This window comes from Sceloporus occidentalis, unplaced genomic scaffold (assembly GCF_023333645.1).
Source record: "Sceloporus occidentalis isolate IW3139 unplaced genomic scaffold, rSceOcc1.0.p SCAF_1, whole genome shotgun sequence".
In the NCBI taxonomy this organism is placed as follows: Eukaryota; Metazoa; Chordata; class Lepidosauria; order Squamata; family Phrynosomatidae; genus Sceloporus; species Sceloporus occidentalis.
The window spans coordinates 82,476,483-83,053,198 of record NW_028316981.1 but is presented as its reverse complement, the minus strand read 5'-3'; the positions used below and the strand labels follow the sequence as shown (position 1 = coordinate 83,053,198).

Here is a 576,716-nt window from a genome sequence, read left to right as displayed (position 1 = left end):
AAAAACAACAACAAGCCATGATCATAGCTTCCCAACTCAGGATATTGCTTCACAGCCCATGCATTTAAACATTTCCCACATCAACCTGAGACTAAAGAATAAAGCAGTGTAAAGCCATAAATGAATATAATTTTATTTGCCTATATTCTCCCTTTGTCCAGTAGTCAAATATTACCCTTCAATTATACCCCTATTAAAGTTGTAATTGCTAATAGTCCTCCAAAGCTAAATTTTATTTCCTTCTTATAAAAGTATTGGTTATGGAATGAAATCAAAGCAAACTAAACCAAACCCAAATGGCTTACTCAGTCGCGTTACAAATCATATATGATGTTGACATCTTGAAAGGTTCCACTAAAACCTACCAAATTACTTTGGGGCTCTTTCAGAATTAAGTAGTTTTTACACTGCAATCAACTAAATACAAACACCTTAAATTTCACACGACTGTGTTTATCAGTTAGGGATGAATTATTTTACATGTTGTAGAAGTGCATTCATATCAACCTATTATACTAAAATATGTATACTAATGGCACCATCCATTCACAAAGGGGAGATAACATTGAAGGAACCCTAATCTTTGCAGATGTATAAAAAGATCTTGGGAGTGATAGAGCTTCGAGGAAATATAACATTCCTAACAATTGATTGAAGACAGGAGTTGTTCATAAGGCACATCTTTTCATGGATTAGAATCATAGAATCATAGAGTTGGAAGAGACCACAAGGGCCATCCAGTCCAACCCCATTCTGCCATGCAGGAAATCTCAATCAAAGCATCCCTGACAGATGGCCATCCAGCCTCTGTTTAAAGACCTCCAAGGAAGGAGACTCAACTACACTCCGAGGGAGTGTGTTCCACTGTCGAACAGCCCTTACTGTCAGGACGTTCCTCCTAATGTTCAGGTGGAATCTCTTTTCCTGTAACTTGCATCCATTGTTCCAGGTCCTGTTCTCTGGAGCAGCAGAAAACAATGTTTTTTTTGTGGGGTTTTTGGGCTATGTGCCATGTTCTAGTTGAGTTTCTTTCTGGCCACATAGCCCGAAAAACCCACAAACAACCATTGATGCCGGCCATGAAAACCCTGGATGTCACGTTGGAAATGTTTACAGGGAGAAATTGTTCCAGGAAGAAACTCTGCTAGAATATGGCCACATAGCCCGAAAAACCCACAAAAAACCATGGATGCTGGCCATGAAAGCCTTCGACTTCACAGCAAAAGACAAGCTTGCAGCCTCTTCAATATGACATCCCTTCAAATATTTAAATAGGGCTAACATATCACCTCTTAACCTTCTCTTCTCCAGGCTAAACATTCCCAGCTCCCTAAGTCGTTCCTTATAGGACATGGTTTCCAGACCCTTCACCATTTTAGTCACCCTCCTTTGGACACGCTTCAGTTGCTCAATGTCCTTTTTGAATTGTGGTGCCCAGAACTGGACACAATATTCTATTACTTGAAGAGTAGATGTAAAATTTGGAGAGGAGGGAGGTGAATAGAACAGAGTATCCTACAAAAGGACATGGCAAGCTGAGCAGAACTCTGAGTTTGATCACCACACTTTGTAGCATTATGTTGGAGCTTCAACTTATAGTATCTGTGTGAACTTTTCTGAAGAGTGACTATAGAAGCAGTCAAGTCCTAGTGAGTATAGAAAGGGGCCACTTCAGTCATTCTTAATTACTTTCCAGCTAATGAATGGCTGTGAGTTTTCAGTGTTTTATGTGAGTTATAGAGGAAAAACAAATTAAAGGTGTTCCAAGAACTGCAGATGTGTGGCTCATTACTTGAATGTTAATTGCAGTCAGTAGGGTTCATGGATTCAGATTCAGAAACAGGGCAGTATTCTTGGCATTAGTCAAAATAAAAAGTGGAAAACTGACTTTCAAAAAAGAAACAACTTCTGGTGTAAACTAATAGGAATAACATGAGTGACACTCTGTAAAGGCAAAATCCCTTTTATTTAGTTATTATTGTTGCCTGCTGCACTGGGAAAGCCTTGCAACTTGATTATAAACAAAGTGCATGTAAATTTGTTTCACTTCTGTCTCTACCTCCTGATAGAGTCATCCAACAGCCTTTGTATTGCTTAAATTCATTTCTGTATTTCTAGCATTTCTGCACTTTCTGTTCTACAAATTAATCAAGGAGTCTTCTATCAATATCTGTGTCATTAGAACATATGAGTGCATGTGTGCAGTTACAGAGGTTATAAATTTTTGGGGCTCTCATGGGATGGGTCACAATATGTTTCTGAATCATTTACATGCAAACACACTTTACTGTATATTACAGGAGTTAATATAGTTGTAATGATCCAGTGTGGTATGAAAGTTTGAGTGTTGAACTTTCAGAGTGTTGACTTTGGGAGACCAGGGTTCAAAATTCCAGTGATGTATTCAAGTCTCTTACTCTATGGTCCAAATCACACTGTAGAAATAATCCAGTTTGAGACCACTTCAACTGCCCTGGTTCAGTAGTAGGCAATCCTGGGACTTGTAGTTTATTCTGGCAGAGAAGGCTAAATGTCTCATAAAACTACAGTTCCCATAATTCCCTAACATTGAGCCAGGACAGTTAAAGAGGTCTCAAACTGGATTATTTCTGCATTGTGTTTCAGACCCAAATCTCAAATCAAGTCTCAAATCTCTATGAGTCACAACTCCTTGCAAGATAGCTTCAAGTCGAGTCTCAAGTCTGGGAACCAACTTTAACAGAAAAAGGAGATGGATTGTGTTTCATAGAATCATAGAATCATAGTGTTGGAAGAGACCACAAGGTCCATTCAGTCCAACCCCCTTCTGCCATGCAGGAAATCACAGTCAATGTATCTCTGATAGATGGCCATCCAGCCTCTGTGAAAAGACCTCCAAAAAAGTAGCCTTTGCCATGCTCTGAGGGAGTGTGTTCCACTGTCAAACAGCTCTTACTGTCAGGATGTTCCTCCTAATGTTGAGGTGGGATCTCTTTTCCTGGAGCTTGCATCCATTGTTCCATGTTCTAGACTCTGGAGCAGCAGAAAACAACCTTGCTCCATCCTCAATATGACACCCCTTCTAATACTTATACAAGGCTTATAATCTCTTAACCGTCTCTTCTTCAGGCTAAACATATCCAGTTCCTTAAGTTTTTCCTCATAAGGCATGGGTTTTCAGACCCTTCACCATTTTGGTGGCCCTCCTCTGGACATGCTCCAACGTCAAAATCTTTTTTGAATCAAAATGTGGTACTAGTAGTGAAATAAGAATAACAGATATCAAGCAATACAGGACAAATATTGCAAGAAAAATACTATGCAGACAGGACAGGACTACAAGGGCAGGAAACCAAATGTGACTCTAGTAGACTTTTTTCCTTCTTTATTGGTATCAGAGGTTATAGTATTAACGAAATTTGAAATGGATACACAAATACATACAAAAGTGCTTTTCATTCATTTTTTTCTTTTCTTTTAGTTTACATTGAGTTACTGTATTATATGAATATATGAAATTTTATTTTCTGTAATAAAATTCAATAAATATTATTTTTTAAAAAATCTTTTTTGAATTGTGGTGCCCAGAACTGGACACAGTATTCCAGGTGAGGCCTGACTAGGGATGGCATAACCCGGCGGCCCCGGTGACAAACCCGCTTTTGGGGGCCCCCTCACGATCCCGGTCCGGTTTGGCCCCAGCCCCCGGTTTGGGGCCCACGCGGCGCCAACCCACCTTCCCCTGCCTCCCCACGTGGCCGCACCACTGACCTCCTCCTCCTCCTCCATTCGGAAGCAAAGGAGGAGGCGGTGCGTGGGGGGAGGGTGGCGGGGAGGTGGGGAGGGGGCGCGTGCGTGCACAAGAGGCACACCTCCTTCTCCTCCTCCTCCTCCGTTCCAAGCCTCCCTTCCTTTCTCCCTCCCTCCTTCCTCCTTCCTTCCTCTTCCTCCTCTGCCTCCCAGCACAGGCCCAAGTGGAGGAGGAGGCAAAGGTGCCTGCCTGGCTTGGTGCTCCCTGCGCGCGCCAAGGCAGCAGGCACTGGCAGGCAGGCACTGGCAGGCAGCCACCCACTGCCTCCTCCGTCTGGCACGCCTACGCGCTGGGCACTTCCTTGGGCCCGGGAGGCAGAGGCAGAGGAGGAGGCTGAGGCGGAGGTGGGTGGCTGCCTGCCACCTGCCTTGGCGCGCGGGTGGGGGGGAGCGCGCCAAAGCAGGCACCCACCTCCTTCTCCGCTTGGGCCTGGGCTGGGAGGCAGAGGAGGAGGAGGGAAGAAGGAGGGAGGAGGGAGGAAGGAAGGGAGGAGGAAGAGGAGGGAAGGAGGAAGGAAGGAAGGAAGGAAGGAAGGAAGGAAGGAAGGAAGGAGGAAGGAAGGAGGAAGGAAGGAGGAAGGCGGGAGGGAAGAAGGAAGGGAGGAGGAGGAGGGAGGAAGGAAGGAGGGAGGAAGGAAGGAGGAAGGAGGAAAGGGGAGGAAGGGAGGAAGGAGAGAAGAAGGAAGGGAGGAGGAGGAGGGAGGGAGGAAGGAAGGAAGGAAGGAAGGAAGGAAGGAAGGGAGGAGGAGGAGGGAGGAAGGAAGGAGGGAGGAAGGACAAGGAGGAAGAAGAGGAGGAGGAAGAGGAGGAAGAGGATAGTGATGATGATGAAATGAGCCAGCTTCTGAGGCACGACCAATGTAAGTTGCTCTGATTTTTACAAACTCATGCACAGTGAAAAAAACCCAAAGTCCCTTGACCAAGTACACACTTCTGAGAAGTACAGTTGAATCCGAGGGCAAATCCACTTCTTGTTAAACCACCTTGACATATTCAGTATGAAACCCAAAGAGTTTGGTTATGGAATAAGCCTCTGAAATATGCAAGAGGCCATGTTAAATAAAGCCATGTTCAATGCCCAAATGTGCTGTTTGGAATGGGGGGGGGGGGTGGTGGCCAGAAAGGGAAAGTCCATTTCTGTCATCTGTCTAGGAATAATGCCCAAATGTCCTCCATTTTGATCATGCCTAAGAAACATGTATTTATATTAACATTTTTTAAAAACCATCAAATTTTTTCGTGTGTCCTCCATTTTTAAAAATGTGTCCTACATCTGAAAATTTTGTCCTACATTTGTCCTACATTTGTCCCGGTTTGGAGGTCCAGACTTATGTCAACCCTAGGCCTGATCAAAGCAGAATAGAGTGGTACTATTATTTCCCTTGATCTAGACACTATACGTCTATTGATGCAGCCTAAAATTGCATTGGCCTTTTTGCCGTTTGCGTCGCTGGGCACAGCCTTCAGACGGCTGCGCCCGGTGACGCAGAGGAGAAAGGGGCCAAGCAGCCCCTTTCTCCTCCTCCCTGCCGCCACGGGGTGTCCTTGGGGCTTAAAGCCCCAAGGACACCCCTTTCCAGGCTGCAGGGAAGGGGCCTTTTGCCGCTTCCCCGCAGCCTGGAAAGCGGTGGATCCGGGCCTCAGTGGCTGCCGCTCTGGCCACTGAGGCCCCGATCCGGCGAAGAAAGGGGCGGGTGCAGGCCGCTGCTTTTCGGCGATCTGTAACACGCCAAAGAGCCACAAAAAGCAGCTCCTTTTTGTGCTCTGGAAAGGGCTCTGGAAAGGGCCCAATAGCCATGGTGGTGTGGCTTTGTGGTGCTCCTTCAGTGCTGTGTTGTGCGGACCCCAGAGGAGCACTGTGATGCCTCATACCATGCAGTGTGGCACACAGCATCACATCACCCTGAGTGGTGGAGCAGTGGTATGCGTCACGTAGATGGTACACCCAACACAGCTCCCAAGCCGGCCTTTAAGGTCCATCTGCATAGGGCCCAAGTCAATCCACTTGAATCTACATCACTGCAAAACTTTGCTAAGCCCTGGAAAAGCTACTGGGTGAGCTTGGGTAAGTCATACTCTCTCAGACTTGTAGGAAGGCAATGGCAAACCTCCTCTGAATAAATCTTATAAGGAAAATGCTACCATAGGACTGCTATAAGTTGGCATTGATTTTGAGGTACAGAATAACAACAAATACACTTATAATAGCATATGGAGTGAAATTAATACTTTTTTGGGTTAATATATATTTAAATATGTACTTGGCAGGCAGTATGTACTTATATATGTAATTAGAGGAAATGTGAATGAATTTGGGTGAGGTTATATTGGGATATGGATTGAAATGCTGCTGGTCTGGGCATCGACAGGGGAAGCGTGTCCCTGTTGGTGCTCTTGGACATCTCAGCGGCTTTCGATACCATAGACCATGGTATCCTTCTGGGACGCCTGGCAGAGGTGGGGATCGGGGGCACTGCGCTCCAGTGGTTCCGGTCCTACCTCTCCGGGAGGTCCCAGATGGTGCAGCTGGGAGACGTGTGCTCCGATGAGAGACCCCTTAAAACTGGGGTCCCTCAAGGGGCCATTCTGTCTCCCATGCTATTTAACATTTACATGAAACCGCTGGGAGAGATCATCCGGAGACATGGGGCGCGGGGTTATCAGTACGCTGATGACACCCAGATCATTTTCTCTATGTCTCCGACTGATGCAGTGACCGAGGATGGCGTCTCTCCTCTCGTGGCCTGTTTGGAGTCAGTAATGGGCTGGATGAGGGAAAACCGACTAAAGCTAAATCCAGAGAAAACGGAGGTACTCGTGATAGGTTCCCCTGGTCCAGGAATGGCGGTGGTTCCACCTGTCCTGAACGGGGTCACGCTCCCTGTGAAGGACTCCGTGCGCAGTCTGGGGGTGCTTCTTGACTCGTCCCTTCACCTGACTGCTCAGGTGAATGCGACGGTCAAGAGCACCTGTTATCAGCTTCGGCTTCTTCGCCAGCTGCGCCCATACCTGACCCAGAGGGACCTTGAAACTGTGGTACATGCCCTGGTAACCTCGAGATTGGATTTCTGCAATGGGCTCTACATGGGACAGCCCTTGTACCTAACCCGGAAGCTTCAACTGGTGCAGAACATGGCTGCAAGGCTGGTCACTGGCACATCCAGGGCCAGCCATATAACACCGGTTCTAAAAAACCTCCATTGGCTGCCCATTTGCTTCCGGGCGCAATACAAGGTGCTGGTAATGACCTATAAAGTCCTAAATGGCTTGGGCCCAGGTTACCTGAAGGACCGCCTCTCCCCATACATTCCGCCTCGCACCCTCAGAACATCTGGGCAGCAACTCCTTAGGGTTCCCGGGGCGAGGTTATCCTCCACTTCCAGGAGGTCTTTCTCCATCGCCGCCCCGGCCCTTTGGAATACGCTGCCCATAGAGCTCCGCTCAGTCACCTCCCTGGCCCAATTCAAGCGGGAGCTGAAGACCCACCTGTTTGGCATCGCATTCCCCGATTAGTCCTTATAAGCCCCCCGCCATATGACCGCACAGGCAATGGGTATCTAACCGGGGGCATTTATTGTTGTTTTTTATGTAGTTTGTATTTTAACTTTGTACATTGAAACTTTTATGTAATTTTTTTATTGTTGTGAACCGCCCTGATCTTTGGAAGGGCGGTATATAAATAAACCATTTATTATTATTATTATTGGTGCCACCGTGGGTTATTTCTTTTTTTGTCATCTGAATGGCCATGAGAGGGCCATGTGAGCACTGAACAAACATCTAGACTCAGGCATTTAGGCATACAGTCTTTTGTCCTGAACTAAGCATGCAGTCTAAACAGATAGTATATGTAGAGCCTGTACAGACTGGCACTTTGTGCCAGCCTGTGGGCTGAGCCAGGGCGCAGCATCCATATGCTGGATGCCCTAGCCCTGCCTCCAGGGCGCCATTTTGGTGTGTCACAGTCTACATAATGCGCACCATCATGGCACAGCTCCAGCACTGCATCTACACAGTGCAGTGCTAAAAGGGCATCATAAAGCATGCCACCACAGCTATGGCACCCCTTGGAGGGCACAAAAAGGAGCTGCTTTTGTGGCTCCTTTTTGCTCTGTCCAGAGGCCAGATCGGGGCCATGATATGAGGTTGCTGTGGCCCCGATCCAGCCAGTAAAGGGGCGGCTACATGCCGCCCATCTGTACCGCCCCGTAGAGTCATTTCTTCTGAACTGAGGTAGATGGAATTATAAATTGTTTGTAGCTGAATCTAAGGAGCTTATCGCGTGGCTTAATAATTTACCCTGCATAAATCCTAATTCAGGCAGCATCCTGATATTATCACAAGGTTTTTGCTTCCCAATTTGCCTCCCAAATACATCCCAAGTGCATCTCCGCTTCCAGGTGCACTCCTTGTGGCTCTTTTTGGATCTGGGAGTTTTCTGAGTTAATAAAATGGCTGCCAAAGCACTCCTGGAAGCAGGGATGGACCCCGCATGTATTTGGATGGCAAATTAGGCAGCAAAAACCTTGCAATAATATCAAGCTTCCACCTGAATTAAGATTTAAGCTGGGTAGAGGTAAATCAATTTATTGAGCCATGCGATAAGCGCCTACCTGTACATAGTGCTGTTTGGCTGGAATGAGACGATGGAGGAGGTATAACTAAGAGACACTGCATGTCCTCTGCACATAGAAAATGCCAAGTTCAGTCCACGGCATCTGCAGGTAGGTTTGAGAAAGAGGTCTGCCTGAAAAAAATGAAGAGCCATTGTTGGCTGAGCCAGACAGACTTAATTTAGTATAAGGCCACTTCCGATGTTCCTGTTATTAACTCACTTGTCAATTTTAAAAATTGATTCTGCTGAAAAGTGTGGCATGGTCTTTGGGAGGAATGTGTAAAAAAAACCTCACTTCCTCCCAAACAAGGGCCCCACAGGTATATATACTCCAGACACTTCCATGCCACCACCCTCTGAAGATGCCACCCATAGGAGCAGGTGAAACTTCAAGAATAAATTCTTCCAGAACACGGCCACATAGCCCCCCCCCCCCCAAAAAAAAACCAGAAAACTATAGGCAAAGGTCTTTTTGTTCATGTAGTTTTTTTAACGTATAATTGCTTTTTAATGTATCTTTAACTTTTGAATGCTTCTTAATATTTTATAATGCTCATAATCTCTTTTTTTAATCTGATGATTTTAATTGTGGTTAGACTTTTTTTATTGTTTTTACCTTTTTTGTGCACTGGCTTGGCTCCACTGCCAGGAGAAAGGAGACATAAAAATTAATTAAACAAATAAACAAATAAATAAGGTGATGTTCTCTATCCCAGTTGCACATTAATATTGAATATAAACCAGCAAGTCTGTGCTGTTATTTAAATGCAGTGGTTTGCAAGTAACAAATGGACTGCTCTGTCTGAAGCATAGGAGGTGTCAAAAAAACAACAAAAAAGACTGACTTAGCTGACATACTTGTCAACCATTTTGCAACAGTGGTTGGTATGCTGGAATAAAGTGTGAGGAGGGATTAGACTTTCACACATGTCTGCTCTTCATATCTATTAAATGAATTGATAATCCAAAAAAAGGGGAAAAAAGAAATCCAAAAGATAGGATGTTATTAGGATGGTTGCAACCACAAAGATCCAGTGTGATTTATGCAGTGTACCTAGTAGGAAGCCATCTGATGTGAAGTCAACAACTGAAGGACAATGAATAATTCAGCAGCTAGATCCATCACATCATCTCCCTGACCATGTTATTGCTATTTTTTACGTAATTGCAAAGTGAAAAAATAAATTGATGTCATAAATAAAAACCATGTCATTTGTCTTGAAATGGACTTTTAAGAATTATAGGCCCATTTCTCCCTCCTGTTTGGTGAGAACAATGTGATCTTACTCTATGCAAATAGTTTGTTGTGGTTTTTTCCCCCCTTTCTTCATCTTTTTCTTTTTTAAAAGAATATTGCATGGTTATTAGTATCTTCTACAGGAAGGACAGAACTGATCTGTGCCAGGAGGGAGGTGTGACATCTGGGTTAGTAGGCTGAATCAGTAGAGAACAATGTCTGAATTGCTTCTTTAGAACTTCAATATATTTGTCTTTGCTTCTGTTCAAAACTAGTTTTAATGCACATTGACCAGAAAAGCAGGCTCATTTGGGGTCGTTTAGGGAGAGCATGGGAAAGTTGTGTTTTGAAGGACAACTCCTGCAATATGCCAGGCAGCATGGCCAACTGGAGTATTTAAAAAGTAATTTTTCCATGTTTCTACTAAGTTACTGTATATACTCAACTATGGCGCAATACAGACCGCCCAAAAAGGCTGCCCAAAAAGGCCGGTCTGCCTGCGCCTTGTTTTGCTGCGTGAGGGAGCCGCAGTGTGCAAACTGTGCGGCTCCCTTGCGCAGCAAAAAGAAACCGGAAAAAGCGGGTTCTTCCTGCGGCACCATAAAGACATCGCAGTGTGCCAATGGCACACTCATGACGTCCTTATGGGGGCATGATGTGTGGATACTAAGCATCCATCATGTCAAAATGGCAGTGCCCGTGTGTATAGGGCACCGCCATTTTGAAGCCCTCATCATGCCCTCGGCCAACCCCTAGCACGTGACGGGGGTGCTGCAAAGGCCCATCTAGATTGGGCCAATAAGTCAACCTCATGTAGGGCAGGGTTTGGGGCCAAAATTATGGATTTTGATATGATCCATGGATAAATCGAATGTAAACTTAGCATGTAACAAATGATGTAAAGGATGGGGCAAAGGAAAATGATGTAAAACATCTTTAAAAGTTTTGACAGGCATAACTGTTTGTGCTCACCCTAAAGGCTTCTTTTATGTGCTCCCAGAAGAGATTAAGCCCTCACCTTTCACTGGGGCATGGTTCCTTTTCTTGATAATATTTAAAGTACAGTACTTACATTGACTTGTGAATAAGTTGATGCAGGTTTTTGGGGGTCAGTTTTTTTACTAAAATTTCAAGACTTTTACATGAACATATACAACAAATGAATCTTCATCATTATGTGTCTTTTAATGAACTCCAACTTCTGGTGATATTGTCATGGGTTTTTCTTGGTAAGATATATTTAGAGAAGGCTTGACATTGCCTTCCTCTAAGGCTGAGAGAATGTCACTTAGCCATGGTTACCCACTGTGTTTCCATGACTGACTGCTGTTGCTACTTTTCTCCTTGCTATTAATGCCACCCTGGCCACTTCTGTGCCGCCGCTGTCAATGGAGAGCTGATGGTGAAGAGGCGGTTATGGAGTCTCGCCCTGGCCTCCACTTCAGTTGTGTCGCTCTGGCAACCATGGCAGTTAAAGTAAAATAACAGCACAAAATAATTCTGTAATGTGAATGGGCCCTTACCCCTGTTAGCTGTGTGCAGGCAGCAGTGGCAAGGAATAGTAGCAGCTGCCCCATCAGCAGGTGCTGATGGAGGAGAGCATCAGGTGGGCATAGAGGCAAGGGGAAGCAGTAGCTACTACTACTGCTATACTACCAAGCAGGAGATGGAGACAAGTCTATAAGCAAGGAGCAGCAGCTGTTGAGAAGGAAGTAAGTTGGATCAGCAGCAAGATGCTCTCATCAGGAGGAAGAGGAAAGTTCACAATCCTGGTATCCAGCTGCCTGAGGGTCACTTCTCTCTGCCTAATGACACATTTGTGGACTATGTCCTACCTCATCAAATACGTGCAGTGTTGACTCGGTTGGCAAATTATCTCAAAGCTGTTTGGTTGGGAGGAAGTAATTAGCCAAGTAAAAGAGAACTGAACTGCAAAAAAAGCCAAATACTGATAGTTTGTGGTCAACAAATAATGATCAACAGTGGTCATTGAAACAGTTGTTGGGTGGTAGCACAGACATCCTATCATAGGTGAGCTGATTAACATGTTTAGGCTGCAATCTGGCATGGCATAGCAGTTCTGCATGTGGAACTATGCTACAGCTGGTCATTAATTAAATCTTGGACTGATATCCCTCATATCCAGATGCAGAATGACTACATTCTCTATTGAGGTCCACTGGGGTTTTCCTGAGGTCTCAGTGGATAGTGTATTTAGCATCTGGCAATAGGGCATCTGACTATCCACCAGCCTCCACAACAACCAAAACAAATCACACATAGGCATAAGGTGGATTTCTGCCTGTGTATGCTAACAGCTTTATGCCAGCCATATTGTGATAAACAACTGAACAGAATAAAGAAAGTTACATTGGAACATTTTCTAGTTAAAACATTTAATCTGTATCTCTGAAGGAAATCACACCTTGTTTCTTTTCTGTCATTCCTGCTGTTTGCCCTCACTTTATTCTTCTTTCCCCCCCTTGTGAATCAGATGACAGTATGTCACTGTCTTGCAGGGTTTCCTATGGTTTTCTCATAGATATGTACATTTTTGTCATCAGCTTAAAAAATGACTGAAAGCAATAAAGTCAAACCACAAGAAATTCCTTTGCGTGACAATAATAATAATGATGATTGACTACTGCTACTACTATCACCATCGCCAATATTAATGGTTATTGTACCAGCAATATATAACAATTTTTCATGTTTTTTTCTATCCCCATTTCTGTGTCTGTCTGTGCCTTCAAGTTGCCTGTCAACTTATGGTGAACCCATGAATTTCATAAGATTTTCTTAGATAAGGAATAGTCAGAGGTGGTTTTGGCAATTTCTTCTTGTAATATCGGTTTGGCTGAGAGGCAATGACTGGCACAAGATAAGGGACTGGCCCTGTGACCAAGTATGGATTTAAACATTAGTCTCACTGTTCCATATTTGGCGTTCCAACTTGTACTGATCTATCAGATCAACCCCTACTACATAAATGGTGCCCGAAATCCTGTTGGGGATTTACGGATGCACAACCATCGTAGTTACATGTCTACTCCTGGTCTGATCTCCCCAATCACCACTCACCAGGTGCCAATCATTGTGATTAATATGGATCAGTTCCCCTGTGGCTCAAGAAGCAGCTGACTGATGTTCCCAGCCTCTTCTGTAAGTAATCTCATTGCAACAGGCAAAAGTTGAGTCCCTATAGATATTCCCCCTAGCACCAGCGGAGATTGCTCTTGTGAGGGTGGGAGGAAATGTTTGACATCTGTTTCCTCAGTGACAGGGGAATGGACCCCCATTGATTGTAGTGGCTGCATCCCACTAAGTGGGGATCAGGGGGCTTCCACAGTTTCCATTCAGTATTCTTGCCTAGGAAAACCCTGTTAAATTCATGGTCACCATAAATTGACAGGCAGCTTGAAGGCACATGCACATACTCATGTGTCCCCTAAACTGGAGAATATGTAGGAATCGTGAATACCAAACAGTTAAAAATGCATAGCTCTAGGTTATACATTCCTAACTACCCACCAGGATGTGGGCCAATGGTAGGAAAGATGCAAAAATTAACTCATATATTATGCAAAATAGACATAATATACCGATTTTGCATATTATATAATAGCACATAATATGCAAATTAGTTTAGTTAGATGTCAGGGATGATGGGAGTTGTAGCTCTTCACCTCTGGCTCGAACTCACCACCTTGTTACGCACCGGCGCTGACCAGTTTTGGTCAGTGGTTAAAGCTTTGCTTCAAAAGCAGCAGAGTTACAGAGAATAGGCTGAAGAGCCTGACAAACTCTCCAAGCCTTCTCACTCTTGCTTCCACAGAAGTCTTCCCACTTCTTCAGTATCCAGCTGGCTCTTGTATCTTCACCCAAGACACCAGACAACTCAGTAGTCTTATATAAAAGATCTACTTTATTCTACTATATACAGCTCCAACACCACTCCAACAATACTACTCACTGCTACTACCCACAAAATACATTAGGATTCATAGCCATTATTATAGTCCTTGGATCATACCACCCACTCTTGTCAGTATCCACCCAGTGGGCGTGTACATCCACTCTCATTGGTTCTCTTGTTTCTACCCAGAATTAATGATTTCATCATCTCAGCCTTGACCACTTAACAATTTTCAGGTGTGTTCAATTATCCACTTTGCATTTCTGACCTTGGCATTTAGGACTTGTTAATTGCATTACCTTTTACACCTGTGTGGCTTCTAATTGCTTCTGCTGAGTCACCCTGACTCTCACATACATGTTTTATTTCAGTCACTGTATATCCCATGCTGCTTTTCCTTAACATTAGATTGGGGGAACTAGAATGTGGCAAATCTTATGGTGACCTCCCCATCCTTGCAGCATGGCTTACTACAAGACCTGGCTGTAATACTCTCCTTGATGGCTTTTAAGTAGGCCTTAAGGACTTGGATATTCCAATAGGTGAATGCACATTAAATATTTTATAGTTTACTGCTCTTGTTGTTTTAAATATTTTAGGCTGCTGCTTTGTACAGTCAGCCCTCTGTATCCATGGATTTTGTATCCACAGTTGAAAATATTTCCAAAAATAATAAGAATACAAAAAGAAAGCCTTGATTTTGCCATTTTATATAAGGGATGCCATTTTGTTATGCCATACTTTAGGATTTGTGCATCCACAGATTTGTGTGTGTGTGTGTGTGTGTGTGTCCTGGAACCAAACGCCAGCAGATACCAAGGGCCCACTGTATTTCCATTTTATATTATATGTTGCTTTAAAATTTGACCTTGCTTTGCTTCAATGGTGTAAAATAAAAAATAATCATATAAATAAATTAGCTTTTTAAAGTTACTACCCTTTACTGGTGAAACCATAAGTAACATACCACATTTCCAGCATTTTTTCACTTAGAGAGAATAAGTGACTTTAGATTCTAAAGTTTAGAAAGAAGGAGCTATTGCCAAGGTAGTCATCTCAGTGCCACATAAACAAATGATCCCTACATTTAAAAAAAAGGGGGGAGGCAAAAGATCACCTGCACAACACCAACAATACCACTTGGAGTCATGTTATGCTTTCAGTCACATTCACACACTGTCCCAAGCCCCCAAATGCAATTTCATTTGTGAAATACTGCCAAAACCAGCCAGCAAAAATCCAGAGGACGTTCCAGTCACTTCTGCATTGAGTTTCTAAGCATACTTCTGCTGAAAATACACCCATGTGATCCACTATTGAAAAAATGGAGTAAAACTGTTCCTCACCACCACAATGACCAACTCCTGCTCTGACTTAGGGATAAATTTCTTCTCCTGCTTCTTAGAATCATAAAATCATAGAATCATAGAGTTGCAAGAGACCACAAGGGACATCCAGTCCAACCCCCTGCCATGCAGGAAATCTAAATCCCAGACAGATGGCCATCCAGCCTCTGATTAAAGACCTCTAAGGAAGGAGACTCCACCATTCTCTGAGGGAGTATGTTCCACTGTCGAACAGCCTTACTGTCAGGAAGTTCCTCCTAATGTTGAGGTGAAATCTCTTTTCCTGTAGCTTGCATCCATTGTTCCGGGTCCTGTTCTCTGGAGCAGCAGAAAATAAGCTTGCTCCATCTTCAATATGACATCCCTTCAAATATTTAAACAAGGCTATCTTAACCTTCTCTTTTCCAAGCTAAACATCCCCAGCTCCCTAAGTCGTTCCTCATAGGGCATGGTTTCCAGGCCCTTCACCATTTTAGTCGTCCTCCTTTGGACACCCTCCAGTTTCTCAACATCCTTTTCAAATTGTGGTGTCCAGAACTGGACACAGTATTTCAGGTGGGGACTGACCAAAGCAGAATAGAGTGGTACTATTACTTCACTTGATCCAGACACTATACTTTTATTGATGCAGCCTAAAATTGCATTGGCCTTTTTAGCTGCCACATCGCACTGCTGACTCATGTTCAACTTGTGGTCTACTTGGACTCCTAGATCCCTTTTACACATTTCATTCAGCCAGGTGAATTTTTCCGCCCGAAGTGCAGTACCTTACATTTCTCTGTGTTGAAATTCATTTTGTTAGCTTTGGCCCAACTTTCTAGTCTATTCATGTCATTTTGAATTTTGATCCTGTCCTCAGGGGTTTTTGCTACTCCTCCTAATTTGGTGTCATCTGCAAATTTGATAACTATGCCTCCTCCTCCTCCTCCTCCTCCTCCTCCTCCTTCTTCTTCTTCTTCTTCTTCTTATAAATCACCAGCTGAGTTTGGCAATAATCTTTTGGTGTATAATATTTTTATTTATTGTGTAGCCGGATTAAGGTGTGCATGAAGTCCATTGTTTAGTTTGAAATCTGTAACTAGTGAAAGATCCATTCTTCACTGTTTTGTCATTGTTGTTTTTCTCTTTCCAATAGTCTGCAGCAATCACTCATCTGCTCTTGACTTTGTCCTTCAGCCACCTGAACACAATGCTCATATGAGCAAATGCCATTTCTTTGCAAAATTCTGACTCAACAATGCAAGCTTTTCAAAGAAGAATGAATGCAATCTGTGAATTGAATTGGCAATACTGGCAGATTAGAAGAAATGCTATGCAATCCTGGGACATGCCATTTTAATATCTAAAGATGATTGCTTTTAGGAAGGAGACAATGGGTTTAGCACAGAGGTGACAAAATATATTCGTTCCCCCTTTCCTCTTGGTAAACAAACTTCTTTTATAAATGAAATGAAACCGTATTATGGAACAGTGATCAGAACAGAAAGACATGGCCCTGTCATTGTCCTCCAGCTGATAGGATAAGAGGTATTTGCAACCAGGGTGGTGGGGGTAGCCAGACTCTAATGCTGCTGTTGCAATAGGGATAGGTGGTATCACACTTTCAAAGGCATCCTAAGAAGGGTAGAGAAATATTTGTTAAGACGTATCTTAAACACTCAATATGTTTGATATTTGGATGGCTGAAGGAAGTGCTCACACCTTCTAGAGTTTGAGGCAAATAAATGAGTCCAAGAATAAATCATTCCTGAACTCTCACTAGAAGCCAACATTATTGAACTGAGTCTTTCAGATGTTGGACATATCATGGGATGACACAACTCATTAGAAAAGACAATAATGCCTGCTGAAAGGCAGTAGGAAAAGAAGAAAAAAACTTTACAGGTAGATAGATTCGCTCAAGGGAACCACAGCCCTGAGCTTTCAGTATCTGAGCACAGCTTTTCAGGCCTTGGACTCTTGGAGGTCTCTCATTTATAGAGACACCATAAGTTGAAAGCAAGTTGAAGGCATTTAACAACAACAAGGCAGAGGAGGATAGAGGATAGAACCTACTCTGTCCCATTTTGTCATCTCCCTCCCCACAGACCATTTGCCAGACAGGCAAGGTCTGATGGGAACTGGAGTTCAACAGCATCAACAAACCACAGGTTCTGCACTCCTGCTCTTTAGGAATGGAGGTGGGAATCTGATCTGCCACCATGGTGCCAGGGAACTCAACTGTACCATTCCCAAAGAGATATTTAGCTTTTCAACTGTACCATTCCCAAAGAGGAGGGGATAAAGAAGGATGCACTTCCTTGTGGAAGAGTTTGTTTTGGTTAGCAACTGCAATCCTGTAATTTGGCCAGACTACCAATGTGTTAGACATTTCACATGAAAGTTTTCACGAAACCATGGATCATTCATGCATTTACCATGCTTCCTACACCATGGCTGATAGGGGGAAAACAGCATTTCAATGTGCTGCAGCGTTTCCACAGAAGGTGAGTAGGGAGGATGATATCAGGGGAAGAAAACTATGGGAATTAATTGAGCTTGCATATACAGTGGATCTAGATGAAGATTTACATCTTACCTACCTGTTTTTATTTTATGTGCACTAACTTCAAGGGTTGGCCTTAATTTTGTATGTGTTATTTCTAAAAAGTATTCTATTAAAAGGGGGAGGAAGATGGCACTTAAAGTATTTATTTGACAAAAAAAAAATCCTGCAAAATCTGAAGCACACAAGAGCTTGCCTTGCCCACCACCCCCATATGTACACCTGGGGTTCCTTAATGTTTTGATGAAAATAAATATTAAGGACTTTGCAATTTTCTTGGAGTACAGAACTGCTGTTCTTAAAAGCACTTAATTTTAGTCTTGGGGTTAAAGAGAAAACTTGCTCAGTCCATTACTGCAGTATGTTGTAAGTGCCAAGTTCCCAAGCATTTTCCCAAGTATTTCCCAGTACTTACATCATGTTAAAGTGTTTTTCCACCCTAATTTCTATCCATTAAAGGATAACACATGTGCTGTACTTTTTTTATATAAAGACAATGTAGTATTGAGGAAGAGGGGGGAAAATAATTGTGCTCGGTTTATATGCAAAGTTTTCTTGAAAATCCATACATTATCCTCTCTCTACCCACCCCTTTTGTTAGTCTGATCAATAACTGAGGAAAGAAACAGAATTGTCAGCTGAGTCTTATTTCAATCCATGTCATATTTTTAAAAGTTAAGAATTGTATAACTCAATATAAGATCTAGGTGAGAACAGACTAATCCAAACCAGGAGTTGCTCCTTCATTTCTTTTTCTGATCTTTAATTTCATGCAGTTCCAGGAAAAACTACATTGACACTTTCCTGATGTCTATAATAAGGTCATTTCAAGGACACATTTACTGAATTCTCTTTCCCCATCTCTCTCCCCCACCTCAGGAAAGTGGCCAGAATTAGTTCTACTTTAACCATCATTATTATTTTTTGTTGTTATTTTTGCACACTAACTATTGATGCATGCCTGTACTTTTCATGAATGATGCATAAATGGAATTTGTTGCAAAACTGTAAATAGATTAACAAAATTCAACTTAATATTTGTAATTTCCCCTCCATTGACATACATGGCATGCCTTCTTAATATGAACTGGCCTGCCCTAATGTTTCCAATTTGAGGGATGTCTGCAAGGGGAAAAACAAGTGCTTTAAGTTCACAATGCCAAGAAAAACACATCAGATTCCACCACCACCCCCATTCGGCCAGAGACCGAATGAGTGCCATTCAAATTGAAATAGGATGGAGTAACGGGTTGCTTTACTCAGAAGGACATCCAGCTTCTGAATTCATTATCAAAGTGTGCTGCTTAGTTTACCTCAAGCCCCCCTGCATCCTACCCCTCTACGTATATTGTTTTTATTGATTCCTGCCTAGCCAAGCACTGTGTTCCATTGCTAGGATTATAATCGCCTTTAAGAGAGTTATCAGTGTAAACATTGTTCTTTCCTCAAGCGCAAAGGATGCACTAATTAAAAATGTTCCGGAGCCACCGGCTTCATTTCCTCATGTTAGAGGACTAACAGAGTCTCATTGCTATTTGTACAGTGGAGGCTGGGGGGAAAAGAAAAAGAAAAGAAACAGCCCAACAAGATCTTAACAGAGAATATAAGGCCACGGAAAAAAAATGTTGTGCTTAAGCAAGAACATCTTCCTGTTTAGAACAAAGAGAATAAATGTGTCAATGTGATTCAAGTTTGTGCTTCCCAGAGGGGGAAGGGGGGGAATCTTTTGATCTTCACTACAGCTCACAATCAGCATACAAGCAATTAGCTAGTTCATTTGCCAGGCTCATTGTTTGCTTCAGCAGAAGCTTTGTCTACATTTTTCTAAAGAAGTATCTGAGATGCATAATGTCACATAATAATATGCCAAAAAAGTTGAACCCAGATCACTGAGTAAAATGTGTATACTTTGTAGCCCTAGTCCTTTTAATTTGGCAATTCCTGCTTCATGTTAGGATTGGTATTATTTGTGTTCTAATCCACTTTCTTCCCAGGTGTATTAAGCAATAGCAACTTCATTTCTATACCGCTTCATACTGACTAAGCAGTCTCTAAGCAGTTTACAACTATAAGCTAATTGCCCCCCAAAAGCTGGGTACTCATTTTAGCAACCTCGGACAGATGCAAGCCTGAGTTGAGCCTGAGACCTTGGCTAGTATTGAACTCGCAACCTTGTGGTTTGTGAGTGAGCGGCTGCAATACAGGCATTTAACCACTTTGTCACCAGGGCTCTTATTTTTAGGAAAATAAGAACATAATAAGAGCCATGTTGGATCAGACTAAAGGACTTTCTGGCCCAACATCCTCTTCCCACAGTGGTCAGTCAGAGAAGTCCACCCATAGGACATGAGTGCAACTGTTCCCTCCCATCTCACATTCCACAGCTACTGATAAATAAACAAAGAGCTGTGCCTCTGATACCGTACAGCCACTCTGGTGTAACCACTAATGGCCCCATCCACCATGCATCAATGGGTGCATCTACATGTAGAAATGACACTGTTTGACACAACCTTAATGGCCATGGCTCCATCCTACAGGATCCTGGGATTTGTAGTTTTGTGAGGCACCAGCACATTTGGACAGAGCAGGCTTACAGACCTTATAAAATATATTTAACAATATATGACCTAGTAGTGCTCTGGACATCCTCACAAACTGACAAGATTCAGATTTCATAAATCCATGACAACAGGCACTTTTCCTCTTTCAGCAGAAACTTTTGGCTACACAGCAGCCAATAATTACATTATATTGGCTTTATAGTTGTTAGCTGTAGGTGGGATGGCTGTTTTAAGTAAGGAAAAACTGTTGCTACACTGGGTTCATTTTCATGCCAGATTCTTCACTGAATTGTTTTCTCATTTAAATAAAACCTCAAATGGCAAGAATGTTAGAAATTTAAATGGAGAGGTTAAATTGCTTTTGTCAGATTTCTAGTTTGCAAACTATGGTAATGTGAACTGTAGATTTATACAGTAAACAAAAGACCTCTGAGTTGGAACTGTTGATGATTTGTTCCCTATGTGCTCTCTCAAATATCACATTTTCACGCATCCAAACTTCATTCATTTTCTCCAGGTTGGTTTTAAAAAAAAGAACACAAAAAAAAACCCACAACAGCATCCTGCCTAATTCCTTTGTGCTCATAAGTAAAACAGACAATTGTCTACATAAGGTAAAACCTTGTTTAACTACCAGTGATGTGAAAGTCACCTTGCTTTTAAGATTCCTTATTATTGATGGTCTAAAGTGGAGGAGATTTATTTATTTATGTGATATCCCCCTCTTTCTCCCTTCCTTTTTTTAAAAAAATATTTATTTTTTATTGTCATTCTTCCTGAGTTTGGCTTTGATGCTGGTCTATGTACAGTCCGTCCTTGCCTTACGCGGGGGATCCATTCCAGATCCCACCGCGTAAGGCGAATTCCACCTATGCTCGAGCCCCATTGGAAACAATGGGGCTCGTGCACGGTGGCGCGGGAGCGCACGGGGCGCAACGGGCGCGTGCGCCCATTCAATTGAATGGGATGCGCCGCCCCTTCCACCCCGCGCGCACCCCGCGGCTTGAGCACGTATGCTCAAGGCCGCATATGGCGCGCCTGCATATGACGTGGGCGCGCTGTATCAGTTTTTGGTTCCACCTAACAAAACAAGCTTGTCCATTCTCTTGGTTTAGGGAAATTGAGAGTAAAAACAAAGGCTTTAGTGTATGCTTGTTAATTTCTCCTTGAGGGACCTTCCTTCCATTCTAATTCTTTAACTTTAGATTTTCCTTTTTGTTGGGCAATCAAGGGAACCCTTTAAGCTTATCGCATGGTACTTGGAGGGATGGAAACAGAAGGGAATGGAAAGGAACGGGAGGAAAATGTGTGTTACTGCATGGGAAAATGCTGCTGATACCACCAGGAGTCCCCAAGCCATTCCCCAGCTGTTCCTGGCAGCCGATTTTGAAGAACGGTTCAAAATCGTCATTCAAAATTGACATTTTGGGGAACAGCTTGGGGACTCCCAGCAGCGTCAGCTGCGTTCTCCCATGTGGTAACACATATTTTCCCCGCCTTTCATTCTATTCTCATTCCTCCAAGTGCCATGTGATAAGCTTAATTTTTAAGTAGTTGCTCTACAGAGATATAAGTAAGCAATTGGAAACTAGTTATGGAACAAAAACTGATTTTTTTAAAAAAAAAAAATTCCTGGGTTGAAATTTTTGCCCAGGAACCTTGTGTAGATCTGCATGCATTAGCAAAATCAGAAATTAGCTCTGTGTTACAGCCTATGTGGACAGTCCTATCAATCTAGGGCTATTTAAATGGTTTACTATAAAGTACTCGAGTGAAAGAAGAAGAAATACCACAGCCCTCAGACTGTGAATACATTCATAGAATCATAGAATTGTAGAGTTCGAAGAGACCACAAGGGCCATCCAGTCCAACCCGCCTGCCATGCAGAAACTCTCAATCAAAGCATCCCCAACAGATGGCCATCAAATCTCTGTTTAAAGACCTCCAGGGAAGGAGACTCCACTATCATATTACTCCTTAACAGTCTCTTCTCTAGGTTAAACATACCCAGCCCCCTAAATCGCTCCTCATAAGGCATGGTTTCCAGAACCTTCACCATTTTGGTCACCCTCCTCTGGACACGCTCCAGTTACTCCACATCCTTTTTGAATTGTGGTGCCCAGAACTGGGCACAGTATTCCAGGTGGGGCCTGACCAAAGCAGAATAGAATGGCATTATTACTTCTTTTGATCTAGACACTATACTTCTATTGATGCAACCTAAAATTGCATTTGCCTTTTTAGCTGCCGCATCGCACTGTTGACTCATGTGGTCTACTTGGACTCCTAGATCCCTTTCACACATTTCATTCAGCCAGGTGTCACCCATCCTATATCTGTTCATTTCATTTTTCCATCCTAAGTGCAGTACCTTACATTTCTCTGTGTTGAAGTTCATTTTGTTAGCTTTGGCCCAGCTTTCTAGTCTATTCAGGTCATTTTGAATTTTGATCCTGTCCTCTGGGGTATTAGCTATTCCTCCTAGTTTGGTGTCATCTGCAAATTTGATAAGTATGCCCCCAATTCTGTCATCCAAGTCATTGATAAAGATATTGAATAGCACTGGGCCCAGGACAGAGCCCTGTGGGACCCCACTGGTCACTTCTTTCCAGGATGAAAAGAGGTCATTGTTGAGCATCCTTTGGGTTCTTCCAGTCAGCCAATTACAAATACATGTAACAATTACCTTGTCTAGCCCACATTTTACAAGCTTGTTTGCAAGTATGTCATGGGGAATCTTGTCAAGGGCCTTACTGAAATCAAGATATACTAGATCCACAGCATTCCCGTCATCTACCAAGTTGGTAATTTCATTCGTGCTTCAGATAACAAGTCCTCTGCGAAAGAAGCTCCTCTTTACAAAGAAGTTTTGTGCCCACCAGCCTTGTCTTATCATCTTTGGCCTTTGTCTATCTGGATGCTTTTCAGCAGCATCAAAATTGGGAAAATGGCGAAGGAGGGTAGAGAAACACAAATATTTGGTGCCAAGTTGCAGCAGCATGTCTAGTCAACCATGCTTGAGCTTTGGAAGAATGGGATTCTGCTGTAGTGCAGCAGCATGTGCCTGATTACAATAGACAAACTGAACAGCAGCCAAACCCAGAATCCCTTATTGAGGATTTGGGAACTTCAAAACAAAGAGAAAAATGGGGAATCCTATCACTCGCTACCCCCAGCCAGTGGCATCACTGGGGCTGCAGATGGCACTAGGGGACACCCAGAAAAGAGGTGACATCTGGTTGGGCCCTTCTTCCCTTTTGGGGCAGGAGGGACAAATGAGCACTCTTGACGGTTGCTCTAGCCTCAGGCTTCTTCCCAAGGAGAAATCCCAGGCCAAGAGAAGCATGCCCTTTTGGCTACCACTAACCCCTTGGCAGCCCCCCCCACACACACACACACACTGGGTGACACCCAGCATAGGAATGCCACTGCCACCAGCATGTTAAAATCTATGTTTGGCCACAAAAATGGAAACTGAGGTTAGTGAAAGAAAAAAAATTGTGAGCGGCCCTCAAGTGGTTTCTTGAAGGTTCAAAATCTTTTTGTTTACTTATGGAAGGCTTGCCTGGCAGATTGCTTCATTTCACAAAAGCACATTGTTAGTTTTGAATGAAACATAGCATTTCAAAAAATGCTGAAACCTGCTCAACTGTTATTTATTTTTTTTGTGTTATAAGGACCTGTTATTTCCATCTCTCGTACTAAATTTTCCAGTTTAAAAAAGTAATATCCAGGAACACATCTGCTTTATTAATTGAGGTATATCTGATAATAGACACTCTGACAGAGTAATTTAGGGCAAGGTTTTTTTTCCAGATTACTTTAAGTTATTTTTTTTTTTTATTTCATATTTTAGCAAACACCACATCTCTTTATTCATAATAATAACTGCAGGTTAAACAAATCCTCTTTACTCCAAGCTAATAAATTTACATCTTTACTGATGTTTGGGTAGATAATACAACTGAAATTGAAACTGAAACTGGAAAACATAGTAAAGAAGGGATGGAATCTAATTCCAGCTAATGAAGCAAAGTTCTAATACTCAACTCTTACGGCGTCAAATTAACATACACATTTTTTTTTCTGGATCAGTGTGGTTGTGTTCATGAAAAAAAACCATCAGTAAAGAAAAGTCTTGAGTGAGCATACTGTAGTGTGGCCTTTCTTGTGCTTCCACTCTGCCTTATATAGTGAATTTATCCTTAACTTGCTCCTAAAACACAATGTTGTTCTTTAAATGGAGGCTGACCTTGCCTGTCAAATTACAAATTTAAAAGGCAAAGTTAAAATAATCCCAGGGAAAGGGGGGAAACAGAGTTTTGGCAGGAGTAATGCAACCCTCTGCCCCACCCTGGCTATCTCCATCTCACATTCCTAGCAGCTGATGCATAAAACATGCTGCCTATGATACTGGAGTTGAGTGCTAGATAGATAGATAGATAGATAGATAGATAGATAGATAGATAGATAGACAGACAGACAGGGCTGGTATTTGTTGAACAACCCTATGCAAATAGAAATTCATACAAGGTTTAACCCCATTAAGCACAATCAGGTTTGTTCATCATCTCCCTTCTTTTTTCCCCCTTCTAGAAAATCTTGAAAGCATCAGTGGAATGGGAATCTGAGAACTGTAATCTGTTAAATTCCATTGAGCTCAATAAATCCTGCAGATCTCTGTGTTTTACTCTGGTGGCTTTGACAACAAGCCCTACCTTCTCTTCCTAGCTTCTCTTAAGATAAGTGGGTGGGTAAAAATGTGTTAGATTTAATTGCAGCATTTTAACAGTATTTTTAAAATCTCTACCCATCACTGAAAATTATCTTACTACATCCCTGAGCCAGGTTCATCTAGCCCAACTTGTTGGTTTTAACCGGCTAGATACTTCAAGCACAAAGACCATTCTGGGTTTGGGAAAAGGCTTCGGAAGATGTGCTAGTGTCTCTGATGGCAACAGCTCTCTCTCTGCCAGAGGGCAAAATGAATGGTGGCAGTTTTGCCCCTGTGTGCTGCCACTGATTTTCTGCCCATCCATGTGGACATGATCATACGTGGATGAGTTTGCTGTGAAATTAAAATTCTTCTTAAATTATGTTATCCATAACTGGACACAGTATTCTTAGTGAAGTTTGGCCTAGACAAACAAATATTGTCATCTTGCATTTTATTGTCGTATTGCATTTTGCACTATATTGTATTCCTGCTGCCATGAGAGAGTTAGACATTGTCAGTTTTTGCTATTTATTGCTATTATGATTTGTTGTTATTTTTTGTTATTGTTTATTTGCTATGTATTCTGGGGATTAATTTTAAGTTGTATTGATTTGATATGTTAATTGTTGTGCAGTTTTTATTGCTATTATTGTTGTTATTTGCTATGCACTCTTCTTGCTATTATTATTGCAAATTATTATGTTATTTGTATTCTATTTTTATTGCTATGTATTTTTCTTACTGTTTTAACCCACCTGGATTCTTCGTGATTGGGCGGGCTATAAATAAATAATTTATTATTATTAACAAACAAAATTACCTGCATAACTGTTAATTCAATGCCAGTTCTTTACAGAATGGTAGATTTTGGTCTTAAATTAGATGACTTCCACAGTTTTCTGGAGTTAACTGAAAGTAGAGTTAAAGGAGACATTTGGAACAGCACTTAATATTATGCTACTATATATTCTCCTATATTGTGGTTCCCTATGGCTACAATTCTTTTCTAATGTCTACTTACCAGTGAATTCTATTCAGCAAAGTTCATTTCTAGTGCTAATTAAAATATGGGTTGGGGAATTAACGGAGATGACACCATGATCTAGCTTTTGTATAGTCTCTCTGAATTGTCCCAGTGTCAGGAGATGGAAGTGTGCTTACTTATTTCCTCTCTCTCTTTTTTCCATTTTATTTTTAAAATCCCAAGAAAGCCTCTCTGTCTGAGATCAGAAATTGACACTGGGGCTGAATTTTTCCATGCATCTGAGTGCTTTAAATCTAATATTTCTTTCCTTCTTCTCTCAATAATTACCCAGACAGATCCTGTGTACTCTAGCACTACTTACCATAATTAGACTATGGGTGGCAACCTTACACCTCCAACCACAGTTACTACTATACTAGTGGCTCTTTGGAGAGTTACAAGGGACTCCATCTATTCCCTAGCAGCATATTTGTTGTTGCGTGCCTTCAAGTCATTTGCAACTTATTGCCACCTAAGGTAAACCTATCATGTTTGTTTGTTTGTTTGTTTTTTGCTAATATTTGCTCAGAGGAGGTTTGCCATTGTCTTCCTCTGAGGAGGCTGAGAGTATGTGACTTGCGCAAGGTCACCCAATGGGTTTCACCAGTCCCCAAATAGTCTCTAATTTCTGGGTAGATGAAAAGATTATCCTGCACACATGCACATATCCAAAGTCCACAAACCTTTGTTGCATGAGTAACAGAAATTTCTGTTCCAAATAAACAGTACCTATTATTATTATTATTATTATTATTATTATTATTATTATTATTTTAAAATGTTTGCTGTTCATTAAAGCAACACTTGAGAATTTCATGGAGAATTGTAAGAGCAGCTCAGTGGACTGTGAGGAAATGTGTCATCCACAGTGGACCACTTTAGAACTGCAGCTGTTTGCTTTCTGTAAATGTCTCTTTCAGAGCACATAATGCACCTGAAGCCCAGACTTGAAAAGAAAGAGCTAAAAGCCAGGGATTGGACATAGGGCATCTAGCAAGCACTGATAGAAAGCACAGCTGCCATGAAGGAGACTTTTAAAAAACAGAGAGAGGTGGGGGAAGGATGGGAAGCACAACTATTCCTCGGGGGCATTGGCTGCTGTTGTGCCAAATGCCAACAGCTTTTCAAATCTAGGCTGAAGCTATAAAATATGAAATATAATGAATAAAAGTTGGCAACCACCCATGTGGATCTGTCAACCTAATAAAAACAATAGTAACTGGCAGCTGGCATTTAGGTGCTATGAGATGGCGGCTAGGAATTTTTTCATGGAATAAAACTGTTCTTTCCCATCTTCAGGGAGGGGAGGGAGACAGGGGCATTTTTCAAGCCCCCCCCCCTTTTTTTTTTTTTTAGACTAAAGAAGATATAGAACTGGATTGCATCCACTCTCCCCATTTTTCCCTGAAGAACAAATGACACAGTAATTGAAGTACTAGTCCAATGACGAATGAGGTTCTGTTCACAGAACAGAGCAACAGACTTTACTCATAAAATTCATATTCCCTGGATTTGGTTGATTGAAATGGCCCAGACTGGAATACAAATCTTTAGCTTCCATAAGCAATGACAAAGAACTTCTTCTAGAGGTATACTAGACAAAATGGGAGGCCAGAACACACAAAATATAATTTCCATGAAGCATGCATATTTCTGGTTGGTGGGTGTTAACTGTTACTGTTACAGTGTACACATACCCTAAAGCAAAGAAAAGTATATGGTTCAAAATGAATACAGAGATCTGAATCTGTTTTGAGTTACTGATTAATTGTAATTTCAAATAACAATGAGGACTAGAGTGGTAAAGGATAATTTTTTTCCTTACTCTTGCAGCGAGGATGAAAAAGGTGGATGCTTGTCTAAAAGCTATGATGGAGAAAGTAGTCCCTAAAGTAGTGCTGCTAAAAATGTTCCATACTGAGTCATCTTTTAAAGTTACTGTAAAAATACTTGTCATGTACACCTGTGTATCACATACTAATAAAGGACAATGTTCAGATGGGTTTCAAAGGAATGTCATTTGAAGGCTACGCGTTCATTACAACGGGCATACAAGACTTGGATAATCATGTTGACAAATCTTTTTATAGGATATGAAATATGCAGTCTAAAACCCAGATTTTGTGTGAATTTTGTCTAGAAAACTTAGCATTTTAGGTAAAATATTATCTCAGGCAGAGGACAATGAAGCCTTGAAAAACTAAGTGGTGAGATCATATTTTGTCCTCAAAAATAATTCAGGCATTAACTTTATAGCTTGCAGACATGAGAGTTTATTAAATGTACACCTAAAAATGTAATGTTTGGAAATATCCACCAAACTAATATAATTTGCACCAGGGACTCAGGATTGGCCATAGCTACCAGTTATGGGTTCACCAGATTTATGTGTGGGATGGCTCTAAGAAATGTCTGTTAAACAACTTGCCTGTTAATGAGGATCAGACTCCAGTCATGGCTGTAGATCTGGGGAAGGAACAACAATTATATTTTTATCCTTTAAAAATCCATCATCTACCAGGCATATATATTGACTTTATTCTGCCCCCCATGATTCCTGCTAAAATGCATTAACTGGCACGTTACTGAAATTTGTAGACCTACCTGTTAAGTGTGACTCTATATGATGAGAATGAAAATTTTAAAAGAAATTGAGTTTTGTGCAGATTCAAAATACTTACTGTCGCTAAGAGTCTCTAAACTGCTTATTTTATAAAAGTCATTTCACAGGGCATTTTATGCAGTGCCATATTTTGGCATGTGTGCTCCAGCCCCACTCCCTCCCCTCTGCCTGCCACTTGAAACAAAAAAGAGGACCTTGGTTTGCTCCAGTCTGATGAATAAACAGCATGCAAGTCTTCCTCTGAGCCATCGTTTCCCTGTGGGTTAAAAAGTATTTGTTCATTTTTATGAATGTCAGCCTCTTGATATTCATAGCAAACACACCATCGCCCCTGCAGTCTCCTGACATTCCTGGTAAACAGACAAGTCTTTCAGTAAATGATGATCACCCCAGCAGAAGAGAGAAGGCATCAGGTTACAAATATTCAAGGGCACAGAGCTAAGCTGTTCCATAGGAAGAAATGGAGTGCGCACCGAAAGAATATTGTAATTCTGGGGTGGCAACATGCAGCCTTTAGGGGGTACATATGGTCCCGTAGGCACTTGCATTTGACCTACAACTGCCTGTTAGGAGTATGGATGATCTGAGTTTTTAACAAAGTGTATCTTTTGCCCTGTTGGTTACAGCAGTTTGAAAACATGACAGCAAGGAGATTGCCTCCATGTGTTACTGGTTGTTTTTTTTAATAAAAATAAAAATAAAGGAAGGCTGTGTGCATCTCGGTCAGAAATCAACAGGTGATATTTTCACCACTATGGCGATACAGTGAAGGGAAAGCAATGTCCCTGCTTCTGTTAAAGGCACAGTGCCTCTGTACATAAAAGTGTGGAATCTGGAGTAGCAATGGAACATTGATTTAGGACCCAAAACCAGATTTGGGGGATATGTTATTAAAAACAAGAAGCTGTGAGCCTGTGTTTTTGCACTCCTACCCCTCCCCTCTCCTCCTTTGGAATCTAGTTTAGAATCTTGTATGAACCCTAAACTATAATTAATCTTAACTTTGGTTAGTTGAAATAAGCAAACTTTATAAATGGTAATAGTTAGCTTCTTTCTCAAAGTTAGTTTGGATAGTCTAGGATCCATACAACATGGATCCTAGTTAAAAAACAAAGCAAAAGCATCAGATCTTATCCTCATGGCCATGCCAGAGGAGAGGTGGAGACAGTGTAAAACTTACTGAGGCTTCTCCACATTCTACTAAACCTAGGCCCAGAACAGACCACCTGGGGCCAAAATCCTGAACCCTAGTGCATGGTGGCAGCACCATCATGACGGCCTCCTGTCACATGGGGGCTGCCATGATGATGCAAGCATGGCACAGTGGCCACACCTGTGTCATTGACGTGCCACAGTGCGCCAATGTCACACTCATGGCGTCCACCGCAGGAACCAAAAAGAACCCACTTTTAGCCAATGCTTTTTGGAGCTGAGGGACACTGTGTGGTTTGGCTGCTGAGGCGTCCCTCAGCAGCAAAAACAAGCACCTCCAGCCCAAACTTTTGGGGTGGTCTGTCAAGCCCCCTAATGTGTCCATGAATGGGCTTCAGAGATCTTTTGGATTAATTTTTTCTTTCCTTTTTCTTCTTCTTACTCTAAAATTTGTCTTTGTGGTGGAGGGAGAGTTTAAGTTTTCATTCCAAGGTGGTAGAATTCAAAGACATAGCTGTGTTAGTTTGGAAAGTCAGTATGCAAAGGGATCTTATAGTACCTTTGCGCCTAACTAAAAGAAAGAAGCTGGGAGCATGAGCTTTCATAGACTTGAGACTTGCATCTGAGAAAGTAGACTCAAGTCCATGAAAGCTCAAGCTACCAGCTTCTTTCTTTCCATTAGTCCAAAGATGCTATAGGATCCTTTGACATATTATTCCACTCCAAATAAGTATAGAGTGACTTCATATATTAGACTACATAGCTTGGTAATACACAGTCATCATGTTCATTGTGTTATGGGTATGGACTCCATACTTTTAATCAGATTTTCAAAGGTTAAGAACCAGTGCACTAAAACATGGGTTAGCATTACAGCAAAAAAGGGTCTTCATCCCATTAGATCTGATAATTTCTTTACCAATGTAAAATCCATGGATCAACTTGGTGCTAAAATGAAACCAAAGTCAGGGTCAATCAGGCCTCTAAGGGGTGGGAATTCTACCACCAGGGGGCCACAACACAGAAGGCCCTTTCCTAGATCCTCAAATCATGTGTTGCCCTTAATGGTGGGACACAAACATGGCCCTTAGGGGGATCTCAGCTTTTAGGCAAATGTATGGAGGAAGATACTCCTTCGCTTACTGAGGACCCAAGCCATTTGGAAGTTTTAATGTTAGCACCATCACTCTAAATTTGGAACAGAACTGCAAACTTGACTTTCAGCTAGGAAAGAGGACATTAATTAACCGCCTGCCTATGGAGTTAATTTCTCCACAAAAACATTGTGGCCTCACAGATCTTTCTGAATTTGGCCTATTATTTGGCCATCAAGTAGCACCAGTACTGTTTTCTGTCATCAACTTTAAATTCTCCTCTAGTATTGCTAGGGGTTGTTTTTTTGTTGGGGGGTAGCATTTTTGATCAGACCTTCATTGATTCAAAGATCATTTGAGCAACAGAGACATCAAGTGTTTCCTATGGTAGATCTCAGAGAGAAACATCCTCTTCTGTAGGCTCGCCATTATTCAGTTCAGGAATAGAGATTGAAGGTAAGGGGGTCCCCATTTCAGGCACACAGCTTTATGCCATGTTCCTGCAGGCTGCTTGGCTAAATGGCCTCACTTCCCCACATCCATCCTAATTGATGTACCAGCTAAAGATATATGTGGCAGAGCCTTGAGTAACAAATTCAGATGTGTGCCAAGGTTCCCTTACATCCATTTCTTTGCTGTGTGCTTCCCAGGCCACACTTGGTTGGCCAATGTGGCATCAGAAAGCTGATCTTTCTTAGTTTTTACTGTAACATAAAAATACTGGGTCACTGAAAATAGATACCAGACATTTTGATTGAATAAGTGTATCAGAAGTAGCTATGTATGGGAAAAGATTATACTCAAACTAATCATAAGAGTCTGTTAGCATATCACAGTGTTATATTGTCTTTGTTTTCATTTCCCCCCTTTCTCAAAATCTGAGTTGTGAAGTTACAAACCACTCTACAGACATGCAAAGGCACTCCCCCCCCCCCCCGGGTCCGGAAGCAAATTTTTCATTCAGAAATTTCAACCAACTTAATGCTTTGTGCAGCTGCTATCTCACAGTGCTAGAGTCCAGGTTCTGTGTTTAACTATTGTGATCATTCACATCAGCAAACACAAACATCAGCTGAGACCAATTCAAGCAGATGGATAATATTTTCATACACCCTAATTGTTACCATTTGTTCCACATGTTTTTTCTTTTCTTTTAAAACATATAGAAACATAGCCAACTTGGTGACAAAAGAGATTCTTCTTTCCTTGAGAATCTTATGCTCCACATCCAAATCTGGCATTGTCTCTCTGGATATCTCCTTGTCATCAGCACAATTGATGATGGTTTCCTTATTTGGGATATTTGAAGGCCTTCAATCAGTGCCAACATCCTCTGGAAGATGATCACTCTGAGTCACTCTAATACCATAACAAGATGTATAACAGCTGTAGGAGTGATACCTTGGCAAGACTAGTTGAAATTCATAAATGAATAGCAAGCTTTAGCTTGGAGGCTGTGTATAACATACACTTTGCATTGGTCTGCACATTTATGTCAGAATACGATTTCAGGAATCCAGGTCTTACAAACCTAGAGGTGTCAAGATACAAAACATTATTTCCAATGCCTGAATAAAGGCAGATGTCAAGTGCAAGAACAAAGATCACTATGCTGGATAGAACTTGAATTGAAAAAGAATTGAAGAAGTAACTACAAAGTTTATCTTGGTGACAAAGGTTTGCAGTAATGGAGATGCTCTTGAATCCATTACAACCAGACTTTCAAAATACCTCAGCAATCAAAAATGTTCTTCATAAACTCAGGTGGGGAAAATGTTGAACTCTCCAGATGTTGAACTCTCCAAATGTTGAACTCTCCAGATATTGTTGAACTATAATTCCAATGGTTCCACATCACTGGCTATTTTGGTATGATAAGGATTTTGGTCCAACAACTCCTGAAGGGCCACATATTCCCCACTCTTATATGTAGAGAGTTCTTGCAGCACCTTTGAGACTAACTTAAAGAAAGAAGTTGCAGCATGAGCTTTCATAGACCTAAGTCTACTTCCTCAGTCATGAAAAATCTGCAGCCTTTTCTCTCTGAGTGCAATTTTGTAGCTAATAGTATGTGGTGTACAATTATACTGTAAGACTAGAGGGATGACTTTGAAGACCCTTCAAAAAGCCTTGTTTATTTCAAACTAAATTGTCTTTCACTTCTTTCACATTTACCTGTTTTAAATCCATGCTTACTGACTGCTTGTGTGAACAAAGACACGTCATCACTATAGACCTGGCAGTATGAGCTCACAAAGAGTACCGGTAAATGGACAAACTAAAAAGCAAAAGACAGCTACTGACACTATTTAAAAGGTCTGATTAAAGATTAAGCGAATAGGCTTTTCGTGCTCAGCCAAACTTGAGGAGCTGAACCAGTGTTTAATTATTGCAAGCAAAGATTCAAGCTTATCTGGAATGACCATTTTCTGATTTGAACATTTTCCCATTAATACTTAAAAGAATAAGGAGCTTGTGTAGCAACTCATTCATAAGGTACACCTAAGGGTGTACTCATACTTTGTCTATTCGAAGCTGGAATTCTTACCTTGTCAACAGATGAGCCCTATTAAGGCTTCACATTAGTAAAGAAGAGTCAGCATGGTGTAGTGGTTTGAGCTATGACTCTGGTGACCAGGGTTTGAATAGCCACTTGGCCATGGAAATCTGTTGAGTGGCCTTGAGCAAGTTACATTCACCCAGCCTCAAAGAAAGGCAAATAAATCTTGTCAAGAAAATCTTGCCCCATGATAGCATCATCATAAGCTGGGTCACCATAAGCCAGAAATGAATTGAAGCCACACAACAAATCAGCAAAGGCCTGTGGCCAGAATCTTGCTGGTATTTTATACCAGTATAACAGTCCCTAGCTTCAGCATAAGACACTCTTCGGAGCAGTGCATCACCCTTCCCTCTGGCATCACAGCAACCATAACCATTTTACTTCTGCCATTGTCTTGCTGACTAATTGTGCTGATCATGATCATAGCCTATGATCATAGCCTATGAATCGCTATGTTGTAATAAGCATAAACAATGTGGAAGTGTCCTTGATTGTTGTTTTAAATTATTTCAAACAAGGCTGATTTTTCTTTGCAACTTCTGCTGACTAGTTCTGTGAGCAGATGTCATCACAGACATAGTTTATGCACCGCAGTTCAAAACCCTTTGTTCCAGTTTTTGATCCCCATCCATCCCATAAAAGACCAAAGGTTCCTCTCAAAACTACGGAGTTGTACACATGTTGTACTGCAAACAGCCCAGATTGCATACCTCAATGTCACTTACAGATTGACTGGAGGGTTGAGTCTTAGTGTGAAATGATTTCTCATTCCAGAAGAAAGGAAGCAAAATATCATCTGCATGGGGCAAATACCACACCCTCCCCACATCCTCCCTGTGAGCAGTCCTGACAGTGAATGGCCCAATGTGTGGCCAGTTCAGCACTGAACCTGCCATATATCCTTCCCATACATATACACATTTTTTTTTTGAAAAAGTCACCTTTTGCTCTTCCAGAACCCTTCCAGAGCTTCTGGAGCTCTTTGCAGCAATGACAAGTTTACAACACATCTTGCTGTGCCACCTCTGTGAGTCTTTCCCTCTGAGGTCAGAACAAGGTGCACAACCATGTGACTGATGCTGGATGCCTCCTTTTCGGCCTCAGAGGGAGCTACCCATGGCAAAAAAATGAAACAAGAAAAAAAGAGGAAACTACCCATGGCTGTGGTGGTGGTGGGCAACACAGTGGGATGCATGTGCGAAATCTGCCGGCTGTCACTCCAGAGTGTCAAGGGCCCTGGTCGCACAGTGGTTAAATGCCGATACTGCAGCCACAACATTGTGAGTTTGATCCCAAAGGGCTTCAGGTTGACTCCATCCTTTCATAGGGTGGTAAAATGAGTACTCAGATGTTTGGGGATAATTGGCTTACAGACTGTAAACTGTGTAGAGAGTGCTGAGTTCACTATGAAGTGGTATAGAAATGTAAATGGTTTTGCTATAATGCTAGCAGGAGGATGTTGGAATAGCTTCAGGGACCAAATACTCCTGGCTGCTCTGAGAGTATTCTGGCCTGTGCAGACACCAACGAAGAACCCAGATTATAGAAACTTTCTAGTGTAAATTAGGAGCATCAAATTAGCTTCTAATAATTTTCTGTTCCTTCATTCCTCCAACATGCAGTAGAAATAGGCTAAAGTCCTGTTGCTGACATACACAGGCACAAATTGTGCTATGCATTTGTGGGAATTTTGTGGATAAAGCACAATGGTCATATCCAGCTGATGGTGGTGAAAGATGAGTAGAACATGTGTGACATTAGATTACTCAGAGTATCCTGTGAAGGCATTGCTTCTGTGCATTGTACATTATATTTGCAGAATGACTGCCAGTCATGCCCATTGTCCACTTATACACCTACATTGCTTTATATTGATATGCTATTTAGAGATTGTATAATTGAAAAGAGATTCCACCTCAAAATTAGGAAGAACTTCCAGACAGTTAGAGCTGTTTGACAGTGGAACACACTGCCTCGGAGTGTGGTGCAGTCTCCTTTGTTAGTTTTCAAACAGAGGCTGTCAGGAGTGCTTTGATTGTGTGTTCCTGCATGGCAGGGGGTTGGACTGAATAGCCTTTGTGGTCACTTCCAGCTCTATGATTCAGTGTAAGATAACCCCACAAGTAACGATTTACTATACTGAAGTGATATAAGATCTCATCCATAATTTATTAATTATATTTCAGTCTCTTTTTCTTTCTAGGAGATCAGAGGGCTGATTGAATCCTACAACAACCCTGTGAGGTATGGTAAAGAGTACAGAAACTAAGTCAGATATATTTAGCCTGGAGAATAAATGGCTTGAGAGACAAAATGACTGCCCTCTTCAAATATCCAAAAGGCTGCTGGGTGGAAGATGGATAAAGAACTTGTTTCCTGCCACTCTAGAATAAATGTATTCAAATAACAGGAAAAAAGATTTGACTAAGCATTAGGAAAATTTCCATCCTGACAACATGAGCTGTTTGACAGTGCCCACTCTTTTTGGGGGGTGGGGGGGATATTTTTAAACAAAACAAAAGGATAATATCTCCTTGTGATATGAAGTGCTTGGAAGCTTCTTAAGGTGTGGTGGGGCATATGTGACCCTCCAGAAGTTTGTATTGAACCCTAATTGGATCTATCTAGCCAGTATAGGGATTATGGGAGCTGCAATTTTCTACTTACTATTCAGTCATCTTCTACTGTACTGAATAAATTTCCTGGCTAAGTGGAGATCTGAACATAGATTTCCTCCCCCCACATCAAGTCTTGTAGCTATCACATTGGTTCATTATAGAGGCCATCAAAGGGCAGTGGAAAAGGTTTGTTCTTCCAAGATTGTAGCAAATTTAGATGGCTAGCTAAAGCAGAACTGCGTGAATAATTCTCCATATTTCTCTAGGAAAATACTTATTTTCCACCTCACTTGGTACAAGCAAACACTTGTAGGCCTGAGACATTGTGGTCCATGCAGAATGGAATGTTGAGCTCCTGCCATATGTTTGCAGATCTTAACTTTGAAATGTGGGCACAATACCACAAGCTGTCAAGTTGTGTAAAAACTTAAGCAAAGACAAAAACATACGGTAATATTTACCAGATGAAACCTCTATGTAATCTTGTTGGAATCTTGGGAGTATCCAACTTTGATAGATTTTGAAATAAGCCATGTATCTTTTGTTTTTACCCAGTTTCCCTTATGATGAGGGAAAGAAAATAAAATATTAAGGAAAATGAAGCATTTTCTATGGCCAAACAATGAACTCACTGTGGCCTTGGAAAGACTCAGATGTATATTTGTTTTTCTCCTCTTGGCTTATGAAGGAGGAGGTAGTCTTCATTCAGCACAGCAAAATATTAATATAGTATCTGCAACAGCAACAGAACATACAAGCTTTTTTTTTAAAAATATGTTAAATATTATTCTAGTACAAAATTCAGTTTGTCACGTTTAATATATCTGATGTTTAATGTAATGATTTTAATACTAAACTTTGGTATTAAATGCTCTTTAAAATGAGAACATTCCATATATTAGTGTTGTTGTTTTTTGCCAAATTAGTGTTAAAGTCATTATTTCTTATAGCAATAGCAAGAACATTTCTATACTATTTATCAGTGCACTTAAGTACTCCCTAAGCGGTTTACAATATGTAAACTAATTGCCCACAACAAGCTGGGTACTCATTTTAGTGACCTCAGAAGGATGCCAGGCTGAGTCAACCCTGGAGCCACTGGCTGATATTGAACTCACAACCTTGTGACTGTGAGTAAGTGGCTACAGTACCAGGATTTAACTACTGTACTGTCAGGAAAAAGCAACATGGGATATATAGTCACAAGAAATATAATATGTATATGAATGTATTTGAAAGTAACATGACACAGCAAAAGCAATTGAAATGGCACATAGGTGTTGCATATAATTTAATTAGAAGTTCCTAAAAGCCAAGGACACATGTGGCAAGGACAAAGTGAAAAGGTGCAAATTGATATCACCTGAAAGTCATTGAGTGGACAGCAATGTATGATGCAATGTGAGGTAAAGATTGAGCCAAGTATGATATGTCAATCATAATGTATGTACACGCCCAGGAGGTGGCAACTGTATAATGAATTGCAAGACAAATGCCTATATAAGCAATAATGTATGGCAATACTTTTTGTGGGTATTGAGGAGTATAATAGTGTGGGTATTGAGGAGTATAGTAGTGTGAGTTTTGTGAGTAGTGAATTGTTTTGTGCATAGTGTATATATTAGAATAAAAGTAGATCTTTTATAGAAGACTACAGTGTTGACTGGTGTCTTGAGAGCTGCACAAGAACCAGCATACTTCCGAGAAGATTGGAAGACATCTTCAGCCAATTCTCAGAGCTACTGGTCAAACTGGTTGTTCTTCCGCTGACCAGGGGGGTGAGAGTGAAAGCCAGGAGAAGAGCTGCAACTCCCATCATCCCTAACAAGTACCACCAGGGCTCCTTTAATAACAGCAAAGTTTGTTGGTCAAATGTCTTCTGGTATGAAAGCAAAAGGGAGCAGCCCCCCCCCCCCCACACACACACACACAAAAGGCAATGATTTCTCTTTAGTCACTGGACTCTCTTATTTAATAATAAAAATATTAAATTTTGAGATTTAAAAGAAAGGGTGGATTTGTTTAAAAAATTAAAAACTGCAAGCTTCCAGACCTGTGTATTTTCAGGACGTACTGACTGTTGGGAGGAAAGAAGAAAATAAAAGAAGTAGATCATGTCATTGTCTGGAAAGCAAACTTTTGGTTCACCTAAACACCAAACACCCTGTATGTTTCACCAGGAGGTGGTGTTGCTCCTGAAAATAAAGTGGGAGTCTAAAGAACCTTGGGCTATAGTGTGAGTCTAAGAATTAAGAATTTCATTGGATTGCAGTTGAACTGTAGAATGTTCTATGCAAATGAGTCTTGCAGCACCTTTGATACTAACTGTGCAAAACAAGTTGTAGCATAAACTTTCCTAGATTTAGCCTGCTTCCTCAGATGCCTGAAGTAGATCAAGCCTACGAAAGCTCAGGCTACAACTTATTTTGCACAATTGATATCAAAGATGCTTCAAGATCCCTTTGCATACTGATATTCCAGACTTACACAGCTATGTCTCTGAATTCTAAATGCTTATAGAATGTTATAGAGAAGGGTTTTGTGATTTAAAAGAAAAGGATTAAATTCTTTTAAAAATGACATTTTTTTATTTTGGATTTATTAATCTATATACTGTAAAATACATTCATACAAATACAGACAATAAAAATTAAGTCAGAGCATCAATAGTAGAACAGAAGCAAAACAGAGATATAAAAAAAATGACATTTTGATTACGTTTGATTACAGTCAAGAAGACATCAAGAGGTTAAATGCCCTTCTCCCATCCCACCTTGTCCAGCTCTGTAAGCACTGCTGGTCATGATATGGCCTCCAGTATGAGAGGGAATGTGTCATTATATACTGCTTGCTGGGAACATGAGCAAATGCTATTGCCCAGGTGTTCCTCTCAAAGATTTGGACTACAACACCTACAAAACCCACTGACCATGTTGGCAGAGGGGATTCTGAGATCCGCAGTCTGTTTCAAGCTGCGGTCCAAGTTGTGGCCTCCCCTTAGGCAACCAGTCATTCAGTGTGTGAATAGAATGGCCTCACAGCATGCAAGTTTATAAAATGGCAATGACGTTTTTTAAAAAAAGAAGAAAAATATGCTCTGCAATTTTTAGCTGTCCACTGCATTCAGTTTCCCCCCAATGTCCCATGCATTCAAGCTTTGGAGAACCAGAATGGATGGGATCCTTGCTAGGAGGTATGGGTACACTGCCTTATTTTGTAGAAGATTCCAACTTCTGTGTCATTATTTTCTTTTACAGTAGTATGTTCTGAATGTCACTACTTTATGTCCACTAGGTTGGCTCTAAAATATTAGTTGAGAGAGTAACAATCACAAACACTTCTCCACTCCATGGTAAATCTCACCTCAGGGCTAGGCACCATCTCCTCCTGTTCTGCACTAACACAATCCAGTTGGGGGCTCTACAACCACTTCTTTCCATGCCCGGAATGGCATTGGTACTCTGGTGGATACGTCCTCTGAAATCCAGAATAGTTTTGTGATTAAACTTAAAAGTCACATACCATTCTGTCCCTAAAAGTAGCAGAGGAAGCAGCATGCCTACCAGGAATCAGGTTCAAGCTTACTTCAAAGTCATATCCTTTCCCCCATACCCAGAATAGGTGCTTCTTACCATGATATTAAAAATGAACCGTTGGACACAATCTACTCTATACCACATATGCTGCAACATGGGCAAAGAGAAGAACAATGGGGAAAGGAAACCTGAGACTGGTGGAATCCCATGTGTGGAGCAGTATGAACAACATAAGAAATCAGAATACAGTCATCCCTCCATATTTGCGGCTTTGATATTTGCGGATTTGATTATTCATGGATTTCATTAATATGTTCTCTCTAGGACTGTCTAGGTCCTCCGGTGCAACTCTGTGGTCAACGTTAACTAAAAGTTGCACTTGAAAGACCATTTGTAGCTACTCCAGTGCCATTCTATGGTCAATGTATGTTGGACATTGACCACAGAGTTGCACTGCAGTACTTAGAGATTCCTAGAGAGGTGTCCTCTGAGGTAAAAACAGTGTTTTTGTAATTTGCGGTTTTTCCATATTCATGGGGGTCTTGTTCCCCTAACCCTAGCAAATATGGAGGGACAACTGTATAGTGTTTTATCTCAAGAGGATTTTAAAACATAAGATTTTTAAAGAATGGGCTAGGGGTGCTGTATTGTTTTAAAATGAACTATTTTTATAGGGTTTTTTATCTTTTAAATTGCATTTTATTCTTTTAATTGGATATTTGAAGTGTTTTAATATTGTGAATAGTTTAATTTTATTTTAATGTTTGCTATTTGTATGTTTTTAATGATAGTGGGGCTCGATAGATCATCCCTGAGGCAACAACATCCCATAGCTGTGATCCCTGCTTTCTGTGGAAAACTGCTGGTGTGTGGCTTTCCTGTGCTCTTTTGGCGCTATGTAATGTAGACATAGTGCCAGAGGAGCGCCATGATGTCACATACCGTGTGGAGTGCCACAAGGTGTCACACCAGCCTGGGGGCAGAGTTGGGACATGCATCATGTGAACACCATACCTGACTCCACCCCCAGGCCGGCCTTTCCTGCCGGTCTGTACAGCCCCATTGTTCTTTTAAAATGTAAGTCACTTTGATCCCTAATTTGGGAAGAAAAGCAGGATACAAATAAATATAACAACAACAACACCGTAACTCTTGTGTTGATTTGAAAACAAGGATGGGCAACTTTTGGTCTTCCACATTGGCTAATTTTCAAGTCCTGTAGTTTCTAATCACTGCCTATGCTGGTAGGGTTAATGGGAACTATAGTTCAATATCATTTAGAGGGCTACACACTGGCCATCCTTGATTGAAAATGTGGTGACTTCTCTCTGTCCCTTTTTCTATACACACACAGGCACACACTTTTCTCCATTATTATTTTATTTCCTAAAGAAAGAGTGAAGAACCTTATCAATGTGAAAAATGGAAATAGCAATAGTGAGGAAAGGAATTGGATCTATTTAATCAATCATAGCATAAAGGGAAGCACAAGGTTAGAAGGAAGATTTAAAAATACATATAAGGTGCCTTTGCAAAACTCTAATAGACATGCCAGATCCCTTTTCTCCCTTTTCAACAGTTGTGGTGCATATTCTTGGCACCAGATCAAAGGAATAAAGTGTTCTTTTTATGGGAATTGTCTTTCGCACAAAAAAAGTAATTAAGAGAATAAAAGAATATGATGTATTAGAAAATGGAAGCCACAACAATCTTCCACATAAGCTGGTAGAGCTAATTTTTTGTAACACTCATTTAACCGCTTTCAAAAAAAAAAAAAAAAAAAGGAGGAGGGGATTTCACATGTACAGTGCCTTCAAGATATTCTCTCTGGTTCTATCCTATCCAGCCGAGAGTCGTCAAAACATCTAAGCATATTCTGTGTCCTAATGACCAGCCTGTTTCCCTAGCAAAGAAAAGAGGTTGGGAAGGTTGGTCAGAAAACACAAAGGGACAGAGGGTTTTCTATTTATAACTTTTATAAGGCCCTGTAAGAGGAGAGCTTGGGAACTGGGTGGCTGACTGCACTCCCTCTGATGTGGACTCTATTGAGTATTGGAAAGAATCTTATTACTGACCACTACAAAGCCCTCTGTGGTTCAGTTAAGAACACATTCTTCATACTGAGAATGCTGTCAGGAAAAGTAATACTAGTCTGCCAAGAGAAGTGGTGATTTTTTCATAAATAATGCAATTGGAGCTCCTTATAAGTATCACCAAATGATCATTCACTGTGATAAAAAGGTCACGACACCTCCCATTTAAGCCACTTCAAATACCTTAGAGGGAGTAACAAGTGTACCAGGTACTTTTAGTTGTAATTGTACTCCACTGAAGAGTCTTCTTCATCATCAGCATCATCTGGCTTAGAACATAACCCTGTAAAATTGTCAGAAATGGTGACATAAAAAGTCTATGGGACTTCAATATTCAAACTGACAATTAGAATGTAATATGCCAGACATAATTGTGGTTGAGAAAAGGAAAATTTAGATTATGGATTTGGAAAACCTGGGGTGTGAGGGAAAGCATCAGACCTGAAAGGAAAGAGAGGGGAAAGATTATGAAATTTTGAGGCCTTCAAGTCAACATCATTGCCTTTGGGACAAAAAAGACTTTTGTTTCAGTAGTGATAGCTGCTCTGGGACTAATTTCAAATGCTCTGGGAGTAATTTCAAATGCTCTGGGAGTAATTTCAAATGGGCTGACAAAATGGATCCCTTGGGTCCTGGACTGGGAGAAAGGTGAGATAAAAATAAAAGGAATAACTATCTGAATGAAGACACCACAGATAGGATCACAATATGACAATTACAAAATGCAACACTTATTGATGGTCCAAAAACTCAAGTCTATAACACCTGCTCAACTGTGAAACTGATAATAATCAGTGAATATTATTATTAATAGTACTGTCTGCCTGCCCAACTGCAGGCTTTCCATCCACAGATTTGAGCATCCACAGATGGCCCTGCTCCATTGTCCCTAATGATGGCATGTGCATATGGCTGCATGCACAGTGCACCACCATTAAAAACCATGGTCTCATGGTTTTTGATACCTGTGGGGTGTTCTGGAACAGAACCCCCATGGATATAAAGGGCTGACTGTGAAGTTGAGACCTATCAATTGAGATTCAGTCCTTCTGGGAAAGAAAACCATCATGGTACCAGTAGTGCAATCCAAATGAACTGAGCAAAATTCCAGTCAGTACCATCTCAAAGACTGTGAAACTGAGAATAATATTAGATCACATGAAGGAAAATGACAAATTTAAACTCACTTATTCCACTGGATTGCCGTTTTGCATCATGACTACATTCTTACAGACATTTCTCAAATGGGACTGAGGTGCTGTCTCCACTGAAAAATGAATCAGTCTTTTTCCACTTGAAAGGTGGAAAGCTTCATTGGGGCAAAAGGTTTCATTGACTATGGTCCATCTCATAGATTATGAAAGTTTATAGGATACTAAATTGTTTAATCTTTAAGGTCAAACAATATTTCTTATTGCTTGTACTGCAAAATAGAGGGTGGAATCATATTAGTACAATACTCTAGCCTTTTTCACCCCATCTAAAACATACCCAATAGCAAATGCAAGCACTCAAAAAGGTGATCGGATGGTGCTGCCTTTTACTAGTAGGGAGGCAATGGAGGGGACAGATAATTCAGAGAATGAAGGTGTGGTTGGTCTGGACTCTTAGGTGAAGGAAAATGAGAGTACACTCCATCAGTGAGTGAACTCATGTTTCTTCTCCCCTCCAACCCAAGGCCAGATGCTTTTTCAGAAGACAGAACAGGTTTCAGGAGGACCTTAACATACTCAATTACTGAGCTAAATCTAACAAAATGAATATCAACCAGAATGGATTTAAAGTACAACATCTGGGCAGGAAAAATCAGATGCATAAATGTAAGATGGATAGTTCCTGTTTTTTCAGCAGTACATATGAACAAAGTACTAAAAAATGACTTACACAAGTGTAAGGTGGACTTGTCCCTGTATAGTCACTATCAGAATGGCAGCCTACAATAATACATTTCACAGCATTTCCTACATGTGAAACATCGTTGGTGATACTCGGTATTAAACCAAATTTATAAGACTATCTGTAAAACAGGCAAAATCAATGGAGAAATGGATGCTTCCAGATAATTTTCTTCCATTTATTTTCTACCACTTTAAATGTGACCTCTGCACTAAAGCGGTTTTAAGCAATTGTTACCTCTTCACAGCCCCATTCCAGCTTCAACAATCCTAGGGAATATAGTTCATAGAAATGTAGGGCTTTTGATACTGAAAACTCTTACCACACTCAACAGATCTACTTGACAAGACTGAAACAGTATCATATAGATGCAAAAAGCATTAAAGTTGACGTCTTTTTAGTTCTCTTGCCCAGCTTCCTCCCCACTCCAGCCCATGCTAATAATGTGATTCTTTTATCGGCATCATTTTGCTGCCACACAACTTCAGCAGTCTGAACAGACTTGCAGGACCATGGCACCTGTGTAAGGAAATGTCAGCACAGCAGGAATAAAAGGCTATTTCATCTCAGCAATTGTTCTCTGCTGAGCATAAAACTAACACAGAGCACAGCTGGTGGTAGTAATCTATATCCATCAGATTTGGATAATAATACCATAGGCAAGTTTGTACTGTTGATTACAACAACAGCCATCTTGAGTACCACCAGAGGCTGAGCTCGGGAATGTCAAAGACAGCAATCTGTAGAATACAAACTAAAGCATGGGCCACCTGAGCCTCCAAACTTTCGAGTCAATATTTTGTACACTGAGAAGCATTGCAACTAGAAGAACAGATTACTTAGATCCCATACAGTAACAGAACACTAGGTAGAAACTCAAAGAATGTTGATCAAATGGCTGAGAAATGCCTCTTTAGGTTTATTCTGTTGTATCCAATGATGTCAGTGTTTCCTCCTTGTACATTGAACCTAGTATGTTGATTTAGCTTGCACATGCATTTCCTAAGACTGTTGCACAAGCTTGTTCACAGTTCATTATGACACTGCTATGCTAAACATTGCTTGGGCTGTTCAGTTCGTGAGCTCAACCACTATGGAAATACACAACTATTAATGGAACAATGCCAACTCTTGTGTGTCCTCTTGCTATCATATTACAGGTAGCCCATGGTGTTCACAAAACAGATTGAGATATTATTGGAAAGTAGAGTTTTCTGTTACAGCCTCTTGTATGCTACAATTCTGCATGTCATCTTGGCTCAGATATTGCTGAAAACAAGATGCTAACATTGGTGGTCGATGGTAGGTATTCTTTCTTTTCAGAAAATGAGGGTCAATATTGGAAGCAATCAGATGGAAGTCACTCTCACATGATGATTATGACAGCAAATATGCTGCTTCTGATCAGTGGTTTCAATATGATGTACAGTGCGGGCGCGCCATACGCGGGCGCACCATACGCAGCCTTGAGCATATGCGCTCAAGCCACGGCGCGCATGCGGGGCGAAAGGGGTGGCGCATCCCATTCAATTGAATGGGCGCACGCGCCCGTTGCACCCCGCGCGCGCCCGCGCTGCCACGCCACCACGCACGAACCCCATTGTTTCCAATGGGGCTCGAGCATAGGCAGAATTCGCCTTACGCAGAGGGATCCGGAACGGATCCCCCGCGTAAGGCGAGGACGGACTATACTTCTTCAGCCTTATTTTGAGTTCTAATAAGTATGTGCTGTTACTGAGAGCCTTATCTAGAACCTGATGTAAAATCTACTCTGACTAAAGCATCATAGACCTATTTAAGGTTCCTATAATTTAGGAGAGAGCCAGCATGATGCAGCGGATTGAATGTGGGACTAGGACACTGGAAATCACAGTTTAGTTCCCTGTTCTGTCATGGAAACCCACTGAGTCACCTTGAGTGAGTCACACTCTTTCAGACCCAGAAAACTTCTTGATAGGGTCACCTATATGATCACCATAAGTCAGGAAGGCACATGACATCAATAACATAAGAAGGAATAAATTTAAAGTTACTAAACAAGCTACAGGCTTTTAGTTTCTCTTCCCGTGTGAAAGCTGCCATTTTGGAGGGGCATACCATGATGCTAGTAGAGACGCTACATTTATTTGAGATGAGACCTGTCTACTTGGCACTGATTGCTAGTCAAAAAGCCATATGCAATTGGAAATAAAGAATGGCAGTCACACTGTATCTAGACTCAAACTTCATGTGGAGGGCACCAACTTCATAAGAAGGAAATCTAAGCAAGTGCCCTGATTTAATTGCCTACACCACAGTGCTACTGTGTTTACTGGGGATAGGATCCTGCCAAGGTTAGACTATAAGCTGAATTGACTTTTGTTGAAACAGCCATTTTCTCTTTTTCTGAGATGCTTGCAGTTATGAGAATTGAAACTATCAAAGATTTGAGCTGATTAGAAAAAATATAGAGACCCAGTCACTGTACACTGCGAAGTGCATGAACATGCTTGCAGACCCCACTCTCTATATCCCCTCCATAATATTACATTAAGAAACCAAAACAATGGTACTGTCAGAGAATGTTCAATAGTCACAAAGCCATAGTGATCATTTACTTCCTGTTCCCAACCTGACTATAAGAAAGAATGGAAAAGCTCTGGAGATTAAGCATTCCTTCCAAGAGAGAATTGTAAGTAAACAATGGTAATGCAGTGCACTTTAGAAAAAAGCAGGATTTTTCTGCCCCTTGCTCTCCTGAAATCTTAAGCCAATTTTGGCAGGTACTACTGCATTAAGTGGTCAGTCTCTCATACTGGTCACACACTGTTTTATTGGAGTCCTGACAACAGCAATAGAAGAGACAAAATTAACCCTTTGGTTCTAAAGACTAAGAGGGACTCTGTTACTAGCACTGGTGAATGCATCAAGAATTTCAAGCTCTCAGCCTCCAGGGGTTAATGGCAATCTGTTGCTGATTTCCCTGGACAATCAGAGTAGCAAACAGTGGTCTTTTTAATGAGCCCCTGAGGACAATGCTGGCATACAAGGCTGCAAAGATCTGGACAAACCAGGGAAACATAAAATGAAAACAACCAAGAGTGTTTATTTTCCTAACTCATCAGCAGCAAACAAAATTTTCATTTAATAAACCATGAAATGATTCACAGAGTTTCTGTGTATTATTGTAAGCACAGCTGGGTAATATAAAAATTGCTTTCCTTTACATTGTTACTTAGCCCAGTATTGGGTTTTCATCCAAACAAAGCCATATTTATTTATCTTCTTCTACATTTTTTTTCCTTTTACTTCTTCTGCATGCTTTTCTGCTTTCGACTTCAGTGACTCCACCATCTGATATCATTTGTTGGATCCTTCTTAGGTCAAGAGAAAATGGACACGAATGACAAAGAAACCACTGGTGGAGTAAGTTGTGCTTAGATCCCATTGAAATTTATCAGTTCAACTCTGTATCAGGTAAGTAATATGTTTGTGGAGTACTGTACAGAACACAGTATAGTGTGCCCTTGGTATCCACTGGGGTTTGGTTCCAGGACCCTCCGTGGAGATCAAAATCTGTGGATGCTCAAGTTCCATTAAATACAATGGCATAGTGAAATGGTGTCCCCTTACATAAAATGGCAAAAACAAGGTTTGCTTTTGGAATTTAAATTATTTTTTCAATATTTTCAAGTCATGGGTGGTTGAATCTGTGGATAAAAACAATCCAAGGACACAATGGGCCAACTGTAATGTTTCTTCTATAATGGCATGGCATGTTTCATAATAATATCTAATTATTCATTCTCTTTTCATTCAACTTTGGTAAGATGATATTACCTCCTCCCCCCTTCATTTATTCTGAGTAATTTATACTATTGTGGACTTTTTCTTAAATTCTCAATGAAACCATCATACTGACTTAAATTAGCTCTAGGCCATGGCTAACTTGTCTCAGTGATTTCAATAGGATGTAAGCATGATTAATGTACATTGACTCAGACCATCTGTGAGTTACATATAAAGCCATTTAATTCAGAGGAGGTAGAACCAACTAAAAGAAAAGCAGTTAAAGTACTGCTTAAGTTTTAGGGAGGAATTAAATAAACATCAGTCAACAAGGCATAGTCTATCCATCATACTAGTATTCTGGCTGTCCTTGACAGAGCTCAAAACCATTTGCTACCTTGAAGATGATACAGAAGCTACAGTTAGTGCAAAACAAGCAGCAAGGTTGTGAACAGAATAACTTATAAAAACATATAAACTGGTCTTCAGGAAATTGCACAGTGTCATTATGCTTCCAGTCTTAATTCAAAGTACTACTGCTGATGTCCAAAGTCCTAAAAGACTTGGGATCTTGATATTTAAAAGAGCACCTCTCCCTACATACAGTTGCCAGAAGACTGAGAATTCTCATCTGTCTCCACCTAGGAGGGCAATACATTGGGAAGACACAAGAGGTAGACCCTGCTTTACTATGCCACCCTGATTGCAGAATTCTCTTTTCCTGGAAATCTTATTGGTACTGACATTGGCTTCATTTTGGAGCCAGGTTGAAACGTGGCTGTTTATTAAAGTCTCTGGGACCTAACCAGTTTCATCCAGACTTATACACGTGCACAGTTTTTACCTGGTTCAACTTATTAAATTGTTTACCATGCCTTACCTCTGTTAAATTAACGGGAAGTTTTATTCTAAGCAAGGTATCTACATAGCAAAATGGTATCTCAGTATGAAAGCACCTTCTTTCAGGCAGTTACTTAAAAGTTACAAAGTTGCAAACAAGCTAGGTCATATTCAGCTGACGTTAAAAAACCCACAATTTTCCTAACACAACTAAGTGACACTTCCTATTCTACTTACAATACGGATTGAGTTTGACTCCCTATTTTCACGGAGAAGGCTGGCAGTCTAGACCCGCATACCCCAGCCTATGACCAGAACTTCTCCTTTGTGTATCAGGCACCTCAGTCCCAAAGTCTCTCTCTTTCTTTCTCTTTGTTCCACTTCATGCCCTGTGGCCCCTAGAAATTCTGCACCCTTCCCTGGGGAAGCATCTTGAAACTTGGCACTGGGTAGTTGTCCCTCATGATCTCTCTTGCTCTTACATGATGCAAACCTCCAATAAATAGACTAAACCCAACACATCATTAACCCTTTGTTTAATTGGAGGGAAGACTATACCCTTCAGCTGTGTTGCCCAGGTAATGGGAGAGCCAATTATCACATATGCTAAAAGCATTTATTGTAAAATCATGTGCATCCATTTGCTTGCATGAGAAAGCATCACTTTTCTTGCATGTAAACTATGACTTACAGATGTGCATGCCCATTTTCTGACAGCATGAAAGATGTTATTCTATAACCCTATTCTCTTCACCACAAAATCCTCTCCATCCAGCTGTCAATGCTAAGAGAGGCTACTGCTGCTGTGCAACAGTGGGATAGTGGGGAAGTGTTTCAACCAATGTAGCTCTGAAGGGATGCACCCTGACTGTGAGTTTGCTCTCATTTCCCCACTAAGCTAGTTGAACTGGTTTGTCAATGTCTGAATTGGTTCTGCTGTCTTCCCTCACTATTGGTGAGCAGTAGCAGCACTTCCTAGGGCTTGAGAACTACATGGAGGATTGGTTTTGGACAGAGTGCAAAATGCTAGTGTATAACCCCTTCTGATCCAACCAAAAAAAGACATATGTGGGGTGGGAGATGTGGAACTGCACCAACTTGGCATTACATTATGTGGATTGCAGTTTACACTTCCAAGTTGAGCAGCACAGAAGTAAGGAAAGATTGGCACATTTGAAACGTCTGTATTTACATGCCTTTCCAAATGAGCACTTGGAAACTTTCTGGCTATGTTCACCTTTAATTTAATTTTTAAATGTACAGGAAGCACAATTGTAAAGCTTCTCATTAAGTGAGGAATCTTATAGTCATAATTTTGATACACAACATTACTTACCAATTAGCTTGTCTTGTTCATTTAAATTTCTTCGCTCATATTTTAATGGGAGCTAATGATGCCTTTGTTGACTTATTTAATGTTATGTAAATGTGGCTATAAACTGTGAAGGGTTTAAGGAACAGCCTTGTTTTTTTGCTTACTCGTCAGTTTTTGAAGTGTGCACTGGTATTCTCACAGGCTGTAAGTATCACACTGTGGAAGAAATGCAACTAAAGAGACAATAATCATAATACTAATAATTTTTGGAAAGAGGCAGCAAAAGCTATTTAGAAGGTGAAATATGGTTTCCTCATTTGCAAGTAGTCAGTTTTAACATTTAAATGACTACATCTATGCAGAAAGTTGTCTTAATTATATAAGAATGGGATTGTTTAATATCAAAAAGATGCAGAAATCTCAGTAATCCATGACACTGTTTTCTGTCTGAACCTACATGGATATATATGTGGGCCACTACTGTCTCAGAGCTCAGAGAGCATATTTGGGGTATAAAATAATCCGTTTCCAGCCCTGCATGACCTCTGTAGCTGCAAGAACAGGCAGTTTTTATGTGCCCTGGAAATGAAGTCATGTTCAGCATAGCAACACATGCATGACCATGTTGGTGATCCTGGAGGTAGAAAGAAGGAGGGTTTACTCAAAGAGCCAGCCTCTGTTTCTTGGCACACTGAAGCCACCTTCTCTCCCTGTAGCTTCAGTGCCAGTTTGACTGCTTGCTTCAGGATCATGTACACATTTTTGGTTTTTGCCACCCAATTGGCATATTAAAGAAAAGGTTCCTGAGATTTTTTAGTCTTCCTTGTGCTCGGTGCCTACAGAATACTAGAGGTGATTGGCTAGGGTGGGCTGAAAGAGGCAGTCACATGGGTGGAAGAGGGAAATAGGTTCTTCTGGTGAAAAGGGTGTTCTCTGACTAGTATTGGGGTTTGGGTGCTTGCCCTGGCAGTTGAGGAAAAGGTCAGGGAAGATCACTTCCTCAGCTCAGTTATGCACTTAGTAGACCCGATTGCAGATTATGGGTTTAAATTCAGACAATAAATATTGGCCCTAATTTACTCCATCCCATATGTCTGGCCTCTATCTCTGTTATCTCCATTACTGATCATTTGTTATTGATGTAGTTTTACTGCTGGGAAGGAGTATGGATATAAAGCTCCTTATTGTTGGGACAGAATAAAGACAACAACCAGTGTGCTGTAGTGGTAGTTGTGGGAGGGTTGGACTCAGACTCTGGAGATCAGGGTTCAAATCCCTACTCAGCCATGGAAACCCACTAGGGGGCTGAGGAGACAGACAGGGAAAATTGGGCAAATCCCATTCCCCCCCCCCCAAAAAAAAAAACTGATTGAAAACCCCCGCTGTTTGCATGGCCTGCTCCCAAGGCAGACCACACCATGAGGTGTCAAGCCACACCTCTTGGTTTTGTTTTTGTTTTTGGCCTCCCCGTGAAGCATGCACACCATCATATGAATATAACACCTGAGATCAGAATTACCTCCCTTTTCCAACCGAGCTGCCATCCCATTGGATGCCACATGTGACCAGTCACACCATCATACAAGCAATACTTTATCCATACAGTGCATCGGTGCACCCAGGGACACATTGGCAAAGCATAATCATGGAGCCCCCCCCCTTCATACAAGCCCCTCTTGTCTCCCTTCGTCCCATGCCCTTGTTGGACTGTCTGGTCTGGTATGTTTTAATTACTTTAATTACCATTGTTGCTTTTGAATTGAGTAGAGACACATTGTGTGAGTTGATGAGCAGATACAATATATTTTAAATGGTTATAGGCCACTGAGGAAGACTGAGGTCAAAACGTGTCTGGCCTTGAGTTTTTAATATCATTTTAGGATTTTATTTTTGCATTTGCACTACTTTTAGTGGAGTATTGTTACCCTTTGAGAAACTGTATTGACTTTCCTATTCCATGGTCCGATAACTCTGGCCTTGAGTTTGGATATTATATATATATATTGCAGTTGTTCATTTTTCAGTGGGGTATTTATACCCTTTTTGAAATTATACTGGACTCTCTACTCCAGTGTTTATTTTATCCCTTATTTCTGTACAGAGGTGTCTTTTGGTAATTGGAAGTGGTTATATTTTACACACATTATTTTCTTTGATAGAACCCTTTAGTTTGGTTTTTTTTTTTTTTTTTTTTTTTTTTTTTGTTCAAACAGAAAAACCACATGACAAGCAATGGCACTGGCTGCTGCATCTCACTGGTCCCAGGGGTCATACTCCAGACTGCTTCCATATGCCTCTTGGGCTTTTCCACATTCTCACACTCATGCAGACCCCAAGAACCTTGGCTACGTCCCTGATGTGCATACACCCAATGGATTCTCGAGATCTATTCTAGCCAGGACAGTGTTTTCAATGTTTTTCAGTTTTTTACAAAGAAATCTGCCAATCCTACATGATATTGCCCCAATAAATGTAAGCAACCCTATTAGTGTATGCCCTTTGTATCCACTGGGATTTGGTTCTAGGACCCCCTGTAGCTACCAAAATCCATGGATGATCAAGTCACATTATATACAATGGGGTAGTAAAATAGTGTCCCTTCTACAGAAGAGCCCTCCTCCTGACCACCATCTTGAGGGGAGAGAAGCAGGCAAGAAACAACAGGCCTCTGCCTGCCAAGAAGAAGAGCCCTCCTCCCGACCACCATCTTGAAGGGAGAGAAGCAGGCAAGAAACAACAGGCCTCTGCCTGCCAAGAAGAAGAGCCCTCCTCCTGACCACCATCTTGAGGGGAGAGAAGCAGGCAAGAAACAACAGGCCTCTGCCTGCCAAGAAGAAGAGCCCTCCTCCCAACCACCATCTTGAAGGGAGAGAAGCAGAGTCATGATGTGTTATGTATTGTTAATCTGATATTGGAAACCGCTTATTATTATTATTATTATTATTATTATTATTATTTTAAAAAAGCAAAATCAAGGTTTGCTTTTTGGATTATATATATAGTTCAAAAACTAAACTAAATGTTTCAAATCAACTGTCTTTGAAAAATCCTCTCTGTCTCTATGCACTGCTTGGGGTAATGGTGGACTTTACTGCTTCTATAGGAAGTGAAGGATGCCAGAAATGATGACACTCAACTGTGCCATCATGTTATAGGGAGGGGTGGGAGTTGGGGTGCTATTTAAGCTCTCCCCATCCTGGTATCCTTCTGTTTCCTCCAGGCTTAGCCTACCTGCCTGGGCCCAGGCTTCAGTGTAAGTGTAGCTACCACTTAAAGGATGCATGGGAATTTCAGTCAGCTCTCCTTACTGATATATTGAATTTAAAATGACTGGGAAGTTTCTGACTATTGTGCACTGATACCCTTTGAGCATCAAGGGAAGATCAGGGATGTTTTGTTTAAACAGGTGGTCACAACTGAGGTGGAAAGTTCAGAATTGGATTTACAAAAGTGATGAGCACCTCATGGGTCCTAAATATATGGTCCTGAAGACAGGTGGTTCTTCAGGACCATATATTTCCTCATGGGAGTAAAAGTTGGAGGACAGCCTTTAGAACCTGCCCATATCACACACCCTCCTGAAAACCTTCAGACTTATGGGGTGAGGTGCAGTGGGCTGATCTCCCTGGAAGAAATAGTCAGATGTTTTCACCCAGAAGTCAGGAGAGGAGATGAGGAGGCTGTAATTGCACAACATTCTGCATCAGGGAAGGCCTTACTTCATTAACGGTTTAAAGTTTAAAGTCCCACTGATGGGCATTGTATACTCTGTCACTTGTGTCATGTGTCTTATTTCCAAGGGTTTGGTAGGATAGACAGAAATTGATAGAAATGCAGAAAGAATGTTGCCTCACATACCCAGGCTGAGATTCTACATGGTCAAGCATAGTGTGTAAGGCAGAACTCCACTGCAGTTCTTCTGTCCCCATCCCTGGGACACACCATTGCACTGGAGTAGCTCTCCCCAGTAGCTGTTGGAAAGCATAGGGGACAGGAAAAGTGTCTGGCTGTGTTCCCATAGCAAGATGAAGTCCAAGGAAGGTGACAAAATGGTGAAAGATCTGGAAGCGATGCTCTATGAGGAGCAGTTTAAAGAACTGGGTATGTTTAGCCTGGGAAGAGAAGGTTAAGAAGTGACCATTGGAAGAGACTAAAAGTGCCATCCAGTCACTGCCATGCAGAAACTCAACATTAAAGTACCACTGATAGACCTCCAAGAAGGAGACTCCACTACCCTCCAAGGGAGTGTGTTCCACTGTCAATCAGCTCTTACTGTCAGGAAGTTCCTCCTAATGTTGAGGTGGAATCTCTTTTCCTGTAGCTTGCACCCATTTTTCTGTGTCTTATTTTCTGGAGCAGCAGAAAATAAGCTTGCTCCATCTTCAATATGACACCTCTACAAATACATATACAGGGCTATCATATTACTTCTTCACAGTCTCTTTTCCAGGCTACATACCAAGCCCCTTAAGTCGCTCCTCATAAGGCATGGTTTCCAGAACCATCACCATTTTGGTCACCCTCCTCTGGACACGTTCCAGCTTATCAATATCCTTTTCAAATTGTGGTGCCCAGAACTGGACACAGTATTCCAGGTGAGGCCTGACCAAAGCAGAATACAGTGGCACTATTACTTCCCTTGATATAGACACAATACTTCTATTGATGCAGCCTAGAATCTCATTGGCCTTTTTAGTTGCCAATCACACCATTGACTCATGTTCAACTTGTGATCTATTGGGACTCCTAGATCCCTTTCACTTCTAGCCTTGTTAAGCCATCTTATATCTATGCGTTTCATTTTTTCTGCCTAAATGTAGTACCCTATTGCATTGATTTAAAGTGCATTATCTCTGACAGGATAAGCATTTAATTTTAAAACTGGGTGTTATCGCACTTGCCAGTGGCTGGGCGAAAGCAACCCGTATGCATCCCAGATTTCAGCCATGCTTATCTGGCAGCTATTCAAAAATGACAAATTCTCATTTTTGAAAAGCCACCGGATAAGTGCAGTTGGGATTCGGGTTGCACAGTGGTTGCATTCACCCAGCTACTGGCATGTGTAATGACACCTGGTTTCAGAATTAAATGTGCCTTTATTCCATCAGGCATATGGTGCTATAAAAGCAATGTGATAATCTTCTGGATGCCCATCTGTTAGGGGTGTTTTGATTGTGTATTCCTGCATGGCAAGGGGTTGGACTGCTGAGCAGAGGACACCTTCTGGTGTCTTCCAGCTCTATGATTCTATGATTCTGCTGAGATCCATGGGGTCTTCCTTCAATGGTCTCAGTAGATTATGTTATTGGTTTGCTTCCAGCTAAGGGGCAGAACTAGACACTTCTCCAATCCTCTCCACTTTCCACCAGAAATAAAATAGCTAGTGAGGCACTATCACATTACAATTGTGACATCAGTGGTGCTGCTGGTCACTGAAGATGGAGGAAGAAAATGATCAAAGAAGACATATGCACATGTAAAGGGGGCTTTATGTGACAGAGTGCACATAGTGTCACTATAGTGACAGGGTGCACATATCCTGTGGATCTCTGGTTTCTTTCTGCCAAGGTTCATGTTTTAAAAATACATTCCAGTCACATGATTTCTAAATGTAAATTATCCTTATCATACTTTTCATTTTATGAGTACTGCCTTTAGTATAAAGGAAGATCAGAATTACTATGGACTCTGGACAATTTGCAGTGAAATAACTTCTTAGATTTTCCTTAACATCTTCATGGAAGTATGAGGATCTAAAGTTTAAGGTTTCACTTCCCATGTGATGTCAGGGGCCTGTGTGATGTGCAAGGCATTTTGAAAGAATGTGGGTGTGTAATTGTCTCTTGTCTTATCAAAAATACTTAGTTTTATTCACTTCACAATTCTGACAGCAGACGTTGTGGCAAAGCTATTTTGTAGCACAGAAATAATTTTGAAAGTTTTCTTACCCATGCACATTGAAGGTAAGTGTTCTAAAGCATCACACACACCTACTTTTGTTAGCTGCTTTATTTTAACTGCTTCACTTCTGTACCATTGTACAGTGAAATAGCTCCAATCATTCTACATTTACAGATTCTGTATATTGTCCACATTTTTTCCTGTGACATCACAAATCATAGTGGGTTACTGAATAGCAGGCTTATGGCTAAGAGATGATGGATGGATGGATGGATGGATGGATGGATGGATGGATGGATGGATGGATCAATGGAGATCATCATAATGATAGAACAAAATATTTGTCAGGCAGTGTGTCACAGGTCCAACGACATTGTCACCTCTGTTTGAAGACATCTCTTTGAAATCCCAAAGAGCCACTGCCAACAGCCAGTGTAGACCAGGGATAGGAGACAGAGTTTTCTCAACCCATGTCCAGGCTGGTTCTATTGCATAAAAGAGAACTCTGGACAGTGTCCTGGAAATCTGTTGAACTGAGCTGCTTCTTACAGCCTCAGAAGCTGTTACGTTCTATGGAGCTGTAGCTCCTAGCTTGACAAGCTGCTGTGGAATTAATCTATGCTTTGAAGACTTAGAAACTGCTTTATGGGGGCTTAATCCTGATTAGATGTGTATAAAATCAAACTATGCTTCTCCCCGACCATTTGGGCTGGGGAGGAGATTTTGCTGGCCTCTCATTGTAAAGACCAGCATTTTAAAAGAAAACAGCATGCTCTGCTGGCTGTTGGGAGAGGAGTGGGCAGGGTTTAGCCTGCTTGAGGCTTCCCTGCCCAAACTCCTCTCACTTGGCTTCAAAAATTAATTAATTCTGGTCACCTCGGGGCTGGGTAGGAATTTTCTCCCCTTTCCAGGGGTTTTTCGCCTACCCCACACTGTTGGTTGAGGACTTTGACAACTGGCATGGGTGTGGTCATAAATAGGTTCCATGCATAGGCGGGGGGAGATAGACGTTTTGGTGAACACCTCATCACCCTCCTAAAGGATGAAGCTAGGTCTCTGGAAATCAGGTTTAGGTCTTGCGAGTAAACATGAAGGGAAAGAGACTTGCCTTGGGGCTGGCTTGAGATTTAAACCCTCATTTAAGTCTGGCGAGTTAAGTGGGGGAGTCTTGGGTTGGCCTTCTGGATGCGGGCCGGCCGGGGAGCAACCCAAAGTATGGATTGCCCTTGGGGCCCAGGTGTTTTCACCCTTTGGAAGCTGGGGAATTGGTCTTGGAGCAGACCATCCGCCAGCTATTCCTACACAAGGTTCTCCCCCCTGGTTTTTTGCAGTTCTCGAAGAAATAAGTTTAAATAAGTTGAGTTAAATAAAGTTGCCCATTTTATAACCCAGTTCTCTGTGTCTGGTCTCATTATTAATGAGTTGGTCAGCAATGTTCTATATGTTGGTCAAAAAGTGTTTAATAGGTTTTTTTAAAAAGATCTGGTTTCATCCTATTTTAGGAGTGGGCAAAGTACAGCCCAGCCACAAATTGACCCTGGACCCAAACATTTTTTTTAAATGTTGATAAATTTTCAGCCCCTCCAAAGTGTCCCCAAATGCCTGCTGTGGCAGGGGTGTGTGTGTCAATTTCACCACACTTTGGAAGGGGCACATGCCATTTTAGTTCTAGAAGAACTTAAATCAAGAAGAGACCTGAATGTAATCCCTTACATTGGTGGCAATATTTTGCCAAGGTGTGTGGCAGGAGTGCAGCCTCCAAGGTCTCTTGGGAGTGGGGGCAGTGTAGCCCCTTAATCCCCAACAGTTGCCCATTTCTGCTCTGTTTACTTTTCTCCTGTTCTGTCTTCTAGAGTGGAGTTTCCAAAAACTTCCCAAATTGGAATATGTCTCCTGGATGACAGAGTTTTCCAAGCTGGTGGATCAATATTCTGCCTCGGTATTAGGCAACCTCATGTGTTCTCATGTCTCACAAAAGGAGCAGAAGAAGCCCAATGCGCTCAGGTCACCTTGCAAACACTGGCTGAGCCCTGAACAATATTCAAGTAGCCCTTGGAAGTGTCACTTGGCTTTGTACTCTGCTCTCCATTTGGAGAGAGGATGATTGCGTTTTAGGAAGGAACTTTCTTGAAGGATATACAGAGCTTCCAGAAAACTAGTTTGTGGTTGTGTGTGGGTAGGATCAGGCCTACAAGACAGGGGCCTCTCTGTTCTAGAGAAGCCATATGGTATAAGCTGTTGAGAGAATTGGGCTAAAAGCCTAGGCAGGTTTGTATTCAACCCCAAATTAATCCAAATTAAATGACCCCCAAGCCAGTCATTTTAACCACAGAGACCAGACATCCTCCTTTTCGGGGACATGTCCTACATTTCAACCTTCTGTCCAGAAGGGATTTCAAAATGTCCTCCAATTTGAGCATGACCAAGAAGCATGAATTTACATTTATATGAGTGTTTTTAGCCTTTATTTTGTAATGTGTTACATTTTTCTTGAACATCCTACATTTTGGGGTGCCTTATCCTCCTTTACCAGTCTTCTGTCTTGTCATCCTGATCATAACCTATATTACAAGGCCAAAACTTTTATTTTCAATCAGATTTTAATACATAATTGCACCCAGGGAGGCAATTATTTTTTTGCTTGTTTTGGTATTTTTAATGGTTTTATATTTTTAACATAGTATTTCTAAGAATTTTACATTTTGACTGTTATTTTAATGTGGTGTTTTAATTGTGTTTTAAAATTGTAATGTGTTGTTGTTCTTGTTGGTTCTTGTTGTTTTTAAGCATCCTTTGTAAGATACCTTGGGTCCAATTTGGGAGAAAAGCAGCATGTAATTAAAATAAATAGCAAATAAATAATAATAGGGGGAAATGGTGTGTAGAACCAAATACACCCTCAGACTCTTTGGAAGAGGAGGAAGATAACAAATATAATATAACTGAAAAGCCTATCTGAGGCTGTGGCAATTATGAATCAATATTTTTGTTGGATGTACTGTTTAGTACTGTTATCTGCTTTCAAAGGCTTGGGACAATCAGTAAGAAAATTTCTCAGTTAAGTAGAAAAGTGTATAAATCAGCTATCAGTTCTCTTTAGCAACTGAATATCATTGTAAAGTAAGATACAAATAATTCAAACTTTTCCTGTCAAAAAGTCTGAATTGGGCCCATGAACATATACACCATTGTGCAATTATTTCTTCTTCATTATTCTCAGCTATACAGCTACTTTTTGTAAAGCATGCTCTCTTCAGAGTATTAAATAGCCCCATGTCTTCTGATTGGTTGCTGTGTTTCATCTCCTTTTTAAAAATAAGGAGCCTAAACTGCAACAGCTTGTTTCTTGTTGAATGAATTGTGGCCCATAAATGAGCAAATGGCATTTATCTAAATAAATGTAATATTCTTCTGGGCTCAACAAAAGTGCTTGATGGGCTGAGACTAATCACTAGGAAATGAATGGTGTTTGTTAGTGTTTGGGGGCAGACAGATTCAGTCGACATTAGTATTTTCCAGAGAGTGCCAACATAAATGTACAAGCCTCTAAGTTACAGAGCTTGTTATTGTTATCAGATGATGTGTGTAAGGGAATATAGCATTATGCAATGCAAGACAGTCTTTTTTTAAAAGAAAAAAATGGCATGGAAATCCATAGTCTCCATCACATATTTTTAAAAGTCTAGTTATACATTGGACATTCTTTGATGGAAAAAGAAAGAAAAATAAACATTCTGCACCAGATTTTTCAGGAGGCGTTAAGCCCCTAAAACCTAGATTGTTTTTCCATACAGCTACAGTGCCAAAGCATCACAAAGATGTGCTAAGCTAGGAGCAGTCCTTTTGGGGGTTGAAAAATGTCCCATATTTGTACAGTGTAGATTGCAGTGGATTTTAGACTTTCTACCATGATGAGATTCCACATTGGGTGTACTCAGTTATCACATTAGATAATGCCTCAGAGAAATATTAACAGAATGGGACAGTAAATGAGCCTAGCCTTGCCTTCGGTTTGGGGTTGCACACTCATAACTTCCCACTCTTCCTTCTTGTCACATACTCTGATCTAGTTTGATTGAAACATGCCAGGTTTTCCACACAAAAGAACAGGACAGGTCTTCTCAGTTGCCAGGCCAGTTCAAGACTGGCTAAGAACACATGAAGTAGGCCCATATTAAGCACTCTCAAATTTCATAAGAAAACAGCCAGTTGTGGGAACTACCAGCTCCTGCAAGGTTTCAAATTTCACAGGTACCCCCAGAAATATGCAAATTTCAAAAGGCATTTCAAGACAAGAATTTTATTTGGCAACCCCATTGCTAAGCCCATCTGGAAAGGTGGAAGAGTAGGCACACACTGCACACCAGCCACAATCATAGCATAGGGACCCCAACTTTTGGTATGTAATAGGCCATTGTTCTGCTTGTACCAAATGCTGGGGGTCAGTCTTTTGTAAGCATGGCTAGTGCCCATGCTCACAGTATCAAAAGATAGATTTATCATTTTGATACAGATCTAGACTTTATCTGTGGAACATCCCATAGAAAGTAAGACACCTGGAAACTACTTTGTTTAGAAAAATGGGAACTTCTAGGATATCTAAAAATCTCAGGGTCAAACACCTAAGAAATTAGCCAGAATCCTACATGACCTTTCAACATAATGTAGGATTCTGGCTAATTTCTTAGGTGTTTGACCCTGAGATTTTTAGATATCCTAGAATATATAGAGAGAAAGAGTTATCACTGCCTGAAAATCTGTGGAGCAGAGTCTTCCAAAGACATACATTTTTACTGAGAGCACCTAACACCATTTAGTTTCTTGTTTTGCCATATGCCATAGACTGTCACATTCCACACATTAAGAAACATGTTATTTTTTGTTTGTTTTGTCAGTGTTAGATATTCTCTGGAGAAAAATTATATCAGTGTTTCAGTGAAATAGATTTAATTTGTTTGTGACTTGTTGTCTGTACTATCCATCTATGTAGCTATCTCTTGATACTTCTCAGCCAAAGGTTTTCCATCATGTTAACAAGAGAAAACATGATTTTTTTTCAAACTCTTCTGATGTTTGTCCAGCCCTATAGATATTTGTTTTTCTGAAATGATGAGAAGGGAAAGAAATGGGATTGAAGGTTTATAAAGGTTCAACTTGATTTATTTCCATAGAAAGGAAAAACTATTCAACCAACTGCACTTCTCTTATATATATATATATATATATATATATATATATATATATAGAGAGAGAGAGAGAGAGAGAGAGAGAGAGAGAGAGAGAGAGAGAGTGGGTTAGAGGCATAGATTAATATATGTGCAGTAATACCATAATGGCATGCTTGCAGAACTTGTGGTTTAAAGAAATTCTCATTTTGCACCACCATGCTCTAGGATTAGCTCATTCAAGATTTTCAGGGAACACCGTTTCAATATGTTTTAGTTTGAAGAGATCACCCCAAAAAGGTTAAAAAAATAAAAGTAGTAGTTGATGAACTGATTGGATGTAAATCAGAGATGGTTTCTAAATGGCTTTCAAAGTTTGCAAGGGGGAAGCAAAGATTTCTAGAGAACATCTTCTCATGTTATACTGTAGACTGGAAAGTTGTTCTTAACTGTTGAATCATCTGAGAAAGTAGGCTCAAGTCAATAAAAGTTCATGCTACCACTTCTTTCTTTCAGTTAGTCTCAATGGTGCTACAAGATCCCTTTGCACACCAACTTTACTGTAAGCCACTTATAATTCTGAGGCAATAAGACAGGGTATACATTTTCTTTAAAAAAATGAAATGCACAAATATCTCCAGATCACCTCAGTCATCTCTTTGTTAAATGGCAAGGAATAATGCCCTGCAGCACACCTCAGCACAAATATCAATGGGACATTTTAAATACATAATGGCCTGAATCTTCTTGTTTGTCTCAGATGGAGAAGACTCACTGAATCCACAGACATTATCACACGGGGAAAATTGGAAGGTCAATGCAGTGCGATCCTGTGCAATCATGGAGTTTCACGTTTTTGTGCAAGATGTTATCACACATAATCAAAGGCAATTAAGTCAACTTGAATCCAATCCAGGGGCAACTAAGAGATGTGTAAATTCATAAAAACTAAGAATTTACAAATCCTGTTCCACTCCAAAGTTGTGTTCAATTCGAATTTGGCAGGTATGGGACACATGTCTCGATCGCCCTTGAATTGTCTTCAAATCAGATTACAGTTCCCAAGCCCCTTTGCTGGCTGCAGTTTTCTCTCCTGTGCTCCCTGGCCAGAAAAGTGAAGGTAATTGTGCTGCCCAGAGGGGGGGATGTTCTGGCCTCCCCAAAAAGTTAAAAGGCCATCACCAAAGTCCGCCCTCCCTCCCTCCCTCCGTGTGTGTGGGGCTTTTCTCTCCTCTCGAAGTTCTGGAGCTGTTTTGGGGGATGAAGCAGCCCTCCCCACAGAGACACACACACACTGCCTCCCTCCTCCTCTCAGCCCTTTCCGGTTCTTTCTCTTTGCAAACTCATCCTCTCCAACTGGAGAGAAGGGATTGGCCAGGGCTCTCTCTTTCTCTGTCACAGGGTTTTCTTAGCAGACTTATTCAGATGGGGTTTGCCATTGCCATTTTCTGAGGAGGCTGAGAGAGTGTGACTTGCACCAGGTCACCCAATGGGATTTGATCTCTGCCTTCTAGAGTCATAGTCCAATGATCAAACCAAGTACAAGGTTGTTTGAACTGATTTTGACTTGGTGAATTGCCTGAATAACATGAAATAAGGGGTAATGAATGAACAAATAACGTGAATTGCCTTAATTACATGAAATAAAGGGTAATGAATGAACAAATAATGTGAATTGCCTAAATAACGTGAAATAAAGGGTAATGATTGAACAAATAATGTGAAACAAGGCAAAACCACAGGAACCAGAAGAAAGCCCCACCGGAAGTGTAAAAAGGTCATGATCTGATTCTGCCCTCACTGCACATGTGCAGGGATGCCAATTTGAATCTAGACTACAAAAGGTATGTACTCATATGATAATTTCTTTTGCATTCACACTACTTTGGGTTTGGGATGGGCTCTGTGTTCTTCTGTGGTGTGATAATCATCCACGTAATTACGTTCATTTCTGAATTAGCCCCTTTCTTTTCTTTCGAAATTGAGAGACATTCCTCCTGTGTGATAAAGTCCAATGGGATTTACCTCCATGCTGACTTACATTTCAGCAACTGATACAATGGGTCTACCTGAGCTGAAACTATTGGGCCATGGACATTTATGCTTTAGTGTATTATTGACTCCATTGCTTCCACTCTGAGACCAATGGAAGCTGGATGAGAGGGAGAGAAGAAATGCTGGACCTGATCTCCTTCCCTACCACCATTCCCTTCTCCTTTTGTGTCGTGTCTTTTTAGATTGTGAGTCTGAGGGCAGGGAACTGTGTAATTAAAAAGATTGTATGTACAGCTCTATGTAAATTTACAGTGCTATATAAATCAAGCTTAATAATAATAATAATAATAATAATAATAATAAATAGGCCATCCACACACTGGTGACACTAGATTCAGCTGAGGCTTCTGGAAGTGGAACAGGAAAACTGATTGGGTAAAGGCCAAGTAATTGATGAACAATCGGACAAAATGATCATACTGTTCATGAGTGACCCATCTGACTTCACTGGTCTCTCCTTAGTACAACCACATCTAGAGTGACAACTCAGTTTCTAACAGGAAACTGCCAAATGACTGTAGGTAGTTCAGAATAAGCAGAGAATTAAGACAATTGTTTTTAGTTGTCTCATAAATCAGGTACAGAGAAGTAAACATGGAGGCTGAGGTTTTGCATCATCAGCTGAATCTACACTACAGAAATAGTGGAGTTTCACACCACTTTAACTGCCATGGCTCCATGTTAGGGACTCATGAGACTTTCAGTTTGTTGTAGCACCAGAGCTCTCTGACAGAGAAGGCTAAATATCTCACAAAACTACAAATCCCAGAAGTCAATAGATTTGACCGATGGCATTTGAAGTGATGTCAGACTGCGTTATTTCTTAAATGCAGATTCAGCCATCATTATAACTATGATGACAGAGCTCCATCATCATAGTTACACCTTATGATGTTCCTAAGATCTCTTCTCAGCCTAGTAGTTCCTGAATCAAACTGTTTCCAAGTTGGTGGAGGTCAGAGCACTGGGAAATGATATCCTGGTTGCATCATACCTTGTGCAAAGGCAGCTGAAGTGATCCTATCTCCAATACCTCAGAAATGCTTCAGTTGGGGCACTACCAGGCTGTGAACATAGGTTTTGGGGGTCAAGTCCAATCATTCATAGCCATAAATGTGAACCTAGCAGTTATGTTATAATAAGTCCTGCTTACCATATTATAATTATGGAACAGGACACAAAACAGGGATTCTGTTTTGCTAATAGTTTATCAATATTTCCCAGCATCATGTTAGTGACATACACAAGCATGGCTCCACTACCTCAGAGTGTAATGGAGACTCCTTTTCTGGAGGATTTTAAACAGAGGCTGTATGGCCAGCTGTCAAGGATGCTTTGATTGTGTGTTCCTGCATGCCAGGCTGTTGGGGTCTCTTCCAGGGCTATGAGTCTAAGCATAACTCATGTTATGTATGCGGGGTGTATGATTTGCCATGACACAACAGGCACACTGTGCTGACAGTGTAGAATCATGCATCATAGAGCTACAAGGGACCCTGGCATTAGTTTTCCCTTGATCATGCAGGGTAGCATGTTAGAAGTCATTCTGACTCTCCAGGTCATGGCAATAGGTAGCATCATCACGTTATATTATTTACATCAGGTCAGCCATTTCTATCTACTTTGTCATGTCATGTGTGTTTTTTTAAATCTCCGAGAGAAAAGACCGTTGAAAGGTAGAACAGTTCATAAAATGACTTATGAAGCTTCAGAAAGTGACCAGTGTAAAATCTTGACTCTCATTATGCTTAGCTGTCAAACGTTTGTTGTTGTGTACCTTCAAGTCATTTCAAACTTATGGCAAATCTAAGGCAAACCTATCACAGGGTTTTCAGATGGGGGTTTGTCTTTGTGTTATTCTGAGGCTGAGAGTGTGTGACTTGCCCAAAATCACCCAGTGAGTTTCCATGGTTGAGCAGGGATTTGAACCCGGACCTCCAGAGTTGTTGTCCAATCCTCCTCCCCCAATCACTACACCATGCTGGCTTTCCAGAAGTATGGTACACTTATGTTTTGACATTTTCGTGTGCTGCAGAAATCTTCTTCAAGAAATTCTAGTTTTTCTTCCTTCTTTTTGCAGCTTCCTTAATGTTCCTCCTGAGAAACAGGCTATCCATCTGAACAATTTGAGTACTATGGTGGAAAAAAAATGTAAGCATGTTAAGCATCTTTCTTTTAAAAAAAAAAAAAAAAAGCTCATAACTTTACTCACAAATACATGTTTTTTTCTTCATATATAGAAGAGCTATTTTCAAGTGCCATTTCCTAATTTAAACCAGTGAACTGGGTGTTTCTGGAACATTTTTTCTCTCCAGTTTTAAATTGCTACATTTTTCATCCTTTCATTCATCATTCATTTAACTCATCCTAATTCTTTCCAAATTCTTTTTTGACAGTTGGACACACATTTTGTATTAACATCACCAAGTTAGAATTTGACAGTTTGTTCTCATTAAAACACTGTGATGGTTGGGTGGGGTGGGGAGATTTTTACAATGACATTGCCTTTCTGAATCTGGAACAATCTTGAAATTATTCAATTCCACCAGCATTTTTGATGGGTCAATGTCTTGCTTGTTGTCATGTTCTTTCAAATGATTTCCAACTTATGGAACCAAGGTTATGGAGACTAAGGTGAAGCAGGATTTGTTCAGAGATGATTTGTCATTGCTTTCTTCTGAAAGCAATTGTGATTGACTTGCCCAAAGTTTCCATGCCTGAGTGGGAATTCGAAGCCTGATCTCCCAGAATCCTAATTCAGCACTCAAACCACTACACTACACGGGCTCCTCACTGCCACTGAGAACTCTCACCCACTTTGTATCTTCTGCAAATCCAGTGATCACTGAATTTACATTTTGTTCTACTGTTAATGAGTATATTGATTCATTCTGACCTCAGTGCCAATTCCAGTGGGAAAACAAATGATGCTTCCCTTTCTTGATTCTGACACAAATCCAATTTTGACAAGTTCTCGGTTCCTACCAATTGGATACATTTCTATCTATCTGCTTTATTTTATTATTAACCAAACAATGCCACTACAGTTTTTGTTATTCGGTGATATACATTTTGTTATTCGGTGATATACATTGTGTTTGAAGAAAGAATAAAATACTGTATCAAGCGAGATTTTTTCTTATTGTGCTTCGTATAATGAATATAACTCACTATGAGTTAAAGACCTGAATCCTATTCTTAGCCCCAACTAAAGTGAATCCATTGAATTAATGGGGTGACTTATGAAGACTTATTGAACAATTGGTTGAACTGTGAGGACTATCTTCAGATCATTGTGTGCTGTTACTATAAAAATGAAGCTAGAAGCAGGAGATTTTTCTGTATGCAAAATGGCTGTAGGTTTTCCTCTAAATCAAGAGAGCAAGACTCATTTGCTTTTAACAGATGTGTGGTCAGGAACTGAATCTTCTCTACACCACTGTATCTACATTTTGGAAAGGGCTTTACTTGATGAATTCCTGTTTCAAATAGATTTTTTTAAAAAGCATAAGCAGAAAGAGAATGAGTCAAAAGCAGAAGAAGCTGAAAATGCTGGATTCAAAATGAAAATAAAGCACACATAGCAATATATGTACATTTCTATACTGCTTATCAGTAAACACAACACTCTCTAAGAAGTTTACAGTCTATAACCTCATTGCACCCAACAAACTGGGTACTCATTTTACCAGCCTATGAAAGGATGGAAGGCTGAGTCAGCCTTGGAGCCCTGCCTGGGATTGAACACATAACCTTGTGGCTGCAGTACAGCATTTAACCACTGCTCCACGACGGCTGCTTAATACTCTCCAACTGCCCCAGTTTGGCAGGAGAGTCCTGATTAATCTTCTGTCATACCACTTTTTCAGCTACTTTTTAAAAATTTTCCTCTCCTCCTTCTACTTTCTCCCTTTGAATTCAACTTACTTCAACTGTTGCAAAGGGAGTTGAAAGTACAAAAATAGTTTGCATTCAATTAACTCAGGGGTGAATATTTGCCCTTCCCAGTAAATTCAGGCAAAACCAAATTGCTGCAGCTTCTTCTAGCTTGTGTGTTACTCCTCGTGAATAACTTTTGCCATCTTATCCACAGTCTGCTGTCTTGTAGAGAGATCTTGTAGCACCTTTGAGACTAACTGAAAGAAATCAATTGTCAGCATGAGCTTTCATAGACTTAGGTCTACTTCCTCAGATGTATTTGGTGGAGTGGAAGCCAGGTATAGACATATATATGCCATTGGTATGTGAGGATGTCAATACAAATTACAAGTCTTTTGTGTATGTAATCTTGTTAGGTATGCTGAACCAGTGCCTGGGATTTTTTCAGGTCCATATAACAATGGTAAAGGAAAGCAGACAATATCTGCAGGCTATGACCAGCCTTATCCCACAGTGGCCTCCTCCCCCTGCCCCACCCTGCTGCCCCACCATCCTGGCATAGTTACACAGGCAAAGGGCACCAACAGGAGCATTCTTTTTTAATATGACACAAGAGACTCTGTGTTTCTTTCAACTGAGTAATATGGCTAGCTTTTTGCAATTAGCTACTGAGAAAATACTTTTTTGTACGGCACATTATAAGTTCTTTTCTTGACAGGCATACAGGTGGTTGGGGGGGTTGTACAATTCCCCCCCCCCCACAAGAAAAATTGGTTTCCTCCTGCCATACACTTCCTGATAGACAGAGATATTTTTTATCAGGTTGTTTCTTTCATGTATTCTGAGTGACAAACTGTCCAAGGGGAGTTGCTGTCAGAAATGACTTGGTGGTAGATGGAGCTGATTAGTTCTAAATGAAGTTCTGAGCAACTAGTACGTGAAATGGAACTTTTGCCTCTTCATTTTGGTTCCCTCCTTTAAAAAAAATAATAATGTTTTTTGGCACTTTCCTTCTTCATGCCACCCCTCTCCCTGTCTCAATCTGTGCCACAGTCACCAGCTCTGTTTCTTTCTTCCCCACAGACGTTAAGTAGTTCTTTGGCTGTTTCCACCAGATAAAAGCCAGTCATTTGCCTCTTTCAGATTGTCACTACTAATTTCCACATACTCAAAGCTGCTGTTAATTTATTTACTGAACGCTGATGCCCTGGTAGCAGAGGCTGCCGTTGAAACGGCTTTCTGGCCTTCGGCTTTTGTTTGTTGACAGCCTGATTTCCCAGTAGGCCATTTCCACCTGTGTTTCTGTTGTTTTTTGTGCATGTCTTCCTTTCTTCTTCCCAGTGACTGTCTCCCAAATGGCTCCTGAAGGCGTTTCTCATCTTCACATTCTCTGTCTTCCCCCCTCCGCCCTCTCTTTTTCTCTCATCCCCCTTTCCAGCTGTAAGGACTTCGAGCTTGGCTTTCAGTCTCTCTGCAGTTAGCAGTTGTCTACACTCCCTCTGTCCCCTGAGACACTAATTTTTGTTTCAAGGACAAGATTCAAAAGAGTTTGCTACATACAGGTTGCAGGGCGCGCCTTCAGAAGTGCCTTCAAATAGGCATCAGAGATTTGAATATATGAGCTCCTGCATATCAGTTTTAAATTGTAATGAAGGCCTGTTAAATAGTATAGGGGAGGGGGAAAGTGCCTTTTTTAAAAAAAAAAATGCATATTCTAAAAGTTAGGATTTTGCATTTCCTATTCCCTTGACACTGGCTAGAAACAGAAATTAGGAAGACCAGCTTCTCCCTTTGAGTTCATACATATCAAAGGGAGAGAGCTGTCAGGATGAAAATGATTCAGCAAGTGGTCAAGAGATTCTGCAGAGCCAGTGAATAAATCAATTGAGATGTTTCAGCCATTATAACATATAACATGCATGCACGCACACACGCACACGCACACACACAGTGGTTAATGGGAACTGAATGTAAACAAACATCCGTGATTGGGCACATGGTTATTAAAGGCATTAAGAAGGTGCACAAATCGACTGAGAGTTTTGTAGAGTCTCTGCTCATATCTAGGTGAATGTATAACACTGGCAGAGAGACTAAGCATATTATTCATATAAATTGAACATTAATTTTTATTTATCCATATTAACTGTGCAATGCATAAAATGTCCACTCCTTGATGTTACCCATCCTCCAGAACTTTATGTGAAAAGTCCACCTACCACAGTTTACACACATGAACATGAACACTTACACACATATACACATGGTGTATGTTCATACAATTAGTGCTCGTAATTGTCTGCAGCCCAGATATTATGCATGCTTACTCAGAAATAAGCCTTATGGAGTTCAGTGGGGCTTATTTCAAGAAAGGCTGCTATTCTCATTCAACTTATCTGGTAGTATGTTCCATTGAATCAATTAGGGTTTACCTTTAGTAGACCAAAGGGCTTAATGAAGCCTCCTATTTTTTCCACTTGCACACCTCTTTTGACCTCAGGAATTTTGCCAGAAGTACTCCAGAAAGCCTTCTCCTGTATTTGTGCCATTTTTAAAACCCTTAAGAATTTTATCAGCAGTATATTACCCCATCTCCTGTTTTCCTGCCCCCCCTCCCCCATCTCAGGAATTTTAACAGAGAGCCTTCTCTTGCTTTCTAGCTATTTGCTTGTTTGTTTGTTTGTTTAATATGCCCTTTTTTCTCCTATATTGGACCTAAGGTGGCTCACAAAAGATATTTAAAAACAGTACAGCTTAAAAAGCAGAACTAAAAACATCACATTACTACAGCAAGTTAAAAATATAAAATCATTAAAAACATACAAAAGCAAACACACCAACAAGAAGCCTTCCCAAGTCCAGTTACATATTAAAAGCCTGCTTGAAAAGAAAAGATTTTGCCTGGTGCCAAAAGGAGAGTAAGGAGTGGGGCAGGTTAGCCTCTTGCAGGAGGGATTTCCAAAGGATGAGAGCAGACACTAAGGCGGGTTACAGACCACCCATTTGGGGCGGGCTGTACCCGCCCCTTTCCCCAGTGTATTGGGGCCTCAGCTGCCAGAATGGCAGCTGCTGAGGCCCTGATCCGCCGCTTTTCAGGCTGCAGGGAAGCGGCAAAACGCTGCTTCCCCGCAGCCTGAAAAGGGGTGTCCTTGGGGCTTCAAGCCCCAAGGACACCCCGCGGCGGCGGGGAGGAGGAGAAAGGGGCCGCTTGGCCCCTTTCTCCCTTGCTTCGCTGGGCGCAGCCGTCTGAAGGCTGCGCCCAGCGACTCAAAGCGGTGCCGCAAACCAGGAAGGAGCTCCAAAATGGAGCTCCTTCCTGGTCCACGCTAAGGGCGCACTAGGCGCCCTGGCGTGGAGCAAGGACGTCACATCCGCGCTGCCCCATATAGAGGCGGCGCAGCCATGACGTCCTCATGGCAGCGGCCGTCTGGAATGGCCGCCGTCATTTTTTACGCGCAGAGCACCGCACCTCCCTAACCCTAGTACGCTCTCCGCGCGTACTTTAATGGCGGTGTGTAACCCTCCTATGAAGGCTAGCTCTCATGTCTCTGTAAAAATTCCTGATATGTCGTTGGAAGGAACCCATTGCTTCTAAGAGCACCTTCCATGTGTCACTGTAATTTGAAATTAGCCACTACAATGAACACTTGTCAAATTTTGAAGCATCTATCATTCTGTACCAAAGAGTAATAGCAGGCAACCTATTTTTCTTTCTAGAATTCCTCCCTTTGAAATTTTGACTTTTTGACATAAAAACTGGGCACTGCAACTTGGACAACCACAAAATATGATGTCAAATTTTGAAGCAAATTTCCTAATGAACCATGTTTATCCACCCCTTTTCCTTCTTCCAATCTCTCTGACCTTTTCAACATGCAATTTGGAAAATTTTCTCTCAAATTTTGAGGCAGCTAGTATGATATCCTGATGAGTTATAGCGTCCACAGAAATTGAGATGTGAGGGCCAATTCTCACACCCAGACACCATCAGCAGGCCCTTGGTATGTGTTTTTTAATAGGATGTTACGTCTGGTTTTACTTTTAGCCAATTTCCAGCCAGATTTGAGGTGTGTGTGTGGGGGGGGGGGGGGGCTGGTTAGAAGGAAAACCAATGGATTTAGAAAATATGCCTGTTTCTTAATTTTATTTCTTTCTGTTGATGCCACATATTCTAAATGCCACTGCATCTTTAACTCTTTACATCACTGTCTTCCATTTCCTTCTGAGGACATTTTGGCAAATGATATTATTTTGGCACAGGAGCAGAGAAAATGACAAATACCTGTCTCCATCAATGACTCAATAATCCATTAAGTGACTACAATGCACTACCCTTTGATACCCAGAGTCAGATCTCCAAGGAGGCCACTTCACCCTGCCAAATGATATGTAGGCTTGGTCCAGCCCAAGCTACAGTACAGCAGCATTGGGCATTACAAAAGGGAAAAAGCAGTCTGTACTCCAAAGCTTAGGGTTACATTCTCAAGAGATTACTACGCACAGCTTTTAAACCACAATTATAGTTGGAAAACAGCACCGTTGGTGATACTTATTGCACGATGTCACCTCCAACCTATAGCTGCTGTGCTCCCAAAGTGTGGTTAGGGCATCCCTTTTCATTGATGGAGGAAACCTATCAATAAATCTCAGTTGTGCCGCAGTCCCATTTCTCTTCATGTGCAAAATGCTAGGCTTCACATGTGAGACAGCCATGGCAGTTACAATATTGGCAGTCATGTGGTGTCAGTGTCTCTTTCTCTTCCCCTGCCTCCCCTCCCCTTCACTATTCCCAAGCAAACTGATTTCCTTTATTTTTTCTATTTTTCTTTACTTTTTAAAAAAAACTTAAATTGTATTAGCATAACTCTAGAATAGCATTTCAAAAAAAAAAAAGGCACACAGGGTAGGGCACAGGGGAGGAACAGAGGGTTAAGGGGAAGTGTGGAAGAGAGTGAGAGGGCAGAAACAGCCCCAGTTGTGTTGTTGTGGAAAGGATAAAGGCTGCTCTGAAACTGGTATGTTTCCATTTTTAGTAGCTATCTCAATTTCAATGAGAATGAGGCTCATTTGATAATGTCCTCAGAGAGAAAATAAAGATGTAATTATTGCTCATTTTATTGTTAATATTTATTGTGAAACCATTTTCAGTTCTTTCCCCCATCAGCACCTCAAAGATTTCCCCAAAAGACTGCATGAACTAATTTAGCATAGCTTCAAGTACAGTTGCTCATCTTATTTTTAAGTTACTAAGGCCTCAAACAGATGGCCTAAAAGGTCCGTGCCGGGATTGCGCTGCTGTTGTTCACACTAGGACCACGACAACTGCATGTGCCACGTCTTTATCAGGGCTGCTGAAAGGAAGCTGATTTTTTCCCACTCCTATTTGACCTGGGTTGGGGCAGGCTTGGTGCAGCTTCCGGCCATGTTCAGGGTGTGCATCGTGCAAATGCTGCACGCCCAGTGGCCCATCTGTTTGAGGCCTATATTACTGTGAGAAAAGAACCTATCACTTTGAAATCCTATTCAGTTCTGGTGCTGATATGCCAGATTACCAGGCATGCATTTCTCAACACTCAACACTGTAGGCTTTGGAAATTGTTTATGCCCTTTCATTCTAGGTCACTGCCTTTTCCTCTGATCATGGTGTATGGCTGCAGCATGTGGCCAGGGCCTCTTCCCACCAATTATCGTCAGTAAATCTCTTTTGCTTGCACAGGGAGGATATTTTGCTGTGTATCTGGTAAAACTGTCCAACAACTCCTATAACAGACATTTGTGTGAGCAGCTTGGCAAAATAAGATACATGCAATATTATATTACAATGGATGATCTGCTGTTTTATTATTACCATACCTCTAAATTCCCTTTTCTACTGTGTGTATTAAAGTTAGCTGAGAGATTAAAGTTAATTATCACTAAGGAGATCTACCTATCAACCCACTCCTGCAACCTCTCTAATACTAGCAGAAGTGTTATGCTAATCAGTCACTTAATTTGTGTAAATTGCTGGTAGAATGGCATACTTTTTTTTGACCACATAAAAGTGTATCTATTGGCAAAAGTTCTGCCATTGTAAAAGAGAAGAGGGGTAAGGTTAAATTCCAGGACTTCTCAATTGAATTAAATACTCCACATAAAATATCCCCAAATTTTATCTTTGCATTATAAAATACACAGATAGTGTGACATACAGTTACCCAAACTCAACAAATTAATTATAAATTGCTGGTTGAAGAATACTGTGATGGACAAAATGTTATATATACTGTTGTTTGTCATTGTTCTGTTTGTTGTTGTTCTGTTCAAGTCATAGCTGACATATGACAACCCAATCAGAAGGTTTTCTTGGCAAGATTTGTTCAGCAGAGGTTTGTCACTGGCTTCCACTGAGGCTGAGATGTATGACTTGCCTTAGGTCACCCAGTGGGTTTCATAGCTGAGTCGGGAATTGAACCTTGGTCTATAGAGTCATAGTCCAACTCTCAAACCACTACGCCATGGGTCGGCAACCTGCGGCCCGCGGGCCACATCCGGCCCCCGGAGGCGCCAGAACCGGCCCCCGCTCGCTCCTGCCGCCGATTGTGCCGCCGATTGCCGCCACTCCGGCCGCCATTTTGTTTTTTAAAATGGCGGCGCCCATCTAGGAGGCCGGGTGTGCTCCCTGGAGCCCTGTTCGAGGGCTCCAGGGCCGTGCCAGGCCTCTGAATGGGCGACGCCCTCCTCCCTCCTCCTCCTTCGCCCTCCGCCCTCCTGGCCCCGCCCTTCGCCCTTCAGGCTCCACTCTCCTGGCTCTCCCCTCCTCCCTTCTCTCTCAGCCCTCCTGGCCCTGCCCTTCACCTTCAGGCTCCGCTCTCCTGGCTCTCCCCTCCTCCCTTCTCTCTCCGCCCTCCTGGCCCTGCCCTTCACCTTCAGGCTCCGCTCTCCTGGCTCTCCCCTCCTCCCTTCTCTCTCCGCCCTCCTGGCCCTGCCCTTCACCTTCAGGCTCCGCTCTCCTGGCTCTCCTGGCTCTGCCCTCAGCCCTCCCCCCATGGAAGAGCAGGGAGGGGGGGAAGGAGGAGGAGGAGGCAGAGAACGAAAGAGAAAGAAAGAAAGAAAGAAAGAAAGAAAGAGTCAGAGCCACTACCACGCAAGAGAAGAGGTTGGTTCATTGGGGGAGGGGGGTTATCGGAAGCTAAACCTACTGCCTGTGCCTTTGTGGTTTGGGACACAGTGTGCATGCATTTTCCCCTGTTCTGTGGCCTTCAGGTAGCTTCCACATGCTAACAAATATTGTTATTCTTATGCTTACATCCCTTGGTATTCTCTTTGCAAAATCCCTCCACGTGGGCTGGCTGTTTGGGTTGAGACATTGTGCATGCATTTGATCTGGATTTCCTGCATGGCAGGGGGTTGGACTGGGTGGCCCTTGCAGTCTCTTCCAACTCTATGCTTTCCCTCTGCTCTCTGACTTTCAGGTAGCTTGCATGCTGCAAATATTGTTATTCTTATGCTTACATCCCTTGGTATTCTCTTTGCAAAATCCCTCCACATGGGCTGGCTTGCTCCTTTCTGGATTGAGACAGTGTGCATGCATTTGATCTGGATTTCCTAATTTTTATTTAACTTTACTTGTTCTTGTTCTTCATTTTGAATATTGTATATGTTCCCATTTTGTTTTTTACTTCATATAATGTTTGCAGTGTGTGTAGGAATTATTTATTATTTATTTATTTATTTATTTATTTAAAAAATATTTAATTATTAATTTTTGGGCTTTGGCCGAAGGATGGGACCGAGGAGGAGAGGCCAGGCACATGCCTACTTCTCCTTGCGGGACGTCGGTGGAAGCTCCGCCCCCGACATGCGGCTCCGCCCCCGGAGGGAGGAAGCTCCGCCCCAGCATGCGGCTCCACCTCCAGAGGGTGGAAGCTCCACCCCTGGTGTGCGGCTCCGCCCCCAGAGGGTGGAAGCTCCACCCCCCAGCTTCGGCCCCCCAGTTGTCTGAGGGACAGCAACCCGGCCCCCGGCTCAAAAAGGTTGCCTACCCCTGCACTACGCCATTCTGGCTCTCACAAGGTCCCAATATCTATAGTACATTGGAACCTCTACAACAGGGACATGGTGGCTCAGCAGTTCAGATGCTGATTCAGATGATCACAAGGTTGGCAAGTCAGCAGTTCAAGACCCAAGCACCATGTGACCAAGTGAGCTTCCATCACTAGTCCCAGCTTCTGCCAACCTAGCAGTTTGAAAGCATGAAAAAGTGCAAGTAGATAAATAGGTACCACTTAATTGGGAAGATAACAATGTTACTGGAAATATTTCTGCACAGAAAACGCTGTCTCCTATGCAGAAAATGCTGTTGTCTCTGCAAAGCAACCATATGTGAGTTTTGGGCAGAATAAGTCCTGAACTGCAAAGATTCCTATCAGTCCAGTATTCTTCTCTTCAGGTTTTATCAACACTTGAAAAATATGGGGACTTTTTACATATAATTTTTCAAATATTTTTGAATATTCTTTCCATCTCTATTACTGAGACACATTGACTTTTCAGAATCTAAGATATAAAAGTATGCCTAATGTGTTGAAGGCTTACTGCTCCATTGCTGCATGCCATTAATGGATACTAACACATAGGACCTCATGTTAGAATTATGATGCCATTGTATTTCCCCCCTCCCCCCATAATTTTATTGAGATTTCCAGATGCAAAACTGCAACTGCATTTTCAAGCATTCCTCTTAAACATGAAGCTCTTTCATTTTTGCTACAAGTCTTCTAATTTGGGACTTACAAAACCCTTAAAATCATAAACTGCACAATAAGAATATGGGTAACAGCAACCTTGATAATCAATAAGTTTAAAAGGTTATTCTGTTTTGCTCAGTAGATATTACTGTAACTTGTATTCATGTGGGAAAAGAAAGTCCTTCAGGATGAATTGTTAAGATGATCTTTATTTTCTCTTAGTGCAATTTGTGTTAATATATATTTGACTCTCTGTGGATTTCATATATACAGATCTATGAATTTGATCATGATGGAATGTGGGAGATCTTCCAATCCTAAAATACTAAATACATCTCGAGAATTTTTATGTGTATATATAGAGAAAGAGAGAAACAGAAACAGACAAGCACACACAGTGCTTCTCTATGTTTTTGGTTAGTTCTGTTATATTTACTCATTCTAGTGGATTTCTGTGTGAGAATATGATCAATACTATAAAATCTTTCCCTTTTCCAAATCAAGGTCTCAGTAAGCCAATAAAATATAGGATTTTCAGAGAGTTAAAAAGTCATTACTTTCTCATATTAATGAGCCACAAATAGTTAGTGATGGAAAACTATTTATGTTGACAAAAGTTTTGTTTTCACAGAGACTCTTCAACCAAAACACACCCAAATTTCTTTATTAAATCTTCCATACATCTTCATTTATTGTGATGATTTCTTTTTTTTTTGCCAGTGGGGCTATGCAACTGCTGGAGCATTGCCTTGTTGCTTTCATGTGCTGGATGAAGACCAAAGAGCTGAATCCCAGTAAAATGGAAGCTCTTTGAATTAGTCATTCCTAAGTCTGGAAACTGAATAAGTGGCCAATCCTGGGTGGGGTTGCATTTCCCCAAAGGAGAAGTTGCATACCTTAGATATACATCTGTCATTGGAGGCCCAGCTGGAAGATGGTATGGAGTAGCTAGTCCACCAACAACAGCTTAGTCACAGAGGTTGTTCTCATTGGCTGATACGCCGGTTCCCGAATCGAATCCAAGGTGAGAAACCGGATTAACTCTAGAACAGTTCTAGAACAACCCGCAATCGTCCCCACTAAAAATCGAATCGTAAAGCGGTTTATAAATTTGATTCGTGTTTTTGTCATTTAACGCGGGTTAAAAAAATAGAAGGGTCGAACCTACATTTTTTTCTTGATTCGATATAGGAACCGGGTTATTGAAATAGGAACGATCAGCCTCTGAAATCGGGTTAACTGGATGGGAGGAGCGGAGTGCGATGGGCTGGCCTGGGGTGTCACCCTCTTTGGTCTCTTTCTGCATCGCCAGCACCATTTTCTTCCATTCGCATAGACTCCCCGCCCCGTGGATTGCAACCTCCCCTCTGTTTGAGGAGAATCACTGAACACCATTTGTAACAGAGAAAGGCTGGATGCACAGCGATCTGGGGGGAAATAGAGCCTTTCCTTCTCTCTTTCCCAAACGGAATCTGGGGAGACATAGGAAACCCTCGATGTGTGTGTGTATTCCACTTTATCTCTATCCCTGGAGACTTCTGCCCTCTCCTCTTTTGTATTGTGTCCTCCTTTCTATCCTGGACGTCTCTTGCTCTTGCTTTATTTGGCTTTCACTCTCTCCTCTCTCTTAGGTCTGCAGCCTCTTGCCGCTGGGATCGTTCTCTTTTCCCCTTTTCTGTCTTGTGTCTCTATCCCACTTAAACTGACTGCCTTCTCCTCCTTGATCCAATTTTCCAACCCTGGGCTTTGGATCCAGAGTCTCTATCCACTGAAACCCACTGACTTCTCCTCCTTGATCCAATTTTCCAACCCTGGGTTTTGGATGCAGAAGAGTCTCTACCCACTGAAACCCACTGCCTTCTCCTCCTTGATCCGATTTTCCAACCCTGGGCTTTGGATGCAGAAGTGTCTCTACCCACTGAAACCCACTGCCTTCTCCTTCTTGATCCGATTTTCCAACCCTGGGCTTTGGATCCAGAGTCTCTACCCACTGAAACCCACTGCCTTCTCCTCCTTGATCCCATTTTCCAACCCTGGGCTTTGGATCCAGAGTCTCTACCCACTGAAACCCACTGCCTTCTCCTCCTTGATCCCATTTTCCAACCCTGGGCTTTGGATGCAGAGTCTCTACCCACTGAAACCCACTGCTTTCTCCTCCTTGATCCCATTTTCCAACCCTGGGCTTTGGATCCAGAGTCTCTACCCACTGAAACCCACTGCCTTCTCCTCCTTGATCTCATTTTCCAACCCTGGGCTTTGGCCGCAGAAGAGTCTCTACCCACTGAAACCCACTGCCTTCTCCTCCTTGATCCGATTTGGCAAACACACACACACACACACACACACACACTACAGACAGACAGACACACACACACACACACACACACACACACGATTATATATGAATACTCACACACACGCATGCATATATAAATGCATACACACACAAACATATAGGTATATATACACATATATATTTGTGTGTGTGTTTGCACACATGTATATATATGCATATGAGTGTGTGTGTGTGTGTGTGTGTGTGTGTATAAGGTAATTATAAAGTAACAACTTTTTTAATTTATGAAAAAACCCTCATCTGTAGTTCCAAACCCACTGTAGAAATAATACAGTTTGAGACCCCTTAACCTGCTGTGGCTCAGTACTAAGGAATTATGGGAACTGTTGTGTTTGTGAGACATTTATCCTCCTCTGCCAGAGAGTGCTGGTGCCATAATAAACTACCATTCCCAGGATTCCCTAGCACTGAGTTATGGCAGTTAATATGGGGAGATGCAGAAGAGGACGAATAAGGCGCCTTCTTGTCTGGGGAGACGCAACAGAAGAGCCTCGGATGCAGACGATTTTCATTGGCTGCCGCCCCTCCAAAAAAATCACTCCCCAGATCTCCAAGCCAGAAGGATGACTGCCTCTGGAGGAACTTCCCCCAGCCTTTCTGGGGTCTTTCTTCCAAGGCAGCCAAGCAGAAGTGCCTTGGGGAGGCATTTTTCTCTCTTCCTCAACCATCCTTCCCCACGAATAACAAAAGTAAGACCTAAGAGAGAGGAGAGAGTGAAAGCCGAATAAAGCAAGAGCGAGACGTCCAGGATAGAAAGGAGGACACAATACAGAAGAGGAGAGGGCAGAAGTCTCCAGGGATAGAGATAAAGTGGAATACACACACACACACACAAAGCAAAGCAGTCATCCTTATATATATCACCAAAGCAGTCATCCTTCTGGCTTGGAGATTTGGGGAGTTATTTTTTTTGGAGGGGCGGCAGCCAAGAGACAGGAAATTACAGGACTCAGAGCTTAGGCTCATAGGCTCATAGGCACTTTAAGCGCCTCCTCATTGGCTCTTTAAAAAAAACCGCGAAATTTAAAACAAATTAAAAACGGTCAGGTAGTGGGAACGCAGGTACAGGATACATCGGTGCATGTTACTGTGAATTATTGTGAAGTCATGATGACGTCACTTTGATTGACAGCCGAAACAAGGGAATGTGAATGAAAAAGTAACAGAACCGGTTTAAATATACACCGATTCATTCATGAATAGGAACGAAAGCAGGTCATTTACAGCAAATCAATTGGTAAATGAGAACGGGAAAAAAAGCGATTTGGAATGCGGGATAACACCCGTTGTATTTTGAATCGGTTTAACCAATACCGGTGTATTTCAAACCGCTGTAAATCACAAGTGAGAACAACCCCACAGTAGGTTATGCACTGGTAGCTTCCCAGTTAAACAGCTGCAACTCACTCTGTGCAGGACAGCCCAGGCAGATGACAAAGAAATTCTACCTAATTGGGATATGATGAAAACTCATTACTGTTTGTTAAACATATGGGATATTTGGCTTTCTCAGTATTCGGCTCAAGTATTTATGAGCTCTGAAATTTGTCATCTGCTTGACCAAGGTGTGAGAATTTGCAAATACTTCATTTGCAAAAGAAATAACAGGGCAGGTACTTCAGTGAGAAATTCCATGTTCAGGCCTTTCTTCTTTTTTTTTTTCCCCCTTTTGGGTTTAAATAATAAAAGCAACAGTGCCTCAGCCATTCATTTTAATTTTTTGAGTGATATATGTTGATTTTGCATTTTACTTGTCATGAATTTAGGGGCAGACTGAGGTAAAGTGATGGGATATCATGTGCACCCATTTAATTATGCAATATTAATGCTTGTAGTTTAGTTCTGACTATGAATGTCTCCAGTATGGACCTATAGTTACTGCATAAAGCTTTGCTGAGTTTTAACTTCTAAACCTGAACTTGGTTAACTGCTGGACCCAAAATTGAATCTCAGTCAAAGCAATTTGAATTACTCCACTCAGCTGCAGGAGGGGAGAGGGGAAATTAAATTCTAAAGATAAACACAGGAAATCCTTCCTTGGTGGAGGAGAAAGACAGCTGAGTGCTTTAGGTCACTCTTCAGTTGTCACCAAAAGATCCAATGCAGCTTCAAAAAATATGTGTATGCATGTGCATTTCATGAGTACCTGCCATTGTACTTAAGCATGCACAGCTGTAGTAGGGTCACCCAGATAACTTGAGATTTCCCATTTTAATTGTGTTAATCTTAATACAATTTGAATTACTCCATTGGGCTACAGGAGGGGAGGGGGAGAGGAATTCCATTGGAAAGATGAACACAGGCCATCCTTCCTTGTTTGACACTGCAAATGGAGTTTTATGGTTCATGCATCTAATTGTAAGTAGATTTAGGGAGGAAAAAGCAGCTGGTTCATTGCCCTCATTCTTTGGGAGTTTGTCAAGAATTGTTTGCTTTCTTGTGAGGATCAAACAAATTGAAATATCTTATTCACCATAGAGGAGCATGAAGATTAATAAAATTTTCAGACCCTGACAGGAAGGATAGAGAGAAATTTGCATTGTTACTACTTGTCATCGACCAAGAGTTGCAGGACTGGGACCTGGAGGAAGAGTCCAATGAGGACTCTGAAGAAGGAACCCAGGCAAGTCTTTCAGAAAGGGAGCAGCCTGCAGCTCTCCCTGTTGCAGAACAGTCAGCACTCCCTGCTGAACAGCTTCAGCCAGTTCATCCTATGGAATTGCAGCCTCAGCCAGCAGGACAAGGGCAAGACTTACCTGCTGATGAAACAGAGGACACAGGCTGGGGTCTTAAGTCCTCAATCAAGGAGGAGGAACAAAAGGATCCAATAAAATATAGAGGTAAGATATATGTAAATACTTAGTGATGCCATACTGAGGAGAGAGCAAGCTTGTTTTCTGCTGCTCCAGAGACTAGGACCAGGAACAATGGATGCAAGCTACAGGAAAAGATTTGGATCAAAGCGGGATTACAGCACTAAAAACATCTTAAAATACATATATAATTCAAAAACATCAATCAAAGAAATAAAAATAAAAGGGAAAAGGAGAAAGTTGTTACAGTGTTGCTCAGCCGTAAGGATCGAGTCATATATTCAGATGTACAAATCAGATTAGAGGAGATCAGTTGGATAGGCCCGCCGGAAGAGATCTGTCTTCAGTGCCTTTTTGAAGACTTCCAAGGAAGTGATAAGATGGACCTCTACCGGTAAATTGTTCCAAAGTCTAGGGGCCATCGCAGAAAATGTTCTACAAGATGTAGTTTTTAACCTGGTTTTGGGGTGTTCCAATATTTTTGTACCAGATGTTCCAAGAGTGCGGGACAGATTATGTGGGGAGAGGCGTTCCCTTAAGTAACTCAGGCCCAGGCCATGTAGAGCTTTATAGGTAATAATCGACACTTTGTATTGCGCCCAGAAGCTAATTGGCAGCCAATGTAGAGATTTCAACACCGGTGTAATGTGCTCTGATATCGGTGTCTTGGTGATCAGTCTGACTGCAGCATTCTGAATCAGTTGGAGTTTCCAAACTTGGTACAAAGGTAGCCCCATGTAGAGTGCATTACAGAAATCTAAACGAGAGGTTACCAGTGCATGTACTACTGTTTCAAGGTCCCCCTGAGCCAGGTAGGGACGCAGTTGGCATATCAGCCGAAGTTGACACCATGCACTCCTGGCGATCGCCTCCACCTGAGATGTCAACTGTAGAGACAAGTTCAGGAGTACTCCCAAACTGCAAACTTCATTCTTCAGGGGGAGTGTGACCCTGTCAAGGATAGGTTGGGAAATCTCCTTCCCCGGACCAGGGGCACCTATCACGAGCATCTTCGTTTTCTCTAGATTCAGCTTGTGTTTGTTTTCCCTCATCCAGCCCATTACAGACTCAAAGCAGGCATTCAGAGGAGAGATGCCATCCTTAGTCACTGCAGCAGTCAGAGACATAGAGAAGTGAATTTGAGTGTCATCGACATATTGATAATACTGCGACCAATGTCTCCGGATGATCTCTCCCAGCGGCTTCATGTAAATGTTAAAAAGCATGGGGGACAGAATAACGCCCTGAGGGACACCAGATATCAGTTCCCTTTTATGAGAACAACTGTCTCCCAGCATCACCATCTGTTTATTAAAGCCTAATCCTTTTTTGTACAAATTTCTACAAATATACATGGATTTTTAAAAATTGTTTTAACTTTTTAAATTCTTTAATATAGTTTTACTTGTTTAATGTTAAGTTTTAAGATTTAAATTGGTTTAAATTGTTTTTATTTGTACACTACCCTGACTTCCTGTGCTATGTGGTGATAGGTATAAAGGTGATGGTTAAAATTGTACAACAGTTACTATATATGGATCTAGAATTTCCAGATAACCAAGTGATCAAGAAAGGAAGTGGCACTAGTGATCATATAGCAAACACACACTGGTTAATGGAATGTACCAAGAAGTTTCAAAGGAAGATCAACATTATAGACTATAGCTAAGCATTTGATTGTATAAATCATGAGAAAAGTTGGACTGCTCTTAGAGAAATGGGTGTGCAGCACTATTTGATAGTCCTGATGCATAATCTGTACTCAGAAGAATAGGCTTATATTGGGACTAATTCTGGTGAAACAGAATAGTTTTTAATCGGAAAGGGGGTCAGGCAAGCCTGTATTCTGCATCTTATATATTTAATATGTATGTTTTATATGTATCATATGAAAAGCTGGATTAGACTCAGACAACGGAGATGTGAAAACTGAAGAAAGGAACATCAGCAATCTAAAATATGCAGATGACACCATAATACTAACTGAAAATATTAGAGATATGGAAAGATTATTGAAAAAGATCAAGACAGAAAGCACAAAGGCAGGTTTACAGCTGAATATCAAGAAATCAAAAATTACACCTATAGTTGATCTACATAATTTTAAAGTAGATGATGAAGAGATTGAAATAGTACAAAATTTTTCATACTTGGGCTCAGTCATCAATCAGAGTGGAGACTGCACTCAAGAAATCAGAAGAACAGGATTTGGAAGGGCAGCTATGAAGAACCAAATAAGATCCTGAAGTGTAAAGACATATCATTAAATACCAAAGGTTAGGTTTGTCCTCGATATCATGTTTCCTATTTCTATGTATGGTTGTGGGAGCTGGACAGTGAACAAAGCTGACAGTGAAGAAATCAACTCATGTGGGATGTGGTGCTAGAGAAGAGAATACTGTGGACCACTAAAAAGACCAATGGATGGGTCCTGGAGCAGATTAGGCACAAATGCTCCCTAGAAGCAAAGATAACTAAACTAGTTTCATATTTTGGGCATATATCAGAAGAAAGGACTCATTAGGAAAGTCTATAATGCTTGGTAAAGTGGAGGGCAATCGGAAAAAAGGAAGACCGTATTTTAGATGAAAGACTCAATCAAAGAAACCATAGCCATGAATCTGCAGGAGCTGAGCAGGGCGGTTGAGGATAGAGTGATTTGGAGGTCTCTCATTCATAGAGTCACCATCGGTCAAGGTTGACTCAAAGGCAGTTAACAACAACTAAACATTTTAATCAATAAAGAAGTATGATTTTCCATGGTGTTGAAAAGATAATATGTTTCTTAAGTGTGGAACTCAGTAAATTAAGATTTGCCATGGTCATTCTTCTTCTGATAGGACTTGGATTTCCATTTCATGATCTTCCAGAGGCTGATCAAATTACAACATTAGTCTGTATACAGTGCAGTGCTTTGCTGAGTGCAAAATCAATGATGTAAGAGTGTTAAGATGGAGAACCAAAGGGGCATTCACACTAATTTTTTTTTGTCCCAAAGAGATGTGGATCACCATATCAGGTTGTTTCCATTACATTTTGGGTTCACAAATCTCTTTGAGTCATTTTAATTAACCCTTGTGTTATTCACACATGTCATCATTTCAGGTTATAAAGGAGCTGCCTCCCTTCCTTTCACCATACAGAGCAATTCAAATCAATTTGGAAGTGTAGTCGCACTGCCAATAATGCACATCCATGTGGATCTTTCAGGAAAAGTTGGGTAAAAAAACTGCATCCAATATCCCAGCGCCCCCCTCTCAAAGTTTATTGAGTGTATCCCAGACATGTGTGAACACCAAGGATTCAACCCTGATTTATCCTGGATTATTTTTGTAGTGTGAATGGGGCCCAAAACGCCATCAAATATAGAATTTTTACAAGTTTCCAGTAACAACTCACCTTGTGAATCTGGAAAGTTTACAGAGAGTTCTCAGATCCTCGACATGTCTACATCCTAGATGATTTTGCCTCTGAGTATTAAGGTTTCAGTTAGACGTCAGGGCTCACAGTTGTTGATTAACCTGTCCTCTATGAATTTGTTTGATCCTTATATATATATTAAGGAAAATGAATCTTCATCAAACAATGAAATCAGTGTTGTTGTTATTATTATTATTATTATTATTATTATTATTATTATTATTATTAAATGATGGCAACATGTATGCAGATGTGTCACATGCCACTATTGGATAATTTTGAGCATGGTGATCCATGGGCAGTCAAATCCACAAATGACTAGCCTGCCAATACATACGGTCCAATGTACAGGGGGTTAAAAAAAACCAACTAAGCATTCAATGTGCTGTATGGTCCAATATAGTTCTTATGCTGGCAGAACTGTTTCTGTCCAATGTACAGGGAGTTTTTTAAAAAAGCCCCTAAGCATTCAAAGTACTGTATCTGGATGGATGCATCTGTTTGTTTCAGTTTCTCCTGTATTTGACTCACAAGCTCTTTTTGTGAATTTTATAAAGAAATTTGCAGATGCTGGAAAGTTCTCTTTTTTTACAAAAAAAGTGAATGGATTTCTAACCCCATCACTAGTTCCAAAATATCTTTCTGTTGTGGTAGGTGAAATTGGAAAGCGGGAACTGCCAAGATCTCCTGTGTGCCATCTAATCCCTTCCACATGACTCACCAAGTAATATTAATAGCATTGTTTCTGTTAGGGAGGTCAAGAGCTTCTGAAGAATTTGTGCCATATATTTTGTGGATGATAAATATGAAAAATAATTCCCAGGCCATATGATTCAACTCTCTATCACCAGAACTGCTTTTAAAGTTAGAGCTCACCTCCCAGGGGGCAGAATACTGGAGACCAGAGTTTGAGTTCATACGTTCTCCCTACACTCTTCACAATAATGGGTTAAGTGCAGAGAGGTTAAACAGGAGTTCCTATTGCTTAGCCATCCATTAGCTAAATGGGGATATGAGGACATCACTAAATTCTGTTTATTCTTTAACCATTAAGGAACACCTGCTGTGCAAAATAACTCACCTGACAAATAAGAGTGATAGTTGAAATAATATATATATTACGAGCAGTTAGCATGTTTGTCTGTATTGTTGAATACTTGAAGTGTGTAACTGGGAGAACAAAATGGCTGTGTCCCATATTGACACACAGGAGACTGAGCACATGGATAGAAACATTGCTGTCAAACTAGTCTGGTGATCTGTGCATGCTAACAGCAAAGCTTTTAATTTGAAAATTGGGGAGGGGGTATTATACCACAAACAAGGACCAAGGTCCAATATAGTTAGTTGTAGAACTGTTTCTGTCAGAAGTAGAGGGGGCACTTATGACATCTTTGTGCACTTTCAAAATGTATTCTAGAAAACTGGGAGACTTTCTGGAGAGGATTTTGTGGTAAGTGAGGTGAATTTTGTGGTGAATGTCATTGTATTAGCAGTGAGGCACTAGTGTGACACTAGATTCTATTGACAATTTCCTGCACTTTCTCAGTCTTTTTAAAGACCTACTGTACATGTATGGTTTCAGCTGGATGGTGCACTTGGATGTTTTGTTTTATATGAATATGCTGTGCGGTGACAAGAGTATAAAGAAGGGTTGACATCAGCAGTGCTAACTAATATGTATTTGATACAAACCTAGTCATCTGATGCTTTGTGTAGAACTGCTGATATGAAGGAATGAAGGAATGAGATTTATTTATATACCGCCATTCCTTCGATCATGGCGGTTTACAAGATAATAATAAAATACAATACAGCATAAAACAGAATTACAGATAAAAATTAAACCACAAAACTCCCCCATATTAAACCGTATAATAAAGTACATAATTAAGAAAGATGATGAAATTGGAATGCAGGGAAGGAGGGGTCATTGACCATCATTCTAGATCTATTTATTATATCCCTTATTTCTCTATTTACTGGCTAATTTTCTCTACTCAAGGGAAATTATGGGAGGAGGGTAAAAAGAGGGCAATAGCAAATACATTTCTATACCACTTACCAATGTACTAAGGAGTTTAAAACGTATAAGCTAATTGCCCCCAACAAGCTGGGTACTCATTTTAGTGATCTACGGAGGGATGCCAAGCTGAGTCAACTTAAACCCCTGGCTGGTATTGAACTCATAACCTTGTGGTTTGTGAGTGAGTGGTTTCAGTACAGGCATTTAACCACTGCATCACCAAGGCACCTTTGGTATGGCCTCCCAAATGAGAATACCTCACCCTAAATGAATTTTTCCTTTCCCAATGTCTGGTTTTGTAGTAAGTTAAAACTTCAACTGAACATTTAGAAGGACAGTTTAAGAATCCACAAAAAAGGGGGGGCAGGGACAGTTATCAAGGGAAGGAGAACACAGCAGGTACATGCGTCTAGGTGTGTACAGTTTTCAGTGTCTCGCTCTCTGCAATGCTAGACATTTGAGGACCAAAGGAAAATTTCATGGGGGAGCAGAATTCTTATTTGGAGGGGCAATACCCTTATTTTTCCACATAGACCTCATATTTACACCACTGGCTCCACCTCCTCCTGGCGTCTAGAAGATCAACCGCTAAGAGAGACAGGGGAAATTAAACAATGAATGTGGAAACACAGTAGCTCTCTCAATGTTTGGATTTTAAGAGAAAGACCGAGGGGCCTTATCGAAATTCTCAAGTTCTACTACTCAAGGCTCCCCATGTTTAGCCAACTGATGCAGCCCTTCTGAGTCAGGGATGGGAGTCATGTGGTTCACCAGACATTGCACCTCACCCTTTGTAATGTGGATTAACAACATCTGAAGATTTATATCTCTTTCAGCTATCTTCCACATATGAAAAGGACAGCCTTCAGGAATCCTCTGTGCTCCGCTACTTCCTGGTGCTGCATCATCTCTGCTGCGAACAGGTATAACTTGCAACCCCATCCAATTGCATTTAGAAGTTTGCATGTACACATATTTGTATATATAAAACCAGCAGGCTGGGGGAAAAGTAAAATTCGACGCAGGTTCATCCTCCCCACAAACTGTGTCTCATGCACAAATTATTTTTAAAATTGTATAAAATTACCTTCAGGTTATGTTAAAAGGTATAATGGGTATATGAAACATGAATTAATTTCATGTCTGGAGTTATTTCCAAGATATCTCAATGCAAATACAGGTATTCCAAAATCTGAAAGAAAAACCCAAAATATGGGACACCCATGGTCCCACACATTTTGGATAAGGTATACTCAACCTGTATAAGAGAAATGAACATTTTATCTTGCCTTTGTAGCTCTCTTTGGGAGTGTGTGTGTGTGTGTGTGTGTGTGTGTGGTTTTGGGTTTGTTTTTGGGGTTTTTTTACCTTGCTGATTTGGTCTCTAAATAATTATGCAGCATGACAAAAATTATGATAAAAATTAATCCTGAAAAGCCTAACTGAACTGTGCCTTCCATCCCATTATTAAAGGCCTTGCTAATGTGCAGCTGTATCTCTTTGTATTGAAAAAGCCTGTCAGGTAATGTCAGGTTGAATCAGGAGTCAAACAGGCATAACACCACTGTAGGTTGTGATGAATAATGTAGCAGTCTGACAAGTTTACCAAATAATGTTGTTATTTGGGATGTTGGAAGAGATCCAGCTATTGGGGAACTGTTGTCCTCTGCTTAAAAGCCCTTCCCCACAACACAGTTGTAGCACTAGTGTTCTCTGACTGAGAATTGTAAATGCCCCTCCCTAAACTGCAATCTTGGGATTCCTTAAGATGTTGCCATGACGGTTATAGTGAAATGATATCACTATAATTATGTAGTGTAAAAGGGCTCCAGCAGCCAAAGAAAAGGGGAAAACCAGCACAATCTTGTTGTTGTGAATAATGTGCTGGATCAGCCTGATCTAGTCTAGCACTCTGTTCTTACAGTAGCCAAACCATTGTCTTTGGAAACACACAAACAGAACAGGAATGCAAGAGCTTCTAGCTCAGTAGTCCCCAAACTGTGCCCTTTAAGAGATTTTGGACTTCTGTTCCCAGAAGCCTCAGCCATGTTGGCCAATAATCTGGGAGCCGAAGTCCAAAATCCCTTAAAGAGCACTGTTTGGGGACCACTCTAGTTTATATTCCCCAGTAACTGCTACCCTTTTTGCTGGCTTTTGGAACAAAATCTCTCAAAAGTGATGCATTTTTCTAATGAGGTACTTCATTGGGTGAATCAGACTAAAAAGAGTATCAAAGTGGAAAAATTAGGACTCTGAAATCCCTGAGAACTAGGCCTGGGGTTAATGTCCAAAAACTGGAGAAGGGTCCTATTTGTCTGTCTGTGTCACTGTCATCTATCTATTAAGAGAAAGAGAGTGTGTGTGGTAAAACCACAGATTTGACATTCAGCCTGCTAAATGTGAGTAGGCATGCTGGTATGATAGCCAGATGTCACTGAAGGTCATTCAGCTGTGATCTGCTGACAAGAATAAAATATTTAAAAGTCACTTCCAAAAGTTTGCCAGGAAACAAAGTGGTGAAGTAAACAGGCTTACATGAACTTCTGGCCATATTAAAAAAGTGGCATAACATATTGAGGTACATATAGGGCAGGAAGAAACAGGAAAGATTTTATATACATTAAATTATAATGGATTCTATAATTTATACTAGACATTAAATATGACTATGAATGGAACTGGGACTTCTCCCACACAAAGTTCATTGCCTATCACTAAACAACAGCCCTTATCTATAAATTAGATTTTTGATTTTTATACGCCTTCTGTTTTTAGGCAGAATGATTAGACCAGAGCTTTGGAAGTAATGTGCTGTTGTAATTAATTCATTTCTCCAATAATAAGGATATACAGTAAGTGACATTATCAGTCATTGCAAAAGTACAATAGAACAGAATAGAATCATGGAGCTGGAAGAGACCAAAAGGGCCATCCAACCCCCTGCCATGCAAGCAATCACAATGAAAGCATACCCAACAGATGGCCATCCAACCTCTGTTTAAAGACTCCCAAAGGAGGAGACTCCACCACCCTCTGAGGGAGTGTGTTCCACTATCAAACAGCTCTTACTGTCAGGGAGTTCCTTCTAATGTTAAGGAGGAATCTCTTTTCCTGTAGCTTGCATCCATTGTTCTGTGTTCTAATGCCCCATTCAGTGGGGCGATTAAGCCACTATTTTTGCAGTATAATGGTTACTTTTGGGATGCTTTTATAGTCAGGGTGTGGCCTGGGCTTACTAAATGGTGGAGGAGGCAAATCATGTAGTGCAAGGGCTGCACTTGTTGCTGTAGCCACAGGTCCATTGTATTTAATGAGGTGAAGGTGACATGTGTTTTATACCATAAGCAAACTAAGTAAAAAAGAAACCATTTTAGTTAGGGCTGAGATTCCATATCATAGAGATGTGGCATAACATTTCTGCCAACAGAGCTACATTGTGTTTCCTCTCTTACGCCCCACGACTCACCTTTTATCTGCTGCAGCTCTCACTCCATGACTATTTTAGTGTACAGTAGGGGCACTGAAATGTCTAGCTATGTCACCATAGTAAGACAGAGACAATGACATCATCCGCCAAGACTTCCTGGGGTCCTCCAGAGCCACCATATACAATTTCATAGCACTTGCCCGACTAGGTCACAGAACATTCCAACTAGCCACAGTTTTTTCAGGTCTTTAGAGCTTTCTCAGAGCTACTCTGTGAGTTCCTTACATTAGATGTTGCCTACCAATGGACCAGAGGCCACTCTATAAAAAGCATCTTCTATATTTTCCCTTCTCTGCATGTAGATTATTCTTTAAGATTAAGATGTTGGGCCAGTTATGGATAGATTATTTATCCAACAGAGCCTGCAAGATGCATGACGAGATGGTGATTGCCTCCTAAGTGGTAAATACAAAATAATTTTCATTCATGCATCATTATCAGTTTATCCTAGGTTGCTCACAGAGTCCTATTCTCTCCCAATACCCCTCCTGACACTTTTTGTGGCTTCATATTTTGCAGCAGAAGAATGCAGACTACATATGCACTTGGCTGCTGCTGCTGTCTCATATTCAGCTGTTACTGTTGCCTTAGCAGGATCAATTGAATAAACACACAGCCAGGAGCTGCACTCACAGACAGGAAGTAACTTTAATTAAATATTGTGAAAGTTGAAAAGTTTTTACAGCTTGAATTTCTGCAAAAAAATTATAACAATCTCTACAGTAGTTAGTTTTCTCTAACAATAGAACTGTACAGTGTTTGTGTCTATTCCAAAAGGTTTAGTTAAGAAGGTGAAAGATTAGTCGATTCAGAGATGACTTCCATTTTAGATGCAGTCTGGTAGAGTGGAGCAGAAATAAGCATCCTTCACACAATCCAGTCAGCGTGAGGCTTCATTTTGTAAAGACTGAAACATGATCATTTCCACTTAAAGCCATATTCTGTGAAGAGCGACATCTTTAAAAATCACGTAAAAGTCACAGGAACTATTTGGGGCAGGGAGATTTTTAAATATAAATTTCCTTCTTTTATTTCTGGCACAAATACTTGAAGACAGAAACAAATTCTACATATTGTCAAGGGATCTTTGGACACTGAAGGGGAGGCCGGTACATGTATATGACTTCATATGAGTGTCTAAATAGGTGCAACTCTGACTGAATGGGGTTCAGTGGAGGGCATCACTGGACAAAATATGGCTTTAAATTTGATTACATTGCAGTGCCATTGCTTACTATGTGAATTAGAATAAATGCTTGGACTATAGAGAAGCAATACATTGATATGCTTATATTTTCCAGTTTCTTTATCGGTGAGTGTGTTCTTCTTGTTTCATGGGGGAAAAAACCTTATGGATTTTTTCATCTTTCTCTCCCCTCCCACCCCACTTCCCTTCCCAAAAAGATCACACAGTGACATCTGAGTGAAATCCATTGCAAAATTCATACAGGAAGCATGCACAGTTGCAGCATTGTTGCTTGTCTAGAAAAAAGTCACATTGTCTTAAGGTAACAAAACAGTTCTTTTGTGCTTTTCAAATTCCTTTTTTTCCCTTAGAATGTTAGTGATGATTGACAGTTCTGGTGCGCAGTACAATGTACAAGTGAAATGAATATGATTTGCATTGTTAAGGCATCCAATCTGCTGGTTTATATTTATGTGAAAGACAGAGAAATATACAAGCAGACAAGAAAGAAAGTATTTTCATTGATTTCTATGAAGTTTCTCCCCATATTTAATGCACAAAAAATGCGTCACTCCAAAGGGGAGAGATTCCATGCATATTAATAGAGTAAAACAGCATTAGATTTCTTTTATAAGCCTCAAAAGCAAAGGATACTTTTTAAAATCTACATAACTAAATGCTACAAGAATAATATGCTACTTTTTGCCATATATTGGAAAAAAAACCTTCTTAACTTACAAATAATACAAAAATAGACAATGGCTTTTGGGTGAAAATAAAACAAAAATGGAAGCATGGTTTAAAACAATTACTAAAAATATCCTATAAATGAATTGTATTAAAATCACATTTAAACAGCTAATACACTTGTGAATGACCAAACAAATTAGCACTTTTCACATAGCAAACATACACAATAAAATAAACTGGGATGCTGCAGGGAAAAAAGCAATGTACAAATTCCAAAGATAAATACATTATTTATATGGATATTTTACAAAATTCTTCTTTTTTTAAAAAAAGCTTTTTTTCTTTAACTCATTTTGCAAGCATGTGCAATCTTAAAGGTAGTGAGCTTGTTTTGCAAAATATGCAGTAATACTTTTTTGTGTGCATGTGTGGGTGCATGAGATTGAAAAACTGTCTTAAGACATTAAATTGTATAAATAGAACAATAACTTTGGCCAAAAAAATTCACAAAAAAATCTACATTATTTATAACGACGTACAAAACGCAACAGCAAAGGGGAACAAGAAGTATCGGGTACTGTGTCCTTAGAGGTGCGATGCCTCTTTGACTAAGAACACTTCCCCAGGTAATGAGAGCTACATTCCTGTAAGTAAAGGTTTATTTAGCAACCTTCACACAACTCTCTGTCTCTTCACCCTTCTTTTATATTTTACTTTTTCTATCAAAAACACCACTACCTGTTGCAAACTGAAAAGGCTGACTGATACAAAAGTAATTGCAGCTCAAAACAGACATGTCCCTTTTGTTTTCGGTTGTGTGAGTGTTTGTGTGTGCTTTTGGGTCATGTCTGGAGATGACAGGATGAATTTTGGCTCTGCTTCCTGACCCAAAATAAGGATGGAGAAAACCTGCAAATGTAAGGGAAAATATTTCTGTTGCAAAAATGCCATAAGGTGGTTCATGCTTGTGCCTGTATCCTCCCACATCAAATCCCAAAGGATTTAAATTGTACTTAGGGATGTCATCCATTTAGGATAGTCCTGGTATAAACTAAAGATAGAGAGCCATATTAATCCAATTCTGCAATTTTCAGCATTGCTTCCAGAGGCACTCAGTTTTCCAAGGTAACGATGGGGTATGCATGTCCTTTGTTACACTTTTGTTAATTTTCTGTTCACATTATTTACACAATCACCTAAGTACAGCTTTGTAAGAAAGGGGTAGAGGTGGATGGGGATGTCAAAGAATTCTTGCTGCCTCTGAAACACAATCCCAAAAAATGATAATTGTGTGTATCTGTGTACATCTGTGTAGAGACACTCACACACACACAGAGAGAAAGAGAATGTAAAACACCTGATAAGTGAATTGTTGCTGGATAAGTAACACATATGAGCCAACCCTTAACTGGAACAGCCATTACTGTTCTCAGGAAAAACACCCCCCTCCCCAAACTGGCACTTCTACTTCTGTTCCATATAAACCACTTTTAAGTGTTGCCACTTCATTCCCCTTTATTACGGATTTTTTTTAAAAAAGTCTCAAAGTGGATTTTAGTGATGGCACACCTCCTTTCATTATGATTTGTAAAAGACAAATGGTGACTGAGTTAAACATAATTGGATTTTCTCCATGACATAATGTAAATCTCACTCTCAAGTACATGGGATGGACAGCTCAAAATAACACATTTGCAGATGCTGGATGAACTTCAGTATTATTTTGCAACAACAAAACAATTTCCCATTTTTGTTTAAAAACTGCAGTTATTATGAGATTCTTCCTTTTTTCCCTTTTTTTTCTTTTTTAAAAAAGGCCTGAGTTAAAAGTTCCACACTGGGACTTGTGTCAGACTTTGTTCTGAAGCAGAATGCAGCTTCTTCATTAGTTAATTCTTCAAGGCAATTCTTTCACATGGGGGGAACTATCATGCCAGATATAGCTGTTAAAAGGGATAAAGAAGAGGGGGGGGGGGAGAGAGAAAAAAAAGAGAAAGATCATTTTGTGTAAGAAAACATTCATTCCAAATATATAGTAGCAGTTCATTGACCATAGGATTTACACATTATATTAGCTAAAAGTTTGGGAATAAAAAAATAATGTCTACAGCAATGTAGCTACTCTAGAACAACATGTTTCAGATAGAACATAGACCAGATTATTTTTTTTAAAGTCAGGATGTATATAAAGGATGAAACAGCAAGTGTATCTATGAGGATGTAAGTTCCACGTAAGCAAGGTAAAAAGTATAATCAATCCATAATTCTAATTTAGCCTTTGTATCGCAAAAGTAACATTGTCAATAATTAAGAATATTGCCATTGCTCAAGCGAGATTAAAACCATCATTTTATAACTTTCAAAAGAAGTAGTAGATTTATGACTCATAAAAATGCCCCCCATATTTTATTTAGATTTTTCAAATGACAGATGTAGAACAGCTATTATCTTCCCCACATACAACATAAGAATAGTATTAAAATTCAAACATATAGCCATGTTAGTTTGGAAAATCAGTATGGAAAGAGATCTTGTAGCATCTTTGAGACTAACTGAAAGGAAGAAGTTGGTAGCATGAGCTTTTGTAGGCTTGACCCCACTTCCTCAGATGCATGTGAGAAGAAGGCTCAAGTATATGAAAGCTCATGCTACCAACTTATTTATTTCAGTTAGTCTGAAAGATGCTACAAAAACCCTTTGCATAAGAATAGTATGCCACAAAAAAGTAACTTGTGGAAACATCCTGCAAAAACTAACACATAGTTGTGATACATACTGTACTGACACAGAATTGCTCTTGATTATTAGCAGTTGTAACTTCATGAGTTCCATACCAAACACGAATCTTAAGCTATTGCTGACACTTCTGTAAAAACAAGATCAAAGAAACCATCTACTTTGTCTCAAATCCTCTGTCTGGCTGGGGGCTAATATTCTTACAAGAGGCCAGCAAATGTGGCATGACGTTTGGATGAAGTAGAAGGCTCACGCCTGAGCCATCCACTGAGTGAACCAAATGAGGAATGAGCAGCCAGGCCAGCTCTTTAGTTAGCAGTTAATACATCTTGTTAATAGACTAAGACTTCACACTCACCCTTCTCTCAAATTAAACCTACCAGTGCCTGCAAATAAATGAAATTGCAGCTCTGTTTCAGACCATACTGCTGTGTTTGCTTCTTTTGACATGTCTGCAATAGCTCTGCCCTACTATAGCTTATGCTTTAGACTTTAGAGCTACTGTTTGTCTGTTGTTTTAAATATTTTAAAATATGAATATTCCATACTTTATCTCTGAGAAGTGCTAAGGCAATAATTTTAAAACATTTTCTTCCAATTTACAAGTAACACAAAACATGAAAACAGCAGCATAAAATAACAACTGAATGCCCTCCTAAAAAGAAAGGTCTTTATCCAACTTTCTGAAGGTCATCATGAGTAGGTGAAATGGACTTCCCTTGGAAAATTGCCAGAGGTAAACCTTTCCTCCATCTATGTAGCCAAGTATGTTTTCAAGTAATCTAAGTAAAATCAAAATGGCCTTCACTACAGTCTGTGATGGCATCATAAATTTAGGACAGATTCTGAGAAGATGCATTAATTTTGCTATCAATCCTACATCTACTCTCAATCACTTATCTAGAAATACAGGAAGCTACCTTATACAAAGCTCAAACAATTGGTATATCTGGCCTAGGACTGTCAACTGTGACTGGCAGTATTTGCTTTCCAGCACTTCAGGAAGGATCCTTTTCAAGTCTCACCTGGATAGCTACCTGTTTAGCTTCCAAAATCAGACAAGACCAGACATGTTCAGGGTGATATGACGGCATATAATTTTCATTCAGTTATAATAAGTTCTAGTATGATGAAAGCATGAAAAGATTTCTCATTATCCATTTTGTCAGCAGCGTGCATGTTTTTTTAACTTCTTTTTTAAAAATATCTTTATTAATTTTTCATAATCATACAAATTATGTGGGTTTTTTTTAAACTTCTACAATCGTGTCCTTGAGTATTTTTTGGCCTTTGTTTTTTGGCAAACATACACAAATAAATATGTTCAGGACATACTTGACCTCAAAAAGGTAGTTAGAAGGGTATTCAGATCTCTCTGCACCTCCATTTTTCACATATTAGTTTCAATTCAAATTTGACCTGACTGTTGTGAGATGCCAACTGATGAAAACTTGGTCCAGCTGAAACCACTGAATATATGAGTCTCCCATATTGTTGTTAGTTTGAAATCCAGCAGCTGCTGCTGCCATCATAATGTAAGCATAATGCTGGCAGAAGAAATAGTCATACTATGAGGGCAATTCGAGGGCTTGCTTTTACCACTGTTATGCAGCATTCCCACCAAAAGGAAGCACATTGTTACTAGCAGTAACACTACAGGTTTAATATAAACATCACTTTATTCACAAAAGGTAGTGTTTTGTAATAGACAAAGAAGATTTCATCAACATGAGTTACATTTTTGTTGTCCCCAAACAACACCTGTATAATATGCTCTACAGCAGATGGTGACACAACTAGTCCAGTTCACTCACCAAGTTAAAGTTTTAGTTAAAGACTATTTGCTATCAAATTGAGTTCAGTGTGACTAAACTGATTTACACCAAATTCTTCCAATGTAAGCTATCTGTAGATGAGGAAGTTTGGGCCTGGAAAGGTCTGTAAAGACAAAGAAAGTCCTACACTTTCTACGTAATACCAAAAGCAACCTATTGCTAGCAAATGCATCAGTACAGCTGGGAGTCACACATGGTTCATGGTGATTGTTGCAACAAGACTAACTCTTTAAAATGTCAGCTGCATGGTTATTTGTGAGAGAATGTAAAATGAATGCTGGTCTTTAGATTGATGCACTTCATAGACACATGATTTAAGATCAGAGCAGCCATCTCAAACATCTGGGCAAGTGATTTCTTAGGGAAGAACTCAGACCATGACTTGTTCTAATTCATTGTGCTTTAATTACAACTGCAATAATTTGATAAGAACCAAGCCAAAGTGAAAGACTTGCAGACTTCGTGGGGGAAAGTGGGAGGGAATATTTTATACCCAAACATCACCATATGTGCATGAATTACAAGACTAATCAGCAAGGAGAAGGCAGTTTAAGCAAATGGCAATGACTAAATGAAGTAATCCAAGAGAAGACAAGAATGCAAAATGTATCCATCCAATTGGGACCAGGCATCCTAAGGATATGACTTATTCTGGTAGCAGAACAGCCATTCCTTTTGAAAAGAAACTTGCAGTCTGTCTGCTTCTAGGGGATTCTTCAAAAAAAAAAAATCACCATAATGTGAATAAAATCCTTACAAACAAGGAATGTCTTTAATCTTCAATGGAGGTTTGACTAGATGAACAGCTTTTGGAAGAAAGACTAGATGTGATAACAGGTTACAGGTTACACTTTGAACTATTCATTGTGTAGAATTCTGAATATTTAAATATTCAGATTCTGACAACCGCGGCAAGTACTGGTTTACTGAGACATTATGAATTATTTGCTAAACCAAGAGTTTGGGTTATCACACTCTTAAAAACTTCTTTAAAAATGATTAGTTCTAAAAACCTATTAGGGGAAAAAGTATTTGACTGCCAATGGAAGAATAGAAAAGATGGATTCATTCTGGCCTACTTGGGATACGAGTTCCAGACCTTAGGAGCAGTCACCAAGAAAGTCCCACCTTGCATCCTCACCGGCAATTGCTGTGAATGTAGTGGGACTGAGAGACTGTCTTTTCCACAAATTTCAGAGCCTGAACAGACTCAAATGGGAAGGTATTGTCTGTCTGACAGCCTGAACCTAAATTCATTATTATTATTTCTGCCTATGAAATTTCTCCCTGTTGAAATTAACTTTTTTTCATTTTTGGCCCAAATCTCTAATCTGTTATGATAATTTTGAATTCTGATCCTGCCTTCTGGAGTATTAGCTAACAGAGGTTGGATGGCCATCTGTCAGGGGTGCTTTGATTGTGAATTCCTGCATGGCATGGGGTTGGACTGGATGGCCCTTGTGGTCTCTTCCAACTCTATGATTCAATTTCTGATGGATAAAAATTGTATAACTGAAAGAAATGTTTTAGCCATTGAGGAACATTAGGTAAAACAAAAATACTAAAATTTTAAAGGTGGGAGTTGTGGCATATTTTTAGAACTGAACTGGCTTACAGACACAAGGCATCAAGGAAAAAACTCTCCATATCCCCACTGCAGAATCCTTGTTATCTTTAGATCTGCTACCACTTCCCACTAAAGATTGTCCATTCTAATCCAACACCACTGAGCAGTTAGGCATATCAGAACAACTGATACACAATAAAACGTTTTTGTAGATTTTCTGTACTGGGCATTTGTGGTAACTGTACCATAATTTTCTGAGCAAAGATGATTCATCCTTTTAGGAAAGTTTAACATTTTACAGTTGATAAAATGCAAGAGACTGTGTCAGTGGAAGAGAAATAGCATAAAATACAATACACAAAAAAGGTTTTTCAAAGAACAGCTATCATTATTATTATTACTGAAGAAGCCTAATACTTCTGAATTAAATTACAAGTCAAAAAGCAAAATGACATTCTGATTTTCTTCCTGCTTAAAAGGTTTCATATTTCCATTCTGCCAGGATCTTATCATGCTACTTTTGTACTTTAAGTGCCTCATGTAACAAGACCACCTAGGCTTTTTCTTGGTTCAGTGTTAAAGGATTCTAAAAAGGGAAATATCACCAGATCCTTCCAAACTTGAGAAAATACTTATTTTTATATTTTAAAAACCTATTTATGAGTATTATTTTATGGCTATTATCGGTATTATTTTCAGCATTTTGTCCTAATGTGTGTCAGGATATTATGGGGTGGTGGTGGTGGAAGTAAATACATATTTGAAAACAACAACTGTACAATGGCATCTATTTAAAATAACATTTAACACTTTGGCTGGTTTCTAAACTTTATAAGCAAAATCGTAAGGGTCTCTGAACACAAGAACCCTACACTCTCCTTTCACAGAGTAGCTTAGTTAGGCAATAATAAACACAAAGTAGTTATTGCATACATTGGGCAGTGTAAAATAATACAATGTTGGAGGTGCTTTTAGCCTCACTACAAGGACCAAAATGACCTGCCTAACTTAGTTTCACTCTCATATTAGAAGATGGAGATGTTAACAAAATTATGATGAAAGCTGATGTCAGTTTGCCGTCTGAGCATTTCAAATTCGGATGTGACATGTGTAGTGATTAACGAGCAATCTTGACTAGGGATATGTGACATCCGTCCCTTTATTTCCATGGAATGAAGGCCTGCATGCTGGCATTTCACATTTGTGAGACTTATCCCCCAAACAGATAGCCTTTAGAAAGAAGTCCTAAATCATTATTGCATGATACAAGAGGATCCTAATCACATTTCTGTAGTGTGTGTGTGTGTGTATGTGTGCAGTATATATTAAATCAGCATAAATTAATGCAGATCTGCATCATTGTTATGCACTAAATGAAAAATTAGTTTATCTATTATGCAATGCCTTACCATTTACTATCACTTATATCCTTGAGACCAAAAAATATTTAAAAACCTGATGCCTGGTCAATAAAATTATGTGCAACAGCAAATATACATTTCACTTCAAGAGTGAGAAATCATTCTGTTCAGGGAATACCAAATCAGTGATATGTATGGCCTTCATCTTTAAAAAAACAATTCTGGATATCTGGGGTTTTGTGTGCAATGAATGAGAGAGCAGCTCTTTAAAAATGGCCAACAATAGTTTAAGGAATTGTTCTTTTTTTATCTCTGATCTAGAAAAATAGACAAAAGTACACACATTTAAAAGATGTCTGCCAGTAGCCAATCTCTAATGTTAATATACAATCTATATTACTGTAGCAAGTAATCCTGTAGAAATGTTGCTTGTGTTGTGCCAACCTAGAGAGTTTTTGTTACCCAGGAACTAAATCAGAAAAATATGCAGCTGCAACTCCTCCCACCTGTACTGTTGATTGCACTTTCCTATCCCTCCCATACTTATAATGGCAAGTAAGAGTCCAAGGGAGTCCAAGGGAAATTATTTGCTGTGTTCTGGATGAGGCGAGTGTTGAAGATAAATATGACTCTACATTACTGCTGCTTCATAGTGGAATGGATCGATGAGAAAGGACAATTTCTGACAAAAGCAGAGGGAGGGAGGAGAAGCAACTTAGTTCACATGGCCACAGCAATTTCTGTATTTCATGTTCTACATTTTGGAAATGCAATGAAAGGAGCAAGTTGTATTGCACCAAAAGCTATCTGCTGTAAGTGACACATAACTTGAAGACAATGTTCTCGAAGAGCATTTGTCAAGTAAGAGTGCAAAGAGGAGAAGATGTGAGAAATGCTCCCAGGTAGAGGTAGAAAAGATGGGACCCATGATCATGATCATTCAAGGGCATCCAGAGCCAGTTTACTGTAGAGTATTATGTGGAAATGCCCACAGGCAAAGCAAGATGCAAATGAAGAAACAGGGCTAAAAACCTTTAAACTTCTCTGCTCAGAAATTATTCTGAACCATATTATAAGAATGGGAGTAACCATACCAAAGTCAAAGTGTGGAAGTCCCTTGACCTCACTGATTCCTGATGCAAGCACCTCATGGATAACATAGGTTCTAGGAGGAACTGTGGTATCCAGTCTCAGGATGCTGCCACTTCAGAGCATCAACAAGCTGTGAATTCACAATGTATTTTATAACAAGGATGAAACAAGTGAAACATAGAGTCACTGGTAAACTGACTGTCTTTCAGAACATGTGAACTATTGCTGATCAGCTTTGAAAGTGGTAGACACCAGAGATGGATCTAACCATTGATGAACTGTTAGTTCATGTAAATGTCCATTTTAACAATATATGTCAAGTGAATCTTATGTCATAAAAGTGATAACTGTAATGTTAAAATATCATAATCTCTGAAGAGAGACATGGTTAAGTACCATGGTGCAGTATGTGAAACTCAGTTTAGTTACAGGATGGTGACAACATTGGTTGAACCATATTTCCACAGTGGATTAAATGCTGGAGGACAATTTTTTTCACCAGTTTAGAACTGCAAGAAAATCTGCTAACCAAAGACCTAACACAGGTGGCACCATTCAATGAAATATGCCATATGCTCCTTTCATTTACACACATCTGCATACTGTGACTTCTGCTGTAGAACAAAGGATAACAACACTTTACATGTGATAAATGTGCACTGCAGTAATAGAGTGGCATGGCCTGGTTGTCTATAGGTTAACTGATGCAAAGAATGGTCTTTCAGTGGAAATCATTTCTCTCAAGAGATACTATTTTATTAAAGTGGTAGAAAATTATTCCATGACAATATTAATATTACACAATCGTGCCAAAAAAGAAGTGATTACAAGGGGATAATGAAAAGATCCACTTTCATAGTGGGAATGACGGACCTTTTGGAACTGATTTACCAATACGGAGTGAAGGCAAATCCCAAACCAATTTAAATGCAAGTGGGAATGAGCCCTGAGAGTGTTATTTGCTCTATAGTTACAAAGCTGGCTTCTCACTTCCGGAAACCCATGGCCTAACCCAGAGAATCTTTGATACATAAGACACATTTGGCATAGGTAGCTCTTAAATAAAGCTTATGTGAAATGGCTTAAGGTGAGAGAAGAGACAAATTTGCTGTTTGTCACATTCTGTATTAGTAGCTAGAGAGAAGAAAGGAAGGAAATAAAAACTCAGTTTTGGGAGGATGAACTACAGCATGTGTTAGTAACCCTTTCCACCTCCAGCACAGTTTGAGGCAGCTGGTGATTATGAGGACCCTTCTTGTCTAAGTAAGCATGAAAATGTATACTCCTCTCAGAGCTTTATTGTGTGGTACAGTAATTATGAGGGAGGGTTAAGCACAGTAGGGCAGCCTTAGAACAGAGCAAACTAAGTAGTGAACTAGGGAATTTTGTCTTTATGATGTATATGGTCTAGCAGTTAACCGAATACTTCAGTGCATATATGAGGAATAAGTTGAAAATTTGCACACAAAACTCTTTTTCATTAGTGGGTAAGCACTGTTGTATTTGCCCTTGCAAGATATGTATACAGAAATTTGAGAAAGTTTAAATACAGAATATCAGAAATATCAGAAAGTTTTGCTAAAGTGCTGAGAAAAGGGTCAGGGTAAATTAAGTGAACATCTCAGTGAGAAGCAAAGTAGGAAAACTGAGCATGATCTCAAACTAAGATTTTGAGCTGAGAAGTGATAGGGCAAAGCCATCGCAAGATGACTTTTTAATGATCTGAAACAGAACAGATCTTTGGCAAGACTAGAAATTACTTGCTTTACACATTGCATTCTATTTTAAATATTACCCCAACTGACCTAGAACAAATTTGGGTACTTTCCTTACACACAGGTTTCCTAGAACCTTTTCTTGGTAGTAGGCACAAAGTCCAAGATTCAAATAATATGCTGCCTCATAATGTAGTGTAGTCTCCTGCTTTGCAGATTTTTATACAGAGGCTGCATGGTCACCTGTCAGGGGTATTTTGCTTGCATATTACTGCATGGCAGGGGGGCTGGACTGGATGGCCTTTGAAGTCTCTTACAACTCTATGATTCTATGATTCTATGTATGCTTATCACAGCTTGTTATACTTTTGCAAATGACAGGCTTCTCCTCTCACACTTTTTTTTTAAAGTGAGGAGCTTTCAAAACCTAAATTTGATACAGTGAACTTTTGAAAAAAAATGTCAAAAATTCCACAGGGTAAGGGAAATTACTTGAAGGCACACAGCACACACAAGAGTAACTGCTTGGATAAACTTTAGCGTTTCTTTGACTTTTAGCATACGGTTCAGGGTTGTTGTTTTTCTAAAGGGGCTCTGGGTTTTAACTGTTACAAGTTATACCATGCACCTTTTGATATAGCACCAAGCAAGCAAGCAAGCAAACATTTCTCCCAGAAATAACATCAAAAATATCATCAAGGAATTAATCACAACTGAAGTTGAATTTGCAACAGTATGAGCTAATAAAGTTTACATACTGCTTAAAAAACACTCTATTTAGAAGTAAAGTTGGTCCTTGGTATCCACAGACTCTTTATCTATGGATCCATGGCTTGAAAATATTCAAATATATATATATTCCAAATAGCAAGCCTTGACTTTGCCATTTTATATAAGATACAACATTTTATTATGGCACTATATTAAATGGGACTTGATCATCCATGGAGTTTGGTACCCATGGGGGGTCCTGGAACCAAACCCCAGAGGATAACGAGGGCCCACGGTATCAGCAGAATACCTATGTTATTAGTTGCCATGCTACAAAGTAGCCATTGTTTAAAAAATGTGAGAAATTGTGAGAAACTATTTTAGTGGTGTCCAAGTTTTATAAAAGGACACCACAAAGTAGTGTTAAGCAATAACAAATGCAACACAGACCCTATGTACACCTTATGATATTTTTCTGTAGCAGATATTGCAATATACAATATATCCAGCAAGCTTCCTTTGAAAATAATATAGAAGCAGAGCATTCTGATACCAGTGAATAGTAGTTAAATGCCTGTACTGAAGCCACTCATTCACAAACCACAAGGTTGTGAGTTCAATACCAGCCAGGGGGTCAAAGTTGACTCAGCCTAGCATCCTTCCAAGGTTGCTTAAATGCATACCCAGCTTGCTGGGGGCAGTTAGCTTACACACATTGTAAACCACTTAGGGAGTGCTTAAGTGCACTGATAAGCAGTATAGAAATGTACTTGCTGTTGCTATTGCTAATCATAATGAACCATTTTACCACATGGTGGTGGTGACATGTCAGAGAATCCAGATAAGCTCCCCTCTCCCTGCCTTACATTTCCCCCATAAAGGAGCTGGGAAAGAAAAGGAAGGAGAGGAGTTTCAAATACTATGTGAATCCAACCTAAATTTTCTCATTTTTCCAGGTAGTCCTTGCTTACATATAACACAGACAGTAACAATGCAACTATAATTAAAGAAGACTGCCAGTTAGCTGGATTAAATCCTTTTCAACTGCAGGGACTCAAGAAAGCAAATCCAATCTACATTTTGCCATAATGGTGCAAATCTGTGTCTCATGGCTCCCTTTTGGAGGATGCTTCACCATTTTGGAATGCTGGAGTACCATGATGACTGACAGGAGACTCAAATATTACCCAAATGTGACTGCAACACTGGAGTGAAATCACAGTACAGCCGGCCCTTCACATTCACAGACTTGGCATTCACAAATTTGGTTATTCACAACTGGAGAGGCCAGGGGATCCTGAACGCGAGCCCCTCCCACCTCCTCCTCCAATGCCTGGGACAGTTTGCTAGAGCTATCCCAGGCATTGGAGGAGGTGGGCGTGGCTCTCACATGGCCTTCCCTGGCCCCTCCCACACCTGGGACAGATGGCTACAACTGTCCCAGGCATCGGAGGAGCAGGTGGGCGGGTCCTGTCTCATTTGCAAATTTTCCACACTTGGGGGGGGGGGTCTTGTTCTCCTAATGCCTGTGAATGTGGAGGGCCAGCTGTATTAACTAGTGTGACACCTTGAGGATTCATGACATGAGTTTCCTTGCACCCACACAGTGTTGAAATCTGGCTCTTAAGCACACATATAGATTGAAAATCTATATTCATGCAATTGTTCTATATGTGAGTTAAACATACACTCCTTATCCATGGATTTTTATCCATGGATTCAAGCACCCACGGCTTGAAAATATTTTTAAAAAGTATAAATTCCAAACAGCAAACCTTGATTTTCCAGTTTATATAAGGGACACTATTTTGCTATGCCATTATATTTAATGGGACATGAGCAACTACAGGTTTTGTTATCCATGGGGGATCCTGGAACTATACCCCAAAGGATAACAAGGACTCACTGTATTAGAGAAAAGGAAAGACGTCAGTATAAATCTATGGGATAACACAGAGGTGAAGTGCACTGACAGCTGAAGAGGGTTTGAGACACGACACTGTTTGCATGATAAATGAGCTTACATTCAAAAGGTGATAATGGTAGGTAATAGCAGGGGGACCTTTAAATAAATGCACCATATGCCATATATATTCCATCATATGCAAACCAAAATATTCAGCCTGTGCTGAACCCATATAAATGTTGCTGCTATTAGTAATGATTTTGCACATGTGGACATGACAAAGGAAAAACAAAATCAAAAAAGGAAGGGAAGATTGACTAACGTACTTCAGGAGAAGGCCAGACCCTGGAGAGACCCTGCAGTGGAGTACTTGCTAGAGTCCACAAAAGACTGGTCTGATAAAAGACAACAACAAGGAATAAGAAAGGAAAAAAAGAGAAAGGCTGGTATTAGTAAGCTGCAATAATTACTCATTTTAAGCAAACACGCAGACCATGCTTTTAAGACACACATCTCAGTAGTTCAAAAGGGCAAAATGAGCAGTATGTTTTACCAAGGAAAGAAATGGGAGAAATAGGAGACCTGAATCCTAGTGCTAGTCCTAACTAGAGTAGACCCTTTACACTGATGGAACTTGTGCAAGTGTTTCATTAAGATTCAGCAAGTCTACTCTAACTGGGACTAGAAATAGGATTTGGCCCAGAAATTAAAGGTCTTGCACCAGATTGCAGACCATCAAAGTTCCATTACCTTACTGACAAGGTGACAGACAAAGTGCTGTAAAAGAGCAACATGCTAGGACTGGCCTACCTTGGAGGCTATTCCCATTGGTGCTGGTACAGGTGGGGGGAGGGGAAGTCTGTGGTCTGACGACAGGGGCAAAAGCACTCTTCTGTTTCACTGCTGAGACCATGTTGGCTGGTGAGAAGGAGAAGATCCCAGAGGAACTGCTACAGTTAGAAGGGAGACTAGTGGAGGAGGCCATTGTGGGGCTTGATGGCACAACTAGAGGAAGAAAAAAAAGGACAAAGAGGAAATATTCTTAATCAAGGTTGGAAACTTAAAATGTTCACAGGGATAAACTAGCAGTAAAACTTCCTTAATAGATGCTCTGCATGCTTGTTGTTTCACTCTCATCACATATGAACTCCCTTTGACATTATCTTCATGATTTGGGTTTATGACAGTCCCTCCTTTGGGCATAATTCCTGAATTCCTGGTCATGTGGAAACAGGCCACAATAGGGCTTCTTCTTTTACAGGTCCTCTGGGATGAATCTAATGCAGCCAAGAAAGAACAGGTTTGGCTGCAGTCACCCAGAGGACCTACTCGGCTGCTGCTCCTAAATTATGGAATGACCTGCCGGAAGAGATCTTGATGCCTTTAAGAAGGCTATTAAGACAGACCTCTTCCAGCAGGCTTTCCCAGACTGATCCTCCTGCTCATTGATGTAGTTTGCCCCTGTTTGCTCCAAATGTCCCTTCTATGCCTGCCTATTTTAATTTTTTTTAACTTGCTTATTTTAAGTTAATTTATTTAAAATATATAATGAATTTCAATTGGAATTGATGATTGTATTAAAGTTAAGGGATGAGGGATGGGATTTTAGTTTGTATATGTTAAGTAAGGCGGTTGGACTGGATGGCCCTTGTGGTCTCTTCCGACTCTATGATTCTATTGTGTAGGTATTTTATGTATTTGCTTATGTAAATTATTTGTGTAATTTATGTAGTTGTTTATGTAATTTTGTAAACTGCCTTGATCCCTTGGAAAGGCAGTATATAAATAAAATTACACCCAATTTTTCCAGACAAAGCATTCCCTGAAGATGCCAGCCAGGAACCTCAGGAAGAAAGTTTTCTGGAACATGGCCACATAGCCCGAAAAACCCACAGAAAAATTTGTTGTTGTTATTATTATTATTATTATTATTATTATCTATTGCCTCAAGACTTGCAACTCTGGTCTCATTGACTGTTGGGATTTAGACATTGTCTTTGTGGTAGAGAACAGGTTGCCATCCTGTGAAGGTAACATCAGAATGGAAGAGATCTTCAAAGGCTCACCTTCATCGCTACTGGTCTTCTCATAGTTCTCTTGAGCCTTAATGACTGTTCATTAAAACTCAAGAAGGACAATTTTGGCATCATTATGACAAATTATATTTTTAATTTTTTAAATTTTTTAATTTTTTAAATGTTTTTCTCTTATAAATGAATTCAAGACAGACCTTGGGAAGTAAAATTCATGACAAATTTTTCCATGCAATGAAATGCGGAAGTCATCCATAGGTAATTAGTAATAGGATGATAGGCTGCTTCATCATCTTCTCTCAGGTTTTGGTAGGTCACTATATTCTTCCTAAAAGTAATTTTCATTCTGTTTCTCTTTCTAGGTAAGATTATTATGCTGTTGTGCAAGTAAGAAGGACTCTAAAACAGACCTAATCCTAAAATGCTTTCATTTTTTTTAAAAAAATGATAGTTTGAATGATAAATCTAAAAACATTTTGTTGTTTGCAACATTATTTTTAGTACCCAGTACTTTTTATGATTAAAGCTGCAGCCCTATCCTATCTGCTGAACACAATATGATTTATTTAGGAATATGATGTATAGGATGTACTGTGTGGTTCAGTCCATCCTCCTTTGGAAATGAGGCCCAGAAGCAAATCAGAATGCCAAGGGGTGACTCCTATGTGCAAAGATATAAACCTATTCTAACAATGCTGCAGTCCTATGAACCTAATCCTGAATTACTGGAATTTATCTGAATAAGCATACATAGCAACATGCCTAAAATATTTTTTTTCAGTCATTATAACAAATAATGAGTTCATTCTATCAATAATGATTGAAAGATCATGAGCTTTCTGGTGGTAAGTAAATGCAAAGTCTGGAAATAAGTATCTTGCCTTGACCATGTCATATAGGAACAGTGTGAAGATGGTTTCACAATGATGGGATAGAAAACAAACATATTTATAAATGCTTGTGTGGATGCCATGTCTGATTTGCTTCTGGGATCCTTTCTGTGGATGCCATATTTGATTTGCTTCTGGGATCCTTTCATGGGATCCTTTCATGGAACATTCATATTGCTTTTAATCAAAGGGGCACATATGCCATTTTTCACTCCTTAACTGATTTTTTTCAGCAAGAGGAAAGAAGCAAGGCATTGTACCAAAAAGGAAAATGAAGATTAGAAATGGCAGGCAGTACCCATAATAAAATTCCATTTGAGACAGGATGATTAGACTATAGCAACCTTGTATCAAAGCACTCATGATTCCATTAATCAGGGCAATGGTCACAAATCTATCTGACCATAATTACACCATGAAATTATCTCCTTTTTAAAAATGCTTGTATGACAAAGATGGCTTAGTGGTTAAGGCACCAATTCTGATGACTGGAAGATCGGAAGGTTGGCAGCTCGAGGCCTGAGTGCTGCATGATGGGGTGAGCTCCCATCACTAGTCCCAGCTTCTGCCAACCTAGCAGTTGTAAAGCACGCAAATGCAAGTAGATAAATAGATACCACTTCTCAGGGGGAAGGTAACAGTGTTCGGTGCAGTCATGCTGGCCACAAGACCGCCAGAGCAGTCCTTGGACAACTCTGGCTCTTCAACTTAGAATTGGAGATGAGCACTGCCCCCTACAGTCGGTTATGACTAGGTATTCATGTCAAGGGACTACCTTTACCTTTAATGATAAGGCCTATAGTTTGACATTTCAAAGTAGCTGTATTACCTGTATTGTGTGAAAGAAAATGTCATTGGTAGATGTATTCAACATTTAGGTTTAGAATATCTTTATTTCCTCAGATTATTGGCTAGCATGACTATGAAAAAACAGAAGATCAATAACACTGGCCATTTCCTCATCTTTTTTAGAAACTGTTTATGTTCACAGTAGTTTATGAATAATTAAACAGCAGGAGGATGAAAATTCAAATCATCTGAGCTTTACATTATTATTTTATTTCCATCTGTGTAGATAAATATCAAACTCTCAGAATCCCTGCACCAGAATCTGATATCATATTTGTGAACACTGAGAAAATCAATTAATGGAAATTAAATGTTCAAAGTTTCACAGTCAGACAGATACAATCTTGGTCTAAAGTCACTCCATATCCGCAAGCACTTGTTAAGGCAGAGGAATCAAAGCACCTAAATTGAATTGCTACTCTACAGCAATTAGTTTATTGATTTAATTAAGAATTCCACCTTTCTAATTCTCAGGTCATGATTGAAACATTTTCTGATTGAATGTATTTGCCATTAACGGGACAGCAGAATCTAACAGGAAAAGTCTCCCAACATGGTTGTTGTTGATGATGACAGTAGCAATAACAATATGAAAAATAATATAAAGGCATGATTTGATAGAAATTTATTCAGAAGCAGAATAAGTCTAGGATTACGAAATAGTGCATTGTTGAAATATATTTAATGAATAGAACAGAGAGTAAACAAAGAAATCACCATAGATACGGTTTTTAAATTTAAAAATAGTTCATTAATTACTTAAATTGCATTGTGCGTTTCATTGTAACCAATTATTATTATACTTTTGTCAGAATTAATATGTTATTCCTAGCCAAGACTCCTGAGTTGTGATACATCATCATGCAGGTCAACCTTGTGACACAATAGCATATTGATGACATGATGTCATACTATCCTATCAGTTTTCTGAAATTTAAGGAGCATTAATGACAGAATTTCATATATGTGTGTATGTGTATATGTGTGTGTGTGTGTCAGTTCTATTCTATTATGTAATCTTTTTTATTTTTGTATAATCAGTAATAGGTTTCCTTATCTATCTCCTACTAGAATGCTTTGGAAACTATGGCCCGAAACAGACAGGCCAAACACTGTGGCTTCTATCCACTTCAGAGGTGTGGTGTGCTGATGACACATGCCCCTGATGTGGCTAAAAGCCTAAAGTGGCCCGAGGCCATTGGTAAAAGGAGTGAGGAAAATCCACTTCTTGCAGATGGCCTATTTGGGACCATGGCAGCAGCCCGCTTTCAGAGCTGGCCATGCAGTTGCCACAGTCTCTAGCCAATCGTGGGCCAATTGTGACTGGAGTGGCCAGAGGACCCTCCAAGCCACCGGTCTGCTTCAGCCCTATGAGTCTCAGTCTGTACATTGATGTAGTAGGCCTATACATTGCTACAGTTTTCTCTGGGTCTAAAAGAAGATCACCATTCCATCACTGGGGGCTTCTAATGATGTAGCATTCTGAAATGCATCAGGTGTTGACCTGATTGATTTCTGAACAAGATATCCTTGGGAACCCCATATAAACTCTCATGGACTGAGCTTTTCACATTATAATAAAAATAAAGCTACCATAATATATCTGTATCCATAACAAAAAGACCATCCTGATCAATGCCCCAAAATATTCAGATAAATTACAATTTTCTGTAGAAATATGTCACCAGTAAAGATGATTCTAAACAATAATAAAAATAATAAAACAAATAATAAGTTAAACCTGAAGAGCTTTGGGAGTCTTAAGGTATAATGCTATGTTTCTTTTTCTCTAAAGTAAGCAACAATGAATTCAAGGAGGTTTTCTACATGGCAAAATATTTAGGACACTAAAAGATATTGCAAACACTAGGACCAGCAATATAACTACTTGGCATGAATTGCACAACATGATACATACTGGCATAGGGAGAATTGGCAGCAGATCCATTCAAGAAAGTTGGAGATCCACCTAAATTGGACATTCCAGCATTTCCATAACCATTCATGCTTGTCGTGACTGAGTTGTAGTTTGTCTGCTGAGGGGTAGTGCTTGGCACGTAACCATGAGGTGACACACTGCTTGAGTTGCGAGTAAAACCTTTTATAAAAATTACAAAGGTACAACAGTTGGTAATTTCAAAACATTACAAACTCTGCTATCAAATCAATCAAAATTAAATTCTGTGGCAAAGGATGAAAGAGTAGAGGTCATTCTTTTTATAATATTCAATGTACAAGTATCTGGCTACTTATTTCTACTTGTTCTTTGGCTTACCGGAGCTCTTGTACTTTGAACTAGACATTCTTAATCAGAATGCCAGGTCATATGTAGCCCTGGTTACATTGCTTTCTCCTTGTGGCTTTTGTTTAGGGATGGAAAGAATATGTGAAAATATTTGAAAAACAGTCAAAAGACATATTTCAGGAAACTTTGATGACAAGAATCCAGGACATTTGCAGTTCAGAACTTGTTCTATGCAAAATCTGCATGTAGTATGTTTGTGCAGAAAACAGCATTTTTAAAAACAGAAAACAGCATTTTCTGTATAAAAATATTATTTTCACATATATTTGTTCTGTATAAAATGTTTTTTGTACAGACAATGCTCTTTTTTCACAGAAAATCTTCTGTAGAAAAATACCAAATGCAAATTTTGCACAAAATAAGTTCACATCTAAAGCACTATCTATACATAATACATTTTCTACACAGAAAAAAAATATGTCCAGTAATACTATTTTCTGTGTAGAAAATGCTCCTTTCTTCACAAAAATATTATATGCAAATTTTATACAAAATACATTTTGAAATCTAAATAGTCCTTAAAAACTGCATAGTTTTCAAAGCAGGAAGAACATATTCTAATTACTTGTTGCTTCCTTCAAGAACAAAATGATCAAATAATTATTTCTCTTGTTTTGTTCCAATATGCTTACAATTGAGACATTTTGGAATAGAAGCTTAAGTGTGATTCCAAATTGTTTAAACAGAAGCCATACACTTTTGGATTCAAAGATCAGGTCTCATTTACATATGTATTTTATCTTGTATTCTCCATGTTATCATAACCCCAAGACAACACCGTAACAATTTCTTTGAACACCTGACTGTGTAAGCAGAACACAAGTTGCCATGAATGGTTTTTTGTATTATTCTATTGAAAATGAGCAAGCAATTATATATTTTACTGATCATGAATTATCTCTTAATCCACAGTTGTTTAGATATTATGTATTTTAATTGCCACCCCCCCCCAAAATGGCCGAAAGAGCAAAAAATCTACATCTTACCCTGATTGGTGGCCTGTGAAGCTTCTGAGACATTTACGGCTAACTGACCACTAAAGGAGTTCACACCCATCATTCCTGCATGGACGGATGTGTTGGTGAGCGCTGGGAGTTGGTTGTGATTGCGAGGGACGCTATAGAGTGCTTCTGCAATGTCAGCTGCTCTTTTCAGTATTATTTCCTGGGCGGGGGGAAGTCAAGATATGTAACATAGTACTTAAGAGCCAACTCACAGACCAGTTAATGAGTGTACAATAATATAAGTCATATCAAACTCATAACAAACTGTGTAACTTGAGTGATGATGCCCTGATCTAAATAAGGGGTATCAGCTTCTTTGTCTACAGTTGCTTCACATATGGAAACTGCACTTATTCACATGTTTTACTTCCTGTAGCACTGATTTTTACATACTAGAAGCTGGGACTGGACTTGGAAGCATACTGTTTCCTAATACCTGCAAAAATTGTATTCTTTGTTGTTATTATTTGTGCTATTGTTGCATAATGCTTTACTGAACACATCTGCATTTTTGCATCAGTTATGTTTGGTAAATCAGGGTTCCCATTTTCAAGAGAAAGATGAGAAATGATGACAAGTCTATGGCTAAGAAAGATCATCATAACAGCACAAGACAACAGATATGCTACAGTGGACCTTTGTTATACACTGGGGTTTGGTTCCAAGATCCCCCATGGATAACAAAACCCATGGATGTTCAAGTCCCATTAAATATAATGACATAGCAAAATGCTGTCCCTTATAAGAAATGGAAAATCAAGGTTTGATATTTTAAATTTATACTTTTTTTGAACATTTTCAAACAATAGATGCTTGAATCCGTGTATAAAAAATCCATGTATGAGAAGGGCCGACTGTATAATCAATTATCAAAGAAAGCAATGGGTGACAGCATATCTACTATCTTGTGTTTTTATGATGATCTGTCTTAGCCATGGTCTTGTCATTATTTCTCTTATTTCACTTGAAAATGGAAACCATGAGTTACCAAACATGACTGATGCCAGAATGCAGATGTGCTCAGTAAAACATTATGCAACCACAGACAAATTAAAAAAAGAATACAGGGTTTACAGGTAATGGAAAAGAGTATGCTTCCAAGTCTAGTCTCACCTTCTAGTGTGTAAAAACAAATGTTACAGCAAGTAAACTAAGTGCAGTTTCATAAGCTAAGAAACTGTATACAAGAAAGCTAATACTCCTTATTTAGATTACAAATAGCGCATCAAGACTAATTTCAGAATTTACTTATAGTAAAAGATATGAGTGAAATACTACCCTGATACATCTATAATAATCAAATATATACATTATCATTACAAATGTATGAAGCTTCTTGGTAATGTGATATGCAGACATAGGCCTGTTACAGACTGCCAAAATAATGCTGCTTCGGGTCTCTTTGGAGGTATGCTATTTAAATGATGCATGGGTCCTAAGAGTCCGGAGGTCGCGCCAAAGCCACACTCCATTCCTAAGCACTGGAGTGCAGCTTTGGTGCAGCTTCCGGATTCTTCGGATGCATGCATCATTTAAACAGCATACCTCCAAAGAGACCCGAAGCAGCATTATTTTGGCAGTCTGTAACAGGCCATAGTTTCATCTATGACAGAAAAGAACCCTTGCAGAAAAGGAATCACAAGTTTTAAATACTGGTCAAATTGAATACAAAACTTAATTGCAAAATGACTCCTACTTGCTGAAGTTATTCAGACACTGAGGATCTTGGTCTTCCCTTTTTGGCTTTTATTTTATTAAATTAAATTGCTGCAAGGTGATGAATTCTGGTGTGGGTACAAATCAACTCTAGTTAAAGGAGGAAAGACAGTATTCTCATTTTTCAGGCTTCCTATATTAGGTAGGACCAGTTTTCTAGCTTTTGGATTTTAATACTCACCCCTTATTTGAGGGTATCTAAATGGGCAGGTCCACTTCTCTGTAGTGAAAGATTATTTGTTGATTTAATAAGAACTGCACATTTAAGGTCCTAATGAGTTTATTCAATATGCTTTGTTCACTGAAATGTCTAATGAGTAGTCATTGAATGATAAATAAAACGTTTAAACATCTGTTTTTAACTCAAAGAAGTATTTCAACAGATTGCTATGAACTGGGATCTCACCCAGTAAGAATCACATTGGCTTTTGTTTCTAAAATTACACTGAGGTAAAGTTTCCATGTACAATGAATATTGTAAGGTTCCATCTTAAAACCTCAAACAAGTTATATACAGTCATGCATTGCATTATTTTTGGCAGCATAATTGTTATAAAGTAAAAATGGCAAACTGACATAGATTTATAGTTTGGAAAAAATATGTTTCTTAATATTTAATTTTTTTTAAAAAAAGAGAAGAAGCACTATTAGTAATATTGGACTGGATACCTTTTCTGGATGCAACCCACTATGGTTTCCTCATCTGCATATCTCTCAAATCTTATATTGTATCAATATACCTGTATAGGCTACTGCTGTATGAAAGATATCAGGATACTCAGCCTTTAGAACTATATTATGAAGAATGCATTTACCTGGTTGTTATGTGGCATACCATAGAGTGCTTCCACCAGGTCAGCCGCCCTTTTGAGTATTACTTCCTTTTAGGAGAGAGAATGAAAAAAGAGATGAGTTTTTTAGGAGTTCATCAAGCAGTATATAAAACAGTATGATGCATTTATAACCTTGTTCCTTAATATTGACTTTGCTATGCAACAGTTTTAAAAACAATATTGTTGTTAAATCACAAATTCATAGTGTTCACACACAGAGCTTAAAGTTAAAAGGTGAAAGTTGTTTGTGCTGCAAAATAAAACTTGTCAGTTGTCTACTGTCTGCATAATAAGCCCTTTTGTAGGTTTATTATAGAAGATGATCTATAGTTATTTGTTAGATTACCACAGTCAGTGTCATTCAGAGCATGTTACAAATCTCCCCAATCTGTTTATTTGGTTCTTAAATTCATAGTACAGAAACAGTGACCTTATCAGATCAGCTATATTGTTAGGCTGTCTCTAAAACACAGTTGATCTGATAACAATGTAATGTCCAACTTCTTTGGCTCATTTTTCTTTATCATAGGTAGGTATCAAAACAAGGTATTCACAATGAATATAAGAAAAAAAACTAGCAAGATTTTGAAAACAAACACCAATACTGGAGAGGGATATGTGTAAGAATCTTTGCATGGGTGGCTATTTAGAATAAATGAACCATATTCTCTTAGTTTAGGCAGAACACTGATTCTCTGATTTCTCATTTCTCCATGTGCACACCTGTTTGTTCCTCTTGTGTTACTCAAATCATTTGCACTGGATACGCTTTTCTGAATGCACATGTACACCCCAATGCAAATACACCAAGTCAAATCTGATAAGGATAAGGAATAATTTCAGTGAGTTCAATATTCTTGATGACAAAATCCAATCTGAAATTTTCACAACTTCATGCAAGGCCAAATGCTCCTGAGAATGCCACACTTTTTGGAACCTTGTACTATTTTTCAGAAAACTAAAATACACACAAAATCATGCAAATGTTTTAAAATTTCAAACACTTAAAATGAATGGTATTTAAAAAGACTTTAGTCAACAACGAAATGCATATTATCAGGAAATAAGTCCTGTAAACAGCAGATAGAATAAGAATGCACATAGGATTTGGAGAAAAACAATGAAATAATTATCCAAAGATTGTCACATCTATACTATTTGCCTAACATCATGTGCTTTATTGGATGTATGACATGTAAAAATACTGGAGAACCAGAACTGAAATAATAAAATATATTTTTAAATTGTAGCCCAAAAGATGTCTCCAATAAAGAATGGATTTTCAATTATTATAAGGGAAAAAAATTAATCAGGCAACTTAAAACATTGTTTTATTTCTTTATATCCAACAAAATAAAAGCACAACAAAACATAATCCAAATATATTTCTGCAGGCGCTTTACAAAACTAAATGAAACATTTTTAAAAATTGAATTTCAGTAAAGTTGAAAAGTTTAACTAGGAATGTTTTATACACTAGCTAGATTTTCTAACCAAAAGAAGCAGTAATGTTCAATTTTCATATACTATAGTCTCTGATCAGAAAATAGAGATATAATTGCATTCATTTTGCTGTCACCATAACCTCTTCAAAATCCTAGAACAACTCTTCAGATGACAAGCTTTTAGATGCATATTAACATTTTTTCAATTTAAAATTCTCTACACTATATGATAAAATAGTTGGCATATTGCAGTAGCTACTTATGACATACAAGATGTCCTAAATTTTAAAAATGAGAAGTCTCTGTGAGTGTGTGTATGTTGAATCTGCAGTAAACATTTTGTGTTCCTTAAAACCAATGCATAATCTCACCCTTACAGAATGTACATTTCAATAATTCTTTTCACACATACAGCCATGTGCATTATATAATTGATGGATTCTGAATCAATACAATTCTGAATACTATTTCTGAAGAGATCACTAGCTGCTGCCTTTGTCCTTTCTCTGCATCTTGACCACAGCACTAAATAATTGAAAAGGGTATGAACTGAATGCACACGATACCCATATGGAATCAGGCCATGCTGCTTTAGCCGAGCCACTTAGAATGTCAGTAAGCCCTGTCTGCCTTGTAAAAGATTAAAATTCTAGAGTAGGAGAGAAGAGCTGCTTGTCAGATTTGACTTCTCCAGTTCACAGTAAACTAAAACATCTTGTCCAGGCAAAATGACTTTGAAATACTAAAAGTCTCCTAGGTAAAATCAAAGTTAGGACTGTCAGGATTGAAATGGTTGCAGTAACATTATTGCAATGTATACTTGCATGAAATTATTATCAATTTTGGTTGAAAAATTAACGTAACAGTTGATTTCCCACTCCCTTAGTATCAGTTGAAACTAAATAATTCTGTTGCTTCAGCTCTCAGCCTATTTACTCTGAATCACTTTAATTCCATTGAATAGAACTCCTTAGAGGAAAATACTGTATTTTGTGGATTGCTGCCTTAACATCACTACACAGACATTACAAATTTCAGTTCTTAAATAAACAGTTTCTTAATAAGAGACCACAGTGAAAACAAAAAAGGGGGGAAAACAGTTTTTCATGCAGTTTATTATTAGTGTACATTGACTAAATACAATTACAGTTTACAGCTACTCAGTGTTTCAGATGTCTTTCTTTTGTGATAAGTAACTTGCCTATAAGTTTCATGCTTTCTTAAACAACAGCTTACATAATAAAACCTCCTTTACATGTGATATTTTTAGGTTAAGGCAAATGTTACACAAAAACCCCTTTGTTAGATAATTCTAAGCTACTCTAAAGTTGATCATAATATATATATTCAACTTAATACAATGCACATTAATAAGTATAATTTAAAGTGCTTTGCATTCCTACTGAGCTACCATAAATAATTCTGTCATTACTTCAAATACAAAGCAGCACCTAAAAGTCTTCTATAAGTTACTGCAACAGAACTTGCAAGGTGCTTGAATTGCGGTGACCAGAAAATTGTTCTCACCTCCATGTCATTATGCTCCCAGTGAACCAGCCCCCAAGCGTGTTTGTGTTCGGGATCTAATATATTGCCTTTCAATCAGAGCTGAGAGCCACTGAACACATAGACAGAACATGACGAGCAGGTCAGGAAAGCAATAAAGATTTTACAGAGCTGTCCAAGGTGCTAAATTTACTCAATAATGGGTTTGGCACCATAGTGTTAACCTCTCATTTACTACCAGTTTGAGAGACTAAATTGAAGTAGCTGACTTCATTTACCTTGAAATGTATATTTTATGACATTATGTAAGTAGATTGAAAGGGCACTGCAGCTTTAACAATTTAAGGGCTAAAGCATGTTTAAGATGAAGCCTGGCTATTTATTGTATATTGCACTTAAAGTATATGGAATATTAAAATGCACTGATTAAATTTGTAAATGGTATTATAAGAAGGATAGCTAATATAAAAAGATCTATGCTTTGGAAAATGAAGGTGATATTGTCCTACTGAAAGCAGTCATGGAGGGAGAAAGGCAGATATACACAGAAAACATTTCTCTACCATGAAGAACTTGTCCTTAAGCAGACACTGCAGATGGGTATAATAAGATACACTACTATTTAAAATTAAATTTTAGATAAAGTTAAAACTCTGAAGTGCATCAGTAATATCAAGAAGGCATATGCTATTCTTAAAAGTCATTCAGCATCTTTCATGAAAAAACTGTTAAAGATGTGATTTTAGGTTCTGGTTTTACATTATCTGCTTAGGAGGCAAATCCATGTCCATGTCCCTTTTCAAAGAATTTCTAAAAATTCTGCAATTCTATATCTATTTACAAGGGAGTTATCATTGGTGAACTCAATGCAACTGACTTTGCAGTAACCAACCATAGGACTATGTTGTTGATATTAATATTTAAGCCAAATCATTCAGTATGTAGTCAAGTAATAGTTTTTAAATTAGCTTTTAAGAGAGTAGTCGTAGTAGTCATTCCTTGGTGTCTATATTCATTTCTTTTGTGCCACAGTCATCTAACCAACTAGATATTCCAGATTACTGAAGAGCTACAAAATCCCCTGCAAATCCATGATAGAGAGTATAACGGAATGAGTGTATAGTGTAACCTTGGCTAGAGACCATTTAAAAGGTATGTCTGCAAATTGTTTTTTCTGATTTTTTTAAAAATTGGTGAAGGCTTTTACGAATCTGTACTAGAGACAAAAAGGTGATGCAGCACCTGAATTGTAGAAGCTGGTTTTATATCTTTATCTGCAGGGCTCAGATTCCTCTGCAATGAAGACTCTATAGAAGAAGACCTTCTATGGAGTTTATATTTACTGGGATTATTCCTAAGCAAACACTTCAGTGTTCTCTAATGCCAGCATGAGGGGTCAGAAATTCATGTACATAAGGAAGAACATAATGGATATGATGTCCAAAGATTTGCTCTAGACTTCTTTCTCCTCACCTTCCCACTCGGGCCCTCCGTTCTGGTAGTCAAGGTCTGCTGTCTCAGCCCAGGATTTCTTCTGCCCCATCCCGGATTTGCCCCTTTTCACTTGCTGCCCCTCACTCCTGGAACCTTCTTCCCCCACAAGCAAGAGCCATCAGTTCTTTAACCAGCTTCAAAACGGAGTTGAAAACCATCCAGTTCAGAGAAGCCTTCCCAGGCATTGCATAATTGTCGCTTACTATTTGATGTTCTTTTGGTGCCCGTTTATCAAACCATTTCCTGTATTGCTATGTACTGTATATGTATTATCCTACTTGAGAGTATGTATTTTCCCTGGAAGAAGATTAACCATCCATTATGAAGCCAAGCCCTCCCTCCAGTCCATCTACCTTGGTCCAGGCCTTGGAGGTAGAGAGGAACTGCTGGACCTCTTACCCTTTCCCTCCACCACTCCCTTCTCCTTTTATGTCATGTCTTTTTAGATTGTAAGCCTGAGGGCAGGGAATCGTCTAACTAAAAAGATTGTATGTACAGTGCTGTGTAAATTTACAGCGCTTCATAAATAAAGGTTAATAATAATAATAATAATAATAATATCATACTAGATTTTTTTCCAGTGTTTTTTTTTTTTTTTGTTTTGTTTTTTGGTATGTAGCATACCCTCTTTGGAGAAGGGTTGAGTTAAGTGTCGTTTTATGCACTGTTATATTTTTAGGATTAAATCAAATTGTTAATCTCACCTGGGGTTCACTCACTGAATTAATGGAACCTTAAAAATGTGAATTTATAGGTCCCTATTGATTCAATGGGTTTATTGTGGCCTAAATTGGAAGATGTTTGCCAGATTACAGTGCTGTACTTTCTTGTTCCTTCACTTCTGAAGGAGTTACTATCTGTCTCAACGATAAAGTGGAACATTGGTATTTTCCATTAAGATTCCCTTTTCTGCAGTTGTGGGGAGGGAATCCTTGTGATGGGTCCTTTCATGCAATTCCCAGACAAGGCTTCTTAAAGCATCAACCATCTTTTTCCACCCTTAGTGGGAGAGCTACCGCCTACTTTCCAGTGATGGAATGACAAAGTCTAGACTGACATAAATTACAACCAGTGGCTCCAAAACATCAAAACACCACCAACAGGGTGGGAAGGATTCCTTTTCCACAACTGCAAAAAAGGAAACTTCGTGGTAAATACGAATGTTAAATTTTATTGCAGTGTGAGGAGGCAATTCTTCTGATGGGGCTTAAACACTCACCATTCCCACTACAGAGACACAACCTACTGCAGAACATGCCTGCCAAAAGAAGCAAATCTGTCAATTTTATAATGCCTGCTGAAAGACGACAGGAAAGCCCAAGTGGCTGCCCTGTAAATCTCCACCAAAGATGCCACCATACCCAAGGCTGCAGAAGTGATGGCACTACAAGTGGAACATGCCTTAATCCCATAAACAACAGGCACGGAACTGTGGACATAAGCCAATTCAATGCAGAACCTCAAACACTGAGACAAGGTAGAAGACACCCACTGCCCTAGTAGTCTCCTGAATATAAACAAGAAAGTAAGCTGGGTCTTCTGGGTTATGCAAGAATACCTCCGAGAGATCAAGCAACACAAAATAATCCTCATCTTGCATCCCTTCCAAAATAGACCAAAGGATTTCCATGCAGAATATGTGCTTCAATATGACTTGATTGTCCTTGCAAAGGTTCAGTATAACTCTCTAATCTTGGGGGTAGAATGAAGAAGAACACTGTTTTGTTTTGGCTTGGGAACCAAAAATCTCTGATGAGGAGGTACTGACTGTAAAGCCCCTATATGAAGTAGGAGATGGTCTATGGTTTGAAGCCATAGCAGTTTCTCCTGAGATCTGAACATGCAAGACTGAACAAAGAAATCTGGAGATTTATGAATGCAGTCTGTAGCATAACCTTCCCTCACAGTCCTGCACACCCAGCTATGACTACCAGTGATGAACAAAGGTATGCCCCAAGTCACAAGGAGTGGTTGCATCTCCTATTTTATTTGTCAGTTTCCATGGATGAACCCTTGCTGAACCCGGAGGACTGTGGCTCCTTAGACTGTGGCTTGGGAGATTTGAATTTGTAAGATATGAACTCTTCTCAACTGAGAACTGAGAAAACACAACGCCCAGACTGAAATTATTTCTTTTCCTTCTTTTCAGTAGGTGATGGTAAAGCTTTCCTTTTATCTTTGTTTTTGACCAAAATGTCAACCATAGCATCATCAAACAATTTAGAATCCAAAAAAGGATAAGTAGGCAAATTAGCCTTAGATTTGTTGTTGACAGTCCAATTTTTCAACCAAAGATGATGTCAGGCTTCCATATCAACCACTGTGGCCCTAAAGCAAATTGGACAGAATCAGGGCTGGCATATGCCATAAAAACAGAAGCCTTGGCCAATTTATTGGTACCTTGTCTGAACTTAGCCTCTCCCCTAGGAATTTGCAGAAGCAGCTCCTTGGCCTATGTAATCGTCACCCTGACCAAGGATGTCACCAATCCTTAGATAGAAAGAGTTCACCATTAGAGTGGGGGGGAAACCTCAGGCTGAAAACAAAAGGCTCCCCAACAAGAATGAAAATGGAGTGAAATAAACCCTGTTCATATTGGTGCTGAGGCAGGATGGAAATGCCTCAGGAATGAGGGGCTGTCTCCCACTTAGCATGGAAAATGATGAATGGAGGGCTTCTGGTTCTGGCCTTAGAGCAAATAGCAATGTATTTTTCAAGCTCCCGAGTTTGTGGTTACTTACTTGTCCCCCCCCCCCCCTTTAAAGGATATAATTTATTTCTTATTAGAAAAAGATTAGACTGACCAGCATATGGAAAACTATAAGGAAGCTACCATGCCTCCTTCTTGTTTGGCTGTTGAGAATTGGGGAGTCTTCCGCCAGAGAATGCTATACTAATTGATTGAATACGGGGATGATGATGATTTCATTTTCTTCTGTCCCATCTTTCTCCAAATATAGGGGCTCAAGGCAGCAAACAACAAGTGTAAAAGATTTATTGGATTATCTCTTACACTGTTCCTGATGTACTTTCTACTTTCTGAACTTCTGAATTTAAGAAAAAAAAAATTAAACTGGGAATTGAAATTGAATTATCTCACATTTATAACTACAGCCTGAGTAGATTATAGTTTTGCAGAGAAGCTGGGCAAGCAAATGCAATAGGATGCCACAGAGTGCAACAAAAACCAACTGTGAAACATTCCTTCTGTAAATAAGAAGAGAAAAAACAAGAAGGAAAAGTTTCCCTGGATTGTCAAGAGGGAAAGAAGGATGAGGAGGAACAAGTAAACAGCAAAAAAGGCAGTAAAATGCCAGAACCTATATAATAGTAGTAAAATGTTTTCCAGACCCTAAGAGAGATTTTATTTTTTGCTTTGTTTCTCATAACTAAATATACTGAATTTCTTCCCCTTTGTTTCTTTTCTCCTTTTTTTTTGTCCTTTTTTGTTTTGTTTAGCACTTAGAATCTACCCTCCTTCTCCTCCTTATTTACTGGTATATGGGGTTCCACAATGCAAATGATTAATTAATTTTGTTGGTGTTAAAATATTTCAATTTTAAAACTTTTGCTTTTATAAGAGGTTAATTGACAGGAACATATTTTAAGTATCATTTTATATTTATCTTTCTCTCTTTTCTGTTGTTTAACAGTGTGCTAATGATAATTTTTAATAATTTATTTTCTTTTTGTATTGATCACAATGATTTTTACTTGACAGGGTTATAGCAATCTGGGCATTCTCCCTACTTCTATCGATGCTTTGTGTACTCAAAGGAAAACAAACAAACAAAAAGTGCTGCATATTTTATCCCACTAATAGATACAAATGCAGCACAGACTGCACCTTCCTCAGAACCTGTCTTAGACTGATTTTTGGACCACAGACAATTTCTGTCTGAAGCCCATACAGAGGGATTTGTTGATCTAGGGTAAATCAAGTAATTCTGGATAACTCAATGTACAAAGAAATAAAGGTTCTGTACAGCATTTCAGAATGGTATAAAGGAGGAGACGTTATTAACATAATTAAAAGGATATGTTAACAGCATAATTAAGGACCTAGATTCAGTTAAAACTTTCCTTTCTGAGTGTTTACTAACTGAACTTGTGGAATTATTAGTAAAGATAAAATCAGGACATCTGCTCAAAAGGCTGACCCACCTCATCCTTCTAGTACAAGAAAGAATCCTAGCAAGAAACAGAAGTTCCATCAAGACTAATGATTTAAAGAAAAGAAAAAAAAACATGAAAAGATAAAGGGAAGGGCAGAGACTAGCACAGAAACACGAGACGATGAATTTTCAGAAACTGTTTAAATTGAAGGAAGAGAACCCAAAGAAACCAGGAAAATCACAATGTGGGTAAGGAGTGCATTCCGAGCAACAGAATCTGTCAATTGGTAACGCTGTTAGCCTTCATCTGTTCCTTCAAATGATAGTTCCTGGGACCCCTAGAAATACGTCTTTAAGAAAGGTCCTAGCCGTATTGATATGTAAGTTCCTCCTGGTGATTCCCAATCTTCAACTGATCAAGACAATCTTAACAGTAAGGGCTGGAATCTGATATTGGTTAATAATAATAATATCATCATCATAATATTTTTCTGCAGAGGAATCAAAGCGGATTACAACAGTATAAGAATAAAGGAAGTGGCGGGATAGAAATAAATAAATTATTATTATTATTATTATTATTATTATTATTATTATTATACATTGTTCAGTTAAAAATTATGGTTAAAAAGAACAATCCCATATCCCACCCACTCAAGCATACAAAAATTAATCAAAACTTTAATACAAGATTAAACAACAAGAAAGAGTAAAACATTCCAATGCGAATTCACTAAAATTGTGGGTAGATTTGGGCAAAAAAGTGTCTTCATTTGGGGGGGACAGGACAGGATGGGGTCGATGACACCAGTAGGGGGAGACTAGTCTAGCAAGGCTAACCTGGAAAGACCTGCCAAAAGAGATCCCTCTTAATAGCCTTTTAAAAGGCTTCTAGGGTGGTAATATGACGAATCTCGTCCAGCAGGTCATTCCAGAGCCTAGGAGTGGCAGATGAGAAGGTCCTCGGGTCACCATAGAGAGTGTGGTCTTCTTAGGTTGTAGCAGGTTCTTTCCAGAGGACCGAAGTGTGCGGGGTGGATTATGTGGAAGAAGATGCTCCTGCAAGTAGTCTGGACTCAAGCCATGTAGGGCTTTAAAGGTTATAACCAACACCTTGTACCTTGCCCAGAAACTAACAGGCAGCCAGTGGAGAGATTTTAAAACGGATGTAATGTGGGCAGTTCTGTATGTGCCTGCGACTAATCTGGCTGCCATATTTTGTACCAATTGAAGTTTCCTAACTTGACACAAGGGTAGCTGCATTTAGAGCGTGTTGCAGAAGTCAAGCCGAGAGGTTACCAGCGCATGTACTACTGTTTCATGTTCTCCTGGATCCAGGAAGGGGCGCAGCTGGTGTATCAGCCGAAGCTGATAACAGGTACTCCTGACCATCGCATCCACCTGTGCTGTCACTTGAAGCAACAAATCAAGGAGCACTCCTAAGCTGCAGACAGAGTCCTTCAGAGGAAGTGTGGCCCCATCCAGAACTGGCTGGCATATCTCCATTCCCGGATTGGGAGTCCCTATAGCAAGTACCTCTGTCTTACCTGGATTCAATTTGAGTTTGTTTTCCCTCATCCAGTCCATTACCGCCTCAAGCCAGATATTTGGAGGAGAGATGCCATTCTTAGTCACTGCATCAGTCTGAGACATAGAGAAATATATTTGGGTGTCATCAGTGTACTGATAACACCCTGCCCAATGTCTCTGGATGATCTCACCCAGCGGCTTCATGGAAATGTTAAACAGCATAGGAGATAGGATGGCACCCTGGGGGACAACAGATTTTAGCTCTCTTTTAGAAGAGCAACAGTCTCCCAGCATCACCATCTGGAATCTACCTGAGAGATAGGAATTGAACCACTGCAGAACAGTGCCCCCAATTCCCAACTCTCCCAGGTATTCCAGAAGGATACCATGGTCAATGGTATTGAAGGCTGCTGAGAGGTCCAAGAGCACCAGCAGGGTCACACTTCCCCTGTCAGTGCCCAGACAGAGATCATTGACTAAGGTGACCATGGCAATCTCAACTTTTTGTGTTAAGCACAAAACAAGAGGGATTGCTAACTGACTTAGTGTGTAGGCATCACCTTTTGCATAGTTTAGGCCCTGTGGCTCATGAGGTTCTTACTCTCACTAGTGCTGTGCAAATGGACTACCTATTTTTAACTATACACATGCTTGAGCTTTTGTTTCTTTTACAGATCAGCCCAGAGCGGAAGAAGAAGAAGAAGAAGAAGAAGAAGAAGAAGAAGAAGAAGAAGAAGAAGAAGAAGAAGAAGAAGAAGAAGAAGAGTGTATTTCTTAAGAACCACCTTTCTAGACATGGAGGTGTTGATTCTTTTTTTAAAAAATGCTCCTCCAGTGCTATTAATCAAAAGTCTTCCTAGGCCAGCTTCTACTAACAATCAAATTGATAATGAGATGGATAGTCATATTGATCTGGAATACTTTGAAGCCTTCTTAGCCCATATTTCACAAGATGAATGAGAATATTCTAATGCAATGCATTTAGGTTCTTTTTAATTAAGGTGGTGTACAGCACCCACCCCTTTCCCTGATGGATCGGGGCGTGAGCTGCCACAGCAGCAGTCCCGGAGGCCCCAATCCACCGCTTTTCCTGGCCTCAGGGAAGCGGCAAAAGGTCGCTTCCCTGCTGCCTGGAAAGGGGTGTCCTTGGGGCTTCATGCCCCAAGGACACCCCAACAGCAGTGGGGAGAGAGAGAAAGGGGCCGCTCAGCAATGCATTTAGGGGCCCCTCGGCCCCTTTCTCGCTATATCACTGCCGTGGCTGTTTAAAGGCTGTGCCAGCGATACGCACGGCAGAAGGAGCTCCAAAACGGAGCTCCTTCTGGCACTGCTGAAAGGGCACCACAAGTGCCCTTCAGTGGCGCCAAGACGTAACAGCTGCACTGTGCCGTTTGGACGCGATGCGGCTGTTACGTCAAAATGGCAGCGCCTGTGTGAACAGGGTGCCACCATTTTGTACGTACTCCGTACATACTAGGGTTGTGGGCATCTAAAAGAGACGCCCCCAGGCAACCCTAGTACGTACGGAGTACGTACAAAACGGCCCATCTGGACAGGGCCTAAGCCATAATCTCTGAAAAAGAGACTTTTCTGAAGATCTTTTAAAACCTTCCTCCACAAATACAAACTGAAATAATAGAGAGGCTAGCATATTTGAGAGCAATTCTACTAAGTCTTCAGGAAAAAAGAGGCAAAATCAGCAGGTCTGGATCCAAGCTTATCAGCAAACAATGATAAAGTAGGGTGAGCCAGACATACACCCAGTGTAATCTGTAATTTTACGATCTATAATGTTACAGATTGGATTGGAGAGTTTTATGTGATTTTTCTCCAAGAGATATGGTGTATTACCAGATTAGATATCAATGGCTATTTTATTAATGATTTACCAGTTGTTACTTCAAGTGGAAGAGGAAGGCTAAAGGCAGGGCTAGCTATGCTGAGCTCCGCCTCTCAAGTTATTATCAAGTGCCTACCTTTCTGTGGCCTGATTGCCATTCCTTGTTTGATCAACTCTGGATCATTAGGGCCTAAATCAGATGGGTAGAAAGTGCTGGCTTTGGGCTGGGTTGGGGTTATGGTGTTTATATGACACATGCCCTAAAAGTGGCAGAAGCCACATCAAGCCTGCCCCAACTTGGAAAAGCTAGCACAAAAAGGAGCAGTGAAAAGCCACTCCTGCTGGCAGCTGGGTTTGGGACTGAGGTGGCAGCTTGCTTCAGAAGCAGGCTCGTGTGATTGTCAGTCTTAGCACAATCAGGGCCAGCACAGTCCCAATGCAATCCTTTTGGCTCGTCTGTTTTGGGCCTGCGTTTCTTAACTGTTAATGTTTAAATTCCCCACGCTTCCAGAAAAGAACAAATTAAACAAGAATGGGTGAAATTAGAAAACTATACAGTAAATCTGGAGTTACAACTCACTTCCGTTTACTCAGTTATGATGGGGGATTTCAATGTTGGAACTGGGCCTAATAAAGAGATCCTTCTCTCTGTCCTAGTGTTTAACTGAAATTCAGGATTTAACAATGACATGCATTCTAAGGGTCTTGGATTAATTTTGCTGGTGTATGTTTTGTACAAATGATTAGTTGGCTTGATTTAAGAATTCTCAATAGGAACCCACTTTCTGAGCAGTGTGGAGAATATACATATATCTCAAGAAAAGGAAACAGTACTATTGATTATGCATTGATCCCCAGTATTCTTTAATTGATAACTTTTTTGTGGCTGATAGAATTAGAAGTGATAATTTGCCTACCTCTCTTACTCACTCTTACTCTTGGGACTCCTATCAATATTCATTTACAGGCCCACCACCAGTAAGGATAGGCAAAATAAGTTATTATTGTTGGAAAACACTGAAACTTAGGCCCGGTAGAAACTGGCGCCTTGTGCCAGCCTACAACCAATTTTAGGACTCGGGACAGTGAAGCATTCACTTGCTCCCAAGCCCTATTGTCCTGTCTGGGCACCATCTTGGTGTGTGCCCATTCAGACAGCGCATGCAATGATGATGTGCCTCATGCACCACATCCAAACAGCATGGTGCACAAGGGACACCACTGCGCCGCTTCAAGATGCTAATGGCACCTCGGCAGAGACGGAGAAAGGAGCTGCTTTTTGCAGCTCCTTTTTCCAGGTGCATTGTGGCTTTGCCATTTGGTTGGTGCTGCCACGATATAGGGGAGAAAGAGGCGGCCTCTGTCCGCCCTTTTCTCCTCATCTGTACAGCTCCTAAGTCTTGTGCACTCTTACATTCATCTATAGTCATGAAGTTCAAAAATTCTATTATTGAAGCCCATGACAATACAAGAAAAGACACTCCACCTAAACATTAGGAAGAACTACCTGACAATAAGAGCTGTTCACCAGTGGAGCACCCTAGAAATAAGGCTTGGAAATTTTAGATATAAAGTGTGGTACCTTGGTTTGATATGGAATGCTTTAAAAATGCTTAAGGACAATGTAATGTCAGTATAGATGAGATAACTATACAATTTTGCCTAAGGCCTGAGCAGACAGGACAGGATAGCACAGGCTGAGCCCTTCTATTCTGGCCCTGGTATGTCCCTGGGTCAGTGCTGGGATAGGCAGTTGTTTGCACCCCTGTCCCCACACCAACCCAGGACTGGGGCACTGCTCTTTATCTTTCTAGTGGTTGATCCATCTGAGAATCTCCCCAGTCGCCCCATCTGACACTGCAACGAGGTATGTAGCTGAACTACATGGCCAGGCACCCTGTTACCACATCAGACAGGGTGATTAGGGGGCTTCTCAGATGAATCAACCACTGGAAAGCTAAGGAGCATGGGGAGGGGCTGTTTGAACAGCCCAGTTTTGCCACCAAGTTTCTTCAAAACGCAACAGAAACCCTGGGCTATTTTACCCTGGGGTAAATGCTCTTTACTCTGGAGTCAAACCAGATCCCCCAAATCCATGTCTGCACAGGCAGGATCAGGGCCAATTCTGCCAGGGGGTTTCAGCCTGCCTCGTCTGCATTAGATGGCATGAAGTTGGAAGCTGCTCAGAGGCTGCCAAATTGAGCCTGTAGCCACCGCAAAAAGGAGCCATTTTAATCTGGCTCCTGGGCAGCATGGCTTGGTACTGCAGCAGGTAGCCTGCTTTGGGAGCAGGTCATGTAGTTGCCATAGGCCCAGCTCAATTGCAGCCGGAGGGGTCAGAGGTTGCTCCTTAATGAACATCTGCTTTGCCCTATAAATACATTTTCAGCAAAGATTTAAGCCTCTACTGATGCACTTTCAAGCCCCTAAAATTCTTCTGTTGTCATCAAAACAAAGTAAAACAAAAGAATAGTTTGTGGAGAACTAATTAGATGTATAGTCTGTTTTGTTTTATCTTAGTCAAAGGGGGAGGACAGAGAGAGTCAACAATTTGTCAGCCAGACTCCTATCAAAACTAGGAAGTAAATCTCATCCTCCGTAACTTGCATCCATTTTATTATGTGACTGAATTCTTGCCAGTGTGCCATTGAAATTTTTGTTACATGTACTCAGATAGCCAGATATCTCAGCTTCTTTCACTTAGGGGATATTCCCACACATACAGTGATATACACGGTAAGGTATAAAAGTCAATTCAGTGTCACGTTGTGAGATACAACAATGATACAGATGAGTTATTACTTGGACAGAGATATTGTTGGGAGGTTTGGATGTTAAATTCATAAAAACCCCACATCTATTTTAGGGCATCTATTACAGCAATGGTCTAACTTTATTTGTTCAGCTTTTGATGTGTATAATGCCACTGAGGAAAGCATCAAAGCACAAAACTTGGTTTTAAAATGAATTATAATCTTCTATATGAATGTCTGGTGCTTTGTTGCCTGAACCATTTTCTTCAGAATGAAAATTATTTTCCTTATATGGTTCACTGGGGTCAAATTTCATCATGATGACAATATTTTGTGCCAATTCATAGTAACATGCACTACAGCATCCTTGGTGACCTCTGCTTTCACATTATGTTGAGATGGGTAAAAAGAAAAGTACACGTGGACCTTGAATTTAAGTCACCTCAGAAAACTTCAGAGTGATTTTTTTTAAAAAAAAAAAATCATTTCCAAGTAAGAGCTGTCCACTAGATATGAAGACTATTAATGTCCTAAAGCATTACTATACTTTTAGGGAAATGCTGGCCTATCAAATCATGAGGCATTTATTTAGTCTAGATATCATTATCTCCTAATGCTCTATTAATGTTGCACTGTGACAAAGATAAGGAATTGAGAAATCATTCATCTTCTGCAAAAGTGCTTAATGAAGATGATGTTACTTATAATTGCCATACTTCCATCTTTAAGTGATAGGCTCTGACTCCTAGTTTTACATTTCATGGCTCCTGTAACGTCATGCTCAATTATATGTTGGTTATAAAGTCTGGGGGAAAAACACATTGGAAATAGTTTAAAACCATAATGTTGTAAAACCTACATAGAGTAATGTGGGAATCAGTCCGATGAAACTTGTCAGTGGGACTGACCTGCCAGGCTTCGTTTGAAAGGCTTTATAATGTTATTTACTAAGTTAATGCCCTCTTTTAAAATCAGGACATGATTGTTGCTCCATTTCAGCAATGGGTTTTAAAGGCTGGATATACATTCTTTGTAGGGGAAGATTTGGGCTCAATGTATGTATGGATGGAAAAAAACGATCAGTAAATATTCAAATCTCAGAGAAAAAAAGGGTTTTCCTAAGTGATGAGAAATCCTGAGACGTAGAATTTTGGAGATATAAGAGTCTTCACATTTGTGCACAACCTATTCTGTACACACACACAAAACCCACACATGGAGCTCTGCCTGGGATTGAACTCACAGCCTTGTGGCTGCACTACAGGCATTTAACCACTGCAACACTAGGGCTCCCTAACAGGACAAAAAAAAATGCCTTAAAAACTAAGCACTACACAACATAATGTTGAAAATCCACTACTACTCCAAAGATTGAATAACAGACTCAGGATTTACTGGCTGATACAAAGTGGATCAACCATGCATAAAGAGAAAACAATAAGATTTCACAAAATTTTGGATGGCTTTCTGGATCTCTTTGGCCCAAATAATTAAACAATTCATCTAACAATGCTTGGCTTTCAAGTATGTTTAGATTTATTCCTCTCACCCCACAACCATTTTGCTTGTCTGCTTCAGTTGCTTGCTTTAAAAAATAGATCTGTGTGTTCTCTTTTTACTTTTTGAATACCAACTAAAGTATTAGGGGCGCTTTCCAGACCGCCCAAAAGGGCGGTCTGCCGGTGCCCTCATTTGCTGTGCGGAGCAGCCTCAGCGGTCAAACCGTGCGACTGCTCTGCACAGCAAAAAGAAGCCGCAAAAAGCAGCTTTTTTTGCGGTGCCATTATGATGCCACAAAGTGCACTTGCGGCATCATAATGACGCCGCAATGTGTGGGTGCTAAGCGTTTGCTACATCAAGATGGTGGCACCCATGTAGAATGGACGCCGCCATTTTGTACATGCTCAGCGCGTGTTAGAGTTAGGGGTGTCTGGAAAGAATGCCCCTTTCTAACCCTAGTATGTGCCGAGCACGTACTTTTTGCCCGTGCGGAACGGGCCAATGTCAAAACTAAGAAGGCAGCATGGTGCAATGGTTCAGTGTTGGACTATGATTCTGGAAATGAAGGTTTGATTCCCAACTTGGCCATGAAATCCATTGGATGACCTTGGGCAAGTCATATGCTCTCAGCCTCAGGGGAAGGCTGAAAAAAAAACATGATAGGTTTGCCTTAGTAAAAAAAAGACTTGAAAGCAGATAACAACAACAACAAAAACAAAGTGTACGATCTCAGTACTGAGAAGAACCAATTGTTACATGTACCCTGCCTTTTCCTGGTGAAGCCTATTCTGGATATTATGATTGGAATGTTCCCAAATATTTCCTTTCTGTTTCCTCATGTCTGGCTCCTTACACTTCTTGTTTAACTTCCATCACTGAATCCAACATTTTAAAGACCTTGTTAGAAGGACACACGCATAATAGGATCATAGGTATACAGGTCTTAGCACTACCCTGAAAACTAAACTAAACAGCCAAGCCTCCACACAGCTCAGCAGAAGAGTGCATGATTTTCTAACAGAACATCCACTCAAAAAGATCATATAACAGATTATGGTGAGGATAGTCCTATACAGACTGGCCTGAAAGGCTGGCCTGTGGGTGGAGTCAGGGCGCAGCATCCTGATGATGCATGCTGTGACTCCGCCCCAGGTTCCATGATGTCACGCACTGTTCCAGACGGCACACGGCATCATGGTGTGCCTCTGGCGTTGCATCCAGATGATGCAGCACTCCTTTTTGCACCCTCCAAAGGCTGGATTGAGGCTGTGGTGTGAGGTTGCCATAGCCCTGATCCAGCCAGGAAAGGAGTGGCATCCCACTGCCCCTTAGGGTTGTCTGTAGAGCCCCAAAGTTTCCTATGGACCCACACCATGTTTTCTTCCAGCATTAAGCTATGCCATGGCTGCTCACATATAGTAATTTGTAGTTGTCACCTTCAACACTTGAGTAGGCCCATTGATGTCAAAGTATGTTAAAGCAAGATAAGAACATTATTAAGCCAGATAACCTTCCGCCTCTCTTATACTCCCTTAAAAAACAGTCTTTTAACCAAGGGGATTTAAAGCCTCTCCGAACCATAATAGCCCCCATAGTTTTCATCCAAATTGAAGAACATAGCCTACAGCTAGAACACTAACGTAAGCACTTATGCATAACCTAGGCTCCAGCAGTGAGTTTGGCCTGTTTGAGTGCACATATAACCACTCCACCACATAGTGAACATCAGTTATGTCAGTTACTGAAAAACATGTCAGTAAATGAATACCATACTTATAATATCTGACCACTAACTTCTGTTTTTCCTGTACTTCCTGGTTGGCTGGAATGAACACCAAAGAACAGCTGTTCAACACAGGTTTAGTTTCCCTTATCCAAAATGTTCGGGACCAGAAATGTTTTGGATTTTGGATTGGGGGGATTTGGGAATATTTGCACATACCTAATGAGATATTTTGACGATGGGACCCAAACCTACGTATGAAATTCACATATGTTTCATATGCACCTTATGCACATAGCCTGAAAGTAATTTTATACACATTTTAATAATTTTGTGCATGAAACAATGTTTGTATACACTGAACCACCAGAATGCAAGGATAACATTATCTCAGCTACTCATGTGAACAGTTTTGGATTTCTGAGTATTTTGGACTCTGGAATTCCAGATAAGGTCTACTCAAACTGTAGGAGCAACAACACAATCATAGAAGCATGCAGAGCATCCGAAAGATCAGCATGGAGAGAAAGGGACTGAGAGGTAATGTTCCTGAAATCATGGCCGGCGGGGGGGGGGGGGGGGGTGTCCTGAAGAACAGAAAAGAAATAGCAGGGATTGCTGAAAAGTTCTTAGCCAACCCACTTCCCAAAATCTAAGCATAATTTTGTCCCTGTAGGTTGAACTAGTGTTCTTTTGTATTGCAAACTGCCAATTTGCAAAATCATGGCTCTAATTTCTAAAGTGTTTCAAATCATTGATAGAACCATGTCAATTAAATGTGTCATATTTTCAAGTGTTGAGCTCTAGGTCATCATGAAGTTCCTGTTCCTGTGGAAGAAAATTCCAAAGGAAATTCATGAATGTATGGCATAAACATTAAGTGAAAAGTGGCCATCATACTCAACTGTAAACAAGTGGTGTGCCAACTTTCAGTGTGGAGATGTTGAGACTGAAGTTACAGCAAGGTCTGGGAGCCCTGCAACAATATCAGCTCCTGAAATTGTTGCACATGTTCATGACCTGATTTTGGCCGATTGTTGAATCTCAGCTAAAACAACTGTTTATATACTTGAGATATCCTGGGAATGCACTGGGTGTAAAATTCATGAACAGTTGGCTATGCATAAGCTGTCAGCAAGTGGGTGCCAAAATGTTTAAATGCTGACCAGAAAAAGCAGTTGGCAGTGCGCAAGCTGTCAGCCAAGTGGGTGCCAAAATGTTTAAATGCTGACCAGAAATGAAATCAAGTGGATACCTCCAAGTTAATTCTGCAGCATTCTGAGTGATCAAGTGATAATTCATCACTATTGCTGTTGCTAAAACAGGGTGACTTTGCTATGGTCTGGAGACCAAACAACAGTTCTTGCAATGGTTGCACTCAGGTTTTCTAAGGCCAATGAAATTCAAGACTCAAAGGTCAGCAGTTTTTGGGATAAGGAAGGTATTTTGATGACTACCTATCTTAAGAAGGAACAAACAGTTCATGCAGAATACTACTATAACTTGCTGGACCGATTAAAGGAGTTATGGAAGGAAAAATATCAAGGGTGGTGGGACAATGTATGTTTTGAAGAATGTGGGCTTTGAACATATAGAACATTCACCCTAATCACCAGATATTGCTCCATCAGATTATTTTCTGATTCCACATCTTAAAGAGTTTGAAAGGAAGGACATTTTTGAATGATTCAGGGGTGACAGCAGCAGTAGAGTATTTCAGTGACCATAGATCAAAATTTGGGCAGAGGAGGGGCTTGAGAAACAATATGCCATGTGCATCAAACTTTGGGGTGATTATATAGAAAAGTATGTAAATTTCAAGGCTCTAGGTCGCTCCCTTCTTTGTCAGGATGAGAATTTTTCAACACCCTCTCATAGAGTCAAAGGGGCACGAATGAGCCACAGACAACAGGGAGATTGAGGAATAGAAAATGTCATTAAAAAAATAATTTTAATAATGGGGGTGGGGTAAGGATAGCTAGAAGAACAAAGAACAATAGGATTTGGAGAAACTAAAACTATCTAGTACTTCTCTGCATTTTTAATTGAGAAGTTAACAAAAGAAACCCAAAATGAATGACCAATAGAAGTGGGAATGCCCACAGTGAGGAAAAGAGAGGACTTCTGCCACATCATCTCTATCAAAGCCATTTCCCTTACTAAACTGAGATTATAGGGGTGTTATCTACATCGTCAAAGCGATTGCTGAATGTCCAGTTAACATTTCTATCATCACATTTATTTCTGTTTGAGAAGACCTGGATTAGGACAGGGAATAATCCAAAATAAGGTATGTGTTGCCTATTTTGAAAAATTAAAATTGGGGGGTGCAGGGAAGGATGTTGCTTAAAATGGTACTTTACACCAGAGGAACCACCCTGTTTTCCCTCACAGTACACAAAAAATCCAAGTAGCTAAGTGCAGTTTGTTGTCAGAAAGATAAAGTGTCCAGATAAAGGATGGATAGATCCCTGTGTTTAGAGGCAGGAAACTGTGGAAGGTTTGCAATATTCTTGGCGTGGCCAGTTAATCTACTTTTTTAGATGCCTGGACATTGAAGTGGAGGGAAATTGCTTTGTGTACTGATTATGTCCCTGCATTCAATGGCCAATTGTCCAAGATGTTCTAAGCAACTGGATGTTCAAATTGGAATATAATATTTTCAAAATCTTTGTGCCATAAACCACTAAGCATTTTGTATAAAATTGCAGTGAGAAAGGAGCTTAGATTAAAGCAGTGCTTTGTATCCACCAAAGAAGGTCTTCTGAGAAAGAAATCTCAACAGAGAGAAAATTCTTGCTAGATGACACATAACTTCCATATTTTTTAAATAAATGGAGCTTATAAAAGTAGAAAACCCAAAAGCTGTTGATTGTCTGACCTATGATGATATTTTGCTTCTTTTGCCCAGGCTGAATGCATAAAAATACTGCAACAACGAGCAAAATAATGTTGGAGAGGCTTTCATACTAGAGCATGTGCTTTTAAAAAAACACCCTGCTCTATCATAACCTCTACAAATGAGTACATTCACTTACATTTTATCATAGGCATAATTAAAAAAAAGTCTCTAAGAAGGGGCATTCTCATTACAATAAAGGACCACTTCAGACCCAATTGAAATGAAAAGAAAGAGCACAGCTTACATCTAGATACCAAGTGGTAATTTCTAGGGAAGCATAAAATGCCAAATGTGTAACAATTATGTTTTATAACTCTGTGTTCAAAGGACTTAATAGTATTTTATTGCACAGAGAGGCTTCAGCTCAAGCAGACCTATTTTACTGGAGTGCTCCCTGCCTTATGTTGTTAAAGCACTTCATCAAGTTACTTTCTTATTATCAGCAAGAGAAAGACATGATTAATTTTTGAACACATCTAAGGAGCCCTAAAAATCTGGCAGTAACTAATTTCACTAAGCAGATGTCTTGAGCAGTTACCCAAACCAATAAATTAAAGTTTCTCAGAAATATCGGGGGTCTATAAAAACACCTGATAATAGTCCAGATAGAGCTCAGCATTGTGGGAACAATCACTACATTTCATATTCCTCTTGCATCTTCACTCAATGGTAGCAGAGATGCCAAACGCTCTCATAACAGCATATGAGAACACTTGGAAGAAGAGGGAAAGGGATTGACCTAAAACAGCATGTTATCCAAGCACAGCTCAAAGAAGAAATAAAATAAATGCCAACAATAGTTTCATTATTTCTTTGGCTCTTTATTTCATTAATTATATCATAATAAAAACAACTAAATGGAATTTTGTCCAGCTATTCTTTGTTGGGGGTTTTATAATAGGGTTTAACATTCACTGGGTGATGTACAACACCCTAACAACTAAAAATGAAAACTAAAATGATCCTTTTTCTGGTCCAAAACACACCGCAGAAATAATCCAGGCTGAGACCGCTTTAACTGCCCAGCCTCAATGCTAGGGAATTCTGAGAACTGTAGTTTTGTGAGACATTTAGCCTTCTTTGCCTCTTTGACAGTTCTGGTGCTACAATAAACTACAGTTCCCAGGATTCCCTAACATTGAGCCAGGGCAGTTAAAGTGATCTCAAACTGGACAATTTATGCAGTGTGTTTTGGACCTCTCTCTACACCCACCCACCCACCCACACACACACACACACACACTATGTCATCCAGGTCATGCATTCTTTCTGGCACCTAAAGTATGAATATCCTCTTTCAGCCATGGTTACAGCAAAGTCAGAATATATACATCTTTGTTCTAAAAGGCAGCCTGAGCTTTCTTGCTGTGGTACTTAGAAGATGTTACTGTCTAAAAGAGTTATATCATTGCAAGCAAAATGACTTTTACAACAGAATGGAGGGGACGCCTGATTATTGCCTTAATGGACAAAAAAATCAATGGAAGTAGGATAAAGACACAAGATTTTGTCGGAGTTGCAGTTCATACCATTGAAGAATTATGGATATTAGAAAGTTAACAAATGAATTAGTCCAAGTGTTATAAAATGAATGCTTTGGTTACAAATTATGTTGCATGCAAATTGTTCATTGCTAATTAAACCTGGTAATTTTTACCAGGTACTTCAATTACTGTTCCATAAGCAATAATAGTTATAAGAGCTGATAGTTCAATAGGGTGACCTCTGAGAAGCTTGGCTGGGACAGCTGACTTTACAGTGATGGATCACTAAGCATGGCTAAGTGGTCCCATTCCTTTTTATATAAAAGAAACAAAACCAAAAAGGGCCAGTTTTCAAGTGACAGGCTTAAGTACTGACTGTGAAACCCTGTGGTTTTTAGGAAAATAATCATGAGAGTGATATTGCATCATTTCTTGCTTCCTTCATGAAATGATAACAAGAAGAACCATTTACTGTGCAGTTGGAAGCATGCTAAGAAAACTATGCAATAATCATATTTCATCTTCGTATTTCATCACATTATCCATTTATACCCTTAAGCTTCAGCACACAACAATGGAGTTTTACATGGCTGTGCTAAAATACCAACAGTGTAGTGTTATGAGCCTATGGTAAATGCTTAGCAACCCTATAGTTTCTTCTCTGAGAAATAACTTCCAAGACTGACAGTTCTGAAATACTTAATTAGTAGAACAGACTGTGGCAGTTATTCTACAAGAGATACAAATCTGGGAAAATTCTACAATATTGTCACAACTGCTGAAAAAATTAGAAACAAGGCAGGTTGACTGTCCATAGGGATGGGATAGTAGGTTTACACCAACACTGAAAATGGGAAGGTTTATTATATGGTGTATGTAATGCATTAAATGGTGCATGGAGCATACTACGGGTCACAAAGTGATTCAACTCATAGAGATTTATATGGAGTAATGTAAAAGGTAGATGAAAGAGTTAATGTAAAAATGAAACCCCTAATAAATTGTATTATAAAGATATACATTTCCATGCCTCCTTAATTGACTCTCCTAGTATCCTGATATCTCATGTGAGCCCTGGTGGTGCAGTGGTTAAATGTCTGTACTACAGTCACTCACTCACAAACCATAAGGTTGTGAGTTCAATACCAGCTAAAGGCTCAGGCTCGACTCAGGCTTGCATCCTTCCAAGGTTGCTAATGAGTACCCTGCTTATGGGGGCAATTAGCTTACAGTTGCAAACTGCTTAGAGACTGCTTAGGTGGTACAAAACAGTATATAAATGAAGCTGCTATTGCTATGTATGAATGCTCTCTGAAGTCCTATCCAGAAAGCTTACTCATGTCTTCTGTCCACATTTGTGTGCAGCTGCATTAAGCAGTGCACTTACGGCACTGCACATACTTTCTGCATGCCTTCAAGTTGTTTCCAACCTATGGGGACCTTAAGACAACCCTATCATGCAGTTTTCTTGGCAAAATTTGTTCAAGAAGGTTTGCCATTGCAGTCCTGAGGTTGAAAGTGTGTGATGTGCCCAAGGTCACCCAATGGGTTTCCACTGCTGAGAGTGATTTTAACCCTCATCTCCACAGTTGTAGTCCAACGTTCAAACCACTACATCACACTGGCTTTCACTGCACATACCAACTAGCATTTATCCACTCATCAGAAAAGTCTGCACAGACTGGGCTACCGTGCAGACAGGAGTGTATGCAGAGCTTTTATGTGGTGTGGAACCCAGTGTACTTTGGATTCCAAGAGTCTCTGGAAGCTTTCACACATACATGTAGTGGTTCTGCCCCCTTTATGCAAGAATGCCAGGTTGCAAGGCTATTTAGCACTTGCACCATTCCACACTGGGAGAATCTATGATTATAACTTTAAGATAGCTTTCAGATAGTTTGCCTTTTGTAATCCCCTGTTTACTTTTGCTCTTCATAATGAGAAATGCAGCAGTAACATGCTATTTTAACTTCGTTAAAAGTCTGCAGCCTTCAGTTTAATCATTATTTTCCTAGCAAAATATTTGTTTCGCCAGGAAGCCTTTAGACCCCCAGCTCTTAGAGAAGAACATATAAAAGCAATAAAAGACTTAAGAGCTGTACAGATTGCCCCTAAGGGGTGGCAGGAGGCCGCCCCTTTCCTGGCCGGATCAGGGCTGTGGCAACCTCATGCCGCAGCCCCGATCCAGCCTCTGGAGGGTGCAAAAGGCCATGACTCTTTTTTGCAACCTCCAAGGGGCACCATAGCCTCAGCAGTGTGGCTCTATGACATCCCTTCAGTGCTGCATCATTTGGACACAGTGCTGGAGGTGCGTTATGATGGCACATGTTGTTTGGAGCGGTGCACACCATCATGGTGCCATGGGGGCGGAGTTAAGGCAAGTGTAATCAGGACACTGAGCACTGACTCTGCCCACAGGCCAGCACAAAGCGCCGGTCTGTACAGGCCCAAAGTTTATTTCTTGTTGTAGGTCAGCCAATAAATAATATACATAAATAAATAAAATAATTAGCATGTATGATACTCAAACAGCATTTGTTTCATTCATGATGAGACAGGCAGACCATGTACTATGCTGGTTTAAAAAAAAAACTCCTAGCATTCTTGGATGTTCATAGAAGTCAGACTCTCAAATGATTTTTCAAGTCGATCCAACTAAAGTGTTCTTTGCATTGAGCTCAAATTTAGAGATTCCATTACCCTTCCTTACAGCTGTTCAGCGTGTGCTTCTTACTGATATTTGTAGAAGACTAAATACTATGAATGCAATATTTAAACTGCTCATTGAATACATATACAAGCATTCTTGAACAATATTAGTGTAATTAGGATAGATGGTACCACATGCAGTGATTCCTGCTTGTGTTTGTCACTCTACTTCATTTATGATAAATCACTAAGCATAAATACTCTGATAGAAAGAAGATTTTCTGTTTCATTTCTCCAATGAGCAACAGAGTGCCGCCACATGACTAGAGTCTGAATTTCAGTTTTAGCTGGCATGCACAGTTGAGCTGAATAACATTTGGCACAATGTAGAGTACAAGTGAGCCACTAAATGGCTGATTTACTAAATTATTATTGGATGAGCCTTTGCAGTTCCAATGGAAAGTGCATCTCTTCATGGTGTGTTCAAATTGTTCTGTGTTTAAATATTCAGCATGAGGCTAATGTGAACTGATGAAGTGAGACTACAAACATTCACTTTCAATATAGTCGGAGAGACAGAGATGCAACATATCATGTGGCCTGTGGAGGTGAAAATGATTTATATTTAAGGCTGCTGTTGCCTACTATAAGGAACTCTTAATTATCCTTGTATTAGGATGAGTAATCCAGAAACAGAGAAGGGACACACACAGAAGCAACCGGATTTCTTGTTTATTGAAGCGTCACAATTCCAGCAAGGTCTGCTTCAACATCTGGTTTTAGCCAAACCTATTCTTTAGGCATTGTTATACATCTTATGCAAAATAAAGGCATGCTTTTAAACAAAATTCTGAGGAACAGTTGACAACTGTGTGTATAATGCCAGTTTGTAATTATACAACTTCTTCTGCAAGGGGGAAAAAAGGGATAATTTCTTTACTGCCACCTGCTGGAGCTGGTAATAACCCTTTGTCATACTAAAAGAACAAGCATCCTCACTTTAGAGGACAGTTACAGCAAGCATTTAAAATACTGTGATCCGAGATACTTACAGTAGATTAGAATTTTTTATTGGTACTGTGTTGCCATAACAACATAAAGGCAGCAGATGACTTAAGCTAAGCTTGCAAAGCAAAAGGCTGCTCATCTGGCAGTTAAAATGAATACAGTTCACTTCACAAGTTCCCCATATGGACCCTTAGAGTATGGTAATGAGGATACCATATGGTGAGAAAAGAAATGCACAGAGAACAATTGTGCTCCACTGGATGAGTGAACTGGGTAGGAAGTTACGAGAAAACACAGGAGAGAGATTTGTCTGTGTGCTCTCTAGCTCAAGGATTTTTCAGAGCAGGGATTCCTCTGGTCTTCCCTTAATCCTTAATGTGTACATGTACGGATGTGACAAAGAAGCAAGCTGAACATTTTGCGAGATCATTCATCATAAACTGTCAGCCATGTTTACAAATCAGCCCAGGATGATCTTCTATAACAGTAATGCTTAAAAGGTAACAGTGATAAGTTTTAAGACAAAGTGCAGGGAAATTTAAGCACTCTTGACAAGTAGAAACATTAGTGGTAATCATTTTAGAAATGCTTGCATCTTTTTGCATGCATGGTTGGCTGTAAATAATGAAATGTGTAGAATTTTTTAAAAGGTAGGTGTAAAGTAGGATACATGTTATTTATATTTTCCAAAACATAAAAGAAATAATTGAATGAGATCACAAAGCAGCATCTCTCTCTCTCTCTCTCTCTCTCTCTCTCTCTCTCTCTCTCTCACTCACACACACACACAGAGATATATTGTACAAATGTAAGGCTAACCAGATTCTCAACCTGGTAAGATAGCTTGCTAAAGGCTGCAAAGTCAATTTTGTACTACACATGCTTCATAAAAGATGAATATAAATGCATTAGTTAGACACGGTGAGCTAAATTAGAAGGTCAGGCAGGGCTGGAAGGGCTGAAAAATCACACAACCAATGACTGTAATTACTCTTTTTTTAAGTCTATTAAGTGGTGTTGTTCTATCAAGGCTCAGGGGTATAAGACACGAAGTACAAGATAAAGTAATGTGTATTTATTACTCCCACAGGATCAATTTACTTGATATTTTCAGCTCCATGGAGCAAAATACACAAATGCAGCCTTTGTTGCAATCCTCAAAACTGCAGCATATACATGTACACATATACATACAGAGACAACACTATATATCCAAAAGGACAACTGCTATTAGAAAACAGCTCATAGATAGGTTTGGTATTTTTCCTTTGGCTTCATCACTTCAGTGTGTGTGTGTGTGTGTGTGTGTGTGTGTGTGTGTACAATAATTTTAAAAATCAGCACAGTCAAGGGGACAGACCATGTCTCAGTCATAGAGTATATACTTTGCATGTATGAGGTCACAGGTTCAGCTCCTAGAGCAGAGGGCTGAAACATGTCCAAAATACTGGGGAGTTGCTGCAAAACAAATGCAGAAAACACTCAGGTGAATTGTTTTATATAAGGCAGCTTGCTATGATTTGTATTTTATGTGGTGTGATCTAAACCTACAGTCTAATTAGCATGTTATGTCAGGGGTGTGCAATGTCAAATGACCTGGGGGCACATCATCATCATCATCATCGGCATTTTCCTGGACAGAAGGACATCAGGAGGGCACACAGGCTTCAAAAATGGCATTGGGGATTACATGTAGAACCCTATCACATGGGCTTAACAGACCAGCTTACCTTTCTCAAATTCAGCATTATTTCTGGAAGCAGACTCATGCTATCACACCTAAATCACCGAATCACTGCCTGGGTCCATCCTGGATACAGCCAGGGTCATCTATGCTGCGTCTGTGGCCATTTTTAGAAGTTGGAAGCTTTTGAATTCTAAAAATGGCCATGGAAGTGGCCTACAGATCTCTGGCTGCATCCGAGATGGACCCAGGTGGTGATTCGGCAGCAATTTAGGTGTGTTAGGAACCGGCTGCCTCCTGAATTAATGCTGAATTTGGGAAAGTTAAGCTGGCCTGTTAACCCCATGCAATAGGGTCCATAGTTTATGGGCAGCACTCTGCTCAATTCTGTATTAGACCACACAGTACTAACCCATTTATATATTGGTACACAAAGGGATGCATGCGGGTGCACCATACGCGGCTTTCAGCATATGCTGAAAGCCACGCCGGAAGAGCCCGTCGTGCACCCCAGAAAAAGTAACAAAAATGTTAGGTAGTCCTTTTAAAATTCAATAAACATGGAAATGATGAAATCCTATCATAGTGCTAAAGCACTGAAAGTGTTAGGTATACCTGTTGTATCATGCTTATGATGTTTAGGTATAATATTTTATTTGTTGTGGTGTGCCATCAAGTCATTTCCAGTTTATGGCGACCCTAATGGAGCCCTGTTACAAGTTTTTCCTGGCAAGATTTGTTCAGAGAAGGATTGTCTTTCATTACTCTGAGGTTGAGAGAGTGTGACATGCCCAAGGTCACCCAATAGGTTTCCATGCTTGAGCAGGGATTGAAATGCTAAAACCACTACACCACAGTGTGCCCTCCCCTTATGCAGGGATCCATTCCGGATTCCTTTGCGTAAGGGGAAATCAGCGTATGCTGAAGCCCCATAGTAAGTAATGGGGCGTGCACCCCAGAAGAAGTAATGGGGCACACACCCCATTACTTAATATGGGGCTTCAGCATACGCTGATTTCCCCTTATGCAGAGGGATCCGGAACAGATCCCCGTGTAAGAGGAGGGAGTAACTGTATATGGCTTTATATATGCAAAGTTTCAGTCCTGACACAGACAAATGATGCTCACAATGGTTGCCCCACGAGCATTATGACAAGCAGTAAGCAATCATTACAATGGACAGCAGAAAGCACCAACAATTATTTTATTACTTACTACTACAGTGATGACACAATTTGGCTCCTGAGCCCCAGTAGAACATTTTGAAGGTGCAGATAATATAGCAAAGGGATCTATGCTATTCTTGCTGTCCTTCATATATTAAAGTTTTGCCATCAGTTCCAAATTACACCATCTGCTCTGATGTTTTGCTGAGCAAACAATGACCCACTTAGAAAATGCACTGGAATGGATACATACTGTATTTCTGCAGACCTTCAAAGAGACAAGAGCTCCTAGCCAGCAATTTGAATATGGTTGTGACCTTCTTCTCTCAGAGCATGAACATGGTCTTTGATGTTGGCCTCCGTGAACTAGCAAACTGGCCACCTTACCTAATTTTGGCTTGGTGACAAGTTCAGTGTCAGCCTGAGACTTCAGTGTCATTTAGAAACTTAATTGAAGTACTCTACCAATAAATGAATCATTAAAGCATTTTTGTATATATTTTGCCTTTAAACCACCATTAAAGTTATGCTAAGAAGGCTTTTCTCTCTGTTGCACTACTCCAGGAGTAGGCAACCTTTTTGAGTCAGGGGCCAGGTTACTGTCCCTCAGACAACTGGGGGGGCCGAAGCCAGGGGGTGGAGCTTCCACCCTCCAGGGGCGGAGCCACATGCCGGGGGTGGAGCTTCCACCTTCCAGGGCGGAGCCACATGCCAGAGTGGAGCTTCCACCCTCCAGGGGCGGAGCCACACACTGGGGGTGGAGCTTCCACCGAAGCATCATCATCATCACCACCACCACTATCATTGTTACAGCAGACCTTTGTTACAGCACTTTGGTAAGTCACACTGTCTCACCTTCATAAATAATAAAAATAATGAAATGAAATAAAAAGCAATAATAAAAATATTGAAATACAATAAAAAGCAATACTAAAAATAATGAAATAAAAAAACAAAAATAAGTGTTATATATTTTTAAAAATTAATGGAAAAAACCCATGGCAGACCTGAAATGACTCACCTTTCCACCTCCTCCCCCTCTTTCTCATCCTCCTCCTCCTCCTCCTCTTTCTCATTGAGAGGGCATTTTGCAGAAAGAACACCCAGGGCAAGTAGTAATAATAAAGTTACAAGCAAGGAAATTACTAAAATGCAATTGAAAATAAACTGCAGCAAGCAAGCACACTGTGTCAACCCAGAAAAGCCACAAGTTGGTGAGAGGGCATTTTGCAGAAAGAACACCCAGGGCAAGTAGTAGTAGTAGTAATAATAATAATAATAATAATAATAAAGTTACAAGCAAGGAAATTACTAAAATGCAATTGAAAATAAACTGCAGCAAGCATGCACACAGTTTCAACCCAGAGAAGCCACAGGGTGCTGAGAGGGAAGTTTGCACAAACACCACCCAGCTAACCCCCTCCCCCAAGGAACCAACCTCTTGCCTTGCTGCGGCTCTGGCTCCATTTCTCCCTCGCTCTGCACTCCTTCTGCCTCCTCCTCCTTTCCCTGCTCTTAGGGAGGAAGAGGAGGAGGGTGGAGGGTGAGGTGGAGCCTGCTGCAGGCCCACTGCAGCCCCTGGAGCCCTATTGGAGTGCTCCAGGGGCTGCACTGGGCCTACTAGATGGGCGCCGCCATTTTGTTTTTCAAAATGGCGGCCGAAGTCTTGCGTGACCTTTGCCATCCTGAGGTCACGCGAGACTTCGGCCGCCATTTTGAAAACAAAATGGCGGCCGGAGCGGCACGAAAACGGGGGAAATGAGCGGCAATCAGCGGCAGGACTGCGCAGGGGCCGGCGGGAAGGCCTTGGCGGGCCGGATCCGGCCTGCGGGCTGCAGGTTGCCGACCCCTGCACTACTCTCACAGGTGCATCTGGCAGGAAAACAGGAGAGGGCCTTCTCAGTGGCTGTTCCTATACTCTAAAACTCCTTTCCCAGAAAGGTTAGATTGGCATCCTCCCTACTCTTGCTGTAGTCAGGTGAAGACCTTTCTATTTCAATAGGCCTTTGAGGACTGATTGTATAAGACCCAGCCCACCTAAATAATGTACTGTGCTGGACTCTATTTGTTATCTTTGTTCTGTTCTGGTATGTGTGTGTGTTTAATGGTTTAATTTTTTTGTATAGTTTAATCACTTTTAAAGTTTTTTATTTTGTGAAACTATGTTTTTGTTTTTTAAAAAATCAACCCCAAAACTATTGGAAGGCACCTTGGGTCCTAAACTGGGAAAAAGACAAGATATAACAACAACAACAACAACAACAACAACAACAACAGGGCAATGCAATTCCTTCAGAAAAATGCCGCTAGGTCTCAGAAGCCCTGACCCAGGTTTGGATTTTGGCAGTGGATATGGGGGCTTTAACTCTTTATACACTGCTGAAAATCTGTATTTCTCCATCTCTCCTTCAGCATTCTCCTGATGCCAGTGTTGCTAAAAATCTTACAGCTAATCAGAAGATTAGCAGGAAAGGACTAAGCATGCATTAAAAGACTTTGTAAAAGGGAGCTTCTTAATTAGAGGCTTTGTTAACTGTGGTACACCTGTATTTCACTTTTAAAATTTGTAATAATATACTGGGAGCCAATGTGATGTAGTGGTTTTAGCATTTCAATCCCTGCTCAAGCATGGAAACCCATTAGGTGACCTTGGGCATGTCACACTCTCTCAACTTCAGAGTAATGAAAGACAAACCTTCTCAGAACAAATCCTGCCAGGAAAACCTTGTAACAGGGCCCCATTAGGATCACCATAAACTAGAAATGACTTGATGACACACCACAACAAATAAAATATTATACCTAAACATCATAAGCATGATACAACAGGTATATCTAACACCTTCAGTGCTTTAGCACTACAATAGGATTTCATCATTTCCACATTTACTGAATTTTAAAAGGACTACCTAACATTTTTGTCGTTATAGCATCCATTATAAGCAATTAACACCATCCAGATAGCAATTATTTATGGTCTGCATAATCTAATGTCAAAGAGTCTTCCTCATGGGATCCTGCAATTATGTGTCCGATAAGTCAGGGGTGAGGACATGTGACTGCTCAGATACTGTGGGACATCAGCTGTGACCACTGGAAATGTTATTAAGGCTGATGGGAGTTAGGGCTTAATAATATCTGGAAACTGCAGGTTTTGAAGTCCTGTTCTAAGCATTAACATTTATTCAGCTCAAAACGTCCAGATACAAACATATGAATGCATCTCATGTTTCTTGAATAGAAAAGGTGACATCATTTATACCTAACATGACTTTGTGCCTTTAGATCACACTCCAAACCCACAGACACCCTTAAGCTGATGTATGATAAAGACATGACACAGAAATAGATTTTAAAAGCCCATATCACTCATATTTTTGAAATCTAGGTTCCAACTCAACATCTGAAGCAAAAACACAAAGATTCTTCCATGACTGTGTATTGAGATGTTGACAGCTGAGACAGAAGCTTTAGATATTAGATCAGATGTTAGTTTTAACATGGCTTGAGCTTCTGAACTTGCCATTCTATGTAACATATAATGAAGTCCCAAATCTAAGTTTTCTCTATCTGTTTGCTTACATAATTATTTCAATTCATTTTTGGCAGCCGCAACAGCATAGGAAACCTAAAGCCTCTTTTGACTATCCACGGTGGAGCCTTTTTCTTTTTAAAAGATGCATTTCCCTTCAAACACTGCTAGTATTTTTGTTACTCTGTTTAACCTTACATTATCATGTATAACCATGGCCTAAATGTCAGTCACATCAGCTTCTCAATAGCTACACATATAGAAATACAAACATGCAGAACTGTCACACATTATGAGGTATATGCTGTTTCTGTTGCCTCGCATATTCTGATTATGCATGGGTTATGTCATGGGTGAATAATCATATCACCTAAATATACTGAAATGTATCTTAAAATTATGTACAATGCTATGAAGCTGAACTTTATAACCTGTGACTATTCTAGTTGCTGGAAAGCTATGCTACCAAATCTTGCTGGGGAGAAAAAACCCTCTGCATTTTTGGCATTTATCTGTATTTTAAGGTGCATGGTGGTAAAAAGATTTGGTGTAAACAAAATACATATTTTATGTGGCGGCTTTATTATGAACAACAGAATAGCATTTGAACGTCCATTTTTTATTAATTGCAACTTGTTATGTCTAAATTTGAAGAAAAATATGTAGTTTATTTTCTACCATAGATTATACTGTATGCCACACTGAGTTCTATACACAGTGATATCTCTATGTGTGAGTGGGTTTGTTATAATAAATAATTGACAGATCAGTACAAAGCCCATGTATTCACAAGCTAGACATATAATAATTTACTGTGATGTAACAATAAACTAGAATTTGCACTTCCATTCTCGATTTACTGCACCTTGTTATGTCTGCATCTGGGAAAAAAAACCTGTGGCTTATCTTAATTATTCTTTCATAAATGTAACAACCCAGTTTCAAACCTTGGATTATGAATTTGGCTCATTTCAACAAACTATACCTCAGTTTAGAGTTCAGGCAATACTAAACTGCTCATGGCACAGCAGAAGAGGGGATGTATTTCATTCTCATAATGATCTATAGTTTATTTTTTACATTCAAAAGTAGCACTAGACTCTGTATGCACCATACACATTCAGGAGATGAATATGTGGTAACCCAAAGCAGAGACAGTGGTTCAACCCACATTAATGAGCCCAATCATAAATATTGATTAATTATTCAAGAATTCCTACCCTGTTCATTTAATGAATATACCATACTCAATAATGTCTTACAAAAGCAGCTTATGTAAATCAAACATCACTATCATATCATAAAATAAGAATGTGAAAAAAAGGAATAGAAAAGGAAAATAGGCTCAGCAAATAAAGGACATGTGCATGCCAGCACAAAAGCTTGTTAGAGCTGAGAAAATGAGAGGAAATGAGAGGTAACAAACAAACAAATAAATGATTGGCGACTGCATGTCATAATCTTGGTCATTTGCATTGGGCTACACTTGTATCCCTTGGGTTACATTGATTCAAATGCTTTTGCATTTTTAATTTGGTTATAAACACACAAAAGAATTTTTCAGACAATATACATATTTAAAATCAATATGCAGAGAAAGTGTGAGATCACACCTATATCTCTTGACTTCCGCACACCAGATAGGGTGTTGCCTAAAGCTTACACATGTAGAATCATGAAAGCTCAGTTGGTATGCAATGTTATTTACCCTACCAAAACTCTAATGTGCAAAAAATAACATGTTTGTTGAGGACATGTGGGGACTCTGCAGCAAGGACTTGATTGATGCATCAGTGGAAAGAAGGCAGTAGGCAAGATTCCACTTTCTCAGTCCAAGCACTGGTTCTACACAGCTGTTGTGTCTACAGTACTAACATTTCCTTTTGAAACAAAACAAAACTGTTGGAGATGTGGGCATCTAAAAGATATATTCACATACACACCACTTTTTTTACTGACCTTTGGCAAGCGTTCAGGGTCACCAGGGTGCCTTGGGATGACTTTCTGTAACCTTTGGAAACCATAGTCAATGGTGGGTTCATTCAGAGCTGAAACAACAAACATAATAATTATCCAATAAGCTATGAGACAAAGCACTCTGTTGGCAAGTTTATTGAATTTAATGCTTTTTCATATCTGGAAACTATCACAGCAACCTCTTCCCTCGCTCTTTTTCACTTAAATCAGCAATGACTGTGAAGCTGAAATTCAAACACTCTTTGAGGTTAAATGTGAGCCTATGGTATGTGTATCTGTGACAAGGTGACAAAAAGTTTTGGTCTTTATAAAAAAAACATTTAAGTAAGAAACAATTATATTCCTGGATGGCTTGATGAAATTTCTTTGATGCATGTTCTGTACTTTGCTTTACAAGGTTTTCCATCACATTGCTGGAATGAATTATTTTTTATTGTGGAGGGGCTGAGATACCAAATAGCCTTTTATGCTTGTAGATTATACATGTATTTGATCCTATTTATAAACAAAATCATAAACATTTTCCTTGTGAAATACAAATTTGCCCTCACTGCAGCCATCATTACTTCCTGCGAAACCCCCAAGAAATGAACTATATGAAGGAGGGGGGGGGGGGAACAGTATGCAGCCAGTTACTATCATACAAAGTTCTCAGATGGTTTGACATCCTAGCCAAATGGTAACTATTTTCTGCCAAATATTAAGTATGGAAATTGTCACATTTCATTTTTGTTTGCAAGCACATATAATTTCAAATGTTTTCTTCCTGCTGGGTGAAATTACTAGAGTTTGGACACATTTGTTAGTAACCTTTTCACATTTCAGGACTTTTTGCAAAACAGTATATTCAAAGACATAAGATGTAGCACCTTGAAGACTAACAGAGGGCCTGAACAGATGGGCCAAATCAAGTGGCTTTCAGTCACTTTGGAGGCATGCTGTTTAAATGCCTCCTCAGAGACCGGAAGCCACACCAAAGCCACACTCTGGTCCTTATGACTGGAGCAAAATGGACCCAGGATAGTCCGATTCCTGGCAGTGTCAGTCTGTCCCTGCATCTATGGCCTGCCTTGGGAGTGGGCCATGCAGACAGTGGGGTTCTGACCTGCTTCTGACCAGAGCAGACTCAGGCCACTCTTTCGTGCACATCTGTTCCACCCAGAGAGAAAGAAACTGTAGCATAAGCTTTTGTAGAACTTCTTCAGCTGCATGAGATGGACTAGTAACTAGGCACAGACCTTTATAAGCAGGCTATATGAATAGCTATAGAAATGCAAAATTTGTGGGTATGATGATGAAGTGACAAGTTCTTATTAAAAATTGGTTGTTGAGAGATAAAAGCAAACCAGGGTGTGTGTGTGTGTGTGTGTGTGTGTGTGTGTGTATGTGTGTGCGAGAGAGAGAGAGAGAGAGAGAGAGAGAGAGAGAGAGAGAGAGACCATATACAGTGAACTATTGGTATCTGCTGAGATTTGGTTCCAGGACCCCCTGTGGATAACAAAATCCATGAATGCTGAAGTTCCAATTAAATATAATGGCACAGTAAAATGGTGTACCATATATAAAAAGGCAAAATAAAGGTTTTCATTTTGGAATATATATATTGTCAAGACACATGGAACCATGGATCAGTGGGTACAAAGGGTGCACTGTAAATGGTGGAGGAAGTTTTGGAATGCAGTGTTGTGCTGCGGGGGAGGCAGAAAGGAGAGGTGCTAAAATGGGCTAGATAGCCCTCATGAGGATGGGCCCTGCATCATCCAGAACCTATATTTTCCCTGTATGATCTTGGGAGCTAAGGCCACCAACAAATAGCAAGAACTGTATACTATATTTCAGAGGGAGGAACTGTCAAAACCACCTCTGAGGATTCCTTGCATAAGAAAACCTTATGAAATTCATATGGTCACCATAAAATGGCAGGCAGCTTGAAGACCCATACACGTACGTATTTTGCCTCGCTCTAATTTTTAAAAGCTTCTTACTTTATATATGCAATAAAACAAAATTCAAAAGACTAATAAAACAACCATCAGAAGATAAGATCACATACTAAAAAACTTCATTCATGAAATGTAAAAACCAAAGAGAAGGCACTGATAAAGGAACACAAATGTAAGATAGTCATATATTTTTCAACTAAAGGAATTTCTTTAAGTGAAAGCAGAATGATTTGAGTTCAAGGCTGCTTAGCAAACGCAACCATTCAGTCACCTATGAGCACTTTTAAACTTAAGCATCAATAATTAGTTAGAAGAAAACATAGTGGCAAGAATTACTGGCTGTATTTAGAAGACACAGTGTTGCATATCTAGAGATCACTATCCATTTTAAATACAGTCTCACTGTCCAAGCTGCCACATCTCAATTTCATCTCCACATCTTTAAAATGAGAAGATTCATGAATGGCAATGTAGATTCCCTAGCATTGAGCCAGGGCAGTTAAAGCAGTCTCAAACTGGATTACTTCTGCAATGTGTTTTGGATCACAGATAATAATATACACTGCAGTTTGCAATCTGCAGTCTCAAATGTCTGATGTGTGACATTTCCCCTGATTGCTAATGACCCTCTAAATGACTTGAGATGGATGCTGGGGAAGTCTATTTAATGTTTGAAAACTACTCATATACTAATAAGGCTAAACTAAAGTTTTTTAATAGTTTTAAATCTGTATTATTTTAAATATGTTGTAAACTGTGTTTAGTCCCAATATTGGAGAAAAAGCAAGATATAATTCTATTATTATTATTATTAATTATTATAGCAAGTAGCAAAATTAACACAGAAGAGATGATTTTACTGACTTGAATCACTTTCCTTCTGTGTTATATGAAAATGCAATAAGACCAAGTGTAGAGCAGAATTATCTATCAGACTGTTTGATCAGTTGCTAGTAAGTTTTAAATTTGAACCAGAAACTTGCAATTGAAATTATACATGTTTCTTTATAAACAAGTAGAAGAATGTAGAGATTTGAAGACACCACCATATTATTGTTCAAGTCTCAGACAAAATAAATGGTTTTCTTGGTGCAAATATGCTGCTTAAATTCTAGATTAACTTGTTTCTTTATAGCAGTGAATAAATGAATTCATTTATAGATTCTTTGAAGCTTTTGCCATTGTTTTCAATGAGAGATGGAATGAAAGCAACCTCCTTGGCCATACATAAACTGTATTCCATCGTTCCCCAATGTCCTACTACACAAATGTTTTTTGCTATAGATAGAAAAAAATATCAATAAGATTTTTTTTAAAAAAAAAGTACTTTTAGATATAGATGGAGTAACAGTCAGTGTTTATGTTTCTGACATCCATCATCCATTAAAAACAAAGTTAGCACATACCATAGTTAAAATGCGTTCCCATTACCCTAAATTTCAAAAAGTACATTGAAAGTACTACTGACTTTAAAAAACTGTATTAAATTCAAATAGGTCCAAAGGCTAATGGAAGCAATTTGTGTACCAACCCAAACTGACTGGCCTACTTTTCAAAATACAGGTATGATAATCTCATGGTTTTAAAAGGACATTTAAATTGAAAGACTGTGAATATAGTACATAATTATACCAATAGCACCCTTTAACTTGTCAGCTTGTAAATCTAAAAGGCTATCAATCATTTCTAAAGAGGAAATAAACCTTAAAATTCTTTGATTGACTGTGCTTACTTTTTCTGGTTTTTTTTAAAGAAATAAAAAGAAAAAATGGATTAAAGTGGCCAGAAATCCATTTACAAAAGTACATTGTTTTACATAGGTGAGTAAAAAGCCAATAATTACACCTCCAAAAGACATCTAAATCAAAGTAAGTACTTTTCCCTCACTTATGTATTTCAAGTTGTGTGGAACTTCAGGCAACTTTTTATTAAAATACTTTTCTAAATGCAGTGCTTATTGAAGTAGCTAATAGAATAGCATTTTCATTTAAGGTAATGTAATCATTTTTGCAAATATGAGATTTAAGCCATTTTCTCCTATCTAAACAGTAAACTTTCAACCTGTCTCTTGTGTGAATTAACTAAAATTACACCCAGGTGTACAAAATCTGTCTATCTGTGCTAGTGTATGAGTTAAGGCACAATATTTATTATTCTTTCCATTTTATGAATTACTACTTAAACCCTTGAGGAAGAAGTTACTTTCAGATTAGGCTTGAACAGAGTGTGCCTTAGAAGCACTTTATGCACTGTATTTCAAACTGTAACTCGTAAAACCCAATACTTTGAGTACAAGGGGGAAAAAATACAGATCTATGAAACTGAGAACTGGGCAAGTAATTATTTTAATGTTTTCAGAACTGCAGTTTAAATGTTCACCAATTTTGTTTCAATATCCTTTTCAAAAATATTAAATGTATTCATCACTCTAGTAATTAAGCAGAATATATATATATAAATTCTTGCATTGTCTATTTTTTTCAGTTTGAAATTAGAATTAAAAGGATTCCCTTTCTTTTTTCCAATAAGTTTCTTATAATGAGCTCCTGCTGTATCAATATAGCTTTTGTTGTTAATTGAATGACTGTCTGACATAGAGGAGAGAGGAATTTGTATCTCCAGCCATGCTGCCAACTTACAGCAGAATGATCGACACTTAATATCAGCAATTAAACGAATCTGTTCAAATATCACGTTGAACTTGGGTTAGTCTTGGGAAACTCATTCAAATACTGTGGGGAATAATTGAATTAGACACATTTTAATGTTATTATTTGAGGAAAAATAAACACACTACATGGGAACATTTGGGAGATATCTTAGACCCCAGGACAAAAGATATATCTGAGTGATTTGTTTTGCTTGCATTGATGGTGTCACTTATTTATTAATTTCTCTTCTCTTTTTTTGGCCACTTCTCAAATATTTTCTTCTGTCACTTTGATATCTACCTTGAGTAAGCTGGTTACAGAGCAAAGAAAACCTCTCTGCAATGGGATGCAGAAGTATATGCGAAGGCAGAATTTGAAACAATGTCACAAGCACTGATTGGGGATTCCATAGTCAGAGTGCTGCTACGGTAGGGATATAATTCTTTATTAAAATTTTACTTGAAGGGAGCAATGGATAATTTCAGCATTTTCCTTCCCACTAGGAGAAAGTCTTCAAAAACCACACAGTTTTCAAAATCTATTCACAATTCATTCTATGCAAAATTTCCATGAGGTTGATATGTGTAGAAATCAGCATTTTCTGCACAGAAAACAGCATCTTCTACATGACAATAATATTTCAATGTAAAAATATTAATTTCTGTGCAGAAGATTCGGCTTACTATCCCGAATGCTGTTTTCTATGCAAATCAACCCTGTGCAAATTTTATATAGAATAAATCCCCAATAATAGAATTTTGTGTGCAGAAAACAGCATTTTCAGCACATGAACTAAAAGTTATATGTTGAAATATTATTTCCACACAGAAAACCTTGTTTGCTGCACAGAAATTACTGATTCCTGCACAAAACAACCAGGTGCAGATTTTGTGCAGAAAAAGCCCCAAACTAAGATTCTTGTCACTCCAGGATTGTTCTTGTCACGGTTTCTGAACACTCAAAAAACATCTCTATGTTTTTGAACATTTTCAAAATGTCTTTGCTTCCTTATTACAGTGAAGATCCTGTTACACATACAGAACAACCAAATTTCATGAGGTATTGGAACATGCAACAGAGTCTCCACTGAAGATCTCATATTTCTGGCAGACTCATATGGGAGAAAGTCTTTCACATATCCTGCCCCATGCTGTTTGTAAGTCAAACCCAGGACCTTGAATTGAATTCAGAAGCAAATTGGAAGCCAGTGCAGTTCTTGTAAGTTGTAGTGTAGATGCAGCCACCAACAGACTCTATATCTTCATATTAAATCACTGTTCTTCAAGTATAACTGAAATAATTGTCCTTCCAGTATTTAACACTGTATTGGCACTTTTTAAAATTGAAATTTACCCTTCAGACAACATTTTAAAAACTGTGCAAACTGCACTGAAAAGGAGATAAAGCAAACAAAAATGACAACAAATGACAACTCTGGCAAAAAGCCCCCGGATCCGCCAGGAAAGCTTATGTCCCTATCTGGCCATTTACTTTTCTGTATGCAGCAGCAAACACTACTGAGCCACAAGACTGATGCAGCAAGTTCTCAACCAAGCACCTTTGTATGCAATAGGGCTTTAATTGGTCCACAGGGGAGCATAAAAATCCACTTCACACACACATCATCAAGTGAAAGAGTATATTTTGCAAATCTCAGATGCAAAGAAAGTTTTCTTTCCTAATTAAAGATCATTAAATGAAACATACAAGCACTGGGGCTATTTTTGTTGTGCTTGCTGTTGATTTGTTGTGCTTGTTGTTGATATATGATTTACTCTTTATAAAGTTTCCTTTTCATTAAACTTTTCCTCCCAAGTGTTTATGCCCATTGGCAATGGAAAATGGAAGTGGGTGGAGCAGGCTCCACTAAGACACTAGGCTTGGTGTTATAAAGGTTATGGGAAACCTAACTCAGAGTTTCCCTGCTTTTATGACTTTATATGTCTCTTTCACTTAAACATATTCCTGTGAATTTAATTTCCTTTTCTTAATTGTACTGCAGCATTACGTCATTCTTAACTAGAAATAGAAAGATATGTTGCTAATAAGAAATGTACAATTTCAATTTTGCAGCAACTTAAAGTCTAAATAAACAGGCATTACATTCATCAGATTAGAAATAACATTTCACTACCAAATCAAACTGAAAAACTAGCACCTCTGTCTCTGGCTTCTTCTAGTGACAGACCTGTTGTCATCCAATGTGATTGTACACATGCTGTACTACATTTTTGTATATATTCAACATCATCTAGAATCTCAGTTTCAGAATGAAGTGTCAGTAACAATTTTGACCATTCAACCAATGCAAAGTATCACTGAAAATGTAAACTTTTAAAATTGCAATGCTTACTGAAAGAGTCACTTGGGCACCCATGTACAACTACAATAGATAAGACATTCCTTTTTTTTATTTACTTACAATTAGTAGAATCCTAGAATCACAGAGTTGGAAGAGACCGCCATGCAGGAATTCTCAATCAAAGCATCCCTGACAGATGGACATCCAGTCTCTGCTTAAAGACCTCCAAGGAGGGAGACTCCACTACACTCGGAGGGAGTTTGTTCAGATTTCCAGAGACTACCCACTGGAGCTCCTTCAGGGATATATATCCATGATCATAATTTCCATTATACATATACTTCTCTATTACGTATTTACTTACTTATTTATTCAATTTATAGCCAACCTTCCTTCTGACACAGTGCTCAAGGTGGCTAGAAATTAGCCTATATGGGATTAGAGATTGGCCTACATGAGCCAGTCCATAGTGTATCCCAAACAGAAATGAGGCCTCTTCAGGCTGTTCTCTGAATGATTTGGGCATAATTTAATATAACAAAGAAATCCACTTTTCTCTGTCACGGCACTAGTGTAGTCTTCCTATCATTTTCTCTACTATTTCCTATCCAGGGGTGGACCAAGAGGCCAACAACCACAGCAGGCTGTTATCTGTGAAAAAATAATTCTTTATATCCATGGAAGACTTTTTTAAACACACACACACATACACACAACCCCCTAAAGAAGTTATGTAATTTAACATATATGAACAACTCTAATTAAATAATAGATTGGCTAGTGTCAGGGAACAAGATACTCTTCAAATGAATTTTAAGATTAATTATGGTATTTGTAATTAGACAAATTCATTCAAAATACTCAGATCTCAGAATCTCTTTATTTAAAATCCAAAATGAAAAATGAAGACAGTTGTGACGCTAAAGTAACCTAAGCAGAAACATGTCTTTCAGAGAATTTATTTCAAAGTGTAATAAAATTCTATTGTTGATTAAAATATGGAATTTTATGGAATTAAAATCTGAAGAGAAAGGCAGATTATAAATTAACTAAATAAATAAACCCTCAGTGTAAACTTCTATGTATATAAATATCCTAATTTTACACATAATTGAATGAAATATTATACGCACATAATATCATATGAATGAGATGCACTGCAATATAAATGAGATGACATAATGCCAAGGAAGTCAGCAGATATCCTCACCCAACAAGGTATCCCTTTTCTTTACAGGATTTGTTAGCAAACATTTGCAAACTGGAATAATCAATTGCTTACTCTTTCCTCCTAGGTTCAAGAAATCAAGGGCTGTATCCACACTGCTTTAACTTTCGTGGCTCAATGCTATGGAATTCTGGGATTTGTAGTTTTATGCCACAATTAGCCTTCTCTCTCAGAGAGCTCTAGGGCCACAACAAACTACAAATCCCAGAATTCCATAGTAATGAGCCATGGCAGTTAAAGTTGTTTCAAACAGCATTATTTCTGCAGTGCAGATGTGGCCTAAGTCTGATTCACATTCATACAATGGGATCTTATTGTATGAACATTGAAATGGACCATGATTATGGTGATTGGTTTCATCCATGATCCAGTTGCTGGGACTATCTGATGTGTAGCATGATAATCATGATACAAGTATCATGATTCATGATAATCAATAACTCAGTAGGAGTAGGGAACAGGCTAGATTTGGTATCCCTGTCCAAAGAAATAACTAAACTGCACAACAGGTGACTATTTGATTGCACATGTACACATTTGGATCCAGCCCGAAGTTTTACAGTGTGGTCAAAATATATTTGCTCAGTCCTGACCTACTGTGACAAAATATTCTAAAACAACAAATACATAAGTGGAACATAAGAGCAGATTCAAAAATCAGTAATACTTATGACTACTCTTATAATTAAATAATGTATAAATATTAATATAAATCCCATTTGGATACAAATATGGAGAACATTTTGCTATTGGATATTAATGGCAAAAAATAGTCTCTTGGATTCTACAAGTTATTTATTTTCGAACATTAATTTTAATTTAGACATCAGAATCAATTAGCAGGTTAGATACCAAAGAGGGAAAGAAAGGATAATGTTTTTGGAGTGATCATGGGTGGACACTAAGAATATATATATACTGTATTATCTTCCCAGTCTTTAGAGGGTGGGGAAGAAAGTATAATTCTAGAGGTTTCAGGAGTTTCTAAATTCAATGCCCACAATATTACCGTCTCCTATAATTGTTCAGCTTATGCCCCAAAGAGTTTTGACAATAACTGTTATTGGGAGGGGGAAATCATAGCAACCTGTCTGATAAACATGTTTCCCTGCCCTCACACCCTGGTGAGCACTGTGACACTCTACTTTTATCATCCGGTGTGTGCTCAGAATGAGCTTAGAACAGCAATTGCCAGGAATAGGCAGGCGATAAACTGCATTGATTTAACACATCTTGTTTTCAATCATGCTCGGATTTTCTGAGCACGCATTTTTCCTGTACTCCAGCTTGTAGCTTTTATCTGACGAGCTGATCCCTTTTCACTGGAAAATGAAAAGGTCGCACAATAAGACACGGTTTACTGGAACTCCAACACGCACCGGGGAAAGTATTTTAGATAAATACTGGCAGACATAGTGGAGCTGAATTTCAACACCACAATTGCTTAACAACAATACTTATTACTCTCCAAGAACAAGCCTACAAGCACCTTATGTCTCACAGTAGGGGAGAGCTCTGAGTTAAGCTAAAAAAATACTTTCCACAAGACTGCTTAAAGATGAAGTGGTCCTTTAAACTTTTATAACTGATCATAAACTCAAAAAAAATCTAAATACATACCCAGCAATACCAGTTAGCCCATTGAGAAGTTAACAAAAAGCCATTTCTTATGGCCAATATATGAATCCCCGATGAAATGGGAAATCTATTTTTATGAAATTAGATAATTAGTAAAGGGAAATTAGATGGAAAAATTGAATCTAATGAGCTATGATGGACAAACTAATCTCCATGCCTGAAAAGCACAAATAATACCAATAAGAACATTTTATTTATTTTTATTTATTTCAAGGATTTATATTCTACCTTTCTCCCACAATGGGGTTCAAGAAAAAGCATGCATAATATCAGTAGGCTTTATGGGGGGGGGGAGTATTTGTTTATTTACAATCAGAGAGTTGTACAGGAACACTAAGTCACACATTTGGATACCAAGTCACACTATCTGTTCATCTAAAATGATTTTGCTTACTTCAAGTAGCACTCTAGGACACAGGGGTATCTGACAGATCTGCTATTATGAATCTTTTAACATGAAATGTGAAGTACAGAAACTATGGAATCTTCTCCGTGAAGCCAATGACCTACTATTCTTCCATAAACTATCTGGCACCAATTGTTCCACTTACTCAATATGCTGGCCCTAATGAAACAATGTAGCAAAAACAGAATTGCTTATTTTTTCTCCACTACCTTCAATGTTGACTATTACCGTTAATAATGTTCTTCTTCAGCCTATGAAGAAGGCAAATAGTCTTGGTTTTATTTTTGACTCTCATAGAATCATTGAGTTGGAAGAGACCCCAAGGGCCACCCAGTCCGGGCCCCTGCCATGCAGGAAGATACAAGCAAAGCACTTCCTGACAGATGGCCATCAAGCCTTTGTTTAAAACCTCCAAAGGGTTTTAAGCAGAGAATCTCCTTCGCCTTTCATTCCTGTAACTGAATTATATTATTTTTAAAAAAAATATTGCCAGAAGCAAACCTTTCCTGTTTGCTACCTTGTGAAATGCCTTTATTCATGTCTGAACTATTTTCTCATTTATTTTACTCTTTTATTGACTAGTGCTCCATAAACCTATCTTAGGGCCTAAACAGAGCAGCTTGGGGGGGTGCAGCATTTTGACACCGCATACCCTAAGATGCCCCGAAGCCGCCCAGCCAACCCTACAGGGCAGCTTAAAGATGCTCTGGGGGCATGGTGTTTTGACACCGCATGCTGCTGGAGTGTCTGGAAGTTCTGCCGGCACCACCTATGGCAGCCCAAACACAGGTGTGGATATTTTCCGCTTCTACCTGGGCCAGCAGCAAAGAGTGCTTTTGGGACCATGATGTGTGTTTGGTGCAGTCCCAAGGTATCTTCGGCGATGGCTTCAAACCACCCCTTCTGGCCGGTATGTCACAGTTCTTAGGGGCGGTACAGACCGGCACTTTGTGTCGGCCTGTACGCGCAGTGAGGGCTGAGCATTCACATGCTCAAAGCCCTTACCGCGCTGCCCGGCCACCATCATGGTGTGCGCCCAGCCACACAGCACATGCTATGATGATGCATGGCGGGTGCAGTGTCCAAATGACTTTTGCTCCTTCAGGAGGCCATGGTGTGTGGTTGCTGCAGCCTCCATCCTGGATTCAAAGGGGCAGTGTTGAGCCACCCATCTGTAGAGGCCCTCAGTGCCCTGGTATCTAGTCAGCATTCTTCCACTAAGATTAACTTTCTGTCCCACTGATTTGATGAAGACACTCATTTTCATTAGCAGCCTATCCTTTCAGAGCATTCTTTTTCAGGCTTCTGACTTCTGAAACTCCACTTGATTTTTCTTCCCCCATCTTTAGCACTTCATTTTTCATTATAGCCTGACTCAAAATCCATTTTTAACTATACATTAACCCAATCCAAGTTTTTTTGGTCCTTCATTTATTATTTTTGAACATCAGCTAATTCCTGAATACTGTCTTTAAATGGGGTGTATGTTTTTATTCTTTTGTAAAGCACCATGTATATTGATGTGCTGCATAAATAATAACAGAGCCTGCTAAATCAGAGCTTGAAAATGTATTTAGCTACAGTTGTAATTACCATTATAATAACAGTTGTTCATAAGTTATTTCTATTTTCCTGTTTCACACAAGTAACTAGCTACTTTTAACACCTTTCAAAAATACAATCTAACTGTTGTAGTGGTACAAAACACTCTCTGTTCCCATATATCATGCTACCACATGAACATCATCAAGAGAACATGAGGAAGTGCTTGAACCATGTGATAACCCTCATCTGTCATAACCCTGTAACTATATCCCTCTAACTATAAAAGAAACTAAAATTACAATTACTGTACACAAAAGTGATGTCATCCTCCACAAATTAACAACAGTAACATACCTTCATTATTGGAAAACATGAATTTATGTCAAGGAAATTAATTGGAAATAATTTACTGACAAATTGTTTTGCTCTCAAAGATATAGCCATGTTAGTCTGTAGAATGAGTATGTAGAGAGATCTTGTAGCACATTTGAGGTTTAAACTGTTTTAGAGCTAATACTGAGAACAAACCAATTTATGTGCCAGAGAAAACTGATGATAATAAAATGAATGCTGAATCTCTAAAATATCCTACAGAGATTATAATCTGGGGCCTTCAATATTCTTCACTTTTCTCACCCATCTTGTTGAGTTGCCTCTCTGATCTCTTCAGTGCTGGATCTGATGCAACTGTAAGGCATATTTGTATCACTCCTTTACTTACAATTATTAATAAACTGATCAAAGTGATGCACACAATAATAATACATATGTGTATAACTAATGCACAAAAATAAAAGATAATATTAAGTTATTCATGAAAAAGAAGATAGTTTGAACAACACAGGGAAGGCCTGTAGAAATAGGTAAATTTTCAGCATGAACTCAAAGATTTAAATTGTTGAGAGCATGTCAAATTTCAGATAGAAAAATATTTTACATTGTGAATTCTCACTCTTTGTGAGCACAGACTTGTTCTTCCATTTGATAGTTCTGAGGATAAGATCCAAAGGACAAAGAATTTCAGCCATCTGCTTCATGTTGGAATACCTCTACACCTTACACAATATGCCCTGTTAATAATGAGGTACAATGCCTGTTGGATCACAGCGTCTGATACAAGATACTGACAATCAACACTAGCCACCAGCTAGATCAGTAGAGTTTAACCCTCTCCCCTCCTGCTTCATTTAAATAGGTGGTGCTCACATCCCCTTGAGCATATGTGGGAGAGGAAGAATACGCACTGACTCTCATTCTCCACCCTACCACTCATCCTAATGCAAAACCAAATTTTTAATGTTTTTGGACAACATCCAGACTTCTGGGGTTATGGGAGATGTCTAAAAAGTACATTTCCTCAAGCTTTTCCCATTAGAAGAAGATATTAAGCAGGTTTTTCCCACAGTTTGGTTACCAAAGAGTGGTCATACATGAGGATAAGTGGGAGAATGAAGGATGAAGCTAAATTAATATCCTTTTTCCACACAGTTACCCATGCTCTCTGCATCTTCTGCACTTCTCAATAGATACCAGGTTTCCTTCTGTTAGGAGCCGTGACTCCATCACAAGAAAATTATATTCATGGCTCCTTTCATGGTTACAATTTTCCCTCTGTAGCACCAGATTGACGGAAGCTGGAAAAGGCTGCCATCCCCTGCCCCATCACTTTCTTGTTCCACCAAATAAGGACTCATATTCCTACAATTATTCTTTCACCCATGCTGGAGACCACGGGCACTGCCCTATTTGGCTGGGGATGCTGTGTGTGTGTGTTAATGCCTAATTAATTTCTCCATTTTAATTGAAATGATGTTAATTACTTTGATTGCTCAATTTAATAGATTAATTAATTGATTAATGTTGCCACCCTAAAAGAAATACAATACAACATTCAAAACTCTCAAATGGAAAGTATATAAACATTAATGAGCATAGGGTACAGGCAAGAGTTCTTAGTTACTTCCTGGGTAGCAAAACAAAAGTGTGTTTTCTACTTTTTGTTTCAAGGCATAGAGGTTTGGGGGGGGGGGGGGACGACAAGAATGGTGTTGTCTTCCATTTCAGCAGCAGTCTATAGCTGATGAGAAACATTTGTTTTATTTACTGGATTCCCTCCTCCCCCCCTTTTTCCTCCACAGTGTCAGAAATTGCCTGGTTGTCTAAACCACATCTCTAGATGAGCTGGTCCAATGGTCTCATTTGGGATAGTAAATCCTGTTTCCTTTCCAAAACATTGTTCCTTAAGTAGCTTAAACTACAGAGAAGCTGGGTTATCTTTTTTAAAAGATAGCCAAAATACTTTTTTTATTTTATGGAGGCAAAGTCCTCAGGGAATTTCTTTAAAATCCAACTAATATTTTTGAGTGCTGAAGTTTGCAGTGATACCTTTTACACTATCAAATGTGTGTAAAAACACTTACTGATAGATAGTCCTTATCTGTTACACTTTTGAAGAAACTAAGGAAAGGAAGTTATTCTGTCTAAATATCAAGAATGACTTATGCTCTAGGGCTTTTGGTAAGTGGATTTTCAGAGTGCGGCATTTCAAGAAGAGACATATTTGTACTAAAAAGCTTCCTTAGGGATGACTTCTTATTGAGGTATTTCTGTATTCACTGTGACACAGAAACTGTGGGGAGAACACTTTTGAACTTAAAATATGATCTTTTACTTCATTAATTAGCCTGTTTCACAAACAGTGGAATTTAAAATCAATAAACAGATCTTCACCAGGGCTGAAGTCAATGAGAGGTTTGTCACTGCATACAATCATGGATTTCACACCTAGGGACCTCCTATAATTATGTTCAATTCAAAAAGGTAGGCAGACATCCTTTCCATTACCATTTACAGTTCTTATTTTACACTGGTGCAGAGGGATAATTCAGACATGTATGTTCATCAAGCTATATGAGGGACTGGCTTGTATGTGGGAAAGGGCTGTCACGCAAAACTACAAACAGAGCTTATGTAAGAGCCCTGGTGGCGCAGTGGTTAAATGCCTGTACTGCAGCCACTCACTCAAAACCACAAGGTTGCGAGTTCAATACCAGCGAAAGGGCTCAAGTTCGACTCAGGCTTGCATCCTTCTGAGGTCGCTAAAATGTGTATCCAGATTGTTGGGGGCAATTAGCTTACACTTTGTAAACTGCTTAGGGAGTGCTTAACTGCACTGATAAACGGTATAGAAATGTACCTGCTATTGCTATTGCTACACCTCATGACAACAACATTTTTACAAACAAAGCAGTTGACAGATTTTGATACAAATCATCAACAACTGTGCATAAAATATGTGGTAAAGTTATAGCTATGCATTTTTGAACCAAAACAGGGAACCATATATATAATTGGGTTGAAAAATGATAAGGTAGAGAGAGGGAAGGTATTCCGACAACCCCAATTATGACCTTTTTCAATGAGCTTAGAAGTTTGGATATCAATAATATACCTTACTTTCTTTTTATAATTTCATAGTATTGATATAATATATTTTTAAGAGAAGGGTATACTAAAATTTAGTGTAATTACTATTTTTTATAGTTTTTCTGCTAAAAACCATCATAGCGGCCAACAAATCAAAGTGATCAATAAGACAATAAAAACAAAAAAACCAATATAACCATTTTTAAATATTTAAAATGCAAAGCATTATAAGAAGTAGTTAAAAAAGCTAATTTAAAGATGATTCTAATGATGGCCCATGGTTTTCTGCTGCCTTCACAGGTATTAGATCCACCAGGGACGTAGCCAGGATTTTGGGAAGGGGGGGGGGTCCAGACTAAGTGCCACCATTTTGAGATGCTAAGAGCCCCCCCAAGACACAAAATGTAGGAAAAATGTAGGACATGATGCACGACAAAATGTAGGACAAATTGTAGGATGTTCAAAAATGGAGAACACACCAACTAAAAGCCAAAAACATTAATAAAAAACAATATAAATTCATGTTTCTCAGTCATGCTCAAAATGGAGAACATTTTGACATTCTTCCTGGATAGGAAGTTGGGATATAGCTTTGTGTGTTAGACTAGGAGGAACTTCCTGAGAGTAAGGGCTGTTCTACAGTGGAACACACTCCTTCCTCGGAGTGCAGCAGAGTCTCCTTCTTTGGAGGTCTTTAAGCAGAGGCTGGATGGCCATCTGTCAATGGGGATGTTTTGATTGAGAGTTCCTGCATGGCAGAATAAAGGAGTTGGACTGGGTGGCCCTTGCAGTCTCTTCCAACTCTAGGATTCTATGACTCTGGAGACCAGGATTCAATGAAAATCTGATTCTCTCCAACAGAGAAGGCTAAATATCTTACATGGGGTACGTGTCGATGACATGGCTTATGCATCATGTCCAAATTGTGCAGCGTATAAGGGACATCACAGCGCTTGTCACACTCTCTCAGCCTTAAGGGAAGGTGAAGGCAAATCCCCAAAAACCATTGGGCAAGTCACATTCTCTCAGCCTCAGAGGATGGCAAAGTCAAACCCTCTCTGAACAAACCTCCCAAGAAAACCTCTTGAAGGCACACACTCGCACACACCCAAGTCACCAAAAGCAGACTCTCTGAACAAACCAAGAAGACCCACTAGGCAAGGAAGTCACACACTCTCAGCTTCAAGGAAAGGCTGGCAAAGTAGGATGTTTTGAAATTCCTCCTGGGCAGAAATGTGTGCCGTATCCTGGATAAAGGAGGACGTGTGTTATCCTACCAAAAATGGAAGACATTTTTACATTCATCCAGGACAGAAGGTTGAAACATAGGACACATCCTATAAAAGGAGGACATCTGCTCATCTTACAAAAAATGAGGACTTTTGAAATTCCTTCTAGGCAGAAGTCTGAAATGTATGATGTGTCCTATAGCCATGAGCCAGAAAAGAGCCAAGCCTTGATATCTGGACCCCAGAACATATTCTAACTCCCAGAATTCCATAGCAATGAGCCAGAATAGAGCCAAGCCTTGATATCTGGACCCCAGAACATATTCCAACTCCCAGAATTCCATAGCAATGAGCCAGAATAGAGCCAAGCCTCAATATCTGGACCACAGAACATACTCCCAGAATTCCATAGCCATGAGCCACAAAAGAGTTAAGTCGCTGCCAAACCTGGTTATTTCTTGAGTGTGGATGCAGCTTGATGCAGCCTCTTGTCCCTCCCTCCCTCTCCTCCAGGGCCTTTTGGCTCCTCCCCCTCAAGCCCCGCAAAAAGTTTAGGGGCGGCACATGCGCTCCTCCTGGCTTTGCCAGGGCCGGGAGGAGAGGAAAGGGTGCTTGTTGGAGCGTGCGCGTGCACGGGCACAGCCCCAAACAAACGCCAGGGAGAGCGCCACTTCTGCTACTCCTGAAGCCTAGAGGAGAGCAAGACTGGCACTCTCCGTCCCCAGCATTTCTTTGGGGCTGTGCGCGTGCACGCGCACACTCCAACAAGGGCCCTTTTCTCTCCTGGAAGGGGGGGGTCCGGACCCCTGAACCCCCCCCCCCCCTTAACTACGTCCCTGGATCCACACAGTGATGTTCTGATGCATAGCCTGTACTTCCTTCTGGATATTTCAACTGTAAGCCTTTGACAGGGAAAGGAGTTTTTATTGCATTGTTTTTGTACAGGCATTTGTATATTGATGATGCTAGATAAATTGACAAAGAAAACAGTATTAGTTGCCACTTCCTGTGTGCACCTGCTTGCTGAACCATCTAAACCTGGCTGCATGTGGCAGAGGATCATAACCTATTCTAAGCTTGTCCACATGTTTGAAGTCTAGCTCTAACTTTAGTAAGGGTGGGCATGGAGTTCAGAGATGGATACAGGCAATATAAAGAACATTTCAATGCATCAATGAAATTATACATGCTCATACAGTACTGGCGGAAAAACACTATTTACAACCAAAATGAAAAATAAGCTTTAGGGTTGGACACAAGAAACTTTCCAAGCAATTAAGGAAAGAAGTAAAAGCAAAAGGTGACAGAGATAGACCCCTGAATTAACCTGCCTAATGACTAGTGCACAGAGATAAGCAAAATTACTATGATTGTTATGAATGCAGAGAAATAGAAGATGACAGCAAAAATGGGGGGGGGGGGAACCTAAATATCTCTTCAACAAGATACAAGAAAACAAAGGAAAATGCAAAGGAAAACCATGCAAAAGACAGCTGTTTGGAAAAGGGGGTTTGCAGTACAATGTGGTTTTGGTGGGGAAAAAAAACAAATTTTCACACAAAAAACACTATCACAAAATTGGCACTTTTTCATGCGCAAGGTTGCCTTTTGTGACTCCAGAAATAATCATTCTCCTATCAGACAAAGGCAGTGCCATAGTAATCATGGAAACAGGATAATATAAACAAAAAAATCAAGGAACTTCTGTATTCTTCAATATACAAAAAACTGAAACAAGACCCAGCCAACAAAATCACCAGGAAAATGAATACCTTGATCAAAAACTCCTTAATTCAGCCAACCACACACCAAAGTTTATGCAAATCTGATGCTCTCTCACCAAGACTGTATGGACCTCCTAAGATCCACAAGGATTCCATTTCACTCCAACCTGTAGTGAGCACCATTGGATCCCCCACATCATTTCTGGCCACACAATTACAAATGCATATAGGGCAAACGCCTACTACATCAAGGACTCAGCTCACTTCATAGAAAAAAAATCAACAACCTAGAACTCAAAGCCAGAAACATACTAATCAGCTTTCATGTGGCCTCCTTGTTCATCAAAGTCCCCATAATGGACACTATGGCACTCATTTTTCCAGAAGACATCACAGCCCTGTTCGAACATTGCCTCACCACAAGGTACTTCCAGGGGGACAATGGATTCTTAGAGCACAGAGATGGGAAGCCCTCTGAGCCCTGTGACAGCAAACCTTTGCATGGAACACTTTGAAAAGCAAACCCTGGAAACAGCACCAAAAAAAAAAAAAAAAAAAAAAAAGCCCACAACATAGTTGCAATATGTGGATGACACTTTCACCATTTGGAGTCACAGAGAAGAAGATCTGACTGTGTTTCTGAACAATCTGAAAAACATCCACATGAACATCCAATTCACTATGGAAAAAGAAAAGGAAGGAACATTGCCATTCTTGGATGTCCTGGTCATCTGCAAACAGAACCAACATTTGAGCAACACAGTATACAGAAAACCTACACACATGGACAGAAACCTACAGAAGAACTCCAATCATCACCCAGGACAAAAAAGAAGCACGATAAAAACAATGGTAGACCAGGCAAAATGTATCTCTGAACCCCACTTCCTGGAAGATGAATTGAAGCACCAGCTCAGACCCAGAGGAGTGAAGACAAACAACCACCCAAAGGGAAAGTATTTTTTCCCATACATCAAAGGAATCATAGACAGAATATGGAAATTGGTGAGGAAACACAACCTCCAAATGATCTACAAACGGCCAAGAAAATCCAGCAAATGCTCCACTCAGTAAAGTACAGGAGAGACCCTCTCATGGCTGCAGGAGTTTACCACATACTGTACAGCTGCAGATAAGTCTATATAGGGAGCACCAAATGCAGCATCCAAACACAAATCAAGGAACACGAGAGACACTGCAGACTGGATCAGCCACAAAAATCAGCAGTAGCAGAACACATTATAAACCACCCTGGGCATAAAATGCTGTTTGAAAACACTGAAATTCTGGACCATGCCAACAACTATCAGGTCAGAATGCACAGGGAAGCCATTGAAATCAACAAAAACCTAGACAACTTCAATGAGAAAGAAAAAACCCTGAAAGTAAACAAAGTATGGCTACCAGTCTTGAAAAACACCAAAATCAAGACCCAGCAAGTGCAAATGAAAACCACCCAGGATCAGGGGGGCTTCTCAGTAGACAATGGATCACTATTTAAATAGACACCATTCAACAACAGACCAACACACAGATTAACATGTAAATCACTTCCTCTCAGCCAAAGGTCACACAGTATATATACCCCACTCACTTCCATGCCAGCATTCTCTGAAGATGCCAGCCACGGATGCTGGCAAAATGTCAGGAATAAACTCTTCCAGAACATGACCACATAACCTGAAAAACTCCAAAAAAACTATGGATGCCAGCTGTGAAAGCCTTCGACTTCACATCAGTTATCCCTTGATGTTTACAACCAGAACTAAATCTCTCTCCAAAGAACTGACCTAGAACTCAATGGACAATGACACAGAAAGTATGAAATAGTCCATAATTTTTCAAGTCTAATAGTATTTGAACTTCTTGAAACTGTGCCATCTGTTTCCCCAATTGCAATGTATGTTTCTAATACAAAAAAAAATTAAAAAGCGGAGACTGTATTTAGATAAACAGGTGATTCTATTGACTATACATCCTCTTCATACTAAAACAACATTATAAAATGGGTCTAAGCGAAATGATATCCTATTCAAAAATAGTGTGGAGTGGGTGATACAGTATTTGCCATCCAAGAATGTAGCATGGTCAATCTGGCTATATAAAGCCACACCAAGCCATTTCAGACTGAGGGCAATGCTTCTGGGATCACCACAGCATGCACACAAAGTCTTCTGGCAGCTCTCCCTTGAATGACAGAAACAAAGCAGATGTTCTGCAACTGCCAATGCTTGAAATTTCTGTAATAAAACTTAAGAAATGTGAGGATGGAGTGGTCAGAGGAAGAAAAGACAATATTATTTAGTATAGGTGGTTTTTAAAAAGAATGAAGATCCTAACCTTAATAACATCCAAAATCCACAAAACATTGGCGGGTTACAGACCGCTGCTTTGCGGCGGTCTGCCGCCACCGCCGGTTGGTCCGCGGGGGAGCCGGAGCCTCCACACGGCGCGGCTCCCGTGCGGACCCATAAAGAAGCTCCAAAATGGAGCTTCTTTTTGAGTCGCGTTTGTGACATAGCGAGGCGCCAGGGGCGCACTCACTACGTCACAACGCCCGTGATGCGTACGGACGCTCAGCGTCCGATACGTCAAGATGGCAGCGCCCGTATGAACAGGGTGCTGCCATCTTGTACGTATTGAATACGTACTAGGGTTAGGGGGGTGCGGAAGCACCGCCCCTTCCTAACCCTAGTACGTATTCTATACGTACTAAATGGCGGTCTGTAACCCGCCAATGATACCTTTATTGTTCTTTGTTATATGACCAGCACATCTACCCCTGAATATGATCCCAAACTACAGAGATGTGCCCTGCTGTGGAAACAACTGGCAATAGGCCAGCCTTTACAGTGCCTCCTCTCTCGTTTCTTCTACATAAAGAGATCAGACTTGAGAAGGAATTATTGTTTCTATTTCTCTCCTTATATTTGCCACTTTCTAAATTGGCAACTACGGATAAATCACAACAATTACGATAACCTTTACCCTTCCAACAGCCTTTGGAGAAAATACAGCAGGACGTATAAATAACTGCAGTCAATTCTTCTAAGATAGGGATAAGGAATAATTTGGATAAACTGGATGTTCAAGATAACCAATATTTGGCCTGCTAATATCCACAACAGAGTGAGTGAACCAGCAATCCAAGTACTGTAGGGAAAAAATTGCTTTATAGCACTGCCTTAATGTAGTGGAGCCCACGCCACAGAAATGAATTCCATATAAAATTTGTTAGTCTTTAAGGTATCATATGACAGTTGTTTTTGATGCAACACAGTAAACCTCTTTCCACTGGCAAAGCTCTTTAAAAAGGCTACAAATGCTGATTGCTAAATCATGCAATTACTAATACAATAATACAAATGTGGGATGGACTACTGACAACAAAACTTACACAGTGGCACATAAGCATTTGCCATCACAGTATTTTCTCACTTTGATGATTTCTGCAACAATCTACATACATGCACATAAAAACAGCCTATCTTCTGGTTCAACTGAGGCCTTGGTGAGGAAATATTTGATTTATTGCAGAGTTCTCATTTCTATGTATTGCAAATAAAGTATAATTTGATGAAATGTAAATGAAGGAAAAATAGTTACACCAGCTTGTCTGAAACATTTATAGTAAGAAATGCCTGTCATCAGATTCAGTTTTTAATTTAGAAAGAGAATCAGAGCCTGGATGTACATTCTGAGGAAGAATAGCAAAATGTTAGGTTAGGGTTTTGTTTTTTCCAGTCTGGCAGGAAATATTCCTGAGGCTAGAATAACTTTCAGTTCTACCTTCGCCAACTATTTAGGGTAAGGCATATCCTACAATATTTTACAAATGAGGCAAAGTTATTTTAAAAATATTGTATATATTTATGTGTAAGTTCAGGGCAGGTTTAGGGGGCCAAAAGTACATATCTTGCTATGATTTGTGTAAAGCTGAGAGTAAAACTTAGGGGCATGTAACAAATAAATATTTTCCTGTCCTTTTAAAAAAGCATAGAGGGAACATACTTAGGAAGAGCTAAAGAGAAAGAGATGATCTGTTGATCTGAGGAGTTACAACTAGGGGTGTGTGTGTAAGTGATATTGCTGATTTTAAAATCCCTATATCTATATAAATATAGATATGGAAAGGAAAATATAAACAGGGGAAAAGAATGAAAATGCAGCTTTAAAGGGGGGGGGGCAAGAAGAGCAAGGAAAGCAGCTTGCCTCTATTAGGGACTGAGCACAAAGACAATAACAACACAGAGAAGCAAGAAGCCTCTCTTGGTGTGGTAGCAGCACTCCCACTCCATTTTCCCTCTTTTGCCCAAACTAGAGAAGGAAGGGCAGTTCTCTCTCCCTCCTCACCTTCTTTTTTGTACCAAGTAATATTCAGCAGCAACATAGGGAGCATGAAGAATGTGGTGCACCCATCATTTGGGATGTTTGAGGTGGACTGGAGTGATGGTGGCTATTTTTAATAGGGGCTTACTGTATGAGCCTCTCTGCAAAGAGACTGTGGTAACCTTTTTAATAGGGACTCACCTCTCTGCAGGGAGACAGCCAACTTTCATGAAGCTCATACAGTAAACCCCTATTAAAAATGGCTGCTGCTGCTCCACCTCAAGTGCCCAAAATGGTGGGCATGTTACATTATTTGGGTTCCCCCCCTGTTGCTAAATGCTTCTCAGGCCAAAAAAGAAGAGGGAAAGAGGGAGAACTGCCTTTCGTTCTCCACTTTGGGCAAAGGAGGGGTAATGGGGAGGGAGTGCTGCTTCTCTGCCCTGCCATGCCAAGAGGGGCTTCTTGCCTCTGTCTCTTGTCACTGCCTTTGCACTGGGTCCCTATTCCATCACTAACTCATGTACAAGTCAAGCCAGGCTTTTGGGGCTGTTTATTGGTCAAAACGTTTTCATCTTACAAACAAGTATGTACAGTAGATTTCACTCTCTGTTGTCTTTCTACTGCCAGACAAAGATCTTTTAATTTTGTTTATTGTAATTGACCTTGATGAGAAGAGAGCTTTTAAAATGTAAATGCTTTACTTTTTTACTTCTGTGTTTTTCCATTGTTTTTAATTCAGTTGTGTTTTCATGTATATTTTTGATTGTATTTCTATGTTCTTGGGGGGGGGGGGGTTGCCTTTTTAATCAATCTTGATGTGAACTATTTTGAGTCCCAGTTGTTTGTTTGTATTTTGTTGTTGTTGTTGTTTAGAAATATATTATTTTGAGGTAGCCATGGTGGTGCAGTGGTTAAATGTCGGTACTGCAGCCACTGACTTACAAGCCACAAAGTTGTGAGTTCAATCCCTGCCAGGGGTTCCAGGGTTGACTCATCCTTCCAAGCTGGCATCCTTCCAAGGTGGCTAAAATCAGTACCCAGCTTGTTGGGGGCAATTAGCTTACACATTGTAAACCACTTAGGGAGAGTTTAAGTGCACTGATAAGCACTACAGAAATGTACTTGCTATTGATATTGCTGTAATATATGATCTATCTTAAATAAATATATTTGGAACAAGATACTGAGTGTAGTCATTTGAACTCAGAAATTCAGTGTAGAGTCTAAGCGCCACACTTTGACACCACTTCCAAGCTGGCACAAAGGGACAGTCTGTTTCACCCCTAAGATGCCAAAGGCCTTTTAGTCCCTAGCTAAAAGCAAATGTGGACCACTGGCAGCATTACACTCTACTGCATCAGCACTAGGCAACATCTCAGTCCAACTACCTCAAGTGCTAAAAACAACTAAAAATGCTCTGCAGTGCACCAAATGTGTACCATGATGTGAATAATGCTTAATCATATGTATTCATGTCTTATGGTGTTTCTGCAGTGACACTACTTCTTCAGTTTATCCTTCATCATCCTGGTACTCATCCTTGTGTGTGTATGCATGTATGTATGTGTGAAAATATATATATATATGGGATTGTGAAATAGCCAAAGTTTGGGAAAGTCAGAATAAACTTTGCCATGACACAAAGGCGGGTTACAGACCGCTGAAAAGTGGCAGCCTGCACCCGCCCCTTTCCCCGCCAGATCGGGGCCTCAGCGGCCAGAGTGGCAGCCGCTGAGGCCCCGATCCGCCGCTTTCCAGGCCGTGGGGAAGCAGCAAAAGGCCCCTTCCCCGAGGCCTGGAAAGGGGTGTCCTTGGGGCTTCAAGCCCCAAGGACTCCCCACAGCGGCGGGGAGGAGGAGAAAGGGGCCATTTGGAAGCTCCTTCCTGATCATTTCGGAGCTCCTTCCTGATCCGATGAAAGGGCGCATTAAGCGCCCTCACGCGGAACGATGGCAGCACGTTCATGATGCCATCATGGCGGCCCCCATGTAGATGGGGCGCTGCCATCTTGTACATCCTCCGGACGTATTAGGCTTGGGGGAGTCAAGAAGTGATGCCCCTTTTTAAATTTAGGACGTCCTGAGGATGTCCCTTATGGCGGTGTGTAACCCGCCAAAGAAATTAAGTTAAGCCATTTGTCAGCCATGCATGGTTAATGGCTGAGCATCTATAAAATGAGATTGGAGGAAAGTATGAGCAAATTATTAAAATGGAAAAAGAGGAACAAAGGTGAAGAAACTGTGAAACAATTGTCCAAACCAATCTTCACTAGGGGAGTTCTGCAATCACAACAAAGGTCCAAAACACACTGTAGAAATAATCCAGTTTGAGACTGCTTTAACTGCCCTGGCTCAGGGCTAGGGAATTCTGGGAACTGTTGTGTAGCTCTTGCCTTCAGGAAGCCTGAAAAGGATTATGTCACAAATAACTTGTGGTGGCAGCTACAGGGTTAAGAAAAGTTTAGATTAAAAGAACATCTTTCTCCAGAAAGCTAAAAATTTCAGTTTATTACATCAGGTGCTGTTTTCATATCATGGACAATTTTTCTTTGATTTTCACTGTTCCATCTTAAATTGTGCCTATTCTCTTTATAAAATCTCATCTGCTAAATTATTTATTTCTAATTATTACCCATGGTGCTTTCGCAGAAGTCAGCATATAAACAAGAAAATATGGCTGTATGATGTGATAACTGTATAATTTTAGGTAATACATAGGTGAATCTTTGCTAGCCTTTGTTGTCAAAATAAACCATATATTTGGGACATAGTTGTTAAGCTTTTCAACTATTATGCAGGTCAGCATATATGATTACACATTTCCTCAGTCACACAATTTCACTTTACCTAAATTACCAAGCTATCTTTAGTCATTGTCTCCTTTACAGACCTGTGTTAGCATGACTGAATAAGAACTTTCCTCTTATTTCTCCAAACAGTTGGACTGACTGACAGAACCATGCAACTAGTTTTGTGCTGTGACTTTGGCTTTGGACCAGGGCCAGATGGAAAATAATGCTGTGTGAGGGAGGTCATAATAGAAGGGGGGTAGAACAGAAGAAGCAGCAGATCAAAGATGGCAGCATGCCTTCACCTTGCTCGCCATTCTTCTGCTGAAACTTCTGCCTTTCCATCTTGACAAAAAGGAAATGGCTGTGATCAATTGTACTGCCTAATTTCTGCCTACCTACTACTCAGAGTCAAAGTGACAAGAATATGAAAACTCAGCTGAATGTGCCACCCTTAGGCTTGGGAGAGGGGAGGACTGTGTATGTTGTTCATTCAAAAGTAAAAATGATAAGATTTTTGAAGGAAAAGCTGCCTCTATCGCTCTTCCCTGCTCCTGTTAGTGTTACATGGCATTTAAAAAAGAAAACAGACCCTTCCCAATAAACCTATAGAACTAATCAGAATAACTGAGTAGTCCAGCCCTTATTCTTCCCTCTTTCATATTAGTTTCCTGACCCCCTCACATTTTAATTCAAATCACAAAAGGGCTTCAAAAAAAAGAGATGTGGTTATGTGCAGCTTTTAATTCTTTGGCCCTGGCTGTTTCTTTTTCTTTTTTCCTTCAGCCCAGTCTAGATTCCACTTAAGCACCTCTGGGCTAAGGCTCTCCCAGCCGGGTATGCCATTAAGGAACAGGGGAGGGAAAGTGGGCGAGGGGGAGGAGTGGTCCTGGTCCACAAATCTATCTTCACCTTCACCAGGGAACCTATCCGGAAAACAGATCACATCAAGTGATCTGTCCTTTTATCTGTCCTTGAAGGCTAGGGACAGTCTGGGGATTCTGTTGGTATACCGTCCACTCCATAGGCTAACAGACTCCCTGGCCAAGCTGACACAGCTGGTCTCAGAGCTGGTGTTGGAGTCTCCCAGCCTTCTTGTCCTGGGGGATCTCAACATCCCCTTCGAGTCCGACTTATCAGATCTGACAGGCGCAGCTCGGGAGTTCATGGTTTCCATGACCACCATGGGCCTGTCCCAATTAGTCTCAGATCCAACACATTGTGCCGGTAATACACTCGATGTGGTCTTTAGTACTGATCAGGAACATCCATGGGCGGAGGTAATTCAAACCTCGGTCCTGTTATGGCCGGATCCATTTTCTGGTCAAGGTGGGACTAAAAACCACTATCCAGACCCCCCTCAGGGGTGGAGGACCCATTAGAATGTTCTGCCCTCAAAGGCTGATGGAACCTAAAAGGTTCCAGGAAGCCCTAGAGGGTTTTATGGCTGGGAATGATGGCGATTCTGTTGATGCCTTGGTTGATACCTGGAATAACGATCTTACCAGGGCTATAGACAGTATCGCTCCTGAGTGTCCTTTCCGGCCCGCTTCAAATAAAAAACCATGGTACACAGAAGACCTTGGTAAAATGAAACAGACTACGCAACAACTAGAGCGCCACTGATGGAAGCATCAATGCTTAGCTGACAAGACACACCATAGAGACTATTTAGATTCCTGTGGAGTGGCAATAGATGCAGTAAAGGATTCTTTCTTTGCTGAACATACTGCGTCTACAGAGTCTCGTCCAGCAGAGCTGTTTAGGGTGGTTAAAGAGTTAACCCAATTGCCTCCCACCCTGTTGGTGCTCTTGGACATCTCAGTGGCCTTCGATACCATTGACCATGGTATCCTTCTGGAATACCTGAGGGAGTTGGGAATTGAAGGCTCTGCTTTGCAGTGGTTCCGTTCCTACTTCTTGGGTAGATTCCAGATAGTGATGCTGGGGGACAGTTGCTCTTCAAAAAGGAAGCTGACATCTGGTGTTCCTCAGGGCGCCATTCTGTCCCCCATGCTGTTTAACATTTACATGAAGCCACTGTGCGAGATCATCTGGGTGTCATCAGTACGCTGATGACACCCAGATCTATTTCTCTATGTCTCCGACTACTACAGTGACTAAGGATAGCACCTCTCCTCTGGATGCCTGTCTTGGGTTAGTAAAGGGATGGATGAGGGAAAACAAACTCAAGTTGAATCCAGAGAAAACATAGGTACTTGCAATAGGTACCCTAGATCCAGGGATGGAGATTTGTCAACCAGTCCTGGACAGGGTCACACTTTCCCTAAAGGTTGAAGTTTGCAGTTTGGGAGTACTCCTGGATCCATCACTACAGTTGTCATCTCTAGTGGATGCGATGCCCAGCAGTGCTTGGTACAAACTTCGGTTGATACACCAACTGTGCCCCTACCTGGACAAAAAGGACCTTGAAGCAGTAGTACACACACTGGTAATCTCTCGTTTAGATTTCTGTAATGCGCTCTACTTGGGGCTAACCTTGTACCAAGTTCAGAAGCTTCAACTGATCCAAAATGCAGCAGCCAGATTGGTCACTGGTACTTCTAGGTTTGACCACATAACACCAGTGTTAAAATCTCTACACTGGCTGCCAATTAGCTTCTGGGCACAATACAAGGTGTTGGTCATTACCTTTAAAGCCCTACATGGCTCGGGCCCAAGTTACTTGCGGGAACACCTCTCCATAATCCTCCCTGCCCACTCAGAACATCGGGGAAGAATGTGTTGGAACATTGTAATACTCGATTAACCACAACTTCCCATAGAGCATTTAGTGCTGCAGCTCCTAAATGACGGAACAGTCTGCCGGAGGAGATCCGTCTTATCACCACCTTTGTTGCCTTTAAGAAGGCAGTAAAGACAGATCTCTTCCAGCGGGCTTTCCCATTGGATTTGGTATAGAGACGATGATTAAGAACCCCCCCCCAGGTATGATGGTTTATGAACTGATGTCTGGAGATTTTAAGGAACTAATAGGGATGTATAATTCAGTGTTGGTATTTTATTTATTGCTTAATTGTATTGAATAATTTTAATGATGTAATCCCGCTTTGATCCTTGGAAGAGGCGGGACATATAAATAATAATAATAATAATAATAATAATAATAATAATTATTATTATTATTATTATTATTATTATTATTATTCCTTCACTCTCTTCCCAGTTTGAAATCTCTCCCCACCCCCCGGTCCTCTTGCACAACATGGGTCAAGCCAGCAATGGCACCTTAGTTTTAAACTGAATCTTAAGGGTTATCTGCATTGACCAAAAGGCCCAGGCTCCCTTTGTAAAATTCTGTGTAATAGTTAAAGAATATTTTTGTTCATGTGCTCTTGATTTGTGTACTTCTCATCTTGAATGATTTCCATAATCAATCTTTTTCTTTTTTCAATTTATTTGCTAACAATCTACCTGTTTTATTTTCCTATTCAAAGTCCTTTAATTTACAGAATTTTCTTTTCTGTTCAAAACCCCTGGAGCAGGATCAGGCCCAATACTGCCTGTCCAGACATGGATCTGGAGGATCCAGCCTGACCCTGGGGTAAATAGCATTTACCATGGGGTAAATAACCCCTGGTTTTGCACAGTTACTAGGTACCTCTGCAACAAAACCAAGCTGTTCAGATACCAACCCCCAAATGCTCCTTACCTTGCTGTGCCATCACTTTCACTCACGAGCCCCCCCCCCCATCACTCAGTCTGACATGGAAATGGGACACCTGGCTGCACCCATGTGGCCAGGAACCCTTTTTCCATGTCAGACGTGGTGAGGTGATGGTGTGGCAAGATAAGGAGTGCACACTGATCACCGGTCCCAGGTCAGAACAGGGACCAAGTACCAGGGAGAGAGTAGAGAGGAGATCAACAGGGTCTCTTGTGCAAGTAAATTCCAGAACCAATGAGCTGTTTAAATATTTGAAAGGATGTCATATTGAGGAGGGAGCAAGCTTGTTTTCTGCTGCTCCAGAGAACAGGACCCGGAACAATGGATGCAAGCTACAGGAAAAGAGATTCCACCTCAACATTAGGAAGAATTTCCTGACAGTAAGGGCTGTTCGACAGTGGAACACACTCCCTTGGAGTGTAGTGGAGTATCCTTCCTTCAAGGTCTTTAAGCAGAGGCTAAATGGCCATCTGTTGGGAATGCTTTCATTTGAATTTCCTGCATGGCAGGGGGTTGGACTAGATGGCCCTTGCGGTCTCTTCCAACTCTATGATTCTATGATTCTATGAAATGATAACACTACTGTGATAATCTTTTGTATAAGGCCATAATGATAGTAACCATAGTTGCGAAACAAATGGCAGGTAAGGAGTGGCTTGCTGCTGTCCCTTTGCTCGACGGGTTGGGGCTGCAGCAACTGCATGCTACAACCCCAAGCTCGTCTTCCCCCAGCACAAAAAGGAGCAGCATAAAGCTGCTCCTTTTTGTGCTGGGGAAAGGGTGGTTTTGCCACCGCTGTTGCAGTATTTTTTTTCCAGCTTTTCTTCAGCGCAGCATGTGTAAACACTGCACCACCAATATGCTGTGGATCTGCAGCACGTGCGGTCAGCCATGCAGCTTCCCGGTATACTAAAGGCTTGCTGTTGTCTGAACGATATTCATCCAGTTCACCAGATATTTTGACTGTTTCATCCCATACTTTGCTATATAATCCCGATTCCAACACCAGTAATGGGAAAGAGAAAAATTCAGCAGGGAGGAAAAATACAGAAATAGTTGCCCAAGAAAGAAGATAGCAGCTGAACTGGTGATTGTAAGGGGACAATGGGATAAGAACTATTGGTTTGCTAAACAAATGAATCCTTGTGTAACCTTCCTAAAAATTCAGTAAGACCAGGCAAGAAAAAGATGCATTTATGTAATCACAACTACTGGTATTTCACATCACGGCACTGTGGTTTGAAAGCCATACTATTTTGTAATTATTTTGAGTGGGGGTTCCTCTCTCTCTAACAATCCTAGCTCTGCAAAGCCCATGTAACGAAGCAATACTATCTCTGAAATAATGAGCGAAGGAATGCAGTTCCAATCTCAGGTGCGATTTCACACACTAAAGAGCCAGATCAATACTACCAGCAGCAGGCCGCTCAATACCTCCTGAATTATTGCTTCATTTTTCTTCTTATTATAGATGAGTTGTGTTATTATTTTCCCCAAATCGATATTTTACAACCTTTTTTTATCCGTTTCTCCATAAATTTTGTGATTACTTTAAACTGGGAATTCCGGTACACTAAATAAGATGCAGTATCTGAAAGGTAGTCAGTGTACCAACATGGCTTTTTCTCCCCTTTTAACAACTCAGGCACTATACCAGGGTGAAAGAGGTAGGTTTATAAAAACATGATCAGGAATATGTTCACTAAGCAATGCTGAAATATAGAATTGGCCTCTATACATGCAAATAGCTTTTTAAAATCTCATTGCATGAGCTTCAAATGATCCTGTATTTAAAGGAGAGAACTGAGATACACATGCATCTGATATTTAATTCCCACAAAATTTGCCTCTCCACCATCTCTGTGCATGATCTCAGTTAAAGGGCCAGCATGATTCACTGAAATTGTTTCTTACAAAGCAGATAATTCTGGGCACCTTAGAATGATTTAATTAGCTTCTAGAGCTGTCTCCTGCTAAGTGTTTAAAGTGTCTGCAAATCAAATCATGTTAACTCATCTGCTGCAGTACTCTTAGTGTGTCTTAACAAAAACTGTCTTCTTTAGACATTAATGGAACCTTTCCACAGACCCCTTGGAGAGGAAGCAATGTAAGTTAATTACCCAGTGATTTGGGTATTATACTGAAAACCATACCAATTGTATGGTGGCTACCTATTCCAATCCTGTTTGACATAAGGATTTTCTAACATAACATAGCATAACATAAAGATCTTCTAAAGTAATATAGGAGAGCCAGCGTGGTGCAATTGTTTTAGAATTGGTTCCGCATCACTTTCATAGGCTGTCACTTTGGCCTCTGCTTGTATCATAGGTGCTAAAGCCAGGAAGAGAACTAGGTTTCTTTTTAACATGATGAGAGAGTTACCATTTTAACATTACAAATTAGACTGAGACTATTTTATAACAAAAATTAATATCTTAACCTTGGCTGGCAAGGAATGGAGCCTGTTTCTGACTTCCCTGCTCTCCAAGTCTGGGTGCCCAGCAGCTGCTGCAAACAAGAAAGAACCTGCTAAAAGGCTGGTTAACAGATTCCTTACAAAGTAAGACCCTATACAGACCAGCACTTTGGGCCGGCATGGGGGTGGAGTCAGGGTGTAGCGTTCTCATGATGCATGCCCCAACTCCGACCCCAGAGTGTGTGATGTCACTGCGCTCAGCCTTTCTTCAGTGCATACAATGCAGCGCCAAAGGAGCACCGCATAGCCGTGCCACCGCAGTTATTGCACCCTTCCCAGGGCACAAAAAGTACTCACTTTTTGTGGCTCCTTTTCATGCCCTGGAAAGGCCAAATCGGGACCGTGGCGTGAGGTTGCCATGGCCCTGATCTGGTTAGGAAAGGGGTGGCTGGAGGCTGCCCCTTTGGGGCTGTATGTATAACCCCTAACTTAGCAAGCAAAGAGAGAGTTGTGTTTATAAATCTGTTTTCTTGTCCTTGGATCTCTCCTTGCCCTTGCTCTGCAAAGTTTCCGTGAACTTTCACTCTGTTTATAGAATGAGTACATTATATATGTAAGGGCATTTATAAAGAAGCTGACTTCAAGTTTGAAAAAAATTCATTTCTACTCTGGCAATAGTTGTGCCAAAAGATGATCCCTGCAGTCACCCTATTTCTTAAGTATCAAGTTTGCTGTTTTGTTTGCAACAGCAACCTTTTCTATACTTTGTAACTCATTTATGAACTCTAACCCATGCCACCAAGAAAGGGCTGAAGTTCTAAGGTTAATTGCAAGCCACAAAGAGGGCAGGCAACCTGAATACATCACCTGTGAGGGTATATGACTACTGGGTGTGTGTGGAATACCTGCCAGGATGACACTGGCAATGATGTATTAATGTACTTTTAAAAATTCAACTATTAAATCTAGTTTAATCCAACAAATTACTCTGGAAAAAAGAAAGATATTGTGGATCTAGCCTGCCAGAATGCCGTCCTATCTGCTCTAGAAAACTGGGAAAAAATCAGAATGTGTTTGGGATTGACTTGGTTTGTAAGGTGAGTAAGAAATGTACTGTAGGAGCTCAGAAGACTCTCTTCATTATTTCTTCTTTGGGTAAGTTCTACCAGAAGTAAATTATTTTAGGCCATTTTATAAATTATAATAGATAAAGACCAGCTTTTATAAATCATTTGTGCTATCAATAAAACCTAGAAGAAACCTGAATATGTGGCCTTCTTAGCATATCAGAGGTTGAATGTTGAGGTCTTACTGTAAATTTGCTCATCACTGTCTTTTTATTATTTGTTTATTTATTTATTTTTAAAAACTGCACTGCTCCCACTTCAAGTAGCAACATGGTTGCTTTCAAGAATGTGGCCACGTTCCTGGAACAGAATTTCCATGGGAACAATTCTTTGCCATAATATTCCTAGCCTTCATGAATGTAGCTGGGCAACTAACATCTACTAAGCTACAACCTTAAGTACAAGCAAGTCATTTAAAAAAATAACTACTAAAATCCTCAATTACCTTACATTTAAAAGTTCAGACCACTACCTTAACGTTCTTATAATTGCTCCATTTCTTAAGTTAACACAACTCTCCCACCCCACTCCACCTCCCACACACACTTTCTAAGTTCCCTAAAGGGGGTATTTATCTAATTTGCACCAGAGAGCACTTACTGACTGATTAAAACATAACAGGGGCTGTGTATACTGGCCGGGTTGGGGGCAGAATCAGGGCATAGCATCCATATGATGCATGCCCCATGCCCCGGTATGTGTGGTGCCACATGCTGCACCACACAGCACACTGTGTCACAGCGCTCCTCAGGTACTGTGTCCACATGACACAGCACTGAAGTAGTGCTGTAAAGCCTCAGTTATCACGCCCTTTGCAGGGTGCAAAAAGGAGCTCTTTTTGCACCTGCTCTTTGTGGCTCCTTTTTGCACCCTGCAAAGGCCAGATTGGGACCATGGCATGCAGGTGCCATGGTCCCAATCTGGCTTTAAAAGGGGTGGGTGCAGGCTGCCCTTTACATAGCCCCACAACTTCTTGGCTGAGTATTGTGCAATTGCAGTCCAGTCCTATACATGTTTACTTAGATGTAAATCTATTGTTTTCAGTGAGGCATACTTCCAAAAAATGTGCTCAGAGAATCCCACATCAGTTAAAAAAACACAGAGGAATGATCACTAATTCCAGCAACAACAAAAAAAAGCCTTCTACTTGCTTTTTTGAGTTTCAGGGACGTAGCTCAAGCGCTAAAGGGTAATTTTACATTTTTTCTTTCTTGAAATTTGAGTTGGAAGTCCCTATGATTTGATTTAAAGAAAAAAGCTTAAGTATGATTTTTGAACACTATTTCTTCATGTTCAGTTTCTTTTCTATAAAATATATGGGGTGGGGAAAATTCATAGTTTTTTTTTTTTTTTTTTTTTTTAGTTTCTTTTATTAACCTTACACTTGCTGAAAGTCAGGTTTTCCAGCTGGTAACCACCAGAACCAAGCCCAGGTGCAAATGAACAAGCAGTTCAAAGTAGCAGCTCTTCATGCCAGGAGGTTAACCATGATTTACGATCACCGGAAAAAAGTGAAAGATTATGTTGCTTGGGTTAAAGTGCTGGAAGAGTAAAGGAACAACAAGCAGTTACATTTAAAACATCGTCATAGTCCTTTGTTATTCCTCCTTGCTAAAGAAAGACCTTCTCCTGTTTAAAGAAAGTCCTGTAGACTTTAAACCTCTGTTTCATTTATGAATCACATTTTTGAACTATTAATCTCATTTTTGGACTAAGCAAACTTGCAAGCAGCTATTATGGAAAGGCCCCAAAGTCCACTAGTTTAATATATCTCTGAAGACATGTAAAGTTTAATGCATTATACACCAAATTGTGGAGAGAGACACATTTGTTGCTCCCTACAGATGATGATGATTATTATTATTAACCTTTATTTATATAGCGCTGTAAATTTACACAGTGCTGTACAAACAATCTTTTAGTTAGATGGTTCCCTGCCCTCAGGCTTACAATCTAAGAAGACACGACACAAAAGGAGAAGGGAGTGGTGGTGGGGAATGGGATCAGGTCCAGCAGTTCTCCACCTCCGAGGCCTGGACCAAGGCAAGATCACCACACAGATTCAATCCTGGGTGTATTAGATGATATTAAATTCAGTACCAAGTAATTCCAGGTTCATTTTTAATTGTTTATGGCAAATGAATTTACCTTCTGCCATAGCTCCTCTGCTATTAATAGCTACAAGACAAAAAAATCATTTGGCCAGTAAACGTTTGCCCACCCTTGTATTGCTTGCCTGGGAAATTTTGTCAGCAAATACTTGTTGAATCTATGCTTGCCATTCAGTTAACCAAAGCACAAGAGGCTTGGGGGCGGGGGCGGGGGGGGGGGGAGACTGTTAAGCAAACATAACTGTCATTTGCAACCTAAATTGACAAAAGTATGGTCACAACAATAGCAAACTAGAATTGAAATATGCTAGCTGTCAATAAACCATATATATAAAAACTAAATCAGTTTTCAATTCTGGTTTGCCAGTCACGTCTCAAATCATGGTATGTCAATTCTGATGTAACATCAAACAATGGTTATACATCCCTAATCATGACTCAGTATAATTTATTAATCCAAACACATAAACATGGATTCTATGGATAGTGCGAATCAAAATTTGGTATGATGTTTGAACTAAGCAGTTTGACTTTCTTTAGACAATCTGAGTTCCATAGCTGAGTATGAAACCTCAAATATCAGCCTCATATTAATTCACTCATTCATTCAAGAAGATAAACAAATCCTTATTCATGAAGTAAATGTTCACACCATAGCATAGAAAAAGAAGGAACCTAATTAATGAGCAAAATCAGCTCAAAGTATTATCTGTAGCAGTTTTTTTCTAAACTTTTTTATTCAGAGAACCATTCAAAAGAGGAATACGATTTATTTGGAAGATCAATTTTCTGTATCCCAAAGGATTGGGACTTAACTATTTCAGGTTTCTACATCAAACAAAGATAAAACTTTTCTTAATTGCAACTGCATTTGCTGTTTTACTAAACATCACCTAAAAGTATTGTGACTGCAACAGCACAAAAGCTTCTTGAGAAATTCAAGTTCTCTGTCTAAGAAAGGGACAGGTAGGACAGAGAATCTCAAAGGAATTTTCTTTTTCTGTTCCTAAAAGAATTTAAATTTTAATTCCTGGACTATGACTCTAGTTTCCCAGAGGCCACATGTCTCTGAATCTTGACAAAATGTAGGCCTTTGGCTCTAACATCGTTTTTTCCTCTTTCTGCATGATTTTCAACACCTTTGCCTGATGAAGAAGCCAGTGGAACTTTGAAAGCTTGCATCATGTATTTTATGCATTTTGGTAGGCCAATAAAGGTATTACTGTTTTGTGGATTTTGGATGTTATTGTATTTGTTCATGATTTGGATGGGATCCCTAGCATGGTTACTTTTTGGGGGGAGCACTGATTATAACATTTTTGACCACAGAAAATATTCTTGTTCAGTTGATGAGAATTGTTCATTCATGGTAGTACTGGTAGTATTAACAGAATTTGCTATTTTTGAAAATGATTTACATATTAAGGCTCTGTCCTGTGGTCATGAAAACACACCTCAGCAACCAAAGAGGGAGCACAGCTCCCTCTCCAAATTATTTTTCACGAACATCTGCCCTCAGATAGAGACAGATCCAATGGCAAAGCTCCTCTCAGACCCCTCCCAGGAAGCAAAGGCTTCCCCATAGTGCTTTCTCTGACCCAGATAGGAAATCTAGCTTGCAAAGGGGCAAGATTCCATAGCACAGAGTTATGGTAGTTAAAGTGGTAGTAAACTGGATTATTTTTGCAGATGCAGTCCCTATGTAATGCAACAAACAACAATTAGGTTCACATTCTCTCCTCTGCTCTACTGCAGGAGCTGGACAGGGTTTTCAAAATGCCAAAGCCTTTCATGTGGGGTCACCTCTTTGCACCCACTTTAGGATTGCAGTCTTTCTGTTTTAATTACAGGCTGTCAATATATTTTTTTGGAAGTCATCATCTATAGGGGACCTAATTCAAAATCAGCCTGTTTCCTTGGATGCTGTTTGTAAATCCTACAACAATCAACAGCTGTCTAAAATAAAGACCAGATATAAAACCCTAGTAAGACCAAACAGAGGATTAGCAAGAAAAATCCCAGTAACCCCATGGGTTAATTTATTGTGGAAGATGCAAAGAAAAATGCTTTATAGGCTGCAAAGGTCAGATAACTGTCATGTCATATTAAATAGGCTAGATGATCCAAGGGTTCATGGGATTGCATGAACATTGCCAGAAAGGCATATAAAGTCTACTTTACCCTTTTATTGTAAATAGTCTCCTAATCCTTTACTGCAAATTTATAGTTTAAAAATGGTAACACATTTTAAAGATTAAAGGTACATGACAAATGGTCCAAGTCCCTCAATAACCAAATCACACTACTTAGATTGGGCACTTATCAGCCTTCACCCCACCCCACCCCCCTCCCTTGGTTTCATAGGTAGAAAAATACTTTCAATCCTCTATTACATAAATGATGAATTGGGCCATTGCTTATGGGCTGTTATTTGCTTGGCTGTAGTCAATATGTTTTCTTTGGACAGGGATTTTGTTGATTAATTTCTCTTTTGGACTTATCATTTATTCACTTAAGGCAGAACAGGAAAAGTCAAGGTTATAGAACCTCGGGCATATGTAGACTTACAATAATAATAAAGTTTTATATTTTAAGTGTTCTTAAACTTGTTTTGCCTGATGCTTCGTTGTATAACTGGGGGGCGGGGGGCGGGGACCCTAATTTGTTGGGAAATGTGGGAGTTAAGTATCCAAAATAATATGTACAATTCATTCTAGGCTTTAATATCTAACAGTAGCTGTGATTGTATTAATTTTGCAGATGCCATGTAAGTACAAGGTAAATTTTTAGTATATTTTTAATTTTTCTGTTCTGCACTGTACTGATAGCATTTAATTCATCCAACAGCAATTCTAGTTACAAGGAAACAAAAACTGATGTGTGTTTGTGTGTCTGTGTGTGTTTTCAGGCTTCTTACAATATTTTATCTGAATAAGTTAGTTGCATTTCTACTTGCTGTAGTAAATAAGTATCTACCTGGATGGTCTGTACAGCCAATTCCAGAAGGTGGCACTGGGGCACCAGTGCTTGCATACACTTAGTTTTTGCTGAGGGATGGCTTAAAACTTAATTTTAGTATGTTTTTGATGAGAATTTACCATTCAGAGTTGTAGAGTTGAGCATCATCAATATGTTGATAGCAAACTATAATGAGCTGTATTACACTGCATGCACAAGAGCCAGTGAAAGTGCTGTACCAATATTTGGGTTAGATGGATAACTTTAAGTTCTATCCATACATGACGGAGGTGAAGGTGATGGGAGATTAATCTTCTCTAGATTGGGTAGTATTCTCCATGAGGCAGGGGTGATCCCTAGATCCTCCGTTTTAAAAAAGAGGTAAAGATACTCACCCATGGTACCTCTTTTTATGCTATTATGTCCTATTTTAGTAATATTGTATTTTTATGGATTGTATTGTACAGCTGTATGTAAGCCAGCTTCAGAGTATGCTTCAAATTTTATGCTAAAGAAGATATGTAAAAAAGCAACCCTAGCCCCAGAGAAGCTGACAGAACAATCAAGGAGAGGTAAGGGAAGTATGGTGGGTGGTATGTGTGACTGAGGAAATGCACAACCAGATCTGTACAAAAAGGAAAGGAAGGAAGAATTTCACCAATATTTGGGAACATTTAGAGGTTTTTGCTATATGGCATTATTTCACTACTACCCCTTTGTATAAAGAGGTATTTTAATCCATGGTTATTAACAGAGTTTATAAGAAATTTGAGTACTTCATTTCATTAGGCTATCTAAAAAATCACTGCCACAACAATAGCTAGTACTGATAATTAGAAAATCTAAACAATATGATTTAAGTTCTTTATTTTTGTGCACAAGAAAAATAAAACAAAAGCTAGGGGCAGCACTGCTTTCAACCTTACCTTCAAAACTACACTCATCCCTCCATATTTGCGGCTTTGATTATTCATGGATTTGGTGAATATGTTCTCTCTAGCAATATCTAGACCCTCCAGTGCAACTCTATGGTCAACTTTAACTAAAAGTTGCACTGAAGTACTGTAGCTAGAGATTCCTAGAGAGAATACTCTACTAGGCCTTTGTAGCTCCTCCAGGAAAGTTCTATGGCCAGTGTCTGTTGGACGTTTTTGTCTAAAACAAAAAGTATTCACAGCTTTCTAACATAATGTACTCTATTATTCTTGGAGATGTTTTATTGATAGTAAGGGACATTTTCCCATTTTTTTCCAGTGACACTGGTTTTTAGTCTTCATTCAAAGTAATCAGCTATTAAGCATTTATAATATAATAACAAGAAGAACAATAACAACTGGGGTGGGAATAAGGATCAGCCGATTTGTCATTTTGGTTGCGTTCAGTTTCTCATATGCCCAAATTCAGGTTGGTCTCCTCTTGTCTCCAGATCAAAGGCATTTTTTAATAAACAGTCCACCTAAAATATATACTAGTACTTTTTGTATTAATTTTTGATAATATTTTATTTTTGTATATATGTTGCCTATTATGTGCCTTTGGGCAAACAATTCCCCCAATATATTTTGCATATCATTGTCTCTAATATATGCATTTCGTGAAGACATTTGCATTATTGCACACATTATTGAAATACAGTAATTACTGTAGTAAACAATAAATATTTAAATATTAACATTGGTTCCAAAAGTGCTAATCAGGTAAGTTTGAATTAGAATGCAAGCCAAACATATTTCTCCCTGTCTCTAAGTGATGCATTGTAAAACTAAAAGGATGTGTGTTATTACAAAAGCCACTTCAGTTTAATCATGTTTCAGAACTGAGTACCCATGCTGCTTTGGTCAAGGTTAGTTGGAATAAGGATTAAGCAGCTGGTGCTGCAGAGGGGAAGTTGTTTTGGTGAGGTGAAATGGTATGGAATTGCCTGTCTGTTTCTTATTATTACAGCCACCAACAGTACTTTCTTTCTTTTCTCTTCTTTTTTAAAAAGAAAGCTAAACATTTTATTGGTTGCCTATCTTTGGAGCACTAAGAAACCATTGATGAGAAAACAGAAAAAAATTCTCTGGAAAATATTACAATAAACCTGCGAGAATCCTCTCCTGGAACAAACACTTTCTCAGCGTGGTTTAGAAGATGTGAGACTGTTGATAAATATTTCCATTGAAATGTGAAGCACCTCCAATATGTGAAAGCTTTCTCTTACTTTCCATATTAGACCCATGTGCAGAGCAAAAAAAGGAAAGGGGAAAAAAAAGAACATCCCAATGTCCATAAATACAGTGTCCTTAGCACCAAGGAAGTGCTTGTCATAGTGGTCGTTTTTAAAAATGTAAACTGAAAAACAACAGCAATTACTATTACTACTAATCTGAGTCACCTGAGAGGGCTTCAAAGTGAAAAACAGGCTTCTAACTACCCAGAAGTTTTATTCTCAGGTGCATCTGGGACCTTCATGAACTCAGATGCAGTATCACTGGTGTTTGAAATTCACCTGGTGCAGGAGCTGAGACTTCCCAAGGTGGTGGCAGCAGCACTTCTGGGGAGAATGATGGTCAAAAGGGCACACTATCTCCCTATCCTTTGCTGCTGCCATGACACCATTCTCCTCATGAGTAAGGTGATGCTGCAGCAATGAGGTTGGGAGGGCTGTGGAGGAGGCCACCACTGGTGCAGAAAAGCCAGGAGGGGCTCACTCACCCCTCCTCACTCCACAGCAGAAGGAGGGCCCAAATGGGTGTCACCCCTCTTCTGGAGTGTCACTTGGTGTGTGTCACATACAAACATCATGGTTCCCATAGCACAAAAAATTAATATCCTCCTAGCTTGCTTGGTCTTTCTTTCTTTCAGTCTTTCTTTCAGTCTTTCTTTCTTGTATTTCCCTCACCAATATACACATATGCCCTCCTTGCTTCCTTTTTCCCATCTAAGGACCCCCCAAAGCCTCCCCAGCCCCATTGTTCTCCAGTCAGGAAAGGTATATGGAGAACAATCTTCCTGCTTCACCCTTGTCTGTCATCTCCCAACCCCTGATCATTGTTACCCCTCCCCACGTGCCACAGTTATCCTAAAGTCCACCTCTTCCATCTAATGCCACTGAATAATCACTGCCACACAAATCTATTTGATTAAAAGCCAACCCACTGCCATAAAATGCCATTGGTCTCATCCCAGTGATCCTTAGACTAGACTGTCTCACCTTCAGTCAGTCAGATTCCAAAGCATACCTGCCAGTATCTCCTTAAGAAGAGTCTGTCAGCTTTATCTGAAAAACAGTTCTCTTTCGCTACAGTGACTTTTATGACAGGCCAAATCTATTCACAAAGGGGTTCCTGTCAGAAGGCTATGTGAGTATGTTTATAATATAAACATCCTTCTGAACAACACCCAAAGAAGGGCAGCAAAATTACTGGTACAATGATTTATTTACCCATTCTGGCATACTTTTAATAGAACAACATGACTAGTACCCTGATGTACAGAAGAAGAAGAATGAGGAGGAGGAGGAGGAGGAGGAGGAGGAGGAGGGGGATCTGATCTCTATGGGATCACTACAAAAATAGTCTATATACAAATATCAAAGACATCTGTGATGGAGGCATAGAAGGGAACAGACCACTTTTCACAAGTGCTTCTCTACAATGGATCATATTTTGTTCATGACCTCAGGTTGATGAAAATAATTTATGTTCCTGTTCTCCCTGCTGTTCACTGACTTGAGGAAAGATTTCAATTCAGTAGAGCAAAACACAGCTTTAAGTACGCTTGCCTCATGGTGCATCTCTTCCTCATATGTCAAAATTATTCAGGACGCTTGGACAGATGGCACAATGGTTATCACACTTTTTCATGATCCACTGGGCACTGATATAAAGCAAGGTGTAAGCAAGATAACATTTTTTCAAAGACAGTGTTCAATTGTGTCTTGGAAAATTATCTGTGCAAGATCAAAATAAATCCACTGAAATGAAAAATGGGTTGAAAATTGATAAGGGGGATTTGCAAATGCTACTTTTCTTAGATACTGAAAGCATAAGAGTCAAAATAGTGCAAAATCTACTGCAGACATTTAAAAGAAATCAGTCTGGCTATCCATACTAGGAAAAAAAAGGGCATGAGAATTACGAAATGTCCAAATTATGACATACATTTGGTCAATCAGCTATTGAACTGACATCTCAAAGCAGCTGCATCAGGAAGATGGTTTAAGGTGCTTCATGAAGAGTTATCAAATAGTGTCTTGTGCAAAATCCACACCATCGTGTATGTGCATGTAACCCCTGGTTCTTCATGTGTATGTCATCAAAAGAATTCTAGAGAATATTTGTTTTCCACATGACTAGTCATGAAATGGTTCGAGGAGAATTACAAGAGACTCCTCTCTCAGTAGAGTAGTGTAATAAAATTATTTTTCAAAAATTAATGTTTTTCTTGCATAAAAGATATTCCTTGTTTGATGGAACCTGCATTCACAGATGATTTTCTAAGTTGTTGGCAATTACAAAGGAGGGGAGTAAAATTAATGGGTCACTAACATTTTCGTAGACTCTCCAGTAGCAAAGGGAGAAAAAAAGATCAGTTTACAGCCAGGTGGCTTGGGGGGATATTTTGCTGAATGCTGATTAAAAATAATTTCTTCTAAATGAGACCTGACCACAAAATGGGCCATTAATGGTTAAGACATTTTCACCAGAGAGGAAAGTATGCCTGAATGACTCTCATAGCATCTACAAACCCTAGTTTTCTCTCCTCTTTTCCTTCCTCATCTGTCCCTTTTTCTCATTCTCAGTTGCAGAGTAAATAAACACCAAGTGATGCCTCACTGTTTTCAGCCAAAAAAAGAAGCCAAACTCCTCTGAGAAAACATTTGGCCTCTGTGGTTTTGTAAAACGTTCCAGAACACTGAATTCACTGACAAACACTGTGGAAAAACTCCCATCTACTGGAATGCTGCTGTGGAATGTTACAGTATCAGAACATCCAATTGGTCTATTTCCTGTAGGCTCACAATGAGACTTCTTGCTGTGTGTGTGTTTGTGTGTGTGTTTTAAGGGAGCTATGTGAGAGTTAAAAGAAGTTCTCATGGGAAAAATGAATAACAAGAAATTCTAGCTTTAGAAGAATTAACTAATCTGCTAGTTTGATTGTTCTTCAAAATTTACAATGAACTAATAATCCTAATTAAAACCACTTGGCCTAGTTCTGTAAAGCATCATAGCTTTTTCTATGCTTCGTTTGTACACACCACAGTCTATCATTCCCACCGCCTTCTACTGATCACTAACAAAGTGCTGACTTTGTCAGGGTGGCTGAGCTAATTTTGTGAACTCAGTGTGAAACCTTAGCTAAACGAAATTGTAGTAATTTTCCTTAATTTGTAATAATGATTGGAGTGCAAACGAAATTTTCCTCTTGGGTCAATCCTATAATTTTCAATTAACTAAAACTGATCGGCAAGCTTGCTCCAATCTTGCATTTTGTTTAAAGGGCTTGGAGGCATTTCTCAAGATGAGAAGTACATGGGTGGGTGAAATGCCCCATTAAAAATAACAGAAAACAACAACAAAGCAATAAATGGACAAATTGAGGCTTAATCCAGACAAGAGAGATGTGATCCTGGTCAGTCAAAAGTCAAATCATGTAACAGGAATTCAGGCTGTGAGGGATGGGGTTACACTTTCCCTGAAGACACAGGCCCACAGCTTGGGTGTGATCCTGGATTCAGTGCTGAGCCTGGAAGCTTAGGTTATGGTGGTGGCCTGGAGTGCATTTGAACAGTTAAGGCTTGTGAGCCAGCTGTGCCAGTTCTTCAAATGTCAGATCTGGACATGGTGACACATGCCTTAGTTATAGTCCATTTGGATTACAGTGACATGCTCTACATAAGGCTGACTTTGAAGAGTGTTTGGAAACATAAGCTTGTCCTAAAAGCTGTAGTTAGATTGTTAACTGGGGCTAGCTGTAGGGAACACACACCTTCCTTGTTGTAAAAGCTCAACTAGCTGCCCATTCATAATTTCTAGGCATAATTCAAAGTGTCTTGGTTGCAACCACTGTGAATTTTAATATATATTTGTTTTTAATTGTTGTTAAGACACTCTGAGTGCTGAAATGGGGAAAAGGCAGGATAACAACAACAACAACACTAACAACAATGATGTTGTAGATCCTCTAGATCCCTTCCTCTGGAAATTATATGACCTTTTAATTTCTATGGAAAGCCATAGACATTCCTAGGGATGGAACACAGCCATTTGACTGCACTTTCTATATTCTGGTCTTGCTGAGAGAAATTTGTTGAAAGAAACTGTTCTTGTTGATAGTAACAAGACAATATTAATGTTTAAGATACATCTCCAGCAAGCCAGAATTGAATGAATAAGAACATAAGAAGAGTCCTTCTGGGTTAGACCAAAACCCCATCCAGTCTAGCACTGTGTTCACACAGCAGCCAGCCTATGGAAGCCCACAGGTCAGGCATGAATGCAACAGTATACACGTGTAACAGTGTATGATTGCAACCATACCTCCTCACTCTGCTCATGATTTCCAGCAAATAATATGCAGAAGCCAATGCCTCTGATACTAAAGGAACTACGGTATATATCCATCACAGCCACTGTTGACCCATCCTCCTCGAATGTGTTCAATCTCCCTTTAAAGCTGTCTAGGTTGGCAACCACCATGATAGCTTTTTGATACTAAATTCCACAGTTTATGTACTTAATTTTACCTGCTCTAATTCTCCCATCATTCTGTGGTTCTAGTGTTAATGACAGAAATGGAAATGCTTCCAATGCATTATGCATAATCTTATATGTTTCTATCATGTCTCATTCACCTTTTTTCTAAAGTAAATATATGATAGCAACCATTTTGCAGGGATTGTGGGAAGAGCTGGATTATCAATGGTTCAATTGATGCAACTGCTTCAGGTCCATTATTGGCTAGGAGTTTTGTACTGGAGGCAAAAATGTGTAGCCCGATTCTTCTTCTTCCCTAATCACCTGAATCTCCAAAGCCCTCCAGTGTTGGCTGGGTGACTACTGAGACAACTAATCTGCTAGTTTGGTTCAAAATTTGCAATGAATTAAGACAATGCTCAGAACATTTCCTATTTCTGCTGGAATACCTTTTCATGCCAAGTTGATGTGATTTTTCTTACTCATTCAACCTGTGAAAGGATCACACTACAACGGAGAAAGGACCAATTCACAGGCAATTTTTCCAGCCAGCACATAACCAGAAAACTATTCCACTGAATACATATTTAGCTGTTTAACAAGACTAACCCTCACACAAATATCATCATGTGGTAGAAGAGATTATGAGGGGAATCTGTGGTGGAAGAATCTGCTTTAATTTAGAACCTCTGTCTAAAAGAAGCAACATGACTTTCCCCATTATATTATGAGTTAAAATTTCCCATCTTACCAGTGTAGATGAATCTTCCAGGTGTACCCTTACAGAACTGCTTAGATTTGTAGGACAATGTAACTTCAACTACACCAGGGATGTGCCGGGGCGGTGTTTGGACTCTGATTGCATGAGGTGTAATAAGCTAGAAGGGAAAAAAAGGGAGGAAATCTGTTAGATACAGAATATTTATTTAATAACACATTATTCTGAGATCACATAAACAAAGCATTGAAACAAATAATTAACCTGTCAGCATTTAAATATATTCTTGATGTAACCAATATAAAATCCAATGACAACAATATTTGCAAACGCTCATCTTTCCAGCAATAATATTAACTCTGTTTTCATACGTAGCAGGCATTTACTTCTTTTCTGGGTATGAAAATTGCTTGTGACACACTGCAACATTTGAATGTCCTCAACATGCAGGTTTTATATTTATGCATCCCTGAAGATTATAACTCAGGTCCCAGCATATAACGGTTTCCTTAACAAACTAATGAAAACATACAGAATTCCAAACTCCTAAAATGTAACATTTGCATTCTCTCTCTCTCTCTCTCATTATATTTATTCATTTCATTTCATTTTTATCCTGCCTTTTTCCCCAGAGGGACCCAAGGAGGCTAATCACACACACACACACACACACACATATATATGTATATATGTATATATATAGTGTCAAAGCAAGTCTAAACATCATTTAGTCAATGGGTGAATTAAGCCCACCCAAGTCTCTACCTCTGAAATCTGTATCCTCTCAAATTGACATGAATCTGAACAATCATCTAACTGTTTTGTTATTATAATTAATATAAGTTTAATGTAATAATGATTTTTTTCAAATAAAATGACTTTTCTGTTCACACATAAAATCCATCTTTATTCAAACTGATTTTATAACTTCTTGAAATATTTTTAAAAAAGGAAATTGAGATTTTCTGTATCATTTCCTGTTATTTTTTCTCTAAGATTACACATATTTTATCATTTGACTAGATTTGTTATCATTATAAGCCATTTGCTTTTGCCTTTCCAGTATTCCTCAAAATTATAACTAGGGTGTTGAAGAAACTAGTCTTCCAATCATTCATTTGCTTGGGAAAATTATATGTATTTTAAATGGTCATCTGTTTAAAATAATGAGAAGAACCGAAACACAAGAAAACCTAAATGCAAGGATAAATAAAACAGAGAATCTTAGTCACAGTCCTAGGTGCTATCTGCACTGGCTAGGATACTCCAGAGTAACTGGCACCACAGCTGGGGCAACATTTTACTTTAGTCCTCTGTTCTGACACTGTTCTCGTATGCTTCCTATTGCGCTGCCCAGCACGGCTGCTGCCATGGTGAATTTCTCACTTTTGAGGTCAGAACTTGGCATCCAGGCTCAATCGCATGGTTGGGTTCCTCATTCTGACCTCAGAGCAAAATGACCTGTAACAGCTGCCCTGGGCAGCTCAGCTGGACACATGGCAAACAGCTGCCTGACATCAGAATGGGAATATCTGGAGCAATGGGGACTTCTTAAAATCTGTGCTAAGAGGATATAGTCCAGGCTTGGCACTGAAGGGCCCAGACATTGTCCAGACTGTTCATACCAAACTTTGGGATTGGACCCTGATTCATCCAGTCTCCCTACCAAGAGGACAGGGAGAGGCTGGTTTATATGGCCCATGAAAACTCAGGAGATTATTGCATTAGCTTTGCTGCCAGTATAGACCCTAGATGTAACTTTCTTAAGGTGGATCTTATCACATTTACTCATCACCGGGCAGTATGCAGCCCATACACAGCCTGGGCTTCTCTTGTAGCTTTTCAAGAATTGGATTTTCACATTCTTGAAAAGATGTGGGACAGGCCTGGAGAAGCTTGGGTTGCATACAAGCTGCATACTGCCCGGTGATGGGTGAATGCAATAAGACCCACCTTGAGAAAGTTACATCCTGGGTCTATCCTGGCAGTGAAGCTAATGCAATAGTTTTATCATCTCAATGAAGCTGAACGGCTTTAGGAAGCAGCATTGAGTGCTGTTCTGGTGATACAATATTGAATCTATATATTTAGGTGTTTTACTCCAATAGAGAAAGGGAATGTGAAGGACATGTCCCATGATGTCCCCCCAAAACTAGTGCAACTCTATGCCAGCCTACTTAATTCACTTCCACTGCAAGTCAATAGAAGGGAGAAAGAAAAAAACAGCCCCACACCTGCCCAAGCAAAACCTCATGGTCCAAAATGTAGTGGTGGTTCCACAAGACTTGTCTCCCTGCATCCTACTCCATTGTTAATGTGAGATAAGATTGCTCCGCCCAAGTGGACTCAGTTACTGGAAGGAATCAGTGCTTGGTGGCAGAGGCCAGCTTACATACAGAGTTAAAACCATCTCAGGTAACAAAAGGCCAGGAAAAGTGTCTGAAACATTCAAAAATCACTGCCACTCTGAGCAGACAATATTGGTCTGAGATTGACAAATTGTGTGATTCATCATAAAACATCTCCATATGTTCAGATTTACTCCTCTGTCACACTGTAGTGTATGTTTCTCTCTCTATGTATGTGCATATGTTCTATCTTCCCAGCATGTATAGGTCTGCCACCAATTTAATTCTCTTTCAACATTATTTCATGCATTTCCCAATAAAAACATGTAGGTTCCCATGGAGAGAGTGACATGTTTATGATACATTGTTGCACAGAGTTAAGGTTGGAGAGAGTTCAGCAGATTTGCTGGATGGTTCTTTATGATCACTCTCCCCAAAGCTTTCTAAGACTGTTAAACAGATACTGCAGTTTAAAAGCACAAACATTCAATATTTTTGCTCAGTTGTTCCCGGCTTTCTGCATGATTTTTGAAATCATCAATTTTATATTGAACAGATAATACCGAGTTCATTTCCCTCTGCCGGTTAGGGAAAGAAAATGGACCATCAAGTGCTGCTTCCACTTTTCTCTTTCCAGTTCCTGAGCTAATTTTTGAAAGCACAACTTACATCTTGTCAGACATCTCTCTCCTATGCTCCAAGCATGTGTGCATAAGACAGCTTCAAATAATATGTGTCAAGAGTACAGGCTGTGTTGGTTGACTAAATATAGCTCAGAATTTTATACTATAAATTTAGATAACAAGCTTCAAGTCACAATCCTAGATAATGATTCATTATATACCCTTTAAAAATAATAATTTAAAAATAATTAACTCCCCAATTCCTATGTACTGCATTGCAATCCTACTACAGAAATACCATGTCACTAATACAAAGAGATTAAATTAGTTCCATGCACTGTAATGATACCTATATCCCTATGTACATTCTTCATTCCTTTTTCTATTCCTTTCTCTTCTGCATCACAAAAGTGATGACTGGGATTTCGAGATAGTATATAGCTAAAGATTTTTGTACTAGAAGATTATGCTCAAGGTATGGTATTGGCCAAAAGTTGACATCCTGGGAATCTCCATGTTTTGTTTTGTTTTTAAAGACGCTTTGTAATTTTTAAGGCAGAAACGGTCTCGGAAATGTGTGAGCCATAAGTAAGGAGGAAGTTCCTTCTAAAGATTCCACCTCAATATTAGGAGGAACCTTCTAAAATTAAGGACTGTTTGATAGTGGAACACACTCCCTCAGAGTGTAGTGGAGTCTCCTTCCTTAGAGGTCTTTAAACAGGGGCTGGATGGCCATCTGTCAGGTATGCTTTGATTTCTTGCATGGCACAGGGTTGGACTGGATGGCCCTTGTGGTCTCTTCCAACTTTATGAGTCTATGATTCTATGAAGATGAGCGGCTCTCTTCCTTATCCCTTAGCTCCATCGGGCCTAGCCTTAACTAAGAAAAAGAGTTCTCCCTCCAGTCCATCTGGTGCCATCCATCCTCGGAGGGAGAGATGCAGGCCCAGTCCTCCCTCCAGTCCATCTGCCTTGGTCCAGGCCTCAGAGGGAGAGAAGGATTGCTGGACCTGATCCCCTTCCCTACCTGACCCTCTTCCCTACCACCATTCCCTTCTCCTTTCATGTTGTGTCTTTTTAGATTGTAAGCCTGAGGGCAGGTAACCATCTAATTATTAATAATAATTGTAAGCTGCTCTGAGAGCCTTTAGGGCTGAAAGGTGAGGTATAAATACCATAAATAATAATAATAATAATAATAATAATAATAATAATAATAATAATAATCTGCATTGGAACTAGTTGAGAAATTTTTATCTTCAAGCTTTCCATCTCTGTCTTTTGCTCATCAGCTGTGAATTTATTTAGTTCATGAGTATTAAATATATACCGGATTACATACTCATTATAATTGTGCCACCAGATTTCCAATTAATAATATAGGATGGTCACCACTGGGGATTCAACTGGTTGGAAACTAGGGCTCAATCTGTACCTTACAAATAATGCAGCATGACACTACTTTAACTGTCATGCTTCAGTGCTATAGAATTTTGGGAACTGTAGTTTTATGAGATATTTAGTCTTCTCTCTCAGAGAGCTCTGGTGCCACAACAAAGTAAAAATCCCAGGATTCCGTCATATGGAGTCATGACAGTTAAGGTAGTGTCGAACTACATTATTTCTGCAGTGCGAATCTCAGCCTAGGGTTTCAAGATCTCAGGGCCTGGCCTTGAATCACCAGTTTTCTTAGGACATCTCCAGGTGGAAGACGAGTACAAATTCTCCAGTTTTGACGTTCTCATTGCTGGGCTGTGTAGACATCTCCAGCTTATCTAGTAGGTAAGTTGCTTGTTACAATGTACAAGGCTTAATTAATTGGTTGCTGCAACTTGCAAAGACTCTCTAGGGTGGTCTATGTATTTACTTAGCTTCCTCCTTTCTTGCCAGTTATTGTAGCAACACCAGAGCTCACCCTCTGCTCTGATTCACATCTATCTTGAAACACGTAGGCTACATTAAATGTTCCTTATCCTTTCTCCCTAATTAACTGAGAAAACAGAATCCCATCATGTCACCTCCATGTGGGAACATCCTCTTTAATGAAAATTTCTATTTGGAAAATATATTGTGCCTATGTCTGTGTATTTCTGTGTGTGTTTGAATGACAAACTCTAAGTAACTCACCAGGGTCATCCCAAGGTCAGTATCTGTCCCTGAAATTTAAAGACCTGGGATAAACCTGAACTAGGAACCCTACTGGAAACTTCCTCCCTCATGAAAAACTGATAGCAAATGTGTAGTTGCTCAATCATAAACAAACAAACAAACACACACACACACACCTTTTAAAAAGTTTTAAAAAGATAATAAGTTGCATAAATATTTAGGTGCAGGAGGGCATTTTGTACTCTTCCCAGCATTTATTTTGCTACATCTCCTGTGGTTCAATGAACTATCCTTCTGCTATAACACTTTCCCCAGGTAGTCCCACCAGTTCCTCTAACAAGTCTCTAGTGATCTCCACTGGACTGTCCTCTCCGCTGCTGCAGTCATTTCCCACCAGTGATAAACAGGGAGGAAGAGGAGGGCAGGCAGGTGAAGATACTAGAAGCCTGCTCCTGCTGTAGCTGGATTTTACTCTTCCCTGCTACAGGACTAACAGCATGTGAGCAGGAATCAAGAAAGGGAGACAGGCAAATGAAGACAACATTGGGCTTGTGGGAAAGGTTTCTGTGTTGTTTTGTTTTAAGGGCATGACTTTTAATGTAGCTATTGCCATCTATAATGTTAAAAGGTGCTCTGGGAACAATGTTGGGATATGTCTTCTAAATAAATCAGTAAACACATTTCTTCAGACATGCTCAAAATGAGAAGCTGAAGCTCAGTCTAAATTTAGCAGCCTAGCACCTCTCTCTTTTGGGATTTTTAAGTAAACTCTTTTAACATGGCATTCCTATCATCTGTTTCACATAATATTTCTCAAACCAGCTGGGACATGACATTGATTAAAAGCTGAACTATAGAGCTTAAAGACAGCAGGACATATATGCCTTCCACCATTTTAAAATCCTCAATATATTGGCCTTGGCATCTGAAACAACATGCCAGTTTTTACAAATTGCAGTTCTATTCTAATTATTTTTGTACTTTGTACTATTACATCATTCTATGGAGCTATTATTATATATGCTTCATATCTAAAAACATTTATTGTTATGACACACTATCTAGTTATGAACATGTAATCAAGTTGTCAGAAATCACTGCAAAAAGAGCTATGGGTTAACAGAATCACCACTGTGTTGAATGAAGCTTTGTTATGTAATATGTGTAATGCATAGAATTGTCCTTTCCAGAGCAAATTCTTTTCTTGGAGTCTTGCCACAGACTGACTTGAAGTTTTCTTTTCTTTTTGTTTTTTCCAGAGAAGCCACATGGCCTTTCATTTTGGATAACTTTAGACTGTGAGGTTGAAGTTCTTCACTAAGTTGAGGATTTGTGCTTTATTTGGTTTTTCATTATCTGGATATTCTATATGTAGATATATTTTTGTAACATCACCTTAACTCTATGGATGATGAAGGCTCTGGTATTAAATACAAAGGAATGCATAAGCAATGACTATAGCTGGACTCATCAGGAAGAAATTTTTTATCCACATGAGCACCATGAAGCAAAGACGTGTGTGCATGCATGCCTGGGCAAATGTGTGCATGTATGCATATGTACCCCCTGTGTCTTAGGGAATAACTGGCACATGCCTGAGTCTTTAAAAGAGTAAAAAAGCAAAAAAAAAAAAAATGTAATATATCTGTATGGCTCATGGATAAACTTTTAGTTTCTTGGGGGATATTTCAGTGTTTTAAAGTGGTTGGTTATCTTAATTTTTAAACTGAAAATTGCTTTTTAATATGTATATATTGTTTTGTATATTATATATTATATTTTTCCATTTGTTGATGTGCTTCCTCATTAACAATGTTGTTTTTGTGCTTTACCCATGCTTCAAGTTTTGTTTCTTCTTTTTAATTGTTTGATATAGTCAGCAGACTGATTCAATAAAGATTTGCTTACTTACTCACTGTACAGTTAATCTATCTCTGTGTTCTTATTTACTACATTTGATGTCACACCTTTTCCCCACTGAATACAAAGACACATATGGGGTCCCTAGACAATGTGCCATCCCAGTACAGGTGAGATCCAAACCTGCTTAAGTTTATAAATGCTGATACATCATGTGGCTTCAGATCATGCACTTTTCAGGTTGCCCCAAGTTTCTCTAGCTCAGGCTATCCTACAGACAACATATTGGCTTTGATATAGAAAATGTCTAAATTCAAATTTTACTTCACCCACAAAGTGAAATAATGGCTTGCAGCAAGCCACTGTTTTTGCAAGTTTGGTTCTTTACCCAGAATACTGGAATAACTGAGATCTACAGTCTCTGTTTAGGATCCATCTTTTAGTTTTAATGATGGCTCTGTAAAATTCCACTGTTATAAAACTCCTGTATTAGGATAAACTAGTTTAATTAACATTATTACTGTTGAGATTATGTATTATGGATTTTATTAAATGTAATTGTATGTTTTTATCAGGTTGTAATCCCGCCTCGATCCGAAAGGGAAATATAAATTATTATTATTATTATTATTATTATTATTATTATTTATACACCGGAAAACTGGAAAATGCAGAGCACTTCCATGCCAGCTTCCTAATTAGCAGACAGGTGGAATTTGGGACAGATATGGACATGGTGATTCCAGCTTCAGAGATGTTACACGTGTTTTTGACTTTACTGGTTCCTTTTAGTCACCATAACTTTTATCCTGGTTATTTCTTTCTTAGTTACAAACTACCCACCCGCTTCTCTTACTAGTTTGGGTGTAATGTTTAGCAATATGTCAATGAGCCTCGGTGACTGTTCTTGTTTTCCTCTCTTTCTCTAGCACATTTGTAAGGAGAAGATGGTAACTATCTGTTTTAAAACTAACTAAAGTTCTATGTTGCTTTGCCCAAATTTAGAGGATTCTGGTTCCCTTAAAAGCAGAAGTGAAAGCTTTTTATCTAAGAGGATGGGAGGGGAAAGAGGAACACAAGAGTCTGAAATACTAAAAATAATTTAATATTATATCCAAAAAGGCCTGCTTTCTTTCTGTGTTTCTTTCATGCTACTTCTCTTTTTTCTCATGCTGTTTCCTTTCTGACACTGAAGTCTGAACTAGATGTAATATTTTGCCACTCTGCTGCTAAACAGCTGGCACATGTGGAGGTGAGCTGAATCAGGGCCATGGTAGGTAGGGACAATTTCTTGCTATGATCCCAGGTGGGATACCCCCGTCACCATGCTAGCTATTTTCATTGCAAGGAAACCTTCCTCAATGGGAACAGTAGTTTGCCCACCGTATCTGGTACCCACAGGCATCTTGCTTCTGAATCTGGATAAGATTGCATCTGATAGCCCTTAATAGATATATCCTCCCTGAATTTGTTTATATTTTTTAAAAAGTCATCTAAGTCAACATTCATTTCCACATCTTATGGCAATGAATTCCACTTTTTCGTTCAGTAGCAACAACAACAATATTGCAATCAAATCATAAACAATTTTTTTAAAAAAATAATAACAAAGATTAGCCAAAGAGTGGGGAAGATTTAACTAAAATTAAAATTCAGCGCGCGCGCACACACACACACCAGGACAATACTAACAAGATTAATTAATAAACAAGTAAGCTTCCAGATTTTATCATACAAGAACAACTAGTGGCCAGAGCTATATCAGAATTTTAACCCTAGTATTAAAATAATAAATTATTGGAAATGAAATTATTTCTTTATGATTTTATAATTGGTACAAAACATAGAGTATTGTTGTTTGTGTATGAATTGCATAATTCAGCCAAATAAGCCATAACCTGTTCTTTTCATTGTGTGTGTGTGTGTGGGGGGGGGGGGGGTGTTGTCTAGGAATTTCTGAAATCACTTTCATTGTGGCAGCTAAACATTAATTGAAAGCTCTGGCCTCAAGTATCTGTATTTCTACACCCAATTAATGTGACAAATTATGTTTCAGTGTACTTTCCTGAGAGAGAAAGGTTGTAATTATGTTAGAGTCTATAACTGAAATGTGTGCTTAAATAATAAGTACATGTTTCCAAAATCATTTTTAAATCTACATATTTAACATGCATCTCCTGTCCTCAAAGAGCTGTTCTAGCAAAACTACTATTTTCTACAATGATGCTCACACCAGTGAAGAGTTTAAAGAAATGGCTTGATAATCAGCTTCCATTCCATGCCTATAAATAGTTCATTTACAAAGCTTAAATACATGCAAAATAAATTAACATTATAATATTTATACTGCAGATTGCTAATAGTGTGCACATTACAGCAGATAGACTATTTCAGAAAATAACTCTTCAGACATCGTCCCTAAGATATACATGTTAAATATTCTTCATATCCACCTCAAAACAAAACAAAAAACCAACAACAGCAATTGTGCTTTAAACTTTATTTAGCTGTACTGAACTGATTTTGGACTGTAATGAAAATTAAATGAAATCAAATTTAGCCTTTCCCCCTTAATAATAATAATAATAATAATAATAATAATAATTATTATTATTATTATTATTTGTATTCCACTTTTTCACAAAGGAATCAAAGCAGATTCCAACAGTATAAATAAAACATCAAACAATTAAAAATTACAATTTAAAAACCCCAAAACCCATTCCTCCCCCCAATCATAAAAGCAGTGATCGACCCATAAAAAGAGATTGAACATCAAAAAAATTAAAACTATCCAATAGGAATACCTTGAAATTTCAGGCAGATTAGCGGAAGAAATTAATCTTCCTCTAGAGGAGGGGACAGGGGTGATGGTATCAAACAATTTTGGTATCCCTATCAATAGGGGTGTCAATAGAAGGGGAGGCAAGTCTAGTGGATCTAATGGATCTAACCTAGTCTGGGAAGGCCTGCTGCAAGAGATCCATCTTAATAGCCTTTTTAAAGGCTTCTAAGGTGGTAATATGGCGGATCTCGTCTGGCAGGTCGTTCCAGAGCCTGGGAGCAGCTGATGAGAAGGTCCTCTGCATCACTGCTGAAAGTCTGGTCTTCTTAGGCTGTAGCAGATTCTTCCTAAAGGACCAAAGTGTGCGGGGAGGATTATATGGAAGTAGGCGTTCCCACAAGTAATCAGGACCCAAGCCATGTAGGACTTTAAAGGTTAGAACCAACACCTTGTACCTTGCCCGCAAACTGATAGGCAGCCAGTGGAGAGATTTTAGAACTGGTGTAATATGGGCAGTTCTGGATGTGCCCATGACCAGCCTGGCTGCCATATTTTGTACCGATTGAAGTTTCCGAACTTGGCACGAGGGTAGCCCTATGTAGAGTGCGTTGCAGAAGTCAAATCAAGAGGTTACCAGCACATGTACTACTGTTTCAAGGTCTCCCTGCTCCAGAAAAGGGTGCAGCTGGCATATCAACAGAAGCTGATAGCAAGTACTCCTGACCATCGCATCCACCTGAGTCATTAGTTGAAGCAACGAGTCCAGGAGTACCCCAAACTGCGGAAAGAGTCCTGTGACCCCATCCAGAACTGGCTGGCATAACTCCATTCCCGGATTAGGGGTCCATATTACAAGTATCTCCATCTTACCTGGATTCAATTTGAATTTATTTTCCCTTATCCAGTCCATTACCGCATTAAGACAGACATTCAGAGGAGAGATGCCATCTTTAGTCACTGCGGCAGTCTGAGACATAGAGAAATATATTTGGGTGTCATCAGCGAACTGATAACACCCCGCCCCATGTCTCCGGATGATCTCGCCCAGCGGCTTCATGTAAATGTTAAACAGCATTGGAGACAGAATCGCGCCTTGAGGGACGGCCAACTTGAGCTCCCTCTTGGCCAAACAACTGTCCCCAAGCGACACCATCTGGAATCTGCCTGAGAGATAGGACCGGAACCACTGGAGTACAGTACCCCCGATTCCCAACTCTCTCAGGCGTTCCAGAAGGATACTATTCTCAATGGTATCAAAGGCCGCCGAGATGTTCAAGAGCACCAGCAGGGTCATACTTCCCCTGTTGGTATCCAGATGGAAATCATCGACTAAGGCGACCATGGCAGTCTCAACTCTTTAGCCCGCCCTAAAACCAGTTTGAAATGGATCTAGAAAATCCATTTCTTCGAAGACTGCTTGGAGTTGAATGGCGACTGCCCTTTCGATTACCTTGCCTAAGAATGGTAAAAGCGAGACTGGCCTGTAATTGTTTCTGCCCAGGGGTTCAAGGGAAGGCTTTTTTAGCAGTGATTTAACCACAGCCTGTTTAAGGTAAGATGGAAGACAGCCTTCCCTAAAAGATGCATTTAGTATGCTTTTAACAGCATCTTGATGGTGTCTCCTCCCTGGATGGCCAGCCAAGATGGGCAAGGGTCGAGTGAGCAGGTCATCTTTTTCATACTACTAAGGAGCTTGTCCACATCCTCGGTACTGCTCGACTCAAATTGATCCAGAATAACATTATAGGCGGAGGTGCTGGATGCCTCTACTATCGTCTCTGTCATAATGCTGGCGTCCAAGTTGTCTCTTGTCTGAGAGATTTTGTCGGCGACATGGTTATTGAAAACATCACAGCAGGCTTTTGTTGGTTCTAATGAGTTCAGGGTGGGGGGCATTTGAGTCAAGTTGCTTACCACCCTGAACAGTTCTGCTGGACAAGACTTCGCAGATGCAATAGATACAGAATAGAAAGACTTCTTAGCTGCATCTATAGCCACGCCATAGGATTTAAGAAAAACCCTATGGAGTGTCATATCAGGTATGAGTCGAGATTTCTGCCAATAGCGCTCTAGTCATTGTCTAGCCTGCTTCATTATTTTGAGGTCTTGAGTATACCACGGATTGTGGTTGGGAAAGGACGCTCGGGAGTGATAGTGTCTATAGCTCTGGTAAGATCATTGTTCCAAGTATTAACCAGAGCTTCAACAGAATTGCCAGCATTACCAACCATTAGACCTTCTAGGGCCTCTTGGAACCTAGTAGGTTCCATCAGCCTTTAAGGCGGACCATTTTAATAGATCCTCTCCCCCCCCCCCCCCACGGGGGGAATAGTGGCCTTCAGCCCAACCTTGACCAGGAAATGTTCCGTCCATGACAAAGCGGAGATATTAACTACCTCCGCCCATGAATATACCTGTTCCGTACAGAAGACCACACTCAGAGTATGATCTGAGCAATGTGTGGGCTCAAAGACTATCTGGGAAAGGCCCATGATTGTCATGGTGACCATGAACTCCCGAGCTGCACCAGATAGATTCGTTAAACTGGCCTCGAGGGGGATGTTGAGGTCACCCAGGACTATAAGCCTAGGTGACTCCAACAGCAGCTCCGAGACCAGTTGTGTCAGCTTGGCTAGGGAGTCTGTTAAGCAATGGGGTGGACAGTAAACCAACAGAATCCCCAGACTTTCCCTGGTCTTTAAGCTAAGGTACATACATTTGATGTGGTCCATCTTCCAGATAGGTATCATGGCCAAAGCATCTTACTCGATGACAACATTTTCAATAGCACTAAAATATGAGAAGGAAGGTATACTAGATATTACATATTTTGATAAAAAATGAGATGCTGATGTGGAAGGATACATATAGTTTCGTGTTGTTATTTTTAATTGACTTTTAAAGTCTTTTTTTTAAAAAAAATAAAAAGTGGCTGACAGTAATCCTCAAAGTAATATGTACTTTATTAGTAAAAGACTAAATATAATAATAATGTAATATTATTATTATTATTATTATTATTATTATTACATTTATATATCTTATTATATAATAGTATAAGAATATTTAATATAATAAGTAATCAAAGAAGACTTAAGAGGTCCTAAAATATAGCTCAGATTAAATTTCAAGTATTACGTATTACAAAGTAAGGATGGAATCTTCTGGGTATCTTGGCAATTGACACAGGATAGGGAAATAATTTTTGCAGTATCGGTAGTTATCTCTTTTAGCCAGTGGCACAAACACCAATATCTTAAGTGTCCATCAAACTTTAATGAAGACAAACACAGGAAAATGTTTCATAGCTCATCTCTTTAAGGATAACTGGAAACTAAGTTTCTGGATATCACTTGAGAACATCTATGAATGCACTTAGATTGCTAGTGCATTCAAACGATACCACTATGGTAATATAAACTAATGCCTCAAATATACACACTAAGATGCTCAATTTTGGGGGAAATTTATTCAATTTATTTGAATTGCCCAAATTTATTCAAACACATAAGCACTCATGTAGAATCACAGAATGATAAGTTGGAAAGGAGCAGAAGGGCCATCATGGGGTCATGCAGATGGGGCAAAGGGAGTGGCCAGAGGCAACCACACGAACCCGGTCCTGGGCTGGTGCAGGCAAGGGGAGGCTTTTTACCACTCTTTTTTGTGCTGGCTCTTCCAAGTTTGGGTGGGCTCAGTGCAGTCACGCCTCCAATGTAGCCCAAAGCCAGCACTTTTGGCCCATCGGCTTCGGGCCCTAGTCAAACGCCTGCCAAGCATGATATGCTGTCAAAAAAACCCCCACAAGAGATAGGCCCGAAATGCACAGACCAAATAAAGCAGCTTCCAGCCACTTTGGGAGCATGGTGTTTACATAATGCACACCCCCGAAGTGGCCAGAAGCTATGCTGAGGCCATGCTATGGGGCTAAAAGCTGGACCAAAAAGGAGCAGAAATAATCTGTCTCCTGACTTCAGTGGCGGCCCGCTTTATTGGCCATCTGCTTTGCACCATTGTCATCCATCCACTTTGTTTAAAGACCATCAAAGGAGAATCCACCTTCCTCCAAGGCAGTCTATTCTACTGTGGAACAGCTGTTACTGTCTGTAAGTTCTTCCTAACCTCCGTTCTTGTAGTTTGAATTCATTACTTCAATTTCTAGTCTCTGAAGCATTCTCCAGGACAATAATCTCTTACGATTACAGCACCACAGAATTAGACATACAACCACATACTGAATCTGAACACTGATCCATCTATTCTAGTAATGTCTATCATGACAGAAATGGCCCTCCAGCTAGTCTTGTTCTCTGCACTGATATCAGGGGGGAAATTTAAATGGAGATGCCAAGAGCTGAACTTAAAACTTCTTTGTGCAAAGCACCTGCTTTAACAATGAGTTCTGGCTTCTCTTGCAGGTTCATTGTATGAAGCTCTCTCCACTCAGATATCAGAGGAAAATATAAAGACATAGCCATATAAATCTGGAAAAAAAGCATGAAAAAGGCTCTTGTAGCACCTTTGAGACTAATTGAAAGAGAGAAGTTGGTAGCATGAGCTTTCATAGACTTCAGTCTACTTCCCCAGATGCATGACGACCTCATGCATCTGAGAAAGTAGGCTCAAGTCTATGAAAATTCATGCTACCAGCTTCTTTTTTTCAGTTAGGCCCAAGACAGATGGCCAAAAGTGCCATCCTGGGGCCTATTTTAGGGCTCCAGAGGGCTGGGTGTCCACACGCGTCCAGCCTTCTAGCAGAGCCAGTGCACCATCTTGCTGGTGCCCCACCCACACAGGGCACACGCCGATGATGCATGGGCACCCGCATGCCCAAACAGAAGAAGCGGCGTGAATGCACGCAAGCATCATTATGGCGCTTCTAAAAAGAAGCCACTTTAGGTGGCTTCTTTTTCAGGTGTGCGTCGGTGCCATGCTGTCAGGTTGGCGTGGTGCCAACAAGGGGCAAAAATGGGCGACATGAAGGTGACTGTCTGTATTGCCCCTTAGTCTCAAAGGTGCTACAAAATCCCTTTGCATAAATGATAAAAGGCTTTCCTTCTTTTAACTGTTCTCCAAATTTGGCCTAATGTTGTTATAAGGAGGATTCAAACAGGTGGCCTACCATCTGTATGTTGAGGTAGGGGATTATACCATCTTTAGTCCTATACATTTCAATTTCTTTTGAAATTTCCATTGTCCAATGATGTTTTGTGAAGTAGTTCCATTACAGTTAACGCAACTAATCAGATAAATAATTTAAGCAGGTGTGTCACATAAGATGTCAAAGTCAGTATGGCCATACATTTTTCAGAAGTTTGTAAAAAAAGGCATACAATGATGAGCAACAGACAAAAAATTGAAAGCCACAATGAATTAGTAAAGAAATAGAATAATTCAGACATTGTTATATGGCTATAGAGGCATAAAGAGTATAAAGCCAGTGACTAGCTTAAAAATTGGTGTCTTATTTTTCAGAGCTTCCATATTTCACTATATTCATATATTTCACTGCTGATTGACACTTCATTTATTTGGGGAAGGTTCTTTATTATATGATTTACATGAGTTTCTGGAGATATTCTTTTAAAAATATTCATGACGAGATTTCACAATGCAAATTGTGGAAAACAACACCAGATACATTTTCCAGGTGTCTCCAATGTCCAGTCTCTATAAAATAGTAGTTGCTGGAAAGTATTTCCATTGTTGTTACAACAGAATAGGGCCTAAAAGAAAGAAGACTTACTATAAACTAGACCATGTTACTGGATATTAATGTGCAGACAACACCTACCTCACTCCAGACCAGCATGGTGCCGAATATGACCTGTAACCCATCAAAGAAATTGTCTCCTATGATGATGACAGTGGCACCTCCCGTAGTCCATCCTTCACTTGGACTGATGGCTTTGATACATGGTGTAGCTGCTTTCCAACACACATGAAAAAGAAGTATTCAGCTGTTAGAACAAGATTTTAATGATATAAGACTTGTGAGGGGGAGGGGAGAAAAAGCTTTGATTTTCTTTTTCTTTCAAATGACAAGAAGATTCTAGATCTCTCTCTTCTCTCTCTATCTCTCTTTGTTTTCCTTTATGTTCTGTGAGAGAAAGAGATCCCAAGACCATATCTTTTGTTTACCTATTAATTTTTTATTTTGTTTCCATTGTTTCTCTTGAAAAGATAATCATGTTTGGCAGCCCGTAGAAATAAAATAGCAGCATTGCTGGCTGAAGACTGACTGGAGAACAGAGTGCATTTTTGTAACACTCAGTTCATGTCTGTACAAAACATGATCTCAAACTCTTTTTTTAGTTCCACTATAATGGTGCTCAGTTTTCTTTAGGAGGATGTGTGATCTCTATAACAGCTTTACCTACCTTGGTGTATTCCAGATGCATTGGGTTATAACTTCCCTTATAAGCCATACTAGCTGCTGCTGCTGCTAATTTTAATCCAATATATTCGGAGAGTGCTGGATCCATTCACATTACAGAATTATAGTACTATTATTCCACTTTAACTGATATGGTTCCAACTTATGGAATTCTTTGAATGGCAGTTTATAGAAGGGTATTTAGAAGTCTCAGACAGAAAGCTCCTCTAGTGCCTCTGACCAAACAACAAAACCCTGTTGACTGTTGAAGTGGAATAATGGAATTATAATTCTGTAGTGTGAATAGTACTCTAGTTGAGGGAAGGGTGTTCTGGAATGTTCCATATTTCAAATAAGTGTGTTTATTTTAAAGGGGCAATCATGAAATTAATGCAAAGTATAAGGCCACAGATCCCATCACTTGAAACTTAAGCAGGGTCATCCCTGGTTAGTACATGGATTTAAGATCGCCAATGAATAGCAGGAGCTGTAGCCTATACTTCAGAGGAAGGAACTGGTAAAACCACCTCTAAGGATTCCTTGCCTAAAAAAACCCTAAGAAAGTTATGGGGTCATCATAAGTCAACAGGCAAATTGAAGTCATGGGCGAACACACACCCTACATAATGTCTCAGTGCCAATGTATTACTGTTTCACTGAGAACCTCAAGACTGTGAAAGATTAAAAAATAAGTTAATTATTTTATACTATGACATGCTGCAGCTCTGTTCATATATTACATTAGCTTGCATTTCTCCCCTGTTAAAAATAGCATGTGCTTTCATAATCCAGAAATTATCAGTTTATATAGCTAACCTATAGGCTTTGTCAGGTGGAATAGGTGCAACAGTTCATGGATAATGCCAAGTAAGATCTCTAACCTTGGCACAATAGACTTGTGCTAGAATTAGCTAAAAAGATCCAATGTTGGCCCACATGAGCAGTAACTTGGCCAGTCTCCCTTCATAAATCCTCTGATAACCCTTCCTGCTAGACTGTGATCCAAAATACATTGGAGAAATAACCCAGTTTAAGACTGTTTTAACTGCCCTGGCTCAATGCTAGGGAATTCTGGGAACTGTAGCTATTTAGCCCTCTCTGTCAGGTGTCACAATACACTACATTTCCCAAGATTTCCTGACACTGAGCCGGGCAGTTAAATCAGACTCAAACTGGATTATTTCTGTACATTGCTTTGAACCTATGTAAAGATGGTTGAATCCACAGACCACAAGGGACAAGGCACGGGATGAGCAACTGACAATATGTGAGCTGCCCAAAAAATCTGAAGAGTATATTAAAAGAAAAGCTGGCCTAATTCCACCTTCAAATCCAAGATTTTTCCTCAGTTTTGTTCAATGGTATACCTTCCCTTGTTTCCTCAGGTTCAAAGCTGGGGAGCTTCACAAGGCCAGAATTTCAGGAGCTATCTCAGGGTCTCCAGAGCTTCATTGTGCCAAAATTGAAAGATATTTCTTACATGCCATGGATGACTAAGCTCCATATGAAACAGCTTTCCTTGTGCTCTAACATTCTGAGAAATTTTCCAGTTGATTTGACCAAAGCAAAACATAACAAACCTTCATGGAAATGAATACTTGGATGTTGCCAGCATCATCCCAATGTAGTTTCTTACCATCTTACTGTATAGTAATCTCACAATGAGAAGAATGGTGGGAAACTATCACCAATTCATAATTACATGGGAAGGAAAAAAAATTGTTGCAAAGTGCCTAATAGTCAGCTCTGTCTTATGCTGACCTTCTCCCAAGTTTTTCTTGGCAAGATGTCTTCAGAGGTGGTTTGGCCTTTGGTTCTCTCTTAGAATGTGACTTATTCAAAGTCACTGAGTGGATTTCTATGGTTGAGTGTGGATTTCCACCCTGGACTCCCAGAACGTGGGAGCCTGTGTGATGTAGTGGTTTGAGCATTGGACTATGATTATGGAAACCAGAGTTCAAATCCTGGCTCAATCATGTAAACCCACTGAGGTGACCTTGGGCAAGTCACACTCTCACAGCTTTAGAGGATGGCAATGGCAAACCCTCTCTGAAGAAACATGTCAAGAAAACCTCTTATGCAATACATAAATTCTGAAATCAAAACCCAAGAAGTCACTTAAAAGCATGCATGCATTTTCCATAATTAATAGACTATGTTAATGTATTATAGGCAATACAGTATTTGGAATTTGGAATGCACCTTGGAAAAGTCACTTTTTAAAGTCAGTGTGCCATTCTGGCTAGTGGATTCTAAGTCCTGTAGTTGTCCCCAAATAGTAATGTTTCCAAGTTCTGCTAGCTGCCTACAGCCATATACAAATTGGCTCAAGAGAAACATGCCAGAGAGTCAGGCAATATTAAGTAGTCTTGAGTCAGTTACTCTTTCTCCACTTCAATTCTTGGCTGGTGGGAAAGTGAGACAATACTGATACATTACACATGGTTCTTGTGAAAATAAAGAGTGATTTAACATAAGCTAAATAAATGGAAAGCTAGTAATAGAATAGAACTTATTTGTTTTCAAAGAAAGGTTTCATTTCAAAGGTGTTTGACAGAAAGTGGCGTATTGAAATGTGTTAAATGGTGAGTAGTGCTTACACCTTTGTTTTCTACATAGAAGAAAACAAGGGAAATAATTTAAGATAGAATGGATTCTGGAATAACTATTTTCAACAGGCAAGGAAAACAGCACTAGTTAATAATTACACAAAGGGGGAAGAAACAAGAAATACTCTTTACTGGAAATTTTAACACTTGAGAGTGTTTCTGGAGAAAAAAACAAAATGGGGGGAAAAGGAGAACAATGTTGGATAAAAGTGTCTAATATAGAAAAAGGATTGTGAAATTCATTTTTAGTGACTGTCCCTTCAACATTTGGGTTTTGCATCAGTGTAATATTATGCAAAATATTGAATTCCATGGTTGCATTTTTTTCAAATAAAAAAAAAAGATAAATATAACAAGATTCATTGTGTAAAAGATGCAGGTTTTGAATACTCAAATGCAGAATATAACCATTTCAGAAAGAAAGTTTACCTGCAATTTGAAATTAACCTGGTACATACAAGCAACACCTCTCCCTATCCAGAGGACCACGAAATGTAAGAGAAGATTGTGCACTCTATGTGCACTTGAAAGAGGAATGAAAATGGCTTTGCATGTGCTAACCCTCCAAATGCTTGCATCTCTGCTACTTGTGTATCTTGGTACTAAGGAAATTCTTCCAAAAGAACATGCTGACACGGTGAAGTTTACAAAGTATATTTCATTCTTCATAATGCCAAAAAAAGGGGAATAGTTTACATAGCAAGGACTGGAGAATGGTTGTTTAGCTTCCAGGAGGCAGTACATGATCAAGTGGTTCCTAAAAGTTAAAACTTCTATTAATTAGTTCTATGGAATTCTCCTAATGCATGTACTTTACACTAGTGACTTGGCAACCCTGCTAAATTATATTAGAGTGTAAGAGCTTGTGGCCCAGTACTCCTATTCTTTTCATGGCCTGTGAGGATGTCAGATAGAAATACATTTATCTCCCTAAATAAACTTAGGCCTGTTACAGACTGCCAAAATAAAGCTGCTTCGGGTCTCTTTGGAGGTATGCTGTTTAAATGATGCATGCGTCCTAAGAATCCGGAAGCTGCACCAAAGCTGCACTCCAGTGCTTAGGAATGGAGTGTGGCTTTGGCGCGACCTCCGGACTCTTAGGACCCATGCATCATTTAAATAGCATACCTCCAAAGAGACCCGAAGCAGCTTTATTTTGGCAGTCTGTAACAGGCCTTAGATTCATGATTCCCCAGGCCTGGTCTTCTAATTTCTCCTAGAGCTACAGGGGAAAGAAAGTCCACTTCACACTCCTTGTTGTAAATGTAATAGGTGATCGGCACTTCCAGCTTGGCTGATGTTACTAACTTTTTAGGCCATCAGAAAGGGAAGAAGCAATACAAGGAATGAAACTGGCACTTATCCTACTTTATAGCACATCATCTTGGTGGAGTGGATACTGCTTATCAATTCTTAGGATAGGAATAAGGAACTTCCAATCTGCAGATTAGATTTAGCTCCATCTGACCATAAAGCTTAAGTTAGCCCTCCATATCTACTATGCAAACCTTGATTTTGCCATTTTACATAAGGGACAACATTTTACTATGACATTGTATTTAATTAGACTTGAGTATTGACAGATTTAGGTATCCATGGGGAACCAAACAGCAGTAGATACCAAGGACTCACTGTATTGATCAGTGACTTGAGGTATCAGGTAGCAGAATATTAAAAACAGAGATGAAAATCCTGTAGCCCAATGTGCCCTTGCCTCACACAGCTATGTCTGCACACACATCCACAGTTTCCATGTTTTTTTCCTCATTCTTCTTCCCCTGCCACACATAGACAGAGATAATCATGCCCGCAGGGACAGTGTGATTCTCCACCTCTAAAACAAAACGTTCTCTTTCTCTTAATTTAAACCAGAAGTATTTCCCCACTACCACTACAAACTAACCTGGTCATTTCTCGTTTTCTGTAAAGCAGAGATCCCTGGAGGATTGTGATGTTAGAAAATGTCCCCCTGCCAGTTTCTGTGGTTTGCCTGCTCCTGATCTAAAGCCTGGAAAGAAGTTGCATCAAACTAAGCTCCACATTGCAGCCCAGGCAGCAGCTGCATGACACTGAGTCACATTCCTAAGAGCTATTGCATTGGGGGCATAATTCTGAACATAGACTCATCGAATCATAAAGTTGGAAGAGGCCAAAGGGGCCATCAAGTCCAAGCCCCTGCCAAGCAGGAACACAAATCAAAGCACCCACAACAGATGGCTATCCAGCCACTGTTTAAAAACCTCCAAAGAAGAACACTTCACCACACTCTGAGGCAGCATACTCAGTACTTGAATTGTACTGAGCTATGCTTTGTAATACTCAAGTGAGAAAATGCCAAGACTGACCCCATCCACTTTGTTTTGGCCCTATCATGTCCTTTGTAACTATCAAATATACCATCCACAATCATCATCTGTGAGTTTATAGTAGCCTTCAAAATCTATGACAAAGCCAAGAATTAAATATGTTTAAGCCCTTTGCTTTCAAATCAACTTGAACACTGGAACTCTTATGTAGGACTGGGTCAGCTCTTTTAAGCTTCCATGTTGTCCACCAACAGGATGCAGAGGCAACTGAAGCACTCAATTACTGCCAGCAATGGTGTGATACAACATGAAACAGCTCAAAATCACACATGCATTCAAAATCTGAATTTGTGCATTTGGATAGCTCATGGGCAGTTTGGAGAGGCTTCTGGCCCCTCCACCCATAAGCACGCCCCAAGCAGTATGGGACTACAGCAACCAGATGCCATGGTCCCAAGGCTGGCCACAGCCATAGTCAGCAACGGACTGCAAGCAAGGAGTGTGCTCCTTTTGCAGTTGGGTTTGCAGTTCGCCTTAGGCAGCCATGACGCAGCTTTAGCCCAATCCAAGAGTGTGCATCATCTGAATGCCACACCTCCAGATCAACCCAAAGGCAGTGCTTTTGGTCTGTCTATTTCAGACCACCGCAATATGATAAAACTATCTTTAGCCAACAAAAGGGTGGGAAACTGCATCAACGATTAAAGGAATCAAATGCTCTGATCAAATCAGAGTGTCAATAAAATTAAAATTACACTTGTCCCTCCATATTCACTAGGTATGGGGCAGAAGACCCCTGTGAATATGGGAAAATGGACAATGGATATTTGCTTCTTCCCTGCCAAAGAGATGATTAGTGAGAGGAAGGAGGTAAGTGGGGTGAAGCAGATAGCCAGAATGGAGTGCCCTGTAGCTGCTATAGCTGCAATTGGGCTGGGACTGTGGGGACCGTACGGCCCTCTCCCAAAGCAGGTCACCACTGCAGGTCCCAAACTGCAGTGCCCAGGAGTAGCTTTAAACAAACTCCTTTTTTTTTGTAGTAATGTTTTTAACTGTTATACTGAATTTGTATCCTGTATTGAAATGTTTTTTATAAATTTTGTAAGCCGCCCTGATCATATCCATGGAAGGGCGGGGTAGAAATAAAATTTATTATTATTATTATTTATTTTTCAGCCTGTTCTTTGGACCAGAGAGCAGCCTCAATGTGGCTTCTGGCCACTTGAGGGCATGTGTCATATAAACAACAAGCCCACAAAGCAGCCAGAAGCCACATCTTTTGGCCTGTGTGTTCTGGGCCAGATTCTTACAGCCTTTTTTTTTTAAAAGATAAAAAGAGGTCTACATAAGTTTGCCTGGTCCCAGGTTTTGACCAGAGTTTGACCTCAAAAGAGGGCTATACTGACACATTATATATAAAGAGAATGGCAATAGTGTACACTACAATAGTGTACACTAAAAGTCAGTATGAAAAAGATATTGTTTTAAACACTTGATATGGAATGATATATCTAGTAGTGAACTGGAAAAATTGTTGTTAATTGTCGTCAAGTTGACTTCAACTTATGGAGACCCTATGAGACCTTCAAGTCACCCTATTATCAACAGACCTGCTCAGGCCTTCCAATCTCAGGCCTGTAGCTTCCTTGATTGAGTCAATCCAACTGTAATGCAGTTTTCCTCTTTTCCTACTGCCTTCCATGTGAAAAAAACATTATTGTCTTTTCTAATGAATCACCACGTCTCATTCTATGTCCAATATATGAAAGTCTCCGTTTAGTCATTCTGCCGTTTTGAGTTGAATAAACAACAAGCACAGATTGGTCAAATTGAAACCTGCAAGTGGTCAAGGTATTCTGGAATCCAGCATGATGCTGGTCACACTCTTATCACTCTATGAGCCAATTCAAATGCACATTTAAGGACAAATGAAAATTTAGGCCTCATAGGAATATATGCACAATGATATATGCACTATGATATATATGACATAGTTCCCTCTCTGATGGGAAATATTACAAAAATGTTTGTATATTTTCAATGCCTTTTCACATTTCTTTACACCTTTGTGAAAATTCAGTCATGCAAAAACATTGTCTTTTGTGCAAACAATACTTTAGGCACAAAAAACATTGTTTTGTGTACAGTGTTTTTTGCACCAAAATGTGAGGTTCTGGGCAAAAATTTCCACTAAGAAGGGTGAGGAGGCACTGTTGTAAGATGTCAAGGGACAGCTTCTCAATGAGGACAAGAAATTTTAGAATATTCTTCTAATCCCCACATATACATATACAACCATGTCCTTATCACCAATGACAACACAAGATATTGCTGAGAATTCCTAATAAATATTGCAAAGAATATTAAAACCGGAGCACTGTATGTGCAATGTGTACAATAATAATAATTTAATTTGTTTTATTTATATACCGCTATTCCAAAGATCATAGCGGTGAACAGCAAGTAAGCTAATTAGCAAGTAAGCTAATTTGCCCCCAACAGTCTGGGTACTCATTTTAGCGACCTCGGAAGGATGCAAGCCTGAGTCGAGCTTGGGCCCTTTTGCTGGTCTTGAACTCACAACCTTATGGTTTTGAGTGAATGGCTGCAGTACAGGCATTTAACCACTGCGCCACCAGGGCTCCTTTATTTTAATACCAATAATTTAAATTTCAAAAATCCAGTCCCCCTCTAGAGTTACCAAATTTTATTGATAGCTGTGCAATTTGTTTGAGCATCCAGGATACAGAATTATAATAAGTCTGATCTATCCTACTTAGATATACTGGATGACTCTTTGGCAACAGGATAATTATTTTGCTGCTACTATAGCTTTCCTTTACCACTGAGGAAGACTTTTGTTGAAACACGTTTGGATGTTTTGATACTTTCTACTTTTAATGCATTTTGGAAGGAGTTTAGATACTCCTTGACATTAATGCATTTTTGTACGGTATATTGCACTGTTTATACACTGCTTATTCTGATTTTGATGTAAGGGAATGCTTTGTCATTGCATCATTAAACTATTCTTATGTTTTACTCTGTAAACACTTTTTTCCTAGACTATTCTGTTTGCTATACAGTCTTGTTTTTGGTTTAGGCTAATATTTTTCCTGGGGATGGAGTGCTTGGGAATAGAATCCCAGGTGCCACCAAAATATCACCTACAGAACCAATCTGAGACAGATATGAGCTCTATCCAAATACTTGTACAATTCTGATGGAAGAAAAGAAGTTTGGAAAACACTTTTACTGCAACTCACTAAAACATCTACTATTTCAGAAACGTCTAAGAATAAGTACTTTTTCAGTATGTGCTTAAAAGAACATGAACTATTTTCATTTTGCAAGTCAACTAAGGAAGAAAAATAATATTTTTGATACTGAACAAGTCCATCCTTTGTATTGCCACTCCTGCATCCCTGATTATTAAAGCCAAATAATCAAAAATATAACCATGATCTCATTTTTAATTGGATTCTGCTTTCGAACACAGAACATTATATGGAGTATATGAACTATAAAAGTTTAAAGTATTTATTTATTTATTTATTTATTTATTTATTTATTGGGGTGACCATTTTTCTAGGAAATGAAGAGTAAAGGAGAATTTCCACCCTTCAAATAGTGACAATAAAATGATTACCCCTCCTCAGTTTAGCATAATGGTTCAGAAATGCTCATAGCATATTGCAGAGTTAAAGTGGAAATTATTAGGTAGCTGTTCTTTGTTATAATAATGATCACTCCACAAATAAAAGCTCTTCTCCCAAAGGTACTGCAAGGCACAAAATGCTAATTCTGAAGATTATGTGCACGCTTTTATTAAATATTACTATGCCCTGTTCTGTTTGAGGGCTTCACTGCTCTGATTGTTTTATGAGTGCCATGTTAATGTCAGCCCCATCTTGCTAGCAGCAGGCACACATTTTAGCTTTTGCAGGAGAATTGATCAAAGGCTACGTGCTGTGGGAATTGCTGAGAAAACACGGACAAGCGGTAAAAATCTAACTGATTAATTGGTTTAAATTTCATTTCAGGGTGTTGAACTTTGGCTTGGGACTCTAATACTACACTAAGAGTCAGGGCCTAATTACCAGATTTCCAATTTGCCTCAACACAATGGGGGAGACAGAGGAAAATGAATACTAAAAATAATTATAAGGGGGAGGGGGACTTTTTCTGCCTCTGTACTTATTTAACTGCTAATGTTCTGTGTGTGCAAACAATTTTACCAGGGATGCCCCCAGCATCACCTGCTGGGCCAACAGACCCTCTAATGATACAAATAAATTAAGAAGCTACTGACAGTGTCAAACATTGTGATTTGGTGGATCGAAGGGTTAGTGATTCAAACGTTCACAAGCAGGCAGTAGTCCTATCACACTCTTCATTAGTAACTAGAATTTATTAGCAATGGGCCTGTGTTTCACCATCAAAGAGGGGGAAAATCTATTTCATTGATATAAAACAAGGGCAAACAGTGCTTACTGGGAGTTTATGGGTGGCCTTGGAAATAAGGGTTAATTGAACTTAGAGGTGCAGGTTTACTGCGGCAAATTAGTGGCATGTATTGCTATCAGCAAGGTGCTGCTGTTGATCTTACTTGGTCCTTGTAATCCATTTGTGCTATGATTAATACAGTTTGTGCTGGTGCCTACAAGATTAACCCACCTGTTATCCCCTTTCTCCACTATTCATCTTAAAACATTGGTTTAGTTTCCATATGCCACAGAGGAGACTCTGGTGATGACAAATACCATCCAATAGATCAAAATGGGCAAATGCAGTCTTATTTTATAAAATCCCATTAGAGAACTGGAAGAAATAGGAAGAGCCAAATAAGTGACATCTTTAAGGTACAAGCAAGAACTATGAGAGGGACAGAAAATTCTTTGTGAAATCTATTTGCTTTGGTTTTAAATATTCTTATATGAAAATACTTGTCTGAAGATCTGAAAGCAATCCAATTAAAAAGGTATATCTGACACTAGAGCAGAGATGCACATGCAGCCTTCTGCTGCTTCCTGTATGGCCCCCAAAACTGAAGGAACCCACTGATATTTCTCCAGATAATGTCCTCCTTTTGGCAGCAACTGACTGAACAGTTTCTGCCTAAGATTAACAAAGGCCAGTTTTAAAAGCAAGGGGAATGTGGAGTCCAAATATGGAGACCAGGTGGGTTGAGGCATTTCCAGGGATAAAGTAAGCAGTCAGGGAGATGAAGACTGAAGTACAGACATTATTCCATGAGTAGTATGGGAGGGTTTCACACTGTCCGTGCTCATCTGGACCAGATGGGTGGTTGGTTTCTGCCTCTAATTCAGAATGGTGCCCCCTGTGACTTGTGGGGAGAGTTTGAATGCCACCTCCCACAATGCCCTCAAATCCCCTGATCTGGACCAAGGGAACTCAGCTCAACCCAAGGGCATTTTGCTCAGGAATCTTCTAGATACAGCCGGCCCTTCTTATACACAGATTTTTTATACACGGATTCAAGCATACACGGTTTGAAAATGTTCCAAAAAAGTATAAATTTACCTTGATTTTCCATTTTTTATAAGGGACACCATTTTGCTATGTCATTATATTTAATGGGACTTGAGCATACACGGATTTTGTTATACACGGGGATCTTGGAACCAAACCCCAGCGTATAACAAGGGTCCACTGTACTTCTATGATCAGATGGACTGTGGGGGAGCACTGCTATGGACTCTCATGATCATTGTTTTCCTTCGACTGGTAATCATTTTACTCCATCTCTGTGACCACTAAATTTCAGAACAAAAGGAGAGGAATTTTTATTTCCCAGTCTTTGCAAACTGAGGGAACTGTGTAAGCATGGTTATGTGCCCATGCATACCCTGTCCCCAGAGTCTCCAAATGACAGTGGAGGTAGCATTGTTGCACTCCTATTTCATTTTATTTTACAATTTTATTTGTAACCTTCCCCGCCCCCCAAAAGCTGGGATATTCAGCTCTTATTGAGAAACATTTTCTTAAATTAAAATGTCAATAAATGTACACCTGAAAGATTTAACTTTACCAAAACATGGTAAGGCATTCTCTAATCAGACTCTGGAGTGCCAGATCACTGACCCACCTAAGAGCTATGAAGGGATGTTCCACCCTTATCTACTCATTTCCTGTCTGACACTATCATCATCGTTCAGACTGGCAAAATATAATTATGTTCTCTTATTTGAAACTGAGTCCTAAACTAATTCAGCATATAGAAAATGCAGTTTAGAGTTCATGCTGGACGTTTCATAGAAATGCCAATCAATGTGGCAATCAGTCCCAGAATCCCACTGGTGACTTAAAAACAGCAGAAGTTTAATTTACATCAGCATCAGTCCCTTTTCAAAGCAAAGCTGTGATGGGGGGACAGAGTAATAGCGATAACAAGTACATTTCTATACCACTTATCAGTGCAGTTAAGCACTCCCAAGGCTGTTTACAAAGTGTAAGCTAATTGCCCCCAACAATCTGGGTATTCATTTTAGCGACCTCAGAAGGATGCAAGCCTGAGTCGAACTTAAGCCCTTTTGCTGGTATTGAACTTGCAACCTTATAGTTCGTGAGTGAGTGACTGCAGTACAGGCATTTAACCACTGCACCACCAGGACAGAAGCAGCAACTTAGGAGCTTCTAGGGCAACTTCATTTGTTGTGGGGGATAAATTTCATTATTGTCCCCCTTGTTGTTGAAGTGGCTGGACAGCCCCTTTTCTTCTGTTGCTGTGCTGCTTCCTCTGCCACTACGTCCTCTTCTTCCAGAATAATTATACTGGCAAACAGAATCTTGGGCTAAATCTGCTTTAAGGTTTTTATAAGTAATGTGAAAATAAATTCTAGGGCTTTACTGTGGAATTTTATTTGTTTATTTGTGATCATTAATTTAACTACCAAAGGAGTGTGTGTGTGTATATACATTTTCTCTATTTGTAAGCAGCACGTAACAGATGGGGGGGGGGGGATTCAGTTTTATGTCATCCCCCAGTTAAGAGCAAAAATAAATACTTATTGATTTTACTTTTACTTTTATTTTTTTGAAGTCACTCACTTTGCTAGAAAGAAAAAAGGGAAGATATTTTGTTACACTGCTTTGTCTTCACACCCAGGAGGCAGGGAACATCACTCAAAATATGATGAAATGGACTTGCTATAGGCACATGTGTCAGGAACCTAACTGATGAACATGTTCTCTAATGATGAGGAGGATCAGAAATTAGGAGGAGGGGTATATTCTCAGCTGTCCAAATCTTCTGTGCACCTATAGTTGTATAAATGCACTGTTCTGGTGCTACTGAACAATAATTCTAGCAGCTGATATACAGTTGGCTGAGCTGGCTTGATGCCAGCATGGTGTAGTGGTTTGAGTGTTGGGATAGGATACAGGAAGCCCAGCATTTAAATCCTGTTCAGCCCTGAAAACCCACTGGATGACTTTGGGCAAATGATCACTAGCTAAATAGTGAAAGACAATAATAGGATTATTTCTTGTACAACATTTTTATTTACATCTTGGTTTCTAGAAGAGCTACAGCCTCACTTTGAAAACAAGGGAGGGGGGGGATCAGCCTTGCAATCTAGATCAGCTGATGGTCTGAAAGGCATCACATAAGAACCAACATTGTAAAAAGTACTGAGTATTGGACTAGGACTTTGGGAGACTCAGTTATGGACACCTATGGGGTGACCTTGGACAAATCACATTTTCAGAACCTGAGATGAAGGCAACAGCAAACCACCTCTGAAAAATCTTGTCAAGAAAACCCTGTGATAGGTTCACGTTAGGTAAGTCAGAAGTGACTTGAAAGCACACAGCAACAGAGTGCTCCTATAATCCAGTCAAAACCCAGCCAACAGACCATATGCCAACCCTACTGGCAAAAATATGCTAGTGCAGTGGGTCTTTCTCCCCCTTCTACAGCTCCCAAGATTTCATTCTATACCTGCTCCCCAAGGTTACCAACCCTTTCAACCAGATTTTCAAGCCATACAGTAGCAGCCAGCGGAAAGGCATTTGAGCTGCTTCTGCTGACAGAATTGTTTAATTCAGTGGAATCTTAGCCCAAAGTCCACTTGCTCTGAAACTTCAAGATCTTTTTAAAAAATACATATTTCTGCAGCGTTTCTGACTATGATTATTTGTAAAATCAATTAATCTCTTTGGGAGAATGTAGAAAGAAAGCAATTTAAAGAAGGCAAAAGAATCCTTTAGAAATAGATACCCTTTATATGGATATATAAGGAAATTGTTGGGGAAAGAGCAACTGTAATTCAGCTACTACAAATAAAAAAAAATCAAGTGTTCCAAGAGCTCTTACTCTTATTTAGATTTCTCTTCTAAATAAAAGGCTACCATTTAATGCAATTTTCCAGAGGCTAGGAATCGTAAAGTCAAACATGAACAAGTGTACTGGAAAATCTGTGACGTTAATCTTGGCCCAAGTTATATTTTTAACAAGCACTGAATTTGTGCATTGGATAATCCAGATGGCCATAGAGGAATCATCCTGATAGGATTAAACCTTTGTGCTGAACTCTGCTCCATCTGTTCACTGAGGTTTGCCTCTGCCTATTGGAATATAAATTTGCAGACTCTGTGTGTTTTTCAGCATGAGTAAAGAATGTCACTTCACAAACACACACACTAATGCACACACACTTGAACACTTATTAGTAATGGGTAATAAAGGTTACATGACGTTTACTGCCAAAAAAACAGATTGGATGCATTATTCATCTGAAGAACAAAGTGTGAAATATTTTAATCTGAAGAAAAAAAATATTATTTGTTGTTGTGGAGGCATTTGTTCAATTCATTAAACAATAATACCAACATAAATTCATAAATGAAGGTATGCCTGCACACAAAGCAGCTAGACTCATAATTTTTGAAAACTATTATCTGCTGTTAGAATCCAAGATACAGTTTTATTCTTACACACTGGAAAACAAATATTCCCTACCAGTCAAAACTACAATGGCCATAGTTATCTTGGTCTCAACTTGGTTGCAAACTGAGAAGCAAGGGCAAAATAGTAAAGAAGAGGAAAATAATTCTAGTTTTACTACAGCTATGAACTAATAAAATCACCAGCTTCTGCATTTATCATTGCTTACTGCCATATGATGGAAGGATATATATTCATCATCTGCTTAGATTCAATTTAAGCATGCTCATGACAGGCTACACCACTGGAAACAAAAGAAACACAGAGGTCTAGAGGAGTTCTATAGAAAGCCTCAAATTTCTAGAATATTAGCTGGAAGATGCTGATAGGGGAATCTGGCTACCCCTAAAAGTGGCAGGGATGAACCCCCCCCCCTAACAATTAACAGCTTGGATAGACAAAAGAAATCTTACAAAATAATGACTTCTCTTAGACAAGTGAGGGCTTGGATTTGGCAGAATCCTTAGCCAGTTGTGACTTTAATTAGAATGCAATTTTGACTGGTGAAGATGTCCAAAGGACCACTTTGCTGACTCTAGATCCAATGAAGCTGTGCTGAATCCAAGCCTCTCACAGCATAATTAAAATTCCTCAGGAGTCTCTTTGTCCTAACTTTGTTACAGTACTGAGGTTGTGAACTTGGGCTGAAGGAGATTTGGATCCTAAATAATCTGATGCCTTCCATATCCCAACAGCTTCTTTGTCTCCTTTTCAGCTCATTTGCCTATTCTTCTGCTGGTTCTCTGAGATCATCTGGTAAAGGAAGTTGCTCTCAATAGAGGAGTATTTCTGCCAACAGGAGAAGCTTATGCCTACCCCTAACACACTACAGGCAGTGTATCTTTATATTAGTATTGCACTGGCTCTTTAATAGTTCTCCTGTCACTGTTAATACGTGCTGTTGTTGTTGGGCTTTTCAGTGCTCAGACCCCAGCATCCTCAGTATCTTGTTCTAATGATTACAGTTGTCCTGTAATGTAGGTCAGTATTTTTATCCTATATTACAAAAGGGGAACTGAGGTGAAAAAAAGTAGGTAAAGATAGAGAAAAAAATGAAAGTGGAGGATTCCTTATATGTAATTCTATAAATCCCCCCCTACACACACACACACACACACACTATGTACTAGTTCTGTACTCATTACATCTTTCTGTTTGACAGGTCAATGTGTCTTCCAGTGGTGAAACAGTACCAGCCACCTCCCTGCCAATTGAGCAACACTCTTTGGACCAGTTTACCAATAGCTCTGGCTTTCAGCTCTTACAGGAGTGAGCCTCAGGTTCATGTGTTGTCTTCCTCTGCACTTATAAAATTTAACTTATACATGTAAGTTGCATGACTGGTGCCATTCACATAAAAATTTACAAGGGAAAGCACGGTTCATATCCAAGGCCAACATGAGATGAGGATGCTCTAAGAACCTGTCCCCTCCAGGCTGTGTGTCAGCCTTTAAACACATTGTGCAAAAATGGGTCAATAAGACTGAAATCTTACATTTCATAACATGTAACATTTCTGAATACATTTCTGAATACATTCTTAGTCAACGTGCCTGTTCTATGCTCCAGAAAGTTTACAAAATGTTTAAAGCCAAAGAGTTATTGTTACAGAGTTCATTTTAAAACCCAACATCTTTGTATTGAACACCAGAACTTTTAGAGAGCAATCACAACCATTAATATCAGTACTGCTACTTCTGGATCCCTCCTTTTCGTACTAATAATACCATTTAATAAGGGTGGTAACACAACTATTTGTACAACAAGAGTGCTAGGCCATAAGGCAGTGCTTCTAAACCTATCTGATGTGGGAGACCAGCAGCAGTTTCCCCCTAAAGAGCTAGAGATGGGCACTATACTTGTGTCCAGTGGCTACAACTGTTTCTTGACTTCCTAGAAACTCACTGTGGACTGGTAACCAATAGCTTGCGCACTAACACTGGTCCATGGACTACCACTTTGACTAGCACTGCTACAGAGCAATTTCTGTAAAAATGGATAAAATAAGCACATATGGCTTTGCCACACTGCATCTGTGACTCAAACCCCAAACAGTCAAGTGCATGGTTGTTCCTCTCTTTGCCAGACCCTTGGGATGAGTGACAGGAAAAAACTACTCCATAACTACCCTATCAGTTGTCATATTGAGTACTTTCAGAGATAGGCCAGTAGAAAAGCCCCACTGGGCTCTTCTTATTCTTAACATGGTTTGACATAGCTATAAAAATTGTATTTTATTTAATAAAAATTGTGTAAAGCCAGTAGTGAGAGTCCCCCTCCCTCCATTTTGGAGGGCTACAGCTATTTCTTGAGATGGATATAGAATCAAAGCAACTGCCAAAGAGCCTCTGTAATTTTACATAGTACATGGGGAAAGCAGGAAGGAAAAAGCACAGCGCTGCCCCTTAAAATAAGAGCCATTTAAACTGCTTGTCAGTTGTCAGCTTGACAAGGCCACTTGAATATATTCGGGTGTATTTGCATAAATGCTCACGGTGAGTTCACCATGGCTGCTAGCGCTAATGGTACATAAAGTAATTTAGTCACTTCTCTTAGGCATCCTGTCACAGTGATGAGCACCTCCTCTTTGCCTTGTTGCATATTAGATCATTAGATAATAAAGTGTTAGAGCATGCAAACCGACAGGGTCTCTAGCACTATAATTTGAGGCTACTGCATTATGCTATGGAACAGGAAAAGAGAAACCACTTGCACAATTGGCTTTAAATTTAAATATATACAATTCTAGTCTGGATAATTACTTTGGAGCGATGCAATTTTGTATGTTTTTGTGGAGAAATCAGGCGGGAATTGTGCAGACGTTCACCCACATTTCACTGCTGCCTTGTTTAGTAGTTTATTCTATAGTGAAAACATAATATTTGAGCAGTACATATGACAGATCAAACAAATGTATTTATTGTAAATTAATACAGGGGTGGGGAAAATTTGGCTCTCCAGATGTTTTGGAATACAACTCTCAGAAGCACTTGAGATCATGACCAATGGTAGGGAACTATGGGAAGGTCTCTCCTCTGCCCCACTAGTAGCTGAACTTAGCACTCTCCATTGGCAGTTTACCTATTTTCACAAAATTGATCCTTACTGCTTCCTTTGTCATGTTTTTCCCTGTTCCTTAATAGAATCCCAACTTTAGAGCAAGTTTGCCCATCAAAGTATTGACACTAAATAACAGCTGGTTGCTAAAGATTGTTCACTTGTTTTTCACAAGCCACCTTACACCATAATTAATAATAATAATTTGTTTTATTTATATACCACTATTCCAAAGATCATAGCAGTGAACAGCAAGTAAGCCAATTAGCAAGTAAGCTAATTTGCCCCCAACAGTCTGGGTACTCATTTTAGCGACCTCGGAAGGATGCAAGCCTGAGTCGAGCTTGGGTCCTTTTGCTGGTCTTGAACTCGCAACCTTGTGGTTTCGAGTGAATGGCTGCAGTACAGGCATTTAACCACTGAGGGTTTCTTTAATCTAATCACAGTTAAGGCTAGTACTACTACTACTTTGCAGCCATTACAAAATGCACAGAACTGGAGAGACAGTCAAATTTGACCTACATGGTTAAATGCTACAAGTAGATGTTTCCCTCACTAAATTTGCAGGAAACACACAGTATATTTTCTCTCAGTTCCAGATAGCTGCAGTGTGGTTTCAGTTCTTTCCTAACAGGCCCATATTTGGCTATATATTTCCATTCAACATTTAATTTCTAAAGGAAAAGTTACTCAGGTTCCATCCTGCCAAGACAACACAACCTCTGATCAGCACCATCCCTTCTTTAATTCCAAGTTCCAGAAACTATGATTATTAGAGGAAATCCACAGTAGCCTCAGCTTAATCTCTTTGTCTACAGAAATGATATCACTTTCAAAAATGAACCATGGGGTTATACAACACCCCTCTGCAAACTAGTGCCCTTCAGATGTTTGGAATCCAGCTCATATCAGTGAAGACTATTGGCCATCCCAGGCTGGGAATGATGGGAATTATATTGAAACACATATAGAGGTCACTAGGTCCAGGAAGAATATTTTACATCATTGATTGTCTCAAGCACGTGTTGGAAGTCACTCTGGATCATTCTCCATGCACAGATTATAACTACTACTTCATGTTTCTCAGGACAGATGCTAAGCCTTGGTGAATCTTGGCTCAGCTTAATTTATATCACATACTTTCAATAAATTTATGGCATTGTCATCCCGAAGTCTGACTCTATCCATTCTCAGGGTCTTTATAATTATTATTTTATTTCATAGGGTTTATTGAAGGTAGCCATCACAAGGATTTTTTAGCAATTTAGTTCTAAAAAGAACAATACTAAATTCCCTACTCCAGCATGTCCACAGTTACCAAATGAAGATATCTGCCTAAGTATTTCTAGGAGCTATGAACTGAACAGGCTACAGGGAAACAATCAAAGGTCATATTGCATCACAGCAAGTAATCACTACAGGTAATAACTACTTTGATGCATAGTTGTCAAAACAGTAATGAAAGGAGTTAACTGCATCAGGCTTACAACAACTCCTAAAATCATTTTACAGACATGAAACTTAAAACAGATTTTTTTAAAAAAAGATAAAAGAGGTATATAACATATACAAAATTGTATAGTAATCAGATTTATGTGTAAATAAATAAGTAAGCGGATAAGCCCTCCCTCTAGTCTAGTCCATCTGTCTTGGTCCAGGCCTTAGAGGGAGAGAATAACTGCCGGACCTGATCCCCTTCCCTACCACCATTCCCTTCTCCTTTTGTGTCGTGTCTTTTTAGATTGTAAGTTTGAGGGCAAGGAACTGTCTAATTAAAAATACTAATTGTAAGCCGTTCTGATAGCCTTTAGGGCTGAAGGGCGGGTTATAAGTACTCTAATAAATAAATAATAAAATATGTAGAGATAAAGGGGGATACACTCTAAGGAGGAAATCACTCTAGTAAACTCTGTTTAAACATACCTCCTCTTCAGTACTGAAATTAGCAGCTCTACCTTTTGCACACACACACACACACACACAACCAAAAACCTACAACATCAGCTTGACCATAAGACTCAAAAATATTTGTGGCATGATAGAAAAGACTTAGGCCTAGGACTTCCAATATCTTACATTTATAGCATGAAGATCCAGTTTTGAGCGGAATGGTTGGGAGCACTACATTTTTCCTTCATGCCCAGATGAATATTTCATGTGACAATTAATGCTTTCACTTCACGAAACTGTATATGTTGAACCAATTCTATAATTATGTGATGTTTTCCATCCCAGAATTCTATACTGAAACCTAAAAACACTGGTTTCCTCTGCATTTATCTGGATGTAAATAGATAATTTTGAAACAAACCATGACAAATAAAGAAAAACAATTAGTTCTTGGATCCCACACTTGCTGTGGTGGGTGGGTGGGTGGGTGTGCACACATGCACTTGCCTTCAAGTCACCTGTCAACTTACGGTGACCCAATTAATTAATTTATAGTTTATTTGTATGCCACCTTGCTCCCAACTTGGGCATAAGACAGCTCACAAAAGTTTAAAAACAACAACAATAAACCAGTCCAATTTTTAAACACAATTAAAACACGATATTAATTTAACAAGCAAAAAAAATGTGAAATCCTTTAAAAATACAAAGTTACTAATATAAAATCATTAAAAATATACCAAGAAAACACCCCAATAAGAAATCTACCAGGACACAATTATATATTAAAAGCCTGCTTGATAAGAAACGTTTTTGCTTGCCAACAAAAGGAGAACAGAGACTGATAGAGCAAATATAGGTATCAGATACCCTGTTCTGCATATTGTCCCACTATGAATAGATATTTCTGGAAATAACTGCACACTATTCCATACGTAGAATATTATTTTATTGTTTTGCAAGATACAAAGTCATAAACAGGATACCTATAATTCCTGTATGAAAGCCAGTGTGGTCTAGTGGCTTGAGTGTTGGACTAGGACTTATGGAGACAAGGGTTCAAATCCCTGCTCAGCCATGGAAAGCTGCTAGGTGACCTTGGGCAGTTTATTCTCTCAGCCTCAGAAGAAAGCAATGGCTTGCCAAAAAACTCTGATATGTTTGCTTTCGGGTCACCATAAATCAGAAATGACTTGAAGGTAAACAACAATATTTCCAATGTTTCCTTTGACAATATTATTTTTTGTTCTGAAAATTTTAAGTGCAGAGCTATGCTGTTTAATATTAGAAACATGTAACAAGACCTGAAGAGGTCCAGCTCAATTCTGTCAATACCCATTCAGAATTAAGTCCCAATTATTCAGTGAGACTTATGCTCTGGAAAGTGTGGACAAGACTGCAGCACCAGATCAGTTTTAGCAGATGGAGGTTGCTTTCAGGAAAACAAAAATATGTCAGACAATACAATCATGAAGTTCACTCATCATATGTAATCAGCCCTTAGGGCCTTGCTTTGTTGGAGCTTTTTTTTAAAAAACAAACAAAAAAAAATCACAAAATAAGCTGGCACAGAGAAAACTATTTCATTTACCACATTTCAGTCCTATCCATTTCCTCCTACCTAATCTCCCCAATGAGAGCTGCATACTCAAGGATATAACAAAGTTAGTGGCTGTTCATCTGCAGGCAAGGCCAACCCAATTTTGCTACCTGATGGAAAGAACCTGAAGTTGACCAGGAGACTGTTCTCCACATACAAGGAAGGCTAGTTTATGTGACATAGAACATTCATGTCACACATCCAGCTTTCCCAATACCTCAGTCCCTTTCGCTCATCATTCGGCCTTGCGCCTGTTCACTGCTCCCTCAGACTTCTTAGTCTAGCAGCAACAGCATGCATCTCATGAGTAAAGCACACACAAAGACACATGCTGCAGTGCATGGCCTGGGATGGCAGGCTCTCAGCAACCTTTCCTTTGGCTCCCTGTGACACATTAGACCAATAAGAGAACATCAAGGGTAGAGAAGGTGTATGGAAACATTTGGGGAAGTAGCGTCAGGGCGAATAGCGGGTACATGTGCATGAACATTAGTGTGCAATCTTTAATTAATGAAAAGACTGGCTTTGATTATGGGCTGCTTTTCTAACTCATTCATTTCTACAAAAGGGAATAATTGTCAATGACTTCTATTGTGTTTTAGCTAAGAGAGTGACCATGGCAAAGTAATGTGCCAATTCCAGTTTTATAAAATAACTGCAGAATTATGGAGTTTAGTGTCACCTTGCTTCAATGGAACTTTCATAGCAGTCATTCATACAATTCCTTATTTTATGAAGCACAGGAAAAAATTGGAACAGACAGTTTTTCTCCAAGTGTGAGAACAGGAGCATTTCCAGTCTGAAAGAATCTTAATAACTAGCAGATGGTGCTTCCTTGGGGTAGGGGATATCTAGTTTTATTCTACTCTTATTTTTTTTAAAAGTGAGTTTAGGTTTGTGTTAGGAGGCTTCAAATATGAATAGATACCCTCCAAGTAGTTTTGCCTTTGCTAATTAATAAAATAACAATTCACAAATACCTTAGTAAAACTCAGCCAAAAATTATAACATGAATTGTTTATTAAATTAGGTTGCTGCCACGGTTGGGAGGGAGAAACTATAGCATGAGTTATAGCCTGAAATGGCTCATGGTCCGCATAAAATGGTAAAGCTAAATAAATACAGATGTAAATTGTGTTTATATAATAAGAAACACTGCTGAGCTAAGAATTTTAGGATAAGAAATGTAAACTTGTGGACCCAATCCATTTTACATTGACCACAATCAAATTTATTCATATTAGTAGCTGTAGTAACATCAAGTGGGCTTTTTGCATAAAACCAAAGTAAAACTGGTAGGGTCTAATAATATTACATCCTAATACTGAAGGAAGAGAGGCACATTTTCACTCTACAGTTTATAAACGGAATTACATTTTCTTGGGATATATTTCAGTTTACACTGAAACTAAACAGTCACCTGGGAGCTCCATGAAAAAATAATCTAGACATAATCTGCACTTATTGTGCCCAATGGGAGTTGTGGATTATTGGCACCCTAGGTGTTTGCACTACAGGATAGGCTCACTACACCAAACCTCAAAAGAACCTTTTCCAAAGAGATATCCATGTCAGTCTATCACAGCATCAAAATGAAAATGGAGCCATGAGAAGAAAGAATACAGTCGCACTTTTGAGAATAAATGGTTTATTTAGCATGAGCTTTCGTGGATATTAATCAATTTCTTCATATATATTGGATTCATATTAATTAATTACTATTTCATGGATTAATATCCACGAAAGCTCATGTTGAAATAAACCAGTTAGTCTCAAAGATTCCTCCTTCCCACCACCACCCATTTACCTTTTTTTACTTTGTTCTGTCAGGCTTACTCTAAAATTTGTATATACAGAATCCTGCTGAGCCAAGAATTTTAGGATAAGAAATGTAAACTTGTGGACCCACAACCAAATTTATTCATATTAGTATTTGCTGGGTGAGGTATTTCGAGAGTCTCAAAATATTAACTCTTATAAATTTGATCCTACACACACACACACTGCAGCAGGTAGAATCAATTGTGGATTAGCCAGGACATCTTTAAGTTCTACCATCTTGCTCCAACCAGGAGAGACATCTGGGGACAGATTCTTCTTTTCTTCCCCTCACTACTCCGACCCCCCCCCCCCCGTGACACCAGTGGGAGGCAAAACAATGCTAACTACAAAGCTGGCTTATGTGTCCCCCCCCCCACACACACACACCTACTGGGAATGGGCCCTAGGAAAGGAAAGGCCTTCATATGCTGTGGATCCGCCCCTGATCTAACTGCTTTGATCTGCCCAAAACATAATCCTGGAATGTCCCCACCCTTTGCCATCTAAACATGTTGGCAGATCTTTCTCCCTTGTACTCCTCTGGGGTTAAAAGTGCTGCAAGACCAGCATTCTTCTTCATAGTGGAGCAGCATTTCCACAATGGCCTAGAGGTGTCCTGACAGGCTATAGTGTTGCAGTCTTCTTACCAATATTAAAGCAAAATGATACAAAGGGGTGCATGTATAAAATCATGTATAAAATCTGGACTAGGGAAAAAAAAACTTCCACCTGGCTACAGGTATTCATTTCACAATTATAACAACTACAATCAACTGAGAGCCTTTGTGGCTGAGGAGTGGGTTATATATACTCCCAAAAAATAAATAAATAATAAATAAATACAATCAACCGTCATTTAAAATACAGTGGAATTTGGGGGGGCGGGGGGAGAGAGAAATAGTGATTTACCCAAGGCTAAATTACAAGCCTATATTTCTAGTTTTAGCATCATCAGACAGCGACATGAAAGTGCCCTGTGTCCAAATTTGGCTCAGAGTGATGGGATGGACATGTAAACATATTTTTATAGTATCTGCTGTGCAGATCAGTCTATCGAAATATGACCTCAGTTCTTTCTGAGTCAGCTACTGGAAACATAATCTTCAAATAGGTCATGAGTGTGTTCTTGTGGACATTTGAAAACAAGCTAATACTCTATCCATGTGATTCATGAAAGTAGAGAAAAAATTATCACATCTCTTATCCTTGCTTTGCACCTAAATCACAGTACATCTAAACCAAGCAAATGTTGGATGATGGGCAGAATTCCTTAAAATCTCATCCACACTGCAGTAATAATCTGGTTTGACAACACTTTAAATGTCATGGCCTAATGCTATGGAATTCTGGGAATTGTAGTGTGTTGTGGCACCAGAGCTCTGTAACAGAACAATACATGTCTCACAAAACTACAATTCCCAGACTTCCATAGCATTGAGCCATGGCAGTTAAAATGGTGTCAAACTGGATTGTTTCTGCAGTGCAGATGCACCCAAAGTCTCTAAGTTTCTTGTAACACAGGCGTTGATTCACAGAGCCATAATTCTCATGTAACGGCAGTAAATATATTGTGGCTGTCTCCTATAACCTGCCACAGTTAGTGAGACTAGAGTTTACAAATTTGTAGACACCTAGAATCTGCTATATTCTGTGAGATCCATGAATCATCAGGAAGAGTGTCCTATGTCTAACTGAAGAAAACTAGGCAGCTCTTGTGCATATAGAATAATTTTAGCACAATGCTACTCTATAGATCCTGCCTATGTGCCTTTCAAATATGTAACAATAACCATTAATTTTGTGATAGGACCTTTCCAGCAATAATCATATGCGCTTATAATCAGCTGGTTTGGTTTTTAGATGGGCTGAAAATTCTATGCCAGCTTTGAGTAAAATACTCCTTTAAAAAGATGGGGGGGGGACCCTGACCCTTGCGTACTATGATCCCATTACAGCAACCATCACTGGGTGGGGAAGGGGCAGGGGTTGGCAGACAAGGAAACAACAACAACTCAAAGGGACTCAAAGTTAAAGAAATGATGGCAACCAACAAAAAATGCCTACCATGTTCCAGATAAGAGGGCGTACCTTCCGAAGGATCAAGCCTTCGAGCTCTCCGCCCATGTTTGGAATTGTTGTGCACAAACATGTTATCCGACACTGCCAAGACATGGCCATCCACATTGACTGTTGTAGATACCACAACCTGTGAGTGGAACAGCAATATAAGGAAACACTTTAATACAATTTAAAATGAAATAAGCACAGAGTAATAAACCCAGAATCTTAAATAACAGCTGGGAGCTGCAGAAAATTGCACAGCTATTTCGCATAATAACTAGTGCTTAGACGGTGCGACTCTAACAAGAGATGCTGTTGATGAGTGGGTCTTTGGCATCATAGGCTTTTGATGTCATTTTAAGTCAGATTGCACAGTTTGTAGCTGTACTGCAGAACACAGACCACTAAACATCATTTTAACAAGAGCAGTGTTATTAACTTCTTTTTAAAAGGGCTTGCTGCATTTTATCCCACATCATCCTTCACTGTGCATGCCAGAGTAGATAAAGCTGTTGTCACTGCAAACGAGAATTGATTCAAAAACAAAAGAAAAACAAATGTGTGGTCTGTGAAGCTGGAATGAGAACAACTGTATTCATCATGCTGTTATAGCTGTACTGCCAGACGTGTTTGCACGTCTCCAAAATTCTCACAAACCTGTGTATTTCTCTCTCTCTCTCTCTCTCTCTCACATGCATGTGTATGTGTGTAACAGGCACTACAGAGCTTAAACAGTGTTTCTGAAGTCCAAGTAAACATTTCTTTTAGCAAACAATCATCTTGGTATTCACACTTAGCAAACTTGTACATATCCTAATTCATTTAAGCAACTAAAAACGAAGACAATATTTTGCCATATTATGTAGGATACTTGAAGTTATAAAGTCAACAGAATCAACAGAATGCAAATATATCATTTGCAAATACACAGCTGCTCAGCTAATGCATTCCCCTGCAAATTTCAAATATGTTTCCAATTTGTATCAGGACACAACAATGTAACTGAAGCTCATTATGAATAGAATATAGACTCTTCTAACTAAATAAACATAGAAAGATATTTAAATAACAAAATAAACATGTGTGCAATACAGTCATTACCTATCCAGGTTTAAAATATGTTCAGACTACATGGTTGCTTCCCCAAGGTAATCCTGGGCTTACAGAAATGATAGCCTTTGTTACCTATTAACTCCAATTCTATTCTATTCTTTTTGTTTGTTTGTTTGTTTTTGGTACATGGGCAGCACTGATACTGTAGGTTATACACATAAACATCAGTTCAGGTTGCTTTATGCTCACCCTAAAAATAAGGAAAAAACTCACAGCCAGTTCAAAAGTCTGCAAATATTAGGAACTCAAGGTGACTATGGTGCCTTTAAGAGTGAAACAAGGAGCTGGTGTTGTTCCCTCAAGAAGCCTTACTTCATAAAACTGAAGTGCATATGGAATATATTTTGATACCACATGAGATATATGGAATCATTCCTTAAGCAAAATGATAAGAATATTCCTTATATCAATACTGGGGTCATGGATTCAATCCGATTCAAGAGCCACTGTGCACCAAAACCTATGACTGGGCGATTTTTTTTCTATTGACTGGTCTATTTGACACTTCTGTTAGCTACTATATATATAAGTTAACCAAACCCATGGGACAGCTTCTTCTCCAAGAGTTAACTAGATGCATTTAGTTTTATCAAGTTTGTTACCAATCAGTATTGTACTTAAGGCTTTTTAAATTAGATATGCCTACATTAGCTACAGTGCCAGCGTGCTTCAGTGTTTTGGGCATTGGACTATGACTCTGGAGACCAGGGTTTGAATCCTGGCTCAACCATGGAAAGCCTGGCAACACCATGGAAAACCATGGGTGACTTTGGGCAAGTCCTCAGAGCATAGCAATGACAAACCCCCTTGGCCAAAATTGCCAAGAAAACCACATGATAGGTTTGCCTTAAGGTGGACATAAGTTGGAAACAACTTGAAGACACACAACAATATTAGCTGCATTTGGCTTGTAACACATTGTGGAAGGCACCTGTTGGTTAATTTCAACTAGACAAAATCCATTTAACCAATTTTTGAATAACGACTCAATAAATAGGTAAATCTAACTGATGCAGTGGATCTACTCTGGTCAAGACTAACAATAAAATTTAGGTCTATGGCTCTGATCCTACATTGCAATGTAGCTTCAGCTACCTAGTTCTGCATCCCTCTTCACTGGCAGCTGTCAAGCTCCATGGAAGGAGGCTGCTGCTTGCCAGTGAAAAGGGGAGGGAGGGGGGAGGGGGGAAGCAGTTCAGACCATGAAGCTGCAGCTAAACTAAGCTCAGAAAGGGGCTACAAATGCAGGCTCATTGATGGAATGCACCCTCCTTTTCTTTCCCCCATGAGCGCAGAGCAACTGCATCTTCATGGCTTGAGGGGATGGTTTGGGGATGGAGGACAAGGACAAGAGAATAGCCCCTTGTGTTCCATCCGAAAAGGGACATACAAGTGGATAAGTAACACATGCATGTCACTAACAGGATGTTGGATCATAGTTGGGATTGCAGAGATTAATCAGTGTCTATTGTAAATAAGTGTGCCTGATTGTTAGAACATCTAGAGCCCCCCACCCACCCACCCCCCACCCCAGTTGGAAAACTCTGTAAGTTACAGAGTTTTTGGTGAACAGTTTAGTACTTCCAAGGATCCCCCCCCCCCAAAAAAAAAACCTCATGTGGGTCATGTGCAATGATAGCCACCAAAATGGTTCAGTGATTAGAACTACTGTCATCTACACAGCATGGTGATAAGAGGTGGAAGATGTGGTGAATGCAAGTGGTTGCTGAGTAAATAGTTGCTGACAAGAATATTCATCCATTTAGCAGCTGGGCACATGCATAGTGCTTGCTACAGCACCTCGTTTCTTTCCGTAACTCATGGCTAAACTCTTAGGGTTAACCTGATTAATTCTAGAGGTAGTTCAATACAATCGTTCTGAAGCACTTTCATTCATTTCTAAGCAAGGTTGTTAATGGTAGTAAAATAAAGAACAATTTCTTATAATAACCCAAAGATGTTTTATTTCTTTACTACAATTCGTGCCGATCCTTCACACCTTAGACCTTAAATCAGAAACAATCCCCTTTGAGTTATTTTCTTTCAGATAAACATGCTGATTAATCAGAAAAATGAATTCATGAAACTGGGGAGGGGAAACTGACTGTAAAACTGTTTCTTCTTCAGTTATTGGGGCAATTTCACAGATCTTTCATTGAATCACAGCTTCTCATAAGCACCTATTCACCAAAATGATAATGTTGCCATCTCCACCAGGACTCACTGAATATCCAAACCTGACTGCAAGCCTGTTTCCCATGACCATGTGCTTGCCTTCCAGAACTTTGGTGAAAACAATAAGAAGAAATGACCTACACTTCTCCTTACATTAAAAAAGGAAGGGGGATTAAAAATTGAAACCCACTGAGATATGTTTATTCATGCGACCTCTTACAACCAAATATAATAATTGTCTGTTAATTGCAGTTTCAGCTCCCACCTCATGCTTCAACATGTGAAACAGCAATCAGCCGGCTCCTGTTTAATCCACCTATTATGTTGACTAATTAACTTTGCTCGACAGTTTATTTCTTCCTCCATTATCAGCCTCTGTCAGCCGCAAGCACAGTGCCGCAAAGGGGGACCTCGGCCTCTTTGATTGATCACCGATAGATTGACATGCAGATTAATTTAATTAGAATCACCTCACTTGAGAAATGAAAGACAATGGCAAGGGGGCTAATAGATCTGCTCTTATAATGAGGCAACCCTCCAGAGCCAAGGAAGAGGATTTCTGATTTATTTTGCTGAATTCCCCAGTTGCTCCAAAAGGCTCTTGCTTTAATTGTTCTTGGTATTGAGAGGCTTTAGCCTCTGAAGAGGTGAAATGCTTTACAAGGATTGGCAAACATTGCTTCAACTCTCCAAGGAAGCTGCTACCCTCTCAAAGTTGCATGTGCAGGAAGGTTTGCTTACAACAATTCCCTCCCATTGCTTCAGCTGGGTAAAAAGGGGGCAAAATGAAACAAAATTCTCCAAATAACACTTTATTAACTCTCATAAAATTCTTTAAAACATGTTTTGTCAGATCTTGACCTACAATGCTGCTTAGTCAAGCAATTCCAGCCACACAGTCTTTCCCCACCTGCATCAAACTTAATAAGGCCTTGAAGGCTATGCATATAAAATTATTTCTGCCTAGAAATGGCCTGTCAGAATGCCATTGGCTCATTTCATGGCATGTTTTAATAGGGGAAAATATATTAGGTTAAAACCAGGTCAAAATTATTTGAGAAGTGTTACAGACCGATGGGAGCAGGTATTCTACAAGCAAACATGTTTTGCTTCCAAGAGATAGTAAAAAACTACATTTGATAGTAACAGCCTGTCTAAAGGATATTACTATTCCTATATTGTATAATATTTATTGCTAAAATCAGTTTCAATCTTTGTCACAACCTCAATTCATAGATACAATCCATAGACTACACATGCACGTAGTGTGATGCACTGACCCTATATTTCAAAACATCACCAACAATAAAACCCTGCTTTCATCAGGAAAGACTGCAGGGAAGACATTTACATTTGTCTAAGTCTGCACATGAATACTAACTGGTATGTCTTCCAACATCATAGTTCTAATTTATAGTTTCTGAGTCCTTCAGGTACAACTGTAAAATCAGAGTCTCCACAATTCTGTCCATGAATCCAATGGAAATTAGGCCATGAATCTAAGAGAAATTAGTTGTATTTGTGTCTTACCAGAAGATACATATACGACTGTTTGAGTAAGGTAAGCCAACACTAGCTTTCAGATCTTTAAGGGAGGACTTTGTCTTGGTCCCACCACCTTAAAAGGCACATTTGGTGACAACATGGGTAAAAGCCTCCTCCATGGCTATTCTCAAACTGTGGAACACCTTTATGGGATATCCAGTTGTCCCCCTTCCTACTCTCTTTTTGTTGGCAGGTGAAGACCATTTGATTAGGCCACGCCTTTGAGTTAAAAATTATATAGCAGTAGTATGTGTGAAGCAGTATCCTTTGTTTTGTTTTATTTTTATTAGTTATTTGTAATTATGTTTTAAATCTGTTTTTGTTTTAGTAACGTTTTTAGCATAATGCTGTTTAATTCTTTCTAACTATTGTAAAATGAGATTTTAATTTCATCTTGTTTTAAAATTTTGCAAGCTACCTTGGATCCCAACCAGGAGAAAGTTGGGGAGACATCCAATAAATAAATATCTAAATAAGGTAAGGGTAAAGTTGGATAAGTAAAAACACATGAACCTAATCTATCTATAAAAAGATGAATTTCATAATATCTCACTGAAACCAATTGTAAATAGCAAATGAAAGGATGCAAATCACACCCCTGTGTAGTGAGGTAGGGATGTATTATGCCTTGATAGGTAAAGTACAGCATCACCAAGTAAAGTTCACTGAGCAAGGCCAACACTCGCACCCATATTTTTTAAAAGTTACTAATGCTGTAAAAACACATACAAAACCAAGAAAAACACACATAAGATGCAAGCTTTAAAAATACCAGTTACTTAGCTTGCTAAGTACACAATATGCCTTTGTCAAGATTGGCCCAATAGACTGAAAGTACTTTTTATAAACCTTACAGGTGTGTATAAAGGCCATTAGAGACAATGTAGCATAGTGGTTAAAGTATTGGACTTGGAAACAGGTCCAGGTTTTCCTGTTAGTGGTTTACTACTTGAGTGACCATGCTCAGCCTGACCCTCACAGGCTTGATGTAAGGATAAAATGGGGAGGAAGAAAGCTGTGCATAACCTTGATCTCAATGGAAGTAAGGGAAAACACAAATGCCAACATTGCCAGTGATTAGAAATGCTATTTCAGCAATATCTGGAGAGCTGCACAATTCTTACCTCTGTGCTACATCAGCTCAGAACACTTGGATATTAAGGATACTGATGGGCCAGTGGCAGTGGTCCACCTACACACTGGATGGAGGCCACAAACAGCTGCTGGATTTCTGAGATGGGGAAAACTTCCACTGAGGAAAGAAAACACAAAAAGACACCTTCAAGTATTGGTAAGTTCCCAGCACATTTTGAGCATGTCTTTATCAAGGGAAATTCACATATTTGCTTCTTCATGAAAACTGCTCAATCAAAACTACATGCTGCAGTTATCGTACTGCTTAAGAAACAAAGAATATGTATGTATATACATTTCCTTGATAAAGACATAGTCAAAATGGACTGGGAATTTACCAGGCTTGCAGCTGTCCTTTTATGTTGCCTTTTCTCTGTGAATTTTAAAGCTGTTTTGTGACTCACTACTTATGAGATATCCTATACTTGAAAACACCATCAATATCATGTTTAAAAGTAAGGGGGGAATGCATGTCAGAATGTTTCTGTGATACAAATCCTAAAAAGCCCAACTGCCTGATAATAAAAGAACAAAGATGTGCTTACTTTTAACAAACTAATAAGGATGCATAATTCAGTATTAGTATTTTATTGATCACTTAAACTGTATTGTATCATTTTAATGTTGTAATTCTGTTGTAATTGGATGAGGTGGGACATATAAAATAATAATAATAATAATAATAATAATAATAATTATTATTATTATTATTTCCACCAATATTATAATTTGGTTATAATAAAAGAGTATGAAATAATTTTACTCATGAACATTGAACAACTTCAATTACCAGACAAATAATATGATTTAGATGGGTTCCTTAACTTCCTTAACTTTCCTTGAGCACAACATCTGCAAGATCAGGTGCTTACTGCAACCCATCAATCGTTAAACATGTTTTGAGTTGCGTAACAAAATATTGCTACCTAGTCCCTTGAAGAGAATTTGATTTACTACAAGCATGACATACCAGACACCTCTTTTGGAGTCGTTAAAAGAAAAAGAAAAACTATAAAAAGAACTCCATAGACAAACTGTTTCCAGGGTCAGGAAATGTGAAAAAATAAAAGTGGTTATTTGGTGGTCTACTTTAAGAAATGATTATTCATAGTGCACCTGTAGGATAAGTAAAAAAAAAAAAAAAAACTCTCGATAGCTTGCTTTTTTTTACATGCACATATTAAGTAATCTAAAAGTCCTATATGTAGCAGAAACAGATTAATATAAAGACAAATGCTAAATATGCAAAGTGTTTACTGAAATGTTAATATTCTACAACACCACCAGAATATCATATACCAGCATTCACTTATTTATAATACCCTGTTTAAATATTTGAAAGGATGTCATATTGAGGATGGAGCAAGCTTGTTTTCTGATGCTCCAGAGAATAGGATCTTGATTACTGGATTCACACTACAGGAAAATTGATTCAACCTAAACATTAGGAGGAACTTGATAGTAAGAGCTGTTCAACAGTGGAACCCACTCCCTCACAGAGTGGTGGAGTCTCCTTCCTTGGAGGTCTTTAAACAGAGGCTGTATGGCCATCTGTCGGGGATACTTTGATTGAAAGTTCCTGCATGGCAGGGGGGTTGGACTGGATGGCCCTTGTGGTCTCTTCCAGCTATATGATTCTATGAAAAAATTAGTAGAGAATAATTTATTAGGCTAATCCTACTTTGGTTAACAGGACATTTCTGAACTAAATGGGTTCACCAATATTTATTCAAAATATGTGTTTTGAAATGCTTTACTTAGATCCCAGTTGGATTTCTGTAATGTGCTCTATGTGCAGCCACCTTTGAAAAGTGTTCAAAAACTTCAGCTGCTCCACAGATTTGCAGCCAGATTGCTAACTGAGGCTGGCTACAAGGATCATACAACTCCCTTGTTGCAAACATTCTACAGGGTGCTGGTCCATTTGGGGGCTCAATTAAAAGTGCTGGTTATGGTCTTTAAAAGCCCTACACAACTCTGGTCCAAGGTTTGTTTTTTTTTAGGACTTTATATTGTCCCTTACTAAGCAGCCCATCTGCTGGGGAGTCTCTTCTCTCTGTTCCACTGCCTCACAGGTACTCTTGTGGGAATACAGGAGAGCGCCTTCTCAGTGGTTGCCCCCCAGGCTCTGTAACTACCTTCCCAAAGTAGTTAAACTGGCACTCTCCCTACTTTCTTTTTGCAAACAAGTAAAATGTTTTCTATTGCAACAGACATTTGGTAAGTGACTTGGCCCTTTTTGAACAATGCACTGGATATTGCCAATTATTGTGGGGTGTGTGTGTGTGTGTGTGTGTTAATGATGTATGATTTAATCTGGTATATTTTTAAATGGTTTAAGCTTGGTTTAACATTTGTATCTTGTGGATTTTTAACAATGTCCAGCTTACTTGCAGGAATGCCTCCTTCTATACAATCCACTCCACATACTCAGGTCCTCGGAAGAATTTACTGCAGCCAATGAAGACCAGGCTGGCTGCAGTTACCTAAAGGAACTTCTCATCTGCTGCTCCAAAAGTATGGAATGGCCTACCAGAAGAGATCAGGCATATAATCAATGTTGACAGCTTCAAAGAAGCGGTCAAGATGGATCTCTTCCAGCAGGCCTTCCATGATTGAGCGATCCAGCTCCACAGATATGAATTGCCCAGTGTCTGCTCCAAGATGTCTCGCCCCAGTTGTGAATATTTTAATCTGATTTTAACTGTTATATAATGTTGGGTTTTTTTTTCTTTTTGTAATTCTGTGGATTAGTTTAAAAATGGGTGATAAGGGGATTTATGTACTGATGTATGTATGTATGTATGTATTTTATTTATGCATCTTAAGTTGTAACCCGCCTCAATCCTTTTGGAGTGGTGGGATATTAAAAAAACAATGACTTTTTAAAATGTTGTAAGCCACTTTGAGTCCTGATGTGAGGGAAAGGTGGGATATAAATTAATTCATTAATTCATTGCTTTTTAATTGTTGTTGCGTTCATAGGATATGTCTAGACTAAAGAACATGTAAAACTGATGTGTAAAGGAAATAACACTTGTTGGTTTGGTTTAGTTTTTAACGAGAAACTGAGTGGTTTAAAGTAGATAGAAAAGCAACTTTTTAAAAAAGGACAGACTAACACATGAGAGAGAAAAAAAGTATATTCCAGTTTAAAAAATTGATTAATGAGGTGCTGACAAACTCATATAAACATGGGATGGGCAGGCCTGCCAAATCTGAACCCTATGCAAATGTTGTGAAGAAAACACAGTTTTCAATTTAGGGCTGGCAAATAGAGTGGGGCGGGGTAAGGGATATGTCAAACTTTGTGCCAGACTTTCATGGACTCCAGATTTAAAGCTTCCACAAAAAAAAGTTGAGATTCATAGAATTCTAACAAAAAAAGTTTCTGGTAAAACTGGGTTTCCTGAATTTCCTGTCATTTCCACTCTCAGTACATACCTTGTTTTAAATACTCTTTAGATTCTAGTAAATATGTTTCTCTGCATATTATTAAATAATTTAATTGAAAATACTCTAGAAGCAAGATTTAAAAAATCTCCTGAAGAAGAAAACTGAAGGTTAAGCAATCAAGTTGTTTATCTGAGTTGAAAAGCTGAGCCTATTTATTTCTTATGGGACATCACCTAATATTTCAAGATTAGGATTCACATTCCTCCTCATTTTTAACCACAGCCCATTAAGTTTTGCAAGCCAATTAATTTATAGCACATATCTGGTATTTTAAATAATCTCCATTTTACTGGAAGGAAATTTATATTTTTGTTTACACCTCTAAATGCTAAACAGAAGAGCCTGGAATTACTCCGGGGTAGGCAGTTCCCTGCAGTAACTTCTATTATTATTTTGGTAACTCATGTTACCCAGACCAAACAAAGTATTAAAAGTGCAACAAATTTGGGAAGGTGCTTGAGGACTACCAAAATGCACCCTCTTACTGCTGTTCTTTACAATTAGACCTATTCACTCACTCACTTACTTATTTACATTTATATCCCACGGTTTAGCCAAAAATGCTCGCAGGTTAGCTTACAAGATATTTATACGATAGTCTCAACTCTCAGGCTTACACCTAAATTTGATGCATGGAAAAAAGATTGGGAGATGGGAGAAATGAATTTCAGTGTGCAGCATCTGGACTCAGGCTGGCACAAGTACAGACTAAGCATCCCGACTTCAAACTTTCCCTTAATGGGGCTTGGGGAAAGGAGAAACTGAAAGAATAAAGGCACATCTCCACAGCCCCTCTGAACACATAGAATCACAGAGTTGGGAGACACCGCAAGGGCCATCCAGTCCAACCCCCTGCCATGCAGGAAATCTCAATCGAAGCATCCCCGACAGATGTCCATGCAGCCTCTGCTTTAAGACCTCCAAGGAGGGAGACTGCACCAGTGGCACCACTAGCTATGATGTCACCTAGTGCTGAGGTCTCTTCCGTGAAGGGCTCACGTTTAACCCATCCTGCACGTAAGGGGGAGGAGGGCCCAACTGAGTGTCACCCCTTCTTTGGGTGATGTTTTCCCAACACCCCTAACAGACAGCAACTCAAATTGAGAGGTCAAAAATGTAAACAACCACACAGATCAGAATGTCCTTTGGGGGAGGAAATGGGAAAAATACCTACTTTCTAGAGCAAGAACAACTATTTACAGTGAAAGTGTGGGCAGACTAAGCACTCTAAGCACCAGCAGAAAACCTTTGCATGGTGGCTAAATATTGTATAATTTAGGGTCCAGGTATCTGACATACTGTATTTCCCCATATGAATCTGCTCTGACCCTGAGATCCTCAGATGAGGCCCTTCTTTCAGTCATACCACTTTCACAGGTACAGTGGGTAGGGAAACAAGATCAGACCTTCTCAGTGGCTTCCCTTAGGCTCTGGTACTTCCCCCCAGGCAAGGCCAGAATGCCTCCTTCATTGCTGTCCTTCTGTTGGCAGATAGACCTTTTCTTTAATTTTAAGAGGCTTTTAGAACAGACGATTTTTAAAGAAAGAGCTTTTAAGAGGATTCTGTATTGTGTTAAACTGTATTGTTTTAAACTTGTTAAATACTTTTCATTATTTTTAGGGATATGTTTTAAACTATATTTTAACATTGTTTTATTTTTTAAAATATTGTAATGTTTTAATAGTTTAGTTCTGTTTTAATGTTGAGTTTTTGTATGTTTTAACTATCTTTTAATTTGCAAATTTCCTTGAGTTTCAGTTTGGGCAGGGGGAGGTGGGGTATACAGTTAAGTGGAGGAGGAAGAGAAGGACAGATAGCACCAAAACTCATTAAAAATAAGTAAATTAAATGTTCTGTTGGTGTCTGGAAGCACCTAAAATTGGGTAAGATTCTAGATAGCTCATCCTCCTGGGCAAAAAGATATACCATGTGATAGTGGGTACTATCCAACTTTAAAAAATTCAACTCTCCTCTCTTTGCTGTTTCCTCATCCCTGCAACCAACTCCTAAATTAGAAATTTAGAGTCGTGCTTCTATTTAATTGCAAGGAGCTTTCAGGCCCTTCCTGAAGTGAGACACATAGAGATGTGATGCTCAAAAAGATCTGTACTGAGGTGAGTCAAATATAGAAGAGACATTCAAAGGGAAGAAGCAGGTGATGGGTTAGAAGACAGGAGGGACTTAATTGATTCCAGACAGCAGGCATACACAAGCTAGAGGGAGTCGCTAATCCCACCCAAGGGGACTCTTACCAAAAAGAGGGAGGAGAGACTAAGCTCCTGTTTGGCTTGAAACAGTGGGAGGGCTTTGTATGGAGCCGGCCGGGGGGGGGGGGAGGGGCGCTCTGTTTTTTCTAGGTGCTTCTATTGCCTTGCCAAAATAAAATATAGTATCAACAGATAGTTGTGTTTTATTTGCTGTAATATTATAGGAGGCAAAGTCCAGTGTGAAAGGGGATTTTTTTTAAAAAAAATTGTAACCATTGTTCATAAACCCTGAAACATACCACCACTGAATGTATTTGCACACACTCTACTGCCACACTGAATATGATCTGCTCTGCTCAAAGTGATTAATTTCTTTAAAATGCTAAGGTCACGCTAATTGACATGACCTGTGTAATTAAGCAGTCTCTATTTACACACAGAGAGCCTGACTGCTGTGAGGCTGGGCTTGCCTGACAGAATGTCTTTACAAGTCAAGAGATCAGCAACCTCTCTTATGTCCTACCTAGTCACCTACACAAGCTCTTGATTACTCTTCTGACAGAACACGCTACAGCATTACCATATGAAAATCAGTTTACATCTTGGGGGAGTTGCAAACTGGCAGCACATAGGTAAGCACGAACTGTTGCTTTGACAGGCTTTGGCCTTGGATGTTCACGCTAGATTGCCCTGTTTGTGAGAGCATGTCTGACTGGAGGATAGTCTCATGGAATAACCAATATTTAATAGGTATGAGGCAATAGCTGGAGACACTGAAGGAGTGTTGATGGGAAGTCCTTAAGTGTACTACTTCAAATACTGTAGTACCAATGCAATGTGAAGAGAACGCAAACTCTGTAACTAGAGAAACAAAAATAAACGAGAACATCTAGCTTCCAGTTGATATGTTATTAAATTAGGGTGCAATTATACATGGTTGCATTTTTATGGTTACAAACATGGGCTTCAATTGTCAGATTATTTACTTATTCTGTTTTTGTTATCCTACCTTTTCTCTCAGAAAAATGTACCTTTTCCACTTCCCCTTTCTCTTACAGGGTATATTAGATTGAGAGACAGTGAATGATTGTAAGGATATGGACACTCATCCAAGTCCAACATTTAATCCATTATACTGACTGATGCTGGGGTATAATTCTAGCTGTGGCACCTATTTAATATGTTACAAGACCTACTTTCCAATTAGCTGACATGCTGAACTTGTATGTACCAACTGTCAGTACATCTAAATTCAATAGTTATGGTTGTGTTGCACTATAGCAATATTCACTTAAGATTTATATTCAAAACTTTCAACTTAACATCTTACAATAAGGGTCTTCAAGTGTCCGTTACTATACTGTCCTTGTGATTACGAAACATGAAGACAACAAAGAACGATAAGCAACAACATCTTAAATGGATTAAACCATCTAAGTGTAATATTTGCCCTAACTTGAAAGACATTTCTTGTTTCCTGGGAGTGAGTTCCCTTGAAATCTACTCCCTTTGGTCTCCAAAGCAGAGAAGATTGAGTCTTTCCCTGAACTGTCACCTGTCTCCCTAGCAACCAGCCAGTATCCCCACCTCTCTTTATCCCCCTTCATCCTGGCCTTTTCCCCATAAGGTTTAGTAGATAGGCAACACAAACTGAGTACGTACAAAACAGGCACTTTGAGCAGAAAATCATAAATACTGTATGTTGCTAGAACATAACATATATTTAGATATGGGAACATGGTACCCTAATTTAACACAATAAACTGTTGTCAAAAATAAACTGTACAAATGTAGCAATTGGTAGACAAATCTAACCCTAGGGGTGGGGTCATGAGGTAAATAAGCCGTTTCCTAGCTTTCTCTGTCAAGATCAGGATTCACCACCCTCAAGCTGACGTCTCCTAAAAGGCCACATTTCAGTCTATTCTGTGTTTTCTCAGAATAAGTGATAGAAACTAGCACCCCATCTTCCTCCACATTAAGACCCAGGATTAACATAGAGCTGCTGTAGTGTTCCAAGAATTGTAGCAGGCACTTATTTATTGGATTCTATAACTCCAGTACCATATACAGCATTTTTATAATCTGGTATATTGCACATGGAAATGTTCCATAAAGGTAAAACAGGTATATGATACCAACATGCGAAAATGTGCAATACAGATTGCAAAGGAATGTGCATATTGCTTAAGGGCAACTTGGTTGCACTGCACCCTCAGTAAGCCACAGTACCACTTAGTGCTGACTGCTGGTGAAGGTCTAGGTACCTAAAAGTCACTTTTAGTTGCTCTGAGGCCAGGTTTTTAAAGCTGTGTTTAGATGTTCTCGAGCTGGCCTATAAGGCTATATAAGGGCCCAAAGGTTTTTGTTTAAAAAAAAAAAAACCTTTGGTGAAAATTGTACAATTTTTCAGGTTCTGATAGGGTCCCTGAGAGTATCATTGGCTGCAAGATATCCCTTCTCCTACAGTTGTATCCATGCTTGGGGCTGCATTATTCTTCATATTCTGGTCAATATAATGATGATTTCCAGTAAAATAACATAAATTTGTGCATATATTGTTATGAGTATTTTTCTCAAAAGGGGTTCATCTCATGCTCAAATGAGATTGTGCTCTAAAAAAGATTAAGTACAACAGTTCTAATGTATACATAGATTAGGCTTAACGTTATCTATTTGCCCAAGTAAGATAAAGTTATAGTGTTATAATTCTACTATATGTCTGCATCCTATAGAATTCTGGGATCTGTAGTCTACTGATGTACTACAACTCTCTAACTCTGGACCTCCTTAAATTGTAAATCCCAGGGTTCCACAGCAGGCAACTATGAGAGTTAAATTGGAACTATAGTGCTATAATTATTAGTTTGAAAGGGCCCATAATGTCTTCCACACTGTTAAAGTGGAATCATAGGGCTACAAATGTGGGTTGTGAAAGATCTCAAGGTTTATTACTTTGATTTATATAAGGGATGGGCAAATGCCAAGGGTTGGGGGTCCACTGCTGCCCCTCTTACTGCTCTTCCTGATTTTTGTTTTGTTTTTTAATGAAACTCAAAATCACATCCTCTAGGGAGTAGGAAATAAGTCCAGAAGTCCAAAAAGTAAAACAGATGTTGACTTTATATCAGAGGTTAGCAAATGCCAGGGGATAGGTTCAAAATGACCCTTTCAGTTTCATGTGGACTACAGGCCACTCCTTGCAACCCCTGGTTTAAATTACACCATTGATGCGGATTACAAACTGCCATGAAGGTACGCGCGGAGCGCATACTAGGGTTAGGGAGGTGCGGTGCTTCCGCACCTCCCTAACCCTAATACGTGCTCCACGCATAAAAAATGATGGCGGCCGTTCCAGACGGCCGCCGTCATGAGGACGTCACGGCCACGCCGCCTCTACATGGGGTGGCGCGGACGTGACGTCCTCACTCCGTGCCAGGGCGCCTAGGGTGCGCTTTCCGCAGACCAGGAAGGAGCTCCGTTTCGGAGCTCCTTCCTGGTTTGTGGCGGCGCTTTGCTTCACTGGGCGCAGCCTTCAGATGGCTGCGCCCAGTGAAGCAATGGAGAAAGGGGCCAAGCGGCCCCTTTCTCCTTCTCCCCGCCACCGCAGGGTGTCCTTGGGGCTTGAAGCCCCAGGGACACCCCTTTTCAGGCTGCAGGAAAGCGGCGTTTTGCTGCTTCCCCGCAGCCTGAAAAGCGGCAGATCGGGGCCTCAGCGGCTGCCGTTCTAGCAGCTGATGCCCCGATACACCGGGGAAAGGGGCGGGTGCAGCCCGCCCCAAATGGGCGGTCTATAACCCGCCATAGATTCTCCATCTAACACTAGGTATTATTCCTAATCTTACATCACACTCAACAAAATAATAAAACTGAAAAGACATAATTTGTCTTTTAGCAAAGAAGATAATAAAAAGTGTGGTATACTTTATGAATGGTTTGTACAAAAGATTCATGCAGTGCACTGTAGTGCTTTTCAACATGGGGCATACAGGTAACGCTTTGAATGGTTCCTTATAATAGAGCACTTAATAAAGCAGAGCTTTACAGCAATCTTGATCTTCTGGGCACTGTAGCTAATTTGGATTATTTTATTTCCCAATCAGCTAGCAGTTAAATCTGTTAAAATAGCATTACATTATTACATCACAAAAAGCCAAATGTAGCCACATATATGTAAATGGATGATGGTTACCTGATGGAGGATTAACTCCCACAATGAAGTCTGGATCACTTGCAAGCAATGTGTGAAATGCATTAGCTCTTTCCCTTCTGCATATCCCTTGCAGTACTTTCCAAAAAGCCCACCCCCACAAAGGAAGGAATGGGCCTACAGAACATTAGATAAGAGCTACAGCCAACCAACACTAGGAAGACCAAATGTTCTTCAACCCTATTCTAATGTATTTTACAGTAGTGTTTCTCAAGTTATCTGATGCATGGGACCAGCAATTATTATTTTTTTCGACGTACCTGGCACCAGCACTACATTTGTGCCCTATGGCCCGTTACAGAAGGGCATAAAGTACAGACTGGGTCCATATTAGGGTTAGAAAGGGGCGTCCCTTCCACACGCCCCTAACCCTAATATGGACCGAGTCTGTACAAAATGGTGGCGCCATGTTTATGTAGCGGATGTGCTGAGTCCGCACGTTACATGGCGCATGTGACGCTGCGAGTGCGCCATTGGCGCCTTGCGGCATCATATCCATGCCGCAAAGAGAAGCGCCATTTTGGCACTTCTTATTTGCAGCACGGAGGAGCCTCGCGGTTTGGACGCTGGGGCTCCTCCGTGCCGCAAATGGCAGCAGCGGCAGACCGCCCCTTCTGGGCAGTCTGTAACGCGCCAATGTCTACAATTGTTTCTTTCTCTCCTAGAAACTTGCCAGAGACTGGCATCTAATGGCTCGGGGAGTCACTTTGGTCCAGGGACCACAACTTTGAATAGCACTGAATTACAGGATTACAGAGCAGAAGAAGTACCTGAAATCAGGTGGAGGGACCAGTCATCAAAGGTCCTAACTGACTATCTCAATATCTGATGCAAAACTGCAGGCCTGCCATGTACTTAGTGGTTTGTATTAAGATTGGTAGGACACAACCTGTATGAACCTGAATAATGCAAATAATAACATGGCCTTAATTTGTTCTTATAAAAGCAAAAAGAGGCAACAAAAAAGAACTGTGTCTGGTTTTTAGAATTAAATTTTGAAGAACAATAGTATCTATATCACTTTGTCCCCAAAATCTAGCACCAAGTTCCAACTATGTAGTTACTTTTACATCGTCTATAAGGGTTTTTTTTTCTTTCTTTTTTTAAATCAGAATCACAATTTTTTGATACTGTAATATAATCATTCATTGCGATGTCCAACTCAATTGTGACTTGCTTTTTCCTCTTGGGTGGGATGAAATAGAGTGGGGGATTTTAAAACTGAAACAGATCTAATAATTAGATTCCATTTTTCTGGTTAAGATCCCACAGGTTTGTTTTTTTTTAAAAAAAAAAACTTAATGTTTTAACACTTCTTCATTATTGTCGTCATTATTATTGGTTTCTGTTTCAATTTTGTCTATCAAGCTGCTCACAATAACTACAAATCACAATACATATGTGCTCTTTTTTTTTTTTTTTTTTTAAAGCAAAATTTAACAGATCAACCAGATTACTTTGGCTGAAATTTTCCCCAGCCTACATCCTCAATCAGAAGCAGAAAAAGGCATACTGACCTGAAATCTCCGCATGTCTCGAGGGTTTCCTGCATTTTTTAAGCAGTTCTGGTTACATTTAAGAAAAAATTTCAAGAAGAACCTGTTGGGAAAGAGATATGATGTTTATTATATCAAATATTCATAACTTCCTAGTGATTTTTCTTATTGGACAAGCACTTAATAATTTTAAATTGTTTCTTAAAAACTGGTTCTCAAGAGAGAAAGAAGAAAAAAAGAATGAGGTAAATATGACAAAACATTTTAAAAATGGATTCCACCTTGTAGACCAGGCTAGAGATGGATACTAGTGTCTAAAACATTTAAGAATTTTTTTATCTAGTACACCATCTGTTGCGATAATTAATATAAGTGATCATACATAAATACTTAATCTACACCAAAAGCACATATTTTAAAAAACAGATTCTGGGGGGAAATGTGTCATAGATTTACTCAGAGGTTCAACCAAATAAATGCTTGAAATTTTCATAGTTTCCTAAAGTAGGCAAGGGTTTTTGTTCATGGTGTAACCCCAGTTTACCAGCACACTTCAGTTTCTTTCTACTTCTTTCTGCAAATGCACTCCAAACAGGTAATAATGAAGTCCCAGTACTGATGGTCCACATTGTTCTGTCACTCCCCCCCCAAAAAAAAAATGTCCTGCTGTCTTCTCACCTTGCTGTCTCCTCCACTCCACTCAATACAAGACTTTCCCACACCTCTTCCTGCCTCTGCTTTCTGCTTATAGATATGAGAAGGTGTTCTTACAGAAAGCAAAGGAGAATATTGCAATCAATGGGTGGGAATAAACTTGGCTGAGCATTGTGATGCAGAAAAAGCATTATTGTCATGTTCATCTTTACGTCTTCTACTTTTGCAAATTTGTTAGATTGACACAGCATGAGTACAGAGTTTTCTCCATCACCTGCATGGAGGGTGTTGGGTGCTATGGGCCACTTGGCAGTGTCAGTCATTACAATGATGTCATATGTTGCCATTACCATGCCACACTACAACAACTGTAATATTTGTGGGGCTGTTAGTGCAATGCTGCACCTCTGCCACATTGCAACTTCTCCAGTTTAGCAGTGGCTTCATGTTTTGAAAGATGTTTAATAGCCACCAAATGAATAGGTTTGTAAAATATATTTCTTTTTCTTCTTTCTGTTGCTTTCTGTTGGGGGTGGAGGTATCTCAAATGAAGTGAATTGTGACTCACATAGGTTGATATACTGTGATGCTGTCATGTTGCTATGCCATTGTCCCACTAGATAAGATCAGATTGCTCTTGTTCGACTTTCCAAAATCATAATGCCAAATGGAGGGAAAGGGAGAAGAGGAGGTAGTAAAAGAAGGTGAACTCACAAAGTCACCACACTTGATATCAGATACTCCTCCCTGAAAGCAACATTTCATAGGTAGGGAACAGATACTAATGAAAAGCATTGTTTTCACTTGTTTTGTTTTAAATTGCTTTGTTTATTGCAGCATAACAAAACTATGGTTAGTGATGGGAAACAAATTCAAACAAATCGGGATAAGGACTGCATCATCACAAATTGTCAGAAAGGAAGCATAATGTCCCAAGTACAAACAATACTCTAGAGCATGACAATACCCCCATCTGTGTTTCCTTTTAAGACATTTGCAAGTAAGCCTGGGTTTCCTTTTAATTAGGTCTGTCAACTTATTAAAGGTTGCAGTCAATTAGCTGTGTTGCTTTTAACTGCTTAATCAATCAACTCACTGCTTAAAAGAAATATTACAGTTTCTCAATATAGGTTACATTCTAGGAGTCATCACTGAAGTTCACAGAAGAAATGTTTTCACTTCTTTAACCAGTTTCAAAACTGAGTTGAAGACCATCCTGTTCAGAGAAGCGTTCCCAGGCATTGCGTGACTATTATTTGTTATTTGACGTTTTTAATTTGTTGCCTGCTTTACTTTATTGAACACTTACCTATATGGTTATGTATTATTTATATGTATTATGCAATTATTTCTTAGACTGTATGCCATGGGCAGGTTTACTTTGCTGACCAACTCATTAATAATGAGACCAGACACAGAGAACTGGATTATAAAATGGGCAACTTTATTTAACTCAACTTATTTAAACTTATTTCTTCGAGAACTGCAAAAAACCAGGGGGGAGAACCTTGTGTAGGAACAGCTGGCAGATGGTCTGCTCCAAGACCAATTCCCCAGCTTCCAAAGGGCGAAAACACCTGTGCCCCAAGGGCAATCCATACTTTGGGTTGCTCCCCGGCCGGCATCCGGAAGGCCAACCCAAGACTCCCCCACTTAACTCGCCAGACTTAAGTGAGGATTTAAATCTCAAGCCAGCCCCAAGGCAAGTCTCTTTCCCTTCACGTTTACTCGCAAGACCTAAACGTGATTTCCAGAGACCTAGCTTCACCCTTTAGGAGGGTGCCGAGGTGTTCACCGAAACATCTATCTCCCCCCGCCTATGCGTGGAACCTATTTATGACCACACCCATGCCAATTGTCAAAGTCCTCAACCAACAGTGTGGGGTAGGCGAAAAAACCCTTGGAAGGGGGAGAAAATTCCTACCCGGCCCCGAGGCGACCAGAATTAATTTTCACACTGATGTCGAGGTGGGAGGGTGGGCCAGCGTTTGAAGCCAAGTGAGAGGAGTTTGGGCAGGGAAGCCCCAAGCAAGCTAAACCCCGCCCCCTCCTCTCCCAACAGCCAGCAGAGCATGCTGTTTTCCTTTAACATGCTGGTCTCTAATGAGAGGCCAGCAAAATCTCCTCCCCAGCCCAAATGGTCGGGGAGAAGCATTATCCATTTTATTGTTTGTTTGTACAGTGCTGTGTAAATCTACAGCGCAATATAAATAAAGCATATTAATAATAATAAAAACATGATAGATTATGTTGCATATTTTCCCTTTCCCTCTCTTTTTTTGAGAGAGGGAAATTAACAGGGTGATTCAGTGAGCTCCATCCATGCTCATATGCAATCATAAACAATCATGTACACAATTAACTCTTCCCTATTTTCCCCATCAACAGACATTTAGTTGGAGTCTCTAAGGCAAGACTGTCTTCAAACAAGACTCACAAACTTCAACTGATATAGAATGCAAATGCTCCTATTACTAGGCTAGATCATCAGATATACCTGTAATGTACGTTGCCAGTGCATTTCCAAATACAATTCAAAATCTAGCTTTTCAGATTTAAAGTCCTAAATGGTTTGGTAGCAGATTATTTGAGGGAACATGCACAGTCAAAGGAATCTGCCTGTATTTTAAGATCATCCTCAGAGGCACTATTACTGGCCTAATCGGTAAAGCTGGCAATTACCAGACATTGAAGATTATCACATTGCCTTTTTGCCGATCTGGGCACAGGCTGAGACCGGGCTAGGAACATGGGCTATTGCACAGCTCTGTGCCCAGATCATTACTATCCCATCCCCAATCGGAACATCTCCCATAATAGAACAAAAGCGTTTTTACCTTAGGACAGGAGAAGGATGAGATGGTAACAATCTAGGCATTGAGTTGTGCAATTGCCCATGTTCCCAGCCCACTCTCAGCCCATGCCCAGATTGGTAAAGGATGGCTAGAGTGATAATCTTCATAGTGGTGGCCCATACGCATGGAATTCTCCCCTATGTGAAACCCTTCAGCTGAAAAGGTTTTATGGAGTGTATGGCTGACTTTTGAAAACATCTTGTTGTTAATTGGCTTGTTTAGTAGTTTACTAGTTTGGAAAGTTTGTTGGATTGAAAAGTAACTACAAAATATATCAAACAAACCACATCAGGACATAAAATGTTGCAAGTGGAAGGCTTCTTATTTGCTTTCTACCAGCTACAGGGATATAGTAAATTTCTATGGATGGCTATGCCAAGTGTATATCCCTATAGGTGATCAAAAGAAAGAAGCCTGATTTAGCCAACAGTTCTTGAGTACAAATGCTTCCATAAGCTAATAACATATACTTTAAAATACATTGCTATTTGCACATTACAAATGCTTGTATGCAACAGTTTTTGATTATTTTATTATGTTTTATCATGCAAAGATTAGCTCATTATTGCATTATTGTTTACACATGTTGTATCTGCCCTGAAATCTTATTTGATGAAGGGTGGTACCAAAAGGATTTAAATAAAATAAAATCAACTAAATATTCTTAAACTAATACTGCACACTTCTAATCAGTCTGTAAATCACTATGAACAGAATGAAATTTATTACTTAAGCATGGGCAGTGATTAATGAGCACCAAATCGAATTAGTTGTGTCCATCAAAAAAATTGAAAGAAGCTGGAATTTAACTTTGTTCATGGTAGTTGCAAAATGCTTAAAAGCAGAATATTTCTAAGTCAACTATGCACAAATCAGTGAAGTAGTTCCATGACCCCGACACATTTCTTCAAGAAGGGAGGCTGTATTTTACAAGTCAGAGAGATAAAACTTGCAGAAAATGTTTTCCTCAGTGTTTTGCACCAATGGACCATAAAAACAAGAGCTCAGAGAGCATTTGGCTACAGATTGTGGGTTTTTTTCTTAAAAGTAAAAGAAAACCACCACCTACTTTTAAAAAAACAACCACCATAGACTACTCTTGACTATAGTGGGAGAATCATTTAAAGCAATTCCAGCATAACTAGGAAAGGTCATGACATATTTAGGATCATTGTTAAATCAACATGTACAGCCAGTTTACCTTGGACACAATCCATCAAGAACTTCTTGTGCACAAAAAATAAATGCTCCAGGAGTAAATAGGAGCTGTGTGTAAGAATGTATCTGCAGCTCCCACACAGCTCCCATTCATGAAAAAGATTTAGTGTAAAGGCTTTTCTGACCAATTCTGCTTCTTATGTCAATTTTTAAAGAGGCAACAAGCCTCTCAACATTCTCACAAACTGGGAATAAAAAGAAGCTTTTTAGGCAATTGAAGTTTAATATAAATATCACCTCTCTTGTTGAGAAGGAGAGTAATTCATGTAAAAATTTTAAAATGAATGACAAAACTTTTATCATCTTGGTCTAATTTGTTCTTGGGATCACACCCTTTCCCACTGGCAATATATCAGCAAACATATCTATAATATACCTAGAAAGAGTGATTCATAAATCTGTGGTAAGTACAATATTAATTTTAAACAAATCTGTACACAGGTAGTGGTCTTAAATCCAGCCAGTTTTCCGCATCACTATGCTCACATGGAAATAAGAAAAATATAGCTAGTTTTGACCATTATTTTATTGTTTTCAATGGAACAATCACAATTCATTTTAACTGTATAGAGCAGTGCCTATAAATAGAGATTAGATAAGCATTCAAGAAAGGGAATCCCCTTCTCCAAGAGGGTAGGCTCTAATTTAAATCCAGGCCACAGGGAGGGAAAAGACCTCAAGATTTTTCTAGTGTTTTACTTATTTAACTTGAAAAGTCTTATTCATTTTGGGAACAAGCAGGAGTCCTAGTTTTTAAACTCAACCTCACCCTAGGTAATGAATCATTAAAAAAAACAACTCAAAATGACAATATATTAGAGAGCGCAAATAAGCAACAGCCTTAGGAGAGGCTAAAAGCCTACTCTCCATTCCCTGGCAGGTAAAGAGCTTTGTATTTGACAGGTAACTAACTGATAATGTATTAAGATCTTTTAATGGGGGGGGGGGGCAGCTTGATGCACTTTTATTGTTATTGTTTTATTTTAAATGATTTAACATTTAGCATGCAAAGTACTGATTTTTTGATATGGAAATTTATTTTTAAAAAACATTTTTACTATTAGATTTCTTTCAGTTCATGTTGTTGTTATATGCCATCACCTCAACTCCCAACTTCTCGCAGATCTATTCAAGGGCTTTCTTGGCAAGAATTATTCATGAGAGATTTGTAATTCTTAGGTTGCAAGAATGTGACTTGCCCAAGGTTACCCAGAGGATTTCCATGGCTGAGCAGGAATTTGAACCATGGTCTCTTAGAGTCCTAGTCCACCATTCAAACCATCACACCATACTGCTCTTAACTCATGTACCTTATTTTAATTTATGTTATCTGTCTTGGGACTCATTTGGGAGAAAGACAAGGTAAACATGAAATGAAATGAAATCATACTAATCTAGCTGACACTTCTCAGATGTTCATGCCACTAGAAATTAGTCTTTTGAGGATCTTCCTTTTCACTGCAATACTAATACCATTATTCTTTATTAAGAACAAATGGAATCAGAAACTAGTGTGAAAAATGTTTACACCCCCTGCCAATACCTCTTTAATGTAATTAAAATACCAGACAATGCTAAGAAAGTGAGTTCAAATGACATGTTGTCATCTGTGCACTCAAGACAATAAGAACATTTTGCCAATATGTGGGGACACCCATCGGATCTAAAACAGCTGAAAGGGAGATGGGAGGGATTTGTTTGTTTACAGTAAATTAAAGAGAGGCATAAGTTACAGCACTGTGCCATCAAGCAAAGACTGGCATCCAATAACTGGCACTAAATGTTTGTGTGAGATGAGGGAGGGGTGAGTTTTCTAAGTCTCTAATGGCCAGCTGTGACAGCTTGACTCTGAATGTGTAGAAAGAACTGTCAGCAGAAATCCTGGCATCTAGAATCCAGACAACTGTTTGCCACCAAGTGGTGGTTTGTACTTATGCCAAAATGAATTTTGAGAGACAAGCAAACAGGACATTAATTATAGCAAAGGAAACATGAAATGCGGGGGGAACATCAAGGAGGGGGATGAGTTCAGGATCTCACATTTTGAGGATGAGCGCTTGATGGCTGTCCTGTCAACAGTTCATCATTTAGCTCGCCAGCTATGAAGGGCATGGACATTAGATCCCTCTTGCCCTAAGCTGGCCCTGCAATGTGGAATGCTGGCAGAATCCTGAGATCTCTCTCCTGCTTGCTGAAATGAAATGCCCAGCCATCTGTTGGGAGGCAATGATTTCCCCGTCAACTGATGCCTGCTCAGAGCCTTCAGCAGGCCCTTATGTGGCAAAGTCTCTCAGAAGCCCTTATTCTTTAGGGAAAAGACTACTTTGCCCCAGAGATTTGCTGCAGAATTCTTCAGAGTTTTCCAGAATGTAGGAGCCAAGCAGCTGGCCATTTTGGCCTGCCCTTCCCTAAAGGAATAGATTACCAAGAAGTGGGAGGAGAGAGGACACACACAGAGAGAGATGTAATAGTTTAAAATATCTTTAATCAGAAACAGGAGTGTGTTTTCAAACAGCCTGTGTAAATGCAGAAAAGTTTCATCATGCTAACTCTATAAGGTGTTCATGAATGTCAGGAGCATGTGGACAGAATGGCCAAAATGTTCATTCCAAACAGGGAAAGGTCCAATATAGTCCCATTTTACTTTCCAACGTTCCTGGTTTCCACCCACATCAGACCAATGAGGGTCAAAAGGGAGTAGAAAAATGTAACAGAACAAAATAAATAAAGAAATAAATAAATAAGGGAGGAGCAACCTCTTCAATGTGAGCTGATTGGGTGAAACGATAATAGGTCGTGCAATAGCATATTAATGTGGATAGGAAAAGAAAGTCACCCTCCTCTGTAAATAAATGCCCTAGCTTCAGTGGTAAGTTTCACTCTAAACAAACACTATGCCAAGATTTATGAGCTACAAGCAGTTTGGTGTCAAAGGGTAGTGAAGGTGGCCAAGAGCTTGATTTTGCAAAAATAGAAAGCCTTGTAAAGGTCCAAATATAGTCTTGTGATCTCTCATCTCTTTGCAGTTAATGAAAAGGGAGAATGGAATTAAGATTTAAGGTACTTAGCTGGGCTTCCTTTAGCTCAGTGGTTCTCAACAGTGGAATGGGACCTCTAGGGAGGGAATGAGAGTTGCTCAAGGGAGGCATGAGACTTGGAGGCCCTGATTCCTATTCCTCTTCCTAAATCTTTTATTGCAAAATGTACACATGCATTGAATTAAATATTGATTTTACCCAAATAAAACTGTTCTAATTAGAATGATATCATTTCCTTATAAAACGTTAAAATATTAATATACTTGAATGTGCAAATGAAAATACACTAAATAAACACAATATTTGTATTCATATACTACGTTGAGGGGGAAGGCACAATACCCACATGTAGATGTAAAGGTGGTCTCAAGGGTAAAAAGTCTGAGTAGCACTGCTTTAGCTTTTTGAGGTGTGTGAAGATGAGGCTCTGCTAATCTGACAGTACCAGGGGAGATATTCAGAAACCTCTCCTCCTACTTCCCTTCATTTTATTTTATTTTTCTGTTTTTCTCGCTTTCACTTCACTCTTCTGTTTTGTTTTCCTCGAGTGGGATTTGAACCTTGATCTTCAGAGTCTAAGGGGTGTGGCAATCAGGTGCTGCAGGCCTGCAAAATGTCTTCAAGTCACCCAGCTGTTTAGACATGGGCAGTCTCAAGACACTCCAGTAGCGCACCGTTTATATGCTTCCAGCTGCTGCAGGGTGGTAAGGAGCGGATCTTTGCTGCTCCTTTTTCACCTGGCTTTAAGGTGGATTGGCCTGTGGTATGTGCTTGCCTTGGACCCAATCCAGCTTTAGTAGGGGCAGCTTGAAGCAATGCCTTTGGTGTGGTCTGTTCTGCTCCATAGTCTAACACCCAAACCAGTACACCATGATGGCCCTCTCCTTTGCTACACTTCCTCATATGTTTTTCATCAGTTTGTGCAAGTTGTCACTCCAACAGCTGGAAGTTGTTCTGCCCCTGAAAATACTAAATGTTGAAATTTAGGGCAAAAACTGTCCACCTTTCCCTTTTTAACCAATTCCTAGTGCAACAAATATTTTCCACTGTACCATCATATGTGCAAACCTGAGGTCACATGAAACCCCTTGTTTACAAATTATCAACAGAAGGCTTACATAAATATTTAGTGAGAAATAGAGAAATGGAAAAGCTTCATTCATCTACATGTTCACAGATGGTCTGTGGCTGTCTCTTAAATCAATAGCTATTATTAGCTATCGTCTATGACAAACTGAGAAAGGAAAATAATTCTTTAGAACAGAAGTTGTACATCACGGTGCCTACAAACCACTTGCTGACTTGACCATTGGCAAGCTGTCTTATAGTCCAATCATGTGTTTGTTTACTAAATTTAATGAGATTTAGTCCAAGTTCAGACATACCAATCTAATGTCAAATCAGTTATGACTACTGACTCACAAATAACCAGTGTGCTCTACTATACCCTCTGTTTCAGCACTGAGACTGTGGTTTTCTAAGATGGGTTTCCTACAACATCCAAACCAGGAAACAATACTTTTTATTCTCATTAACTACAGGATTTGAAGCCATATTGGTAAACAAGGATCAAACCAACATTTCACAGTTTGAATAGGGGAAGGATGAGGAAGGAATTCATGGCAACATATCTTGTTCCTAGGCCAAGAAACCAAATATCACCAGCCCAAGTTTGCTATGTCTGAACAAAGATACATATGATTAGTCATCCTATAGTTAATTATTGTTGGAATTACAAACTGTGTTCCTCCCACTTCGGGACATTTCTGTCAGTAAGGTGGCCTGCATACAGCCTAGCTTCCTATACAAGCCAACTGAATAAGCACCATTATTTTGTATGAGATGAAGCAAAGTGGTTACATTTGGAAGGAAAAACTTCCTTTTACATCCTATTGATAATGTAGTGGTGACTCATTCTCCAAGCATGGACTGCTCAGTCATATGCTCAACAGTTGAGAAGGCTAGAGGCTGCTAGGATGGCTGATATGGAAAGGGTGATTGTGTACTTTAAATGTCCTTATGTAGATAGTTGAGAAGGATTCTGTACATTTTGCATACCATGGTCTTCTCTGTAGAAAGAGGATATGCTTCTCTGGCAGCTCAGAGTGGACAAGAAACTTAATTGATATATATTCCCTGGCTATTTTGGAGCTATTTGAAAAGAGGCTGCAGTAAGAAGATGCTGGAATTAGTGTATTGTGTTGCTTAACAACTGGTACACAGCCCATTCCCCAGAATAACAAAATGGCTGTGCAAGGACTGAAGCATATGTACACTAGGAAGAAACACTAATAGAGTAATTAATTAAGAGAATGAAGTTGCTAAATTGTCCACTATTTGACCCTGACTATACTTGGAATCAGTCGTCTTTTTCCTGGCTAGCACTTACATGAAATGCCTTGGATAAGGAAGGAGATAAGAACAAGACATTTCAAACTGTTTTATTAACTTGCTAGTGAAGGCCACAAGTAAATGTTGTAGATATAAATAATGTTTATTTCAACACTGCAAATAGTGGTAAAGAACCTTTCTAATCACTGAGGCAAAAGCTAGTCTTGCCCAGAGGCTGCCTTCAACTACTCACAGCCCATTTCACCAAAGTTTTCACATTGCTTTTCTATAGGCCTCAGTGTATTTTGTGCAGTGGAGCACAGCACATCAATTTTTAATCTTTGCAGCTTCTCTGTTCTGACTTCCTTAGTTTCTTACTTTCAAGACTTACAACACTTCACAGAAATTCTGCCCATTTTAAAAGTGTGCCAGAGTTATGTTGCCATTCTCTTCTAAGTGGATGACATTCCCACAGAAATCATTGGGCTTTCCAGAGGAAAGAGGCCACACAACATATTAATGTTGTACACAAAGGCAAAGCATTACAAAAGAAGATATATAAAACAGTTCAAAGGTAAGACTGAGTCTTGCTTTCCATGGTCTGCTTTTTAGTGATATTTCTCTCAAGAGGAATATGGATATTTTGTTTCAAGATGTAGCAGCCAATGGTAAGGATGGTAGAAAGGAAAAGTATGATACTCCCTATTTTCTACTTCTAGTGAACTGTTAGTCTGAATAGCAGCCTCCATGATGTGGTGAGTGGAGCTCTAGAAGGGCTTCTCAGGACACATAAGCAGTTGTCATGGGAAAGAAAGAGTCAGAAAGACACATTATCTTAAGAGGAACTCTATTTGTAGTTTACTGTATGAAATTAAATTCTTATGGTTGTCATACCCCTCCATGATTAGCAGCATGGCAGAATAGATCCAGAAATAAACAAACATTCTTGAAAATATTGCACACTGCCCAATATTTCTACAGATCAATAGTGGCTGGTAGCTTCCATGTCAGTGGGGTAGAATAGTCACTTAAAGTTATAGAATGGGACCATAAAAGATGCTTCAAATATGTTCAGAACACTAGATAACTCCTTTAAACTTTGGACAGCTCTTTTAAAGACTAATATGAACAGCAGATTCACCATTCCATTGATATAGAAGCCATCAGCTGCTATTACCACAAATTATAGAAAGTTACAATTCTCAACTTCAAGATGACTTACAAATTTTGGTTTTCTACTGTCATAGAATCATAGAGTCAGAAGAGACCACAAGGGTCATCTAGTCCAACCCCATTCTGCCATGCAGGAAATCACAATCAAAACATCCCTGACAGATGGCCATCAAGCCTCTGTTTAAAGACCTCTAAGGAAGGAGACCCCACTACACTCCAATGGAGTGTGGTAGTAGTTTTTTCTTTTGGAAGAATGAGTACTTAGGCCCTTTATTTGATGGACACAATGAGCAGGTTAAAAGGAAGCAAACACACTCAAAAACTATAAACCTGCCCTTACAACAATTCTGGAGTGTGCAAAAGGATCTTGAAGCACCTTTGAGGCTCACTGAAAGAGAGACGTTGGTAGCATGAGATTTTGTAGGCTTGAGTATACTTCCTCAGATGCATGCTATCAACGTCTCTCTTTCAGTTAGTCTCAAAGGTGCTTTAATATCCCTTTGCATACTGATTTTCCAGACTAACAAGGCTATATCTTTGAACAATTCTAGAGAAAAGGGAGGTTTACAATAATATATACATAGAACTAGACACACAATATGAAATATATATGTCACTGTGAAATCAACATTAAATAATGAGTATAAGCTTATGCAGGGTCATTAGTTTTACCATCGTACACTTGAGGGGTAGAAAATTCAAGCCATGCTTTCCTTCTCCTGCTTTGTAGCTGGAAGGAATTAAGAAGTCATTGCTTTAGCAAAGATGGTGACAGGCCTCTCCAGAATCAGAGTACTTTATTATCACATTGGTACAAGGAAAAGTCACATAATTAACAGAATTTATCCTCATTTATTCAGTAAAAGCACTAATATTCAATCAATCTGCCTCTGTTTAATTAATTTCCTTTTCACTATTTTTTTTCTTGCTTGACCCCTCAAGTACTAGAGTAGAGAATGTGTGAAGTCTCCTTTTTAAAATTCCACTTACAATGCTAGACACTATTCATCCAAATATGCATAAAAATGGCATTGGAGTCTGCCACAGCTCACAAGCTGCCACTGGGCTGGCAGCCATGCTGGTATTACAATTTTGATAGAAGAACCTCTATTAGGTGATGACATATAACAGAATTGCATCAATTGTAATATGACACTGACATGCAAGTGGTTGAACTGCACTTTCAGCACCACAAACAGCTATGAACATCAGCAGCAATTAAGCTTGACAACATATTCAAGCATAGCCATGTTGGTCATATAGCAAAGTACAATAACATCCAAAATCCACAAAACAGTGATACCTTTATAGTACCAACCAAAATGCATAAAATACATGATGTAAGCTTTCAAAGCTCCACTGGCTTCCTCATCTGGTGAAGGTGTGAAAAATCATACAGAAGAAAGAATATATATATAAAATTTGGTAATGTTAGTAAAATCATGTTTGTTGTGAATTTCAGTTGGCAAAATAAAGATATCACTGTCTTGTGGATTTTGGATGTGATTGTACTTAACTTAGAGTTAACACATGGAGTAGAAAGAGTTTGAAATGGGATGATAGCTTTTAGAAGGGCGAGAACTGTCTGTACCACTTATGTTTAAAACAATTTTAAAACACCATATCCTACCCATATGGTTTTAAAAACAACACACACACAAAATACCCTACCAGAGCAAGAAGAAAGCAGAGAGTTCAACATGATGTGCATTGCTAGCTGTTCATTTGCAGAGTATCCTCTTCTTGTAAGGAAGCATTAAAAGCAATCTGCAATCTGCAGCATGAAATAATACAGTCCATTCCACTTTTAAACCATAGCTCCTTATCAAAACAATTGCCTAGGACCAATATATTGCAAGTAATAGCCAAGTATGGATTTGACTTTTCTGACTCCATACATTTCAGCCTCTCATTTTTAACTGGTGCCATGTTTCTTTTTAAAGTGGAGCAATATGAATCATGCAAAGACAACTTCCGCTGCAAATTATTCAGGCATTTTTATTTTTGTTTGAGTGATTGATGGTTTTTATTGCTGTATAAACAGTTCAGATCAAATCTATTAAATCCATTACAGTCCAGTAGTGATACATATACATCTGACAAACCCAAAGGTATCTTAATGAATTTTTTTCATTAAAATACAAAAAATGCTACAATAATCAGCATAAAACATATTTTTGTACTGATACATGATTTTAGTTATTTCCCTCAAAGTAACACCTACTTAATGTGACCTATTCTGATATGTAAAGCATGTTCCTGCAATTAGTCACTTATAAGAAAGTAATGACTTGTAATCCAGCACTATGTATTCTGTGTTGCTGCTCTGAAAGCAGAGTTGGGCCACACTGTTGGTATACAGCAAGAATAGAGAAAGTGAAACCCTGGAACCAATTGTAGCCCCAATTGTATTGACAGCTCAATAATATGTTGTGTCCCCATTTGCTTCTCCTGGACTGGTTTTTCTTTTTCTTGCAAAACATTATTAATACTAAGAGAGTGAATTGTCGGCTCGGGAAGCCTCCAGCAGCAGTGATTCATCCTTTTCAATTAATCACAGTGCAACCACGCACCATTTAACATTAAAGAAAAACATGTTCAAAACCAGAAGTTGGATCTCTGGCCACATCTAGGGGTTTTCCCCATTTTTTGATGTCACTTTTTGTAATCTGTCCAGCTTCCAAAATTTCCAGGGACAGAAAACTGGACTCCAGACTTACAAGGTTGCTTACCCCAGTAGACAGGAATAACACATTTTTTTGTCTGTTGGAGCATAAATTTCATTTATAAACAGAGTGTCACACTGGTTAAAAGCAAAACCACTCAAAATTCACAAACCATCACATCTAAAACTTTAATTGCATAAACAAATAAATGAATAAGATGAAAAATGTTGCCTGTTGCTGCAGCACTTGAAAAGCAGTGGTTTTATTTTGGAATCACAGGTATGTAACCTAGCACAATAGGCAGATGTTCCAGTGCAAACTGTGACATTGCAAAAAATGTGTACACTTACACACAGAGACACACACAGACATGCACATACAGAGTTGTCTTCAAAAGGTGCTTCTGTTTATTGATGCTTTTCATTTTGCAAAGGATCCTGAAAACTAATCCATAGTACAAACTTTAAAATGGGAGGGTCAGATTTTATTTACCCTCTCCCCAAAAACCCACCCCTATACAGATGTCCAAGCTCTTCAAAAATACTCTGCTGAGAATTTAGCAAACTTTTTCCATGTTTGTTGAGTGGGATATGAAATAATTGGAAACAAAATTTACCCACATCCAAGTTACATTTTGATGGTTTGAGTTATCGACCCCTCCCTTGTCACTATGTATTTATTCCAATTTAAAATCACTTGCTTTACGTACTTTTTCTCCCTCAACACCATTTTGATCTGCTTGTGATTAACCAAATAAGCCCATAGGAAATAATGAGGGGAAAGTTTCAGAAAAAGAAGAAATAATACAGATTTTTGGTTTTATGTTCCAGAACGGATATGTAGTCAAATTTCTTCATCTCCATAGAACAATGTGCACTAAACCTGATGCTTGGGAGACCCTGCTGTCTTCAAACAAAAGGTATCTGAAACAACATTCAAGCCATGAACTGTATATAAAGCAGGTGAAGGGCCTTCCCAGCACTAATGAAAACATGGCAAGCTCCTCTTATTGTTAATTGCTCATTCTAAATAGTTTCTGAGATATAACATTTGTCATTCAGTTGTCACAGATATCCAGGCCAGCTTTATCAGTCAAGAAAAACTTTTCACAAGTGTGTGACTTTGGTAAAACACAAGGACTTTTAAAACTCTCTTTGATACTAAAAACAAACAAGCACCTAGCTCATGTTCCAAAATATGAATTTTTGCATTTATATCCCACCCCAATGTGTAACAATTCACAACTCTACCAGCTCCTAAAATAGAGCAGCATTCATTTCTAATTGCTTCTAATAGTCTTCTACTATTTCATTTCAGTCATCACCAGGGACCAGCCACCTTTTGCCAACGTATGCATTGTGTCTCTTCCAGTGATATGCAGTCATGTCTGCAAGCAAAAGTCTTTCAACTTACAACTTCTACATCGCTGTCATTATTTGCTTCCACATTCTACACATAGCTAAAGTTAAAGGCCTCTTGGCTTCAGCTGTTCCACTGTGTCAGTATCAGAGAGAGTGTGAGATGCATTCCAGAGACTGGGGATTAACCTCTGGGATGACACTCCGTTTCAGCCTTAGCCACACTAAATCCTCACCAAAGCTGTAACAGCCATGGCTGATTTAGAACCTAAACTGTAAATCTTCTCTTCACACTGTCTTTCTAAAAGGATGAGTGGAAAGATTTCCCTGCCAACCAATTGAGGTACTTTACATAAAGAGACCTGCAGGTGTCAATGTGAAGAAGCATTGGGACATCTTTGTGCAGACAAATCTTTCCGTATGTATACAAAGAGTGACAGCTTAGAACAAGGGAGCATATCTGTTTTCTAAAAGCTAATTTCTCCCTGTTTCAGAAGAATTTTAATGCCATGCATGAAATCAGAATATCCTAATGAAAGTCTGCTGGGTATGGGTATGGGTGTGAGTGATGCCACACTTTCTGTACAGGTTGAGTATTTATTATCTGGAAAACCAAAATGCAAAATACTGCAAAATCCAAAACTGTCTGCACGGGTGCCTGAGACAGTGAGTTGGGTCCCCTCTCTAAGATATTTCATTATGCATATACAAATATTCCAAAATCCAAAAAAAAATCTAAAATCCAAAACCCTTCTAGTCTCAAGCATTTTGGATAAGGGAGAATCAACCTGTATATTTAATACTGATAGCACAGTGTACTACAATAAAGAAGATATCTTTCTTTGCTCACCTTGTTCAGAGAGCTTCCTGGAGAAGATATAGTATATATGACACATCCATTGTACCATTTATCTATGAGCTATTCAAATTAAGGGCCAGAGAATGCTTCCCCCGCCATTATTGAAATTCTCATTCAAAATATTAAAACAATCCTATATTAAAAAGGTGCTCAAAGGTCAATCAATCAGGTAAATCCAAGTCAGTATGTTTACTGAATAGCTGGAGGGCCGTTTCAAAATACTCAAAACACAGTAATACAAGCAATGACACACACACATATATAAAATGTTAATATAGTGCACTAAGTACAATATACCACAATATAATATAGATACATATGAATAGCCTAAACATGCACAGCTTATATACAGACTATACAAGTCTAAATAAAAATATACAATATGTACTGAAAGATATACAAATAAACAGGTAAGAATAAAAATGTTAAAACAATCGAACAGTAATGTGTGAGATAATTAGCATGAGAAGTAAAATAGAATTAAAATGGGAGGTAGAAATAACATTAAACATGTCTCTATGGATTTGGCCTGAAAATTTGAATCAAATGCTCATAATACTGGATTCTTTTTAAAAGACAAATGAAATTCAAATTCAAAGAGCAAAGCATCCCATGATCCATATCACAGAGCTGATCAGATTATAAACTGGGGGTTATGGGCACTGCCCCTTGAGTTGCTTTGAGGGAAAGTGGCATTAAAATAAATAAAATGTTAAAACTTTTGTATTAATTCGAGTCTTCAGGACTCCCAAACCAAACTACCATAGATGGAATTGCAGTTGTACATAATACTATTGATCCATCTATAGAGGAAAATCTTGCATCCAACTTTAGAGCCTGCAAGTTTATCTCAGTGCCTGGTCAAAAGTAAGATGCCATTTGATAGGCTCCAGAAGCCATAGTTATACATCATAATCCTGTTGTTGTTGCATGCTTGTAAAGTGGGGGGGGGGGGGGGGAGGTCAGGGATGCTGCAACTATTAAAGTAGTAAGGCACTGGAGAAATAGACCATTCAGAGATTTTGTCTGCCTCCCCTCCCCATGACTCTGGAAAAGTGCAACTAGTGGGCCACAGTCTCTGCCTTAGTTTTCCCAAAATGCAATACTCTGGAAATGCCATAATTCTTTGGCACTACAGCTTCTTCTTTTTTTAATGACTGCCACAAATGACTGTAGCAACTGCTGCTGTTTTTCATCCAAAATGTCACAAAATGAAGGACATTTTGTGACACTTCACGTTTAAAAAGTTAAGATGGCAGCAACAACCCCGCAGGGCTGGAGCATAGGCCTCAGAAATATCACCACTGAAGTGAATTCCAGGCTATCACAGAAACTGTTGATGATGCCAGACCTCTTTTGTGTGAATCTTTCAAAAAGACCCAAGCTCTGCCTTGCTTCTCCTAAATGAAGGAACAAACTCCAGTTTTGCAGCATCCTAATGCTTTTGCTTTGTTTTGTTTTCTCCCCAGAGAAGAATTCTAGTAGTAGTTTGCTGTCCTATTTCTTTTCCTATTTGGTTCAATGCCTGGGAAAAAAAACAAGCAGCTATAAGCATTGAGTATGCAGAGAGCTGTATGGGTCGCTCCAAAGTGAGTTCTGTGCCTGTCAGGCCCGCAGCTGTAAGGCACACCTATTCCTGGTTCTTTCCCTTTCCTGCCTCTCCCTTTGCTACAACATCACAGCATGAAAGAGGCAGAGAGAATGCCACAAATGCTGGGTGCTAGGCACTACTCTTGCCAGACCACCTCAGGGCTGTTCTGCAGCAGCAAGACTTCGCCGTGCCTTTCTTTTCTCAGTCTCACACAGATCCTCTTTCCCTCTGCTCCTCACACTTCAGGTTTTAGCTCCCTAAAGGGATGCATGAAGGAAAAGTTCAAGAGGCTCAAATCCTCCATGCTTTCTTAAAGGCATAAAAAATAGTTCTAAGCAGTGGTTCCCCCATTGTTCTGAGGCACTTAGAGAATAAAAACTTTGACTTCCTTTGCAGCAGGGAGCCTTGGCAATGAGGATGGAATCTAGCATGTGGTTACTATTTTAAGGACTGCAAGGAAAGGGCTGTATGAGTAAAGGCCAAAGTGCCTCATCCGAGCAGTGTGTGTATAGTCATAGTGAAGCAGCAGGGAAACATGTCTCTATTCCTGTTTTAAAAGAATGGCTAAGTTCCACACGTTGTTCGCTGTTTTTCTCTGTGGTAACTTTTTCTCCTCCATCCCAAGAAGCATTAAAAAAAAATCTTGGAGGAGAGGGAAGCTGTATATTATTCTTACAAGCTGTTGTTCAGAGGGTGTTCAGAGGGTGTGGTGTTTTGCAGCTGGTCTCCCGCCCCACTGTCTCTTTTGGCACTTTGTTGGTCAAGTGATGACATCTTAAGTTGTTCTGGATTCAGTACATATTACATACGTTGCAGGCACATGTCATTTTTACAGTAACAAGACACTGGGAGAGTTTAATTAGTCATCTCAGAAAGAACATCTGGAAGTGTCCCATCTGGGTTCTCCAGTGAAGCTAGGGGAAAAAAAGAAATCTGTCCACACTGCTGTCTGCAATTCAGATGCAGTCTTAGTAGTCATGGTCAAAGAATAGTGTCATTCTTTCAGACCTAAGGCACACCAAGATTGCAGCACAATCTTACTTCTGTTTTGAAAGGATCTTGAGGTGAGTCAAGTCCAACCACATCTCCAGCAAGTATTTAAGGCTGGCACCCAAAGATCAACATCATATAAGAGCATCTTTCTGGGAACATAAATGCAGTCATAATAAATGAAGTAACTAATCCATTAGCTGCTTCTGTATGACATCCTAAATTAACTGCCTGAATATTAGAGCCAATCCTCAGGAGTTCATCCCCCTTCAAAAGATGGCTGTGTGCATGCACAGTTAAGGATGAAATTGCATGGTAGTGTAACACAGACAGCAAGAACTGCAGATAGCACTTGTCAGCTGTAGGCCATAAAAAGAGTATGAAAGTGGACAATCCTAAAGCAAGGACATAATTAATTAAAATTACAGTGGTATTTTCTCACTGAAATAGTAACTTAATCTGAACTGCCATTATGCTAGGAAGCATTAAGACAAGCAGTACATTGATTCTTGACATGCATATTTTCTGGCCAGAGGAATTCTGGATCCAAAATATTTTGCATTTGATTCTCCTAAAGCCCTCCGAACTCCGCATTTTTTACATGCACAACAAAACACTGATATTAAGCAAAATGTCACAGCTTTAGGCTAAATTATATAGGATGGACAACACTCAATAACAACAAGAAAAAAACTCTCCTGAATGGAACTGATGCAACATCACTTCCTCTTGCTAAAAATTGAAGCTGTGATGGTGCATTGCAGGTCTTTGCAGCTCTGGAGTAGCCTGAAATATGATACTGCAGACTAACAGGGTCTAATCTAGAGCCTACCCACTCCTACTCTAAGGCATAACTAAATTACATTATGATTGTTATGTAATGAAGAATTTCACTTTTTCGTTACAGCTGTCATTATTTTACTTATTTTTATACTTACAAGACACATGTGTATATACTATTTAGGTGTGCTTTGGATCACAGAATGGTTTTAGCCATTCTCATTTTAAAAAAGGATAACAAAAAAGGGGAAAAACAATTGAATATTTTCAACATTTTAATGGCAAATAACTTTTGGGGGGGGGGGGGGACTTTTGAATCTGAAACCAGTTCCCAGAAGCAGATTAAAGGCCCTCCCTCCATCACAGCTGCCACTATCCTGATGTCAGAGGGAGAGAAGAATTACCAGTATCTGCTGGACCTTATCCTCTCCCACACTGCCACCCCCTTTTCCTTTTGTCTCATGTCTTAACTAGATTGCAAGCCTGGTGGCAGGGAACTGTTCTCTTGTTCTTTTACTTGTAAAGCACCATATACAGAAATGGTGATATATATATATATATATATATATATATATATATATATGTCATCCAAGATCTACTTTTATTTAGAAAACTAACTTCTCTGTGAAGGAGACAACTTCCATTGGAAGCAGTATGCACAGCCTTGACTGCATTAATGGGATACTCCTCATCTGAGAAGGGTATCTAAGGCTGGCACCTGAAGAGTATGTGTGTGATGTAGTCCAATTTTGTCTTCCCTCTACAATCCATTATATCCCATTAGAAGTTTTTCCGAGGTTTGGTAGAATCTCCAAGACAGTATAGAAAGCAATGTGCAAAGGAAAGGGGAAACTGGTAAAAATTCCCTCCCTTCCCTACTTCCTCCAGCAGGACTGCCTACTGGATTTATGAATGAAAAGAACCCTTCAGTTTACAGGAGAGATATTCTTAACCCAGCTGCAAAGATAATTTATCATTACACTGATATATTATCCTTCAGTATATTCCTAGGTAAGATGTCAGTAAAACAACGAAAAGAATACAAACTGGGGTGGGAGGGGGGCATTGTAACCTATGCATGCTTTGATTATTATGGGTTCATCTGTTGTTGGGATGGAACAAAAGTTCATATATTTCCTCACCGGGATTGAATTTGGAGTTCCTGACCTCTCTAGAAGCTTAGGTCTATTTTGCACTACAGAAATAATGCAATTTGTCTCCACTTTACCAGCCATGGCTCAATGCTATGGAATTCTGAGATTTGTAGTTTTGTGAGCTAGCCTTCTTCATCAGAGAGCTCTAGTGTCATAACAGACTACAAATCCCAGGATACCATAGCATTGATCCATGGCAGTTAAAGCAGTGTCAAGCTGCATTATTTCTGCAGTGGAGATCCAGCCTTAGGTAGGAATCAAAATGGCATTTTTTTTTTTTTGTTCCAAGCAAAATATAAACTGAAGTTTTAAGATCTATGCAAGCCCCTGTAAAACTGTACAATTCACAGTCATTTCTACTATACACAAAAACTGTATAAGTTCATAAGAAAAAAAAATGCCTTCATCCACCTTCATTGTTTTTCACTATATATTTAGGGAAAGTGCCAAAAATGCAAAATCAAATTGCACATTACACCTTTATACAAACAATGTAGTGAAATGTTTGATGTTGTGGTTGCAACCTTTGCTGATCTGATGGTTGCTGCAACCCAAATATTATGTGGCAGAGGAGAAAACATGGACCAACTGAAGGTGCAGACACATGTGGTTCTGTTGTGCAACACTGCTGGATTTTGCATGTTTTTGTTGAGCAAAATTTTTGTTGTACTACATTGGTTTTCTATGTTAAAAACAACAATATTTCAAAATAAAAATGATCCGGAACAGTAATATTGTGCAAAATCAGCAATGCATAAAAATAGCCATGTTGTTTTGTTATGCAACTTTTCTGTTTTTTAATGTAGAAAACAGCAATATTGCACAACAAAAATATTATGTAAAATCATACAATACTGCACAAAAACCAGATGTGTGGTTTCATTGTGCAATGCTGGTACTTTATGCCCAATATTTTTTGTTGTGAAACATTTTTATATGATATGATAGCCCTGTTTAAATATTTGAAAGGATGTCATATTGAGGAGGGAGCAAGCTTGTTTTCTGCTGCTCCAGAGAACAGGACCCGGAACAATGGATGCAAGCTACAGGAAAAGAGATTCCACCTGAACATTAGGAGGAACTTCCTGACAGTAAGGGCTGTTCGACAGTGGAATGCACTTCCTTGGAAGGTGATAGAGTCTCTTTCCTTAGAGGTCTTTAAACAGAGGCTGGATGGCCATCTGTCAGGGATGCTTTGATTTGGATTCCTGCATGGCAGGGGGTTGGACTGGATGGCCCTAGTGGTCTCTTCCAACTCTACGATTCTATGATTCTATGATTTTTAAAAAAGTAATCTTGCACAAAACTCATGTGGCTACCCAAACGCAAACCTTTCCATGCCAAAAACTGCACAGTTTTCAAGGACACTGTGCAGTTTTCAGGAGGACCTGTGTTTTTTCCAGAAAACTGTGCAGTTTTCTGGCCAAGCTGTCCAGCTCCTGTGGAAAAGCTGCAGTTTCTCATCATTGATGGGGAAGAGTGACTCCTGAGTATTTTGAAACCAAAGGACCAAAAAAAAAAAAAAAAAAAAAAAAAAAAAAAAAAAAAAAAAAAAACCGCCCCTCTGTTTCATTGTTCTTGGTATCTGTTGGGACTTGAAGACCTCAAGATTTACCATCCTTACTTTATTGAATTTATAAAGCTTTGAAACTGATTGCATGATGTCATTAAGTTCTAAACACAATGAAATATAAAAATGTTTCAAATAAATAAAAGATAAACAAACAAATCATGGCTTTTAAAAAAATCACTTACCCTCAAAATAAGAAAACACAAACATTCTAAATAATAACCCCATTGGCTTGAGAGTATTCCAAATTCTGACCAGGCTATTTCCCTCATTACTTCTTTGATAATCACTATACCGCCAACTGACTGAGAGCAAGGAAAATCAACAAAAATTTACAGCTGAGCCTCTTCAGAAAAACCCTGACAAAAATTAATTCAGCCTTAATGTAAACTTAATCAGGCAGCTCCATCCGAAACCTTTCTACCAGGAACTCAAGTCAGAAAGCATCAATACTGAAATGTCAAGAGCCGGGTGGGTTTTTGGTTATTTTGCTGATTCTGACAGTCTGAACCAAGTCTCAATGAAAGGGTTATTTATTAAGACTCTAATTGCACAATAATTAACCTAGCCTCTAAAGTATGTGAGTTTATCTATAAATGTTTAAGTGTAGCAAGTAGGCTGTCAAAGCAGTTTAACTCAGTAACTGCCAAAACAATGGAAATATAGGTGTCATCTTCTGTACTTTGCTCTGTGATGTAAATCAAGATGTCTTCATAACATGGGATTCAGGGTCTAGACAAACAAAAGGCATTGCTTCTCAGTCTAAGTGCACAAGAACAAGTTATCCCCATTTACTGTCCCTTATGACAGGAATGCTTTGAGTATGTAGCACTGACTCGCATAGTCTTTGTAATAAATAAATAAGAGAGCATTGTATGTTTGCTCTGTTGAACATTCAGCTTCCAGCTGTACTGGAACCAACTAGAACAGACTTCAGAATGGAAGCTTGTAGAATCAGAGTGGACCTTGCCCCACCATTTCGGAATAAAAGACTTCCCTCTGCTCAGGACACAAGTCATCTGAGTGAAATGCTAAAACTCAGCTTTTCCCCTAAATACACTTGTTTTTAAACTAATTTGCTTAGTACACACACATGTACACACACACAAACACACAGAGAGAGCAACTTGTGGGAGCCATAGAGCACAACCCTTTTGGATTGTAAGGAGGCACCATGGGGGACTGAAAGGTTATCAGGAGATTGGTACAGAGAAGAGATTCCAATAAGAACTGGAGACTAGAGACAGAACAGAGTAAGAACAGAAAGAAGCCTAAAGTAAGGGAGACAGAACAAATCACCCAGAGACGATTATACAGTAGAGAAGAAACTAGGAAAAACTTCCAAATGTTATGGACTATAACTCCCAGCATTTCCCACCATTGGCTCTGCTGGATAGACTTGCTGGTACTTTCAGTCCAACAACATCTGAAGAGCCACACAAGTCCATCTCCTGATGTGGGACATTCTGAAATTTTTTTTAGGGCACCAGTGATTAAAAAAAAAAAATCTTCTGCAATTTCAAGCAGAAGCAGAGCTGGTGAGTGTCTTCATTACTTCATTTGCTACATAGCTCTCCAACTGTCTTTGCTCTCTGTTCTGAAAGGACGTTGTTTAAGACATCACCTTAATAGGGTCATGTACATCTCCACCCAAAATGCACCATCACTCTTTCACTGTCACAGAACCTTTCAGCCAAATACTTGACAGCCTTGATCAGGTGCTGTCCAAACATTTTATTAAAACATTTAAAATGATGAATATATCCAATTATTACTATTAATGCAGCTAATACTGACTAATGAGGGGGAAACATTCTAGCTTGTGTCCCGCAATTCATTACCTCTGCCTTGTCAACAATTCAAAGCCCAAAACCTAATCATCCATACCAGGCCCTGTTATATTTCACACGTCACATTTAATAAGTCACTCAGTGCCTATAAATTAATGTAACATGTCCGCGTTTATGAGTGTGGCTTTGTCGTTGCTAACAAATGATGTGCTGGCCCAGTCTGCTGCAGCCAGGCAATGACGAATGATAGAAAATGATTTCTCTCCAAAATACAAACTATGCACTGGAGACCACAGTAGTTATAGTTATGCAGTCACAGATATATGCTCAGACATATAGATACCACACAACACTCTAGTGAAAAGTAAAATAAATATATATATGGGAGATCCAAATCCTTATATATGTCCAGCTGATAAATCACTACGTCCAAAGTTCTGTTGTACTGAAAGGCATGTTTGGCATACCTGCACAGAGTGGCTCTTTTCATCTCAAGGAGCTATCTCTCTATTAAAATAGTAGGCAATATGTATAGCAGGCAAGGGAATGCAGCAGTTGCAACCAAGACCTTGCAAGAGGAGTTTTACTGGGTGAAGGCATGTTTAAATTAATGAATGGAGACCAAATACTATGACTGTGTCAAACAGTTTGTAACTTTTGAAGATGTTCCACTGAGACACTGCAGCAACCAGAAACATCTTATTCCTGGCTCCTCTTTAGATACAAATTAACAATAAAATAAATAGTTATCCTGCCAATAGTAATAATCTTATAATACTACTTACATATCCTAAAGGGTCAAATCTCACAGATAGAAGAAGATACTTTGTCAAGGAAAGTCCCATAACCAAACACCCTACAATTAATCAACCTACTGATTCATACTTCAATATGAGTGTATCTTACAATTTTGTGCTGTGATTTGTTATGTAGAAAACCAAGATACCAAATTCAAATTCTTGTAACAGAGGATATTCTAAAGGTCTCATGCTGTCTTCTTTGAATTTCTCCTTTTAGAAGAAAAAAGTTGAAACATTGTTCATTATTCTACTTATACTCCTTTTTTTTTTTTAGATCCCATTTCTGGTTTACTCTTCGAACCTCCTAAATAGTAACATATATCCAGACAAAAAGCTAAAAATTGGTAGCTAACCAAGGATACTGCTATTCGAACACTCTGCATAATTGGGAAATGACTAGTGCAGAAATAAACTCTTTCAGAGTGCAGACTGAGGTCAGACAATGTAACATAGCATATATCCCATAACAGCAAAGGCTAGTTGACCAATTAAAGCTAAGTGATGACTTGGCTTCTAGAGTACCCTGCAGCCATTTGTACAACTTTAAAAGTACCATGTACCAACCAAAGAAGATAGACATAGCACACTTGGGATGATAAGTACACTCACACACACAAGACCTTTAGCACAATAAATATTTGAAAAATAAATTATGTAATGCCGAATTTTCAATTAAACAGAGCAAAGGTTAAGAAATAATGTTCACATATAGTTTACATTTCTACAATGAAGCATTCTTTTACAACTCCCTATCCCGAACCAAAACTAGCAAGAATGTGTGTGTGTACACACACTTAGTATTGTTGCTTTGAATCTCATTTCGAAAAAAGGCAAGATATAAATCAAATAAGTCAACAAATTCCTTCTTTCTCAACTATTTCTTTCTGTCTGTTTCAGTATCAGTTTTCCAGTACATCAGCTGCTTTAAAATAATAAGACAGAAGAGCTCTGCAACAAATTTCATCCTTCCAGACATAGTCCCAAACAGGCAAAGTAATAATAAGAACCAAACCCAACTTGTGTGTGCGTGTGCACAACTCTTACATAATACTATATTGTAAGACTGTTATGGAACAGGCAGCCTCAAGGTACACCAGAGACCTGGTCATAGTACTTGAGGGGCACCTAAATCAGTTCCATATGAGCTCAATTTTGCATCTAGCCATCTTGTTTGTACAGCTCTTTGCTAACAAGGAACAGCAAATGTCAGAAAACCCAGCTCTCAGAGCAGCAGATGTTGGGAGTGAGAAGGTGCAAGTGATAAGAGGTCCTTAATAATGATATAATGTCACAGATAAATTTAAATTCTGTTGGTGCACCGCTTCATAGATTCATGTGCTACAGAATTCCATCTTTGGTTCTGTCATGAATGGCTGCAGAAAAAACATCTGCAAGCAGGATTTTTCCAGGCAAAATTCTTCTAGGTAATATCTTAACACAACTCCTCTGATTTTTCAAGTGTTATTTACATCGGTGGCTCGTGTTTCTTCTGTAGCAGGAAGTGCAGAAGAAATTTCTGAGGAATGTTTCTGTATGCTTTAAAAGGTTCAGCTGAAACATTAAACTTCTTTCTTGGCTGAGCTGATGGGTAACAGTAGCAGACTAAAACAAAAAGGTGGCTAAAAGGGAATATAGTACCATATCCATGAAGAGCAAGTACAGAAAATCTAAATGCCCACCAAATTCCAAGGAAGAAATCATAGCAATTTGTCCATATCAAAGCTTATTTTATAATGATACTTTATTATCAGAGAGAAAAATAAGGGTTCAGACAGATAAATATTTTGTAATGGATTTACTGGTCACCAAAATGGCTTGTTTTGGAGGAGGGGAGGGTCTTTTCTCTGCCTCTTTTTTCATTTTTTTTTTCTGGCAGTTCCCTGTGGTTCCACGATGGAGTTATTTTCATCCATAGTTTTCTTTTCATTTTACAGCAATCATTTATTTTTATTTTTTTATTTTATTTTTTTTAGTTTTCTCTGTTACCTCCTAATTTTAACGTTCTGCTATGTAAAAATCTTCAGAGACAATATCCATCACTAAATGTTAGTATCATCAACCTGGGAGCTCTGTTTTTATGATATTAACCATTAGTTGTTAAGATCATGGTTGAAAATTTCTACACACTGTTGGCAGGATTAGGGTTTAGTTCAATTATCACTCTAACAATATGGGGGGGGGGGGGAGGCTCCAGCTATGGTTAGAGGTTAGGTCATAGCCCAGATTGCTCAGAAGAGAAACGATGAGGCAGAGTAACCATTCTGGATCTCAATGAGGGCAGGAGGAAAGTCTGAAAAGACTATTCTTCATTATTTTCAAGTTTATATTCCAAAGGGGATATGTTTTAAATGCATCTGCACCCCTTTTTGAAAATGGCCTTAACAACTGTAACCATGCTATCAAAGAAGATCTATCAGTTCTTATATATTTTTAATTGAAATTCAAATACCATCCCATCACCAACAGTTGTTTGAGACAGCTGTCTGGGATTTGGCTGTATCTGGGATTCATTCTGATTTGTGTTGCTGCTGCCGCTGCCACTGCCATTGCCACTGCCGCTGCTGCTATGTGCTTTCAAGTTATTTCTGACTTATAGTGACCCTAAGTCAGCCTTGTCATGGAGTTTTCTTGGTAAGATTTGTTCAGATGAGGTTTCCCATTGCCTTCTCCTGAGGCTGAAAGTGTGGCATGGCCAAGATCACCCAGTGGGTTCCATGGCTGAGCTAGGAATCAAACCGTGGTATCCAGAGTCATAGTCCAACATTCAAGCAACTATGCCACACTGGCTCTGATCTTTATATAGTTCCCATAAGCCTCAGTTTTCACTCTGCACTAGTGATTTCAACACCTGCACTGATGTTTGGGGACAGTATTAGTACAGAAGAAATAGAAAACTGGTAAGATCTCAGAGATTTAGCAAGTCCTACTGTTGATGCCTACCCTGGGCCACTTAAAAAACTCAGTCCTACTGGTGAGAAAAAATCTATAGAGAACTTTGTTTCACACAATACCTAAAAGGTCTTAACCAGAAATACCACACCCCATGATTCTATAAACAGGACACTGTCAAAAATTAAGAGGAACACTAACAGCTACCACCAAGTTAAGCCTCTAACACCTTTCTGAACCATAGAACGCCTACTATTATAGCTACTATTATAGAAGAGACAGAACCACCATAACAGGGTCATCTTGCCAAACACCTCTTCACCACTGGAGTTGGTACTGGATATTAGACAGGGGTTTTTTTGTTTGTTTTTTTAAGGAAAACTCTACACAGTGCCTGGGGAACCCAGCCTAGTATAAGATGATGGGCTAGAAAGTGGCTCAGACTGCTCACAAAGGATAAAACATTCATTGGTAGCTGTGTTGGCCATTTAACAAATGCAAACAAAAATCCATCAGTGATACCTTTATTGGCCAATCAAAATGTGCCATATACTTGTTGCAAGCTTTTGAAGCTCTGTGGGCTTCTTCATCATGCAAGATGTTACAAACCAAAGAGGAGGAGAAGGGGAAAAAACCATTGGAGATATTAGTCAGATGCCTGCATGTTCTTTCAGTAAAGAAATGGGGAGGACATATTTTGTGCAGGCAGGCTCCTCCTCCTTCTGACCAAAAGAAGGGTCCCTGTTGAGATGCAAATGGACTTTACATTTCCTGGACTTTGAAAATCTCCCTATTGCCACATGGCCAGAAAGAGGAAGAGCCTGCCTGCCCAGTATACCATCTTTACTACTACTACTAATAATAATAATAATAATTTATTTTTATTCCGGCTCTCCAGTTGGATCGAGGCGGCTTACACTAAGAGTAGAATACAATACAGAATACAATAAAAATACAAAATAAAACCCATTATCCCTCCCTCCCACACAACACTTAAAATTCTCAATTAACAATAACAGTGATAAAATAATATCCAATGATAACAACAGTAAGATGATGGGAGTCCTGAGGTATTCTATATGGGGGACTAAAGACTGAAACAACATGCAGGCATCTGACTAACATCTGAAAATGTTTTTTTTTTTCCCCTTCTCCTGTTTGGTTTGTAACGTCTTGCATGATGAAGAAGCCCATGGAGCTTCGAAAGCTTGCAACAAATATATTGTACATTCAGTTGGCCAGTAAAGGCATCACTGATGGGTTTTTGTTTACAAAGGAGAAAGTCATAGTAGTACAATAAATCTCAATTCTCTCTCCAGATGTTTTTCACATCACTTCCCATCCATCCCACTGGGCTGGCCAATGAACATAGTGATGAAAGTAATAGTTCCATCAACATCTAAATGGCTGCAGATTCCCCTGCACACAGATAGAAGCAAAAACATTCATGTACACACACTCTTTCATAAAGAAGAAAAAAATTAACTAATCCTCCCCTGCCCTCCCCACCCCAAAAACATTTAATTATTGGAAGGTATAGACTGATCTTACCTCCCTTTGTCATGCACTCATTCATAACTCATTAACTACCACAGCACATGTAGCAAAGTGGGGGGGGGGAGTGCTAAAAACAACACAAAAAAGCTCAGTAAACATCTGTGTAAGCTGAACTGCTGGATGTTTGTTAATCATTAGAACAGGGAAACTGATCAATAGTGCAAAACAAAGGAATCCAGGTATGAATGTGTTCTTGTACATCAATTTCAATAAATTATCTGGGATGGAAAGACAGGGGAGGGTTCTCAAGAACAATCATTTTGGGATCAAGAACTGAATCATTTCAGCCCACATCTTGATTTCTGCAAAACCCAGTAGGAATTATGAGGCTTAACAGCATCTCAACAATTAGCATATGATAAATACAAAAAATGATATATTAAAGCAAGAGGAGGGGGGAGGCCAGCATTTTACACCTACAGTAATATAATTCCACTACTTAATGCAAAGTAACAGGCATTAGAGTGTTTGGGATCCTCTTGTATGGTGTTATCTGCTCTATCAGTAAATGAGACTATGTGAACAGTACAACCTATAAATAATTCAAGGCCTGAGATGGCAATTATAGAGCCATGCACAACCAGCATGAATATTTTATGAAGGCTAAAACAGCCCTCAGAATGAATCATGGATAGATGAACACACACATCCACACACGCGCACACACACACTTGCTGGCCAAGTATCGCTTCCAGACATGCCTTACATCTGAGCCTTAGAATAGCCACTTAAAAAAATCACTGCTGTGAAAAATAGAAACAAAATGTGTGTGTGTGTGTGTGTGTGTGTGTGTGTGTGTGTAGTTAAAATAAGCTTTAACATGAAATACAGTGAATGTATGGAGGGAGACTAAACTGCAAGATGATTAAAGCCAGCAATATCTGACTCCACCACCACCACCCCTAACCCTACAAGTGAAAATTTAAAGCCATCCTTTAAGGTTGGTAAGAAGAAACTATTCCTGCACTGAGGAACAAGTATGATGAATTATCTGGACCTTCATAGATACTTTGGTGGGTCAAGGATAGATTTCAATGTCTCATGAAAGTCCATGTAACTCACATTCATTTTAGTTAGAATTACACACATATCTAAAGAAAGTCAGCTTTAAAAAATAAGGCTGAAACACTATACTTATTTACCTGGGAGTAAGCCCCACTGAACCCACTCAGATTTAGGGTGCACCTACACTGTAGGAATAATGTAGTTTGACACCATTTTAACTGTCATGGCTCAATCCTTCAGAATCCTGTGATTTGTAGATTGGTGAGGCACTAGCACCCTTCAGCAAAAAAGGCTAAAGATGCTGTAAAACTACAAGGATTCCATAGGATGGAGCTACAGTATTGAAGTGGTGTCAAAGTATATTTCTACAGTGTATAAGCACCCTTAGTTTTGCATAGCTATGCATAGGACTGCTGCAGTGCCACAAAGAAAATTATGTCCTTGAGTATAATTCCTTAATAAGAATGTTTTTTTGTTTTGTTTTGCTTATATCACACCCAAAACCATTCGAGTTGGCAACTATTCTGTCATCTTCATTCTGCTATACATCAGTGTGGAACTCATGCTGTTCTGCCCAAAGAATCCAGCACCACCACAGAGATCCCTGTTTGGGAGCAGCACCTATTGTAAAGATATAATATACTGCCCCGCCTTTCTTCCCAACTTCATCAGAAGTTAACAGTAGCTCATATCTTGAGGTATTATGATGCTTACTTAGAGAACTTGCAGATATTTGTTTAGGGAATTGGGTGGGCAGGAGGTGCAAATGGTTTTATGCCCCCATTCTTTCCAGTAGTTTTGAATGTTTGATGGTACCTCATAAGTAATGTGAAGAATAGTAACATGGCCATTGGTGAAAGAAAAGGAAGCTAAAGTCAAGGAAGATGTCTGGATTCATATGGTCAGTTCTCTGCAAAAAGGTCATGGGGTAACAGACAAAAGCAAGACTATGGAGGGGCTGGAATTGTAAGTTATTTCACAGAGACTCCTATAATTTTGCAATTTTGTGGGTTTGGCAAGCACAACAGCCAATTCTTCCAGATAGTTTGTGGCTACCACCCTGGGAGACACTAGGGCTAGTATTTATGACCAAGACCTAGGGATTGTGAAATGAAGCTAACATAGTATCATTTGGGGGTGGTACATTTGGCTACGAGCCTGTTGATGCTAGGCATTTTAAGGCAGATTACCCAATGTTTTAGGATGCTGAGATTTGAAATGAAACATTTTAAAGAAAAGTGTGAGAGCATGAATAAGATAAATGGTTCAAGGAACCTGGAAACTACAGTCACCAGATGCTATTATTCAAAGTGAGCCATATCTGTCCTCACTTTGGGACACAAAGCAACCCACCCTTTTTCTTAATCACAGACCCACCTACACTTTTTTTCTTCAAAACACTCCTTTTATAAAGAGACTGCCTCTGCCTATATGCATTTCCCAGGGGGGGGGGGGGGGGCTTCCAAACCAATGCAAAGGAAGACATATTTGTCTACTTTAAAACCTTGTTAATTCTATCTGTTAGCTCCCTATTCTGGTGGTTTTGATATAACTGAACTTAGTCTAACATTTTAATTACTTTAAGTAATCATTGCATACCCAATAAAAATGCTACATATATACCATTGCAATTTCTGTCCCAGTTTCTTTGTTTGTTTTGGGGTGTTTTTGTTTGTTTGTTTGTTTGTTTTACCTACTTGGCACAGAAAAAACAACCTGGAAAAAATATGTGGTTTTTCCCCCAATCTACTTGCATGTGCTGAAACCAATATTCTAACCAAGTACTGTTGGGTTTGGGCTTCTAATATAGTTCTATGCATCTGGAAAAAGGAATTAACACTGAGGAAAATGTTGAAAGTGCTCACTAGATTGCACTCATGGGTTGGGGGATAAGGAAACATGTTTTTCCTCATTTAAACTCTGTGTGCAGCGGTGGGAAGGAATGCATATCGTCAGACCACAAATAAAAAGGAAATACTCTGCTAATTGCAGAGGTATATTAAAACCATGAAGTATGTAAATAGATTTGCTGTTGGCATATTGTCTATACTTTCCAGATTTTTGTTCAAGCATTGCACAATATAGGGCTGGGGGGGAGGATATTATGTTTGTTTGTTTAACAGAATTGTCTTTTAATCCATTTAATTAAAAATTGTGAGAGCATAAAAACAATTCAGAATGGGTTAATCTTTTATTTTCTTTATTTTGACATTCTTGTTTACTTTGTCCCAAATGCGATCATAGGCATAATAAAGACTAAGAAAGCTAACTGCTAACACATGGACCCCTTCATGGCTTGTCAGGAATTTCTCTCGTATTTTTTGCAAGTAACCCTGGCCAAAATAAACTCTGCAAGTTTGATTTTCTTCATCATGAATTGACAGCTTATTTATCTCCACACAGGCACATTCTAAACACTGTAAGGTTTTCACAGAACTAAAGCAGGATGTTGCTGACTCTTCCAAAATAGCCTTTCTTTATAAAATGCTACACTCAGACAGGCTGCAGTGTTATGCATGCCGACCTACGATTAAGCTCAACTAAACAGCATATTCTTACTTCTGATTAAATGCTGATTTTCTTCTGAAGAAGATATTTTCATGTCCTATGAGGGATCACAGAAGTGAGGCTATGTGGTCATGCTTCACAATGTCCAATTTAAAATCCTTCCTGTAACATTATCTTTGTGAAAGAAAACATTGTCAAGTCAACTGGTTCAAAATAAGTACTCTTTAACAAAAGGTTTTGGGTGATCTAAGATTGAGATCCATTCTAAACACCTTACCTACTGTAGAATCCTAAATAAATTGTTTGGACTTACTTATAGGTAATTTAATTATGATTAACTGGGAGAACATCAAAATATTTGAATGAATCACAAATTCATATAAATGAGAATTTTATTCACATAGGTTTACAGTGATAAGGGATAAGTAGAATAGGAGTTCTGCAATAGTGTGGTGGGAAATACGATCCACCTCATTATTGCAGGATAATATGTGAGTTCTGCTAGAGTAACAAGGAGAGGTCATTTCCATCTGCCATCAGTTGCAATGAAGATAATGGCTTTGGATGACTGTACAGTGGCTTGAGATGGCATGCAAATGTAAGCGGGGAGGTGCACTGGAAGAAACATACCCTGGTTGCACTCTCGTATATGACTAACCCAAACTCTGGTTCTGTCAGTCACTAGTGATGCATCAACAGTTCAAAACAAATATAATGTTTCAATGACCTAAATGCTTTTTCTCTAAATGTTTAAATGAACACATAATGCCCCCCCCCCCCCCCAGGTACCCTACAAGACTTTATTTTAAAAATGAGGGTCATGAAAGTCAAGCTAAGTTAAAAATCCTAATTGTTCTCTAAAACATTCATCCATGAAAATAAATATTTTTACTTGTAGCATGCTTACAACAAACTTTAGGACAAACATCCGGACCAGGTACTCAGTGTTATCTAACAAAACTGGGACCTGACTCATACAACAACCAGCCACAAGAACTCAAAGGTCTTTGGGTCTCTTGTTTTAAATGACTATTGGCTTTGCTGAAGACTGATAACAATAATAAGGCTGGTAGCAAAATGATGTATGATTTCCCTTTCTGGATCTTATGACAACTTTGAAAGAATGTATTATTGGGTGGAAATTCACTTTGTTCATTCCCAAGGTCTGTTATTTCTATTGTTTATAAGTTTGTTATTTGATAAAACGTGTGTGTGTGTGTGTGTGTGTGTGTGTGTGTGTTTGGGTGACTGTAGTAGGCATGAGAGTTCCCTTCTAGCCTTGTAGCTCTTTCATAGCACAGTCCCAGCTCATCCATTTACTCACTGTACAACACCTCTGTATCAAGTTCAGAAACTTCAGTTAGTCAAAACATGGTAGCCAGGTTGGTTACTGGGACATCTAGGAGTGATCATATTACATCAATAGCAAAATAATTCCACTGGCTACCAATTAGTTTCCAGGTACAAAGTGTTGGTCATTGCCTTTAAAGACGTACACGGTTTGGGTCCAGGTTACCAACGATAGCACTTTCTCCTGTGTAATCCAGCTCCACCAGGGCTAGCCTCGAAGAAGAGACTCCTCCCTCCATAACTGCCATCCTCCAGCCTGCGAGGGAGTTGACCTGGCAGGCCCAGCTCCATCAGGGCTAGCCTGGAAGAAGATACTCCTCCCTCCATAACTGTCATCTTCCGGCCTGCGAGGGAGTTGACCAGGCAGGCCCAGCTCCATCAGGGCTAGCCTGGAAGAAGAGACTCCTACTTCCATAACTGCCATCCTCCAGCCTGCAAGGGAGTTGACCAGGGCTAGCCTGGAAGAAGAAGAGTCTTCCCTCCAGTCCATCTGCCTTGGTCCAGGCCTCAGAGGGAGAGAAGAATGCTGGACTTGATCCCCTCCACCCCCCACCATTCCCTTCTCCTTTTGTCTCGTGTCTTTTTAGATTGTAAGCCTGAGGGCAGGGAACTATCTATTATCCCCTCTGTTGTAAGCCATCCAGATTCCCAGTGATTGGGCGGTATATAAATAAATCCTATTATTATTATTATTATTATTATTATTATTAATCCACCCCATACACTCAGGAGAACACTTACTTCAATCTGCCAGCAATAGGCTGGCAGCAAAACAACAAGCAAAACAAGCTTCATTTATATATTGCTTCATACTGCCTAAGCAGTGTCTAAGCAGTTTACAACTGTAAGATATGTTTTTTGTGGGTTTTTCGGGCTATGTGGCCATGTTCTAGAAAATTTTCTTCCTGGCATTTTGCCAGCATCTGTGCCTGGCATCTTCAGAGAATTCTATGAAGATGCCAGCCACAGATGCTGATGAAACGTCAGGAAGAAAATTTTCTAGAACATGGCCACATAGCCTGAAAAACCAACCAACCAAAAAAAAAAAAAAAAAAAAGGATGCTGGCCATGAAAGCCTTCGACTTCACAACTGTAAGCTAACTTGCCCCCAACAACCTGGGTACTCATTTTAGTGACCTGGGAAGGATCCAAGCCTGAGTCAAGTTTGGGCCCTTTTGCTGGTCTTGAACTTGGAACCTTATGGCTTTGAGTGAGTGGCTGCAGTACAGGCATTTAACCACTGCGCCACCAGGGCTCCTTTTATTCAGCCACCCTCAGACTATGGAAGGACCTGCCCAAAGAGATCTGACATCTGGATACACTGTCTGAATTTAAAATACCATTAAATACTAGTCTCTTCTGGCAAGCCTATCCAGATGATATTTAAATTACAAATTTTAAAATATGAATTGATTGGTTTTAATAATGCATTGTTTTATATGTTATTTTATTTTGATATTATATTGTGTGTTGTATTTTAATTTGTTGTTGTTCCTTGCCTGGATCAATTGGAAGGAGCTGGTTGTTGATGTTGTTGTTATTTAGAAGAAAATAATGACGGGACTGCAGCTTATGTGTTGGAAACAGCCAGGACATGAAGATAACACAGCTTGTGGATGAAAATTGAGTGGTGATAGGTAAATGGGTGGAGAGGACAAGGTGTTCTCGATGGAGTCCTATACAGGAAGCCCATACTTTCTTATTTCATTACATTCAAATGTGGTATATAGTGTGTTCTTTACATTTTTCAGCAGCCCAAATGCATTTGCAAGCTAAAAAAACAACAACCCACTTTTCAACCAATTCCACTTTCTGACAGTGCTCCGGTTCCTAACCTGTCAGATAAGCAGAACTTTCCTGTCATCACGGGCTCTGACAACAGCTGCTACAAGATATTTGGAGCTGACAACTTGTCTTTATCACAATACTGAATTATCCAACTAATTACACACACACACACACACACACACACACACACACACACAGTATGGCCCAGAACAGATGGGCAAAAAGAAACAGCTTTGGAAACATGGCATTCAAATGATGTATGCCTCCAACATGGCCCGAAGCCACCCTGAAGTCGTGCTCCAGTCCTTTGGACCGAAGCAAAAAAGAGCCAGGATAATCTGGTTCCTGGCAGCATGGGCTGAATCCTGTGGCCACAGCTGACTTTCGGAGCGGGCTGTGTGGACCCAATCCACTTGCAGCCAGAGAGGACTGGCCACTTTTTCTCGCCCTGTTTACTCCAGCCGTATGTCATATGAACAGATTTGACATGTAGGTGGCCAAAATCATTTTTCTTATGGTCATTTCAGGAGTTCGCAAATGTCATCTGCCCAGTTAGCCATTCTAAATGTTACAGGTGAGGTGTGAGTAACAGGATGGTACACCAACTCAGTATAGGGGGCTAACTGCTGTGTGTGAATAATTGGCATTTTCATCCACTATAGTTTCTTTACTTATTGTTTCAAATTGAAAATTAACAGAAGCCTAGCTTTCACAAACAGCAAATGAGGTAGAAGAGTATTTCATTATCTGAGTACTCCGCTTCAAACTTATGTGGTGTAGTCATCAGCTATTTGTGAGAACTAGGTCAGTGTCTTATAGTGAATTATGCATGCAAAACAATGAATCTGAATTTCTCTGCTTTGGACACAACCTATATACTTTTGTAAAAGTACTGTTCCAGCTCTCCCAGTGGTTATTTTTGCACATAATGGTTCTCCTTTTCTTTCTGGTCTCACAACAAGAACACTTTTCAGACCAACTTCCTTGACAAAATGATACAGGGAAAGAGAAGATTTCTTTTCTTATGTCTAATAGGATATTAATGGAGAAATGGGGAAAAAATAAATCATGCCTTTGGATGGTGAGCCATTTGGGTATAGTAACTGATAGATTTGTTTCTAATAAAATTGCATCAACCTGCCCCAAGGCTATCAAATATGGCAGGCTACACAAACTGAATAATTCATTAATGATTAACGAAGTCTTCCTTGGGAACCACCTAGTGCAACTTGGGGTAAATTAAAGATTGCATAGTGTGTGTGTTTGGTTTTTTTTTAACAGGCAGTAGAGGACTGTGTTGAGCTGAAAAATTTCAAGGGAATCAAGAGGAGGACACAATAACTCATTTCTCCTTAGGCATTTTCCCACTCAAAACCACTTCCTCTCAATCTGCTTTGCTTGGCCACACCCCTGGATATTCACTGTTATTTCACAGCATCCTAATATTGACACACATTCCTCAGCTAGTTCCCAGATCACCACATGTGAGTTCAAAGCCTAGCTCTTACTGTAATTAACAAGTCTTTAAAATGTATTCTTTGGCTTCACTGAATTTAGGCCTAGTTCTCAGGTTTATCCAATGAAGTAGTTAATATAGGGGTTATCCCCTGGGGGATCATATCACGGAATGGTCTACTGCAAAGTCTCCCCAGATATAAACCACAAGAGCCCTACTGATAAAGTATCACATAACTGGATTATCAGTGGTGAATGAGGAAACAGGGCAACACTGTAGCCCTTCTTATAGATTTGTGCTCCGTCTCTCACCTCCACTGCTAACCATGTTCTCTATAATCTTTGAAGAGGGAGGGTGCCTTTCTGTATTCATGGAAGAACTCATTTCACTTAGAACTTTGAATACAAATTTTCACAAGATGACTTCACAAGTACGGAAGATGAATGATGCAACATGAGCTGAATATGCAGCCCCACTACATTTTATAGCTGCTGTTGTTCTTGTGCCTGCAAGTTGTTTCCGACTGGCAACCCTGAGGTTAACCTATCATAGGGTTTTCTTGGCAAGTTTCGTCAGAGGGGTTTGCCATTGCCATCCTGAGGCTGAGAGAGTGTGACTTGCCCAAGGTCACCCATTGGTTTACACAGCTGAGACAGGGTTCAAACGCTAGTCTCCAAAGTCACAGTCCAACACTCAAACACTATACCAAGCTGGTCTCACTTTTTATACTACATATACACTATTCACACCAATAATATGAGAACTAAGTTGTAAGGAAAATTATTCCAACCTAGTTTTCTCTCTGATATACCACTTCTCCACAAAAAGAGAGGGTTTTGTGGGAAGACCATTCAAATACGAAACCCCCTCTTGTCTGCATTGTGAAGTGGAACAGCCTGTTACCTTATTCATGATATAAGGCAGTGTTGCAACTAACTTCTCTGAAATTTACCTTAAGATATACCAAAGAATTTCAAAAATAGAAAAGGGAAAAGGAGGAAAAGAATTAAAACCAAGTCCACCCATTTATTTGAACCACAAGGCATTTGTGCTTAATCACTGAAATGATGCCCGCAGTGATCACAAGCACAGATTAAGATCAGGCTTCAAGCACACAAAAGTTGGAACCTTCATGTAAAAGTTTCAGAGGCTGTATAAAAAGACACATTCTATATTGTAAATTATAAAATGCTCCTGCAAGAGATTTCAGAATTCACAAGAGATTCTCAGCAGTGTGCTGTAGAAGCCTAAAATAGCCTATTCTTGAACATAAGGAATACACCATTCACTCAGGGCTTACAGGACTCTGTAGTAGCAGCAGCAATTCTCAGCTCTATCAAATATAACTCTCTTTTGATCTGGGGGATTGGATTGAAAACAGTTACATGGAGATCTTGAACCACACACTTCCAGCTAGCCTACACAGTGCCTTTTCATTTCATAGTAATATAGGGAGAGATTATATATAACCTCTCATACGCAAACACTTAAATTCCCCAAGGTTAAACCCATTGCATAATACTTCAAATATTTATTAAATGTGATTTCTGACTTACCACAATATAGCCAGACAGGTAAATAGTACAACAGCAGAATAATAATAGCAAACTGACCAACAGATGGCAGCTAAAGCAAATCACCTGATTTAAATAAGATCTGTATTCAATTCAGTCAGGCAAATTTCCCAACGAGAATTTAACTTGACTGCCAGGGGGAAATCATGCTATGGAGGAGCCAAGCCAACTTGTAGCTGTGCAGCAAATTACTGCCACTAATACGTGTATTTAAAATGCTGCATATCAGTACACTCAATGAGACCAAGATCGAGCTATCACAATATCTGAAATATCTGTTATAACAGATATCTGTTTTAAGCGCTGATGCAGCCTATTTGTCTGCAGAGTTACTGGTGGGGCATGTTTTTGCATGAAGCTTATTTTTAAGGACAGCACTTCAGCATTTATAAACAGAAAGAAAATATATATGCAAAATAAAGTGGAGTAGGGGGTGGAGAACAAATGTGTTTTCTGGCCTGGGGTAAGTGAAAGAGTCTTGCATTATTTTACATTAGAAACAATCCACACTCAAAACTGTAATTGCTAGCAGTGAAGTGTTGGGGGAAAGGGATTGTGGTGTTCAGGAAAACTGACCTGTCAATCACATTCAGCATCTCTTTCAGAGAATAAAAGCTTCATTGCAACATTGCACGAAGAGAAGCAGACAGCATTAATGTGGTCTGTTTGTTTGGCTTATGCACACTGTCTTGAGATATTTAGACAGTGATACTCAATAACTTGGAATGATCAGGGATTTATTATTAATAGAATACAATATATTCTTAAATTAAGCAAATCAACCAAATTACCCCTTAAAGTCCAGTCTAATAAAAAGCTAATTCAATATCTTATCATACTTTAACAATGCAATTATGAGATAAATACATCATCTTCATATTTAACTGAATCAGAAATATACCACAAGACCTACTCAAAGGTCCTTTGCGCCATTCCTACTTTTCCTGTTAATTTGGATAATGCATAGATATCAACAAAGCCCTTCAGGTCTACCATTTGTCTCAACTAGAACTTTTATCTACCTAAAATGGAATTAATTCCAGCCCAATTAAGCCAAATTCCTGTAATCGTGTTAAAATATCTAATAGCCTTGACCCCCAAAACACTAGATAGGCTTATGTTTCATACTTTTAATTCATTTTTAAAATAATTGTTATGTTTATTGTAGTCCCTGGGACATAAAGATATCTTTGTGTGAAAATAATATTCAGTGTTATATTAGTTGCAGTAAAGGCTACCTCACTGGTGTGCTTGTTTCTGAAAAGCATTTTTGCATGGTGGGCTCTGTGCTGCTATCACAAAATACATCGTGAACTCATCTTACAAACATCCTAGGTATGTCCTATATTGTGTTGAAGTCCTCTGATTCAATGACTCAACACAGTGCTGCTAGCCTGTGTACTTTCCCTTAACCACATGAATCCCTGTGTCCAGCCCCTTGGGCAGCTCTGTCATAGCAGCTGCATGCCACACTGAAACATTATTTTGGGCAACAATTATGCCACTGCATTAATGCTTGAATCAGAAAACATCTCAGAATGTCAGTTTGAAGGTCACTGGGATACTAATCCTTTGACCCCAAATATTTGACATAGCCACAAAATCAGAAAGACTTTTCAGACTTCTGATGAAATGAATGAATGAACGTACTACTCACCAGTATCAATGAAATTGATCAGACAGGGCATTAAGGACATCCATGTAAAGTTTTGATCTAGGTGAGTCACAACGACTTAATATGTTCAGGAGGGTTCCAGCCTATCATGGCTTCCATTTATTTATTCACAGAGCTTATAGGAAAGTGGAGGGGGGAGCATTGTGGGACCACAGAGGTCTTTGCAATCAGAATATTCAACTTATAGACTGAGAAAAAAAAATTCCTGCAGAAGAGCAGGGAGAACTACTTGCCTTTTCCAAGCAAACTTTCCAAGGATACCTGCACTCTGGGCATGTCCCAAGGAGAAGTTAATCATCAATGCATGAAATTTTTGACAATGTCATGTTATAAAATTACTTAAGCCATGGCTTAAAATTCAGGCATAATTTTATTAGAAATATGATTGTGTTCAGGAATATACTAAAGGACAGCCATATCCTAAAGCTTAGCCATAGAATAACTGAGTAGTCACAGGCCCCATGCTCAATCCGGGCTACAAGGTATTGGATATTAAACTTTAAAAATAAGATATACTCTCAATATTGTACCAAATCACTCAATCCCTGACAAATATGGTTATCTTTTAATTTTATGATATGTTTAATTTAAACTCTAGGGTGAACTGACCCATGGGACAACCGATTAGTAACAAATTCAGTTCACACAGCAGCCCTTTCGTCTCCCCCCCCCCCCCATCTCTTGATTGCTACAGCCTGTTCACATTGAGAAGCCCCTCAGATTTTCATTCCCGAACAGACTTTCATTACACCACATGCCCTCAGAGAACATCAGGTGCCTATGATAGAACTCTGAGGGAGTTCTGTACATGTAACAATGTGTCAGTCTATCCCAAATTCGATTAAAACCAACAGGACTTGTTTAGGTACTGGGCAGGGGGTGGAGAATCAAGATTTCTGACCACATCAGTAAAATAATGGATGGACAGCAATACTTAATACAAAATAAAGCAGAACAGTGTTCTACTTACTTTAAAACAAAATCCAGTTCCTCCTGTGAGTGACAGACAGGAAGTGCTACTTTGACAAACATCAGATGAGCGTTGTACAGCCAAGCAGAGCAATGAGCTGTGACTACAAAGCTACAGAAGGAGACCTCATTTCTTAAAACCTATAGAAAGCTATTAAGAGGAAAAGACAAGTGATGATGCACAGGAAAAAGGTTAATCTGCTTTTTGTTTTAGAAACTTGCATTCTTTTTCTTCTGACCCAAGTTGTCTTCTGTGACTTCAAAAAAGACTGCAGGGACATTGCATTATGCTTGCAGAGGAGAAGTATACAGCAACAAAGAACATACAAGTTTGTTGGAAATAGATTTATCAGGCTTCTAGGATTATTGTTTGCAAAGAGATAGTACACACATTACAATTTCACAGTTCAGCTATGACATTATTAACCTACTGTGCAAGGATTTTATTGCCAGATTGCTTCATTCATCAAAAATAAGGGAAATTGAAAACCCATAAGGAAGCAAACATTTCAGCAGGCTAGAGTTTCGCTTAATGTCATTAATCTATCTATTTACACTAGAGGCAGAAAGGTTCATTTAGTAATGTTTTGAAGTTTGATGTAAAAGCCTTGAATCAGATATAAAGCATGAGCGCATGGATGTCATATTTATCGTCATAACAAGTCTTAACCATTTTTCTCTGGCATTGGGTAGATTTTGCTGGTAGAATTTTTTGTCATCAAATACATTTCTCTGTCATAAATGATAACTACTTTATTGCCGAATTGTTAATACCCTGCAGGACGTTCCAACGTGAGTGTTTTCGAAAGTCCTGCAAAAGCTACTTCCCAGGAGGCCCTCTCCACTATTCAACCATTTCAGAGGATGACTACTTGCTGCAACAAAAATATGGTATCAGTTAATCAGCTAATGGCTGCAACCAGGGCTTGGGTCTCATGGCATTTTGTAGAGAAAGACAAGGAAGAAACATTCCCAGGCATTGTGTGACTATTATTTGTTATTTGACGTTTTTAATTTGTTGCCTGCTTTACTTTATTGAACCTTTCCTGTATTGTTTTGTATTATTTATTATTTATTATGCTTTTATTTCTTAGATTCTCTGAAGATGCCAGCCACAGATGCTGGCGAAATATCAGGAAGAAACTTTTCTGGAATATGGCCACATAGCCCGAAAAACCCACAAAAAACTAAAGAATTGTCACTTCACAATAACAAAGTATTCTCCTATACATTTTCCCCTACATGTTAGGCAGTTAAGTAGGGATGTTTGAAAATTTTATGTTGGTTTATGTTATCAAGTAAACCAACTTGATCCATACTCTCAGACTACTAAACAAAACAAACAAAAACACAGTTATATAAATGTTTTTTAGGGTAAAATATGCTTGTAAATGCATAGTATATTTTCAGAGCAAATATGTTTAGCAAATGCATGTTATCTGAGAAAACAGATTCAAACACATTTTAAATATAAATTTTAATAGATTTCTTTTTTTTAAAATGGAACAATACAAATGTATTCATGGACATATTTGATAATCAGACAAATCTGAATAGATCTAATCCATTCAACTATAGTCATCCACTACACACATACTGCATGATTTAGGATATGGAAGACTGAGTCACTTCTGGTGTGATAACAAGCATGCAAACCTACAGATATCATGTGCCAATGTGGTTGTGTGATTCTTAAAGTACTGCTCACTTGTAAAAAAAAAAAATAGAGGTGTGGATGAATTACTGGCAGTTATAAAACCATTTCAGTGGACATCTACCACCTTAACACATTTGAGATAGTGTGTCTTACTCATGTTTCACTTAGATTAGGTCATGACAACCTAAGCAGCCTCATCTGCAACATCCTGTAAATATCAGAGAACTGTATCATGACATTTTATATAGGAAAATTAATATATATTCAGTTCAGTGTCCACAGATCTTTCCCGAGATGAATTTAATTGAAAATGACATTGATTTTCCTATTTAAATCTGAACCACAAAGATATTGAGTAGCATAATGGAATTCTCCACTTCAGCCATAAATGTGGCAATGTTCCACTTACAGTACACTTCAGTTTAACTAGATAAAAAGCAAACAGTGGAGATTTTAATCCCTCTGCAATTATTTTATCCATATGCTCCATGGGCTTGTAACTATCATGTCAACATCCATGGAAGGGAACCTTCCATTTATATCTATGGTACAACTTATAGACTAGTGATTAGTATATTCACTTGTTTCTTGCTCCGCATATAAACAGTTTTCATAGTTCAAGAAAATAGGCACTGCAGTTCCCCAATTATCTATACTAGGCATTCACTTAGATCTTCCCATGCATAAAATGATCTATAGCCAGGCATTACCAAGGAGGTAGTCAAGTTCACAGATCATAATGTGAATCAGGGCCATGGACTTCTAGAACATGAACAGTATTTCTCCAAACTGAATGGAATGGTATTAAAATGACTTGCCACTCAGTTTAAATGAGGATAAAGGGATAATCCCACCTGCAGTTTTTCTCCTTTGAAGGAGCTGCAGCCGTCTAATGTTACAGGTTCCATGCCAGCAAGGGGGTCAAAAAAAGAGAGCTATGGGAAGGGGACACAAGTTACCAGAGTTTGGGATTCACAATACCATAAACTGAGTCATTCCAGCAACATCACACACACACACACACACACACACACACACACACACAGACCCTATGAAAATGACTCCACCCTGACTTATGTTCAGCCGTTTCTTCCACCACAGAACTCCACAATCAGCAGCAAATTGGGACTGCTCTACCTGTACTATGTGCATAAATTATGCGTGGCATGTAGATGGTAGGTAGAGACAAATCCCCCCCCCCCCCCCCGTCTCTCCTGATAGAAATCAGGATCACTCAATAAAATTGACTGGGAATACATAAATGACAGAATAAAAACACTTTTTCATATATTTTCATGCAATTATATACACTAATTATTTTATAAACTTGACTACCACAAGATGAGATGGTGGCTATTGGCTTGGATGTCTTTACTTGCCTTTTACATTTGTAGAGCAGTTACCCCAACCATTACAATACATTATAGCTCATTTGAGCCTCCAAGATCAAAAGCAGTAAGCCAGCTATGGGAACAAAGGTAAATAAATGACCTTATGGAGGCAGCTGTCTGACAACTGTGCTAAGCAGAGATCTTGGACTAGACTAGACTAAGCTTTAGTCTGGTCCAACAGGGCTCTTCTCGTGATCGAGATGGTTCACAGTTAATGAAGTAGATATGCTCCTGGGCATTATTTCTTTAACAGAAACTTTGGTACCAGAGGTAGAAATAACATGGAAGGAATAGGGATGGGTTCCTGCACAACAAAAATGAAGAGCAAGTCAACAGATTTCAGCAAACTTTTTATTCAAAAATAAAAATGTGCACATATAAAGTGAGAAAACCAGGTCAGGTAGTATACAAACATTTTGCACATTTTAGAAAACACTTTAAATTCATTTCAAAATGCATCCAGGGACCCCCCCTCCCCTTTTCCAGACTTCACTGCTGTGATTTGCATTTTGGTGGCCAAACATATATATAAATACATTCTTTTTTAACATTGTGGGCACAGAAATTAAAAGGGCATACTCCTTTCTGCCCTTTTCTCTCTGTTTTGCTGCTCACACATGCCCAGTAAGGCACTCTTGAGACAGCTGCTGTTTACCTTTCCTGTTGTAGGCAGACAGATGTGGCTGTAGTAGGACTGGTTATAGTCCTCAAGCTTTATTGCATTGTTAACTGCATGAACATTGCTATAATGTAACAATTAAAGTCTTTGTTTCTCCAGCCTTTCACTATCATTGTAATGTTGATGATGTTAAAAAAAACCTTCCAGCTAGACAGAGGACAAGGAGGAAGGATGACGCTGGTCAGGCATAAAAGGATTTTGTAAAAAGGAGCTAAACTTCACAGTAGGTTGGGAGGACAAATTTGACAATCAGATGATACATGTATTTGCTAATACAGGGCATGAGCAAAACTCTGGCGTGACATGATGGCAAGTGCCTTATTGAAGCTTAATAGGTCTGGATTTGGTTAGTGCCTGGATTGTAGTTCTACGATGCTGCAATATATATACACACAGGCTCTACTACCTATTACTGCTATGAGGATCCTTGGAGTTGGGGGATGCATGAGAAGAGAGCTATGAATGTAAGTGAAAAACAAATAAATGTAAGCACCAAAGACAGTGCAATAGGTTTTAGGTAAATCAGCACCCATGACATTTAAATAAAACAATCTGTTTTAAGCGTGTGTTGTTGTAAAGAATAAATCTATTCACAAGCACTTCCTTAAAATCATTTTGGGACCTGTAGTTTGAACCATTTTTTTAAAGGCTTCTTTTGGTAATGCATTTTCTTTTGGCTCTCCCACCACCAGCAGCACCACCCCGACTATGAATTGCAAACCCAAATGATTAACCTCTCTGCTGGGCTCCTGTTTCCAGGGGAAACAGCAGAAAGGAAGATTTCTATGCTTAAATCTCTAAATCAGATTGCACAGGGTAGTGCTGGCAGGTGATAGCTGAGCAGAGGATACATCCTTTTGTCATCAAAACCTTACAAATTATTTATTTGATCACGAAAGAGAGCTGAAAAAGGCATCATATATTGACAATTTTTACTTTGGATTTTTTGTCATCTTTCCCAGGCAAGGAATAAAAAAAAGGGGGCTCTTAAAATTCACTGTGCTCTTCATACATTTGGAGGAGGGGTTGCTACACTGTGCAAGTCAATATTACAAGTGAAAACTATGAGGCCAGCAGAATGAAATGGGGGCAGGGGGGAGGGGGGAAGAAAAAATATTCTCCTTCTATGCAGACAGAAACAGTACAGAACAGCAGGAAGGAAAGATTACAAGAGATCTGGTTAGATCCCCTCAGCTACTGGAGGTCTGTCTTGTACGCAGCATAGAAAGGGTTGATGCTGGTTCCTATCTTCCCAACAAATAATAAGCACCCTGAGTTACTTATTTGGATGAGCATAACAATCCTACAGATAGTAAGGCTTGGATTAGCCTTTCCTTAATGAAGTGAACAGGAAAAGGAACCATTTACAAGGACTATCCTGCAACATTAAGAAAAATACAGGCCCATTTAGATACACTGTCAGACTATGGTTTAAGACAGTGTGGGCAACTCAGTAGCCACATGTGGCTACCCTCAAGGCTATTCCTGTGACCTCCAATGGTTTCACTTGCACCACCATATAGCCACTGAAAGGTTTTAGTTGTGATCTTTGACTCCAATTTCAGAACTGCACCCACCTCGTTTTACAATAAGCCACGAGAAGAGCCTTTTGTATTACAGTCTTGGCTGCTACTAAAAACACTCTCCTCTAAAACAATCTCCTCAAGCAGCACCACTATTTCTTTTCTCCACTCTCAGAGAGGCACTTTTGCCACTGTGTTCCCCACTAGCACCACACTGCTAGAGCATGCAAGTTGTGCATATTGAAGATGCAAGTTTGTTTTCTGCAGCTACAGAGAATAGGATCTGGAGCAATGGATACAAACTGCAGAAAAATAGATTCCACCTCAAAGTTAGGAAGAACTTCCCGACAGTAAAAGCTGTTTGACAGTGGAATATAATGTCTTGGAGAGTGATAGAGTCTCCTTTTTAACTAGAGTCTCCAGATAAAAACTGGAGGTTTTAAACAAAGGCTGGATGACCGTCTGCCAAGGGTGCTTTGATTGTGTATTCCTGCCTGGCAGAGGGTTGGACTGGATGGCCCTTGGGGTTTCTTCCAACTCTATGATTCTATGCTTAGAAAACTGACCTTTGCCCCAGTTGCAGTTTTCTCTTTTTACTGCCATTTTCTTTCTTTCCAGTGGCTGAATAGGTAGCAGTCTTTATTTTATCTTTTGTCCTACCCATCACCCCAGGTTGAAAAACATAGTCTGAAAAAAGCTGCACCCCATCCCACCACAGTTAGGAAACACAAACATTCTTTCCTCTCTCTCCCCACCTTCACAACGGGAACAGAAAATGAAATTTTTGCTTTACTTTCTTTTCTTTATCACCAGTCAATCCTAGGGATGTGCTTCTTTAAATTGTTTGTTCCCAGAGGAAAAAATGAGTGAACACAATCATTCCCAGGGAGGCGTCTTATTGGTGCTTTGTTTATGTTTTTAATTTCTGTAGGTTCTTCTCCCCCCCCCCCCCATAATTTTATACTGTTTACATGAAATGATCTTAATTGCATTTGAAACTGTATTGGCAAGCTTTTAATCAATTTTATCTGTGAGCTGCCTTGGGTCCCACTTCGGGAGAAAGGCGGCACAGAAATAAAATAAAAATCTACTCACTACAGGAATGTTTTTCAAAAGTGTTCAGTTTTTTATATTCTCACAGGGAGAATAAAGTTTCAGACCCCTTTTCCCTGCCCACCCTGACAGCCATGTACTGCCTGGCAAGAGAGGGTTAGGAGGATATCTGACAGAGATGGATTGCCTCTCAGCAGCTGTCATGACCAGTGATGGAAGAGCCTCACTCAGATATCCACTCATTACCCCCCAGCAGCACTGCCTTGTACCAGCTGGCAGGAGGGGTGGGGTGGAGGCAGAATCAAGCAAGTGGTGAGGATCACTTTTTGATGGATATCACAGCCAGTACAAGACAGACATCCTCTAGGATCTCCTTGGGATCCCCCAGAGGTCTTGGAGTATAACATCAGCCACTATCAGAAGCTAGCCAGTGGCAATCCTCTTCACCTACCTGTCTCTGTCCTCCTGCTGGCCACTGCATGGCCATGTTGTGGGGGGAGGAGAAACTGTTGAGACTGGATTGGTACATGGAAGTCTAGGCCCGAGTCTAAACAAAAAGGGGGCTTCTGTACAATTCTCCTTACACTCAAGAACCCATTTTACACAGGAACACACCCCACAAAGTCTTCAAGCATTATTAACACCCCCTGCCAATCCTTACTCCTGCATTTTGTGCTGCTGCTGCTATGTATGTCATAACAGGCAGCCAGTGAATCCATCACTGCACAGAAAGTGAATCCAATCAGTTTTACCATTGCTCTTCCTGTAGCTACTTCTACAGTTGTACAGGGTATCAGATATAGACCTGATCCCTCCAGAGGTTTGGCACTAGCAGTGCTCCCATACAACTGAGAGTAGCTGCAGAAGGAGAATCAGTAACATAAGGAATAGATTCACTGCTTGTGTAGTGGTGGATCCACAGACAATGGCTGGCTGCAATGGGACTGGAATACTTTTGACAAGCAGAATTCCTCAGGTCATTGTGGAAATATTTTAACCAGGTTAGTCCACTTTAGCATAAAAAGGCCTGTAGTAAGTTTGAGACTAATTGGGAAGAATAAATGTCTAGCCCAAGTTTTCATGAACTCTGTGCACTTATTCAGCTGCTTAGAGTGGAGCATCTGTGGACAGACATGCACAAATGGGAATGGGGTGAAAAGTAAGGTAAATGCAAAGTCGCTGGAGTAGTAATAAACATATGTTACTTCTTCCATACATACACACACAGAGAGAGAAACACGTTTGTCTGTGTACATTGGTTCCACTGCATTCACTCCATGGAGTCCACAAAAATGCTAAAAAAATATTCTTACCAGTTAGTCTGAAAGGTGCTGCTGGAGGATTCCTGTATGTCTTTTTATGGTAAAATGGACTAAAACAACTATCTCTGCTACTGAATTCCATTATCAGTATGCAAAGTGATCTTGTAGTACTTTTGAGGCTAAGTGTTGAAAGAAGTTCTGGCATAAGCTTTCATTGACTGGGGGTGAAACAGATGGCCCTGAAGGGGCATCATCACGCCGCCCCTTTCAGTCCTGGATTGGAGCCACAGCAATCATATACCGCAGCCCTGATCAGCCCAAAAAGAAATGGCAAAATATTGCTCCTTTTTGGGCTTACCCTTTCCAATGTGGCGACTTTTCCCCATTTCTACAGTGCGAAATGTGTAAACACAGCACTTCAGAAATGTTGTGATGCCGCCCATTGTGTGATGCTGGCTTGGGGGTGGCATTGGGGCATCTGGCGTGCGGACACCACACTCCCAAGCCACTGGTCTATACTGACCCTTGGTCTACTTCTTCAGATACATGGAATGAATCCCTTTATTGGATTCCTTTATGTCTTTTTATTGTAATGGGGATGACATCCAAACTTATATTAACAGGGGATAGTAGTAGTGAGGAAAGAAAAGGAAGAGGCAAGAGAAAATGAATGAAAAGAAATTGTCCCTTGATTTTAAAATAGTTGCCCATTCCTCTTTTAACATCACATGTATGAACTGAAGTAGTTCTTATACTCCTGTTCTTATACGACTGCTCAGAGAAAATGATTAGAAGTATCTGTTTTGGGGTTTAAACTAAGAAAATTTTCCTGTTAGGTCTGAATTCTGATTAGTTTTCATTGTAGCTAGTGAGCCAGGATAACAAACCACCATGGATCATGGTCTGTGTGAATCACTCTTTGATCTGGCCTATTTGATATGGCTGTAGTTTAAACGTAATCATTGTGGGAAGTGGATCAATGTTCTTTTTTCCAACTCAGTCACTGTGGTAGCATCTTGGGCAATATCGAAAGAGATTTTTGAAGGACCTATGTACATGGGACCACAGGGACCAACACAGGTTTGTTTATTTTTTTGTTCAAAAACATGCATCCTAGTGTTCTAGCTAGTGCTGAAGTTTGAGTAAACATTATCAGATATCCAAAATCAGACACATACATTCAAAATATGCTAGGAAGAGAAGAATTTTCACAGGAGAAAATTGTAACAGGAGCAGAATTTGCAACTGACTTTTGAGTAGATAAACTGGAAAAATATTTAGAAGATGAACATGATTTTCTCTAGGCTGTGCACATTTTTTGTTTTTGCAATAATTTCATGGTAACGAAACATTTGAAAACTACTCTTCTGAATAGTTCAGGATGTGTTCAGAGTGCAGGTGAATATGAGCTCAACAAATTATGGAACAAACTGAAGCTTGTGTATAAACCCTGTTGATCCCAGCACACTAACAATTAATTGTTTTTCACTAGAAGTTTATTGGAGAGTAGCCCCTTAATATGTCTTTTCTCATTTATTCATTACATGGAATCCAAATCTAAACACTGGCTGTGCTCATTTATCACTCCCTTATGAAGACAGATAGTTAGAATAGGATGCAGACTTGTGAACTGTCTTACCATGGGTCAGAGATACATAAACCTTTTATAAACACAAAAATAGTCAACGTTCTTCCTAGCATGTCATAGACTGCCATCTGCTTCCTCCTATCAGAGTACAAATTCTCAGCTGCTACAGATCCAAAATGGCAGTAGCAGCCTGCCCTTCTAATGATTCCCTTGTGGAATCAAATGCATCTGCATTTTATTTCACCAGTGGGGCCACAGACCACAGTTTGGGAACCAACAGCCTAAAGGAAACCCTAACTTTCAACACCCTCTTCTTGTGATGATTTGTTGGTTTCTAAGGCATCCTGAGTCTGTTTCTTTCTCAACTTCTTCCAGACTGTTTTGTTCAGAGGAAACTTCCTTCTGCCTTGACAACAAAGTGCCTTCTCATTAGGGTTTCCTAAGGGCTTGTGTCCATAAGAAGCGATCCTACACTCGTTCCTTTCATTTTTCTCTTTTTATTTTGGTAAGCATAACACTCTTTCCAAACTACATAAAAATATGACCCATATTTTTTTTTTTAAAAAAAGATAACTTCCAGGACATTATTTTCAGTGTCTAGAATTCTGTTATTATCCTCCTTTTTTATTCTAGCCATTATGAAAGAATATATAGTCAATGTGATCTTGTTTTCACTGGGATTAGGAGTTAAGACATTCCCTGCAAATCAGTGTAATCTTTCCAACATGACAATGTGAACACTGAGCATTCATGTCTGCATGGCACATTTTCAATTACTCTACATGTTTTCTACTTAGAAAACCAGCTTAATTTTCGGCTACGCCACAATATTAGAACATGTCCTACAGTTTCAGAGGGTGGGGGTAGCAGAGAGGTAAAAGGAGCAATCTTAGTGCCCTTGTAAGTTGTTTAGCCTCTGGCACTTATAAATCCAAAAACACTAGGGAAATCCCTTTTCCTTGCTTGTAATATGCTTTTAGATTTATTGCTTAAAGAACCCCCACTTAATCCCTTTGCAGAAGTCAAGTTTTATCTCCATTCTAATAAAGGTTTCCTATGGAAAATGGAAAGAAAACAAAATAAGACAAAACCCTAGAAATAAGAGGGATACTTCAGAGGTTTTTTTTTTATGTAAATATATTCCTGAGTAAGTTTTATCCTCTAAGAAAACACAAAAAGGGAAAGGAAAAACCAGGATGGTTTAAATTACTCTATACAAGTCCAGACTATCTATCTTCGGCTGCTCTCTTTGACACTTGGCCAGGATGGGCAGGGGAGGCAGGGGCTAAAGAGCTCTTTAGGGACCAAATTACTGTTTCAAAATGGGCTGTGTGCTCCTTGTGCTCCAAGAATATGACAATATTATCTGAGAGATGTTACAGAGACTGCCGTGTCCTTCGGAGCTCTGTGAAAGCATCTAGCATGATTAGAGGCATATGTCACTAAAATATATCTTATATAATATAAAGGGGGAGGGAGGATGTCATTGAAAATTGACTTTTAAAGGTGTCCAGCCAGAACTGTACACGATCTATAAAACTTATTAGCATTTCATAGCAATGATGGTATTTGCTGGGTTTCTTGGAAAAACAAAAGGGGATGCAGATATAATTCATGCTCTGTGCCACACCATCCCCCCCCCCCCGTTTTCATTTTTTTCATTTTTAAAGAACCCTGGCTTTTCTGTTAGGTCTGGATGTAAAATAAATGTAGAATAAAACCCAGTGAATCACTGTGATCATACTCATTGCTTCTAACACTTATGCAATACCAATACGGTCGCTGTCTATATCATTCCAAAGGGAAGAAATGTAACATAAAGTGGACAAAAGAGGGTAAAGCCTTGCCCCAAATTTGAATGTGTTAATCCATATGTGGAGATGTAAATTTAGAAATAATCACTATGCTCTTAAATAGAAACACAGTGCATCTGTGATTGTGTGCCTACCTACTCAATCTACTAGTCCATATGGCCAATTGTCAAAGGGGAATTGTAAGGCCCTTGCTGCTTTCCCTTCTTATTGTTCTTTGTTTTCGACCATAAAACTCTTCAAATATTGGCACGTTACAGACCACCCCTTTGGGGTGGCCTGTAGACGCTCCTCTCCCCGCTGGATCGGGGCCTTAGCTGCCAGAACGGCAGCCTCTGGGGCCTTGATCCACTGCTTTCCAGGACGCGGGGAAGCGGCAAAACGCCGCTTCCCCACGGCCTGGAAAGGGGTGTCCTTGGGGCTTCATGCCCCAAGGACACCTGGTGGCGGCGGGGAGGAGGAGAAAGGGGCCACTCAGCCCCTTTCTCCCTTGCGTCACTGGTGCAGCCAACTAAAGGCTGCACCAGCGACGCAAATCGCGGAAGGAGCTCCGTTTCGGAGCTCATTTGTGCACCACGAAAAGGGCGCTCTAGGCACCCTCGTGTGGCCAAGGACATCACATCCGCATCGCCTCGTTTGGATGCGGCATGTTCGTGATGTCGTAATGGTGGCCCCCGTGTGGAACGGGCGCCGCCATTTTGTACGGACTCAAACCATACTAGGGTTAGGGGCGTCCGGAAGGGACTCCCCTTTCTAACCCTAGTACGGACCCAGTCCGTACTATTATGCCCATGCGGAACAGGCCAGAGAATGCTTTCAAACAGTGGAAGATGCTTTGATAGCCTTTCAAATAAAGAGTGTCTTCAGTAAACCAAGATGCATGGCCTGCCTAACTGGCTGAATGTTCTACAAAAAAATAGGAGTGAGGCCACAACTCCTATCAAGAGGAATTAAAATTTATCTTCATCTGCTACCATTTTTGTTTCAGAAAATCCATACAACTAGATAGAAATATGTCTTTGTGAAAAGCCTTAAAACAGTGAAATAAATGTTGAAGATTGATGGAATATAAGTACAGAATGTGGTTTGCAGTTATATCATGTATGATCCAAGTCATCTTCATAAGATCACTTTAGCATAACAATGTAAAGAATATTCATAAATTTCCTTAACCTCCTTCAGATTTCTCATCCCATCAAAAAAACTGTCAACCATTGTGATTTGTTTCATGCATCAATGAAAATGAAAAGAACAGTGCTTTGCGAACTAGTTCTTTATGTTTTGGGTGTTGTTCAGGGCAGGAGGGAAGCAGTCCAAAGAATATTGGGTTTTGTTTTGTTTTTACATTTTAAAATACTCATTATTTGAGGTAGAGGAAATGTTTTTGCACAATATTATTTTTCTGTTAATCAAATTGTTGGGAAGAAATGTCACAAAATGTGAAATAACTTCCAAAAAAGCCTGTCATCTAACAGAGAAAAAACATTTGAAATTGTTCATTCCCAACATGTGAGAAAGGGATAGATGAAAATTCAAATCCCTTCCTTAAAGTGGTTTGGAGGCATGGCACAATGCAGTATTTATATACTTTTCTATTTCTTCCAAATCTGTGAAGCAAAGACAGGTGGATTCAACCAACTCTAAGGGCCAATAAAGGAAACTGAAAGCATCTTATTTACTTCAATTTTGCTCAAATTTGGTTTCAGTAAACCCAGAAATAATATCACTATTCCTTATGGTTGTGCAGGGCTGGCTCTACTACTGGGAAGAGTAATGCAGATTACTTCAAGCAACACATGCTACGTAGAAGGGAACAGGGTGCCAGTGAAATGTTAGTAAACAGAGCTATATGTGTCACATGATTTACCCTGCTGTGCCTACACTGCTTTAGAAGATGCTGTCCAAGATTCAACTACCAGTCTCACCAGGTTCAGTACAGCCTTGTTTTTGTGTACATTTTCTTTCCACATGCCTGATGCTTTGTATAATATTTTACAATATGTACAATCCAGAAAGCAAAGCAGAGGACCTTCGGATGGCAGTGCAGCTGTTTTGTTGGCATAAAACGGCCATAAACCCAAAACATTAATCTACCAGGAAAATCTCCATCTGGAGGAGGGTTCCCATCTCAGATCTCTTTACTATTATTTTTCCTATAACTCTTCTCTACCTCTGAAGCTAACTGCATGACCTTTGCATATGATAAAGCATCACTGAGTGAAATCTGGAAAGAAATGAAGATTAGAAATGGAAAGATCAAGGTATGTAAGACTATTTCATTTTGGGAGAGGTCACATGAATAAGCTCACATTCAGACAAAAATTTTGGGAGAGGTCACATGACTAAGTTCACATTCAGACAAAAATCCCTTATTGGCCAATGGAAGCAAGAAAGCAAACTCAACCACTCCTCTATAAATTTCAAAGCTCTAATATGGCTGGGGTGAAAGTAAGATCAAAACAGCCATGGGGGAAAGATTACCCCTCTCCCCTCCAGATGCAGTCCTGAAGAAAATTCATGTTCTGGATGTAGTATTGATTTTGTGGTGAAAGTCCTCATTAGTACCAATGGGGAACCACCACCACCACACACTTAGTGAGGAAAGAGAAAATGTTCTTTCAGGATCACATTATGGGACAATAGGCTTAAATTGCCCCTCCATGCGTGCTGAGATCCCAGAAATTATCAGTCCCCTTGCAAATGAGGTAATTTGATTTTTCAATGAACATTCATATTGGATGGAAAGACACATTTGGCATGACCTGTAGTTTGGCTCTTACAATGCATGTGCCTTGGAACAAGTATCTGTTCTCCCCGTATGGTGTGGAGAGTAGTAGAAAGAGAGGGAGACCACCCCACAGATGAATAGACAGGGAGATCATGGGCATGAATGTAGAAGACAAATGCACAGCAGTGGAGGATAGGAGGGCTTGGAGACGACTTGAGCTGGAGATGACTTAAGGGTAGTTAACAACAACAACAAAATTGCTGTTCCATTCACACTTAAAATGGCACTGTATAAGGCTGAAAAAGGCAACATATTCTCTCTGGGCCCTAACATCACCCTCATTGGATTTTCTGCTTGTGTTTGATGCAGGCTTTGCTTCTCACTCTGGGGTCAAGCAGGAACTTTTGGCCTATCTTTGATTTTAAGTGGGAGAAGTTGTTGTTGTTTGCCTAATCTTTACTAAATTGTGGCTGGATGGACAGATGGATGGATGGAAGTGGGAGGAGCCTGTCGAAGTACTGTTGGCTGCCTCTTTAGCCAATCTGGCCACAATTGGTTAGGCTACCATGGGGAGTTCTAAGGGTCTAGGACTGGCCGACACCACAGGCAGCTTTATGGTGATTGGTGGTTCCAAAGTACTGTGGCTCAGGGGCCAGAAACCACAGGCATACCTTTGGTAGGGAAACAACTTTGGAACCAACTTTCCTCACCCACTTGGAGTTCTGAGGCACTGGGAAGGAGTGACAGGTGAAGCTCCCCTCACACTGTCACTGGTGTCCATCTGGGAGAATGAAGTTGAGTCACACACACCCTTTAGCCGGACTCACCCGGTTGTACCTTCAGGGTCATTTCCTGGTTTAGCCAGCAGTTCCTGCACAGGATCCCCTCACAACTTTCCCAGATTCCTGTCAGTTACAAATTCAGCCCGTTAAATGTGCCATGACTCTTTTATTTACACTCCCGGTGCAATCACCTCAATGTTCTTCTCCTTTGACTTCTTGGTCTTCCCTTGAGTTTTCTATTTCACTGCTTCATGTTCTGATACTCTCCTGTGAAGTCTGCTACTAATGCGTAAGCAAGCCAGGGTGAATAATTTTCTTGATTATTATTTTAGAGCAGGAGGAAGGTACACATTCCATACAAAGAATGAAAAAGAATAGCACCAGACAGCACAGAAGTGCTCCAAAGAAGCTTACAACCACTTCTTCCTGCAGAAATGTAGAGAGTTTGGGCAGTTTGTATGTGGCAGGTAAATTTAAGTAATGCAAAGGTTTCTAGACTAAGAATGATGAACTGTGAATAAAATATTCCATGACAGCCATGTGCTCTTGGATGCTTCCTCATCAGATATTAGCAAAAATTGAATAAATAATACTGGGTTCAACTAGATTCTGTAAAGCATGTATTTATATGTCTCTTTTCCAACCATTTATCAAGATGCATAACATTATAAAATTAACAGGTCACTTAAAAAATAAGCACATATTGCAGTTATAGTGTTCACTAATGCAAGTGCATCCATGCACAAGACTCTACATAAGCATATGTCAGCAAACTATACAACTGTGTCAAATTTAACTTCCTCCTGTTTCCAAAAGGGAGACCAAAATCTAACTTATTGTTCATCATCCAGTCACAGATGCATGCACAAACAATGTAAGCAGAAAGGTACCTCCGGTTTATAGCCAAACATCCATATAACATTGTAATCCAGTGCATACTTCATTTATGTGTTATATGAATAGCCTGGTTCTACATATTTACCCAGACATGCATCCCACAGAGATCGGTGTATTCACTCTCAATCTAATATGAGGGGTGGAGGCTGCTGCTAAGGTATATAAAACAGCATTTACTGTTTTCTTATGTTCATGAATTCTCATAAGCAAGAAATCCTGTTTTTCCAAAATTTAATACTAATTAGAATGTACAGTAGTTTGTCACATTATGGTTTCTGTGATAGGCTGAAAAATACCTCCTATTTTTTTTTAAAAAAAATTCTTCCTATACTGGCCAGTAGCTAAACCTATCTAGGCAGCTCAAAAAATAATGGTTAAAATAATCAAACACATAAATATAATAGAACAATATTTTATTTTTCAGTTTGAGAAAATTATCCTTATGTCATCTCTGCTGGAAAAGTCTATTATACATTACTGTTCTGTGCTTTACACTGAGCCTTATCACACATGGGGTTTTACAGCTCAGATCCGAAGTCACTCCTGGTCCAACTATGCCAATTCACGTTGAAATGTGATGCATTATCTCATGTGATTGCTTTCTATGGGGGGTCGTTCCGAGGCAGTTCCACAGTCACTCCGAAGTGACTCCTCATTTTTGTGAATTCCGTAACAAGCAAATTCAAAAAAGTTGCTTCCAAGGTCACTTTGATTTCACTCCGAATTGGTCTGGTGTGGAAGATCACCCTGATCTCACCCCCCTTTGGCCCCCTGCGACCTGCAGGGAGGAAGAAGAGGAAGGACGCAATCGGAAGTGGCAGGGGGAGAGGAAGAGAAGGAAGGACTTCAACTCCCAGAATTCCATAGCAAAGAGCCAAACCAGGTTATTTCTCCAATGTGGATGCATCCTTTCCCCTCAGCAATGACAGCAGGCCTCTGAACTCCAATTCCCAAGGTGCTTTGCGAAGAAGAGGGTGGGACGAGGCCTCCTATTGGCTCCTCTACTTCCTGGGGCCGCTGCGATTGGTTAGTGGCCTGGTGTGGGCGCAAGTGCAAGCTACGGTGGCCGTCCCTTGCGGAATAAGTAAGAGAGAGAGGGAGAGAGGCTTGGAGGCTTGGCAGGGAGCGCCAGAAGGGAAGCGCCTGGGGAGGTGAGTGGGAGGGAATATAGCACTCTATCCATGCTCAGGAGAACAGCTATTAGAGACTTATGGAGAACTTGACAGGTGGACACGATCGGAGGTGGCAGGGGGAGAGGAAGAGGAGGAAGGACAAAATTGGAGGCAGTCCTCTGAGTCCTGCTCCTTCGTCCTCCTCCTCTTGCTTCACACCATCTCACCCACACTGGCCCCCTGCGTCTTGGTGCTAAGGACAGGGCAAGCAGAGGTAACAGGGAAGGATGACAGCTAAGGAGGGGGCAAACGGAGGAAGCAGGGAAGGATTACAGAGTCCAGAGTCTCACTGAGCATGCGAAAGGGTGCCAATTCGAATCGTTGAATCCGCATGGTATGTACCGGTGTGGCTACGCTTTGTCCCAGTAGTGACCACAATTTTGTTCTTCACGTGTGATAATACATCACGTGAATTGCCTTGGATTCAAAGTGACCCTGCTTCTCCCTCACTGCAGAAGGGCCCCAGATTGGAGTTCCAGTTTCACATGTGATAAGGCTCACTGTCTCTGTAGACATACAGTAAACGAAGAACAATTCATTTATCTGTATTCTTACTTATCTATAATTCTGACAGTGTCTCAGACTGCATAACTGGGCTTTTATTTGACCATAATGGCCAACAGAATGAAATGTCTGTTGTTTCAAATTCATCCAAGAGTTCTGGTGCTGAAATAACATAGAGCCTGCAATTTTGTATATGGTGTTGTGTAAGAATTCAGACAACATACTGACAATGATCTCTTCTGGCTTTCAAATCTGTAAGCCAATGACATTATAAACAGCTAAATGTTTTTATTATAAAAAAGAGAGCTATGATGGTTTTAAAACTCTCACACCAGGGTCGACATCTATGACCTGAACCTATTGCTAGTCCCCACCAGTGTAGCGCCACTGACTCAATGGGACTGAATGTGTGTCAACTCTCCATTCAACAATTTTGTCAATGGATCTATTTTAGTAAGACTATCAGTAGGATGCAGAACTACTGTACAAAAGCAAATTACATGGTTGTGTGCTAGAAAATGAAGGTAACTAATATCATTTGTGTAGTTTTGTAACTCAGCTTTTTAGACACTTAAATAATAATAATAAACATTTACACTCCTGGATTATCTCAAGCAAAGCAGTTATTGATTCAGAAGGTTAGGAAAATTGCCAGCCTGACAGAAGAACTCAGCCCCTGCTGAGAATAAGTGCATGTTCACAGCTGTATTCTTTATCATCTTTACAAGCAGATATTCTGCGGGAAATTTCCAGGTCACAGCTTTCTACCACTGGCCTGATCCATCAGGAAACTAGACTGAGCCATTTCCCTTTCATATATTTCAATTTCAGGTGCTTGGACACCTGTGCTTTCAAGGGGCAACATTTTATCAGTGCAGGAAAAGCATACCTGGTGGAATTTCCCCCTGTCCATGGTTCTTAAAGACACAGTATGACTTTTTTGAAACTGTAGTACTCCCAGAGTTGAAGAGATTCCTCAGAAAGATGTCCTCCAGGGACACCATTCACTCTTGGTAAAACAATGGTCCAGAATACCCTGCAGAAATAATCCAGTTTGAGATTAACTGCCCTGGCTCAATGCTAGGGAATTTTGGGTTCTGTAGTTTTGTGAGACATTCTCTGTCGGAGAGCAGATAACACAATAAACTACAATTTCCAGGATTCCCTACCACTGAGCCAGGGCAGTTTAAGCATTTGGGCAAATGGCTCCAGTAGCAGTGGAAGTGGTGGATCTGGATTTTAAAACAAAGGAATTAAGGGAGTAGGGTTCAGGATTTTGGATAATGCCTTAAAATTCATAGTAAAGCATGGATTGAGTTTCCACCCTATTGAGCCTCTAACTCCTACTGCTCATTCTATCTATCATCACTACTTTCTTTCTCTACAGCAGTGGTTCCCAACCTGGGGTGCCCACAACCTCAAGGGGTGCAAGACTGAATTTCAGGGGATGTGATAAAGACAGGCTTGTGTCCCAGAGTGATGAGTAATGAGTTGTCACTCATTTTTTTCTGAATAAATTAAAATCTAATTGCTCAATTAAGATTTTCATTCTATCCACCTAGTTAAAAGCTTTTCCAAAAAAGTTTGACTTGTTCACCAACAGTATTGTATGTAGTACAATCTGTGGTTCAAAAATTAGAAATTGAACTTCATCTTCCAATGTGATATGACTTTTGTAAGGAGTGCCAACATTAATCAAGCATTTCCTAGGGGTGACTGCTCTACAGTCATCACCCTCTTTCTCTGTCCTTTACCAAGGAATCCCCCTTTTTCTGTGTGTATTAAAACACATGCATGCACGCACACAGGGAGAGAGAGAGAGATTATCTGATAAACTGTACAGCCCAATAACACTGTGAGATGTTTTTTGCCCTCTGGGCCAATAAAGATAGCAGACACAAACTTTCAAAAGCTTGTCAGAAGTTTTGTTTATTTTTCCCCAGAAAAAGGAAAGGAAAGAGGTACTGGAGGTGGGGCTTGAAAAGCTGCAGTGCACCAGACCAGAGCTCACTTGTTTGGCCCTATTAACACCACTGCCTGGAATAGGCTGAAATCTATAGACCTATGTGCAGATCACTGGCCCCAATAATTAACAATTTAACGTAGGAATCTCTAACAGATCAGACTGTTACCACTGATTGAATCTGGGGTGCAGAGCCTATAGTCACTCATGAAGATACAGTCCTCTTGCCCAAGGGATAAGAGGAATTCCCTCGAGTCATTTGGTTATTTTTGTGTGAGATAGTCCATGATAAATATAAACCCCACCTGAGTATAGGTTAAATTCATGCACTTCCTGTATGGCCAAGTCAATCTATTTAGGCCTCCAGGCAGATAAATATTCAGAAGGAACCTAAGGATGCAGCGCACAAGCTAATGCCTTGTACGAATGACTGTCCAGTAGGAACTAATATTTTGTCTAAAGTCTAACTGATGAAACCAGGCTGCTGCAGAGTAACTGAAAGCAGCCTAAGCCTTCATTGCATCTGTAAGGCTGTGCTTCTCAAAGGAGTCACATTACAAAGAAGTCACAAACAAACACAAAAAGAAAGGGTCTCAACCACTGATGCATAAACCACAAAAGGTCATCACAAATAAACAGAAAGAAGGATCTTAAAGAATATAATAACAATGAAAATTTGAGTTATATTCACAGCCTATATGGAGAACAAATGAACAGGAATATAAAAATACAGAAAAAGATAGAACACAACAACTTACAAAAAGGAAACAAGTATAGAGCACTACCTTTGTTACATTATGTTCCAAGGTAGTGTTGTTTGTATGTATGTATGTATGTATGTATGCATGTATTTTGAGTTTTCTGCTGTAATTGTGATATTACTTTTGGTAATGTTCTGGGGTTTTTTAGGGGGGAGGGGGGTATAAGTTGTGTTCCATCTAGTTCTTTATTTTTATAGTCCTGTTCATTTGTTATCCATATTAGCAGTAAAAATAATTCTCATGTATAACTCTTATTATTCCCTCCAATGTTCTTTTGCCTATTTGTGATAGCCTTTTGTGGTTTACGTATTTCAAAGTAATGACAGGACATACTATTTTGCTTTATGGGATAGAGGCATTACAGCAATGGGGGATTCCTGAAGGGGCCCTTCAGTGGGGAAAGTTGAGAAGCCCTGCCGTTAAAAACAAAACAAAACAAACCCCTCTTTTCTTCCAACACGTGTTATGCCTCCACTTCAGTGCTACACAATTAAGCCCATCCATGTTGATTAACACAGGGAATTAAGGGGAGCTACGCAGCAATATATTAAAGGACTGAACGGGCAGTTTGTTATACAAATTTGGCCAGTGGCATTTTGGCATCACACAGTACAAATGGGCAAGGGTTAAGTCATTCTTCAGCTTTCCTTGGCAGAGTCTTTTATTATTTACAATATTTACTTCAAGGGAGCTTGGCACATGTCATATTTATCTTGTTGAAAAATGGGACCGTAAGTGATGCACATCACCTTTTGAACAAAGCAATGTGTTGTACTACTAATTTGGTTCATGAAGTGTGTAATTTAGTCCTTTTGCACGAAGCCAGCATTTGTCTCCTGTTTTGTTAAACAATTACAGAACAACGCTTCTTGCTCATTATTGCAATACACAAAAACAAAAGCACCCTAATATCACAAGAGGTCTTGTCTGGCCTTTCTGAGACCATGGACATAAATGCATTGTCATCTTTGAGTTTCTTGATCCTCACAACAATATATAGGAGTAATGAAAACTGAAACGGGGGCAATGTAAGATGGCATTGCTGAATAATTCAGTGTGGTCTAAAATTTGTCTCATATGCCGGGCAAAGGGTGTTTTAAGAGTTAAAGAATGTGCATGGCGTATTTGCCCACATTTACCACCCCTACCCACTCCCAAGGTTCTCTGTGCAATAGATGTCAATTGCTCCCCAAGAATAACAATTTCTTCTTTTTAGTGCTGCATCTGTAGTTGACTTTGGAGAAATAATGGAAAGAATGCCACAAGCATGTTAAACTATTTGAAGACAGAAGACAGTTGAAACCACATTGGTCCCTCATGTGCTTTCATGATATAAAAGAAGGACAGCATGGCCTTCCATATCCTGCAGGACCTTCATTATAGAAGTACATGGGTATCCTGAAATAAACATGGGTTTCTTTTTCAAGGTAAATTCACGAATACTTTTAGATGAAAACACAGATATTCAAAATAGGAGACATTTCTGTGTAAACATATCTTACAAAATCCAACTTGCAAGTTCTTTCTTGCAAAGCTAATAACTTTTGTGAGCAGGACAACATGATCTGGATTGGAGCAGTGCTAAAAGAGTAATTATTTTCTCCAGGGGAACTAATCCTTTGGTGGTTCTGTTAGGGGAAACAGGGGAAGAACTGATATATAAGAGTCGGGTCTGCTTTGTGGGGGGATTTAGTCTGAAAAGTGGGCTACAAACCTATTTTTACAAAATTCCTAAGGGAAACAACTGTCCATAAGATTGTAAACAGGCTGATATTTATGTGCTCATTTGCAAACTTTAGAGTTTGCAGCTGTACATGGCTTTCTTAATACTGACTCCTCCCTTCTTGACAGCAAACGTATTTCACAATTTTAGTTTTCTTTGTCACCTTCTCAATATTCCCAGCTGCAACACATTATTTTGGAGGGTATGGCCCACCTGGCATATGTACACCACCCTCATTTAAATAAATCTTCACAAGGGAAGGGAAATGTGTGAACTAGAATGAAATTTTTCTTCCTCTGGTTTGTTTTTTTAAAAAAAGAAAGATGTTTTACACAAAAATGGTTTAAGAGTAATTTGATATTATAGTGCAACTAAATAAAAGGGGGAAATTATATGAATACCAATACAGAGAATAAATACATACTTTTAGTGAATTGGAAGTGTTTAAAATAATTTCACTGACACATTCACTTATCACTGCAGGGGGCTTGGGTAATAGTTGTTTTCGCTTAAGCTGCAGAAATGTTAGCAGCAGCAGTTGTTGATTACAGGCAAGGTTTTTGGCACTTAGAAGTCCTATCAAAACTGATCCTCAAAAGTAAATAACAACATCAGGCTAATCCTTATTCCTTGAGTTATTTGTCGTGTATTACAACAAACATGCAATTTTTCATTTCATTCTATTTTAAAGGAGAAAGCCTCCGAATACATTACATTCTCTAACAGCTTCTAAACAGCTTCATATTGGTAGTTTAAACTTTAGCAGGAAAGATTTAGGCATACGTGATTAAGCAAAAGAACAACAAACAAACAAACCTATGTTAGATACAAATACAGTACCTGTCAAGCCACCAAAATGAAACAGAAAGCATTAAAAAAATTACTTTTCAAAAATGGGAGCAGTTACTGTGCAAAGGGAATCAGACAATGGCATTCCAAAGTGGTGAGGCTGACCTGATGAGCTCCTACTAAGTGACTTAATGATTATCAAAAGGAGGAAATCAATAATTTTTCCGTAGGTCACTTGTAGACTGAACATGTGCAGTCTGTGAAATATGTGATATGTGACTATCCTTCAGGACCTATTCCTTCTGGGCAACTGTCTTCCAAGGTTACTCACAGGTTCTGCAGCTCCTATGTATATTGAATAGTATACCAAAGTAAGAAGTAACACAGAGTGAGAAGGTATGTCATGACTTCTTCCTAAGGATGTAATTCTTCACTAGATCTCCAAGGAAGCAAAGAGTAGCTTTAGCTACTCAGTTAGCTATTTTCTTCCTGCTGCAAGAATGTCTTTAAAAAACTGTGAAGTTTTGGAAGATTATTCACAGACCAGGATTTATACTGTGCAAAATTCACAACTGGTGTTGTTCAGTTGTGAATTTTGTAGAATTAACAAGTGTAGAAAATAATATTTCTGGAAAACAATCATATGCAATTTTTGTGCAGAATAAATCCTCAACTATAACATTTTCTGCACTGTTTCCTGCACTGCAATGTTGCTTCCTGTGCAGACAATGCTGCTTTCTGTTCAAACCACCTGCAAATTTTGCATATATTAAATCCCAAATTACGAACATTTACAAACAGTATAGGATTCTTCTCCTCTGAGCTTCTTGGCACTTGAGAAATAGGGCTGGGCTTTATTTTTATCATTTTAAAAATATTTTTTATTCTTTCCATCCCTGCTTCTTATCAACATTTTTAAAGCATCACATTTCCAGATGGATCAAGAAACAGAGTGTGCACATGTGTATGTGTATGCACACTTATATTTGGCCAAGCCAATCAAAACAATTACACATTAGTCTAAACCACTGACCTTTTCTCTAATTATGCTAAGTCTTCCTTTACCATATTTTATCATATTTTTGTAATCACAGTGTCCACTGGATGCTCAAGTCCCATTATATACAATAGCATAGTAAAATGTTGTCTCTTACATAAAATGGTAAAACCAAGATTTGTTTTTGGATTTTTTAAAAAAATGTATATTTTCAAGCTATAGATGGTTGAATGTGACTGCTTGGATATGGAGAGTCCATTGTATATTTCATGCGCTGATGGTATTCAAATTTATCTCATTGCTTTTAAATCTTGATTGCTTCATCTGCTCTGTTCTCTCCGTATTGCCAGACTGAGTTGGCAGCCCCTTGGAGAAGGGCCTGCCCTGTCTTGCTTATATTGTAAACCACTGTAAATTTAGAAAATGCTATATAACATATCATCATCACCATCATCATCAATAATAAGCCTACTAATATACACAACAGTCCTTCAAAAGACTGCAAATGGCTTCATGCAGCATCCATCTGAAAACATCCTCCTCTTCCTTCCATGCATCAATGCCACTTTGTTCAAGCAGACTAGCTTTCACTGCAGTGACCCTCTCCTGCCTTGTGTATGATTTAAGGAGATTTATGATTGGCTGTTCTGTGTTGTGAAACATGAGCTTTGACCCACAGGCTTGGAAGCCAGCAGGAAGAAAGTTAATATTATGCCATGGGGTGGGTGGGGGAGCTGAGGAATCATCCTTCACCAATGCCAGCAAGTGAATTGCACAGTGAAATGTCATGCTTTTTCTCATACGTGGCACACAGAGCACTTAAAATGATCACAGACAGAAGTCACATGGAAAGCAAATGGGGTACAAAAAGCTCAGTGCTTGCTACTTTACTCCCATGTTTCACATGATGCATTTTGAAGTTCAATTAACAGGGGTGTTCTGAATTTAAAAAAAAGGCATCTTCTCTTCATTATAAAATTAAAAACACATTGAAAGGAGACCCTTCTGCTCAGCTGAGTGCAGGACTAGCCCCCCAAATTAAGTCAAAGGACAAGATGATATCCCTCCATTTCCTGTAGAATCAGTCAGTCAACTGAGTATAGAAGATGACTGGGCTGAGAACTGGACTTCAGTTCAACAATGGGAATGGGATAGGAGCCTCCACTACACCTAAGAGCACCAAGCTAGTTTAGGGTCAAACTGTAAGCAAAGAGAAGCCTTACATGAAACATCTGTTTTTAGAGGAAACCATATTACTATGTGCTGTAAAACTGGAAAACATTTTTAGACTACAGCTCCAAGATTCCCTCATGGTCAATTCTGGGAGTTCCAATCAAAAAATAACATTTCCAAGTTCAGGAACAGGGCATGTATTTACACGACCATTAAAATGAAAGAAAAACTCAGCCTTTGATTTAGAATTACAGCTTGTCTGAATCCCCATGCCCTTCCCATTTCATGAGATGACTTGTCCATGGAGAAATAAGGGGGCATGAGTGGAGGTATTGATGACTTTCAGGGGTAGGTGACATCAAAGATAGAATTGGGCTTGAGTTAAAGATGATGTGGCTAATAGTTTTGTTTTCTTGGTTTAAAAAAGTTTGCCACTGCTTAAAGCAGTAGCTTGGCTACATTTAGCCACCCAGAGGTATGCGCTTTGCACCTGGGTTAGAATGCACGATGTGAATAAGGCTACATCATGACACACGGAGGATTATCAAAGGAGGCTAAAAAGAGAATTAAAGCAAAAGAGAGGTGTCTATGGCTGATGACACTGTGGCCAAGCTGTAGCTGCTCTGTCCTCCATTTGTGACTATCCCAAAACTTTTCATTGAGAGGTTTCCCCCATCAGTTGCTGCCAATGTCACTTCTGTAGCATCAGATTTTAGAGTGATAATGTCTGGCCTGCAGTCCTGTCCTTGGGCAGTCACATGGTGACAGTTCCCTTCCGGACCTCCCTCTCCCTCTCCCCACATTCTCAAGCAGCAAGTTTTCCAGTTTTCTTTTTTTAAGGCTTTCTCCCCACTTCCCCCCATCTAAATCACATTGCCATAATTACAGGAAAGCAACTCTATTTTCACTAATGGGGTTGCCACATAGTAACACATATTGTGTGTGCATGTTTCCCAGTAAGGGCACAAAGAGAAGCTACAGAGTAAGATATGAGGTCCATGTTCTGCTCTGGCATTTAAGATATGTATCAGATTGATTACCCTGCACATTTCCCATGAACTGTTTTGTTTGTTTATCACAAACGCCAATTTGAGGTCTCTGCAATTATCATCATACGGAAACCATTGAGGAATCACTGCTGCCATGATGTTACCACACTAAAATACTTATACTGGTTTGAGGTGGGCAGTGTTCATTTTGTTGCACCACAAAAAATTATGTGGGTGGAAAGTTCACCAACTGGACTCTGTTTTGTTTTGTTTTTGTTTATATGTTTCACTGATTTCTTCCTTGCCCTGGTTCTGTTCATAAGTGCTTCAGTATGTCGTAATAATTTGGTGACGGTCTAATTTTGGTGATACTCACAAAACACCTATAACCAGGCCAGTCCTAACATTAGGCAGAGTTATGTTCATGTTATGGTGGCAACTGCTTGAAGGTCAACCCACTGGCTGACCTTGGGCTAGTCACATGCTTTCAGCCTCAGGGGAAGGCAATGGCAAACCTCTGAACACATCTTGCCAAGAAAAACCCATGAAAGGATTGCCATAAATCAGAAACTATTTGAAGGTTCAGAACAACAAAAATGGAATAAAAAGAATACCATCTTGGTTTTTGCCCAGCTCTAATCCTTACTACATGTCACATTCTGTGACAACATTTAGGAAGCCACGTTATATTTATGTATTTTATTTTCATTATATTGTATGTGTACATGTGTGTATGTGTGTTTTCAAGTTGCCTGCCAATTTATGGCATAGGATTTTCTTAGGCAAGGAATACTCAGAGGTGGTTTTGCCAGTTTCCCTTCCTCTGAAAAATAGCCTACTGTATCTGGCATTCATAGTCAGTCTTTCATCCTGTCTCCAGTCAAGTACAGACCAGGGCTGATCCCGCTTAACTTCCAAGAAAGATGGGTTCTGGTACCTTTAGGGTATTTATGTTCACTACTTTACATCAAGTGAGGTTATTTATCTACATAGTTGAGGATTATCTACTCCGGTAGGTAGCATCTCTCTGGGTAACCCACAGTAGACAAGAAATGCCAGACCATCTTTAAGTGGAGGTGTTAGAAACTAGGCCTGAAACAGCCTGCATATAAAACAGGTGATCTCCCACTGTACTATAGTCCATATTAAGAGCTGAAATGAAGTCCAGAATGACATATACTGCTTAACTGAGGGCTCAAGGAAAATTAGGCATAACAGTAAATAGAAAGTGTGCTTAATCTAGGAGGCAGAGATGACTTTTTTTAAAAAATCCATATATTTTATTTAGATATGAGTTCCTTTATGAAATAAAAAATTCATTGATGTGTGCTCTCTGACTCTGACTAATCTCAGCAATACCTGGTAGTTTTCTCTCATCTTTAAATATTTCTTAGAACAAATGGACGTAGGTACTTATCATAGGATGGGGCAGAAACTGCATCCCTACTCCTGTTTGGTGTCTCTTTCTGCTGTCACAATGGCTGTTGGCTTGCTATACATTTAATACAACATAATGCCAGAACTGCAGTGAAGAGATGGCATCATATCTTAAGAGAAATTTATGTTATCTGGGATGTGAAGAAGGCAGGAAACAATACACACTTCTTTGATACCATGTGCCAGCACTCCCCACCACGACCACCACCTCTCAAATGAGCTGTATTACAGGTCCCATAACTTGCATGGCCACTCCAAGTTGGAAAAAGCTGCAGCAGAGCAGGCACAATGGCTCCAGAACAGCAGTATAACTAGTAATATATTTTTAAAATGTAACTATTTATATCCTAATTAGTACTCCCTTCCCCCAATAAAAGCTAAATGAGTTAATTTGTTGAGTAACAGGAGCTCAGTATCAGATTTTGCAAATAAATACATTTAATTAAATGTCCCCTAACTCTCCTTCTCCTAAAAAATACTTAACTACAAAATCTGTTGCTTACTGAACTTACTATTCTTTGCTATTACTATTACGCTTATCATTATGTAGGAATGGAATAGGAATTCATCAGTTTCCCAATTGTTGTTGAATGTGAAGTTCCTGTCCTTCAAAAAACTTTATACAGGAAGAAAAATAGCATGTTGAAAGTTCCTGCAACTTGCGAGAGCTTTTGTTGTTCCTGGCACAACATAAACTGCAGTTTTTGAAATCTGTGCAGGAGTTTGAGAAAACCATACAGGAGTTTGAAAAACTATGTACCTTTGATGTAATAGTCTATATTCACAATCTTTTTAATGTTGCATAAACTAAATGTTACATGGCAGGAAACAATACTCAAGCTGACTAAAGTTTTCATGTTCAATTTTCTTTCCTTGAGAAAAGCTGTGCAGTTTTTCATTTCTGTGCTGTAAGCTCTGCAGTTTCTGGAAAACTATGCAGGTTTTTGGGCAAGCTGTGCAATTTTTGTGGAAATGCTTTGCAGATTCCTGTCACTGTGGGGGAAAGAAACCCAAGATTCCTGAAGTTATGAAAAACTATTTTATTGTGCTAGAAATCCACTGGGAATCAGAAACATCAATATTTATACCTATGGCCCGAAACAGATGGGTTGAAAAGAGAAGTGTGCAGCTGCTCCAGTGCCATTTGCTCTGGGACCACAGCAACCACATGTGCCCAGTCCTAATCTGAGCTGCCACAATCCTGAACTGGGCTGACGGAAAGGAGCGGATTAATCTACCCCTTCTTGGCCCAGTTCTTTCAGGATGGCTTCCAGACGCATTCAGAATATGCATCATCTGAATGCTATGTTCCAAACACAGGCTGAAGCTGTGTGATCTGGCATGTCCGCTTTAGGCCTATCAAATTAACAAAATGAATTTCAACAGGAACAAACATAAGGTGCTACACTTAGCCAGAAAAAATTAAATGCTGGGTGATACTTGCCTTGACAGCTATGCATGTGAAAGGGTTCTGGGAGTCTTAGTGGACCAGAAGCTGAACATGAGTCAAATGTGTGATGCAGCAGCTAAAAAAGGCAATATGATTCTCGGCTGCCTCTACAGGAGTATAGTGTCTATCAGGGGTAAGCAACCTTTTTGAGCCGGGGGCCGGGTTAGTGTCCCTCAGACAACAGGGGGGGGAGCAAAAAAATAATTAAATAATTAAATAATATAGGACAACATTTTTCAAATGTAGGACACATTTTTAAAAATGGAGGACATGCAAAAAATTGGATGCTTTTTTAAAAAATGTTAATATTTTAAAAAATGTTAATATAAATGCATGTTTCTTAGGCATGATCAAAATGGAGGGCATTTGGGTATTATTCCTAGACAGATGGCAGAAATGGACTTCCCTTTCTGGCCAACCCCCCCTCCCCCCATTCCAAACAGCACATTTGGGCATTGAACATGGCTTTACTTAACATGGCAATCTCTTGCATATTTCAGAGGCTTATTCAATAACCAAACTCTTTGGGTTTCACACTGAACATGGGTTCACATGGCTATGCATACTGAACATGTCAAGGTGGTTTCACAGTTCTTGCACCAAGTGTACTTCTCAGAAGTGTGTACTTGGTCAAGGGACTTTGGTTTTTCTTCACTGCGCATGAGTTTGTAAAAATCACAGCAATTTACATTGACCATGCCTCAGAGGCTTTCTGATATCAATATCACCATTAAAGAACCAAAAACACACAGAAAAGGAACTTTGGAAAGTCACACTCTCTTGGCTTCAGAAACAGTGTGTACATGCCTCTCAAGATGACTATCATCATCATCATCATCATCATCATCATCATCATCATCACACTATCACTGTCAAACCAAGGGAGACTTGTTAGCATTAAAAGCACCCAAAGTAAAATTTTAAAAATATTTGAGGCCTCTGGCCACTCACCACCTCTTCCTTCCTCCTCTTCCTCCTCCTCCTTCTGCCCCCCTTCTCCTCTTCCTCCTCTTCTTTCTTCTCCTCCTCTCCCTCCTCCTCTTCCTCCTCCCCCTCCTCCATGCACCGCGTGGCCTGGGGTGGGGTGGAGGAGGCAGAGGAGAAGGAGGTGGGTGGCGCTGGGAGGCAGGGAGGGTGGCGCGGGCCCGCGCTGGGAGGCAGGGAGGGCGGCGTGGGCCCGCTCGGGGCTTCCCCCTTTGCCTCCTCTGCCCCAGGCTGTGCGGCCCTCCTCTTCCTCCTCCGCACGGTGGAGGAGGAGGGGCGTGCAGTCACGCAGCCCAGGTGGAGGAGGATGAGGAGGCGGCGGCGGCGGCAGGACCAGGCTGGGACCGGTCCTGCTGCCTCCATGGGCCGCATCCGGCCCACGGGCCGGGAGTTGCCGACCCCTGGTCTAGATGGAGGGAAGTAATAGTACCACTTTATCCTGCTTTTGTAAGACCTCACCTGGAATACTGTGTCCATTTCTGGGCACCACAGTTCATATTGACAAGTGGGAGTGTGTCCAGAGGAGGGTAAGCAAAGTGGTGACCAAAATGGAAACCATGCTCTACAAGGAGTGTCTCAGGGAGCTATCTATGTTTAGCCTGGAGAAGACAAGGTTAAGAGGTGACATGAAAGCCATGTTTAAATATTTGAAGGGATGTCATATTGAGGATGGAGCAAACTTATTTTCTGCTTCTCCAGAGATTAGTACCTGGAGCAATTCTACTATCCCTAATCTGGTGGTATAATTAGATTTGACCTGGTTATTCATTATTAGCGGTGGTCTCAGGAGGAGGAAGATGGCTAGAACCCACTGTGGTAGTTAGGTGTGGTACAGACCACCATAAAGCAGTGTACTCGCGATGATACTAGGGATAGGGAGCATGCACCAAGTGCATGCTCCCTGACCCTAGTACTTGTGGACAGTGCTATCGTTGCGCAGCACCATCCACATGGGGCACGTGATGACGATGTCACGCACACACTGTGTCCAAACGGAGCAGTGCATGTATGTTGTTTCCACGCCACCCCAGGCTGCTTACGTCGGTCTGGCTGCGGCATGGAAGCTCCTTTTTGTCATGCGCATTGTTCCCACGGCAACCAAACGGCTGCAGGAACAATGCTGAGGAGAAAGGGGCCAGGCAGCCCCTTTCTCCCATGGCTATGGCTCCCAGGGTATCTGGGGGCATGAAGCCCCAAGGACACCCCTTTTCTGGACCATGGAGAAGCGGCATTTTGCCGCTTCTCCACGGCCCACAAAAACAGCAGATTGGGGCCACAGGGCTGCTGGTGAGGCTGCCCTCGCCCCAATCCAGAGTGAAAAGGGGCAGGTGCAGGCTGCCCCTTTGGGGCGGTCTGTACCATGCCTTAGAAACTGAATGAAGATGAAAGGAACTGAATTCAGGATGCCAGGCCTTTGCATGCAAAATACTTACAAAAGCATTAATCTTAACATACCAAGTTTCATTAAGTGAATAGGGAGGCAGAAGATACGGTTCATTGAATGTGTATATACCTTGCAACCCCATGGATAGGGTTTTCTTGGGCAAGGAATACTCGGGGATGGTGTTGCCAGTTCCTTCCTCTGAAATATAGCATACAGCACCTTGTATTTACTGGCAGTCTCCTATTCAAGTACTAATCAGAGCTGACCCTGCTTCCAAGATCAGATAGGATTTGATGCCTTTAGGGTAATTAGGTCTTACAGTTAATTGATGTTGCAGGAAAATGTTCATAGTTTTAATAATAATTCTTCACCCTTGTTTCACCAATTGGCCATTGTAGATACTTATTCTTGCACCTCAATAATGCACTGAAACAGTGTACTTTAACTGGAAAGAACGGGCAATCATTGGCCTGTTACAGACTGCCAAGATAAAGCTGCTTCAGGTCTCTTTGGAGGTATGCTATTTAAATGATGCATGGGTCCTAAGAGTTCGGAGTTTGCGCCAAAGCCACAATCCATTCCTAAGCACTGGAGTGCAGCTTTGGTGAAGCTTCCGGATTCTTAGGATGCATGCATCATTTAAATAGCATACCTCCAAAGAGACCCAAAGCAGCTTTATTTTGGCAGTCTGTAACAGGCCTTTATTTGTCTTTTCCAATCTAAACTATCCACAGTGTTTGAAAGTTAAATGAACACCACATATGTTGATGAGGACGTAACAAAAGAGGTGCAGATCAGTGATTTAAAAAATAATAATTTAAGAAGTTCTGACAGTCGATGCATTAGGACACCCTTCGCAAGCCTGTCAGTTTCTAAATGCAATACAGGGTGATTCAAAAAGAATGGTGCAAAACCAAATAAGGACAGCCTTACTTTTACATCATTCTTTTTAAATCACCTGGTACATTACAAATTCCATCATCCTCAGCAATTTGTAATGTCCAATGCATCTGGAAAGTGAGGAAAACAACTTTAAAAAGAGCACCGTTGAAGGAGCCAATTAGCAGTTAAGTGTGGCAACCACATGCCATCATCTGTGAACCCCAAAGTTTCTTTTAAAACACTAACAAATCAATTAATGGATTGCAATGAATTAAAATATTATAATTGTTAACATTCATAGTTCAACATCACCAAATAATTAGCCAACCTAACATTGCAATACATTCCATTTCTTATTGTACTATGTCTTTCTTCCCCTGATTCATGCTTTTCACATTCCATGTTCCTATATGTGCAGCTTCATGCTTTCCTCTCACCTCTGAGCATGTCAACAGATTAACGTCCTTTCAGCCTGAGTACAGTTGTGTCATTAGCCACAGTGCTAACTGCCCTCTGCTGTACCCCAGTAGTTTGTTGAGTGACATCTAATCTGAGAATCTTATCTTCTGGCACTATCTCTCATTTCATTTTGAATTGTCTTATCATATAAGTTTTGTACTAAAATACATTCAAAGGCGGTTTGCCATGCCTTCTACACAACAGTAACAAGGGTTAGCTAGGGTGCTACTACTGTTCTCATTCTCTCTCTCTCCCCCCCCCCCCTCTCTCTCACCCACACACAACTGCTGCTGCTGCTGCCCAATAACTGTCTGGCACATTTAATCTGGCTCCTCAGCCTTCTGAGATGGGAGACCCTTCCAGCAGTACCACTATTATCAGCATAGCCTCTTACCTCACATGAACATGGAATCCCACCACTGCAAGAAGATAGCATCTTTAACTTTTTCCTTTAACATTTTTTTTCTTTTCTCTTTTTACTTAGGTCAGAAATGATCTATATAAATGATTTTGACTACCTGAATTGGCCAACTTTGCTCATTGATAGTGTCTCATCTCCCACACTACCCACCCAAAGAGGAATGTAAGAGAAAATAGCATTTTGTTCATTCTGAAGTGATGGAGAGGCCCTTCTCTCCATCCCACCACCATCACAAGCATGGTTGGTGGCAACACGAGAGAGGGCCTTTTCCGTGGCTGCCCCAAGACTGTGGAGCTCTCTGCCCAGGGAGGCCAGAATGGCCCTTCCTTGTTGTCCTTCCACTGGCAGGCTAAGACCTACCTGTTTAGTATGTAGAGAATTCTTGTAGCACTTTTGAGTCTGAGAGAAAGAAGTTGGCAGCATGAGCTTTCATAGACTTCATTCTACTTCCTCAGATACTTGTTTAGACAGGCTTTTAAAACAAAGTTTTTAAAGCATAGGATGGGTTGGTGTTGTATTATTTTAAAATATTTTAACACTTTTATCTTTTTAATTGTATTTTATTCTTTTAACATGCAATTTGTTTTAATATTGTAATAATTTAATTCTATTTTAACATACTATTTTTGTATGTTTTTAATTACGCTGTTTTTTAAACTTTGTGAGCCTCCCTGAATCCCAGTTCTGAGGAAAGGGTGGGATATAAATAAATATAATAATATAATAATAATAACATGCCAAGAGGCTATATTGCAAGACTATATTACATGTAGTTCACCTTTTGAGTCATATGCAGTGTCTTCTCATGTATCATCTGTAAATTGTAAACATAAAGAGGCAAACTATTCTGGGATTCCTTCCCTCACTCTCTTGTCTTCTACCTTTGCCTGCCAAAGATGGCCTTCTCTTATCCATGGAGGCTTTACTTGTACTTTCAGAGTCCTGTTCTCTCAAGGTCCTAAAATATTGAAAGTTCTCCTTTGCAGACTGTCTCTTCCAAAGCCTCAACCTCTATGTGCACAGAACCACAAGCCAAGTTGGTGCATTTGTCACTGCTCCCTCCTTATGCCAAGCCTAGTTGTGAGAAGAACACCTGAATAAGGCTTTGGATAACCTAAAATAGGAATGTTAGAGGGAACACTATATTTTCACTGCTGCATCTAAGATTTCCTTCAACTTTCTAGGACATGTTGTATTATTTTTTACTCTTTCTACCCATGAAATACAAAACAAGTCCTCTACACTTCAAGGGTAATTTTGTTGTAATCTTCTTAATGGATGTATAATTATTTGCTACCATTATTTTTGCAAAATAATAATAATCTAAAAGCTTTATAAAGTTCAGAAAATACCCCTGACTTTAATTTGGTAGTCTTTGGGTGTTAAAAGTAATCTCATGATCTCAATATTTAAAAAAAAAAAAGAAATGAAATGGTCATATTATTCTATTCAGACAGAAGAATAAGCTATGTGGAAAGTTTTATTAATTAACAGAAGTTTATATGCATAAGCATCAGATGTGATTCCAAAACAATGAATTAACAATTGTTAATTGTAAGATTAACAGGGCATGTTGAGAGAAACTAATGCATAGCTAGTTGATGTAGCTATCAGATACCAAAACAGGACTGGGAAGATCGCCTTTTAATCAGGAAGCTCAATAGGAATTTAGACCTCTCATTGTTTATCAATATAATCTAGCATGTGAAGTTAAAGCAGACAATGTTTACTGTAGCTCATAAAATCTGAATGGTGCAGAAAATGAAATTAATAGAATTGCCCACCTCTAATCTAGAGAATGTGCATATAATTCTCCCTATAGCTCTGTGGGACCTCACAACTCTTTGACCTTCAGTTAATACTAATTTTTATAAGAAGAGGAGCCCTGTTGAAGCCCTGGAAAGGTGTATGGATAAAGTACAAAAAGCTAAAGCATAGAATGAGCTCTGGCTTGCTAGAGAGATTAAAAATAATAAAAAGGGTATTTTTGGTTATGTCTGGTGCAAAAAAAAAGAACAAGAAATGGTTTGGTTACTGCGTGGAGAAGACTGAGCTATACGAACAGGGGACAGAAAAAAGACAGAACTATTCAACAGTTTCTTGACTGTCTTCACCCAAAAGGAAAGCAGTACTCAGTCTGGAGAAAATAAATGGAGTAGGAGAAACGCAGCCCAGAATAGATAAAGAGTTAGGTCCAGGAACACCTGGATACTCCAAATGAATTCATTTCTTGGGCCAAATGAACTACATCCAAGTGTACTGAAAGACTAGGCAGAGGTAATATCAAAACCACTGGCAATAATATTTGAGAATTCCTGAAGAACAGAAGTCTCAGCAGACTGGAGGAGGGCAAATGTTGTTCACATTTCAAAAAGGGGGGAAAGGAGGACCCAAACAAATACCACCCAGCCAGATATCAATGCCAGGAAAGACTCTAGAGCAGATCATTGGGCAGTCTGTAAGCACTTGGAAAGGAAATCTGTGACACTAAAAGTCAATATGGGTCTCTGAAAAATAGTCATGCCTGATTAATCTCATCTCTCTCTCTTTTTTTTTTTCCTTTGGGGGGGGGTAGACTTAGATCACTCTAATATTCTCTTAATAATGCTGCTATTCCACTTTTACTGCTCTGGCTGCTTCCTGTTACATTCTGGGGTTTATAGTTCAGTGAGGCCTAAGAGCTCTTTGGCTGCACTTGGTGGCACAGTGGTTAAATGCCAGTACTGCAGTCATTCACAGCCACAAAGATGTGAGTTTGATCCCACCCAGGACTCAGGGTTTACTCAGACTTGCATCCTTCCGTAGGTCACTAAAATGAGTACCCAGCTTGTTGGGGTCAATTAGCTTACACTTAGGGGGTACTTAAGTGCCCTGATAAACGGTATAGAAATGTACTTGCTATTGCTATTTCCTTAAACTGCAAATCCCAGAATGCCACAGGAGGCAGCCAGAGCAGTAAAAGTGGAATAGCAGCACTATACGAATATAGTGAAAGAATCTCTTTACAAGCTTGGTAGATGAAGAGAATGCTGCGGATGTAGCATGTCTTGATTTCAATAAGGCCTTTGACAAAGTCCCCCATGATATTCTTGCCAACAAGCTAGTAAAATGTGGGCTAGACAATGCTGCTGTTAGGTGGATTTATAATTGACTGACCAACCATGCCTTATGAGGGGAGACTTAGGGAGCTGTGTATGTTTAGCCTGGAGAAGAGATGGTTAAGAGGTGATAGCCCTGTTTAAACACTTGAAAGGGTGTCATATTGACAATGGAGCAAGCTTGTTTTCTGCTGCTCAAGAGAATAGATTCAATGGATTCAAACTACAGGAAAGGAGATTCCACCTCAATATTAGGAGGAATTTCATGACAGTAAGAGCTGTTCTACGGTGGAACACTATCCCTTGGAGTGTGGTGGAGTCTCCTTCTCTGGAGGTCTTTGAACAGAGTCTGGAAGACCATCTGACAGGAGTATTTTGATGGTGAGTTTTTCCATGGCAGGGAGTTCGACTGGATGGCCATTGGGGTCTTTTCCAACTCTAGGAAGATTATCACACAGAGGCTTGCTGACACTAAAACATGGCTAAATTGTCCAAAAACCACAACAGTGTGATCGCCACTCACACGTGTTTCCCATGATTAAATTGTCAGGGAAGCGTCCCATTCCTCTCCCATCATCAAAGCATTTGTGCAGCAGCCATTTCTCCAATAATGGAAGTTCCTGTTATAGGAGAAACGGCTGCTGCACAAATATTTTGATGATGGGAGAGGAGCGGGATACCTCCCTGACGATTTAATCATGGGAAACAAGTGCGACTGGTGACCACACTGTTGCAGTTTTTGGTCGATTTAGCCATGTTTTAGTGATGGTAAGCATCTGTGTGATAATGTAGCCAGTGAGAAACATAAACTCCAGGTGAGCCCAAATGACACATGACCAAAGCACTGTGTTGTTGAGACATAAACAAGATGCTCCTGCTGCTGTGCGATCGAGGCTTGTTGTCTTCTTGGTAGCTGTCTGTGGGAAGGTTTGAGAACTTATTTAATCTCCTTTAGAAGTGCTAGCGTCAATGTTAAAAAGTTAAAAGAAAAGGACTGAAAGAAATGGCTATACAAAACAGAAAGGCAGGGAGATGGAAAGAAATGAACTGAAACTGCCATAAACATCTCTTATGATGTCTTCTCATATTTTATAGCTCCTTACTAATGAGTAATTCCACTGATTTCTGTAAGACTACCAGGTATGCAGTAGGGTCACAATCTACCATGCCTAAGGTTGCCAAGTGGTTTAAATCCAAACTGACCTTAGATGACAATTTCTTCTTCCTTTGCATTAATATATTCTGACATATGACTCTTCCTTCCTCTTCCATTGTATTATTGCTAAGAAATAATGCCAACTGCAACTAAAGACTGGAATACAACAGCCACACAGACGCTTCTTGGTTAGACGCCTCTTCAGACAGCAGTGAATGCCTGCTTTTGCCCATTATGCCATACTCACTGTTTCCACTTAAACCAGTGCTTTACAACAGTTGTGGAAACCATGCAGCTCTTCAGATATTATTGAACTACAATTCCCAGCAACCCAAGCCATCATGGACAATGGAAAGCTGGAAGTTACAGTACAACATGGCGGGGAGGCACATGACTTTCACCCTTAATCTATAACCTGTTCAGGTATTACTGTCCGGGATTGCTGCCAGCAATCTCTGACTTATGCTGATAACCAGGCCTGCAACCAACACGTGTAGGCAAAACAAACCTTGTGGAGAAGCAGTCAAGGAGCAAGCCGAGAAAACAAGCCGGTGTCGGGGTTGCAGAAAGTCAAGCGTGCCGAAAGACGAGCCGAAGTCAGGAAGCCAGAAAGCAGCGTGGTCAAAACAGTCCGAGGTCACAATAGCCAAGAGATAACAAAGGTCCGGTCCGAGGTCAAGGTAGCAAGGTAACAAGATGTCAGGAGCTAGAGCGACAGCAATCACACCAAGGGCTCATGCAATAAACTCTAGCAACAAACTCAAGCCTCTCTCCCACTTAAATCAGGGAAGCTCTCCCTCGAGCCACCTGAGGCTGGTTTGCCGATTGTCTTTCTGCAATCCTCCTGGATCTGCGCCTGCAAGCACTCTCGGCCCTTCTCTCTTGATAAGAAGGCACTTGCAGGCACGCCTCGTCTCCTGAATCACCACTAGGCTGTGGCACCCTAGAAAGCCTTTCTTCGGCACTAGGACCTGGTTGAATCTCCTGCTCTGGGGCTGGAGGATCACAGCTGGGACCTGGCAGAGCAGAACTAACACCTGGCGTTGCCTCAATCAGCCCTTGCTCTGGAGGAGGCTCATCCTCCTCCTCATCCTCCGAGAGCTGATCTTGGCTGGCCATGACAATTACTGAATTTTATATACTCAACATGTGAGGAGGAAAAACACACTAGCTTACCTAACCTTATGTTTTTCTTTTGCCCTCCACACATTGAGAACAAGGGTCTGATAAGGAGAGTCTCTTTCATCTAGAACTCTTATCTTCCAAAACACTTGGGCAACATCCATGCACAGGAATTCATGCATGTTCTGAGATCTTAAATTTATGGAGACGTTTTATCCAAATGTTCAACACTGGATTTGTAACATGAAAGCTAACTACAGTTTCCAAAATATTAGGTTTGCCAATATTAACTGTGACCATTCATGAGAGGTACATACTAAAACACAAGTAAAATGAAGAAGTTAGATTAAAATGGTGCTCACTATGTGAACAAATCAGTACAGTGGAGCCTCGGGTTACGAAAGTAATCCGTTCCGCGGCCGCTTTCGTAACCCGAACGGCTTTCGCAAGCCGAATCCCCATAGCCGCTAATGGGGAAAAGCCGCGATTTGGTGTAAAATCGCGGCAAAAAGCACCAAAAGTTTTTTCGGGACCCGAAAAAACGTTCGTAACCCGGATCAATAATTTCCAATTGGATTTTTTCGGGTCCCGAAAAATTCGTAACCCGGGTATTTCGTATCCCGAGGTTCCACTGTATAATAAAAACAATCCAAGAATCACAAGGCACTCCCGGTACAAAACTGCAGCCACTTCCATCTCAGTGATTCACACATTCCATGTCACCTGGAAGGCAGAGTTTGGTCCAGCCGATTATAGTTGGTGTAACTTCAAAGATGCTCCAAGTTAGTATTTAAGTAAACCAAAATAATCAAAAACTAACACACAGAGACACACAGTCTTTAGAGTTTATCTACAAAACAAGAAAGAAAACGGCTAAAATTTAAAAAACGAAATACGACATAGTTTCTTGAAGAGCTATTCTCCCTCCTTTCCAGCCCTTGTCTGCTTCCCAAAGATGAATGGCATGACAGATGTTTTAGTAAAATCATTAAGACGCAATAGAAATAATTTCTGGGGATGTTAGTTAAATTCCTTGCTGACTGGTCCACATGATGTATGACAACACAATTTTTGCCCAAGGTGAAAAGGAAAAGATTAACTCTTGAAAAGTTGGGCTGAAAAGGGGGGAAAGAGTAATATTGACAGAGAGGAGAATCTAAATATACCTGTGTGCAGGTTTAGATCTGGACTTTTGGGTAGGTGTTTATTAATATCATGAAGCTATGATTTTTAATGATTTGGGAACAGAGACCTATATAGGGGCTTGAATAATGGCATTGTCTCATGCCTGCATAGTTTGTGCTTTTGTCTCAGACAGGTTCATTTTTCACTGGAGGGGAAAGGTTCACACCGCACGAGGGGGGTAACCAGTTGATGTTACAAGGCTGACGATTAGCCCCCTTGCTGTTCCACATGACACTGGGAAGGACTCCAACAGGCAACCTTAATGCCTGTTTCAGCATCTTGAAAAAATTAATGAACACAGCTTCGATGGCAAAACATTTCAATCAGCCCTTACCAGCTGTGCCTACATTTATTTTTATTTATTTATTTTAAAGAAAACAGGTTTATTAATTTTAAAAACAGCTAAAAATACAACAGTCGTTTTGGGAAGGGAGAAGAGAGTAGTGGATGAGAAGAATAGAGAGAAGGGGAAGGACAATGGAGGCTAGTGCCAAAAGATGTGTTGCAGCCCTTGTGTTTGTTGAACAAATTAAGCACGTTCTGGTTTTTCACCTGCTGAAGTAGCAGCCGTGCATATGGCCTAGAAGTTAAAAATAAGGAAATATGCATACATTACCATATTTAATGGACGACCCCCTCCATTTAATATGCAAATTTCCTGAAATATTACTGAATGCCGTCTGTTCTAAATGAATAAATTTGAATTGCAATTAGAATAATCCTTTATAATTAATGAAAACTGTCAATTTTGGTTCATAAGTAATTTGATTAACTGGATGATGGGACACTTATCAAGTTCACTGGACTGCTAGGCTATGAGAAAGCTGACAGGGAAAATGGGGCGGTCCAGGCACTCAGACTCCACTGGAATATTATCCTAAATTATTGATAACAGAAGCCAATGAACTTAAGGAAGTGAACTCTGTGTGCCTTCTTTATAGGGACATTTCAGTGATGGTCTGCTCAGAGTAGCTTCCTGAGACAGTAGCACTGTGTCAGCATCGCTCCACAGGGTGAGGTGGGAAAACCACAAGAAATGGCAAGTAGCTAGTTAAATCAGAAATTTACACTCTCCAGCTGCTTCCATAAGAAGAAGAAAATGTTCACACAAAAAATGTAAGAACGAACAGTGCTAGCCATGTGGAATCAAGTTTATTATAATACATCACAGGCATTATTTTATATTAGATTGCCACTGATGAAAGGTGCATTTCCTACACCTGGTTTTCTGTTCATCAGATTGCTTGCAGCAGGGATACAAACTCAGCCCTTTTGTTTTTCTTATAACATTTAAATTTAGAATTTGAGGGAGAGGAGGGAGAGTTATTTGCTCTTAATTTAATGAAAAACTAAGGTGAAATTAAAAAGCAAAGTGAAATTCACCAGCACTGAGAACCTTCTGAGCACACACATACTGACATCACTAGAGTAGAATCCTGAACAGTGATGTGAATGCCAGTGTCAAAGGTGATATTTGCATGTCATGCAATATGTATGAGCAGGAAGAAACTGCACTAAGGGCTAGAATAGATGGCCCCAAAACCCCCACTTCTGGGTATCATCAGTGCTCAGCGTTTAGATGCTGCATGGCCCAACAATGCCGGGAAGCCAGCTTGAACCCACCTGGCTACATAGATGTGCATGGCTTCATGACACTCTGGCATCAGGGTGCGGCAGTAAAAGCCAGCTTTTCTCCAGCCAAAATGGGAGCAGATTTTTGCTGCTCCTTTTTTGGCTGGCTTCAAGGTGGATTGGGGCCACAGTGTGTGGTTGCCATGGAAGGGGTGGTTTCAAGCTGCCCCTTTAGGGCCATCTATTTTACCTATCAGTCTCAGGTTCACATTTTTTCCCCTTCACATTGCCTCTCCCAACATGACTGAAAGTCCAAAAGCTTTCACTTTTATTTTTGCTTAATCCTTGTTTCCTATAGTTTCTAAACTTGGCTAAACTAAACATAATTGAATGTTAGGTACAGTTCTTGCAGGGACGTAGCCAAGGGGGGGTCCGTGGGTTCCGTACCCCCCCTTCCATTAGATACAATGAATGGTATGTGCTGCCGCGCCACTGTGCCCAAGCCCCATTATAATGGTGGCACTTAGTCTGGACCCCCCCCCCTTCCCAAAATCCTGGCTACGCCCCTGGTTCTTGACCTAGAGAAAAGGGGAGCCCAAAGTTTACTCTGGTTTACTCTTTAGTCCCATTGTTACAAGGGTTATAAGAAATCAAAAACTGGTATAATTTTTACTGTGATTAGAAGAACTAGAAATGACAAAAGACACCCATGTTCTGCTGTTTTACATGCTTCAAGAGAGCCAGTGTTATAGCACTTAGGAGTTCAAGGGTGAAATCATTAGAAAAGGAAAGAATAAAAATTATTGGGATTTTTTTCAAAAATAATTCTTGAGTGTCGGGAAACGCTGACAATCAGAATGAACTGGACACGATAGAGGAAACAAGGAGAAGGGGAGGTAGGAAAAAGACATGCAGTTATTTCCATCATCAGTAGGAGCAGGGCTAGGGTGTTGCAACTTGTCTGAGCCCATATGCTGAAGGCACATGACAGACTTAAAAATAGCAAGAATAAAAACTAAAATATAGTAATGTGTAAATACAAGCCAGGACAAAACAAAACAAAACAAAATAGGGAACCTGTTCTAAAAGTCCACATGGGTGCTACATATTTTATTATTATTATTATTATTATTATTATTATTATTATTTTATGCTGTTTAGAACATCCTCCTCCCTCATCCATTTTACTCTGCCCAGGTCATGATACAGGCTAATTTCTAAACCGAGAAATTGTGAAATGAGTTTGTGATCGGTCTGAAGTCTGATCAGCTATAGAAAGGGTTAATAATACTGAACATGAATAAAAAAAATCCCCTCCCAGTGCCCAAATAATGAGCAGGTATATAGTTTCTGGTGCCCCCCACAAATAGACTAGACCTATCCTAACTTGATGCTTTTAGATTGCTTTTGGTTTCCCAAAACAACCTTTCATTTTTGACAAAACAAAACCAAATCAAAGGTGGGATAGCTAATTCTAAAATGAATGTAGGAAACATGTAGTTATAGAAATATATCAATCAATTTAGTCACTTGCTTGAGTGGCTGTATATACAATTGTGCTCACTATTTGGTTAGTAAAGGCAATACAGGATGAACATTCTGCCAGGCCCTGAGCAAATGAAACCCTTTGAGCACATTAGGGTCTGACTTGTTTCTTTTAAAAGATATATCAAGGCATTTCAGTGCGTGTCAAACAAAAGCCCACCTGGAGTAAGGAATTACAGATCAGTGGGAAGGAAGCAGAGATTATTCAAGGCTTTGTGTTTTCATTTATTTTAAATCTGCATGTTGTTAAAACAAATGTAAAAATTAGCCATATGGAGACTTAGTTTTGGTACAGTATCTTCATCTGTCACCACATTTGGAGAAAACACATACTCGCAAACAGTGCTGGCACTGAGACTTAGTGGAAAGGAAAACAGCACACGAGAAATGAGGATGGAACATATGCACATGCTTTTGACCTGATGGGATGGTAACATGATTATTTCATAAATACAGTGAAAATCTAGCAAATTGTTGTGGCTGAGATATATTTTAAAAATCATCATCTTATCATAAAGATAGATCCTCAGTCCAACTAACATACCATACTGTTTAATTCAGTATGACTTAGCCAAATGAAATACACCCCTAAACACCTTATTTTGAATTCAAACCTTAGACCCTGTGCATGTAAGACAGGGGCTTAATAGCTTTCCAAACTCTCATTTGGCCTCCGTTATACAACCAGCTGACACTGAAAATAATTAATGCCCTTTAGGACTCACATCTGCTCCTATGCTTCCATGTCAAGGCTTTTAATTGGGCTATTTTGGCATTTGGAGACAATGGCAAGGTGAAATAACCTTTCTTTAATATTTCTGAGGTCAGAAGCTACTCCTGCCAAAGGTCACCCTTCAGGTTCACAAATGAGTCATTTGTATCACCTAATGCAATCTGTGACTTGCAAATTGCATGGGGATATGTTATAGTGCATTAATTAGTCCATGTGATGAATACGGAATTCATCATTAGTGGTTGTAGCTTCTGCAGGCGTGCCAATACTTGTTTTGGTGGGCCGAGATAGCTGATTATATTACATATTCTCCCACTGAGCGTGGCCTTTAATATCTGGAATTACTTGCTGTCCTCAAAAGTGACAAGGATAAACTATGCCACTCCTATGTAGATGCACTGTCCCTTCACTTTATTTTATGTAAAGAACCATTTAATTCTATACTGTCTGCATTAAAACCATAAAAACATGGTTCATTGTGACAGGAACAAGCCCAGTTTTGATTCCTTGAGTCACATAATCCTCACTTTCCTTTTCCTATTGAGGAACAGCATGTCAGTCAATTCACTAACCAGGGATAAGAATTCTGCACACCTCCAGATATTGTTTCTCTGTATGGGAGAATCTGACAGCTCCAAGAATAACTCACCACTGGCTACATTAGCTAGGGTTTCTGGGAGTTACAAGTCCAGTAACAATCTGAAGGCTCTGTGATTCCCACTCTTGCCCTAAACTGAAGTTAATCTTAACTATAGTTGTTGAAACACAATAGCTTCAAAGCCCATGTGTTGCATTGGTTTATTTCAAAAACATTATAGCCAGTATTGTGAGTTGAGTTTGTACAACCAGCAAACCATGGTTAATCAAAAAGGGACATTAAAATTACTGAACTGCTCCACACAGCCACACCAGAGGAAATCTCTCAAGCCGTAGACAAGCCTAGGCCCATTGCCATCATGAAAATAATGGTATGATCTGGTGTATGAACAGCACAAATCTGTTGTTTTCTTTCATGAGGAATATTAACGTTTTCTGTTTAGCACATTAACACTGTCTAAACAGCAACATTTCTCAAAGCTCATACAAAAGGCTCACCAACAATCTAAAACAGATTTTGGAGACACACAGTGGTGGATGGACACCATAGGAATTCACTCATTGTGGCCAGGGTAAATTTGGCTAACATTTCTTCACCTAAACAAGTTAGAACTGCTGAATGCCAGAACAAATGTTTTACAGTAGTGGCCCTGGCACTACATTGGCTCTCTCTCAAAATATATAAAGCAGCTAAAAGGTCTGATGACCATGATTTTTCAAAAGCATCTAAAGTACAATAGTAGCATTTTTGCTTTCACTATTGGTTTTAATTGTGAGAAACTCTCCATGTTATGATCGAGCAGAGAGTACAGATGAGAAATCTGTAGGACTTCATATATTTGACAAGGAAGCCAACAACATAGATTCCCTATCCTGGTATGTGTGTGTATGCGTGTATGCACACATGTGCCCCCCCCCCTTCAAGTTACCTGTCTATTTATGGCCACCCCATGAATTTCATAGGATTTTCTTAGGCAATGAATACTCAGAGGTGAAAGGAAGCACCTGGTATTTCTGGTATTTTGTTTGTAGATTCCCATCTAAATACTAACCAGAGCTGACCCTGCTTAGTTTCCAAGATCACAAGGGATCTAGTGCCTTTAGGGTACTTAGGTGTTCCTGGAAGCATAAGCGTTAGGAAAAAATACATATGCGTATAGTCAAAAGAGTAGCTGTTCTAAAGGCCTTTTGAACTAATTCAACCCAAATCTACCATTATTGTGACAGGAGTTATTTGAATAATCTTCCTTCCTACAGCTAGAAGCACAACTGAAAATTTTTATTCATAGCTGCTCAGACCAACTGAGAAGTTTTCTCACAGTTATACTGTCAGAATGCTAGTTTCTTGCTCAACAACCAGTCACATCACTTATGCAACTATAGTCCAAAACACACTGCAGAAATAGTCTAGTTTTAGAGCACTTTTACTGCCCTGGCTCAGTGCTAAGGAATCCTGGTAATTGTCATTTGTTGTGACACTGGAACTCTCTAATGAAGAAGGCTAAATGTCTCACAAACCTACAGTCCTCAGAATTCCCTACCATTGAGCCATGGCAGCCAAAGCAATCTCAATCTGGATTATTTCTCCAGTGTGTTTTGGACTAATATATCACTATTATCTTGGAACAAAATATAAGCAATATATTTCATTTTTATCCACTGCACTATTTTTCCACTGTTGTTTCTAAGTGGTGGAGCAGAGCTCTTCACTCATTACAGAAACCAGTCAAGTAAAATCATGTGAAAGATGTCAGATTCATGTCACACATGAAATATTAAAAAATATATAGGTTTGCTTCCCTTTCAATGGGTAATGTATAAATACAGCTTTGTAGAAAGAAGTTTGTGACAGTGACAGCAAAAACAAAAGGTTCCAGGATTCAACAGTGAGTTTTCTGTTGAGCATGGGCTTCAGCTGGTGCCCACTGATGCCACTCACTGATGCCACTCCTCATAGAGCTATTCCTTGAAGTCATTTCTAAGACATTCAGTACTCACATATCTTGATCAAAAAGAGGGGCTTTAAAAAGAGATAGAAACACACAATAAAAAAGGAAGTCTCCCATACAGAGAAATTTGTCTGTCTAGCTGCTGAACAGCTGAACAGAATCTAAGAGCAGTTTAAAAGTATTTGATAGTGAATCAACAAGTGCTTGAATTCAGACAGGGTAATATAAAGTGTTGCAGAGTTGCAGAGAAGGGAATAGTTTTTATTATGCTATACTGCACCAATAAGTTGTAAAGTTAAATTTTTCCAGTGTCATTATTTAGTAGACAACTGGAGTGGTGCATCCTCTTTTGAATGTCTGATTCCAAATCTCTTGTATGAGCAATCTTGTTCCCATACATCCTTCCTTGGCCAGCTTTGTCCAGCTCTTTCATGCTTCTGTGTGCAGAGCATTCTACAAAATGTATGAGGTGTGTGTTTTTTTTCTCAACAGGGAATTTTGGTACTGTTATTCCATATTCTACTTCAGTGCCTGCTCCTTAGATATATGATCATCCAAACAAGTTAGGTGCTTTGTACCCTGCTCTTTGACATATGTATGACTTATGAAAAAACGTGCATTGGAATTCACATTTAAATTAGTCGTGAGAACAGTATAATAGATAGAGGCTTATTTAGCCTATTCATCTTTACATTTGAAAGGGAGGGAGCTATTTGTACAGGAAAAATAAATAAATTTTAGCTGCTACATTCTCAGTCTGCAATTATATCAAAATCACATTAATTGAGCTATAACACTGTCAGGCTCAGCAGCTGGAAGGCTTATCCATACATTCTAAAGAGGCGACCATTAATTTAGAGCTCCACTGTGTGGCAATGAAACAAGGATGTCCATTCCTCCAACATGATTTACTCTCTTTCAAGCTGCTTAAGTGGGAACCTCTAGAAAAAGATTTAAGTTAAGTGACTCTTATGCCATGCTGGAGCTCATTTATTATTGAATTAAATTTTCATTCCTTTTAAAGGGAAAAGAGAAATATTGCTTTATATGAAACAAGGTAAAATTGCAGAATGAAAGCAGACATTACAATCTACAGTGGAAGCATATACATGTACTCCTCCTGCAATGGAGAGCAGTATGGTCACTAGTATTATTATAGCTACTGGCCGTGTCCTTCATTGCCCAGTTCATATTTGGAAAGAAAATATTATAAGGAATGTATTTACCTAATAAGGGACAAAATCAAGTTATATTTAAGAAGTAACACAGTAAGGAGATTATCGCACCCAGAAATCCCACTGGGATAGACACAGGTCTGAAAAGTCAAACACGGGTGTTATCACAAGCAGCCACAGCCAGGCAAGTACAACCTGTATGCAGGCCAGACCCCAGAGGCGTTTATCCTGCGGCTTTTCAAAAATGGGAGCTTGCTATTTTTGAAATGCCACTAGATATGTACAGCTGGGGTCCGGGCTGCATACACGTTGCACAAACCCGGTCGCAGCTGCATGCAATAACCCCTATTTGACTTTTCAATCCTGTGTCTGCCTTACTGACATCATGAGTAACTATTTCTAGTTACTTTTGCAAAGGATATCTTTAGATGCATTTTGACCAGTATTTTTCAAGTTTATGCCATTTACTTATCAACTGTAAACCATCACCTCTGTGACAAAAAGAAGCATAATAGCTATGAGCTGCAGAGTAATGTAATAAAGCACCTTTATAATAATTTATATAATAAGGTATCATAATATTAAATTCTTATGCAAGCAAAATTATGCTCAAAATTATGCAGCATAGATTTCAATCCTATATAGAGAGAGAAATCCCAGAGGTTCAGGTGGGGTTCAGGAAAGGAAGAGGTACTAGAGAACACACTGCAAACATATGATGGATAATGGAGTGAAGAAAATCAGAAGAAAATCAGCATATGCTTTATAGACTTTGATCATGCCTTTAACTGTACAGATCCTGAAAAGCTATGGAATGTTCTTAAAGAAATAGGAGTGCCGCTATATTTGATAGTCCTGATGAGCAATCTACTTAGGACAAGATGCTACTGTTAAAACAAAATATGAAGAAACAGAATGGTTTCCAATTAGCAAAGGGGCCAGGCAAGGCTGCATACAATCACCCTATCTGTTCAACTTGTATGCAGAAAATATAAGAAGAAGAGCAGGCTTAGACTCAGAAGAAGGAGGAGTGAAGATAAGAGGAAGGAACCTCAACAATCTAAGATATGCAGATGAAACCATAATATGTACTAATGAAATACATCACATATTTGGAACAATTACTAAGAAAGATTAAAGAAGAATGTGCTTGCTTAGTGCTGAATATAAAGAAAACAAAAATAATGATCATGGAGGATCTACATAAAGTCAACTTAGGGACTGAACTGGTGCCCCCAAAGGAGTGGCTTGCCACTGCCCTTTTCAGTGCCAGATCGGGGCCACAGCAACTGCGTACCACAGCCCAGATCTGGCGGTTTGCCAGCTCAAAAAGAAGCAGCAAAATGCCCTTGCCATGGCAGTTGCATTTTTCCCCATTTCTTCAGTGCAGCATGTATAAACATAGTCTGGTCAGGTGGGCAGTGTGACAGCAGCTTGGGAGTGGAGTCAGGGCATGCAGCATGCAATTGTCATGCCCCCACTTCGCCAGGACTCTGGCTCAAATTGCTGGTTTGTGAATTCCCTTAGATAACAAGGAAATCCAAATAAAGATTTTCTGTATCTTGGATCAAATAGTGACCAGAATAGAAACTGCAAGTCAAGAAATCAGAAAGACTAGGAATGGCAAGGGCAGCTATGAAAGAACTAGATGAAATCCTCAAGTGTAAAGATATGCAACTGATCACTAAAGTTAGAATTGCCCAAGCCATTGTATTCCCCATCACCATATATGAATGTGAGAGCTGGACAGAGAACAAAACATATAGGAAGAAAATCAACTTATTCGGGATGTGGTGCTGGAGAAGAGTGCTGGAGATACCATGGACAGCCAAAAAGACAAATAGGTTCTAAAACAGATCAAGCCTGAACTCTCCCTGGAAGCCATGATGCCAAGGCTGTTGTACTTTGACCACAAAGTGGATAAGGTGGAAAGTAGTAGAAAAAGAAAAAGAGTGTACACCAGATAGCTAGACTCAATCTGGGAGATAATGGAGTTGAATCTGCAAGGCCTAAAAAGGGTGGTGGAAGATAGGGAGTCCATTGGTGGCGCAATGGTTAAATGCCTGTACTGCAGCCACTCATTCACAAACCATAAGGTTGCGAGTTCAATCCCAGACCAGGGGCTCAAGCTTGACTCAGGCTTACATCCTTCCGAGGCCGCTAAAATGAGTACCCAGATTGTTGGGGGCAATCAGTTTACACTTTGTAAACCACTTAGGGAGTGCTTAAGTGCATTGATAAGCAGTATAGAAATTTTCTTTGATATTGCTATTGCTATTGTTATTGCTATAGGGAGTCTTGGAGATGTTTCATCTACAGGGTCACCATGACAACAAATAACAAATGCTTAATAATGACAACAAATTCTATTTCTAAACATTATGATGAGCAATAAGAATGAATTATTTTTTGTAAGTAACTTTCCAAACTCCATGTTGGATCTAGAGAAGCATGAGCAGGAGGACTTTTACCATTAGCACTGTTCTGCAAACAGCTAAACATATGCTAACAATTTATTTTGCCCAAAAATGTCATGCAGAGCTGCATCACCAATTATACTCACAACTGCTTTGTACACAGACAGTTCCCTATTGCAAAGTAAGCCCTGATGGGTTTCTCCACTGCTAACAGTAAAATAGTCCAATAAAGAACTATAGCTCCTTTCTTTGATAGAAAGAATCAGTAGAAATCTAAGGAAGAAAGAACTGTATAGACTTTTAAGCATCCTCTTTACAAAAGTATATGTTTCAATGCTAATTGATCCATTTCCTTTACAATGAACAATCCACTAGAGATACAATACTAAGCAAGTTTTTCTCTCCATACCAGCCATCTCAATTATTCCCAGTTTCTGAGCATTTCTGTAGTCATAATCGTTCTGGTAGATATACTAAGTCTTACAGAAATCAAGAACCAATGCTAAAAGTTCATCTCATATACAGTTACCCCTTTGGCTAAAATAACAACACCCAAACATAGTAGTCAAAATGCAGATGGAATGTATCACCTGCTAAATTCATATGAGAGAAGTATACAGAACTGAATTCTCTCCACTGATTATTTATTGCTTATTACATTATAAGTGATTAAACCAATTAAAGACTGGATAAGAAAAGAACCAGAAAAGGTCCTCCACACGGGTTGACATTCTAGGAGTGTCAAGCAGCTGATCTGATGCCCTTCTGCTTATTCAATACAGAAAAAATGCAAGGCATTGGGGGGAAAAACCTCGCCTCTTTAAAAAAAATGGTTAACCCATGGAATCAAACTGGCTAAATGTTCCAGAGGAAAACACACTTTAAAAAGAAAATCAACCCTGCCAGATCCCCGGTAATGGTGTCATTTACACTCCAGTCACATGAGCTTAAAGCGCAAGACCCTTTCATAATTAGGTACGTACACTATACCAGCTCCCTGCCTAATTAGCAAATTATGTTGAAAATAGCATCCTGCTAATTAACGGTTATTATGGCATTCCTGAAGCTGAAGCTTTAATTATCACCAACCCTAATGCCTGTATATGGGGGGGGGGGGGGGGGGCTCTTTCTTTAAATGATCAATAAGGGCAGCAGATTATTATCAGGCAAATCTGCTGATGGCTGATTAATTTATTTGATGCAAAGTTGCTGCGTGTTTCATATTATTTTATCGAAGTTGCAGGAAAAAGGTACATAATTTAGTTTCATTAGCAACTACTGCTATTTATCACGAGAAGATGCCCCTTTCCTTTTTAGTTGTTTGTTCAATTCCCTCTGTGTTTTTGCCTGCACCAGCATCAAAGTCAAGAGCAAGGAAGTTTTAATTAAGTGACACTAATGAGGTCGTTGAAAATGATACTTCAGCAATTCAGCATGCTGTTAAATGTGTTTATTCTATAATGTCATCAAAGGTTATTGTTTTCCCTTGTAATAGATAAAATTCATTATCATAAGTATTGTACTTCCGTGTGCAAGAGATGCAAGTTAGTCAGGTGTGTTTCTTTTACAAGTTGCTTTTAATCTGCCTCCCCAAATGATGAGATGCATAAACTTCACTTTTGAGTGCAATATTACTTCCTATTTTACATTTAAAAAACACCTCATAATAAAGTCAGTGACATTCAGAATTTAGCCTTCATTTTCTGTGTTTATAGGTAAATCCTCATTTCAAATGCAACAGCTGTAAATATAAAATGTGGTTTGGTAAAATAGGGTTCAGGATTAATTTTTGATGTGGGGCAGTGTGCCCAGTTTTTTTGTCTCCTGGTCATTTAAGCAATACATCATTGTAGATCCTGATTTTCAGTTGGCTTATTTATACAGGGTAAGCCATGACAAAGCAACAACCTTGTGGCTAGTTTTTATTAGAAAAAACAAAAAAACAAAAAAAGAAGGGCAAACTTACGAGTCACAATTTGCAAATTAAGAATATGTCAACATTTGTCAAAGAAGAAAAACTGGGGGTGAGGGATTCTCCTGCCTATTCAGGAAGGTAGGCTTGGAGTTTCCATAAAATGCTGCACTTCCTCTGAAGTTATAGTCAAATAGGAGTTTCACAAGTCCCTGGTGGTGCATTATAGAGCATTGCTCTTTATAACTGAGACACCTCAACTTTTTCTCTTATTGTTCTGGAAACATGGGGGAGTTTTTAGCATCTCTGCTCATGATATTTGATTGAAGCACCATTAGGGAATTCTTCAAAATGTGTGGAAGGGGGTCTTATTTATGACATTATCAGGATTTAAAACTTTCTCTTTCAAACTTTTTATTTCAAACCATTGTAATATTAGCCTGCCTGCTAAAAGGTCTTCCCATGCTGTCCTTATCCCAAGGGTAGTGTACCCTCCTGAAAGCTTCAGTCAAGACGACATTAAGGTGGTTTTGGCTCTGGAGCAGTTCCAAAAACAGAGGCTCCTTTATGAGCATGTGTGAGCCATTATGTCATATAAAAAGCTATGGCATTTTGACTGTTAGGTGTTGAGACAGAGATAGTGGCATTGTTTTGTGTTAAGAAAGGCCCCTTTGCTGAATTCACTGAATATTAACACATACAATGAAGGTGCAATTTAAAGCAACTATCTGCCAGGTGGAGATGGAATTCACATTGTAATACAGTGAGCATAATCTTATTTTAAACATCTGATCCTCTCCATCAACAACCTGAACTTCTCTTAGGTGCCCCCTTCTCCTTCATCTGTGGCTCAGCTCACTTATCTGAGGTCTGAGCCACAAGGGCTAAGGTTAATGCCAACTTTTTACTGTCTTTGCTCTGATGACTTTGGTTGCATCATGAAACATGGCCCTATTTTCCTTGAGTAAAGTATATTCCGGCATAATAGCTGGTTGTGCAAAGCTTCACAACCGAAATCCTATCTATCAGTCCACTGTTAAGAAGCAGCACAGAAGCAGCACATGTAAAAATTTGGCAGTGGAATTTGCTGAAATCAAAATGTACCATGTGGTCAAATACTCTCTGCTGTTTTGTTTTCCCCATTCTTCCCTCCTCTGTCCCTGCTCTTTCCCTTGTCTAGCTTGCTGCTCTCTTTCTCTGCTATCTTTAAATTTCCCTCTCCATTCGTATACACTACTTTTCTTCCAGCCCCACTGATTCTCCCCCTCTATTACCAGCTAGCTCTACATTTCCTTTCGAACGTTTAATTCAAGCACAGAGTAGATCCAAGTTCTAGTCTCACCCAATGTCTTGTTTTACCCACAACATGCTCAGGTAACCACCTGGAGGTCCTTGGGGGGAAATGTACTAAATCTAAAGGACTTAAGAGAAAAACAGAAATAAAATTGTGCGTGTGTATGAGAGTGAATTAACAGAAGGGTCCAAAACACACTTGAGCCTTGTGCATTTTGCCCCACTTGAACTATGGCTAATCTGATTTTGGCCTCAGACAATTATGTAAAATCTAGAGACACCTTGCTTAGATATCCATGTACATACCCATGTACATGGGAACTGATTGCAGGGTCTTCTGTAGTGACTCATAATCACCAGAATCGGCTCACTTAGAGAAACCCAAATAAAATTCCACGTGTGCAGCACAACATTCCTATGTGACAAACCTTTGAAAGCATTGAGTGATTCAGATGTTGCCTACAAATGCCAGCCCTTATTCATGTGTCAAAGAAATGGCATGGGCCACTCCCCACTACTACATAGTTCCCATCTTGTCTGAAGCATACACTTCATATGAATGTCCAATCATCCACAATCCTGGCCTGAGGGACTTCCCACCCCTTCTTTTTGTAAAAGGAAGCATCATGCAAACCTGGCCTCTATACAAAGCTGGACATTTGTAAAGAATGTGCAGTTCAGATGGGTTATTCCTATCATGCTGGAAGGAAAAGGATCACATCATTCATTTCCCTTAATAAAGGAGCTTAGAAAGGAAGATGGACAGGGGAGGGGGGAGAACTAACACTGAAGACTGATCTTTCAAACATCCAAGTTATGGAAAAGCAACTTTAAAAATATGATTTAAGAAATCACCAGCACTGGATCCAAAATTAAATGAGATACATTTAGCTGTACAGTGTGAAACAGGGGTTCAACTTTTTGTTGTGTGTTCCCAACAATGCTAAAAGTCACCCATAAATTACTGTTAAGAAAGGATGAAAGTCACGGGAACAGTGCTCTTCCTCTCACAGACAGTGGGGGGTACAGGGATGGAACATGGCTGTGTCACATCACCCCTAACCTTATCTTCCCCCCCCCCTAGGATTCTGTGACATTTCTCTGCTTCTATTCAATACAATCTTGCCCTTTTTGCCATTAGAAAGTAACAGTGTTCTACAGTATTTCCCAGTGACATGCACAGTCGAAAGCAAGATGCTGCAACTCCTCAGAATGGTTGGCTTCCTGTCTGTTCTGCAAACAGGATTTTATGTTTTATTTGTTTTACACATGGTAGAGGGAATGAAATAGCAAAATAAACTTTTCCCCATGGGAAAGTTCGCCTCAAAGTATAACATTTCTATAGCAGGATAAACCACTATCATCACTGAAAAGAACATAATTACAGACAAAAACAGAGAGGAAAACAGAGACGTACTGAACAAGCAATCTTGTCACTTCAAAACTAGGAGGTCAATAGACTGGTTTGTCCCAAACAGTGGAAAGGGAGGCATATGCCTGATTCTCTTCAAGAATTCCCAGAGACATTCACCTGAAGAATCAAAATGAATTTTGCCATTCAAGAGGATGGGGTTTTAATTTTGAGTGATTAGTCAGACACAAAACATGTTTGTTTGCTTGTTTGTTTTTCTAAGAGTCCAACGGGGGAAATCATATGTGCTGTGATGGGACATTAGGAGAACATTTGGAGGTATAAATCCAGGGTCAGCAGAATGAGTGGGATTCACAGTCTAAAGTAAGAGAAGTAATATGTATAACAATATAAAGAGGGCAAGCTCCACAAGATTTACTATGATCAACTCATCAAACAAGATTATTCATTCCTGAGTCCAAAACTGCCAAACTGTATTACTGATTGACAGCTGACTTGGCTAAGAATCTGATTTTTCTGGTGGAGGGCAGCGTGCACAGAACTGGCCTCACCCTTTAAACCAGAGGTTCGACTGCTGAGGCCTTGACAAGCATGGACGGTGGCAGCGAGGTCCTCGGGTCATAGGTTTGATTAGAGTTTCCTTCTCTTAGATAGTTGACCTTACAGGTTAGACGAGCACCATCTGCCCGGGTTTGGGATTAGAGTTTTCCTTCTCCTAGGATGGTTGCCATAAGGCTAGAGAGCCCATCCTGCCCTTTGGCGCTCTTGGTCAGACCCTTCGGTTGTGACCTGTCTGGCATGGGAGGCCCTGCCGGTGGCTATTATACCACCGCCAGCATAGCTCACAACTTCATTGGGGTACGCAAGCCTCTCGTCCACACAGTCAGAGCATAGCTGGAGGGGAATAGGAGGCCGGAAGATGACAGGAGCCTCGTTCTTCAGGCTGTCCCTGGTGGAGCTAGGTCTGCCTGATCACTCCCTCTCAGGCCAGAAGATGACAGTTAAGGAGGGAGGAGCCTCTTTCTTCAGGCTAGCCCTGGTGGAGCTGGGCCTGCCTGATCACTCCCTCTCAGGCCAGAAGATAACTAGTAACCACTAGATGGGAAAAGATGGGAAGAAATTGTACCATTTACTTGATAAGCTAGAATGAAGAAGGCCCTTTGCTTTTGTGATAGTAATTACCTTCTGTATGCTGGTTCTGTTCTTATGGCCTTTTACTTTCGTCACAATTACTTCTGGCTACCACCAAGGCAATAAGCAAACTCCAAAGTCAGCCATGAATGGAGTTTCCTCTGGGAAAGACTCTATAGGAGCTTTCATATATGGATGCAGGGGCTAGCCACACATCCCAGTTTATGGTGGTGGTTATGTAGCAACCCACATTTTGGTTGTCCTTAACTTTGGGACCTTTCACTCTAATTATGGAGCTATGTTTCCACTTTAACTGACATGGAAACATGCTATGGTATCCTTGCATTTGCAGTTTAGTAAACACATTCTCACCCAGAGAGATCTAGTGTCTCCCTAAACTGCAAATTGCAGTATTCCATTGGATGTTACCATGGCATTTGCATCATAGTGTTATAATGTAGTACAAAAGGGATCCTTCCCTCTATCCCTTTCATTTTTTTCTGCAAGAAGGATCTGTCAGCATTTACCCTGTTAGAAGCTTGAATTCCTGCCAATCTTTCATACCAAATTGCAGTGTAAAATTTATCCAGTGTAAGGCTGCACTATAACACAGATGGAGTTTCTGTTCTGTTGTTCTCTCCTACTTTTTTCTACTCCCAATTGTGGGCATAGTTCAAACTTTTCCACACAGATAGTAGCTGGAACTCTAAGAATAACACAAGAACAACATGTTTCCTCTACTTAACCATATAACCATATTCATCTTGGGGGTTTTGGCCCATCTCTCTTGAATCCTTTCCCAGAGGAAAGGTAGTTGCCCCCTTTCCTGTTTCTTTGTACATGGAGGTGAAACGCCTAGTCTCTTTAATCTCCTTTTGGTTGAAACAATGTCTTGGATTTTTAAACTGTTACTGCTCCCTGTTTTAAACTGTTAACAGTGCCTTATTAGGATGGAGTAGAAATGTTGTTTTTTTTTGGAGAGCCAACATAGTGTAGTGATTTGAAAGCTGGCCTACAACTCATGAGATAAGCGTTTCATTCCTCACTTGGCCACAGAAACCCACTGGGTGATCCTGGGTAAATCACACACTCTCAACCACAAAAAATCCTATGCTAGGGTCACTTTAGGATTCCCATAGGTTGGAAATAACTTGAAGGCACCTAATAACAACATAAACAGTTTAGCCTATTTTAAATTATTTTTTTTTAAAATAGATACTGAGTTAAAATATTTTTATGACATTAATCATAATCCACCTAGGAAAAACTGCAGTTTTGACAGGTGCCATGCAAACTCAGACAGATAAAAAATATTTGGCATGGCATTAATTAGGAGGGAAGGTTTGGGGGTTTTAAAGTCAACAGAACTGAGGACCCCAGTAAAGCAAATAATAATAATAATAATAATAATAATAATAATAATAATAATACTTTTATTTGTATTTTCCTGCCTCTCCCAGTGGATCGAGGTGGGATTAGAAACATAGAATAACCATACAGTAACATGAATGAAAGAGAAGGACATACCAATAAAGTGTGAGTATGGGAGGATGGGTGCCTAAGCATCCCCAAGTTCCACAGAATTTATGACTAAAAACCATGTTTGCAACTTGCCTTCTGGCCAAATTAGACAAGTGTGGAATAGAAAAGAAAGAGTAATTCAATAATTACAAATATCTCCTGACAGAGTATAACCTAACAAAGCCACACAGTGCCACATAAGCAGCTGCTTAGCAGCCTGGAAAGTTAGGAGGATCCTCTGCTGCAAAATAAATCAGTGAAAGATTCTCCAAAAAGGTTTTATTGTCACAGATGATAATTTATGATAGGGCGTCTTCCATAAATGAACTCCATTTAAAATTTTAAAAGGGAAGAGTATTGTAATATTTGACAACTGCCACCTGGCTACCTTAACACCACAACCAAAGGAGCAGCCTTCATAGTCATGCATTGTTCTATTGAATTCATTCTTGATCTATTGTTGGCTACTCTCTTTTGACTGACATGTGACATTCTTGTCTTCATGGATGGGGAAGCAAAGCAGTTGATGGTTATCGACATAAGAAAATGTCATGTCTGAATATGTTTCAGTAGGACCTTTCTCTCCTAGTTACAGCCTCATCCCTTGCCCCCCACCCCACCCCCACAAGTACAGTTTGCTTTATTTAATGTCATGAAAGCTCTCAGAAAAAGGACTTATCCTCCAAACCGTTAATTATTCTCAAGGGTTTTCAAGTGGTACTTAATTGCCAGACAGCAATGAAAATCACAACTACAGTATGTCTCCCCTGCAAGACAGAGCAGACCACAGCCTTCCTTTACACAGGGATGGTTTGGATGGAAATAGAACTCTCCTTTGTGGGTCAAAGGAGAATCCTCTGGGTCCCTATAGAGCCATGATAAAGGCAGTGGTGCTAAGCAGTATGTCTTCAGGATAAAACAGATAGCCACTTTTTGTAGGCTGCTATTTTTAAAATGTCAAATAGTGGTGTCCCTAACATGGGGGTAAACCCACTGTATATATTGCTACACACTGTGGTGAATCAAGACCCAATGTGGGGTTGTGGTTAGACTGTTGCACTGGAACATGGAATACCAGATTTCAAGTTCCACACTGAGTTATGAAACTCTCCACATGATCTTTGTCCAGTCACCTTTTCTTTTAGCCTGACATACTTCAAAGAATTATGATGATAAATGGAGGAATAAGATAGCCAGTTATGCTATCTTGAGTTCATTGGAGTAAAAGGATAAATAATATGACCATGCTGCAACAACCAAAGTGGAGAGGATAAGACTCAACTCTTCACACAGCTGTTTATAGAAGTATATTCCTGGAAGCACTACAGCTGATGCTTCCAAGCAATGGATGTCTTTTCAATCACAGTATAAGTGATGGGAGGCAATAGGGCCACCTTTTCAAGCATCAATGTTAGTAAAAAAAAAAAAAAATCAGGGAACCTATCCGTGTACAGTATTATAGTCGGCCCTTCTTATACACAGATTTTTTATACACGGATTCCAGCATACACGGTTTGAAAATGTTCCAAAAAAGTATAAAGTTACCTTGATTTTCCATTTTTTATAAGGGACACCATTTTGCTATGCCATTACATTTAATGGGACTTGAGCATACACGGATTTTGTTATACACGAGGGATCTTGGAACCAAACCCCAGCGTATAACAAGGGTCCACTGTATTTTCATTTCTGTAACAACTTTCTTTTAATGAGCTCAGAGAAAAATACTTGGTCTCTTTCTCCGTCCACTTTATGTTAGGCTGACAGAAACTGGTTGGTTCATTGTTATCCAATGAGTTGTATAGCGCTTGAATTTATTTCACTCAAGTTTCAGGTCCAGACTATGTAAAAGCTTTAGATAGCCCACTGGAGTCCTATGATCTCCACTCTCTCAGGCTCAGCTGGTGGTGATGCAGGAGAGAGCCTTCTTGATGGGTGCTCCTAGGCTTTGGAACTCCCTCCCAAGGGAAGTTCAATCTGTCCCCTCTCTGCGGCCTTTAGGGATGTGCAATTAGGGGTGTTGCTTTTAGTATGCAATAAACATTTTAATTGTTTCAAGTGTTTTAATGCTAATGTCTAAAAAGTAGTTTTGGTGCTTTTTAAACTTTTGTACTTCATATTGTTTCAGATGTTCTGTTTTAATTTTTGTCATAAATAATGTTGACGCCCATTCAGGAGAAAAGTGGTGTGTGTGTGTGTGTGTGTGTGTGTGTGTGTGTGTGTATATAACCTAATCTATCAGTTTGGCACAAATCAGTTCAAGTGTGCAGGGTCAGGTCATATGATTTAGAGAACAGAAAAGTTTTCATTATTCTCTCTCTCTCTCTCTCTCTCTCTCTCTCTTTCACACACACACACACACACACACACACACACACACACATTACTATTAGTCATACTGTGGGGGGGGGGGGGGAACAATCCTGGGAGATGTCCAGAAAAGCTACATTTCAAAGATTCCCTATGACTGGCTGTCAGAACATACTGGAAAAACTTGTCCCTAACCCTTCATTGTAATTATAAAACATTACTTAGCTTGTTTTTTTGTAGCAGAACATGCCACAAACCATCCTGGGCATAAAATACTGTTTGAAAACACTGAAATTCTGGACCATGCCAACCACTACCATGTCAGGATGCACAGGGAAGCCATTGAAATTCACAAACATCTGGATAATTGCAACTGGAAAGAAGAAACCCTTAAGTGAACAAAATTTGGCTACCGGTCCTGAGGAATATCAAAATAAGGCCTCAGCAAATGCAAATGGGAAACCATTCAGAGTAAGGGGCTTTCCCAGCAGATAATGATCACCAATTAGCAGACATTAATCCTCTTTTGCATTAGCCTCCCAGCCTGAGGCCAGCCATCAGCACAGAACAATACACAGGCAAATCACTCCTGTATTCCCAGGCTCACACAGTATATATACACCCAACTTTTTCCAGGCAAAGTATTCTCTGAAGATGCCAGCCTCAGATGCTGGCGAAACGTCAGGAAGAAAATTTTCTAGAACCTGGCCACATAGCCCTAAAAACCCACAAAAAACCATGGATGCCAGCCATGAAAGCCTTCAACTTCACATTACCTAGCTTCACAGTAACAAAATCAAGTAACCAGTTCAACAAGTGCCAATGGTAAGGCCCACTCAATTTACAACACATCCAAGACAAATTTTCAGTCATATGAATATAGTTTTACCTCATTTCCGATAAATTAAACACCACTGTTACTGACCCAACAATATACTGGTTCAGAAGAAGCTGTGGAATCCATTTCACTTATTCTAAGAGATAACATCAAGATCTATTTTATGTCTGTCCTTTCTTAGCACAACAATCTCAAATGTCATTTTAAAGTCTAAATTTCTTGCCCTAAGTTTCTAGCTGTACATGTACGTTAAAAATAAAATAGCAAAGATTTCTGAGGGGCAGAAAAGCTGCCTTATAGGTACATAATAAATATCAAACAGTGTGAAGTTGGTGGCATAATAGTCAACTCTCAATATAAAAAGTACTGCATGGGGGGGGGGGGCAAAACTAGAACAGATTAAGACAAAGGCAGACACAATGAATGAGAATTATTGCTGGGGAGACTCTGCAGTTTAGTCCCTATTCAGAACTGTAAACTATGGCAGGTTATAGACCGCCCATTTGGAGTGGGCTGCACCCACCCCTTTCCCCGCTGTATCGGGGCCTCAGTGTGCAGAGCGGCAGCCGCTGAGGCCCCGATCCGCCACTTTTCAGGCTGCGGGGAAGTGGCAAAATGCTGCTTCCCCGCAGCCTGAAAAGGGGTGTCCTTGGGGCTTCAAGCCCCAAGGACACCCCACGGCAGCAGGGAAGGGGAGAAAGGGGCCGCTTGGCCCCTTTCTCCCTTGCTTCGCTGGGCGCAGCCATCTGAAGGCTGCGCCCAGCGAAGCAAAGCGGCGCCTCAAACCAGGAAGGAGCTCCGAAACGGAGCTCCTTCCTGGTTCGCACAAAGGGCGCCCTAGGCGCCCTGGCGCGGCGCGAGGACGTCACGTCCGCGCCGCCCCGTGTAGAGGCGGCGCGGCTGTGACGTCCTCATGACGGCCACTGTCTGGAACGGCCGCCGTCATTTTTTACGCGCAGAGCGCGTATTAGGGTTAGGGAGGTGCGGAAGCACCGCACCTCCCTAACCCTAGTACGCGCTCTGCGCGTACTTTCATGGCAGTGTATAACCCGCCAAAGTTCTCTGCTGAATGCTGTGATTTAAGTAACTGGTCATTCAGAATGACTTTTTAAACAGCAAAAAATAAAACCTGACAGGTTGCAAACCCTATATAGGAATGGAACTACAGTCAACATCTTTCCAATCAAGTCATTTCAGGGGGTTGAAAAATTACTTTTTTTTACTACAATACCCAGAATTCCCCAGTCAGCATAACTAGGCAGCAAAGGACTGAGGTCAATATCTTTCAGATCAAGTTATTTCACAACTTGTGTGAAGTTATTTTTTTATTAGTACTCCTACCATCATTGCTAGTGGTCATGCTTGCCATGGGATTCTGGGAGAAGTAATCCAACAATAAGTTTTCCAACAACTGTGCCACCACCAGATAACCACCTTTGGAAAGAATACCTCAAAGGCCAGACTCTCAAGCTGCCTGAAACAACAAATGTTTTCTGAAACTCCAACATGCCAGCCACAAGTGATAAGGGCCAAACTGATATGGCTTTAAACATCCTTGAACCATTCAGTTTGGAATACCTCTGCTGATATCAGTTAGACTTCTCTTTTCAATAAACCTGAGGGAAGCATCCTGATCCCAATCATTTTTTTCAGCTTTAAATATTTCCCCATGGTCATATATTGCTCTTTTGTTTTTACTATACCAGAAATGGCTTTGGTAAATGTTTTAGGACAGGAATTGTGTGCATTTATCTGTATTGTAAAGCATCTGTCTGCTGTAATAAACAAATTGCTACTAATATAATTATTACTATTATCATCTCCTATAGCACTGAAATATAATTTTGGAACAATCCAGGCCCCCACAGTGCACAATTACAATTATCCAGAAGTCAGTGATTTTCCAAAGCTGTCATTTGGCTCATTATTTCTTGGAACTGGCCACAGTTAGCATCACCATATTTAAACTGGGTTGAAATACACACTCTGCCTAAAATATACACTCTGCCAGTTATCTAACCCATTAGCTAAAGGCCAAAGCATGCAAATTAAATGGAATCAACAACAGCAGCAGCCACAATAACACAGCCTGGGAATACTGTGTTTTAGAATAATAGGTTCTTTTGCTCTATCTGTTGTCAGCCAGTCGCATGAAAGACCATTTGTGTACATTATATACATACTGTCGGCCTAATATTTTGGCCACTCTTTCTAGCTTATGCAATATACTTAGGAAGCCAGTGCTACTGTGTCAGGCAACAAAGAATTAGACATTTACTTCCAGCTAGCTCCAAAAAACGTATCTATCTACCTATGGTTGAATGCTGGCCATATGTTGGACTAGGGAGCCATCTGGCAACCACTCCCACTAGCATCTGCATATGTGGATCTCTGCTTCACAAGATGGGCTTTCAGGGCCAGGCTTTGATTTGTTGCCCTTTGTGCTCTATGTTGCATGATTAGCGTAAAAGTGAAAGTGAGACGCTGCAGGAAAATAAAACTGAAAATCTGTCCTTCTCCCAAAAGAGTTGGCAGGATGATTAACAGGCTGGATGTGAGAAGCAAGGCCCTGGGTGTAGTTGGGGGTAGATATGTACATATGCCCCTTCTTGGCCTCCACAGTGAATCTTGCATTCTTTTCAGCCATTTGTTTTTATAATAGCCATCAGAGTAGTACATCCTTTCAGTTTACCATCCGACTAGTACAACACAGGCTTTCTAGTATACCTAGACAGAGGTTTAAGCATGGGACTAATGATAGTATCTAGAAAATTTAACTGGGGATAGAAGGGATTTATGCAGATCTCTGCTATCCAATTGTTAAAATGTATATATTCTTATTCTAGATAACCGACAAGAGATTTTATTTCTTCAGAAAAATAAAAGGACTCTAGTATGAGTGTTGTTGTTATTGTTATTATTATTATTGACAGAATAAACTACAGAGAATCCATAGCAGGCAACTGGCCCTAGCAATTCTCACCAGGACTGGGGGAGAAAAATTGATTGGCAAAGGAAATAGAAATAAAAATTGACAGATTCATCCATCCTTAATTCCAATCACATCACTGTGAGGATCTAGTCTCCTTTGTTTTACAAAAAAATCTAATACATAATCAGAGGATGAGATAGGCATGTCAGCACATCAGTTGGCTGGCTGTGGTAATAGTCTGAACCTATAATTCTGAAACTGTCTGTAAGAAAATTTCTCTTAGACATGGAATATATTTCAGATCATCCCAGTAATACAAAGGCTGTAATTCTATGCAATGTAAACTCTATCTGGGCATTCTTTCTGGGCATGAGCAAGTGTGGTGTAGTGATTAGTTGCTGGACTGGAACTTGGCAAAGCCAGGTTATAGTCCTCACTGGGCCACGAGTGATTGTGAGCCTATTTCTCTCTCTCAGTCTGGCCTGCCACATAGGGTTGTTGTGAGTCTAAAGTGGGCAGAAATATGCAGGTATACAGCCTTGAATTCACAGGAAGAGTGACAGTGTATCAAGCAAAGCAACCAGAAGAGGAAAAGTAGGCCTGTTATCAATTGCACTCACACCCATGATCACCATTCTACAACAAAGAAGCCTGCTAAAAACATTAAGATTCTCTGGATGCAGATTCACTGGTTACATGAGGGAAGAACAACTAAAACGATATTCCCACTGAAATGATGCTTTCAGATATCCTCACTAAAACAGATCTGGAAGAATGAATGCATTCATCAACTCACCTAGTAGCTGAAATCTAGGGAAAAATCAAAATATTGCATTTACTGAAATGAAACAGAGGCCAGAGGCCAGAATGTTAGGATTACTGAGCTATTTCTGTTACCTTCTGATTCTAACTAACATTGCTTAGGTAACCCACTTTTCCCAGATAGTTGCAATGAGCCACAGTATATTTGTATGCACATAGTATTCATGTGAGTTTATCATTCTGCTTGAGTTCGATTTTTTTTAAAAGGAAAAAATGCAATTAGTTAGAACAGTGATTCTCAAACAGGGGCAGGGTCCCCCAGATTTGCTCAAGGGGTGCTAGAGCTTGGAGACCCATTCTTCCCCACTGCTCTTTCTCCCCGTAAACTTTTTTCCATCCTGGAGGGGGAAGAGAAAGCCAAGAAGCGTGCTTGGGACAACCACATCTACCTGAGGGAGAAGGAGAAGGAAAGTGGGGAAACCTTTCAGATCATGGCCTCTAGTGAGGTCCATTCAGAGCTACTGCTGCTTCTCCCCCCACCCATCCTGTCACTGCCCTGGTACTCTGAACGGGATGCTGCTGCATAAATATAATCATGAGTACTGTATACATAAATGTGCAAACAAAATATGCACATTAAATGGGTGATGGTCAGGTGGCAGTGCATCAGCAATTTATTGTGCGATAACACTCATTTTTCCCCATTCTGCCCCAATCCGTCCTGTGTACAGCCAGGGCAAAAATGGCCTGCAATAATCTCCCTAGTCCTGTCAACCTAATCAGGTTCTCAGCAACATTAGAGCAGTTCACCCAGGTATAGCCAAAGATTCACCAAGGAAGGTAGTTTCACCTTTTAGCATACCTAAGACTGTATTTGCCTGTCCTAGTAGTATTTCAGCAGGCTATAAGGAGGCTGATTTGCTCAGGAAGCACCATGTTCCAACACACATGTATATATAATCTGCTCTAAATCCAGTTGCTAGTCCAAATCATAATAGATCTATCAAATAAGTGATATTAATATAAGCGTAGACTTACTAGCAATTGATTTTGTGGTTCTGCTCTAGGTGGAACTAACAGATTGAATTAACTCTCTCACAGACTTAATTTGTGCAAGTCCAGTTTGTGTGTGTGTGTGTGTGTGTGTGTGTGTGTGTGTGTCTAGTTGTCTAGGCCCAGTGAAGGGGGATACTCCAATACAGACATCTGAAAAATACCTTCTGTGTGTAATCACACTTCTACTGTGCCTTACTGTAATTACCTTGTTCCAGTCCTGTAACTTTTGAGGTAACCCCTATCCTACAACTGCATAACACTGCCCAACAAACAGAAAAACAGTCACTCTAAAAATGAAGTACAAGGGAACCCTATCGTTCAAAAGCCTCAGTTATTAACTAAGTCTGAGATATCTGATTTTGCTGTTTCCTCCACATATCCCATGCCACTGTAACTCTTGCAACATTAGTTCTCTCCCCTTTGTTCAAATGCCTGATTATCTGAATAATTTGGATGATTCCCAAGCCATTTGGCCTAAAGAAACTGGACTGTAGTGTATCATGTAACTCTGTCCTTTGTAAAAACTCAAAACAAAAGCATTAACTAATGAGTTCTCTCAAAGCAGAACAAACCCTGATGTGATCTAAAAGGGGCCAGGTAATTCCAAAAGCCGAATATCCAAACAGCAAGGGACAGCCAGAAATATGTGGCCACCATGCTAGAAGAGGACAGGCAGCTTACTGTCAAAAGGCTACAGATTTTCCAATTCTAATTGATTTGAAAGGGTATTGCAAGCATGCAGCTTGGCTTTTATCAACTGGAAGGTAGGGAGGAGGGAATCAATCTGCCCTACTGTTTAGAAGCATATGAGATCTTCATCCTTAAAGTCCAGGGTGGTTTTGGCATAATAAAGACCCTATCTCTTAATCATGGTAATGTTTGCAGCCCAGCAATATGAGCTCATAGCAGCAGGCCTCAGCACTCAGAATTCCTCCGTTTAGAAGGTGTCACCGATTAAACTATCGCATTTCAAAGGGCTCCTGTACAGTAAATAGAAAGAAAAGGAAGAAAGGGAGCTGCGGCCTTTTGTTAGTCAAAAAGCTATGGAAAGTGATAATTAACCCATTTCTGTGTTGAGAAATCATTTGGACAAAAGTCAAGGCATTGCCACCCTGTCAATTGTGAAGTCTAGATAAGGACAATATATCCCCACTGAACAAAGAGCAACTGAAGAGAGTGAATGGAAAGTAGGCCACCACTACTACTTTTCCTAACGATGCTGAAAAGAGACTTCTCCCTCCCTTGCCTCCCAAAAAGCAGTTGTGGCAGAGAAAGGAGTCCCCCCTCCCTGTTTCTGTTTTTTTTTTCCAACAATAAAAAAACCCTTCACTACAGTGCATGTTTTTTGCATTTTGTTAAATATTCAAAGATACTGTGCAATTAGCATGTCATTAATGAATAATTAATTGCAGCTAAAGCAGCCTTCAGATTTTGCAACTAAATTATTTAAATAGCAAATATAACAATAGAATGTGATCCCCCTTCTGCATATTCCTAAGCACCAGCACAATCTAGTTTTATTTTTATTTTATTTTTACAGCCTACCTTTTATCAATATGTGATTCAAAATAAATGCTATTAATGGGTTCACTTTTTTCTTACATCAAAGTTGTTTTGTTCTTCAACGTGTCGTCTTCTCTTCAGATTCCCAAGATTAGCAGAAGAAATGCATAAAATTAAGGGGGTTGTTCATACACAGACAGACAAACATATTCCCAAGAAATAAGCAAGAATTTTGGAGAATTATGGCTTACTTAACTACCTATTCATTCTTCCATTACTCCTTTTTCTCAGCACAATTCATAAACAGACCAGTAATTATTCATTTAGCATATAGTGTAAACCATGGATTCTAGCTTGTTGCTTCCTTCATAAGCCACAATTGCAAACTAGATTTATGATCTCTGGCTGATTCTGAAGGAAGAAATTCAGTTGGCATACTAAACAACTATTCCTGGTTTGTTCAGTAATCATACTTGTGAGAAAGAACAAAACAGGAGTAGATGGTCTGTCTCTACCAGCATTCAGCACATTCACAATCAGACAGCATTTTCCAGATTTCTGGTTTATTGTTTCATGAAAAAAATGGGCAATTGGTGTTACTACTGTATGTGTAAAAGTAAGTCTGAGGAACATAACATACATGCAAAAAGCTTTGAAAGATTAACATTTTAATGGTCTGTTAAGATCTAATAGTTTTTATTTCTCTTTCTTTGATACAACTTGACGGTTAGAATGTTCAATGGATCTATTGACAGCTATTTGGTCATTACAAACTACAGCAGTTAAATGGGAAGTAATTTGTTGCCACTTGCTGATATACATCACTAGTAAGACGTTAGTTTATATTATAAGCTGCACATCTGTGGATCAGTTGGTTTATCCATCTGTTAACAGCACCAGTAAACTGTAAGTCAATGTGCTCCCTCACCCATCACATCTATCATTGTATCTTCCTTGAACTGTGTATTTACATGTAACAAAGCTCTACTTAAGCAAGCACACCTGAGAATGGGCAGAATCCACTCAGAATATCACGTGGGGAAAGACCAATTGAAATTATTGGGAATTGCAAAGCACTACCACCACCACGCAAAATAGAGGGGGAGGAGAAACATAAATATGATCTTGAAACTGCTGCTCATTTATACAAAAGAAATATGCAGGGCTGGCCCAGGAAATTTTGCCTAAAGCAAATGCACCACCACCCAGTCAGTGCCATAGCACCCAAAGCCAGCCCTATGATTTTGGCACAAGATGAGAAAAATCATGCAAGTGCCTCTTGTTGTTTCTGACAACAAAAATACAATATCAGCAACTTAATTTAAGATTTGCTTTCATGAAGTCCAAAATTTGTTGCCTGAAACATTCATTTCACTCAGCCTAATGACATAGTGGCTGGCCCTGCATTGTCGCACATAAATAAAGCTGTCCCAACAAACTTTGCTGCCCTAAGTGAATCTGCACATGGCATTCCCCTCCACATTAATTTCTGTCAAGGAACATAGCACCTCTTAGACAGAACATTCCAGGAACAAATATTCCCTTACTTTTCAATAAATCCACAATTGTTACAGATTAAATTACTAACACTTCGCTCCACTTTCATGGCAACACAAATATGCTGCCTGAGGCAGTCGCCTCACTCTACCTAATAGTAAAGCTCACTGTGCTCATATATTTTAAAGAGAGGCAAATAGTCCATCATGGTGACTTTAAAATATTAATTTCATCATGTCTAAGCATAATCAAAGAAGAAGAACAAAGTAGCTTAAAATTCCGATCTGTATCTAAAGTTCTGTTCTGATTACTAGCATTAACCTGGAATCATATCCATAGGATGTATGGATTTTAAAAGGCTAAAGGTAAAGGTAAAGGCTTCGCCTTGACACAAATGTCTACTTGTAACTGACTATAGGGGTGTGTGTGTGTGCTAATCTCCTTTACTAAGGCAGGGGAGCCAGAATTGTCCAAAGATGACTCCAGTGGTCTTGTGGCCAGCATGACTGCACAGAATGCTATTCCTACCCAAGTGGTACCTATTTATCTACTTGCATGTGCACGCTTTCAAACTGCAAAAACTGGGACTAATGATGGGAGCTCACTCTGTCACACAGTGCTTGGGCCTCAAAGTGCCAACCTTCTGACCTTATGATAGTCTGAATCTGTGTCTTAACCACTACGCAACTATATCCCATAAAAGGCTGAACAGCCATAAATATTGAAGACAAGATGTCTAAAAAGAGAGGGATGTTGCCTATCCAAATAGCACCTTGATGGCAAAGTGGAAGGTAAGGGGTTTGGAAAATCACAGCCTACAAGTGTAGTATCTTGAATCTTCAGTGTAATAGCCAGAGGGCACAATCCATCAGAACGTTCTTCAGCTGCATATATTCTCAGGAGAACCTATCCTGGAAATTTCCCTAATGTAGATGTCACACCAGTGTGATGCAGGAAGCAAACAAGTCTGATAGAAACCAATCCCAGTCTCCTAATGGAGAAGAATACAATATCCTGGTCCAGACATCACTTAAGCCATGAGTTAGATGACAGAGAATGAGATATGGCAAGCCTTGGGTTCACAGGCTCCTTCCTGTGGATTCCCTTCTTTGCTGCCTTCACACACAGATCAGGAAAGTAAAAGCTTTCCACTTTCACTAGTTTAGTGCCGTGTACAAAACATATACAAACCAAAGTGTTCAACAAACCTGACGCCAAATGGGCTTTCAGGTTCTTGTTTCTTATTTAGGTTTGTATAGAACAATCCTAAATTTCCTGAATTAACATGAGCTATAGATAGCTCTGAAGCAAAAACAAAAATGTTAACTTCTCACACACACATAGCAGGAAAGAGGAATGCTAGTCCATGGTTCCCCAAAAGTCATTCGAAGTAACTCAAATTAGATGCATCTTCTTTAGGATAAGAAGCCACGACAGTGGCTTACCTACCTTTGGTGTCACCCAATCCAAGGGGCTGAGCTTTGCAAGCAGAAAGTGTGGGGCTTCTGCAAAGGAGGGATGAGGATCCCAGCCTCACCTTGCCAAGAATGTGTGTGCCCCCAATCAAGCTTGCTGCTGCCTGATTTTCTTCAGGGGAAAGCCAAGCCCCAGCAAGGAGCCAAACCCAGCACACGTGTGCTCCGATCCTCCTTGCTGCGGCTTCGCTTTCCTCAAGGCTGAGCCCGGCCTCCCCGCACCTCCTTGCAGAACTGTGGGGGGCACATGCACGCAAGGCCTGCACCTATGCCATAGTCCAGTTCTCTTCTGAGGAAAACCAGGCCTTGGCAAGGAGGAGTGGAGCAGGTATGGCAACCAGATGTCACCCCCTCTGAGTGTCACCCGGTGTGGTCCGCAGCCCCGCAGTCCCCCTTGCGACACTACTGAGCTGCAATGCTACACGTGGAATGCTTTGGGACAGGGGCACAGAAGTGGTCAGGGTTTAGGGGTAATTAGGTCACAAACACATACACTCATTCCCACATACTCACAATAACTGTTCAGCTTAAGGAACACTATGACCTCCCCTCCCCAGCAAACCAGATGAAAATAGCTGCTTTACCACTGCTAATAATTTTTTTCTGCCTAAAGACTTCCAGTGAATACCAATACCAGGTGCTGTGGACTATATTTCAGAGGAAGGAACTGGCAAAGCCACCTCTGAGTGTTCCTTGCCTAAGAAAACATTGTGAAATTAATGGGGTCGCCATAAGTCAATAGGTGACTTCAAGGCATGTTTTTCTTCAGGTGCTCAACTGATGATTGACAGCAGATGGAGCTTCTACAGGGCTACACATGTGACCTAAAAATGTTTTAGGGGTAGGCATGGGGCAATTCTGATAGGACTGGGGGCACACCTTGGATTATTAAAATTGCATGTATATAATACTGACATATATGTAGTAAAAACCAGAAGTGAATGGACGTTAGGAATGCCTTTACTTATTTCAATCCAATATGAGAAAAAGAATAATGTCAGTATTTTTTCTTCTTCCCACTTTCCAAGAACACAAGGATTTCTGCTTAATTTTGTAGCCTTATTCACACTTTGAGACTTTTCTGGGGAAACTTGTTTATCCAAAATTATCACCATCGTCATCATCATCCTTTAGTTTTCCTGTACAGAAAACTTATATTTTGTAGAAAATATACTGATTTCTTTGTAAAATTAGAGGTTTTTAGATGAAGGTATATGTGAAAAAACCACACATGGTTTTTCTACACATAAATCTATGTTTATGCTCTGGAATTCTCTTCTTTGGAATGCTAGGCTGGGCCTCTCTCTGCTCTGCTTTTGCCAGCAGGTAAAGACATTTTTGTTTAAGAAGGCTTTTGATATATAATTGCTCACATGGAAGTTCCTCGGGGGGGGGGGGGGGGTCGCTTCATTTTTAAAATTTTGTATGCTACTCATTTAATGTAATAGTTTTTAATTGTTTTTAAATTTGTATTGTTAACCTTTTAATTTATTCTTTTCATCAGACCCCCTTGGGCCCCACTCTGGTAGAAAGGCGGCATATAAACAAAATAATTACATAAAAATAAATATTGCACATCTTCTGAATCTATGCATCATTGGGAATTTGATTGAACTTTGGTTTTGAATATCAATGTACAGAAATTTGAAAATTCCTTAATTCAGAGGTAAAAAAGAACCTAAAGTTTTTTTTTTTTTTAAAAAAATAATATTGTGAAAAAGGTGAAAATGAGAATTTTATTTTTATATACCATATACAAGTATTTTAATACATTATAATACACCATAATACTACCAGAAAACCTCACAGACCTGGAACAAGTACTGAGAAAGATCAATGAAAAAAAAAATACAAAGGCAGGCTTACTGCTCAACATAAAGAAAACAAAAATAATGACCACAGAGAATCTACACAAATTCAACACAGGAAATGAGGAAATAGAAATAGTAAAAAAATTCTCATACCTGGGATCAAATACTGACAGGAACATGGATTGCAGCCAGAAAATCAGAAGAAGATTAAGAATGAGGGAGGGGGGCTACAAAAGAACTAGAAAAGATCTTAAAATGCAAAGATATACAATAGAAGCCACTGTATTTTCCATCACCGTGTATGGATGTGAGAGCTGGGCAGTTAAGAAAGAAGATAGGGGGGAAATCGATTCATTTGAGATGTGATGCTAGAGAAGAGTATTGAGGATCCCATGGACAGTCAAAAAGACAAAGAAATGGGTCCTAAAGCAAATCAAGCCAGAAATGTCCCTGGAAGCCAAAATGATAAACATCATGTGAAGAGAAAAAACAATAATGCTCATTAGAAGAAAACAATAAAGGAGCCCTGATGGTGCAGTGGTCAAATGCTGGTATTGGAGCCACTCACAGCCACAAGGTTGTGAGTTCGATCCCAGACCGGGCTCTAAGATTGACTTAGCATTCTATCCTTCCGTAGGCCAATAAAATGAGTACTCAGCTTGTGGGGGCAATTGGCTTACGCATTGTAAATGGCTTAGAGAGTGTTGGTTCACTGATAAGCAGTATAGAAATGAACTTGCTATTGCTATTGCTGAGAAAGGTGGGGGGAAGTAAAAAAAAAAAGAGGAAGATGACATGCTGGATGACATGCTATTAAAGAAGTGATGGGTATGCATTTACAGGAACTAAGCAGAGCAGTGGAGGACAGGGAGTCTTAGAGATGTCTCATCCACAGGGTCACCATGGGTCGAGATTGACTCAAGGGTAATTAACAACAACAATTAAAATATTTATATCTTGCCTCATCTCTCTGACCATTTTATTATAAAATCAGATTAAATAATTTTCAAAAAATTAAAACATAAGCCAGTAAAGAAAGAAATTTAAACATTCTAAAATCATGCTAAAAACAATTTAAGAATATTAACAAGTTTTAAAAGTTTAAAAATATGCATATTCTAATCAGGATAAAATCAATCAGGCCTCAGTTTTCCCCATTTCTTACTAATATATGTAATTAAATAAATGTCACCAATAATAATAATAATGCACATTGTTCAGAGACTGACTTTGGTATTCTGCTTCCAACAGCGCAATGGCAGACATTAATATATATGAGTAAAATGTATTTGATCACACCTTGAATATTATTTTAACATTCCAAAACCTAATTTAATAAAAAAATGAACATAAGAAGAATTGTGTTACATACATGAGAGAAAAGGCCTTCCCTTCTCTGATGTTTAGTTCCAACACTAGCTAACTGGATGTCCATGCAGGCAACACCATGCAAGCATCTCCCATGCAGGCAATATCACTTTCTACTGCTGCCCTCCACCAACTGGTATGCAAAGGCATAGTGCCTCCAATACTGGGGCTGGCATATAGCCATCACTCACGACTAACAGCCACCAATAAGCTTAATCCCTAACACTCCTTCTGCTTCCATCAAAGATATCAGTAACTTCAGGCTTAAAGATTCCCACCAAAATCAGTGCACACTAACATCTTAAAATCAATGAAATGGAAAACATATACTGCAAGCTTAATGAGATGTAAGGCAGAAGCAAAATAGAGATGTTGAAAAGAAATCATTTTGCTTTGTATCTTTTGGTGCCCCAAATGCTAATGGAGTTTAGATAAGTCACACAGGTATCCCTCTTGCTTACAGTAGCTTCCTTTATTCTGGTAACATTGAACTTTTTTTCTTCTTTCTTTATTTCTTTTGGCGTAATAGATGATTTTTCTTTTTCTTTTTTTAGGGCTTTAATGTACTCTTGAGTGCAACGTGATGTTCAACTTCATAAAGCATTTCGTTATGCCATTTATTTTCTCTGAGGAACTGAAAGTAGAACTTATCTCCCTGCTTATTGTGCTGATGCAAATGGTAAGATTTTCCACTTGATTAAGCATCATTTTCTCCAGGCATTTTAAGCCTATGCTAACTGCCTGCTATTCTGTAAATGTTTAAATCGATGCATCATGGATCCTGGAGCCCACAGCTCTCCATATCTTTCACCAAAACAAAACAAAACAAAGCAAAATAGATGAAAGGATGCATCTTGGGCAGGCTTGCACAACATACAGCCTGGGGGCCACATGCGGCCTGCCAAAGGATTTTGGGCAGCCCATGAGGATGTGGAAAAACTTCAAGGCTTCTCCGCCACTCAGCCTTCTTCTGAGGCGAGGCCTGACCAGAGGAGGAGGAAGAGTGAATGTTCACCCCTGAATGCTCCTCCACCACTGGGCTTTTTCCAAAAGAGAAGGCCAGGTGGCATAGAAGGAAGAGGGGTGAATGCTCACCCCTGAAGGCTTCGCTGTCACTGCGCTTTCGTCCAAGGAGAAGGCTGAGTAGTGGAGGAGGAAGAGGAGAAGTTTTCTCTGGGGAGAGGAGGAGAACGGAATTACTTTTAATAATATTAATTAATAATAAGTAATTACAGTCATCCCTCCATATTTAAGGCTTTGATATTTGCGGATTTGATTATTCATGGATTTCATTAATATGTTCTCTCTAGGACTGTCTAGGTCCTCCAGTGCAACTCTGTGGTCAACTTTAACTAAAAGTTGCACTGAAAGACCATTTGTAACTACTCCAGTGCCATTCTATGGTCAGTGTATGTTGGACATTGACTACAGAGTTGCACTGGAGGACCTAGAGATTGCTAGAGAGGTGTCCTCTCAGGTAAAAACAGCGTTTTTGTTATTTGCGGTTTTTCCATATTCACGGGGGTCTTGTCCCCCTAACCCTAGCGAATATGGAGGGACAACTGTAATTATTTATTAATTAAAATCTATGCATGGCCTGAAAAAGTTTTACTTATTGTAATTTTGGCCCCTACCTACTGCCAAGTTGTGCAGGTCTGAAGAGGCAACTTAAATTTGCCACTCTGAAAAAAGTACTTCTGGGAAATACAACCACATACTTTAGGGTCATAGTGAAATCAAAATAGTCATTTAGTGTATTTCTAGAATCTCAAATGCAAGATTTTAAAATCAACCCAGTGTTAATAGCTATTTGATATACTTCATTGGCCATTCTTGGTTGACTGGCTATAGCCACACCTACTGGAACAGACTGTTCTAAATAGTTGCCAGGAACTCCCAGAACATCATGTCTTACAAAGCTAAGCATCTGCTATTTTTCTAAAATGCAAACAGATTTGACAATTATCTCACTTTTTCATTTTTAAAGCAAACTCCAATATGCCCTCATCACATTCTTCAAAAAAGGAATTCCACACTATTTTAGGCAATTTCTCCAGACCTCCTATGAAATCACACTCTTCTTCACAGACAACCTCTGAGTTTGCCTGTGACCTCTGTTTTGCAGAAGGGAAAGCAAAATGAAGAGATCATGACAGTCCACAGCTGATAGTTCATCCATTAGATACCACTCTGCATTCAGTGGACCATTACCTGATCTGCACTTCGGCCCAGCTACATACTGTATGCTTTTGTCAGAATCCTTTTGGTCTGAATATTCAATTAGTTGTCATGACTTCATGGACTGAATAAATGAAGGAGCCTATCAGGAGTTTTCAAATTTGGTCAGAGTATCTTTCCAAAATAAATACTGCAGCTGTTAAATATTCCTTGTAAATACTATTTCAGCACCTTTCTCATATCCACTGTGGGTCAGATGATGGAAGTCTTCACCCTGAATTTAGACAGGACAGCTGATATTGAGAATGAGGCTCATAATCTTGTAGTGTTCAGTCTGACAGCTACTGCAGTATCAGACATAAGAACTTGTTTTTGTAATAGTAGAGAGTAAATCTAGAATTGAATGGATATCAATAGTACTGTCCTTACACTGTGAACAGAAGAGAGACTAAACCAGCAATTTCCTAGTTCCTTTAAGAGATCAAATGCTTAAATGCAGATAAAAGCTACACAAGGAAAGGGAAACACAATCCCTAAGTGGGGGAGGAAAATAAATTCCTGACAGATCTCTCACAAATGCACTAGATTTTCAGATACTATCACACAGATTTTTTTCCTCGCTGCTCTCAGAAAAACAATGTTGTTTTAAAAATATATTTTTGAAATCATATGGAAGGACCAGAATTATAACAAATATGCACGTGTATGCTCACATGTGCATGCCTATTTGTGTGTATATGCATGTTTATGTGTCCGAACGTGTGTACATATGTTCATACAGAGCTCTATTCTCCCTGCCCTTTCTGTAGTGAAAAAAAGAAGACATCTCCCCCATAGAAGACATATCTTATAGAAGCACTTTTAGAAGTATCTGCAGGAAGTAGAATTATGAATACAGTACTGGGCAACAGGAGTGTGTGTGTGTGTGCATGTGTGTGCACATGCACGTGTGAGTGTGTCTGTGCAAAAATGCAGACACTGAGCTTTATTCTTCCACTCTGTATTGCAGAAAAAGGAAGACAAGCATCTGTCAGAAAACATTTCCCCACTGTATTGTGATTGATATCTGACAGAGCTCAGTGGGGTCCTAACTTAGATGAATTTAAATGACAAGCCTTCCTTTATCAGCAATGGTGCTCCGGTTACAATAGAACAGCATGATTACTTAATATAAAGAAATAAAAGGGGAAAGAATGAAGAAGAATCAAAGTTTGGCTCTTGATCTCTGGTGGTATCACTGACCTGTCAATGGGTTGTGACCTCCCCTTGTTAATCCATGCAAATCAAATGGCACTAATTTGTGGTCCTTATTGGGCTACATTCAACTTTACATTCAGTGATCAGCCACCAACATCACAGACCTCTGAGCCTTAGCTCCACACTGCAGTATTTTTATCTGAAAACAGGACATGCAATTTACCTTCCAATGTGCTATGTGTTGGACACTATATTCCCTCTCATCAGTTCTTGATTAACATCAGATACATACACAGACCCAGTGCAATTACCAAGACAATGCTCATCCTCCTCTCCCTCCTTTTACGTTTGCAAAGCAGCCCTGATCCTATGTCAGAATCTGGGCATAACTGCTATCTTAGCTTCACTAATAGTGACCCAATAGCTTTTATGGTACCATATATATATATATATATATATATATATATATATATATATATCCTTGTTATTCACAGTAACAAGCACTGACTCCAACTGAGAGATATTATGTCAAACTCTAAGGCCAGTTATAAAACTTTTCCCATTCACATAACTTGATAGACTTTGTACGCCAAAGGAGGGCATTTCACACAAGATGCGTTTCCTTCTCTTTCTTTCTTTCTTTCTTTCTTTCTTTCTTTCTTTCATTCTTTCTTTTCCTTCCTTCCTTCTTCCTTTTTTCTTTCTTTCTCTCTTTTTTTAAACTTGCCTTTCCACCCCACAAAAGGCCACAGAAGCTATTTTTTGTGGGTTTTGCACAGCATGGGAGCTTTTTAAATAAAGTGCTTTGAATGAGCCCCAATCAAGGATTCGCTTCCCTTTCTTTCGCTCTAATGTGGGGAAAACTTTATTTTGTCTGTGCCTCTTTATTATTGCTCTGACATTTCCCCTAGCAGCTTAAAGATAGGTTAAAGGCATAACAGAATTAATGTGTGCACCTTCCAAATACTTAAGGGAGCAGTCTCTCTCTCTCTCTCTTTGTTTTTACAGCATCTGTAGCATGCAAAACAAAAAGGGAACAGAAAAACCCTGTGTATGCCTTGCAACTTTGCTTATTTTTGCAACAGTTAAAGCAGCTTTTTAAACAAATGCTGAAGGTTGCCAGAGTGACAGATTTGGACCAATATTAATGGCAGTACAGGAGTTAGTTGAAATGATTTGATAATCCTGAAACAGACTGAGGGGCAGTGTCACTCCAAACATGTAAACAGCAGTGTCAGCAACAGAGCCTATCAGTAAATGCAGCCTGCTTCTCAGTCATCCATCTAATACATTCTTTGTAGAAACAAATTGACAATAAAAATACTCAACAATTGGAGTCAACTTAATATTGACAAAGAAAATGCTAGTGTTAGACTGGTTTTTTTGTTGTTGTATTTGTTGTTGGTGGTGGTGCTGCTGCTGCTGTTTTTATGGACGATATCACATGGGAGGAATGTCTCCCAATTTCGGGGGGGGGGGGGAAAGTAGGGCCAATTCGAAAATGAATGCTATTACGCGAATGGTTGTCAAACGCACAGAACACAGCGCCCACCCCAAAGCCAAAGTAGTGTGAATGCAAAAGAAATTATCATATGAGTATGTACCCTTCGTTGTCTAGAGTTCGAATTAGCATGCCTGCACATGCGCAGTGAGGGCAGAATCGGATCGTGACCTTTTTACACTTCCGGCAGGGCTCTGGTTCCTGTGGTTTTGCCTTGTTTCACGTTATTTGTTCATTCATTACCCTTTATTTCACGTTATGCAATTCACATTACTTGTTCAGTCATTACCCCTTATTTCACATTATTTAGGTAATTCACGTTATTTAGTCATTCATTACCCTTTATTTCACATTATTTAGGCAATGCACTTTATTTGTGCATTCATTACCCCTCATTTCATGTTATTTAGGCAATTCACCAATTCAAAATCAGTCCAAAGCAACCTTGTACTTGGTTTGAGCATTGGACTATGGCTCTAGAAGGCAGGGATGAAATTCCACTGAGTGACCTGGTGCAAATCACACTCTCTCAGCCTCCTCGGAAAATGGCAATGGAAAACCCCATCTGAATCAACCTGCCAGGAAAACCCAAAAAGCGGGCTGGGGGTCTCCAGATAGTTTTGTGTGTGTGCATGAGAGAGAGAGAGAGACTGTGTCTGTGCCTTTAAGTCTCCAGCTATGGGGGGGAATGGGGGGAGAGAAGGAGTCCCTCCCATTTGGGAGAACTTTGCTGCAGCCAGGTTGTGGGGGGCCTGGGTCCTTTCTGGTCCTAACCTGGCCCATTGGGAGTCCCATTGAAGGCAATGGCACTGCCTCCTCGTCATGAGTTGGAGGAGAGAGAAAGGGGAGGGGAAGCTGTGCAGGAACCAGAGCTGGCGACTAAGGCTACATCCACACTGGAGAAATAACCCAGTGTGGCACTGCTTTAACTCTTTGTGGCTCAAGGCTATGGAATTCTGGGAGATGGAGTTTGTTGTGAGCCCAGAGTGATACCCCTGAGGAGAGGAAAACAGACCCCCATTCCCTAGGCTGCCCCACTCCATCATCCCCCAAAGGAGGAGGAATGAAGGAAGAAGAACAACTCTTTGGAGCTAATAAAAAAGGGGAAAATTTTCTCTCTTTTTGAAGCCCCCTGGCCCTAGAGGGAGGGAGGGAGGCAAAAAGGTCTCTGTGAGGCACAAGGGGCCAGGAGCAGGGCAAGCCCCAAGCCCACCGTTTTGGGCAGAGAGAGAGCTTGCAGGGCACCACATGGAGAGCCACTCTTTCCTGTCAAAAACAGCTGTTTTTTCTCCTAGCTGCTGGGGAAGACGTAGGAGCCCCAGAAGCCATAACAAAATGGAGGATCATGGGAATTGATGCGGAGGGAATACCAGGGCCACGACAGACATGTATATCACACCAAACAACATTGCATGAAATGGGAAGTAGCCTGGGAATAGAAGTAGCTGGAGCCGGGATGCAGGATGGAGGTGGGGATTATTGCTCACCAAATTGCCACCGAGCCGCCATCAGCCCAGGTCCAAGCCGGGTCCCAGCCGCACTCCCCCAGCACTTTTTAGAAGTCAGAAGCTTTCTGACTTCTAAAAAGTGCTGGTGGAGCATGGCTGGGACCCAGGCTGATGGTGGCCAGTGGTTTGGTGGCAATTTAGTGAGCGATAATTTCCACCTCCATCCCGCGTCTGAGCGCCAGCCCAGGAAAGCCCTCCCTGGGTGACCACCACCAAGGAGGACCAGGCACTGCAAAATGGAGGGCATCCCAGAGGAAGGCAAGAAACAGTAAGGGTCCTGAGGAAAAGGAAGAGGAAGAAGCAAGGCAAATTGGTGTGACCTAAGGATTATATATATATATATATATATATATATAATCGATAAATCAGTAGAATGGTTTAGCAACCACTTGTCATTGTTAGTTGCTAAACCATTCTATCGATTTATCGATTCGTTTTACTTTTTAAAAAACCATAGTCACAACAACAAGTAAAAAAGCATTGCTGGGGGGGGGGGTGACATCTCCACGAAACTGGATAAGGATGGTAAACACCCCTCTGCCATTTGTCCCTCCCTCAGAATGAATCGATTCTGAGCTGTCATTCCCACTTATTCAACTTGCTTCAGAACTGACTCTTCTGAAAAGAACCACTTTGAAACTACTATCTGGAAAAGCCGGGGGGGGGGTGTTTGCCCCTCTTTATCACCACTGAAATTGATTGAATAAGGATCAAAATCGATTTCAAGTGGGGTCATATACCCCGTTCTGCAATTCGGTGCAAATTCTAGTGCAAATGAACCCTCATTGTGGCAAAATATTGATGGGGATGCACTTTGAAATATGTGTCAAAACATGGATCCCATGTGTTTAGATTCATATCTGACTCATACCTATAGCTCCAGATGCATGAACTGATAGGCACTGGAGATATGTGTTCTGCAGAGAGAGATCCCTCAGAAGAGGCTAGTATATTTTTCATTACTGTAAGTTTGTTATGTCTGGTATACATCTGAAGCAAACAGTAGCCTATTTGTATAAGACAAATTTCCACTGCCTGTATTTTGTAGGGCCATATCTCCATCATGCAGATGAGTAAATACAAAATGTTAGAGCAACTTATCTATGCTTCTGACTTACTGGAAGACAGTGTCATTCAGATTTCCCATCCACACCCAAATAATTTCATCATTTAGTAACAAACAGAAGGTTGTGGTAACCATTTTACTAATATGCACATGATAAACCATGAGAAACTCTGAAGTTGAAGGACAGTGGGATTATTTGAAACAATAGATCTAATGTCAGTTTTTTGTGTTTTTCCACACTACTGTAAAACATTTTTGCAGTTTGTTGGTTTGTAGCAACATAATGAAAATCCTGTAGCTAGAACCAAACTATGTGAAGAGCTATAGCGCATAAACATCTGGTCATGGGAAGCAACTAAATGAAGATGATGCCCTGCCCCTTGGTATGTCTGAATATCTAAATAGCCTAAAACACATCTAGATAACAGCTTCTTGTGTTCTAATAGTGAGAGCCAGCATAGTTTGAATGCTGGACTAGGAAACTGGGGGACCATCCCCACTCGCTCATGGAAACTCAGTGTACTTCAGTAAGTCACATTCTCTCAGCCTCAGAGGAAGGCAATGGCAAACCCCCTCTGAACAAATTCTGCCAAGAAAACTCTGTGACAGGTTCACCTTAGCGTTGCCACAAGTCAGAAATGACTTGAATAACACAAAAACAACACATGTCCTAATAGTAGTGCATTAAATTGAAGTCTATCATTTAACATGTCCCCTGTGTTAAATAATAATGGTCCCTGTCTGCACTAATTGTTCCATTGGCAACCACTGGTTAGAAAAGGAAATTAGAGAGAGTTATGTGTAAGCTTTAATAATACACTACATGCTGCGACACCGATCTGGCCTCTAAGGAGCTGGAAAACTGGTTCCTCTTTGTGCCCTTTAAAGAGTGTCACAGCCACGGTGGCTCAGCTTTTGATGCCCTTTTGGCACTGCATCATTTAGATGAAATGTCAGGGCCGCACTGTGATGCCATTTGCCATCTAGAAGCATGCACGGCATCATTGCACAAAGGGGGCAGAGTCATGGCATCGAGTGTATGGCACTTTGTGCCAGTCTGTACCCCACCTCAATTTGCAGTGAATGGTTCCTTCCTTTGCCCTCAGTCTTTGCAGAACCAGTCATTTTTTTCAAAAAACAAATGCACGGTACAGACAGCCCAAAAAGGGTGGCCTGCCAGCACCTACTTTCCTGCTGGCAGGAAGCTGCAGTGGACAAACTTTTCCGCCGGCGGGAAAAGAACCCACAAAAAGCAGGTCCTTTCATCCCGTTGCTGCGGCGTAATCAGTGCGCTACTGGCAGATACCGTACGGTGCTTACACAGCAATGGTGGTGCCCATGTAAGCCACCACTGTTACGCCCTTGTCACGTGCAAGGGCTACGGGGCCTGTGGGTGCTCCGCCCCCAGGCAACCGTAGCATGTGACAAGGGCGTCACGTAAGGCCAGTATGTACCGGGCCATAGTGAACAAAAACCATATGTGCTATTACTTTTACAATGGGCCTTATCACACATGAAACTGGAACTCCAATCTGGAGCCCTTCCGTAGTCCTTCCATAGTGAGGGGGAAGCACGGTCACTTCGAATCCAAGGCAATTCACGTGATGCATTATCACATGTGAAGAACGAAATTGTAGCCATTCCTGAGTCCAAGTGGAGCAAGTGCATATTAAATTACCACACCAATACATACCATGCGGATTCAATGATTTGAATTGGCACCCTTGTGCATACTCAGTGGGGCTCTGAATGCATCGTGAACCTTTGCACTTACGGGGTGAAGAAGGGAGCCACTTCCTGGTTCCAGTTTCACATGAATGCTAGCCTCACGTGAATGACAGCTTTGTGTTTCTTCTTTCCTTCTATTTTATTCTCTGTTTTACTCTATTCACTCTATTTCAACAATTTAGCAATGCCCGCAACTCCCGCCATGTGTGGTCTTGAGTCACATCTGAATGCCCCCTCTGTTATTGTCATCCCTCCCAGGCACATCCAAACTCCGGGCAATGGGATAAAATGCCACGATCCAGACAGGAGGAGAGGAAGAGGAAGCCACAGGAGGGCCTGGAGCAAGTCACATTCTCTCAGCCTCAGGGGAAGGCAATGCCCCCTCCACTACTGTCATCCCTCCCAGCCACCTCCACATGCATCCAGGGAGATCGGGGGGCTGCTTTGGAGGGAGAAAGAGGAGAAAAGCCAGGGGGATCAGGGGCTTCTTTGGGGGGAGGAAAAGGAGGAAAGCCAGGAAGATCAGAGGCAGTTTTGGGGAGAGGAAGAAGAGGAAAGCCAGGGAGATAGGGGGCTTCTTTGGGGGGAGAAAGAGGAGGAAAGCCAGGGAGATCGGAGGCAGCTTTGGGGGAGAGGAAGAGGAGGAAAGCCAGGGGGATTGGGGGTTTCCTTGGGGGGAGAAGAGGAGGAAAGCTAGGGAGATTGGAGGCAGCATTGGGGGGAGGAAGAAGCCAATGCTTCTCAGCCCCACTTTGGAATTGCTCCTGGTCAGAAGGGACAGACAGAGGACAGGTCCAGGAAAAGGAGAACCAAGCCTGGTTGCCCTGAACCCTACCCATAACAATCCACAGGAGGGCCTGAAGAAAATCACACTATCTCAGCTTCACGGTAAGGCAATGCCCCCTCCACTACTGTCATCCCTCCCAGCCACCTCCAAATGCATCCTCCATTCTTGAAGGAGCACCGGAAGCAAATGGAGCAAAATTGCAGTGCCTTGGAGGGTTTTTTCTTTGGGGGGGGTGTACCAGGGCCGAAGCAAAGTTGCATTCCACACCAGAACAATTTGGATTGAAAGCTCAGTGAGCTTGGAAACAATTTTTGTGAATTCGCTTGTTTCCGAATTCACCAAAATCAGGAGTCACTGTGGATTGACTTTGCATCTGCCTCGGAACGACCCCCCATAGAAAGCAATGAAGTGTGATAATATATCACGTTTTAACATGAGGGCGGTTGCAATCCAGCTTCAATTGATCTTGGATGAAACGGATTATCTAGATCCATTTCAAACCAGCTTTCGGGCGGGCTATGGGGTTGAGACTGCCATGGTCTCCTTGGTCGATGATCTCCGTCTGGGCATTGACGGGGGTAGCGTGTCTCTGTTGGTGCTCTTGGACATCACGGCGGCTTTCGATACCATTGACCATGGTATCCTTCTGGAGCGCCTGAGAGAGTTAGGAATTGGGGGCACTGCGCTCCAGTGGTTCCGTTCCTATCTCTCAGGAAGGTTCCAGATGGTGCAGCTGGGGGATGTGTGCTCCGATAAGAGGGCCCTTACATCTGGTGTCTCTCAAGGAGCCATTCTGTCCCCCATGCTTTTTAACATTTACATGAAACTGCTGGGAGAGATCATCCGGAGACATGGGGCGCGGGGTTATCAGTACGCTGATGACACCCAAATAATCTTCTCTATGTCCCCGACTGATTCAGCGACTAAGGATGGCATCTCTCCTCTCGTTGCCTGTCTGGAGTCGATAATGGACTGGATGAGGGAAAACAGACTCAGTTTGAATCCAGAGAAAACGGAAGTGCTAGTGATAGGTTCTCCAGGCCCGGGGATGGCGGCGTTTCCACCTGTCCTGAACGGGATCACGCTTCCTGGAAAGGACTCTGTTCGCAGTCTGGGGGTGCTCCTTGACTCGTCGCTCCACCTTACATCTCAGGTGGATGCGACGGTCAGGAGCACATGTTATCAGCTTCAGTTGATACGCCAGCTGCGTCCCTACCTGGGCCGGGAGGACCTTGAAACAGTAGTACATGCTCTGGTAACCTCTTGTTTGGATTTCTGCAATGCGCTCTACATGGGGCAACCCTTGTACCATACCCAGAAGCTGCAACTGGTGCAGAATATGGCAGCAAGACTGGTCACTGGCACTTCCAGGACCAGTCATATAACACCGGTCCTTAAAGACCTTCATTGGCTGCCTATTCGCTTCCGGGCACAATACAAGGTGTTGGTTATTACCTATAAAGCCCTAAATGGCTTGGGCCCAGGGTACTTGGAGGACCGCCTCTCTCCATACAATCCACCTCGCACACTCAGGTCAGCCGGGAAGCAATTGTTAAGGGTTCCAGAAGCTAGATGTACCACTACCACCCAGAGGGCCTTTTCTATCTCGGCCCCTAAGCTCTGGAACTCGCTTCCCGGCGAGCTCCGCTCGGCTGCCTCACTAGACCAATTCAAAAAGGGGTTGAAGACATATTTATTCCAGCAGGCATACCCCTGACCCCTGAAGTACTCCCCCCCCCCCCCACCTCTCAACAGCATTGGAAGCTGGTTTGAGATTTTTATTTCTTGGAGGGAAATGTAATTTTTTTTGTTTGTTTCATCCTGTTTTTATTGTCGGGTTTTTGTTTTTTTTACTGTATTATGGATGTTTTTAATGATGTTGTAAAACCGCCTTGATCTTTGGAAAGGTGGTATATAAATAAAATATTATTATTATTATTATTATTATTATTATGAATTCACATGATTGGACCAGGAGTGACTTCGGATCTGAGCTGGAAAACCCATTGTGTGATAAGGGCCAATGGTAGGGCTGGCTTTGTCATGAAGCAAAGTGAGGCAACCACCTCAGGCAGGAGATGCTGGGAAGGAGCAGCAAGATGTTGCAGCGCAGACCTATGTGTGCCTACAAGCTGAACCACCTAAAGTACCCAGCTACTCCAGGATGTTATCCCATTGCCAATTTTAAAATAATATTCAGCTTCCAGTCTGGCTAGAATTTACACATGGAATGAAGAGAGTACCATCTTGTCTTGCACTGCAGGTAGAAAAATGTTTTGGGCAAAGTGACCCACAGGGGCCCATGACTCATCCATGGTTAAAAGAACAGCAAACACTTCCAAGCCAGAAATGATACAGAACAAGGAACAAGCCCCCCATAGCCTTGTCCTGTGTCAAAAGAGACCAGAGGAAAGGAAACTGTATGCTTGGCTCACGTTTGTGTGCTGGATCATGGCAAACACTTGAGACAGATGGAAGAGAGCAGAGGAAATGGCTGGTGGTGAGTAACAGTAACAGATTAAAAAGGGCATGAGTGGATAGTGTGGTATAGTGGTTTGAGCATTGGTCTGGACTCTGGGTTTGAATCCTGACTTGGCCCTGTAAACCCACTGGGCATCCTTGGGCAATTCACACTCTCAGCCTTAGAGGAAGACAATGGCAAACCCCAACTGAAAAAACTATGCTAGGTTCGCCTTAGGGTCATCATAAATTGAAAATGACGTGAAGGAAACAACAACATCAAGGTGAAGGTCTACCTAGGATGCAACAGATATACTATGTTGTGAAATTGACCTACACCTGCCAAAATAATGCTTGGGGATTGACATAATTTGTATAATCCTAAAATTTTCCGTGTGCTATCATGTAATTTTAAAACTGAGTGAAGATCTGCACAATCCTAACGGAATTCTTAAAGGGATTTAAAAAAAAAAAATAGGATGCCATACTTTTGCTAACCCCTTGCCTGTGACCAGACCCATATGCAAATTTCATACAATAGTATTTAGTAGCATAATTAATCCCTACTTTATGTTATGAGTAATATTTCCTATTCCCGACCCTGCAGTGTCCTTTAAGAAGATCCATGTTCTAATTAGACTAGCCCATCGGCACTCTTTTAATGAGCAGATTAATCATTGAGATGGGTACAATGGTGTCATCACAGGTTTTAAATATGATAATCTACATCCTAATGGTGCTGCAGAAGCCTTGGCTCCAAGCAAGAAAGGTAGGGAGAACTGGAAAGACCCTTTCCTCTGTCCCAGCCCGCTCCACCCCAGGCTTCAATAAAAGACTTGTTGGAAACAAGGCACACATCCAGATGTAAAAGCCAAGAGAAAAGAAACCAACAAAGAGCATCCTGTTTGTTTCATTTTGTGATGAAGCAGAGCTATCCCTTCTATCTAAGCTTTGGAGGCCTTTCCTCAACTATAAAAGGGGGTTGAGATTGATAAATTACATTCCTCTTCAGTCTAACACATATGTTTGGTATTTAAGCTCTCTCACTACCACTGCTGGACACACTCTTGAACAACAATGTACTCATTAATAACTAAAAATATCAGGACAGCAACTAATCTACCATAATTGTGAATAAGATAATATTTCAAGTCATGTGTGCTTATCTATTTCCAAAGATTTCATTTTCAAAATAGCTAATTGGAAATGTTGCTAAATGAGAATGTGGGCTCTTTCACATTACATAATTACATCATTATAGTTCCACTTTAACTGCCATGCTACTGCAACATCCTATGGATTCTAGGGATGTGTAGTTTGAATTTTCAGCCAGAGCGCTTCAATGCCTCGGCAAACTAGAAATCCTGACATTTCATGAGATGTTGTCACGGCAGGCTAAGTAGAATCATAACCTGCTGCCACACTGCAGAATTAGTGCAGTTTAACACCACTTTAACTGTCACAGCTCCATCTTATGAAATCCTGGGATTTGTAGTTTATTGTGGCACCACAGCTCTCTAACATAGAGGGCTAAATATCCCACAATACTGAAACTGTGAGCAGTCCATAGCACGGAGTCATAGCCATTAAAGTGCTGTCAAACTGCATTAATTCTGCAGCATAGATGCAGCCATAGTGCTAGAAATGTGTAGTGTGAAAGGACCCCTGGATTGGGGGGAAAAACCATTTGAGAATCCATAGCCATGGGTATAATTACTCAGGATTAATGCATAGATTGACTTGAAGAAGTATTTTTTTGGGCTATGTGGCCATGTTCTAGCCCGAAAAACCCACAAAAAACTATAGATGCCAGCCATGAAAGCCTTCGACTTTACATTGAAGAAGTATCTTCTGTAGTGGAAAATATAACCATCTGCCTATATATTGTGGACAAATGCACAGCCACAACTATTGTTGGAAAAGGAGCTATTATTCAAAAGGCAAGGGACAGAAATACAACAACATATGTACTGTAAATCTGATTGATACACATAGGGAGGAAACCTGACCATCTGAGAGATCCAGATTTGAAAATCTTGTTCTTGTTCTTGAGTTCTTCAGGGACTTTATCCTTTTGTGACCTTATTATTAAGCAACATACATACATGTTTTTTTGTGCATTTTTCGGGCTATGTGGCCATGTTCTAGAAAATTTTCTTCCTGACGTTTCGCCAGCATCTGTGGCTGTTGGGTGTATATTTCCAGGCAAACCATTCTCTGAAGATGCCAGCCACAGATGCTGGTGAAACGTCAAGAAGAAAATTTTCTAGAACATGGCCACATAGCCTGAAAAACCCACAAAAAACCATGGATGCCGGCCATGAAAGCTTTCGACAACACACATACATTTCTAGGATTTCCAGATCATTGAGAGCTGGACAGTTAAGAAAGCAGATAGGAAGAAAATCAATTCATTTCAGATATGTTTCTGGAGAAGAGTATTGAGGATACCATGGACAGTCAAAAAGACAAACAAATGAGTCTAAGAACAAATCAATCCTGAGAAAGTTGATGCTGTCGTACTTTGGTCACATCATGGGAAAGAATGACTCATTGGAAAAGACAATAATGCTAGGAAAGGTGAAGTAGAAATAAAAATAAATAAATAAAACCTTCATTTCTACCCCGCTTTTTGTAAAAACAATCAAAGCGGCTTACAATATTAAAAGAATACACCATATATACAAAATATCCTCCCCCCTTAAAAAAGAAAGAGATAAAGGCTAGATGGATTCTTTTAAAGATGGAACGGGTATGAAGTTGCAGGATCTAAGCAGAGCAGGGGGTCTTGGAGATGTCCATCCACAGGGTCACCATTGGTCGAGATTGACTTGGGAGCAGTCAACAACAACAAAATGGTTGTTTCCTTTTTTAGAGAAGCAGCAACTACATATACTAGTTACCAGTCTCATATACTCTGGTTCTAAAGTCAGGCTGAGTATAACCCCATAATTTACATGCCAGACATGGTACCCCAGCAGGCACTCCAGTGTGTGACTGGAATTTCCTACAGCAAAGATATACAGGTCAGATGAAGAATTCACATCTTTAAACATCTGCCTATTAATTTTTCTTGACTATATTTAACTATGAATGGGCAAGGGCTCCCTGACATGGGATGTAAATGCCCTCTAGAGCAGGTTCTTCCAGGGTAAAAAGGCTAAGAAAGGTGACTCGAATCATCATGAATGCAGTCTCTACGTATGGATCATTATGAAACCCAAACACCACCATCTCCACACAATAATTTGCAGAGAATCTTGAAGGGGATGGTGAACAATAAGTACAAAGCATGTGTAGTGGGCACAGAATCTGATCATTGAGGTGATGGTGGAGGGGACAGAAAACTAAGGATTAGGGAGGGGAATGCAGTGGAGCGTCCTGGATGCCATCATTGTCCCAAACAGGAACACTCTGCAGTGCAACATTTTATTGCAGATCTCACTTATTTTCTACACATTTGTTGTGGGAAATGTACCAACAAAAAATCATACCTTTCACATAAAGTGTGAAGCTGCCCTAAATGTCTGAAGGAAGGTTTGAGGTTCACAAGGACAAATATCACTGTAACAAAATAACAGTCTATAAAGTCCAGCATTAATTCACCCCAACAGCAGAAAAATGACTAGTTAAGTATTCTATGCTAGCATGCGCAATATTTAGGATTTCACATTAGTAGTAAAGATGGGCATTTTACCTAACCATTGTTGGAATACAGATCCCTTGAAAAGCTTAGCAGTGAATGGAAATTATAACATTCTGGCAACAGGCTCTGAAACAGATAGTTGTAAGCTTTCTAATGAAATTATTCACTACACATCTTCCAAGATTCAGAAACCTCCACATATTGCTCGTATTAGATCTTTCACCAAAACCTCTGTCAGTCAGACCCACTATGCCTCTTTGGCTATGGTGCTGAAATTTTATAAAAGTTGTCTCAAAGCTAGGCAGGGGAAATTCACAACCTTCCTTGGGTTATAATTTCCCAAGTCTGTTCCATCTCAGTTTCACATTGGGTTGAATTTAAAAAAAAAAAAAAATCTTCATGAAATTCTTATTTTAAAAAAACCCAAAACTACGTTTATCTAAATGTACACATTTTTCAAACTATGAGTGTAAAAATAATATTTTAAAAATGTATATTGTGTGGTGGGGGAGGGGGGAATTTTGTTTGTTTGTTTTTTCCTTTCTTTCTTTTGAGGGCATTAATTGAATCACAAATTTTTGAAATATTGGATTTCAAGGACAAATTAGAACAAAATTGAATTGAACTGGAAGCTGAACAAATTTCTCATCCATCTCTACTCAAAGCATCATAACGCATCTACTGTAGAGACAGAGGAATACCAGCACTCTCAGGAAGGGGAGCTGTAACGAAGTGTTAGTACACTGGATGCAGCAAGACCTGGACAAAGACTACCTTTTATATTAAACTGTGAGCACAATGGATGGGAAGATGACATATTAAAAGATATGCAATAACCAGTAATGTCTTTTTTATCCTACAAGACTTTAGTCATGTCAATAATCTTGATGAAGTCATGGTTCAAATACCGACAATGACTTCATTCATCTATGACCTCAGAGCATTCAGCAAAGGCTGGGAGGTTATCTCACTTAAACTTAAGATGATACAATGGTAGGAGGCAACAGAAATGTCTGCTTGTTCAGAACTAAACAATTTGCTGTGGCTTTATCCAAAAAAAAGAAAAGCCATTTTGGCCATAAAAGTCCTTTTGTCATGGTTTATTTGTTTCAATCATCCCTTCTAAGGTAATTGTTCACAACTTGATTTTTAGATCCAAGGCTTTTTTTAAAAAATCCCTCACTACTATTATTTACAGAATTACAGACTATTGTGAACAAACCATAAATTTGTCCCTGGTCTGTTGTGGAATACCAATACTACTACTATTACTATTTATTATTATTACTATTATCAACAGCAATAGTGCAACTCAAAGGACTGGAGATTTTCTACTAACGTCAAGTAAGTTTTGGGTCAAGCCCTTATTTCATGTAAGCCTTTCAAGGTGCACTCTCTTAAATCAGTTTTGAGATTATCCATGGCAGGTGAATTAATTAATTGAACTCTCTGCACAATGAAGCAAGTGTAAAAATAAAGGGCTCTCAGTTTGTAAACACTCTAGATTATTCAACAAAGGTGTGTGCATGTCTATAATATATATTTCTTCTCTGTCCAATTAGATAATCCTCTAATTTTCACATGTCGTAAAACTTCTATGATTTGAAGATCTTTAATCCTGGATCTGAGGCTTCATCTATTCTTAAAGTCAATATTACTGGTTTAGAGGCTTTGCATGTCTACTGTGTATAAGGGAGCTCACACACTCTATAAACAAAATCACACCATTATATTCTTCACTGATTAATCTAGAATAATTTCCACCCCTTGTTCTACTACATATACTATATTTAACATTGTATTATGACACCTTCAATCATATTAATCACATAATGGTGTCAGAGAATTACAAGCAGGGGTGCTAATTTTATTGCTAGTTCTGCTCCTGTGACTTTATCAGCAGCCTGCAATGTAAAAGTTTAACAGGAGAAGCTTTCCCCATCACTTAATCTTTGTGCAAGTGAAAGTTTCATCTGCTACAAATTTGTGTATCAAGCTTCTCACTGTTTAAGGCAGAAAAGCAAAACCACTAATAAATCTGGAAGCGCTGATTGAAAATAGCAGCCTAGTTTGCTAAAGAAAGAGAAAGGGAGCATTCACCTAAGGTAAAAGTGTGAGGGTTGCCAACTCTTCAGCTGCAGCTCCATTTTTCACAGCAGCTTGCTCTGCAGCATTCACAGGTGGCCATGTCCCTCTCTGTGATGTGAAAAAGTGGGGATGGGAAACCTGTGGGCTGCCCAGATGCTGTTGGGCTGCACTTCCCATCACAAGCACAGCCAATTGCAAGGAGCACAAGGAGTTGCTGCCCATTAACATGTACAGGGCCACAATTTCCTCAGATTGCTACACAATGCGCTGGTTGTAAGAACAGGCAAGGGTGTGTTCCCCCTTGCCCCAGTCAGCTGACCACCCTAGAGCAGGAGGAGACAGAGTATAAGCATGTGGGATTGATTTTGGGTTTCTCTAGAATCTGAGGTCTACCAATCAGAGCCAGGTGCAAAACAGTGGCACAGAAACTTAGAACATGGTGCCTCTGAGCACAGGCTTAGCCCTGGGATTTTTCAGTACCAGAACTGAAGTGTGAACATAAATCCTTTCAAAGCACAAATCTGTGCTTGTTTCCAACACACACACACACGTGCATGCACACACTACCACCCTGTAGCCTTATTTAGGAGGAAAATGGGGCTTTTTGTTGCTGCTGTTATTAAATGAGTAGGAATTTAGATAACACGGCTAATCTGTTGGATCTACAGGATCCAACAGATCCTGATTTATCCTTCTGGCTTCTCTGCACTATCCCTTTGATTCCATGGACTTGGCATGGTGTTAGGAAAATACACATGTAAACAACTCTGAGTAATTGCATAAAAATAATTGTAAAATTAGTTCTAGAAGCATAACCTGATGCAATTCATTTAATGTCTTGACCATGATCCCAGTTCCAGAAGAGTTAATCAACCATAGCAACCTTCTAATCAGAGTGGTGAACTAATGATCCTATTTCTAAGTAATATCAGCCCAATAAGGCTCTCAAAAGGTAGTTAACATCACTTTGGTGTAAAGGCATGACAAGTGCAAGTTCTGGCAGTGAGTAATGCATCATTCATGCCCCCTCTCGTTCTGACATTTTAACGTTATCTTGTTTTACTGTGTCGGCCTAACACTGCCACTGCTGGCAAATTAAACTGTGAACTTACAAAGTGGGTGGCAATAAATACAAATTATGAGAGTTCAAAAGATGTCCCTGGAGGTGTACTGCCAGACATGGAATGTCTTTGGCTTTTCTGTCACATAGCAATAGACAAGACAAAGTGTAGCATGAGCTGAAGGGGGGGGGGCAGAATTAACCACACGATGATGAAAAATGAGATGAGAAAGAAAAGGATAAGGGGAGAGAGAGAGAAATAAAAAGGAAGGTTTAAAGAAAGGATGAGTGGAACAAAAGAAGAGCATACCCTTGAAAATATAAACCTCATTCTGGCATTCACCTTGCAAAATGAAAGCTATGCAAATCAGGCAACAACAAATGCCTCCTTGCAACAGAGACCATGTCTAAAAAAAATGCTGTCAGTGTTATTATATAAAATCAGAAGCACTCATGATGACAAGATAGCAGAACAGAAAGGGTAATGGGTAATATTTACAGCTACATTGTTCAAAGCTGAAATTCCACTATCACACAGACTCTGCTACAGGGTGGCAATGGAAGCAGGGAATTTTCCACTTAAAGACCCATTTTATTGCTAAGTCCCATCCCACACAACTGTAGATGTTCACAAATGATGAGAAAGGAATGTTTCACCACTAGGGATGAGTGAAAACTTCATTTTGTTTTGTTATAAGATTTTCCCCAAAATTGCAAATTGTCCCATAAATTCATTGGGGCAAAATCTCAGCCATGGAATGGAGGTGGGCACAAAACCAAGGTATTTCCCCGTCCATGCAGAGAGTACAGTATGCTTAACTTAACCAGTATGGCTTCAAATCCATGTATATTCAACCATGCTACTTTTTTCTCCAGAAGGCTTCTCATCTTTAACAATTTCCTGGCAGGCAGGCATATCATGATTATCTCTATACTGAGAATAGTTGTGCCTTTAAAGTGTTTTAGAGGAAAAAGCAAACAAAAAAACAAAAATTTGTTTGGTTCATCTTTGATGAGAAACTACCAAAAATTCCAGATTACATCAAAAATTTGATCAATATAATTTTATTTAAGTAATTTGAATATTGTCAATAGCAGAGTTGATATGGAGGCACTTAACAAGAAATGCACCATCAGGATTACAGCCTCTCATTAGTATTTTAAATGAACTGTAAAACATCGCTGTATACAAACTCTAGGGATATCTCACTGACCATACTAGTCACTGGTCTCAATGAAACCTCCCCACAGATGAGGAGAGCCTTTTGTCTATGAGATGATAGCATTATATTGGTTATGAGACAGTTCTGAACTCTAGTTATCAGATTGGAGACAGGAGGGGAATGGTGCCTACTTCTACAACTCTGGGGGTATACAGTAACATGGGAATATGATACAGTGATTGTGCACATTTTAATCTTAGAGTCCATTCTGGAAAAAATATGGTGAAGAACAGTTTAACTGTCTTCGTAGCTTTCTCACTGTCTTCTGAAAAACTGGATTGGACTGAACAGTATCTTTCTTCTGATCTCTTTTAAACCATGGGAAAGAATGCATCCATGTGTATACACAAGGATAAACTGTCTGAATACCACCACACACATTCTATTCAATGTGAATACACCTGCTTGGACCAGGATATTTTACTGCCTGAGGCCAAGGAATATCCTTCAATTATCTCAATATGTCAGCAACAATCCCAGTTAACCCTCTGTCTCAATTTTTCAACTGCTTTTAAAATGCCCCAGCTTCTCTCTCCTTCTCCCATGTTCCCCTTTTTTCTTCAGCTTACTTCAATTGCTGCAAAATGAGTTCAAAATGCAAAAGTAGTATGATTCAACTACCTCAGCAGGAGGGAGGCAAAATGTTGACCTTCCAGTATGCTCAGGCAAAAGCAGATGGTTGCAGCCACTAGTGCATTCTTCCTCATTAATAACTTTTGCCATCTTCACTAGATTCTGGTGTCGCTTGGCCACAAATGTCCTGGTTTTCATCTGTGAAATATTGGTGGCACCCTCATAACAGATGTACAAAGCTAACAGGACAGCAGATGGATTTTATTTCAGAACAGGCAATGGGACAGCATTTTCATTTGCAGTTCAGGCCAGCAGGCTACCTTAGTGGACAGGTCAGGACTTATGGCACTCACAGACCTCTCTTCCAACATCTCCCTACTACTCACTGTCAGCCCAGCATCTACCATCTAAGGCAGCTACATTAGCCTGCTCAATGGGAAGGATGGCCTCCTAGAGAAGTACAAGATCAAGGACATAATGGTCATCTGTGAATGCTGAATGGCACATGCAAAGGCAGCACTTTTATCTCCCATCCTTTTATATTAATGCAGAACAAGCAGAGATAGGGCTTATGTGCTGAGGAGCTCAACAAACTCACTCCACTTCATGATTTGGGCATGGACAGGGTGAACATATCAGTCACCTCAACTGATTATGTGTGAGATCAGTTGATTCCCTTGCAGTTCTGTAAACCATTCCTCTTCCTCATCTTCTTCTCCTTCCTTCTCTTCTTTATTTGCTCAGGGCACCTCCAGCCATGACATCTTTTCATCATGACAGACTAGAAAATGTAATTGTGGAGGAGAGGAAACAGTAGGAAAAGGGGTGATTGCTGATTGTGGGGGCACTGGAGTGACAGAGACAGGAAGTATGGAAATACACCTTTCCCAAGTCCCTGTTTACACAGCTTTTTCATAGCACCATTTGAAAATTGTAGATTTACAGTTCTAAAAGAACTTGGGTTCTAATTCCTTAGAGACCTCAGACAAGAGCTTGAGAATGTAAATACTACGGATATTTTTTTAATCCATTGAGCTACATAGTTACACTACAGTTTTAATGAACATAGCAGAAGCCAACCTTTTATAATTTTCCTCTCTTTCCTCAGCAAGATAAACCTTATGAAAGCAATTAATGGGGTCAGAAGAAATCTGATTTTTAATACCTCCAATCCACAAGGCTTACCAAACCTAGTCCAGCTCCACTAATGAATCTTATAAAACATTTTATCTCCTCCTCCCATGGTCACAAACCACTCACACGAGGCTTGAAAATCATAATAATATCTTCCCAAAGTGCAGATATCACTCAAGCCCATATGCAGTATTGCTCTGTTTATTCTCCCCATAAACCATTGGTTTCATCAAAACTCATTAGCATCACCTGTGTTAATTACACTAGCAAACCAATCAACAGCTTCTTAATTAGGTTTTCTTTATTAAAGCCGGAAATTGCCAAGGAGACAAAAGTCAACTGGGGAAATTATATGAAAACTAGTGTTTATGCCAAATTGCCACATGCAGGGAGAAAAAAAGAATAATAATAAAAGGAAACTGAGTTTGTTTACAGGAACAGGAAACAATAATTTTCAAGGTCACTGACACTTTTAATAATTATCCCCCACTATACTTTGTTATAACAGTCAAGGCATTAAACAAGGCACTCAGTTTATAGGAAATCATGTTCATGGGGAATATCAGCTGCCATAATGATTGAATATGATGGTTTTATGCCATAAACAAGGCCTGCTAGAATTTGAGGAAGTTGGTATTAATTCCATGTAAAAGTGCCCAGAGTGATTTGGTAGATTATAACATTTACTGGTAAGTGAAAAGTTACAAAAGCTACAAATAGGAAACAAGAAACATAGGTATGATAATATGTATAGACCTCAAGAATTAAAACCAGAAATGGCAGTGGAGTATGAACAAGAATCAGGAAAAGCAGAGGAGGAGCCACTCATAAAGTGGGTTAGCCAAGAGAGAGGAAATAGTTCTGATCACTGCTCTGCAGGAACAGGTAGACAATAAAGTACACTGTTTATATTAAGTTGAGAACTGTTCCTTAAATAGACAAAGGGTGCCACATGAAACATAGTGGCAACAGAAAGTCTATAAGGAAGCCTTGAAATGAGCATTAAATAGAGACTGAAAAACAGAAAACAAAAGTGCAATGGAGGGCCAAAGGCCTCCAGAACAGCTGGATTTCTATACAAAAAGCCTGCCACAGACATGGGCTCTAACATTTCACAGGTTAAAACTGGGACACATGTGACCAAGCATCATCAGAAAGTATCTAGATGGCAAAACATATTACTGGGGCTTACTAAAGTGCTGGGAAGACAAAATCCTGCCTCTACTTCTCCCCACCACTAAGTTAAGTGAGTGAAAACTATCTTTGCACTTTGATGAGTATGTAGAGAGATCCTGTAGCACCTTTGAGACTCACTGAATAAAAGAAGTTGGCAGCAGAGCTTTCACAGACTAAAGTCTACTTCCTTAGATGCACATACTGATTCTACATACTAGCATGGCTTATAGCTTTGAATTTGCACTTTGAACTCAGCTTGCAATGATTGGAAAAAGCTGAGAACAAAGGGGGGAGTGAGAGGAAGAGTGAGAAACTAGGACATGTTAAGAACAGCATTAAGAAAGTGGGGAGAAAGAAGGTTAATCAGGACTATCCCTGCCAAATTGGGACAGGTAAAGGCAGTGGGGATCCTGCAGCAAGTGTCACCCAGCGTGGGGGGGGGGGAGACTACTGGGGGTGAGACATCCAGATGGGACTTCTGGTTTGACTTCTGAGGCCAGGAAAATGGCCACATGGGTTAAGGGAAGCACCTGCACAGGCAGGGAAAGCTTGCACAGCCCTGGAAAAGCACCTGCATGTGCCTGGAAAGCACTTGGCAGGTGGGGGAAGTGCTGTGCAGGTGGCAAAAAAGGCCCCCCACTGCTTGCCCAGGCTGGGGACACACACCACCGAGGCCAATGCAGCACCAGTGTAGGGCAGGGGGACAACCAAGTGTCACCCCCCCTTCTGGGTGTCACTTGATGCAGCCTGTGCCCCCTGCACACACACACCGTGACACCACTGAGTGAAGGGTATGAAACAGCAGACCTAGTAGTTTTTTGTAGGTTTTTCGGGCTCTGTGGCCATGTTCTAGAAGAGTTTATTCCTGACGTTTCACCAGCATCTATGGCTGGCATCTTCAGAGAGTCTTCAACTTCACAGCAGATCCAATAATTTGATCACCATAAACTGAAAACAAATTGAAGGCAAACGACACACACAACAAATACAGAGGTAACCATGATAGTTGAGGAAGAGAAAATAAAAGTATAGCAGTTTTATTTCAGGGGACTCTAAAACGGTTAACAGAAGTCTTATATTGTAGATCCCTATTGTGATCCCAGGAAAAATGAGAGTATAGAGAACTACTAGTTTTTCACCCAAAACCTGTGGAAAGAAGAACAAATAGATACCTGCATTTAAATCTCTTAAAACTCTGACATCTATATGTAACTTTGGATATAGAAAAGGCTTTGTAATCAGGGATAAAATTGTGTGTCACCCATGACTCTGCCTCTAAGAAGATGCTCTCCCTTGTTCCAATCAAACAAGACTAATTTTTTTGTGGAACAGAGAGAAGGGCCCCTCCCGAAGATTGTTGAAATCAGGTTCATATAGAGAGATGTTTGTTGTGTGCTTTCAAGTTGTTTCCATCTTATGGTGACCCTAAGATGAACCTACCATGGGCTTTGCTGAAACTGAGAGTGTGTGACTTACCCAAGGTCACACAGTGGGTTTCCATGACCAAGGGGGGAATTGAACCCCAATCTCCAGAGTCCTGGTCCTATGCTCAAACCATGCAGTGCCTAGGACAAACAGATCCACACTGGAAAAGTTTCATCTACTTGCAAGAACAGTGGAATTGTCTAAACAAATGTTCAAAACTAACACACCAAGCACAAGTACAGAACAGGTACATAAACTTAGCCTAAGGAGCCTTAGGAAGCAGGTTTCAGACAGATCAGTTACAAACAGTAAATCCAGTGCCTGTATGGTGGGAAGCTGTACATGAAACGTGAAAATACAAATGCCCAGCCTTTGGAAAATACGCCAAAGTCTGTGAAAAAACAACCACTTTAAAAATCAGAGTCATAGTTGACCAGGCAAGGGAAAAACAGTGATGAGGGACTTGAACTTTGCAAGAAATAATGGGATATTTAGGGTAAGCTTGGTAAATACACAGCCCCACAGCAGGAAAGAAAGAACCATTTAGCCATATTTGCAACAAATGCTAATAAAGCAAAGGTCTGAAAGCCTCCAGGTGGTTTGCGGAGATGCTTGCGATCTCCTGCCAGTTAATCTACTACATAACAGGATCAGAGAGAGAGAAAAATGTCACCAAGTGCTGCTAATGTATAACAAATAACTATTGTGAGACAGATAAGAAGTCCATGCAACAGCAAACAATACTGCCTGGAATTTATAGTTTTTGACAGGCAAGACACACATTCACTACTGAGCAACCTTGCAATACAAGACATGGATTTAATTACACTGCAATATCTCACCATCCTCCAGGCTGCAGTAAAGCAAAAATAGTCATTAGGTCCCCCTGCTTGCATTCTATGATGATATGGACACTGGGTGCTTTGAAAGTAAACTGAGATTATAGATATACCCAATGGCTAAATCAGTACACTTACCTATATGCAGAAGTCAGTTAGCAAATAGCAAGAGAAAGGCACCATTACACCTGTTGACACAAGCACCATCAGAATCAGTAGCCTAACTGTGATAAGACAAACTGAAAATCTGTATTGATCCTAAAACAGATTACTTAAAGGAAGCTACTGCTTATGGCCAACAACTGAACATGTCTTTCCAGACCTGTTTCAAAGATGCTTATAGTTTATAACATCAAGAATACAATTTGCCATGTGGAGCTAGATGAGCCTCCTAGCTACCTGTGTGGTAGATAGTGCTAATTAAGAATGCCAATGGGGATCAGCGCTAGTCCTGGAGTTCCCCAGCAGAAGCTGATCCAGACAGTAGTAGGGCTTCCAGGCATTGAGACTAAGGCTGGTGATACTCTAATTAATATGAGAAGATGATGACAAGGAAGAAGCAGCTTTCGACTATGTTTAAAATTCTGTAAATTCTGCCCAGATATTAGAAAAAGAATAGTAAGGTGAATGCTATCAAAATAGAGCTGAGAAGAGCAGACGTAACCTTTACTGGGCACCTCTTGACCTCAATGGCACTAAGACCTAGAGAAGGAGAAGGTGATTTTGGAGATAGCCAGGCCACAAGTTGTCAGAGGAGTCTTAGGAATAGGAATCTTATCTGTCTGTGCAAATTCTGTACATATGTGTCTGATGCTTGTGAGCCACTGTGAGTTTCTAATACACAAGTATGCTATCTAGAAATGGAATAGATCTGATAGTGGAGGCATTCCAAAGAACTGAAGCAATCATCAGTAACACCCTGACACTGAAGTACTGCAAGCGAGCTGGGAGTGATATTGCTATGTGATGCTTTACAAGGAGAACCTGGAGCAGTGTTAAGTCATTTAGGAGATATGCAGAGACAGAAAAGGAGTTCCTAGCAGTACTGTTTGGACTAGATCAGTTCCATCAATTCACCTTTGACACAGAATAAATATACAATTAGATCATACATTATCAGAAATTATAATAAAGAAGCCCTTGCTAAATTCTTCTAAGAAATTGTAGCCCTATGATGTAAGCATCAATACCCAGGGAAGTCCCTCAGGCTGACAAAAGGAGAGTGTACTTTCTCAAGGTGCACAGAGACAGATCCATAGAGCAGGAGATAAGAATTAATTAGTAAGATACAGGGCATCTCTATCTCCAAAAGCAAGCTATAGGATACTGTGCTACAAGCAGCCAAACATACCATCTTAGAGGTCTGACTACTACACAAGGCACAGATATCATGCAACATTGCTCCACATAATTCAAGGATGATCTACATATACAGAATTGAATTTTATTTGAGGAAGACAGGGTAGTGAGTCCTGTAGCTCTGAGGTGAGGCATTATGAGCCAGTTCCACTTCTCAAATCTGATTACAGAATCATGCTGAAGTGGGCATGAATACCCACTTGAGAACTTTCATGGAGCAGTATAAGAAACACAAAGAATACAATGAAAAACCAGAAAAAGAGAGGTTGAACTCTCAGGACATACCTGGGAGAAGGAAGGAGCAGACGTAAAAAACAAGACCTATCACAGTAGATTACTAATCCAATTTAGGGGAGGTAGATGACTTTGAAGACACTCAGAAAAGGGGGCTTATCGCACAGGTAAATAAATTGCCTTACCACTGCAGAATTCAATTCGAATTTGGGATACATCTGGATGTTATTGCATGTCACCGATGCTGCCAGGCAGATGCATCCTGGGTAACATCCGGCTTTGCAAATCGGCCAGCTGAACTCGGATTCCAGCTGGATGTTACCTGGAATACACCCACCTAGCAGCATCGGCAGCAGGAATACATGCAATAAAATCCAGATGTATCTCGAATTCTAACTGAATTTGGCAGTGGTAAGGCAATTTATTTACCTATGCAATAAGCCCCAAGGAAACAAATCAGGGTCCTGACACCTGATTTTGCAGGGCATGGGATGGGACACTGATTTCAGACAGTGTCCCACGATATATTTCAATAGAATTCAAATAATTCTGTATTGAGTGGATCTTTCAACACAAGACAAAATCCCCTGGCTATCCATGGAGCAATGGAAAAGCTAAATAGCCAGTCAAGACAGTAAAAATTTTGTTGAAGGCAAATAAGATTGGAGGGAATCCTTAGAACCTTTATTAGATCATTGCAATACAGCCTAGACTACTCAAAGACTGATGGGATTGAGAACTACAACACTGGGGCCTGTGAGAGAATGTTACAAGCCCAGGGGGATGAGATGACAGTACTTGGAAACAACTGAAATATCAACAGAACCAAGTTACAAGGATGACAAAGAAGCCAGAGACCTGGTGATATAAGGTCTGGATACAACCAGGTAAGTCCACTTGTAAAGGGCCACAGTTCAGAATCTAGTGGGAGACAAACCATGTAAAATATAAAAAATGAACTGTGACATAACCAAAGGCAGCTACACAGTGTGAGCAAATGGGAAACCCAATTGCACAAATAAATTCAGGACAAAGACCAAGAGAAATGTGACAACTGGTCAGTTGCAAATGATTCCCATAGCAGGGAGGAAGAAGTCAGGAGCTTCACAAAGGAAAGAGAGAAACCATCAGAGTCCAGCTCACAAAACAATGGTGATGACAGTATAAGAAAGCACAGCAATCAGAACAACAAACAAACAGGGAGTGGGAGGCTGGTACAGTGGTTAGCATGCTGGATGACTGTAAGTCCGAAAAGATCACAACAGAGTAGCCATAAACGCTAGGTCTCTAGAGTGGGTTATAGGCTAGTAATCTCTAACTCCAACCATCTAATAAACATTTTTGTTAGAACCTACTGAAAGATTGTCACAATATGGATAAACCTCAGAGTGGAGTTTTGAAGAGCCAAGAAAATTGCAGGGGTGTGTGGGCTAGGCGAGGGGAGGATATTAAGTCTGATCATTTCTCTGTAGGAACTTATATGCAATAAAGTAATTTCCATTTTAATATTATCTCTTGTATGTTTTAACTATATTGTATTTTAATTCAGATGCCACTTTGTCTTAGGAAAAATGCTGTTGTTGCTGCCTTCACCACCACCCTCTCTGTCCCCCTCCACCTCCCACCTGCTGGCATTACCTTTCCCTGGTGGTGTGATTGCATGTGCCCTTAAGATAAGAGGCTATATTGAGGCACTGCTAGGTCAGAGTGACAAAATGTTATGAGTGAAAAGGAGGATTGCAAAATGTAGGACATTCAAGAAAAAAGTAGGCCGTGACAAAATAATAGCAAACAACACTCATAGAATTTTTTTTCATGCTTCTTAGTCATGATCAAAATGGAGGTTATTTTGAAATTTCTCCTGGAATGGAGAATGTCTGGTCGCCCTCTGCTAGGTACTGCAGGGTTTCTCAAATATGATAGACTTTCCTGAGGGGCTGAACTAAATGGGCAAAACTATGGTGCAGAAATGAAAAATTAATCTGCCTCATGAAAATGAAAGAGATTTCACCTCAACATTAGGAAGAGCTTCCTGACAGTAAGAGCTATCTGACAGTGGAACATGCTCCCTCAGAGTGTGGTGGAGTCTCCTTCTTTGGAAGTCTTTAAACAGAGGCTGGATGGCCATCTGTAGGGTATGCTTTGATTGAGATTTCCTGCATGGCAGGGGTTGGGCTAGATGGCCCTTGAGGTCTCTTCCAACTCTTATGATTCTATGAATCCCATACTGAATGACTTGCCACCCAGGTCAACAAGGCCTCCATCAAGTTGGAGTTCCTGGATATTGAATGAAAAGCAGACTACATGACACAGACTACTTTACTAGGCAAAGAGGGCACGATTTTGTGAAGCTACAGAAAGGCCAACTACAGCAGATGAAGTGGAATGGCAGCAGAAAACAGATTGATAATTGAATAAGAACAACAACAAAGTACACTGTTTATATTAAAGTATGAGGTGTTCCTTAATTACACAAACAGTGTCACATGAAACCATAGGGAAATTTCAGGCTGCCTCAGAATCCATGAACAATATTTGAGAACCTATTCATTTTTTCTAGTCTATACTCAAGGTGTTGCAACTCTGTATAGATGGGATTCAAAAGTCAATTAAGTAGAATTCATTTTTCCATACCATATAATAACAAATACATTTTTAAAAATATAATGGTGGTTCAGCTTCAAGTCTACATAGTCTGTGACCTCCCAAGCTGAATAGATCCCAGCAGAGATACTGGAAGGTCCCAACCAGACACTAACAGTCCTTTTTCTACTGTCTATCAGGGCACGCAAAGACAGGAGGCTGTCAAACATCTGAGAGGCTGTAATACACGGGCATTGGATATTGCTTGGCTTTGTGGTGTCATTTTGAGTGAATCTGGGAAGAAGATTGTGAGGCCAGATTCAATTACTGAAGTAATTTGAAACAGAAAACTAACATTTTGAACTTTAACTGCAAAGTGGGAAAACTACAAGAATATAGGACAGGAACGGGGACTAGGTGTCATAATTTAATTTTGCTTTTCTTATAATGTCTTCTTCATGCTGACCCTTCTTCATGCAGTTTAGTCTTGCTTGTGTCATCTTGCATCTTTAATCTCTCACTTCAACAAAGAGGTTCAGTTAGTCATCAACTTATATATCACCAACAAATATCAGAATAAGTGGCAGGCTCCTAAAGCACAAGTCCCCACTTTCTGACAGCAGACATGTTTTACAAGGTCAACCAACAAGGCTAGAGTTGGAATTCCTTGCTCCTATTAGTAGTTGGCCACTAATGCAGTAAAAGGAAACCATGAACAGAGCAACTATTTGGCACATACTGCTCCCTCCCCATATGCAAAAGCATGCTTGAAAAATGCACAAGCCCTCACTGATGGCATCTGTGAAACCAGCTGATAACTGAATTGTTTATATCTGAATTGGATCAATTCACTTTGAATGTTGAGCTCACAAACCCATGAGTAGTGCAATATTCTGTCCATTAATTCCTTACCATTGGCTATGCTATATAGTTCTGATGGGAGCTTCAGTGCAAAAACATCTCCAATTTTGTCTCATAATAGTGGAACAATGTAGGAACAACAATATAAATCAATAGAATTTGTCATTGAAAATAAGCTTGAAATGCTGTGCCTAGTTACACAGCAATCCATTTGGCTTGCAGGTAGAATAATTGGGCCACCTTCCATATTGGCATTTCAATGCATCATATTTGTTGTGAAAATGTTAATTCTATATAGAAATCTCTATATCAAGAAGTAGCCATTTTCAGCTACTAATGATTGCTTAAATTAGTTTCAAATTCAAATATGGCTGTGCCCTCACATGCCAACCAAGAAATCTAGAAATCATCCAGTTAGCTCTGCTGTATTTAATGTAATTTTACACTTGAGCATTCTAAAGCATCCAAACAAAAATCCATCAGTGATACTTTTATTGGCCAATGGAAATGCACAATATACTTGTTGCAAGCTTTCGAAGCTCCCTCTTTATCAGGCAAGATATTACAAATCGAACAGGGGAAAGCATATAAATGAATGAAATAAATAACCAACCAGTTTCCATTGCAAAACACCCCATTCAAAGTTGCTTTTTTGCAGAGATAATAAATTTTGGCCACTGTGAACTTTTTAGATAGCAGCTCTTACAATCCCTGACAATCACAGGCCTTGCTGGCGTAGTCTGATGGGATGTGGCCAGCCCTTCTTTATGGGAATGATAAAGTAAGGGGCAAAACAGAATAATACTCCAGCTTGGGAGCAGCATGGGGGCAGGGCATTTAGATGACACATGCCCCGATGCTGGCCCCAAGCCGGCATCATGCTGCCTGCCTGCCCAGATGGCAGGCAGCATTGCAGCACTCTGGCAGTGTGGTGTTTATATCTTGTATGCCACAGGAGCACCAAAAAGGCACTGCCATGGTGGAAAGGGCAGCTTTTTTCTGCCCCCCAAAAAGCAGCATTTTGCTGCTTCTTTTTGGGCTGGATAGATGCCAGATCAGGACTGCAGTGTGTGGTTGCCCTAGTGATCAAAGGGCCGGCATCAAGCTGGTACATGAAATGTGGATTTGAACCTTTAACTAAATGAAAATTAAAACAATATTGTTGAAGTATAAAGTCCTGGGTACACTTCTTTGGGAACAAACTCTCCTGAACATAGTAGACTTTACTGCTATATAAAATATGTAGGATTGTACTGTTAGCTGAATAAAAGTAATTATTAACTCTCTTCCATAGGCAAATGCGTTCTTCCTCTTTTCACACACAGAAATTACCTTCTTCCTTTCTTGTTAGTCTTAACTCCTTAAAGTATCTCTGAATATGGTATTGATATAACTAATCAAATAATGAATAATGGCAGCAATCCTATAGACTTTATGGAAGTAGCTCCTCATAGATCAGTATGGTTTCCTTCTGAGTTAACTTATGTTGAACAGCACTGTTATTATGCAATGTATACATTGTATTCACATGGAGGCCCATAAATGTGACAAGTGACAAGTGATTGTCACCTCAGCTGTGTAATCTTCCCTAGTCATTTTAGATTACGAACTATTAATCCGCTTTGTGTAGCATACTCTCAAATTGTGGTTAGGTGAATGGTGGAAATTATTATCTGAGATTATGACAGCAAGGAAGAAATTAGGGTTAGGATTATGGTGGAAAAGGACTCGCAGCAGGAAATTGTATATAGCTCGCAAAATACTAAACTGCAAGGTAGTTTTAAAGCCTTGCATGGGCTGGCCCCTCCTTATTTATCAGACCTTCTTTCTCCTCACCTGCCCACCCGTGTCTTCTGTTCTGGTAGTCAAGGTCTGCTGTCTCAGGCTAGGATTTTCACTGACCCATCTTGGCTTTGTTTCTTTTCACTTGCTGCCCCTCACTCCTGGGACCTCCTTCCCCCATGAACATGGTAACAACAACAATACTGAGTAGGACCGATGGGAGTTGCAACCCAACAACTCCTGGAGAGCTGCACAATACTTATCCCTAATAAAGGATTAGGAACAGGTGGTAAGAAGAACATGAAAGTAACTAGCCACAAATAACATTACTTGTAATTAGTTCTGTCCCCATTAACTAATGTATAATTATCTTATATTTTAACTTAATGATCAATAACTTCACTTCTTCTGTACGATAGTTATAACTGTAGTTTATTTGCTTTCATAGGCCTGTTACAGATTGCCAAAATAAAGCTGCTTTGGGTCTCTTTGGAGGTATGCTGTTTAAATGAAGCATGCATCCCAAGAATCCGGAAGCTGCACCAAATCTGCACTCTAGTGCTTAGGAATGGAGTGTGGCTTTGGTGCGACCTCTGGACTCTTAGGACCCATGCATCATTTAAATAGCATACCTCCAAAGAGACCCGAAGCAGCTTTATTTTGGCAGTCTGTAACAGGCCATAGTTACAGTATGTGTGAGACCTAACTATTTGAGGGTGCTCTTAATGACTCACACAATGCAGTAACTAGGAAATGCAAGTCTACACTAAAAGGTTTGGAGTTTACCACATGGCTTAAAAACCCAACTTACCCTTACTGTGTTGAAGTCTCTTTTGGGATACAGTCAGGTATTATCATACGCAAAATGCCACCGATGGCATTGCCCAGCTGAATCCTGGCTAACGTCCAGGATTCAGCCAACCTCTTTTCAAAACTGGGAAGCTCCCAGCTTTGCAAATCAGCTAGTGAGCGCAGCTTCTACCCAGAAGTTAGACAGGATTCAGCCGGGCGGTGGCATCGGTGGCACTTTTCATATGATAATGCCCAACTTTATTCTGAAAGAGACTTCAAAGCAGCAGGGGTAAGTCAGGGTTTGTAAACCATGCGATAAACTCCTAGGTCTATCTTCTAGAAATTTGTCTATCTTCTGATCTGCTGTTATGAGGAGAAATTGATCGTGTACATCAGTGACTTGTAGCACTCTGATGCATTTTTAAGTAACAAAATGTAACTATTTTATTTATATTTGAATCATGAAAGCGTAAATTGTAACTTTTTAACAATGTAGCTATATTACTTATTTTAGAAGGCCGTTTTTGGAATGATAGCTGTAATGAATTCAAGGAGTAGTGGCGATAGCGTCTGCTTCAGGATTGAAAACATTTGGCTGGTAGGGGAGTGTATATTTTAATATATTTTAATGTAATTAATTTAACTGTATTTTGATTAATTTAACTGTATTTAGTTAAGGTAAGGGGATGAATTTTTAGTTGTGTATCTGTTATGTAATTGTTTATGTAACTGTTTATGCATTTTTGTAAACCGCCTTGATCTGCTGGAAAGGTGGTATATAAATAAACATTTATTATTATTATTATTATTATTATTATTATTTAATGTCCTTAATTAAAAATTGCATGTTTTTAAAAGGGTTGTTTCTAAAGTAGTGAAAGTGTTTGTTTATCATGCCATTTAATTTCCGCACCTACATATTTTCCTCACCTACATATTAGCATACTTTGTTTTGTGCTTGGTCTTTGGAAGGAGAACATGAATTTAATTTGCAAGCCAAGCTTCCAAGGTACATCACTGAAGAAACCCCATTATCGGGGGGGGGGGGGGGGACAGCCAACAGATTGCCCCTTTCTTTAAAAATGCTAGACGAATGAATAACAGCACAGGACCACATTGCAGACTGTCATATACTGTTCTCCCTCAGGGCTCCCATACTGCCCAGTCCCAGCAGTATGGATATAACAACACTTGGCCTTTTTGCAGTTAATGAAAGCTGTGCTCTCCTAGTCCCAGCATAATCCCTACATTGGCAAAGTTTTTTGGGGGTACTCAGAAATCAAATGTTTGCATGATATAAGACCTGATTTAGAAAGAACTAAAACTCCTGAGTTTGCAGTTCCCTTTGGATTTGGAGAAGATATGTTACTGCCTGTTCTCAACTGGACAAAAATTCTGAATTTCTCAGTCCTTTTCTATAGATAGCTACTACTCCTCCTAAAATCTTTCACCAAGAAACACACATGTACGCACACCACAAAAAAAGATATGAAATGAAGTAGAACATTAATTTCTTGAGACAATCAGAGGGCCACACTATATTTACATCTGACCAGCACTGTTTCCCAGCCATAGCTTCACTTCATTTTTTGCGTAAAAACACTGAAAGACAAGGGCAGCCTGTTTGCTTCCTACCAATGCTGTGCATAATGCTGTCTGGGTCTACACGGGCTAGAAACTTGATTTTCAAGTGAAAGAAAAAAAGAATGAATGCAAGCAAGCAAAAAGGAAAGTTGAAGATCTAATGTTGCACAAGGGCATTTGGTAGCATGGTTAGAATTCAGATAAAGATGAGTCTAGTTAGCACTATGGTTCCTGTTTATATTATGACTGAAGCTTGGTATTTCAGTTATAAAAATATAGCATTAAGATGTTAACAAATAGATCAAAATGTGATTCCTCCATTTATTTTCTCATTCATGTTGCTTCTGCTTAGCTCTGATAATAAAACTGAATACAACCTCTTTATTGATGGTCTTCCCTTAGTTCAGCATGCACAACCAGTAATTGAAAGCACTGAAAACTAGCCTCCATCATCTTAAATATCCCAGCAGTTCCAGTCTATTACCCAATCAGTAATTCAGATTTAGTGGACATGCACAGATATATTTTTCCTCTCTTCAAAAGGCTCAAACTCAGAAAAAACTGATTATTTAGCATAATTGCACAATCTAACTGTATAGATTTTAAATGGAACAATTAGGGAAAGATTATAATTATACAACACAGTGGTATATTTTCATAGAAAGTATACGTTCACCTACCAGACCAGCAATTAAAATATTTATTGTGACAATTAAAATCCTCTGTGAGAAGCAAGTGAACAGACACAACAAGGTAATCAGGTTTATCAGGCCCAAAAAGGTACAATTAGAAAATGAACTGTGCAGGCCTAAATCCAGCATTCCACCTGTAGATGTCTGTTATACAAAAGCGCAATTCTTGCCCCCACAACCCTCCATGCCACCTAGCCTCCAGAGCAGATTTTGTACTTGTGAATACATAACCAGGAGGACGTTATGAGGTCAGAGGAAGGAGCTACAGGAGAGAGCAGAAATAACAACCCTACTGGTTCTGCCAACAGATGTTAATTTCCTCTAAAGACCAACAGCATTTGATCCTGCCCTTACTTATGCCTTGAATGGGATACAAAAATACACAACATTTTCAAGGTCCCCATTGAAGCCAAACTCCTGATTGTGTATTCACAATCTAGTTTAGAGGCTATAATTAATTTGATTAAAGTTCAAATCCTTGTCCAATCTTTCTGTACTACCCTGCCCATTTTCCATGAAGGTCCATGAACATACAAAAGCTTAGAGGCACATAGTGAATACACAACTTCTTTTCTATTGGCTTTCACATTCAGAGGGGAAAGAGCATCTCAAACATAGGCATAAGAGAAGCTGCTTCTGACGTTACAGTGAATAGTATATTCTGTGAGCACATACGTGCAGGCAGCTGTTCTGTGTACATACTGGGGCACACACAGACCTTTCAATGGGAGCCACTGTGTAAGTTTGGACAAATCACTACATTGCAGCCACACTCTTTCCAGGGGAAAAATAGGAATAGTAGGGACCTATCTCACAGCTGTTGAGAACAAACATGCAGTTTTAAAATTGTATTGTCTTACAAGCATATGATATCATTTAAATGTCTTATATACACATTTCATTGTAATGTAAAACATCCTTTAACATTGGTTTTTTGAATCCTTTGCCAGATCTCTCACAGTTCACAGTCCACTTTATAGACTGACTGAGGGAACAGTGGGGGAAATGGCTGTCTCAAAAATTAAGTGGAAATGCTAACCTTGTCATATTTGGCAGCCAAACAAAGGAAAAAGAAAGCTCTACATGGCTCAGCCTTTCCATGGGTTAACTGGCATTTCTAATACTTTTCACCTAGGTTGACTTGACAGATGCCTAACCTTAGCTACTGAGCGGAGACAGCCTGATGGGCCTTGGCCATACAGGGGGAAAATTTTTGATGCTTCCCACTTATGACATGATTGATTTTCTTTCAGCGGCCCTTCACTTTTGGATGTGGCGAAGGCTGCCTGGCTGAGCCCCTGCGCGCCCTGACCTCGACATATGGCCGCTGTGAGGCTGAAAACTGATGACGGCAGAAACCTAAAAAATCAATAGGCCCTGTCAGTCAGTGGGGAGGCAAACGTCTTTTAAAAACCCAATCACGACATGTACTTGCTGCATGGTGTGCATCTACTGCACACTTGAGAACACACTGAATTTCCGGGTTTTATTTAAGCTATGCTTCTTCTCTTTTTCTCTCTTCCCCCTTTCTATTTCTTTCTTTTTAACTTCTCTTCTCATCTGTTTACTTCCTCACATTTAATATAACTATGGGAAGAGAACAAATAACCTTGTTAACCTTGGAATCCTTGGGTAATATTAACAAGTATAGGGGATATTTTCTGAAAAGGATTTAAAGGGCACATTTCATATGCCAGCATAAACACTGACATTGCTATTTTATACATTATGTGGAATTAATTTAGAGATAAAGAAGTTTGAAAACATATGAGCACAGAAGTGCTTTAATTTGCTTTATGAGGAACAATCATTGTTTTGGTTTCATTTTAAAAAATGTATGGCAAGTGATTGCTTTCCACCTTCTTTTTGCTTTACCATTTTCTGACATGGGTTTTTGCTGACTTGAAGAACAGAATGGTATTGCCACCCTTTAGACATACTGACTGTTTTTCCCCCCCTTGAACTATAGTTTCAAGGCTGCCTTTGGAATCTAAGAACAGGGGTCATTTTTATGTGGCTTAAGCAAAACAAAATGGAAAACAAGTAAGGTCTAAGTTTTTAAAAAGAGGCAGAAACTAAACACAACGGCACTCCCAGTTTTTCTGTGTTCCAGTTCTCACAATAAGATGATAAACCTCATACTCTCAAACCATCCCAGTTTAGAAGGGACAGTCCCAATTAGTCTTCTATTATCCCACCTTTTCAGATGCTTCCTGTTCTCTTCTTATCCCCTCGCTCCCCCGCACTATGTCCTCAGCTTACTTGCATTGGTACAAACTGAGTTCAAAGTGCAAAAGTAATCTGCACTCATTTAACTCAACAGGGGCAAAGGAGAGGAGGTGTGGGGTTTTAACCTTCCAAATAGGCTCAGGCAAAGCAAAATGCTGCAGCTCCTCTCAGCTTGTGTGTTCTTCCTCATTAATAACTTTTACCATCTTGACCACTCTGATGTTTGGCCACATATGTCCTGATTTTCAATTGTGAAAGGCTGAAGGGTATGCAATTTCTGTTTGATATGTCCACAGACTGCATGAGGGAGTTCATACAGTGGACCCTTGGTATCTGCTGGATACCAAAATCTGTGGCTGCTCAAGACCCATTATATACAAGGGCATAGTAAAATGGCAACATCAAAGTTTGCTTTTTGGAATTCATTTTTTTTTAAAAAAAAAATTCAAGCCACAGATAGTTGAATCCATGGATGCAGAACCCGTGGTCACAGAAGGCCAACTGTATAAGATTCTCATATCAAATATTTCATTCACACAAACTAAATGCCAAAAAAGTGGGTTGCATATAGATTAGTTTTGGACTGAACTTCTTGAAAGCTAAAGTAGGTGGTGGGGATGAAGGGCATGAAATGCCTTGCCCTCAGACCTCCTCTTCCGACCAGCCCTTTCATAGAATCATAGAATAATAGAGTTGGAAGAGACCACAAGGGCCAATCCATCCAACCCCCTGTCAGGCAGGAAATCCAAATCAAAGCATCCCCGACAGATAGCCATCCAGCCTCTTTTTAAAGACCTCCAAGGAAGGAGATTCCACTCTGAGGGAGTGTGTTCCACTGTCGGACTTTCAATAGTTATCTTCTGTAGCTGTTTGCAAAAGAAGAAAAATCGGTAGCACAGAGCAGGATAGTGTTCAGGCAATCTTCTCCCCCTGCTGTTTTGAGAGGCTTCACAGATTCAGCAGAGGAAGTCACCTGCTTCAGCACAGTATGGGCTAGAAAAGATGGGAAATCATATGATTTCCAGACGATGTTGTGTACCTGAGACCCCGAGCACAGTGCAGACTACAAAGGAGGCAGAATCACCCAACTCTCTCTTCTCTAGCCTGAACTGTACTATCAATCAAAGACATGAGGTGGACTTGAAATGTAATGAAAGCCAGTAAAATTTATTGAGAAATGGAATTCTGGTCCCATCAACCAATTCCAGTCACAGCCTGGAAATGGAAGTTTAGTTGTCTGACAAGCTCCACATACTGTACAATGCTTTAAAGCAATGACTTAAACAAGAACATAAGTAACTATGGACAGGTTATCTCTATCCAGAAAAGGCAACAGGTCATGAAAGGCACTTCTCGACACAGAACCTATGATAGTCCCCACATCAACTATGAAGCAACATAGGCTGAAATTCTGGAATTTTCTAGAAGTCAAACTCTACTAAAAATTTAAGGTCCAACAAATTCCTCACTTTCCTTGCAGATAATTTCATGGACCAGAAGGTGGAAGAGGCAACAAGAGGTTCAGATATTACAGATCTGATCATAACTAATAATGATGACTTGGTTAAAGGGATGGAAGTGGCAGGACTGATCATGTTCTCCTGGAGTTTGTTATACAGTGGAAGGGGGATGCCAAGCATAATCAGGCATGCATTCTAGACTTTAGGAAAACTGATTTCAGTAAACTTAGGGAAATATTGGGTGTAATCCTGTGGTCAAGAATACTAAAAGAGAAGGGAGTTCAGGAAGGATGGGAGTTTTTTAAAAGAGAGATACTGAAGGCACAACTTCAAACACTTCCAGTGAGACTAAATGGAAGGTGTCTTAAGAAACCAGGATGGATGACTAAAGAACTATCAACTGAAACAAGTTTTTAAAGGGATATGTATAAAAAATGGAAAAGAGAAGAAATAATCAAAGAGGAATTCAAACAAATAGCTAGCATGTGTGTGTGGCGGGGGGGGGGGGGAGTCAGAAAAGCTAAAGTGCAGAATGAGCTCAGGCTTGCTAGAGAGGTTAAGAACAACAGAAAGGGCTTTTTTGGTTATGTCTGTAGCAAAAGGAAGAAAAAAGAAATAGTAGGGCCATTGTGTAGAGTAGATGGTGAAATGCTAAGAAGGGACAGATAAAAGGCAGAACTACTCAACACCCTCTTTGCTTCAGTCTTCTTACAAAAGGAAAACAGAACTCAACCTGATGAAAATGGATCAGATGATGCAGTAGGGGAAATGTAGCAGAGAATAGGTAAAGAGGTAGTACGGGAACACCTGGTTAATCTAAATAAATTCACACCTCCCTCAGAGCCACTGTCAATAATCTCTGAGAATTCCTGGAGAACAGAAGACCCAGCAGACTGGAAGAGGGTAAATGTTCCCATTTCAAAAAGTGGGTGGGTGGGGAGAACAAAACAATTACCACCTGGTTAGACTGACATCAATACCAGAAAAGATTCTAGATCAGATCTTTAAACATAGAGACTGTAAGCATTTAGAAAGGAATGCCACAATTGCAAAAAGTCAACATGGGTTTCTCAAAAACAAATCATGCCAGACTAATCTAATCTCTTTTTTTATGATAAAATCACCAGCTTTGTAGATGAAGGTTATACTGTGGATGTAACTTATCTTGATTTCAGTAAGGCCTTCAACAAGGTCCTCCATGATATCCTTGCCAACAAGGTAGTAAAATGTGGATTAGACAATGCAACTATTAGGCGGTTTTGTAATTGGTTGACCAACTGGACCCAAAGGGTGCTCACCAATGACTCCTCTTCTTCCTGGAGAGAAATGAGTAGGAGGATGCCACAGAGTTCTGTCCTGGGCCCAGACCTATTCAACATTTTTATGAATGACTTGGATGATGGAATACAGAGCATGCTTATCAAATTTGCAGCTGACACCAAATTTGCAGACGACACAAATTAGGAGGGGGAGCCTTGGTGGCACAGTGGTTAAATGCCAGTACTGCAGCCACTTACTCAAAGGCCTGTTACAGACAGCCAAAATAAAGCTGCTTCGAGTCACTTTGGAGGTATGGTATTTCAATGATACATGTGTCCTAAGAGTCCAAAGGCCGCACCAAAGCCATGCTCCAGTCCTAAGGACTGGAGTGCAGCTTTGGTGAAGCTTCCAGACCTGTAGGGCTCATGCATCATTGAAATACCATACCTCCAAAGTGACTCGAAGCAACTTTATTTTGGCTGTCTGTAACAGGCCATAGCCACAAGGTTGTGAGTTCAATTCCACCCTGGGTCTCCAGAGTCAACTCAGCCTGGCATCCTTCCAAGGCCGCTAAAATTAGTACCCAGTTTGTTGGGAGCAATTAGCTTAGATGTTGTAAGCTGCTTAGTTCAGTTTGAAGCGGTGTAGAAATGTAGATACTATTGCTATTGCTAGTTAAATCCTCAGAGGTCAAGATCAAAATTAAGAATTATTTTAACACATTAGAAAGCTGGGGCAAAACTCACAAAATGTATTTTAAGAGGTAAAAATGTTAGGCAGAAAAAATGAAATGCACAGATATAGGATGGGTGATACCTGCATGACTACAGCATATGTAAAAGGGATCTAGGAGTCCTAGTAGACCACAAGTTAAACATGAGTCAACACTGTGATGCAGCAGCTAAAAATCTAATGTGGTTCTGGGTTGCATAGTTGGAAGTATAGTGTTTAGACAGAAGCAAGTAATAGTACCACTCTATTCTATGTTTTTCTGGATTCCCCTACTCAGCTACTTGAGTATTAGTTTTATATGCTGTTTTATATCTTGTTTTATCTGTTTTATTGATTATTGTAATTTTATCTGGATTTGTACGCTGCTTTGATCTGAATTGGAAAAGCGGGATAGAAATAAACTTTATTATTATTATTATTATTATTATTATTATTTATTCTGCCTTGGACAGACGTCACCTGGAATACTGTGTCCAATTCTGGGCACCACAATTCAAAAACAATGTTGACAAGGTGGAGCATTTCCAGAAGAGAGCAACTAAAATGGTGAAATGTCTGGAAACATGCCCTATGAGGAGAGGCTTAGGAATCTGGGGATGTTTAGCCTGGAGAAGAGAAGGTTAAAGAAGGTGATATGATAGCCCTGTTTAAATATTTGAAAGGATGTCATACTGAAGATTGAGCTAATTTGTTTTCTTCAGCTTCAGAGAATAGGACCTGGAGCAACAGATTCAAACTACTGTACAAGAAAAGAGATTCCATCTCAACATTAGGAGAAACTTTCTGTACAGCCTGTTTGACAGTGGAATATACTGCATCGGAGAGTGGTCGAGTCTCCTTATTTTGAGGTTTTTAAACAGAGACTGGGTGGCCATCTGTCTGAGGTGCTTTGATTGCCTCTTCCTGTGTGGCAAGGGGTTGGATTTGATGGTTCTTGAAATTTTTCCTACTCTATGATTCTAGGCCAGACATATCCATGAGACAGACCAGTGAAACTGCTATTCCCCTGGTTATTTTGGATGCCTGTGTGTGCATCAAAGCCAAACTGGTTATGATATCTCATCCCACACCATCTTATCCATACTCTGCTTTTAACCAAGCAGTCATTAGCTCCCTCTCATTTCTCCTACATAATTTAAGGAGTTAAAGCAAAAGTCATGCCATGGATTCTGATATGATGTCTCTCAAACTGTTGCCATCAGCAGTTCCTCTAATCTTATGGCTGCCCAATCATCATATGTTGATGTTGTTGTATATTCAAGTCATTGCTGACTTATAGCGACCCCATTGCTGACTTATAGCGACACATACACTTTTTTCTTGGCAAGATTTTGTCAGAGGTTGTTTACCTTTGTTTCCCTTTCAGACTGAGAGAGTATGACTTGCTCAGGGCCACTCCAAGGGTTTCCACTGTGTGGATTTGAACCCTGGTTTCCCAAACTCATATTCCAATACTCAAAGCACTATACCATGGTGGCTGTTATGGAGAAATTTGTATTTGGCAACCATAAGACATAGTCTAATGCCATTGTCCCATCAAGACTTTGTCAGAGGGGGATTGCCACCCTTCTGAGGCTGAGAGAGTATGATTTGCCCAAGGTTATGTAGTGGATTTCCATGGCTGAGCAGGGATTCAAATCTTGGCCCACTATCATGGCCCAATGATGAAACTGGAACACTATGGCTCCCATCATGTTGGTATTATAATAAATAAAACAAAGAAAAATGTTGTTGCTAGATACAGATTTGTAAAAACCCTATTTTAAAAGTTGAACAGTTGCAAATGAGGCTTTCTATAAGTGCAACACAATAAATTACTATATGTAAATCAGATTACTGATTCATTTTAGCCTTTTGTCATCCCCTCTGACCAGCAGTATCAAGTAGATCAGATTATATCTGCTACTATGAAAGCAGAATCTTCCATCCTTGGAATGTATCGAGCGTCAAAAGAAATGTCTAGCAACCCAAATAAGAGATGTATTACCGAGGTAAATTTTTTTAAAAAAAATGAAAAAGACTTTGGTTTTGGTTTGGTATTGTTTTTTTAATGGAGCAACTGAACAACTCCAGGCTTTGGGTTTTCAGACTAGGACCAATTAAAGGTTTCTTTACTACTGTGAGCTTGACAAGCCCACAATTCCATCCTGTTGCAGTGGGTGTGGGTGTGTTTTAATGTAATATTAATGAGCCAGGATGGAGGGTCATAAAAAGTGATAGGTTTTTGCGATGGTAAATTATAAATCGGTATTGATTTTTCCCGGCACTAATGCAGCCAGCTTATTGTAAGACACCACAGGCAAAGTGCACTTTATCAGATTAGGCTGGAGCCTCGTATCAAATATACATGAGAAAAAGGATGCATTTGTGAGTTAGACTCGACTTTTTCTTTAATAAAAAAATGTATTTTCTTAAAGGAAAAAATGTGCAGAACTACTGAGAGGTTTTCAGTAATATTGCTGTAGGACTCCAAACACCTGTAAATCTCACATATTTTTATAGAACAGTGAAAGAAAGAAAAAATGTCTAACATTTTTGGAACCAATAATATAATAGATATGACCATATACATGCAGAAGTGAAAAGATCAGTAGACAGAAAGATATATCAATTGTATAGAAATTGGAAGATTTATAACGATCGATGCACACATCATTACTATTGCAATCCGTCATACAATGGGATTTAAACAGCCAAATCATGTGCAGGATTTCAGACCTGATACATATAAAAATGACATATGTGCACTAACCTTAGAGTCAAACTATATGCTAAGCCAGTAGTTCCTTGTTTTTGTTTAAAGTAAACACAGGGGACTGATCTGGATCAGGAATGTAGTCCAGGGAGGAAGAATTAATCACACTCAATATAAAAGGTCTTTCAAATTGCCCCATATGCAGACAAAGGGTTCTTCTTTGTGTTTAACAGCAAGAAAACCCCATGATAGCTTTCCCATAAGTTGGAAATCACTTGAAGGCACACAACAACAATTACTGTATAGGACAGGAAAGATGGGAAGATAAGGATTCAGTCTCATAGCCCACACATAGTGGTCCCAATCCAGATTGTTCAGAGGTGCATTTGTTTTAAAATATATGCCTTGTCCTAGGTGTCAACACATGGGGACAAGCTGGCTTAGTGGTTAAGATGCCAATTCTGATAATCATAAGGCTGGAAGGTTGGCAGTTCAAGGCCCAAGTGCCCCCTAATCGAATGAGCTCGTGTCACTAGTCCCAGCTTCTGACAACCTAGCAGTTCAAAAGCATGCAAATGCAAGTAGATAAATAGGCACCACTTTGGTGAGATTATAACAGTGTTCCATGCGGTCATGCTGGTTACATGATCACACAAATTGTCTTCAGACAATGCTGGCAACCTCTGCTTACTAACGCAGATGAGCACCACCCCTACATCTGCTTACAACCAGACATTCATGTCCAGAGGAAACCTTTATCTTTAGGTGCCAACATGCATTTTTTTTTTTTTTTTTTTTTTTTTTTTTTTTTGGATTACCGTTCCCAGTTGCCATTCTGGCCGGGCAATTCAGGTAGTTGTAATCCTAGATGGCATATAATTGGTGTTAATCTAGATGGGATTTATTTACATAAGCAATAACAACCAATAGTCAAAATGACTGAGTGGGATAGTTGCATTCAGTGGAATAGACTCAAGTAATGGAAAATGCTCTATTTCTGCCTTCAAGCCTTGCCCAAGCTAAAGTTGTTTCTGGAACTGGCACAAATGGCAGCAGGCATGTACATGAAGAAATAGCTTCATCTTCCTCCAAGACCTAGATCCAGCAGATACTTTCCTGAAAAAGGAAGGGCCAAATGCTTCCTTATTTCAGCTCCATAAACAGCCTAGTCAGAGTAAAGTGACCTTTCACAAAGAGGAAATTCATAGAATCATAGAATTGGAAGAGACCTCAAGGCCCACCAAGTCCACGGAGAAATATACAATCAAAGCACTCCCAACAGATGGTGATCCAGCCTCTGTTTATATTATATTAAATTGGTATAATACTGCTCTGTGTAGCAGCATGGCATTGTTTTACAGCAATTGAAAAGAAAGGGTCTGTTTTTTAGATCTTCTGAAAATACGTGGCATAGTATCCCACTAGATTCAAGCAATGATGATAACAATCTACCTAGGTATGACAGAGCCCCAGGGTACTTCGTATTCTTACCATGAGGCTCAACATAACCCTTCTTTCTTAAATCTATGACCAGGCTATCTTAACGGAAATAAAGTTATCTGACTAGACTGGCATGTGTGTGACTAGGCATGTGGCTGGGACCTAGTAGGTCCCCTGACAGAAAAGGCTCAGGCAACATGAAAAATCAATATAAACATGGGGGGAAAGGGGGGGGTATTTCAAGATAAACAGCTAAGCTTTTCTTCATTCCTTGTTCACTTAGGCTGCAACCAGACAGATTTTTTTAAAACCCTGGAAGTTCCAGGCTTTGTACCTGCACTTTCTGATTTTATTTTGGAGATCCACATGACATTTTATTTATCCCACAATATTTCCTTAGAGGACCCACAGTTACTAAGGAGTTTTTCTACAGTCTTAGAACTAGCAAGAAGTGCATCTACATTGCAGAAATAATTTAGTTTAATATCAGTAAGTGCTGCAGTATCATCCTATGGAATTCTGGGATTTGGCTTCTTTAACCATCTCTGCCAAAGGATGCTGGTGCCTCATGAAACTAAAAATCTTAAGATTCTGTAGGATATAGCTATGGCAGTTAAAGTGGTGTCAAACTGCATTGGTTTTATACTGTAGATGCACCCTAAAATGGCTGCCCAGTAAATACAATACAGATTTCAAATAAAGAAAAGTAGAAGACTAGCACTATAACTATTTATCTACTTATTTATTTAACTTACATCCCACCTTTCTTCCAGCCCAGTAAAATAAAATAAAAAAGAACTCAAAACTCTCAGTATTGCTAGAAACCTTTACTCCTTGTGGAGACACCCTTGGATGTAATTTTTCAATTGTATCTTTCCCTAATCTTTTCCTGAACTGTCACAGCACTCTCTCTTCAACCTCCCTCCTCCCAGCTGCCTAAAACTACTGTTGATGGAAAAGAAAACTGTTACTTTGTTTATGAAGAGCAGGAAGCCCACAATGTACTGTTAATACTGTGGGGCCTTGGTATCCAGAGCCCACCATGAATACCAAAATCCGAGCATGCTCAAATCCCATTAAATACAATGGCATAGTGAAATGGTGTTCCTCATATAAAACAGCAAAATCAAGGTTTGCTTTTTGGAATTTATATATATTTTTAAAATATATTTTCAAATCATGGATGGCTGAATCCATGGATAAAAAATCTATGGAGATGGAGGGCCAACTGTACTATCCTAATCTCAGCTAGCTAAAGGCCGAATTAATTATTACCAGCCTCCTCTTAGCTAGCTTCCCAACCAATTCTAACTGTCTGAACTTTTTTCTATTTTCACACCAGACCTCAAAACCTTATCTCATTGGTCAAATCCCTCACACCATTTCACTGGCTGAACCCAAGAGGAGGTGAATTCTAATCCTGTCTGTCGCAGAAGGCTACTAAAATTTTAGATGCCATTAAAGCGCATAACAGAAATCTTCTACATGCCTTTATACAACTAACAGCCAAAATCAAACCAAAGATTCATTTTATTTAATTTGAGTTGTAGGTTATGGTAATATTCTGTGCTACTCAAAAAGAACCATAGTACAGCAAAGAATAAACAATACAGAATGAGAGATGGCAGTTGTCTGTACAAAGTCACACTTAGACTTGCTCTGCAAGCTACCATAATTTTATATGCTCCATGGAACTTTTTAATCTTACAGAACACTGTGCCTTCTGGAAAGCTCTAGTCATACAAGATGCATTCATCTAGTTCTGAGCATAACCAGATACAAGTGAAAAGATTTGTAAAGCCAACAATCAGAAGTTTACAAGATTTATGTGCACATACCAGGTCTCAATTCCAAAGTACACTATAAACGTGAACCGAAGAGATATCAAAATATATTCCACCTATTTGTCTCATCACACTCTTGCTGAAACAGCAAAAGGCTAGAGCTGGTCACAAAGTAAGACCACATGCATGCCATATATTGCAAAGCAGGCTGCTTTCTACTGCTCTTTGCAACTGATCTTCCTCATTGCCATATCACCTGAACATAGCCATCTCTGTTTTACTCCCAAGGTCATAGCCCTGTAACATAGTAGGACCTGGCTCTGAGAGCACATGTGCGCCCATCTTCTGCACAAAAAAGCCAGGGAAAACTAATTAGGTTACCTCCCATGCTGCCCCATTATCATTTTCATAACCATTGTCCACAGTGTTTCTCCCTTGTTTACACAGAAGGAGCAGAGACAATCTTATTATCCATCCAAGAAGTTATTTCTTTCTTTATTTTAGTTAGCAAGTTACTACAGAAACACAGCAGTATGATTTGGGTGGAATCCTGCACTATAATATGAATTATTTGGCCATTGTGGAATAAGACAGCTTTTGCACAGGCTGCAGTGTTCATAGTGACATACTGTACCTTGCCATAATACTTGAGTCCTGGCAGATCTAATTTCAGAGCAATGGCAAGAATACAGGCACTGTCAGAGAAGGTGTTGTGTGTCATACTCAGTTTTCATTAACTTAAGAAAGTCTTAAGAAAAAATTTATCTCACCTTTCAAGCTTGCCTATCATGGCATTCACTACAATGAAGCCATCTTTTGACTTTGGTACTTTTCCCTCCCACCAACCGTTGTTCTGTTTTTCCCAGCATACTTGCTACTGCTTTGAACCACGAAAAGATTAAGAACTTTCTTGATATACTTTTATAAACTCCTTAAAGGCTCTCTCTTTTTGCCATCTAAAAAGCATTAAGATGAGACTGAAGAGCAACAGTGGGGAATATTGGAATACCACCTCTGTTTTTCATGTGCTGACCAGTTCTTCTTCCTTTCTTTTTTAATAGTGATGAGCTATCATAACACTTGAGCAAGGTGGATAATTTAGAAAGGAAATTAAAGGTGTAAGAGGAAGGCCAAAAATTGTTCAACACTGTAGATGTTCAAAGTGACAGCAAATAACTTTGGTCTTTATTTCTACCTCTCCAAATCAATAATGGAGGCATAGCATCAGAACATATGTATTTCCTCTTTGTTTTTCTGTTCAACTACTGCTTTTGCTTTCTGCAAAGTGCTAGCGACACCCATATTTCCAAGCACTTCACAGGTCCTTCCTAATGGCTATTGGCACTTCTCCTGTAAACAATCTGCCATCTCCCTTGTTGCTCAGGCAGTCTTTCCAGTGCTACTGCTTGAAGTGGTGATCTCATAGGACCAGCCATCTTAAGCCAACAGACTTGAAACAGCTTTCAACTGGTAATTTTAATAAATAAATAAATAAAAAGAAAAAGCTGTGTGTTTATTGACAGTTCATGAACAAAACAGTTCATTAACAAAACAGCAGAGGCCCACAAGCTGTTTACTCAAGAACTGTAGTGAAGTGAAGAAGTGTGAATATAAATAACTAACAAAGGAAGAATGTGTGGAAAAAAAGTCACGGGGCACATCTTGATTTTTACAGTTTGCCACAAAGTCTGACACTGGCTTGCTTCAGCTAAACTAGGTAATTATATATCTTACCTTAAAACTCCCATCCCATTTCACAGTTACAGTAATTTTCTCTTATTTCAGTCACAAGGTGGCAATATCATTAGGCAAAATAAAGCAATCACTTAAGGCAGCAAACAATTTTAGAGGTCACCATAAGCAATCTCAAGTTAGGCATAGGTTTCCTGTTTTGTCCAAACTGGGAAATGATGTTACCAGGTTCAAAACAGGCCAGATTGTTAAACCCATGCTATATTGTGGTTTAATGTCTGGCTTGTTCCAAAGCTGATCACCACAATTCTCTGGTTTAGACAAAACAGAAAACTATCCTTAGAGACTTACTGATTGAACTGCACCATGAAATAAGAAGCAAAAGGGGTGGGGATGAGCACAGACAGAGGCTATTGGGAGCTCAGCTGTTGCTCTTGTATTAAGACAATGCAGGTTAAAACTCTCTGCTCAGTCATGAAGCTCACTATGTAATCTCTGACCATTTACTGTCTCAGTCTCACTTACATTACAGGGCAAATGTGAAGATAAAATGTGATGAAACTATATATGTCAACCTGGATCTCAATGAAAAGAAAAGAGATAAAATTAATTCTTACGATCTTTGCTGATTACAATAAGATCAGAAACAAAGGGTCTAAAAAATCAGCTGTAATAAAAATGGACAGGGAAGCAAAAAAGAATTAAACCCCAAACTATTTTACAGACAGTCAGTGTGCTTGCAAACACTGGAAAGCTAGCTATTTTATAGTAACAATACCTGTGTTACTGCAATGCAACAAAAACAATCAACTCTAAACAGCAGTGAATCAGATAAAACCTAATTAAGGCACAAAAGAAATTCAGAAAAAGAAATTCAGCTCAGATTTGAAAATTCTGCATTACTACCTTTACTCAAATTAAGTAACTGTCTTCTCTAAGACCATCTTTGGCTCAGAGGTATATCTGGCATTTCAGGTATATCTGGACTCCAAAACCAGTATCAAGAATCACCCACAGAACACATCCAAATGTTTCTTTTCCATTTACTTTTGTTATCGTATAAAAAATAAAAGGCATTTGGTACTGTTTTTTAAAGAAAGCTATGCTAATTTACTTTATTATTAGCAACACTAACATTCTCATTTACATTTTTCATAAAATCACACCATGAATTTCTACTGCTTTAGGGATACAAATAATAAGCAAATACATAAATTAGTATATTTTAATTAAATGTTGTCCCATAAAAAATACTGTAAGTATTGTCTTATACAGAAGGAGAAAAAATGCAGCCTGTGCTTAAAACCCTGAGTGATGTTAAAATATTGTATAATAACTCATTAAAACTTAATTTAAAAATTCAAAATATTTCACCCAGTATTTCAAAATATATGCTTTTGTATACTATTATTAGGTGTGCTTGAATATCATATTTATTATGGTACAACATGAGCAGATATTAAGCTTCTTATTATTACTATGTTTAAAGTGAATCTCCAGGAACACCCAGTGATTAAGTTACTATCCCTCATGTCAGGTCACTATTTGTACAACAGCGACTCACCTTTCATCACTGCTGCAAAACTGATCAAGGCAGGAAACTCTACCTGTAGAGAGGAGAGTGGCTACAAGTGCACTAGCTCTACCTTTTTTTGGTCAGAATTCTCACCCAGCTTCACACAGAGAATATCACCGAGTGAGTCTGCAGAGGAGAACCCCGTTTATTCATGGGGACTCTCCTGAAGGTTTTACAATCTTGTTTTTCCAAGAAGTTCCCCTCTGTAAAGAATGACTCTGTGTGTTGTTGTTGTTGTTGTTGTTGTTTTGTGCCTTCAAGTCATTTCCAACTTATGGCAACCCTAAAGCGATGCTATCATGCTATCATGAGGTTTTCTTGTCAAGAAGGGTTGCCATTGCCATCCTCTGAGGCTAAAAGCATGTGACTTACCCAAGGCCATCCAGTGGGTTAGTATTTATTGTAGTATTTAAATGATGATCAAGTAAGTACCTTCTAGTAAGTAAGTTCTGTTTAAGAAAATATATTTGAACTATTTTTTACTACAGGGTCCAAATCCACACTCAGGCATGGAAAACCTTGAAGCAACCCTTGTCAAGTCACACTCTCTCAGCCTCAGACAAAAGCAAACCCCCTCTGAGCAAATCTTGCAAAGAAAAACCAATATGAGGGTCATTGTAAGTCAGAAATTACTTGAAGACACACAACAACAACAACAACATTTAAATCAGTCACTGTTTTGTAACCTGTAACATACACAAAAAAGGAGAGACAAAAGACTGCAGTAACTACAGACCAATGCACTAATCTCTCATGCAAGCAAAGTCATGTTCAGAATTCTGCAACAAAGATTCCTACCATACCTGTAGTGAGAAATCCCAGAGGTACAAGATAGTTTCAGAAAAGGAAAAGGCACTAGGAATCAGATTGCAAACATTTGATGGATAGTGGAGTACACAAGGAGATTCCAAAAGAAAATCTGCATGTGCTTTATTGTCCTGATGCAAAGCTTTTGCTTGCATAGATCATGAAAAGCTATGAAATCCACTCAAAGAAATAGGATCACCACTACATCTGATAGTCCTGATGCATAACCTATAATCAGGTCAAGAGGCTGTTGCCAAAAGTGACTATGAAGAAATTGAATGGTTCTCATCTGGCAAAGAGGTCAGGCAAGGTTGCATACTCTCGCCCTGTTTATTCAACCTTTATGCAGAAAATATCATACACAGAGCAGGTTCCGATTCAGAGGCAGGAGGAGTGAAGATCAGGGGAACAAACATTAACAACTTATGATAGGCAGACGGCACAACTGCTAGCAGAAACCAACAAAGATCTGGAGCAATTACCTAAGGGGTCAAGAAAGAAAGTGCCAAGGTAGGCTTGATGTTGAACATGGAAAAAAACAAAAATTTTGACCATGGAAGATCTACAAGAATTTATCTTAGATAATGAGAAAATTGAAATTGCAGTGAAGAGCATCCTCCATCTGTGATCATGTCAAGACTGTGGCAACCACATGGCTTTCTTCCAAAGCAAACCACCGCCACATCCCAAGCCAGCTGCCACAAGAGCTGGATTATTTCCACTCCTTTTTGATCTGGTCCAAAGGACTAGATTGTGGCATCAGAGTGGCTTTCAGCTGCTTTGGGGGCGTGCATCATTTGAACACCACACCCACACAGTGGCCCGAACAGAGAAGACAGACACCTCCACTTTTAATTATAGCTGTATTGAGTCTCTATATTGAGAGAAAGGCTCGATATAAATGAATAAAAAAAATAATGGGGATGAAACCCTTTGTTTTAGGGCTGTCCTAGGTCAAAACTATTTGAAAGCACACAATAAACAACAATAGCAACTTTCTTCTATGTGAAGATGACAATAGAAAATTTGGGACAACAAACTCTTTCAAAAGTGCATAATTTCACAATATCCAGTTTTTGCATAGAGAACCAGACCTTTTCTCTGTGGAATCAACATGGAATTCGTTCCTTGGTGGGGTTTATACATGGAAAAAGTAGACAGCGCATCTGCTCTTGTTTTCTATGCATTTCAGAATCTCAAACTTTATTGCTCATCTATAAAAATTATGTAACCGGTGCAAATTCCACATCATATTAGAATAGTTTCCTTTATTTGGTGTGAATATGTAAAATACTGGGCTTTGATTCATAGTGAACAATATTTTAAAACCCTTTCAGTATTAGAAAAAAATGGGACTGCTTTGGAGTACAAAGCCAGGTTTACTTTTAGTGGTTTAATATGCAGTTCTAACATAACAGTTCTAACAGAGAGCATGCTCATTTTCCATACGAGTTTCTCTAAAACTGCCTTCCCCCCTTAGGCAGTTAGTTTTTAAATGTGGTATCACTTTTTAAAAATATTTATTCAAATCTTTCCAGGACATTTATGGTGGATGATGACATATTGAAAAGAAGTGTTTTAAAAGAAAATATGGAATATTTTTAGACTGAAATTTCTTTCACCCTGTCCCCAAAATCCAGACCAAATAAAAGATATTACAACATTTCCAAAATAAAACTGATAAAACTTTACTCTGCAGTCCAGTTGTTCTTGGGTGGGTGTTCTCTCTATCCTATGAAGGCCACATTAACACCATTTTGGTGATCCATGTGTGAAGTTTTAGGATCTTTAAGTCACTTTTACTTTGATTGTGGGAGAAAGGTGGGGTATAAATCCTTGAAATAAAACAGATGTAACTCAGAATGAACCTCTTGAGTGACAGTATTTACACATATCTAGACTGACATGGGAGCAACCATTAAGACACAGGCTCCTGAGTTTTTAGTTGAAAAGATGATAAAACTCAAGATAGTAAGCAGTGTACAACAGTTTGTAAAACTGTGATTGATACTGAGGGAGATAGAAATGTGAAGTATTTTTTTAAAATTATGGTATTCCAAGCCAATATTTTTAATGAACTATAAGAAAATTCTACTTTATATGTTCCATGTATGTTTTACAATCAGAAGCCTATCCAACATTGAAAACCTGGCAATGACTTGCCACAGATGTAATGAAAAGACTACTAGTACATTTTATTGACCACCCCTTCTGAACAAAGTGAACTTACTCCAAAGTAAGTCAAGTGCCAGAGCAGTGCACTGTGCATAAATAAGACAAACACTCCACTTGGCAGTTGCACTGAAAAGCTTTGTCTCGTATTTGGTCATGTTTCATGGAATGCTGGAGGAAAAGAACCAGAAGCAACACGAGAAATCATTTTTGTGTACATAAGCTACATGATTTTCCAAAAGGTACATTCATCTATCAGCCTTGCTGAATGCCTAATTGAATCTATACTTTGATCCAAAGACATTTCAGATTGTAACCTGAACTACACTGAGGCCATATTTCAGGAGTAGAACTACCCAGCTCCAATATTAGGTGAATGTTCTCAAGAGCCAAGAGTATAATAATAACAGGAAGCCCTGGGACAAAGCTACACTAATTAAACAGTAAACTAGAATAATAATATCTTCAATATTTGACAGTGTGTGAAGGCTACAATCCTATACATTCGCGCACGTGTGTGTGTGTGTTGTAGAATTAAGTGTAACTTCCTTCTCCCAATGGTTGCTAGTAGATCTGATATCAGAAAATCTGTTCTGGAGTTCAGTCTGAAATTTAAAGGATGGTGAATGTAATTTGGAGATATGATTGAATACTTTGAAAAGCTCCTATAAAATTCAGACTAAATCACAAAGCAGATATGCCATCCCACTGACATTGGAGCTACCAACTCTCCTGCCTTCTGAGTCCATATGTATAGGATTGCTCTGTACTATTTGATCTTAACAATAAGGGAAGGACTGTGCAATGCAGATAAACAGTGTGTTTTATGTTATTTTATTTTACTGTTATGAATTATAATCCTCTTTCAGGATCAGCACCTTCAAGTATCAAAGGTGTTAAGTGAGACTCTAGACACACTAGTTTATCCAATAAGGAAAGGAAACTTAGAGAAAATGTCAAGAGCATTAGAAAAGGGAGTCATTACCTCACCTTTGGGGGGATTCTTATTATTTGGAAGAATTTTATCTGATATGATGAACTAATTCTTCAAATGTGTCTAGAGATCCATTAAAAGAACCAAAAATGATTTGGGATGATTGGCTTAGATAGTCATCAGTGCCACGGGGCAGGCAACTGTCCAAACCACATTCCCCCAGACCATTTCCACTCCAAGGACCCCACCACCCACATGGCATACATTGGCAAACTAGGTGGCTCAGAGCCAGCAGCCTTCCCTTCCATCACCACTGACTTTTCCCTCCTTTCTTTTCTGTCTCACTGCTGGTGGCCCTTTTTGTTTTGCAAGTGCTGCCTTCAGTGCTTATGCCACCTTGGTCAACAAGGTCCTTTCTCTCAGTCCTACCATCCTCTAAGACAGGTTTAGTAAGGTTTCTAATAAAGACTACATCAATGACTGCTTCCAGACTCTGGAATTCCCTGTTAAGGAATACAGGGCTCAGCCTATCCTAACACATCCTTCCACCAGCATCCTTCCACCAGCACATAGAGACAGTTTACTCAGGCAGGACTTTGACATCTAGCCTGCTATTAATTGGAAAGGAGCATAGTTTCTTTCTACTGTTCTGTAAAATAATGGCATTATAATCTGTGTTTTACATTTTAATTGTATTTGTTCTTTACTAAATTTTACTATTGCTAGCCATCTTAAGTGTCTTCTTCTTCTGGCATAAAGGCAAGATAAAAATGTAATAGAGAAATTAATAAAGACATTGTTTTAGCAAAGCATTTACCATTCCCTAGGCAGTATTCATCATCTACTAGCAGAGCAGCATAATCTAGGAGAATCAGAAAGGGGGAAAATTTCATTCTCCCACTGAAGCCCTCTCTACTTCCAGGAAAACCTCCAAAGCCAGTTCTGGGCAGCTGCAAAAGCTGTGGCAGAGGTAAGGGGAGAAGGAAGTTCTATTGTACTAGTACTCTAGCTCAATCTTGCTTTTAGGCATCTGTATTTTTCTGAGTTTTTTAAACCCAATCTGCTGAAGGACACAATTTAAACCATTAATTAAGCATTATAAACTCAGAGAGCTGGGGATGTTTAGCCTGGAGAAGAGAAGCTTAAGGGGTGATATGTTAGCCCTGTTTAAATATTTGAAAAGATGTCATATTGAGGAGGGAGCAAGCTTGTTTTCTGCTGCTCCAGAGACTAGGACCCAGAACAATGGATGCAAGCTCCAGGAAAAGAGATTCCACCTCAGTATTAGGAGGAACTTTCTGACAGTAAGGGCTGTTCAACAGTGGAACACACTCCCTTGGAGTGTACTGGAGTCTCCTTCCTTAGAAGTCTTTAAACAGATGCTGGATGGCCATCTGTTGGGGATGCTTTGAATGAGAGTTCCTGCTGGGACGGGGTTGGATTGGATGGCCCCTGTGGTCTCTTCCAATTCTATGATTCTATGAAAACCTAGCTTGGGTATGAGTTATCTAAAGAACTATATACTTCCATATGAATCTGCACATGATTTGAGATCTTTCAGAAAGGCTCTTCTGTCTGTCCCACCTCCTTCACCCTGGTGAGAACGCAGAACAGGACCTTCTCTGTGGTTCCTCCCAGGCTCTGCATCTCCCTTCCTAGATAGAATAGATGTCCCTCTTCCTTGGTGTTCTTTAGGCAGCAGATGAAGACTTTTATGTTTCACTAGTCCTTTGGGAATTGACTATATGTGGTGACAGAGGTTTTTAATCATAAATTGTATGGCCCATGTTTATTCTTTTTAAAGGGGTTATGCTTTTAAAGTGCTTAATTCCACATTAATATATATTAATAAATTACATATTAACTTTTGTATGTTTTAGTACTGTGGACTTTTATCTGCACCTGTTTTATTTTTAAATTTTTCCTAAGCCACTTTGAGTTCAGAGCAGAGGGAAAGGCAGGATACTAGGAAAAGGAAGAAAGTGATCAGCAGCACAAAGGATTTTTACCCTTTACTTTTTCATTGTGGGTGGGTGGGGGTTTCATGGTCTTATTACTAAAACATCTCAACAATAAAGTACCGGTAAGACAAAAGTGCTATAAAGTTAATGAAAATACAATATAGGGTGACCATGTATAACACAAGCTCGCAATATGTGATTCCACTTATACGTGATGAAAAAAATATATTCTCTCTTGGCATTTTCTAGATCCTCTGGCATGATTCTGTGGTATGCCTTTGCTAGAGGTTGAACATGAAGTCATGCTGGAAACCTAAAAATTCCTAGACAGAACACTTCTCTTGTAATTTCTAGGTCCTCCAGCACAACTCTATGGTCAACTCCCAATGGAAGCACACCACAAAATTATCCTGAGGGGCCTAGAAAATGCTTAGACAGAACACTTGTCATCTATTTCAGGCACAAAAAAATTCAGATCATATGCAAATTTTATAGTTCCCAAAGGGTCTCAAAATGGATCCCTTGCATAATGCCAGGTCTGGATCTATAGTAACAATGAACTTAAGAATCCAAATATAGGGGGAAATGTATTAATTCAATATGAATTTACTGAATTGACTGTGGAGATTCTGAATCATCTTGAAGATTAAGGGATTTGTCTACAGGATAATATGTGTTGTAGAGATTCATAGACTCCTTCAGAATGTATGACATAGTATCACAGCACAAAATGGTGGCTGACAGGTAAGCCCAAACTGAACATGACCAGTGAAGCCCAGTTCCAGTGAGAAGAGTGATCCAAGATCCAGCTAACCCTGTGAAACATTCCAGCTTACTTGCATCCACAAACACATGACATATATACAGGCAACAGTCACCCTCTCAGTGAAGGAGGGTGAAAATTAGGTCTTGATCTATAGGACTTCCTTTACAAAAAGGCACATAAACTTGATGCCAAAGAAGAAACCATAGGATAACTTGGTCTTGGGATAGGAGATACAGTTGGCCCACCTTATCCAAGGATTTTTTTTTATACACGGATTCAAGCATCCATGGCTTGAAAATATTCAAAAAAGTATAAATTCCAAGTATCAAACCTTGATTTTTCCATTTCATATAATGGACACCATTTTTCTATGCCACTGTATTTAATGGGACTTGAGCATACACAGATTATGTAATTCGCAGGGGTTCCTGGAACCAAACCCCAATGGATAACAATGGTCCACTCTATTTATGTTGGGACTCCTATGGGGAAAAATGCTTATCCAGAGGCACTTTTTTCAACATGGTTAAAAATCTAAAACCAGTTGTTAGTCCTAACCAGATTTATTTATTCAATAAATCTACTCTAGCTGGAACTAACAATTGGATTTAGGCTCAAATGTTTCTCAAGGTGGTTAAAGGCATTCAAAAGGCAGTTTCATGCATTTAAGATGTCTAAAGTGGCACAGAAAAATGTGCCACAGAGAAATGGTCCCCAGTGCAATCCAACAGCGACCCTTTTAGCCCATCTGTTTTGGGCCTAAGTAAAAAGAAAAAAAGACATTAATACCCTCTATGAAGAACCGGCAGAATTATGCCAGGCTAGCGACAGCCAATCAGAAAAAAAGCTAGCTACAAGCAATTAGGAGTCAGCTGGTGACAGCCAATAGAATGTTGGCCAGTAAGAGGATAAAAATTTTGTTGCTGACAGTTGGAGTCAGATAGGGTCTGGTTGTGTGAGAGTCCAGAGGTTAGGGACTGTGAGAGCTGAAGTTTGGAAGGGAACTACTTAGCTCTATGACAGGGTCTGACAGGGAACAAGTTCAGAAGTGAGGGTCTTGGTTCTAATACAGCACTCCAAGTGAGGGAGTTGCTGGTCTGAGGGATAGTATAGAAGTAAGGTCAGAAGGATAACAGTAAATGAGGACAGTGTGAGGGTCCTAAGTGAGACTAACTGGAGATCTCTAGAAAGAGAGAGAGAGGAGTAACAAAGTGTAACTAAGTGCAACAAAGTGAAACAATAACAAGTGAATGTACCAACTGAACAAGTTAAACATTGTTAAACTGTTTTTCAAATAAAGTTTTATTGTTAATTACATACAAGATGGTCTGGGCCTGAAATAAGTAACCACACTACTAGGGGCCATCCTGAAAGTGTATTCTAAAAGGTGTAGTCTAAAAAGTCTAAGCAATTTTGGTAGTTCTCGTCACATAATTTGCTGGCAGCAGTGGGACGACAAAACCCATGGGGCTGCCACAATAAGAAAATAGTTGGGTAAGTGGGACTCATCGTGACACCCAAACTACTTTCCAGAACACTTTGAAGGAAGCCTTGATAAATAAAGTGGCATATTAAAAAAAAAATACTGGTGCAAATTTGTACTGTAGCTATATTCTGTACATGCTTAATATTCTAATTAACATATTGTAAGCCGCTCTGATGGCCTTGGCTGAAGAGCGGGGTATAAATAAATAACTATTATTACTCAAATCCAAGTTCAATCCTTAAATCTACTCAGTTTTCAAGTTAGAATCCATTCTATAAAATTTCAAGCACAACGATTTCACTAGCAAAGCATAAGATGGTCGCTGGATGGGAACTGTAAGTGCTAATTTATTGATGTGATGAATACTAAAAAACAAGCTTCCCAAAATTATATCACTGTGACAGTTTAAAAACCCTTTAAATCTCTTGCTTCACACTCCATTTTGAAACATTCCATAGAAAAGAACATTCTCAAACAATAACTTTCTTAAGAACCACTGCATATGTTGCTACTTTTCTTTCTTCCATTCTTTTTTTGCAAAACAGTCTTGGGCTGGGGGAGGGGAGCAAAGGAAATTGTTTTGTTGTTAAGAAAACACATCTAGCATAAAATGGCAAGGTTGCCAAGAGATGATACTATTTGGCAGCATCTTCAGATGTTTGTCATTTTAAAAGTATTTATACTAATGCACAGAAATAAACCTTCTAACATTTCAGTCACTTTAGGTGATTAAGACAAATTGTTAGGGCTGTCTCCCTTTGCAAAGTGGAGTTTAAAATATTCTTACAAGGAAATTTCCTTCCGTTTAAAATGAAGTTACATACCCCTATTTTCTTATTTTAAAAACTATGTCTTCAAAGATGGGAATGGTGTATTTTCATATGATGTCAGGCCTTCAGAAAAACCTTTGAAATTATTTATAATTTTAATTGAAAACAGTTTGAAAAGGGGGGGACAGCCGCCGCCACCCCTCAACAAAACAAAGAAAGAAGAGAAAAAGAGATAGAAAGTTTCTTTTCCTTAATAAAATGCTAATAGGATCACAAGCTTCCAAATTTATGCATAATCATGCTGTCGCGTTTTGACCCTTTCTGCTTATTGCTATTCTACCCATTTTGAACCATTTACAAAAGCCCATTTCCTCCAAAATGGGTTTGGATCTCTTCTCTCTTCCCCCTCCCTACTTTTATAAAGACATTGATGTGTTTTTTCTGACATGCCTCATGAGTTCCGTCAATCACAGGTCCTTCTTAATGGATACCACATGTCTGCCCATAACTGTGTAATTACAATGCTAGGATTCTTGGCACTGCCAGGAAAAGGGGCACTGTCAACCTAATTAGAGTTTATTTATTTACATACCATTTCTGGATGCGAATTGCTGTCTTTTATGTTGATGCTATGAAAATATATTTCTCGTCAAGTAGCTGTGTGGTTGCTTTTTTCTAGATAGGTTGTTCAGCCTTAAAATGTTTTGGGGCTCTAACATTTTTTGTTTCCAGTTAGTTTGCACATAAGGAAACTTTCCTATAAACAAAACATCTGGGAACAGCATCATGAAATGAATCAGTTGAACTTTTATTTGTGCTTCAGATGATTTGGGGGTGGCTGAGACTCTGAATTCAATATAGTCATTATTTCCATCTCACTATGGTGCCTCCCAAGCACAGTATGCTTATTTTTTTCATATATATATATATATATATATATATATACACACATATCAGATGCTCTGTTGAATTGCCTTATGCTAAAATTGTCCCACATAACATCTTGCCAATATAGCCAAAATAGCAGGCTTTAACCCATTATTTGACTCTTAAGAAAAATGAAATGTTGCTGTTTTCTAAGGCCCTTTAGTTAATTAGTGTGAAATTATAAAGCCTCACCAACTCACTTTTTATAGATCACCTATCTTTGCTATTCTAGCATTGTTGGGATTCTTCCATCTTTTCTCAGAATATGGAAAATGTTACTATTTTCAAAAGAAGAACAGAAACACAGTCTATGCAGGATACTGGGTATTGACATTGTATGCCTTCAAGTCATTTCTGACTTATGGCGACCCTAAGGATGACCTACTGAGAGCTTTTCTTGGCAAGATTTGTTCAGAGGAGTTTGCTTTTGCCTTCTTCTGAAAGAGCGTGGCTTTTTCAAGGTCACCCAGTGGGTTTCTATGGCTGAGCAGAGAACTGAACCCTGATCTCCAGAGTCTAGTCTAATGCTCAAACCACAACACCATGCTAACTGGGCAATATCTGGCCAGAGCTTGTAAAGTTACTTTTTTGAACTGCACCTACCAGAATCCGGCAGCCAGAATGTGCATGATGGCTGAGAGATGTGTACTCCAAAAGTTCCTTTTTGGAGCTCTGCAAGTGACTTGGAGTACAATTTCTATCATTTCTCAACTTGACTGATTGATTGGTTCGATGTATACCCACCTCTCTCCTAAAATGGAATTGAAGGCAGCTTACAAATTAGATGTGCTGGCTAAGGTTGTTGGCAATCCAACAATACCTGGTTGGCTGTATATTCCACACACATACTGTTCATCTGCTCTTCTATCTTTTGAAAGAGATGGGGGTTTCAACCTACCATACTTCTCAGCTGTTGTAACTCAGTGCAGTTTCACTATTAGCTTTAAAATAGTGCCTTTTCAAAATTCCAGGGTTTGTTTGTTTTTTACCCAACTTTTAATTATCACTAAGATGCTTGTCCAGTTTTTTGTAAAGAAACTAAAATATAAATAAAATAAAATAAAATGTAAAGCTCCCCCCCAATCCACCTCCTCCTCCTCTTCTTCTTTTCTTTAAATAATGGTTCCCTTTAATTTGCTTAGGAGGGAAAGGCTGCACCTCAGGCAATGGCTGGTGGGAAAGTGGCAAGATTCCCAGGAAGGATTATGCCACCCAAATGTTGCTCACTAATTTTACAGGTATAGTCCTTTCCTCACAAATTGATATGAACACTGCTGTTTTATTATTTGTATGGGAGAGAAAGGGTTTTAATGTGTAAGCCAGTGGCAGTTCCTCCAAGACAGAGGAGCAGTGAATCTACTCTATGTTTTAGTCCAAACTGCATGTAATGGAACTACATATTTGGGAAGCTTCAGGAGGTTCTTATTAAAAGCCAGAGTAGATTCATCACTGCACTGACAATAGTTATTGATCATCACCACACAAAGCACTGGTGAGAGGCAGAGGCCCCTCTGGCTGGATTTCCACCTGCCACATTCAAGTGGCCAGTTCTTCCACTCAATGATGGTCAAATGACGCCCATTTACTTGGGTGAGGGAAATGTCTGCAGCCAAGAATAGATGGAGAAATCCTGCACAAATGCTCTTGGTTGATGGAGAAATCCTGCAAAAGCCCAAAAATCCTTTGGGCTAAAACTTGCTTTCTGGATGGGGAGCCTTTTCTGTCCACATCGTTTTCAGGTTTCTAGTTCCCAAGCCCTGTGGAAACCAGAGCTATTTTAGCAATAAGTGTATTTCCCCCCTAAATATCCATTTCCTATCTACAATTTTGCTCCAAGAAAAATGTTAGGCAGTTTGGATTTTGACATTATATTGGCAGTAATCAACCAATCATATTTAAATGAACAATCATTTCAGCACTTCTTAAAGGCTCTTTCATCATCCGGGTGATCTGACCTTTCCCCATCAGCATCCCCAGTTGATGGAATACAGTGAGATACTCATGCAGATAATGCAAAATATTTTGGAAAGTAAATTTCCAAAGAGAAGGTCAGTTCTACGCAACACCAGGAAACAATGGCCTGGACAAGCAGCCCCAGACTAATTCTTATTGCAATGTGCATGTGAAAATGCACATGGGACAACTATTTCCTCCATGTAGCCATGTGTTGGATGGATGAGGCATTCACCTGCATGTATCATTTTAACTTATAAGAATATTATCTCATTACTACTACTCAATCCTGGAAGTAGTTCTTTAAAGCAAATATAACAAGACTAAGATAAAATAAAGACTAAGACCTGTTACAGACTGCCAAAATAAAGCTGCTTCGGGTCTCTTTGGAGGTATGCTGTTTAAATGATGCATGCATCCTAAGAATCCGGAAGCTGCACCAAAGCTGCACTCCAGTGCTTAGGAATGGAGTGTGGCTTTGGCATGACCTCCGGACTCTTAGGACCCATGCATCATTTAAATAGCATGCCTCCAAAGAGACCCGAAGCAGCTTTATTTTGGCAGTCTGTAACAGGCCTAAGATAAAATAAAGAACTAATACTGCTTGCTACATAAAGTACATTAGAATTATGCAAGAGAAAAACATAGTAGCAATGCTGATTTACTATTAATCAACACATAATACCATTAATTTTTAGTATGTATATTTAGCATGTACATTTTCATACCACATATCAGTGAACTCAGCACTCGCTAAGCAGTTTACAGTCTGTAAGCCAATTGTCCCCAACAAGGTGGGTACTCATTTTACTGACCTATGAAAGGATAGAAAGCTGAATCAACCTTGGAGCCCTGGAATCAAACTCACAACCTTTTGGTTGCAGAACTGGCATTTAACCACTGCACCACCAAGGCTCCCTATTAATGACAGCCAGTATGATGTAGTGGTTTGAGTGTTGGACTATAACTCAGGAGACCAGAGTTTTAATCTTGGATCAGCTATGTAAACCCACTGGGTGATCTTCAGTAAATCATATTATCTTAGCCTCAGAGGATGGCAATGGCAAACCCATTCCGAAGAAACTTGACAAGAAACCCTTAGGATTGCATTAGGGTCATAATAAGTCAGACACTACTTGAAGACACATCACAACAACACCATTAATGCTACAAATGTATGGAACCTTAAATTTTAACCATTAACTAACTTACTAAGGAGTGACACTCAACAAGCAGAATGGTTCTTACACCTCAGTAAACATTAATAAGATTCTGTTGCTTGTCCTCATGTTTACCCTGAGTTTTTTTATATTTAAACATCTCTGTGTGTATGTGTGTTTTGCTTTAAAAATTGCTCTTTCCAAGCAAATTGTTTTGGTTGAACTTGTTAACTGAAGAATTTGTTTCTGAATGACATTTCTTGTGTTGTAAAATAGTGACTAAAAACAGCAACTGAGGTTGGAAACAGGTCAAACAATGAAGAATTGCCAATAAACTGTTAAAGTTAAAATGTTTAAATTCAAACAGACATTGTTGTCCTAATAAAAGGGTTGGACAAAAGAAATATGAGCCAGTCTTAAAAAAAAAATTAAGGTATTATTTAAAAAAACACTCATTCATTTTCAGTTCAATCAATCAATTGATTGGTTGGTTGATTTTAAAATTAAAAATCCTGGAGTGTGTTTTTTTTAATTCATCTGGATTAAACCAACCTGGTTTAAATCAGCCAATACTGGTTTATTACCAAGTTAATGGTCACTTAAGTATTTTTCTATTAAGTCAGTTATCCCTATTCCATTTGGATGCTTCCAGATGAGGCTTTTAACATGCATTTATGTGTTTAATGCACATAAGTTTATGGCGGATCCAAATAATGTTGCCTTCCATTTGTAATCTTCCCATGTTTTCTCACTGCTTTTTCTGCCACCTTCCTTTTGGAAAAAAAATCTGTTAAGGGAAAGATGGAACAGCTACTGTTGATCAGTACCATTCTGAACTGTCCATCTATAAGCACTCTTTATCTTGTGTTCAACCTATTGTGTCAACATTTGGTAATGTTTACTCCTGCAAAAATGTTAAAATACACAGAATTGAGACATCAAAATGCTACGGTTAAGTTAGAATATGTAAGAAAAATAAATTTTTCAAGTTTTCAAGTCAAAGTACCCTGGCCAGCAGCTCACGTGTCTTTACAAAGGGCCAAGAATCATCTATTTTACATGTAGGATCTTTTCACAAATCTTCCACAGTGTCATCAGGGGGTTACTTCTGACAAGACAGCAGTAAGGTCTGATAGCCTGTGTCTGTGTGCTGAATGCATTTCAGTGAGCCAAAAGATATGCCACAGAGAAAAGTTAGTAGGTGTGAGCCTTGCATGTATCACTGTGTGAAGAAAGAGGACAGGAAAAGAGAACAAGAAAGACCTGTCTTTCATCTGCACAGAAATGAAACAAACCTACATGTGATAAAATGCTATGAACTCCCTTCACTCTTTGGTTTTCCCTTCATACAGCCAATACTATGAAGATATTTCTATTCCTATTTCTAAGCACTAGTCTTATGAAAGTGGCAAAACTTAAGCATCTATAGTCCGACCAGTATTAGTTTATGAACCAACACCAACACCTCCAAAATGGGAAAGCTCCAATAAAAATTGTTTTCTTATTTAATTTGTCTTCTGAATTCTCTGTGGCCAAAATATTAATTAGACCATTCAGGATGTTCTGGTTATATAGCTTCTTGTTTACAATACTGATGTTTTCACTCAATACAGAATAACATGTTCAGATTGTGGACTGTTCCACTTAAGACTGCAAGTGGGAGGATGATTTTGTCAAATGCTTCCGTATATTAAAACACTCCCTATATCAGATATACACAGCGGGGAAAGGACAAGGCTTTTCCCTGTTGTGCTACTGGATGATTCCAAGTGAATCCCTGTCATCAAATAAGTTTTATACTTAGCAGCAAATTTTTGGATGACATTCTGGAGTCAAAATATTTGCCCAGAAAACAAGATACAAATGTAAACAGAAAGCAAACTGTGCACCAATACATATGAGAAGGGTTGTGAGAGTTTTCTTTAGCTGGCTTAGAATTTACATCAACTTTGGGGATGGGGGAAATACTTGTATGCATTTTATGTTCTAACTTCAAGCAAACAAATGAGTTCTAAAAACTCAGAAGCAACAAAGCATATTTCTAGCATATTTATTACAGAGTTGTCTTTGTAGTTCCATCCCAAGGCAGTAAGCCTTTTTCCAGACAAAAAAGTGCTATAAACAGCCATGTCCTAGCTGAAAAAAGTAATATGTCGTCAGTCTGACATATACCTCGCTTTTCCGGTCATTGTCAGTGCTGTGATTGATGGTGTTGTTCATTAATGTGGAACGATTGTCAGCTTTTCCTGGATAAATATAAAAAGAAACAAAGAAATCCCCACCCTTTTTGGGCCAGGGTGAAATATTTCCTCTTTTCTTCTGCTGGATATGAGGCATGCAAAATGTTACACCCACTCCCCCACAAGGCCATGATACCACTTTTTTTAAAGGCAAAGAATAAACAAAGACTGGATAGCATACAGAGTAATAGTTTATAAATGCTGTTTACTTTTCCCTCTGGGTAATACCCTAAGTTAGGACAATGTTACTTACATTTGGGGTACATAACAAAATGCAATGGAGTCATGCAGACTAAGTTGCTATCCATATTTTAGTGGAATATGATAGTGGATCTCATGCAATTTTTCATGAACATGAGAAATGCTAAGTCAACTGTGCACCGTTGTGGCACACTCTGACCTGAAACCCATTGTTAGTGTCTACTAGAATCAATGGGAAGTACCTACATATTGATTCATCATGCAATTAGGGATTCAAAAGATCTACTCTTGCTTCAGCTAACCAATATGAATAAGGTCTTATATCACAGTACCATAAACTTGCCCCCCATAATTTCCTTTCCTGGAACCAGGGGCCCTGGAAACTGTGGTAAATGCACTGGTAACCTCACAACTCAACTTCTTCAATGTGCTCTACATGGGGCTACCCTGTGCCTAGTCCAGAAACTTCAGTTAGTTCAAAATATGGCAGCCAGGTTGGTCACTGGAAAAATCAGAAGTGACCATATGGCTCAGTACAGACCGCAGAAAAGGGTCAGTCCACAGCCGGCCCTTTCCGCAGAGGATTGGAGCCAGGGCAGCCATACCGGTGCTTTTCTAAGCCACGGAGAAGCGGCAAAATGTTGCTTCCCCGTTGTCTGGAAAAGGGGTGTCCTTGGGGCTTCATGCCCCTGGACACCCCGGGAGCCAGAGCCATGGGAGAAAGGGGCCACTTGGCCCTTTCTCCCTGGCGTCGTTCTCGTAGCTGTTTGGTGCCGCAGCCAGGCCACCATAAAGATGTCACAGCCACACCGCACCGTTTGGACGCAGCTCATGCTTGACGTCATAATAGCAGCACCTGTGTACACAGGGCGCCGCTATTATTGCACCACAAGCATGTATTAGAATTAGGGAGTGTGTACATGGTGCACGCTCCCTAACCGTAATATCAGCGCTGATATGCTGCTTGTTGGAAGTCTGTACCGTGCCTATAACACCTATTTTAAAATCACTCCATTGGCTGCCTATTAGTTTCCGGGTGCAGTACAAGGTGTTGGTAATGACCTTTAAAGCCCTACAAGGCTTGGGTCCAAGCTCTCTACGGGATCACCTTCTTACAATCCACCCCATGCACTTAGGTCATCTGGGAAGAATCTACTGCAGCCTTTAAAAACCAGGTTGACTGCAACTACCCAGGGGACCTTGTCTTCCACCGCTCTCAGATTATGGAACGGCCTTCCAGAGGAGATCCGTCATATTACCAGCTTAAACAGCTTTAAAAAGGCTGTCAAGATGGATGTCTTCCGGTAGGCCTTTCCTGAATAGCAAGCCCAGCCACCAATTGAATCTACCATCTAACTGAGTATTCTGTAGCCCCATTCACCCATCTCTGGTCATTTTAATGGATTATTTTAATGGTTAATGTGTTTAATTGATGTTTTAGGGGAGGGAGGGAATAATTGGGATGTTATGTATTGTATGAATTCTTTTAATTGTAAGCCGCCTCGGTTGTCTTTTTGACAGAGAGGTGGGGTAAAAATAAAGCTTTTATTATTTTATTTCTTTTATAATTTGAAGGCTTCATACAAAATGCTATTTGGAATGGAAAGGTACATACATAATGGCAATTTTCCTTATAAATAACTGTTCAAGGAGATAATACCATCCATAATAGTGCAACATTCTGCATAGGTCTTATGAAAATAGGTCATATGCTATTTCTATTCCTAACAATCATCCCAGTCCTCCAGCTTCCTTTTTCCCATTTCTCCTCCCCACCCCCAAAAAGGGCTATATGAGGTACAGATCAGGAAGGAGATATCTAATGAGTAAAAAATAATAATAAAATCAACTCCACCCCAAAAGGGGGAAATTAGGTGTTATCACAAACTGTTGCAAACTAGACAGATTCATTACTGAACTAACACATCTAAATCCTATGTACTACTGTTATATAATCCAAATAAAGGTAGCATAAATTTTACCACAGTCCTGTGAACAGCTTGATACAGAAACAGTATTAAATGTACCTTCCACAATGCCTCAACAGTAGACCTAACTCAAATATTTGTCTTGAAATGTGTACTGATTTTTAAAAAAACTTATAAAATTAAACACGTATTGCAATGCTCACTGATGCAGATTTCCATACAAAACAGAGGTTAGCAGATGAGAAAGAGAAACGAAATAAAGATAGAGAGGAAGGTACAAACCTAAAAGCTTAGGAAAAAAAGACATGGCGGGGGGGGGGGGGGAGGAAATTGGGATCAGGCTATGCTTCTCCTGAGTACTGCCTCCAAATTCCAAACCTCTCTTTACAGCTTCTTTCTTCTTCCTAAGCTCAGTCCTCATACATCACCTGGTTGTGGCCTGATGCTGCCCTTCTTGGGTAGAATTTCTCCCTTAATGCCTGGGCCCATACTGCTCTCATCCCTTTCTTTGTAAAACCTGCTAAAGAAAAATACTGTCCACTGGAACCTTGTCAGGAAATCTTAGGTGGCATTCACTCACTCATTATTTGACTACTTCCTTTACAAGCCTGGAGTTCTTTGTGTGACAAATACTGCCTATTCTACCACAGTATCCCTCCGTAGTCTTTTGCTGCTTATAAAATAATCAGTTTGGTCTCAGCTAAGCAAGACTACCTGACCAATCTTATCTCTCTTGCTGCCCAAACATAAAGATTTTACCTTACTGTATTTTGTTATTCTAAATAACTTTCTAGATGGGCTGCGGATCTAACCCTAATTTTCCCACCATCCAAATACACATTTCACAAACAGTTTAAGTCTGAACAAAGGAGCAAAACTAATTACTTTCACCTGTTCACTACCAGACTGAATGTACACCAATATTTTAAACCATTAGTTAAACCTCAGATTAGTATCTTTTTTTATATCACACACAACTATGTTGAACAATACAGGGCTCTGTGTAATCCTATCTTTCACTCCTCTCCAGGATGTTGATGAGCCATCTGGTGAGCACTTTTGGGGTTCAGTCCATCATGCACTTATGAATCCACCTGGCTTTGCCTAGCATACATTTTGGAGCTTTTCGACAAGAATATAATATTGGACCTTATCAAAATGCATTTTAAAATAAAGATGTATAACAATCACTGTCTTTCCCTCATCTATCAAATCTGCAACTCTATCTAATAAAAATGGGGAGTAGTAAGAGTACTCTGGCATGACTTTGGTTTTGGGGGCAATTCATCTAAGTAATCATCGCACACACATACACACACACAGTGCTCCCAGACCAAGTGTTCAATCAGGTTTTTTTACAAAATGACAATTTAAAGAGGTTCAGAGGAGGGTGACCAAAATGGTGAAAGTCCGGAAACCATGCCTGTCTTATATTGAGCAGTTTGGGTAGCTGGGTACGTTCAACCTGGAGCAAAGAATATGTTAAATATTTGAAAGGGTATCATCAATTTTGTGTTCTGTTGCTCCTACACTAGAACAATGGAGCAGTGGGTTCAAAATACAGGAAAAGAGACTCCACCTAAACATTAGGATAACCTCCTGACAGTAACAGCTGTTCAACAGTGGAACACACTCCCTCAGAAGGTGATGGAGTTTCCTTCTTCGGAGGTTTTTAAATGGAGGCTGGATGGCCATCTGTTGTGAGTGCTTTGATTGTGTATTCCTGCATGGCAGGGCGTTGGACTGGATGACTCTTGTGATCTCTACCAACTCTATGTGTATGATTCCAAGACTCTCATCATCTACTTAAAGATACATCTGACTCAAAGGATACTTCAAGGTAAACACTTGCTGGTTTTCTGATCAGAGATTTTAGAGCTCTTGTCCCTAAACTTGGGTCCCCAGATGGTGCCAGGTCTCAGCTAGCATGGCCAATATTTAGAGGTTATGGAAAATATGGCCCAGCAACATCTGGTATCCAAAACTGGGACCCCAATATGGAGTGGGGAACTAAGAAAAGGTGATGGAGATACAAGTCTTGAATCTTCCTAATCAAAAGAGTTGTTATTGGACTTTTTTTGCTCACCTCATTTCCTCCTCTATTCCAATCATTTCTTCCCATTCCAATTCCACACATTCTTACATCCAATATTGAGAGTGTGGCTTAAAGAGGGAAAGGTATCCTTTCCAGAGTTGCGATACAGTGCCTCACTCTTTTTAGAAAACAAAATTGTAAATAAATCAGTGGCCAGTCAAATACCATACTGATACTTGGGCCAGTCATTCACTCTGCAAGGACTTCACTGTGCATTTCAGTGGTGGGCATTAGTAAACCTATCAAAGGATATGCAAAAATGAAATACATAAATGGACCTTGGACTCAAAAGCCATCAACAGCAAACAAATGAAAGCCCTGACAAAATGAAGGACATTGAGATATGTGTTCAGGACCAAATTTAATTGATTCCTATAGAATCGTTTTAAAAATCTATTTAAAAGAAAGAATGAGTGAAAAACAGTAGTACTGACAAAGGTTTCTCCAGTTTTTCCATGCCTATATTTCAATTCTGGAATGAGAGGCATCAATATATTTTAATGGTAGCAATGGCAGAATTTTGTAGACAGGGTGGGTTATAGTAAAGAAATGAAACTGACCAAATAAATTTGGTAGTCTTCATTTATTTCTTACTCTAGCTCAGGCATACAGAATAAAGACAACCTTCCAATATTTCTTACCAGTTGCTATTTTCACTGTTTGCTTCATTATTCCCTGCACTGGCACCCTTACCTTTCTGCTTGATGTAATCTTTATAATCAGGTCATTGCTCATATTGTTAGGAAAGGGGTCATTGCTTACCATATTCCCATTTTTACACAGTACCAATGTGTGTGGTAAACACAACAACAGCGAACCAACCAATATTAAAACATACAATCAGAGGAAAGGAACTCTGAAGGGACTGGGCAAAGTTTACATTTCCCAAATCTTTTGGCAGCAACAGGTTAATGACAATAATATTTTCCAGGAGGAATACATCTCCTGAACTAAATGGTAAATTATTTTGAATACCTCAGTAAAGTACAGGAAATCAAGAACTGTAGGAAACCTGGCATAATGCCACCAATTGAAGATTCAATCTGACTGTAATAGAAGGTGATTATTGAGGACTAGCAGGCAGATGATGGATGGTTTCCTGTTAAAATGACAGCTCTACTGCGTCTCAGCAGTCCTTCTATAGCACAAATGTATGGGTCAGACTTTGCGGCTTAATTCATAAAGTTGTGGAAAATGGATTTTCAGGGCAGTGATGAGGATTCCAGTCTGACAGGGGCATGTTTCAAGGATCCAGAAGAGGCAGGAAATCTAATGAAAGCCATGCTTGCTAAATTTTGCAGCCATTCCCCCAAAAGTAGCAATAAAGGAAAATGACCCTACAATCTTAACCTAGTCAAAACTCTGATTAAAAGCCACTGGAAGCTTTGTCCAAAACAGCCATTAGAATTGTAGGTGAACAGCAATGGGAACATGAGGAGAGAGAAACATGCACAAGACAAGTTTTGGTCAAAATTTCTGGAGTTTGAATTCTTTTTTCATTTTCCTGGAAACATAAACTCCAGATAAACTGCTGAAATCTTTCCCATTTTATTAGCATGAATCTGTTGAAAACACTGGGACAGGGGGAGGTGCGGGGGGCCAGGATGTTGTGAGTTAGGTGGTTTTTTTTAATCTTCAAAATACAAATTCTAAAACTCTGACTCAGGGAGCCTCCTTCAGAGCTTTTACGGTAGGACTTCCTTCTACCTACCTATTAATACATGTCTTTAGGAGTCTGGTACAAGAACCAGAAAGAAATGAGGGTAGCTGTTGTCATTTTTGTGCAATTATATACAAAAATTATTTATTACATTTTTGCCACAGCCTTCCACTATATAACCCTCAAAGCAGCTCCCAACAGCATCATAAGTAATACTGCAGTTCAAGCAGACAGTCCCTTGCTCTAAGGAGCTTACCATCTGAAATTCAAAACAGAAAACAACAGATAAGAGAGAGGAAAGTGGACGAATCAAAAGTAAAACAAGACACAGTTTTTTCAGTTACACAGTAGAATAAGCTGAGCTAAGAATGGGAGCTAGGGGCTTTTTCTTCTGCCTTCACCAGAGAAGGTGAATGTTAAGGAAAGATGAATAAAATAAAATAGTAGTAAATAATAGCAGTAGCAGTGCAGAAGCAGAAATAATAATGAAGAAGCAGTTTAAAACATTAAAACAAGCAAACAAAAACATGTGAAGTTCCTGAAACTGGCCTAGAAGCATCACTTATACATGATAATTACACATATCCTTTAACTAACACCTTTGATGGTTTAAAAATATTTATATTATAAATGTCTCTCTCTGAAGATGTCAAAGTGGTAAGCAAGAATAATGAAACATAAAACACAAAACAATACATAAGAAAAAATGTGAAATATCTATATTATTTATAAAATAGATACTCAGGCTGAAACTATTCCAGAATGCTTAAAAAAACAGATATTCATAAAATGGTAAGGAAAAAAGATGTATTTCTCAAGTGATGAGAAACCTTGGTGACAAGAATCCTGGACTGATGAGAGTCTTCACAGTCCAGGATTTATTCTGTTCAAATTTTGCATATGGTGGTCTTGTATAGACAGCACCATTTTCTGTGGATGAAACAACAGTTTTGCATACAAAATCTTATTTTGCACAGAAAATATTATATTTTGCACTGCACAATAAATACTGTAGTAGGTAGCATATTTGGCACAAAAAGTGGGGGTTTGCATAGAAAACAGCATTTTCTGCACAACAGGTTATTCTACGTACAAAACAATCATATGTAAATTTTGTACAAGATAATTCCCAAACTACAAATATCCTTCAAAAACTTCATCACATTCAAAAACTTATTCACGGTAAGAAGAAAATTGCTAACATTACTTGCTGCTTCCTTCAAGAAGAAAATTAGTCAAGAATTACATCCCTACTGATGACAGGAATTGTTGGAGTGGGTCTGATAGGTGCAAGAATTTTCCATATAGTAAGGTGGGCAACTACCATGCTAGTTACCCAGCTCTCAGAAAATAGTCCTAAGAAGTGTGTGGCATCACCACAAGGACTTGCATGATAAAACATGTGTATAAGGTAGATGAGGGTGTCTCATAGACAACACACCATTATCAGACATATTTAACCAGAATTAATCTCTGCAGAAAGGGGAGATCGAAAGACTTTCCCCACAAGATCAGGGAAATCAAAAGAAAGTTCAAACCAAGGACTGGGACACTCTATGACAATAAAAATAACGCTATTCAAGACCAGAAAGGAATAAAAAGATGATGGATGCAATACACAGAACAGCTATATAAAAGAGATGACAGAATTAAAGGACATATGAAGATGAATCCCAAATTCTAAATTGAGACGGAAGCTGCAATAAGGCGAAAAACAAGTCACCAGGAACAGATGATATTCCAACTGAGCTGCTGCAATTCACGTTGACAGAGTCAACTATAGTGCTAACTAACATATGTCAACAGATATGGAAAACAAACCGATGGCTGACAGACTAGAAACAATCAATATATATTCCCATCCAAAAAAAAGGGGACACAAAAGTTTGCAGCAACTATAGAATCATAGCACTAATATACTATGCAAGCAAAATTATGTTCAAAATTATATAACACAGACTCCAACCATACATGGAGAGAGAAATATTAGAGGGCCAAGCAGCGTTCAGGAAAGGAAGAGGCACAAGAGACCACACTGCAAACATACAATGGCTAATGGAGTGCACCAGGGGATTTCAAAAGAAAATCGGCATGTGCTTTATAGACTACAGCAAAGCCTTTGACTGCACAGATCAAGGCAATGGAATTCCCTTAAGGACATGGCAGTGCCAACACATCTGATAGTCTTGATGAGGAATCTCTACTGTCAGAACAGAACATGGACAAACAGAATAGTTCCCAATTGGCAAAGGAGTCAGAAAAGGTTGCATCTTATCACCCTACTTGTTCAATTTGTATGAAGAACGTCTTATAAGAAAAGCAGGCTTGGACATAAAAGAAGGAGGAGTGAAAATAGGGGGAAGGAATATCAACAATCTGAAATACGCAGTTGACACCATAATACTGGCAGAAAACCTCAAAAACCTGGAACTACTACTAAGAAAGATCAAGGAAGAAAGTGGAAAAGCAGGCCTACTGTTGAACATAAAGAAAACAAAAATAATAACCAGAGAGAACCTAGACAAATTTGATTCAGACAACAAGAAATAGAAACAGTAAAAGAATTCTCATACCTGGGATCAAACATTGATACAAATGGAGACTACTGCCAGGAAATCAGAAGAAAATTAAGATTGGGAAGGACAGTTATGAAAGAACTAGGGAAGATCCTAACATGCAAGGATATACAAAAGTTAGAACCATACAAGCCACTATTCCCTATTGCCATGTATAGATGTGAGAGCTAGACAGTTAAAGAGGAGGATAGGAAGAAAATCAACTCATTCGAAATGTGGTGCTAGAGAAGAGTGCTAAGGATTCCATGGACAGTCAAAAAGACAAACAAATGGGTCCTAGAGCAGATCAAGCCAGAAATCTTCCTAAAAGCCAAGATGACAAAATTCAAGTGGACGTATTTTGGACACATCATGGGAAGGCATGAATCACTGGAAAAAACAGTAATGCTAAGAAAGGTAGAGGGAAATAGAAAGAGAGGAAGGCCACACACAAGATAGATGGACTCTATTAAAGAGGTCATGAGTATGAGTTTGAAGGCATTGAGCAGAGCAGTAGAGGACAGAGGGTCTTGGAAATGTCTCATCAGCAGGGTCACCATGGGTCGAGATCGACTTGAAGGCAGTTAACAACAGCAAACAAAAATATCTGCACTAATGTAGATGAGTTTCAGCAGCTGCTAACAAAGAGGTGTTCTTCTAAAATAGGTGAACAAGGAAAGTTGCAGACATCTAGGGCAGGGGTAGGCAACCTGCGGCCCGCGGGCCGGATGCGGCCCGGCAAGGCCTTGGGACCGGCCCCAGCCCGGTCCTGCCGCCGATTGCCGCCGGGGCCTTTGGGGGGCAATTGTCTATAGAAGCCTCAGAAGCATGCATTTATACTAACATTTTTTTAAAAAATCAGCAAATTTTTTCGCATGTCCTCCATTTTTTCTAAAAAAGTGTCTTCCACTTGAAAATTCTGTCCTACATTTGTCCTGGTTTATTTATATATTTAATTTTTAAAAATTTTTTAAAATTATTTATTTTTTTTGCTTCGGCCCCCCAGTTGTCTGAGGGACAGCAACCCGGCCCCCGGCTCAAAAAGGCTGCCTACCCCTGATCTAGGGGATGACACAGAGAACTGGATTCAAAATGACTTAGCATTTGCTAATTCAGCAGTAGGCTGGAAATCTTCAGCACCATCTCTGCCCTTTCTTTTCCGGGGCTTTTGCCACAGAGTCAATTTGCAGAGCAATAATCTCAGCAGAGCTATCTCTACATCAGGGGTCAGCAACCTCCGGCGCGTGGGCCGGATGCGGCCCGCGGAGGCCTGCCAACCGGCCCCTGGCTGCTGTTGCCAGCTTTTTTGCCAGTCTCTGATGGGGCCTGGGGCCCCGTCAGGGGCCAGCAAAGATGGGGAGGCCTGGCCCCTGGAGGGTGGAAGCTCCGCCCCCGGCATGCGGCCCCGCCCATGGAGGGTGGAAGCCTCACCCCTGGCACGTGGCCCCACCCCGGAAGGTGGAAGCTCCACCCCCGGCATGTGGCCCCGCCCCAGAGTGTTGAAGCTCCACCCCCGGCTTCGGCCCCCCAGTCGCCTGAGGGACAGCAACCTGGCCCCCGGCTCAAAAAGGTTGCCTACCCCTGCTCTACATGTTCAGGAACTATTCAGAGTCCCAAATTGTGCTTCCCTAGTACTCACACAACAGGCTGTATTCCACGGCAGGGCTGGGGGGAGGGGGGTTGTCCCAATTATAATGTGGCTTTCAATTAACTTGCATTAATAGATTCTTTCTCAGTTTCTTCATACCGTACACAAAGGTAACACAAAGGATTCCTAGTACCGTAGGACCAGCTTTATAGGATGTGTAGTTATGAAGTGAAGCTTTTCGAAGTTCTAGTGGAAATACAGAACACTACTCCCCTCAAATCTTTGGATATAGTCTGCATTGCTCCTGGATAATCGATTTTCCTTATCTTGTTTTGCTTTAATAATTCTTGAACAAGCCATTTACAAACCATTCCATTTTTAATTTTTTTAAAAAATGTTTCTGGCTTCTGTGATCACAATGAAATCATGTAAAAATGAAATGGGAAATTGTTCTATCTATTTGGGAAAAAATCAACTGCATATTTCTTGTACGATAAACTGTTCTGTTATGTTGTTTATACAGTTAATTATATAAATCAGATTTGATTTGTGACTGGCATTCCCTGAGAAGTTACTGAAATTACTGAAAATGAAATGTTTTCATTATCATGATTTTCATGTTAATTATAAGATTCCTTAATGCAGAAGTGGCTGTCATCAAAAAGAGAGAGTAATAATGTACTCACTTTTATTATCTATTATGACCCGATATTTCTGATATATTGTATAGGACCTAGTACTTCAGATATACAGTTCTCCCTCCATATTTGTGGGGGTTAGGGCAATAAGACCCCTGCGAATATGGAAAAACCATGAATAACTCTCCCCCCCCCAGAAGCCAGTTAAAGAGAGGGGTGGATGGTGGAAGAGAAGCAGGAGTTCGTGCTCCTTTTTCCCCGCCTTCCCATCCATTTAACTGGCTTCCTGCCACTTTCCCTGTCGGATCACTATCTGTACTCCACTGGAAGCCATCAGGAAGGGAATGGGAGGAGGTAGTTGCACCCCCAAAAGACCCTTTGCCTCCTCGATCTCTCCCTGGGCAGTGCAGAGAGAGATCAGGGATGCAAAGGGAGGAGGTGGCATCACTCCCAGATGACCCTTTGCCTCCCCAATCTCTCCCTGGGCAATCCAGCTAGTGATCGGGGAGGGAAAGGGAGGAGCAATGCCCACATTAGCAGCCTTGACCTTGCGAATAAAATAAATCATAAGTCTCAAGGTTGTGAATATGGAGGACTGACTGTATTATCTTTGACTTACATATTTTTTAAATGGGGTGGACAGAAGACAGATTTTGGGGTGATCAGCAAGGATTTCTGATCCCAGTTCTTTCATTATAGCAAAAAAAAAAAAAAAAAAGGTTCCTCCCTGTTTAACCTCCCAGTGTTGAAACAAGGGGAAAATGGGGCTGCCCATATTAGGATATTTGTATGGAAAGACTTTGTACTCCATTCACTTCTGGTGTTCAAAGCCCATTCCTGAACTTAGCATTCTGTTAATCCTAAGAATTCATCTTCTGAAACAGGAAGATGAATTCAGATAGGCAGATATTTTAGTTCAAGCAGTAGTAAGAACAACCACCACAAAGACAACAACAAGAACAACAGTGTAGATCTTGCGGTCCTGGCGTCTACCCATTCCTGTTTCAAAAGGCTGTGCTAAATTAGTAAAAAAAAAGTCAGTTTCTACCCCTTTTAAAACAGTTATTAGAACACTTACTGAAAACAACCATGTGCTTCAAAGAGAGAAAAGTGCCACCCAACATAATCCAGGCCTGGTCCTCCCTGTCACTACAGCTTGTCTAGCATGCCACTGGCTCACTTTTCACTTAAATAATAAATTAGTATAGTTGCATGCTCTGGAATCTGTCAGGATCAAGATCTGACACAGAGTCAGAGTTCCTGCACAAGGGAAGAAATAATCCATAAGAACAGTAGATTTATCAGGCAAGACTGAATAAAATGTCGCTCACTGATAACAGTAGCTTTATCTTGAACAGAACAATAAAGGTTCCTCTAGCTGTACAGGCCACCATTTATTTGCACACGGAGCACTTTAAACATATACAAAGTGTTGCATTCATGCTTTTTACCATTATCAAAATCATTTCTTTACAGGAGGCAGTATTGCACAGTAGGATTAACTATTTCCTCATTTCTTATCAATGAGGAAAAAGATATTACTTATAAAAGGACAGAGGGCTTATAGACAGAAGCAAAACATAAACCGGATGTTTAGCAAAGAGGAAAAGAGAAATATGTGGACTCTGCTTTAGGGCTCTTGAATTAATATTATCACACACCACTTTTAAACAGAGAAGGGTAACTATCCCTTCTTTGGTTCATTCTTTCTGCTTCTTTCCTGGGAGTTGCTAGGAAATGGTTGGGAATGGTTCAGAATCATTTGGAATCTCAGACAAAATCTGGCTGATGTTGGATGTTTCCCTCCCAGTCTTTTACTGCTTGTGGCTCATGGCACTGAGCATGATGCCATCATGCCTTTCTGCAAAACGTTTTTCCAACAAGAATGATAGGAGGACAGTGAAAAGTGGCAGGCTACGCCCTGGGCCTTTATTAGACTTTGCAAATAGGCTTTGCTAACAGGCTTTGCTAAAAGGAAACTTCAAGCACTATTGTAAGTGGGCAGAATACCCATGTCCTTCCTAAACTGCTAGCTCCAGAGTTGCTTCTCTTCTTCACTGATGTGGAAATCACCCACCAGCACTGAGCTTTGTACTGGAACTTGTGCTGCAAAGCTTTAAGGCCTATTAAGGATGTGAGAAGTATCAGTTATTTTCATACACTTCCTCTCATTTCAGACACAGTAGGTCTGAAAGAAAGAGGAAAGAGTGGAAACAACCTAGACCTGTCCAGGTTTATTTATGAATGCAGCCAAAGGGATTTCAGTTTCTATCAGAAAAGCTTACAACTTTTGACTCATCACACTCTAATCCAAAACTCGGTAGCAAAACTATTTGAAAATGCTGTTCTAGTTGATGCCTGGTATGGACACATACCTTACCTAGGTGTGTTTCTTATCTTGAGTGAATAGTTCCATAGAACTTAGAAATCCAAACAGGAATGCCCTGAGTAATCAGGTGACATGCTGTCCTGGCTAATAATTTTTTGAAGTATGAACTGAAAGGTGGAAGGCAGGAGGAAAAGAGGAAGACCACATTCTAAATGGATAGACTCACTCAAGGAAGACCTAAGCAGCACTGTTGATGACAAGGTGACTTGGGAGTTCTCCCATTCATAGGGTCACTGTATACTGAAATCAACTTGAGAGCAGTTAACAACAAACAACAACAATACCTCAGCATGACTCCATGTATGCATATTCCATAATGTCAGGTAGCTTTGTGCCATCTAAAGTTGATACAGAAGAATGGAAAAATCCACTTGGTAGGAATTCCTGCAGAAAAATTATGCCCAAAGAAAATACGTATTCTAGCTATGAAAGAGGTACAGCTGTTTCTGAGTTCATCTGAGGATAATCATAGAAATAGTAAAGGGATCACTTTATTTCTGCCAGCTCAGAGTTCCAAGCAAACTGAGCCTTTACAAGAAAGCCAAGGGCTATATCATATGTAAAGACAAAGCAGCACCTTTCTTCAGTGCATAGCTGGTACTATACAAAATGATATGCTAAAAGAGTGGCAGAAAATGTTTAGAGTAGAGCAGTGCTGCCATTATCAGTGTATGATGTCAATTTAAATTTTACTGGAACAGAAACCTTTTGACCCCCTTCCAAACTGGATCCATTACTAGGTTTATACATGAAAGCTTAGAAGGGAATTAAATTAGGAGGGACATTGCAAGAGAAGTGTATTTGCATCTATTGCACTTAAGACTGGAGATTAGTTGACCTTTGGAAAGGAGGATTAAAGCAGTTTCACCATCAAGGGAAGACAGTCTGTGTTCTTAAGGCAATCAAATTGAGAGGGTAGCAAGTTCTAAAAGATGAACTGAAAGGAGAAAGGATCCACGCTCATTTGCATGGTTTACATATCACTTACATGTGAATTGTGCTGCAACTTCAGCAGCATTAAGAATCTTACAGCATTTGCATCATTTCATGGACTCTTTAAGCACTGGTATGTAAATGTGGGAACTCTGTCCATTTTTACAATCTAATTTTACAATAGATTAACCTCCAAAAGGATATCAGTAGATAGTAAAATTTGCTTGCTATATACTATGGACATAACTGTCACAGCAGAATACGCTCAAAGGAAGTCTCCTCTCCTTATCCCCCCACCACAGAAAAATGTCAGGTACAATAATCACCAAATAAAGACCCAATAACGTGGCTACTCTGAGATAATCCACATCTAGACAACAAATAATGTCCATATTATAAGATCTTTAATGCTTTGCATAAATGAGGCTTATCATAGGAGAACTATCTTTATGTAAAAATATATAAAGCAGTACATATCCCTGCAACCATAATCACTGTGCTAGGTCTTTTGCAACTTGGATACCTAGGTCCAAAACCAATTCTTAGATCTAAAGTAAACCCACTGAATCAAATGATTTAGAGCAGTGTCAAGTTTCTGTATAATTTAATGGGTGCAATGTAGTTGTGGTGAACAAAAGATTTTAAAATCTAAGAAAAATTACTAGCCTGTATTGAATGATTTTAGTAATTCAGTGATAAAAAAGTTAAAATGTTCTTCTTGGAAAATTTCTATTAGTTACCTATGCCGTTCTTTTGGAGACAGTATTTTTCTTCAGTTATGGTATGGTTTTGGCTTAAACCTTTTTCAGAGACAAAGAGGTGACTGACAAGAATCTCATTAATTTCCTTAGTATATGACCAAGTCTTTTCATATAGCTACAAAATAACAAAGGAATGTCATTTTCTAATATATTAATATGTGTAAACATAAAGATCTATGTTGACAAAGGCACATTGAACAGGAAGGAAACTTCAATTTAAAACAATAGAAGTCACTTCCAATTAAAGACATGTAGGGTAATAGCAGTAATGTACAAATTTTGGCCTAAATCCAGTTGTTAGCCACAAGTAGAGTAGATCCTTCAAATCAATGAAATGTTCCTATGTGTTGTTTTACCAAATTCACATTGAATCATTGAGTTTATTCTAGTTGAGACTAACAGTTGGATTTAAACCTTGATTTTACACACACACCTTCATGGGAGAAGACAATTATTACAGCAACACCTCTTGAGGACCTGCAGTGTTTCAAAAGGCAGGACAGACACATACATGGATGAATGGGTGTATAACATAGGCAGTGGGTGAGGAAGCATTAACAAAACTGAGTTTAACAGATTAGGTGTGGGGAACATGTGCTATTGGACTGCAACTCCCATCTGTCAGCATTGGCTGTGCTGGCTAGAGCTGATGAGAGCTGCTGTTGAACAACAGTTGAAGGGCCTCACATTCCACACCCTTGATACAGATAAAACTTGACAGATGCATATGAGCAAATTATTGTCATTAACTCAATGGCAGCATTTCCTAGCAAATATATTTAGGATGAGAGTAGATAACAATACTTGTAAACAAAATCAGCATTTTTCAGAGTTTGATGCTTATGACTTACAGTGCCTTCCTTACTGTGTGACTAAGTTTGCTATGTATTTCTATCAAATAATAGTGCAACCCTAATTTCAAGATGCATTAGCTATAAGGGGTTAGTCATAACCTTCTTGGGAGAAACCCCTTCTCTGCAGGCTGATTGCAGAGATCTGATGATAGAAAATCTTTTATCAGAATTGCTCTGTTAGCTAATTTTTGACACCAAACAGGTAGGTCAAAGAAGGAGTGAGAGTGAAGGAAGAGCTGCATCCTTCCAGATGCAAACCTACTCCAGCCTTGAGATGTAATCACAATGCCAGGACAACAATAGGACAGAACAAGGGTAGTCCTAAGTAATTTGCCACTCTTGTGTATCTGTAGGTGGCGAGAGGTGGGGGGAGGCTGTATTCAATACAGCTACAACTGGCCTAGTGTCAGCTCAGTTGGCACTTTATGATTGCACTCTAAGTGTGCATAAGATCGAAGGATAAAATAATGGAAAACTTACAACCCAATTATTCTAATTTCAGAGCTTCTGCGACTTTTTCCTTTCTAAAGATTGTTCTGCCCTATGTCCAAGCAGAAGAAATACTACAGTTTACTTTCACCTGCATAAGAAGCTGCTTTATGAAAGCCAGGAAAGAAGGCACAAGAAGTGTTGACTGGCTTTTAAATAGCCTCCTTCCCTGTCTCAATCACTTGACACTATTTGGCCCTTCAAGCAAAGTGGTAAGCAATCTAGTCTCCATTCACAACAAAGAGGCCCCCTCACCCGCAGCAGCATTTGCCATGTGGCTTGGGGAGAAATTATAGAGTTGGATCAACAATCCATCGAGCTGTGTTAATTGTCCATCTACACTGACTGACTGTGGCTCACCAGGATTTCAAGTAACACATGTATCCCAATTTACAAGAAAAGCAAAGATTGAAATGTGCAGCTCCCATAAGCAGAACACATGATCTGCCACTGACCTATAGGTATTCCCTGCTATAAGAAACAATGAATGGTGAATGAATGGCATGATACAATATTAAATAAAGAGAAGCAAAATAAGGTATCATCTTGGTGTCTGGCCTAAAGAGCAGAAATGGGTGTCCTTTACCTGTTTTAAATGCAGAAGTTGGTCAGGCTGGCTAGTAATTTTTACTCAGCATCTTCTATTTCACGAGGGCAACAAGTCTGTGTTGGACGCACAGATTGGTCCTCCAGCATCTCATCAGCACTGCCCCCAAAGCATCTGTTTCATGAGACAGCTCCCAAATTGCACAGCTTGCCCTGATAAAGTGTGTGTGTGTTTTACAAAGGAACATTTCAGTAAGACTAACCAGAGAGGTATTGCAGAATTATATGATGGGGTTGTGTGTGTGTGTGTGTGTGTGTGCGCACGCGCGTCCACTATTAGCCATTCTTTTTATCATAATTGATTTTCTCTCATTGAAAAATTCTCCTCTGTTCTTCAGATAAATGAAACACCAAAAAGCTTATGATAGGAATGGATTAACCAAGTATAGTCAGACATTAAAAAAAAGTAACAAATACATCTTGAGAATAATTTCCCAGCACAGGGCTATATTTAGAAACTTGTGGCTGTGGTTATGCAATTCTGAGGGAAGACTATTTATATTTTAAATAGACATTTTAGGCTGTTGTACAGAATACTATGTTATGCTTTCACAAATTCTCCCCAGACACTGATGAAAGTAACTTTTCAAGCATACAGGCTTACTCTGTATGCCTAAAAATCAGTCAATGATACTTCAGGAATAATAAGAGATGTACAGAATCACTCCCAAGAAAGGAAAGGTTGAAAGACCATCTGTTAAGTGTGTTTTTTGCTCTTGAAATAGCGCAATGGCTACTGCTCTGGCACCTGGGGGAACAGACAATCCAAGAAGCATTTAGAGTATAAAAGAAACATTTATACTTGAAAGAGGGAAATAACACTTCAGCAAAAGGACACTTTGGAGGGAATTTTTATTTTCCTAAAATAATATTAGCCAGCCACATTACGTGTGTATGTGTATATGTTTGTGTGTGTATTTAAGCAGTGGAAGTGATAATCTCATGGCCACTAATCTGGGTTTTGACAATGACCATAATTTAGAATATAAGCCAGGTTTAAATAGCATTAATGAACCCATTCCCACAGATCTGTTCACTGACATAGTAGGGAATAGATCAAATTTACCCAATCACACATCAAAAGTGCACATAACAGGGTTACAAGGCTGTTATCACTAGGCCAGTTATCCCTTCATCTCTCCCCTGACACAGGCATTGGCAGTAACTTCCACATGTGGATGATCAGCGATAATAGAAAGGGGTACCATGTTATGGAGGATCCTGATTGTCCCATTATTCCCCTTTCTTTACAGAGCTCTTTATTAGAGTCACTGAGTATGCAGCTACTCAGCAGCATTAGCTGCATAACCAACTGAACTGGTTAGCAACCTTTTGATATTATCAGGCAATTCACCTGAAACCAATGCCTCCAAATCTTCTTGAAATCAATAGTCTAGATAAAACTCAACTCTGAAGAGGAAAATTTGAAGATTTGAGAAGAAAGGTTTGACCTTCTTTTAAAAACAAACAAACATGCTGGCCTTCTCCTCACCAGCAATCCTTGAGGGTGACAGAGCCCCAGGTAGGATTGCTTTTCTCCCACCACCAATTGATTTTTCTGTAGAGTACACACACACCTGCACACACACGCCCACACCACTCTATGAATACACAGAAAGGAATGTTCAAAACATCCTTGTGATTGTCCAGTTCTCCACCACATGCAACTTGTGGTAATCACAAATGTACCCACAGGCACACAGAGGTTGGGGGCCTCTGATTCAGAGATGTATTGTTTTCTCAGTCTGCAGTCTTTCTTAAAACATGTTATATTGGAAATATATAGTATTGTAACAGAGAACATTCCTTCTATACTTCTATCATGCATTTTAAAATGTAATAAAATAATAAAAACATGTTTGGACAAAGGAGATAATTGCATTAACTTTGCTGCCAGGATAGACTTGGGATGTAACTTTCTTAAGGCGGATGTTATCACATTCACCTATCACTGGGCAGTACTCAGCCCATATGCAACCCAGGCTTTTCTGAGTTAGTCCCACATCTTTTCAAGAATGGGAAAATCCCATTCTTGAAAAGCTGCAAGGGGAGCCCAGGTTGCATACGGGCTGCATACTGCCCTACAATGGGTGAATGCGATAAGGCACATTCATAAACTGAACTGAAGCAGAGATTGCCAAGTATGACACAAAACCTGTAGGCAAGAATTGTCCACATGCATGATCAATTATATCACTGTGTAAGTCAAGCCATTCCTAATAGTGTCTCAGTAGTCTGAACAGAGTTGATTAAACTCTGAGAAAGATAAAAAAAGTGTGATTTTAAAAAGCTGTTCCCATCAATTTATCACCAACATGAAAGTTACAGATATTGCTTATGCTTATTGGCTTTCTTTTCTCTGCAGCAACAGCTTTCAGTTTCCAATTGCTCAGGAGCTACAATCACTAGAACAATGTCCACTTAAACTACATGAGCAAGGTCATCCACACAGCAGCAAGTCCATATGTCTGCCACCTGACACTCTCCATCTGTGATAAGCATCCACATATGTACTTGTCGAACTTGGGAAATTTTTTTTTGGGGGGAGGGCTCCCAGACAATATGGCAGCAGTAATTCTGGGAGATTCTATGAGTTGCCTGCCTACATATTGGAATTTGAGGTCAGAAGACAGACACTGACAAATAAGAAAATTTGTAGGAATATCTTTTGAGTATGAACCATGAAAAGTGGTCCTACTCTGACATACCACATAGAGCCTTATTATATGAGAAAACAAAGCAGAAACAGAGCTGGACATCTCCATGCCTTACCACACAATGTTGTAATACTTCCACATTCACTCATAAAATAACAGATGGCATCAGTTTTAGGTATAATGCTTACAACAGCCCTGTAAGATGTGTTGCTGTTGTTGTTGTTGTGTGCATTCAAGTCACTTCCAACTTATGGTGACTCTAAGATGAACCTATCATAGGGTTTTCTTGGCAAGTTTATTCAAAGTGGGGTTGCCATTGCCATCCTCTAAGGCTAAGAAAGTGTGACTTGCCCAGGTCACCAAGTGAGTTTCCATGGCTGAGCCAGGTTTTGAACCCTGGTCTCCCAGTGTCCTAGTTCAAACCATTATACCATGCTGGCCCACATGTTGGCATTATTATCTCTATATTGCAAGGTAGGCTAACCAGAGACTGACTGGTTAGTCTAAGTCCACCTAAGTGAGTTCACTGCAGGCGTAAAATCTGAACCAGCAACTTCCTGAATCATAACTCAGTTCTATTAGCCACTCTGCTGCATCAACTTGTTTATATACTAAAACTGTTTTTACAGAGTTTAATACGAACATTGAAAACCAGCTGATATGGTTACTGATTCACAGAATCCTCAATTTCTTTAGAATACAGAATTGCTACTTTAGTTTGAAATGTTTAAAGAGAAAGAGAAAGGAGGAGGAAAGGAGAAAAAGTTTGAGAAAATCATTCAGTAAGGGGTTCCCCCCCCCAAAAAAAAAAAAAAGAATTGGTACAGGACATTTAAAAAAATAAATAATAAATAAGCTCCCTGTTTCTATTTGCTTGGTTTGCAAACTAGACCAATGTGCTCAGTTTAACACAAATGTGAACATCTTTTAGTTTGACATGTGTTAATAAATTATGTAGGTTAACACTAAGGTTAATGAAGAGCCAAATGAACACCAAAGATTTATCACATATGTATTTTTTAAAGTTTACACAGAAAATAAACTTCCAACAGGAGAAATATTCATTACCTGAATTTAAGCCTTTGACTTTTACTTCAGTGAACATCTGTTAGAATAAAACTTCAGATAAAGATTTACATAAATAAAACATTCATTTGGGAAGGATAAGAGATTATTCTGTTAAGAATGTAGTGCAGGCCTTAAGGAACTTCATCTTCTAGTGGTTGTGTGTTCATACTTTTTAGAGAGTGGGATACACGGAGTGGGGGAGGCAAAGAGACAGAATAAAAATTCACTAGTGGCAAACCTTAGACAAAATAAGATAAATTAGTTGTTTGCTAACCATTTAGTTGAACTGGATTGCTGTACTACATTAGACATGTTGTTATCAATTTTATGACACACCATTAAAAACAAAATACAATATTTCTTTACAGGACTTATCTTTAAGGGAAAAGGAAAAGCAAGAAGGTCCTTGATAGTTGAAACATTGTGTACACTAATGAAAATAATATGATAACCTTATGTCATCTGGAGCTCTAATTGAAGAAAGATGCAAAAAACAATACCAGGAATAATATGACAGGCATTTAATATCTTTACTTTCCTTAATAGGGAAATATTTCATAGATTTCATTCCTTGCTTTTGGATTAAGATAATTTTTTTAAAAAAAATCAAGATTTAATGCATATATAAATCTGTCAAACAGCAATAATAAGCCAGCAGGATTCAATTGGCTTGCTTTTTAAAGTCTTAAGGAATATTTGAAATGTATATACGGTTGACTGCATCCAAGTGAACTTTCTCAGCACATAACTTTTGCCTGAGACTAAGACAGAACATTGCTTTATAAAGGCAAAGCTTAAATATTAATGTGTGTTTTGTTAAGGAAGTGGAAGGCAAATCAACTTCCTGATACCCAGCGTATCTGATTTCTAAAATGGTCAGACACTGATTGTCACAGCTTCACCAGATGTGGGAGTGAAGCTCTTGAACGGATGCCCACAATTGAGGCCTACTGCTGTGACAGCCGCAGAGCTTGCTGGGCTGCATCCTCTGATAGTATATTTTTGTTAGCTGACTGCCCGGAAGCCCTCAACTGCTTGATTTGTTTTGCGATCCTGCAAGGACCTTCCTGAGCCTGATGACAGCACAGAACCAAGAGCTTGTTTGCTTTGTTGGGCTTGAGAGAAGCAAATTCTTTCTTCTTACACACACTGCGTTGCCAGAGAGCAGCATAATGTAGGCATAAGAAGTCTGCTTTAAGTAACTGTGGGCATAATGCCTTCTGTAATGAAAACTCTCTTGCACCTTTCATATTGCTTTCTTTACTGACCTTTTTAACATAAGACTTCACTGGGACATTTTCTCATACTCAGAGCAAATATCACAAGCAGCAATATGGTCTTTGTAAAAGAAAAAATACACCTACCTTAGGAGGATAGGAAGGTGGCCTTAAACGTTTTCACACCCTTAATTTCAGCTAGCCTATTACTATCTGCCCTGACTGGCAGCAAAGAATGCCCAGGGTTTCAGGCAGATATATTTCCTAGTTTAGCCTTCAGACCTCTGGTATTACCTGGTGGTCTCACATACAAGGTCTAACCAGGCTCAATCCTGCTTAGTTTCTGAAATCGGGTGAGATTTCCGACGTGGCTAAGATGGTATGGTGGTACCTCTGTTTTGCAAAGAAAGAGGAAATAATTTGTGCCTTTGCCTTAACTAGGTCTTGGCACTTAGAATCATACAATAATACAGCTGGAAGATACCAAAAGTGCCACTCAATCCAACCCCTTCCATCCAAGAACACACAATCGAAGCACCCCTGACAGATGACCATCCAGCCTCTGCTTATAAACCTCCAAAGAAGGAAACACCACCACATCCTGAGGCAATGCATTCCACTCTTGAGCAACACCTCTTCAGACTTCTTGCTTGATGTGTGGCTTACTAAAACCTGGCTGATTTTTCTTCAGTTGGCCTATTCTAAATCTATGCATCCTAAACCCACTTTAGCCATCTTGTTCATTTACTGTATAAGAGTCACTAGGGATAAAAGGGACCAGTTCTTGAAATAAATGAATCAGATTTTGATCTGGATCCCTCACCAGGATACTATCTGTTGAAAGGTTTATTCTGAGGTTTTTTTGACATCTCCCTACAGGGAGCTGGGGAAAATAACTTTCTCTGGTTTTTCAGATTGATGTCTAACCCTTTGTCAACTTCACCTCAGAAAGATACAGGTTCTGGTCCTGAAAACCATCTGTTTTGGTTTTCCATTGATAGTACAGAAATAAGTGCCAACCATTAAAGTGATTATTCCAGGAGGCATGTACCAAAATTCCTCATGTTTGATAAGAAACAATGTCTCAACAAGCTGAGACACACAGTCAAAAAACAGGTAATTGCCACAAAAGGTTTTTGTTTGTTTGTTTATTTGTTTTTTGCATCCTTGGCAAAAGATAGATGCCAAGGATTTTTTCCCTCTTGTCAATGTTTTTGCAATTTGTGGAAGACACTTCTGCACAAAACTAAAGTCGGCCCTTCTTATACACAGATTTTTTTATACACGGATTCAAGCATCCACAGTTTGAAAATGTTCAAAAAAAGTATAAATTTCAAATATTAAACCTTGATTTTCCATTTTTTATAAGGGACACCATTTTGCTATGTCATTATATTTAATGGGACTTGAGCATACACAGATTTTGTTATCCACAAAGGATCTTGGAACCAAACTGCAGTGTATAACAAGGGTCCACTATAGTTTCTTTCCCTTTGTGAAGCTAAGTATGTACAGTATATACAACAGAAATGATCAAAAAGTTACAAACATATTTTCTTTTTAAAACTCTCAATTCTGTCTGCTGCATAAAATTGCTATGCAATCTGATACAACTATGGCCTTGCAAATGTAAATAAGCTTTTTAAAAATGAACCAAACAACCCACTTATCATCTGATACAGGAGAATAAAAAAAATTGTCACTCTCACACACAGCAATGAGTATTTACATCCCTCAGATGAACACAAGAAAATTAAATAATTTTCCTAACATGCTACAGCATCATTTTTTTCATTGCCCCTTCCACAGCTGTTGTTTAGCAACCTTGTTTTGTATGTATACTCTGTATTTATTAGGGCTACTACCACAAACATTCTCCGTACTGAAGGCATTATGATTACTAGAGATCACAGAGATTGCAAATACAGTTCCAACACAGACTGTCAATAACATTTAATGTTACCAGTCATTTTGAATATTTCCATAGAAAGGTGGGAAATAGTTATAGGAAGATAGGCAGGCAGGCAGATGATATCTACAATTTGGGAAACAGACTGCAGACAGAACAAAACTGAATGAGAGGTTAGATATTAACAGTAGAATTGGAAGATTATGTCAATTTTTATATTAAAAATAATTTTATATTGTTTTTAATTCATCACATCAAAAACAAAGGACTAATTTAGAACCAGCATTTTCATATATTTTCTTAAGCAAATGACTGGTGTTTGGAGTTCCCAAGCTCTTTGGAAAATTGTATCTGGCAGCTTTGATTGTTATAAATAGAACAGAATAAACAAGAGGGGGGCTTTTATATGCATGACATTTATACACAGCAGTTTTTAAAACAAAAATATTCATTGGGAGACCAGGTCACACAGTGTCCTGAATGCTCCAGCTCACATAGTAAGAACATCTGCAATTGTAAGCAAGAAGGTTCAAAAACATCTTTGCATTAAGGGCAAAACTAAGTAAAAAGCAAAGGAAGCAGAGATTTCAGATACCTATAATGGTCAGTGGCCTCATCCTACAAAAGCCAAGAGCTGCATCTGGTCAAGAAAGTATGAAAGGCTGTGACAGAGTTACGTCTGTTATTTAAACAATTGATCTATACTTGTTAATTTACCAAAAATAGCAATTACAGTTCTAGCAGTAAGTAAGCAGTTCCTAGCAACAGTGTCTAAATCAGTCATATGATTAATACTAATATCTGTGTCGGAATTTGGGGCTGGTTCTTCATGCAAGGAGAGAAAAGATGTTTCAGAAGTGGACTTATCATTGTCTTTTGGAAGGAATAACTCCTCCATTATTAATTGTTTCAAAGTGTTAGTGTGGTTTTGTTTTTATACTGGTCAAAGATGGAATAAATTTTATTACTATTATTTTTTATTACTATTAAACAATTGAATTTGCTACAGGATGTAGTAATTAATGGTAACCAATCTTGGCCACTTTGAAAGGAGATTAGACACATGATGGTGGCAAAACTATCAAGGGTTTCTGGTGTCATTGTAATTATATTTACTCTAGTATCAAGAGAATCTAGAGAGACAGTGTGGCATAGTTGTTTGAATGCTAGACTGTCACTCTAGAGACTAGGGTTCAGATATCCAGTCAGCCATGGAAAGCCACTGGGTGATCTTGAGCAAGTGACATTCTCTAAGCTTCAGAGGAAGGCAAAAGCAAAAGCAAACCTCCTCTAAACAAATCTTGCTAAGAAAACCACATGATAGTTTGCCTTTAGGGTCCCCATTAGTCAGAAACTACTTGAAGAAACACAGCAACAAATCAGAGGATCTGTATAAATTAAGCTCCCAGCAGGACACATGTGGTTTGTTGCACACATGTGCATCTGATTCCTGTAAAGATGATCTATGGTCTATTTCACATAAATTACACTGTGATTTCTGAATAGTTGTGAAGACTATCAGGAATATTCTCCCCAACCTGCCAAAAATCTCCTCAAAGGACAACCCAGAAATCTCTATATGTTTGATAATCTATCCCTGAGTGCTGGCCAAAATCATTGTCAGAGTATCCAACGAGTTCCGAATGCGTCCAAAGTTCAAGACAGGGACATACACATTCCTCTATAAGTAATTACAAGTCAAGACTTAATGCCACTTACAATGGCGCAAATGAGGAGAACTCAGACTCTCAATATGCATAAGAACTTGGGATAGAACAGCAGTTCTTTAGGTTAATTTTTTAAAAAATTTAAATACCTAAAAATATAAAAAATCTTTCAAGGAACAGAATTTTACCAACATCAGCTACTAAGATCCAGCTTCTTTTTCTGTTGTTGTTTTTTTAAATTGTTATACATTTGCCCCAAACATTTAAGTAGAAAGCCAAGTTTGTCTTGTGACCATAAATGTCACACTTACTTGTGTTATGCAGCTAATTAATATCTCAGGCTTCCTGTGTGTGTATATGCATATCAGTACTGTAAATATAAATGAAAAATAAGTAATAATTTATGAAAACTGATTTGCATTTCCAAATATAAAATGTGCAAAATCCAACTAATTAGCAAGAGTGAAGGCCAAGGTGTTTCTATAGCAACTATAAAAATGATAGAGAAAAAATGTTTTTATATCAAGCTCATTAATATTTGCATTTCTCTCTCCTTGGTTGTGTAGAGGTTTCCAAAGTCAGTATTTTAAAGATTGCAAAAATATTTTTTTTATTCTGCAATGTAACTGTCAAATAGATTCATCATGGAATAACACTTAATGACATAGACAGACTATGGAAAAATGATAGCTGCATCCCTTTAAAGGTACTGGATCGAAAGTGTAAAATGAAAGAGATTTAAGTGCTCTGGAAAGATACAACTACAGTGGACCCTTATTATATGCTGGGGTTTGGTTCCAAGATCTCCTGTGGATAACAAAATCCATGGATGCTCAAATATAATGACACAGAAAAATGGTGTCCCTTATAAAAAAAATCAAAAATCAACGTTTGATATTTGAAATTTATACTTTTTTTGAACATTTTCAAACTGTAGATGCTTGAATCCGCGTATAAAAATCCGTGTATAAGAAGGGCCAACTGCACCAATACCTTAAAACCAAAAATGAAAAGAAACAAGGGTCTTGGCTTTGAATGCCTATGACCCACCACACTTGCTGGCATAAAGATGGACAAATATCATAATTGTTTCTGGCATTTCTCTGTCTTGTGTGATTGTCAATGACATTGCTTAGTTCAGTAGTTCAGTAGTACTCAAACTTTTTACCGTTCAGACCCTACCCTCTTTACATTTACATATGAATATTGTGTCCCCCTGTCACTTGACCTAATATATGAATAAACATATTTTGTTTATTTTGCGTGAGTATTTTGATTTGCACATTCATGTATATTCACATTTTAACATTTTTAAGGAAATATTATTCAAATTAGAACAGTTTTATTTAAGTAAAATCAATATTTAGCTCAAGTCATGTGTGAATTTTACACATTAAATGTTTAGAAAGAGGGGGTTCTAGAGGGATCAGAGGCTCCAAGTCTCATGCCCTGCCAGGGGCCCAGCCCCTCTATTTGAGCATCATTAACTTAGCTCAATGCCACCCCTTTATAGCTCCACAAGTTTCCCCTTCAGATTCCTCTCTTTCTTAATCGTGTGTCTTCACTTTTAATTCTAGATATCACTACTTATCTATTGAAAATAGATAAAAATTAACATTCCAGAAAGTAAAAAAGTGTAAGGAAAAAGGAAAATTAATGCACATAAAATCTTTAAAAATAACTTTATGTCCCTGGTGTGTATGGCTGGAGAGGGATGAATGTTGATGGCTCTTCTCTGATGGAGAGAAATGCCATGAAGAAGAGAGCACACCACTGTGCACAGATAAGTGGAAAGCTGCCAGTAGTTCTCTTGCCATCAGTAAACAGAGGAATACTTTGATGGAGAACAGCCAGGTTTGAATCCAACAGAGCCAAAACCACACCATTCTCATCAAATGCACCAAACCAGACGTCAGTTGTTTTCTTGTGAAATTGTGTGTAGTTTTAGGCCTTCTCAGGACTTTGGTAGAGAACAATGGAACATGTTATTGCTAAAATAACAGCAGGTAGTCTACAGCATAGAGGAATTCCAGCCTTTTTCAGTGACAGCATCCAGGATACCCTCAGAGCCAGTGGTAGAATTGAGTCCCTAAAAATAGCCCCCAAACCCACAAAAAGCTATCCCTAAAAATTATTTTTCCCAGACTATACATGACCAGCAAACAACCTTGCTATGGGGAATCCTGGGATGGGGTACACCCTAGCATGAGGCCAAAGAAAGTTGAATTGCTATGGGTTACACAGTGCAGATCTAAACAAAGAAAACTAAAGTGTGATTCATCCTTTCCCACCATAGCTATGAGAATTGTGAAAACAGGTTAGTAGCAGAGGAAAATACACTCCAGCAGTCCATTCTCAGCCTTCATATCTTGTTCTAGCTTCAAGCTTTCCATCTAACCGAGTCACTAAATCCAAATTAACCCTTTCTGTGTCACCTGAAAACTGCTAACATATGGACAACAAGGACTCCAAAACCCATCTGCCTCATGGCAGAGGACAAACTCAATAGACTGGTATAGCTAACGCACATGCATCATCATCACATTCTTGTCAGTGGAGTGAGAATTGTAACAAGAATGATCGGCTGGGCTGAAAAACCTAGGACCCTATCACAAATGGGGTTAAAAAAGTGGCTTACCTTTCCCGAATTCAGTGCTAATTCACGAGGCAGCCGGGTCCCATCACACATAATTTGCTACCAAATCACTGCCTGAGTCCATTCCAGATGCAGCCCAGGTAATCTAAGCTGATCTGTGGCCCCTTTTTTGAAAACAGAAGCGTCCAACTTTGAAAAATGGCTGCCGAAGTGGCTTAGACAACCCGGGCTGCATCAGTCCGGGACTGACCCAGGCAGCAATTCGGTGGCAATTTAAGTGTGGTAGGACCCAGATGCCTCCTGAATTAGCACTTTGGGAAAGGTAAGATGCTCTTTTAACCCCATGCTATAGGGTCCCTAGTGAAATCCACAACTGTACAACAGCACCTGGCAGGGCTTTGGAATCAGATGAAGATTTACTCTAATTAGGATTGTGCTGTTAGTAAACTAGAGACTACTTTCCCACCTTAACTATTTACAATTTATTGTTCATTGGCCAAACTGTGTCAGGTTCTGAAAAAGTGAATAGCCAAGAGGTGCAAGGACTACTTTAGTGATGAGAACCTCATGCCTTTTTCAAACCAAAATAATCTCCTTCTCATCCTCTGCATTACTCACAAGGAATCCTAGCATCCGTATCATATTCAAATACAAAATCAACAATTCCATCAATTTTCATTTCTTTTGAAGACAAGTTTAATCAAAAGCCAATACCCAGTCTCTGTAATATTACTTACATAGCAGGCAAAAATTCCAGCCCATTAGATCTAAACATTCCTCACACAACAGAGACTTCTAAAGTACTGCTGTATTGACAAAGACTATGCACAAACTCTACTTACAGTTTATGAGCATTAAGTTATAATACCCCATTTGCAGTCACTGTAACAATTTAATGCCATTAGAGTAAGTCTCAACTTTAAATGGCCTTAATGGACCCTATACTGCTTTCTTTTCCAATTACAGATATTGGGGGAGGTCTCACAGACACTGCTGCAGCTAAAACGACTACATTGGTAACACTAAACTGTCTCTTCATCTAGCTACAAAAGTGTGGATCCTTGCAACCTATCAATTCTACATATTTTTTCAATTTTAAAAATACTTCTGGAGAGGAAAAATGGGGCAGGGGGCACAGAACTGATCTACATACTACTTTTGAAAAAGAACAAAGGCATTCATACTGTTTCTTCCAAACTTGTTAACAGTGAATCTCTTGAAATGGTTTATTTTGATAGTTCTTGAATGGTGTTGTCATACAGCATAATTAAGGCCTACGAAACTATTATCAAAACACAAGTGAATGGCACTCTCTAGCATGCTAACGGCTACACTGCTGCCTCCTCTAAACTGCCAGCTTCCCACAGGATGTACTTCAACTGACCAGCTGGTTTCCAAACACTGACACCAGGCAGATGGCGTAAAGTCAAGCCTTGCGGGTGAAGTACAAGGGCGAGCTCCACCAAGCAATCAATTAGAAGTAACAACCACTCTCCTCCTTAACAGAGGAAAGCATCTATTTCCCATCATAACACATTGCCAGCACACTGCTGCTAAGTATTTTGAATGCAATAAAGCTTGTGGGAAGCCAGCTCAAGTGAAAACTCTATAAATCCATAGCACAATGATTAGCCATAAAGAATGCTAATTAAGGAGGGACTGCAGAGTTAATGGACATGGACAAGAGCCTTGCCAAAATCTTAAAGCTTTGCTTTTTGATATCTAATAAATGGAAGGCTTTGGTCAAATGGCTTACACATCCCACCCTTCCTCTTATTCATACTTTTTGTTTTATCCCCCTTCATATGCAGTCGCTAACTAGTACAAGCCACTATAGACGACATTTATTTCATATAGTGTGCTATATCAACTCATGGATTCACTACATGGATCAGCTACTAAGTGGACTAAGTGCTAGACTCACAACATAAACTGTAAGCTGGTCACAAGTACCCAAGTGGAGATGTAAGGTGGACAACTCTGGTCCTCCAGATGTTGGTTGACTGCAATATTTTTTTTGCCTAGGCTGACTAGGATAGACAAGGGTTGCAAGCCAAAGTCTTTGGCTTGGAACCCTTGTCTATCCTAGTAAGCCTAGCCAAAAGATATTGCATGTAGTAAATCTATGTAGGGGAGTCATAAATTGCCCATCTCAATATGAAAGAAACAGAATTAGGAACATACTTATCAAATTTGCAGATGACACCAAATTAGGAGGAATAGCTAATACCCCATAGGACAGGATCAACATTCAAAATGACCTGAATAGACTAGAAAGCTGGGCCAAAGCTAACAAAATGAAATTCAACACGGAGAAATGTAAGGTATTGCACTTAGGGCAGAAAAATAAAATGCACACATATAGGATGGGTGACACCTGGCTGAATGAAACTACGTGTGAAAGGGATCTAGGAGTCCAAGTAGACCACAAGTTGAACATGAGTCAACAGTGTGATGCGGCAGCTAAAAAGGCCAATGCAATTTTAGGCTGCATCAATAAAAGTCTAGATCAAGAGAAGTAATAGTGCCACTGTATTCTGCTCTGGTCAGGCCCCACCTAGAATATTGTGTCCAGTTCTGGGCGCCACAATTCAGAAAGGACATTGAGAAACTGGAGTGTGTCCAAAGGAGGGTGACAAAACTGGTGAAGGGTCTGGAAACCATGCCCTATGAGGAACGACTTAGGGAGCTGGGGATGTTTAGCCTGGAGAAAAGAAGGTTAAGAGGTGATATGATAGCCCTGTTTAAATATTTGAAAGGATGTCATGTTGAAGAGGGAGCAAGCTTGTTTTCTGCTGCTCCAGAGACTAGGACCCGGAACAATGGATGCAAGCTACAGGAAAAGAGATTCCACCTCAACATTAGGAGGAACTTCCTGACAGTAAGGGCTGTTCGACAGTGGAATGCACTCCCTCAGAGGTTGATAGAGTCTCCTTCCTTGGAGGTCTTCAAACAGAGGCTGGATGGTCATCTGTCAGGGATGCTTTGATTTGGATTTCCTGCATGGCAGGGGGTTGGACTGGATGGCCCTAGTGGTCTCTTCCAACTCTATGATTCTATGATTCTAATGCCTGGAGAAATAGTTTAGTGAAATTTTGTATGTTTCTCCCAGCAGATAAAGCTAAGAAAGAAAGGAAGGGTGAAAGAAGGGAGAAGCCCATTTGTTACTTTTAATAATGTTGTTGTTTTTCTATGTTTATGGATAGATACAGATAGGAGTCTTTCAGTGCACAGAAAGAAGCCTTGATGAGGGTTTTTTTTTTCCTACACTAACTATACTATCACCTCAAGTAATCACATTTGCAGTTTTTTCTACTAACCAGAAATTTGGCATCTCAGCCCCAGTGACAAAACATGGAGATTAACAGTTAATCAGATGGGAAGGGGAGTTAACCACTAGTATGAGAATAAGCAAGGTACTACCTATTCATTTAAGTCATCAGACATCAGCTGGAGCTGAAACAAGGGCACAGTAAAGATCATTACAAGGAAGATAGTAGATCCCTGGAGTATTCCTGGGCAAATGAATTAGGAACTGAGTCCTGGGGGACATAATTCTATAGAAATGTACAGTTGCTGCAGCTGTGCTCTAACAGAATATCTTTGAGAAGCTGCAGTAAACCTCAACCAAAAACCTTCCCAGTTCCTACAAAAAGGAAGAATGGGGTCTTTGATTTTAAAGCAAAACACACCATGCAAGCTTTTGAGATATAATTCTTAATTCACAAGAACAGGATCATATCATGGAAGTTTTAATTGACCTTGAGAAAGCACAATGTAGCTTAGGAACTTGCATGCTCCTTTACCAACAGAGAAACAAATATACTTTAAGATTTCCTACATGAAGTGACATGATGTAATATCAGAGCACATCACTGCAGAGATCTTGTAGAACCTTTGAGACTAACTGAAAGAAAGAAGTTGGCGTCATGAGCTTTTGTAGACTAATGTCTACTTCCTCAGATGCGTATGGTCAAAAGGAAGTAGACTTTAGTCTACGAAAGTTCATGCTGCCAACTTCTTTCTTTCAGGAAGGGGGAAAGCAGACCGGCGGTGTCACATCATTTCTACAAATGCCACACTGCAGAAACAGGGAAAAGCCTGCAGAAACAGGGAAAAGAGACTACCACCGCGGTGGGAAGGGCAGTTTTTTTTCCAGCCCAAAAAGGAGCAGCATTTGGGGTGGAAAAATGCTGGATCAACACCGCAGCGTGAGGTTGCTGTGGGCCCAATTTGGCGCACAAGATCTCTGTACATATTGATGGTGCTACAAAATCTCTCTACATACTGATTCTACAGACTAACATGGCTATATCTGGATTCTATCTGTATGCCTGTTAATGACTCTAAAAAATAATCTTAATTCTCTTCTCAGCAAACCATACAAGTGATCCTTAAAAATCCTGGGACCCTGATACTAAACATTTGCTTACTCATATCTAGGGTTACCAGAGTGAAAACTAGAGACAGCTCCTGTATGTTTAATGCTTGTGTAGAAGACAAAATTTCAACAAGTGTTGCTTTTCATGCAACCAAGTAACAAGCAATAACTGCTGAAATCCTCTGTTCTGCACAACTGTTAATGGAAGAGGAGCCTCTGCATTTTTCATTCTTGCATCCTTAACTGTCATGATTTTGGTTATTGTGCAGAAGTGCCAATTGATACGATCAGCTGGTGCTGTAAGTTTTATGTTAGGAGCAAAAATTCCAACAATATACCAAAACTAAGGACTAATATCTACTAGGGTAACATGGATCTTATTATTTTGAAATTTTGGCAAGATCTTTTTGGCATTTCTTGAACACTGTTTTAGCTACTGATTTCAGAAACATAAGAAATTATCACATGAGGGACGGGGCATCATTGTCCCATCCCTGTCCCATCCTTCCTACCTGATCACGGGAAAGACTTTCACACATGAGCCAGCATTGACCCAGTAAGGAAGCACCTGTGAAAGTGATTGCATGAATCACTTTCACTCACAAACACACTGAACCTGTCATTCAGCCACCTGGGAAGTGCAAGTGAAAGTGATAGTACAAATCACTTTCACATTAAAGCGGCTGAAAAGCACTTTCAGCCATCACCTGAAAGGGCTTTCTTATGGCATTTGCAGTCTTTTGTAATAACGGAAGAACCCATTATTACCATGAGTGCTAAAAGCGCTTTCAGCTGATGGCTGAAACCACTTTTCAATCCACTTTCATATGAAAATGATTTGCGCTGTCACTGTCACTTGGGTCATAGATGGGATAAGGACAGGGGCATGATCCCATCCCTATCCTGTCCCCATGTGATAATCTCAATAATCATCCATGTTGAAAAAGTATTTAGAAGCAAATGCTTAAATTGTTGGTGTAAGGTAGAGACTTTTCGATACATGTCCTGCTGCAATGAAACCTCTCAGGAAATTGGGGCTGGGGAATCTTTGGCTATGCAGATATTTTACAGTACAACTCCCATTGTTCTTTTGCACTGACCAAACCATCCCCATCAGCCCTAAGAGTGGCCCATTCAGATCACTTCACTCTATTAGTCTTTTGAATGTTTTAAATGTTCATTTGCAAAACCCTCTGTTACTCTTCTCTGTATAAAATGGCAAGAGGAGGTAAAAGCCAGTACATATGGTGACAGGCAGTGAAGAAATAAGTATTGCCACAGAAGATGTGACAATGGTGATTAATTTAGATCTCTTGAAAAGGAGGTCAGATTCATGGAGGATGCTATCAATGACTGCAAGTCCTGATAACTATACAGAACTTCCTGCCTGTGAGGCAGCATGCGTCTGAAGACCAGTAGCTAGAGAACAATAGCAGAAGAGAGCTCTTGCGTTCATGTCCTGCTTATGGACTTTGTAAGTAAAATCTATTGGTCACTATGTGAATCAGGATGGTAGATAAGATGGGCCTTTGCTCTCATCCAGCAGGTCTCTACTTATCTTGTTAACCAGCAACAATCTCCTGTTGAGAATTTCAGCCACTGTTATGCTTTTCAGTTATGATTTAAGTTTGCCCTACATGAACTGACACTTCTTATTTATTGCAACATATTTATCCATGGTTTTTTATTGTTGGACTGTTTTTACTTCTTCCTTAACCTTATTAACCCTTGATAGTATTTGACAGCTTAACACCCTCGATTACTCTGCAACATTCACTATAAGAAGTGACACGGAACTAATAGCAGCCTTTTTATTTCCAATCTACGAGGTCACATGAAACTGCCCTTGTCTGAACCCTGCAAGATTTCCTATAGGCATTTTCTCTTTTTCTCTGGGTTTTTGACTTAATGCATCTCTACAGGTCTGTCTGGTTGTTAAAAAAGGAATCAGATTCCTGCTAACTTTGAGTTACTGATAATGTGCCCCTTGAAATATGAGGAACAACTTTTCCCTTTCAGTAAAAGACCCTGGTAATATAATATGAAACAACTTTTGTGATGTTCTTTTCAAACATTATAGTCCTTTTGAGGTAGGGGAGGGGGTTATCTTTGATTTTGCTCAGTTTAAGTGTGAAAATGAAATGACCATGGTTATTCTCTTGAACTTGAACATAGTCTTAAGTTGGACATTAAAGGATTGGCACAACAGGTTGATGCCCTTGGCTTATTTGTTCAAAAGGCATGGGTAGCTTAAATGAAAGGAATTCAAGTCAGTAATTACAGATGATACCCATCATAATGTATCATACAGCCAAAGCAATTATTTACTTCACAAAACTGGCAGGTTCAAGCCTTGCAACTAAACTGGGCATTAAATCAGCACAGAGTTTCTCCATAAAATGTATGCACACAAAGAGGAGGTTAGAGCAGAAAAGATAAGGAATGTTTTGAGTCAGACTTTGACCACCTTGGAAGAAACTGTTTTCTTCACAGTTAAAATTATAAACACACTCAAGTTTAATTGGCAAGAAACAGTTGCTGAGTCAGCCACTGGGATTAAACAATGCACAACTTTCTGCACAGAATTTAAAAGTGAATTTAGTTCACTAACAGCTCTGATTTGAATCAGTGCATGAGCATGCATCGCTATTTTGCTTTTCTGCTGTAAAACTTTTTGATAATGAGTTGAAGTAGAAGCATGCTGACCTGTTCCATCTGCTCACAGCTGATGTTTCAGACTATTAGCTTTCCACAAGGACCATATTTCAGAAAGATTCTGGCCAATTATATGTAAATTTCATTTCCATAGTTAAAATTGCAGTTCAGTGATCACAAATTGATTTTTTTTTTTTTATAAAAAGGCCAGCAGAACTTTCTACTATATTCTGTGGTTGATTCCCATATTATCCAATAATCCCACACCATTCCATTTTTTATTCAATTTTTTTCCATTTTTCAGGAAGAATATTGACAGTGGACAATGCTTGGTAGAGGACAATGAGATGGTACATGAAAATGTAAGGAGGAAGACCCTTGCCTGGCAAGGAATTGAGGGTGAATTATGGAAGAGGAACTCAAAAGAACTGAGGCTGTTCAGTCAGCACCATTGAGATTCATCAGCATATTGACCTAGCAGTCCACATGCCTGTTTCAAGAGATCAGAGATTGGAATAATAACTTTTTAATATTCTGGCTAGGAGATTCTGGATGTTATAATCCAAAAAAGTTCAAAGCTCTGCTAAAGGAAGGAAATAAATTAATTTTGTTCACATTTTAATACAAACTGACATTATTTGCGCCTCTCAAACTGAGATATGACCCAGAATAGAATTATTATTTGGTCATTCCATCCTCACAAATTTTGTGATGTGATTCTACATTTAAAGAGGAAATGTACATTAGGGGACAAAAATGGACATGTTAGGGAGAACTGTGTACAAAAAAGTATGTGAATTTTTGCAAAATAGCACGCAAAAATGTGTATGAATTTTTGTCTTTATCAACATTTACACGGAAACATGTATGAACTTTTGTGTGAATTTTCATAAAGCAGTCACAAAATTATGCTTAAACAGGATGAAATGACCTTGCACTTATAAGAGTGAGAAATTCACAGAACAGAACTATTTGTGTACTGCTATCAAACATTGCATTACACAGCCTGTTGAAGGGCTTTGGGTCCCATTCAGGACAAAGGCAGAGTATAAATTAAGAACATAAATGAAATCAACCAGTCAGATCCTTCCTCAATTTCCTCTGATATTGGGGCCTCTCACTTCCCAGTGTCCCATATCATAGCCACCCCTGAGTACTAATAAGACTTCAAGCATTATTCAACAGTGCACAGAGTATTTTTCAACTCCCCTCATTGTTAATATGCATGAAATTATACATATTTTTCTCCACACCCATTAACTGTTATTTTGTTGGCCTTACAAATGACATGCACAAATTAGGAGTAAGAGGATCAGAGAATACATGTTTACTATCATTTTCTTAGAAACAGTTCCAAACATTCCCTATGCTATAAGATGACCACACTTGGAAGGAAGAGATGATGCTGTAAGCATCCCAAGTTAAAAATAAATTGTAACTTGCAAATTAAATAAAAAAGTTGCTAATTCACAAAAAGTACTACAGACGTAGAGTTACCCATTTGGTATACAGTTGAAAAATCCATGGAATGTTGTAAAATATGTAGACTACAAAACAACACTGATTTTGTTCTATTGCTAGCAGTATCTCTTATTTCCCACACAAAAGTCCAAATCTGATCCTTCAATGAAACCTTTGCCTTAATAAAAATAGAACAGTTGGGAAATTACAGACATTTCTAGGTTTAGGAAAGAAAAAGACAATCACAAACAACACAACAATTCTTTCTCTACAGTTTAAGTTCTAGATAATCACTGCATGTCAAGACAATTTCATTTTTTTCTCTCCTTTATGAGTTGTTTTGACAGCACTTTTCAAATGTTATGTAAAATGCAACCTAACAGGGAAAGATAATGCAAGTTCCAAGATGCATTATGTGGAAAATTCTACCCCCCCCCACCATGCACACACACACACACACACACACACACGCACACACACACCTTTTTCTCCAAAGAGAAAGGCAATGATGTTAATCCCATCTTTCTTCCCCCACCATTTCCTTTACTTAAAGAAAATATGGATTCTGGTGCCTATCTTTGACACAGATGCCTTGCTGAATAGCATCAGATTCTGAAGGCCCATTCTTGAAAGATTAAGGATATGCACAACAAAGAGGAGAGGAGTATAATTTCACAAACTGGGGCATCTATGGAATCAGCTCTTTCTCTTGGCCCATCAACCTACAATTCTGAAATCATCAGGGCATAAAAACATGTACTGTAAGTAATGGAAGCAAGTAGTCATTCAAGTGCACTTTGTTGTTGTGTACCTTCAATTCATTTCTGATATATGGTGCACCTAAGACAAACCTAACATGGGGTTTTCTGGGGCTGAGAGTGCAGGACTTGTCCAAGGTCACCCATGGCTGAATGGAGAATCAAACCTTGATCTCCAGAACCCTAGTCCTGTGTTCAAACTACTACATCGAACTAGCTCTTCAAGGTCACGAGTCCTGAGTTATTATCTTGTTCCAGTGATTAAGCATTCAATGGGCATGGGGGGGTGGGGGCGGCAGTGCAACTATTGCCCTCCAGACGTTTTTTAACTGAAACTCCCAGCTATGCTATCTAGGGCTGATAGGAGCTGCATACCAAAAAAATAAAATAAAAAACAAAAAAGATCTAAAGGGCCACAGTTTCTAACCATTGTAGACTCATTCTTCCAACAGAGATCCTTCCTTCACAAGAGGAATGTTTCAGTTGATCAAGGAAATCCCAAAGTCAGCAAAAGTACCAAAAAGAGCAATATTTTTTTTTTGGGGGGGGGGGGGGGAGGATGGAACCCTAAAAGAACACAAGGCTGAGAATCGTGAATGGTCACAAAATGATTTCTGGCAGAGGAGTTAAAAGCACTTTCTGAAATGGTAGAAATTTGGGAACTGAAGGAAAATTTCATTGTGGAGGGAACTACACCTCATCCCCCTCCCATATACTTCTAGACATTTTCAGAGATGGGATAAGAAACAGGAGAGAGCTGTATTGCATGTTGATTCTCCCTTATCCAAAATGCTTGGGGCCAGAAGTGGTTTGGATTTCAGAAGTGTTTTGAAATACCTGTAGTTGCATATATGTACACAATAAGTTATCTTGGAGATTGGATTCAAGTCTAACCATAAAATTCATTTATTTTCATATACACCTTATACACATGGCTTGAAATAAATTTTACACAATATTATTTTTAATAATTTTGTGCATGAAACAAAGTTTGTGTAGACTGAACCATCAGAAAGCAAAGATGACACTAGGTCATCAACCCATGTGGACAATTTTGGATTTTGGAGTATTTCAGATTTTGGAATTCCAGATGAGAGAGACTTGACCTAAAGTGTGATACATGTGTTACTGTTTAACTGAAACTATATTTACTTCCTGGTATTTTCAAACTTTTTGTTTATTTTGCTATTTTTGTATCTACTGGCCTATCTTTTTATTATCCAAATTCCATTACTACATTTCTTTATTTATAAACTTTATAAATATTGCCTTGTTTTTAAGAAATACTTACCATACATTTCTTCAGACCTGGGGCCCATTAATATCCCTACTGAATATAATCAGCCTTCATTCTGAGAAAATGTTCACAGGATGCAGCTATAAGTTACATGAACTACCACCCTACCTCATGAAATCCCTTGTGGAAAGTAGAAAATTCCTTCTTGTTAAACAAAGAAAATGAAATGTGCATTTCCTCATGGATTTAATCATAATAAATCTCTCCTTCCCATAACTCTACCATGCACTACAAAATATTCTTCACATTCCCTGCCTCTTTCTTGTCCATCTCTTGTCCACAATGGGCACATTCAACAAAAAGTGAAAGACGCATTTCTGACACTGCATTACTTACATTTTTGGTACACCATTGTTATATCAAATGTCCAAACACTGGAGGAAAAAGATCCTACTCATTCCATTTTCTTCATGGTGTGCCCCCCTCTCCTTCCCCAACAATATATATTTCACTCCGCCCCCATGTTCTATTTTCTTTCTCGTCATCTCCTTTGCTTTTGCCAAAATATTACACTGCTCCTGCACACAGAAGTGAGGAAAATGTGTGGGAGGGGAACAGCAATGAGGTGCAGAGCCAATACTCTGGCCATTTGACCACAGGACGCTGACATAGAAAGTTGACACAAACCACTCTTCCTCAACCTGGGGACCAACCAACAAGCATGCTGGCAGAGGATTATAGGGGTTTCAATGTGACAGAGTTGATGAATACCACATTGTAGAAGGCTCCATTTTGGCCACAGAGGGACAGTAGCGGCCCAGGGCTCCAGACAGGATACTCTCCCGGCCCAATCTAGAAAGGTAGTATTTGCTGGGGAATTGATTTTATACTAGTGAGGAATGCTGTTGCTGAATTTTTCTTGTTTTTGTATTTTAAAATTAGAACATAAACATACACTGTGTGTGTGAAATGGAGAGAGACAGAGAGAAATAAAAGTGAATGAAAGAGAGAAATTTTCAACTGAAGCTAGTCTGGGTCCAAACACATTACCAGAATATTCTTGGAGGTTATCGCACTGGTTTTTTCCTGATCTGGACAGGGGCTGGGACCGTGTGTTATCACACAGCTCCACACCCAGATTGTCACCATCCTGTACCCAATCAGAACATCTCTCATAACTTTGCTAAGAATGAAAAAAAAACCTTTTTCAGCTATGTACAGGAGAGGTCCTGATCTTTCACAGGATGGTAATGACCTGGGCATGGAGCTGTGCAATAAGAAAGGTCCCAGCCCATGCCCAGATCGGGAAAACACAGCCAGTGCAATAATCTCCATAGATAATTGACCTTTGAAAAGGAAAGGGACAAAATATCCTTGAGAAGATGGCTTAAATAGGTTTGCAGACACCTAAAATCAAGAATCTGTTTTCCCCCCTGAAAGCATTTCTCTTCTTTTTTAAATACACAAATATTAAATCACCATGGGGTTGTAATTTAAATAACATTAGAATAAGTAAATGGAAATTTGTCAGTTCCCTTTGATTAAAGATAATGTTCATTTGGTTAGTTTGTGACTGATTGGTGGCTTATAATACAGGGAAAGCTCTATACCAGTGCAAACATTAACAATGCTTCTTTGCTCAATAAGAAACAATGGTCAGCAGTGCACTAGTGATTGAACTGTGCTCTATAAGAAAAATGAAAGGACTCATCTACATTGCCTTTACTAGTTAATTCAACATGTCACATTGGAAAGAAACATAAAACTCAGTAGTGGAGTCCATGAATTGTATTCAGATTTAGGCCCTGGCCTCAGAATGCCAGGTATCAGGTGATGGGAAAACCTATATCTAAAACTTTGGAAAGCCATAACCAATTAGAGTAAAGCTACGCTACAGGAACAAATAGTCTGACTTGGTGTAAAGCAGCTTCTTATTTTATAAGAGTCCCTAGAGTTCACTTGAACATGATGTTTTCACTCCATTCTGTAAATCCAGTGTATGCCATACCATCCTATACCTTTTGGCAGAGATAAATGCAGAATTATTAGAATTTATTTACTAAAACACCAAAAAAAATTCATATTCCTTAGCCAAGCTGGCATGGTACAGCAATATGGGTGTTTGACCAGAATGAGAAATCTATAGAGTTTTGTACTGAAATGGAGCTCAGATCTCCAGCTATGAAACTTACGGAGTGAGCCTGCACTATCTATGCTATCTCAACATGACATGACTAATAAGGATGTTTTGGGTATAAGAACAGGTAAATAATTATGTGGGAAGGCAGGATAAAGTATAATGACCCATAATAAATGCAATAATAAAATAATGTGGACATGCCTAAGGAGTTAAAAAAAAGTAGGATGTTATGATACAGGAAGCATCACATTATTCACATTTTAATTACAAGAGAACATATTTTCTTAATTGAGATACTAGTGGTCCCTTTTGAGAATTTAGTTCTTCATATGAATTGTTTAAGTATTTGTGTAAGCTTGATTAAGAAGACATCATCTCCCTTTATGATGTTATTTGTCAGACTGGCCTTTTAAAAGAGACCATTCAAGTTAACATACATCTCTCAGTTCATGCAAAATTATGTTGAGATGCTATCAGAAACTCATTAAGGTAATTTATTCTTTAAAAAACATTCTTAGCTAAAGATCCTAAAAGAATGAAAGCTGCTTTTTAACTTTCTTCGTGGCTCTACAGAGCAGCATGAATAGATTTTGTTACTTCTCTTACCTCAAGAAAGGAAAATTTAAATGTTGTTAACATGTAACAGCTGACTTTTTAAGATTTCACTTGCTGGATGAGTTCTCTCTTCCAAGTTCATTTTTTATAACTGATGGCTTCTGATATCCAAAATATAGTACTTTTTAACAACTTGGAAAGCAGATTTAGGTACAGATTTACTGTGACTCTTAAGTATGTTAAAGTGCTCTGCTCAAGAGTTTTGCATATGCTTCACTCTACAGACATCTTTAGGTCCACTGGATATAAATACAGTCATCCCTCTGTATCCATGGATTTTTTATCCACGGATTTATAGAATCAGAGAATCATAGAGTTGGAAGAGACCATAAGGGCCATCCAGTCCAAACCCATTCTGCCATGCAGGAACTCTCAATCAAAGCATCCCCAATAGATGGTCATCCAGCCTCTGTTTAAAGACCTCCAAAGAAAGAGACTCCGCCACTCTCCAAGCGAGTGTATTCCACTGTCAAACAGCTCTTATGGCAAAATTCCATACTGGTAGCCAAGTCAAGACCAGGCACCGATTGTGGTACAGATCACGAATTACTCATATCAAAAATAAGAGTAAAACTGAAGACAAAAGCAAAGCCAGTCATCATTCCAAAATATGATCTAAACAATATCTCCACCGAATTCATTGACATTGTAACGAACAGATTTGCACTACTAAGCATATTTGACCGAGAACCTGTAGAGCTTTGATCTGAAGCCAGGGACACAATAAAAGAAGAATGCAGACATTTTCAATGGGCAAAAAGATGGAGAAGATACCATGGATGACAGATAAAACATTACAAGCAATAAAGGAAAGAAGAGAAGCAACAAAAAGAAGATAGGAATAAGCTAAGAACATAAATGCAACAGTACAACAGCTAGTAGATCTCTAATATCTCTGCCCTGTTATGGACGGATCATTTTCTGGTTGAGGCTCGAATCAAGGCTTCTACCTCTAGCCCCCCCCCCTGGGGGTGGCGGACCTATTAGGATGGTCCACCCTCGAAGGCTGATGGAACCCAAAAGGTTCCAAGAAGCCCTAGAGGGGTATATGGCTGGATGACCGCGATTCTGTTGATGCCCTGACTAACATCTGGGATACTGATCTCTCCAGGGCTATACACAGTATCGCTCCCAAGCGTCCTCTCAGGCCTGCTTCCAAAAAACAGCCCTGGTATACGGAAGACCTCAGGGAAAGGAAGCGGGTTCTGCGACGACTAGAGCGCGACTGGCGAAGACACCAGCACTTAGCCGACAAGGCACTCCTAGACTCTCATTTGAAGGCCTACGGAGTGGCAATAAGTGCAGCAAAGAATTCGTTCTATGCTGCACGTATTGCGTCCACGGAGTCGCGTCCAGCAGAGCTGTTCAGGGTAGTGAGGGAGCTGACACAACTACCCCCCTCCCTGAACCCTATTTTAGACCCATCGAAAGCCTGCTGTGACAAATTTAACAACTTCTTCGCGGATAAAATCTCTCGGATAAGGGCTGATCTCGACGCCAGTATTTCTTCAGAATCTATTAAAGAGGTGTCCAGAGCTTCCGTGGCCCCTGTTATACTGGATCACTTTGAGTTTGTCAGTACCGAGGAAGTGGACAAGATCCTTTGAAGCGTTAAGAAGATGACATGCTCTCTTGATCCCTGTCCCTCATGGCTGGCGCCTCGGGGGGGGGGAATGCGGTGCTAACTATGTTGCACCGCATAATTAATACATCTCTAAGAGAGGGACAATTTCCATCAAAATTAAAATTAGCTGTGGTCAAACCCCTGCTAAAAAAGCCCTCTCTAGACCCCCTGATTCATAACAACTACTATATCCTGCTGCCATTTTTGGGTAAGGTGATCGAGAGAGCGGTGGCCTTCCAGCTTCAATCGATCTTGGATGAAACGGATTTTCTGGACCCATTTCAAACTGGCTTCCGGGCGGGCTATGGAGTTGAGACTGCCATGGTCGCCCTAGTCAATGATCTCCGTCTGGGCATGGACAGGGGAAGCGTGTCCCTGTTGGTGCTTTTGGACATCTCAGCGGCTTTCGATACCATTGACCATGGTATCCTTCTGGAACGCCTGAGGGAGTTAGGTATCGGGGGCACTGCGCTCCAGTGGTTCCGTTCCTACCTCTCGGGTAGATTCCAGATGGTGCAGCTGGGGGACTGTCATTCCGATAAGAGGGCCCTTACATCTGGTGTCTCTCAGGGAGTGATTTTGTCCCCCATGCTATTTAACATTTACATGAAACCGCTGGGAGAGATCATCTGGAGACACAAGGTGCGGTGTTATCAGTACGCTGATGACACCTAAATATGTTTCTCTCTGTCTCCAACTGATGCAGTGACTAGGGATGGCATCTCTCCTCTAAATGCCTGCTTGGAGTTGGTAATGGGCTGGATGAGGGAAAACAAACTCAGTGTGAATCCAGGGAAAACGGAAGTACTGGTGATAGGTTCCCCGGATCTGGGTGGTGAGATTTGCCATCCTGTCCTGAACGGGGTCACGCTCCCCTTGAAGGACTCGGTCCGCAGCTTGGGAGTGCTCTTGGACTCTTCGCTCCAGTTGTCATCTCAGGTGGATGCGGTCATCAGGACTGCTTGTTATCAGCTTCGGCTGATACACCAGCTGCGTCCCTACCTGGACCGGGGGGACCTTGAAACTGTAGTACATGCTCTGGTAACCTCTCGATTGGATTTCTGTAATGCACTCTACATGGGGCAACCCTTGTACCAAACCCGAAAGCTACAGTTGGTGCAGAATATGGCAGTGAGATTGGTCGCTGGTTGTTCCAGATCTGACCATATAACTCCCATCTTGAAAGATCTGCATTGGCTGCCTATTCGCTTCCGAGCTCAATACAAGATGTTGGTAATGACCAATAAAGCCTTAAATGGCTTGGGCCCAGGGTACTTGGAGGACCGCCTCTCCCCATATAATCCGCCTCGCACACTCCGGTCAACAGGGATGAAATTGTTGGAGGTCCCAGCGACATGCTATGTGAGGACCTCACAGAGGGCATTTTCTGTCATGGCCCCAAAATTCTGGAATAGTCTCCCAGACGAGCTCCGCTCCACCACATCTTTAGGTCTTTTTAAAAAGAACTTGAAGACATATTTCTTTTCCCAAGCCTTCCCACCATGAAAAATCATTCTTTCCCTTAACCCTTTTCATTGACGACCCTGGATTGTATATACTGACTTCCCCCTTTTCTCTGGCCCTTTGCTGTTAGTGTTGTTGTATTGTTTTTAATACTGTTTTTAACTGATTTTATTGGAATGCTTTTATATGCTGTTGTTCGCCGCTTTGATCAGGTTTTGGAAAAGCGGGATACAAATAAACTATATTATTATTATTATTATTATTATTATTACTATTAGTGTGTCAAGATAAAGAAAACTACTACAATAGAAGTAAAGAGAAATAGAAGACAACAACAAAAAGCAGAGAAAGAGAGACCTATTCCACAAGACTGGGGAAATCAAAGGAAAGTTCAAACCAAGGACTGGGACGCTCTATGACAATAAAAATAATGCAATTCAAGACCAGAAAGGAATAAAAAGATGATGGATGCAATACACAGAACAGCTATATAAAAGAGATGACAGAATTAAAGGACATATGAAGATGAATCCCAAATTCTAAATTGAGGTGGAAAATGCAATAAGGCAAAAAACAAGTCACCAGGAACAGATGATACTCCAATTGAGCTGCTGCAATTCACATTGACAGAGTCAACTATAGTGCTAACTAACATATATCAACAGATATGGAAAACAAACCAATGGCTGACAGACTGAAAACAATCAATATATATCCCCATCCACAAGGAGACACAAAAGTTTGCAGCAACTATAGAATCATAGCACTAATATCCTATGCAAGCAAAATTATGCTCAAAATTATACAACACAGACTCCAACCATACATGGAGAGAGAAATATTAGAGGTCCAAGCAGGGGTCAGGAAAGGAAGAAGCACAAGGGACCACATTGCAAACGTACAATGGCTAATGGAGTGTACCAGGGGATTTCAAAAGAAAATTAGCACGTGCTTTATAGACTACAGCAAAGCCTTTGACTACATAGATCAAGGCAATGGAATGCCCTTAAGGACATGGGAGTGCCAACACATCTGATAGTCTTGATGAGGAATCTGTACTCAGGACAAGAGGCTACTGTCAGAACAGAACATGGAGAAATGGAATGGTTCCCAATTGGCAAAGGAGTCAGACAAGGCTACGTCTTATCATCCTGCTTGTTCAACTTATATGCAGAACATATTGTAAGAAAAGCAGCCCTGGACACAAAAGTAGGAAGAATGAAAATAGGAGGAAGGAATGTCAACAATCTGAGATACACAGATGACACCATAATACTAGCAGAAAACCTCAAAGACCTGGAACAACTACTAAGAAAGATCAAGGAAGAAAATGCAAAGGCATGACTACTGTTGAACATAAAGAAAACAAAAATAATGACCACAGAGAACCTACACAAATTTGATTTAGACAACGAGGAAATAGAAACAGTAAAAGAATTCTCATACCTGGGATCAAACATTGATACAAATGGAGACTGCAGCTAGGAAATCAGTAGAAAATTAAGAATAGAAAGGACAGCTATGAAAGAACTAGAGAAGATCCTAAAGTGCAAGGATATACAAAAGTTAGAATCATATAAGCCACTGTATTCCCTATTGCCATGGAGGGATGGGAAAGCTGGACAGTTAAGAAGGAGAATAGGGGGGAAATCAACTCATTCAAAATGTGGTGCTGAAGAAGAATGCTAAGGATTCCATGGACAGCCAAAAAGACAAACAAATGGGTCCTGGAGCAGATCAAGCCAGAAATCTCCCTAGAAGCCAAGATGACAAAACTCAGGTTGACATATTTTGGACACATCATGAGAAGGCATGAATCATTGGAAAAAACAATATTGCTAGAAAAGGTAGAGGGAAGTAGAAAGAGAGGAAGGTTGCATGCAAGATGATGGACTCTATTAAAGAGATCACAAGTATGAATTTGAAGGTGTTGAGCACTGCAGTGGAGGACAGAGGGAAATGTCTCATCAGCAGGGTCACCATGGGTTGAGATCAACTCAAGGGCAGTTAACAACAACAACAAAATTGTATTGGCCTTTTTAGCTGCCGCATCACACTGTTGAATCATGTTCAACTTCTGGTCTACTAGGACTCGTAGACCCCTTTCACATGTAGTCTTGTTAAGTCAGGTGTCTCCCATCCTATATTTATGCAATTCATTTTTCTGCCCTAAGTGAAGTACCCTACATTCTCCATGTTGAAATTCATTCTGTTAGCTTTGGCCCAACTTTCTAATCAACCATCCACTGTTAGAAATTATTTTTAAAAATGCATAAATTCTAAAAAGCAAAACTTAATTTTGCCATTTTATATAAAGGACACCATTTTACTAAGACATGGTATTTAATTGGATTTGAGTATCCATGGATTTTGTTATCCACAGGAAGTCCTGGAACCAAACTCCAAGGGCCCACTTTAGCCTAATTAGAGAGAATATTATGCTGCTAGAGCAAGAATGGGAAACATGAAACTTCTATGTATTGCCTATCTGTTTTGGTAACCCCTAGACCCAGCCCCAATTACTGATTTTTATTTAAACAAGGAGAACTGCATTTCCATAAGCCTCAAAGAGGGCCACTTTCCTTGTAAAACATGGTGAATTGTTTAATAAACAATAAAGGCCTTTTTAACACAAGAAGTAGATGTCCAGTTACTTCCAGTTTTTGCAGAAAGTTTTGCAGATTGTTACAGATCTTGGAGGGTGTAATGGAATTTGGCCCACCCTGTCCTCTAAGAGACCTTACTGAGAACAGTCAGAGTCATCCAAACCTATAATCTATCAACCATTATAAATAAAATAAATAAATTATCATGTCACAGTTATTGTTGACACCCAATCCTTCCAGAACTATATAAATGTGGGATTAAAATAGATACAGTGTCAGAAAACATTTTCAAAAATCAAATATCAGGAGAAGAAAGAAAGGGTAATGTTAATCGTGGCACATGGGGCAGGAGAAGGTGTTAGACCTTTGTTTCACTTGATGAAAATCCACCTGCCAAGCTGTTTTGAACCCTGTTAGGGGAAGACCCTATGCACAGTTCTGATGGGAGGCAATTCATCAGGAAAACGGTGTAGTTTAATAGTGTCAACCTCTGCACATGCTTTGTTCTTTTCATATGTCAAGGTTTGGTTTTGAAGGGAGGCATGCCTTGGTTTTCAAGGGAGATTTTTGTATTCTCAAATAAAGAACTGAATTTTATTGCTTTCCTTGTATTGTCTTTCTTGTTTCCAGCAGGCTTATGGACAGGGGACAGTGTGTGAGCCTAATTTGATAGCCTGTTGACTTTTCTTAATATCTCATGTCAAGACAACATGCAAACCATGACATTCAGGATCTCTCCTCCCTTGCATGATTTATAGCATGTTTGCCTAATTAAGAAATTTGGAATATCAAAAGATTGCTCAGAGATGAATGGCCTTTTGCTTACCTAGTAAAAGTATTACCACAATATGGCTCCTGAAATTTCCCAACTCACCCAGGCTGACGGGAGGGCAGAGTCTTGAAAGAGAGATATGAGCATTCAGATATCTGTGTTATTGCACCTTTGGTCCTCCTTTGTGACATAATTTGCCATGTGATCTCATTCTAATGAGTGACTGAAACATTATTTAGTAATGAAGAAGTTCACCTGTATCTCTCTGCCAAGTTTACTAAGAACTGTTATTTGCCTTGATGTTTGTATTATCAATGGAGATGTTCATTTTCTTCAGAAATACAGCACACACAAACACATTTGAAATCTTTCAGTTTAAAGTGTCACAGCATCCTCATTGACCACACATTAGGGCAAATAATCTGATTTCTGTGCTTCATAAAAATATGATTTCCTTTCTACATGCCATTATGTTCAGGGTTGACCACACATTATCTTCCCACTCATACAATAGGACTTTTCCTAGTGGTATGTGCATCAGTCTGTCATGCCATTTTAAATTTCAATGCAGCCAATGGTGATAACTTCAGTGTCTTATGCACGCTTCACACGGTGCTATGTAAAAGTGGAACTGCAAGTTCGTTTGCACTAATGATGCAATGAATTCAGTTTCTATACAACAAAAGCAATGTGAGCAGCTGGTAGAAATGCTTTTTCATAGGCCTCCTCCTGCTCCTAGTGTTTCTATTTAAAAACAAAAATTCAGCCTTGTAGGAATAATGACATTCTCACTCATTGGCCATGTGGCCAGTCAAATTTAAATACACGATGACACCACTGCAGGCAAACAGAGGCTGCGATCCTGCATGGCTCAACATATAGTAGTTGAGCAGCTGAAGCCCTCCACCTATGGCCATTCATGCCTAGAGGAGAAGGGGTGGAAATCACAGAAGAGTCTGGCTATGTCTCTACAGTCAGACACAAAGCAATTACATCCCCTGCTGAGATGCCAAAGGCCTCAGCAGCTGACATAATCATTTTGCTATTGGCTACAAAGACATAGCCAAATGCTCTTGCAATCCCACCCTTCTCCATGCACAAATGTCTGTGGAGGGCAGTGATTCTACATTAGGTCTGATGGGAATACCAACTTCTACAACAACTGCATATAGACATAAAGAAGCACAGGCTTAACTTACCCACTAATAAGATGCCAGTAAGCTGTTGGATGAAATGAAGACAAATGACCAGGCTCATATTATTATTAATATTATTATCATCATCATCATCATCATCATCATCATCATCATCATCACTGAAAATACAAGGGGCAACCACAGAAGCAGTTAGATTAGAAAAGGTGCAGAAGATTGGAGGTAACAGTGATGGGGATAATGCAGCCAACAGATGGTTGGGAAGACATTGAATGGGGCTGGTAAGTAATTTTTTTGTGGATGTTGTTGTCTTTCATATCCCTGCCCTACATCAGCAAAATATGAGGCGTGTCTCCATTTTGGCTCAGCACCAGCTCATACACTAAGAAATTCTATAGAAATGATAAACAATGTTAAATGCTATAACACTTACAGGCCCCAAAAACAGGAAGTTGGACACCTGAACAAACCTGATGCAACTGGTGCACATTACATGCCACTATTTTCTGCCAGACTTTTCCTTCCATTATGTGATACAGGAAAAGAGAGTTATTTTATTACAACAAGAAGAAGACAAGTTTCTTTCTGCTGCTAACTGTAACCCAAGATCCTGGATACAGACTCATAGAAGTATCAACAAATACCAAGTGAAACATACGGTTTTTCCTTTACACTTTAAGGGAAAGAAAGCTTCACAGAATTTCCTCTACTTGACCTGGCGTAAATTCCATCAAACTTCAAAAACAATACTTGGAGGGACTGGAGGATGCAGTCCGGAAATTGAGGAAAGACCTTTTATAAAGTTGGGAAATCTTTTTTGGGCAGAAACTGCCTCACACTTGCATCCAGATGATGTGACTGAGGAGTAATTGGATAAATAATTAGATTTGAAGAGGGTTTAGTTGTGAATGATGTGTTGCTCTGCAGAAAAAAAAATTGTAGTCTTCAAAAATACTAAAAGCATTATGTAAATAATATCCACAGATAAATAATTGATCATTACTTTAATGTTTAAAGCTGTAAAGTGCCCTACAGATTGCATTCAAAACATTTTAAGGTGATGGAAAATCATTTTTATTGTAATGACAGTGAGCTGTCCATGGTTGACTGGTTTAAGTTTTATCTTCTCGTGTAAGAAAAGGTTTCTGTTTTCTTTTGGAATTTAATTATCAGATGGTGTTTAATATGATAGCATGATTCATGTCTTTCAGGAGCTATCCAGAAGGAATACTGTCCTATCAAAAGGAGAAGATCTCCTTTTGATAGGACAGTATTCCTTCTGGATAGCTCCTGAAAGACATGAATCATGCTATCATATGAAACACCATCTGATAATTAAATACAGCTCATTTTTTCTAATCGTTTGTACCACTGTTTTAAAATTTCAGATAGTCTTTCTGAGTCTTGCATCCACAGATTTTGGTATCCATGAGGAGGTCTTGGAACCAAACCCCAATAGATACCAAGGCCCCACTGTATTTATAAACATGGGAATAAATGGGGGAGAGGGAAGCAACACACACACACACACCTTCAAAGAGAAGATAAGACACAATATAGTTGTAGAGCCAACTCTGTGCCTTTTGGAAAGTGCCCCTGGCTATCAATAATTTTTTTAAAACTTTGCCATTAAAATGTGGCAGGAATTAAGGGAGGGCTGTTATTGGTGTGTGTGTGTGTGTGTGTGTGTGTGTGTGTGTGTGTGTGTGTGTGTGTGTTTGAAAAGCAAGTAAAAGTAAGTAAAAAAAACCACAGATAGGGTCCTGTTGTGTAATAATCTGTCCACATTTCAATGAATAAGTAATATTTTTCACAATCTGAAGCTAGATAGTGGATTTATTTAACCTCTGAGGGTCAGGTAATAAATACTAAGTGAATTATTCAACCCAATGGCTAATCAATACAATTCAGTGATATATTTTTTGTGTTTCATAAAAGGTTGTACACTAAAGGCAGTGAGCAATTATGGAAATTGGGCCCGAGTGGCACTCAATTCTCCTGTTACTTGAAACCCCGGCACCACTACCTTGACAGCAAATCGATTAGTGTGCTCATGAAGGAGCTCTGTGACCTCTGACCTGCTTCCAGCTCCATCTGACAGCCTAGAGAGCATTTTATATTTATTTTATTGAATTAACTCCATTTTGCCTGCATGGCAATCTGCACATACACCACTAATGGAACAAGAAGGCTACAGGACTGTTAGCTTAAGGAAACATATTCAGGGGTAGTTGTGTTGGTCATGCAGCAAAATACAGCAACATCCAAAATCCACAAAACAGTGATATATTTATTAGGCCAACTCCAAGGTATAAAATACATTATTCCTGCTCTCCAAGTTTCACTGGCTTCTTCATCAGGGAAAGATGTTTAAAATCATACAGGAGAAGGAAGGTGATTATGTTAGAGTCACAAGCCTATATTTTCTTCCATGTGTTATATTTTCTTCCACATTCTGTTGTGGTCTAGAGGAATATCAATGCATGTGGAGGCCACACTTCTTCTTGGCCATGTGAGGACTGTGGACAGAAGCAACAAAAAAGTAACTTCTCTGTTACTTTCCAGCTTTCCCTGTCCTGTGCAAACCTAACTACCTTTTCTCTTAGGCAGAGAACATTGAAATTTCTCAGGAAGTACCTGTACTGTTACATCTGGAAAAACATTTAGTTGTTGTGTAAGTAAAAGTTGCCAAAGAAATAAACTTGCTTAAGAAAAGAGCACAGGATTAGCTTAAGGATATGTCCTGTGGGTTCAGCTAGGTATAACCCTAATTGAACCCTCTGTTGTAGTTTTAGTACACTTTAGTTTGCTGAGAAGGGTGCATTTTCAACAGCATCTTCCATGACACAACAAAGCCTACAACCAGCTAAAGAGCTGTGATTTTAAGCAAGTGAATTCAAGCACTGAGTAACATTTTTAGATTTCTATCCAATTTACTTGGAAGAAAGCTCCAGTGATTCAGTGACAGTTTTTTCTTAGGAAATATAGTTAGCCCTCTGTATCCTGGATTCTGCATCCACAGACTCAACCATCCTCAGCTGGAAAATATTCCCTCCAAAATAAATTCCAGAACACAAACCTTGATTTTGCCATTTTATATAAGGGATATCATTTTACTATGCTATTGTATATTATGGGATTTCAACATCCAAGGATTTTGATATCCATGGCGTGTGTGTGTGTGTCCTGGAACCAAACCTCAGCAAACACAAAGGGCCCACTGTACTGAGTATCATTGTCTTACATGTGTAAAAAAGACTGCTACAGATTAACAGCATTTTCCAACGGAACATTGCAATCAACATAAATCATACAAAGCACTTTGGGGACTTCCGAATTAGTGTAGTTGTTGAACCCAGTAGGTCCAATGGTGACAAGACATATCATTGTTCTCTGCTATGTAACTTCTTGTGAACTGAAAAGTGGGTTACAATTTTTTAAACACATCAATCAAAGTTTGAGACAATGTCCATATAAAGTCTTCTTAAAGGTGTGATTCCCTAAACAACATCAGGCACTATGCAGCCGGTTGAGGTGGGGGAGGGCAGGCAGAACCACCAGAGCACAAGGCAGGCACAAAGATCAATATAACATGACTCCTGCCAGGGTAGCCTAGCAGGAGAGCCCCGTCCTTCTTTGTTCTTATTTTCATGGAATATTCCAGACACAAAGACTTGCTCCAGAGAGACAAAGACTGACAGACAGCCATGCCTTGCCTCCACCAGCACATCAATTTCCTTGGAGAGAGAAAAGGCCTTTGGAGGCCATACCTTGTGTTATAATGCCTCCCTTGAAAATCTAGTGGAACCAAAGTCATTAGCTGCTTTATACAACGTGTGTGAGTCCATAGTGAAGATGACCTTCCTAATTAAACATATAAAGCATAATCAGTAATTAAAGCAGTCTTTCTCTCTAAAAATAAAGGTGTGAGTGTAGAAACACAGAATTATCTAGATGCTTCCAGGATAGAAAAAATATATATTTATAATATGACTAAATATGAGGTGTTGATACTGGAGTTCTTCTCGAGATCCCTTGGTATGCGATATTCAAGGTTTCCTTTATCAAAGATGTCCCAGTATGGATCCAATCTATATGTCAAGATTGAAAAGAAATGTACAGTTCCTTCAATATGTGTACTCTGTTTCTACAATTATTCTTGTTGAGTAGAACCAGTTTCTGCCTCAATAATCTTTGCAATATCAAGGGGACTGGATGACTTGCACAAGAGAAATAAGCCATTCACAAATGGAAAATTGTCAGACACTAGTTCTAACATTACAACCAGAGAACTTGAACATTTTATTCTGGAAAACCCTTTTGTACATTCCCTGCATTAAGCCATGAATTATTATATTTGTCTCTTTCACTCTCAAGACCTGTACAAAAGCGATTACTTCAGTCATTTTTCAATATTACTTCCATTCTCAGGAAATGCATTTTCAGGAGTTATTTATTTTGCACAGTGTGTCATGTTGTTATATTGCACTAGTTAAAATAAAACTGCTGTAGGCTTCTGCATACATTTATATCCCATACCACACAATGCCATGGGAAGCAAGATGTTTCAAGCTTTGTATGTTTTATTTTAAATCTCAGCATCATTCTTTATTAAGACTGGTGGTGATTTTTAAAAGCGATAAATTCAGTTACCAAAGTAATTCAACGATAAAACTGCCTTCATGTCGTAAAAGAGGCTACTTTTTCCCCTTTAAAGCTCATTTTAAATATTAACTGGATCTCTATTGTTTGTTTTGTTGCTTATCAACCTCCATGGGTGTTATTGTCATTTTACACACACACCCAACCATGTTTGTTCAAGCAGAGGCCAGTTACACATTCACACTAACACACAGCTACAGAACATACTTCTGAGAAAATTTAACTGCCAAAATAATACTAAACATTGTAGCAAGCATCTAAGGTGCATTTTTCCACCAACCAACCTCTCCAATAACTGCTACAGAGTTCAGATCATGAACTTAGTCAAGTCATTTCATACAGGGATAAAAGCTCAAGTTTGACACAATGACCATACAGGCTGCTGCATTCATTTCTAGAGGAAGAGGTTCAAGTGTAAACATGCTTGGGGAAATATGCTGACTTGTTTTCTACATTGAACTGCATGAGGCAGTCTAGGCATATATGAATTCAGCATGCTGAAGCACTTGTCTTATAGCCAGTACACTTAGGGGTTATTCACACAATGAAAATAATCCAGGATGAATTTGGAATGAATCTTTGTTGTTCACATGGATCTCAAATGCACTCGATTAAGTTTGGGGGGGGGGGCTGTCAAAAAATCCACTTACCCCACAATAATTTATATTGGACTTTTCTGTGAGATTTTACAAAAGATTCACATTGTTGGCTGTGCAAACAACAATGTGAATAGACCCAAATAGACTTAGGATAAAACTCTCCATGCCTTTAACAGGTTTCAAATGCATTCACATCATCGACAGCTTACGCAGTCAAGAAAGCACCGCCCTTTCCCAAGCTGCCACTGGTTAGAAAAGAGAGAGAGGAAAGGGGGGGAGAAAAAGGGATGACGGCCATCCTCTGTCCAGTTGAGGGGTGCTGGTGGGTGCAGAGACAAGGGAAGGGTGCCTGCACATGTGAGCAACTGAACATGCAGAGATGCAGAGCGATGCAGTTCCTGGAAAGATGTGGCTCCATGGTATGAATAACAAACCCAGAATGCCTGAGTGAGGTTATTTGCATCGTTCCAGAAAAGATGTGTGAATGAGGCCTTATTGACATTACACATTTCATTCTGTCTGTCTCTCTCTCAGCCCAACTTACTTCGTGGTACTGTTAGGTGGTAACAATAGCCATACAGAGGCAAAAGGTAGGCATGGTTCACCCGCTCCCACTGCCCCTTTTTAAAAGACAAGCCATAGAATCATAGAGTCATAGAATCATAGAGTTGAAAGAGACCGCAAGGGCCATCTAGTCCAACCCCCTGCCATGCAGGAAATCCAGATCAAAGCATCCCCGACAGATGGCCATCCAGCCTCTGTTTGAAGACCTCCAAGGAGGGAGACTCCACTACACTCCTAAGAAGTGTGTTCCACTGTCGAACAGCCCTTACTGTCAGGAAATTCCTCCTAATGTTGAGGTGGAATCTCTTTTCCTGCAGCTTGCATCCATTGCTCCAGGTCCTAGTCTCTGGAGCAGCAGAAAACAAGCTTGCTCCCTCTTCAATATGACATCCCTTCAAATATTTAAACAGAGTTATCATGTCACCTCTTAACCTTCTTTTCTCCAGGCTAAACATACCCAGCTCCCTAAGGCGTTTCTCATAGGGCATGGTTTCCAGACCTTTCACCATTTTAGTCGCCCTCCTTTGGACACGCTCCAGTTTCTCAATGTCCTTTTTGAATTGTGGCACCCAGAACTGGACACAATATTCCAGGTGGGGCCTGACCAGAACAGAATATAGTGGCACTATTACTTCCCTTGATCTAGACACTATACTTCTATTGATGCAGCCTAAAATTGCATTGGCCTTTTTAGCTGCCGCATCGCATTGTTGACTCATGTTCAACTTGTGGTCTACTTGGACTCCTAGATCCTTTTTACACGTAGTTTCATTCAGCCAGGTGTCCCCCATCCTATATCTGTGCATTTCATTTTTTTGCCCTAAGTGCAGTACCTTACATTTCTCCCTGTTGAAGTTCATTTTGTTAGCTGTGGCCCAGCTTTCTAGTCTATTCAGGTCATTTTGAATTTTGATCCTGTCCTCTGGAGTATTAGCTATTCCTCCTAATTTGGTGTCATCTGCAAATTTGATAAGTATTCCCCCATTTTTTTCCTCCAAGTCATTGATAAAGATGTTGAACAGTACTGGGCCCAGGACAGAGCCCTGTGGGACTCCACTGGTCACTTCTTTCCAGGATGAAAAGGTGCCATTGTTGAGCACCCTTTGGGTTCGTCCGGTCAACCAGTTACAAATCCACTTAACAGTTGCTTTGTCTAGCCCACATTTTACAAGCTTGCTTGTAAGAATGTCATGGGGAACCCTGTCAAAGGCCTTACTGAAATCAAGATATACTATATCCACAGCATTCCCTTCATCTACCAAGCTGGTAATTTTATCAAAGAAAGAGATTAGCACATTTCTTTCCTGATGCTCCCCTCCCCATAAACATACATGTGTGTATGCACAAATACACAGACACACACACACCATATACTCCACTATTTTACAGATGAAAACCCAAGACACATGGTGCCAAGCAACATCAGAGTGTGATCAGGATAGGAAAAGTTATTAATAGCATACAAGCCAGGAGAGTTTGCAGCAGTTTGCATTTGCCTGACCTTACTGGGAAGGGCAGGATTCTGCCCCTTCTTCTCCCCTCTCCCTTGCTGAAATAACTGAGGGCAAACTACTTTTTGGGTTGAGTCAGAAAACAATGTGGGAAAAGGGTAAGGGAGAGAGAAACTGGGACATTTTTAAAGCTCATGAAAGATGAGAGGACAGATTATTATTTGGGACTGCCCATGCTAAATCAGGACAGTCGAAGGCTTTCATGGCCAGCATCCATAGTTTTTTGTGGGTTTTTCGGGCTATGTGGCCATGTTCTAGAAGAGTTTGTGAAACATCAGGAAGAAACTCTTCTAGAACATGGCCACATAGCCCAAAAACCCCACAAAAAACTATAAATCAGGACAATTTGTAGGTATGCCCCCTACCTCTGTATCCTCTTTTCCATGAAAGGAGCACAAAGGGAAGACATTGGTGCTGCAATCTCTCTCTAAGGGACTCAGGGGCAAAAACAAGTAGCAGCCCTAAATGCTTGGAAACCCAAGAGTCTGGGTTATATAAGTTAAAAGGTAGCCCCATAAATATCATGGAGGGGCAGAAGAGAAAAAGGGTTTACTTTTCTAATTTCAGAATCACATGACCAATTAATTTTTTCCTAATATCAAGTGGCAATAGATATGTCTCCTCCACTCCAGATCTGAGGAAAATTTAAATTTGTGCCATGGTAATAATCTCTGTTGGGATAACAAAGGGCATTTAGATTATTATTTTTCTTTAACGGAATAGAAAACATGAAAGCACAGAAGGAAATCAATGATGTGGTTAAAGGGCAAGATTCAAAAGATAATGTTTCAAGCCAACGTGATATTGTCACAAAATGGAAATCTGACCTAAGTGAAGCCAAAAAAGGGATATGGTTATACTGAGCGAGAAGACCACAAGCTCATTTGTCACATCAATTCCACATGATTTCTCACCTGATTTGTCATCTAGCAGGGGCTATAAATATTGGAACATCTCTCCTATAAACCTTCCACCAAACTGGTCACATGGCAAGGGCTAATTCCCATCCTCCAAAATTGGGTGCTCTCAGGCACTACACTACACTAATGCAAGAGACAGTTTTACATGGTGCTGAGAAACTGTAGCTCTCATCCTCAGATAGCTGAATTAGAGGCAGCGGGGGGAGGGGGGCTTAAATATTTAATCAACAGATCTGCAAAAGCTCTGAGCAAAAACTCTGAAAGCATCCATGGAAGAAGCCATGAAAATGGCTGTGCTCCAAATTACAAAGGGACATTTTCCCTTTTTGAGGAAGCTCTGGCAAGAAAACTACCAAGAAATCTTTCAGATTTTAAAAATCTTTGTTGTTGTCAGTTTTGTTGTTGGCTCGTTCATTCTCTAGCCACACGGTGTGCCAACCTCTTCAGATATCTTGAAGTTGCTATTTGTGAGAAGTTTTGTTTTTAAAAAAGAAGAAAAAGAAACAATAGAAAACAGGAAAAGTGTTTCAGAGAAATTGGCAGACAATTAAATAAAAGACAGGCAAAGCTTTCATGTTAATACAGTAAGAAAGCTATGAATATTTTCTTTCTTAGTTTTAGTCTTGATTAAGAAAGCAAGTGGAGTGTTTTAAGCACCACAGAGTTTTTAAGTTTTATGCCAAAGAGTCATCCATTAAATGCAATCTGGATTATAAATCACACTTTTGGACCCTGCTCAAGCACATGAATCTCTTCATGTCTTTGATATGCTTATACAGCTTTCATTGACACTAATGGGACTTACACATGCTGCTTATTAATCAATAACTAGATCTGTTGCCCTGTCAATTTATTGATGGCCAGGCTCTACGTAAGGATATACAAAACATATTCATATTTCTACAACTCCACAAATTCTACATCCAAAATAAGGGAGAGTTTGCTTAGTGATGGGAGGGGGGTCTTCAAAAGGTCTGTTTTTCTTGTGTTAGTTTAATATATTTTTGCTGTTGGTTTTTTTGTTTTTGTTGGTGGTTTTTTTTGGGGGGGGTCAGATGTTGTTTCATTTTTAAATATTACAAAATGGTTTTCTTCTTCCTAGCAATAGCGATATAGCAATATAGCAATATCTGATTGGTTGACTGTTGCTAGGATTAAATGTTTGATTATTTTTTTAAAAAAAAACAGTCTCAAAGCTGTGGCCAAGAAGCTCATTTTGGAAAACTACTGCAATGTCAGGTACTGGGAAGGGCAATACTGAATGTGTACCAAGAGACAAACCATAGGAGTACAAGAAACCTCCTGGATGACATCAATGTTCCACGAGGTCCAGCAGCCTGTTTCCCACAGTGGCATGCCAGTGGGAAATTCATAAGCAACATAGGAAAGGAAGAACCATCTCTAGAAAACAATATTTAGTAGCATACTATCTCTGAACCTGGGGGCTTCAGCAACTATTAGATTTGTTTTGTTGTGTGCCTTCAAGTCATTTCCAACTTATGGTGACCCTAAGATGAACTTATCACAGGATTTTCTGGGGTGGAGAGGGTGTAACTGACCCATGGTCATCCAGTGTGTTTCCAAGGCCCAGTGGGGAATCGAACCCAGATCTTCAGAGTAGTAGTCCAATGATCAAACCACAACCCTATGCTGGCTCTACTTTTAGACATGAATTTGTACAAACCTTTTTTTCAAAATCCATCTAAACTAGCACCCAACACCACCTCCAGTGGCAACAAATCCCATAGCTCAATTACGCATTTTAGGCAGAGGGATTTTTATCTCTTACAAATTTATTGCAAGTCAATTCCAACAGATGACTCCAAATTCTCCTTTTATATAATATATTCATTTTTCCCTACACCATATATAAGTTTTAAAACTTTCTGTCATGCCTCCCCTCATGAAAACATTTTTATACAACATGCAAACATAAAATGTTTAGCTTTTCCTTCTGGGGAAGGTGCTCCAATCCCTTTGTGATTTTTAGTCAGTTTCCTCCACCTTATACTGTTCTCAGCTTTTAAACAAAAATTGAGACAGTGCAAACAGAACTGTAGATAATAGACAATATGACAAATGCAGTCGTCATAAGTTAGTATGAAGTTGGGATATTATTATTATTATTATTATTATTATGCAACAGTTTAAAAGCACAAATAAGCAATAGCAATAGCATTTTCATTTGTATACCACTTCATAGTGAACTCAGTACTCTCTAAGTGGTTTACAATCTGTAAGCCAATTTCCCCAACAATCTGGGTACTCATTTTACTGACCTATGAAAGGATGGAAGACTGAGGCCCGTTCCAGATGGGCGTATAGTACGTCCCCAGGACGTACTAGGGTTAGGAAGGGGTGTCACTTCCTGACGCCCCTAACCCTAGTACGTACTGAGTACATACAAAATGGCGGCGCCCATCCACACGGGGGCTGCCATTTTAATGCTGCGAATGCATAGCATCCGAATGTCACACGGGGCTAATGATGTCACGAGTGCGCCATTGGCTCCTCGCGGTGTCATTAGCGTGCCGTGAAAAGAAGCGCCATTTTGGGACTTCTTTTTGCAGCGCGGAGGAACCGCGTGGTTTGGATGCTGGGGCTCCTCCACGCTGCAAATGACGACGGCAGCAGACCACTGCTTTTAGGCGGTCTGTAACGTGCCCAAGTCAACTTTGGAGTCCTGGGATTGAACCCACCATGTTGTGGCTGAAGAACCAGCCTTTAACCACTCCTCAAATAAGACATATATATTTGAAAACAATTCACATTTAAAATTCATCATCTAAGTTCACTATTTAAAAATCCTCTGGATAAGCCTGCCAGAAAAGACTGGTCTTCAATGCTGCTTTAAATTCAGACAGTGTATTCAGCTGTCAAATCTCCTCTGGCAGGTCATTCCACAGTCTAGAGACAGCTAAAAAACAGTCCTCTGGCTGACAGTTGCCAACCTAGTCCTAGATGACTGGAGTATATGTCCACCAGTGGACCTGAGTGTACAGGGCAGATTATATGGGAGGTGATCCCATAGGTAACCTGGACCTAAACCATGTAGGGCTTTAAAGGTATTAACAACACTTTGTACCTTGGCAGCTGGTGGGGTGATTTTAATATTGGTGTAATATGACATGTACATTTTAAAACAATTCACATTTAAAATTCAGTATTAAAATTAGTGGCCCAGTAATCAATTTGGCTGCCATGTTTTGAACTAACTGAAGTCTCCAAACTTGTGCAGAGGTAGCCCACGTACAGTGCATCCAGCCTTGAGGTTACCATCTTTAGATCTTCCAGCTCTAGGTAAGGATGCAACTGGTGTAACAGATGAAGCTGATAGTAAACATCCATGGCCAATGCATCTATCTGAGCTGTCATTTGGGGTGACATATCCAGAAGCACCTTGAAGCTGCAAACAGGATTTCAGGGGGAGTGTAACCCCATGCAGGACTGGTTGGCACACTTCCAAACCCAGATCAGGACCCTTCACAGTAAGCACTTCAGTCTTGTATGGATTCAGCTTCATTTCTTCCCCAAAGCCAGCTCATTACCTCCTCCAGGCATTCATTCAGAGGAGACACACTATCATCAGCTGAAGCTGTATCTGAAGGCACAGAGAAATATATTTGGGTATACTGATAGCACCCTGCCCCATGCCTCCAGATGATCTCCCCCAGTGGTTTCATGTACATGTTGACTAACACTTGGGATAGGATAGCACCTTGTGATATGCCATATAACAGTTCCTTTTTTGAGGAGCAGCTATCCCCAAGCACCATCATCCAGAATCTACCCAAAAGATAGGACCAGAACCACTGAAGCACAGTGTTTCAGGTGTTTCAGAAGGATACCCTGGTCGATAATATTGAACACTGCTGAGCACCAGCAGGGACACACTCCCCTTATCAATGCTCAGGTGAAAATCATCCACTAAGGCACCCATGGCAGTCTCAACTCTCTATTCTGCTTTGAAGCCAGTTTGAAATGGGTTGAGATAATTTGTATTCTCCAAGACTGCCTGGAGTTGAATGACAACTGCCCTCTTGATCACTTTCCCCAGAAAAGGGAGATTTGATACTGGTCTATAGTTGTTTAAATCCTGAGAGGGCATTTTTGGAAGTGGTCAGACCACCACTTCTTTTAAACAGAATGGAAAACTTCCCTTCCTGAGAGATGCATTAATAATATATTGTAATAAAAATCTAATTGCATCTTCTCCCTAGATGACCAGCCAAGAAGGACAGGGATTGAGAGGATGAGTTGACTTCCTAACTTGCCGCAGCAGCTTGTTCACATTAGCAGTAATCACTAACTGGAACTGATCCAGTGTAATCCTACTCACATAGTCACTGGACACCCAATTGTCACCTTTGCTACAATGACGACATCTAAGTTGGCTCTTATCCAAGAAGGTGGTTAATCAGATGATTTTGGCCTATGGTACTCATCATCCCTTACTTTGGTTATGGAGGCTAAGAGGTTATGGAAACTATAGTCAACAACATTTGGAGGGCCACACATTACTTAGCCGTAATAAAAGAGGACTGCCTTTTGTGCTTCTCTGAGCAGATGCTAAAAAAAAGTAATATGGTTCTGTTTCATTTGTTCTCACTATTTTTCATAACATTTAGTTCTTTTAGGTTTACGTATGTATGCAAGAAGTTTAAAACACAGAGAGAAGAAATGCAAGCATATTTGTAGGAGTTCATGTTAATATTCTTTATTCAGCATGCTGACACTAATGGCATCTGTTTGCATACTTCCTTCAATGACTATTAAACAATGTGTGTGTGTGTGTGTGTGTGTGTGTGTGTGTGTGTGTGTGTGTGTATTAAATGCAAACCACACAATAAAAAGAGAAAAGAGGAAGTTTTAAAAACAACATAAAAGTTATTCCTTAAAAAGATGCATGTTCCACCATGACAACACAGAACTTTGAACTATGTAAAGACTTTTAAAATGACTTTTTTAAGTCTGTAGGAAAGACTTAAATGCCATCACAGCCAAACCTGCTCAAAGGACACCATACTATCACCATCTCAAATCTACACACACACTCTCTCTTCCACACAGATTTGAACTGCAATCCCTAGACAGGTACTTGAAAGCATGTCCCACTGAACAAAGAAAAACTTGCTTGCTCCTTCCAAGTAATCAAAGAGAGAAGCACTTTGCAAATCATGTAATCCAAAGTGCATATTTTATTTTATTATTATTGTACAGAGGAATCCATAACTAGCTGAATCTGTATCTATAACTAGCTAAACTGACATGGAGGAAAATTATTCATTAAAATCTTCAGTGCAAAGTAAAGTACATCACTTATCGAGTCTCCATGAAAGAAAATATTTTAAAAGCCAGTATTATTAGGACATCTCTACTGATTTCGCAACTCTGTTTCACTTAAACTGCATATGCACTGGAGAAATAATAGTTTGACACCACTTTGACTGCCATGATTCAGTGCTATGAAAATCTGGGAACTGTAGTTTTGTGAAATACTTAGCCTTTTCCATCTCTTATGCTACAACAAACTACAATCCCTAGAATTCTATAGAATTGAGCCATGGCAGTCAAAGTGGTGTCAAACTGGATTATTTCAGCAAAGTGGATGCAGCCTTAATCCAGTATGTCCACAAAAGCAGAAGCAAGGGGGTCACTTTTTTCTAAAGTATTTATTTATTGATTTTATTTCAAGGATTTTATTATTATTATTATTTATTTATATCCCGTCTCTCTGTGCAACACAACCGGGGTGGCTTTCAGATTTATATCCTGCCTTTCTTCCACATATGGATTTAAAGCGAGTAGACATTTATAGTCATCATTGATCCAAAACACACTGTGGAAATAATCCAGTTTGAGAGTGTGTTAACTGCCTTGGCTCAATGCTAGAAAATTCTGGGAACTGCAGTTTTGTGAAACATTTAGCTTTCTTTGTCAGAGGGCTCTGGTACCACAATAAACTACAATTGCCAGGATTCCCTAGCACCGAGCCAGGGCAGTTAAAGCAGTCTCAAACTGGATTAATTCTGCAGTGTGTTTTGGACCATTCTTAAATTGCATTTTTAGACAATGACATTATAACTTTATAATTAGTTTGTTCTATTAACTGAACTAATGTGCATACTATGTCTTCACTGTAATATATTGGATATAAAACAAACACATTCATCCATTCAGTCAGTCATTCTGACATTCAGCCATTCGACAGATAATTGACTTATAGGGGCTCTCCAGTGACCTAAACATATAGTATGTTGAGCTGTCTGGGCTACTCAACACCACCATTTATTGTTGGATCAAGTCCTTTGGCTGTAGGATTTCAACATAAGCTCAGTCTGAATAAAAGTGTAAAAAGTCTGACTCATTCGAGGAGTGTATCTGGATATAAAAGCTGTATATTATTTATTTCACAGTGCAAATAACCTCAAAGATAAATGATATTTGTGTTGCTAGAATTGTTCTCATAAATAGAGATAGATTAAAAAGAAATACATATGCCTATGAAGCAAGAATGCTTCTAAGGATAATGTAGGTGTGCAAAAGGTCTACATGTGTTTTTATGAGTCTGAGTGTGTGAGATGTATCCAGTTGTCTTTAAACAGTATCAAGCACTTTGGATTTACTGCAAAGTTAATAAATGGAGAAGCTAACTCTCACCTAGCAGTCCTTTTTTTAAGTGATGAGCTTTACAGGAAAATATTAGTGAAGGGTCAATTCTCGTCTACATACCAAGTGACAATTTTGAGTAACTGTCTTATGTGCAAAAGCTTAAGAAGACTTATAGGACTGTCACAGTATTTAACTACTCATTTTTGCTTGCATGATTGTTGCTGATATGGCCATAGAACACTGATCTGTCCAAAAGAGGATCAAAATTATAGAGTGGAACAGCAGGATTTATGAATGAGATATCTTTGGCTGCAAAAGCATTCCCATTATAGCACTCTGCCACCACAGAACTGCTGTGTAATTGGAACAGATTTTTTCCCATGTACTAAAGCTATATTCAAACTGCCAAACAATAAGAGACAAGCTTTTCTGAACTAGTATCATTACATACCTGATTTTCCCTCTCCGTTATTTAGAAATAGATCTTATTCTTGACTAGGTGATTAAAATGGGTACAAAAAACCCAACAATACATAGAAACCCTTGAGCAGAAAAGGAGTCCTCTTTGAACAAAAGTCAGAATAAACATGTACATCCACTAGTGTGGCTATTTAAAACTAAAGAATGCATGAATGTTTATTATCACGGGGAGTCATGTGGCTTTGAATACTCATGTACAATTGTTCCTTTTGGATTAACACCAAGAGTTCCCACTCCAAGGCAACAGAAGTGCTCTTAAACGCAAAATATACTATACAAGCACTCCTTAAACAATGGTCCATGTAAGACAACATGTAGCAGTCCCAGATACATTTGGGGTAATGACTGGTCATCATTTACACAACAGCTCCAATACATAAAGTGCTTTATAAAATCTTTATAAAACCTTTCCCCCCTCATTTAAAAAACAAAATCCAAGCCTATGCCATTGGTTAAAATTATATTCATGTTTCAGATGCAAAATTTAAAACTTGGTTATCACCACCACTTCCAGTGGCTGAGCTGGGCTACAGACCTAAGTCTTCAAGAACCCAAACCTGGCAGAGGTCTATAGAAAAAGCATCAGGGCCACCTACAGCAGTTAGTAATCAAAACTATGTTGACCCTGACTGACAGCTCTGCCAGATTTACAGGGATTGTCAGCAAGGTGCTCTTGGGAGCAGAGATGGGGCACAATGCCATTCCAGTACCCAAATCGTTGTGGCTGCTGTACTACTGCCCCACTTTCTTTGCCTCGTACTGCTTTCTCTCTAACCTCCATCACCTTGGCATACTGGTTTTAACTGTGTGAATGCACTCCTGGCCACTGCCAAAATTGGCCACCAAAGCTCTTATGTCCAGGAGTACACCCAAGCTGCATACGTGAGATTTGTGGAGTACTGTAGTCTCCTACAGCACAGGCTGAATCCCTGTTCCCTGATTTGCTATTTTCATTTGCTTTTCATGGATTACTGTGTTCCTTTTTGGCTTACACACTTTATTTTGAATACAAATGTGCATCACACCTATGTGATTCCTAGTGCTTGGAAGTTATCATACTGACTGGGCCCTCACTTATGGAATGTACAAAGAGGTCTCTCCCCATGATTCCATGGCTCCCTTTCCTCCCTTGGTGGCATGGGATTTGTGTTATGCTGGATGATCTAGCAATTACGATAGGTCTCCTCCATGTTTGACCTTCCAACAGCTTTCTAACAGCCAGTCACAGCAGCTCAGTCCCTGCAAAACCAGCACCCACAGTATAGCACAAAGCTGCTTTCTTTCAGAGGGGGAAATGACAGGTGTCAAATTTTACATTTCTAGTTTTCAGGGAGAAACTTTTTCAGGGAGAAAACAGCACACAGACCAATTTCATGCAGAGGGGCAGTATAGAGAGCAATGTGATGCAGTCACTGGAGCTGCTCAACTTCCATTTAAAACACCTTAATAAATGTCAAGAGTTTTATTTTAAGAATTGCTGACTTCCTAAGAGTGCCTGCCACCTTACCAATCCATGCACTAGTTTCATGGAAACCTGGAATACTGGATGCTACCTGAGAGGCAGGTTCTTTACTGGGGACACATAAAAAAAGTCAGGTCAGTTACATGAGGAGTGGGAAACTTTTGTTCTGCAGGGTTTTTTTAGACTACAGCTCCTACAATTCCTTGCTATTGGCCATGCCAGATGACAGTCATATATGCTAAAGAAGGGCTATCATATCACCTCTTAACCTTCTCTTCTCCAGGCTAAACACACCTGGTTCCCTAAGTCTTTCCTCATAAGGCATGATTTCAAGACCCTTCACCATTTTGATCACCTTCCTCAAGACTCGTTACAGCTTGTCAACATTAATTTTTGAATTGTGGTGCCGAGAATTGGACACAGTATTCCAGGTGAGGCCTGACCAAAGCGGGATAGTCTTTTAATGAATTTTAATTTTTTTATGTTTAATATTTTAACTTTATAATTTTAAAATTTATAAATTATACTTTTATTGAAGCTTTTGTATAGTTTTTAATCTATATTATTTTTAAAATATTGTTAGTCACCTTGAGTCCCATTATTGGGAGAATGGTGGGATATAAATAAATATAACAAAATAAAATATAAATAAATAAATAAAATTTATTTATATCCCGCCTCTCCAAGAAGATTGAAGTGGCTAACAATAATAAAACAACATTAAAATACAGTAAAACATCATAACCTATAAATCCTCCCATCCACAATAAAAATACATTTTAATTATAAACTAAGCAGAGACAATTGAGGGGCAATTGTTGGAAGGCCACTGGGAGGCATGGGAAAACTTTAATTCTCACCCAACAATGGTCATTCTTCAATGGGTGACCATATAGCAACTATTTCAGAATAAAAAGCTTTTGCCATAAAATGCCAGAGCAACCTAGTAAATTTGAGTTGAATGGGCATTTACACCCAAGGCCATATCAAACTTTATGTTCTCTGAAGCATCCCATTCTGAATACTGTATCTCTTCCAGTGAATCCTCTCAAAAGACATTAGGTAGGTGTAAATTAAAGAAACAAATGCAAAGCCTCATACAGAGGGCACAAGTAGGGTGGGAGACTCCGCTATTATGAAGAGAACCATCTAAAGGCATAATGAACCATTTGATCTACTGAATGCTTCTACAAATATTTGAGTATCATTTATTTATGTTTTCCTTCTTTACATTGTAAAGCAACATTTATCTTTCAGGAGCACTCATTTGAGATGAAGATTGTGGCATATTAGCTAACTTCCTAAAAGCCACATCAAAGGCTTGAGCTCAAAGCTGTAAATGTATTTGCGATATATTAAAGATTTTATGATGAGATGAAATGATATTCTCTATATTTAAGATCTAAAAACTCCTTGCATCTAGAGCAGGAGTAGATTATTGCTTTGGTGTTGTTTGGTGTTGTACATTGACATTAATACAGTGATTATTCTGAGATTATTCTCAGAATAAAGCATTCTTATGAATCCCTTACAAATGGGGCAGCCTAGAGGCCAGTAAGTGATGGGTCGACATTTGCTACAGCATTTACTGAAGTCAAGTGGTCTTGGTTGGCAATCTGGATGGAAGGTCAAAATGGAAAAAAAAAAAAGTAGCACATAGAATTAGAGTTCCATAGAGTTGGAAGAGACCACAAGGGTCATCCAGTCTAACCTCTTGCCATGCAGAAACACACAATCAAAGCACATGTAATATAGTTTTTGGGGGGAGGGAGGGAATGATTACCAGGTGTTGTTCCAGGACTCCCCATGGATAACAAAATTCATGGATGCTCAAGTCCCATTAAATACATTGGCATAGTAAAATGATGCTCCTGATATAAAATGGCAAAATCAAAGTTTGTTTTTTTGGAATTTATGCATTTTAAAAACATTTTCAAACTGTGGATGCTTGAATCCATGGATAAAAATATCTATGGATATGGGCTGGATATTTGTAATAGTCAGCCAGTATGGGGAATAGTAACCAACCACACAATTCAGTACATGTTTGCTGAGAACTGAATCCTCTCCTGGTCTTAGTTCCATGTAAGAAGCCACAGAATTACAGCCAAAAGGACATGTAACTTGGGTGGTGAACTTGACAGCAATCTAAAATGAAGGTTGGTGTAAGCCCAACACTGTGTTTTTGTAACTGTCTCTCTCTTACTTCACAGTAAGATCCTGTGAAATTTCCACCCTTAATAATTTTATCTTTCCCACCCATTTCAATAAGCTTTGCCTTCCACCTCAAGGCATGGTGGGCAAGCACAGTTCCAGTAGGAACTGATGGCTTTCTGTCAGTAGGATATTGAATTCACTCTAGATCTTTTAAAAGTGCTAAGCCTACTTTTGGGCCTCCAGTGCCCTGGATGGCTCCCTTAAAATTTATACTAAACCCCAAAATGTATTCACCACCACCACTGCAGCTACTGGGTCTTCAGCCTGTATGCTTCCTCTCTGCCAATTCTCCATTTTCACTGGGCATAGACAAGAGACTGAACTGGAAGACCTTGTCATTTCTTGGTACAGTGGCCTTGTACAAATATGGTATGGAACAGGGAAGCAATGGAAGGCAAGCTATCTGTTTGCTGTTACTTAAAATGAATTCATTATCATGGACGTTCAGTGGACGATTTAGCAGACTTAGCCAAACACACTGACATTTGACATTCATGTTCTTCACTGGAAATGAATCCATTATGGAAGCATAATATTCTATCGAAGAAGCTAGATAACAGTTGTACACCATGGCACAGCAGTCACCTGCCTGTTATTTTAATGCAGGGAAGGCAAAGTGGAGGGGCTAAGATCTTGTATTACTTTGGTGTTTATCACACGGAGGTTTTTGCAGCTCAGATCTGGGGTGACTCCTGGTTCAGCTATACGAATTCACATTATAATGTGAGTGTTTTATCAAACCTAGTTGCCCTTCCATTCCCTTCCAAATCGAGGGGAAATTGAATCCAAGGCAAGTCACATGATGCGGATTCAAGCAAAGCGGAGTGAGTTCAAATTGTATTACCACACCGGTGGGATTCAACGATTTTAATTGGCACCCTTGCGCATGCTCAGTGGGAGTCTGAATGCATTGTGACCTTGTACGTTTCTGGGGGGGAAAGGGGCGCAAGTTCTTGTTCCCTATTTTGCATGGTTGCATGAATATTTGCCTTGTGAATATTTCTGTGTCTTCTTCATCCGCCTGTTTTATTTCCCCTTCCATTTCAGCAATTTCAACACACACAGAGACAGACAGACAGACAGATAGACATATCTGTATATTCACATTCACACACACACACACACACACACACACACACACACACACACTCCCAAAAAATGAGTTGCCCTGAAAGTTGCCCTGAAAGTGAAAGGACCACCGAAAGGAAATGGGGGGAAACTGCAGCGCCACATCATGGGAAATTTACAACCTGGGGGTTAGTGGTGGTGTACCAGAGCAGAAACAAAGTTGCATTCCACACCAGACCAATTCGGAGCGAAGAAGTGAGCTTGAAAGCGAATTCTGTGAATTCACTTTTTTCGGAATTCATCAAAATGAGGAGTCACTTTGAATTCACTGCGGAAGCGCCATGGAAGGAGCTCCCATAGAAAGGAATCGTGTCTGATAACACATCACATTATCATGTGAATTTGCATCACTGGACCCACAGTCACGTCAGATCTGAGCTGCAAAAAGTCTCAAAAACCTCCGTGTGATAAGGCTCTTTGACTCCCATCAGCCCTAACCAGCATAGCAAATGTTGGGAACTACTGCCCAACATCTGGAGGACTGTATTTTGCCTGTCTGCAACCTAAATCAAATTACTTGTTCTGTAACTAGAGAATCAATGGAAACTTGGTAAGTCAACACATTTGAGTCCCATTGAATCCATGGGCTTATGCAAATAGGGACTAAGAATTAGATTTAGGCTTGTTATTTGTGTTCAGAGAGCAATCCTTATTTCTAAATAAATGTTCTCATACAATGGACACCCTTAATTAAAGATTCACTGAATTTCTCAGCAGTCCTATTTTCAGTTCCACACTGTTTTTAATGTTATATCTGTCATGCTACAAAGAGTTTGATGGTCAAAGGTACTCCTGAAATTTTTTTCAGAATCACCCATAGTACTTTAATTGTTGAAAGGAGAAGAAAATGATAGACTTAAGAAAAAATAATAATAATAATAATAATAATAATAATAATAATAATAATAATAAATCACATTGGTCAGGCTCTGTCACCCTTCTTCTGCAATTTACTTACCCCAACCTGAAAGTTCCACAGACTATGTACAAGAGAGGTGGGCTATTACCGGTATTTAATTATTCCTTTCAAACCCCACCTTTCTCCCAGTATGGCACCTAAAGTGGCTCACCAAGCTAAAATGAGATCAGCTTAAAACCCAGCAATTAAAAATTAAAATACAATTTAAAATTATCACTTTAAAATTATTTTTAAATTATATACATATACTCATTTTATATATTCATTAATTATATATATATATATATATATATATATATGCGCATTAATTATATATATGCATATACATATATAAATATATATATATTCATTTTTATACACACATACACACCATGACAAGGAAAAAAAAATAGAGCACACACACTACACAAAAAGGTTTCCTGCAAGCAGTTACTCTGTAAAAGACTATTTGAACAAAATGATCTTTGCCTAGTGGCAAAAAGGAAAACAGGAAGGAGGCCAACCTCGCCTCCCATGGAAGGGAAGTCCACAGGGTGGGAGCAACCCACAAGAAGGTTCTCTCCCATGTCCTCACTAGACCCAGGATTTATAGTCATTTATACTTACTATATTGTAATTTCATATGGTTTAATAATAGTTAATATAAACAATACTTAAATTATGTAATAACCTTAAGGATTATTTATATATAGTGGGCCATATCAGGAGGCTAAACATCCACAGATTGGAGCATCCATGCTCTTGGGTATGCTGACATGGATTCATGCACATAGTAATAATATGTGACTTGAGAATCCTCATTTTTCCCATCCACAGGGGGACGGGGGCAGAACTGAACCCCTGCAGTGGAAAGAATCCACTGTAATTAGTACTGGGATAATTTAAAAACTGTTGCTGTTATATAAATTTTGTTGGCTTTTCCCAAGACAGCATAGATTTGAAAAATTGCCAAACCATAATTTTCTCTCCTTTTACTTTCCCCTTCCTCTCTTTTATATTTTTCTCTCTTTCTCAGGTTCCCCTCAACTCATATGAAGAGAAATGTTAAATCCTACCAAAGCCAGTTAAAATTATTCAGGCACTTTAAAAAAAGAGAGAGCGCATTTTGCGTTTTGGAGCAGAATGTACTCAGCCATCCATTAAATATGACAAGGTCTGCATTTTATTTAGACATTGCCATTAATAATGAAATGATGTATGATTTCCATTCTTGCAGCTCTTCCTTCCCTACACAATCAATTATACATTTAAGAAAAATATTTAGTTCATCTAAACCTACTTCAATTAAGCATTAGTAATATACCGGTATGAATTGGAGCAAATCAAAACGTAATTGCTAGTATGTGCAGTGTAATAAAATGTAATCTTTAAAGGGGGCTACTGTTGTCTAAAACACGGAGGGGCTTCCTCCTCCAAAACAAAGTGTAAGAAGAAATGAAATGAAATTATCCAGATGGCAGTTCTAATGGTGAGGATGCACTTCTCCTTCCAGAGTCCAATGCATTTTAACCCTTTCTTAACAGGTGCAGGTGCAGTAAACTTCTATTCATTTTTTAAAACTCATGTTAAAAATGTGTATTTGACTACAGATTAAAGAAAAGACAAGTCTCGATCAACATGGCAGGCAGCATATAGGTTAATAATACTTACAATAAGCAACTCTGGGAATATCTGGAAGCAATTGGGGATGGGAGTGCTAATGATAGAGAAAAGTCTGTAAGATACAAAGATGGCTGGACTGGAGTCAAAGGCAAACTGGAGTCAAAGGCAAAAAAAAAAAAAAAAGCAATAGACCTCTGCAGTAGGAACAGAGAGAAGTATTATGATGGAGAACAGCCCAGCAACATAGAAGTCACTGGAGATTTACTGTATTCCACCTCCCTTGTCTCCTCCCTGTGCACAGACTTCTCCTTTCTGTCCATACACACTGTATACAATAAATCCTCTGTGGCTCCTTATCTCCCAAGTTGCTTCTAAATCCTAATTGCTATCTATCTCCTGAACTGTCTGACTGCCACTTCCAGGCCTCAAAGCCTGAGTGATATTCTTGCTAGGCCTTCTCATTCAGCAGCCTAAACAACAAGGCATGCGAGTATGGAATCTCTTGAAATATGGCAGGAGCTTTCTCACTGTCAACAAAGCTTCTATTTACCTTTTGCTTGCATTCCAAGGCAAGGTGATAATTGGCCAAATGCTATCTCATTGGAGGGAAAGGGTGCTTTAAAATGTATGTTGCTTTGCTTTTTCTTTTTAAAATAAAACATAATAAAACTTCTGAATAAGACCAATAACTGTACAACTAATAAGACAGTACTATATCCAATGAAGGTTCCCAAATCCATTCCATTATCAGGTTTGTATTACTTACTGGAGTAACAAACTATTTAATGTATTCTCTGATAAGGCAGTCTTTGAGCATCTCATCTTAATGCATCACTATTCCAGTCACTGTAACATCTCCAAACTAGGAATGGGTCAGGAATTTGTTTTACCTACATTTCAGTGCAAGGTTACTATTTGAATCTCCTGAACATGAACCAAAGTGCTGCCAGATGTCTAGATCCACACTTTTCCAAAGGTGCAGATTACAAATGAAAATGCACACTAAAATTATGTAGATTTGAAACCATATCTACAAAAAATGTATATTTGTAGAAATAGTCACAAAAATACTTTATTCGATAAGACAAAATATGCAAATATGCTTGCAATAATGCATATTTTTCATTTAAAAATGCATGTATTTTCAAAAATGTGCACAAAAATGCATAAGCATTTGCATGTGGTCTATAAAAAATATCAGTCGAATGCAGTACCAGGTTAGGCCAAATTAAATAGTGGAGAAGCAAGAAACTGAATTTGACAGATCTGACTAACCCTACTCTACATTCATAGAAAAAGAAAGTGAAGCACAATTCATAATACACTGGAAAGAGGAAACTCTAAGGACCTTATCACACACTAGAGGAATCCCACCCAGAAAGAGGATTTAAAGTAGATTTAAAGTAGAAAAAAACCTTCAAATGTGGGAGGTTTTTCACTCAACATTTCTGCAAAACAGAAATAATGCGAAAATAAAGTGAACGTAAAGGGGACAAAAATGACACCTTTTTTTCATTTTGGGAAGTTCCAAAAGTAGAAAGGTGTCATTTTTGTCCCCTTTATGTTTGCTTTATTTTCACGTTAGTTCTGTTTTTCAGAAATGTGTGTGAAAACCTCCTGCATTTGCAGGTTTTTTCTACTTCTAAAATCCCATTTCTGAGTGGGATTTACCTAGTGTGATAAGGTCCTAAGCAATGATGACATTCAAGCTGTGGACACTCCAATTTCAGATGAGTAAATAAAGCTGGAATCCAGTTCTGTCTTCCCAGGACATATAGTGGGCAATTTCAATTTGAGTTCTTACAGTGGGCCATTGGTCGTTGTCGTCATCATCATCATCATCATCATTATCATCATCATCTCAGGGAATCCAAGCAGGTTACAGCAGTAAAATAACATACAATTAAAGGAGAAATGCATTAAAAATTCCAAAATCCCCAAACCTCCCTCCTAGCATAAAAACACAATTGAGTCTTAAAAAGAGATTAAACCAAAAAAGAAAAATTAAAAACATTATACTCTAGGATCTGGTTCCAGTCTCCCCTGTGGATACCAAAATCCATGGATGCTAAATTCCCCTTATATGAAATGGAAAAATCAAGGTTTGCATGAGGCAAGGGGCGGGGGGGGGGGGGGATTGGAATATTTTCAGTTCATGGATGATTGAATCCAGAGATGCAGAATCCAGGGATATGGAAGGCCTACAGTACATACAGTTTTGTGATACAGAGAAGACTATTCCATGTCATAAAGAGTATTTTTTTTTCCAATTCATTTTTATTTCATACTATTCTTCACTGCTGTTTATTTATCCTGTTTTAATGATACTTTGAATGTGCCCAGCTGTGTCATTTTGGTTTCACAGAAAATGTAAACAAAAAACTGTCTTCAAACCAGCCTTTCATTGCATGAAAGTATTTCTTATGTGCTTCTCAGTTCTATGCCTCCAACTTTTCAGTTTTAAAAGTAGGGGGAAAACCAAACAGTACAGAAAGTTGTGAGTTCTCCAAAAAGGAAAAGGAAATTATTTGCATGCTTGTTTAACATATTAACATGATTTGCTTACTATGAAAAGAAATACAAGACAAAAGGAGGTGGCACCTTTCCCATAGTAGAAATTTGATTACGTTTTTTTCACTGCTTGTTGTTCCTCTTGTTCGTATTACTTTATAAAGAGTTGTTTAAATGGTCTTGTGGCAAAAAACATAGAATTGATAGCCAGTTTTTCTGAAGAGCAAGTTCAAGATTCCTCCCCACATTCCCCTATCTTGCCTATGAAATATAACACTACCTTAGTGATCACTAGGCCCCAGGCTTTCCAATGTGGCTTAACATTAATTATACAATTGCTGAAAAGATGAAAAAGTGTTAAAAGTTCCTTACACCTAGTGACATGCTTTTGCCTCTTAAAGGAGACATAATTTTAAAAAATGAAAAGAGGAAAACATAGAACATAATAAAGTGAAGAAGAGAAGTAATTGGAAAGAAGACATAAATGTCATCACCATCATCATCAGCACCATCATCATCATCTAATACTGCCTTTGGGCTGAAAAGAAAATCTAGTAGTTGGATTGCTTTGCTTTTTAAATCACATGACTGTAGTGATTTGCTCAGCTCCTGAAAAAAGTCTTTCTTGACCCCTTCTCCCCCTCCCATTAAATCTCCAAACAAACACACAGTGTCTCAAGGCATCCCCCTGCAATCTCTAGAGTGAATCCCAATAGCTGAGGCAATGCTCTTTCCTTCTCACCCCATGTGCAACTTATGTTTCTACTTTCACTGGCGACACTCTGGAGCCAGAGCTTTTCCGTTCAGGGGGAACTCTGCTACATGTCGCTAACAACACAAACAGAGCTTGCCCCCTTCTTGTCCAAGTCGCACTGCCCACCATGAGCACAGCTCTATGGTCAGATTTATAGCAAGGAGACACCAATATAAGAACTGATTCATAGCAAGCTACAATGCCACTACAGACTGACAGGGGGGGGGGGGGGAAGCATGTCACAGAGTTACCAATTCTTCAGTGCTTCTGCCTAAATCCAGACCTCAGTTCTGCAGAATACCTGATTCTGCAAGCCACACTTATTCAGAGCACACACATTTTATGTTTCATAAATTTGGTCCTGTCTTCAGGATAGCAAGCAAAATATACATTTTTTTGTTTTTTTAAAGCATCTTTTCAATTTTGTTTTTGGGAAATTTTCTGCCCCAGAGATGATTAACACAGCCATTGATAAATTCTTTGTTTAGAAATGTGCTACCTTGTAACTTTCCTTAAGCTTTTTTATTTGTTTCCTTTGAACTACAGTACAACACTCATTCTCTGCTAAGAGCACTTCAAGTAAGTTGCCTAAAGACCTCTCCAGGTTGGTGCAAATAATGTTTACTTCCACTTCAAGGGCCCTTCACACTGCCAGAGTAGTGCAAATTGGCTTACACATAAATGAGAATGAGCCAACATGGCTTTCTTTGAAATAAAAACAGTCTTGACTTTAAAAAAGAAACAGGAGAGAGAAAGGGAGAGAGGGAGAAAGAAAGCGAGATGGGAAAATAAGACCATAAAAGGGAGATGTTAATGTAGTTTGGAAACACATTCATTGTTGAAATACTCAGAGCTCTTGGTGCCTAACTTACTAGCAAGATTTCAAATAATGTTTTGGGTTGTTGTTGTTTTTCTGGCAAGAGGTTTTTAAGATGATGGCTGAAATTCTGACTTTTTAAAGTCACTGCGACCATGGAAGATTATGGAATGTGCCCACTATTCATATATTCTACCTCTGAAGCCATTGCTCTGCCTTTTCTATTTGCTTCACTAGCTCTTTTTAGAAATATTTGTTAGATTCCCAGCTCTGAGTTTAAGAAAGTGGGCCTACAAGCTTCTTCAGGTCTCCACTCTTTCTACAAGCATTTATTAAGATTTTCTGTTTCTGCTTTCTCATAATCATAGAATCATAGAGTTGGAAGAGACCACAAGGGCCATCCAATCCAACCCCCTGCCATGCAGAAAAGAAGGCTCCTGTAAGACTGGGCACAATATAACCAAGGCCTGTAATGCAACATCAGACATGTATCTTTTAAAAGTACAGAAATTCTAATTGTGTACTTGTGAGCCTCAGGCTCAGGATATATTTGTCAATCTTAGAAAAGTTAGTTCCTAGAATTTCCCAGGCAGTATGTCCATTGACTAGGAGATTCTGGGGGTGCTGCTTGAAAAGTATTATTTCCAAGATGAGTGGATGAGAGGGATGGGATCTTCCTCCTCCCAGTAGGCTGAAGGAAAAGCAAACTGCCAAACTCTCTCCTAGCTTGTTTGTTCCCCCTCATGAATAACTTTTGCCCTCTTTGACCACACTTGATTGTTCACTGGCCCCATGTATCCCATTTTCATCTGTGAAATGTTGGAAGGTATGCTGTTATCCAGTGTCCAAGCCTTTGCATTGAACACATTTATCACAACTAAAAGCTGTTTCACTCAAGACAAAAATGCTTACATGAGGCTAATTTCTGTGCAGGAACCCACATGTTTATCTCATCATGCTGACATGTGGCAGCAAAACTCAATGGGAATCCTGTTCTGTGTCATATGTGGTCAAAGCAAAGTAAATGTGTGCTCCTGACACAGACTAAACTATATACAAGATTCACGCAACTGTATTCACAAAGTCATGGAGTAATTTTCAAGTTGGGTACTGGTCTTGTTTGAAGCACTGTATCTGTATGAAATTCCTTCTTCAGTTACCTGTCCTTCTCACCCACTTATGCAGTCTCAGAGGCACTTGGGAATGAAACTGTCAACAGCACTTCAGTACCACTTCCTGCCTCAAGAGACTGTGAAACATACATGTAGCTTTCTAGAGACCTTGACAGATCATCATTTCTCCTTTGACAGTCCCTACTGACTTTTTGAGGCTCTCATGAGTTAAATCACTTCGCAATGTTATTGGAACACAAAGCTCTGTACCATGAGACTGATATGACAAATGCTTGGAGGTTGTTTTATTTTTCTCCAAAATCTCTTCCAAACTCTGTCTAGCTATGATACCTAATGCCGGTACCTAGGAAGTTGCTTTAGACACCTCTTAGCACTCCTCTTGCAAAATATGTGTATGGACACACCAGGAAAATTAAGGGGAAAACATTAATAAATAATAATCAAGATCATCTGCAGGTTTAATGATGAGCTATTAAATGAACTGTAAAACACACATAACTCATGGTGGAAGACTGTACATTGTCAAAACTGGCATTAAAGTGTATGGAGATAATTAAGCAATAATGACCTCGGCATGGGGCATTTCCTGGGAATTAATGACCAGTTAGGAGGAGCTGATGCCTCAAGGCAAAACCAAGGGCCATTAACTCCAAATGGTCATTAATACTCAGGAAATGCCCTGTGCTGAGGTCATCATTGTGAATATAAGACAAAAATGGAAGAAAAGCAATGCACCTATGGATTTTTGTTGACAATGTTTAAGAGTGATAGGATGCCCTTCTGATTGTACTTGGCACTTAATTCTGTCTACATTATTCCAATCAACTACTTCAACTATCTCTCAAAAATGAGTTCATTTTTCAGGATATTGACTAACACAGGGAGGGCTCAGCTCTACAGCCACTATCAAAGTAGATCCAAATATGAGATGCTGAAATCACTTATATCATCATAATCATAAAGACAGAAAGATAAATATACTTAAGTATGTTGTCCATTCTGTATACCTGAAGATTTTTAACCCATACTCTAAAGCTGAAGTGACTTCCTTAGAAAGCCACTTTATTTTTTCTATGCCCATCTAAGTACGGTAGAGAAATGCATAATAAATATAATAAATAACAATAAAATTATAATACAAAAGTTTGGCTGATGAGACAAACAAAGATAATCTCCAAATAAAGATAAGCATTACTAAATTGCATTAAAACAACAGCCACTCCTGAACTGTGGCTGTAAATATGCTAGTCCATTGGATTCGATTAGATTTGCCCTGACTGGCTTTATATGAATTAGGGCCTTGCTGAATGATTAGAATGATGCGAGTTCATCACTGAAGAAAACAAAATTCTATTCTTGGATGCATATGTCTAATCTGTATAGATATTTTAGGAAAAGCACACTTCAATAGTTCTTGGACCCCACTTAATCTGCCATCCTTCCATCCAGCTGATGAAAATCTACCATCCTGACAGATGATGGAAACCTGCCACCCTGTGCAGGATGCAGCTGACTATGTCAATATCATCTTTCCTTCCTTTGTGAACTTACTCTCTGTCAGCCTTCAGGAATTACAGGAAAGTCGATTTCTGTATCTTTTTGCAGTGTACTTCTCATCCATCAGTAACGTCCAAGCCATTCACTCTATCCAGCTTGCTCCACCTTACTGCTGCATTTTACTGTGATTTTAAAAAATCATCTTTCTGAAAATAAAGCATTTATATTCCATATGCGCACAGGAAGGCATCCAAGCCCATTCATTGTGCCTGCTTCCCTGCTTCTATTTTCTCCACAATTGTTTATACTTGGAAAACATTGAACTATGACATTACAAGAAATTTAAACTCAAAACAGTCAGATGTGATTTGACTGGATGAATGTAAGACAGAAATTATGTTTTATCAGTGCTAACTAAGATGCAACAGGTTGCAAACATGGATGAGAATCAATCCCATTTTATCATTCCTCACTATGATTAGACCATTGATTTAAACATGTCTCTCATTTCCATTCTGTATAACATTTTAATAATAGACAGAAGAGATGCATTCCAGAGTGAACTCTCAAGAAATACTTTGCAAGAAATAGTTGATAAAGAAATGCACAGAATAAATACATGCTCACAAAGGACTGGTGACAATCACACATTCTTAAAAGTTCAACCTTCTTTGCTCTAGGCAGCAATCTTGAACAAGCATGTTAGGAAGCAAATCACATAGAAATAAGTCAGAATAGCTTTCAAATAAACATATATTAGACTACATTGATGACTAGTTATGATTCATTTCTACACACTCACTATTTGGAAGGCAGGGGGATTTCTTTTGCAAAGTGCTCGCTGATTTTTTAATTTATTTATTGTTTTAAGATAATACACTGAAAACAGCTTTGATAGCTAGGTTCCAATGTTTCCAATTAGAGCAACCTCCATTGCCTATTTTTTTTGTAAAACTATGGCCCACTGTGTTCAATGGGATGTAATTTTGCCAAAGTAGATAGTACTAGAGCCACTGGAGTATATGTAGTAATTTGAGTGTTGGACTAAGACTCAAATTCCCACTGAGCCATGGAAACCCACTGGATGGCCTTGGCAAATCACAAAGGCAAAACCCTCTGAACAAATCTTGCCAAGAAAACCCTGTGATAGGGCTGCCATACGGTCACCACAAACTGGAAACAACTTGAAGATACACAACAACGAGACAGCACTACAAACTCAGTCAGTTATGAACAATAGAATAAAAACATTCGGATCAACTGAAAAAGACTTTAAATTATTTAGGCAGATTCATTTATTATTCTTTCAATAATATTTTTGTTCATGTATTTACCAGAACTACAGGTACTTGAAGATGCCATTGTCACAAAGAGGAGAGAGTAAGCCTCTCCTAAGATTATGCTACATTTCTCATTTGAAAAAGGGGTACATTCTTTCCCTCAGAATTGCTATGTTTATTAATATACAAATGTATGCAGCTTTACTTAACTTTATGAACAATCAACTCAGATTCCTTTGATCAAGTGTTATTTTTTGTCACAACATAAAAATATTTCTTTTTAACCAACATGGGCCACAATCCATCCAAAGTTAATGTTGTGTGAATTTTAGTTGATTTTAAGCATGTCCTTAAATTTAAACTTTACAAAAAAATTGACAGCATTGTATAATGTGTCATTACATGCACACAGACCAATGGATTAAGGCCAGTTAACCAGGACGTTTCCACATTTCTCTCACTGGGTGAGCAACTTTTCTGTGTTTAACCCTGCAGCTTTGGTGTTTGTGTGTGTGTGTGTGTGTGTGTGTGTGTGTGTGTGTATCTTTTGGTCCTACCACCATCACAAGCCTTCTTGGTGGCTGCTCCCATGCTGTGCCAGTTCTTCTTATGAGACATTCGTTTGGCCCTTTTCTGCTTTCCTTCTGCTGCTAAGCAAAGACTTTTTATTTAGACAGGCTCTGGGGTATTAACTTGTAATTGTGCAAAGATGATTCAATGAGGGGTGCTATAGTTGTATCATCGTTGTTATGTTATGCATTAGTGCTGTTTTTTAATAGGACAGTTTATTTGGTTGTTATTTTTAAACCTATTTCGTTTTATGATTGGTCTTTAGCTGTATTTTGTTTTAATCTGTTGTAAACTTTCCAGGAAGCCATATTGGGAGAAAGGCAGGATATAAATAAAACAATATAAATAAAATATATGGAAATAGTAACCTCAACCTAACCCTAGTAAATACTGAACACTAGCATAAAAATATTCCTAAATACTGTTGCTTTTCTAAAGATTAGAGCAGATGGAAGGAGACTGCAGATCAATGAGAAAACAAATGCTACATTTGACTCAGTGGTAATTTTGGTAAAGTGTATAGCAACAATTCTCCATAGAAATACTGACATAGCTTTTGCACTACCTAAGTGAAGTCCAATTGCTAATGGCCCACATCCCTCCCCCTTCACTTCCCTTGCTTTCTCACACTGCTCCTTTTACAGTGTCTTCAGGGCTTCTCTGCTAATGGGAGAGCACTGAAACTTACATGTATATGAAACATGAGGTTCTCTCTGTTGCATTTAATCTTACACTAATAGAAATGGGGAGCGGTGGATCAAAAACCCAGCATTGACTAATTATATTACAGTGAGATTAACATAATATAATGCCTATTCCAGTTACAATAATATCGTAGTGTGTTTAAGAAAAAAAACTAGGAAAGAGACAGAATTACTCAACTTTCCTTTTGTAGTTTCACACTTTGTTCAGAAGTGTTGTAATACAATAAATGAATTAAGAATCCTATAAGCTACTTAAGAAGCAGAAGATTTTGAAACTTTTTTAAAACACAGGAGCATTTATTTCACACTAATTTTCATTAATTGGTAGGAGAGGGAGCAAGGAACACACACACCACGATGCTTGCAACGGTAAAGCAATAACAACAACTGTTTTGAGGTATGCATGCCAGATAATTGAGAGACCACAGTAGTAATATTTAGTAATTTCCTTTTGTGAGAATTGCATTGGCATGATTATTCTAAATTGTTGTAAAATAAAGAAGGCAGAAGGAAAGAAAAGCCTCTTTTCCCTACTTATTATTTCTTCTTTTCCATTTCCAATCTACCAGAAGAAGAAGACCAAAAACATACACACAAACCCTATCAAATCTAAGCAGTGGATTACCAGCATTTCCTTTCCAGCGCGTATACTTTTAGAAGTGTCGACAAAAATAAAGTCACTAAATAAAGGAAATTAGGACTTGTTAACACATATAATTTTCAAAACCACAAGTGGAATAAAAGGCAGCAGTGCAGAAACTGTTATAGACTGCAGATAAAATTATTCAAGTGTGCATTCAAGTAACTTTGCATTTTAATTTAACCCTTTGAAACATTAATCAAACCATGGCTAATTATAGGAATTAAGGAATTAAACGATGGAATCTTCTGAAAGATATTATTTAAAAGGCAGTTTATACAATTACTTGTATAGATGTTTGCTTTAAAGAGGGAAACATTTCTAGTATAATGAAAAGGGTCTTAGAAAATTAAATTAACAAGGGGGGACCAGGCTGATATGAAACTAAATTAGCATCAAATGCAAATTACAGGGTACTTAATGGTAGAAACAGGTGCAGAGAAGGACCCTAAATGAGATAAATGAATAAAACATCCCTCTGCACAAATGTGGAAGCTGACACAAAGTCAATGATATGAATAATTCAGCAGTCTCTGCACTGCTGTTGAGGTCAGCTTTCCTTGACCTTTGAAACAGGAAGTAAAATTCTGTCCAAATTTGAATGTCTAGAATATACCAGCTTTTTTTTAAACGCACACACACACACAAAATGGGAGTGTAAGGAAATGCATCTTTTTTAAAAAAAAAAAAAAAAGTACAGGTATATATTAAAGCATGGTAACAAATATAAATATTTAGTAAATGTATCAGATGGCCAGAAGGGGAAAGAATCCGGCAAATCTGAGCCATTATGATTTTAAAATCATTTGTTTCAGCATCTAATTCTCTGAAAGGTTTGTATGTCAGAATATTCAGGTCAAATAATAATTGGAATATGTACAGTGCTAAATAGTTTCAGCCTTGTTTAAAAATACTTCATTTGTGCTTGAGTACATTATTAATAGTGTCAGAAACATGTTATATTCCAGGCATCTGTGGGAGCATTTTTTAAAAAAAAAATACATTAAGGCTTTTTAAATTAGTTGTGCAAAGCTGAGCAATCCATCATTTTGCTGCTGTGAGTCTTCCTACAAAAAAGACACACACAGAAGGTCTCTTTTTTAAGTATCCATTTCTCCTATAAATTTTAACATAAAAATAAATAAATTATCTTTAAGCAACCACATATAGACCAGTTCAAGATGCAGTAGTTTTTTGTTTAAGCATAAAACACTGTACATTTATATATTGCTTTAAAAATAGGAATAGGAAAATGTATGTTCCCTCATCCTTCCCCACAGGGGTCCATTTTACCTAAAGTCAGTGGCCAGCTAACTGGATTTAATCATGACACCTACCAGAGATAGCACAAACATACTAAAGAAAGATTCCTTTTCACATGATTTCAGGCTAAAGGTGTGATACTAATTTCAAATTAAACTTGGCACTTGGATAGATTAATAAGAAGTGACAAATAGCTAGTTGGTCTAATGCGGAAAGACAGGAAGACTATGTTTTCAATGAAGAAGAGCTGCCTTATTGGGCAATAAATGACTAAATCTGAGAATTAAAAGGGAGTTTTCCCCTCCCTTCCCATGCATGATATTAAATGCTTCAGCAATGTGGCTATACTCAGTACACTGTATATGACAGGGAGCATATTCATAATGCCTGTTTCATTTTAATATCTACATGGCAGGGGGGGAGGCAGAGGTCTAAGAAGTGGAACACCTCCTGGTGGAGGAGTTTCTTATAACAACGAAGTTTAAATAGTGGTTGCTTTTGAATTAAAGTCTGGCAGCAGCCGCATTAACGATGCACATTAATTAGACTGACAGAATGGTTCCTGGCATTGTATTCTGATGTGTGGTAAACCAAACATTGCTTATTTCGGGTTTTAGTTAATGACTAACCTGGGCTTTGGTTTCTGTGTGCAGAGTGGCTCTCCTCTAAATGACAGCTATGAAGACCCAGCTGGTTCTCATTTGGAAGCAAGCAGGGTTTTTTAACGGGGGGGGGGGGGGGGAACCCAGTCACAATAATTTGGACAATCTTCAACTACATATTCTTGAAAGTAGTGTCGAGGAATCAGACTGTAGCCATAAATGAAACCAATCCTAAAATTTCTAAAGAATGAAGGTATAGAAAGTTGGGGACGGGAGCAATGTTTTGAACACTACAGGGATAGCATTTTCTTTTTTAAAAAAACACATTAAACATTCAAATTTTGAGAAAGAACAAAAAAAAAAAAAAGCATTGCTGCTGGTTCTATAGAATACATTTCTCCCCGAACTCTTTTCACCTTTATCCTAATGAGTATAACATTTGCAAAGCAAAAATTGTGGATTGCAGCTGAGCTAGTAGGAAGATTATAACAGAGGCGTTGGTACCTAATTTAGAGAGTATCTTCAGGGAAATGGTTTAGCATGTTGATAGACTAAGGAAAAACTATAGCTTGGGCTTGAAGGAAAACAACTCTGTCAAGGCAATCCATGGTTGTCTCTTGTGTGTCAGAGACAGGAGAGAGTGTATTTTTAAACTAGTGGCCAATTCAAGAACAGAGCTAAATTTTCTAATGCAGATCACTTCCAGACTATGCTGCTCATTTCAAGCCATTGCTGACCTAGATCTCCTTATCCTGTATCCCTAATTGTTGAAATAAATGGGCACAATTTGAGATGGGGCCCACCTCTGAGACACACACACACATCTGTCCACTATGTTTGTTTGTTTTTCTGCACAGCCCACAGCAATACAGTTGGGAGAGAGACTGAATTAATTTGCCCAAATGTACCCAAAGCTTCAAAACAAAAGCAGCAATCTGAATCTAAGCTTCCTACACTGACAATCAGCACTCTTTAGCCACAATGTGGATATTTGTTATATGATTCAAGAATGTACTACTATGTGACACAAGGAATGTCTTTGAGCATGTGCAGAATATATCTTGTTCCTCACAAAGCATTACCCGTTGCCTGTTCTCACACAGCCAGGATACACAGAATGTTTCTTCAGCTCTACTATCTCTCCCTGCCCCCTATCTATTTTCTTTCTTTCTTTCTCTCCTTCCTTCCTTCCCTCCTTCCTTCCTTCCAACCATAACTAATCAGTTATGAATAATGGTAAAATACAGCAGGCAGAGGGCACTGCCCAAAGTGTATATATTATATTCCATATTAGTAAATAAGAGATACAATTGTATCCTGTGGAATATCTACTGCAACTATTAAAATTTGAACTGGCCTACATAGTTATTTGACATGGACCATCTAAGGCATGGCAGATGTTTCTCTTTCATATTATTTTCTGTTCTGGTGGGTTACCAGCTGAGTCAGCTGTTATCTCCCGTGTCAGTGGGGGTAGTGAGTCGGCTCTGGATTTTTGTCGAAGCTTTAAAGGTGTTCTCCTAAATAGGATTGGTACTTTAGATATGGACTTTAAAATTCAGACCACAACCCAGATCTGATAAATATGCAACCCAGAGTGAAGTGCCCACCCTCAAAAAATCAGAGCCACCAGCCACCAATGGTTAGCAGTTAATATCCTGGAAGGAACCAGAGGGCAGCCTCCTTAGTTCTGTTGACTTTGAACTCTTTGTTACTTGGTTTTTCTTTTTCTGATATTATTACACATATAATTGTGTTTTGTTTTTAATTTTCCCATGAATATTTCCCCTAATCTTTTTGGCCAATTTTCCCTGTAGTCAGTTGGTCTACACAGGTAATCATTTGCAGGTAATAAATGGAACAAGTATGACCATCAACACATCAGACATTACTATCAAGAAATATGACTTCTAGGAAGATCTAGAAAAAGTGCCTTTTTTCAACTACAACTCCCATATTCCCCCAGAGACCATAGGTACTGTAGTTGTGCACAAAAAAGTCACTCATCCAAGCTCTAAATCCCTGAACAGCATGTTAAAACAAAAACAACCATGTTACTAGGGCCTGGGCACTATGGTTTTCAAACAACATTTGTTGAAGTGAATTTGCTGGGCAGTTTCAGAGCCTTTGTTTGCAGTAATCAATAATTCTAGTAACTTGCTACATCTAATGTATTCTCCAGATTACTGTTGTCAGAAAAGCACTGTACAGGTGTGCCTATCTGTCCATCACTCTCTCCCTCTCCCTGTCTTTGTGCATGTGTTAGGGAGACATAGAACACCAGTCCTACAACACAGAGAATATGTGCATGCATGCCTTATTCATTCACTCACTGAAGTCTGCATATTTATCAGATCAGATTCTCCATTCCAGAGTCAGCACAGAAGGGAAACAAACTGTAAGAGCATGTTTTTTTTTAAAATGCAATTTCTGACAGCACTATCTGTCTGTAGCAGGAAAAAGAGATCAACTCAATGAGTAGTATTCAAGGCTCCTCAATTAACCTGATTAGTTCAGCACAATGCTCTCATGAATGACACCTTATCTTGAAAATGAATGGGGGGAGGGGAGGGGAGACTTCCTCCCTTATGGGGATATACTAGTACCCTCAAGCCAGAAAGATGCCATGGCCTAACTGTGATTAGTTCCCTGCCTCCCTCCCTTGTTTCTTCAACCTTTCTTAAGCAGGCAGGTCACTTAGACTAGAAGAGGCAGCGCCTGATTAGATTTTGTGTCCTAAGGACAAGCTGTGCAGGATCTCATCTGCCCAGGTGGCCTGGGAGAAAGCTGGGAAAGGATGCCCTGTAGGCGACTGCAAGCCCTTCTTTCAGAGTCAACCAGGCACATGATGGGATTGCCGGGAGCAGGCGACAATTCATTAACCCCTCAATAACCAAGGCAGCAGGACACGCAAAGAAAACCTGCCTGGAAGGAGGGATGGGAGGAGGCAGAGAACACCAAGTGCTCCTCATCCCTTAAAACAACCGGCTTCTTCTTCACATGCCTTGCTACTTGGAACCTGCCTCATTCTTGACAGAGTAATGAGACAATTCCACATTGCTGTTTGGGCTGGGAGAGGAAACTTTTCTTAAAGTCTAGTATAGTATAGCATTCATTATAACGTTTTAGAGAGACTGGGAGATGGAAATGGTGATTCTCCTCTATATAAATTACATGACTAATAACAATGAAAGAAGAAAATATCTCAGTGAGTTCCAGCTGAGAATGCAAACCTGCATGTGTACATCTCTTTGAAATCAACTAAAATTTATTTCCAGCTAAATACATATGCAGTCTGCCCTCTCCAACCATGGGCTTGCTATCATGTATTTAAGCATCCATAGACAACAAGCCCTAGTGCCACTAATGGCTGTGTATGCATGCAGCAGCTGCACGACAGCCACAAACACACATTGAAAACCACAAAACCTGAGGTCTCACAATTTTTTCCACCATGGGGGACTGGAATGGAATCCCCCCCTCCCAATAAGAAGGACCCACTGTAGCATTAGGTTATATGGGCCTAGTATGTAAAATCTAATTGGATCAACTGCAAATGAACTTTGGAGTATTTATCTTCGTAGCACTGTGAAGCTTAAATATATTGGTATTAGCAGTAAAACACTCAAATACTGGTAGTATTTGAGCCAAAATTAGCTTACTTGAATTACAGCACGGAAGGAAAGTATTTCAGAACTAATTTTATTGTTTAACTTCAACTGTAAAGGGAATGACAGAAAGCAACTCAATTCAAACAAAACAGTTCATAGATCTATTGCATATTTTCATGTAGATTTTCCCTGAAAACATATTTTACTCATTTTTCATAATGCCAGAGCTGAATATTTTCCACATGGCTGCCTATATTACAAACATATCTTTCCTTCCATCCACTGCAGGGATTTGTGTTATCTGCTGAATTTTAACATTGCTCATGTCTCCAGTCAGAATATCCATGCTCTCTCTGCTCCATTTTTTGCCTATGCTGGGTTCAGAATATTAAATTTCAGTTTAAAGCAGTTCTTCCCCTTCCTATTCCTCTCCCATGCCACTTCACCCGTGTCACGGATGTGGCAGAAAACATATTTAAGGCATAATTTCTTCAGAAGGGGGTTGCCTCTCCTTCATCTGAGGCTTAGATAGTATGGCCTGCCCAAGATCACCAAGTGGGTTTCCATCACTTGAACAGGGATTTGAACCCTGGTCTGCTGACTACCACTCAAACCACACTACACCAGGCTGGCTCTCACCATGTTCATCAATTCAGGACAATTTTTTTATGGCAGGTCATCAAGTCCAGAATTCAATCTTTATCCTTGTCCTGGGGGGATTCATCCACTTCAATCAAGACCCAGAAGGACATTAACTCAAACTAAAAACCGTACAGGTTTCCTCCAAATCCAAATCCGAGTCTAAAAGGGACGCTTTTGGGTGAGGTTCTTAACCTTCACCAAAATAGAGTAGTAGTCCATTCCATCAGATTTTGCCTCAGTCCAATTAAATGTGATATAATTTATAAGCCACTCACCAGAGATATTCCAGGAAGCGTTTTCTGTTACTGAGAGAAGTTCAGTCTTATTTAATTGAAGCTTTTCTTCTTCAAGTAAAATTTTCTTTTAAAAGTTGGTGTCGCCTCTGTCAGATTTTGGGAAAACAATGCGGGCATGGATTGCCCTCCGATCCTCCACCTTTCTATTCTCTCTCTCCAGCAGCTTGTGACCTCGGATCGGGGTTGAAAAAGAGTGTTGACGGATCTCCGTCGGGCCCCCTCTGATCCCCTAATACCTTGGGGGCAATTTTGAGCTATTCCCGGGTCCCAGGAATAGCTGAATCCCGCAGTATCCGATAGCCTCCCGACCAGCTGATCAGAAAGCTTCTCTGCGAGGTGCCATTACCAAGCGGAAGTCCTCAAAATATCTTTGAGGGGATCATGCCACCTAGCTTAAGAGGATTTTTTTCAGTCAGGATGTGTGGGGGAAGAGACCTTTTCCTTATCACTATAGTTCATGATAGGGTAAAATGGGGAAATCACCAGCCAGTTCCTACCTATGACATGGCTGTATAACCCACAACAGCCCTTGCAAGGCAAAAAAAAAAAAGGTTGGCAGTTCTTTCTCAGGCCTGACAACTGGCTAGCGTGTGAAATGAAAAGAGACATATATTTATTTCTTGCTCTCCCACCACTATCCTAGACACATGCACACCCAAGCATGTAAGCACACACAGAGAGCAACAATAATGCTCCATTAATTAAGGAACCACAGAAAACACACAGTCATTCATTCAATCCCTCCCTTAAAACTCTAAGCAACTTCATTGATAAACAAGCAAGGTCTATGGAGTTACACATTAGAAGAACTCCAGTGTTCTCAGTCTGGAGGGTTATAATGAAAAAGGGTGTCACAAACAGAGGTCAAAGATCATGACCTTTATTCCCTTCAATTTGCTTGAGTTGGGAGGAGGGAGATCCCACCTAGATTGGCTGGAAAGTATTGAGAATCCTTACACTAGCTGAGCCAGTTTAAGCTTGTAGGTATCTTGGGGACACATATTTTAAGACATATTTGAACCAAAGCACTAATGTGTTTAAGAATATATCTCTCAGTAATTTATCTGACATATGTAAACATCAGGATGGAGTGTATTTTGTACTAAACAAAAACAAAATTCAGATTCTTTTTAGTAAACCAAATAAAATTATTACCAATCTAAAAATAAGGTGGACCCATATTAACACTGGAAAAGTAATCTGTAAAATGGAAACTGATACTCAAAATATTAAGTCCATCACCTGACATGAAACTGCTTCATAAACATATCCATATTCTTGAGCATAAACGCTGATATTAACAAGTGCTTAAATATAAGTCTCAAACAACCAAAGACATTACACTGATGAAGCATGGTTATACTGAAACAAATCCCCATACAACAGTGAAATTTACTAATCCACTTCTTGGAAAGACCTATATACAGTGATTATGGAAAACATTTATTCCTTGCTCTTGTCATTCTTCTACAAAATTTGAGCTAGGTAAAATGTTCTTTAACAACCACTTAGTGAGACTTAACATCTGGGATGTCAGCCAATGGTAGACAGATGCCAAAAATCTAACTGAAAGGTTAATTTCATAGCGATCAGAGAAAGCTAAAGCTTTGACTTATGAGTAGTTACTCTTTTTTGAAACTGAAAAGTCAATGCTCATCTGAATACAGGTGGTCACTTTAAAGTCCTTAGAGCTCTCCACTCACATGTGACTAAGCCACATGGGACTTACTTCTGAGTAAATTTGAGTACAATTGTAAACTTGTGACTGTGATCTGGGGCAAGCAAAACAGAAATCCTATATCACTGTGACTGAACAGGCTTTTGTACTCTTAGGCTGCATCCACACTGCAGAAATAATCCAGTTTCACACCACTTTAACTCTCATAGCTCAGTGCTATGGAATTCTGGGAACTGTAGTTTGTTGTGGCACCAGACCTCTCTAACAGAAGGCTAAATGTCTCACAAAACTACAGTTCCCAGAGTTCCACAGCATTGAGCCATGGCAGTTAAAGTGGTGTCAAACTGGGTTATTTCTGCAGTGCAGATGCAGCCTTAATAACCAATTATTGTAGCAAAAGTCTATACTTGCCAAGAAGTTTTTTTAGACAACTTATACCTTAGACCTGGTTTCAAAGAGTTTGGAAAAACTTTTTTAAACAAAAAAAAGTTAATATGAGAATATATTCATCTTTACTACGAAACAAATTCCACTGTGTTCAAAGGTGCTTGCTCCAATATTTTCCAATTGGCAAAGGGGTTAAGGCAAGGGTGCATCTCATCCTATCTATTTAACTTGTATGCTGTACAAATCATACATAAAACAGGATTAGTCTAAGAGGAAGGAGACCTGAAAACTGGAGGAAGTAACATCAGCCATTTTAGATATGCAGATAACATCATACTGCTAGCAGAAAATAATAAAGACTTGGAATGGTTACTGAAGAAAGTAAAAGAAGAATGTACAAAGGAAGGTTTACAACTGAAGATTAAGGTTGTGGTTGTTATTATTATTATTATTATTATTATTATTATTATTTCTTTCCCAACTCTTCTTGTGGCTCAAGGCAGGGTACAGCACGTTAAAGTATCAAACACAATTAAAAACACAAACTGAGAGTTAAAATAAAATACTGTACTCTAAAATCATTAAAATACACTTGTGAGTATGGCTGGGAAAGCTGGACAGTGAAGAAAGCTGACAGAAAGAATCAGATCATTTGAAATGAGATGCTGGAGGAGAGTTCTATGGATACTGTGAACTGCTAAAAAGACAAATAAATGGGTCCTAGCACAAATCAAGCCCAAATTCACCTAAAAGCCAAGGTGACTAAACTGAAACTGCCGTACTTTGGATATGCCATGAGAAGACATGACTCATTGGAAAAGACAGTAATGCTTGCTTAAGGCAGAAGGTAGTAGGAAAAGAGGAAGACTGCACTACAGATGTATGGACTCAATCAAGAAAGCCATGAACCAGAGTCTATGAGGTCTGAGCAGACTAATTTGAGATGATACTGATGGGAACTCTTTAACCCCAGCAGGGTTAAGCACATTGACACATGGTAGGATGCTGATTGTCCCGTCAAGGCAGATCCATAGTTAGACAGATGTTACCTTTTGATCAGCAATTTGCTAGAAATATTTTCTATTAACTAAATTTACTGCATAGAGTATGCATCCTCTTGTAGAATCTGCTGAGTTGTGCTGCTAAAAAGAAGTGTTTTGGTTGAACTATTACAGCACACTTCTTGTAGGACGGTCCTTGAAAACTGCATCAAAGGGTATTTCTTGAAAGATGCTTTGGATCTTTTTTTAACCCAATAAATTGAAATAAATAAATACAAATGTTTTAGAAATCTGGCAAACATAGCAAACTAGGAGATCTTTGCTATCAGTCTTGTAGAGTTGCTGTCACTTGGAAGAGTCAGTACTAAACAGACCATATGGAAATGTGTCTCATGACAAACAATCTTCTTTGAGGCTGCAGCTCTTTTTCTTATTAATTGTTGCTTGCATTCCTAATTCAAGATGCTGGTTTATCCCTATAATATTTTTATAGCCTGTAACTCACATATAAGAGATAATCTCTGCCAGTTCCAATGAGACCCTTCATCAGATACCATCAATGTGTAATATAAATTGATATCTGTCTCTAAACACAAGATCTTAACTTGTGTTTTAACACACAAGACACAACTTGTGCCTTACTTTGTAGCACCAAGGTAGAGAAGTAATCATCCACTAGATTTGAGAATATTTTCCTGCCTGGTTTCCTTTAAGAAGGGCTGTAATAATTTCTATAAACTTTAGCTTATCTCCTGAGGCAGAGTTTTGTGCTTGTAACATGTTATGCTGTTTTCATTAACAACTGCATTATCTTCGTTGGAATCCACTATGAGCACATATTTTAGAAAAATGGCATATACATTTATTTAAATAAAACAAATGATCACACTTCAGAAAGTGTTCGATGTAGAATGGGAAACATATTGCCTATCTTAATGTTCAATGTATAATGTATTACAACAGAATATCCTATACAGTCTGTCAGTTTACAAGCTGACTGAAATCTCTGTTGAGAATGTCTTTAGCAACTAAAGTCTGCTTGAATTTGTGCCAGTCGGATGCCAAGTAAATGTGTCAAAACTGACATGGGGGTGGGGCTAGGAGTAACTAATCTGTTCCTTGGGTTGCCTTACCTTCCCCTTACTTGTCTCCATTTCCCTCCAGCACTGGAAGAGTTAAACAAAACAATAAAAGAACAAGTGAGTGTACAGGATAGGATTTACTGGCATTTACTTTTAATCTATGGTCCTTTGCTCTGTGGCTTATCAGCCCGATGTCAGTCCTTTTTCCTCCTTTATATTTCATGAGCAGCCCCCCCATGCTGTTACTGAGAGACACAGAGCCCAAGTGTCTGTAAGCTTTTTGTCAGGTAAAAAAAAGAAGAAAAAGGCAAGGAACAAGAGAGAAAAAAAGCAAAGCTAAGAGGCATCTATTAGATGTCACTAGGCTTTTGTATTCATGTCAATGATTCAGGATTAGAGTATTTGAAATAATCTTATTGAGAGGAATCAAAAGCCCTACTGAGCAGGAGGCTGCTCTGTAGCATATGGCAGGGCAGGAGACAATATCTTATTAAAGACATGTTAGCTAACACTATTGCAATATATATATATATATATATATATATATATATATATATATAATTACAAACTACTGTGCCTCCAAAAGTCAGCTAAATGATATAGTTGGAGAATTCCGTGTTGGAGAGGCTTTGTGTTGCTACAGATTTGCCAGATTGTTCAAATCACAACAGCACTATTTTTCACCCTTATGGCTTCCTCTTTCTCCTTCTCCCCCTCTTTGCTCTGCAGCCTCCCCAAATACTTCACCTTCACCTCCAACTCCAAAAGTATATTTAGAAGTACCACTTTCTCAATGTGAAACTGTGGCTATCCAAAGAAAGCACAACATTATTTACCTCTGGAATGACGTTTTTCTTACTAATGTATTTTTTTTACTCTCTCAAAAAATCAAGAGGAGTACACAAGAATGGATATTTTCCACTGCATCTTAAAAGATGGGGGAAGGGGGGACATTCTTGTCTGACTAGGAGTTTTGCCAGATTAAAGCAATTAAAATTCTGTTATAACTAACCCTGTATATTTAAAACCTTTATTTGCACTGGAACAAAGGTTTGTAACTGGAGAAAAAGCTTGTGCTAGATTTATCTTCATCTGCCTACACCTTTCCAGGAGCTAGGAACTGAAGACAAAACGGTACTGTTCACAGCATTTCAACGGTTGCTGTGAAAGTCTATATCTGGGTCACTTTAATAATGTCCAGGATATAATTTCAAGGTAATGAAATAACACATTTTAACGACCTACTTCATACCAGGAGCAGATTAACAGCACCAAGCATGTCACATTCATTTTGAATATAGATTTTCATATAATAAAGTAATGTAACAAGTATTTTAAAGAAGTGGCACACATTATTCAAGACATTTTTAAAATTACTTTTTTGAAAAATGATTCTTCTTAACAATTTTTAAAGTAAACATTTCATCCATACAGTAATCTACATGCTCACAACTGCCTATGCTAAATTCCTGAAATGACAACTCTGTATGACTTGCATGTACTGTATCAAAACTCCAACAGGAAATAAGCTGGGATGTTAAAAGAGAAACAGAAACTTCAAAGCATAGTATGCCACTGCTGCTCCCTACACATGCTGCTTGTTTTTGAACCCATATTAAATTATCATCATCATCCCTCCTTCCTCCTGGTACATGGACTCACAACTGCTATGTATATATTAAATACCGTTCAACAGGAAGGATCTGCCATCTTCTATATAAAGTCTGTTGATCACAGTTTACTTTGACTGATCTGTATTAACAATATGCAATAGCTTATTGTTTTACTGGGTTATATGAAGGTGCAGTTGACCACAATGAACTGTAGCAATTAAAGAATTGTGTGTTTACTAGCAGATGTTCTGTTGCTGCTGCTACTGCCTTCACTGCCATCAACCCTACCAAGAGCAATCTGAGAGGCGGAAGAATCGTTTTATGTGGTTAAGATCTGGGGTATGGTCTTCCTCATTCTACTACCTTCTATCTCCTAGCATTATTGTCTTTTCTAATGAGTCATGCCTTCTCATGATGTGGCCAAAGTACGACAGCTTAGGTTTCATCAAGTTGGCTTCCAGGGACAGTTCAGGCTTGATCTCTTCTAGGAACCATTTGTTTGTCTGTTTGGCTGTCCGGCTGTCCATGGACTCCTCAGCACTCTTCTCCAGCACCACATCTCAAATTAGTTTATTTTCTTCCTGTCCACTTTCTTCACACTCTAATTCTTGCCCCTATACATGGTAATGGGGAATATAATGCTAACTTTAGTGCTCAGCTGTATATCTTTACACATTAGGTTCCTATCTAGTTCTTTCGTAGCTACTCTTCCCATTTATAATCTCTGTTCTCTGTTCTGATCAATATTTGATCCAAGGTATGGGAAATCTTCAACTATTTTGATTTCCACATTACCTAGATTGAATCCTCCATGGTCATTATTTTGTTTTCTTTATGTGAAGCAAGCCTGCCTTTTCAATTTCTTCTTTAACTTTCCTTAGTAGTTTTTCCAAGTTTCTGATATTTTCCAGTAGTGGTATGGTGTCATCTGCATCTCTTAGATTGTTTATATTCCTTCCCCCTATCTAATCCTCCTTCTTGAGCCTAAGCCTACCCTTCGTATGATATTTTCTATCTATAAGTTGAACAAATAGGGTGATACAATACAACCTTGCTTGGCCTCTTTGCTGATTGGGAACCATTCTGTTTCTTTGTGTTCTGTTCTTACAGTAGCCTCTTCTCCTAAGTACAGATTTCTCATCAGGATTATCAGATGTGGTGCCATTCCCACACCTTTAATAGCATTCCATAGCTTTGCTATAGCACATGCTGGGTTTCTTCTGGAATTCTTTGGTGCATTCCATTGACCATTGTATGTTTGCAATGTGGTCCTTAGTGTCTGTTCTTTTCTTGAATCCTGCTTGCACCTCTGGGAATTATCTCTCCATATATGACTGGAGTCTATGCTGCAGTATTCTTAGCATGATTTTGCTTGTGTGGGAAATTAATGGTATAATCTTATAGTTTCTGCTTTTATGTCTCCTTTTTTGTGGATGATAATGTATACTAATCATTTCCAATATGTTGGCCATTGTTTTATTTTCCATATTTGTTATCTTATTTTACTTAACACTACAGTCTGTGTAGATTGCAGCAGTTTATTTGGGATATCATATTTCCTGGTGATTTATTCTTCCCAATTTCTCTTAGTGCAGTTTCCACCTTGCTTTCTAGGATCTGGGGTTCCTCTTCATAGGTTCTTCATTCCATGTGTCATTCGTTTTATCATATCTTTTATAAAGCTCTTCTGTGTATTGTTCCCACTATCTTTTTATATCTTCTTGGTCATGTGATATGTTCTCCTGGTCGTAGAGCATCCCTGGCCTTGATCTGAACTTCCCTTTGAGTTCCCAGATCTTGTGGAAGAGACCTCTCATTCATCCTTTTTTATTGTCTTCTATTTCACTGTATTGATTACCACAGTAGTTCTTTTTGTTGGAGTATTGGCATCAATACTTGTTTTGTAGATCTGTGTTTCTTTCTTTGAGAAGGGGGGTGTCTTCTAAGCAGGGACTGATCTCTATGGTCATTTGGTCAGTGTTGCTTGTAAAGAGGTCACTTCCCATACCCCTCCCTTTTCTGGGGGTCAATAAACTTTATTGTTTTTTGTTCTCTGCCTGTCTTCCTCTTTCTGCTCTCACCAAGCATGGAAGCAGAAGCCAGGTTGTGCTACTAAAGATGTTTTTCTTCTTACTCACATACATGAGAGTCAGCTCTAGGGACTCTTCTACCAAGTATAGTTTTCTTTATAGAGTAGTGATTTTGTAGAATCTAGATTTAGGAATAAAGTAAGTTTCTTTTTACGTACCAATGTATCTTGTTTATTTGCCAGAAGCTCAGATCTAGTTGTTTTTACCAAATACATGTGGAGTACATGCTTGTTGTTGTATTGCTGCTGCTAAACTAATTTAACCACAACTAACCAAGACCATAATTCTAACATTCTTTATCCTTGTGTATTAGTTATTGAACACTTGTGTTCATGGCTCTGATTTAATTCCTATCTCCTTTTTCTTGTTAGAGACCTTTACTTGTTAAACACCTAATCATTAAAACTGCTGATGCTACAGTTTGTATTTCAGAGCCTTGACTTTACCCTGCATGCAGATATGTAGATGACGGTTCATGATTGGGAGTGGCAGAAACAATGCAGTGATTCAGTAGGGCAAAAACAATATTCTACATCTGCTCAAAGATTCTCAAAAATTTCAGATGAAGAATTAATTGACCAATCTTCATAGCTATCCACTTATTGCTGTGCTTGTGGTGGATTAATGACCTCTTATTGTAATAAAACAATGTTTATTAACCTTTAACAAACAATGTGTTTGAAGAGTAGTAATAATAACAACATCATTTATTTGTAATGCCCTTTCCATCAAAGGGCAGAACATCAAATATATATAATCAAAAAGAGATGATAAAACAGAGGTAATAAAAATGCTAAAATGCTAGAATGCAAAAATAACATGCCAATGTACTAAAACTACTACTTATCAGTCACTACCCATCTTGGCAACCTTAGGCACATTCAGCAACTCAGTAACCCAGCTAATCGAAATGGAAAGTCTTCAACCATTTGTGAAAGCGGGTAAGATCCCTCTCCAGATGAAGGTGCAAAGGCAGACTGTTCCACAAACATGGAGCCAGATCATCAGAGCCTCACAGCCTTGTCAGAGCCATATGCATTGGGTAACTGTCAATAATCCTTTGTCTGAAGATCTTAAGTTTCTAGATGGTAAATAACATGGTAACTGAATTGCCAAATACTGGGGAAAATTAAAGCACAGGGCCTCAGGACCAAAGCTCTGGTAGCTACTGGAGGGATCAATGAGGGGAAAAGACATGTGAACATTTGGAGAGATCTAAGACAACCCAATCAGCACTATTCTGGATTAAAACCAGTGTGAATAAAGTGCATGTATTGGTGGGGTGGAAAGCAAAGAGAGATGCAAATGAACAGGCAAATGAATTGAAAAGATTGCAAGATGGTATCCCACGCTTTGAGGAAGCATTACCCAACCTGTCATATCCCACACATGGCCTCTCACGCTTCTTGGTCAACAGTCCTATTATGGACTTAGTAGTTTCTGTGGGGAGGGGAAATCCAGGTTGGAGTAAGGCAACTTTAAACAGACAAAAAGAGACTTTATGAAGGAGCCATTAACAAAATTTGCTTCTTAAGGTCAACAGCGAAAAACATCATATCATGTAAATTCCATGTCCAATGCTCATGGTTTAATTGCTAAGTTAATTAGCAACAACTTGCTAAATTAAACAATTTCAATTATTAGTGTTTATACTACTGAATACATTTCCCAAATTTCTACTATTACCCATTTAATTTTCAAATCTAATGTTCTAAACCCTGGTTACAAGGGAAAAATGTCATGTAAAACCTCCCTAACATTCAGGGAATGAAACAGGGCAAAGGTGTAATAAAAACCTAGTCTAAAACACCCTTAAACCACTGTTTCAAAGAAGGGAGAGTAAGAGCCTTGAAGTTGTCCATGTAACATTAGCACATAGATAGCAAACCAAGATGACTAGTAGCTTCCATGTCAGTCACGCAGTGAATCCACCCCATGTCTTTGGCCAAATTTTAAAAGAGCTCTCCAGGGTGCTGAACACAACTGAGAATATAGGCTTGTGAAGATGTAAAACTGTCACAGAAAAAGAGAGAGGAAACTTGCAGATATGTTGCTAAGTGGTGCTTTGATGAATGGGCATGAAGCAACCCATTGAATAACAGAAAAAGACACACAGCCATTGCAGACTCAGTGTATGGTACAAGACAATGCTGGAGAGACTGATGAATCTCATTTTTTAAACAACAACAAAAAAAAGCAATAAGATTTGAAGCCGTATGAGGATTCGTTCACATGCAACCCATAAAACAGTACACTATGTGAATGCACACAGTGGTACACACCATGAAGTCTAAAGCATCAATATAAGCTAAGGCCATCCACAAGGACACAAGACAGGGAGCTCCAATTGGAACTGACTATGTGTCATAACAAAGCATATGTATATTTATTGTAAAACAGATATATGTTGATACTTCACCCATGATATTTTATCTTTCCTCAGTCATGATGTGTGAAGAGGCTCTGGGTCTCTAAAAGAATAGCTGAGGTGTTGTATTTGAGATTATAGCTGTACAACTGCAGCTGACAAGGCCATCTTATTGCAGCTAAATATTCCCTTATTCATCAGTCAGTCCCATCCTCCTCCAGCAAAAGAAATTCCCCAAAATTCAGACACACAGGCTCAGAAATAGTAAATTCAGAATTATCATCACCTCCAACAACATGCAGTATTTCCATTCCAGTTACATTTTTAAAAAAAACTATGCAAAGGATTTGTGAAAACAGATTACTCTATAGAAATAATTTCAAAGGTGAGATATTTCTGGATTTTCTCCATTTTGCTCCCCCTCTTGCACTCCATCAAATAAAAAGTGGGGGAGAGAGGGGGAAATCTCTTTCTACACACCCCAAAACCTTCTCTTTTTAATAATACATGAAATGGAATAAAAGATTCTTAGTTCTGTTGACCCAGGTAATCCTATGGGCCGCCTCTGTCCTCTTTGCCCCTTTGCTCACTTTGAAGTAGCAGCTAGCATTAAGAAATCAATAGCTATGAATAGGACATTTGAAGTTTTGTGAAGAGAAACAAAAGAAAAGCCCAGTCCTTTAAGGTACTAACCCCTGCAATGTTGGGTGGGGAGTACTCTGTGCTTTATAAGCTACCCTGCCGGAATCAGGCCCCACCTTTCAGCCACACATTTCAAGGGCTTTCTTACACTGAAAAATATGGTAGAATATAGTACATATTCTCAACCAAATTTGCTCCCCCCACCCAAAAAAAAGGACAATGTTCACCAACTCTCATCTTCAATGCACTTTCCAGAAAGAGCAGAATGAGAAGGAGGCAGAAATTACACATTACAAACCCAAAGGCCAAATTATATCTGATGGTAACTGGGGAGTTTAGGTCTTAGGTATATTATGTGTGGTTTCTTCCAGAGCTTGGGATATTCTTGTGAAAAACAGTATATCAGCTGTTACTCATTTTCTTTTTAAGACGTGACAGGTTTGCAGTACTATGTTAGTAACATATTGCTTTTTAATTACAGCATCATCATCATTATTTTACAAACATAAAATTAAATGCGGATAATGATGCAAAATGTGCCCAAATTCCCAAACTCAATGTTTCATAAGTAATGAGTAAATGTTAATTGTGTATTTTTACACACATACACATATACACACACAAAATGAAAAGTCATTACATTATTTTGTTGTCTTCCCATCCCTTCAAATATAAGGAATGATGGTTCATGTTGTTACTTGTAGTACATTACTTCCAGGTTCTGTTTGATTAATGAAAAAAGGGGGAGCAAGGGTTCCATTTTATCAGAAAGAGTGCATGACTGAAGGCCATAGAGCTTTCTACTTGCCACTCTGCAGCTTCCCTCTCCAAACTCACCTTTCTCTCAACATTATTGATTAAGGAGGGGGGAAATGGCCTCTTGTCTACTTTCTTCCACAGTATTTCAGGACTCTAACTTGCTTGGTCATTTATGGATAATGTGAAGTTTGAAGAGGAAGAGGAAGAAAGTCTGAAAGATGTATCTGTATGCTTGTGTGTGCATGTTTGAGAGACAAGAGAGATGTGTCTGTATGTCTCTCTCTGCGTGTGTGTTTGAGAGACAGAGAAAGAGAGAGAGAGAGCGCTGTACTGGATTTATAAACTCAAAGCCTCAGTCACCTACAAACCTCACTAGATTACATGAAACAGTCACCAAGGATTTTTCAAACAAGACTACCTTTCAGGGTTGTTGTTTGACTAGAAAATAAGGAAATAGCGTCCTTTCCTGAAGGCATTAAAGAAAGGGCAGCACAGAAACATGTTGTTGTTGTTGTTGTTGTCGTCATTGTTGTTGTGAAAGTTTATGTAGCACCATACATTTTACACAGCGCTTTACACAGTCATCAAAGCCTGCCTTATGGTGTACAATCTAAAATCAGAAAGCAACAAAATTATAAAACAATGACTTAACATTAAAATTACTCTAAAATAGTAGGCTATAAAAAACAATACACACGAATACATACTTACCTAACAGTAAAAATCAAGCTGTAAACTGAAAAGCTTCCCTAAACAAAGTCATCTTTAGTTCGGACTTCAACTTAACTAAGGAAGTGATACTCCACAAATGTTTGGGAAGAAGATTCCAGGAGTGAGGAGTGGCAAGAGAGAAGGGGCAAATCTGAGCTGGGGAAGAGGAAACCCTTGGCTGGTCCAGAAGCCCTGAATCCCTGGAACATAAAGCATGAGCAGAATGGTAGGAGGAAACAAGAGCTGACAGATAAGGGGCCCAACCCATGCAGGACTTTAAAGGTTAAAAGAAGGAGCTTATAATGAATCCTAAAAGGAACAGGGAGCCAATGAAGAGATGACAACCAAGGGGTGATATGGTCATACCAGTGAGCCAAAAAAATAATCCTGGCAGCAGAATGTTGAACAGAAATTAAGGAACCAAGGTGGAACAGAGGGAGCCCCATCAACAGAAACTTGCAATAGTCAAGGCGAGAACTAACCAGGGCATGAACCAAAGTCTTAGAAGTAGATTCTGAAAGAAAAGGTCTAATTTTAGCTAGATTATAAAGAAAAAATCAGTATGACTTGTCTGTAGCCTGGATCTGAGAAACAAACAACAAAGAGTCAAAAACAAAGCCAAGGCTAGGTGCTTCCTTCACAGGATTGATATGAATGTCATTGACTGAAATTGAAAACGAATACTGCGAAGTTGGTTTTGGTGGGAAAATAAGTAGTTCAGTTTTGGCTATGTTGAGTTTCAAATGACGTTGAAACATCCACGCAGAAACAGCCAGCAGACATGATGAAACTTGTTGTTCAATGTTTGAGGAGAGTTCCAGAGTAGAAAAGTACACCTGGATGTCATCAGTGTATAGATGGTATTGAAAATAGAAGGAACTAATAAGGTAATCCAAAGACAAAGTGTAGAGGGAAAATAATAACAGACCCAAAACGGAGCCCTGCAGGATTCCGAATGATAACGAAACAGGAATAGAGACCTGGCCACCATCAACCACAGCAAAGCACCTATTCAAGAGGTATGATCTAAACCAGTTAAGGTTTATCAGTAATTCCTAGGTCCTGGAACAGATCCACAAAAGGCTATGATCAACAGTGTCAAAAGTAGCAGAAAGGTGAAGATGAACAAGAACAGGGTATAGGCCTTTTGACTTGGCCAAAAGGAGATCATCTGCAATCTTACTGAGAGCTATCTCTGTATAGTGCAAAGGATGGAAGCCAGACTGAAAGGGATCCGTAATAGAATTAGTAGAAAGAAACTTGAGACAGCGATAGTAAATAGCATGTTATTTTTTTACTGTTTAGTGCACATTTCAAAAATATGCAACCATCTAAGCAAAAAAAAAAAGACAAAACAATGCAACATCAGACCCAGCAGGACTCAATATATCTATATAAAGCACCTGGCAGGAGTTGAACTCAAACCATTAATTCAAGCATGTCTTCCTTAAACTGGATTTAGAAAAATATGCAGTTTCGGGGATATGTTTGGTTTGGAAAGTCATTAATTGTAGAAATGTCCTATAGTGTCTGCAAAATTTCAACCTACCCTAGATTTCAGCTACAATACAACTCCATTAAAGTCTGTGGAATCTACTTCTGTGAACATGCTGCTAGAGTTTACATGAACATATGGGGAATCATATACAGATTGCATTTTAAGCTATAGTAGCCTCAGAAGATGGCAATAGCAACCCCCCTCTGAAGAAATGTGCCAAGAAAGCCCTGTGACAGGTTCACCTTAGGGTCACCATAAGTTGGAAATGACTTGAAGGCACACAGTGCACACACAGAGACATTTTATTGAACATTACAGAGCTTTCGTCATATCATAAGCAAGTCTTGTTTGTGAATGACTGGTGTGATGCATCAGACCACTGAGCAAGGACATGTTCAGCAGGTTGATGCTTCACCCAGTTAAAGCAGTTCTGGATGGAACAACAGGTTTAAAATGGGTGAACAGAGCTATTGAGATTCTTCAATGAAGTGCATCCTGCTACAATTCAGCTTACAGCTAGCATGTAGTAAAGCATCCTTGTCTTTTCCAAATACACCTCATAGCTAACAGAATTATGTAAGGCACAAAGTTAAGCTATTCTGAATGCCATTTATCCCAATGGGAAAGACTGAAGCACATATTTAACTTAACCACTGAAATCCATGACACACAAAAGTGCTTAACTCACCCACACCATGCCCTTCATTTCACTACAGTAGGGGAAAAGACCTGTTATACCTACAGTCCAGTGTGTTGAACTTTTACTTCCATCTTTCCTCACAATTACTCGTTCTTGTAAAGTGATGGAAGTTGCTGTTTTATAACATCTGGAGGGTCAGACATTCCCCACACATGCTGTAGGCTGCCCAACTGTGTGTGTATTTCACTTCACAGCTAAGTAACCAGAAGTGTTTGATGACACTATCTATTGATCTCACAAACAATTATAGTATTAGAGACAGCACATATTAAAATCAAGTTAAAACCAGAAGCAAAGAGCGAAAACTCTATAGCATATAACACCAAAGTAAAACCAACAGCAAAAAAGAAGAGTACTAACATCTAAAAGCACTTCTTAATATGGCTGTGAGAATAAGAAATTCTTAACCTGGCAACCAAAAGACCATAATGTAGGCACCAAAGATGAGATATCACCACTGGAAAAGGCCTTCTGTCATGTTTATACCTGCTTGTGGCATAAACTGATTCAGGTCTCTGATTCATGTGCAAGTGTATGAACAGAAGATTGGCTCATACAACCATTCCAGCATGTGACAACTTCAGAAAAGTCTTGGCAAAGGAAAGCAGCAGATTCCCTTAAGTCATGCCATTATTTGCAGCCACCTAATATTTGGGATAGCTGTGGTGTGCCAAAAGAAATTATTTCAATTCAAGCAATGTATGCACACAACTGGGCTGGAATTATTACATCTGGAAAGCATAATGGAAGAACATTTTGCTATTATTATTGTGTGCCATTTATGTGAATTGGTCCTAATGTACAAATCATTCTTAACAAGTATGAGCAGCACAATAAGAAAAACTGTAATGCTTTACTAAAGAATTCAGGGTTTTAGTGATAGTTGTATACCAACAACTTTCCCACAAAGAAATAGCTCACTGACTACTCTCCCATAGAACAATATGGGAAACCATCACAGCACATAGTATGATGGCTTATGCAACAGATGTTTTCCACTGGAATCTAGAGTACACTGGGGGCATGGAAACAATATCTGAAATTATCTGGCTTAAGATGGGAGTGAGGATGTTGCTTGATCATAAATGCATTTTAAAATGAATTACTGTAGTTACAGATATATTTTTTTTAAATCTAACAATAACCCTGTGTGGCCAAAACAAAAAGAAAAACCACCCAGGTAAGAACAATAAACTTTCTGGACAGTGGCTAAAGCACAATGTCTGTATCCAGACTCACTAAAGTTAACATACCCCCTAAATAAGTTTCAGTGCATGGAGCTTCTTAATATCTGTGTACATCACAGCTCAGTTATATCCAGCACCTAGGCGCTGGAATAATTTATTTTATTGGTTTAGGAAAATACTTTCACTAATCTTAAACACAAATAGGGAAAATATCAATTGTGGCTGGAAGCAGACAATCATTTTTAAGAGAGCTAAAGACACAGTAGTGGCATTGCTTCCCACTGACATTTCTTTTGTTCCACAGCCATCTCTGTTCAAAGGGATATTGCAGGGTTTTTTTTAAGCATCTCAGGAGCCTGCAAAATCTATTTGTCAGAAATGATCATGGAATGAGTGGGAACACTGTGAACAAGCCTACACCTGTCATACGACTTTTAAATATTGGGGCGGAGTGAGGAAACAATCTCTCTCCATCTTTAGAAGCTGAACTAAGGGTTTAGGGCTGGGGTGGGGAACTTTTGGATCTTCATATGTTTGGGACATGAGCTTCCTGGTGCCTGAGCCAGCATGGTCAGTGGTAAAGGATTGTCAGAACTGTCATCCAAAATATCAACAGGGTTTAAGATTCCCCTTCCTGGTATGGCCCTGAAATTATCATACATCTTTTTTTTTCAGTGCTGGAAAAGATACAAACTAAAACAGTAATTAGAGCAGTGGTCCCAAACTCTGCCCTTTAAGAGATTTTGGACTTCTGTACCCAGAAACCTCAGCAATGTTAGCCAATAGTCAGGGATTCTGGAAGCTAAAGTCCAAAATCACTTAAGGAGGACAGTTTTGGTACCACTGAACTAGAGGAACCCATCATATTAGGCACAATTGTTTATACTGAACAGACTCTGCCGCGTGTATTGAAAATGCACATTACTTTCCATGTTTATCTCAGCCAAAAGAATTAATGCACACTTGATTCATAGATGAGAACAGAGAAAAGAAACTAAATGTCAAGCAGAGACATCTCAAGTAAATATCTATTTAAAATGTGGTCAGTTGTGGTAGTGGTGGTGGGGGTTGCCTGAGTGTGGGTTTGTGTTTAGATTTTTAGCAATGCCAAAAAACAGAATCATCTTTCACAAATCAGGAATAATAAGACTCTTCCTTCCTGTTGCATTGCACCCTATGTGACTTTTTTCATTATCATCTTTTCAGATTCTTACAAAGAAAACCTAATTAGGAAGCTCTCTCATTAGTCTTCCAGAAAAATTAGCACAGCTTATGCTAATTACTCCTGTAAAATTTAATAAACTCATTGAAATTGGAATAGTCTAATGAGGTTTTATTTATTGAACTAGAATAACTATATGGGAAAAAAGGTTAGGACATGGGAATATCCAGCATGGCAATAAAAATTCAATTTATTCAATTCCTGCCCAGGAATTTTATTGCAAACCTTTTAAATTCAAATATGAGTTACCGTTTGAATGTTAAATCTATGTAAGACGCAATAATAGGAGTTGGTTCAATTTTTCTATTATTTTCTTGCTACAACTAGGCTGAGTGTACACAGTTCCCTTGTAACAGAAATTGTTGCACACTGAATTACTTTGCATAGCTTTCACTTCATCTAAAGATTTCTTCCTTCCTCATCTTCATGAAATGAAATCACAGGTCCTTTTGGAGATGTACTATTTGCTTTCTTAAAGGTCTGTTTCTTTTAAATAATTATGTTAAAATAGATTTTATGACATTTTATGACATATCACATACATGTGTCATACAGAGTAAAAATGACTTGACCTGGAGAAAATACACAAAGGATGATTTGGGGTGGAAATGGAGAAATATCCTACTATATTAGCAATATTATTAATTTGTACCTCAGTAGCAGCCATAACCTTTAAGCAATTATTTCAAATACATCAGTTGTCCCATCATATTTTTATTTCTCAGCTTATATTTCAATGCATACATTAAACTGAAGATGATACATATACTCCATTTCTAATGGATGTGTGAACCCATTTGAACTCACTAATGTGGGTGAACCCACTATGTGTGTGTGTATGTGTATGCAAAATATACACACATTACTTACACATGAGGAAGACCCATATCTCCATGGTGGAGCACATGATTTTCATGAAAAAAAGTTGAATCTTCCATGCTTGCCACCTCTAGCTTTATCTGGGAAAGAACAGACCTTGGAAAATTTACTTGATTGAATTTCAAATCTCAGAATCACCAGCCAGCACTGCCATGCTAGGTGGAAGATTCTGAGATTTATATTTGAACAAATAATTGTCCAAGCGCTAAGAAAGACTTCTGCTTGAGTCCTAGACAGCCACTGCTAGTCAATGTAAGCAGTACTCAGAAACTTAGCATTGGTGTACAGCTCCCAGAACTCCACATCAGAACTCCCAAGATGGCAGCAGTGGTGGGGTTCACCACTGTCCATCTCCCATCCCTGTTACCTTCCCCATCCCCATTTTCCTTTTTTTTTACCATACTCTGTAAACAACACCAGGTGCTTGAATCTAGTCCATTGTAAGTGAGCCACAGCCCTCCATAAGCTGTTAAACTATAAAACCCATCAGTCCTCAGCACTGGCCATGCTAGATAGCAAGTAGAATTCAATAACACTTAGAGGGTCACATGTTCCACAACCCTGATTTAGCCATCCTAGGAATTATAGGGAAGGGAGAATTAAAATGCAGCAAGACCCAGCATTACTTGGAGTAATGATGCTGTAGCCAAGGTTGATGAACAGAGGGTTAACAGAGGAAGGAATCCATCAAAGGACACTCTGCTCACAGCCCACTCAGAAGCAGAGGTAGACCAGACAAAAGTAAGGTCCACTGACCATATTTGATAAAAGGCAGGTTCTTGTGTTCTGTAATGTTAAGTTCCTGTGTGAATAACAAATATATACAGTTTTCCCTCCACGTGTGTGGATGAATTTTGCAGATTTAATTATTTGTGGTTTTGATTAATATGTCCTCTCTAGGAATCTCTAAGTCCTCCAGAGCAACTCTGACCTAGAAGTTCCTAGAGAAAACACTTTTGTAGGTCCTTGAGTATGATATATGATCAGCTTCTGGCAGATGTTGACCATAGAGTTGCACTGGAGAAACTTGAGATTCCTAGAGAAGTGTTCTCTTAAGTAAAAAAGAATAATGTTTTTCTATTTGTGATTTTTCTACATTCACAGGGCCCCTTCAGCCCTATCCCTAATGAATGTGGAGGGGCCACTGTACTCCATTTCAGAAACAAAGCAGATCACTAGAACACTGAATGTTTCTTTAGAGAATTGTAGTCATCTAAACAATGTCACTCCCTAGATTGTCAGCCTGTGCATCTGTTAAATTGTCCAAATTGTCCCACATTTAGGATGAAGTGGTTCCAGTACAATTATGTTGTATATATTTCTAATATGTAATAATTTTATATAATGCTATGCATATGCATATATACAATGATATATAATATTATATACATATTATAAATGTTCTACAGCCCTGTAGTGGTGAAGATAGATAACATATGTATCCAGTTCATCTGCACACAGTACAATCATACCAAGGTGTCTATCAGCATTTACCAACATTCACAACATTTGTCTTGTATTGCCAATATTCACATGTAACTGTTACATTTCACTTATATTCAGCAGGCTGTAATAGTATATACCTGGATTTGTCCATATAGTCATCTAACTGCGCACACAAACATAGTTCTTTATTAAATATTCCCCAAACCATATGCTATAGGTATAGAAAAAGGGTAATCACCCATGCATAGATTCATGCACGTGACCTAGTTTGCTTAAATTTAACTTTTAACATAACCATTTTAAGTTCAAGTTAATTCAGACCAAAGATGTGACTGAACAGTCTGATAGGCATGAGAGAATATCTCTGTAAACCCTTTCTCAGTCAGCAAACATGTCCCGTGAAGGATCACCTGCATTTTTTTTTTTAAAAAGAATAAGCTAAATATGGTTTTGCATCAGTTGGCATTAAAGCTTACAATTTAATGCATGCAGGAATGAGAGCAGAGTGCAAGGCAACATATGTTCCAGTTCATGATGGCTTTTTAATGTTAAAACAAATTTGTAAAGTACTCTGTTTAAGACACAGGTCTCATATAGACTGCTTTATGCTTTGCCAAACCAAAAGGGGGGAGATGCATCAGTAAATGTCACTAGTAACATCATCAGAGCTACTAACTGCACAGAGCAGATCCTTTATTTTGCCTAAATCGTTTGAACTAGCCCTGGCCAAGGAAAAAGGTTTTAAGTACCCTACTGGGACAGATGCTAAGCGGCAACAATAGAAGCCACACTAATGCGATCCAGGTAACCGAATCCTGTTTCAAAAACACGGCCAGGCTAATTACAGCACTGCTGAGTCAAATTTCTTATGCCACTGCAACCCACAAGAACAGGTCAAAATCAAATGTTATTCAAACAGCAGTCATATCAACCTCCTCTATCAAAGTCACAACTTAAAACCAAAGGGGAAAATTTTTTGAAAGATTAACCAGTTCACATTAAAACTATGCAGTCAGATAAAGTGTTTGTAACATCATCTTACAAACCAATTTCATTCTGAAATTTGTCCCAGTGAAAAGTTTTGAAATGCTAGTTGTATCAGCTGAAGTACAGTATGGCCAGCATCATCCATAAACTTTCATGTTCCTACAGAAGAGCTTTTCCTTCTAAAATATTATTTGGGGAGCTTCAAATCTGGTTCAAATTAATAGTGTTGAACTTACTAAACCAGGGGTACTCAAACCTTTTTACCCTTGGGACTCCCCATTGCCTTCCACTTGATATAGCACATGAATCAAAATATTTTGTTTATTTAGTGTGCATATTTTCATTCACATATGTAGTCATGTATATTCATATTTCAACATTTCATAAGGAAATAGCATTGTACAAAATAGAACAGTTTTATTTAAGTATATTCAATATTTAATTCAACGCATGAGTAAATTTTACTCATTAAAAAGTACAGGAGGAGGAAGAGAAGGAGGGGGATCAGAACTTCCAAGTCTTGCATCAAGTCAAGAAGTGAGTAAGGTTCCTACCTACCCAAGGGTTACAGTTCATGGCACAAGCAATAAATCCAGGAAACAACTACTCCACTATAGCTGCCTGCTTCACTGAAAGTAGGAAACCATGATTACCAGCTTAGTTTTAAGTTGGTCTGATATTCTAGCTTGTCTTGCAGTCACTGATCATAGTTCAATTGAAACTATGGTTAATTAGTGACTTTCTGCTTTGACTGCACCTGCCACAGAAGAGGAGCAAAGGGGCAGTCCCAACGAAAGGATAAAATTATTTTGCCTTATCAGACTGAGACATCATCATGTGAACACAGCCAATGGATAAGGCTTTATGTTGCTGGATCTAAGTTTCAACACACACACAGAGAGAGAGAGAGAGAGAGAGAGAGAGAAAGACTTCTATCAATGTTAAGCATATCTTGGTTTCACTGCTAAAAAATGATATGGTAGTCGAGGCACGTGAACTTAGCAGTATTTAATGCAACTGACCATGTCACTTTTCTTCTTCCATCAGTACAATTCACTTTGAAATATACCCTGGTAATTTTCTTACTGCCTTTTCACATTCCTACATTTATTTAACATTTTACTTTAAAGTATGCATTACTCCTTAATGAAGATATCATCAAGTCCTATTTTCAGGCAACTCATTAATATTTTGCAAACACACCTGCTAGAAGCTACTACAACATAAACTACTATTTTAAACATCATACCAGAGATACGAAACTGCCATTAACAACAAAACTCCATGCGTATTAAGTACAAAAATAAGTCGATTTCATCTTTACAAGGCTTACTGCCTGGCAATTGTGTTTACAATTACAGGCAAATTCAGTCCTGTATCAGTCCTGTGAACACATAAGTGAACTTCACTCCAGCACAACATGTCAACTTTCTGTACATTCTCGCAAAGAAAAACACTATGAACTTAATTGAGCAAACATTATTTTAGACAATAAATTAAGTGAGAAAATTCAATTCAACATATACTCACTCTCTCTCTCTGCATAGATAGATAGACAGACAGACAGACAGACAATACTCCTTCACTTATCTGAGGATAGACAATGCTAGCTTTGCGTAGTCATTTAACTCTCACAGAGTAATGCAACATTGTAACAATTGAGCATATGTTTCTGTAAAATGGGTTTCAATAATTAAAATGTTTTTTTTTTAAAAAAACCTAATTGGCTACAGCTTTACCTAGTTTGCAAGCTACTGAGTAGACACTATATGAAACAATCTCAGTAAAATTAAACTGTACAGAACTCCAGTGAAATTATTGTTCTGTAGTGATTTATTTGGTCAGATTACTAATTTGGATCTGTTTAAAAACCATAATAACTAAAGCATGCAAAATGAATTAATCAACTGACAATACAATCACAATTGCACTCAAACCAAAGAAAACAAGCTGGAAGCTAGGAAAAGCATTGAGGGAAGAAGACTCTTTGGTTTGCAGATGTCTTAATGCATAAATAAAATAAAACAAAGCTTACAATTTAGATGGATTGCATCCACGGGAACTACTGTAGCTAAAAAGTGATAATGATTCAAACATTTTTCAAAGTAAAAAGTTAAATATTTATAAACATCCAACCACATTTCATAAATCACAAACTATTATTATTTTATATTCCTGATACTTCTCTGGCAGCTCATGCAGATCAAAGCACAGAAAGTCGGAAAGAAAAAGTCTCCTTTAGGAGCATGAATCAGAAACTATCACCAGGACGCCCCATGGAGCCTCCTTTTGCAGTTGTTACAGTCCCTATGGCCTTTCCACAAGAAGAAGAAAAAACCTTACAGCATCGCTAATTTCATACAAATAACAAAATTACACCCACGGACGCACACCACTCTTTTGCCCATTAGCAACACAGGGCAGGTGTTTCATTATAATGAGCAGCACCAAATAAATAAATAAATGTGACATAAATTCAACGAAAAAGGATAACAGCCCTTACCTGTCAATTATCACTGGATCTGAAGGAGTCTCATTTCTGTTGCCACAGCTTTTCTTGTCACAACAGCGGCTACAGGGCGAAAGGGAGAGGATTTAGTGCAACCATTATACTCCAAAATCATAATTACAAATACAGCGGGGTTCACGTTGCTGGCTAGAGTTACTACTCTGTCTCTGCCTAGAAATCAGTTGAATATGGCAGGTCACATACAGGTTAATTGCTAGATTTAACTTCTTGTTCAGCTGGCAAGCAACAACACCGACCACGTATGTGTAGAAAGGGGGGAGAGCAGTAGGCTAGCCCTCTGTTAGTGATAATAATGCTAAGTTTCTTGGGATGAGGATGGCAAATTTTGCCAAATTTCCTGGAAATGGTCTCAAGTATCCTGTAAGTCCAAACTCCTGTGAGGAAGAAATGGTTTCAGTGCTCTAGCTCCATCATGCTGTTAGAATCCTCAATATACAAACTTTCTTTAAAAAAAAAAAAAAAGCATCTTTCTAAACCTCACAATCACAGAGTTGTTGGTTAAGTGTGATGGCAAGTTGTTAGAAAAGCTCAAAATCTAGAAAGCAAGTAAATATACAGAGATCACAAATCCATAATCTTTTTTTATGTTTTAGAAACTGCATTGTTTAAAACCATTCCCATGAGTTTTCTGTTGGGATGTTGCTGGAAACCTATTTAAAGTAATGCAACTGCAGAGTAAGTGCAACATGGCCATGACTGGTTGCTTTGGATTTACATGTAGGATTACCTGCCCAGGATTTCCCCAGACCCAGAGGCTTCCAAGTCAAAACAATGAAGAAACAGAAATAGTAAAAGAATCCAGGATCAAAATTGATAGACATGGGGACTGTCGTCTGGAAATCAGAAGAAGATTAAGAATGGGGAGGATGGCTATGAAAGAATTAGAAAAGATTCTAAAATGCAAAGATACACAACTGAGCACAAAAGTTAGACTCATACAAGCCATTGTATTCCCTATTACCATGTATGGATGTGAGAGCCGGACAGTTAAGAAAGAAGATAGGAAGAAAATCCATTCATTTGAGATGTGGTGTTGGAGAAGAGTGCCAAGGATCCCATGGACAGCCAAAAGGACAAAAAATGGGTCCTAGAGCAGATCAAGCTGGAAACTTCCCTGGATGCCATATTGACCAAACTGAGGCTGTTGTACTGCAGATGCATCATGAGAAGGAAGAACTCATTGGAAAAGACAATAATGCTGGGAAAGGTGGGGGGAAGTAGGAAAAAAGGAAGGCCACATGCTAGATGGGTGGACTCTATTAAGGAGGTCACGGGTTTTATGGGGTAACAGGAATTAAGCAGAGAAGTGGAGGACAGAGGGTCTTGGAAATATCTCATCCATAGGGTCACCAAGAGTCGAAATCAACTCGAGGGCAGTTAACAACAACAAAAGGATTATTTCTTCTTACTTATTTATGAAAATGGGATAAGGAACATTTAATGTAGCCTCCTAGCTTCTAGCCAGAAAGTGGATGTAGAACAGAGTGGAAGGTTAGACCTGCCACCACAACACCTGGGAGGGAAGGAAGAAGCTAACTGAAAAAACACATAGGCCTCTTGGAGTTCTTGCAAGTTGCAACAAAAAAAAATTGATTAAACCTTGCAAATTGTAGCAAGCTACTGTTCTACTAACACAATTGGAGATCTGCACACAGACTTTTTCATTTGCTCAGAGCTGAGTCCATCACCCTGGACAATTTACACTGTCATATGCTGCCTGCCTGGAGATGATCCTTGAAAACTAGAGACTTAGGGCCAAGCCTGAGATCTAGCAAACCTATTTATATGTTACTTGTGGATGATAAACAGTTGCTGCATCTGCACTTCAGAAATAATCCACTTTGGCACCACTTTAACAGTCATAGCTCAATGGTATGCAATTCTAGGATTTGTAGTTTGTCACGGCACTAGAGCTCTCTGACAAAGTAAGCTAAATGCCCCACAAAACTACAATTCCTAGAATTCTGTAGCACTGAGCTATGGCAGTTAAGGTGGTGTCAACCTGGGTTATTTCTTCACTGCAAGGTTCAGCCTTAGTCAGGCATAATATGCTTCTATTTTTACTGTGAGTATTAAAAATTGTATCTACATCACAAACAAGCATGTCTTAACTGTAAGCTACCAATTCATTGATGGTCTTGTCCTGTGCCATCATTATCCCTTAGAAGTTTAAAAGTATAATAAATCTTACACAATCCAACAATTTTGACCAACAAAAGAATAAATTTCTCCATCCATCCATAAATCTCTGTATTGGATTAGTCCTATTATTATTTTAAAAGACCTTCATCTTCATAGGGTCATATTACTATGGCATAAATAGAATTGCTAGTCCCAAGTAGAGTAAACCTATAGAATTAATAGGATTTCCTAAGGATTTCCTTAAGGATTTCCTTTAACATTTAGCAATTGACTCAATGACCAGCATTTAGATTTACACCTAAATCTTAAACAAATTTACCAGGAAAGAAGCTTCACTGAACACTGTGAGCCTTATTTCTGAGTAAAAATAAACAGGATCACCTCTCTAGAATAGTGGTTAGTATGGCTTGAGCCAAATCTGCTTCCTTCAGTTTCTAAAGTTGCATTTGCACTGCAGAAATAATCCAGCTTGACACCACTTTAACTGTCATGGCTTATTTCTATGGAATTCTGTGCATAGTAGTTCTGTGAGACATTTAGCCTTCTCTGTCAGAGAACTCTAGTGACACAACAAACTACAGTTCCCAGAATTCCATCACACTGAACCATAGTAGTTAAAGTGGTGTCAGGCTGGATTATTTCTGCAGTGCAGATGCAGCCTTAATCGGAAGAATAAATGGGGCAACTAAACACACCTTTCCAAAAATGTATAACTATTTCTTCTATGTGTAATTAATGCATCAATAATTCTTAAATTTACAACCAATTATTATATTTAAACATATATAAATTTATATTTAAGACAGTTTATCTACACAGAGATCAGTAGGAAACAGATAAATCGCTGGCAACATTTAGTTAATTGATCAGCTACATTACTTAGTTAGAAACCTTCTGATGAATTAAAATTGAGCTCTCGGTTAATTTGAGCAACATACTAAATGAACAAACTATTTGCAATACAAGTTCTTACAAAAAAAGCCAGGCGCTATAAGTGTCACCTTAAAAGAGGCATTCCCCCTTCACTTTAAGGGCTGCCAGCTTTTTAACCAACCCCTTCAACAGTTGTTTGATCTGCAGCAATTAGCAGGTGATCATGTTCACTTCCATGAAAAGGTTAACATACTGGATTCTGCTCAAGCAATCCTCAGTAAGACAAAGAGCAGACCAAAGTATTTTTTCCTATCCATTTGGAACCTTATGTTCCTCACACACAGAAAGGAAATCCTAGTCAAAAATGGCACCTAATGTGGTATGTTCCTGAATCATCTAAAAGAAGAACATATATTTTTCCTCCAGAATTTTTTTTTAAAAACTGGTATGTAAGTACTGTATATACAGATTTAACCAATTAATTAATTATAATTTGTCTTCTGTTGTAATAACCTTGCTGTTGTTATATGGTATTTTTAAAGTATAATGAGCACTCTTAGGTCCTGAAGAAGTTGATGGATTTCCACTACATCCAGCTGAATGTGGTGCTTTCCATGGTGGTAGAATAAATGCACAAACACACTATATATATATATATATATATATATATATATATATATATATATATAGAATAAGCCCCTTCCCATGTTCAAAACATTCTCACAATGAGTGCATCTGATTCCCATGCTCATGTGGTGAGAGTAATGTATGAATGGCATGCTTCACAATAGCACCCACTCATGTGGAGACTCTACCCACCCATACATTGTTTTCCTGCTTGTATGTCAAATGGAGCCTTCAATGCAGCAGCATGAAGCAATCTGTTTGGGGTAATACTAGGAATACTCTAAGACATAGGAACTTTTAAAGCCCTAGCTCTAAGAAGGACACTAACTCATTTCTGCTCTGGGCTGAAAAGTATCTTGAAACAGCAATGTATAATATATTTTAAGGCATATCAGGATATGGGTACATTCCTTCAAGTACATAACACATCACCTTGTCCTACTTTTTTTCACTCTTATGTGCACCACTATGTTACAATTTTAATACCCCAAAGCTACCAATAGCACTCTTTCCAAAATAAATAGGACCAATTAAAGAGATGACCTCACTTACTTTTAGAGACGAGCACATAAATTAGAAGTAATCAACTTATGATTGTTTAAAATAGCTTTTAAGAATGAAAGGTTCTGGACAACTGCAGAATTATGTTATAAAATGAAATGTCATGCCTTGAGATGGCATGATTAGCAACGAGGGGGGATGATATAGTTACCACATTGAGCCAGACCTGGAAAAAACAAATACTGCCTTTGCCACTTGAGTGACCATAAGCACACAACTGAGGCCAGGATTCTGTTGGCTGCCATAACTTCACTGTAGGTGAAGTAGCTGGCACAGCAATAATGCCACAAGCATGAATATAATGGCTATTGGCATAACAGTGTAGGAAAGGCAGAGCAGCTTTCTCTCCTGACAGTGGTGGTATTCCTTGCCTCCTCCCTGCTGCTGCTGGGCACCCTTGCAAAATGTGCACTATGTGGGCATAATGGATAATTATATTGGCATTGTAAACTAAAGACATCATGTCACAAAATATCAGGTGCCACAGGAGCTGGAAAGAGCTATTTGTATTACCGTCCCAGCTTGGAAAATCAACAAAAGTAGGGAAAAGTTATTTTATGAAGCTCCCGCTCCTAGAATCCTCTATCCATCATGGTCAGTGGGCAACACACACACACACCAGACCAACAACTTCGTAATGAAAAAAATGCAATATTCCAAGTGCCGATTATATATGAGGTTTGGGTTGCCTACGCTAAACCAACCTTGAAACCACCACAGAGAAAGTAGGGATCACAAGTTTTCAGAAAGCAATGGTGATCTGAGCTATACGTTGGAATAGGGATTCCATAACCAATAGATATAAAAACATAAAAACAACTGTAAGAGTAAACTCTAAGGAGCTGAATTGACAGTAAGGGAAGCTGTCCCTTAAACATCTAGAGCACATACAAATAACTGTCAAAACCTAACCTCATGTGCCTGCTGATCAGCAATTAGAGTAAGACAAACTGACAAAAAACTCTTCAAAAACAAAAACAAAAACGATTTTCCATAATAGTCTCCATTCTTCAGACAGTCATGAGAAGGAGCCCTTGAGTACACATGGTTCTTTAGAACTGAGGTAGTTTCTTGCTGTATGCCTTGTTGGATGGCTACCAACAAAAATTAGTAATTTAGTTTTATGAGACTCTTTCAAAATACGAATTATTGTTTTTGACTGCCATCAAGCCCACTTCAATTTATGGTGATCCTATGAATGACAGACCTCTATGTCATCCTATTATCAACACCCCTGTTCAGGTACAGCAAATTCAGAGATGTAGCTTCTTTGTTTCAGTGGCATCACTACAGTTGGTGTCACCCAGTGCAGTATCTCATGGTGTCTCACACACACACACACACACACACACACACACACACACACACACACCCTGACCTCCTCTCATACCACACCATACAAAATCCTTAGTAATTTTTTTTGTACTAATGTTACTCATAAATCATAATTTCCATTTATTACTGAACATAACGGTAATAGTTGTAATATAAACAATTAGCAAAAAAAATTTTAAAAATTAAATTACAGTATCGTATGCACAGCCTAAATGTATTTACATGTACATAGTTTTCATATAGTTAAAGTTAAAATTTGGCAAGATGTGATTTTTAAAATAATATTTTTGACAATTTAAACAATTAAAAACAATTAAAAATATTTTTTAAAAATCCTGGGGTCTCTCCTGTCTCCTTCCACTGAGCCTCATCTTACTCATTCCATCTCTTCGTTATTTTAAAGGAACGCAGGCAAATACCACAGCCCATTTCTGCCAAAAAGCAGATGCTTGGGGAACAGTGGTGCCACCCCACCATGGATATTACCTGGTGTGATCCACACCTCTCACACCCCCTAGTGATGCTCCTGTCTTGATTGAGTCTATCCATCTGTAATGTGGTCTTCCTCTTTTCCTACTGTCTTCTACCTTATCAAGCATCACAGTCTTTTCTAGTGAGTCATGTCTTCTCATGATATACTGTTTCCAAACTACAACAGTCTCAGTTTAGTCATCTTGACTGACATCCTCCCTGAGATTCTCATCTTCTGGCACTATCTCTTGTTTCATTTTGGATTATATCATCAGATGTTTTTCATGGTAAAAGATCTTCAAAAGGAGGTTTACCAATGTCCCCCTTTACTCAGTAATAATAATAATAATAATAATAATAATAATAATATTTGTATACCGCCCTATGGCAAACCAATCCGGGCGGTTAACAACAGTAAAATATATAATATAACAATTAAAAACACTTTATCCCTCCCCCCTTAAGACAATATTAAACAGTATAACATATTAAAACACAATATCAAAGCATAAAAACAACAATTAAAAACTAAAAACCCTGATGTCCTTCTGTTAATCCTCAACCAACACTAATGAGTGTTAGCACTAGGGCCCATTTATTTGTCTTTAAACACTCCATGGTATCTGTAGAACTCTTCTCCAGCACCACATTTCAAATGAGTTTGATTTTCTTCCCATCAGCTTTCATCACTATCTTGATTTCACAATTATACACAGAAATGGGAAATATGATGGCATGGACAATCCTAACTTTAGTATTCTAATTGACACTTCAGGAACTCATCTAATTCCTTCATAGCTCCCCTTCCAAATCCTACTCTTCATTTGATTTCTGAACTGTAGTTTCCATTCTGATTAATGACTGATCCAAGGTATGGAACATCTTGAACTATTTTAATGTCTTCATCGTCAGCTTTAAAGTTTTGTAAATCATCTGTGGTCATTATTTTTGTTTTCTTAATGTTCAACTATAAACCTGTCTTTGCACTTTCTTTCTTGATTTTCTTCAGGAACGTTCCAAGTCTTTACTATTCGCTACTAGTAGTATGGTGTCATCTGCATGTCTTAAATTGTTGAAGTCCCTTCCTCCAGTTTTCACACCTCCTTTCTCTGATTCTAATCCTGCTGTATTTATTATATGTTCAGTGTAAAGGTCAAACAGATAACTCACTTGACAATTGGAAACCAATCTGCTTCTCTGTATTCTGTCCTGACAGTAACCTATGGTCCTGAGTACAGGTTATGCATCAGGATAATAACATTTTGTGGCACACCCATTTTTTTAATAGCAATACATAGTTTTTCATGATCTACACAATGAAAAACTTTGCTATAAAGCACAGACAGATTTTCTTCTGAAATTCTTTGGTGCATTCCATTACCCAACATATATTTACAATATGATCCCTAGTGCCTCTTCCTTTCCCAATTTGGACTGCTGGTATTTCCTGCTCAATATACTATATGATAAGTCTTTGTCATAGAATTTTGTTGTAGAAGTGATCATCACCAGTTGCTCCACACTGCTACTCGTAATTGTCCTCTACTCTACCCCATTTTGTTGAGTGCCTCTCACGCTGAGATCCTTATCTTCTAGTACTCTCTCTTGTTTCATTTTGGATTATATCATCACATGCTTTTCATGGTAAAAGATCTTCAAAAAGAGTTTTACCAGTGCTTCCCTTTCCTCAGTACTAACAAGTGTTGGCCATAGTGCCACTGTTATTGTCTCTGAGAGATTCTCCACCAATATTACCCTCCACTACTGCTGCTACCCAGTAGCTGTTTGGCACATTTAATCTGGTCTCTCAGCAAAAGCCTGTCTGACATGGGAGACCCTACCAACAGAACTGCTACCATCAGCATAGCCTCTTGTCTCACAGGACACATAATCCCATTGCAGTGGACAGGTAGTGTGGTGGTGGGAAATATTTTAATTAAAGTTCCCATGATCCTGAGTGCTCTGGAGAAATAGGGGTTACAGTCTAGAAAGTGGTCAGTGTTTCTCAGTCCCAACTAAATGTTCCATTTAGTGGGACATGATTTCCTAACCCACCCACTCCAAAAGGCATAATAGCATGGTTGATTGTCCTCGGAATTTTTTTACCCTCATGAAAAGAACGATCTCTTCAACATACTTTGAAATCTCGTGAAAAATAAACAAACAGCTGCCTGAAACTCTAATTCATCTTTGCTGTTTCTCATCCATACTCATCCAGGATTTTTCCTCTAACAACTCAGTTCTTTGTCTCTTCCACTCCACAGCTTCCCCTCATCCTGTAAATATTCTGATTTGGTGACATGAACTCAAAGTTTTATTGTGCCGTTATCCTTGATCGAAGGCACTGCTGAAAGTTGTTTAGGAATTAAATATCTAAAACAAGCTATTCTGAAGCACAAGCCTTCACTATTTCATGTCTGGAATGAAGAAATTTCATCTTGGAGAGAGCAAGCTGTCTTTCACACCATATGGCTAATGGTAGTGCATAGCAATTAGCTGGGCTGATTAATGGGGAACAGATTCTAATTTTATGCTTATAATTGAGGCTGCATTTGAACCCCTGGTGCAGATTCAGCACATCCCAAATTGTACTTACAATGGGCAGGAAAGCAAGTAACAATGAAATCAGGAATGATCCCTCCCACCCATGCACACACAATAAGCTTTCCCTTATTGTGTGGATGTATGATACCAGTACAATTGATCACAGATTTTTTAATAAGATCAGGCAGTCTGATACATAAACGACCCCTTTATACTTATGTTATCATCCATAAATACTCAGTGTAGTCCTGAAATAATTTATTAAAATCTTGTTTCAAGACAACACTGGAAACAATCTCCCATTTTTGCCTTGATCAGTAAGTTAAAGCAGAATTATTTGTTTTAAATATCTTTTGAAAGCTGAGAATGATACACAAAGAAACTCTGTACACCAAGTAAATTGTATCATTTCAGTTTTGTGTACTGTTTTTGTGTAAAGAAATACTGGCACTACTATTGCTAAAATGCAAGTACATGAAATAATCGTAAATTCTTTCCCTGCCTTCCCAGAACTCCATCACACCCACCCTTTTTCTCTGTTGTTTATTTTAAATTGTAAGCCCCTAAGGGTTCAGTCTTTAAAATCCAGTGTTCTCAGAAGGCACTATATACATGCTAACAACACCAAAACAACAACATGCTACCACCGAGTCATATATTGATATTCTTTTAGATGTTCAGCATAAATAATTATGGAATATTTTCTTTGTTTTAAAACAGAATCAAATAACTGGAGTTTGGAACTGCACATGAAAGGAAGTTCTGTGGCGATAAAATTTCAACTGCTGTCTGCTCACACTAAAAGCACAAGAAATATTGTCAGGCTCTAAAACAGAGCAAGGTGGCTTTCTGATAGAGAGGATATAAATAGAAAAAATTGAGAACAACAAAATCAACTTGCAAATTAATGCTACTTAGATATAAAGGAAGTGCTTTTGGTTTTAGCTTGTTAGCCTGTTTTAGCAAAATCAGTCTTGTAGCATCTTAAAGACTAACAAGTTTTATTTGGCATATGCTTTTGTGGACTCCACTCCATTTCAGGTACAATAACTTACACCAAAGAGAAGTTATTAGTCTTTAAAGTATCACAAGTCTCTTTGTTGTGTTTTTTAAAGTGTGCCCATTCCCTAGATTTTGGATCTTATATATAACAGGTATACTTTCAACTTAGCTGCTTTTTATCTTTTTTCTATTCTGTCAGGATCATATTGAATTCTGTTTCTGTCTTCTAGGATACTTGGCTATCACTCCTAGTTTGAAGGGATAGGGATGAGTCATCTGCAGATTAATTAAACTCTGCCTCTCTTTTCTCTGTGATTCTAAAGATGTTAAACCACACTGGGCTCAGGATACAACCTGGCAGAAACATGTTTGTCACATTTCCAGGCAGACCAAGAGCTGTTGAGTATAGTTAATCAACCAGCACTATCTAGCTGACTTTTACCTGTTGGCTCTCCACCTCTCACACCGGGGGGGGGGGGGGAGGCAGGAGAAAAATATAGCAACTCTAAATGAGCCCCCCCCTCTCTCTCTCTGAGGAGATATGTATTACATCATAACTAATATTAGCAAGCCACATCAAAATCCACATTAGTGATCAGATTGGAGATTAAATACATGTATATTCTTGACATATACGAAAATGCTCATGAACTCTATCCATATTGTTAGATAGTAACCATTAGCCTTTGTTTAAGGGCTGTTACTGAGAGTTTGTCATATGATCTTGGGTAGTCCTCCCTAACCCCGTGCCCTCCAGATGTATTGGGTTACAATTCCCAGCCAGAATGGATGATGGGAGATGTAATCTGACACATATGAAGAAAGCTGTGTTGCAGGAAGCTGACTCGAACTTTATCGAAGGCCAAGAAATACTCTAGCCTTTCCCTTTAAACAGCTACTGGCCCTACTGAAATCATCAGTGGATGAAATTTTGGAGGCCATGGATGTAAACATTTTCACCTGCTAAATGTTACTGATAAAACAGATTAAATCAAAAGTTGGCAACCCTGGTGCAATCTTTCAAGGAAACAGAAGGGTAATGTCTCAAAGTAGCCCCTCTAGAGTAGTTGTTTCTTCACTTTTCCAGTTTCAGGATGCCAGCTCTGGCTAAAAAGATATATAGAAAGAGTTCCAAACAAGGACCAACTTTGTATAGAGCCAATGACCTCTTGTCCAAGGTTTGAAAATGGGTGTATACTTACTGACATGAATGGTACCATTGAAAGAAAGAAGGTATGTTAAACCCATGTACGTAAGTCTTTGTGGCATCCAGGTCTTATGTCTGCATTACAGATATCATCACCTTGACCACAGACCATATTCCCCTCTTGGGCCCCCTGCTCCATTCACAACCTTCCTAGATTGCATCTCAGGACTTAATATACATACATACATATATATATATATATATATATATATATATATAGTATAATGATGACAATCTCACTTATATGTCAGTCCAGTTGAAGGAAGGTACATTGTGATCCCAGTGGTTTAATGTGATTTTACTGCTGGAGATACTAACGGATAATTACTCAGCCTTGGAAGTCTGCAATTTAGATGGTGTGTGTGTAAGGAGATATATTTTCTGTGCCTATTAAGGCCCAATGTCTAAATGGAAACCTCTCACATACTGTTCAGGATTGAGCTCTAACAGATAATTGAAAACGAGCACAGCAACTGTGACTTTGCCTCTAATTAGACACATAGATCTGTGTTATTTTGGGGTTGTTGAAGGCAACAAAAGCTATATTTTAAATCCCAAAATAGCTACAGATTCAACCTAGTTTGCGAAGCAGAAATTCATTTTCTCTCAGCTAATTAAATGGTGACAGGATCTTCCTTACCTGCACATGATTTCATGGGTGAGCAGAACTCTGCACATTTCAGGGTTCTTGTCTTGGCCTTCATATACTATCGCCTAGAAAGAAAAGACAAGGGGATTTTATTTTATTTCATGTTTTTTAAAGTTGCAAAGTGAATCTGCCTGGAGAAAAATGATCACCGCCACAGTACATGAATGCATAAATATGAGGCAAGACAGTTAGCTTTGCTTAAACAGACGGCATCCTTGCAAAAAGGGCCTCAAGATTTGTTATTGGAGTGCCCCAGAAGCCAAGCAGAGAAAGCTTTGCTCATCGCTCTCTTTCTCTCTCCTGTTTTAACCAATGCATTATGCACATCTTTTGAGCAGTGTGTAGGATAGGCTTTTTTAGTAGTCAAGACAACCACAATGTTCTTTTGAATTCAGAATAAAACATAAACTTAATAGCACTTTAAAAAAAACACATACAGGAAGGCTCAGTCAGAACACTATGGGGTCTATTCATAAAATGAAAAAGTTAATATATTTTTAATTCAAAAAGCATGGCTGTGCACTTAACTAGCTACCACATGAGTACAGAACCTGATTCACACCGTGCTCTGTAAAACTCCAGCCTAGTTAACTGTGCTAACAAATTAAAGGAAGGTAAATTCCTGTAAATGCAAATAAACAAGTTCTGGAAAACAAGACGATAAAGCAGGCGGACACTCCACTGTCAGCTGATATTCCTTGGCAAGATATTGGTGTACTTTGTGCATTATGGCCTAAATCCAGTTGTTGGTCTCTACCAGAGTAGACCCACAGAATCAATGAAACTTCTCTAAGTATTGAATGAACAAGTTCCCATTGATTTAATGGAGATAACTATAGGATCTAACAGCCATCATGGAGTAGTTGCCTGACAGTTGGATTAGGACTCTGGGAGGCCAGAGTTCAAATCCCTGCTCATCCAAGGAAACCCACTGTGTGACCTTGAGCAAGTCATAGACTCTTTCAGCCTTTGAGGATGGCAATAGCAGACCTCTGAATACATCTTGCCAAGAACAGGGTAACCATAAATTAGAGTCAACTTGAAGAGGCATAACAGGAACAATAAAGCCATTGGATTTAAGCCTATGGATTCAGGTGTACTCCTGCAGGTCACATTCCATATTAAGGAAGTGTTCCCTAGTTTGGTGCACTCAGGATGCAGGGACAGAGGTGATGAGTTGTCACCCAACCAATCTGGAACACTGTGTTTAGTTGTCAAACATATGTTTTCCAGTATAAGGAGATGTCAAAACTGGAGGGATAACTAGGAGCTAAGAGTAATTCTTACCCTGGCTACCAGTATTTACTCCTTCCCTTTCCCAAGTATATTTCTAGAACCAGGCATAACTGGTAGACTAAAAATAAAAATGGAGGGCAGGTCATGGAGAAGGATGATGAAAGAAATTTAAAGGGAGGGAGAAGGAGTAAGCAGAATCCTCTTCCCTGCAAGTCTTCCCACATTAATGCTAGGAACATTTACATCCCATCCTAACATCCTAAAAGTGTTATGTGTGCATGTGCCTATGACCTATTTCCAAATGTGACTGTTCCATCAATAAACTTTTCAGTGACTGGTTCCATCTCAATCCTACTCTTGGTCCATAATCCAGGTTTATTGCCACGTAATATCGGAAGTAATCCTTCATTTCTAAATTCTGAAATGTTGGGATGTTCTTTTTCAATGCTCCTGTACTTTTAAGGCTACAATTGTTAGCTACTTTGAAGTCAGCAAAACTTCTGAGTAAGTACATATATCTAAGGAAAGGACAATTTTGCCAAGTAAAGCTCTTCCTGTCATATCACTGCATTACCATATGCAAACAACAACAAAACCTTACCTATAGCAACCAGAAGAGAAATCTGTCAGCTATTTAGAATAATTATTTCCTTTTCCCTGCCTACAAAATATGTGCTTAAGAAGACTAAAAGTGAAATTAAAAATATATACATACATATATTTTTGGAAATGGGATTATGGAAGATGAGGAGAATTAGCAAAAGGAGGGATAGCACCAGCTTTGTTTAGCCCCATTCTGTTTTTCAGAGTTGGATAGACAGAAATCAGCAAGCTTTTGACAGCCCAAAATTCTGTTCACCTGCTAATTGCTGTGGATCAAACTGCTGTTGAAGGAACAGCTACTGAAGTCAGTTCAGTCACTGGCAACCCTAAAGAAAAAAAATCTGACTGCTGAAATCTGCAACAAACAATTTACTGAGGTCCAATAAAAACAGCAAGCAGCGACATGCAGGGAATACCGCTGTGCAGGGGCATATGTTTTTGCAGGACTGTGCTCTGCATTTGCAATACTTAACCTTTGCTGCCATCTTGTTAAAGGTAAGTCATTAGTAAAGTCCTTTTAGTTCTGTGAGCAGATGCAAAGGAGGGCAGAACTATTGTATCTTTCTTTACTAATTACACAGAAGAGGGGATTTCATCAGGGGCAGACTATCATGAAAAAGTTTAAAAAAAAACAAATAAGCAAACAATTCTGCATCTCCTCAAATTCCCTCCTACACATACCACTTAGCAGTACATAAACCCTCTTTTTTGTATGTGGCCATTATATCTCAAATTGCAATTAAAAATCTTTCAAATTCACCAGCAGCTTATACATTACAGAGACAGAAAAAGAAAAACATGTTAATGACTTGTGCATCTTCATTTTTGCTTAACATCTATTATTGTTGTGTTGCTGTTGTTGTTATATCTATTTCTATACTGCCTATATGTAATGATATTTGAAACAGTAATGAGTGAAATCACATTTCCAGAGGAAAAAAGGATTTGCCTTGCTAAATCAGATCATTCTGAGAAGAGCCCTCCCTCCAGTCCATCTGGTGTGATCAGGCCATGGAGGGAGAGATGGAGGCCCAGCTCTCTCAGGCTGGCTTGAACAAAGAAGAAGAGCCCTCCCTGAAATCCATCTGCCTTGGTCCAGGCCTCAGAGAGAGAGAAGAACTGCTGGACCTGATCCCCTTCCCCATCACCATTCCCTTCTCCTTTTGTGTCATGTCTTTTTAAATTGTAAGCCTGAGGGCAGGGAACCATCTAAATAATAATAATAATAATAATAATAATAATAATAATGGTAAGCCACTTTGAGAGCCTTTAGGGCTGAAGGGCGGGATATAAATACCATAAAAAATAAAAATCAAAGTTCTACTTAGCCTACTGTGTCTCCTATAGTGGCCAGCCAAATTAATTCATTTCCTGTTCTTACATACCCTTCAAGATTTCACAGATGAATAAGGAGGCACATGTGATCAAGACAAGTTATTAATGAGGAAGAATACACAAGCTTGAAGAAGCTGCAGCAATTTAATTTTGCCTGAATCTATCAGGAAGGGAAAAATTCTGCCCACTCCTGTCTTTTCTCTCTTGCTGTTAATTGAGTGCAAACTACTTTTGTACTTTATAGACACTCAGTTTGAAGCAACAGAAATACATGGAGGCCAAGGAGGCGGGGAGTGGGAGGAAGAGAGAAACTGGGACATTTTAGAAGCAGCCAAGAAAGTGGGACAGCAGAGGATTAACTGGTGAGGCAGCATAGTATAGTGGTTTGAGTGTTGGCAAATCCTTGCTCAGCCATGAAATCCACGAGGTGCCCTTGGGCAGGTCACATGCTCTAAACCTTAGAGGAAGGCAATGGCAAACCTCCTCTGCACAAATCTTGCCACGAAAACCCCATGATAGGTTTGCCTTAGGGTTCCCACGATTCGGAAACAACTTGAAGGCACACAACAAAAAGAGGATTAATCAGGACTGTTGTGCTCTTATATCAGGTATATTTGCACTCTAATGGCTACCAACAATGATCTATTCCTTTCAAAAGACCTTAGAATGTATAAACTGGTACTCCTGTTACAGATTCAGGCAATATTCATGTCTATTCATGAAAACTTGATAGATCTATATAAACAGAAACAACTCCAATCTATCTTAGTCTTATGTACTAAGTTGCTTGACTGTGACAAAGTACAGCTAGAAAATTTCAATGTCATAGTTGTATCAAAGATATTGTTTGGGTTGTTGTTGTTGCTGTTGTTGTTGTGTGCCTCCAAGTCATTTCCAGTCTATGGTGACCCTAAGGCAAACCAATCATTAGGTTTTCTTGGCAAGATTTGCTCAGGGGAGGTTTGCCATCGTTGTCCCCTCAGGCTGAGAGAGTGTGACTTGCCATATTGTTTGGCACATCCTTACTAATGGAATATCACATCAAAACAATGCTTTTGTAATGGTATCATGGAATCTCTAAGGCAAAGAATCAGTAAAACTCCCTAATGCTTTGAGAAGTTGAGCAGGAGGGGCAGGGAAGGTCCCTAGTAAAATTAAACAGCAGAGCACAACTAGCAGAGGCATCACATAATATATAAACTGAGGTGATCTGGCAATGTTGTAACATTCCCTTGGAAAACGTTGCCCACTGAAAGCAATGCGGGAAGGGATGAGAGGCTGCCTGTTCAGTAGTTATGCATCTTTAGCAGTAAAAGCAACATAGTATTATCACACTCTAGCACAGTATACATATTTTAATATGATCTAGCAATGCCATAAATAATATTATTCCTGATTTAGCTGTAGCATTGCATTTATACAGCACTGAACGCCAACTTCACTGTTTGAAAAAGCTCTCACAGAGTTTGTACAGACTTTCTCCCTCTCTGTTTATTGCTGAGCAGTGGGTGTGTAACTTCATTTCTGGGTCCAGCTCTCATCCCTTTCTCATAAACATAAGCCTTTAGCTTGTGTTTCAGAAGGCCTTCATCCTTTACTACTTCTGTTTTAAGGGGTGGGGTGTAATACAGTTGTTCCATCAGTAGAATTGTGAAGAGATTACTACCAATTTCCATACCAACACAAACCCCACTCCATACTGCTTGCTGGGAAGCCCTCCAGAGCAAGTGTCCTGGCTATGGAGAGAGATGCAGCAAAGAGAAGAAAACCCTGCCCAACTAATAGACATTCACTAGCCTGCTGTTGGCTTTAAGTCATTGTTTATTTCTAGCTAATTCAGTTGGACTTTTAATGTGTATCAAGAGCCCTCTCTTAGCCTTAGAGAACCACCGGGGGCCCTAGGTTCTAACCCCTTTTCTGCTTCCACCTTTAACAGGCCTTAGGAACTCTGCTTCTGGAAAAGATAGTGTTAAGGGGAGAGGACTGTAGCATAGGAGCAGAATTTGGGAGAGTTAGCAGAGAGATTTTAGGAGCTGCAGTTCAAGAAAGGAACTTTTCTAAATTCTGCTCAATAGTAATGCTCAACCGTTACATGCAGAAGGTCTTAAATTCATTCCTCGGCACTTCCAGTTAACAAATTCTTTGATAGCAAGATTGGGTAAGACCCATGCCTGAGGTTTTGAAGCTTTGCTACCAGTCAAACTGTGCCAGGCTAAATGGCCTTGTTCTTTGACCCTATCTGTAAAAGCTCTACATGTCTGTACGCTATCTAACATCCCAGCCTTAAATACTTTTATTTATATATACATTGTACTCTTTCCAGTCCTAAATACATCTATTCATCCAACCATCCACAAACATACATGTCAGTGTTTCCAGTACCACTGATGCTAATTTCAACTTTCAGCAGTGATTATCATATAGTTACTTCCTCAGATATACCTGGTTTCACTTATTTGAAAGCACCTCATGTCAGGAAAACAAACCTACTTTCCCAGAGTGGGATACAAATAAATATAATAATAATAATAATAATAATAATATTAATTCCTTTTAAAGCTATTTATGCGGAACCCATATTATGTGCAAAGAGAACATGATTTGAGGTTCTTAAAACTATTTATGAAAACTCATATGTATGTGCAAAGAGAACCCTGAGGTTCTTTACATTTAAAAAATAATATTTCTTGAGTCCAATCTTCACTGCAGCAATAATGCTGTCTGACACTGCTTTTAACCACCATGGCTCAATTTTACGGAATTATGGGATTTGTCATTTTGTGAAATATTTAGCCTTCCCTGTCAGAGAGCTCTGGTGCCACAAGAAACTACAAGACCCAGAATTCTATAGCATTGAGTTATGACAGTTAAAGTGGTGTCAAATAGCATAGTTTTTGCAGTGCAGATTAGACCTTGGACTATGCAAGTAAATATGCTCAAATTCAAGTTCATTGATTTCATTTCTTTATTTTTTTTTTCAGGAGATTAATATATTGAAAATCTCAAGGGTTTAAACCTTAAAATATTTTCCTAGAACTCAAAGGCACTGTAAGCAACTCATGTTGCACCAGTATGTAACTGAGAGTGGACATTTGGACCACAGGAATGGAAAAATACCAAAGGATTATTATTATTATTATTATTATTATTATTATTATTATTTGTATCCCACTCTTTTTCCTGAACTGGGACTCAAAGTGGCTTCACAATATTAAAACAGTACAATTAAAAATATAGGAAAAGTACATTAAAAAGGAATTAAATTATTACAGTATTAAAACATACAGTTATTAAAGGCATAAAACATAATTTAAAAAGATAAAACTTTGGAGGTCTTTAAGCAGAGGCTGGATGGCCATCTGTCAGGGATGCTTTGACTGAGATTTCCTGCATGGCAGGAGGTTGGACTGGATGACCCTTGTGGTTTCTTCCAACTCTATGATTCTATGATTCTATATATATAAAAAACTATATCAAATTTTTTAAATGGTACAACATCCCAGCCTGTCCTTATAACAATTCCTTAAAAGCCTGTGTGAACAGGTAGGTCTTAACCTGCCGGCGAAAGGCCATCAAGAAGGAAACCATTCTGATCTCCCTGGGCAGGGACTTCCAGAGTCTAGGAGCAGCCACAGGGAAGGCCCTCTCGCGTCCCCACCAACCATGTTTGTGATGGTGCTGGGATGGAGAGAAGGGCTTCTCCAGAGGATCTCAGAGTCTGGGCCGGTTCATACCACGAGAAACAGTTTGCCAAATAGTGTGGACCTGAGCCATGTAGGGCTTTATAGGTAATAACCAGCACCTTGAATTGTGCCCAGAAACAAACTGGCAGCCAATGAAGCTATCTCAATAGGGGCATTGTGTGGTCTCTGTAACCTGCCCCTGTTACCAGCCTGGCAGCAGCTCTTTGAACCAACTGAATTTCCCGAAAACTCTTCAAAGGCAGCCCCATGGAGAGCCTATTACAGTAGTCCAAACAGGATGTAACCAAGGCATGTACTGTACCACCGTGGCCAGATCTGGCGTCTCAAGGAATGGGTACAGCTGGTGCACAAGTTTTAAATATGAGAAAGCACTCCTGGTCACAGCAGAGACCTGAGCCTCCAGGTTCAAAGCTGAGTCCAAGAGTATCCCCAAACTATGAACCTGTGTCTTCAGGGGGAGTTTGACTCCATCTAACACAGACTGGTTTGTGCAGCCTTTCTGTGCACTGCCCAAAAAGAAGCCAATAAAACTGGGCTGAAGATGTTTTTCACTGAATAATTGATCTTATATTTAATACAGCATGGGAGGCTCCACAAGAATCTTTCCCTAAGAAAGAATTGAAAGCTTTGAAGCCCCCTCCACTGTGAATGTTCACATGCCACATACTCACCAGCACTGAAGTCAGTGCCTGTTTAATTGCAGCAACATCAGCTTCACTAGCTATAAACCACAGCAAGCTGGTTTAATTCCCTCTCTTTCTTTACTTCCTCTCCATTTCTTCTTCCATCTGTTATGCTTACTTAACCTCCAGGTAGCTACTTAAAAAACAACCACCATCCAGCTAAATAACTATAATGAACAAACAGAGTCAACAGTGTGATATCTAATCACCTGTCTGTTGTGTTTAACATCAGCAGCCCTTTTGGTTACGTGCATAACATCCTTAGCTTTGTAATCCAGTAGGACCTAACTCCAATTTCTTTACAACCAGCTATTTTCAAGGCATAACTCCATGTGCTAGCAACATTTTAAAACACATCCTATCAGCCACACATAGAAAAAGTTTCCAAGAGTTTTATATCTTCCTTATATCAGAGTGCCAGCTGGCTAGAAAGAGGAGGAGAAACAGTCTGTCCTACACTACTCCTGTCCTTTTAACAAAGGTTTCATATACAGAAATTAGAAGCAGAGCTTTTCATAACAGAGCTAAATAGTATCACCTGCAGTTCCAACTGTATCTACACAGACCAAACTAAAGGTTGGCAGCTCTGCTCCTTGTCAGGGACATAGCTAGGATTTTAGGAAGGAGGGGGGGTCCAGACTAAGTGCCACCATTATAATGGGGCTTGGGTGCGGTGGTGCAGCAGCACATACCATTCATTTTTCTAATGGAAGGGGGGGTCCGGACCCCAAGAAACCCCCCCTTGGCTATGTCTCTGTCCATGTGTGTGTGTGTGTGTGTGTGTGTGTATGAGAGAGAGAGAGAGACTTCAAGTTGCCTGTCAAGCTATGGTGATCCCATCAATTTCATAAGTTCCAAGTACAAACCAGGGCTGACCCTGCTTAGCGTCCAAGGTTAGATGGGAACTGGTACCTTTAGTGTATTTAGGCCAGCTGGTTCATTATGAGTCCTCTAGTTATTAAAACTAGTTTTTGCTGACAAACTTAGAGAATGAAAAAGAAAGCTCATTCTGACAGCATATTTGGACAAGGACAGCTTCATTGTCTACGCCAACATACCTACATATTATTAACCATTTGAAGAGCAACATAAAAAAGCATGCAAGTGCCAGGAAAGTGCTCAGTAGCAGGGCATGTGGTTTGTATGGAAGAGGTCCCAAATACAGTTCCTGGCATCAGCAGAAAATACTTCTCTTTCCCTTGGAGAATCACTTCCAGATACAGAAGAGAAAAGTAAAACTTCACACTCAAATGAATGTTCTCCCATAACACTGGCAGCTTCCTGTGTCCTTATCACAGCCCAAGAACATAACTTTTTACCCTCACGAAGATAATATGGTAAAAAAAAAAATACTACCAGTGATGTCCCAAGACATGATACCATCTGGGGCCAAAAAGAAGATTGACCCCTCTATACGCATGAACTCTTGCTCCCATTCCATGCAGAAAAGCCAAATGGACTAGAAACTGACTATCTAGTAACACCAGGAATGGACAGCATCCTCCAAAAGCATGAGGAAAATAGCCTAGTTTAGCAGCACATGATATACACACCATTTTGAATATAACTAAGCATTATTTTCATCCCAAACTAGTACACATGGTCAAAGACATACAAAAGCAAAACATAGAGCATGTACTTTCAGTGAGCAAGTCACTCAAGCCCTTCAGCTCATGTGCTGTGAAATTCAAACAAGAAAGAAAAGAGGATTAGTCTTGTACAGAGCAATCATGTGAATTGGTCCTCTGTACCTTCTCCTCAAGCTGGTGTTGCATGGCTAGAAATGAAAAGAGGAAGGGGGGGCATATGAACCAACCCTTAACTCTGTATGGATCTGTAAACACTGGCTTGGTTGTGAATTTCCAGATTGCAAGGTATACAAGGTTCCACTCAGTGTCTTGGGTTCTTGGTCATTCTCTTTCATGACTTTTCTGTCAAATTCACTGAGCACTACTGCACAATGTAATAAACACACGGTGTAACTATAGGCTTAAAGTCACTGGCTATGCTCACAAGCCATGGTTGCAAATAAATAAGTTGGTTTCAAAAAGGAAGCTAGAACAGTTTAAGTCTCAGGTCTTTGCAGCTGCCAAAACCCAGGTTTGTCTGCATTACAGGAAGGTACTAAAATATTGTTCCTTGCCCAAAAATGTATTTTGAACATATTTTAAAAAAATGTATTTTAATGTAATTTTCTTTTTGTAAAGGACAAGACTTCTGGTGAGATAATTGACCAAAGCTATACTACACAGTTCTGCTCCAATGAAACTGAGTTACAAAGAGACATCATTTTTAAAAGAAAAACAAAGAAGTGAAGTGAAAGTCCCTGGGTATACGTTAGATAACCCCAGAACTAAAAATAATTTTGCAAATTTATAATGTAACCCACATGGGTAAAGAAATAAACAATGTGGTCTTTTTTGTTTACTCCCTTTGCAGTTTTAGCTTGATGCATGGCATACACTGAGATCATAGGCTTATAAATAAGAGCTCCGATTAAGACTTTATTCCACTTCCACCAGCAGAATGAGGAGACTGCTTTCACCAATTCCCACTTCCCCCTACATTCACTTGCATTTCACCTTCCAAAATATCTATGAAAACGTTGGAAGTGCCTCTAGAATAATGGAGGTCAGGTTTAAGGGTGAAACTGACAACCACTTTCCCTGACTCACATTCCACCAGCAGGGTTCTGCACTAGATTAAAATCCTTCCATGGAGAGGAAGGACTTTTCCATTTGTAGAAGCCTATGTTAGGATCCAATCCAAGAAGACTGGAAAGTATGTTACAATATCATCTGGTTCATTCCTCTTTCCTTCATGATCATGGACCAAACTCTTGTCAATCATATGATTCTTATTTTTGATTTAATAATAATAGTAATAATAATAATGATTCTTATTTTTGATTTAATAATAATAGTAATAATAATAATAATAATAATAATAATAATAATAATAATTTATATGCTGCCCCTCTACGAAATGCAATTGGGGTGGATTACAACATTAAAATACACATACCCAAACCGTCACCCCCCCTTAAAATACAATTAAACAGATTAAAATTAAAACATACTTAAAATTCAGAAATTCACGAAAAAGGGTTTTCTTGGCAAGTTTCTTCAGAGGGCTTTACAGTGAGATGGGCTCTACAATTGCCTCTGTTAGTGTGTAATCCACTGAGCCAACTTGTTCTGTTGGTTCCAATAGTCCCTAGCAAAAATTTATGTAAATTGTATTGGGGTCCATATCTATATGGACCTATATTACTGCGTACCAGTTGCATGAATGAATTTTAGTTCTTTTACAAGATGTGACTTGTCAAGCACACATGTTCATTGGGGGCACTGAAAGTATGTGAATCAATGTATGTTTGAATAAATGCAAGTGCTTTACATCTAAGGTAATATCTGTAGGTTTACATATGGAGAAAGGTAATTGCCAACATTGGACTATGACTCTGGAAAACAGGATTTAAATCCTAGCTTGGCCATATAAACCCACTGTTTGACTCTAGACAAATCACACTGTCTCAGCCTCAGAGGATGATAGTGGCTAACCCCCTCTGCAGCAACTTGCCAAGAAAACTTTACTTCACTTTAGGGTCACCATAAGTCACAAATGACTTGAAGGCATACAACAATAATAGTGAAATAGGGTTCAGAATGTGGTGCTAAACACATCTTTTGCTGCACTTCTAAAGAAAAGCTTCCAAGTCTTTGGTTTAAAATCATTTTCACTGACAACATTTAATTAGCAACAAATGCCCTACTGATTGCTACAGAGCAGCCTCCTGTTCTTTGTCATGAGGGTTTCAGTATGAAGAGCAATAAGGATTGCCCAAACTGGCCCCTCCAAACAGAGTATTTTCCTGCTCATCAGCACTAAACTGAAAGGTGCTAATTGTGATTCCCATTCTCTTATCTCTGACATAGCCGCCTGTTTATCAACATGGATTCACAGGAATTAAATAAAATTATTTCCTCCTTAATATGTTCATTTGGAAGGCTTCTCAAATATTCACATGGAAACAACTCTAGCATAAATATCCCAGAACAAATGGCTGTATATTATACAGGAGGGAGCAGTTGGGATGCCAGACTGGGAATGCACGAGAGCCATCTGGCCCAGGGAGTCTCTCCAAAATCCTCAGCTTTGTTTTCACCCCCAGACTCCAAACAACACATTTTCTGCTGTGATGAGTTTACATTTTCCCAAACACACAGGTCCTGATCATGCATGCAAATTTTAGACTTCTGCATTCTTCTCTGTGTGAGGAAATTGAAATCACCTGCACTTTCTGACATGGAACCAATGGCTCACTGAAGCTGCTAAAACCTGGTTCGAACTTCCTATCATGTCAAAGGCACATTGTGCTCAGTAGCTCCATTTCTGCTGAATGGATGCATAATATTTTAATCACCTGTGTGCCAGCAGTTGAATCCTGCCATGCACCGAGTGGGGGACTGACTGGATATCTGTGTGTATTGGCCCAAGCAGATCATGCCGTAAGTGGAGAAGTCCATTTGCATCATTAATACAGCCAATTAATCATTAATAAAAATGTTTGGAGGGGGAGGTTTTTAGCGGAAAGACAACAGAGCATTATCTGAAGCAGTGTGTCACTAATGACTTTCTACAGCATCTCAAATAGCTTATACATGGCATGGAAGCAAATTTTCTGATAATCAGATGAAATTAGTAGTCATGCATTAAAAATCCACTTTCAACGCTGAAAAACTCAATCTAATATTTGGTGTTATTTTCAGTGGCTAGGATTTATTGGATTGTGCAGGAATATTTACATGCACATCATTCCAATCCTGAAAATGAAAGTGTTGAGTTTTTAATTTCTGATATTCCCAAAGCCCAGTATGATATTGACACAATGTAATACATTGGCAAACCGACTGCATGACAAATACTGAAGCTTCACTCGGCCTCCTAAGGCTTTTAGGACCAATTCACATGTGGAAGGCAGGAAAACATGATCATGTACTAGTTTATAAATACATGTACAAACATAAAATTAACATCAGTAAGCTTAAACCAGCCTTCACTAAAGACGATGGTAACATCCTAATCTGCATACTGTTAGTAATATTACCATTATCCACTCTAATATCCTGTCTAAAATCAGATATTATCAGATATAGCAACATCTCAGGTACAAAAGTACCCCATAGACCGATACGGTTTATGTACGAGCAAACTATTTCAAGACACACACACACACACACACACACACACACCAAACTAGGCTTCAGTTTCTTGAAGCACACAACTAAAGGACCAGATCCAATTTTAATTCTACCTAAAAGAGTCACACTAAAATAAATGGAACTGTGACTAACAAGTCCCTTTCATTTCAATTGGTCTACTCTAGGTAGGACAAACATTTAGTTACCACAATGTTTCCATAATATCCATGGCTTATACAATCCTATTGTGGTTGCCTTTATTTAAATAAAAGCAAAGTTCAGAATCCTTCCATGGGTTTCATGCAGAAGGCATCAAGCACAATACCAGCCAGATAACAACCACAACAATCACAACAACAACAGAATCTAAATAATGAAGTTATTGCAAACATTTAGATAATATATTGCCATATGGGAAAAGATGATGTTAATATACTGAATCAAATGATTTCATAGTTTAGCTACCCAAGTTTTGCCTTACAGCTAAGAGATCATCACCACTAGATGTAAAAATAAAAACCAGCTCTTTTCTTTAGTACAGCGTAAATTTACAGATACATTACTAGATGTGAAAAGGGTAGCCAATACATTCGCTAACATCTGTGGCTATTCCTAAAATATTCACAAAAACATTTGTGAAACAGTGACTGCAGTCTGGGAAAGTCAGTGTCCATGACTACACATGTGCGCATGCCTCCAGTTGGCACTACACCATTAAAACAGGCATGCTCCTGCCACAGTTTCATTTAGAAGTCATCATTCCATTATCCAATTTGTTCTGAGACTGGTGTATGGGAATACTACCCCTCTGAGTAGGCTGACAATATATATTTAACTTGCATTAAAAATTGACGAAATTTTCAACTAGGCTTTGCACAATTTAATTACAAGCTGAAAGTTACTTGAGATTCTCCTATATTATTCACACACTCCACTAAAGCCTAAGTGATGTCGCTGCGTTTGGACACACCAGAGCGACGCGTGTAGCACTGACCTGTCTTTCTGAGCACTCGATTAACTAGAGAAAAGGCTTCACGCCTAAAAAAGAAGCAAGTTCAAGTACAGATCTAGCAAGCATCTTTGCTTTCCAGAAACAAGAATCATCTCGCAGCCCAAACAACTGATACAACCGAAAAATAAAATAAAATCCACATGCTCTAAGCCAATAATTGCTACATTAATGCACCTAATAAGAAAAGTAATAATACCATTATTTTGCTATTATCTTCCTTTGTATCAATTAACTTTCATACCGTTCCTCAAATATGGGTTTAATTCTTCAGAAATATTATATTCATCAGTTTTACTCTTCTGTTCCATTCTATCCCTTTCCCCAAATTCTCACAATTTTAAGTTTAAATTTAGATTTTTTAAAAAAAGTAAAAGAACGCACTTTCCTGTCATTATAGCTTGTGTTCCTGTTACAAATTCTACAAATATAAATACAGATTGCAGTCCTGTTCAGGCTGCTTGAACTTCACTGGATTCCATGAAATCTGAGCAGCCTAACAACCATGAGAAGGATTTCAGACTCTGTATGACTTTCACTTTTCCTCAAGAAATCTCACAGGTGAATTGACAACAAATGTAATCATAAGCAAAGTGCCTTGTTAAGGAAAGTGCTTTAAAGCTATAGGTACTCAAATAGTAGCTTTACACCAGGGATTGTAATCACAAGAGGGGGAAACATTATCTCTTACATGATTGTCATGTGAAAGCGATTCCAATTATAATATTTAATGATATTTTTGTACAGTTGCCCATGCAGTGTGCAACCTCCCAAAACATTAGAAGGGGTTCTGCCTCTTCCAGGAGATCAGTGCCAACCAAATGCTGATTGCCACCCAGTACTTTTCGTGATTTTCTGGTTTTTAAGGATGATCTACCCCTGCAGACTACAAACTGCATTTCAAAAGAACCAGTTTTAGTGGAATGATGGAATCGTCTACTTTCCTTCCCCTGCCCCCCAACCACTGCAAGACAGCCATCCATGGCAGGAAAAGATGTTTAGGGAGCATCAAAGACAATGTTCTAAAACAAACCCAGCACTTTGACCTTTCTGGTTTGGTGTCAAAAAGCCACCAAAAACAAAATCTAGCAATGAAAGTTTTCGGGGACAGAGTCCGAAGCACTCACAGGAAGATTTATAAATATGTGAATGCAGCTGATGTTCTCTGACCTTTTGAGCAGAGCAAAAAAAAACCAAACCCAAACAACAGCATCTCCCCCCTCTTCCCCCCCCCCCTTCTTTATGTAGGAAAGAAAACACAGAATCTGAATCAAGCCTGATTTGGTAAGGTTTAAAACACTGACATGAAGTTTGATTATAATAATAAGATACTTTTAATTAAACTAAAATACAACAGTTTGGGGGAGCAGAATTGTTCCTTTCTTTTGCTCATCACTATGTGTATATCCACACATGCAGTCTTTTAGGCGCAGACACACAACTGTGCGGTTTTGTGAGTGTACACCACACTTGAGCCATCTAAATTAAGTGCCATGCTCAAAACTAGACTGAATCAGACTATTTCATATTACACATTAAAAACAGCATTATCTTTCAATGTAACGTTTCTGTAAAAATAAATAAAGATCTTCCCTACTTATATTTTTCTCCCCCGTTGCACTGTACAAATGTGTTATGATTTAATCTATGCCCCTTAAAAAAACAAAACCAAAAGTAAATTAGCAAATGATAAATATTAGCCTCCCTCGGATGGCTGCTGTTTTGTGCTCCTGTGTTTGTTTTCTTATTTCTTTCCATCCCTATAATGAAAGTGCTGCTGGGGAAGGGAGACTCCTGTGATCTGAAGGCCTTCGGGGAGTAGGAAGCCACCCTTTATTTATTTCTTAAACAGCTACTGTGCCTAATTAAAACTTCAGACTTTTTTTTTGGGGGGGGGGAGTTAATCTTTTCCTCTCTTTGGCTGATAAGATACTCCCATCACCCCCCCCCCCTTTCTTTCCTCTGGTTGCAATGGGGGGTCTTGGCTTCTTCTTTGGCTCTGACTTCTCTTGGAGGGTTTAGGGAGAGAGCAGTGGGGATCTTGCACCTTTAAGGCCACAGTTTGCTCGCCCAGCTCTGGCTCCTGGCCAGTTTAAAACCGAGGGCCAGGCGGGTCTTGCTCAAAAGAAATGGGTCCCAGCATTCACTCTTTAGGGAGAGGGCTTCTCTGGTTACTCTCCCTGGCGATTTAGGTGGGCTCTGCTCCTCCTGCCGCGGGGAATTGGGAAAGGGAAAGGGCCCAAGGGGACAGAGAAGCAGGGCGCAGGCTCGGAGGGCTCCGCGGCTTTCATTCGGACACCCCCAGGCAAAAGGGAGGCACGTCTGAAAACTGGGCCTTTTGGTCCTTGTGCCACTGTATCTTTTGGGCAGCCCTGTGGCATTCATGGGATCGCCATCCTTGAAGGCCCACAGGCACATTCTAGGATGGTTTTTGTGGGTTTTTCTGACTATGTGGCCATATTCTAGAAGAGTTTCTTCCTGACGTTTCGCCAGCAGCTGTGGCCACAGATGCCAGCCCCAGATGCCGGCCAAACGTCGGGCATCAACTCTTCCAGAACATGGCCACGGAGCCCGAAAAAGCCACAAACAAACCTATGGATGCCGACTTCACACTTGAGGATAGTTGCTATTTCTCTTTCTGCCCCTGCAGAAACTAGGACTGCATTTCCAAAGAGCCTTGTAACGAGGGTTTTGTTTTGGTTTTGTTCATTCGTGCCCAAAGAGAAAGGTCTCCTGGAGGGGAGGCTGGCGTTGACACACCGGCCAGGATCGCCAGCGGAGCCAGGCAAAGGGACTTTGGGTCTGGGGGGAAGTGGGAGCGACTCGGGGCGAAGAAACCCCTGGATCAAGGGCAGGCGGGCAGGCAGGCAGCCGTCGGAGGGGAAGCCGGCCGGGGAGGAAGGTGGGCAGGAGGCGCTTGGAGGAGGAGGCTCCGTCCCGGCCGCCTCTTCGCCTCTTTCCCCCGGGGATGCCCAGGCCTCGGCCCCCGCAGAGCAGGGCCTGGGCTCACGGAGGGATGGCAAGCTCCAGCCACCAGCCGCCTCCCTTCCAGCCTTTCGGCTTCCAGCGTGAACCAAACCAAACCAAAGCAGAGCCAGCCTCCCTCCCTCCCTCCTTCCTTCCCTTTCACAGGAGGCAGCAAGGGATAGCAGGCGACCCCCCCCCCCACTTACTTGTTTCGTCATCGAGTCGATTAAGCGGACGTAGAAATCCTGCTCGGTTCGGATTCCTAGGACAAGGGGAAGGAGTCCGGTCACTATTTTTCGTCATGAAACTGAATAACGCAGATTAAAAACTGTAACAGAATTCTAAATGGAAAAATGGGGGGGGGGGGGGGGAGAAGGGGGATCAGGTCCTTCCTTTGCCTTCCTTCCACTTCCTGGGCCTGTTCTGTCGGGGTCCCAAACGAGGGAGCAAAGGCCCGGGGAGTCCGATGGCTGGGTGGCCCAGCGTCCACTCGCTTGGGCTGGGATTCAGCAGAAATGCCTCCTCAAAAGCACCCTTCCGTGCTCTTTTTTTGTCCCTTCCCGAGAGCCACAAAGCACCCAGAAGGGGCCCCGTTCCTTCTGCGGCCACAAAAAGGAGGGCCTCCCCTTCGGCTGCCTTTTTGCCCCAAACCCCAGCCCCTTTTGGGACCCATGGCGAAGCCCAGAAAGGAAGGCAAAGGAAAGCTTGACCAGCGAGAAGCCAAGGAAAAGGAAGAGAGGAGAAGGCCGGAGTGGGTCACTCACAAGCCAGGGAAGGCAAGAAGGGGCGGCGGTTGTTGAAGGACGTTGGGGCTGCCATTGGAGCCGGGGAAAGTGGAGGGCAGTGGGAAGAGAGGAAGACCCCTGGCCAGCCAAGGAAGTCAAGGGCAGGAAGCCACGGGGCCTGAGCAGGAGAAGGGAGGCGAGGGGCCTTGCAGACCTCTCTCTCCTCTTGCTCAGGACGGGACAGCAAAGCCAAGCAACCTGGGTCGGAATCTGGGGGAAGCCAAGGCTCTCCAAGCCAGGAAAGGACTCGGGATGGGGATAGGGAAGAAGAAGAAGAAGAACTAAGGCTGCTGCATCCACACTGGAGAAATAACCCGCTTTGGCACTGCTTTAACTCGTCTCTGGCTCAAGGCTATGGAATTTTGGTTCCAGAGTTCCTGCCCTCCAAGGGCTCCGCCGGGAAAGAAGGAAAGTGGCCGCCAGGAACGGCGGGCAGCGAAGGGAAGGGAAGGGGGCTCACCGTTGCTGTAGAGCAGCTGGAGCCGGTAGTGGATGCCGTTGTTGGTCTTTTCGCTGTTGGCTTCCTGAATCGGGAAGGACACACGAAACAGACAAACGAAACAAATCAATAAGAATGAGATGGCCTCCCTAACAGCACAAAAAGCCACCCAACAGGGATACCTTTCTGGGGCCAATCCAAATGATCCCCAAATAGAGGTCGAAAGCTGGGTTTTGAGGGGGGTTGTAGGGGGGAGCTAACTGAAATGCCCAAAATCCTCATTGCAAACTTGACTGGGCCAGGCCAAAGGCTCACGTCGCAAGCTTTTGGTAGGAATGGTGGTGGTGGTAAGACCAGCGAGAATCACAGCAGCAACAACAACAACAATTACGATATCGTCAGCCTTCAGTTCCAAATTCGTAAACAGCGGGGACGTCGGGTTGTGGGTGGCTTTCACTGCTTCCCCGTTCCCGCCATTTTTGGACCCCCCCCCTTCAAAAGGGATAAATAAATGCCCTCCAAATAACAGCAACAATATCCTGGGGGTGGGCTGCACCTGAGGGGAACCCCTAAGTGTTCAGTCAAAACGACAGGAGGGGGGACCCAAGGGGACACACCTGGAGGGGGCACGGGGGCCACCGAAAGGGGTTTGGTTGTGACATGGAGGCTGCGCCCATACTAGAGAAATAACCCGGTTTGGCCCCGCTTTAACTTTTCTGGCTCTTTGCTATGGAATTCTGGGAGTTTGAGTTTGTGGTGGGTCCAGAATTCCATAGCAAAGAGCAAGACAAGAAGTTAAAGTGGGGCCAAACCGGGTTATTTCTCCAGTGTGGAGGCAGCTTTTGTAGAAGCCAAGGGATGGGCGAAGACACAAATATGGACGACAACCAAAGACCTTCTTCCCTGAGGCTTCCTGCGGGCCGCTCACCTTCTCCTTCTCGACGAAGCCGACGAAGGCGGTGCGCTCGATCTCCACGGGCTGCCCTTGCCGGTCGTAGAGCGCCAGCACGAAGTGGAAGAAGTTGGATTTCCTCAAGTTGGACGGCGGCTGCTTCTCGAAATGCGCCCGGGCCAGGCCCACCCCGCTGCGGCCCAAGGAAGGAAGAGCCCCCGTTAGAGAGAGAAAGAAAGAAAGAAAGGCGCCTAGAGCCTCCATCCTCCCTTGAACCCCCCTTGCTTTCCGAGAGGGAACCAGGGCCACCCTCTCCCGCCCTTTTGGGTCCTCGAGGGAAAAGTTGTGAAAAAGTCAAGGAGAGCTCAACCTCGGTCTTTCCTGAGGCTAATAATAATAATAATAATAATAATAATAATAATAATAATAATATTTATTATGAGGGTGACAATGCCAAACTTCAGACTAGCAATAATAATAATAATAATCATGTGTTTTATAATGAGGGTGAGGATGCCAAGACCGCCTCTCAGGTCACGAAGCCCAGGCCAGGACCAGGCCGGGAAGGGGGCAAATCGGGGGCATCCCCTTTCTTTTATAACCCCAATCCAACCTCCATGAAAGGGGCTGAAGAGAAAAGGGGCAGGGGGTTTGTCCCATTGGAAAGCCATGGGTTTCCTTCCTCTCCCGACCCCTCTCCTCAGAAACAGACAGGAGACCATGTCTCTCGCCTGTTTGGAGAAATTGAAAAAAGACACGCCGATACACTTGAAAACACGGTTTACTCCTTCAAGCTTTCTCCCTCAAGGCTCCCCTTTTCCAAGCGGGTGTGTGCTTTTCCTTGGCCGAAGGGCTTCTCGTTTCCCTTCCAAAGCGTGGCTCTTGGCCTGAGCTGTCAGTAAATAAACCCGCCATGTGCCTTCTCTTCTTCTTGCCGCCTGAGCGTCAAGGAAGAGACCCCAGCATCTCTCTCTCTCTCTCTGTCTTTATGGCGGTAACCACCTTCCCAGAACTGCCTAGAAAAAAACTTTACCTATTTCGACTATCGGGTTGTCCTTACAGAACTTTCCTTTCCTGAAAGTGGGTTTTTTTATGGGTGGGGGAGGTGGGAGAAAAAGAAATGCAAGCGCAATAAAGAAGGAGAAGGAGAAGAGGTCAACGCTGAAAGTGTTTGATTTGCTCCGGCTCCAGATTCGAAGATGCGCCTCGGGCTGTGAAACCTAAGCCCCGACCTGAAGAAGTCCTCCTGAGTTGGGGCCCCCACTTACTCCCAAGGGAACGGGGACAAGAAAGGGATGGAAAAATATTTGTGTCTTTATTGATTTTAAAGGTGTTCTGGAGGTAGTTTTGCAAAATGCCTCCCTAGAGATGCGGGGAATTGCTGAGGCGGCAGCGGAGGGAGGTTTCCAGCAAATATCTAGAACCCTCGGCGGTGTGTTTTTGGCTGCATCCACACTGGAGAAATAACCCGGTTTAGCACCGCTTTAAGTCTGGCTCAAGGCTATGGAAGTCTGGGAGCTGGCGTTTGTCGTGGGCCCAGAGCGGAGGTGCCAAACCGGGTTATTTCTCCAGTGTGGATGCAGCCTTTGTAGACACGCCTTGAGGCGATCTGTAAAAGTTACTTCTCAGGTACAAAACCAGAGAGAGAGAGAGAGAGAGAGAGACTTTTTCAGGGGAGGAGACCAGTGAGGACTATGATAGGTGAGACTCTCCTACTATAAAAGTATCTCCTGAGAGGAGAGGAAGGGGGGGAGAGAAGCGGTTCAAGCCCCAAATGTTGGCGCACAGCATCCAGGCTGAAACCCTCTTTGGTCCTAAGGTGAGATTGTTGTTGCTGCTGCTGTTGTTGTTGTCCCCCCCCCCCCGCCCCAATGAGGGAAACTAAGGCGGATCAGATGCATATTTTAGGCTGCATCCTCCAAACACTTTGTTGCGGGGGAGAGGAAAGAAAAGTGAAAGTTGGAGCGCTCGGAGGACTCGTAGTAAAGTAAAAGACAGGACAGAGAAACCCAAGGCAAACGAGCCGAGAAAGAAAGATCGGCTTTGGCAAGGCTTGACCTCCTAAAACATCTAAGAAATATAGGCTTGGCAAAGCTTGCCTTCCTAAAAAATATCCAAGAGAGATAGTTTTGGCAAGTCTTGGCTTCTTAAAACATCTAAGAAACAGAGGCTTGGCAAGTCTTGGCTTCCTAAAAAATCTAAGAAAGATAGGCTTGGCAAGTCTTGGCTCCCTACCAAACTGGGCAAAGTTTGTCTCCGTACGGAGGTGCCCTTTCCCTTTCGACTTCGGTGGCAAGGGCCGGCGGGGAGGGAGCGGGGAGAAGGGCCGGGGCTGAGGGCGAGAGAGGGGTACCTCTGAGCGGCGGTGTTGGCGTCCAGGACGCCGGCTCCTTGCATCCAGGTCCTGACGGCGTTCATGCCCGCGCCGAGGGGCTCTTCCTTCATGCTGCTCCCGCTCCGCTGGATGCTTTCCTGGATCCCAAACATGAAGCGCCAACGAGCCAAAGCCCCGCTCCCTTCTTCTTAAACAACGACAGCAACAAAAAAGGAACAACGACAAGAAGAAGAACAAGAGCGACACAAAACACAACAAAGACGAAGAGCGCGGAGGAGCGAGAGGAGGAGGAGGAGGAAGAGGAGAGGAAGAATTTTAGAAATCGCCAGGGAGTTCTATCTTTCCCTTTTTCTTTCCCTCTTCTTCTTCTTTTCTTTCTTTCAATTGTTTTTCTTTAGGAAAAAACTGCTCTTCTGTCTCTGGAGCGGATGGTGGACTCAAAGCAAATCAGACACAGACATTGGGGGAAAAGGGGGAGGAGGAGGAGGAGGAGGAGGAGGAGGAGGAGGAGGAGGAGGAAGAAGGATCCAAAGGAGGAACAACAACAAGAAGAACAATATAGATAGATAGCTCTATGAATGAATCAGGCCTCCTCCCCGGGTGGGTTGCTTCGCTGTGGATGCTCGGGTGGCTTTCTCTTTCGTGCCGGGGGACGGACTGGCCCTCCTCTCTCTCTCTCTCTCTCTCTCTCTCTTTATTTAAAGAAAAGGAAAGAAAGAAAAAGAAAATCTGGTCGGTGTCCTTGTGGTGGCGGCGGCGGTGGCGGCTGTCCTTTGGCCGGCGAGGCCGAGGGAAGGAGCCGAAGTCCTTTGCCGGAGAAAGGAGGCAGTTTAAGAAACAATGGGATCCACGGGAGAGGCTCCGGTGGAGGCGGCGGTGGTGGCGGTGGCGCCCTTGGCTACCTCAAGTGTCATTTCTCCAGTGTCAAGACGAGAGGGGCAAGTTTGCTGCCGCCGCTGCCTTCTCCTCCTCCTTCTTCCTCCTCTTCCTCCTCTTGCTCCCGCGTGTGGCTCCTTGCTGGCTGGCTTGCTCCGTTTCCTCCCCAGTCCAGCCCACCGCCACTGGGGCTGAGCCTCCTTCCTCCCTTCTTCCCTTCCTCCTTCCCTTTCTCTCTCTCTCTCTCCTTCTCAGGTTCCTTTGCTTTCTCCTCTCTTTTTTCTTTTTGCCTTCCTTTCCCGGCTGCTGAGAGAGAGAAGGTGATGATGATGAAGAAGAAGAAGAAGAAGAAGAAGAGGAAGGAGAAGGAAACACGCGGGGCGCCTGACGCCGGGAAAAGGTGAGCAGCCCTCCGCCGCGGCTGGATGGATGGCTGGATGGCTGGAGGGACGGAGGGGGATCCTCTTGGCTCCGCTCCCTCCCCCCACACCGCCTCGGCCCCCCTTCCTCCTTCCTCGCCTCCTCCTCCTCCTCTTCCTCCTGCTCCGGGGGGGGGGGCTTTCCAGGCAGCCTTTCTGCCGCCTTTCCCAATGGAATCCACTGGGACGGAGCCCGCAGCTAAAGCACCAGCGCAGCAGCCCCCGGGGGCGGCCGGGAGGAGGGCAGGGGAGGGGAGGAGGGGAGAGGAGGAGGCGAGGGGAGGAGGGGTGGGTCCCCCTTTCTTCCTCCTCCTCCTCCCTCATTTGCATGGCGTCACAACTTCCTCGGCCACTCGCCGCTCGCCAATCGCCGACCAGCGACTCCCAGCAAGAGGGAGGGGGGCTGAGAGAGGGGGGGTCTGAAGGGAGACGCCCCCTCATTAGCATCTCCCCGCCCCCTCCCGCCGCCCCTCCCTCCCTCCCTTTTTCACCAGGGAAGCCCCCAGCAGAAGTGGCTGCGATTGCAAAGGCTCCAGAGCCAGGCCTGGGAAGGAGGAGGAGGAGGAAGAGCAGGAGACCCCCCTCCAGGGCCGGCCAAAGGGACCAGAGGGGTCCTCCTTCTCCTTCTACTCCTCCTCCTCAGGAGCCAAGGCGAGAAAGATGTAGGCACCTTTCAGGAGAAAGGGAGGGACGGGACCCAAAAAAGAAAAGATAAAAAGGGGGGTAAACCACCCCTAAAAATATAAAAAAAGCATCTTGCTCCGAAGGGAGGACTTTTGGGAATTCCTCTTGGGTAGGAAGTTGGGATGGAGGACGTGTCCGGGAAAAGGAGGACGCCTGGTGCCCCTGCTGCAGTGCCAGCCTAAGAGAGGTACCCTTGCCATTTGGGAAGAGGGCTGCTCTCTGCCCCCTCCCCTTCTCTCTCCCTTCTTTATTTTCTTTTTTTAACCTCTGCTGGGAACCGGCCATATAGGAAAGGTCTCCATGCTGTCGCTGCGCCCTATTCGTTCTCCATCCCTCGCCGCCCAAAAGAGATCGTGGTTGTGGCTGCGCGCCCCCGAATCCCTTCCGACTTGCTGGGTTTTCTTGGCCCGATTTGTTCAGAGGAGCTTTGCCCTTGCCTCCCCCCTGAGGCTGAGAGAGTGTGACTCGCCCAAGGTCACCCAATGGGTTTCCATGGCCAGGCTGGGACTCCAACACTGAGAGAAATGGTCAGAATTCAGCCGTGTTACAAAAGTTCTGATCTGCTTGAAAAACAAACAGATCGCATAAAAAAAAAAAATACACCCCTCTCTGTCTCTCCTTTTTCTTTACTAAAACTGACCCCTTCCCTGAAGGCCATTCCCTCTTTTAGGGCTTTTTAGCTTCTGATCTTATTTGTCAGTTCCCATCCCACTAGTAAAGAGAGAAAGTTGATATCAAGGCAATCTCTTCAGGGTGGCGGTTTTAACAAAATATTAACTGTCCAATGAGTTCAGACGATTTAGCCCCCACCAAGCGACCTTTGGGCTTTTTATTTTAGTGCTTTTTTTAAAAAATAAAAACTCTTTCATTCTTACACTTAGTTTCTACAGCCGACGAATGTACAGTTTCGCCGGAACTCCTTCAAAAAGTTTGACGTAATTTCTTTTCTTTCCTTTTTAAATTTACAATCCGACGAGGTCATAAAGTGAAGGCATAAACCGTATTTTAGTGAATATCGGCGGAAAGTCATAAGAAGTGAAGACGATTAATAGATATATTTTATTTTAAAATACTGGAATAATTCTGATTCAGTACATTTCAATACCTTTTTTAAAAAATGAAACACCAGGTTTCTTTTCACCTTTGCCTTTCCGGAAAGGCAGAGCAACTTTTTTCCTCTCAAGAAAGTCCCCCCCCCCTCTCTCTCTCTCTCTTCCTTCTTCCGAAGTGATCCTTTCTCCCATTCGGCCCCGATCGATAGTCGAAGCTTTAATAGTCGTTAGTTTTAAACAGAACCTCGTGGTCTCAAGCGGAGAAGGTTCGGGGGTGTTGGGGGAGTCCCTTTTGGACATGAGGAGGAAGAGGCGAAAGAGAGATCCTCTCCTACCAAAAACGATCTCCCTTGAAGAGATCGGTTTCCTTATTTCTAGGGCATTTGGAAGAGCATGCACCCTTCGTTCTTGCCGTCGGTTGGGTTGGAAACCCAGCTTCCAAAGCCAAGGCGCAAGTGGTGGTTTTCAAACAAAGCCGCCTTTCCCTTTGCCGCCCCTAATTCATTTCTCCCATTGAGAAAGAGAGAGGATTCAAGGACCCATGAGTCCCGAAAATCGGGATGCCAAGGGATCTCTGCAGCACTTTTCAGACTCACTGGGAGAGAAAAAAAGAAGTTGGTAGCATGAGGTTTTCTAGACCTGAGCCCACTTCCTCAGATGCATGTACCTGGATCTAAGTAAGTTCAAGTCTACGAAAAGCTCTTGCCATCGACTTTTTTCTTTCTTTCAAAGATACTGCAAAGATCCCTTTGTCTGCTGAGAAAGAGGGACTCCAAACACTCCAAACAACCCCACAAAAAAAAAGAAAAGAAAAGAAAGAAAAGCGGGTGCTAAACGAGGACATCTGACACGTGTCTCCCCTGCCGCCACCAATCTCTTTTTCCTACAAAAGCCTCACATTTCTCCCTTCACACTCTCCTCGTCCATATCTTCCTTCCTTCCTTCCTTCCTTCCTTCCTTCCTTCCTTCCTTCCTTCCTTCTCTTTTTTCCCTTCCACAGATTCTTTCCAACAAGCGAAGCAACTTTCATGCGCAGAACCACGCGCGAAGGAGACATTCCCGTCGGGCGCTTCCTAAATAGGCAGCATCCACACTGCAGACTTAGCCCCGTGTGGCTCAAGGCTGTGGACTCCTGGGCATGAGAGTGTGTTGGGGCACCAGAGCTCCGCTTGAGCCACGGCAGGGAAAGTGGCGTCACGCCGGATTATCTCTGCAGTGTGGATGCCCCTAAGACTGCATCCA

At 39.7% G+C, this 576,716-nt stretch overlaps 1 protein-coding gene and 1 long non-coding RNA gene across 7 annotated transcripts; one reads left to right on the top strand and one right to left on the bottom strand.

Moving 5' to 3' along the window:
* Nucleotides 1-89,711: 89,711 nt before the first annotated feature.
* Nucleotides 89,712-573,123, bottom strand: LOC149321733 (transcription factor COE1). 5 transcript variants are annotated; one of them, XM_089527644.1, is made up of 17 exons: nt 572,462-573,123; nt 570,145-570,301; nt 569,238-569,301; nt 568,199-568,254; nt 551,243-551,316; nt 539,814-539,882; nt 250,501-250,582; nt 233,146-233,287; nt 208,249-208,382; nt 192,763-192,889; nt 147,802-147,890; nt 113,494-113,559; nt 110,945-111,122; nt 109,572-109,751; nt 104,692-104,886; nt 104,208-104,276; nt 89,712-92,901 (listed from the first exon to the last, which is right to left on the bottom strand). In XM_089527644.1, the coding sequence occupies exons 1-16, from the start codon at nt 572,593-572,595 to the stop codon at nt 104,209-104,211; spliced, it is 1,815 nt and encodes a 604-aa protein (XP_089383770.1). In that variant the 5' UTR covers nt 572,596-573,123; the 3' UTR covers nt 89,712-92,901; nt 104,208. The 5 variants fall into 5 exon arrangements, with proteins under 5 accessions (XP_089383770.1, XP_089383781.1, XP_089383792.1 ...); XM_089527655.1 differs by having other exon boundaries at nt 208,249-208,379; XM_089527666.1 differs by having other exon boundaries at nt 233,170-233,287.
* On the top strand, nt 143,035-154,017 carry LOC149321734 (uncharacterized). Of its 2 annotated transcripts, none has more exons than XR_016281475.1 (4): nt 143,035-143,146; nt 151,516-151,582; nt 152,724-152,841; nt 153,431-154,017. It is a non-coding gene; the product is annotated as an uncharacterized LOC149321734 (long non-coding RNA). The 2 variants fall into 2 exon arrangements; XR_016281474.1 differs by lacking the exon at nt 143,035-143,146 and adding an exon at nt 149,677-149,763.
* Nucleotides 573,124-576,716: the final 3,593 nt, after the last annotated feature.

Excerpts from the sequence above, each read along its gene's own strand:
- LOC149321733 (XM_089527644.1), bottom strand. The coding sequence starts at position 572,595 with ATGTTTGGGATCCAGGAAAGCATCCAGCGGAGCGGGAGCAGCATGAAG. Across the intron at positions 551,317-568,198 it reads TCGACTCGATGACGAAACAA|GCGATAGTATATGAAGGCCA; the intron begins GTAAGTGGGGGG and ends TTTTCTTTCTAG. Across the intron at positions 109,752-110,944 it reads TTCACAGGCCACCAATCAGG|GTTTTACTCGCAACTCAAGC; the intron begins GTAAGATGTAGA and ends TTTTTATAAAAG.